The sequence below is a fragment of the Rhamphochromis sp. 'chilingali' genome, assembly GCF_963969265.1.
Source record: "Rhamphochromis sp. 'chilingali' genome assembly, chromosome: 3".
In the NCBI taxonomy this organism is placed as follows: Eukaryota; Metazoa; Chordata; class Actinopteri; order Cichliformes; family Cichlidae; genus Rhamphochromis; species Rhamphochromis sp. 'chilingali'.
Window position 1 is genome coordinate 8,215,399 of NC_137931.1, and position 576,716 is coordinate 8,792,114.

Here is a 576,716-nt window from a genome sequence, read left to right on the forward strand (position 1 = left end):
GCCCCCCACACCCTTTCCTCCCCCTACACTTTTTAATTTTAACCTTGTAGCACAAAACTGACATTTCCTCCCTCGTCGTGTCAAACAGCCAACAGGAAGTCTCCGTCTTCTTAACTGACATTACAGCTGGCATCTTGTTTCCTAGAATCACGAATTTCAGCCCACACTTGGTTTTGTTCCTGTGCGCCTCCGCCAGAATAATAGTTTGTGGGTGTCGAGTGAAAATGTTTCAGAGAGGCACACTGTACTACACTGTCCAAAATACATACAGCACGTATAAGCACCACTTTTTGCCTGCTGCTGCTTTAAATATTTGCCGTTGTTTGAGTATGAAACAAACAATAGTATAAAACTGTCCTCTTGCCACGGTTGCCGTTCTCACCCAGACATCTTTTTTTATTTCCAGGCCTCCTGTCAGACTGTCAAACAGAAGAGTCGACTTTCCAGAGAAAAGGAGGCGTGAAGTCTTCCAGTGTCCATCTGTGGCAGTCAAGATGGACACCGACAACCAGTCTGAGCGGGCTCAGTCGGCCATCTTGTTTTCAGCGTGGGTGCAGAGGAACTGTGTGCTGCTTAAAAAGCAAAAAAAAAAAAAAAAAAAAGCGAGACAAAGAAGGAACTTTAACTCTTTTCCCACATGTACCTGAACCATTGTTCTTTCAGACACAGCAACCCCTATAGCCAAATGCTAACATACGTTCAATATTTAAAATACAGACGTATCTGCTGTGATGTCATTCACTGGTTTGTGAAACCCCTTTTCGAAGGTTCAACTTTAGCTTCAAGGCTGACACCATTTCATTTTTGTGTACCTAGCAGTAATGAAAATAAGATAAGAAGATGGAGTGCTAAGTTAGCAAAATATATCTATAAAACTGCTAATCAGTACTAAGTAACAGACTAATAAAGAGCTAGAATTTCACCCACCAACACTAGAGCCAGCTTCGTGGATGGTCTGTTAGCAGAATTTAGCAATATATAAAAAAGCATCAACGGCCCAAACAGGTTAAGAGGCCCAGTTTTGATGCAGATTAACTAAAGTGAAGCCTAGCATAGAACTAGCAGCTACAGCTACATGTAGCAATTAATTTCTGCTGATGTGACCTCTAAACACTTTGATGCTTAGATCGTATTTTGCATTTCAGAATTGAGTTTTATTCAGGCTGTGCTCATTTGCTAAGAGATTGAGATTTGTTAGCCAATAAGCAAGCAGTTTCACAGCGAGTCCCATCCCGTTTCGCCACAAGATGGAGACGGTAAAAATACTCATCTTGAGGCTTCAACGCGGGACTTTAGAAACCAGTACCTGGCATCACAGTGGCTACATCCATCTTTTATACTATCTATCACCGGCTTCCACCTGTCAGTCAAAAATTAGCAAAAACTTCCAAAAGTGCTTTTGTCCCAAGGTATAAACACGTTAATTTCTTCTGTACAGTTGGGCATTGTAAAATAGAAGTCAATAGGTACTGACTTCCTTTAGTAGATTTCAACATGAAGGACGTTATACAGATGTCAATAATTTACCATGTAAAGTAGAACTTGCTAAATAGGAAATGCTGCTGCTTGATGAAATGTCAAATCTATAGGATTCATCCTAAAGGGAACTATGAATTTTTGCGCTAGACAGTTTGCACGTTTGACAGTCAATACTCACTTTAGAATATAGTGAATCAGGCCCCGGTCACTCAGGTCTAGAGACCAGTCAGTGACCATCTGGCAACCTACAGTTGCAAAGCAAACTTTACAGCAGTCGCTGGGAAATTGATTGCTAAAGTCCCCAGTAACGCAGGCCTACAGACCAACGGTCGCTAGAAAACAATGTGTATTCCCCAGCTGTTTGGCAAAAGCTTGTGACTGCTCTGGCCCCTAGCACATTAAGGCAGTCATAGTTTGAATGGAAGTGATGGACTTACAAACACTGGCCAGCTGCTCTCCAACCTGTAGCAGAAGTGTGAAAAAAAAGTGCAACAAAAACCTTAAATGAAGACCGTCTGCCTTCAAAGTAAAAGTTGGCAGACCTTCTGCATTTTCAGTTTGCATCTTGCTTTTTTGAGTTTTTCTACCGCTCAGGCTAATAGTTAGCCAGTATGTGCAGACAAAAGTCGGAAAAACTCCAGTGACCGTGGCTATCACTGGGAGGTTTTTGGTGCAGCACCTTCTTTGCAACCAATATTGCCCAGCAATAGCCAGCAACCTCCAGGAACCACTGCCAATCAGCCAGGGAATACACATTTTTCCATGTCACTGGTGGTTATATAACATCCAATATGATCAAGTAATTAAGAAAAAAAAAAAGATTAGACAATGAAACAAGTCTGTACAGGAGAAAAGAGACTAAGTGGTCTGGGACGTTTTCAGTGATTTACCCACAGTGGCTCGGTTAAATTAAAACACATCGGAAGACACGAACACCAAAAACGACTTCCTCGCTGTTGCAGGGAGTGTAAAAAGGGTTGTTGCACTACCAAAGGATCTTATGTGGAAAATAGACTCCTGCAAACAACCTTTTTGCACGTTGTCAACAGAGGAAATTGGCAGGGTGAAGGTGCAAGCGGGAAAAGGGTGTCTGCCTGTTGCAGCATTGTTAGTGGCTCTGCTTGTATGTAAAATGAGCATGTTCAAGTGTATGTACCTCTCATTTTCAAGGACTTTGTGTTGGAGCACTATGTTAAAAAAAAAAAAAAAAAAAAAAGTGTTTTCTCTTGTTTTTTTAATTTATTGGCGTGTGACTATGTCATTACAAACTGTATCCACATCCTCACCTGCATTACATCCGCAGCAGTCTGAAGCAGCTTGAAGTCGTTTCCCCTCCTCATCATTTCCTATCTCGGCTGAACAGTGGCTCCAGTTTTGGCTCCAGACGGAGCTGCAGAGCCGCAGGGCACCCAGCGGTTGCTCAGTAGTCAGTGTAGATCCTGTGGGGCTGGCAGCAGCTACATCTGGCTACTGGGTCTCTGCTGACAGCCGCCTTATTCTGAATACAATCTTTAGGTGATTTTTAATATATTTTGCTCTTCTTCTTTTTTTTCCCACTGGCATTTGAAATTCCTTATCAGCAGGATTAGTGTATTATTTCCTGTTTGAGTTTTCTGTGTAGCTTACACCCTTTTCCTGTGATCTCCTCTACTACGCACCTTTTAAATTTCTAAGAAGTGTCTCAAATAACCACCCACTGGGTGGAAAAAAGCCTCAGGCGGAGTTGATCCGAGGCCATGCGGGGACTGTAGAGTTTGTTTCTCGAATAAAAGTAAGAGAAATTCTGAGAACCTGGTTAAGTTCTGAACCTGGCATACAGTGTAGGAATCTGTGTGTGTCAGTCTACAGCTACATTGTCTGCTGGGTTTCAGGCCTCCACCCAACACCTGCATTGTTTCATGTATTTTTACTCCTACTGAATGTATACGAATGTGCTTTGTATGTTCCAGGAAGCCAAAAAACAACAACAAAAAAAAAACAAAACAAGAAAACTGCAGATAATTTGTCAACTTTGTGTTTATTGACTCATCATAAAACATTCTTCAAACAATAAAACAATTTTAAATGTCCGTTTCTGTACAACGCTTGCTAAGCAATTTATTTATATATATATATATATTTATATTTATATATATATAAAATGTAAAAGGAGTCGTGTTAAAATGACAAAACTCCTTCAAATTTAATGGCAGGTACTCTGGAAAAAATAACAGCATTCCATCAACAAATATTTTCAAGCAATAAATATGTATTTATAAATAGTGTAAATTTACATCAAGATTAGAAACATAAAACAAAAAAACAAACAAAACAAAATCACAAATTAAACTTAATTCCATAAGTCTATGTGCAACCCATTTTCTTTGTGACTTGGCTAGTAAGTTTTTTTCCCTATTTTTTTTGTTTATTTTTTTGTTAAACCTAAGAAACAAAAACATCAAAGCTTTGAAAAGAACGAGACGAAGATAAAATACATAAAAGCTGTGAACAAAAGAAAAAAAAAAAAAAGGGGGGGGGGGAGAGGGGGGAGAACCTAAATTCACCTAAATTCTTCACATTACAAATTTTTTTAATTTTATTTTTTTGGTGGGTGGGGGTCAGGTAGGGAGGATTCTGCTTTTCCAAACTCTTAAAGTTACTATCTACCATAGAAAAAGACCAGTTAGGCTAGTGCTCCTTAAAGGGGGAGAAGAAGGAGGAGGGTGGACTGAAGAAATTTTTTTTTTGGAGGGGGAAGTTCTACCCCCCTCCACAAAAAGAAAAAAAAGAAAAAAAAAAAATCACCCAGTCATCGGAATAGAAAACAAGGAGAAAGAAACAAAGAGAGAGAAAGACGGGTTGTCAAGTCAGTAGTCTTTTACGGGTGGTGTTGCCAGTTGGGAGAGTTAACAAGTATCTACAAAACACCCCTGCCCCTTGTCCCCGCCCCCCACCCCACCTTCCCCTCCCTGTTCCCGATCATCTGATTAAGTCCTCAATTAAAACAGGGCTGAGCCATTGTCTCTAGAGGAGGAGTGGGGAGGGAGGAGAGGTGGGTGGGTGGCCTGGCAAGGCGGAGAACAGGAGGAGGAGGGAAAGAGAGAAAACAAGAGTCCCGTTATGGAGCTCGGTGTGGCGCCCTCTTGTGGAAGGCCCTCCGCCGGGCTCTTTGTACAGGGGTTGCATAGACAGACACGCTCCGCCGCCTCAGCCTCCAGCCGTCGCTATGGAGACCAGCCATACAGAAGGGGCGGCAGAGAGGGTGGGTGGTGGTGGTGGTGATGAGGGGGTCGGGTAGAGTCGGCCTTGGCTTTCCTGAATATCAGAAATGGTCCGTGTATGTTTGTTCTTTCAGTTTTTTTAGATCTCAGTACAAGTTCCTGTAAATGGGCTTCATGGCTCCACAGCAGAAGAAGAGTCGCCTAATGTCAAGACGAAGATGAATGAAGAGGAGGGGCCTGCGCAGAGAGAGAAGGAGAGATGGTACAGAGCGATTATTCCTCAAGTTCAAATCCTCTGCAGTGAGTTCCCGCCACTGCTGATGTTTCATATGGGCTAATATCGGCCCTGCTGGCCAGCTATCGGCAAATAAGATGGCACTTATCGGTTGTGTGTAAATAGTAGTGATATGAGCTTTGGGGCACTGACAAATCTAACGACTTACTAATGTGAACTGGTCGTAGACCTGCATCAGGTCCTCCATCCTGTACTGCTCCAGCACCACGAAGTCGTCCAGTGCGGCGCTGCCTTTTCGGGCACAATCCTGGCAGTGGACCACGCACTGCTTCTTGGACAGGAGCTCGCGGCGCACAAACAGCAGGTTGAACACTTCCACCTGTGGATCACACACACAAAAACACGCGTTACAAAACTAAATCCGCAGGCTGAGTTTCTCTTGCAACTGTCTGCGATTATCACAGCAATTGACAAAAGACGCTTAATGGAAAGCTTTTCTAAAAAAGCAGCTGAAAGCCCCCCCACACGCTTAAATACGACCCATTAACGAAGCTGTTAATTAACGCAAACAAAAACCGAGCCGGCTTTAATTCAGCTGATCGCAATAAGTGCTCATGCTGTCCAAAAACAACAACAAAAAAAGGAAACAGGAGGGGAAACGAGCAGGATTTAGCCTATGCTTGCTTTCCTTCACACGTGTTAGATTAAAGGTTATACACGTCCACAGTGGTGGGAAATTAAATAAAATAAATTGGCTGCTCATTTCTACTATTGACATTTACTTTACATTATGTGGTAAATGGACTGGCTCTTATACAGCGCTTTTGATCCTCTTCTATCATCCTTTTGATTAGCAGACGACCTGCTCTACCTACCTGAGCCACATGCTTATAATTCACACGTGAAACACGCAGTTAAGGGACTAAACTTCTCTAATCTAACAATCCAGGGTGCAGAGTAATATTCAGGATGTGAGTGGGAACGATTGCGCCGACGACTATTATCTTTCACTCGAAAAAGCTGCAAAGCCAGAAAAATGTGACATCCTGTTAAAATTCACACCCCTGGTGCTGCAATGTTCCCGGTGTTGTTCACTGACCTCACAGATGGTGCAGTAGTGGGCCGGCTCGTCCCTGGTCCTCGGCCTCAGCACCGTTTCCTTGCCGGCTGCCGCCAAGGCTTCCTTCACCCACTGGCACTGCTTCAGCGTCCGCAGCAAGCAGTACCTGTGACGGGAACAGAGGCGTCAGCGATGGGTGGAAAAGAAAGGAAAAAAAGAAGCCGCAGAAGCCCCCGCGACTTACTTGATCATCTCGAACAGCTTGTGGTCGGACACTTTAATGTTGCGCGCCATGTTCCAGGAGAGGTGCACCATGGGAACCATGGACTTGACGCTCTGGAGCTTATTCCACTCGTATCGCTCCACAGCCAGCTTGTACTGGTGAGCTGAAAGAGCAGTTTAAAGATTTAGGAGAACATTCTGGACTTTATTGGACATAGACACGCACGGGATGCCGACAGCCAGGAGCCCTTCATCAGTCAGCGTAAGCATAAACAGTCACACAGACTACGTGGATTTAAAACTGCGCTGCAGTCAGCTCGTTAATCAGCTGAAAAGGGCAAAAATCAGCAGGGAAACATTACGGAGAAAGGTCAGAGCATCACAAATGTATTCATATTCTGAATGCTTCTCAACTTTGGCTCCCAGCTGATGAGCAAATAGAGACTTTTCCAGTAACAGATGTTTAGCAGAGAGATGGCCTGAAATACGAGGCCTGCCTCAGTCAAGGGTAACGACGGGTTTAAAAGTGGTTAAAAGCTGTTTTCAAAGCCGCCAGCCTCTATATTTTTAATCTCATAGGAGAAACACGAGTACATAAACTCCAGCTTTGGAGGTAAAATTGCTCGTTTTCTGTCAGCGGACTCTGGCGGAGTGTAACGGCTGCTTTAGATTTTCCTTCTGGTGGCGAAAATAAAATCAACCCGGCTGTGGATCAGAACCCTTCAATCACACCTCAGTGCTTCTGAGCTATAACTGTGGGTGAAAATGGTTTATTACTACTACTATTATTATTAAGAGAAAATATGCTCTCTATGACTTCATACCGGTAAGAGGTCCCACGTTCCAGGCGATGTTATTGCACCAGCCAATAGCCTGCACCCAGTGCACTGTGCCAGTGTTAAGCCACACCAAGTCGCCCGGGCGCTGAATGAAGCGGTAGACGGGCACGTCGGCCTCGTACAAGTCCTCCAGGTTAGGCCACCACGAGCCCATCAGGAAGTTGATGTTGTTCCTGGAGGAAGGAGGAGTTTGAGAAGAGAGGTTAGGAGGCGCGTGCGTATAAGCTGAGAGAACGAGAGGAGAAAGATAAAGAGCTCCTTACTTTTCACAGAAGTTGCTCATCACTCCCCAGTAGGGCTCCGGTACTGCAAACCATTCACAGTCTCCTGGTCCAATGTTGATGTTGACGGCACAGAAGTTATTGTGTTCCTGATGACCTGGGTGGGGGGGTGGGGGAGGGAACAAATGTTCTTTGACCACTTCAAAAATAAATAACTAAATGAATACTTTAGACATAATTTCTTGTTAGTGTGCTGACCTGGTATCCGGCTCCCAGGCACCTTCATGTAGAGCTGGACTGTGTTCATACCCATGATGGTGTGACCCACGTGACTGAGCAGGTTGCCGGCGGAAACCACTCGAGCGAAGGCTGGGAGTTTGCTGAGCTCCTGGAGCTGCTGTTTCCACCTGGCAGGTGAGACGAGAGCGGTGCTTAACTCAAACTGTTTAAAGTATCGTATTAATAACAACAACAATAATAAGGCAGATGTACTGCTGCGTACGTGTCCACAGTGCCAAGTTTAACATGGTTCAGATGAGCAGTTCTCTTATTTTTGGTTGAAATTTGCTCAAATAGTTCAGACTTTAACTCAGGGACAGCAAAGAAATCAAACAGATTCTCACACAGGCAGCTCTGTTTTTTCTGGGTTACACTCTCGAGAGACAAGCTATGAAAGGCAGATGAGACTTTGAGATGAGACTCACTTCCGTTCGTCCGACACGTCGATGTTGGTTCCAAACTTGATGTATTTCAAAGGTCCCCTTCTTTTGCGGGCAGCACTTAAGACACACAGAGAATTCCCAATAAGCCACACACAGAGTACGACCATAATCACTCGCAGAAAATATGTTCAGTATGTTCTGCATTATGTTTCTGCAGAAAACCAGAGAAAAGCTGAACAAAAATCAGAGCCTGGAGATTTTGTAACAGGGCCAAAATAATTAAACCTGGGTCTTTATTAAAGAACGCTGATAGGTACCTCTCTGCTGACGCTGGCTCTGTGTCTGAGGGCTCCTTTAGTGCCTTCTTTTCATTCTCTTCCTGCAAACAAACCAAAAAAGTGTGAGTTCAGGATTATAGTCGAGCTGAATCCTTCTCTGAAGTGACAGGCAAAGTGGAACTGACCCGCAGGGACTCTTGGAAGGAGGCGGCCTGATACTGGGCGTATTTGGCGATGGTGGTTTGGGAGCGGGCGCTCTCACAGCGCCACATTTTCTTGGTGCCGGTCGGATCCCAGTTCTCATCGGCGGGCTGGGAGAGCTGAGTCCAGACCTCCACCAGGTGCTCTGGATTGGCCTCGACCAACGTCTTTGTGGAAAACAGACCCAAGTCTGCGTGAAGAAACACACCCGCACACAGATGAAGCTCCGATCATCTCTGTGACGGCAAACATACACACACACACACACACACACACACACACACACACACACACACACACACACACGTTTGTAACGGAGCCATTTACCCAGTTTGAGAGCTCCAGCCAGTCCTCGAATGACAGTGACGGGGTTGGAGGGGTTTGTGCAGAACTGGTGCAGCGGGGGGAAGAAAGCATCTCTCTTGTTCTCCAGCTGGTCCAGCCACAGGAAACAGAAAGTAATTATTTTTTTAATTCGGGCGCTAAAAACTGAAGAAATTTAAAATGTACTTATTTTGCTGATGGCTAATACTCACGTAGATGCTAGGTGTGGGAGGGTTGAGCTTGTCTTTGGGCAGGGCTGGTGAGGGTGGAGGTGGCAGGCGTGGCGGGGGGCACTTATCGAGGAGGATGCTGCTGTTGGACAGACCGTTCTTCCCCAGGTTTCTGCACATGCATAGCACACAAAACCTCCTCAGCCACAGCAGTGATGCAAACACTTCTCTCAAATTCCTTCTCAGCAATATCAGTGGTATCATTAGAACCTTGCAAGGTGTGATGGCACATTTTAATACAAAAAATGTAAACTAAAAAAAACAAAAAACAAAACCTCAAACCATTTATTTCCACTTGATGGAAGGTCTGTAATCACATGAAGGGCTCCGTTTAACTGAATAATATCTGCATGGCAACAAGACTGCCCAGTAGCCTTCTTCGGTGTTGTTGACAGTTACATAATAATTTGCTGTTAGTACTGCAGTTACACTGTAATTCCACAGGGAGGAGACATGCTCAAAACAACCCACACAGCCCGGCCATCCTGCTCTCATTCTGCACAGGCAGCAAATAAAAAAATGGTCTTAAACTTTGCTACGACTTTGGAGAACATTCCAGACATGTTCCAAACATTAGGTTACATAATTGAAAACCCTTAAACGCTACATTTCAGCACTAAATTAGCTGAGCGAGGCACACGCATTTTCTCTCATTTACACGGGAGCAGCTGCACATTTCCATTAGTACCTCAAACACACTTAACTCAGTGCTGTTCTTGCCAGAACATACTCAGCTCTAAGTCACTCTCAGTTTGTAAGATGCCAGAAAACTGGTGTTTTGCTAATGCACTTAAAGCCCCTGTCGCAGCCTGACTGCGTGTTCTTTGTGCATGCGCCAAAAAACAACAACAACAACGCCAATGCGATCGTTCCTGACGAGAGGAAAGAAGCGTGCTGTCTGAGTGCATCCGCAAGACTCCATAATGTGAAAGAAAAACAATGAGGCTTCTCACCTGCAGGCCTTCAGCACGTCTGTGGAGCTGGGGTAGATGGATATTGAAGACGACGATGACGACGACGAGGAGCTGTGTCCGTGCGGAGGCGTAGCTTTGAGACTGGTGACGGCAGGCGGCTCAGCCTTCAGCGGGCTCTGGGAGTCCTCGGAAATACCTCCTTTGCTGTTGCCGTTGACGGCGGGTGCAGTGGCTGCGGTGCCAGCAGGACTGTGGCCACATGCCTGGGTGTGCTCTGAGGATTTGGGCGAAGGTGTGGCGGTGGATATGGCAGAGATGGGCGAGGAGGCAGCTGAGCTGCCCTGTGCGTGGGGGGTGGAGGGCAGGACGGCCGGGTGGATGTTGTTGATTTTCTTGTGGGGATCCGAGGTGGTGGATGCCGCAGGCGCAGTCCCTTCTGACGGCCCCTCGCTCTCCTCTGGACCCTTCCCCCCTGCCAGCAGGGCAGATAGCCTAGGATTGTCTGCGCTAAGGCTCGGCTTGTCGCCGCCTTCTACCACTTTGCCGCCATCCGAGTGGATGTGATTGGCTAGGCCGTCCCCCTGCGCTGCTTTGCCATCAGCTGATGGCAGCGGCGACGGTGTCTTGACCACAGAGTTGCCGTTGCCGAGGGACGCGGCTGTGGCGTTGCCATCTTTGGTAGCGGACACACTGGGTCCTGCTCCACCTGAGGTAGAGGAGTGGGGGAGGGAGGGCGGGGATGGGAGGTGGTTATGAGGCCGCGGCGACGGGGCATTAGTGGAATGTCCAACCTGATTGTTGGGGTGCGCGAGGGTGGTGGAGTTGGGGGTCTCGGGGTGAGAGAGGGTCCCCTCACTGCTGGAGCCATGTGGAACAGACCCCTTCTGAAGCCCCTGAAGGAAAAAGAGCACAGCTGTTAGGAAGTGCACTCGTAGGCAGTAACCATGGACACGTGTGGCTGTAATTATGATGTGTAAGCTGGGCTTTTATACAGGCTCTGTGTCAGAGCCAGAAATGTGCCCATGTGGATGCACAGTCACATGTGTATAAAATAATAATAGAAAACAGACGTAGAAAAAATGAATTCAATAAAAATACAAATTAAAATGAATAAAAATGTAAGTAATGTCAATGGTTTCTGACAGCTTTTATGAACGTAGCTCTGTGGATTAAATCACGCTTTTATCTATTACTTAACACGGCAGCTGAGAGCAGAGCAGGCACCGTCACCAGCGCTGGAATAAAAAACAAAAGAGAACAAAGCCCATCAGTGAGGCGTCTCACCTGAGAGGAGTTTAGGTGCAGGGCCTGGCGCGGCATGGCGTCCTGTGTTTGCGTGTTTGTGCAGGTGTGAGGTAGCAGTGCTGCACCGCCGCTGCCGGCAGGTTGCAGGTAAGGCACGTCTCCGTTGGGTCCTGTGGGCGCGGGCCCTGGCTGATTATTATTACTACTACTACTACTATTACTACTACTGTTACTACTGTCACCCGCGGGGAGCGGGTCCAAGTGTCCGTGCGGCGCGGAGCCCACGGGCCCGTTGGCCAGTGGCTGAGGCGGACACGGTGGCCGGTGGGGTCCCAGGTGGGGCCGCATGGGGTGCAGGCTGGGGTTGGGGGAGGGGAGGGAGTTGGTAGTGGGGCCGTTGGGGAGAGATGGGCGCACCTGACCTCCTGAGGCGCTCTGTCTCATCTGTGAAAGAAAAATAAAACAATACTTTGAAACTGTCAATCATAATCGCCGGCGAGTGATTTATCACATCTGAAAAACCAGACGGGTGAGCTGAGACAAACATGGAAGCAGCCAGGAGAAAACAAAAACAAACAAAAACATTCACCTCTGAGTGTTGAAACCTTCCACCACTGATGCGTGGTTTGGCACAAGATGCGACGGGTTAATGCCTCAACATGCCACAGCTCACCGTTAGAGTGATTTAAGAATAATGCTGTGGGGCTGGAGATCAGGCAGTGTTTACCCACTCTGGATTAGTGAGTTTATTTACTCTGCCATCACAGTTTAAAGCCTTTAACTACCGTGTTTATAGAAGCACCAGAGTCAGTGCTGATCTAAACCCAAAACATTCACCCGACCCTCGCTGTGAATTTCTCACGTTTATTCTGCAGCGTTCTTGTAAACTAATAGGATAAATTCAAGACAAAAAGGGAAAAGCGATGCTGTTCATCACTTTGAATATGCTAGAAGTTGTTCAATACCTGGTGCTGGTGCTGCTGCATTATGGCGAGCTGAGCCTCCAGCTGCTCCAACATCTGGAGCTGCGGCGGCTTCAAGTTGGCCCGATTACTCCGTAACTGTTCCAACATCTGAAGACAGACAGAAAGAGTGAGAACCATGTGACACCTAAAAAAAATGATGACCTTTTTTTTTTAAGATAAATAGATGAAAATGTTGCTAACCTGTAATTTCTGTGGTGAGAGGTACCAGTTGGGGACTGGCTGTGCTGGATTACTGGCCCATGAATCACCCTGAGGTGAAAAAACAAAAAGAAGCTGTATTAAGGTGAATGAAACTGGAATTACCGCCTCTGCCACCCCAGTTCAGTTCTGAGTAAACTCTGCTTACTACGAGGGAAACAACTGTCATATTTACCTTGGCAGGACCGGAGGCTTTCCTCCTCTTGGCTGGGCAGGACTGGTCGTCCGCTTGGCCAAGCGAGCCCACGTGAGGAGGCAGAGACTGACCCGAGCCCCCGCCCTCTGCACTGTGATTGGGCTTACAAGCCTGTGGGGAGGGGGATAATGGAGGGAGAGGCGCAGGCAAAAGGGAAACAAATCAAAGGAGAAGAAAAAAAAAGATATATAAATGGATGGGTAAAACAAAGAGGATTGGAGCAGAGCCAGACGAAAAGAAAGTCATGAAAGAAGATGGTGGAAAAAGAAAAAAAGTTAAGGGTACGTGAGGAACAGGAAGAACAGGAAGAGGGAAAGAGGTGGTTATGGAGACATGGAGATGGGGATTGTGGAAAGAGAGAAACAAGGGAGAGCAATAATGTGATTCTGCGTTAAAGCTTCAATGACAGAAAGCAAAAAAACAAAACAAAACAAAAAAAACAAAACATTCCTGTGTGTCTAAAGGCGTTGCGTCAAATCACAGCAACACCCTCCAGGTTATCTTTCCTGTTTAAAGGAAAGCTGGGAAAACACGTACAGAGGCTACAACCAAACAGCATCTACAGCGCTCCAACTGTCCTCATGGGAAAGACTTAGTATGTTCCCAAGTTTGGCGAGACATTGCAAGGCAGTAGCAGCTGTTTAGGGACACAGTGGCATAACTCGACCTTGGAAGCCAAAGGTTACAAAGCATTCACACACTGACAGCCTTTAATATTAGTTTGGAGAAAGCTCATGAGCCAGATGTGACTGTACAGCCTGCGGAACAAGCCATCGTTTTAGCGTGCTGCGTTAAAAACAAAGCCAGATGACAAAAACGCAGCTTCGGTTTATTATTAATATCATTATCATCACTATTACTGAGCGTCAGGCTATAAAGTCACACCTGACCCAATGAAATCGGCTCATCTGAAGAATTTCGAACAAATTCATTCGCGCTCGAGTCGAGTGTCGCCACGTCGGCTGCTAAGAGATCAACACATTCCGACAACGACGACCACACGCAAACACGGACATAGCAGAGCTACGGCTATCTACTGCATGACCGACGTGTTTAAATGAAGTGGAGGTGAAACACTGCAAGGTGCCTAGGTCAGCTAATGAAGAGGGAAGGGGAGGAAAGGGAGGCGGGTGGGGAGGAGGAAGACGAACAGAGCCAATAGGAAGCCTGGGGACAGTCTACGGCAGCACGACCTCACCGATCACACCGAGGCAGGGTAAAGAAAAGCCCCCACCAGGGAAAAAACAAAACAAAAAAAGAGAACGCATCAAACAAAAAAGAAAGAGGCAAAGTGTGTGTGAGAAGTAGAAACACAGCCACTTTACTTTTAATTAGAGCCCTTTAATCTGATCATGACGAGGGAGGGGGGGTGGAGGAGACTAGGGGTGGGGTGTAATCCCGAATACCAGGTTAGATTTAGGAAAAAAAGGATTAAAAGAAGAAATCGAAAAGGAAAAATAATGAGAAAAAAAATCATTTATCGGATTTTTTCGGTTTTTGAATCAAACTGAGTGTGATGGGTGAAGCCATGTGACTGCTGGAGGCCAAAAAAAACAAAGAAAAGAAAAAAGAAAAAAAGGAGAAGGGAGTGCAGCGGATGGATAGCACTTGGCTCGGTTTTGCTGTGAAGCGGCCGTGACCCCGTGAGCTTCTAGCAGTAGCCAATTGCGATAAGCTGCGACAAAAGAAGACTCGGAATGCAGTCGAGGTCTCCAATCGTGAGGGCAGCAGAGAAATAAAGGCGTTTTTATTTTGAGGGGTCGCCTTGTTATTGAGCTCAAGCGTTACCCATCGTTATGTACGACAGTGCATGCGTGTGTGCTGCCCTGCGGGTGTGTGCGTGTGTGTTTCGAGAGCCTAAGTGTCTGAGTTTGGACTCAGAGGAAGGGAGGGGAGGTAGGAGGCGGGGGGAGGCAAGAAGAGGGGAGGAAGGAGGAGTGGGTGGGGTAAGTTGCTCTATCTGGTCTCTCACCTGCTGTGGTGCACTGCTCAGGCCTCCCTGCCTGGAGGTTAGCTCAGCTGGGATTGGCAGACTCCATGCCTCCTCAATAAGAGGGAGCATTTTACTTTTACTCTGTAGGCTACTGAGCTGGGGGTTACTCAACTGAGCCTAGGGGAATGGAGAACGACGTGAAAAAAATAAAAATAAAAAAAATAATAAAATACAAGGCTTTTTCTTTTTTTACTTTTTTTTTTTGAAAACGATGACCTCAAAACAAAGAAATGATTAGCAATGGTAAGTTGGCAGAGGTTAAAAATAAATAAATAAATAAAACAACAAGTGAAGCCAAGTTGAGAATCTGACAGTGATTATGCCAACTTGCACTGGTCTGGCTAACTCAACCCTACAGTCATGTCATTAACAACATGAGGAGGTACATTCAGCAACAGTGATCCCAAACACAGTTACAGTGTCCATTAAAACAAGCCAGTGGAGCTTGTCTTAATGCCATGAAATTATGCTATAGTAAACTGGGTGGTAATGTAACATTCCTTCATGCATATGTAAAGGAAAAAATGACAGCATAGATGAATAAATTAACGCATGAGATGTGGGGTCGCCCAGGTTTTAAATCTGCGGGAGGGCTGAGGGCCACTTCGCTCAGCTAACATCAGCTGTCGTTAGCGCCAATCGTTCTCGAAATCCGTAAAAAGGAGACCTAATTATTTCTCAAAGGGTGTAGCAGGTTTATTCTTTGACCTCCGAAGTCTCTGTTGTGCTTGTCTAATCGCATCCCTTAGGAATGATTTCATTTAAACCTCAAAGGGATGGTAAAGAACAGCAAAAGGCAGAGAAGAAGATTAAGGTACTGGAGAAGAGCCCTTTAGAAACCACATGCATTGCTATCCAAGTGCAAGGGAGTTTTAGGATTAGGAAGGTTCAGAAAAAGGGAGAGGCTACTAATGCTAAAGGGAGCCTACTACGAAGCCTGCACTGGTATCATTTTGTGTCTGTGGCGTTCACTGCACTGTTTTCTGCCCGTTATCTGCATGAGCCACGCCAAACAACTCCGGTGAACCCCAGAGCAGCTCCAACAAATTAAAGCAAACTTCAATCAGGGATAAAGTAGGTTACACGTCTTTTGATTGGTTGAAAAAAAAAACATAAAGCCCAATGATGCTTATTCACAGAGCACTTACAATTACAGGAAAAAGATTCTCCTCATTTCCACATAAATACCTTAAAAGTGAAAACATTCAACTTGGACATCCATTCATTTCTCGATACAGATGATCCAGTATTGCATATCTGTGAGGAGGGAAACACTGAGCCTTAGCTCTTAACAGCCTGTGAGCCACTTTTACAGCAATAACTGCAGCTAACGGTTTCGCCTTTTGATCAGTCTGGCTTAGCTTGGAGGAAATTTAAACTATTTCATTAAAAAGAATGTAATCAAGATGCTGGTGAGCTTCCTCAGGCCCTTCTACAGCATTTCTATTTGACTTTGCATAAGACAGGAAGACAAACCCAGCCTCAGGAGGTCACAAGCCGGCCCCAAGCTTGGATAAATGGGATGGATGTGTCAGGAAGAACAAGCCATGTTGGCCGATATACATCACAACAGAATCAAATCATGATACTACCACCGCTGTGCTTCACACTGTCTTATGCACCGTTTCCCTTTCTTTGACCAAAACAATTTATTTTAGTCTCCTATGTCCACAAAACATTGTTCCAGCAGCTGTCTGGCTCACCCATGTGATCATCAGTAAACTGCATATGGGTAGCAGTATGCTTTATGGAGAGCGGTGGCTTTCTCCTTGTAGGCCAGCCATTAATATTACTGTTAATCAGCGCTCTGCTGTTAGTGGACTCAGGAACATGAGCCAATATGGGAGGCTCAACCTGTTTAGAAGTTAGTCTGGGAACATAATTCAGGTTGCACAGGAACCACACTATGAAGTATAGAGGATAATTCTTCTTTACTGGCAACAGCAGTCTGACTGCAGATCAGTCGAATCCAAACTCTTCTCAGATGGTTATGTAATCTCCTCTGGCCTGCTGAACATCCACAGCTCTTTTTGCAAGGTTCTCAGAAAACTTGGTTCCTCGTGCAACAGTTGTCTTCCTCAAAGACGTGTTGTAAAGATCAGATTCCTGTTTTGAAAATAAAATCAGGCCACCCCACCTCACCTGACTGCCACCTCACCGACTGAAATCACGAGGTTACTTGACACCCTCCCCTCACAGATATGCAAACTGGGATGTGCTTATCTGCTTTAAAGGCATTGTGTGAAAATCAAATCATATTTATGTCACAATGCAGAAACACAGATTTGACCCTAAAATGTAAAAACGCTAACTTTATCCTGCAATTGTAAGAAGGAAATCGCAACCAGCAGTTTCAGTAAGCGTTCTCATCTCAACATGCTACAATTAAAGCTACTCGACTGCCTAACCTGGGGAAAAACCGTTTATGAAAACCTCACTGTTGCTGTTAGACAAATATCTTTGCACTTCTGTTAAATTTTCTTCAAACAAAATAATCCAGCTGACGCCATATACCCATCCAAACAGCCTTTGCATGGTTGCTTCTTCTATGATATCCTCCTCACCACCCACCTGCAGGCATTTGATGCGGTGGGTTAGCGCAACAGTGTTGGTGCAGCCCTTGCTGCGAGTGGCATTGATGTAGCACTTGATGGCGTCGTGCGGCTGGTTGCAGGACTCGTACAGCGTGCCCAGGTCCATCCAGGCAGCGGCGTGGCTGTGGTCCAGCTGCACGGCGCAGATGTACGCCTGCAGAGCGTCCATGGGCTGGTTCTGCTGCTGGTACAACACCCTGAGGACAGGGGCAGAGGGGGGAAGAGGGAGGGGAGGATGACGATAGAAGGGGGAAGAAAAATTATAATGATGATGCAGAAAAAAATGGTTTTAAATATTTTTCTTTGTGAAAACAAGTAATAGATTACTTTTAAATACAAAAGTTACCCTATTGAGCACCAGGTGTCTGCATTGGCCTCTGATTTGTCTATGGATTGCCGATAAGACATGAAGGCATCCTGGACTTTCCCAATACTGGAGTAGCACCTGTGGAAAGACAAAGGCTGTCACGATATGGAAATAATATTCCAAAAATACATTCCTCTTTACAAATTCCACCCTTTGACATGCTTAAAGGGTAACACCAGCTGACACCTGGTGTTACCAGATCCATAACAGAACAAATACTTTCAATCAACTAGACAATGGCAATAGAGAAGGCTCACCCACAGAGTCATTAAGGAAATTAAAACATGAGGAGGATCGGAAAATGAAGCCCTCTGTGTAAAGTGGTGGTGGCAATTTCTGATTCTCCTCACCTCCATTACTAATCTGCTTTCGGCCAAAAAGTGACAACCAATACACAAAATGATGCGCCAAAAGAATGTACCTCCCTGATCAACCACCAAAGAGAACACAGTGCTGATATTGCCAAGCTATGGATTTAAATTTCACCTTCAATAAACCTTTTACAACACAGCCCAAATTCCCATGCTTTTTCTTAAGCCTTGATTTTATTCCACTGAGGACACTGACAGCTGAAAACCCAATTCTTAAGTAGCTACTCCTGTTCTAGTCCTGACGTTCGCTTCAAGTCTGCTGCCCGGGGTGCATGCATAGATGCTGAACTGGAATCTAAATTCTCAGTGGAGTAGTGTGTGGTCACCAACAAACAAACAAAACAAAAAGAGAAAAATAAAAGAAGTGGAAAGAAGGAAGCTCTTCAGTCTGCGAGGGGGGAGCCAATTAGATTAAAAGTAGCTTAAAAGGAGAGTAAAGTGAGCTAGAACTGCTTGTTTCAGACAGAGTATGAACAAGGAGCCCAAAGTTAATGGGGGTTATTTTTAACTGCTAATCATGCAAAGCCACTCTAATGAAGTTGAAAAATAAAAATATGGAGCTGGAAATACATGCCTAGGAGCAGCTAGCCAGCAGCATTAGCCACTAATGCATAGACCTAATAGCTAATCAGAAAGGAATTGGGGCTTGTCCAGCTCAGCTGTCCAGGACACACAAACAGCCCACACACTGCTTTTAGAGCCTCACAATCCATTATTTTATTGCTTTATTTCAGGAAAGCAGAGGTAAGGAGCACACTAGTATCAAACGCTACAATCCTCTGTAGGCTGTTTTTCCAGTGTGCAGCATACCTGCCAAGGAAGTACCAGGACTGTCCAGAGTTAGGGTCGGCCTCCAGAGACTTCTGCAGACACTGGATGGCATAGCTGTCCCTGCTTCCTCTGTCCCCGAGCTGCTCCACCGTGTGATGCATCCAGCCTGGGAATATATCCAATTACCCAACTGTGTGTTTGTTTTTAAGAAATATCAAAACTATGATATATCCTTAGAAAACCTTACCTAACTGCTGCAGGGTAGTGGCCTTCACCTGCGCAGGAAGATCCTCTGTCTGCAGAAGGCTCTCGTAAGCCTCCTTGGAAGCCCGGTATTTCTTCTGGATATGGGAAAAGGATAAGAGGAAATGTAACAAGGATTAAAAAAGTAAAAAGAAAAACACAAAACAAAAACCAACAATAGTGTAGACCTATAGCTTTTAGTTTGTAGTTATAGTTTTTTTATAGTTGCTATTTTGGCCGTCTTTCCATCTCTGTTAACCTGCAGCAGGAGACAGGAATGTAGTAATCATGCTGACTGCACTTCCCACCCTTCTTAATTTAGCCGGGGGTCTTTCACTGCAGCGGCGTGTTCTGACACAGCACAATTAAAAAAAATAAAATACAATAAAATAAATAATAAAAAGAAAAAAAAGAAAAAAAAAAGATAAACGCATCCCTGAGCTGCCGAGAGCTACTGTACCTCGCCAATGAAACCCACATAAAGACAGAGAGAGGGAGACCACCAGCATACAAAAGAGGGGGAGACAGACTTTCTTGTTTCCGTGGCAACCCTGTCGATCGGCCGAGAGTAATCTCCTATCCCCTCCCGCGCGCCACCCACTCAAGCACCCTGCTCCGTCCTCAATTTGTCAGCACGTAGTTCAAATTTAAAAAAAAAAAGAAAAGAGAAAATAGGAAACAGGGCAATCCCCGGCATTCAGACGCCCTGCTATTTTTTTACACCGCTAAGTCAAAGCTATTCGCCTCGCTGTTCCACATTCAATCGACATGCAGCACTTACACCCCCCCCTCCTTCTCAATTACTCAGCATAGATGGGGGGGTGGGGGCAAATCTAGTCTTGTACCCTTGAGAGCAAGCAGAGCTCAAGTGCAGGTCGAATCAAGCATCAAACACTTACCTGAATCTCATACAGATGAGCAATGTGGAACTGAACTACAAAAAAAAAAAAGAGAGAGAGAGAGACAAGAACACAAGCGTGTTAGAGGTTACTCAACATTTCAAGAAAAACTGAGTCCCTCCTCAGTGTGTTTCCAAAAGTCTTTGGAAAGTAGTGCTGAGCTGTCAATAAAAAAGAGGTGTCAGAAACCCGAGGCTGGCCCAGTCTACATGAACAGAGCAGGTAGGTAAGCTGTGCTCCTGGCAGCACCTTCCTTTGTCTGGAGCGCTGCAGTGTCTGATCTAAGCTGCCTGAGTGACTCTCAGCAGATGGAGAGGGAGAGAGAGAGTGGAGAGGAGGGAGAGAGAGAGCACGAACAAGCGAGAGAAAGAGAGAGGGAGGGGGGTGGGGAGTAAGATGGGGGCTGCCCTTGCTACGTATGTGAGCGAGTTAGAAAAGCAGTGAGGGGGGACACAAAGAAGCAAAGGCAAACAGCGGGAGCCTGGGCAAAAATGGATATTGCTATCACCAAGGTAACAGGTAGCACGGCGGGCGAGATGAGATGGGAGCAGCATATCAAATAATTCCAGTGCTCTAAGTAGACTGAAGCGAAACCACCGGTCTAACGCTGCGTACAGAAGGATGGTGAAAGGAGAAAAGATGGAGGGGAGAGCTGAAAGAATAAAAAGTAATGATGCATATTCACAAAAGCGGTTAGATACAATTAATAACATAACACTCAAATAAATAGAAAAGGTGCTTACTTTCAGCTTTGGACAAAGTGCAGGGGTTGGAGTCAATCAAAGCCAGCTGAAAATGCTGTAAGAGAGAAATGAGTAGACAGAATCAATCACTTATTCACTCTTATATTTGTCACTAGCTGCCAGCTTATTCAGGCACTGAATGGGAGCTCCCATCCTTTTTGTGTCGTGCTCTGCTCGCTCGTTTCACGCTTCAAGGTCAGCTTGAAGTGTGAAACCGCTGCTGTTGACAAAATCCACCTTTGCTTTTGTTCGCTTCATCGCCGGTTCTCGGGATTCGTTCAAGAGTGATGCGCGACTCTTTAAGCTGCACGTACCTTTAGGCTTGACTCGTAGTCTGTGTTGACCTTGAACATGAGACCTAGGCGCAGGTGGATCTCCTTAGCCCGGGAGAACCCCGGGTCAATGTACAGCACCTCCTGGAATGCTTTGATCGCCCTGTGGGAGAATTAAAAGGAAGCGGTGGTGGGCGGGGAGGGGGAGAAAAAAAGAGAAGGGTGATTAATAGAAACATTTAGATTCAGAGAAAAACTCGAGGTATTAGCAAAAGCTGATCTCCGACAGCAGCTGCTTGTTCCAGTCATGCTGCCGGCGTGCCATCTTCTACTCAACACTAAAGATGCTTCTTCCCTGGAAACTGAGAACGCACCCTGTTTGTTACACACAATAAAAAGTTTAAGCAATCTAAGCTTTTATTTAACGCTTTTTGAGGGTTTCTATCTAGCTCCAAACTGACCGGAAATGTGTTAAATGACATTTCATGATCAACAAATTCATTAGTCATTTCTATGCGAATAGTATGTCAGCTTGCGACCTAAATGACACATTACTTCCTGTGTGGACACCCTTTAAGCCGCCACAATACCTGCCACATTGGTCGTTTCGTGCGCCGCAGGTTACATCATCACACATTCACCACTTCCACAGTGCGTCTTTGTCTCATCTCCTGGTTCTGTCAGAGGTTTCTTCCTGTTTATAGGGAGTTTTTCCTTCCCACTGTCACCAAGTGCTTGCTCATGGGGGTCACCTGAGTGTTCAGATTCTCTCTCTACTATTGTAGGCTCTCTACCTTACAATATAAAGCACCCTGAGTCCTCTTCAATAAGCAGTAAAGACCGTTTCAAATAGAAAACCGACCAAAGACTGAAGATTTCTTACAACAGACCATACTACTCCCTTCACAGAACCGCCCAAAGTGGCTGTAAACAGAGCAGATGCAGATCTGTGCAAGAAGACCATTATCTCTGAGTTAGCTCTCCAGCTCTCAACTGGCCGCTTCATTCAATGGCACCAGTGAGAGTCAGATAATGATGATTTGTGATGGTAAATAAATTCAAATGGTAGATAAACGTGCATTAGATGTACCACTGGAAACAACAAAAGAAGCAAGTGGTAAAAATGTCCTGACATCTGAAAAATGTCTCTGAAAACAATCACGTGTTGAAAACAACGCCTCAGTGGAATTTGCCTGCAGCTGGTAACAGCTGGATTTGCTGATGTCTGCATCTCGAAGAATCTAATTTAGCTGATTCTTATTGGCAACTCAGCCAGAACAGAGTCTCTCTTGCTGGCCGTGGCGTTGCTATGGAAACAAGATAGGACAGCTCACCATCAAAGGCAGATTTTCAGCTGGTAAACATATACAGACTACAACTGAGCTGTGTAATCACAGAGGCACGCTTCTTTGGATAACTCCCTTGAATCGTTGCGCTCACCGTTGTTGCTGTTTGAAAGTGCCATCTTCTGAGGCATGCAACTTCTGTCTTGCATCAGTAGAGCACACCAATATTTTTAATTTTAATATTTGAAATTGCTCAAATACTTGACACTGATCATAGGTGTGCTGCTGCCAAAGACTTCACGGATTTGGTGTGGGTTTAATAAATGAGCAGTCGGTGGATTGGATCACTTTTGAGCAGTATTTGTAGCCTGCTTGTAGACAGAGTATTACTAAGTGACCAATCACATATGGGCATTCTTCGGCTTCATGCAGGTCAACAGTCCATGTGGAGAACAAAGGAGGGATTTATTTCCTGAGATACATCTTAAAAGCAGTGGCTGCTGTCTGGTGATGTTGTTTTATGATGCCGTTATCATGAGGTGGTTATCGGCTTCCTCTGTTAAGCGAGGCTGTCTGCTATAGCCTCTGTGTGCGCTCATGTAAAAAGGCACGTTCCACGCATCACATGACTATTCACTCAGAAAACCCAGACTTTAAGCTCAACCCAGCTTGTCAACCCGTTAACCTGGCTTCGTGGTACACCCCTCAAATGTCCTAAAACACTTACAAATTGTTCACAGAGGCTGAGTTAGCAGAGTAGCTGATAGATTCACAAATTGGTGCAAACCATTCTTTATCTAAATCCAGCTAACAAGCATATCCATAATCTAGGCATGAAAATGGCATTGATTGTCTCATCTAACGGGTCCCTGAACGGCCCACATGCGGGCAATGGGAAATTAGGATTCAAATGTAAATAAGTTTACATCAGGCACCAAACACACTTTGATAAACTCCCCAACAGAGAATGGATTACTGGTTTTTGCGATTTATCCTCAAAATCACAAAAACTTTGTTGCTTTTATTTTGATGGTGACTATTTTGGTTTACATATGTACTTATGTGCAAATGAACGCAGCTTGACCGATATCTACTGCACTCTGAAGCTGCTGCCTGAATCTAGTGTTAACAAGTTCAGCTCACTATAAAACAAAGATGGAAAACACCCCTCTTTTTTTATTTGCACTAATAAAAACTGCTGCCCGCAAGCTACAATCACCTGTGAAACCTCGTTTAGTTCTTCATTTTCTTTTTGCTTTTTTTTAATAAATATGATTATTGCAAATTGCCTTGAAATATTTTGACATAATTTTGAGGTTATATCACCCACAATAGCAAACAACAAAACCTACCATCAAGGTAACTACTGTATCTTATCAGCCTACTAGTCCAATAAGCCACATGAAATCTGTTTTTAAAAAGTGTAAATTTTTTTTTAAAGGCAAACATTAAGAAACAACAGTATTTTTTCTTGTTTAGCTGATATCCATCCACTTATGCTCAGCATAATGTAGTGTGACATTGTAACATTTTCCCCATCTACCACCATTCTGCCACAGCCCGATGTGATTTTCTCTTTAATCCAGAACAGCCCCAGAAGAGATTCACAGTGCATTTATTACATAAATAATAATGATCTCAGCAGACTCTCCCTGTGTCTATCCAAATGAAGAAATAATATTCATAATAATGAAAAAAAGAAGTTGCCACTCACCACTGAAAGGCATTATAGTGGAAGTAGACCATTCCGAGGCCATACAGAAAGGCGGCATTCTGGGAGTAAAGACAGAAAGGTGAGCAATTATTTAGCTACCAAACAATGCAGTGTTTTGGTTTTTTTTTTTTTAACTACAGCAAATCAACCTACCAAATTACAGCAACCCAAAAGGTACTAAACTTATGTGAAGATTTGCTAATGTGCTACTAAAATGGACAGAATAAATCAGACGTCAGTGGGGTGAAAAAAGAAACTGGTGGCTAACTGATTATATAACACTGCAGCACCTGATAGAATTTGATAAAAAAGAACAAAAACAAAAAACAAAACTAGAATTTAGGCTCACCGCCAAGTGTCAACTTTGCAGGAAACAGTGAAAATGACTGACATGAAACCTGAAACCGCATCTTACGCCAACATCTAACCCAGCTGAGACCAAACGTGCTTCCGGTATATGTGTGGGAAATGTGTGTGTGTGTGTGTGTTAGAGTGAGAGTGAAAGAAGGTGAGACTATCACAAACAATAAGGGAAAGTGAACGTGTAGGCCTGCGTGTCTTACCTTCCAGTAGTCTGACTGTAAACTGTAGTACCTCTGGTATGCTGATAATGCTGTAAGGAGATGCAAACAAAGATTTACGAGAGGAAATGACCAAGCAGCAAGCTGTAGAGGTTTGTTCTTAGAGGAACAATAACTACTGTGCTTAAAAATGTGAAACGTACTCAAAAGGCATGACAGCTGAAATAGAAATCATTTATTCGACCAAAACAGTGGCAGGAAAAAAAACAAAGAGCGTATAACCCACTTGAGTGCAGGTGAAGAGATGACTCACCTTTCGGATAATCCTCCAAGAGGAGGTTGAAGTGGCCCAGCTGGCAGAATAACTCAGGGTCCACTTTGCCCTCTGCCTTAAGGATGAGTGAATCGTAGCACCGAACAGCCTGGAGGGAACACAAAAATAACACCGGCTCAATTCTGTGTGTCGCATGCAAACATCCACATCCGCAAAGAAAAGAAGCGTGGTGTAAGAACTTTACAAAGTCACAGCATGGCTGACGTCAGCTTCCAAAATCTCTTCTGCAGATAAATATCATGTTAGGATTTCAGCTTGCTGCAGAAGAAAGCTTTTGCAGTATATCTCGTAGAGATCTCTCCGGCCTGTGGGAGTACAGAGGCCGCCGACTCTGAGCTCCGCATCTGCCGGAGGTCTTTAGCCCTTACATTTACTGCATATGTACATTAGGGCTGGAAACCAGATAAAATGATAACAATCAGGCATGGTCAATATAAAGTCAATAGAACTAAGTCCATCCTTGTTTTGGCAGACATCTGGAAAGGCCAATGGCAATAAGAACAGCGCTGAACCGAGCCGAGCCAATCATGCTTTTGGAATAGAATAAAGCCACGTCAGGATAGGCTGGCAGCTAATGTTTGGGTTGCTGATGCCGTACACACCAGAATGTTAGGAGTGTGAGTGAGAAAAAGACCAAATAACAATGGACAATGCTAATGACAACCCGAGCAACAGTATTACTGTACACATCAAACAAGACTTTGCAGTCCTGGACACCAAATACTGATATTTTATTAAATAAATGAAAACACTTTGGGAATGCTATGAACAAGAGAGAGAGAGCTAGAGAGAGAGCTAACAAGAGAGCTAACAAGAGAGCTAATCTCATGCACCTAAGTCAGCTGACCAAACTTGCATTAAATCAGTTCAACCCAAAAAACAAACAAATCATCCAACACTGGACACACTTAGCTTGTCAACTGTACCTCGTAATTTAGAGCAAGCTAACGGCTCGATCACACGAGTAAAAACAGAAGCCTCCTTACATCTACATAAAAAAAAAAAAAAAAAAACAACAACCCAAAAACACAACTGCTCCTTTCGATGTGAAGGAGCAGCGGCTCTACTCTGAGCCGCTCTCGGATGGCTGAACTCCTCACCCCATCTCTGAGGGTGAGGAGTTCAGACTCAGGTTCAGACCCCTATGAGTGAAAGATCCAGGGAACAGTTCACCCTGCCTGGGACAGGGTTACCAGGGGCCTGCCCTGGAGCCAGGCCTGGGAAGGGTGCCCGAGGGCGGCCGGGCACAGCCTGAAAAAGGGACATGGGCACATCCTCCTGCAGGCCCACTACCCACAGGAGGCGCCGTAGGGGTCGGGTGCAATGTGTTCCGGGCGGTGACCAGGAACAGAAGGCCCTGGCGGACTGATCCCCAGCAACCAAGAGTAGTCATCATATCGCAAAATGTAAAAATGACAACTTCATCATATCGCAGGGTGTCTAGTAATTCTAACTTCTAGTTTTATCTACATTATTTATTTGGAACTGACCAAAGAATTCAGTTTTTCATTTAGTTTGTGTTCTTCTATAACACCTGAAGCTTCTGACTGGTCAGAATTAAAAATTAAATCAAATATTTTAACCAAAAATTAAATTACAACTTTGCATCTCAGGAGAAAACAGGGACCTTAAAAACTGGCATAAATAATGACTCGATTTATATCATCATAGACATCAACTGACATGAAAAGAATTAGATTAGATAAGATTAGAAAGATAAGATGATAACAAACATTCATGTTTTATTTTATGCATCTGTTAAAACACTTGACTCCAGGTACACGACGCCCAGCTTGAAACAATTCACGCAAGTCAAGCTGCCCGAGAGTCACAGAATTTACAGAAAATGTTAAAATTTTGTGATATATATATACTGTTATCGGGACGATAGATGTCTTATATCGGGATATGAGATTTTGGTCATATCGCACAGCCCTATTATTAATACACTACTGGAAAACTGAAAGCAAATTAGTAAAGCAGCTCCAGCAGCAAATGATTCAACACTGTGTTTGGAGTTGACTGACCGCAAAAGTTTCACAAAATAAAAGATTTATCAGCCACTTCTGTGAAATTAAATAAATAAATTTTAAAAATTCTCCACCTATCTGCCCACGCTGTACCCATGGAGGTAATTATAACAATTTATGCACTGATATTGTGTCAGAAACGGGCTATTCGCTGTTATTGCTCTCCAGTTATCCATCCGTTTAACTGTGACCATGAAGGAAGTCCGAGCCATGAAAAAAAATCAAGCACATGTTGTCCATTTCCCCTGCTGCACCAGGGCAAACAAACACAACCTGTGACCTCGCCTTGCACATCGTTTCTTTGGTGCCACACTGAGATCGCATCAAAGATGGCCCAGCTGGTGCTCGACACCGAGCGTGGCAGCCGTTCTGCCACTCCGAGCTGAGGAGAGCCAGCTGCTCAAGTAAGAGAAAGTAAGATTGCACTTCCAAGCACATGCAGAAGGAGGGAATGTTTTATCTCTCGTCTTTGTGGACAGGCCAGTTCAACCACAGCTATTAAATGGAGAAATAACTACCAAACACACTGAAAAAGGACCTCTGTTTGCCTTTGTTGGGTAGCGCTGCCATTTCCAAGAAGCAGTTATGTAATCAAAAGCTTTTATTTTACACAGTTATCATTGTGATGAAAGACCGAAGGAGAAAATGCAGCAGCAAACACCATTAGGGAAAGAAAAACAGAGCAAAATGTGAAGAGTGACAACAGCCGAGGACAGATTTACAGCAATAATACTTGAGCACGTTTGGCTACGTCTGAAGACTTCTTATTTTTGTAGTTTAAATGTAAGCATGAGGTTTTCTAAATCTCAGCCTTGCAGATAAATTACTTGCTGTCTTTTCTTCAAAATGAGGAGATGTCATCAGAACTCATATTAGCAATTCCTTTGAAAACCAAAATTCTGAAAATGCATCAGGACTTGTTCTTGTCAGTACTGTAAGCAGTCCGGGGAGTGCACATACTGAAGCTACAAGTCTTCCAGAAGCATACACATACAAGTGCGAGTCTACCCTTATATACTGAAGAAAGATGCCCACAAGCAGAGGAAAAAAATAAAAATGGAAGATGGACACTAGTGCAGCTGTTCCAATTGCATCGCCACAACTTATTGACAAGAAAAACATTAAGAGTCTGGTGGTAAGTGATTCGCAAAAGGCATTATGCGAACAACGCTATCGTGCTTTCCAGACCAGGGAGGAAAAACTTCCAATTAACTAGAAGCACCTATGGGAGAATGATGAGCTGGTCATCAGTCAGGGCCAAGAATGCTGGAAATCTGCCGATTGCAGTTCCTGGCTGGTCAGTTGGCTTGATCTTGCTCAAGAACAAGACCAACTAAGTCTTGGGTTTGGGTAATAATTCTCCAAGCTTTCTGAAGCTCTATCAAAATTTTTCCATTGAGTTTTTCATTCATTTTTCAGATGCCTAACTCAAGAGATTAGCCAGTGTTTTGTCTACACATAACTTTGTAAAGAACCAATATTACATTTCATCTTTATGCACTTTGTTTCTAGCAAATTGTTCCAAAAACATCACTTGTTCAGCTTCCTTTGACTCTAAGAAAAATGCCAAAGATAACAGTTTGACAAACATAAAGCTGAGTTTTTTTGTTTGTTTTGAGCTATAAAACAAATACTTCACATATCTTATCATGATCTTCAGTGTGTCCTTAAAAACGTTGAGAAAACCAGACAAGTGACAGCCAAAAGAAGAAGTGACAGGCCTAAAAATCTATTTACAGCAGATTAACAGTATCTGAAAGTCATGTCCTTAAGAAACAGGAAAAACATCCAGGAAAGACCTGACACAAGACCTGAGAGTTGCATCTAGCCCTTTAGTAGATCATCTACTGTTCACTCAATCCTAATCACAAGTGGTCTCAGTGGAAGGAAGGGAAACAGGGAGAAAAAGAAAGTACGCCAAATTACACAACAACTGGACTGAATATCAGTGGCAACGGGTCTCATGGAGCGATGAACCCAAATTTGACATTTTTCAGCATGACTTGATCCGAAACACGCTGCCAATGCATTAAAAGCATACCAGGACAGAAAAGCACACAGTGAACACTATCAATCATGGACTGGCCTCCCCAGAGTCTGAACCGCAACATCCAAAGACGACCTTTGAATGTCCTTCAAGGAGCTTGGAGAACTGTTCCTAAAGACTGCTTAAAGAACTACAAGAAAAACTGCCTAAGAGAGTTCAGACTGTGTTGAAGAATAAAAGTGGTCACACCAAATATTGACTTTCAAGTTTGTTAGAATTGTACAAACTTATTTACTGTATTTCTATTCATGTTTGCTTAAAGAGGAGTGGCAGAAGTCTCACGGTGTGGTGGTTAGCACTGTTACCTTCCAGCAACCTCAAATCCAACCTGGGATCTTTTTGTAGTCTATGTGTTCTGTCCAGCTACTGTGGCTCACTCCTACAGTCTTAACAACATGCGTGGAGCTAGACAAATTAGTCATTCTAAAATTGCCTGTAAATGCCAGTGGTTACCATCTCTATGTGTTGGCCTTGCAACAGATTAGCAATCTTGTCTAGGGTGTTTTCTGCCTTTTGCCCTATAACAGCCTCCCCACAACCCTCAATTGGATAAGATGAAGATAATGGACGGAAATACTGAATATCAAATATTTGCACAATAGATTGAAACGTGGATATTCATTTTCTTCCATTTTACAATTGATACCAAACTGCTACAAAAAAACTCAAAAATAAAACGATAGAAGCAAAAAAAAAAAAAAAAAAACATTGCTCATCTCAATTGGACTTCTGTACCAGAAATGTACGGTCAACATTTGTGTTGTTGCTGTGGGACAAAATTTAAATGTATAAATGTGTGGGTGAAAAAGTAGAGGAAAATCTCAAGTGAATAAGTAGAGAAACAGAAAATGCAAGTGCTGCGATGCACGTTTATTGCAGGCCAAAGTTAAGGAAGTAAAACCTAATCATACTTTGTAACACGATCATCTGATTTGGGATCACTGAAGGCAAGACTTTCAAAAAAGGCTGACTGTTGGAGCATGAATGGCAGGAGGGTTCAGCTGCCGTCATACATCGGATCGTTTTTCTACACAGCAGCTAGAGTCACATCTGCATTTTGATCATAAATAAGTGAGTAAACATGGTTTAAAATTGTTTTTAACAGTGGACACCCGATGAACTTGATCCTTGAGCTCTAGGGTGATATGTGAGGAAAAACAAAACAACAGAAAAAACATGTCAATCTCAGAGAATCTCTGACGACATTTATAACCACTCATCACAGAGATCAATGCACATTTCAGAGTTCAGTTCTTCAGAAATGACTGGCCATGGTTATTTCAACAGAGATGGAGAAAAAAAGTGATATGGTCCTGTGAGCTATGACGGTAATAAGAATATTATGCTGAATTATGGTGGTTTTGAATGTCCTGGATTTTTTTTTTCCTTTCATTCATTTATTTTGAATGAATATTTAGGGTCTACCCCAGGGCTGCTCAATTAATCGAATTTTAATCACGATTACGATCTGGGCTTTCAACGATCATTAAAAATGACTGAGCCGATTATTAGCCCCTCCCTAATTTATCCGCGACACCTTAAAGGCCGGTCCGTGAAAATATTGTCGGGCATAAACTGGTCCGTGGCGCAAAAAAGGTTGGAGACCGCTGATTAAGAGGACCCGAGGGAAGCTCGGAAAGCTAAGCAGAAGTTATTTGGAGAGTGACTGCCGTTGGTTGAAAAGAGAGTTTAAAAAAAAAACAAACTTCAGTGGTGTTGCACACTATTTTATATTATTTTTTTAAAGTCATTGTTAACCCTTTAAAGCCGGTCAGAGCAGCACGCTCCGTTTTGCGTAACTATTTTTAAATCCCTGTAGAACCTGAACCGTGTAAGCTAGCGCAATAATTTGTTTTGCATATGAAACCGGAGGAGTTGTACTTACATCTGATGCCATCAGCTTGTCCTCGGTCATGGTTTCCTTCCACATATAGCTTTGCAAAAATTGCATAAAAAGCGCTTGCAGGAACAAAAACATAATATTCCAGAAACACGCTTTGCCGTTCCTATCAGCTGGTCGTAACACTTCCCACAGTGAAATGATGCACATGCTGTTTTCTTTGCAAATTTGCATCATAGGATTGTTTTTTGTTTTTCCTGCAGTATATAAAAATTGCTGTATCTCCAAAATAAAACTATGAAGACACTCAAAATAAATTTCCTGTGGTGGGAAACTATTTTTTGCAACTTTGTGGTATTTAAAGTTTTGAGGGATAAGCCTCTTAAATTTCTCCAAGTAGAAATATATGTAAACAAAACAAAAGCGATTTTCAATTTTTTTTTGTAGTTTATTGCACTTTTTTGCAATTTATGTAATTACTATGCACTTAATGCATACATATTATTAAAATATGGGCTATAACAGTTGTATTGATGTATAGCAACTTGAAATGCTCCCACAAATGGCACTACAGCATGTAAAAAAAATAATATAAGCTCTGGTGGACTTGGTTCTATAGTAGGTCTTAAAGGGTTAAATAAATATCGTCAAATAATCGTGATCTCAATTTCAGTGAAAATAATCGTGATTATCATTTTTGCCATAATCGAGCAGCCCTAGTCTACCCTAGGTTTCTGGAGGGCTAAGGCGCTGCAAGGAGGGAATGCATTAGCATCTTCAGACTTTTTGAAGTTATCATCTGTGACAGCCGATTTTCTGCTTTTCATCATGAATTTATCCCCGCCATGGCAGCAGAACATGTTGCAGGAGCCATTGCAGGTTAAACTGGGCTATTTGAGCACTTTTGAAAACAGTCTGAAAACACTCGCTAACTGTTACAACATTAACGCTACAAAAAAAACAAGACCTCTATTTAAAAGCATTACCTGGTCAATGGATAGTCTAGTCCCTTCATATTCCACAACCTTACCTTTTTATGGTTACAGTGGTCCCTCGCTATAACATGGTTCACCTTTTGCAGCCTCGCTGTTTTTGCAGATTTTTTGTGCAATTTTGCATGCTGTTTGTTTTGGTTTGGTTGGTTTTTTGTTTTTGTTTTTTTTACAGTGCATTGTGTTCTGCGTCCTGATTGGCTGTAGACCATTGTCAGTCTCCTCCGTGCCGTGTCTCCTGTACAGTACAGAATGGTTTCACCTAGGGCTGGGCCATATCATACCGTTCACAGTAATACCGGTATAATGTTGGGTAACGATAAGAAAATGAAATATCGCGATAGAATATGGGTAAAACGCGCATGCGCAGTGCCTTTGTTTTCATACACACATGGCAGAAAAAGCATGGCGGCGACAGAGAATGAGAAGGGCGAAAGCGGATCGTTGAATGAAGCAGATGAACCAGAATTGGTTTACAAAAATGCTGCAACTTCAGTGGTGTGGAACTGGTTTAGCTTTCGTCCGTCAGATACACAACAAAGCACTATTTCTGGTAGAGCATGCTAGCGGGCCGTCGTTATTATTGTGTTGTTTGGAAAATATGGCACACTTAAAATCAATCCTTTGATTTTTCTGAAAATCGACAGTGTCCCTTATAATCCCGTGTGCCTTATGTATGAATTCTGGTTGTTTACTGACCTCGAAACGATTTTATGTACACGGCGCTCGAAAATCTGTCAAATGTTTTAGTACGATTTTGCTAAGCTACCAACTCGCGCCGCTTGATGGATTGTCGGAGCATTACAGCTATCGTAGGCAGGCGCCTCGCGGAGTGATAAGTACTGTGCTTCAACATAATATTAACGTATTGTGTGTGCATAACCTCTTTTTAGGTTTTGTGGATATTATACATGGTTATGCTGAGGATATGTCGGCCAATTTCCACTGGAAATGCCTTTTGGTTAAACTGTCAGCAAGGAATTTGCATTTTCACTGTTAATTTTTTATATAACTTTAATGCACATTAAAAAAAAACAGCTGCTTGTTTAACTGAAAATACACTGTTGTGTTTTTTGCACTAATAAAGTTGTGGAGTTGTATTTTGTCTAATGTCAATTATATATTCAGTCATATCGTTATTGCAAATTTTCAAATGTATATCGTGATAAATGTTTTTGGTCATATCTCCCTGCTCTAGTTTCAGCTTGTCAAATTTACACAAATCAAGCATTGTGACTCTGAAGTGCACCTATCGTGGGTTATTTTTAGAACGCAACTCCCGCGATAAATGAGGGAACACTACTGCTACAATAATATTAAACAGTAAGAACAATAATATTTGGTGTAATTATTCAATCTACAGAGATTCAAGACTACAGCCGAGGCCCAAGTTGGGAGTTGGGAGTTCGCCTAGTAATCGGAAGGTTGCCGGTTCGAGCCCTGGCTCAGACAGTCTCGGTCGTTGTGTCCTTGGGCAAGACACTTCACCTACCTACTGCCTACTGGTGTTGGCCAGAAAGGCCGATGGCGCGATATGGCAGCCTTGCTTCTGTCAGTCTGCCCCAGGGCAGCTGTGGCTACAACTGTAGCTGCCTCCACCAGTGTGTGAATGGGTGGATGACTGGGTGTGTAAAGCGCTTTGGGGTCCCTAGGCGGGACTAGTAAAAGCGCTATACAAATACAGGCCATTTACCATTTACACTGCAGACAAATTTAAAAAATTCAGTAGTGGGCACCAGCACCTGTACTATTGTTTGATCATCCCATGTAAATAAACGTCTCTATTAAAAAAGTGGGTATAAGTCACAGACATGATGATAGCCATTTATTTCTAATGTCAACATTATATTTCGTTGACAGAATGTTAGAATGGTTGTGGAGCAGCCTGACCATGAGGAATAATGTTAGGTACAATGTGTTAGCTTTACAGCTAATATAGCGTTTATATATCACATTAACCACTGCAAACATTTTAGCCTGGCTCAATCAAAGCTAAATAAAAACAAATGAGGGGTGGCTCAAGAGTTTAGTACAGTGTATCTATAAGAGCTAGGCAGTTAATTAAAAATGAACAAAAATCACAGTCACAATCTGACATAATTTTGCACTTGCATTTATTTATTTTTTTAAACTTCTGTTAATACTTCCCCACATTGTATTCACATACTGTCCTCTTAAAAAAAATAAATAAATAAAATACCATAACCTGTGATTTCACATGACTCCGTGTGAACGCATTTTGGAAAGCAGACATCAGACATAGTATGGTGGTTTACACATTTGCCCAACAAGCAGAAGATCCTCTTTTCAATCCCAGGAGGAGACACAAATCCTTAAGGATTGTGTCAAAAACAGCATCTGGTGTTTAAAATATTTATTTTATTATTATATTTAATAATACAAATAAACAGATCTGCTAAATCAAACGTGTAGCAACTTGCTGTTTGAACATTTGACCACAATCACCCCCCCCCTCAAAAAAAACATGGTCAAAGTCTTTTTCTTCTTCTTTTTTTTTTTAACTATACTATTTGGGCTTACAGACTTTCTTTAACAGGATAGTAGGCAAGACGCACAGTAAACGGCCTGAGGGCGGATTTGAACTTGGGCCTTATGGCACATGGGTCACCTGCAAAACTCAGTAAGCTAAACCAGCAGCCCAACAAAAAGAACAAAAGCAGCATGCACATAAATAAAAACATTTTCCGATTTAGTTACATTTTAATTTATTATTGGTTTTATATGAGTGGTACAAACATTTGTGCTAGAGCAGCCAGGTTAAAACCACCCATATCTGGAACAACTATGATTGCCTGGTCAAAAACAGCAGCACTGTTGCAAAATTAACAACTTTTCATTCCCCCTTTAGCGCCTAAAACGAAGTAGAGCATACTCAACTGTCTGCAGTAGTACTTGTGAATGAGCCCTGTGCACATGCATAGTGTTACCCATATAGAAGCTGTGTACTACCTGATGGTTAAAAAAAATAAATACATTGATTATTTAACCTACATATGTAGTTGAACTCACAACACAGACATGGTCTTTAACTGAACACCTCCGTCAGCTCAGACTAATGCAGCTTGATTCCATAAAACATGTGCACAGATAAATCTGTTATTTATCTGTTATTAACCTCTGTCTCACTTCCACAGCATGTCTTTTATCCTGTCTTCCTTCTCTCACCCCAACCGGTCGCAGCAGATGGCCGCCCCTCCCTGAGCCTGGTTCTGCCGGAGGTTTCTTCCTGTTAAAAGGGAGTTTTTCCTTCCCACTGTTGCCAAAGTGCTTGCTCATAGGGGGTCATATGATTGTTGGGTTTTTCTCTGTATCTATGAAGCGCCTTGAGGCGACTTATGTTGTGATTTGGCGCTATATAAATAAAAATTGAATTGAATTGAATAAACACAGCTGTATTTTAATCTGCACTAAATGTGCCATCAGCTTGAAATAAGCGCCAAGCCATCACATACAAAAATATCCAAAACAAACTTCTATTTTCAGCTAGTGCACGACTTAATATAATGTGAGAACTTGGTCAAATAGGGCTGTGCGATATGATCAAAATCTCATATCCCGATATAAGAATTCTATCGTCCCAATAATGATATAAATCACAAAAATGTAACATTTTCTGTAAATTCTGTGAATCTCGGGCAGCTCGTCTTGCGGGAAGTGTTTCCAGCTGCGCGTCATGTAGCTGGAGTCGAGTGTTTTAACCGATGCATGAAACTATACATTTTTAGACATAAGTTGTAAAGGCCGCCGTTTTCTTTGTGAGTATTTATTACACATGGTGCTGCGGGGAAAAGCCTGTTCTAACGTTTGAGTCTAAGGTTTATTTTTTAGCACCTGGCGGCTCTTTTTTAATTCTCATCCGTAAATAATCTGTTCTTTCATGTGATTCAGTTTATTTTGAAAAGTCTCAACAGGATATTGAGCTTTATTGTGAAAGGTTTATGTGGAACATAAACAAGCGGACACGCGATGCTGTTACCGTCATTGTTGCTAACAACAACGCATAAAAACAGGCGCTTGTCCGTCCGTATTGTTGTTATATAAAATATAAGAGAAAGAGAGAACTTAAAAAATTAATATAGCCACTACAGTGACCATCAAAACGATGAAAAAATATTGCCGTAAACAGTTTATTTTGCGACACCACGAAACAAACGATAGTGTAAAATGAAATGATAGACGTTTTTATATCGTCAAACAATATATATCGTTATATCGAACAGCCCTATGGTCAAATACCCAGATAACCTACCAAAGCAGTACTATGGAAGAACCTGAACATGTTAAGGACTATGGAGTGTGGCTCCGCCCTGCACAGATAGCCACAAGTTGGCCACTTCTCTATTGTCAAGATATTGGCATACTCTTAATACCATGGTATTTAGAGTACCTCATTCATGCAGGGGCGTATGACATCATTGCACACAACCTTGCCAACAACTGAACTGACCTGCAGTTGCTCAAAACAGTATTAATATGTTAATATTATTAACATTTTTATAGCATTCGGACATTCTTGTGAAGTACCTGTACTTGCAGTACATTTAATTTACTGGAGGGAGGGCGGGAAGAAAAATTCTTGAATGGTTTTTACAATACAGCAATACAATATTTCTGTCATTTATATTCTGTTTTAAATAATATCACCAGCCTTTATGAAAGTGATCCTAGAGCTCAGGCTTCGGACCGTTCTACATGCTCAATTTTAAAGATTTTTGTCACAGTCTTGCTGCTGCCGATGTGTCAGAACGGGGGATATTCCTTAATATGGCTATCATAGCCAAACCTGTTGTTCTAACATTCTGCAAGCCAGTCAGAAGAAAGTTCCCTTAAAGGGAGGGTTAGGTTGGAGGTACTATTACTTGTTTCAGACTAAACAATTCTCAAGATAAGATAAATAAGGACGATCATGACCTGCGATATAGGCAAAGCTACCTCTTACAGCCCAAGAACAAACATATGGAACTGGAATGAGCATAACAGACCCACTTTTGGCATTATTCATCATAAGACCAAGTAGTTTGTGGACACATTTTTACTCACTCAGTGGAAATACAAAAAGCTCTAATAGAGACAATCACTGATTACATGGCTGTGAAAGATGGGACTGGAATTACTGACTGATAACGCATGGTCTTTTTAGTAGCTGTGGGTACTGAGTGATTTGACGCTAGAGCAACCTTAATGCGAGGCAACAATGAGCTTCCATGGCCAATATCTCAGTTCAGGTCTACAGTTATCTAAACAAATGTCCTACAAAGACTTAGTGGCAGAAGTGTGGGATTCAGCTTCCAAGTGTAGCATGAATGGTGGCTGCTTTCTATCCTGCGTCCATGCTAATGACTCAACCAGTATGTAACAGTCAAACAGCATGTTAAATGTCTGCAACTAGCATTATTTAAGTTAATCCCTGTGGGAAAGAGCTGTCCTCTGTAAATGACCTTAACCATTTCAGAGCCGCAGCACAGCCAGCGCCTCAGACGCAACAGAAGAAGCGTCCAAATATCTAGCTTTCACGTGAGTGTGTGTGGACTGAGGAGAGCACATGAACTCCACCCAAAAAGCCATCAGCCACACCCCACTCGAAGACCCTCCTTGCTGTAAGCATCTTGCCAACCGTCGCACTTAAGACACAGAAAAAAAAAAGCACACACCAAAGCTGAAAGTTTCTCTTCCACCTAGTTAGTCTAAATTTACGTCATTGCTGTCCGATAACGGGTTGTGATACAATGACCTAGTTCTGTCAAGCAACGTTAAACCCACTCCCATCCACAAGTAGACCTACCAACAGCGCGAGCGACACGACCAGTACAAAGTGCCAGACAGGGCTACTGTTCTGAACTAATAAGCTGCAAGTGGGAATGGAGATGTGAAACCCACCAAATCATTCGCATGTATTCAACGCAGAAAGCAACAAAATGAGTGAACATTGCTAAAGTGAGTGGCTCGTGAGCCCACCACATATGTGTTTGTTTGATGATTATTTTTGAGGGGAGTTGAGAGAACTATAAGGTAACCCCAAAACTTGTACATATTTTCTGCATGGACAACAACGGTATCCCACATGAAACTCTCAATCTGGTAAAAATTTGCTGTGCATTACAGCTATAAACCGGCTTAAATCAAATGCAGTGCTGTCAAACCTTAAATCCACATGGGAAAGGTTAACAGATCCACAAGTACTGGAAACTAACAGTATGCTAGAAAGGACCCTGCATTAAGGGTCCCTTCTAGCTTATATAAAATGTTTCTGAATCATGTCTGTTGGTTGTAGACAGCAACAAAGACACAGCTAACACTTTAAGTTAGCTGGACTGGGAAGCTGCCTATGGATACAGGGCAGTCTGTCAGCACTACAAAGAAAGAGAGTTCAAGCATTGTGCATTAATTGCCTTCAGCTTGGAAGCAGGGCAGACTTCTCTTGCGTTCTGCTGCTAACGCGAAAGGAACACTTCCCAGGCATCCCACACCACCTAGTGAACAAGATTCACGGATCCCCCACCCACCCCTAAAAAAAACAAAAAAAAACAACAAAAAAATATATCACGAGCTGTCAGCAGCACTGTCTTTCTCCCCATCTTCCACAGTTCTGCGATGCATTCAGAAGAGAGGGCTTTGCTCTTTGTTAGCCAAGCGACATGTTAGGCACACAGGTAGACTGTGCCTGTTCAACACGCAGCTTCGAGAGCACATGCAGAGTCCAAGCCAGGGCCAATGGAAACTGTAAACAAAGGACCGTGACACCACCTAGGTCAGCGAGAGGGACACGTTTTTACGGAGGGCCGAGACCCGTGAGAAAACCCGAGCCACGCTTTAGCGAGCACACGAACGGGTCCGAAAAATATTCACGGCAAATAGGTTATATAGCTACCAGTGTCACTCCGCCATGTCCCGCCATCTTGGACAGGCAAGCCAGCCATTAACGTTACTTGTAACGTTTGTCAACTCGTTCACGCGGACACCAAACACACACAAATGAGCGCAGCAGGCCCCCCGAAAGTGTTTTAAATGGGCCAACGTAATGCCATAAAACACTCCAGACTGTGCCAAAGACGAGACGAAATGCAATTGCTACGGGCACCAGCTAACCTTACCAAATAACGTCAGTGGTGCACCCCGAAGAAAGCTACAGCCTTTCCGTTACTCCCACCGATGTTTTCGCGACATACGAGTACCAATGTGTTTGAGGTTGGGTGGGAGGGATATCTTAGCAGCTACAATTACACAATTTCAATGTGACAAAACTTTACTCATTATAGTGCAGCACCGTTTCCAGTATGTGTTACACAAATCCGTGACGACGTTGTCTTGGTAGTGGTACAAGTACACGGGGCTGTATGGGATAGCTATTCAGCTAAAGGGGAAGGGCGGTTTCCGAAAAAAAAAAAGAAAAAGGAAAACATTAACATATGCTAACTTTACGGGCAAATGAAGGGAGCAGTAGCTAGCCGGATACACGGGCGGGCCAGCGAGACGGCGTTAGCCGCAGGTGCAGGGTCGCTGTTCATCGGAAGAGGGTAGCTAACTAGCGAGCTAGCTGCCTGGCTAAGAGGGGCTGCGGCTAGCTGGCCTTGGTCTCCGTAGCGAGAGGGCCACTCAGACTGGCTTGCCACTTGAAAGCAAATTCACCGCCATGCACGACTAATGACAGATTCAAGAGAGTCCCGTAAACCCGGGTGCTGCTCGGTTGCAAAATACATCCAGTTAGATTCACTACCTTCATCAACAGGGCCTTCGTTCTGGCGCCATCTTCATGAAGCTTCTGAAATCCAAACAGTGAGCTGCAAGCAGAAGACAACACAGGCAGCTCAGTATCACTTGCAGAGCGGCTCGAGGACAATATCGACATGCAAGGCAAAATAAAACAATCAATTTTCAAAGTGTGCGTTCGTGTGAGTGCATGGGTTTACTGTTCCGACCTGTCGATCCCAGCCAAACTATCCCTCTCCTCGGCTGTCAGTGTCGGAAAGTCCTCCTCTGTTTCACTCGCTTTTCCCGCCGCCATTTTCTTTCCCTCATCACCACTAGAAGAAGCCGAGCCGAGACTCCGAGCAGCAGCGCAGGCAGCAGCGGCGAGAGACACACCGCACGATTGCATGGAAAATCGCGACGCGGGGACGAACGGATCGCTCCGCCAAATCAAAGAAGGAAAACTGAAGGGAGCGAAACGATCAAAAACTTTTCTCCGGGATGAAAAGATGCGATTCGATGTAGTAAATCCTTTCGGGGGGGACAGAAGCGCTCTCCGGGTAGCTCCTCAAACGTCACATTTTTCATCACAAAGTGGTATCGTGCAGCTATTTGAATGCAAATAACTGAGTACAATATCCAAGATGTGAGTATTTGACAAATAAAACGCGTTTCGGCCGCGAAGATAAAGTTGTTATAATTGTGTCACCCAAGCGAACCCACGCGCCGCTCTGGCCACGCCCTCTCCGCCCCTCTCCAGCCAATGGGAGCGCGTGTATACCACCATATGACTTCCCTGCTATACTATTCTTTTATCTGAAATATTCGTGTTCGCTCTGCAAAACCACTAATTTAAAAAAAAAAAAAATCCTCCCTGATAAAATATTTTAAAAAAATAAATACATATTTTTTTACGTGGTTCTCTTGTGCATGAACCATAGCACTATTTTCCCGACAAATGCTCTAATTTTCACACGCTAAGACATCATCGCATATTCAGTAATACATATTGACACATGGGTGTCAGTTTTCGCTCATAGATTATTCAAAAAGTGACTGCGAAGCATAACTTTTTCCAATCCTGTCAAACCACGCGACTCTTTATGCACCCAACCTTTATTTTTATGACGTCTTCACAGTCAGACTTGCAGAGTTGCTGCATTTTATCAAATAAAGTTGTTAAACTGCTTGAAGCCCAATCAAGCAAAATGAAAGCATTTCAACTGACGTGGCAGCGGCATCATAATGTGGGCGTGGTTTATCTTTGTCAACATCCTGATGACATAACTAGTTTCTCCAAAATGGCGACGGCGGATGAGAGAGAAGGTTGGTGTTTTGTTTGTTAGAAATTACCGTTGTGCGATCACAATTCGCATTTAAATTCGTTTATTTTTTCCTCCATGAGCAATAATCGAAAAGGTACAAGGGCTTTATCGTGGCTCATACGTGCTTTTTGGTCTCCGGTAGCAGAACCTTCGCGTCCAGGCTGGAAGCCATTTGACGCTAGCCAGCTAATGTTAGCTTCCAAACTCATTTACATAGAATAAGCACCCTCGGAGCCTGTGGAGGCTGGAGTGCTTTTGCAGTTAGGAGGACTTGAAGATTAAGCTTTGTTAATAGGACCACACAGGGTGCAAACAGTTCCTGAGCTGTTAGAAAATACACCCCGAATGTAAGCGAGGTGTAGCATATGCACATTGTAGCCCTTTAACTTTGTATTTCACTCCAATTTCATAGCGGGCCAGGACGACCCAGAGAGCGAAGATGAGGTTTATGAGGTTGTGGACCTGACTGAGTATGCCCGGAGGCACCAGTGGTGGAGTAGAGTGTTTGGGAACAATTCCGGCCCCATTGCTGAGAAGTACTCCGTGGCCACTCAGCTCATGATGGGAGGAGTGACTGGATGGTAAGGACTCAGGGTCTGTGTTCTCACTGGGACATATGTGGATCCAATTGGTGTTTAACACAGTAGCAAATGTTGGGCTATTTTGAACTTGGGACATTAATATGCAGAGAAATAATTAATGTGAGAACACACCGCTTACTTGTAGAGCTGCCATTGCTAAACCAATAAAATGATTCAGTGTGGGTGGGTGGCTGTAGCTCAGGTGGTAGAGCAGGTCATCTACTGATCGGAAGGTTGGTGGTTCGATTCCCGGCTTCCCCTAGTCTGCATGCCAAATATCCTTGGGCAAGATACTAACCCGAAATTGCTCTCCGATGCATTCATCGGACTATGAATGTGTGTGAATGTCAGTTGTGCTTGTGTGAATGGGTGTGAATGGGTGAATGCACAAGTTGTGTAAAGCGCTTTGAGTGCTCAGAAGAGTGGAAAAGCGCTATATAAGAACTAGTCCATTTACCATTTACCATATACATTAAAGGAAACTCTGTATGCCTTTACCTCCAAACAATATGTACTTATGCTGTTAGAGTGGCAGGTACTGTGTAGATTCTTAATCGTCTTTGCCATAGTTTTCTAGAGCTTGGAAATAAGAAGGCAAATGGTGGAAAGAGCTGGGTATTTGACCCCACATGAGGTCTCATAGTGGTTTCACCCTTCATTGTACTGACCTGTGCCTTTTTTTTTACACTTTGGCTGGAGTCGGATGTCGTTGATCCACAATTGATAACTCGTGTGATCGATAGTGGGGCAACGACCTTAATGTCCACCTCCAAAGGGGACAACCCCCCACTGGGGTTTAATGGAGCGTTCCAGATTAAGCCGGAAGTTGGGATTTCCAAGTTCCTAGTTGGCATTTTCACCTGGGACGCCCCCTGAACTCAGAGCAGCCGCACCAAACCCGAGTTAACAATCCAAGATGGAAGCACCGAACTGAAGAGTAATAAAACTTTTAATCTGTGCTGCCCCGTTGTGTAATCGTGTATCTGTTTTGTTTTCCCCCCCCACGCTGGGATGCACCATCTTGAATTCAGGTTCCTGGAACGCACCATAAACACCCGGGACTCTCCACAGTTTGTTTTTCGAACTTGATGAGTGGTGAAACATTATAACAAGCCTTAAGAAGTCCAGTATCCCTTTTTTCACACTGAAGAGTGGTGGGAGCCACAAGCCAATGTGCTCCCAAGAGCTGGGTTGTCAAGTTAGATCATGTGGATCATGAACAATGAGATTCATGGATGTAGTGAAGGAGGACATGCAGAAGGTTAGTGTGACAAACGAGGATGCTTGGGATAGGGTGAGATGGAGAGAGTTGATCCGCTGTGGCAGAAGAATAATTGCGGTTAAAGATTCATAATGAGATAATGAGGTCGTTGTATAAGCAGTGCCTGTGAGCCAAAAGTTCCAGCCTCCAACTACTAGTTTAAGCCCACTGGTGACAGCAGACATCCCGAATAATAATAACAATGGTCATCTGTGAGAACAGGAGCCCCGGCCGCCTTTTTGTTTACATGGGGTAGCCAGTCAAAAGTAGCTCGATTTAAATGAAGGGTGAAAAGCTTAAATAGGCAATAGATGAACTGCAAAGCCTTAGTAATGATTCAGTAAAAGGACTAGATGTTGCAGTCCCTGATAATGCATTCCTTTAAATGGAGAAAGTATTGAGGGATGGCTACTATGAGGAAAAGACACATAATGACTGTTTTCAAGTATGAATCAGGCCCAGGGAAAACTGACATAATTGATTCCCCTTTAAATATTTTAAAGGAAGTAACCCACCCTTTCTCTTAACACTTACAGGTGTGCAGGTTATGTCTTCCAGAGAGTTGGGAAGATAGCAGCTACTGCTATTGGTGGCGGGTTCCTTCTTTTACAGGTAAGAGCACCGTAATGCTGTGATTGTTTAGGCTTAGTCGTTAAATATTTAGCAATTCTCCATCAAGAGTCATAGAGAAGTACGTGCTTTGTAAGATTAACATAACTCCATTGACAAGTGAAGACGCCAGCTGTACGACATGACACTCAGCTGGTCCCCCCTCTCCACCACAGAAAGGCGAGCATTGTGTGTCAGCTGGCACTAAATGGACACAGGCCATCTGGACACTTACAGGGTGCTTCAGCTCAGTCAGTAGCATTATTTTGTCGCTTAAAAGCATTCTTCATTTTGCAAGTAGATTAAACACCCGTAAAGTTAGACACCCAGATGACTTGATTATCAGGCTGAACACAAAATAATTTTTTAAGATGATATCAGAGGCCTACTGTGGACACATGCTTCCAGAAAGGGATTCTGTCCTTCAGAGTGCAGAGCTGAGGCAAATATGAAGAAGGACAAAGTAACGCTCATCAGTTTTGTTTTGTTGTCTGTTTCTGCAGATTGCCAATCACAGTGGCTACGTGCAGGTGGACTGGAAGAAGGTGGAGAAGGATGTGAACAAAGCAAAGAAGCATCTGAAGAAGAAGGCAAACAAAGCAGCCCCAGAAATCAACACATTCATTGAGGAGGTAAAGGTACCTGGAACAAAGCTTGCTCTTTCTTTATTTCTTGCTTGTTTTTCTGCTCAAGCTAAATGCAATCTTCCTTTAATTTGTATTATTTCAATATTGGGGGGGGGCATGTATTGGGGTCCATTCCCAAGCCAGCAGTGCCCTCTAGTGTACTTGTCGAGCTACTACACCAAGTAGCTGTGACACTGCAGGCTCAAGGCAAACCAAATCAGATGTTTCGAGGTGCTGGGGTCTGTTTTGTTTGTTAGTTCTGATTTGACTTTTCCCTCGTCTCTCCTCTGCAGGCGACAGATTTCATAAAGAGGAACATCGTCCTGTCCAGCGGGTTTGTCGGCGGCTTCTTTTTGGGATTGGCCTCCTAAAGGCCGCCGCACACACTACAATCTCCATTTACTGTGAATCATCACTTTCCTTCGCTTACCTCTCTGCTCCATGTGTGTTTTGATCAAAAGTGATCATGGGGAATTATGTTGAACACTAAACCACCTGTTCTGAATCAATCCTAGCTTGCTATTATCATTCGAGTGCTCATTTCAGAGGATGTGTGTGAGGTGGTGGGTTGGTAAGAGGATCGTGGGCCGTCGGATTGTACTGTGAACAATGCTTCCGAAAGCATCAAGCTGCTACAAACAAAACTTGGAGTGTCTTTTGTGTTTGCTCGTGCAAATGAGACTGTCCCAAGTATTTGCCAGGTGGATTCTGTGGCATATGTGGGCGCCATTGTAAATATATAGCCAAGCCCCTTTTTCAGAGCTGTAAACAGGAACGCACACAAGCACATACACACAAGTAAATATTATATAAACAGTATGGAAGGCGGCAGAGTGGGAAGGTAACACCAGCCCCCAGTCTGGTGCCTAGTTGTTGGTTTTTTTTTATTATTATTAGTATAGCTGTACAGTTTGTCGGGGTCGCATGCCTTTCAAAGCATGCTGGCAAACCCAGTTATGTTGGTCACACTGACTGGGGGGGTAAAGTAAAAAGGTAATTTTCCACTCTGAACTGGAGTCCATGCTGATAAAGAACACGTCATTAGTAAGTTTAATTTGTGAAGTATTAACCCCCCCACCCCCACAGTTTGTTCCCTAATTCCCAGCTCCACAATGCCCTTAAATGAAGGTTTGAGCATCTGCTGTGCCCTAATTACCACCATCACAAGCCATATGCCCAAAGAGACACTGGTCCAGTGGTTACATAGCATAATGGAGCTGCAATTTTGACTCCTACGCCCCCGCTATTGTCGTCATGCATTTGATGGTGTGTGTAGCATTAACAAACAGCGATGCTGCTGTGTTGTGCTTCATCATGTTAATCAGCTATAGGGGAGTCCAGTTATCACACGTTGCTTATTGTGTTTTGGTTTTTTTTGCCCTTTCTACTGGTGCAATATACTGTAATGTTTTAGCTGGTTTTTTGTTTTTGCATCCAGCTGGTATTTTGTATGCTTGTGTTTGTATTTAATATGATTTTGATAACTCTTATTTCCTGGTTTTATGTCTCCTTTGAAGTAAAGTTGCCCTATGCTGTTTTAAATGATAGTAACATTAAAAAAAGGATGCTTTTCATTTAGCCTTTGTTGTTTTTAAGCAATCTCAACAGTCTGGCTTTCTGTCTTTGCAGTAGCTGGATTGATAAAATCTTAAACCTCAGATTTGACTGCATTTATCAAGTTGGTGGTTTTCACTATCACCCGGGCTCTCTGCTGTAGCCTTGCATCAAATTGTTACCTTCCTACTTCAGTAAGAGAGATGATCAGAACTGGTAATGAATGCTGCAACAATGTTATGAATTTACCATTAATATATTTATTTTAGCACTTTGTACTCTCAGTGGTTCTGTGAATGAAAGAGGCATATCAAAGCGAAATAATTTAGAGATTGAATATTCTTGGTGATTAACAGCCAACATATAGATAAATCTTTATTATTTTATAAAGCAACATTAGCAGAGTAAATCAGACATGGCAGCTAGTTAAGACCAAGCATGCAGACTGTAGCGTTATTCAGTGGTGTTATTAAGGTCCTGCTCACCATGTGCCACTTGTAGTTGTTCAAACATGAGAACTTACATAAAATCCTACTTCGCAATACACCTCCACCCCACTGCAATTGTTGATGGTGTTAAACTAAATAAGATAATTGATAAGAAATTCATTAACCTTCTAAAGGAGCCAGATTCTGCCATATCTAATTTACCTGCATGTGTAATATGTGCACTGCAGAGATGGATAATAATGATGTCCTTAGATAAAATATGGTCATTTTAAAATAATGAGGTCTCTGTTTGCTCCTACATTTAGTTTCATACATTTGTTTCACTTTAAACTCCTAAAAAACGATCACGGGTGAGCACTGAAGCCCCACCCACCTGGTGTTTAAACTTTGTTATAAAGAGCAGCCAAGCAGATTTAAGTTGGATTAAAGGGCAGGACAATGGCGTTGACTCCTTTAGGTCAGGGGCTACATCAAAGCCCCTGACCTAAAGTTTGACTCCTTTAGGTCAGGGGCTACATCAAAGCCCCTGACCTAAAGTTACTTTACTAACAATAAAAGCCAAAGCTCTCAGTCACACAGAAATCTAACATCTGCTTAGTTCCGTTGTGACAATTTGCTTCCTCTTTTTTTTAATATCACTTGTTTGGTTTTTATTTATAACTATAAATGACAAAAATATACAAAGAGGTGAATGAACATGAATAAACATACAATGTATTTACAAGAAGAGCTGAGTGAGCGGACAAGAAACATTCAGATTTTATCCTCAATTTTTCATAATTACAAGCACAATCCTCCCTGTGCTGAGCTCCTGTAACGTCCCAGATCTGTAGTATGAAAAGGGGGAAAAAAATTAATATAAAAAAGCCAGAAGCCACTAGCCTGTGGTGAATTCATGTAAAGAGGCTACACTGTTTGTTTTTGCTCATAAAAGAAAAAAAAAAAAAGAAAAGAATAAAAGCCATATTTGTTATTCCATAACAGGTTTTGCAAACTGATATTGCAGAATTTGCATTTCCTCTTGCTGCAAAGTCATTATTTTGTGCTCAGATGGGCATTTTGAGAAGGGCACACTCTGTCAGCAGTGATAGGGTTGTGAGGACATATCTGCTGTTGGACATCTGAAACAAAAGTAAACCAATATTATTAGCAGGTTCTTCTTTCATTAAAAGAATAAAATAAATAAAGCTCTGAGGGCAGTACCTTGACCCTGCCGCTGAACTTGGCTGATCCCAGTGCAGATGAGACCTGACTCAGGCGTCCTGCTGACAGGTCCAATCTGAAATGCCTGTAGAAGTGGCTCATTAGGCCCTGCATGAACCTCGTCACCTCCTCGATGTCAATGCTTCTCGCCGTCTCCTCCTCCTCCCTGCTCTCCAGTGAAGGGGTCCTCACACTGTTCCACAGCTCCCACGCATCTTGAGGGTTAACTGTGTAGGTGATCTGCAACGGTGGCTCAACCGGAAGAGTCCAAATCATTTTGAGATGCTGGATGCTGGACTCTATGTGGCAGTTAGTCCATAATGCCGTTAGCCACTGCAGGAAGGTCTGGTTGATTTCCAGAGGGCCAAAGCAGCAGTCAAAGGTCTGCTGAAACCAGGATTTGACCAACGAGGTGAGATTCTCAGCCCCACGGCTGCCAAAGAGCGGCAGACAGGTGAAGTCCTTCGGAAGCGAGTGAAGATATTCAGGATTGCCATTGATGCAGGTCAGCCAGCCGCTCCACACCAACTTCTGCGCCTCATCCTTCCCTGCAAACACTGGCTTTGAATGGATCTGTGACGGGAAAGAAGACAGAGTAAAGCCAGCTCATACTGTGCCTGAAAACCTTCTCCCTGCCTCTACAAACTCCTGTGCTTACCTGTACGAGGACCGTCTCAGCATCATCGTCCGTCTCTCCCAGCCCCTGCACCACAGAGAAGGAAACTCTGAAGCTGGTCTGCGCTCCCTCAACCTCCACTGCCAAACCCTGCTGCTTCTCTGCAGTAATAAATGCCGAAAGCTGCCTCGAGTAGCTCCTGAGCTGGGTGTGTCTGAACTGGTAGAGCGGTGTAACGTACGATAGCTGCCACTCTGTCTTCACCAGTAAGGCCAGATCCTCTGGATTCACCTTCTCCTTTACCAGGGAAAGAGCAGAATGCAAAGGATGGCGATTCCATGTTCTGTTCTCCAGATAATTAATATATTTAGAAGAGAAACTTGCATTGACTCACAGTGATATTGTGTGACTTTGTTCTTCTGCTGGTGTTGAGCCTCCGCGCTGTCCATCCTGGGGTGTGGCCGAGCCTTGAAGCAGCGCCTAGGCAGCTGCGGTATGACTGTCTGTAGCTTTTATTTTTGCTCCTCCTCTGAGCCACAATGCTTTCGATGGGAGTCCTCACCACACTGAAAAGAAAAATTAGTCAATCAATACATGAATTTAAAAAAATAAATCAAACATAAAGCAACAATCTCCAGTTAAACTTGTGCTTTGAACTAGGAACACAAGTAAGGCTTTTGCAAAACCTGCACTTCTCATGTGCTTAAATACCCAATTTATTGGACTCATAAAACAAATTACCATTCATTTCATACACAAACACCATTTCTAAATATACTATAGACGCATTATAGCCACTGTGTCAACAACGTATTTATACTCAACAGACTGTACGGATGTGGACTTATTTTAAAGGTCAGATGCTCCCCTATTTTAAAACAGCAGCAACATGTCAAAAAAGACCGAGGCAGAGCCAGCGGGCTAATGCTAGCATTAAAAAAAAGGCAAACTATCGTCCCGATCCTGTTTGGGCAATCCATTCATGTTTTTAGAAACCATGGAGTGACATTTAAAGTTAAACATTACACAGACTGCGCTTAACTAAACACACAAAAGCTTCAGTGCCCACTCCCTGCCACTTGTTTCATTTTGAAGGATGAAAAAAGGAGCTACGACTGCAAAACGTAAAAATTTGATTTATTCCAGTTCTTTGATGTGTAGGAGAGAAGCCGAACTGAAAAGTAGAGGTGAAAAAATCCTAAAATGACAAGTTTAACGTTGTATCAAGCCCGTGCATTTCATTAAATGCAAAACAACATTAAACCACCTAATTGCTGAATGTTGAATGGTGGTGGGGTCTCCGTTGTACGGACAACGACGGAAAATGCCGTTAAATTAACCAAAATGCGTCGTTGGACACATTGTTGCCATTTTTCCTTGCCGCAAAAGCAAATGCTTTGTAGAAAATAACATTTGTATAGTGTAATAACGACAAAGGTAAAATTTCTACCTGTTTTGAGGTCGCTCCATGTCTCTGGCTTAGCGACAAAGGCTAAAAGTAAAACCGGAAACAAATTTGAACATCGCGCTTTCACAGGAGCCTGCGCGGTCAGACTCAGCCAATCACATCTACCCAAACAAGAAGTGGGATTTGTAGTTTTTTTCCCCCTTTCACAATTTATCGAAATCTAAAACGTTTAAATTTTTTTACTTTATTTAATTTACACACACACACATATAATTTATATATTTATATATTTTATTATTATTTTAATTGTATATTTTTTATTTTTACATTTAGCCTTTGATGGCTTATTACCGAAATACTTGCTGTGACTGATATTCTGAGGGGGAAAAAAGCTATTTTTACAGTCTTTGAGGAAAAAGCCAATTTTTTTTATTTGAATATTGATGAGAAAAATATTAGACATAACATATTTTAAATTCATATAATACATACATATATACATACATAAAACATGAAAAAATATATTCTTTGAGATTAAAAAATTTTGCTGCAGTGGAAAAACTATATATATATACATTTTTTTTCATTTTGTTTTGTATTGTTTTCATGAAGCAGCCATATTGATTCAGTGAATTTGCAGTTTATGGCCTAATCTAATTATTTATTAGATAACAATCTGGAAATACATTGAAATTTAGCTCAGAATCACAATATGATCAAATAAAACCAGGAGGTGAAAAGACAGAAGAAATATTGTGACTTTATAATGTCAATTTCTGCCAAACTGGTAATTTTGCAATGTTGAAAAATATTCTGTTATTAATATTTTTAAATATATCAGCTTACTTAGTTGAAAAACCTGAATTCTTATACTTTTCCCATTGAGTTTCTGTTATAGGAGGAAACACTTCTAAGGCACTTTGTGTTGAAGTGACTCCTCTCCTTTTGCTGGTTATTGCTCCCTAGGGAAGAATATGGAGCTGGAAGCATGTAGCAGTCTAAGCAGTCCAAACCTTGTTTTCCCTGTTTCCCCTTGCACTAATTCAGCTGACTGATGTCCCACTTTTTCTGCGCTGAAGCATCCTCCTTCGTATCTTTTTTGGCACGTTATTCTCTACATTACACCTCTATGCCATGAGGACCGAGCAGGATTGTAATACAATGTTATACAGCTGATTTGGTCTAAATTATTGATGATAAATCTATGTCAGCCTGGAGAGAAACAAAAGGTTCTCTGAAAAGCACAGCTAGTCAAAACGGTTTAACCAGCAGGACTGAAAATAATGTGTGCCAGGTACACATGAAATTTAAAGGTGAAGGTTATTTTTCTGTCAAAGCTATTAAGTGCAGGGCTGTCTCTCTGCGTATGTAGTGATGGTTTCAGGGAATTCATGCATGTCAGTGCAACCAGATGTATAGTGTATAAGCGTATGTGCATTTTTCATGAACTGCCAGTTTCACATGCAACCACCATAAAAAAAAATATCCCCTTCCTTGTTACTATGGAAACAGAGCTCTTGTCTTTTTGTCATGTGTGCCGTTTTCCCTTTCCTTTATCATTTTCCTATTCATCTCTCTCCTTTCATTGCATACTTTCCTTCCAGTCTCACTTTTTTCCCCGAGCTGTGTGTGTGTGTGTGTGCATCAAATGGAGGGTTGTTCAGAAGCAGACAGTATGATGACCACATCAGCAGCCAATCGGATTATCGGTAGCTGCTGGTGGGCTTAAGCCAATGGGGGAAGCTGGCAGGTGATGCTCGAGGAGAAAGGATGCAGCGGCATGGAAACCGCAGAGGGTGCCCTGTGAGAACAGCGCCCTCTAGAGGGGGGCTGGCCGTCTGAGTTCATTATTTTGCTTTAGTGAAGTACCTCACCCAAACGCTTTTATTTTTTTCTTTTCAACCCTCAGTTGTAACCACTTTCATGCAAAGGTAATTTGTAATTGGAAAACATAGCTCTGCAATATATTAAAAAAAAAAAAAAAAAGACATCTCTCTCAGATATATGTTTTAAAGATAAAGTTAAATATAAAATTTCTTTACATTTCCAAGGAGCCAGACTTTAAAAATGGTCTTAAATAATAGTTCTCCAGGCTTTTTCTTTTGGACCTTGTCTGCCATTGCACTCATTTTCAGTCTAGTCCCTGTACCGGACTATTTTCACAGGAATGTCTTTTGTTTGTTGGTTTGATAAGCAGTTTGTTCCAATTTCTTCAGTTGAATGTATGAGAAATAGCACATGCCTCTTAATAATAGTGTTTTTGCAATCTGGAGGTTTCCAAAAGGCTCTTAGCTGAAAACTTGCCACATCTCAGCTGTGTCCCTGTTTTTTTGTTTGCTTTTTTGGAAACTGGACTAGTGGAGAACAAAGGAAATGGCAAAAAGGCGTCATAGACAAGCTCGTTACTATTGTACTAACTTTGCCTCATATACTTACACATGTAGTAAATGACTGCATACATTTTCCAAATGATTCAAGATTTTTGCAGTTCTCTACGTCATATAAAATCCAGTGCAAATAGGGTGAATTAAGATGGACGTCTTTAATAAACGGGATTTGATGCCTTTTTTGCATCTTTGATTTGTTTTACAATAAAAGTGAAATTGGATTTTGTCAATTATTTATTAATTTATTCCACTTTCCCCCTCATTTTCTCCTTGGAACGATGTCTATTTAGGGTATTCAAAATGGAGCAGTGGGAGACAGGCCTTTTACCATCACCTCTAGGGGGCTTCTCCGCCCGTCTTTCCACACCTGAGGAGACCTTACCTGCGTGTCTGCACCGGGGGAACCCGCACCTGCAAAAAGCTTACGCGAAAGTAGATAATTACGCGTTAATACTTGAACTACAGTGCTGAGGATGCCCATTTGAACTGAAAAAAGCCTTTATTTTCGCTAGTTATCTAAATTCCACAGAGGAGAATTAGAGTACACATCAGTGGCACAATCTAGCGGTCACTGTCAGATTAATGAGATAATGCAAACGCTATGCTGTCCATCAGTTTTGCTGAGAAACCTCCCGAAAGACCCATGGGAATTTGGGAAACACTGAGGACAGCAGTCACCCACGCTTAGACAGCGATTGTGAAGTATACGGTTTTAATCCCGTCGCTGGCAGCCAGGGTGTGGGGCGTGAGTCCTTAGTGGCAGATGAGATTTATGGAGAAATAAACTGTTCGAAATGATGGAGAGAAGAAGAAGGGGAAAAGGGAGGGGGGCTGACGTAAGGTGATGAGGTTTGGACGGTCGACGCCTGCGCGGGATACACTGAATGCAACGGTTGGAGAAGAGATTAAGGAAACTGCGCCTAAATCGGACCCCACAAAACGCCATCTTGGCTCGAGCGACGCAAGGAAAAAGACGGGAATCCGGGGCCCGCTTTCCCTGGCCATTTCGGCTCCGGTCGGAACAGTTTCCCGGGCGATAGACAGGGAGGGAGGAGCCGGGCATTTCTGGAAGTCGGAGAAACAACCAGTCAAAGCCAGCCAGCCTGCATCTGATCCAGCGAAAGAACTGGAGCAGCGGCGGACGTCGGCTCGGCTGTGCTGGAAGACTACATTAATTGAACACCCTCGAGCACAGACGGCGCGTGTAGCAGCAGGAGCAGTCGTGGACATGAATGTGAAGGTCTTCCATTTGGGCTCGGGAAGCTGAAGCGTATTGTATCCCGCTCACGTTACGGTTTTTTTCCCCCCCCCTTCCTCGCTGGGATAAGCTGTCTGTGATACCACTGGGCGTGCACAGCGCAATAACGGAGGGAGCCAACCTGTGATTTCAGCGACGACTAAGCTCACATTTAAACCCAGCTAGCAAACCGTTCTTTTTTTCCCCCGAGAGTCTCGTTAGCTTGCGGCGAAGGGGAGCATCTTGGTGGATAAGGGGAGGTATCCGTCGGATGCTGCTGAGGGGGGACTCCTGTGCCCCGGCGACAAGCACCAGTAAAGATACAAACCTGAGGCATGCAAAGAGGGATGTTTTTCTGCACACGAGCGAGGAAATCTCCACGCCCCAGGGTCTGCTCAGTGGCTACTGTTTAGCTAGCTCGCTGGCTAGCCCTTCTACAGGAGAGTAGCTCAGGAGAAGGTGGGGCCGCGGAGTGACAGCCTTGGACGCCAGCTAATGTGGCTAGCCGGCTAAGTTAGGCACACGTTCGTTTTCCCCCGTTTATCACATTGTGCCCGTGTGTGCGTGTTTGTGGGGTTTAAAGAATACAAAGTGTGTGTGTGGACTGGCACAGGTGTAAGCCCGTTCAGCAAGAAATTACGTTGTCATTGATCCCTTTGGAGCCCGTGGTGTGGGTGGGATATCTTGAGGAGAGCATCCTCGTTTACCTGAATGACCATGGCGGACGACGACGTGCTGTTCGAGGATGTGTACGAGTTGTGCGAGGTGATTGGCAAGTAAGTACCTCGCGCACTGGCCTCTCATTTACCCACACAGGTACAACGCAGCTGCAGTAATTTGGCTGGGGTCTGTTTTTATATGCTGACCCGCACATTTTTAAGGTGGCAGTCCACTGAGAGAAGGGGGTGGGAGAGTTAGTCTTCTATGTGTAGAGCCATACAAGCTTGACATACAGTTTTGTTAAAGTCCTAATAGAAGTGAATAAACTAAAGTGATACTGGTCGCAGCTGTTAACAGTATGGCTGGGAATGTGCTCGGTGTTTTTGCTCTGTGCGTGCACTAATGCATTTATTCCAGCTGGCTGGGGATTGGGAATTCCTAATTGGATGATCGCCACACCTGGAATGTGAGCTCATAGACTGATTGGCCGGACACTTTAAGAATTTGTCATGTTCAGTTTTCAGTGGAAGGGGCACATTAAAAAAAACAATGTGGTGAAAAGTTTGGGGGGTGGGGACGGGATTGACAGCCCTGCCTACCAGTCAGTCCCCTCCCCCCTGCAGGCCTCCACTCTGTGGAGATCTGAGGGTCCATTACGGCTGTTGAGGGGAGGGGAGGCACAGACCCTCAGGCCTTTGGTTTTAATCCTGAAAGTTCTTGTTGCCTTGGTCACTAATTGGTGGGTGCTTCAGGACTACTGCCTTTTAAGGCTCAATAATGGACAATGTGGCGAACAGTGCATTTGATGTACTTGAATGGATGAGGGAAATAAATATGGGAAATTGAGAAAACTTGACTTGATCAGACCTAGATCAATCATTTTGTGTCTTCTATAGACTGTTACTGACTTGCCTCACACTACAGCTGTCAACCTACCTGTCACAGTTACAGCACAGCCTGCACAGAGTGCCTCATTTTCAGAGGTAAATGTATATGTGCACGTTATCTTCATAACTGGGGTGTGACTCCCTGCAGCCAAAAGCAAACACTGAGGGAGTGCGCCGAGCTGTTGTACAGGTATGGTCACACAGCGCAGACAGCTTATACAAAGAGCAGCAATAGTCAAGGTATATTTTAAGCTTTAGGAGGAAAAAGTGTATTGGCACCAAGAAGACCATGAAATCCCACTTATCCAGCGAGCTCTTTTGTGAAACTGCGGTTGATAGATCAAGTGTGTTGAGTCCTGGCATCTTGGGATGTGTTGCGGGGGGGGGGGGAATCATTTTTCCTCAGCTTAGAGCAAGGGGGAGCGGGGGGTGCTGAAGCTGATCAATGGAGACGAGTGGAGCTGGGAATGTGATGGCCCTGAGGCTAAGGATATAAATAATGCCAGCAGACATTGCAGCTCGCTGCCTTCTTCCACTCTCTTTTTTAACCTTATGTTTTATTGCCCACATTGCGATCGGTAGCCGAGCACGTGGCAAACGGCCAAGACTCGAGGATGCTAATTACAATTTCAGTTTTTGAAAAAGACAGCTGTCATAACAAAACGAGGTGACCTCATAACCAGTGCCCTGCGCAGAAAGTCCCGGGTTTGATTCCCAATGCATGTCACTTGCCTTTTCCACACTATCCATTTTTCTTTTTGTTGGCATTTCATTAGGTTCAATAGAATGACAGCACCCTGTCAGTGAAGGACTCCTCTAGCCTCTGTTTTTCCCCCCTGTTTTTTCACCTCAGATTAAAATTCCAGGAAGTCTATTTTTGCTTTGAGTGGATGTCCGACTTATCTGTTCATCAGTGAGACAATCGTAGGCGAAGTTCTTTGGAATAACACATCAGGTCACACGAGTGGAAAGTACTGTGATGGAATGATGGAGTAATGGAATATTTTCCAGTGAATTATCAGTAATTAGTTTGTCTTTTGCTTCCTGCCATGTAACAGAAGAGCTGGGATGGTGATTTGTCTCATTTAGTGATATTTGCTGTGCTGTATAGACACATGTCTTTTCAAGATACGTAGATAAACCCTTAGATCTGGCCTGACGCCTTTCAAACTAATATCGTTGTTGTTGAAATCTTAAAGAATTTGAATGGGTAGCATTTGGAGCACTGGGATAGCTTAACCGTTCTATAATAATCTCCTCTAAATTCAGATTGTAAGGTCTTGTTGCAGGTTAGTTCTCCTGAAAGACGGTTGGTTAGTTCCCGGAGAGGAAGGTTTTGTGTAAAGTTGTTGATAAAAATTCTGGGCTGTTAATCAGATCTTAATTTAATTTCAAATTTTTGGCTTTTAGCAACAGAAAAGATGAGAGAATCTGGAGAAAGCAGTCAGTCTTTTGTATTAATTTTTTTAGTCTGCTCTCATTTAGTGTCGTTATAAAGAAAGTGGTGTTTTCACCCCTCCCTGCAAACCACAGTTTAGTTCCGCTCTAGGCAAGATGGTGGAGAGAAAGAGAGAGCCTTTGGCCAGCACAGTCTATCCAAAAGAAGTAGAAGTCGTAAAATGTTTATGTATTCCAACCCATGGAAGGTTAATTAAAAGTTGACTGCAGCTTGATTTGTGTTACGCTCTCCCCTTTGTGCTCAGTGCCATCGTTCTCTTTGCAGGCCCACTGAAGTGTGCTAGTCTGATGCCACCTTGGCCTCTCGTTGCCCCTGTCTGCAACAACAGACATACCACTGTGGAAGCTGCAGGGACCAGTGTTTGCCCTTGGGAAAGAAAGGCCATAGCAGGGGTGGACACACACAAAAAAAAAAAAACCCTTCTTCCTAGGCTAGTTCTGGCCCTCTTGCTGTATTTTGTCCATGTGTGGGCTATACATTGAAAATCATTGGCCAATCTGGGCCTAATTCCTGATCTAACACTGTGTCCCCCACCACACCCATTACTTCAGAAAAAATTATAATTTTTAACCTAACAATAAATAATAATTTTAAATACAGTTGATGAAAAAGGATTGCGATCGTGATGTTTTCCATAATCGAGCAGCTGACCTTGTATCATAATATTCCTGATGGTAGTGTAGCTGGGCTAAGTTGTAACCTGGACTTTTGTGTGTTGTTGCCGTGTGTGATTGCACACAAAACTACTAAAATAAACTCCTTTTCCACCGGAATGCTCTACCTTCCTCCTGCTTCTCATTATTTTGGATGGAATGGTGTGCTTTTTCTTTTCTACAACACTGAGAGCTTCACAAGGGTTTAAAACTGCGAACCAAAGCACATGAACTCAAAATATTTGAACAAACCAGAGTCCTGATTTATCGGATTTGTAGATGCATGGAAACAAAAAAAAAGAGATGAATATGCTGGTGTAGAATTGCTATAAAGAGAAGCTATGATTGATTTTTACAATTCCTGCATGTGTGTTCATTCACCTCCTCGGTGGTTGTTCTAGCCTTATTTCAGTAGAGCGAGGCCAGACAGGTCAGGTGTCAGCTGCACTTCAGATTACATTAAGTGAAAGGTGACACAGCGTGTTGACCCGGCACAGGCAGTTCGACCCTGCTTTTTATGTGCTCTTTATTTGTAATTTACATAGTAAACATGCTATGAGCATATTGCAGTAACAGCAGGCCTGCTTTTCACATAGCTGAAGCATCAGCAATGAACTGAGGCAATTTAATCCCTTTCTGTCTGTAATGATTCTGTTTGAATAGGACTGAAGTTGTTGAAGCACTATTGGAGTCACAGTGCTCTTTATTTCAGCCCTGGGGTGCTCATTAGGGCCAAGGATATTGGGATGTGCGACTCACTCTGAACCAATGAAGTGATCAGTCCTCTGGCTTATTCTGAGTGAGATAATTAAATTGCTTGGGCGACATTTAGATCTTCCATTTTCATTGATTGTTTTATCATTTTTTTGTGGTGTAATGTTGCTTTCTCCCCAGATAGATGCAACATTTGGCATACAAATGTTAGACAAGATGCTTTGCTGCTGGAATGCCAAATTGTTTCGTTATTAGGATTTGCTTTGGTTTGAAGTACGTAAAATGGGCTGTCACCTGGGTGAGTGTTTAATAGCTTCAGTCAGGTTTAACTAACAAAACTGATCAGACACAGGTAACATTAATCCACTTTCAATCAGAAATCACTGTAACTCATTTGTGTCAAATGTGTGTGTTTTAACCAGTCCATCCCTCAAGAAGACGTATCAGAAAATAATTTAAAACATTTGGGACTGTACATTAGGTGTCATGATAACGACAATATTTAAAGGTGAAATATTGGTATTATGTCATAATGTGCACATTATAATAGCAAATAAGCGTGTGATTGTTCTTTTTTGTTTGCCTTTGTACACTTGTGTTGTGTAAATAATATGCTGTAATATATACATTGCTTGTACATATTTTTCTGAATGGTATTTGTCCATAAAAACAAGCAGACTACTTTAAGAAAAGTCTAAAATTTGTCTGCAGTCAAGTAATCGTGTAGGAAAACATGCACAAAATGTAAGGCAGACATGGATATAACAACTGGCTACTAAAGCATAAGAAAGCCATATAAATGATATAGTAGCCACCACCAGTGCTGCTACTTGTGCAGCAACAACATTTATATTTACGAGCAAAGCTGGCAGTGATGTGATAATAAACGTGCACTTTGAGTTGCACAAAAAAAAAAAAAAAGAAGAGTAAAGCAACTGAATTAATTTTGTGCTCTAATAAAACTAAAATCAAAAACATGAATATATATTAGTTTCAATCAGTCTTTGTCAAAATGCTAAAAAAATTGTAAATTACAGCCTTTATGATGAGGTTTTGGTGGAGATTTATTGAGAATTGGGACGTGTACATGACTTACCATGAAAGTTGTTTTTGCAGTTAATTTCTAATGCTCTTGCACAGAGTGGGTGATAATCCGGTCTTTAAGTCTGAGGTCATTAGCTGCGTCCGGGCCCAAACTCCGCTGCAGGTCCCAAAGTCAAACGATCACTAAAGCATTACTGGGAGTTGAAAAACTGTCTAAATTCCTTCATCTTTAATGAAAAAGAGCAGTGTTGCTACTTTACCAGGTGCAGCGATTAAGTTTAACATTCAGGCATCCATGAAAACAGAATTTTATTAAATTTAAATTTATTAAATTTAATGGAGTTAGAAGTTAGCAGGGTGTTAGCTCGCTAGCTTCCATCTAAATATAATATAGAATAGAATAGCCTTTATTGTCATCGTACAGAGTACAACGAAATTGGAGTGCCACTCCCTTGGTGCAAGTTTCAATAATAAATATAAATGTAAAATATAAAAAGTACAAAAAAACAATCGTAAGTACTCAAACAATAGTATGTACAATATATACAGGATAGCAGCATTAATATAATGACAGTATGAATAGCAGCATAATATAATGACAGTGACGGTATGGAATAGGTTCAATTGTTTTTGTGCTTATTTACTACGGTGGTAGCTCTGGGAAAGAAGCTATCCCTGAATCTGTTTGTCCTGGTTTTATGTGACCTGTACCGTCGGCCTGACGGTAATAGTTCAAACAGTTGGTTGCTGGGGTGAGAGTAGTCCTTGATGATATTGCCAGCTCTGCTGAGGTACCGAGAGTTTGCAGTGACCTCCAGGCTGGGCAGAGAGCAGCCAGTGATCTTCTGGGCTGTGTTGATGACCCTCTGCAGTACTTTCCTGTCTGCAGCTGAGCACCCTGCATACCATGTTGTTATGCCGTACGTTAGGATGCTCTCTATGGTGGCTCTGTAAAATGTCACCAGCAGCCTCTCCTCCAGGTTGTTCCTCCTGAGCACTCTCAGAAAGTGGAGACGCTGCTGGGCCTTTTTAACCACCGCTGTAGTATTTGCAGTCCAGGAGAGGTCATCAGATATCTGCACGCCCAGAAACCTCATGGAGTGTACCCTCTCCACACAGTTCCCGTGAATGTAAAGTGGGGCCGGGTCTGCTCTGCCCTTCCTGAAGTCCGAGATAAGTTCTTTAGTTTCCGTGGTGTTCAGTTGGAGGTTGTTAACTGAACACCACTCAGTCAGTCTGTTGACCTCATCTCTGTAGTCCGACTCATCCCCCCTTGAGATGAGTCCAACCACTGTGGTGTCATCCGCGAACTTTATGATGGTGTTTGAGAGATGGGTAGGGGAGCAGTCGGATGTGTAGAGCGTAAACAGGAGGGGACTCAAAACACATCCTTGTGGAGACCCGGTGCTGAGTGTGATGGTGCTGGACCGGTGGGGGCCGAGTCTGACAGACTGTGGTCTATTTGTCAGGAAGTCCTTGATCCAGAGGCAGATGGGGGTGGAGAGTCCCAGGTGAGACAGTTTCTGGACCAGGATCTCCGGGATGATATGATTGAATGCTGAGCTGAAGTCCAGAAAGAGCATTCTCACATAGCTTCCTCGGTGCTCCAGGTGACTCAGCGCAGTGTGGAGCGCTATGGTGATAGCGTCCTCGGTGGAACGATTTGTCTTGTAGGCAAATTGGTGGGGGTCCAGAGTGGGAGGCAGACCGGCCCTGATGTGCTGACAGACCAGTCTCTCAAAGCACTTCATCACTACAGGCGTAAGTGCAACAGGCCTTTAGTCATTTGGGCTGGCCACAGCTGTCTTCTTGGCGATGGGGATGATGGTGGAGGTTTTGAGGCAGGGCGGGACGGTGTTTGATGACAAGGAAAGGTTGAAGATTTTAGTGAAGACTCCGGTCAGTTCGTCAGCACATGCTCTGAGAACCTTTCCATGTATTCCATCAGGACCTGCCACCTTCCTGGGATTCACTGACCTTGGAACACACCTCACTTGATGCTCCCTGAGTGTTAGTGTGCCAGTGCTGGGGGCGGGTGGAAGTGGTGTGGCAGCTGAGGGCCTGGTCGTCTCAAAGCGGGCGAAGAAACTGTTTAGATCCTCAGCCAGCGAGGCATCAGTCCTAGATGTTGCCTGGTTATTGCTTCTGTAGTTGGTAATGTGATTGATCCCCTGCCACATTTTTCTGGGGTCGTTGTCAGCAAAGTGATCTTCAATCCTCCTCCTATAGGCAGCCTTAGCTTTCCTGATGCCTCTACTCAGGTCTGCCCTGGCCGCCCTATACGCAGCCCTGTCCCCTGACTTGAAGGCAGTGTTGCGGCTTTTTAGGAGGGATTGCACTTCGCTATTCATCCAGGGTTTTTGATTTGGAAACACCCTGACCCTTTTGTTGACGGTGACATCGTCAACACAGTTCCTGATGTACGAGAGTACAGTGTCCGTGTACTCCTGGAGGTTGTGGCTGGAGAATAAATCCCATACAGTTGTTGAGAAGCAGTCCTGCAGTTCAGAAAGGGCTCCTTCAGGCCAGGTTTTTATTTTCTTTGTCTGGGGCTTTGTTTTTCTCAGCAGGGGGGTGTAGGTGGGGGTGAGGGACATGCAGAGGTGGTCAGATCCAGCCAGGTGGGAGAGGGGTGTCGCTCTGAAAGCATGCCTGATCTTTGAATAGACATGGTCCAAAGTGTGTTCTCCTCTCGTAGCAAAGTCCACAAACTGGACAAATTTAGGAAGCACAGTCTTTAGGCACGCTTTGTTAAAGTCGCCGGCGACAATAAAAACCCCATCGGGGTGGGCAAGCTGTTGTTTGTTTATGGTGTTGAGCAAGAGGCTGAGAGCCGTGCTAACGTTAGCATCCGGCGGTATATAAACAGCTATCACATTAACTACTATAAACTCCCTCGGGATGTAAAAAGGTCTGCACGAGACTGCCAGAACCTCCAAATCAGGAGAACAGTGTGTGTGAATGATCCTGCGGTTACAACACCACGTACGTGCACATGCACGTAAACACATAGCCCCCCCCCTCTGCTTTTACCTGAGTTGCTGTTTCTGTCATGCTGGTGTAGCGTGCGGCCTGCTAACTCGACTGCAGCGTCCGGCGTTGCAAACATTCAAAAATATCTGCATTAAACGAGCACCAAACTGGAGAGCTAAGAGCCGCTGCACCCGTGCGCGCCGCCATATATATATAGATAGATAGATAGATAGATAGATAGATAGATAGATATCTATCTATCTATCTATATAGGAGGGCCCACTCCTGAAGACCTTCTATGACTCTGTGGTGGCTTCTGCTATCTTTTATGGTGTGGTCTGCTGGGGCGGCAGCATCTCTGCTGGGGACAGGAAGAGACTGAACAGGGTGATCCGAAGGGCCAGCTCTGTTCTAGGATGCCCTCTGGACCCAGTGGAGGTGGTGAGTGACAGGAGAATGGCGGCTAAGCTGTCATCCCTGTTGGACAACGTCTCCCACCCCATGCAGCAGACTGTGACAGCACTGAGCAGCTCCTTCAGTGGGAGACTGCGGCACCCACGGTGTGGGACGGAGAGATTTCGCAGGTCTTTCCTCCCCACTGCTGTCAGACTCCACAACAAAGACTTTAACTGAACAAACACACACATCCACACATGTGCAATAACACTAAGTGCAATAATCTTTTCTGGCATCGTTGTATTTTTACTCAGTTGTATAAAGCATTCGTATTCTATTTTTATCTTATTGTATATTTTTATTCTATTTTATTCTACTGTATATAGTATATTATTTTATTCTATTCTGTACAGCTGTGTACTGTATTTATTCTTATTGTATTCTAATTTTTGCGTCATAACTTTTGCACTGTCCACTTCCTGCTGTGACAAAACAAATTTCCCACGTGTGGGACTAATAAAGGTTATCTTATCTTATCTTATATAGATATATCTATATATATAGATAGATACCATGTTCTGACAGAGATTTCTGAAAAAAATTAAACGTACAGCTCTGCTATCACTTCTAACATAAATTAAGATAGTAACGTAAACAGCAGCGACGTTTGTAGGGTTACTGAAGTTGGACTAGCTGGTGTATATATATGTGTATATATATGTGCTACATGATCGCTAGCGACACAGCTATGTTAGCATAACAGCACAGTGAAGCTGGAGGACGAACAAACTTTTTTCCCACTCGATAAAAGCGGACGTGAGGGTTCCCGATGGTTAGGAACAAATGTAATCACATGGCAGGATGCTGTAAATGGACCAAACGTCAGTCAGGAGAACAAGTAAGATAATCCATCCACAATACGAGGTTGGTCATTAATGTACTGCTGCATGGGCTGGGCTGTAGTTGCATCCTAAGGTTTTAAAAACTGAGCTTTAAAATTATTAGCGGTAATAAAACCGAGAGAGGCTGACAGTGATCACTGACTGTTTTTAGGGGCTTGTTGAGAGAAAATAGAACAAGTTACAAAGTATTAAAACACGTTTAAAGCACAATAGCCCTATTAAACGCAGGGTAGTTTGGACCTGGAAGCAGGATTCAGCACGTCATCACTTAAAGACCGGATAGCCTCAAAGTTATATCTCGACAGTTCAAGGAAATTTGTGAAAATGACACTTGTGATCATATAGAGTTAAAATAAAAAAATTGGAATCACTAATGTTTTATTTGTGATTGCATCTTGCAAGTTGCATTGTTTATTAAAACAAACAAAAATGAAGGGAATTTTCCGAAGTTGTTGCCAATTGAGCTGCCGTTCACCGATGACAGACTACTGCTGATTTGAAATGTGACTTTATTGCCACAAGATAGCAGCAGTAGCAATATTATGCAAAAGTAATGACTCATCTATATATGCAGTGACGCAGCACAAGCCAAATGTATGTATATTAAGTATAATGCAGTATACGGAATTTAATCTTAAAGTGAACATGGCTAATTTACACCACTGAGCCCTGCTTTCTAAAACTGACGTAGATTTAACACCGTCTGTGTAGCAGAATTTAAGAAATAAGTGCTTACGTTTTCTTTAAAAGCATCATGTGTCAGTAGGGAACGTTATGCCACCGGGTTGGTTGGTTGGTTGCTGTCAATCGATTTACATTCGTTTAGTTTAACTAACTAGTAACAGAACCAATAACTCAGAGTTAATTATATGTCAGTTGGTGTAAATTAGTCATTATATATTTAGTGTTACATTAACATTAAAATTGCAACTCAAAAATATGTTCTACTGGCAGTTTTGTACCTCGGTTCAGGTTTTCTAAACGGCTATTTAAAGCCCTTCTTTACCACAGTGTAACTGCATCAGCAATTTCCATCCACCATTTGCTCTTCCTGTTATATGCAGTGTAACTACCGAGAGCTCCAGCGATGCTTGGCTGAGTCATTCGATAACTTTTGGTTCACTGTGTTAACTCCTCCTGGTTATACTTGACAGTCTGTTTCTTTGTGGTGAAACAAGTTTGTTGTTTTCACCGTTTGCAATATGCAAGAAAACTGTTCCTGCTAAGCATTGTGCTCAGTTGTTGAAGTAGATCCTAGATACTAAATTGTCATTGGAGGCTGACATGCAGCTGTCATTCTAAAACATGCTATTGCCCTACTGTTTGATGCCTGTGCCCTGATTTTGTTCAGGGACATGACTGAGAGATCTCCTGTGAAACACATACTGAAATCAAGACCTCAAATAACACACAAAGAAGTGGGAAACTGGGAAAATTGAATTAAAGTTAGCTTTTAAGTTTAAAGACATGCAGGTGATCAACCAAAGAATCCCTACTTTTAATGATTTCATTTTTTATTGTGGAATAATTGAATACCATACACCTTTAATGATCTTCTCTGATCCACACAGTCACAAATATACATGTAGGCTCAAATGTATATACACGCTTAAGTCTTTTAATAAGTGGTGCTGAAGGTTGTGCAAGATCTTAAATTGATAAGGCCAAGGCCTGTTAACTTCTTGTTGGTGATCATGATCATGACAGCTAGTAGTTTCTCTTTGCCAGCATCTGTTTGCCAGCACTGGGCTGATTTTGAGAGAGGCCAAGAAACTCAGTAAAGATGTAAGGAGGAGGAGATGTTCCAGACATTTGTTGATCGCTACCTGGTCCATGCATGTCTGAAGACTTTCTGTTGCACTGGCAGAACGTGTCTTTGTTGTGGATTACGTGTTGTCTTTCTTTTCTTTTCTTTTCTGGCCTTATTTCATAGATACAGTGAGAGAGAGGGGAAGACGTGATCAAAGGGCCACGAGTCAGACACGAACCCGGGCCGGCCGCTCTCAGCTATATGGCCTGTAGTCGCCTGCTTAACACACTGAGCTAAACCCACGCCCTACGTTTTGTCTTTTTGACACTCATATTAAGCCCCTTTTCCATTACTACCTGCTCAGGTCGACTCGCCATGGTTCACCACGGTTTTAAAGGTTTTCCCTTAGGTCATGGTACCTGGTACCAGGTACTATTTTAGTACCTGTTGGCCGGAGTTCCAGACTGCAGCTAACCAATTATATGGTCAGTGGCATCACTGAATGAGTCATGAGAGTATCTCATTCATGAAAATCAAAACTGTCATTTTTGACACCCGGGCAATGAGGGAAATGGCTACAAAAACACCGTGGTCCCAGAGTCTGACGAAAAGCCACAGACAGAGCAGCAGGTATATCATCGCCTCGACGTACACCATTATTGTCGTGTCGCATACTAATTATGCCATGGGACACTCTGCTGCGTTGCTATGATGACGGAGTGTCCCACCAACTGTAGGTGGTACATGAATTTAATGGAAAACCGCTTGATCCGAGTCGAGCCTTGGTGAGATGAGTAGGTAGTAATGGAAATGAAGCTTTAGAGAGGTGTTACCTAGAGCTGCTTGATTTAGGTAAACACCAAAGTGTTACTTTGCTCATTAACTGTAATCTTCATTGTTTAACACAATTATAAAAATTATTGTTAAGAAATACATCATACATTTGCCTGATTTATTGGTATGCCGGTCTTAATTTCATGCATAATATCAGTTTTATTTCAGTTACCATCACACTGATGATAGATTGGCTGTAAAGGAAAAGGTGTGTGCTCTATTTATAACACAGAAAATCTTCCAAAGAAAAATGACTGCAAACAAACTAATAATTTTGACCACACTATCTGGATTCTGTGGCATTGAAAAGCCAGACTTATAATTAATATCTGTTTAATCACCTAGGCTTCTAGTGATTTTTGGAAACTGGTTAGCATTGTCTGCACAATTAGGTTGTATTTAAGATGCTATTCTTGATATTATGTTTCCTTCTGTTTGTAAATGGGATAATGGAGACTGCCTATTCACATGGAAAACTCAGGGTTCAAGTGCCGACACTGGCAACCATGCACTGCAGCGGCCTATGCAAGACTTTGCTGCAGTTCCTGCTGGGATCAATAAGGCATCACATTACAGCGTCATCTTGCTTTTGTGGAGGAAACATTTCTAGAGAGTTTTTTTTTGTGTGTTTGTTTGTTTGTTTTTGTTTGCCATTACAAAATCTTTTCTGCAATCTGCATAATGGGATATTTTTGCTAGATTGTAGCACGGCACATAAACTTTACCACACTATACACAGTATGTTGTTTTCATTCACTAGGGCACTTGTGGTCTCAACTTTCCTTTCCATGTGTAGTATATGCCCACACACAGATCAATAGTTGTGAATGGATGGTGCGAAGTTGAAGCTTTCTTTCAGACTACAAGACCAGACTCTACAGGGAGGTTTAAACAATCTTGGATCCTCTTCTGGCTTATGTAAAAGAGAGGATTTTCTGCCAAAGCTTTCAAGCCTCCTGAGGGTATGTGCGCTCTGAATTTCAGTTTGCAACCGGGTTGCTAATTTCCCTGCACATATTCAAAGGGTTGTTTTCCTGATTTGCATAAAGAAGCAGCTCTGGATTACTGCTCCTCAGACGTACACAGACTATCCTTGACAGAGCTCTGAACTTTGTTGAACTTGTTAAATTAAAAGCTTTGGATTTAAGCTCAGTTTGGGCAGTAGGGCAAATAGTTGTTGAAGAATTAGTTTTGTGGAATCACTATAATGAACTTGCGTTTTCTCACTTTCAAGTGCACATCTGTTTAGAAATTATGAATAGAGTTCTGTGCATGCGTAGGAGTCAATGCAGAGAATCACAATATATTTTGTATTTGATTCCACGTTTTTGAGCTTCCAATTATGTTTCTGCTATCACTGTTGAGCTAACCATTGTGAATCATTAAAGAAGGTTATGGGGTGATGGTGAGATTCCATGCATGCAGTGGATGTTTAGAAAATGGCTAAGCTGTGTGTCTCTAATAATGTTTACTAGGACGAGAGCAGATGATGATAAGTTTAAGTGTCTATTATGTTAAAAGTCAACACTGTCCAGCACCAGTTAGCACCCATCTGATAAACTCTGAGACTGAGACTTATGCTAGCTTCTTACCACAGGTAAAAAGTCAAAATGCTGTTCTAAGCAGTAGTGGTCATGTGGAGTCTGCAGCTTACAGATGTGTCCTGCCTCTGCTTTAGAGAGAGGAAAGAGAATCATCTGAGAAGATATTTCACTCATGGCCAGTATGAATGTTAAAAATGCTCCTAACATCGTTTCTTGGATTTACACAAAGCAGAGAGTTGAAATGAGCCAAAGAGCAGTCTGCAAAGACTGCCACTTCGAGCTAATGTTTGATGACTGCTGCTGTCGGATGTGAGCCATGTGTGGGAGTTTTGTATGAGCCCACTTAGCACAGCTGCGGTGATGTCAGTATGGCATGCGGCCTCACCGCTTCCCAGCATACACACGTCTGTGTTTCTGTCTTTGTGAGGACGCAGAGTAAACCCACAGTAACACTGAGCGCCACCAAATTCTATCCTTGAATCTAATCCTGATCTTAAATGTTAGGTCAAATCTGAGCCTCTGAGTAGCTTTTTTGGTGTGTTGGAAAGCAGGTACCAGCCATAATGTCCTCACAGAGGAGATCTAAAACTCGAAATGGTCCTCACAAAGATGAATTTATAAGTACATATGCAATTTATGTCTTTTATAGTTACTTGGGCTCTTATAATGCCTCTGTAATGGCTCATGAATATGGTTGAATGGTCATTTAATTTTTTCTTCATGCCAAATGAGATGAATTACATTCTAATTTATCAAATTAATTGGCAGTCCCAGCCCCCTCTCTCACACAACATGTAAAAATGGCCTAATTCAGGGGCTAATTCTCCATGCAGATTCTTGCATTTAAAGCCAAGATTACAAATGAGGTTGATGCATAAAATGGGGCCGATTCACCCTATCCCACATCATTGCTTAATGGTGGTAATGACTGTTATTGAAATACACTAGACCAGTGCCAAAATAGCCTTACCCTCACTGAATCATTTGTGCCCCCGTGGTTATAGTCTCTCACTGAAGTTGCCTAAACCTTCATCAGTCAGTTGCAGATCTGGAACCAGAGACCACCTGATTAGGTTACAACCATTGTGGAGAAAAAATGGGATTTTTTTATTTTTTTCCACCATAGTAGCTAAATTCAAGGGTGCTACGGCATGGGCATGTATGTCATGGTAAGTTTGGGCATGTTTGCTGGTGTTGGAACTTGAACCCTGAGTTTTCCGTGTGAACAGCTGTCTCCACAATCCCATTTACAAACAGAAGGAAACTTAATACTAAGAATGGCATCTTAAATACAACCAGTTTCCGAAATCACTAAAGAGGCCTAGATGATTAAACAGATTTTAATTACAATTTTGACTTTTCCACGCTTCAGAATCACGCTAGTGTGGTAAAAATTAATAGTTTGTTTGCAGTCATTTCTCTTAGGAAGATTTGGTGTGTTATAAATAGAGCACACGCCTTTTTCTTCACAGCAGTGCTTTTTTCACATTGGCCAATCTATCATCAGTGTAATGGCAGTTGTAAAACTGATATCATGCATGAAATTAAGACCGGCATACCAATAAATCTGGCAAATGCATGATGTATTTGTTAACAATAATTTGAATAATTGCATTAATCAATGAAGATTACAGTTAATGAGCAAAATAACCCTTTGGTGTTTACCTAAATCAAGCAGCTCTAGGTAACACCTCTCTAACACAATGTCAAAGAGACAACACGTAAACCACAACAAAGGCAGACTCTACGGCCTGCTGTTTCTACAGAAAGTCTTAAACCATGAAGAGTTGTGCCTGATGAAGTAGTGACTCAATACAAAATTACCCTGTGGGTTGAAGCTACAATGGTGGTCAGAAGTTTAAAAACACATGCCATGGGCATGAATGTCGTGGTAATTTGGGGCTTATAGTAATTTCTTTGAACTGTTCCTTTTCTAGTCTTGATTGATTGTTCAGCATACATCTTTAATGACTTCAAAAACACAAGAGTTGGATGCACAAGTTAGAATTTACTTTGTGTGTGGATTAGAGAAAATCCAGTGTCAAAAGTATAAATACAGGATACAGAAACCCCCACTAGTATTTGCTTAAATGCCTCTTAACAAGTTACACATCGAACAGATGCTTTCAGTGACAGTCAACAAACTTCTAGCATAATTCTGGCTGGATATTTGACCACTCTTCTTGACAGAGTTAGTAGAGTTTATTTAAATTGGTTGAATTCCTGGCTTATAAGCATAGATAAATTACATGCATACATTTCAATGGGGTGGAGATTGGGGCTTTGGGAAGGGCATTGTCCTTTTTAGCAAATGACAATGCGTTTAGTGCCAAGTTTTTTTACTAAAATACCAACCTATGCATCTGAAAAATTAAGGCTACATGGGGGATACAGGAAGTGCAGGGAGTTTTCTTTCCCACTGTTGCCGATTGCCTACTCATAATGAGTCATCTGATTGTTGTTTTCTCTGTGTTACTGCAGGTCTTTAAAGCGCCTTGAGACAACGGAAGTTTTTATTTGACGCTATATAAATAAAAACTGATTTTTGTGCTGGTGTAAACAGCAAGCGTTTGAATGTATTGAGAAATGGCTATTGTAGTATGTTAATTAGCCATGTGCTTGTATGGCTTGCTTGTTTATCCTCATTAGTCATGTGGGGCTATTGTCTGACATTAATTTCAGGTGAAAGCTTGCTTTAAAGACTAAGCTGGATATGAATAATGAGCCAATCATGTGATCATTCATGGAGAATAATCACAGAGAGAATTGCTGCAGCAGACAGACAGACACTCAAAGTAAAAACGATACCCATCTCGCTTTCACAGCTGGTTAAGATTGCAGGGTTGGAACAGGGGTGTCAGAAGTCCCATCAAGCACTCAAGCAGCAACCCACACCTCCCACTTCCTAATGGGTAAACACAGCTGTTTCAGCACATCAACCCAAGGGCAAAGGTCGCTGAGACTGTCAGATCATCAACTGGATTCCTGCGCACCCTGATGAGAAGAGTGTTTTAAGAGTTCTCTTGGCTCACAGTGTGCACATGCTGCCTGCATTTGTACGGGTTGGTCTTTACAAACTAACGTGAGAGCAAATACAGGTGCAGCTGCCATGCTCTGCACAGGAAGGGCATCATCGGGCAACTTCATTCACTGATTCAGCTAAAGCAGTACCTGGTAACAGCTACCAATCAGGGCTTCATCAGATAGGTGTTGCTGTGGATGTGTGTGTAAGAGTGTGTGAGTGAGCAGAACTGTTTCCACCACTGAGGATTGCAGACCCGGAAGATGTAGAGACAGCTGTACCACAGCGGGGGTATGTGTGCGTCTGTAACTCTCAGTGGGCCCGGAGACAGAAAATATGCATGTCTTTACTTTCAGTGTCTGTTTTTACACAAAATGTTCCAGTTCCTACACGAACGTAACCTGCTGCTCGTATGATCTCATCAGGAAAGCCGACAGGTGTCTAGGGTTACACCAATGTGTACACACTATAAAAGCAGTGTGTGTTGTGATGGTGGAAGCAAAATGACAGAAATGATGTAATTGTTCAAATACTTAAGGTTTTAATTTTTAATTATTTTTTTTAAAACCTATTATTATAATGATCTGTTCCCCAACTTCTCCTACATGTGTTGATCAATGTGGATGAAATTACTATATAAGCTGCCTAGGGTACCAGGATTATCAGCATATGTATAGCTTTGGGAATCATTTTTATAATATTCAAATCCTTACAATTTCTATAAATGTGAAGTAGCTTATCTCGAAATGAACTGCAACATCTCGAGTACATTCCTACAGCAAAGATTTTTTTTCTTCTTTTCCTTAAGACAGGTTGTAATCTGGATTGCAAAAGTAATAGATTATCTATGTTTTGTTGTTTACATAGCATCTTATTAAAAAACAAAACAAAAAAGAAAACCTGGCCAGCCAAGTACATAGAGCAGTTTGTTTGTTCCGTCCAGCAATGCTGTGATTCATTTCACAACTGGTAAATTAACGTGCTTTTACTTTGAAAGTTCCTGTCTCATGTCTCCCTTTAGTCAGGGTGGTCTGCTGTTGGGATAGTTTTGGATATCATTTAGTGATCCTTCTCTTCTTCCACTCTCAATTAAACATCAAATAAACTTCACAGCGTGGCAGGAGCTAGCAGTGTCGTTTCTTTGAGAGCCGCTGCTTGCTGAAGAGGCCACTTTGAGCAGAACTTGCAGCATTTGGAGAGCTGCTTGTGTTATGCTTACTTATTAGAGGCAGCTGTATGTGGCATGCATGTATTTTCAAATTCTTTCAAACTGTTGGTTCATTATAATCTTATATTTATTTTATATTGTGATTAAACCATGAGAAAGAAGAGTAGGCTCTTTATACAGGTTCCTCTTAATAAGCTATTTAAACCCCTTGAAAAAGTGTGTTTTGTTTCTCCTTCTCGTTCTTGTCCTCGCTATATCAGTACTTGATTAATTTGAGCACTTTTGACTGAGAAGTTATCAGGTGTACACTTTAACTTGTGTGCTACCACGCATACCACTAGAAAGGTCATGCAGGATATGAATTTCTCAGCATTAGTTTGCTGATAATTCTGTAGAGGCTTAACGCGTATGTAGGCAGATTGTTGAGTGAACAAATTTGTCATTTGAAATCTAAATTTTGCCCCGCATATTATTTATTTATTTGACTGCTTTTTTCATATTAAATTGAAAATCTCAAGAAATGCTGTTCAAATCAGGAAATCTTGTCTTACTGCACATGTCAAGCTCCAAAGCAGCTATAAGAGGAAACACAAATTTGCAATATCTGCCACCTCCTTTCCCCCAAAATAAACTGTGTAGGGTAGGTCTCCCTAGCACAGGTCTCTATAATAAAGCTTTTATTTTAGCTTTTACAGCTGCGCTGCACCACACCGCTCTGTAATTCCCACTGGCACGAGCATGGAGACTACGAAACGTAGCTAACCACCCACTGTAAATCCAGAATATTCCCAGAAACAACACTATGTCTGCCCACTGCCCAAGACTAGTGTGTGCCCATCATTATGTGTACATAGGTTTATGGCAGGCGCTCACTGAACTCAGGAGTCATGAAGTGAATGAAAGAAACGCATGCAGACGCTTGTGTTTGTGTCTGTAGGTATCTGTGACTAACTTTAAACCTTTTTGTATTGCAGGGGTCCCTTCAGCGTGGTGAGGCGCTGCATCAACAGGGACACCGGCCAGCAGTTTGCTGTAAAGATTGTTGATGTGGCCAGCTTTACCTCCAGCCCTGGCCTCAGCACAGAAGGTGAGAAGCACAGCAGACCTGGATTGATCTGGGGCTGGCAGGTCACGTGTGCTGGTTTTTCACTTAAGGCACCAGATGGAAGGGGTTAACATAACTAGGGCAAGAGAGCGTCGCTATAGAGATTATTCAAGGAACCGCACTCTTTAACAGACCTAGAAGAGCTGTGTTCTGTGTTATGGGACCCCCCATGTTCTTGTGGGTTAAAACAAATATTGGGATTAAACTGCAAATGGAGGTTGGCTCACACATCAAACACTGTGGCACTCACAGAGTGCATAATGGCCTCTCACACATAAATAAACAGGCCATAATGTTGCATACACTGCACCCAGATGAGTAATATCTTGGAACTGCATGTGTCGTGTGTTGGTTTAGGGTGTGATAGGCTCACATTTTGTGAGATGCTCCATGCATGCCTTGTCTCACCATGTGGGTTTGGGTTTTGTCATGCTGTGTGTGTGTGTGTGTGTGTGTGTGTGTGTGTGTGTGTGTGTGTGTGTGTGTCAGGGTGGGGAGTGAGGGATTGAGACAAAAATCACAGGTGTGTGTGTGTTGGTGGTAGTATTGGCATTCACTATGGGCCATCTGTGATGCCCCAGCCAGAGATTATTCTGGCAGCCAATAACAGCAGGAAAAGGAAATGACCCGAGGGAGGAGACAGAGGAAAAATCGGAGTGTTACACCAAGGTTTCCCAAACCAGAACTTACACCCAGGTTATTTTTGTGCTAATTGTATTCATCTGAAAACATAAACCACCCACATTTAAGAGTTTCTCTTACCTCAGAAATATTTCAAAGCATCTTTTTTATTTTTTAAATCTCTTGAGTCACTTCACACATGCTTCACCATGTGGTCGCTTTCACCAGGAATGGCACAAAAATGAACAGACTTCCAAATGTGATGATAGGGATGTCGAATTCTTCCAATACGTTAAAGGTTGGGGCTTTGGCGCATGACTTGTTACAGAGGCTCTCGTGTCACATGATGCATTTCTAGGAATGCCAACAATATTACATTGTATGCTTTTTCATATTGCGATAAACAGAGAGCAGCTCATTTCACAAATGTGGGGATTTACTGTGCTAGGCAGCAAGAGATCGAATCCGTAGCAGATATTGAGGGGAGGGTTTTAAGGGCTGTGGGTGGTTAATACTGTTAGATAGACGTCGGTATCAATAACAATTTAAAACAGCTTCAGAGTATAAAATCATTTAAAGCACATTCAGAAGGCTGCGTGATAATTGTCCTTTTTTTATTCTGTTAAAAGGTGCCGTACCATTGGAAAGCCTGTTTGTTTGGCCTTAAATGGTGCTGCATCTGTAAGAAAAACACATTTGTGGGTTGAGCAGCAGAGTTGAGTTTGTGGGTTGCGCCCATGAAAAAAACAAATCTGGTCTTTCCTCTAAGATGACAACGCTCACCCTCACAGAGCGGGGTTTATCAGAGATTGCTTCCAGGATTTGGGATTTGGGAGTGGAGAGGATGGAAAGGCCTGCCTGCAGTCCTGATGTTTGACTGTTGGAGAATGGTATGCGTCCCACAGCAGTGTGTGAGCGGAGGACCAGCATAAAAATAAATAAAGAAATTGTTAAAATGCCAACATACCTTGTTTGCAATAAATGGCAGCAAACAACACAGTAGCAGAATCAGGTATAAAGCACTGATAGAAAAGATTTGATGTTTTTCATGGGCGCACATACTAACTTTTTTTTTTTTTTTTTTTTTTTTTAAATCATGCAGTCTGTCAAATGTTATACAATTCCAGAGTTTTCTGGTGTTTTTGCTTAATTAGACTTGAACTGTTAATTCATTATTCAAGCTTTGCAGAGTAATTTTGTCACTCAGTTAATTAGTTAATTGATCATTGCGTTGCTATAAATGTTCAGGCTTTTACAGACCTGGTGATTATCAGTTGTTATCAGTGTGAGGATGAGGGTTATACATTTGCCTGTTTGTCTATGTGGGTTACCATATAAAACAAATTACATAAACATTTGTTTGGATCATGGGACCAAGCGCCCTACAAGAAAACCAGTCAGGCTAAGGTGAGCCCCCAAAGAGTCGATCACAGTAAAAGTTTCACCTTAAATTTGGTAAACCTAAGCATTTTTTAAAAACTTTTTTTAATCTGCAAGTCGGCCACTCGGAGTGGCAATGTGAAAAACTGGAGTGCAGCCAGAGTGATTTCATGAGACCACATACCTTAGCTTATTAAGAAAGACTCCGTGTCAGCATAAATCCGAGTGAAAAGGAGACAGAGCTGCAGGCTGGGCTGAGCTTCGAGCTAACGTAACAAATATTTGGATTTCTATACAAATGTATTTCTGTGCGAAACACGTGAGAGAGGTGGAATGAATAAAAGATGAATACGATAATTAAGAGTCTGGAGTATTGAGTAAAAGACAGATGTAGATGGCTCGCAATGACCATAAAAACTTACAGGTATTGAATTGTTGGGGGGGAAATACAGTAGTTCAATTTGCAGTATTATTTGTTAGACATGTTAAATATTGAAAAAGTCATTTATCAGAAGTGAAGACAAAGTAACACTTGGCGAATGGGCAAGCCTAAATGACTTCTTAGTGTGATTTCTGTACATTAGTTTTATATGATAGTTAGAATATCAGGAGATGGTGTGGCAACATGGTCCTGCAGTCTTCAAAGTGCAATTTATTAGCATGACATGACAAAGGCTAAGCGAGGCCTGCTTTGGAAAAGGCCCAGTGGACGGCATCAGCTTCATTCAGAGCGTTCCAGGCCTCTCTGGCTCCATCAGCCGTTTCCTCGTTGGACAGTGGGCAGCATTGTTAAGTTCAAGAATTGCTACTCGATGAGACGGGCAAGAGATCGGTGTGAAAAGGGCGAGAAGGAGGAAATGATGGAAGCAAAGGGAGAGCAGAATAGGGGGCTCTGTAGTGGGGACTCTGTCGGTTCTCTGTATTGCATAATGATAGTGGTCACGACACAAAGAGAGCACACACTCACACACACAAAGATCAGTAGACTTACAGATGGGGAGCGGAGTGTGTAAATGAGCTTTTTATGGACTGAGAAGCCCAACAGCAGCACATTATGTCTGTCAGCTCGCCTCAGCAGTCTGCATCTCTGTCGTTACCTCATGTCCTGCCAGTTGTCTGTCAGTCTATTAGACAACGTGTCTTTGCTCTTCTCACAAGAGAGAAGTCTGTCCTCTAATCGTAGGCGTGTTTTCCATCCAGGCAGTCAAAACATAAGAAATCCCCACAGTCATGTTGCAATTGTTTCTGCAGATCTGTATTAGTCATGATGTTGATGACAGTGATCCAGATGTGCATTCTTTCTGGTAGAGACCAGCTTGTTGATCAGTTAGTCTGTAGTCTATATATCAAGAAGAGGATGCCTGGCAAATTAAATGCTCTGCAGCTCCCCCTAGTGTTGAGTTAGTCATGTGGCAGGCAGTCTGCTGAGGTATGAAAAGAGCAGTCAGGTATTTCTGTTTCTCTGTCGTTTACTGCATTTAAACATAAAGGATCTAAATGTTTTATAGGGTGAGTATAGTATAGAGGGAGATGTGTTTCACAATGCAAACCTTTAGGTTGAAGGAAAATTTATCCTATAGTACTGAGTAGAGCAGGGCGATATGGCCAAAAACATTTATCACGATATATATTTGAAAATTTGCGATAACGATATAACCGACGATATAATTGATGCGAGACAAAATACAACTCCACAACATTACTAGCGCAAAAAGACAACCTTCCATTTATTTTCACTTAAACAAGAAGCTGGTTTTTATGTACATTAAAGCTTTATAAAAATGTAACAGTGCAAATGCAAATTCCTTGCTGAAAGTTTAACCAAAAGGCATTTCCAGTAGAAATGGGCTGACATATCCTGAGCATAACCATGTATAATATCCACTGAAGTTAAAAAGAGGTGCTTTGCAACATTAAACTGCAGTGTGCAGTACGCATTTTTCGGACCATAAGGTGCACGGGATTATAAGGCACATTAAGCGAAACAAAGCAGTCAGATAAATCAAACTTTATTAAACTCATTCTTCTTGCTTCCTCCACTTTTGTACCATTGATTCATTAATGTTGAATTCTCTGGCAGCTGCTCTATTCCCATGTTGTTGCAGTATATTAATGACTAACCTCGTATTGTGGATGGATTATCTCAGTTGTTCTCCTGACTGAAGTTTGGTCCGTTTACAGCATCCTGCCATGCGATTGCATTTGTTTCTAACCATGAAGAACCTTCACGTTAACTTTTATAAGTGGAAAAGTGTTAGTGTTCGTCCTCCAGCTTCACTGTTTATGTTATGCTAACATAGCTGTGTCGCTAGCGATCACGTAGCACATCATTATATACCAGCTAGCCCAACTTCAGTAACCCTACAAACGTCACTGCTGTTTAGTTTCCTGTCTTCATTTATGTTGGAAGTGATAGCAGAGGTGTACGTTTGATTTTTTTCAGAAATCTCTCAGTCAGAACATGCAATATCATGCTTAGGTAACTAGCGAAACTAGCGAGCTAACTTCCGCTAGCTTCCTGCTAACTTCTAACTCCGTTAAATGTAATAACTTTTGTTTTCATGGATGCCTGGAAGTTAAACTTTATAGTTACACCTGGTAAAGCAGCAATGCTGATCGTTTTATTAAAGATGAAAGAATTTAGACAGTTTTTAACTCTTAAGTGATGCTGCAGTGTTGTTTGACCTGAAGTATACGGAGTTTAGGACCCAGATTACTCCCAGATTTAAGAGCATCTTAGTCCGACAAATACGACAATAACAACGGCCGCTTGCATGTTCTGCAAAAAAATGTGCTTTGTTGTGTATCTGACGGACAAACACCAAACCAGTTCCACATCACGGAAGTTGCACCAATTTTACAAACCAATTCTGGTTCATCTGTTTCACTCAACAATCGGCCATGTGCGTATGAAAACAAAGGCACTGCGCATGCGCGTTTTACTCCCATTCTATCGCGATATTTCATTTTCCTATCGTTGCCTAACATTATACCGGTATTACCGTGAACGGTATAATATGGCCCAGCCCTAGTACTGAGTGCATAAAGTCCATCAGTAGGCGGAAAGGTAGTCGGGATACTCCCCTCATCTTCCCTTCAGATATCAGTGATAAAGCAGGACTTGAACGTTACTAGGACCAAAAATCACATGCTTTATAATGCCCTCATGAAAAAGGTTCAGGATACCAAATTGTAAATGAAATAGGTATAATTTATTTAGTGTCATAATTGGTAAAATTGTAAACTAATGTTTGCATCTGTCTGTTATCTTACATGATGTGTTTCCCTCGCTTGTCCAAGGTAAATTTCTCCCAGGACACAATAAAAGCTAATCTGATATTGAAAGTTTGCAATACCTGAATGAAAAGCTTCAGTTTTTGTATAAGCAAACTTTGTATGCTCATTTCCAACTCTGTGTTTAAATTGTTGGGCTCTTAACAGGGCAGCTTCGCCTGATTCAGTTGAAAATAAACTTTTTTTCCTTTTATCCTGCAGCTCCTCAGTCAACCTGTTTTAGCTCTTTTAGCTTTCCTCTCCTCCCTTTAATTGGATGCGTCTCACAAACAGAAGGTCTGTGGGCGGGCTGCCGTGCTCACAAGCTGAACCTTGTGCATGAGATGATGATATTGGGGATCCAATCCACTCCCACTGACATCACCTAGAGCTAAGAGCCGGGGGGAAAAGACCTTTTAGAGCAGTCTGAAGACTCACTTGCATATATGCTGTCAGCTTCATTTGAAACTTTTTCCATTTTAAGTATAGACATCCAGCACTGGAGCTGTAAATAGATGTCAGAAAATAAGGAAAAGCATTTTAGGTGTACTTTAAAGTCTACGAAGCAGTAACACGACTCTTGGCATACATTTAAATATTAGCACTTTACCTCACAACCTGGAAGTATAATTAGACTGGATGAAATCCAAAGTGTTCGATGTGTCTCACCATAGCCCATGTTGAATTTCTTTCTCACAGATCTGAAGCGAGAGGCGAGCATCTGCCACATGCTGAAACACCCCCACATCGTGGAGCTGCTGGAGACTTACAGCTCCGATGGCATGCTCTACATGGTCTTTGAATTGTAAGTGTGTCGCGCACACAGTTCACATTCCCATCCAATTTTAGGTTTGGATTTTGTATGTTTTATGTATGGCAGCTTTTCTCTTATAAACTACCGTCAACACCGCACTAGGCAAACAGTTACCAACTAATTTTATCAGCACTAGGCAGATGGCTGTTACTGGTAATTTCACACCCCCTTGTTTTTGTGGTTTCAGACTTCTTGGTCTCTTTGACGAGAAAAAGGAAAAAAAAAAGTGTGATATTTGAAGATATCGCTAGGCCAGCGCAATATGTAATCATAAGTATAATAGTGTACAGTTCCTGATTTCTTACATTTTTGCATCTTTTAACACTTGCATGTTTCAAACAAATAATTTAATTTAAGGGGGGGGGAAGAAAAGCTATGTAAACCTACTTGGGCCCCTGTGGAAAAGTAATTTCCTTCCTTGTTAAATCATGAATTAACTGTGATTAACTATGTTTTTGTAATTCAGTTTCAGTACTCACACCAAGACCTGATTACTGCCAGAAATCACTTAAATAGAACTTGTCTGACAAAATGAAGTAGGGTTTAAAAAAATCTCTCAAAAAGCATCATTCAACGATCTAAAGACACGGCTGAGACACAAAGTCACTGACATTTATCAATCTGGAAAGGGTTACAAAAGCCACTTCTTAGGCTTTGGGCCTCCAGCGAACCACAATGACAGCCATTATCCATAAATGGAATGAGACGCTAGCCTACCAGAATGACTCCAAGAGTGCACCACTCATCAAGGAGGTCACTAAAGACCCCAGAATAACATCTAAAAAACACAAGGTTTGAGTCCTGTTACATCTGATGTACAACTAACAACATTTTATAAAAAGATCATCATAGCAACAGGCAAACATGGTGGTGGTAGTGTGATGCTCTCGGGCTGTTTTGCTGCTGTGATTGATGGAACCATGAATTCTGCTCTCTACTGCAAAATCCTGAAGGAGAACGTACGACCATCAGTTCATGTCGTGAAGCTCGAGCGCTTTTAATTATGATGAAACGGATCCAAAACACAGCAGCTAGTCCACCTCTGATTAGCTTATTTGAAGATAAAAAACAAAGGTTTTGGAGTGGCCTTGGCAAAGTCCAGACTTAAATCTGATGGCATGACCTTAAACAGCCTGTTCATGCTTGAAAACCCTTCAGTGTGGCTGAATTAAAACACTTCTATAAAGAAGAGTGGGCCAAAATTCCTTTCCTTTCTCACACAGGGCCAACTGCATTCTGGATTTACTTGGGTTATCTTTGGCTAATATTAAAATTTGTTTGATGAGCTGAAACATTCAAGTGTGACAAATATGCAAAAAAGAAATCCGGGAGGAGGCAAATACTTTTTACAGCACTATACATGAGAAGTGTTTGAAGGAAAAATAATTTATTGTATCGGCTGTTATTTTTTTTGTCTTATATCTGATTATTGAAATGATTCAAATGTAGCCTGAATCTAAACCAAATCTAAATCTATACTAATAAAGAGTTCTCAGCTGACTCATTACTAAACAGATCATTTCATACCCACCCTAAACCTTTCTTCCTTTTTTCTAGTATGGACGGTGCAGACCTGTGTTTTGAAATCGTGAAGCGAGCTGATGCTGGGTTTGTGTACAGCGAAGCAGTGGCCAGGTAGGGGACACAGTCTGTGAAGTGTGGGCTTCACATTTTCTAATATTATTAAAGCCTGAAATACACAACATCTCTGTGCACGCTCTAAATGATGCCCCCCCCCCCCCCCCCCCCTTCTGTTTCTGCTTTCTGTCCCTCCAGCCACTACATGAGGCAGATTCTGGAGGCGCTTCGATACTGCCATGACAACAATGTGATTCACCGTGATGTAAAGGTGAGCTTTCGTGCAGTCAAGCTAGTGAAACCACAGAACATGTTCCATGACTCGCAAAGGACAACCTATTAAATATATTTATCACACCAGAAGTGTATACTGCACAGTGTTACTGCCTTCCTGTGAAGACGCTGTCTTCACTGCTTGTGGGAAGGCAAATGCTAAAAGCGACCCACGCTTTACCCGAAAGTTTCCCTTGATATCCGCTTTTAATATTAAGTTTAGTTACTCTGTGGTTTTTAGAATAAACCACCATGAGGTCTCTTTTTTTTTCCCTTTAGGCAAACCAACACCTCAGCAAGCGTCAGTGTTAGCTGTAGCATACAGCGGTAAAATAAATATTGAACACCAATTTTAGTAAAGTTGTGAGTAAATACATTTCTAAATGTGCTATTAATATGAAGTTTTGACCAGATGTCACCTTTAGAAATATATTTACGTAAATACTTGGGGATCTACGGCTGTAAATAAATCAACTGTGTGGATTTATTAGGCATTCCTAGAGCAAAATCAGAATCCCCCAGTATTTCCAACAGGATTAACCCTCAAACACAGGTGTCCGACACTACTAGACCATATGGAGCAGTGCTGAACCAGGCCCTTGATCCCATCTGAGCCATTTGACCACACAGGGCTCAAAGCTGTCAGCAGCAGAACCAGTGCAAGCGCTGATCATCATGGTGGGTCAAAGCTGGCTTTCGTTTGCTTCTTGTAAGAGCAGACTATTGAGCTCAAGCAAAGCAAAAGGCTTAAAGGACGAAATAGGTTATTGTCCATTCCAGCCACTTTTTTTTCTTCAAAATTAAAACAAATTTGGGGTAAATAAACGATTATCTTACATGAGCAGACTCACTGCGATTAATCTGCATGATTCACACTTAATAAATAAAATTATATTAGTTTTTCTTTCACTGGATCCAGAGTTAAGATCCACAGTCAAAGCATTTAACGCAATAGGAAACCTGAGCTCCTACATACTCTGACCTCATTGTTTGAAACACTGGTTGTTGTTAGAGGATCCACCACTATAACAGTATAGGTATGCCAATATAATGTGCTCTGTGCTGAAAGAGTGTGAAAAGAGAAAAGTTAGTTCTCTATTAAAGTCTACAGCAATTTATTTTTTCTCCATAAAACTTTTTTTTTAATACTGAAAATTCTTGACATTCACTCACACACACACATTTCATATCATCATTAGTCTTGTAAATGTAAATTTTTAAAGACATGGCTGATGCTGTAGTACGTCTTCAGACATAAATCTGTTGTCTTTAACCAATAATGGAAATTGGTTCAAAATCCATCTCTGACAGTGGTTCATGTACGGGGGCATAATTTGTTAGAACCGAAGCTGTCAATGGAAATGCTTTACTCCGATTTTTTTTTTTCCTCCTGTGATCACTGTTGGCCAGTAGGTGGAAGCGTAGTCACTCTTGTGCAGCGGAGGTTAGAGTTGATGACACACATACTGGTTCTGGGGGTGAGTGACTGAGTGTTTACACCGAGGTTGGGTACAACCACAGGGACAGACGGCCGTCTGAAATCCATGGTGGAGCTGTTGGATGTCACGTCATTCAGGAAGAGAAGCCGGTGGCCGAGTCTGCGTCCGAGTGCTTGGAGGGCAGCTTTGCGCACCGAGCCCGATAATAGAAAGTACATGACAGGATCCAAGCAACTGTTAAAGGCTGAGAATAACAACATCACCTCATTGGTCCAGTCCATGATTTGCATGTAATTACAGGATAGGCTTGAGCTCAATTGGGAGGAGATGTAGAAGGGGCGAAAGGCGTGGTAGGGCCCGAAGCAGATGGTGAAGAGAAAGAGGACAAAGAAGGACTTCTTTGCGGTTCTCCTGTATCTCTGTGCGTTAGGTAGGTCCGGCTTGTCCCGTGACACCTGCTGCAGCCGTGAGGCAATCTTGGCATAGGAAACCACGAGGATGATGAAGATGAACCAGAACATCACCACCAGCCCTGCGTTGATGTAGGCTTTCCAGTAGGCTTTTTGTCGCAATTTGTACTGGAAGCACTTATCGCTGTGTTCCTTATCCTCTGGTGCAGCAATCATGGGAATCGTACCCACCAGGAATGCAATCCACAGAACTCCACATGCCACCCAGCTCCACGGCTTGCTTTGCCCCCACAGCCTCAGCCTTAGGCCTCTCCGTGCTCTGCCCTTCCCCTTCAGCCTCAAGTACCTGTCCAGGCTGATGAATCCGAGTAGAAATATGCTCATGTACATGTTCATGTAAAATAGGTTTCCCACCATCTTGCACGCCACAGGTCCCAGTACCCATTTGTTTCCATTAATATGGAAGAAGACCCTGAAGGGCAGGCATGCCAGGAAGACCAGATCAGCCACTGCACAGTTGATGAGGAACACCCGCACTGAGTTTCGGCCCGAATGCAGGAACAGGAAGACCCACAAAGCAAAGAGGTTACCCACGAGTCCAAAGATGAAGAAAAGAGAATAGACCACCGCCTGCAGAACACGGAGGCTTTCATTATTAAATGAGCAAGGCATCGGGGTTGAAGTGACAGCTGTGTAGTTTGAGGTGGAGAAAGGAGAAAGAGAAGACGGTGACATGTAGCCTGGGAGGGATGACGTGGATATAGGGAGAGAGGTGTCGAACACTGCAGAGGTTGGGAGTACCGGCCTGAAAGTCGTATTCATTGTGGCTCAGAAGTTTTAAACATCAGGACCTAAGGGGAAAAAAGGGGGGAAATCAGCTTATTTTCACTGAATAGACATACAAAGAAGCTCTTGCTGTGCAGCAAAACAAGGTGCACGGACTGAAACTGCAATTGTGTGTTTTATGAGTAATACACAGTGAGGTGAGTAATACGTAGGTTGTAGATTAAGGTCACACACAAGTAATGATCTGTGAGTTTTCCACCATCAAGTGGAAATTATAGTAATTTGTGTTGAAAAAAGGTGCGGCGCCTTACAAAATTAAAGCTCTGTACACTGTGCAGCTTTTTCAAAGTTCCACTGTGATTTAGCTTTCACGGGTGGGAGCAGGAGTCATGACTAATCAGAAGTTTTATGCCTGTTTAACGCATAAATTCCAGTCCCACGGTGTTAGAGCGGAGCCAAGGGGTGCACGCTGCAGATGCAAAAGCGCTCACAGTCACTCTGACTCGTACACACAGATGTTTGGATTAAGGTGCAACACTCACCATCAATAATCCTTCCATAGAAGATCCAACACAGCTGTGAATGTGTAGGAGTGTGAGCTCACAGTAGTCCTGCATGTATTTTCCTCCGTCCATCTAATGCTGCTCCATTATCAGTCTCTTAAAGCTTTTGTTAAATGAATAAAGGTGAGTTTAATTGTTTTATGTTAAAAGAAACTAGTCCTGGCTGAGCACCGCCTTTTTGCCGTTTTCACCTCTGAAGTAATTTATCCTGCAGGCTTGTCTGTGTCACCGCTTCTGCTCTGCTCAGCTTGTCTTCAGTCTTTACTGGAAAGCTCTTTCATAGCCTCTCCTCTCTCATAGATGTGAGACGGCCCCCTCTCTCTCTCTCTCTCGCTGTCTCTCTCTCGCTGTCTCTCTCGTACTCGGCCCCCTCTCTCTCTCTCGCTGTCTCTCTCGTACTCTCTCTCTCTCCACCCCCCCTACAAAATTTGCAAAGAATAAGAAGACAGGAAGTGAGCCCACCACTTTTCACACTCACTATGGTTGTGCATGTCTTCTTACTGTCACAAAAAGGGACAGTAAGATGAATGTACCTGAGAGGAATACTGCATTTAACAAACATTTGATAACATTTTAAACAAATTTTATTTCCAATTTGCATCCACATCTCTGAAACCCATCATTTCATTTGTTGTCTTTTAAAAAAATTAGGTGTGCAACTTGGATTTACTATTATAAAAGAACAAATATGTGAAACTGTGATGGGAAGCAGTTTTATTACCACTGACACAGAACCCGTGATGGAAAACATGCCACGCAACACCGTCCTCGCTGCTCATCAGCCGCTGACATCATCTGATTAGTTTTCCTCGCAGAAAGCTTTGGGTCATGGCGAGTCGCTGCACTATTTGTCCAGTGAATTAGATATTAAGTAAAATGTCATAACAATTTTGATTAAGCAGTTTTTACAAGTCTACCGGTGAACGCGGTTGGCTTAATGTCCTTCTCCTTAATAAACTAGCCGTTGTAATTTAGCAGCAGCTATCACGGCACTTGGCAAATATTTTCTTACCTGCCTCTGACCTGCAGTACTAGTCCTGTGTGACTACATGGTGAAGCTTCGGTGTCACCTTTTTCACACTAGTCTAAGTACATACAGTCTCTTTCTTTGTGCTACTTCCAGGCACTTTTCAACTTGTTCTCTAATGTGTGTGTTTCTGTTGTTTTTGTATATATATTAATGTTTGCTATTGATTCCTGCTGTACGTGTCTGTCTGTATCCTGCCAAGTTTCTAAAATAAATGAATTAACCAGAATCTAAAAAGCATACTGGAGGGTTAAAAAAGGTCTCTTCAGCTTTGTGAATTACCTCCAGAGTTCTCCATTGCTCACTGCTGGAGTCAGTCAACACCGAGCTCTGTAGCACACAAAGTGTGAGACAAAAAATGTGCATCTCCTTTTGAACGCACTGTCAGATTTGTGCAAGCTCAAGTGAAACCAGGGTACACTAACCACCATTTGAACATAATGGAATCTTGCACTCTTGCACAGAGAGCAAAGCAATGCTCTGCAGTGTCTGTGCTTGTGCCTCTTTTATTTTAAAAAAAGTCAGTGTGATTTTTAAAGTCTGCTCAGACTGTCCCGCATCAGTCAGGCCCTAATTGTACCAAGTATTAGCTTGTCGTCATTTGCACTGTGCTGACGCGTGTCTTTCATTCCTGTGCAGCCTCACTGTGTGCTCCTGGCCTCAAAGGAGAACTCTGCTCCAGTGAAACTCGGAGGCTTCGGAGTGGCGATCCAGCTGGGAGAGTCTGGTTTAGTAGCCGGAGGTACAGTGAAACACTTTTCAAGGGTTTTCTTGCATTCCGTGATTACAGGTGGCCCACAAAACAAGTGTAGGTCTTCCCCCACACCTGTGGTTACCAATTATGCAGAAATGACAGCAAAGTGCACCGACTTGTTAATGAGGTAACAGACTTCACGCAGACTAATGCTTACGTATGCAGTCACCTCCATAGTCTCTTTTAAAGGTCAGGTTTTTCCCCCCTTACTGTACGTCTCACTCATGCTTACATTCTGTCCACAACCTTAATAATAATGAAATGTAATAGATTTGTTTGTTTCTTTGTAATGTTTCAATAAAAATATCCTACTTAATAAAAACTGCCACGTTATTAGAAACAGGTTTTCACTGGTTGTGGTTTAGGCTGGATTGAGCGAAATGACCAGGCAGTATTTTGGATATGAGTAAGCAGGTCTATGTGGGTCTCCTCGAGCAGCCCTAGTCTGTTCCCACAGTCCAAAGACATGCTCATTAGATGAATCACAACATGTAACTGTCTGAGCTATCCTCGCTGACTCTCTCATATTGGATTGTGAGATATTCTCCAAGCAGCAGCGCTCTAAAAAAAAGAGCACGGGACGGGCTTGTTTAAATGTGTTTTTTAAATAATAATAAAAAGTTCATCATGAAAGTGTATCAGCGTAGTGTATGAAATTTATCTCTTTCCTCAGGTCGAGTGGGCACGCCCCACTTCATGGCCCCAGAGGTGGTGAAAAGGGAGCCTTATGGCAAACCGGTAGATGTGTGGGGATGTGGAGTGATCCTCTTCATTCTGCTGTCCGGCTGCCTGCCTTTCTACGGCACCAAGGAGCGCTTGTTTGAGGCTATCATCAAAGGAAAATACAAGGTAGGCGCTAAATGCCAAAACGGCCTGTGCTTTGGCCCTGAGGCTCAGACTGAACCGTGCTGTTGTGCATGTTAGATACAAAGTTGAGGTCTTGGATTACAGGAACTGAATGCAGTGCTTTTACCACATCACTTCAGAACTTCAAATTGCGGCCTGCCTTTCCTCTCCCCCCCTGGTGTCTTCAGCTTTTCCTCTCACACAACAAGAATGTGAGAGGTGATGAATAAAGTGACTGTATCAGCAGAAAAAAACTAAGATAAAGGTCTGATGAATTATCTGCTTTCAGCACAGTATGAGTTTCCTGTTTGGTGCACTAATCTGTAGCAGATGCAGTCGCAGTGTGCAGAGTGATGGACAACACCGTTGCTATCTTCCATCAAGCTGCTGCCAAAAAAACCAAACTGTAAAACATTTTGCACAACAGTGGGGAGAAAAATGATGTGGGTTTATTTATGAAGCATTAAATGGTGTGTAATTTGTCCTTGGATCTTTAATTACTGCCAGATTCGGCTGCCATCCTGGCTACTTCACGCGTTTCTGAATATTTCTCTGGGTTTCAGATGAACCCCCGCCAGTGGGCTCACATCTCTGAGAGCGCCAAGGACCTGGTGAGGCGCATGCTGATGCTTGACCCTGCTGAGAGAATCACTGTCTATGAGGCTCTCAACCACCCCTGGCTGAAGGCAAGATCACAAGACACACACTCACACACACATGCACATACTGCTAACATTCAAATTAACTGAATGCAAATAAAAATACACTCACTTCACATCTCTGCAGCTGTAGGAGGTTATTGTTGTTTGATTTCCTCTTTTTTTTTTCATAATCGTCTTTACTATTTTAAAAACCCAGAAACGGGTGTGAATATTTGTTGCCTGCTGTAAATGTTTTCGCAAGCTCAAATTCACCTTTACACCACTGGCCTGACTGATGTTAACTCAAGCACACTTCCTTTTGCTCAGAACCACAGCTCTGCTTTCACATCCGTTCACTGTCTCTGTGCGAGCGCTAATGTCCTTCATCTTTATGTCTGTGATTCCCAATAAATGCAGGAGAGGGACAGGTATGCCTACAAGATCCACCTGCCCGAAACAGTTGAGCAGCTGAGAAAGTTCAACGCCAGGAGGAAGCTGAAGGTTAGCGCAGTGTTATTAGACTCCAAGAGGAAAGGTTTCGGTGTGAGAGGAAGTCTCTCCACATCCCCTCTGTGCAGATGTTTCTAATGACCCAGATTAAGCTGCTGGCAGAATTTTTACTCTCATCTCAACCTTTTAAACACTTTAAACTCTTATATATAACATCTATTTATATACGTATATTTCACTTAATATCCATGTTACCCCCTACTCTCTGTCCCAGGGTGCAGTGCTGGCTGCTGTTTCCAGCCACAAGTTTAATTCCTACTATGGTGACCCCCCTGAGGAGCTCCATGATTTCTCAGACGATCCCACCTCCTCAGGTAACTGTCAGGCAGACTTTTTCCTCTAAATGTGTTTGCAACAGGGAGACGCAGGTATTAGATTGTTTGTGTGCATGACAAAGAGCCTAAAAGAAGTGAAAAGCATGCTGCATTAATTCAAATATAACCTGAAGGACAGCGAAATGGTGTTGATTACAGTAAGGTTATTTTAATGGATGGATTAAATTATTGAAACCCTCTTTAAAAGTGTTCAGTGTGTGCATGTTGCGCAACAGAAGATGATCACAATTGCTTTCTAGCTCTGTTTGTGCTCACGTGGTTTCTATTCTGGTGTCTTTGTGAAAAGCAGCTGTCGGTGCACAGCTTCCCTGTTTAATGAACACATTTCCCAACAGCAGCCTCACTTCCCTGTCTCAGCGTTACACTTTCACTTCTGCTGTTGAGAAGACTGCAGGCCGTGCCGGCCAGAGCTGAGCAACACAACGAAACCCGACCCAGTTCTAAACGATAGAAACAGAGTGCGTTTCAGTGTCAGCTAATCAGCGGGATCAGCCTAATTAACCTGTTTTGTTTATTTATTCATTTATTTAATTATTTATTTTTTCCCCGAATTTGTGCTGTAAAAGCAGCTGCTGCAGCCGCGTGGACTCGTATGTCCGTTGTGCTGAGGCTGGCAGTCTGCTGCAGTCATGCTTCCTGGTGACTGTTTTATTTTTGCAGCTGTGTTGCTTCAGACATGTTGCTCGACTAGACGTGTTGCGTTGTAGATCCCTGCAGCAGCTCGGCAGACTTTGTCCAGATTTAGCTGCTTTTGCTGATTCTCTCTGTCTGCCGTAGCTGCGTTTTGTTTTTTGTTCTTCTCTGCAGCCGTAGTTGCTTTTAAACCTCCTCTAATCTCAGCTTCTCTTTCTTTGGTGTTGTTTTCTCCTTCTGCTGTGCTGTCTCTAGGACTGCTAGCTGCTGAAAGTACGTATACCCCCTCCTCTTACCCCCTCCACACTCATAGATTGTGGATGTGATATCACCATGACATCACTTGCTCTGTAGTTGCATTTCTCCCATGTGTTGAATGATGTGGGTATTAACCCTCCATGCCTCTGCCCCCTCTGTCTCCTCTGCTGTCCCCTCTTTAAAGAACTTATTTTGCTCTGGTGTGTGTTTATTCTGACTGCTTCCTTTTGACTTGTGAAGATGAAACACATGCATCTCCATTATTGTGGCAACGTGAAGCTTTGACAACCAGATTAAGACGTGCTGATGAGTACAGTGAGCAAAAACAAAAGTAAAGACGATAAGATGCTTGCATCCTCAGTGTCCTGACTAACAATAAGATCTTTTATCTCCACTTTTCAGAGCGAGCTGCTTTTTACTGGTGCTCACAGCTTCCTGTAAACCAATTTGTCTCCCAAATTTATGCTGGTAACTAAAGGGCACTTATTGTGCTCTAGATAGACAGATTTATTTATCTTTTTTACACAAAGGTCATTCTTGAACTTAGATGCTGCTCTGATAGAGGTCAAGAATAAAAATATGAAATGAATAAACTAGTTCCCATTTAAATGATTACTCATTACACTATCATAGCATTTTTGACTACTTCTAGCTGCATTTGTAAACTAAACATCATTGTCTTCATGCACTAATAAATCAGCCTTTAATTGCTGTGTACAGGCCTTTACGCACCGAGCGTGTTTCGATAAAAACAACATGAAATTCAGAATTCTTTTGCATGCGTGAGCTTGTGGGAAAAAAAAGAAAGAAAAGAAATCCACATCAAGCAGTGATGAGCTTGTATGGATGTTTCTAAACAAGGAAAGGAAGTAGTGGTGTGCGATACTGAATATTTTGGTATCGATCCGACAACAAGTAAATATGGGCCAGTGTCGCCTATAGCGATACTTTTCGATAAATAAGGTGGATGCGTCATTGAATCGCTAAATTTCAATTAATTTTCATGACCTTAAGTGTTTTTGTGATGTTTCCTTTTTTATTATTAAATAGTTTAAACCCAGGACATAATTAGGACATAGTTTATAATTAAATAGAAAATGAATATTATCAATTTTTTATTTATTTATTTATTTTTTGAAAAATCTTAAATAAAAAGTGCTCGCAAACCAGTAAACCAATTAAAACAAGTGCTGTTGAGAAACTATAATACAAAAATGACAATTAAAATTCTCAACAACAAAAACAACAACTGGTGAAAATATAAATAATATGTAAACAACTTAACAAGCGTCTAAGTCAGCAACAGGTGCCTGCTCTGCGCTCACACAGGAGTGGCGAATCTGGCGACCTGGCTGTTTCGTCTTTGCCAAAACCACAGCACTGCAAACAAGAGCGGAACTTAAAGTAAAGAATCGATCTCACCCGGTTGGTATCAATCCGATACCGACTTGGTATCGAAACAATCGATATTTGAGTTCGAATCAAAGTTCAAATTCGAAGTTCTGCTTGGTCAGATCGGTCTGTTCACATTTGAAAAACCAGGAAAAAAAAGAACTCGATCTGCAGATTGTTGAGCATAATTGTGCGATTAGTGTGAACAGCTGCAACGAGAACATACGAGTCCAAAAAAAACTTTTTAAAACGCATGCGATATTCACACCAGTCCACCACGTCCGGTGTGTAAAGGCCTCATGTTTTGAAGTGTTGTATTCTCTTCTTTAAATCTTTAGCCTTTTATAACATTATGACTCACCGGTTATTTTTATATAATATAGTGAGAGCTCTTTCAAGTTGAAGAAAGAGCTCTCACTAAAATGTGCTAAAAAAGAGGAAGTTTTTAACAGCTTAAACTCTCCTCTGCTGGATCTTTCATACATCACAGAACTCCCGATTAGCCCTCTGTTCGTCAGTTATTGCACATATTTAGAACAAAGTCTTTCGCGTATTTTCTTCAGCTCAGCTTTAGTTTTTTAGGCTTATTTTTGTAGGTTTCCTTCATAACTGAGCAAAACAGGCTCAAGCTCCTCTAAAACAAAGCTTCACTTATAGTAAACCGCCTCAAGTCTGCAAGTCTGAATAATTAACTCTCCCTGCTGCGTTTTTGTTTTTTTTGTTTTCCTTGGGAGTGCTGCTCCTCGTCATCCACACTGTGACTTTTTGAACTGACTTTCTTCTGATGTATTGATGCCATGTACCGCTGTTTCTCTGGTTTTGCTGCATGTGTGGGCGATGCAGCAGGTACTTGGGGTTCAATAGTTCTGAGTGTTTGTGTGTATGTGTGTGTGTGTGTGTGTGTGTGTGTGTGTGTGTATTCCAGTGTTTTCACTTGTACTGTTTGTGATTTTCTTTTTTCTTTCTTTCTTTTTTTTTTTTGGGTTATTTGTGGAATTTGTTGTTTTTATTTTGTTTGTGTTTTTGCCTGTTTCTGGTAGTGTGTCATGTTCAGTGTTTGCATTTTGTGTAGTGTTGAAGAGACTGCTTTGTGTACTTGTGAATGTTTGTGTAATTATGAGTGAGTGTATATTTGGAGTGTGTAACGTAAGTGTGTGTGTGTGTGTGTGTGTGTGTACAGGGGCAGTATCACAGGTTTTGGACAGTCTAGAGGAGATCCATGCATTGACAGACTGCAGTGAGAAAGATATGGACTTCCTGCACAGTGTCTTCCAGGACCAGCACCTCCACACTCTGTTAGATGTGAGTAAACGCTTCGTCTGCAGTATCTAAAGTATCCAGTAGGTGCCATGACAAATCAACAATACATTGTTCCCTCGTTTATCGCAGAAATTACGTTCTAAAAATAACCCGCGATAGGTGAAATCTGCGAAGTAGCCAGCTTTATTTTTTTCCAACTATTATAGATGTTTTAAGGCTGTAAAACCCCTCACTACACACTTTATACACTTTTCTCAGAGAGGCATGAGCATTTTGACACTTTTCTCTCTTGTTTAAACACTCTCAAAGTTCAAACCTTCGTAGAAGAATAAGTCCAGCGATTGCTTTTGATGCTGCAAAACGTTTCATTGACATTGTTGTGTTTGTTGGGGAAAACTTACAAACATACAGTACAGCATTTCAGAGTCACGCTGCTAGCGATCGAAGATTTATGTAAATTTGACAAGCTGAACGCATTCTGTACTGTACGGGAGACACAGCACGGAGGAGATTGATTGACAATGGCCTACAGCCAATCAGGATGCTGAACACAATGCGCTGTAATAAAAAAAAAAAAAAGCACAAAAAAAATCCATGAAATAGCGAGGCTGTGAAATGTGAACCGCGTTATAGCGAGGGACCACTGTAAACCACATGTATGCTCCACACGGCTCCTTGGGCTTTCCATCTTTGCTTGCATTATCTCCTGAATGTCATGAGCTGTTTGCTGTTGCTGTTATTTCAGCTTTATGACAAAATCAACACCAGGTCGTCCCCTCAGATCAGAAATCCTCCAAGTGACGGAGTGCAGAGAGCCAAAGAGGTGAGGAAATCTAAAAATAAAAATGTCTTCTAAATTCTCTGAAGTGTAGCTTATAGATCGTCTTCACGAGCTCGCCTCTAAAAGTTTATTTTCCTCTGCAGGTACTGGAAACCATCTCCTGTTACCCAGAGAATATGGAGGCCAAGGAGCTCAGGAGGATCCTCACACAGCCACACTTCATGGTGGGATATACGGCAGCACACACATTCTTAATCTAGGAATTGGGATTAAAGCCTTCTGTGTCAGAAGTTGGGTCCTTTTGTCAGCCCACATAACTCCCTGGACTACAAATCTGCTTAGCACCTGAGCTTTTGGTGAGCGCTCGCACAGGAAAGGCACAGACAGCAGAGCTGAAGAGAGCATGTACTAAAGGGCTTCCACCTGCAAGCAGTGCCGATACTTTGGCTTTGCATCAGCTAGACTATCGTCAGATGATTCTAGCGGCCAGTACAAACCAGAGATGAAGGGATGCCGAGGATACCGATGAAAGACCTGGAAGATAGAAACTGAGCTAGAAGAAGTTAGTGGTGGCGTTCATGTAAAGGTACTGAGGTTCTAGTCGAGAGTAGCTTTGTATTAAACAAAGTATTTAAGTCAGAATAGGGTTGTTTTTACTGTGTGTGTGTGTGTGTGTGTGTGTGTGTGTGTGTGTGTGTGTGTGTGTGTGTGTGTGTGCGTGTGTGTGTGTGCGTGTGTGTGTGTGTGTATTGCTATCCACAGCAGCTAGCTGTAGGATGGTACTGCTGTTCTGTATCTGGGTTAGAAACATAAGAAGCCGAGCTGTTTGTGTGTCTCTCTGCTGAATCGGTATGTGACACTTAACTGCAGCTGTCATGCTTTAAGTTTGGTTCAATCCAATTAGCCTGTCCTGCACCCTGACCTGACTGCCTGGTTAATCCTGCCACAGACATTTAACTGTGCTGCTAGCAGAAATGGTGTGAAGGGGCTTAGTGTGGCAGCACATGGGGCAGAAAACGCCTTTGAGTTTTTTCCTCTGAGCTGTATGATTTTAGTAATCACTTCAGTTATGAAGTAGTGATGGAAGGACATGTTTTGTTCCCTTTAATTATGGACTTAAGCGGTGAGGATTCAGGGGGATTCGGCATCAAACATTTAGTCCATTGTTGACGTGTCCTGTAAATGCGCACTAACGTCTTTGTTATTAGTTGTTCTTTTCAGCTGCTCTCTTTGCTGCAAGTCAAAAGCCTTTAGTGCCAGCTGTTCCAAAGCTCCCTGACTGTCATGCATCATCAGTGTACATGCTGTCGCTCTGATGAGCAGCTGTGATCATTTGGCAAGCTGGGCTGGTGGATGTTTAAAAAAAAAAAAAACCCCCTGTGTGTCAGTGACATGATTAGTGCCCACAGAGGATTAGTGTAAGCCACACTCTCTTCACACTCGTACAAAAACACTGTGCGTGCTCACACGTACCTTCTCTTGACAGGGATTTGCAGCATGTTTTGTTGGCCAGCTTGAACCAATATTTTCTGCCTCAGCACTGACACAAAAACTGCACCCAGAAAGAATAACCCTAAAACAGCATGGCATTATTAGCCACGTATCTATAGGGCCCACACACACCTTTAAAGAAAAAGGAGAATTGCTGTCTTGTTGTTGTGCTTCTGCACATCAGTCTCAGTTTGTCTGTCTAGATCAGGGACATCAAACTCATTTTATATCGTGGGCCAGATGCCTAAGTGGGCAGACCAGTGAAACCCCTGTCAGTGTAAGGAACTTTAATTACACATTTAATCCCAGAGATGTCTTAATATGAGAAAAAGAAGTGCGATTTTTATCTCAGATTTTCAACATGGTAAAGAAATGCTGTAGTTAATGGAAGAAATCTGTCAGCATGAATCTTAAATGGAAACAAACGTGTTTAAAAACAGGAACTTTTACATCATTTCATTTGAATTTTCATTGGCCCTTTACTCTGGTGTAGCATTAATGGCTTTATCTTTATGAGTGAAGGTAAAGCTGTTAAAAGTCCAAAATGTACGACTTCCTTCACTTTTTCCATTGCTGTCCAGCATTAGAGTCTCTGCTGGGCCAATTCTGGCTACTGGGCCTCATGTTTGACACCTGTGGTCTTGATGAATCTAATATATGAAAGATTTGTGAAGTAATTTAATAGGTGGATACCAGAGAGTCAGCTTCTCCACCTCTTAGTTAAGGTGATGTTTTTAAAGGGCACGCTGATGCAGTGAAGTTAATCTTTGACCTATGAGACAGATTTGTAAAATGTCATGATTTGCAAATGTTATATTTTTAGGTTAGCTTTTTGTTGAGGCCACAATGACCTTTTTTTTTTTTAACCACCTTACTGTAATTAGTTCATCCTTGAGTTCAGTATTTGTCACATGTAGAAATTCCCTTAAAGGTTTTGATGTCATAAAGAACACAAATGAGCAACATGTATTTATAAAGTGCCCGTCGCAGACAGGAGTACCAAAGTGTTTCACAGAAAATACCTGAAAATGAAACTTTCACAGAGCGAGGCGAGCAGACAGCTCAAAAACATGCTGCTGAAAATAAAGCTTCTCTTTATTTTCACTCTCGGTTAACCCCCTTGCAGGGTGAAAGAGAAAATATACAAATAAACAAGGCAGACCAATACACACCACCATCCAAAACAGGGAAGAGCTGTCATCGTCTGCAAGTCTTAACACTGAGTGTTTGTGTCCAGGCTCTGCTGCAGACCCACGATGTGGTGGCACACGAGGTGTACAGCGACGAGGCGTTGAGGGTGACTCCCCCGCCTACTTCACCGTACCTGAACGGAGACTCCCCAGACAGCACCAACGGAGACATGGACTTGGAAAATGTCACCAGGGTTCGGCTGGTTCAGTTTCAGAAGAACACAGATGAGCCCATGGTGTGTGCAGGAAGCTCACATTTCAGAAACCTACAGTTAAAACCTTTTTTATGTCAACAACAGTGGAACTAAATTAGCTACAGCTACTGTGATTATGTGGTTCAGCATTATTTCTAATAGAAGAGTATAATGGTGGGTGTGGCACAGAGGCTAATGAAAACGCTGTCATCTGGACATTAGCAGCGTCTTTGTCCTGTCTTCTTCCCCTCACCCCCAACTGGCCGCGGCAGATAGCCGCCCTGGAGGTTCCTTGCTGTTAAAAGGGAGTTTTTCCTTTCCACTGTCGTCAAAGCACTTCCTCCTATAATTGTTGGTTTTCTTTGTAGTATCGTAAGGTCTTTACCTTACAATATAAAGTGCTTTGAGTCAGCTGTTCTTGCGATTTGGTGCTATGTAAATAAACTTGAATTGAAAAAACTGAATAGTTATGCGCTGACCCTGTGTCTGTTCCAGGGCATTACTCTGAAAATGAACGACCTCAACCACTGCATTGTGGCCCGCATCATGCATGGTGGGATGATCCATCGACAAGGTAAATCATGTCATATGTGATGACATTTAAAATGTTCTCATTCATCTAGTAAGGGTTGTGAGTAACAAAGTGTGATAGTTCTTATGTTGTACTCTCACATTGGAGTGACTTCTGGTAATGTGACACGACACAACGCGACTCTACGTTGGCTGGGCTCTTGGGGTGTTCCTAGTCTCTGCTTTGTGAAATACTGATGTCTCAACACCCACGAGCCTCGTTTGTAACCTTTATTAATTCATTCTTTCTGCACTTCAGGGACTCTGCATGTAGGAGATGAGATCCGGGAGATTAATGGCATCAGCGTTGCTAATCAGACGGTAGAACAGCTCCAGAAGATGCTGGTAGGTCACACCAGCTCTGAGCAGGCAGTTTTTCAGCTGATATCACTGCATTTGTTTGAATTTATTCAGCACGTTAAAGATGTAATGTTAGTGATGTATTGTACCAAAAGATGGCATCAAGTAGCATCATTATTAGTGCCTGAATATTAATAACATTTAAAACTGTTTACTTCTAATGTCCAAAAAACTACTAGGGGACACTAGAAATAGGGGGTGAATAAAAGCAACAGTGGTCCCTCTGTGATTGAACTATTGTAATGGTTCAAGATTTTTAAAAAATGCTCTTCGTCTCCACAGAGAGAGATGAGGGGAAGCATCACCTTCAAGATTGTGCCCAGTTACCGATCCCAGTCAATGTCTTGTGAGGTACAAAACTATCAGTGCACACATTTTGTTTCACGTGCATTGTGGGGAATTAAATCCTTAGGTTTCTATATCCCGTTGCAGAAAGAGTCTCCGGATTTATCTCGACAGTCACCTGCAAATGGTCATGCTAGTGTGACCAGCTCCATCCTGGTACGTTCAGCGTAACGGTGACCAAAAGTGAAAGCTCATAGCAACAAATCGTCTTGATAATGGATCTGGATTAAGATCGTTCTCTTAAAATACTAAAAGTCTCTTTGTGTGTTGCCAAATAGGACCTGCCATCGACTATTCAGCCTAAAGGCCGTCAGGTAAGATTTCCTAACTGTTTACACCACACGTGCACTCCCCCGATGCAACGGTGTGCTTACACAGCATGTATGTACCTACATCACTCGTGTTTCCCCCCTTCGCATTCCACCTGTTCTGATTACAGTCTTGGTCTTCACTGTAGGGCCTCCATCCGAGAGAGAGAGCACATACTATAGAACAAAAGTTGTCATTTATATCCTCTGCATGATAAAGTCCATCATCACACACACACACGTATATAAAATGCAGCACAAACTTTGTATTTTTGTATGGGTTCCTCATAACCTTTTTCTTGACTCCCCCCGACATTTTCTACTGCATGATATACTGTATGTGTGTGTGTGATGCTCTCAACCCCATAGATCTGCAGACCTGCTATCAAGGACAAATTGTCCATCAAGGTAAGATGGAGCTTGGTGGACCCTGCGTAGAAGTAGACTCCTCTCAGCCCTCCCCTCCCTGCCCCGCAAAGTTTGGTTCCTCATCGTAATGGTGCTTAGATCCCATGTTTGCTGTCAAAGCTTAGGCTTCATAATAATTCATCAGTAGAGAGAATATGGATGTATGTGCACAAGCCAACGAATCCAGCCGCAGGCAGAGACGCAGCAAAGCTCTTTGTTCGATCACGTTAGTCCCGCTGTTCATCAGTCTGAGTGTTTGTGCTTTTTCCTGCTCTGGCTTTTGTACTGCTGTCTTATTTCTGACTACTTGCCAGTGTAGCAGCCGGTCTCTTCATAAGGGCAGCTTGCCTTGTCGTCCTCTCCTCACCTAATGTAGGCTTTTCTCACTGTTCTGCACCTACAGATTTATGTACGCGCTCAATTTGAGTACGACCCGGCAAAAGACGACCTCATCCCATGCAAGGAAGCCGGCATCCGCTTCCGCGTAGGTGACATCATTCAGATCATCTCCAAGGATGACCACAACTGGTGGCAAGGAAAGCTGGAGAACACCAAGAATGGCACAGCCGGACTCATCCCCTCACCTGAACTGCAGGAATGGTGAGTGCAGCAAACATTCAACGCCAGTTTGAAGCTAAAACTGTAGCAAGTCTTAGCTGTTATGGAGTTTTCTGATGAAGTTAGTGGAGGGCTGCTAAATAGTAAAAATATCCAGACTATCCTGAGTGATTACAGATGCACCTCTAATAACATGACAGCTGGTGATTGTGTAGAAGAAACATGGTTCTGAAGGATGACCTCACAGATGCGCTTACAGTACAAATGTACTTAGACTACTGTTCTTGCTGTACTCATGCTGTGTAGTACAACTATGGAAAACTAGGCACTCTATCTTTGTAATGTTCTTGTTATTTAAAGACAAACTCGGGAACAGAAATCCTGTTATCTGGGGACAGAGAGCTTAGTTTACTACTCCCCTGCAGCAGCACATGAGCCAGTTCTGCACCTGCTGGATTCAGCCTGGCCTCTGCGCTCCTGTGTGGATGCAGAATGCCACAGTGAGCTGGCCACACAGAAGGAAAACAGGCAGGAAGAGACGGGCTGGCCGGTTAGCAGCGATTAGCCTTTGAAAATAAGGAGTGTGTTTGTGTGAATCCCAGACTGCATTGACGAGAACATTAAAATGTAAATCTGACAGCCTTTATATGTTAAATGTGCGCTGTGAGTGGTATTAACATTGTACTAACAATAAGAATGATTGGTCCTTCTTCCACTGACCTACATTTTACAACCTGGGCCTGAGTAAATTTCAGTGTCTTGCTTCCTGTTGTGTTTGCTGTGGTTAGTGATGGCATTACATGCCCGAGTTCATCTGAACCACACTTGTCAAGTAGCCAGGGCACGGTAGGCAGTCACCACACAAGTTCACAAATATGCACGCTGTCGATCACAAAGCTCAAAATACAAGTTTGTAGTTTAAAATAAAAATGCATATCAGTGACTGAAGCTTTTTATTTTAAAACACACCTTATTATGTTGGCCATGAAGTCTTTGTGAAGCCAGGCACCCCTGCCAGGATTCAAGCCTGGAACTAACCAGTATCCTAGAGGGGGATGGAGGTAGCTTCACAACATTAGTCCCTCCACCATAATGCTGGTGCTTGTGTCAGTGTGCATAAATAAATGTAAAGCAGGGTAAAAGTTATTTTGAATGATTCCCCTCTGCATTATTGTAAAATGCTAAATTCCTTCTACACTCACATACTGACATTTACCTTTGGTCACATGTGGCCATTCAACAGTGCATGTGTTGCTTTCAGGCGTGTGGCATGTATAGCAATGGAGAAGACCAAACAGGAACAGCAGGCCAGCTGTACCTGGTTTGGCAAGAAGAAGAAACAGTACAAAGACAAATACCTGGCCAAGCACAACGCAGGTAAGCCAACAAGTCACACTAACACTCACTCACTGTAAGCAGGTAACTTGACCGCTCACTAATGCAGAACTGTAATATGACCCTAAGTAGGGGTTGCAGTGGTGATGGTGACAGGAACTAGTCCCAGATATTGTCAAGTCCTGTCAGGCAGCCTGGCAGTGAAGCCTTTTCACTAAAACAAGAATATTTTTTGAGATCTTTGATTCATAAGCAAAGGTTTAATAGCTATCAAGTATTGCTGTACTCAAGTACCTGTTCTTATTCATTCATTTATATAACTAAGCTACATTGTCTGAACTGTTTTCCTATATCTCCTTGATAATGTGCAGTAGATGAATAAATGTGCAGTCACAATCTTAATATCTTGTTTGGGCAATAAAAAGGAAGGGCTGTGACACATGTCCTTTCAACTGAAGTGATGAAGACTATTGCTAACCTTGTAACGGCACTGTTGCCCCTGTTGTAGTGACTGTAGATGATCCTGTATGTGTAACTGTTGCATGTCTGTTGCCTTTTCCCTCTGACAGACCTCTTCTGCTGCCGTCTCAATTTGACCTCATTTTCAGTGACTAACAGCTCTGTTAACAAGTTTTGTTATGGTGGTTTTTGTTTGATTTGTCTTCTTTTATGGTGTCTTTTTATTAACCCTTCCGCTCCCACCCTTTGTCCATATTTCATGCTGTCTCTTACCCAATGACATGGCTGCATGTAAGTAACTCCAGAGAGCTGGCATCCAGCTTCTACGTATTTCTTCCTTCTCTCTGCTTTCATGCCTCGTCCTCTTCCTGATGTCTCCTTGACTTTTGAATGACAGCGGCTTTGTCAGACTTGTTATGAGCTGCTCTGGTTTGTAATTCAGATTAAAGAGATGTTAGTCAGCTTGATTCAGTTTTTCTGTTTTACCAAGGTTAGTGCAAATAAGTAGGTTTTAATGCTTTCTCGAGGCATTCGACCTTCATCGGGTGTGCCTGTTTGAATGAGCAGTTGGTGTACATTATGGCGGCATTTGAATAATTCAAACCCGCCTGACTGAGAATCCCAGGTTTGATTTATGCCACAGGGACAAAACATTTGAATGAATGTTAATCTCATTAGCATCAGCATTGCATGTGTTCCCTTAGACACCTTATTAGGCACACCCATCTGACAGCACAGTGATCTGAAAAGAGCCCTGTGATACATTCTGCTTCATGAAGGCTGGAGTTTTACAAAAGGTGTTGCTTCATATAAAGTTAGGAGCAACAACATACCCTTGTACAGTGGCAACATGAGGTTTGATGAAGCAGGATTTATTGGAGGGCTGCTGTGTTTTGTCATGCCTACCAGAGAGAACAAGGCATTCATTTGTTAAGCACACACTTCAAAATTCATCTATGGAGTTCATTTTATACGCTAAAACATGTTTAAGTAGTTCATACTGTCCATTATAATTAGCATGTAACGCATGCCCTCTTCATACTTATAGCTAATCCTGTTTATTCTCTGATGCAGTGTTTGATCAACTAGATCTGGTGACATATGAGGAGGTGGTTAAACTGCCGTCATTTAAGAGAAAAACGCTGGTTTTACTTGGTAAGTAAACACAGAAAAGCAAATGACTACAACTACAAACCGTGCAGCCTGCACGACTGGCCCGTTCAGTAGCTCTTCTGCTTTTCAAGATAGTTGCACATCAGGTTGTGCCGTAAGGCTTTCCGAGGGGTTTGTGGTTACAGCGTGCCTACGGTGTAGATTTAACAGAGTATAAATCCACTGTAAGTTGGTGTCCCAGGTGGAGGAGTTTAAGTATAGCTAACTTGTTCACAAGTGAGGCAAGAAAGGGGCTAGAGGCTGACGGTGGGATTAGTGCAGTGTCTGCAGTTATGCAGATGCTGCACTGGTCTGTTGCGGTGAAGAGAGCTCAAATTACAGCTACATCTCCATCCTAACCTTTGACCAAAGGCTGCAGGTTAGGTCATTTTGGAGGGACTAAGAGTAGAACTACTGCTGCTGCCTGAGAGGAGCCAGTTAGGTGTTTGGGTTTCTGATTGGGAGTAGACCGGGGGCAAGAGGCGCTGCCCTCAAAACCAGATAAATGGCAGAAGATCGTGTTTTTGGGCACTGAAGCACATCCATCTTTCACTTGGGGACTGAACATCAAACCATCTAATGATTAGAAAACCTGCAGTGCCTTCCTTACACTTTCCTGAAGTCTGCACGTGTACTTGAATATCATTCGGGTGTGACAAAAAAATGTACTTTTGTTGCTCTGATTTATGTTTTCAACTTGTGTGTGTGCTTAGTTAACCATCATAGTTAAAAAGGCAAAGCTAATGCTTGAATATCAAAAAGGATCATCTAAGTAACATCTCCAGTGCATTTAAAACAGGAAACAAATACACATTTATATTCTTTAAATGTTAACTAGAGACAAACTCGGAGCAGAGACGTCATTTATCAGCAAGTGTTATATTTGTGGGCAGGTGAGATGCTGCCACCTTAGTGTAATAACTCTACACTGCAAAGTAAGCCTGTCGGTCTGGCTTGTTTATTTCCATTCCAAACAACCAAAATTAGCCTTTGTTTTGTACTTAAGATGTACCAAAAACTATTCAGAAAAAAGCCCAGTGATTCAGACAGCCTGTGAAGAGCACATACAGAAAGTATTATTCTGAATCAGCCATTACCAGCTGCAATTACAGGATCTTGTAATTATTAGAAAACTCTCATAATTACAAGAGAGTAATGGAGTGGGAACACTGATGGTGCTCATTGATCACATTAAACCAGGTGCTACTGTGCTGGGCTGCATGATTAATAATCAGTTTTGATTTTCTAAAATTACAAGGGAGTGCAAATGGAAGCACCAGCTATAAAGATCAATTCGGAAACATATACATTAGTTTTTTTCTGCAAATACTGGACACCAGACAACAGCTGTGGAGGACGTGAGAATAAACGCTTCATCATAGCGTAGACTGGCAAGGAGGACTCCTGTCAGCACGCTGCAACTTACTAAACGTAGACTTAAAGCTAACTGATTGATCTGTGTGGAGTTACTGCACTAATGCGTTTAATTTCTTCTTTCTACTTTGATTCAGGTGCACACGGAGTCGGTCGGAGGCACATCAAGAACACGCTGATCACCAAACATCCCGACCGCTTTGCCTACCCTATTCCTCGTAAGAGCAAGATCTAAATACTTCCACAACAAGCTCTTGTTATGATTGGACAGCAAACGAATGACTCAAACATTTAAATTTCAAAGTGGATTCTCCTGTTTGACCCGTTGCAACACCACAATGTCATCATCGGGAGTGTAACTTCTATATTCATCTCTTCTGTCTCAGACACAACTCGGCCTCCCAAGAAAGACGAGGAGAACGGAAAGAACTACTACTTTGTTTCTCACGAGCAGATGATGCAGGACATCAGCAACAACGACTACCTGGAGTATGGCAGCCACGAGGATGCCATGTATGGAACCAGGCTGGAGACTATCAGGCAGATCCATGCCCAGGGCATGATCTCCATCCTAGACGTCGAGCCACAGGCGAGTCATCTCGGCTCGGACATTTTCTTGCTACAACCAGAAGCCCCCCAAAATTAGCCATCTCCTCTAGAAGCCAAGTATAAGTTCAAGTGAAAGTACCCTTATGTTGGAACTTGCAGTAATTCACATAGGAGGTCTGGGCAGTATAAAAAACCTCTCCACTGATAGAACAGTCTCATGTGCCACTTTGTGAACTACACAGTTTAAGATTTTCTTTCCTCATCAGGCGCTAAAGATCCTCAGGACAGCTGAGTTTGCTCCATACGTCGTCTTCATCGCGGCTCCCACCATCACCCCCGGCATGACTGAGGTACGGTCTTCTCTGTTATACTTGCTCTTCCCGTCTTGGGCAGTTATGTTTCGCTGCACGCACTAACCGAGTTCATACTAATGGCACAGTTACGCTGGCTTTCTAGTCTGAATTACGATGGTGTGTTGTTGAAGGAAAACAGATGAGAGCATCATTACATAATGTAAATCAAGAGGGTGCTGCTTTAGCGTAATTGCTGTTAGGGGTCAAAGGACCACACACTGAATTCAAACTGGACAGCCCAGCCTAAAAGAGCATCCTAATTTCCATTTCTGTCGTCCTGTGCGTTCCTCTCACTGCACGTGCTCAGTTTGCTTTAAGCATGTTTGTGTTTCCTTTGGCATGCCTATTTTCACGTGCACTCAAGGTCCCAAAGTGGTGCAGGAAACTGCCAGTAAGTACAAATTAAATGGTGCGAGTTCACTTGTTGTTTGGAGACTGTAGAAAAGCATCTGTGCCCCTCTGTGTTTGTTTAAATAGCAGCAGTCTAGCTTCGTTCACTACTCTACCTTTTGATTCCTTCTAATTCCTCTAATCCCTCCAATAATCCCTTTGTTTGGGTGCCTTTTCATTTGTGATGCAACTTCACGCCTTGTTATTTCATCAGGCTTCCACCTCTCTCTTCCATTTTCCCTTCCTCATATTCAGAACTGTTACTGGGGTAAATAGTTATATAGTTATAGTGAACAGGGCAAGGGCCTGAGCCCTAACACTGAGCTGAGCTCCATTACAAATGAGGCTACATCTTTATTCTTATAGATATTAACTCCATCATTTCCTAATATATAAGACTTATTTAAAAGACAACTAATTAGTTCAATTTAACTCCTAGAAATACTGCAGTTATTTAAGAGCCATCTTTTAATTAGATGATTGGGTCATATATTCAGACTCAGTTCTTCCTTTTTCCAGTTCAAACTATTACAAAAGCCACATCCTGGGACTCTTATCTTACCTGCTTTGTGTAATATTAACACATCATTAAATAATTGAAGCAGAAAATGTGGGTGCAACATTATCTAAAACCTTGACGGTCAGTTTAAGAACACGTGCAGAGTTCAGCGTTTTCGAAGCACATCACCTCTGTACTTCAGCCAAAGCCGGGCACTGATGTCACTCTCTCTCCCCCCCTCACTCCACCAGGACGAATCTCTTCAGCGGCTACAGAAGGAGTCTGAGATGCTGCAGCAAACCTACGCTCACTACTTTGACCAGACCATCATCAACAACGAGATCGACGACACCATCCGCCTACTGGAGGAGGCCGTGGACCTGGTGTCCACCACTCCTCAGTGGGTTCCCGTCTCCTGGGTCTACTGACATACACTCAACGGCAACTCGCTCATTGCCCTCGACGATCCATCTCCGATTCAACGTGGAATCTAAACTCTGAATCACATCTCTCATCAGAATCGCATTTCTGTAGATAAACTGTTATTGAAGAAGAGAGAAACGAAGAAACTAATGACTGATGTCTCATTACCGAGACTTCTTCATCCTCCTCCTCGCCCCTTTTCTCAACAGCCTGAAAGGCATATTGTTGTGTAAATATATACATATATATATATAAATGACTAAAAAACTAAGTGAATATGGTTCTGTCCTAATATAGTTGAATGGTGGGGAGTGGTGGGGCAGTGTAGTAGATATTTTGTACTTTTTCTTTTGTAATTGATGATGGATGGTAATATTGGAAAGACAATAGCAAGCATGACCATAAAGCAGTCTTATGGGGTTGCCTGTGTGCGTGTTGACCTTTTAATGCACTCCTTGTGGTACTCCGTTCTCCCCTCTAATCTCCTCGGCTCCTGTGACAAGCAGGCCGAACTCTGAAGCACATTAGAAGCTGCTATAGTGGCGACAACCGACTCCCTCAGCTCCACGTCCAAGTTAGAGTGACACGAAAAGCACGGGAAACTTGGCATTTTCTTTCTCCCTCAGCTCTTATTTATTTCACCGGCCCTCTGTGCCTTTCAGTTTGTTGAACGAGCACACTTGCACCCCTCTATGTCGTCTCTCCCCGTGTTGCTGTAGCCTGACGTCCTATGCTTCCTTCCCCAGCCTTCGATGGTCTTTGTTTACATCTCAGTTTGCACAAAATGGACAATGAAGAAAACGCGTGCTGCATTCTCTCATCTCGGTTTTCACGACGTCTCGCCTACTCTTCTCTGGCTGTCTTTACTCTGCTCCCTTGTACACAAAATGCGAATCGGTGGACCTGGAAGTTCGTTTTTGAGACATTACCAGCTATGAAAAAAAATAAAGAAATAAAAGCACTGACATTCACCACTAAACACGGCTCCTGAAGTGGAAGCAAAAACAACAACGGTAAAAAAAATAAAAGGAAAAACTGCCTTATCAGAGCCTTGGGGAAGAAGTGGCTAACACCTATGCACACCCCTGCTTTCTGCCAGGCAGACCGGCGCCACGACAACCATTTCTTCTCTCCTAACACTCAGTGAGCCATGCTTGTTGAAATGTTTGTGTGGAAGGACAGGGCTTCACGTAGGTGGGATCGGTCCAATCGTAGAGCCACCATTTTTGGAACTGTTAACTGTTGTCTTCAAAAATATTTAAAAAAATAAAGGAGAATTCTTGTTTTTCTGGGGGAAGAGAAGATTAAAATTTTGTGTGTAAATGTTTCAATGGTGCGTACGTCATGAGTGAATTACCAAGAGCCAGTGTATATTAACCCTTAAAAGAAGCTCAGTATGTGACATAACCTCATGCTTTACCACAAGTGGCACAACACACACATGTATGGCACATCAGTTGAAGGCTCGAGGAGTGGAAAACAATAATAATATAATAGTAATAATAAAAAAAGTCAATATTTCAAGCTGTGGTTTGGCTGCCGTTGTGCCACTTTGAGTAAAGTGTCTTCATTTCAAGTCCTGTGTAAATTACCTCTGCAAATGAGAAAAGCAGCTCTTCTGTATGAAATGTTGTTCTTTTTTGTTATTTCATTTTTAAAAAAAATATATTTCCTTTTACGTGTTTAAAGTAAACCGCAGCGTCTTGCGTCTTATTTCAGATGTGAAAGTGAGCGTGGGTGCAGGTTGCTGTGTGGGTGTACTTAGATTTTGTTTTTTTAATCAAAATTTTTAACTTAACTTTTTTTAAAGGAGAGCAAAACAAATAATTAGAGGATAAATATATAATAGACCAAAGTGCTTTTAAAAAATTACTCAAATTAATATCCAATAAAAAAATATTCAAAATAAAATGTAGGCTCAAATTTGCTTTTTCTGTATTTACATTTGTTGTACAATATAAATAACTATTAATATGCTTTCTTCTTACATTTTATTATTTTCAAGTCATATTTTATATATTCTTTATCTCATCAATTTTTTAAACATTTATTCACTACTTCTTTATGCAAATGAGTGGGTTTGCATTTGAAGTGCCATAAAATAAAGTTTGTTAATAAGCTTTCAGATTGGAAGTGTTAGACTGAAATTCATGAGCAACAAAATTCAACAATTCCGAGCTGTAAACGTGAAATTATCAAATGTATGAAAATCCAAAAGAAATAAAATCTAACTTACACTAATCCTGCTCACACATATGAAATAGTAAATCATTAAATATAATTTACAGCTCGACTGAGGCTGAGATGAGCCGACGCTCTGTTACATTTCTTCGGTTGGGTGACATTCAAGGGACAAAAATAAATACGGTGAAAGGGAAAGAAAAAAAAATTAACTTAAAAATAATAAATCAATATGACATAACTTACAGAATTCATGTGAGATATTCACATGTTGACAGTTATTTACGGTTACAGCAGCAGCATAAAGACTCAAAGTGAAAATAGCATCATTACACTTAAAAGAACCACACTCCCACACTGAAGGCCGTAAAACAAAGTAGTGCAAAATTTTTAATTAAATAAAAAATTAAGTTAGTAAAAAATAAAACTAAAAATTCTAGTGAACTGTAGTGAAAATGGGATCAATAAATAACATGCACACTAAATCTAAGAAATGCAGCAAGTTACATTGTAATTTTTTATGCATTCAGTGACATATTAATATATTCAGGCTTTAAAAGACACAAATCTACACTTTATAATATTTTCCTTGTGGGCATAACATTAACCAAAGAGTTATTAAAAATGAATCTTTCCACGTCTGTATTGATTAACAGCTCAGTTTTCAAGGGGAGAAAAACGCCTGGTCAATAACAGCAGACCGCACGGCCTCAGAGGTGACAGATGTAACAGATACTGAACATGCGAGGTCATTAAAACCTCATTTCATCCGATTCAGCTGCTTCAGCAGATCAGATAAAAATGTTCTCTGCTCTAGTTTCAAATCATGTCTGATCTAGAAATGTCATGTTGTGGTTAGCTTAAGCATATTGCGGCTTACAGTGTTACCATTGTGTTTGTTATATGAACAAATGACATGTTCTAATCTATCAGTGCTACTGAGAAACAACCTCTCAAAGTACTGTGCGCTCAACTTCTTTGAACAGCTGCTCCATCAGAATATTTCAGTTTCACACACACGCAGCGATAAAAAAAAAAAAAATTCCTGAGTTCACATCGAGTTCAGGATAATGAATATCAAAGCAGCGACGGAGCTTTGGTCATGAAGGACATGCTGAGTGTCTACCTGCAGGCTACAGCCTCAATCCACCGCGAGATGGAAGATTGTGCATAAATATGAACTGTGCAGCAAGGGAGGCTTCAACAGTGTGGTTAAAACAGGACAGGAAGCAAAAGCTCATGTCAAAGCACTGCAACGCCACAAGCTGCAGAAAAATAAACCAATCATAGCCTCAGTTCGCCCCAAAATTGCAAGTAAACATTAAAGAAATTGCAGCTCCATCTTTGTCCAACTTTGAACCACAGAAATAGTCTTTCTCTAAGCCTTAGGTTTATCCAGCCAGTTTAAAAAGAAGTTAAAATACTGACCATTTCTTTGCAGATTTCTGAAAAGCCCAAAGTTACAAGTCAAAGAGCGACAAGAGTGACACTGTGCCTGTCTGTCTGCCTTCAGTCTAAGGCTGACCTTTATCAGTACTGTGAGACACTGAGCTGATGATGAATTTCTCCCCCCCTAAGTCACAGACACACAGATGGAAGAACTTGTGCTAAATGGACTGGGGGAATTTGCCTCCTCTGCTCTTTCTCCTCCACAGAGAACGTTTACTGCAATGGCATTTTTTGCTTGCTTACGAAATAGCTGATTTGAGCCGACAACGCAGGAAATCCTGTGCTATGATGAGGTTAGCAGCTGCCACCTGGCACTAGTTTAGATTTAAGATATTTTCAGGCACCTTTACAAAGCAGAAGCAGGTATCACATTTCTCGGCACGACGTAGACGAGCTGCAGATAAAACCCATCAAATCATTTTCATTTTGCTCAAAAACATGTTTTTTGGTTTTTTTGCTGTTGTTGCCATTATTATTACTACAGTTACTAACATTATTATGAATATCAGGGTGCTCCAACTGCTCTAATAAATCAAGTATTTCAAATTCTTATAATTAGAGGAAATCAAAAGACTTTTCAAAATGTCTAATTTTTTAAATCACCTTGTACGGTTTCTCGGCTGATAGCATCAGAGCAACACAATGCAATGATTTGCTTCTGAATAAAAGAAACGCCACAGCGTCTGTTTACAGCACCTCGAATTCTGGCTGGTAACACAATAACTGAACAGACCGACCAGTTCTGGTGTTTCACAAAGAGGCGCAGCATTAATGTTGCAGGGGGTCTTCTCACACGAAGACAAAAGTGAAACAAAGGGAGAACTGCGTGCTCTCTGACTCAAGGCTTGTCGACATTGGAACTTGTTAAAGTGCGATGCTGAAAAGTTGTGTAAGGCCCTGATGATGAATGAAATTCTTCACAAACAACCCTGAGAAACAGAAAAAGGATCATTAGAAACAAGTTTGATGAAAGGCGTCAGCGACCTTCAGAATTCTGCATAATATTCATCCCACTTAACATCCCTCAATGACCTTTGTATAATCAACACTGTGTTCTTGGTTTGAATTCAGACGTATGTTTGCTGCTACACTTTGTTACTATAGAAACAGATTCTCGCACAAGGAGAAATGTCTGGCCTTGTCAGGTAATTACACACTGAGGGCAGCTTTCCTTTTATGCCTCCATCAGCCTGCTGCTTCAAACCCTCACAGCTGAGGAAATGGAATCAAACTCTAATGGCTGCACGCCTCCGCCCAAAAACACCTGATCAGATTAGACTCAGCTTCGGAAAACGGCAGCATCCTTCACGCAGTGATGGACAGATAATTTAGCCGCACGACTTCCATCAAAACAAACTCCAAAAACATCATATTTATTCTGTTTTGGCTTAAGTTGAGTACAGAATTTCTTTTATTACCTGCAGGGCTGCAGACTGTCAGACTCAAAGAACTAGCTGTTTGGCTTTATGCGTTTCAGTCTCGCTATGAATAAAACTTCACGCGTCCTTCAAGAAGCAAACCAGGCAACCTGACAGCTACTGTGAGAGGCCTCAGGACACTTACTCTAAGCCTTTTCTGCATTAATTCTCTAATAATATAAAAACTGCATGTACAGAATCGCCGGCTCATCTCATAAAAACTGCTTGAAAGGTTTGCAGATTTTTCTTCAAAGTAAAAGCAAAAAATAAAACAACTTTAAAAAAAAAAAAAAGTTTAAGTAAACAGCCTTCACTTATGCCGTGTCCGTCACTTCCGTGTCTGCTCCGCAGATTGTAAACAAGCTGAATTAAGCCAGCCAGCACTCTGTCACCTTCTGCGGTGAAAACTTTCCCGAACATTCCACCACAAAGTCCTAAATGTCAGGACCTTTCAAGCGAGAGATCATCACTGATTTTAGAGCTCAAGTCAAACTGAAAGACAAACACAAAGAGCCTGACGCAGATTCTGACTCATTTCAGTCAGTCACTTGCTCAGATGTGCCAAATTCCCTGTCTTTATCAGAAGTGTGTAGTATTTCTGAATTTGTAGCAAGATCTTACAGCTAACCACAAAGCAGACCCGGCGCAGACATCGAGTACACCCTGTGGTACGAGGTGGTTATTTACATGTTTTGGTTTTGCTGTATTCTGTCCTCTAAGGCCATCTGCAGGTCTTTGCATAGACAAACGGAGCTTAATATGCAGCATGGTACACTCATTCAAAAACAAATTAAGCCTCAGAGAGTGAGCAGAATACGTTAACCTTAAAACACTGAATGCACAACACACAGCGTCGTGTTTGGACCGTTACAAATAAGCACATGTGAGCTTCAGATCAATTGCTGCCAGAGGCCCCTGCTTAGTGTTTTATGTGAACCCATTTCACTCCTACAAATGGGCTTCAACTCAGTCTTCCATCAAGCCAGCTACATGCAGCCACAGTGAGGCTGAAACTTGGACTTGCTTTCAAAATAAAAGCTTCATTTTTCTGCTTTCCTAATACTAAAATTATAAAAATGGCACGTGAGTGTCCAAGTTTACCAAGTTGCTTTATTATATTTGTTGAACATTTTAAAAGTTGCATGCATCTTCTACACGCAGCAAAAAGGAAAACTGCAGTTAGTTTTAACTCGTGTTTTCAAAGTCCGTTCTCGTGTCAGTGACAGTAAAAGTGTAGAAGTGATGTCGTCTTTCGTGTTTTCACTGACAGACGATGCTTTTTGTACCTGAGCCTTTTTTTCTGGGGAGGCCTGCTGTTTGTCAAAGCAATGTTTTTCTTCAGTCTGATTTCATGACAAATCATATTTACACATATTTATCCTGCAGTGACCACACAACAACAATGTACAGTGCATGATAGAACAAACCATCCATACCATAAAACAGTCACTAACCACTTGTCTCCTTTCTAATTTTCCTCCTCCAAGGGTCAACTGTCACCTTCACACCATGTTTATCTGTACATACTCTTTTCCCCAGGGTCCAGGGTTTAACCTAAACCTCAGATAAATAGACTCTGCTTGTATTAAATAAACTCCACTGCATATCAGTGCCATTTATGACATGTGGAAATGACACATCTTCACAGTCAGACTAAACTGAATGTGGTGATTTACACAAAACTATTCTAACCCCTGTTACAGCATAAAACTATTGAACTGAGTCTATTTTGATTAACACTAATAGAAAATTGTGCTCAATTATCTTATTTAGTGTTCATACGTGTGAATCATTTCACATTATTATGAAAACCTCAGCTGTCACTTGGAAACTCAGCTAAAGCATCCAAGAAAATGCTGCAAAGTAAAACTTAATGTATTTTATCCCTGATTTCTTTATGAATAAACCATCTTTCTGCATCGTGTCTTTATTCCCTCCAAGATCTGAGAACGTTTTTGAATTGGTTAGAGCCCAAACAACATTAGCCATTTGCTGATACACTTGTTGATATGCTGATGAATGAAAACTTAAAGCAGTGACTGGAGAAACACTCTTCAACCATATCATGAGTGTTTTACATCATTTTACCACCAGAGGGCACTGTGCAACATCTCTGTAGGCAACAGGTCTTTGCTCCAATCAGCTGGCTGTTGTTTCCAGCATCAGGAAGATTATAAACCACTTGGCCTGACAATAGAACATCATCATTTTTAAATTGCACTCATTATTTTAGCAATGACTCATAAATGATGCCTGAAAAACCCCACCATTCTGTCCAATTTATTAGCAGATTATAATGTGCAGATTATTACAGACTCGGGACTGAAGCCTATAAAATCAAAAAGCATAAGGAGAAACCATTTCCCCCATTCCAATGTTTATTTTCTTTCTTTAAAGTAAGCGTTACTGTTGATGTAGCTATTCATTTGTCTGCTATCATTTTGTCGTCATTTTAATTTGAAAACTGCTAACCGGAAGTATGTTTTTGGTATAGTTTTTTTTTTGGGGGGGGGGGGGGGGGGGGGGGGTGTTGTGCTCCAAGTCTATAAAAAAGATGATACTCGCCATGAAGAGCTCATAATCAGCGTGGGGCGACATGTCGTGTTGTGAGTGTAAAGTCACGCAGGACACGGGGCAGGGCAGCATCCTCTATAGCATCCTCAACAGAGACGCTCTGTGCCCGCAGGCGCGCGAGGACACGACCGCTGCGCACCGGTGTTGCTCCTGCGCGTCCATGAGGAAGCTGGTGGCCATTCGGGCTCCACAGTCCGTGATCAGAGCAGCCTGCGAGGTGCTTCTCAAAACTTTCAGGTTCGTGAAAAACGTGCCGTGTTTTCGGGGTTTGCCAGCCGATGACCAGCTCCGACTCGTGCGCAACAGCTGGGCGCCCCTGCTGCTCTTGGGCTTGGTGCAGGACTCCGTGGACTTCGACACCGTGGAGACGCAGAAGCCCAGTCTGTTACACGAGATTCTGACGCACGACGCGGGCCGACGAGAGCGCACTGCCGGCGCCGCTCAACACCCTGGGGTGCCTCTCTGTGATGTGCAGAGTATCCAGATGTTTCTGGTGAAGTGCCGAGGACTCACTATCACCGTCAAAGAACACGCGTTTCTGAAAGGAGCGATACTGTTCACCCCGGGTAAGATTACACCCGCACTCAGGCACGAGTGACCCACACGGCTTTGTGTCATAACCCTGCTCTGATAAATATACAGGGTTGAACTAGACCTAAATCTTCCTCTTACTACAAGACACACACACACACACACACACACACACACACACACACACACACACACACACACACACACACACACACACACACACACCAACGCATTTATACAGCTGTGGGTTCAGGGTGGGTGAACAGTGATTATTTAAACAGCCCAACATGTCTCCCTGTCTGTGTTCGCCTTGTTAAAGTGCCTGAGCTGGAGTGTCAGGAGTACATCCACGCGCTTCAGAGGGAGGCTGAGCGCGCGCTTTATGAGCACGTGGGGAACCGGGGGAACGCGAGCCGGTCCGGCAAGCTTCGCGTGGTCCTGAGCACCCTGCGCGCCGTGGACCCGGACGCGGTGGCGGGACTGTTCCTGAGACCGCTGACTGGGACTAGCAGCATCGACGAACACGTGCTTGCTATGTTTTGTGAGAGGTAAACAGTGGGACTGAATAACAGACGCATTTCATGCAACCATGTTATAGACTGCTACACTTTCACCGTCAGAACGTCTAATGCACTGCTCTGCTGCACATCATGATTTTTATGTTTGTGTGTGGACACTGAGGACAACAGCACATACAGTGACCTTAATAAATGACAGTGATTACCTTCTAGGATCTCCTCGTTGTTTTTGCTTGCTACATTAGGAGGCAGTATTATTCAGACAGGAGCAAACAAATCTCCTAATGGTTCTAAAGAGACTCCACAATGAGACAGCAGACACCCTCAGTAAGAACATACTGCAGTCAAGCTTTTCCCTCCACCTTCAGCTTGACATACACATCAAAAACATCCAGGTCAGACCCTAAAAATCATCTGCGGCTTGAAATCAGTGATATTAAAGCATTCATGAAAATCAGATCCAACGAGAGAGAGAAACAACTAACGACAGCTACTTTTTAGAGTAACTGAAAAGAGGCAGCCTAATCACATAACTGTTTTTAGAACATATAGCTGCTTCACTCCCTGCTTCAGACACAAAGTTACAGCAAAAGGATAGGATCAATGTTTCTATCCTCCAAGTCTGGCATGTAGCCCACTGAATTGTGTTAAGTTATTTTCTTGGAATGAAAAAAAAAAATACTGAATATTAGGGCTGTGCGATATGACCAAAATCTCATATCCCGATATAAGACATCTATCGTCCGATAACGATATAAATCACAAAAATGTAACATTTTCTGTAAATTCTATGAATCTCGGGCAGCTCGACTTGCGGGAAGTGTTTCCAGCTGCGCGTCATGTAGCTGGAGTCGAGTGTTTTAACTGATGCATGAAACTATACATTTTTAGACATAAGTTGTTAAGGCCGCCATTTTCTTTGTGAGTATTTATTACACGCCTGTTCTAACGTTTGAGTCTAAAGTTTATTTTTTAACACCTGGCGGCTCTTTTTTTAGTTCTCATCCGTAAATAATCTGCTCTTTCACGTGATTCAGTTTATTTTGAAAAGTCTCAACAGGATCTTGAGCTTTATTGTGAAAGTTTTATGTGGAACATAAACAAGCGGACGCGCGATGGTGTTACCGTCGTCGTTGTTGCTAACCACAACCCAACACATAAAAACAGGCGCTTGTCCGTCTGTGGTTATATTACATATAAGAGAAAGAGAGAACTTTAAGAAATTAATATAGCCACTACAGTGACCATCAAAACGATGAAAAAAATATTGCCGTAAACAGTTTATTTTGCGACACCACGAAACAAACGATAGCGTAAAATGAAACGATATATATCGTTATATCGAACGGCCCTACTGAATATGCTACTATACTAAATGAAAAAAAAAAAAATTCTAAAAAATACACGACCATCACACCATTTTTTAATGCCCTGTAGCACATTTAAACAACAGAAGTGCTTTTATATTCCAGGTCTCCAAAACACATCCAGTTTCAAAATAAAAGCTGAAATGTGCATTTTATTGTGGAAAGTAAAAATGACAGTGATTTAGTAGTTATTAAAATGTGTTTGGAGTTTGCAATTGATGACGATTCATGTCATAAATCGTGATCGTCCCTACAAGCTGCATTTATAAGTTAGTAGTATTCGTATCGGCATCAGTAATACTGGCCCTATATTTACTTGGTATCAGACCTATAGCATCATTTACAGTATTGAACAGCACTAATAATCACCCATGACTTTCTGACATAAATATTTCACTATTTAAAGATTGTCTACGTAAACCAAAGTGTATCTATAATTAGAATTACAGAGTTTTTCCCAAACTCATGAACTCCTTTTATCATATCCGAATTCACACATACGCGGCCCATCATCAACAAAAGGTACGGGTGTCAATTAAAACAGCTGTCAGCTTAGAAAGTAACACACCGGTGGTTTGGGCTCCATCTCTCTCCTCCGACAGCTTTGGTAAACACGTCTCCGCTCAGCGAGAAGCCGCTTGATGCCTCGTTTTTATTAATAGGAACCGGCGCCGAGCGGCTTCTCGTCTCCCTCCTGCTCCCAGGTGTCACGGGATGCTGCTACCTGAGAAAAAACCCAGCTGGAATTAAAGCGCACATAATGATGCTGCAGATTCTCCCTCCTGAGGCACTGCACACTCTGTGTTCATAATGTGAATTAACATTTCCTGTTGAATCATCTCCCCCGGTGCGCACTTAATTCCCATTTTTGCCTCAGCTGGAAGATGAGTTCTGTGTTATTTCAAATCCCAGGACTGGGTGTGATTATGACACGATGATCTGTACTGAACCAGCCGGCTACCGTGTCACATTGTAAAACTGGAGGGGGGGAAGGTTATCGATCCAACTTGATGTGGTAGCTTAAGCTGGCTACGATGCATAGAAGTTTCCTAATGGGCTATTTTTGGGGCTGTAGCTAGCAGTTATTTTCATTGTGGATTCATCTCACAGTCAGAGCCACTCGTCACCATATCCAGGGATCAAAGAAAAAAAAACTTTGATGTTTAGGACGATAACTTGACTGATAGCCGATGCCGATACTTGCACATTTTTCTAAAGCTTATTTTTGTTGGCATTTATTCCTATTTTTGTGGCCTATAAACCAAAGCTCTTCATCACGACACTGTCAAATCTCCAAGGGCAGATAAATATTGGCCACGGGATTGGTAATCCGCTGATCAGTAAGCCTGATATTAGCTGATAGTGATATATCATTCAACCCCTAGCTGAAAATTCTGTTTTGAGATAAACTTCAGAAAGGGGCTTTTAAAAACTTTTTCTTTTTTTTGGTTAGAGCAAGATGTCAAAATATTGGCTTGACCTTGTCCAGGTATTGGCAACTCCAAAAAAAGTAAGAGCCAGGCTCTTGCGGTTAAATGAATACAGTTTGAGTTACACAAGATGCAGACAGTCCTTAGAAAAACAGATCTGTATATCTGCACTTTATGAAACTAAAGAGCCTCTTGAACTACTCCCCCTTATTTTGACCACAGTGATCGTTCGACATTTCAGGGAGTTCATGACTAGAAGCTTTTCAATCTTCAAGGCTGCCGGCTCTGCATTATTAAGAGTCAGGTATCAAAGTCTACAAGCTACCAACTTCACATTTCAGCTCCCACGACAATGAGCGTATGCTGAGCACGCGCTTCTGAGCGTGTTCTCCCGGGTCTTTTCTTTCCTTCAGATACATCCTTTCAAGGCAGCAATAGACATTTTAAGCCTGGCCCTGAGTATCAGCACCACATTGTTCCAAGCATTTGCATCAACAGCCTTTTCTCCTCTCAGCTACCGAGTCTAACACCGACTAAGCTCGCCTGATACATGGACGCACTGAATGTGTCCAAACTGCTGATTATCTAGATTCCAACAGAGGTCCTTCTTCTTAGGCACACCAACGTTTTCAGTGATGAACTACAGTGCGCCCTCAAAAGGAGTACATCAGAGGCACAGCTAAGGTTGAGCAAGCACGTTAGAGAGGCGAGGCTGTGATGTGTAGCAGAGGAACAAAAGGATGCTGAATGTAGTGAAGGAGGACACGCAGAGGGTTGCAGATGATTCACTGTGGTGACAGTAGTGGTCCTTTAGTAGATCCTTAGAGTTTTGCATATTTCAATGTGCATCATGTTTCTATTCAGTTTGTCAACTATGTAACCTTCTGCATTTTTAAGCTTTTTTCCAAAATTATTATGCTGTCACAGTTTGTTCTCACTGGTTTCCTGCAGAGAACTTTACGGCGGGGGGGGTGTATACATCTCAGTGCTTTCCATAATTTAAATGTCAGAGTGAAAAAACTAAAAAAAACTGCTGTTTCTTTTTGTTTGTTTTTTAAATATGTGTAAGTTAAACTGGCAAAGCGGCAACCTTCTGATAATACTATACATAACCAGCTGTGTTAATTCAGTTTATTTGTTTGCCAAAATATGGTTTTGAGTCTGAATAACAGTGCTACATAACTGCAGAGCAGCCTCTCTGCTCTCCGTTTCCAAACTTCGACTAACTTCAAATAAAAACAAAAAGAGATATTAGAAGCTCAAATACCTGCTGCCATCCGCCATTTGTCAGCTCATAGAAGACAGCAACCCTGACGCTCTTCTCCTGATTACGTAAGTTCGTCTTTAACAGGCTTAACGGAGCTTAATGCGCATAATTAGCATAATGATTGTTAGCTTCTTTCTACCGTGATTTAAATTAAAAATAATAATAAAAAAGTTATACGTTGTTTTTTGTAGTTTTATTTATTTCATATTTATTTATTTTTAGTTTGGTATTTTTTTTTCTAAAATATTTGGTTCATTTTCAGGTGCTTCCCTGTTTAGATTATATTTTCTTAAATCCAATGACCCCCCCCCCCCCCCAAAAAAAAAAAAACGTAATTATTTTAATTTTTTATTTATTTAAATATATGTATGGTCTACTTCCATGCTGTCACATTATCTGATTTTAGCTTTGCTCACAAAGTATCATCTGTCTTAATTCATGCTTTAATTCAGGTAATTTGATGCAGCACAAATAAAGCTGACGCAGCCCATCCTTCGTGATGAATTGACCCGGTGCCGGGTCTGTTATGCGGATCATCCCCATAATAAAAATCATTTCTCGTTTGGGACAAATTAAAAGGGCGTTTCCCCCCCCCCCCCTCGCATGTAACCGCAGTAGTTTATCTAACAGCAGCGCGCTGCCTCACAGGGAAATGTGCAGCCCTCCATTCACCACAATTATAGCTTCCAAACGGCGAAAAGATTTCAGCTGGAGCAATTTACTGAAGATGTGTGCGATTTTTATCATGACTCAATGATCTAACCCATCACTCCACTTTTCCCTCATAATGGCTCAAATTGGTTCCTTTGCTCCCGGCATGCCTTGCGAGGATGGGTCTCTGCTAAGGGTGCAGAGCGACAAACCACCAGCAGATGGCAGCGTTTCACTTTGAATGTCCTAAGGTGGCCGCTTTGCTGCCTGCAGCTGCTAATTGTGAAACAGATGGATAGAAATTGGCTCAAAATCATTGCAACATTTGTATTTATATATATATGTATATATATTTATGATTCTTATAAGTGGGCATGGTTTCACATACTATTTCTGCTGCCTTCCTTTAAGACATGAAAACAACAGCTTCCTTTGATAAGCCAGCCGCATCCAGAGCTGATTGATACCCAGCACTCACCTCGCAGCGCAGACATCCACACTGCTGCAAAAGTAATAAATAATTAAAGAAAGAGCCACTGTTGCAGGAAGCAGCAGTGAGCTGAAGCCATCAGTGATCCATGACTGGCATCCTACACACACACACACACACACACACACACACACACACACACACACACACACACACACACACACACACACAGTCACTCACATGTGCCATCCTGAACCATGGTGAGTTCAGTATGACTCCAAAACTGGGTTAACAGCTGCCTGTATGTACTCTCCCAATGCTTTCAGCTCCGTCTCTCTCTCTCAAACACACACACACACACACACACACACACACACACACACACACACACACACACAGACACAGCCTCCACCGCCACCTTTCCGCACAGACAATTGGCCCGGTTCTTCGAGTGGAAGGTATGTCACACAGGGCACAGAGCACCAAGCTCGGAGTAACAAGGCCCTGTGGGACACGAGGGGGGGTTGGTATACCTGCCAGAGTGAGTAATACTCTTCACCAGGGTGTGTGTGTGTGGAGAGGAGGAAACAAAACATCTGTGCATGAACAGTATGTACATGATCTGCTCTCTATCCCGACCATGTTTTGTTCAGGGATCCTGTTATTGCTGTGACACTGTAACGAAGTGAAAATGATTTTATTTGTGCTTGTGTTTGGGGGTGTGAGGCCCCCCCACCCCCTTTTTTCCCCACAGACACACACCATATGGCAACATGTCAGCTCGGATAAAAACATCTGGCACCTTTCGGTGTTCACATATGCACAGATGATTAGAGTGTGGTTCAATGCTATAGACGTGAAGGCCACGGGGAACGTATTATTTCTCTAGTTTGGCACCAGCTCCGTGTGCGTGTGTCTGTGTGAGTCTGTGTGTGTGAGTGCATGACGCAGGATGCAGGATGCAGCTGGCTCCACACGGGGGGGAAAAAGGCACTGACTCATCCAGTCCAGCTACTCTCACCTTCTTCTTCTCCATCTTCTCCAGCTTTTCTTTTCCATTCTGGGAAAAAAAGAAGTTCACACAGCCGATCTGTCAGAGAAAAAGATTCGATTCAACCATCAATCCTGAAAGTGGTTGTGTTTAAGGCTGGAGATTGATGTGTTTCGATGATTTAGGCGCACACTGATGTCATTTCAGTTTTTTTTAAAATGTTAAGTGATGTTGTGCTTTAGGTTAAAGTCAGACAAAGGTTTCCGCCTCCACACAGAACTGTGGTGGGATTTAGCAGCAGAGCTAAGACGCCTGCGTTTTAGAGACACGGGAGACGGTGAGTGGTGTCACGAAACAGCACAAGGTGCAGCAGCACCATCTGAAAACATCTGTGGTTCAATTTCGGGCATCTGCTTTAATCACTGAAGTCGATTGGACGAGACATAACCCAACCCTCTAGGTCCCCAGTGTCTGTCATTCTCTCTCTCGCATGTTGAACATAACAGCAGACAGTCTGGTTCCAGTCCTGTGCAAAAGATTTGAACAACCACTTAATTCTTTATATTTTGCCAGGCTTGCTTTGTACATTGGCTGCTTTTTCACTTGTTTCACTGCATCATTTTCGAGGGATTTGTTTTAAGTTTTGGTTCACTGATCAATCATTCAAACACAACAACAACACCTAAGTCGAGGGATGAACCAGTGTTGTCTATACTTAACAGATAATTTAGCAAAGAACACTTTGCTTCTAGCAGCTTGTCAAAAACACGTTATTTGTTCTAATTTCTTTAGTTGAATTTATGAAAAATATCAAGGATAAAACAGTCTGACAAACATAAAATGGTATTTTTGCACTATTAAGATGAATCCCAAAGAGCTATTAACTGAAAACCTTTCACATCTGCTGTTCATTGAAGTCTCATCAAAAATATTCTCAGTGCAAGGGTCAAAAATCCATTCTTAATGAAGGCAAACAGGGAGAAAAGGCTGAGGTATCCCAGATTATTCCAGAAATTGAGTGAATTTATTAGGTCTGGTGGAGTGATGAACCCTAATGTGGTTCAGGTCAGGATAGAGTATCTGCAGCCCTCTGTAACACACGGTGGAGGCTGTGCCATGGTTTGTGGCTGCATTTCAGCCAGTGGTGTTGGAGACCCACAATGCAATTCCACCTGGACAGCACCTCAACAGCTTCATTTTTCAGCATTATTGCAAACGGTACCTGAGTAGAAAAGCACCTAGTGTTACATTATCAGTCATGGATTGGCCTCTGCAGAGCTCGGACCTCAACATTACTGAAGCAGTGTGGGATCATGTTGACAGAGAACAGAAGAAAAGGCAGAGCTTTGAATGTCCTTCAGGAAGTCTGGAGAACTATTCCTGAAGACTCCTTAAAGACATGACAAGTGTGACTGTGCTGGAGAATAAATGTCATCATACCAAATATTGACTTTCAGGCTCATTAAATCTGTACAGTTATTTTTATACACTGTATTTCCATATACATTTTCAGATATTTCAACAAATCACTGTTTTCCTAACAAGAAATGTAAATTGCACCAAAGAGCTGGTTGGTTAAATATCCTGTCTGAATGAGCCTGACATTTGCGCCTCCTTCACATAATGCTCTGAGGAGTAAATGCTCCACTTGCGCTATAACAGCTTTAGAGTGCTCCAGAGGTGCTAGCTTCCTACTCCGACAGAAACTGGAGATATTCCTAATAAATAACAGCTCAACTTCACTATAACATAAGTCTTTCTATTTCATTTGGCTTACAACTGCTCAACCCGAACCAGCTTCTTTTCACTGAAGACGAGTAGCCGGGGCTGAGTAACGCTGTCTGGCAGAATCTTCGTGATTCTCCCCCCGCCCCATGTGCTTTTGGGTTTTTCTCCTTCTCTCCTCCGCTGTTGCTTTGATCACAGCAAACAAGTAAATGGCTGCACTACGGGCACAACGCTCTGAGGCAGAGGAGAGTGGGAGAAGAAGAATAAAATAGTGTCTGCCTGCCTCGAAGCATGCCGAAAGACAAAGCATCCAGTTTTCTTAGAGACATTAAATGTGACAGTTTCACTGAGCAAACTTGCTTGTAGTTTCCAGTTGACTAATTCCCACTGGAAAAAAAGATCCACTTACATAAATGAAGCTGCACCTTTGAATCGTTCCTACAAACAGCCTGACACAGTGACATATATTATTCTCGCTGCAAAAATCGCACTTTGAGTCGAAACAAAAATCCTGAGACGTGTTCAAAAGGTGCTTGATAAATGCGTCTAGTACTTGAGCAGCAAATCCATTTCCTGCTCTGCGTGTCTGCTGCCAAAAGTGCATTAAGGTCAAACAACAATCAGGCTGTGGAGGGGGGATTAAAGTGTTCCTCAATGCAGTGACTTGATTTAGTCTTATTCTAAAATGAGGCCGGTTCTGATTCAGTCTCTGAGTGGAATAAGGAGACTTATTGATTGTTGTTTCAAGGTTTTACGGCAGACGCGAGAGTTATGGCGGTCGGGGCCGTTATCGGCTCTCTGCCAAGAAAAGGGATCCGGGCGCCGTCAGCAAACTATGCCGGCGCTCCATAAACAAAGTGAGCTGGGTGGCATTTTTCTCTTTCTTTCTTCTTTCAGCAAACAAAACCCACTCTGCACACACAGCATACACAACAACTGAGAAGTAACATTACCATAAATGTGGTTTTATTAATAATAACAGTATCTCTTTTAATGAACATTGCAGATACATAATAGAAAATAAATCAGAAAACAGGAAAGACGTCGTCTCACGAGTCGTGAAAGTGCCTGGAATAATTCTGTGCTATATATTGTCGTTGTTATTCATCACCGTTTGTCACCGTGTCACTCGTCAAAACCACGCCAGCCACCAGAAAAGCTCCCAATTCGTCGTTGTGAAACAATAGTGCGTATCACCCCCCCCCGCTAAGAAAAAGTTTGCATTCCCACGGCTTCCCAAAAGCTGGAGCGCTGAGCATCGGACTCCAGTCGAAATCTCTCTTGGATTGGACGCGTAGCATTTCTACTTTGAGAGGCGTTGTGAATAATGACCACCGGTTTTCATGAATATGGCTAGATTGTCTTCATCTTAATCGTGTTATTGTCTTGATCATATTTACACAATGCCACATCAAAGAGCACAATACACTCTAATCCGTGTTACTTTTGGCAGGAGGGACAGGTGGAGTGGATAAAAGCAGGCCTGGCTCTCAATGATTTGTAGGGTGACTGAAAAAAAAAAGAGTCAAAATGCAAAATTCTCAGCTTACAGAAAAAATCCAGGAATCATCTGAAATATAGTTTTTGAAAATAGATGGCGGGGGTGGGGGGGCAGAACACAAATGTAATTTATTGTTTAAAGATTCATAACATTGCATATTTTATGGCACTAAGTTAAACATCTATGAGATGCTGCAGGTATTTTAGTATGAGGTTAGTTTGTGTGTGTGCGTGTGTTTTTTTTTAAAGAGATCAAATATTATGGCACAGCTGCAGGAGGAGTAAGTGCACAGGCTGCCTTCATGGGTCTGAGTCACAGGCTGCATATAGAAGATGGACAAAGCCTTTGCGTCTCAAACGTAAGTGCCAGTGCAGAAAAGCATTCCTGCTAATGGCCAGGTGGAGACGACTCCTCTGGCTGTGAAAAGAACTCAGGAAAAAATGACCGTACCTGTCGCATGAGCTGCACTCTCAGGAAACCTTTATGGTCTCGATCGCTGTGTCAAGATGATTAAATGGAATGTGGGTGAAAAAGTGCCAAATTACAACAACAGTCATCTCAAGGCGCTTTTTACTGCGAGGTGCAGACCCAAATTTGGGAGAAACCCCCCGGAAAATGGAAAGCTTCCTGTCGCCTCTCGTGAGCACACACTCGGTGACGGTGGGAAGGAAAAACTCCCTTTTAACAGGAAGAAACCTCTGGCAGTGTGAGCGTTCACGTTCCTCAGTTTCAGATCCATCGCTGGCTTGACTTGCAAAGGTTCGCAACATCAAAATACCGACATTTCAAATCTTACTATGCGAGAACAGATCTGAACTGCATGACACTGTACCAGTTTCGTGACTGAGAATGGTAGGCTTTAGCTTGCTTTGATCTAATGTAGCATCTCTACTGTAGTTATATATAAACTGAGACTGAATTAGCATTTTTTAAAATAAATTCTTGTCACTGTTAAGCATTAATTATATCGTTTGGAAGGGATTGATTCTAAAAGGCTATTGGTTTTCAGGTGGTTATTGGTCATTAGCTCAAAAAATATAATCCTCTAAATGTTACTTTCATACTAAGAACTACACATCTCATAAGTTAGCACGTTTCTGCACGGTATCTTCCGACTCATTTTGAAATGAAAGGCTTACCGCCGCTGCCCTCTGAGTGAGATGTGCAAGGCCTGTTTTTATTTATCAGAGAGCGCGCCTCAACTCACTTCCACTGACATGGTGGACGGCAAACGAATAACAGCTGTCATCTGAGAGCAAATGAATAAGTGAGATTAGCCCTGGACAGCCTTGTTTGGTCCTACAGAGGAAAGCAGGTGGACTTAATGCTTCAGGTGACCGTGGATGTCATGGCTTGCCTCCTCCGTCCGCGCTGACATCATCGATAGCTACTTCCACTGTGAAGCGCCGAGATGAGATCGACAGATGTAACGTAACAAGTCTGCCGCGCTGCTGTGAGCGGTGCGTTTGAAATGCCGAAACTCCCCTCTCCCCCCCTTTGTAACGACGAAAACACAAACGTCTTCTGTTTTTTAATATAAGGGTAAGACATTTAGTGAACGACCTATTGATTTTCGTGAGCTATGCAGTTCCACGTAAACGTTTTTCTTATTTTTTTTCTTTTACTAGATATTTCCCCAACTCCTTCTGTCAGAAATGTCATAACTTCTCTAAGCAAATATCCCTCAGTTACAAAAATAGACTTTTCTTTTTTCATAAAATAATACACATAATTACTTCTCAGTGATATAATCTTTTTGTTAAGGTAAATAGCAAGGCTGTTTTAAAAGTAAATATTGTGAGAGAAACAGAGATGTGAAGCCTAGCACCATATTCCTCAACCCCCCCCCCCCCTCCCCCACCCACCTGCACAGGTACGACTCCTCCGAAAGCATTCGATGAATTAGGGGAAACCCACTACCCCCCACCCTCCCCATGTGTTTTCTGGACTCCAAGTTTTGCATATTCTGGTTGAGGCCAGATTCTCAACCCTGAAACTCAAATCCAAATCTTACTCGTCTCCCGAAGGCTGTGACTTGTATTCCCAACCCCATTAAAAATAAAAAGAATTAACCGCCCCCCCCCCCCCCCCCAAAAAACTTTAGAAACTACACCAGCAAAACAAATGAAAAAAATAAAGGTAACAACGGTTTAACCGACACGTCTCACAGGCCTTCACTGCTTCACTTTTTGTACAAACTGAAAGAAAAGAATAAAAAACATAAAATAATAAAAATGAGTCCCAAAGAAAGAAGAAACAAGTCCCAAAACACTGTTGCTACAAAGAATTAGAAAAACGTATGTACAGGACCCTGTATTCCTCGACTCTCGGGGTAAATGATCATAGGTGTTGGCTTGTGTTACGTGAGTGTTTATACAGGCATACAAAAAAAGTTCTCCTTGCTTCTTCTTCTTCTTTTTTTGTTGATGTTCAGTTTCAATAAAAGCTCGAATTGGACAAAAAACAAACAAACAAACAAACAAAAAAGAAAACATTGCCACCACCTTCTCCAGCAGTTTGAAGCCCCTCCCCTCCTTCGGTTGTTTCCTGGTGCAAAATTCAACAGCAGCAAGTAGCTTAGTGCCATTTAGGTTCACCTGGCTCCTTTCAGGGTCTGAGTGCCAGTGGTTAGTCCTCCCTGTGACAGACATCATAAAGATCCACAGTCTACCCCGCCCGGCGCTGTCACCATATAACGCTAGATATACTGGTCTCTCTGGGAAGCAGCGGCAGCATGGCGTTGTTGCCGTGGGCCTCCTCCAGGCTCTGCTGCCGGGGTGACTTGGACTGCGGCCGCTGTCCGTTGATGAGCGTCATGGGGATGTTGCAGTAGGTGTGCTGGTTGCCTAGTGAGGACAGCGGCGGGAGCGTGCCGCCTTGTGGCAGGTCGTAGTCGTAGCTACGGTAATAGTGTTTCTGCCTCATCTGGGTGTGGCAAGAGTTGTGAAAGGTCGAGCGTAAGTCCGGGTGCGCCGTCGCCATGGCGGTGGAGGTGGCCGCCGCCATGGAGATGGCCGAGACGGTCTGGAGCTCCCCGAAGGGGCCCTGCTCGCTGACGTCCAGCACCTGCTCGTGGGAGATGCTCAGGGGCTCCATGCGCTTGAAGGGCATTTCATACAGCAGCTGCTTCCAGAACTTGGAGGTGAGCTTGTTGCTGGACGGTCCGCGCCACTTGATGACCGTGAGCATCTTGATGGTGTGTTTGAGGGCCTCCACTTCCTGGTAGTTCATGATGCCGCGCAGCTCGGCACACTCGATCAGGATTACTTTGATCTCGCCGGTCACCAGCATGTTGCGCAGCCGCGTCTCCAGCTCAAAGATGCTCCACCCCCTCCGCACCACATAGCTGGGGGTCATGACGATGATGAGCCGCTTGCTCTGGTCCACGCAGCGCGCTACGTCCTCGATGTAGGCTGGATTCACAGACAGAGAGACAGAAAAGTATATCTTTTGATGAATCAGCACGATCATATATAGACATTATTTGTTTCTGTTAGCCAGAGACTGTATATAAAAGATGAATGTAACCTCCTGCTCTAAAAACTGAAGCCTGTGCACAAGTCATCTGCAAACTCATCAGCTAGTCTAGAGCTTTTGGTTTTTGGTGCTTACAGTGTAGCAGATAATGGCTCATTCTTCTACTTTATGCAACAGGCATAATTTATAAATGCAAGTAAATATAAATGATTTAAAGACCTGAGTTATTTTCAAATTCTAGCCTTTCATTTCTAGATTCCATCTCAACAAAACTGTTCTATTTTCCACACAGACCTCAAATCTTTGCTAAAACATGATTGGTCAATAGAACGCGGCCTGCATGTGGACAACTGGAAATGAGGATACCTCTGACACTAAAAATCTCATTCCTTGCCTACAGATTATATACATTCATACACTGTTCAGTTTAAGGAACATTTTGAAATCAAATTAGATCTCAGTCAACCTACAGAGGGCAGAATTCAAAGACAGCTTGAAAATGAAAGGGAAAAAATTATCCCTAAGTCTAGTACACAAAATTGTACTCAGTAGTTTTTATGACACCCATGTGCTTGAATGCATGGCTGACAACACTGGGGCATGCACCCTAATGAGACCAAACAGTGTCCTGGGGATCTCCTCTCAGATCTGGACCAGGGCATCACTAAACTCCTGGACAGTCTGAGGTACAAACTAGTAGCGTGGGATGGACCAAAACATAGGCTACGTTCACACTGCAGGCGAAAGTGCATCAAATCCAACTTTTTTGACCCTATGCGATCCATATCCGATCATGGTATGACAGTGTGAACGGCACAAATCCGATATTTTCAAATCCGATCTGGTACTGAATCTGATACATATCCGATGTTTCAGAAAGCGACTGCTGTTTGAACGGTCAGGTCGCATTAAATCCGTCTTTTACGTCACCGACACAAGACAGACGCCAATTATCAGCTCCGGAGAAGCGCCCGATAAGACATCGCGAACGCTTCCTGGCCATCCAGTGTAGATGTCAGTGAAACTGTTGGGAAGACAACGTTGGAGAAACGTGAACATTTTATTTGTACTGTATAATCTGCAGATTCTGACAGAAGTCTGCAATCATCCTTTGAAGCACCGCTCCTCTCTAAAACAGCAATAAGGATAATTATTAGGTTATTTACATTATTATGTGAATAACAAAATAACTTAAAGTAAAAATTGGGAAACGTAAAGTCCGAAGTCTTTATATTAAGGACCATCAGTCAAACAATATTGTTGTGTGTGACGTCTTGTTTTGCGCATGCGGGCCGCTTTGAGCGTTCACACTAGAGCGCGTTTGCTGTCGCATTTTATTTGTAGTGTGAACAAGCAGACAAAAGAATCGGATTTGATCAAAAAATCGGAATTGAGCATTAAGACCTGCAGAGTGAACGTAGCCATAATGTGCCAGAGGTTTCGGCTATTGGATGTGAGCATGGAGACCAGTCAATGGAATCAATTCCTTCATACTCCAGGAACTGCCTTATTACTCTTGCCACATGTGTCCGGGCATTGTCATGCACTGGGAGGAACCCAGGGCCCACTGTAAACAGTAAATGAACTGGTTCTTATTTCGCGCTTTTCTACTCTGAGTGCTCAAACCTGCTCTACCACCTGAGCTACAGTCACTCTACCAGCGTAGGGTCTGACAATGGATCCAAAGATTTCATCCCGTTGACTAATGGCAATCAGAGTGCCGTTACCTCACCTGTAGAGGTCAGTGCATGACGCAGTACTGACCCACTACCAAAACAGTCTATCTGGATGATGTTACAGGCAGCATAACATTCTCAAAGGCTTCTGTAGACCCTTTCACGTCTCTCACATCTTCTCAGGGTGAACCTGCTGACATCTGTGAAAAGCACAAATTGCCAATGATGGACCTGCCAATTCTGCTATTCTGTGGCAAATACCAGTCAGGTATGATGGTGGGCAGTGAGCACACGGCCCACTAGAAGATGTCAGGCTCTCAGACTGCCCTCATGAAGTCTGTTTCTGATTGTTTGGCCAGACACATTCACACCAGTGGCTCTGGCAGTGCTCATCCTGTTCTCCCTTGCACAAAAGAGACGATACCGATCCTGTTGATGGGTTAATGACCTTCTATGGTCCTGTTCAGCTCTCCTAGAGTAACTTTCCATCTCCTTTGATTGGGAGGTAAAGGAGTTGGACTACCTGTGTAACCTCTGTGGGGTCCAGCTATTGCCTCATACTACCACCAGTGACAATGACCCTAACCAAATGCAAAGCTAGTGAAAAAAAACAGTCAGAGAAAGTTAGGAGAGCAAAAAATGTCAGTGACCTCCACCTGTAAAACCCTTCCTGTTTTGGGGGTTGTCTCATTGTTGCTCCTCTAGCGCACTTGTTAATTTCATTAACACCAAAGCAAAGAAACAACCAGGAACAACTATGGTTAGCTGACTCGACGCTAAACTTTGTTTAAAAAGTATTCCTTTAATTTTTTTGAACAGTGTATTTATGTAGACCTTTGTTTAACGAGATCAATGCAAAAATGTATTAAACTCGTCAATTCAAACAGCCTGCAGGGGGCAGAACCCTGATTGTTTCGAAGTCGACACAATACAATAATAAAATAAACATATTTTTATGGTCTCAGGCACTGCTCTTATTTAATTGATTTGATTTGATTGAAATAACAACACAGCGACACCCAAAGCGGTCAACTGCAGCTTTTGCTATCCAGCAGTGGCTACATCCATCTTTTACACACAGTCCAAACATTAAATCCATTTCTATTTTTAATTGTGCTCATTTGTTCAATCGAAACAAACTGTAATTGTACATGAAACTACAGAGAGCTAATATGTGATGAAAATATGCTGAAACACATTACACAGGCTATTTGAAGAACTCTCTTGGCCTCATAGCGGCTTCTTACCCAACAGCTTCCTTTTTATCAAAATTTCAAACAAACAAGTCCAATTACCAGACGAAAAAGTGTGACGTTTAGGGGGGAAAAACAAAAAAGACCGAAAGCTGAGGACGTGAAACAAACATCACACATCTGACAGATTCTAAAATGTATCGCTGCTAAATTATTCCACCATCTGGCATCAGGATACTGAGGCATAAAGTGAAGATAAAATAGATTTGTGATTATAGATCCTCACTTAAATAAACAGCTATAGTCTATGCCGCATTTAATAAGAAGATGTACTTGTAGTAACAAGAGGCTTTAGATTCAGAGCTTAGCGAGACACCACTGTCAGCTTCGACTCATATCTATCATATACAGTAAATACAGTATTGTGTTTAATCAGCTGCTTGTGTTGTGATGAATGGGAAGAAGTGTTTCCACAGACCTGTCCTCTATGTGTGTGCAGCTAATGCTTCCTTTTAGCCTTTCTTGGCCGAGACAAAGACCAAGTGTCTCCTCACTGGAAGTTAGACGGGATTAACTGGGCTTTACCTCCCAATCAAAGCCCATGACCCTTGTTTGTGTGTGTGTGTGTGTGTGTGTGTGTGTGTGTGTGTGTGTGTGTGTGTGTGTGTGTGTGTGTGTGTGTGTGTGTGTGTGTGTGTGTGGGAGAGAGAGTATCTCGGCATGTCTGCTGGTCTTTAAGAGACCAGCAGACATGAGAATGAGCTGCTTCTTTCAAGTCGCTCTGCCCGAGGCTTTGCGATGAGAGCGATCTGATTAGAGTAAACTTAGATTTGAAGTCGCTCTTTTCATCGACACAACAAGTTGGTCTCTTTACTGTTTGGTAATTGGTCCTCATGGGCTAATTTGCCACAATGTGTCCCTGAAGCTTAAAGTCTTCACTTTGGGTTTATTCAGTTTAGGTTAAACTAAGTTTTTCCATCTTATCGTGACTAAAACAAACATGAAGGGATAAATAAATGGATACAGTATCATTAGCTAATGAGTAGAAGATTCATTTTAATGTTTTGAATTGATTAAAGTGAAAGTAAATCTGCCCTCTCGAGGGTTGCGGCGTGATAAAACTTTATAGCTTTATAGATTAAATCCCCCCTTTCAGAGATTTTACAAGCTTTACAATCAAACTGTTGCATGAGCAATAATTGATTCACATCTGCATAAAACCTAAATTACACGGGGCAGGAAATCACAGTGGCTCTGCTCTCGATTGTTTGTCTCTGAAAGAAAACAATAATAATGTTAAAAAAAAGTCTAAAGTGCAAATAGCCCAGATCAATAAGATTAGCTATGTGGGAAATAAATGTCTTCCTACTTTGAGTGTTTTGCAGCAGATGCCCCTCCCACTGCCCCCTAACCAAAATACACAATTTCTGTAGAAAATTACACCTCAATTTCACTTCTTTTTACTGCAGTCGGATATTTTGAGCTTGAATACAATTTTTGAAAACATTTTGTGACTGACAACCTCAGTCCAGCCCATCTAATTTAAAAAAACACAATAAAGAAACATGCAGAGGAAATGAGCTGTGTTTATTCTTATGCATTGGTAACGCTTTATACTAATGGACACAGTAACTTACACAGTTACTAATACGTTTATCAGCTGTTCCAGAATAAGTACTGATCCAGAACTTAAAAATGAAACAATAAGTAAGAGGGAATAATAAGGATATGAACGGTGCCGTTACCGATATTTGATGACTTAGAAATTTGAAACGCTGCTATTGGAAGATTTTTTTTTCTCTCTGAGACACATATAACATAAACAGATTATTTATTTTCTCATTCATACCCAACTTGGCTCTGATTAGTTGGCTGCTGTGTTTGTGGTATTACAAACACACATTAGTTACAGGAAATTTACAGAGCGGTGGACAAACTATGCAATGTCAGCACTCCTGAGAAGGATGTAGGGTGTTTCTAACATCTTCTTTCATTTTATAATTGTTGCCAGTCGCTATAAACACAGATACTGATAGACTGAAAGATAGCCAATATCAACCAATAATATCGGCCTGTTAATAAATTGGTCAGCTCAACAGATGACGCGCTAACATGTAGTATTTCTCAGCTCAATGCTTATTATCTATAGTGAAATTCTGGACCATAGTGATTATAAAAACTTTGAAAAATACTAATTAATGATTAACAAGATGTCAGGCTACTGATTCCTCATGTTTATGTCCTTTATTGTAAAGTGTTACCAAAGACTGTATAAGCTGCACTCAATGGCTACTACATAACTTTTAAATGCTCTCAAAGATCAAAGATTTATCTAAAAACAAACATTTTTTTCAGTCAGAACAATCATGTCAAAGCCTTTTAATACAAAGTGCAGCCACAATCACTTTCTACATTACTGATCTGATCAGAAAGTCTTTGTCGGAGTGTGTCGGCACGAGCGTTAAAGATCTGGGGAAGAAGTACCTCTAAGTAGTCTTGTGTCATCCTGGAAATGATCATTGGTGAAACCTAAACATAGATATTTACATTCAAAGGTCGATTAAAAGATTCGCAGAACATTTGTTTACATTAAAAACAATTGTGTGAATGCGGGGACATGGCTCTGGCATAAACTGTGTTTCTCCACTGATGCGCTGGTAGCGATTGTGAAACGATAAGCACGCTGATCAGTTTATTCCAGTTTAATATGGGACACGTAGCATAAAAAAGCAAAGGACTTGGACATAGTTCAGCCAAGACTTGTTACTTCTGGTATATGTTAAAAAAATACTCAGTGTGCACTAGATGAGTATGTCAGAAACGTATAACAGTGGTATAATACGTTCACCCAGCATACTGTGGCATTACATGTTACAATCAGCAGCTCAGGAGAAAGATTGTTGACACACGCTGACGTCCCAAATGGCCAAACTGTGTTTATCTATAGCTGTGGATTACACTTTATTATATCAGCTGTTGAGATGCTAATACATTCCCAATGGGAGCTAAATGTTTATACATAGACATGATAAACCAGCAAGCTGTGCCACCGAGCTGCAACTGTGGCAGATGTACTTCAGATTTCTCTCCATCCTTGCATTTTTATGCCATTTTTCCCATATTACAACAGTCCCCCTGTATGGAGCATGTAATCACAGCAAGGGATTTGGTTTACAACCTTTGTACAATTCCACTGAGGAGGAGCATAATTAGTAATGGTGCTATGTGCAGGAAAGACAGGCAGTTGCAAGTATTCAAACGGATGCTAATAACATCATGATACCGAGCTCATCTTTGCGATCAGTTAATCAAAGATAAGCACAGGGCACGGTGAGAGGCTCCATTAGAAATATACTGTGGTAAAACATGCATTAATATCCATGCATAAAGAGATTTTTGATTGTACGGCTGACATCGTTACATAGCAGCATGCAGAGGCACACTTTGTATTGAGCTGGATTAGAAACATGGACCGTAATAACAGGGTTGACTCCTCCTGATAATTATGTTGCATATGTGATATAGGTTATTATGCCTCCCACAGGCTTAAAATGGTGCAGATCATGCACTTTAAATGCTAAAGCAGATAAATAATTAACCAGTATGTACAGCCCTTGCCTAGCATTTCAATGTTTTATGTTGCCTACTTGAAGTTATAATTTATATACTGTACCTTAATCTACTTATTAAATCAAGAATATACATAAAGTAGAAATATGAAGTGGAATAAAATTGAAGTAAAGTACATGTACTTTCATATATCCTGTTGACAACTGGTTGGATACTCACATTAAAAGTGGCTAAAGTTTCAAATAATTATGCCTCAAAGTGTCTCAAAACAATTTATGTGAGCCAAAAACTCGGGCTTCAGACAACGTTAAACACATGATTTCAAAGGTTTGGTCTTGCTTTGTTCCGTTGTAACAGACAGGTCTGTATAACAAGGCAGAGCTTACAAGCACTGACTGCGGAAGCCAGTCGAGGGGCAGCCTATCAGAAGACACAGCTTGTTTTGGATTGAAATGTGGAATAAAGGTTAAGTTTACGATAAATAAATAAAAGTTGAGATAAATAAGAATTCGTTTTTCTGTTTAAATAATCAACAACTGTACAACCAGTTTTTCACTGATCAGTTTTTGTATTTGATTCATTAAAATGTTATGAAAATGTTTAACAGGGGTGGACCCCTCAGGCTAGCCAAGCTAAACTGCAGTCGTTTTTTCAGAGGCACTTGTAACATTGCTGGCAAACTTTAAAAGGTTCACGGAATTGTGCTTAAAAATCCTCGTAAGTCGAACCCTCGTTCTAAGGTGCCTTTCCAAGATCACCCCCTAAAATAATCACATCGCATCGTATCAAATATTGCACATCCTTTCATATTGTATCATATATGCAACCCAAAGTTACTGCACACAGGATTAATGGATACAATTAAATGCCTTTTTTATTTTTTATAAATAGTGCAAGTGGTCGCTGCCTTAGATACAGCTTTTAATACTGGAACACAATTTTCTGACTATGAGCGAAATATTTTGAAGATAACTTAATTCATGGTCCCCTTATAAATAATAAAAAAAATAGTATTATTTTAGAATTCTTGTAATAAAATTTTGATCCAGCAGGTTTTTAAAGTGGGTTTGGTTGAGTTTCCCTTCAGGTAGAAGCAGTTAAATAGTCAACCTTTTATCCCTTAATTTTCATATGTCACAATCTTGATTCACTATTTTATCCATCTATTCCATTAGCAATCCATTTCATATCCCCATCTTTGGTGCCCTTTTATTGACTACATGTAGTGCTTAGACGTTACACGAGGAAGTGGTTTCTTTTAGGAGTATAATACTTAAAGAGGTTGTTCAGAACTGAACTGGTACTAGCATAATTCGTTTCTTGCTTACGTGAGGTTGGGCTAGCTATGTCCCATGATTTAATACTTAGCCATATATTCTCTCTTATAAATGTTGCCTTTAAAGGAAACTAAAGACTAAAACTGAAATTAAATGAATAAATAACACTAAACAAACTCTAAGCTATAACACTTTTAGCATACTCATCAACTTTTGCTCAGCCTTTGGTTATAAAAGCTAACTTTATAAAGATCATATGAAGCAATGACGGCCTCGCTAGTCTTTGTTATGCCACAACACAAACGCATAACAGAAAATAACAACAAACAAGGCATCACCACTGCAGCGACAACAGCAACACGAGCAACACCAAGCGACAAGAAAACATTCGACACAACGTGACATCGCCGTGAGAGAGAGAGCTTACTTCCTGTGGGGATCAAGTCCCTGTCTGGAATGAAGAGTTTATACCCATAATGCTTCTCCAGCACGTCGGGGAGGATCTCCAGGGCAAAGCGCTCCTCCTCTCGGGTCTCCTGGCTCCACTGGTCCGGGTCCACTTTGGTGTAGGACAAGTAGGCGTCGTAGTCCTTGTTATCTGCAGGTAGAGCAGGGGGTTTGGGGGGGGGCAGACACTGACATGGGTGAAACGTGCCGGCTCGTGTTACACCTGGCTAATCAGTGATGCATTCGTTGCCTTCAGATCCTTTAAACTAGAACCTGTCATTTAGTTTAATAAAACCTGCAATCAAGCAGAAGCAGAGACAGAAAAATGAAGCCTCGGTCTCAGCACAATGAATACTTGCAATAAAAAGCTCCCAAAACCACTTTGCTTCAATTAAATGTGTATACATTTTATGATTTCAACATAATGTTTCCTACTGTGGTCAGCAAAATTATGCGCTGTTATACCCCCAGATGCTCAAAATCTATTTTCACACTGGTATGCAGGGGAGCTATTCATTCACTGAGAGACTTCACCGAGACAGGACGCCTCCATTACACTGACCTCTGGGCACCTCTGCCCATCTGAGTGCTTTTCATTACTGCTCCGTCCCCACTGACGAATAATGTTGCCTTGATAGCTACTTTGCCCACTGCAGGCAAAACAAATTAGACTCCAGCCTGAGCTAAATGCCCGACGCGGCCTGCTAGGCCGGCACATGGCACGGATCCATCACCTACATGAAAGCTCTGATTGATGACGGATTTGAAAGGACTGAGAAGAGGAAAGACTTAACGCTTAATCTTCTTAAACAGGAGCAGTACTGTACGGTGAGTCAGGAGAATGAAGGACATGTCAGCCACTTTTTTACTCTGAACCTGATCAGTCATTTCAAAAGAGGTCAACAGGTTTTTAACCATTAAGTATGAAAACATAATAGCTTTTTATGTACTTTGCAGTTAGCAAAAACACATGAGCCGGTTTGAGCTGGTGAACTTAATCATAGCCGAGATACACTGATATTTGCAACTTTGTGGCAATGGTTTGACAATAATCTTTTTTGCTTCCACTCCCACTGTGCTACACGTGGAAATGAAAGCCTGTTTGGTATGGAAGAACTTCAGCGACCCGAGTTTTGTGCAAGACAGACCACGCTCTGTCTCCTTCCCAACATTTTATAATAGATTTATATCTATAATAGACAATTTCACAGTTCAAATGTAGAAATTAAATGTTTTTGTGCAGGTCGGAGTAAAGTCCTTCTCATTTTATCCACAGCCTTTGGGGACGAAAACGTAAGAGAAAACATCAGAGAATGCAGTTCCTCTAATGACCACTTGAGGGTGCAAAAATGCACCACTCCTCATAGACTCGCGTATTAAAATGACCAACTTTAGAGCAGAAATAAATGATGCCAAATGACTGTTTGACACAGGGTAAAACTTTAAAGTTGGGTTTGGGATATTTGGTTTATTTAAAAGGAACCCCGGCTTTTTAGACATGTTTGCGCTAAAATATGCACTGTGCTTTCAATAATATATATGTGGTGTTAAAATATGCCAAATGTTTTCCTTTTAAGCACATTTTATATAAAAGCGATTTACCAGTAGGCCGCCATTGTTATTTTCTTCTCAATGCACTCTGGGTAGTGACGTCATACGGTTGCATCGCATTGAGTTCACAGTTAGCGACGCACTGGAAATGGCTTCTGTTCAACCTTTCCAGTACTTAGTTTACATGAAGATGAAAACAATCGGTCACACGAGGACGCGAGAGTGGGGGAAAACTACTGGTGTCTATGCGGCTACTGAGAGCTTTTGTTGTAAAGAGCTCAATTTTATGGCAGCAGCTATCCATGGTATTGCATAACCGCATGATAAAAACATTAATAGAATTCTAATTTTTATTATACAGTGAAATTACAATATCGTTATTTTTACAGATTCTCCATGCAGCACAGTGCACCAAAACTTTTAAGCCATATGTCTTAATCCAGATGTTCTTTGGGCAGCCCTTGTTAGCCTCCATGACCGGTATAGTGCTGGTCTACCAAGTCATAACCAGGTCACTAATAGGCAAGTTAATTAATACGGCTGCTACACTATAGAAAACAAAACGGGTTAGCTGAACAAAAGCGCCTATACTGCCGACAACCAATACACGTCATCGTCCCAGAATACATTGTGTGCACAAAAACATGGCCGCTCCCACGGCTCCAAAAATGAATTAATGAATAACGGAAAACTCCTCAAGCATGTTTTTATGTAGTGGAGATCATTTGTAACATATTTAGAGTAACTTGTCATAATAGTCGGGGTTCCTTTGAACTATTCACAAGGTACCGGTGTCTGAGCACCTATGTGCGCTTCATATTATCCCAACTCCACCTCTCTTAAATCCTCTGGGTATAAAATAGAAACAATCTGACCCCCAACAAGTTTTGACTGGTGAACTTTTGTGACCTTTGGTGTTTACTCTGATAAAGATCAGCTCCAGTGCACGCCATATTTTTGGGCTTATGAAAATAAAATCATCAGATTCTATATGCTTTTTTATTCACTAAAAAGCATCACATCCGCACCACAATAGGAGGAAAGCACCATAACTGGGACACTCTGCTTGCATCTCTAATGAGTTTACCTCAAAGGCTGCGTTCACGCTGCGGCTCAGAGTTTTTGGAACTGCGAGTTCCTGTCTTAATTATGACTCGGCTCCCTCTGCTTTATAGTGGCCACCTGCAGCGTAGCAGCCATGTGGCGATGATGTTTAGTGTGTTGGAGAAGACAGGAGCAGAGAACGAGAGGGTTCAAGAGGAGGCAGTTTGGGATCAATTCTCAGCAGAGCATCACATTTTTTTATCCTTTAATATCCTCTCCATCCCACACTCCTGCTTCTCTCTGGACTGAGAGACTGTCAACAAGATTCACTTGCATCCCAGCGGGTAATCTCGATATTTGGGCTGGCGCGCACAACTCTTAGGTGACGCCTCGTAATTAATCCAACTTGTTTTTTTTGTTTTTTTTTATAACATGCAATTCATTTCACAGCGTCAGGGACATGTAAAAATAATTGAAATGTAACCTCATAATCACTCAGTATAACTAACTCTGAGGTTTATGTTCTGCTTCACAGAGACATAAATCTGCTTGTTTTTCTCTAGTAGCTTTTAAATGAAAGCTGTGTAGGCAGATCAAGGGCTATTTTAGTGGAGATGATTCATGCATCTGTTGTGAGAAAGAGAAAGCAGGGGAAGGACGAAAGCACGGGGTGAATCTAGGAGGTGCACTGATCCCCTGTTCGCTTGCGTTTCGATAGCTCGCTTATAGGAGGCTAGTGCTGTTCATCTGAGGTGTGCAACATATTTTTAAAATATATATCATCAAACAAACAAACAAAAAAATGCATCCGAGTCTTTGCTTCCTTGTCCCACATGCTGACTAACTTCGGCACGTGTGCTCTCTGTGTGCGTGGAGTCGGGGGGGTGCGTACGGGCACGGGGGCTCACAGTGAACTCTTGAACTCGCCATGGAGAGTGCCAAGAGAGTTGGAGGCGTAATCTCTGGGATATCTTTTGGCTCCATTACATTTAATGGAGAGTAGATTGGAACGTAACACACACACACTTAACTCTGTGCTTGAGGAGACACATGGCCTGGACTGCTAATGAGAAGATGACTCTTTGTTTTTAAGTAATGCTTTGTTTTTCATAATTCAGTATTCACTGAAATACTGCAATTCAATTTTTCTCAAAAATATGCCTTTGCCCTTGGTGTTTGGCTTGCATGCATTGCCATATTCTGGGTCTTGATCATACTCACACATTTTATCATGTAGTCACATAAAAAATAGAGTTTCAATAGACTCTATGGAGTCCTGCTAATCAAATGCAGTTGATGAATAGAAGCGTCAACACTTGTGAGCGCCTCTATAAAAGTTTTGGTAGTTTGCTGGTTTGGAGTGTGTGGGTGTGTGTTAACACAATGTCACAATCTTCCCAGGAGTGGACGTTCCACAGTGACGAGACCATGTAACCCTAACACACTGCAAAAAAACCCCAAGAGCTACATCTCAGACTCTGATGGTCTCGGTTAGCATTTTGTATGTTAAAGTTCACAACAGCATCTGAACAATCTGATCTCCTTTGGACTTAAGAGACCAAAGTAGAGATGTTTGGCCATGATGCACAGCACAATGTTTGATAAAAACCAAATGCAGCACAAACATCTCACACTAACTGTGAAGCACGGTGGTGGTGGGGTGATGATTTGGGCTTGTTTTGCAGTCACAGGACCTGGGCACCTTGCAGTCGACCCTGAACTCCTCTGAATACCAAAGTATTCTAGAGTCAAATGTGTGGACATCTATCTGACAGCTAAAGTTTGTTCTTTTTGTATCACTAAGTTTTGGCCGATGAGCAAATGTACAACAGAACGGCTGGAAATAGAATAAAAGAAAAAAATCAAGGCATTGCAATGGGCCAGCTGAAGTCCAGACCTCAACTTAATTAAAATGCTGTGGGGAGACCTTAAGAGAGCTGTGCATAAGAGACTGATACAGTCATTCAGAAAATGATTACCTCAAGTAATTGATGATGAAGCCTCTTCTACAAGGTACTGAATAATAGGTCCTATGAAATCTTCCCTTTTCTTAAGAGTGTACAGAGTCTGCTCTCATTCAGATAATAAGGTGAGTCAGTACAATATATGTATGTATGTACAACGGTGGACACACAAAAAAAAAGCCTCTAATCAGAGAAACTCTTACATTTGATAATTAACTGTTGGCCATCTGCTGGCATTAACTCTCTCTCTCTGTCAGATGTATTTTTTTTCTGTTTATTGAATAAAGAAAAATCTGAAGTTTTAAGTCAAATCAACAAATTACAACCAACAGCTGTACGTAACTTTACTGCCACAATGGGAACTATGGGTCATTTGAAAATCACAGGAAATTTTTCTATTTGAAAAGAAAAACGTAATGAAAAAAGTCTCATAGTTGGAGATCTAACATTGCAATAATAAATGAATCCATCCATTCTTCCACTTCAGCTCACAGGAGCTACAGTCTTAGCAGAAGCTGGCCAGACCTCCTCCTCCCCTGCCACGGCCTCCACCTCTAACCCAGCCAGCCATTTTATGGGTTTGTGCATCCTTAAATCCTCATTTCACCCCCTTTCCTCATATTTAGTGCCTTCCGTCAGAGTGGAGAAGGGGAGAGGGGTGCAGCCAACTCACCTTCTGACCCACAAAGCATCCTAAACAGATGCCCGAACATCCTAACGGGCTCCTTTTGAATCAGAGGATCAGTATTGACACCTTGAAGGCCAAAGGGGAAATCCTCTTACCGACTGTTCTGTTTGTTCTTAGTTTCTCGCAATTTCCCTCTTTGAGAAGAAGGAAACAATAGTAACTGTTTAAGCATTACAAACTGCCATTTCTTAACACAAACTCCTCATACATAGAGTATTTATTACAAAGCTCTCTCATTTCTACTTGACTTTGTCATCACAGATGAGCTACTTAATGCTGACCTCTGTTAGACACACTACTTCAAACAGGATGCATTACAGCCCCCTGTGGAAAAACCCCTGATATTCAGCAACGCCAAACCGCGCCGAACGCAGACGGAGACTCATAATTCTGCGGCACGCTGACAACGCTGACATTGGTATTTATGGCAGAGTGTTGATGAGCTCCCACCTCTTTGTCAAGCCCGCTCGGCTGTTGTCATCATGAAGCCTATTATTGATTCCACTGACACCCACACAATGTGACAAGCGAATGGTCTTTAACTAAATTGCGCCGCTGACAAATAGCCGACGGTCCCTCCTATTGTTGCGTAAAGCTTACAATTTTGCATCTGGCAGAAGAGGGAGCCAGGCGTTCAATTAGTGCTTCGAGTGGCCGCCGAGAAACACATACAAGTTCTTGGCAGCGTGTGCAGCTACGCCGGGGGAAACATAAAATAGATATATAAATATTTATCTGTGCATTGGAGACACTGGCTTAAGCGCTTTATTGATGAAAAGTGCAGCTATATCGCCCTGTCAGTGCAGCAGTTACCATAGTGATGAGATCTCGGTTAACCACCTTCTGACTGTTTTTCTTCATTTCCAGCCCGTTTAATGCCTTACCCCCTATTTTACGTACGTGCCTTGTTAGATGCAGATGCGATTGAATGCCAAGAGGTGGCGGTGAAGAGATCTAATAGACCGCGGCGTGCTGGGAAGTATCGGGGGTGGGGTGAGGGGGGGTCTCCTGAGAGCTCCAGAGGCAGAGTGCTGTGTCTTATTGAACCTGATCCCCTTCTAGTGAAGAGCAAATTGAAAATCTGTTTCTCTCTCCCAGCATTCACTCAGGTGGCGCAATTAAACGAGACAATTGCTGTTTGGCATTAAGTTCAAGGCGCGCCTTTTTTTCCCCTCCCGCCACCCTTTCTTTTTTGTTTTTTGCTTTTTTCTCCCCCCAACACAAACGCCTCTGGGCCATCCATTACGGCAAAGATCCATGGCCGGAAGCCTGACATAGCCAGAGGTAATGGCTTTCATTGAAACGTCTGATGTAGCAACCATCACAGTTTAGCAGAGCCGGGAGGGTACGAGGAGAGCAGCGGGCTACAGAATCCCTCCTTTTTTTACCTTTACCGCACATAACTCTGTCTCTTGCTGACTCTGTTTCCACCGCGTGCAGTCCCTCAGCCTCTCTGAAGTAATCTCATTCTCCCTGAATTCATTGCCGGGCTGGTACTTCAGAGACTCATTACAGGGGAATCAAATTAAAACTTGCTCCTTGTCTCAGTTTGATGCATTCTCAAGCCAAGACTCATCTACCAGGCCTGATTTTTTTCCTGTTTTTTTCCCTGTGTACTATTGGTAATGGGGCCTCAGAGTTTATGTTTTTGTCTGGCACGCCGGGCGATGTGTTTTGATTCGCTTTATGGCGAATGTGCGGCTGAATATATTACCCTTTAGCTCACACGCTTTCTCACATGTGGTTTGCATTCATGAGGAATAGAAATGGACATCAGAAATCACAAGACTCTATTGCCTTAGAAATTAAAAAAATGCATGTTGTGCTAATATCATCAAACTGCGGCAACAATTTGCACTTGGGCTGAAAGGCTAACTGACTAAAATGCATTGCATTAAAAAATAAACGTGGCCTAAGTTTATTTTTCCCACTTGGTCATCTACTGAAAGAACAAATTGCTGCTGTTGTGAGAATCAGGCTGCAAAATCCTGTTGCGTTTAAGCTGCTGTGTGTCTGATAAACTTTTAGACGGTTAAATAAGACTGTTGTCACCAGAAAATCAAAAGGTAATGGACTTCTCTATTGTGATTGAAGCTACTGTGGCTGCAGTTAGAGAGGCTGTTGTGATCTTTGCAGTTTCTCTGGGTTTCTATTGTACTCTAACCTTCTGCCTGTGGCTTCCATGTCATCCCTTTGTGAATGTCAGGAAAACAAAACCTAGCTTTTAAATAGATACAGCCACCATGACTTTCTCCACTGGTTTTCAAATTTGGATTTTAGCATTTTGTTCAACCCCATGTTGGGTCTTTACCTTACAATATAAAGCACCTTGAGATAACTGTTGTTATGATTTGACACTTCAATATTAATATAGTTGAATTGAATTGGATTTCTGAAGCTAGCCGGGATGTCATTGGCTAATGCTAATGCTAGGTTAGTAAGCTACTGTTTGGCACTTAACTGAGTTTAAAATGCTTCAAAAGGGAGAAAAGTCATAAAGATGTATGAGAGGTTTAATTCATTGACTTAAATTAGGTGTGACCACCCTCCTAGTAAAGCTCAACTTTGAGGCTTAACATAGTTCACAAATGTTGATTCAATGAACATTTAGCCTGTTTATAGCTAGCTTATAGTTAGCTGTTAAAAAATGTATTAATTTGCTATAAGCGTGTAAGTTCTCAGTCATCAGGGTCATGGTATTCTAAGGAGCTTGGAAAGAAAAGCTACTTAACTTCTTAATTGCTATAGAACCAAAACAGTTTCTTTGTTGAGCATTTTAACATGGGCGTTTGTGAGGACTGACTAATTTTAGAGGCGGCCTCAAGTGGCCGCATAAGGAATTGCACTTTTCATTGACTTCATTTTCTGATCTAGAACTGGCCTCTTGCTGCTTTATTTTGACATGTATTTATTTTCTTTGTTTGGCTTGCTGTGGTTTTTACTTTCTGACTTTGTTCTTTCAGTTTCATTATTGTATGATTGTGACATCTCTGTATATATTTATCTGTGTGCTTTCCTTAGATGTTGTCAGTTTGTCAGGTTCCTTACTCCATTGCCTTTTCTGACATTTACAAAACCCAATGCAAAGACTTTGAATATCTCATCATCTACAGATCATAATGTAATCAAATAATTCAGAGAATCTGGACAAATCTTTGTGTGCAAGAGACAAGGCTAAAAATCTGTTTTGGATGCCAGTGATCTTTGAGCCGTCAGTCTGCACTACAATGAAAGCAGTGGAAATCACTGCATTGACTCAGGAATCCCATATGAGCATAATCCAGAAATAACAGCATCTTCTCTTAGCTGAAGCTTGTTCAAAATGGAATGAGGCAAAGTGGAAAACTGTTCTTTGATCAGATGATTCATAATTTGAAGGTCTTTGTGATAAACATGGACGCCACATCTTTCAGACTAAAGAAGAGAGGAACCATCGACGCTCAGTTTGAAAGCCTGCGTCAGTGATGGCATAAGAGTAGACTCCAACGATTTAAATGGGCTGTCTGCAGTCCAGACTTTTCACCAACTGAAAACATCTGGAGTGTCATGAAATGAAAAGTTCAACCTGAGCTAATATGCTTTATGAAACACAAAAATGTCTACATTTAATGTTTAAATGTTGAAAGTGGGCGCCCAGAGGTTGAGCAGCAACTACTTGTGATTGGTGAAAAAATTCAGTGCAATCAACTGCTGTTTATTCCTCGTGACAAAGTGGTTATTGTTCTATATTTTACTCTTGTGAGCCGTTGAGAACTGTGAATAGATCGATGCCGTATAATCCCACAAAACAGCAGCTGCTTCAGTATAACCAAAAAAAAAGTTTACAAGATAAGCAGCTCTGAATAAAGTGACAGTGACACGTTGGGTAACATGGTGAAAGCAGCATATGTGAACTACAAGCGTTCACATTACTGGGTGAGTGGGTGTTAGTTACCCCATCTGCAACAGAATAATAATGGGAAAAAAATACACACAGTGACTAAATGTCCCCTAAAATAGAAAGCACATCAGCAGCAGCTGCTGCCGCCGCGCTCACAGCGCTTAAGTGATCAAGGCCGCACTGTCCCCTTTAAAGCTAAACTGTGCAGCTTTGCCTGTTGGAGGCTCTGAAACGCAACCAGTGAAAACTGTTTGAACAATCCAGTCTCCGTTACCCAGAGGTTGTGCTTTGTTATATAAGGAAACAGCACTCTCAGCGTGAACCTTTTTTTTTTGTTAACAAAGACGACAAGAAAAGGAGCCACATCAAGGATGGTGATGCTGTTTCGGGGACAGTCTACTGCATATGGATTGAAAAGATTTGTGAATGAGAAACTATTGTTTGCTCCTCTCTGTGTTATTTATACTTAGAAAAGATGCATACATTTACATAAAACTGTGCCACGTGCAGCTTTAAGATATGAAAAATGGCTCCGGTGTTTTCTTAGGTGATATCGGTTCAGGTCTGGAGATTTGATTCACACTGAGGGAAAGGACTCGTCGCCAAATATTATTAAAATGAATAACAACATCTTACCTCCATCTATATCCTCGCTGCCGAAGTGGTTCCTGTAGAAGAGCATGAGCTCGATCCGGTAGCACTTGTACAGCGTCACGAGGCAGATGAGCAGCATCAGGATGGCTCCCAGACCTCCGGCAAGCTCCACAGTGTACATCAGCTCCGCTAGTAAGCCAAAACATAGGGTGGAGTAGGGATGGGGGGTAAAAAACAGAGAGGAGTGAGAGGAAAAAACAAGCAGGATATCCAGTCTTCCAAAAAGTGCCAAAAATCACACCCTGCAAGCTGAAAAATTTCTCTGATTTCCAGTAAATGTGGATAACATGGGTGCTTCTCATTAGCATTTTTCATGCCTTCCCTCCTTTGCAAATTGATCCGCGGTGCAATCAATTTCCCTTATTTCTCCAGAAAGCGACTGCTTAGACCGACTTGTTTCCAACCATCAATTAACCATCCTCCTCCTTTTATAATCTGTGGCTGATTTCAAGCTTTTTGAAATTTTCAGAAAAAAGTTAAACAGGTTTTTAAGATTTGAGGATTTTGTAATCACAATAGTCATTTCGAGGTTTTGTTTCCCTTAAAAAAAAACAAAAAAAAAAATCTTTTTTACTGCAGACATTTGACTCTGCAAGACTACCTTTATTTTATCACAAATTCTTAGTCCTTTGCTTTTCTAATTCCCTTGTATTTCTTTTCTTTTACACTGTGGTGCACTGGAGCAGGTTTGTATCCAGTAACGGAACAGCAGTAAATAATCAATCAAGAAGTAATGCGTGACGCGGTCACGATGGTTAAAAAAAAGCTATTTATTATTAATGAAATGGCTTTGTTGCACCTCCACATTTGTTTGCAAAAAAGGCTTTATGAGTCTCCCGTGGCTGCATTCATTCAGCGTGTGTTTGTGTCACTTTTTCTCGCTTTTCCTCTCCATCTTTTGCGTGTCGCTTATTGTGGCTGGACCGGATCCAGATGACACATAACTCAAAGCGGAATGAAAGTACAGCCAGTTCTATACCTGTCATTAAACGCCTCCTGGCTTGACTGGATAACAATAATAAAAAAAAGAAAACTCACACTGAGGCAACTAGTGCAACAATAGCATGTGACAGATCTGAGCACCGCGCTTATGAAGATCAGTTACATGAGAGGTGCTGAGAGGTGAAGCTCCTGGCTGTTAGCTGAACTGCCCGGCACACAAACAGATCGAAGCAGCCTGCGCTTCCTGCCATCTGTCATCACTGCAGCCCGCCATTATCTCATGAAAACATGAAGGATCAGCGGACGCTAAATTCTAGGAACTTCACTGGTGATAATTCAGTTTTACAGTGATGAGCAAAAGTCTTGAGTCACGCCTCATTTCTTCATATTTTGCCAAGAAAATGAGAAATATGTGCAGTGATTTACTGTGATGTGAACGAACATGCATGGAAACACAGGCAAAAACACTTGTTATACAATTCTAACAAGCTTGAAAGTGAATATTTGGTGTGACCCGTTTATTCTTTATCACAGCCTGAACATTCATAGGCAGCTTTCTCGTCATTTCTTTAGTTAATCTTCAGGAATAGTTCCCCAGGCTTGTTAAAGGACATTCAGGGCTCTTCTTTGGATGTTGGCTGCCTTTTCTTCTGTTCTCTGACAAGATGATCCCACACTGCTTCAGTAATGTTGAGGTTCGAGCTCTGGGGAGGCCAATCCATAATTGGTATTATGGTCATGCTGAAAAATGAAGATGTTACCAATCGGATGATTTCCAGATGGTATTTCATGGTGAACCAAAATCAGACTCCATCAGTTTTTATAGAATCTCCAACACCACTGTTTAAAGTGCTCCTCAAACCATGACATAGCCTCCACTGTGTTTCACAGATGACTATGGACACTCGCTGTTGTACCTCCTCATAGACTTTTCATTTCATCACTTCATCAGACTTGTTTCCACTTGTTTCAGTCCAGTTCTTGTGCAATATGGCATACCTCAGTCTTTTTCACTGTTTCCGTTCCATAAAAATGCCTTCTTCACAGCCACACTTCCATTTTTGAGGCTTCAGCAAACTTGACTCAACTAAAAGGTCAGATACATCTCTCATGTCCTGTGTCAGGTCTTTACTGGATTTTTTGTCCTGTTTCTTAAGAACCTGACTTGACTCAGACATTGTGTATTTGCTGTAGGTAGTTTTTAAGGCCTGCCACTTTTATCCTCTACTTGTCAAATTTCCTCAAACTTTTTAAGGACACACTGCACACCGTGTTGAGATATGGCACGTTTTCTACAAATAACTCTTTCGGAATCACTCTGTTGGTGCAAAAATGCAATTTTATGCCAGTACAAATAAAAAACACTATTTAAAATTGGATCTTTGCAAATTGTCTGTCATGTGTAGACAACACGGCTCATCCCTTGACTTATATGTCAGTGCTAAGTGGCTCAGCTAACTAAAAATGGTCAGGTACAAGGACTGCACTACAAAGAAAAAAGCAGCTAATGTTCAAAGAAAAACAATGAAAGAGCTTCTGAAAGCCTGGAGAACTACTGCTGAAGTCTGGCTCCTTGGGGGTAAATAAATGAGCCTTAAAACTATTGCACAGAGTGTTTATCTACTCATGGTATCTTAAAAAAGGTCCATACAATGACATTATTCAGTCAGAGTTTGCCTCGGGCAAATTGAAGGTGATATGTCACACTACTGGACAATGGACTCAGCCATTAGGCTGCATGGTCTAGTAAGTTGCCTTGAAATTCAGGTCGTTTGCTTTGTCTTTTCGTGCTCTTGTCTCATTTTCAAGGCTTTTTCTTTGTTACAGTGTTTTCTGTCCATCTTTTGCAGTTTCCTTTTTGGCTACGCCTCACAAAATCTGGGTGGTCACCCTTCATTGGCTGACTAATGGACAACAGTAAAAAACCTGGACTGACTGCAAAGCTGCGCATACACATAAACACGGACAGAGAGGCCTCGTGTGCATCACCATCCATCACGGACGCACGTTTAACCCCGCTGGACTGCGCGATGCCCGTCCCACTGCAGCGGCCATCAGGCTGACAGCTCGCGTGATGAAGGATGATGTTCTGGAGAGCTAACGAGCACGGCGCGTGCCGCTTCATCACGCCTGTCCCGCGTCGACCTTCAGCCAAACTCACGGACGAACATATGCGCGAACGGGAAAAAAAAAATACTCAAAACAAACGTAGGGAAGCATAAACACAGCTTTACCCCACTGAGCCTCAGACTTTCTCGCTTTGCCTCAGTTTCTGTCACTTTGGCCACCAAGTATCATCCCGACTTAGTTTTCTCTGAGAGAGGTGCCTCAGCTAACAAGCACCACGAGAACCCGGATCCCTCGCTTCTTCTTTACCGTCCTTTCCCCCGCCACCCTCTCACTCTGCCGTCCTGCCGTAGCGCTCACCGCTTCTCCGCTCAGATATCTGGACAGAATAACGAGCCAGCTGCTTCTCAAGCAGCAGAGATTACAGCAGAGGAGGCCAATTCTTCTCTGCCTGGCATCCATATTGTAGCAGCGCTGCAGAGGGACAGATTAAGACAAATTAGCTCCTGACGACTAGAAGGCTGGATTTGATGGAGCCACATGGCATCGGGCAATTCATCATCTCGTTCTCTTGCCCCCATTTCTGCATCTCTCATCGTCTAGGGATGTGGATGAAAAGAGGGATGATGAAAAGGCGAAGCACTCATTCAGTAGTAAAATAAAATTTGGAAACCTGAACCTGCTGCTCTTCGCGTTCACAAATGGAGAATCTACGCTGAACTTCCAGTGCTGGGAGCAATTTACTGTCAGTGCTGCTGGTGTTGTTAATGCTGGGAGAATTCCAACTTCTCGATAGCAAGAAGAAGAAGTGGAAAAAAGGATGCTAAGACTTCATGCTATGCATATTCTGACTGATACGCAATGATTATCTACAACGAGGGGAAAGAGTAAAGTCATTCCGAGTGCTGTTTTCAGCTCCACGACACAAGTGAGGAGACACATTTTAGAAAAGCAGTGTTAACACTAACTAGTCCTGCATGGAACCTGCGCTCTACGGACGCAGCACAAAAACCCAAACAACACTGAATTGAGTCAATTTCCCGTGGTCTCGCTATCCTGTGAGAGGACAGGGCTAATCTTCCCCTGTTTATTCTGAGATTGGACTTTGCAGCATAAGCCCCTTTAATATAGCAAATGGAGGGGAACTGGGCTGGCATCAAAGCTGGATCCAAAGCAGTAGGCTTAAAAGAGAAGAGAAATATCTTACTATGTTAATGTATTCAATGCTGACAACTTTAAGGATGCAAAGACACCTCCCCCCCTCGCTTCCTCTGGCCTTGCCTAATAAAAAAATATGAAAAAAAAAAGACTTACATAACCACACTGAAGATGTGCATCTCTCTAAAAAAATCATCATGGAATCAACTTTCAAACAGTCGATCCTCAGTGAGGCGAAATCATAGGGAAATTTTAAAAAAAGTTTGCTTGGATAAAAACCCTGGAAGTGGGGAAGGGGCGGAGGAGACAGTCGCCAGTGATGAAAGATGAGAAAATGAGTGAGAGTTCAGCGATCAAAGGAGGATTTGTGTGTTGGGAGAGGTCACTGCCAGACACTCAAACAGCTTGTCTGGCATCACAACACCGAAGGCTGCCTCTCTCAGTAAGTAATTTCTCTTTCTCTCTCTCCCCCACGCAAACTAATGCTTCCTCAGGCTGAGGTGGATGAATAGGCTTTATGCACTATCCACCAAACTGTCCTATTTTCTTTCCCCGCCCGAGGCAGGAAACAACTGGTCAACTCCCAGGATCCCGCCAGTAGTTCTTCTTATTACTTGGTGAACTGCTGCAGGAGATTCTCTCCACTGTCAGAGTGGAGGCCTGTGGTATTAAATGGTGCTTTTGTCCTGGAAAGCTGTAACATCCTATTATTAAATATAAAGGCTACTCTATTCATCTGCTAGATTTATGTTGAAATGCACTTCCTGATTTAAATACCGATTTGTCTTTTTCCAGCTTGCACGTGAATCTGTGAGCTTGGCTCACCTTTCTTGACGAGTTGGACGTTGGCCTGTCGCCGCCCGTTGCCATTCTCCACGTAGCAGGAGTAGTTGCCCAGGTCGGCCTCCTCCAGAGACTCGATGGTCAGAGAGATCGAAACCTCCTGCTCTCCCAGGTGCTCCCGGATTGTCCTACAGGGGGGAGCAAAGAGCAAATGAACAATAAGCATGTGCAAGTTGGTGAAAATGAATCTCCTTAGGCTGGTAGCGTGCTTCGCAGTGAGTAACAGAGCAGGGCGGGGGCCAGGTAAACAAATGTTAATATAGTCATTAGTTTAATGACCCAAAAAGCTAGCTAATGGGGACTTCTGCTGAAGACCAGACACTTTATTACCTGAGCAGGACGCTATTTGTTTAATGTCCTTGAATTATTCCCACAAAAAACATCTAAACGCAGGGTTTGATTATAAAGCAGTCAAAGTAATTGGTTAGTTTATTTAGGTGCTTTATTGAGTAAATGTAGATAACTCCCTGTTTTGGCTTTTATTGGCCATATCTTTAATATTTCGGTTCACTCTCAACACTCTTATCAACTCCACTTTAGTCATTACTTCTGTAAAAGCAATAATAAACCCGCTATGCTCTTTCTGGCCTGCAATAAAATGGCATAAAATAGTGTGTTATTGGAGTATTTCGCTGCAGGATGTGGTACAGACCAAAACAGAAGCAACGCAGTGTCCTAGAACCCAACTAGCAGCATTGCTCTATGCTAGATGCATAAACTGGTATTGCAATGGGGTTATAAGATGTTGCACTGACCCAAGCTGATCAAAAGCATCAGTTATTGAAGCTTTAAATGTGGACTGTTTAATTACTTGGTCTCTTGGAGACAATATAACAAGTTAAAAATGCGCTGGGAAAATGTTGGCGAAGAGACGTGCGGATGAAGTATGGCTTCGAGGTTTGTTTTCATCAACTTTATTAATTTGTTGCTGTAACCTCAGCTGTGTAGTTGGCTGGTTCATGGTGGTTCTTTGTATAACGAGTAAGATTAGCTGTTAAGAGACCTAACCTCAGCATGCTTCATCCAGCAGACAAAGAACAGCAGCAATAATCAACAGCAAAATCCCCGTTCACATGCACAACTTCATTAAAAGATTTAAATTGAAATATTCATTCAAATTAAAATAATTCATGATTTTATTAAATATAATTGCATTTTGAATTGGATGACAGCAGCACGTTGAAAAGAAAAAAGCTGGGAGAGTTCAATAATGATTAAGTCCTGTCTTTATTGTTTGTTTGACTCCTACATGTTAGCAGGAAAACACTTGACTGCGTAGCTGCCTAATGTTCAAGTGTCCTTAAAAGTCAGCTTCTAACTTGTGTAATTACTGTTTTGTCTGTCTAAAGCTAAAAAGAATAAAGAACTTCAAGGCTTACTAACAACTTTTTTACTAGACCAGTGATAAAGCCACTTTGTTATGTACAAAAACTGCTCGCTCATGCAAATATCTAACCAACCAACCAATCACAGGGCAGCAACTCAGTGCATTTAACCGAGTGGGTATGGTCAAGACGGCCCGTTAAAGTTCAACAAGACCAGATTGCTTCAAGATGGTGGGAACGCTCAATAACTCAAATAGCAACGCATTACAACCAATATATGCAGAAGAGCATCTCTGTGCTTTCATGTAGATGGGCTACAGCAGCAGAAGACCACTATGTATTAATAGACCTCTCTGCATTGAATCATATCTGTTATTAACCTCTGTCTCTCTTCCACAGCATGTCTTTATCCTGTCTTCCTTCTCTCACCCCAACCGGTCGCAGCAGATGGCCGCCCCTCCCTGAGCCTGGTTCTGCCGGAGGTTTCTTCCTGTTAAAAGGGAGTTTTTCCTTCCCACTGTTGCCAAAGTGCTTGCTCATAGGGGGTCATATGATTGTTGGGTTTTTCTCTGTATCTATGAAGCGCCTTGAGGCGACTTATGTTGTGATTTGGCGCTATATAAATAAAATTGAATTGAATTGAATTGAATCTCATTCCCAGTCAACTAAGAACAGGAAACTGAGCCTACAATTTGGAAAAACTTAGCCGGGTCTGATGACGCTTGAATTCTAATGCAGCAGATGGTACAGTCAGACTCCAGCTTTGGCCAAGTGGCAGTGTCATAAATAATTGCCTGCTTCCTTCATTTTTCTTACATTTTAAGGAACTGCTGCAAAAAGTGTTTGCCTGGTGCGGCGAGGCAGATATTGTAGACTTTTGGAGCTAACTCACTCCAAAGTCTCTCCTCTCTGCTTTGGACCCAAACACATAAGACAGCATTGGACTTTTGAGGTGCCATCGTGATGATGAAAGGCTGATTTGCTGTTTGAGCCAAAGGCAAGTGTTGAACATGAAATGTCTGATGGTGGACAGATTCTATCAATTAATCAGGAGAGATCGGCTAATGCTTTGCTGTCAAAAGCTTTTGGACTTTTGGTTGGTAAAATGAAGCTAAGATACAGATTGTTTGGTAAAATTTGGCAACATCATAACTTCAAACACGCTTTTGAGCAGGGATTCTAGCTGCCTCATTACTGAGGTGTACATAAAAGTAGCGTCTGAAAGCTTTTAACAAGTTTGTTTGAGACAATGAAACAAAAGGAACAGAAAGAATTCTGACTCAGAACGTGCAGGGCTGAAAGGGTACACGTGTTCTTATTCCAGTGTTTGCAGCTCTGAAAACACAGACTCCAAATACAAACGCTAGATCAGAAAAAAACAAAACAAAATTAAAGTCAAAAAGTCATAAGAGAGAATATTGACTCTTTAATAAAATATCTTACCAAAAGGTTCACCCCAAGTAAATCTGAATTCTGTCTACAGTGTGCATCTTAAAATCCATAAATCATAAGATACGATAAGATAAGAGATAAGATAGAACTTTATTAATCCCTCGGGTGGGTTCCTCTGGGAAATTCGACTTCCAAAAAGCACAGCAACGACCGAAGTTACAGTTACAGAATTGTTATATATATATATATATATATATATATATATATATATATATATATATATATATATATATATATATATATATATATACACACACACACACACACACACACACACACACACACACACACACACACACACACACACACATATATAAATACAGAGACAAATATAAATAAAATATACAAAGGGGATAAATAGAATAAATAGGAATAAAAAATAAAAATACAAGTGAATTGCACATTTCAAGTATTGAGTCTATTGCACTGTTGACTATTTACAAAAAGTATTGCACAAGGTATTGTACAGTGAGGTGAAGAGGCACTACAGCTTAGTTGTTCCCCCCTCCTTTGTCCTCCTGTTTCCTGTTTCCCCTCCCTCTCCCCTCCAGGGAGGAGTTAAACAGTCTGATGGCGTGTGGGACAAAGGAGTTTTTAAGTCTGTTAGTTCTTGTCTTGGGGAGAAGCAACCTGTCACTGAACAGACTCTTCTGATTGTTTATGGCCGTGTGCAGAGGATGCCCAGCATTGTTCATAATGTCCATCAGTTTCTTTAATGTCCTTTTCTCTGCCACTGTCACCAGAGTGTCCAGCTTCATGCCGACCACAGAGCTAGCCTTCCTGATCAGTTTCTCCAGCCTGGATGAGTCCCTCTTTGCTGTGCTGCTCCCCCAGCACACCACAGCATAGAAAAGTACTCCAGCAACCACTGACTGGTAAAACATCCTCAGGAGCTTCCTGCAGATGTTAAAAGACCTCAGCCTCCTGAGGAAGTACAGTCGGCTTTGGGCTTTTTTATACAGGTGCTCTGTGTTGCATGACCAGTCCAGTTTATTGTCCACCCACAGCCCGAGGTACTTGTACTTGTTGACCACCTCCACCTCCTCCCCCTCTATCTGAACCGGCAGTGGACCTTCTCTGGACCTCCCGAAGTCCACAACCAGTTCCTTAGTCAACCTTGGACCTTGGAATTACTTCTGTCTGGGAAGAGTGCAATTCTGAGACACTGTCTGAGATAAACTATGCACTTTATACCTATACAGTGCATATCTGCAACTATTTTTCCCGAGTTCTAAAGACTAGGCATCTACAATAGACACAACCTCAGCTCAGTTCCAAGCTCTACTTTTTCCTGACATAAAGTATGTGCTAGCAACTTTTTTAGATGGTAGCATTTTAGCGCATCAGTGGAACAAAACTACATGAAGGTAGGAGCTGCCCGTCCGTGACTGCCGATAAGCAAACACCATATGAGTCATGACACATTTCCCCCATGAAAATTACTGCTCTGTTGACTCGCTGAGGCTCTTGACGTTGATTGCTTGTGACACATTGGTATGGGGATAATAGTGTGACTGTCACGATGCACTACAGCACCGACCTATCACACACATTTTGCCAGAAGGTTTAGCGAGATGATGTTTCTGTTACAAAGTACTCCCTTTTCTAGAAATCTATATACTCTCCCACATTACAAACAGCGTGTGCAAAGAGTAGAATCCATTGCTTCGACTATTTGATCACAGTTGGTGTACTGGAGAAACACTCTGATACTTGAAAGCTTATTTTCTTTTTCTCTTGGCAGGATATTGTGTTCATTAGCATAAAATGGATTTTCACAGCCTTCTCTTCATTATCATTGTCTCCCTTGTTTAAGAGAGGAGAAAGAATGGTGTCATACTGTAGCTAAGTGGCTTCAATGAGAAGAGTTGACACCAAAACCCTCAAAGTGTCGAGGTATATTCTCATAAATTTGAACAAAGTAAGCACTTTTTCCAACTAAGCTGTTCTGTACAAGAGCCTGGCTCCTATTTAATAATCTCCGGTAAGAGGTAAATCCCTTTTCAGCTTAGAAATCAGACCATGTGGCTTTTCTCAGAAAAATTCAAAGCTTCAGAAAGTGAAAGAAAATAACACTATTAATGCGTGGGTCTATATTTAAGGGTGAAAAATAAAAATAACCTAAAGTTTAACATCAGTCACCAAGAGAAACAGTCTCACATGACGGCCTCATAGGAGACTTCCACGGATCACTAGAGTCATTTCGTAACATCTCACTATCTCACTATGTCAGTGGAAAAATTCCACCTCCACCATGGACATGGTGCCGGTATTGGTGAAGAGCGTTTGAGCTTTTTGAGGACCAACTCATATTTCAAAAAGTTTGTACGAGCACAGTATGAGATAATAATACCGTCAGATAATCATGGTGGACAAAGGCTAGGCTGCCTCTCCCAGGCACTGGTAAATTCCTTCCTCTCCAATTCCACTAAAGTCAGGTTCCCACTTTGAGCACCAGCACTTTAATAGTAAACCAGTGCTAAACAGTTTATTTATTTATTGGTATATTTCTTTGGTGTTAATGCATCAAAATGGTTATAAATGAGGCACTTTGTTGGTGGAGAAGAAATAAAACGAAAGTGAAATGGTAGAAGAAATATCAAAATATCAAGTTTAATTGATTCTAAAGTTTAAGAACTGTTGAATTAAAAAAATTCTACAGCTCATCAGTCATCAAGCATATTTTCAATGTGATAGACATAAAAAAGCAACTGAAAAGCAGTGCGTGTATGTCTGTTCTGTTAATGTCAGTGAACATTTACAAGTTGGATATATCAGGCATAGTAATTTATGGCGACATTACGCCTATGTTACATGTACTGGTATGCTGTTAATATGTTACATGTACGCTATGTCAGTGCTTCCCAACCACTGTGTTGCGGCACATAGGTGTGCCGTGAGAAATGATCAGGTGTGCCATAGAAGATTATCTAGTTTCACCTGATTGGTACTCTAAGCCAGCGGTCCCCAACCTTTTTTGCGCCACGGACCGGTTTATGCCCGACATTATTTTCACGGACCGGCCTTTAAGGTATCGCGGATAAATACAACAAAATAAAACTAGTACCGGTACCGAAAAAAGAAGATTTATTCATAACACACGTGAAAAGACCCAGGAAAACCGAGTAAACGATAAAAACGAAAACAAAATAATGCTGAAAACCGATAAAAACCCTGAAAACCATACATTTCATACCTGAGCCTCAACTCTCGCGGCTCGGGGGTTGGGGACCGCTGCTCTAAGCGACCGGCGTGAGAAACAGGCAGAACAATTACATTCTCTTACACTAGAGGGCAGTACCACTTCTTGGTCCAATTAAATGGGTTGCCAACTGCCAGTAAAACAGAAGAAGAAATTACATAGTCATGCTACGAGTGAGACAACGCAGCGCGCAATAGTAATAGGTAAATATTTAAAAAGTAAAAGTATTCAGTCTGATCTTGGTCCTAGAATTCCGAGCCAGATGAAGGTCCTAGCATAAGCAGTGGTCAGAGGAAAGACAAAAAAAAGGTATACTTGGGACAAGTCAGGCAAATTCCACTATGTCTGGTACACAGGGCTTTTTCTAATGTGAAACGTGCCGTGGCTCCAAAAGGATGGGAGACACTGCGCTATGTGTACGTTATTGTTCGCAAATACATTTTGCCAAACAATTTTTACTGCAGTGACACTTTAGGGTGACTAGAATGTGACACTAATTGTGCCCATAACTGATTACTTTGTCTTACACAATGAATATAAATATAAAGAAAATCAATGTTTTTATTGTCATTTTTTTGGTGTTTAGCTATTTCTTACATCTCATCTAACCTTTATCACATCTCACTATATACAGAAGATAAAAAGCAAAACATACACCAAGCCTAGCTGTAACCAGACAGAGCAGAGACATTATTTCCCATTATTTCTGTTCTCCAAGAAGGCACAACCTCAGCTACATGAGGTATGATATGATGATGTGAGATGGCAGGGGCTAGTAGGTAAAAAGAATGCCTACTGGTAATATCTATGGAAGTGATTACAGATGATAAAAACCATTCAAATGGATTGAGAACATAAAAAATGAGTGTTTTCCATAGCAGGATACCTGACCTCCAGTCAGTCCATTTCACAGTTAACCAGAATTAGCATAAAACAGGTACTAAACAAAACATTGGAAAATAAAGATCAATGTCTACTTATAAAGCCTGTTTCGGAACAACTGTTACAAACGAAAAAACAACAAGAAAACAATGCTCGTTAAAAAAGCAAAATCTGTCCTGCTGTGCTCTTGTGAAAAAACAGGCATGATATACGAGCAGATAATCTTTTTAAGGTTACCAAAATTACAGCTATTTCTAGCCCCTGTTTAATGACGCATGGGGCTAATAGCACAAAAAGGTGTGAGTGCCACTTGAGCATTTGTCTGCTGCCTGCTGCAGGGTATTTGAATATGAAAACTCATCTAATTCTTGTTGATCAATGAACAAGCCAAACAAAGCAGACTGGGAAGTGCTGGGAGGATAAAGAATAACTATAATACACCCACTGCTGCCATGGCAATATCTTACATTAGCTTTACAAAGTGCTGCCAATAATTGGTGTCCCACATAGAAATTATCACTCTGCAGTGAAACTTCTTTTATTGACCATGCACAGAGAAGAACTATTAGAAGTAATCATTTTGCAGCTACGTGGACTTATAGCAGCTTCATAAAACCTAATAATGAAGTTTTACTTTTTATGCTGGTCTCCAGCAAATATAGCAGAAAGGTTAGCTCCTGGGGTAAAGGTTATGTGAGTATATAAGGTAATTCTTTTAGGGTTTTCTCACAGTGCCTGTTAGCTCATCGTTCTCCATTGAGAGGCCAGTCGGGCAGATATGACAGGGGATCACAAGGCTGAGATATAGATCCATGCTGATGGTTTTTTAAAGAGGCGGCACCCATGTGTAACTCGACACAGATTGAAACACTTAAGGCGTTGGCAAAGGAAAAAAATTCATCTTTGTTTACAAAAAACACTCATACCCATCATACTTGTTACTGAAAGTCTTAAGTGGAGGTCTAAGTGAGTTCCTGGAAACAGGAACCGTGAAGTGTGAACACACCCACACATACATCTGCCAGGTCCCTGGCACATATCTCGGGGTCAAAAAAACATCTTGGTGTTTTGTGACTTAAATCTACCAAAGACCTGACATCAGTTTCAATGTAAAATGTTTGGAGTAAAAATAAAACCCCCACAAAAACCACAAACTGTTTTCTAACTCAGGTACACTTCGGTAAATCGAGTTCGCCTGAAAACAAGGGCAAGGGTCTGTGGCCTATGTGATGGAAAACTACAGCAGAAGTGAAAGCCCACGCCACGGTGGCTGGGAGGCAAAATATTGCATCATTATTCATCTCAAATATGAGTAAACATCACATATTAGCCTGAAACACTACATCTGAAAGGTTGATTTGAATTACTGTAGATCAGAGCTGATCTGAAATGTAATATTTTATACAATGACAGATCATCCAATGTGCATACGATTTGTGCTGGCATGCATGTGCAGCGCTGTTGCATCAGTAAGCGGTAGGAGTGCTCCACTTTTCAAACTGTCAGATAATGTTGGCAAAGGACTGTTATTTCTACTCTGCACAGCTGTGAGACTGGATATTCTTATGTGCAGAGCAAGATTTGGGAATATATACATTGATGTGCACACTTGAAAATGTACATATGGATGTTTAAAAATTCATTTAACCAAAATCTGAGAACCTTGATACAAATTAGGTTACTTTTTAAGAATATACCCGAAATTGATGGGAAAGGTCTCCCCCAAGAAGAAGCTACTATGAGTTCAGGAATGGCTCAAGGACTCCAAAAGGTCTCCAAAGTCCCCAGAAGCTGGAAGAAACCTGATCCACCACCACGCAACCTACAGAATACCAAGGATCCCCTACCAATGTACTGGTTTAAGGGCACCCCGATAGCTCAGCTGGTAGATTGTGCAAGTTTGAGTCCACCCTTGTGTATTTGTTGCATTTCATCCCTTCTCTGTCAATGTAGCTTTCCCCATCCACATACAATGTGCATAACACTAAAGGACATGCCCACACAAGACCAGATGGTTCAGTTTTAAAGTTGTAACTAAGATTTCTGACGTCGGCATATCTAGTAGAGTTAAAACAACTCGAGCCATGTACCCTACCTGGTATCTGAAAAGACTGGAGAGAATATGTCTGCCTGTTTTCTCTTTGAACGCGTGAACATTTCCCAGAGAGGCTGGAGAAGTAATTTCGGATGGAAATCAGGGCTGCTGTACCGATACTGTTGCTTAGTGACAAGCATGGTGAGAATTATTTGTGTTTGTCAAGGTAAAGGTCAACTGGTAGGTGGTAGAAGTGCACAGGTGTTGAAACAGATTTTACAGTAAATCAAGAGACATGTTTAATTCCACGCTTCCTCTCAACATCTGGCCGGGGAACCAAGCATATAATAACTATAATAACTATCATTTTGTTTTTGCCGTACTGTTTTATGGGGTATTTTTGGAAGGAATAATTTTATATTGTGCTTAGATGAAAATAATTTCTTCTGCACTTGGCTAGCTTATCTCAGGAGAAGTAAACTACCATATGTGTGATTCTTGTCTTTCTGTTAAGCTAAGCTGGTGGTTCCAACCCTAAATTCCCCATTAAACAAGTCAATTAACTATTTGTTAATGCAAATATATCAAATCAGGCATGTGGACATGGTCATAATGACGTACTGAAGTTTAAAAGAAATATCAGAATGGAGGAGAAAGGTGATTTAGGGGACTTTTAACCTGGCATGGTGGTTGGTGTCAGAGGTTGTTTTACTGGGATTTTCCCACACAACACAACAATCTCTAAGGTTACAGAGAATGGGCTGGAAAACAGAAAATATCCAGTGAGCAGCAGTTCTCTGGGTGATATTGCTGTGTTGATGCCAGAGGTCAAAGGAGAATGACCAGCCTGCTTTGAGCTGATACTGATGTACTGATCGGTACTGAAAGTACCTCAAAAAACCACTCTTTAAAACCAGGGCATGAAGAAGAGCATCTCTGAATGCACAACATGCTGAACCTTGTAGCAGAGGGGCTACAGCAGCTGAAGACCACACCAAGTGCCACTCTACATTGTAAATACCCTGACTATACTCACTGATTAACTTAGCAAAGCTAAGACATCTGTTTAGCTTTTGCTAAGCTAACACATACTATACTTTGGGTCTTTCTAAGCAACTAGTTCAACCTTCATATGGAGAATTTAATAATTCTACATATATTAAAGTACTAAATCACATATGCACTGAGCAGTGCTGAGTTTGCAGCACTAATAAGCAGAGACCCTGGACGGTGTAAGTACCCTGATTTCCCATGATATATCCAAGAACGTTAATTATAGTTAGAAAATGAAATGAAATTTTACACTTGAACTGCTACTCAAAAGGGTGCTGTATGCCCTTACACCGGGGGACTGAAACTTCTTCTGGTTTCAAACTTCGGCAGCACGGTCTTTAAGTCTGCAATCTGTGCTGCGTCTTCTCACAAATCCATGAAGTCATGTTCTGCAGCCACAATTTTTTTTTTAATCAACCCTGAATCTCAGTGGTGAAACATTGTGCCAAAAGCTCCATTTTATGTATTACAGGCGGCCCTTAAGGGAATACTCCTGTGTGATTAATTTCCATTTCAAAGCTAAAAGCTCATGGAATGATGTCAGCGAGTGGGTTTGAAGTGGTGCAAACTCAAATGGGAACAAAAAAAATGAAATAAATAATAACGCTCAGAGGGAGACAGCATCTCACAGTGGCACACAACAAAAATATGTGTTTTTAAAAACTTGAATGCGTGTATACTCCTCACGTCTGAGCCTGCACACACACACACACACACACCTTCCAGTCACGGTTTTGATTTCTTGCCTTGTTACCTCATTTGACTATCGTATGAAAGCAGGTTTCTAACTGCATGCGGTGAGCCACTCACTATTCCATCTTCTCATCTTTATTATACCACCTACGCAGTGTCGCCACCTGCCAACCCCCCTCCCCCTCCACCTCCACAGTCCCCTTAAATCCTGTAGGCTCTAATTGGCCCGGTGTCCTTCACGACAGAGAGTGGTGCTGAGAGCTGGACGGAGCATGCTAGCAGGCTAATAGAGACATCTCGAAATGCCAGGTCACTGACTGGGCCGCTAACTCTCCTCCCAGCCTTGTCACGCTGCTTATGGTTAACCTTTTCTTTACATAGCATTTGTCGACAACAAGAATTTTTCTAGTCATACGTGTGGTCCGTGAAAGGGGTGCATCGGGGCAGGATACCAAACACAGATGCTATGTGGTTTTTGCAATACAGACACGAGCAAGAACGACAAATATAAGTTTGACAAATAAAAAGAGTGAACTATCTCTTCGCTTTTATTGATTCAAAACCATTCATTTAATTAAATCAATCCATGTTTTTGACACTAGTTTTCAATCTGTAATTGAATTACAGCTAAGGGAATTCAGTGTATTTATACTGTGTCTTCTTGTTACCCTTATCTGAATTCCCCTGTGATGACAGCAAAGCAAAGAAACCCATTCTTAAGGATTAAGCATTTCCTCTTCACAGCTACAATTACTTCTTGCCTGCAATTTTTTTAACCACACTCGACTGTGACCACAGTCACAGCACAAATACATTATACTCAGCGTGCATTAACTTAGAAGAGCTCTTTTCTTCTTTCAACATATTTACTATGTATATTTGATTTTTTTTAAGGTTTTATAATCCTCTTCACAAAATCGGTGTAGTACGGTCTTGAGTAATCCCTCATTTCTTGCTGCAATCACTACTTATTACAATTGTACAAGCTTGAAAGTCAATATTTGGTATGGCCACCTTTATTCTTCATCACAGTCTAAACTCGCTTTCTTTAAGCAGTCTTCAGGAATAGTTCTCCAGGCTTCTTGAAGGACATTCAAAGCGTTGGCTGCCTTTTGCTCTGTTCTCTGTTAAGATGATCCCACAGTTCTTTAATAATGTTTAGGTCTGCGCTCTAAGGAGGCCAATACATCAATGATAATGTTCCATTGTTTGTTTTAATGTCAATCAGTTGACACTGATTTTCAATGAATTTCTAGTTTAATTCAAATTCAAATTCAAATTTTATTTGTCACGTACACAGTCATACACAGTACGATATGTAGTGAAATGCTTGGACAACTGCTCGTGACCTAAAGAGAACAAAAAAGGAAAAGGCTATGAATAAGATAGGAAATAAATATGAAAAATTAAAAAGGGTAAATTTAACTAGGAAGGAATAAAATATAAATTAAGGTTAAAAATGAAATAACTGTACAACACAAATTAGAATGAAGGGTAAATTTAACTGGGAAGAATAAGATAAAGATAAATATATAAATTAAAGTTGAAAATAAAATAACTGTACAACAAAATACACAATACACAATATAGAACTATATAAGAATGTATGAAGAAATCTAAATATAAATAAATATATACACAATAACAGCAGCTGTACAAGTATTAACTGGAAATGAAGAATATAGTGACCAGTGTTGTGCAAAAACAATGTCCAGAAAGTCCAGTGTGTGTGTAAGAACTATATGTGTGGGTCAGTACTGTGTGGTGGTGTGATTGAGAGACCGTATCGCCTGCGGGAAGAAGCTCCTCCTCAGTCTCTCTGTGTTGGTCTTCAGGGAGCGGAATCGCTTTCCTGACCTCAACAGAGAGAACAGTCTGTTGTTGGGATGGCTGAGGTCCTTCACGATCTTCCTGGCCTTGGTCCAGCACCGCCTGCTGTAGATTGAGTGCAGGTCAGGGAGCTCGGAGCGGATGGTGCGCTCAGCTGACCGCACAACCCTCTGTAGAGCTCGTCTGTCCTGCATGGTGCTGTTCCCGAACCAGGTTAAGATGTTTCCCGCCAGGATGCTCTCTATGGTGCACGAGTAAAAGTTCCTGAGCACCTTGGAGGGCAGTTGGAAGTCTCTCAAGCGTCTGAGGTGGTAGAGACGCTGTCGGGCCTTTTTCACCACGGTGTTGATGTGACAGGACCATGACAGGTCCTGCGTGATGTGAACTCCGAGGTATTTGAAGCTGTCCACTCTCTCCACTGGGCACTCGTTGATGACGGGGGTCTGGTAGTTCCTCTCCTGCTTAGTGCTGAAGTCCACTATCAGCTCCTTTGTCTTACTGACGTTTAGAAGGAGGTTGTTCCTCTGGCACCAGTTCTCCAGATTCCTAATCTCCTTCAGGTAGGCCGTCTCGTTGTTATCAGAGATCAGGCCCACCACGACGGTGTCGTCAGCAAACTTGATGATGGTGGTGGAGCTGGTAGTGGCCACACAGTCATATGTGTACAAAGAGTACAGCAGGGGGCTCAGAACACACCCCTGGGGGGCTCCAGTGCTGAGAGTGGTGGAGGCTGAGACATGTCCGCCCATCCTTACTGCCTGTGGTCTGCCAGTTAGGAAGTTGGAGATCCACTGACACATAGATGAGCTGAGTCCCAGATGCTCCAGCTTGGTGGTGAGTGTGGAGGGAATTATGGTGTTAAATGCAGAGCTGTAGTCTATGAAGAGCATTTTAACATAATTCCCCCTTCTAGTGTCCAAGTGAGTGAGTGATGTGTGGAGGAGATGAGAGATGGCATCGTCTGTGGAACGATTTGGACGGTAAGCGAACTGTAGTGGGTCCAGTGTGTCTGGTAGTGAAGAAATGATGAAGTCTCTGACCAGGCGTTCAAAGCACTTCATCACTACTGAGGTGAGGGCTACAGGGCGATAGTCATTGAGAGAAGCAGGGTGGGGTTTCTTCGGGACAGGAACAATGATGGACTCTTTGAAGCATGTGGGGATCACCGACTGAGATAAAGAGATGTTGAATATCTCAGTGAACACAGGAGCTAGCTTGTATGCGCAGTCTCTTAGGATACGACCTGGGATGCCGTCTGGTCCTGCTGCTTTCCTGGTGTTCACTCTCTTGAAGGCTCTCCTTACTTCATGCTCGGAGATGACGAGCACGTTTCCGGTGCTGGCAGTATCTTCCTGTCTGCAGCCGTTAGCGCCGCTAACACTAGCATTGTTGGAGACCTTAGCTGCAGCCTCGAAGCGAGCATAGAAAGTGTTCAGCTCGTCTGCCAGAGTCACGGCCGTGTTCGTCATACCGGTTGTTGGTGCTTTATAGTCCGTTATTGTCCTTAGTCCCCGCCACAGGCTCCTAGAGTCACTCTGTTGGAGTTGTGACTCTAGTTTCCTCCCGTAGCGCTGCTTCGCCTCTTTCACCGCCCTCCGCACGTTATATGATGCGGCTTTGTACGGGTCCATGTCCCCCGTCATGAGTCCCGTGTTGTAGGCAGCGGTGCGGGATCTCAGAGCGTCGCGGATGGTTTTATCCACCCACGGCTTCTGGTTGGGAAATGTTGTGATAGTCTTTGTCTCCACGGTATCATCCGCTAGTTTCCTGATGAATCCCACAACCGCTTCCGTAAACACGTTGACGTCATCGTCGGAGCTGTTTCTGAACATGCCCCAGTCTGCGTCATCGAGTGCGTCCTGTAACGCGGCCACCGATTGATCCGTCCAGCGCGCGACCTTCCTCTGAACCGGAACTTCCTGTTTCAGCCTTTGTTTGTATTTTGGCATGAGGAAGATGGCGGCGTGATCAGATTTGCCAAACGGGGGGCGGGATTGTGCCTTGTAGCCGTCCTTGACCGTAGTGTAGCAGTGGTCCAGTGTCCTTTCACCCCTGGTGGGGCAGGTGATGTGTTGATAAAAGTTCGGCGCTGCGCGTTTGAGGTTGGCGCTATTAAAGTCCCCCGTCACAATAAGCGCAGCGTCCCGGTGTTGTGTCTGGTGCTGTGTGAGTGCCTCATGCAGCTCGCATAAGGCGGTGACCGTGTCCGCTTGTGGTGGAATATAAACGGCACTTACAATGACCGATGTAAATTCCCGAGGTAGATAAAAGGACGACACATGATGGACAGTAGTTCCAGATTTGGTGTGCAGGAGCGTGTGAGAGGAACAACGTTCGCACTGTTGTCACAGTTTCCCTTCTTAAGAGAAGGGAGAACTTCTTGTCAGAAACCTTTCCATTCATACAGTTTCTGATAAGGTTTCAGTGAGCAGTGGATGGATCATCTGAAGTATCAAATGCATCTTTCAGATTGTGTGTCAGGTTTCTGCAGTTTCCTTTTTTTTTTAAGGACACACTGCACACCGTACTGAGATATGTCAGGTTTTTAGGTAATAGCTCTTTGGGAATCACCTTGCTGGTGAAACTGCTTCAGACTGTTTTATCTTTGGTACTTTTCATGGGTTCAACTAAAGAAATGGATTGTTTTTAATGTGTTTTTGTGACAGGCTGTTTAGCAAGTACCTAAAGATACAATTGGTTCTGCAGTTGTCTGTTGTGTGTAGACAAACCACTGGTTTAGCTCCTGAGTTAGCTTCCTTTGCCAAGCTTGAATGATTCCTAGGTCAAGTTGCAACAAAGAAACAACACAAACATTCCTCTGAAAATGGTCAGGTATAAGGACTGGACTGTAAGTGAGTGGAAAAGCAGCCAGTGTCCAAAGAAAGCCTGGAGAACTATTGCACAAGACCATTTTTTTTTTAAATTACAAGAAAGTCTGGCTCCTTGGAAGCATAATATAAAGAAATAAAGGTTGGCTCATGACTTTTGCACAGCACTGTATATCCCGTGCTCTATCTTTATATTGATCTGAGATGTTTAATCAAATCAAATCAAATCACTTTTATTGTCACATCACATGTGCAGGTACATTGGTACAGCACATGTGAGTGAAATTCTTGTGTGCGAGCTTCACAAGCAACAGAGTTGTGCAAAATACAATAATGTAAACAAGCAAAATACAAGAATGGCTACATCTGAAACTAATAAATATATGTACAATATATAATAGTATATGCATTTCTGGATGTGTATACTAAATATTTTTCTACGTGTGTGTGTGTGTGTGTGTGTGTGTGTGTGTGTGTGTGTGTGTGTGTGTGTGTACACATATTTTACAAATTAAATAGAGTAAACAATAAATAAAATATATAAAATAAAATATACAGAGTTGAGACATGTGCAAAACAGTGGCATTACTGTACAGTGTGGAGTGCATAATGTTAAAGTTCCAGTAGTGAAGCTGAGGTGTCTATGACGTGTTCAGCAGTCTGATGGCCTGATGGAAAAAGCTGTCTCTCAGTCTGCTGGTACGGGACCGGATGCTGCAGAACCTCCTTCCTGATGGAAGTAGTCTGAACAGTTTATGGCTGGGGTGACTGGAGTCCTTGATGATCCTCCCCGCTTTCCTCATTCCTGTAGATGTCTTGGAGGGAGGGAAGCTCACCTCCAATTATCCGTTCAGAGCACCGCACTACTCGCTGGAGAGCTTTGCAGTTGTAGGCGGTGCTGTTGCCATACCAGGTGGTGATGCATCCAGTGAGGATGCTCTCAATGGCACAGCGATAGAAGGTCCTGAGGATGCGGGGGCTCATGCCGAATCTTTTCAGTCTCCTGAGAAAGAAGAGGCGCTGCTGCGCCTTCTTCACTGTTTTGTTTATGTGTACTGACCACGTAAGATCCTCAGCCAGATGTACACCAAGGAACCGGAAGCTGCTCACTCTCTCCACAGCAGCGCCGTTGATGGTGATGGGGGTGTGTACTTCTCTGCACCTCCGGAAGTCCACTATCAACTCCTTTGTCTTTGCGACGTTGAGGGTGAGATGGTTGTCTTGACACCAGTGGGTCAGGGCGCTGACCTCCTCACTGTAAGCCGTCTCATCACCATTGGTGATAAGACCCACCACTGTAGTGTCGTCCGCAAACTTCACAATGGTGTTGGAGTTGTTAGTGGCCGTGCAGTCGTAGGTGTAGAGTGAGTACAGGAGAGGGCTCAGTACACACCCCTGTGGAGCACCAGTGTTCAGTGTGATGGGGGATGAGGTGATGCTGCCCAGTCTGACCACTTGGCGTCTGTCAGACAGGAAGCTAAGGATCCAGCTGCAGAGGGAGCTGCTCAGTCCTAGATCCTGCAGTTTCCTGTCCAGCTTCGAGGGAACGATGGTATTGAATGCTGAGCTGTAATCTACAAACAGCATTCTCATATACGTGTCTCTCTTCTCCAGGTGTGACAGGGCAGTATGTAGTGTCAGGGCTATGGCATCATCAGTGGACCTGTTGTGGCGGTATGCGAACTGTAGAGGGTCCAGTGAGTCGGGTAGTGCAGAGCAGATGAAGTCCCTGACCAGCTTCTCGAAGCATTTGCTTACGATGGGGGTCAGGGCTACAGGTCGCCAGTCGTTCAGTGAGGAGATGGTGGAGGATTTGGGTACAGGGACGACGGTGGCCATTTTGAAGCAGGCTGGGACTACAGACAGAGAGAGGGAAAGGTTGAAGATGTGCGTGAACACTCCAGCCAGCTGAGCCGCGCATGACTTGAGGACGCGGCCGGGAATCCCGTCCGGACCAGTAGCTTTGCGTGCGTTCACCTTCCTGAAGCACTTCCGCACATCCTCCTCAGACACAGTGTGCGCACTGACGTCATCCGCGGTGCGCACACTGTCCGGTCTCATGGTGTTCGCTGTGTCGAATCTAGCGTAGAATACGTTTAGATCCTCACACAGAGAGGCCGTGGTGTGCGGTGTGCTGGTTTTCCCTCTAAAGTCTGTGATCGTGTTTAGTCCCTGCCACATACTCCGAGGGTTGTCAAACTGTTGCTCCACCCTGTCCCTGTACTCACGTTTGGCTGCTTTGATCGTCTTCCGGAGTTGGTAATGTGCGTGTTTGTAGTCCGATGTGTTCGCGGAGGCAAAGGCGGTGCTCCGTGCCGCCAGTGCCGCGCGAACATCTCCGTTAATCCAGGGTTTTTGATTTGGGAAGGATTTAACTGTTCTGGATGGATTAAACTGTTGCTACGTTCTACTACGTTCTACTAACTTGATGGTTTCCACTGTTTCACACGTTATCTTTTAATAGTCTCGGCGGCCGTGTATTGATGATGAGGATTGATTATTCATTTAAGAAGGGTGAGCACTTTGCTCTGGATTTCGATTGACCTTCACCGCTTGAAGATCAGTGCATAATCTTGAACAAAAGTACAGCATTGGTGTAATGTTCTGCCCTTGTTAGTCCATCAAACAAGGAAACTGTGACCTTTTCTCAGGCCTGTGATTAAGCAAAGATCAACCATGCAGCAATTTTGGCAACATCACAGACAATATGAGCCATCTGAGGCTGTAATCCACCCAGCTGACAGTATTTTACGTGCCAATTATAAACTGATTTAACTGCACGACATCAACCCACTGGTTAACTGGCCACTTCATTATGTACACTCGTTCAACTGCTCATTAAAGCAAATATCTAATTAGCCAAACATGAGCCACAAACTAAAAATATTTAGGCATGTAGACATGGTCACGAGGGTGTGCTGACTGGTGACTTTGAATGTGACATGTGTTAGTGGCAGACAGGCTGCTTGAGTAGAAACTGCTCATCTGCTAAGACATTCAAAACATTCATGTCTAGGTTTTAAAGGGAGAGTGCCAAAAAAGAAAATACCCACTGAGTGAAAATTTAGGAGCAAAATAAATTGCAGATGGGCGAGAGCAGAGACGCGTGGTCAGACTTGTTTTGAGGTAATAGATCAGTAAAAAAAGGTCAACTCTTTACCAGCAAGGTATGACAAAAGAGCATCTTAGTATATCAAACCTAGAAGCAAGATGGATCCATCCTGTCCTGTAGCAATTTAGGGTGCTGGCACAGAAAGCAGTATTTCCAGGCACCCTGTGGGCACCCTTGTACCAGCCGTGAGGCATTAATATGCCAAAGCTTCCTGTGTATCAGTGTTGACCATATCTATCCCCTTTTCAGAAGGATACCATCTCACAAAGCTCATATCGTACACCGATCAGCCATAACATTATGATCACTGGCAATAACACTGATTATCTCTTCATTGTGGCACCTGTTAGTGGGTGGAATAAATCAGGGAGCAAATGAACATTCTGTCCTCAAAGTTGATGTGATGAAGAAATGGGCAAGCGCATCTAAATACGGTCATTTCTAGCTCCAAAAACCCAATACGGTGGTGGCCAAATAGCTTTGAGTTTAAGGGGTTTCCTTAACCTATATGTGATGGTATATTACCTAAATCTATCTTTTATATACAGTCTATAAGTAGAATAGCGGATTTGCATGATGGCAGTGCTGCCCATAAATCTACAGCATTAGGACAGTTATTAAGCTAGAAAAGGGGTTTCTATTCAACAAAAGCAAGGTGTATGTGTATGTGTAGGTATATGTAATAAAGTGACCCTGCAGCTAAAGTAAACGGATCCCATCTTACTCCTGTAATGTTGTAAATGTAGCAGCAAATCTATCAAATTTCCAATCACAGGTGAAAAATAGGCCTAAAGCAGAAGCGATACCATCAGCTACACTTTAGCAATGGCACGAAATGTCTGCTTTGTTTTTTATGGCTGATCCAAAGTGAATCAATAAAAATGATTCTGGACGAGTTCCATATGTCAGTGCCGTCAAGCTAAAACAACACTTTTCACCATGGGTCCAGGTTCATCGTTTAAACATGCTGGAAATCCAGCTTCCCCCAGTGAACCTTTCTTTCTCTCCCTGTATAACTGCATTGCTGTCAATCATGGCTGAACATTTATGATTGACAGTATTAGACGCCTACTTATTATAGGCATATAATAAAAAGAAAATCTCATTTTCTGCAAGGTGAAACTTTAAAAGTGCGACAGTTCCTAAAGCTCCATTGTTTACCTCACATGACTTGTCAAAACTAAAGGAAGAAGAGTTGCGTCTAGGCTTCATTTTTGGATGGTCAACCAGCCTCGGCTGATGCTGATATCAGAGTAAACAGACTTCTGTTTTCATTAATGAGCCAAAAACATGGTGGTCACTCAAATGGAAAAGGAGGCTATTCAGTTAGAGTTTCCATCTGTTGTGCTGCTGCTGCTGCACTTTTGTTTAACTGATGGAGCAGTTCCTGAACTGCGCATATACAGTACATGCTGATAAAGAATGCATAGCTACCTGCATTATTAAACAGCCACATAAGGCATTCATGAATATCAAATGCTCAATATGAATATTTAGATGGTAGCTTGGTAGTGAACGGTTCCCTTCATTGTTTGGTGTGTTGATGGGTGGTCACAGAGTTGTGGCAAATTGAGTTTAAATAGGTGTTTACCAGTTCAGCCGAGGGGTCCTGTGCTACTTTTGAAGAGATCAGAAGTGACTCATGAATATATTAGTCACTTCTGACTAAGTGATAGCGGCAGATTATTTCTGTCGCTATAACCGGTTTAATAACGGTCATATGTGCATATTTTTCTTAGATTTGTATCTTTTTTTGCCCAATCTGGACACAATTTTTATTATATGCTATTTGGATTGGAAAGCTCAAATTTCATGAGATCTCACTGTTTTGGGGACGCCTCCGGCTCATGCTTGGTGGTGTGCAATAACCTAACTGTCTTCTGTTTTCCATTTTGCCTTTGCAGAGGTCTCAATATGGCCTGACTGAAAGTAGGCAATGTGAGATCACTAATTGGTTTCCGGACTCTACATTTTTATACCTTAACATTTTTGTTTTGGCTGCTGTACCACAGGGTAGAGTGGCTGCTTATCAACTAATGCTAGCAGGCTTGGTTAGCAAACTGCATCCATAAATTGCACTGGTGCCAAGTGCAAACACAGAAACCTGCTATTTAGTGCCAACTACCAAACTAAAACAAAAATGAAAAACTGGAGAGCAAAATATTCTGGAGAATAGAATATTTTAACAAAAGCTGTTTGAAAAAAGAATATTTCAAACAGCTGGCAGCACATCTGGTGGCTAGAATTGTTGCCTCACAGTAAGAAGGTTCTGGTTTGAATCCACCTCTGTGTGGAGTTTGCATGTTCTGCCTTCATGGGTTCTCCCTGGATACTCCCACAGTCCAAAAACATGCACGGAGTTAGGTTAGCTGGTGATTCTAAAGTGACCACAGATGTACATATGAGTGTGAATTATAGTCTCTCTGTGTTAGCCATGCGGCAGACTGGTGAACCCTGCCTCTTGACCTAGCCGGGATAGGCTCCATCCTATGGTGAATTGGATAAGCAGATGAAAATGAATGGATGTTCCAAAAAGGCACAAACACAGTTGAGAGGTCGAGCTCTATGATGGGAATTAACAGAACGGAGGCTGGAGATAGCAAGCAGAGTCTATTAAAGCAGCCACAGCCTTAAATATAAGCTTTAACAGTGTCCAGCCTGGTGAATTGTGAAAAACAACCACCCCCATACAACCAGCAAATTAGCTATAGAAACCAAAACTGTTATTCATACAAGACTGTACGCATGCTAATCTAAAGGCTATAGTTGGGTATTTTGACGTGAGAGTGTCTGGGAACTGACTCGCTTTTGAAACCAGCCTTGAGTGGCCACAGATGAACTGTCATTTTGGCCACTCTGGCTTCATTTAGCTGCCCTGGAAGTTGTTGCCTGGTCTAGTATGTGAGAGAGTGCAAAACCTCATGGTGTTCACCTGTCGAGTGGGGAGAGAAAAGGTAGGAGGGAGTGTTAAGAAAAATCCCTTACAATAAACTTGTCTCTGGAAATGGCTGCCCCTCCCTGTTCTGGTAGGTTCCTCCTGTTAAAGGAAGTCTTTCCTCCCTACTGTTGCCAAGGTGTCGTCTGATTGTTGCTGTCTTTTTCTCTATTATTATTGTAGGGTCTTTAACTTACAATATAAAGCCCCTTAAGGCGACTGTTGTTATTTGACAATATATACAAATAAAATGGAAGTGGATATACAGATAATAAGATAATAAATATCTGTATTTTACAGTTTACACCTTCATTTCCCAAAATATTCCCCATTCATAAAATTGAAGCTCTGAAGTTCTTACTTGACTTCGCTCTCCTGAATCCTCTCCTCATCCAGGTCTTCGATAAACTTCTCCCCCTTCATCCAATAGATGAGTGGACTGACGTCTCCGCTGTATCCAAAGAACGCTCTGCACGTCAAGTTAACCGGACTTCCTGTGGGAGACGAGAGAAGGAGTCACCTGATAAAAATGTTACAAATGTTAGCCCTGAGATACTGATGACTGTCGAAGGGTCTGCCCTAGACAGTGTCCTCTAAATAAGTAAATAAGTACATAAATAAATAAAAATAAGAGATCAGAGTGTTCCTTTCCAAATATGGTGGATAGAAATAGCCACAAGATATGATATCTGATGCCTGACTTACAGAACCTATTCTCTCCTTTTCACCCTCCGAAACACTCCACGACAGCCTTGCTATCCCATCAGTTCCTAAACTGTTCCTCACTCTCCTGAGGTGCCATCTTAAACCACACTCAACCGTTTTTAAATTCCCCGACACCCTCTTAAACTTATAAACGCGCTCTTGAACCCTCTTTCATGCCAACTTTGTAACACCACTGTACCTTCACAAAAGCTCTTTACCCTCCTCCAAAGCTCCCTTCTCTGTCAGATCCCACTTTTACATTTACATCGCTGTATTTTGCAGGAAGTATTTTGGAAATGTTTAAACACCACAGTGCGGTACGGCTGTTAAGGAGGAGGTGGCTTGTGCTGGTAATGAATGCAAAACTCACAATTCAAACCGCACAGCCTAAGCAGGAGTTCAAATTGCACATTATCGACTCAATTATACTTGTATTGCTGCGATAAGAGGATATGCCCTTATGGGTCTGTGGAAGCAGACTGTGCCTAAGTCAGCCTTCATTCATACTTCATACAACTAACATGCAGCTTTCGGTGTGAATCAGAAAATAAAAGGTGTTTATTCTCTCTGGCAAAAATCCGTGCTACAGCGCAGTGGCTTGATTGCACCCAAATTCCTTTTTAAGTGCTCAGCAGTGCACGGTAATGGTGGTTGTTTCATAACCATTATCACCATTTGGGTGCAAGCAACTTCCAAGAAGTGAAAACCTGTGAATTACTGCCAGACAACCTAACCTATCAAGACTGGAAGAGGTTGGCCCTGTTAGATACCATGGTCAAAAAAACAAAAACAAACTTGTGCTTTAAAAGATGCCAAAAATCAACTTTGAAAGAGCAAAAGCACCGACTGACAGAACGAATGTTTAAAGGGGCCTGCACATAAGTTTAGAGATAAAGCTTTACATACAAATTAATGCATGAAGTGGAAGTGGCCTTACTTTTATCACCTAGGAACAATAATCTCATTATGAGGGCTGTCAGTGAGCCCGCTGTCATTCCAAGGGCATCAGATGCTTAGCCAAAGCTGCTGGCATCTCAAAGAAGTGGTGATAACACTGAAACCTGCCTCACTTCCAGCTCCATATGAATGCTTGGATGAGACACCTTGTCATTACACTGAAACGCATTGGGTACTCTTAAGCATCTTCTTTCCAGTATGCAATCTTATCGATAAAAAGGGTATTTTTGACCACAGAGGACCACAAGCCATTTCACTCCTACTGCTGGTTGCAAGATAAATGGAGCAGGGTTGTGTCACGAAGGCCTGAGTTAACACTGACCACCATTGGTGGTGTTGATTAGCTGGGTGCTGCGGGGGTCATCTTAGGGGGTCATTGTATTGTTGGGGTTTCCTTCTTATTGTTGTAGGGTCTTTTTATTACAATATACTCTTCTTGTGATTTGGTGCTACATTAAAAAAACCCTCTTTCTTACAAGGGTATTCTAACATAACGGCTTAGAGCTTAAGGAGTTAAATATCTTAAAATGCTGACCAACTGGGAAATGAAATAAATCCATATCCATAAGAACCAAAGCTGTAGAAAGCACAAAAATTGAAGCACATGTAAAAGTTTAACAAGGCTGAAAACAGGAAGAGAAAAAGCTTCCAACACCTCAGGTAATTTTTCTGTACAAACAGGCAGCGTGATATACAGATCGACTTCCTGGGATGATCAGGGTCACGCACAGAAGACCCATATCAAGCCTCGTCTTTCACATCAGCAGGAGTTCCTCTCTCTGCATCGCTTCATTTTCTACATCCTCTGTGACTGGAAGCAGATAAACCACTTTAAAACCCGTTTTCTCTTCTCTGCTCGGGATTAGAGACCTCTCACTCTTCTTTCACGCTAATCATATGTATGCCGCAACCGACGGCATATCCGTGAATCAGTGCCCTGTGCTGCCGGGGGGGGAAGAACCACCTCATCAAAGTTGGAGAATGACTCTAATGCATAAAAAAGTGGCAGCTGATCAAGGAGGCTCCACCAGTTGTGTGTCCAGGAAGGCAAAAAGGTGATTCAGCATCTCTTCATTAGCTCTCCGTGCTCATTGGCCTGTGGCGAGGACTCAGAAGTCTGTGAGATGGGAGATAACTGTGGCGTATAATTGGGTACTTGCTAGTTCAAAGATAAAGGGATTTTATTTTACCAAGGCCTGCTCTAATTTGGCCCTCTAGTGCAGTCTAGTGCACTGAGATGATAGCTAAAGCGTTAACAGGGAAAATCTGGCTTGATGCAGAAAAGGCCCTGAATTTGAGGTGTGTGTGTGTGCGTGTGTGGAGGCTGGGAGGAGGCAGTTTTGCATTTTGTCTCACGGCTCAAAAAAAAGAAAAAAAAAAAGAAAGAAAAGTTGTCTACAGCTGAAAGATAAGGCTTGTGTGTGCGTGTGTGAGAGAGAGAGTGCGAAAATGAAAGAGACAGAGAAAATGAGTTTTGGGGATGGTGGGATCTGTCCTGGACCACACAGACACACACACGCACACACTTTCAGACACATTGCAACACTTCTCAATTCCACTAGGGGTCTCTGTGGTGTTACAAAGGAGGCGGGCTGGTGTGTGCAGTAGCAGCAAATAAAACAACAAAAACAAGAAAAAAAAGACCCTAAACACACCATTTTGACAGGTGCAGAGAACAGTAAAAGGAAACACGGTTCCTCTCTTTCTTTTTTTTGCCACCTTTGATGTCAAGAGGCTTCACCCATAGATTCGAACAGCATATTGTGTTGTAGCGTCGACAGCTAGACTGCTGTGCAGACACCAGTCACAGTGTCATTCTCTAAGACTCACTCCAAGGGAGCTCCTCGTGCATATGGCTGCGTGTTATTCCCTTAACGATGCCGTGCTAATTTGTGCCGGTGTAGTTGCGAGCAGCTAAAGGCTGCAGAGAAGGAAGTAATGTGCTCAGTCTGGGAAATGCACAAATGGCCATGCAGGGATTTAAGCTTACTGATTTTAACATTCAAATCCCAACCTCTGGTCTTGGTCAGGGGGGTAAAGTGAGTCTTAATGCGATTGTCTCTCCTCTCTTATCTCTCTGAGCCTCCAGAGCATCTCTCTCAGTCGCTGTGGCTGCAGGACGGAGACGTCAGCAAAGATTCCCGTGGCAAAGGAGACAGACTTGAAGCTGTGGAAGCGTGAGTCGCCAAAGAAGAATACAGGGAAAAGGAGCGGGGATGTATGCATTTCTACATCTCTGACATTAAAGAAAGTGGAAATATGAGGAAAAAAGACAGCTAGAAAAAGTTTGAAAGAGGAATCCCACACATGGGAGAACTGAAAGACTTCCTACACTGAGTGAATAGAGCATTGTACTGCCCTTGTGTGCTGACGATTACACATCACTACATCTGCATGCAGTGCGTGCACCATCCATGTCGACTTAATCTACCAGCGTTTCCCATTCAGATCCTAACAATCAAGCTCTTGAGTAGGGAAGCCTTTGTTTTCTTTATTCCTTCGCTTTTAACAGCCTTGAATAAATTGCAGCTAGCGGTAAAATACTTCAGAGGGAAGAGGCTAAGCTTTTCAGTACTCGTGATCTGAACAGCACTGAAGACGCGTACGGCATACAGAAGGTTTAATGTTTGTGGCGAGATGAAAAGCCATTTGGAAGCTTGCAATTTAAGACAACATTATACATAAACAGCAAATTTTCAAATTACTGCTAATACACACAGGTTTTAGATCTTGGCAAAATTGCTTTAATGCAATATTTATGTTAACAGAAATCAGCTGCAGTAGGAAAGACTGCTTCAAGATTTGAAGCTAATTCATGAATTCTGAGTGGCAACAATAACAACAACTTCTTGCAAAGTGTGCTCAGCAGGTTGATGGTCGTAAAGTGGGGCCTTCCTGTGCAGAGTTTACATGTGCCCTCTGTGCCTGAGTGGGCACTCCCACAGTCCAAAGACATGCATGTTAGGCAAACTGCTGACTCTAAACTGGCCATGGACGTGAGTTAGAAAAACGTGCTTGAAGTGAAAACACAAAAGTGCTGCTCGAATGTAAAATATGACTCAGAAGTTAAGCCTAAGACAGACTAGAAAAGCACTAAATGACTGGAAGCACATAACATCACCAACAACATCTTTGCAAAATGTCAGGGTGTTATTTTGACTTTAGTGGAAATTTCTTTTCTCCCCAGTTTCTCTGGTTGCTGACTTGTTCTCTCTGCTCTGATGAATTCACCTTCAATGCAACTCAACATAAAATAACTTGAAGATTGCCCCGCGGAGGAGAAGGATAGAAGGACAGTTATCTTGACTGAGAAAAAGGCCAGAAATTGAATAAGCTGATAATTGATGGTTTAATGGGGTTTTCCCAGATTCAGCAGGCCTATGTTCATGAGAATGATCTTTCACCGAACTTCCACATTCTAGCGTTCCCGGCATCATTTTTTTAAACACACTGGGTACCCGTTATGGTCCAGGCTAGTCTGACTTCAATAGAAGCACTATACCATGACACTGGGTAGGACTTGAGTATGTGGCTACCGAAAAAATGGTTTGTTGTGGAGGGGAAACCATGAAAGGGACATAGTGTGTTAAAATTAGGACGCCAAGTGGTCCTGGTCAAACATCCATTTGTGGCCAGTCGGGAGTAGAAGCTCTGAAAACTTTAAGCATTGCCTTCATCATCTGCTCGAGTGCTGTGTTCAGGCAGTAAAGGGTTACAGTAGTGACAGAGGCCTGTAATTGCGGCGGCTGGGTACCCACTCACATCAGCGTTGCCAGATGTGGCGGTTTAATTGTCTCTCTGTTCAGCATTCACTTTGCTTTGCTTATTACAGCCTAAGCCTCTCCAATCATGCATTTTAAGGCAGCCATTGACTGTGCTTTATTCAGTAGTCATTTAGTTATGTTCCCCCTCGCGTATGGTCAATCTCTTGTTATTCATACTTAGCACTGCACCTCATTATCACTAAGCAGGCAAACCGCCGCTGCCGTTTCCACTAATTAATGCAGGTGAAGCAGATATCAAGAGACATAATACAATGTTTGCGCTGTTTTCCTGAACTTTATAAGCATGTTAACATGTGGCAATCGTAATAGGAAATGCTCGGTGATGTGTTGTGAAATTACAATTTTCTTGGATCGGTGTTACTTTTGGCGGGGACGAGCCGTGTCTGGAAATTAAATAAGGTAATATGGCTGAATATTACCGGGGAGTGGGAAACAAACAGGCTGGGGGTTGGGTTAATAACAAGTCCAATTCAAGCCTTGTGGAACACAGCATGACATTTGCAAAGTTCAACACCCACTCTCTGCATTGATGTTCTCATAATACAACGTACTTTAGCACAAAAGCAGCACCTATTATTGCCGCCCAGTCCAGCAGAATCATTACCAACGTTAAACCCTGCGTTACTTATAATCTTGTGGAGAAGTCACAGTTGAATTCTCTTAATGAAAAGCTCATTAGACATTAATGAAACACTTAAATGGTACTTCACAAAACATTAGAGAAATGCCATATTGAATGGAGGAAGTGAGGTTTTACAACAATTAGAAAAGCATCAGATGTTGACAGCAGTTGCCATGTCAACTATGAAGCAGATGCTATTTTTGCTAATGGTTATGTGAGGCATTGTGAAGTGTTTTCTTTGAGGCGTAATGGTTTTTCTTTGCTTTGCATCAGTTAGTGCTGTTGTTTCTTTCCTAAACGCCACTTAGGTTTCTGAGTTGGGATGCACCCGCTTTGCTGCTGACTCAAATACATCTCTTTAATCCAAAAGAAAAAAACCAAAACAAAGCACAGAAACATTAGTTAAAACCCACGTCTTCTTGCCCATCATGATTTTTGGTTGTCAAAATAGATTTTCAAACTCAGTACCAACATTTGGGTAAATGCTCAATGTACAATATCATTTTCACAGGAAGAGATTTCTCAAAATTAAGATGACAAAATTACCGGTTGGTGCAAATGTATTCAGCTATACGTTTTGTTTATTTCCTTTGTTTCTGGTGACTTGGCGCCATATTTTCTCGGTGGTCCAAAAAACTTTTTGTGGACTTTTTTTCAGCTTCATTTTGGGATTTTAAGAGAAAAATAACACTTTTTAATACAAATACTTTTGTTTTCCTCCAGCATTACATTTATCATTTTGTAATTTGCCATAGCCAGTAGCTGCTACCTTGAAGACCAGATTACACTTGGACACAACATGAGACCCGAGCTGAGCAGTCATTTCTTATATGTTTCTTTGTTTGCCTTAAGTCCTTGGCAATTAATAGTTATATTAATAGTAATTGCTTCACAATAAAGTAAATTATTCACCAATGACTCTTCGCAGTTAGAAACTTAAGCCACCTGTGCCTGAGTGGACCCCAGTGGACTTGAAGACATGACAAATACACTCAACAAAAATATAAACGCAACACCTTTGTTACTGCTCCCATTCCCCATGGGATGGACGTAGAGACCTAAAATTCATCCCAGATACACAATATAACCATCCCTCCCAAACAGTGGTCACAAATCAGTCCAAATGTGTGGTAGTGGGCACATCTGCTATATTGAGATAATCCATCCCACCTCACAGGTGTGCCACATCAGGATGCTGATCTGACATCATGAGTAGTGCACAGGTGTACCTCAGACTGCCCACAACAAAAGGCCACCCTGGAATGTGCAGTTTTGTCTCACAGCAAAATGCCACAGATGCCACAAGCAATGAGGGAGCGTGCAATTGGCATGCTGACAGCAGGAATGTCAACCAGATCTGTCGCCCGTGCATTGAATGTTCATTTCTCAACCATAAGCCGTCTCCACAGGCGTTTCAGAGAATATGGCAGCACATCCAACCGGCCTCACAACCGCAGACCTCGTGTAACCACACCAGCCCAGGACCTCCACATCCAGCAGGTTCACCTCCAAGATCGTCTGAGACCAGCCACCCAGACAGCTGCTGGAACAATTGGTTTGCACAACCAAACAATTTCTGCACAAACTGTCAGAAACCGTCTCAGGGACGCTCAACTGCATGCCCGTCGTCCTCATCGGGGTCTTGACCTGACTCCAGCTCGTCGCCGTAACAGACTTGTGTGGGCAAATGCTCACATTCAATGGCGTCTGGCACGTTGGAGAGGTGTGCGCTTCACGGATGAATCATGGTTCACATTGTTCAGGGCAGATGGCAGCTGAGAATGTCCCAGTTCTTGCATGGCCAGCATACTCACCGGACATGTCACCCATTGAGCATGTTCGGGATGTGCTTGACCGGCGTATACGACAGCGTGTACCAGTTCCCACGAATATCCAACAACCTCGCACAGCCATTGAAGTGGAGTGGACCAACATTCCACAGGCCACAATTGACAATCTGATAGACTCCATGCGACGATGTGTTGCACTGCATGAGGCAAATGGTGGTCACACCAGATACTGACCGGTTCTGGGTCCCCAGACCTCCAATAGCGCAAAAAACTGCACATTCCAGGGTGGCCTTTTGTTGTGGGCAGTCTGAGGTACACCTGTGCACTACTCATGATGTCAGATCAGCATCCTGATGTGGCACACCTGTGAGGTGGGATGGATTATCTCAATATAGCAGATGTGCCCACTACCACACATTTGGACTGATTTGTGACCACTGTTTGGGAGGGATGGTTATATTGTGTATCTGGAATGAATTTTAGGTCTCTACGTCCATCCCATGGGGAATGGGAGCAGTAACAAAGGTGTTGCGTTTATATTTTTGTTGAGTGTATAATCCAGGCTTAGTAATAACTCAACAGACGCTAATGTTAACCTGTGTGCTAGCTATGTTAACATTTGTAACTGTTTGATAATACTTCAATAATGTCTGAACGGGAGCTTTCCTAACCCCGTACAATAAATACGAGTGTGTTGGCAACAGGGTTGTCCAAGTTTCTTTTAAGGCAGTTGTGGTATTGTTTTGGTGTTCAGCTGCTAGTGAGAGGAGGGGCTGTGTCAGGGGGGAAACAGCACCGTCGTATGAGTGCTGTTGCAAATGAGTAATAGAAATTTTTTGTGTCACTTTGTATCTGAGGATCATCTTTTACCGACAGCCCTACTCAGTGCATTTGTATGATAGCTATCTACTGAAATATCATAGCACTTTAGAATTGATGTTATTGAAACGTAACATAATTGGTTCTGGTGATAATTTGAAGTCCTGAGATTTAAAAACAAAAAACAAAAACGCTTATCTCATGGTGACACAGCAGCGACTGGATAACAACAGGACCTGGATGGTCACTGGGGTTTAGTACAGGGCTACGCAGACCAAAGAGGGACATCTAGAGGAACCCTCAGTGGCTTCATGTATTTATGGCTAAAGAGAGGAATAAAAAAAGTAGAAAGTGTGGTTGGGATGGAAGTGAAAGACACAGATACACAATGGAACATAGAGTGATAGCACTGAACTGAATGTTCCTCAAGACCTTGCTGGGTCACCTTTCAAGCATGCCCATACCCCAAGCATTCCCATTTCATCAGTGGAGCTCCCCGTGGTTCGATGCTCAGGCTGAATCCACTTTTACCAAAAGCAGTGCTTTCAATGATTTTCTTTTCTTTCCTTAACTATTGTCCCCGGCACCCAGTATGTTCTCTGCCTGCAGTCGGCATGGAGCCTTTCCTGACTGCAAACCAAATCTACTCCTGCTGAAGAGAGGGTCTCTGCTGAAAAAGTCTCAGCCAGCCTCCATCCAGCCTTGCTTATGTTCACTTGAATTTGCTTGTTAATAAATGTTATGACTCATGGCAGTTGCATGGCTGACTTTCAGGAGCTGCTGAATTTATCAAATACTATTTCTAGCCCCGGTCTGGCTCATTCCTGACAAATTACAGTGTAGCATGGTGTTACTCACACCTACACACTCTTAAACAAGCCAGTGACACTCCCAGTGAAAGGAGTCTCTCCATGTAAATAAACCTCCAAACTTCAGCTTGCATTCCTTGTGCTGCAGGCGTCTTTAGCACTGCCAATATCATGCTCCTGGGGTGCAATCGGAATAAACAGTATCACTCTAGAAATGTCCAGATGATATGAAAATGAGTAGCAGGCATGACAATGTGAAGGATGATTGTTACACTGCTAGAAAGGTTCAACTTGAATCTTAAGCAACAGAGCGTAAGGATAACATTCACAACTATAATGCAGTTTGAAACTTATTTAGGTTGCCTGTTTTCTTAGTTTTCATGGGCTGTTATTTTATTTTTTAAATTTACAGTGAGTTATCACTAGAGTTACAACATGTTTAGTCCATCCATCCTCATCTGACATTTATAATCTTGGAAATAAAGTTTAAGATCATAGTTACAATTCTGGCTCTTCATGCCACCACAACAGACGTGAAGTGAAACAGAATCAATACGCAACTGAAACACAGACTCTGAGCTTTAATTCAGTGACTGTAATAAAGATATTTTTGCATTAACTACTTATGAATTACAACCATTTTTTCTAACATGATTTTTAAGATACTATGTTAAAAAATCTCTAAGGTTGACGTTCAGCAGACAGATCAACAAACTGACTCCAGCAGTAGATACACCAGCCACAATTTTTCTTTGACCAAAAAGGATGGGTATTAACTGCAGTAACAGTGTCCATCTCCTGTGGGGAAGCTTTCAACAAGATTTTGGAACAAGGCTTCAGGGATTTGTTCCCATCCAACCACAAGAGCATTAGTGAGGGAAGGAACTGGTGTTGGGTGATAAGACCTGGCTGGCAGTTGGATTTCTAGTTCATTTAACAAATTTTGGATGAGCTTGTGTAATTCAAAGAATGGTATGTAACTGTGTGCTGGATGAAGATTTTCCTAAATCAAAACCAGGGAAAATTTGCCCTTTTTACTGCATGTTGGGGGTTCACCAAAGCATTTATTGGTTAGACCGTATTGCAGCATAGTCCTTGTCTCCTAAACCATCAGTAAAAAAAAGAAGAATCTAGTCCCTAAATGGTCCAGTGGAGCAAACTCACCAGCAAGATCAAGACAGCTTACTGTGCTCAGTGAGCAGGAGAGAGACTGAGACAGAGAGAGAGAAAGAGTAGTGAGTGGAGAGCAAGGGAGCATAGCTATATCCATACCCTCTCCTGGGTGTCCATGTAATGAGAACAGGACACAGCAGAGTGGTTGGGACTGCAGGTGATTTTCCTAGTGTTACAGGATGAACTGCATTGGATATCTGCAGCACACGTGCGCTGAATGAGCAAGGAAGTCCATGCAGCAACTTAACTAAGGGCCAACGTGAAGCGAAAGAGTGGAACATTTTTAAAAAAGAAAAAAAAAAATCATCAGACGGGGAAGCAGCTGTTAACTTATCGTCCTAAATCGAGCTGCAAAGGTAAGGGTGGGGTGGGGGTGGGGGGGTGGAGACAGTGTTGGTGGGTTTGGAAATCATTGCATCACACTTCTCAGGGGAGAGGTGGGAAAAGTAGAGGAGCGGGTTTACACGGTGGGAGTGTTGCGTTAAAGTGGTAGGAATGCATGTACTGAGATGTTCCAGCAAATATACATGTGGAAATGAGATGTCGGTACTGCAGTGCACTTTTCTTCAGTTTTATCACCTATTCTTAGACAAAAGGAGAACATTTTGTTTTCTTTCACGCCAGAAGCCTTCATTTCAAAGGAATATTTTTACAGTTCATTAAAGCGGCGCAAATCATTACTAACAATAATATTTATCAGAAATTTATTTACTCGTATGTTTAGAAGTTTTAAAAGCCATTGTTAATAAATTGGAAATGCATTGCTAATTAAACTTCAGCCACCCGCTATTTCATTGTTAACAATGAAATCGTTATGTCGGCAATAATGAAAATAATAGAGTCAACTCGTTAAGTAATTTGATATTGCCTTGTATTTGTACTTAGTAATCTTGCTGAAATCAAACAATATGTCATTAAAGTGCAGACTTTCAGCTTTAATTTAAGGGATCTGAAGAGCTGGATTGGACGACTGACTAAAATAGTCTCACGCCTACGTGACGCCTGTTCCCCTGTTAGCCCATAAAGTTGAGCAGATAAAAGATTTGAGGTTTTTAATTTTATTTTTTTCCTAACCATTTAGTCACCTTTGTCTACCATCTGACCTTTATTCTTTTTCTTGCATCTTGTGGTATGTCTTAGAAATAAGCACATTTCACTCATGAGTGAAGAATCAGGAGAAAAATATGACTGACTGAGTGAGCAGGAAGAACAATCTAATAACCTATGACAGAGTTTATAAGTCAAAGGTGGCCTTTAATATACTGGCCTGTTATTAAATGCATAAAACAAAATACACAGCAAATAAGCAAGAAAAAGTATTTTCTTAATATACTCTGCAGGAAGAATGTTGAAGGAAAGGTTAAAGCTCTGCTGAGAGCGGGCATCATCTACACAGCATCCTGCTGTTTTCTCCCCGTCCATCATGTTCACAAAAAAAGAGCTCTGTGCACATTTTGTATTACTTGTATGTTGCCATGTTGCTATCCTCCCTATTTGCATGAACATATGGAAGGAAACAAATTCATGTTCACCTTGTTCAAAAAGGGCATGTTGGGATTCTGGGCTGCATGGCCACAACTGTCATGCTTGAAACAATGTAAAGCTGATAATGTGTATTAAAAAGCCTCTGCGGATCCATCTGTGTGCATTTCCAAAAGATTGGCGCGAGCATCTGGGGACGACAAAATGTCAGTACGATGGTACAAATGTGCCATGAAAAAAGGCAACGAAAGTTCTCCCTGGGGGCGCTGGTGCGTCTGGTTGAGTGATGCATTTGCAAAATCAAGGATTCTAATGTTTTAGGGTCATCTAGGTCATCTAGCCATGATTGCTGAATGTCAGATCACCACTGGAATAAAATCAGTCTTGTGAATCGCTCAAACAAATAACCTTTGAGGAGCACTCTCCAATGACCTGGTCTACATGGAAAATAACTTTTAATGCTATTCATACAGAATAGCCTCATACAGTCCATAGTGCTGGTGATTCAGACACACATCTGAGCTCCCACGGTGGATAGTCAAATTGACTTGCTTGTTGTCACCCAGGACTCTTGCTGCTGAATATTTTCTTTATAAAGACATGACCATGCTTTAGCTAGTATTATACTGTAAGGCAGTGGGGCTCAAACATTACCTGTCAGAGTGAGAAACTGTGTCTGTCTGTACTCAATTCAAACTGGATTTCTTTGTTGGTTTTCAGTTTTACTTGTATAAATGCCCACCACCAATAACCATCGGTATGAAAAGGGGAAAAAAAAAAAAAAGAATCCTTGGACACTGCTAGCATGGGGGGCCCACACAAACGCAAAGCAGGAGATGAAGCATCGCTGAATATGTTTCCAAACCAACTTCATTCTAAGCCAAAGACTAGAAGATATGGTGAAGCATATCTTCCCTTTGGCTTCACCTGCACAAGTGCGGAGGTAGGTCTCCCCTGCATTATTGGTTTTCCCTGCGTCGTTGTTTTTAAACCCATTTTGCACAGAGAGGCATTTTTTGAAAAATGTATTGATAGCAATGTTGAATATTATTACACAGAGAAAAAATAAAACTACAAGTAAAATAATCACACCATGACGCCTCTGCCTTTGTAAATGGAGGGACAGTAACTGCGTGTGTAAGCATGTAAAACCTGCAGATAGTCAGATTAACAGTATTTTGTCTATCTGCCATCCTGCAATTCATCTCATGTAAACAATAATGTGGCGCACAGCGTGACGTGAAAAAAGGCACATACCATTGACGTTGCGTGACGAACTCTGTATTCCTCGTCCATGCATAAACGCAAAAAAGGAGTTTTAAAAAGTCAAATCAAATACCAAAAGGTCCAAACGCACAGAAACAGCTGCGATTTCAAAAATACCCGTGCAGGTGTGCGTAGCGTAAAAGAGTTAGTAATTTATTTTATTACTACCTGTAATTTATTGCAGATTACTTGTATTTGCTTACTTGTTTACTAAATGTTTGAGGTGTGAAATAAACCGCAATGGAGTTTGAAAACAAAATATGGGTGTGTGTGGTTGGAGGATGCGTTTGTGCGGGGGGAACATTTTTCTTCTAAAACAAAGGGGGGCCCAGCAAAAAAAGTGTGGGAACCACTGCTTTAAGTTAGTATTGTCTGTCCAAACCTTTTCAGCTTCTCATGAATCTTAAGAGAAACTATAATTGTTAGTTGATGTACTTTAGCTAACCTGGCCATACTAACCATGGCTACTGCAGAGGAAGTCTAAAATACTTGTAGCACTCATTCAGAGTCACTGCTTTGAGAAGTGCACATACGGGTCAGCGCTATGATGTGGACTACAAAAAACCAAACAAAAAACAGCTAAATGAACTAATTAAAAAAATGTATTTAAAAACAAATTTACTCAACAAAATGACCCTAAATTCCCTTTCATTTTACTGCAATGTTGCTTCATAGGACACCGCAGAACATGCGGATAAGTGCTATTTTCTTTGCTGAGAGAAGCAGTGTCGGACGGAGTTTGCTGTGACTCCATTTAATTTAAGTTTCTTCTTTATCAAGGCAAGCATCTCTGTAATCCAAAGCTGTTTCCTCTCTGATCCTCTGTGCCAGACTGGTTCCCGGCTGACTGCTGAAACCATGAATCTGTGGTGTCCCGATGTCTGTGAAGTTTGTATTCACCACTACCCAGGCGTCGCTTTATTATCCCCGCTCTTCCCTTCTAAAGGTGACATTTGTCTAACTGTTCAGTCCCTCTAAGACGCAGTTTGGGACCTATTCAGCTTTATAGTCCCGCTTTACAGTAGGTGTGCCCAGAATTTAGAATTCAGATAAGAAATGGCACATCTTGGAACTGCCGGGCACTTAAAGCTTCTTGCCATCCATTTAATTAAAAACAATGCAATAAATTACAAGCAACCCTATCAAGATGTGGGAGAGAGAGAAGAGGAAGTAGGTGGAAGCAAGGTAAATTATGACCTTAAGTCGGAAAACATTTTAAAGAGGGATATCATAATGTGTGCATAAATTTAAGGGTGCGAGTGCTGATCTGCCAGTCTGCTCTGTGACCCTCAAATAGATGCATATTTCATGCTGTAAATACCACAGAAATGCAAATATCTGCATGTATGATGGATGAGAAAATCATCTCAACACGTGTGGTCTGGAATAGTGGCGTATTTCACAGTCATAGCATCTGCTGACCCTTTACTTGATGCAGTGATGGTACAGAATAATGACAAAGATGCAGATGTGACAGGAATATTACCCCTGCAGTGCAAAAGATGGCAAAAGCATTTCTGTTTGGCAGTCTTATCCAACACCACAGTTTTGTGATCCAGACTTGTCACCAAAAACGCCTTTATCAACGTTTGCAGCCACCAAGTTTCACAAAAAAAAAAAAAAAAAAAATACTGACAAACATCTGCTATAATCTGTAAACAAGCAGGCGCATTTGGGCTTATTCGCCTCATCCACTATCAGACTAGTAGCTTCTGTACTGTAAAGATCTAAGCAGTGCTTGTATAATCCACCGTGTCATCACTGATAATCCACAAAATATCTCAAATACTGTATCAGCAGGATTTCCAATAAAATTAGAAGCAATACAGCACATGACAAGCTCTGCTCAATCCCAAATAATCAGTTCAGATGAGGCATAGAGAGCAAAATAGAAAGAATGTCAGATATTTGTGTTTCAGGAGTGAGTGGTTTTGCTAGTGGGACTGAAGATAACTATTTTATATGTCAAGGTAAATTTAGAAATCATATACATAGATATCACTAACTTCCAGAGTCACTTTTCTGCTGCGGTTATATATAAATATTAAAGACATGACAATTGGTTTTTGCAGCATTAATCCACAGACGTTGATAAAAACCCAGGATGGGGCTGCACGATTCTGGTAAAGACACAATTATTTGTCAGGTTATACGTTAATTTTGAAATTACTGTTTTTACTGCACTGTCGTGTAAACAGAATCCTGCTTTCACATCTTTGTTAGGTTCTTTGTTAAACCTCTTTTTTACTAGCAAAAGTTAATATTGCTTTTAGCATTGGAAAGATTGTGCTAACCAAGCTAGCTATCCAACACGTTCTCACTCCCAAAGCGTAACATTTTACAAATCGTCGGTATGTTATGCTTCCGGGCACCCAATACATCCCTGTATTACGAGATCGGAAAGATGAGGAGACATGAGAACCGTTTGGCATGAATCTACACATGTACGTTTATTTGACTTAAATCGCTTTGGAAAACACTAACGTCATTAAAGTGGTGGTTAAGGTTAGGGATAAGGTTATGGTTAGGGCTGGAATACATCATTGGAATGTCTATTACCACGGGACAGTCGTTCTACTGGATTTCATCCACAACCCGGTGCGTAGCATAGGGACGCGAAAGGTGACCTTCCGCGTTCCCGTGGAACGCCTCAGGACGTGACAAATCGTCGGTATATTACGGAGGGCTAAACTAGCATCAGCTGACGGCTCCCCTGGTCTGCCTTCTAATCCAATTATTTTCATGTCTTCAAACACCCAAGATGCCGAGCCAAAATGCCAAACTCAAGGATCCAAAACAGTAGTCTGTAGACCAATGTAGGACATCAAAGCGACTCTACCTGTATATTTTCATACAGTTCATTTGTAATGAGATCTGGATATTTCCCTTTTTGATGTAATAGGCATGGTTTTATTGAGCTTAGGCCTCAGTCACAGAGGCCTAGCCCTTAGCCCTCATGTGGTGCATTTCACTTTTAAATACCTGAATAATGTGCTTAATACACAACTCTTTGAATACATGATGTTTAAATGTTAAATAGGGTTTTACATTTAGACCTAAAACTGGTTAACCGACAAATAAGTAAAGCTATTGTTTTAGAAAAAAGTGAACAGCAACCACATACCCTTAAATATGAGTAAAAAGCAAGGGGACACGAGCAGAACTGAGGTTAGTGCACATGCGTGTTTTTGTATGGACTGGAAATGATGAATCTGCGGCACAGTAAGTGTGATGCAGTGTTTACATGACTGCATTAGTCTTATCATCGTCTATCCTGACTGCCATACTTGCGTGCTTATATTCGTCTGTGTGCACGTAGCACGGGTGGGGGTGTATATGAGCAGCATACTGATGAGTTCCCAGCATGGGCAGATCAAATTACACAACCTACTCTCTTTCTTTCTCTTCACTTTCAGTCAGTCTTGGCTGCTGCCCCGCCTTTACTCTCTCTGCAGGTAAACAACCAGTTATTCCACAGAGGGATGCGTAGAATTTCTGATGGCCTGAGCGCCGTGCTTTGATGAGAGGATACCTATCAGATGCTCCTGCATATTCCCCTGGCAGACCTTCATTTGCCTAAATACACACTGGAAGTTTTCACCAGGGACTTGAGTTAATCTGACTTTATGAGTCTGGAAACATCAACACAAGTGTTATATTAAATAAAAATGTTACTTATTAAAAATTATAGCGTGTTCAGTTGATAGAGATTTTATGGGAATATTAATTTGAACTAGATGAAACACTGAAGTTAATTTAGGAAACATGGCAGTACATGTTGTTGTTATTAGTTTATTATACCATCTATGAGCACAGAAATACTATGACTAGCAGGGAAGAAGAACTCCCTTTTAACAGGAAGAAACCTCAGGGAGTGCGTGGCTCAGGGAGAGGCAGCCATCTGCTATCTGGTGATGAATATCAAATAATTAAGGCATGATTAAATAATGAATTTATTTGAATAAATCAAAGACAATGCTTTAAATCTAGAGAAAATGTCCTTTTGGTAAAGTTAACAGACGCAGTATATGTTTATGTTGTTGAAAGCGACCCTTCTGTCTCACTGAGTCTGCAGGAGAATATGCTTTATAGCCCTGCTGTTAGTGCCACTGGCACAGCTCACTTATATCACTTAGACAAATTGACTCAGAGATAATATATATCAAAACTTTAAGCGAGAGTAGGATAGAGGAAGAAGAAGCAAGAGAGGAAGCGAAAAAGAAAGACTAAGATTCTCTCAGCCACAAATGAATATTGGAGCCAATCCATCTTGTAAATGATGAAATATTTCTCTGGCTAGATAAAAACTTTGATCTGCTGGTGGCAGGAGATGAAAAGTTAGGCGATTGTGGAATTCCATCAAGTAATTTAGGGGATATTTTTTGTTTGAATCAAAGAGACTGAGGGACTGACTTATTGACCGACCAACCTGCAATTCCATCGCTGGGACCAGTGTTGCTAAAATATAGCCTCTGCTCTTTGCTGTAATGTTATTCCAAAATAGAGGTGAAGCACAGAGGGATGGTGCAGGTGAGAGTGAGGTAAAAAAAAAAAGATCGATAGAGACAGAAGGTGAGAGAAGAAAGAGAATCCATAAAACACAGATTAGGCTTCCTTAACCAGTCTAATACAGAAATCCCACAGTCTTTTCCTGCACTGTGACCTGGGATACCAGGAGATTGGTATGGACGCTGGGTACTGACCGGAGAAAATGGTGCCCTGAATGCTGATCGACTTGGTGTGGGGCTGGACACCAGGTCCAGGTCAAATACTTAAAGAGGTGAGGCGCAGCAGGTTTGACTGACCTGCAGTCTGGGGGAAGTGGAGACAGTCAGAGGAGAAAAGTGTGTAGAGCTTTTTTTAAGAGGCGTACTGCAGAACTTAGAAACGGTGTAGCATCCAGAGAGATTATGAGTCATGTAGTCTTCAGAGGTTGATAACACTGTGAGCCACAACCATTTTTTTAAATCAATAATAAATGTGGGGATACATTTTTTGGATGAATTACTTTGTCTATAAAGCAGCACAAATGTGTTAAAAAGTCCTAAAATTTGAATTATTTGCCCAAAGCTAACCATGATAACAAAGAAAAGCCAACACCCATCATGTTACTATACCAGCCCTGTATAGTGGCCTCTAGCTAATAAATCACATTGGAAGCACGTTTCCAGAGATCAAAAGGACAATGTATACATATAAGAAATGAAATGAAAGGGCGTGAAAGTAGCATAATGAAGCCACGAGCTGCATTGTTATGAAGGCCGGGGATGGGGAGCGGTTGGCTTGGGGTTAATCTGAGCCTGGGTAGTGAGGCAGTAATGCCAAGGCTCATGGGGAATTACTGAGGAGATTTGGAGGAAATCTGCTGGCAGCAATTTCCCTGTCGCTTTTATTAGCCTAGATGTGCAATTTGCCACTGGCTGTTTTAATATGACAGGCTACGTCTTGCTTGTGTTTTTACCCCCCTCTCTTTATCTCAGCGCTCAGCAGAGTGAGAAAAGAATTTATGTCACTATGCGTTTGTTAGATAATACAATACAATACAATACGATACTGTACTTGCCCTCATAGAGCAGTTACTCATTTCCCTAGCCTCCTCAAAAAGGGGTCAAGGGTTATGAACAAAGGCTACTGGGGTTAAGCGTCTCTCTTAAGAGCACATTACCAGAGTGAAATCTTTAACTTGTTTTGTGTGGTCAAAAGAAAGTCTCCCTTCTTTGTTTCTAGGCTGCCCTGCTGCTGTGTATGTGTGTGTAGTTTCAACCCATATCTGTACCGACAACACCCACATTCTCCCTCATGCTACAGCCACACTAGGGAAAACAGTGGTTAGAGGCCATAGCACAACCAAAATTATTGCAACTGTGCGCAATTAACTTGTGGTGTCCTTTTATATGGCTGCGTTAGAGGTGAGGACAAGGTCTGTGACCACTCTGTCAGCTGCTGCCCTAAAAGCAAGGTGATATCAGTCTGCAATCAGTTTGCTATCAATTTGCAATTGAATGGGTTCAAGTTAGTAATGACATGTAATCTGTGTTAATATGGCGATTAACTTTGATAACTCAGAAATTCATATAAACCGAAACTCAAAATAACTATACCTGCATTCACAGTCCAGATAGAACTTTACAGATTTGAAAAAAACTCAGAAACAGAAAATGACGTAGTTGCTTGAGGACAGTGATTTAACTGCAACCTTGCATATAAGCAGAATACAGCCAGGGTCGAGTCTAATGTCCACTGTCGCAAAGAGTTGAGTCACAGATAAGTTGTCCACATTGGTGCCGACTGATTGATTGGAATGTTTTGGCAATCTATAATATTTGCAAATGGTCTCCAACTGGTCTGAGAGCCATTGCAGACAGTCTGAATTGGACCACAATTGCTTGGAGGCAGATTGGCTCCCACCAGGCAACCTGGAAAATCACCTTGATTAAGAGTGGTTGCCCAGAGATTGAGGATGTTGCACAATCAAACTCTGGGTAACCACTGTTTTAACCTAGTTGCAAGGATCACCCCATAGCAACAGGCTGCACATATACGTAAGCACATATTGCGTATCTTGTTCTCACACTATGACTGTGTGAGACTCTGTGACAGATAAAAAGATGACAAACTGAATATGGTCGATGGAGAAGTGGTCCAGCTAATTGCAAAGGACTGTGGTCAAAATGCAGGTAAAGAAAAAAGCATGGAAGACTGGAATCTAGGTATCCTGGTATGAATGTTTCAGAAATTACATTTAGGACCTGCTGATATGTTAAAACAGTACTTGGTAGGAAAGTCAATAGTTTCAGATAGAGAACCACGCTGGATCTTAATTACTTACTATTGTGTCTTGCTGAGCACTTGGATTCAAGTTTGTTTCATTCAAAGCAAATTAGACACCGAGTGCAGTGAATTATTAGTTACGTGCAAAGATTCAAATGCAGGGAGTGCATGTGCGGAGTCTTTGTTCTGACTGCCATCACTGAAGAAAAGGAGCTTTCTCATACATCCTTGAGTCTCATTAGACCAGCCGATAAACAACAACAACGTTTCATTTTCTACAAAAAAAGACACCCCTCGTATTATTACAAAGGGAAACTACACTGTGAGAAGCACTGCAGGGAAACCGAAGGCTCAGCCAGAACTTGAAGGATAATGTGCAGGAGCTGTGCCAAGACAAGTGGGAGTGAAGGTGGGAGGAAGAGGAGCTTATAGCATTGCGGCATTTCAATCAAGAGCAGCTTTGGGTTCTGATCCTCAGCTGGTCTGTGTAAGTAAGTTAAGGGAGAAAAACGATGAGCAATAAGGATGACATTTTTAGGTGAATCGTGTATTTGTATTCTCTCTTCGTGGACGTTCAGGAAGCTACAAAACATGCGCAACTGTTACAATATGAGGCTGTTTTTGGATAATTTGGTCAACTATGTGGTGTGATCAAAAAGTTTAGAGAGCTCAGCAAATGAGGTGATTCTACAAATTTGCTGAACAGTTAAACATATAGCAGATTTAAAAACTTACAACAACCACTGAAAGACTGGACTTTAACTCGGCTTTCAACACTGTCAACAAAAACATTTTGCTGAACTACAGATGGATCCGAGGTTTCTCAACAGTCAACGACAATAAATAGCCAATCCTTGTTCTAAACAGGGTTGTGTTATATCTCCCATTTTATCTTCTATTTACAGAAATAATACAACCTGTAATATGGACATTATGACACTTCGCAGACTAAGTGGTCTTGGTGAGTTTCGGACGAACTCTAACAGCCTGGCATCATATTGTCAGGAAGTAAATTTACTCATCACTCTCATTGGTCAGACCTCCTTAGAGCAGAATGTTTCAAAAACCAAGGAGCTGTGCTGCTATCAGAGAGTATAACCTGATGATGCGACTCACGTGTGGTTTCAACCACTAGAGATCAAAGGGCAGGTGGAGGAGCAGGTAGATGCCTTTAGGTACCTGGGCCTTGAGACAGACACAACACTATCCTTTTCCTTGCATTGTGACTATGTTACCAAAAAGGCAGCTTCTCTTTCTCCTGAGAAAACTTGGACGTTTTAACGTAAGCAAAAAGTCTCATTGAATTGGTTCTTACTTAAACAGTCACATCCTGGTACGCCTTTCTTTCTGTCAAAAACAAATCCAAACTGTCACGGGTCATTACACAGGCAAACAAAATAACCAGCGCCACACAGTCGTCACTATCAGATCTTTATATTCAGCCAGTTGGATGTAAAGCTAGGACTATCACTCGTGAATTCCTCAGACCCCTTAACCAACTCATTCAAACTCCTCCCATCAGGCAGGCACTATAGAGTCCCTGCAGTCAGAAATAATATTGTCAAGAAATCACTCATCTCAACTGATGCTAACATGATTAACAGTTCACAATGAAGTTTACATGTAGGGATATATGCATGTATGTATGTGTGGATGAGCTTTTATGCTTTTATTCCTGTTGTTTACACTGAGAGCTACTTTTAAGACACATTTACACTGCTTTGCAATGGACATTAAAGTTTTCTGTTTCTGAAATCATTAAAAAAAAACATGATTTAAATTTGGTAGCTATTTCTATCTCTAAGTCCTCTAAGTGTAAGTCCTGTTGTGTTTCCTTGTACTCTTTGTCTGTATGATGTCTGCCGGATCGTCTTTATGTTATCAAAAGGGAAGTCCTTTTTTAAGTTCAAGTTTCTGACTGATACCAAAATTTGCATGGTGTAAGGAATTTCAGGAATTTCAGAGAGCAATCTACAAACAGCAGCAGCAGTGGAAGCTGTCGGGACACGTCTGAGAAGATGACCTGAATGTGAGATCGTCCAAAGTTAAAATCAGGTTGTTGATTTTTAGACAACTTTTTGATCATACGTTGTCTAAAAATGCCCAACAGGCCGGCTACTTCTACATCTTTACAGCTACACAATAAGACATCTTCAGGAGTTGTTTGCTCAGTTTTTCTTTAAAAAATGTCTTTGTTTTGAAACTGTTTTCCACCAAATTAGCATTTCAATTCTGTGTTTCACTCATTTATGCTATTTTTTATTACGTTTAAATGAGCTCTGACTATCATAACAGTGGATGTGGAACCACAAAACTAGCGCTTTTGGAGGAGGCAACATAACAATGCAACAAGCCCAATGTGTGAGTTGGTGATAGAGTCAACTTGAAGTGCCAAAATCATAACTGGCACCCAACATTGTCCTGCAGCTACGGCATTCAGGCCTTAGCGCAGCAGCTCTGGGCTGAGTTCATGCGGACCCTTCCAGCGCCTCGTGATGTGTGTCTGTGGAGCTGCATTCGCATGCATCTCGCCCAAGTCTGGGTTTTTATGAATCTCTGCTTCTCCCTAGGGTGCCAGATATGTGCAAACCTCACATATTTGGCACTCTGAACAAAACATTCAACAAGCAAGTTGTCTAAATTAGAGGGAACCAATTAAGGGAGCAATGGGGGGTAAATACAATCAAAGGCAAGATGTCAGCTATCTAAAACCATCTTCAAAGCGTCACTGGAAACAATTATTGAATAGCTAGAATATGATTTTCTGTGATCATTTTACTGTGAGAGGAAAGAAAATGGTGACTGCATGAAAAGAAGTAAACAACTGAATGTGAACAGGCTGCAGTTGCTGAGATAATGTTTCCCACTGTGATGCTTTTTTTTGTGTGTTTCACAAACATTTGTTTCTGCACACTGTGAATTATAAGAGAAAGCAAACAGGAATCTAGCAGACTGAAATATGCACGACTGTGTGAGTGAATCCTACTTTTTCCTTTTTCCTTTGCAGACAAGGAATTTGTTAGAATAAAATAAATTTTGCTGTTATTTCTGAGTCAAGCTATAGATGCAGGGGATAAAATTGCGAGAGAAAAAACAGGAAAGAAAAAAAAGTCTGTAGTTATATAAAGGAAACATATTTGACTCTCAGTCAAGCGGATCCAGTAGTTCACTCCTCCTAATGGATAGCATTTCTTATTCAGGGCTAAAGTCCCTGAGAGCCATTACACAGAAAACTGTCTGTCTGGCTTTCCATGGTCAAAGTAATGCCACGGAAAATGTAGCGTCAGAGGAAAGATAGAAAATCGCAAAAAGGTGGTATACCTTTAGGTACAGAATTAATGAAGCGGGTAATGAATGAAGCCTCTTCCTAAAACATCAGCTAGCACAGCTGGAGCATAATGGACTGCAACAACAAATGAGTCACTTATCAGCTAAGCCGCGTCTAACCCACCGGTGTTGTTGGCGTAAAATACCAGAAACTGTTAATGTCCAACTCATTATCAAAGAAGACCAAAGTAACTCTTTGATTAATAGAGGCCTACAGGTTTACAGAGCTTTTCAGGATGCTGCAGTGATGTTCAATGAAAGAGTTGTGCCTCCTTACACTCCATTAAGATCTTATTAGCCGCTTGGGTTAATACATGTTCGCTGACGGTTGACTTCCTCCTCAGCAAGATTTAAGCAGATTTAATTCTTGAGATTTGATGACAATAATGACTGAATACTAATGACTGAATATTTATTTTACGTTTTATTTACATTTGGACGGGCGTGTAAGTGGCAGATTTACAGATGAACCAGGAGCGGAGTTCTAGACTTATCCTAGGATGGCTGATCCTACACTTTTCATAATTCAACTTAACAGCGACTTTTGTTAAATCTTCATTCCGTATTTTTTAGACTGATTCCGATATTTGGTAAAAATACAAATACGATATATAGGCCGATATGTTTTTTCTCTCAGATTCATGAAACAAACACATCTACAATATTTATAATGTGTACTTTTTATGTGTCCCCTCACTGCCCAATCGGTTGTGATACATGGCGTCCCTCTCCTTCCTGAGCCTGGTCATGCTGGAGATTTCTTCCTGTTAAAAGGGAGTTTTTCCTTCCCACTGTTGCCAAGTGTAATGTCTTACCTTACAATACAAAGCCACTGGAGGCAACCGTTAGTGTGATTTGGCACGATATAAAGAACATTTTATTATATATAATTTAGTACCAATGTAGTTTAAAAAAATAATGTTTTAATGTCATGTGTATTGCTTGTTTTCGCTTTGCCCATCTCTTTTCCAATCAGCTAGTTGCTATGTTTGTGTCGACAAGTAAGCTGTAGCGTGCCCTGGTGGACAGACTCTGCAACACCAACATTTATAACATGGTTGAAGGGTGTTTCTAAGGTCTTTGCTTTTTGGCTGCTATACATGTCATTATCGATATATCAGCAAATAGCTAATAACAAACAACTCTAGATTCATTAAGATAATAGTTGGATGCATTCACAGATAGTGAGTACTGTGTTCTTCCTACTTTTTTCTACACACTTAATTCAAGCAGCACTACTGGCCAAACCAAAGGGAGTACTTCCAGTTATAAGAACAGATTATGTGAATGAACAACTGCTTCTGACATGGTGAAAACATCCTCTAGATTATCACCAGTGTTGTTTTGTGAGACTTAGAAAAGCCCCTGAAGTGCCACAGAAGACATCATATTATTCATTCTTATGTGCTGGAAAAAAAATCACCAGAAAGATGACCACTTTTTAGACAGCAATACAAATACACACACACACACACACACACACACACACACACACACACACACACACACACACACTGTTTCTGTGTGTTCAGTGGACACTTTACTTTCCAAAGTAAAGGTTCTGCTTCCTAACAGCTGTCAACAACTGTCAAATTCGAGCTTGGAGTTCCGGACAGAAAGCATAGAAAGTGGAAAAAAAAAACCCACACAAAAACAAAAGAAACACAGACCGATTCATCACGAGTGAAATGGAGTAGCAGGTGGCCCTCCCTACTGGCCCAGTCCCACTGTCCTCTGGTGTCCCGCTGCCCTCCTCCCACCCCGATGTGGCTCACCAGTCTGTTCCCTTCCTAGCCCTTGTTACGCCCCATCAAGCCGGGGAGCCGCAGCCACGAGGCTAGGCCTCGAACACCCCTGCCTGAAGGATATGTGTGTGTGTGTATAGCTTTGGACCTTGAGGGCGTTTCTACCTCTATCAACACAAGCCCTGCTGAGGGTGACACCTGCAAATAACAGTTTAATAGCTGAGTAATGTCTCTGGCCTCCTCCCCAGCTGTGCCAGGGCAGCCTGGTGGGCCATGAGGCAATTGAAAAGCCTTTGCTCTCTTTAGTGTATACATGCAGACACACATGCGCACATAAACTGAATATATTTCTTGCGCCCGCACACACCTACACCGAAGTGAGCTGATAAAACAGTCAAAAGGCTGTAAAACTGGGGCAGAAGTGCCAGCAGCCGGCCAGCGAACGGACCGATACCTCATATATCTTCATACTCCACCTGCTCCTCATGCTAATGTTTTCCTTCTATTACAGGTATATATGTCTGTTGGGGGAATAGTGCTGCACAGGACAGTGCATTCTCAGACTGTGCAGCCTTATTGTGGCAGCAAACATTCATGTTTGTATATTTACCCCCCCAAAATTTAATCCATACATTTTGCAGAATAGGAATATTATAGAAAAATGCTTCTGCTTGCGGCGAGTATTGATTCTGCAATCTCATGAAATATTCTCATTCATAGAGCCTATCAGTGAGAGGATCAAACAGCCTAACTTGACTGTACACAGATTCAAGAGATGCTGAAGAGCATAAATATTTAAAAGTGTAAAATAAAAGGTTTCAATTGGCAACAATTCTGTTAGGTTTCTTCTTTACGTTGGCCGTGTCTCCGTCTCTAACCATCCCAATGAAACTAAATTCACAACCCCCCCCCCCCCAAAAAAAGAACTTTATATCTCATCTCTGTGCACACAGAGTTTAAATTTCCCTTTGTGTCAGCAAGTGTGATTCTGCCGGAGAATTTTCCACCGTGTCCTGACAGACAGAGCAAAACTAAAAAGATATCTGGAACAGCAAACACTCTTTGTAAAAATGGGGCAGAAGTGAAGACGTTGCAGAGAACTTGCCAGGAGGCTGATTGCAAGTAATGAAAAACTAAACTGCAAGTCATGAGATATATAAAACACGCTTAATAACTGTAACACGAAGATGCAATTTTCATTTCTGCAGTGATAAATGATGTTAAAAAACAATACCCAGGTTTTCCTCCGCCACGTTTCCCTTTTGGGCTTCTGCCTTTAAATAGATATAATGCATTTGCCACCTCCTTACCAGTCAATCTCTTATGTAATATATATTTTATTTGATGGATTCAGTCTCTCTTCTCACATAAATAGATAATATGTGATTTCCCTTCCTTTTCCATTAACTCCAGTGATCCTAAGGTGAAAATTTCCACTTATTTTTAGACTCTGTTCTCATGAACTACGTAGAACTTTCAGCAGAAACCAAATCAAACTAGAAAAATTTGCATTTCCTGCGAAAATGCAGTGTGGATGCCTTAACGGCTGAAGATATCTGCTGAAAAAAGCTGAAAAAGTTGAAACAAAAAAAAAAAAAAAAAGATGCCCTGAGCAGGATTCGAACCTGGCCCTCCTGATCAAAGGGCAGCTATTTAGCTCACTGAGCCAAACACTTTCTCACAAAGAAAAGGTGGAGAGATTGACAATTGTGCTAGCAGAATTTGTGCAAAAAAAAAGGGGTGAAAATTCTGCTGAAAAGAGTTCCATCAGCAGAATTTCTGCTGAAAAGAGGTGAATGAGCAGAATTCTGCTGAAAAGAGTTTTTTTCTGAAAACAGCAGAAAAAACTGAAAATTTTGCTGAAAAGAGTTGAATGAGCAGAATTCTGCTGAAAAGAGGTTTTTGCTGAAACAGAGCTGATAAAGTTTGGATTTGTGCTGAAAAGGGGTTAAAAAAACTGAAAATTTTGCTGAAAAGGGGTTAATAAAATGAAATTTGTGTTGAAAAGAGTTTAAAAAAAGTTTAACTGTTAAGTGAAAGAAATGTTGCCATAAGCTGGATTTGAACCCAGGCCTCCCAGTCTGAGAACGGATGCTTATCTCACTGAGGTAAAGCACAGCTCAGCCCATCATGCAAAATCAGTGACCACATTGATAATGTGTTCCATTCATTTCAATGGTCAAAAGTCATAACACACATCAGCAGAAATAGCAGAATTTTTTAAAGTTTAAACATAGCATTTCTGCTAAAACTTAGTATTTATACTAAATAATATTTTTTTCCTGCCAAATCATAGCATTTGTGCTGGAACACAGAAAGTTCCACCAAATCATACAATTTGTACTAAAACATTATTTATGATTTAGCAGAAACATTGGGACTTGGTAGAAATACTATGATTTACATGAAATACTTTGACTTAGCAGAAGTACTACAATCTAGGAAAAAAGTACTAAAGCATAGCAGAAATTCTATCATTGAGCAGAATTACTAGGATTTAGAAGAAATACTAAGATTTGGCACAAACACTGATGTGGCTCAAGAACCTTTATTGTGCAGTTATACTATGATTTGGAAGAAATACTATACTTTGGCACAAATACTATGATTTGGAAGAGATACTATGTTTTAGCACAAATACTATGATTTGGCTCAAATACTATAACTATCCTCGGTCAGAAGGAGAGGCTGACATCCAGGGATTAGATTACCACAGGTGGAGTTTATTGCGGTCAGATGGATGGTACAGGGAGGTATGGCATACAGTAGGAGGATGTGGAGAGGTGATATGGTGTGGTTTCTATGATTAAGAACAGGGTATGCATTACAACATGCATACAGATTAAAGATTAAGAAAACTGGTAACAAATTCCTCCACTACAAATCAGTCTGATGCCACTTTTTACAGGGTTCCCGTTTACTAAGGCACTACCCAAAAGGCGCCACAAGAGGGCACTCCAACACAAGAGATGACCTATTTACACTGATGCACTTAGTAAACAGCCCCTACTTAGCCACTACATAATACAGTGATATTACAGTATACAAATTCACACGAATACTATGATTTGGCAGAAATACTATGACTGAGTAGTAATACTATAACATAACAGATTTCCTAAAAAAACTATTAAATTGCAGTAATTCTATGACTTGGCAGAGATACTACGTTTTAGCACAAATACTATAACAACGCAGAAATACTATGACTTAGTAGTAATACTATAACATAACAGTTCAATGTTCTTGCACAAATACCACAATATGGCAGAAATACTATGTTTTAGCACAAATACTGTGATTTGGTATAAATACTATGATTTGGCACACATACTATATTCCGCAGATACACTATAACATAACAGATATGCTACAACTTAGTAGTAATACTATAACATAACAGAATTATTATTTGGGCACAAATACCACGATTTGGCAAAAATACTATGATTGGGTACAAATACTATGATTTGGCAATAATACTGCATTTTAACACAACTACTGAGATTTAATTGAAATACTATGATTTAGAAGAAATACTATTACTCCATACAAATACGATACTTTGGGACAAATACTATGTTTTGGTTCTAATACTATGATGTGCAACAAATACTATGATTTGGCACAAGTACTATGATTTAGTACAAATACTATGATTTGGCAGAAATACTATGACTTAGTAGTAATACTATAACATAACAGATTTCCTAAAAAAAAACTATGAAATTGCATTAATTCTATGACTTGGCAGAGATACTACGTTTTAGCACAAATACTATAACAACGCAGAAATACTATGACTTAGTAGTAATACTATAACATAACAGTTCAATGTTCTTGCACAAATACCACAATATGGCAGAAATACTATGTTTTAGCAAAAATACTGTGATTTGGTGTAAATACTACGATTTGGCACACATACTATATTCCGCAGATACACTATAACATAACAGATATTCTACGACTTAGTAGTAATACTATAACATAACAGAATTATTAATTGGGCACAAATACCACGATTTGGCAAAAATACTATGATTGGGTACAAATACTATGATTTGGCAATAATACTGCATTTTAACACAACTACTGAGATTTGATTGAAATACTATGATTTAGAAGAAATACTATTACTCCATACAAATACGATGCTTTGGGACAAATACTATGTTTTGGTTCCAATACTATGATGTTCAACAAATACTATGATTTGGCACAAGTACTATGATTTAGTACAAATACTATGATTTGGCAGAAATACTATGCCTTAGTAGTAATACTATGACATAAAAGATATACTATGGTTTTGCAGACATACTATGATTTTGCACAAATACCATGATTTGGCACAAATGCTATGATTTAGCAGAAATACTATGATTGGGTACAAATACTATGATTTGGCAATAATACTGCGTTTTAACAACAACTACTGAGATTTGATTGAAATACTATGATTTAGAAGAAATACTATGACTCCATACAAATACGATGCTTTGGCACAAATACTGTGATTTGGCAGAAATACTATGACTTAGTAGTAATACTATAACATAACAGATTTCCTAAAAAAAACTATGAAATTGCAGTAATTCTATGACTTGGCAGAGATACTACGTTTTAGTACAAATACTATAACAATGCAGAAATACTATGACTTAGTAGTAATACTATAACATAACAGTTCAATGTTCTTGCACAAATACCACAATATGGCAGAAATACTATGTTTTACCACAAATACTGTGATTTGGTATAAATACTGCGATTTGGCACACATACTATGATTTGGCAGAAATACTATGCCTTAGTAGTAATACTATAACATAAGAGATATACTATGGTTTTGCAGACATACTATGTTTTTGCACAAATACCATGATTTGGCACAAATGCTATGATTTAGCAGAAATACTATGATTGGGTATAAATACTATGATTGGGCAGAAGTACCATGTTTCAGTACAAATACTATGATTTGGCAGGAATACTCTGGTTTAGCAGAAATACTCTGATTTAGCAGAAGTACTATCTTTTGGTAGAAATTCCTGCTAAAAGGTACTATTTCTGCGTTTTAGCAGAAATACTGTAATTTGGCATAAATACTATGATTTGGCACATATAATATATTCAGCACATATATTATAAAATAACAGAAATATTTGGCCCCAAAACCATGATTTTGCACAAATACCATGATTTTGCAAAAATACTATGAATTGGCAGAAATACTATGATTTAGCAGAAATACTATGATTTGGCAAAAGTACTTAGATGTAGTAGAAGTACTTTGCTTTAGCAGAAATACTATGATTGAGGAGTAATACCTAAACATAGGAGAAATATTGATACACAGACACACATACACAGACAGTAAAGGGAACAGGAGCTGTGGAGAGTCTGGGCTTGGTATATGTAGGTCAGTTAAATTAGCTGCACCTGCTGTAGTCAGCCCTTACACACACAGACACAGAGAGAGGTGTGAGTTTTCTTCAGTGTATTTCTGACATTCAGGATTCCCCTCGAACAAATGGCCATAATTTCCTAACCGTAGAGGCTAGAACGGTCATTCAGGCATCGTTTTATTCAGAAGAGATGGGGGAATCTTCAGGTCTTCATAATTCAGAGATAAAACATAAATTCTTAAAGATATATGACTTGTAATACACTGTAACTGAGTAGAGGCGAAGCAAAAACTGCCTTGACTTGCGCTCAAACAACCTTTGGTAACTCTAAATCTATATGGAGCATCAAAATCATTCTTTCACCGTAAGAAACAGCAGGCTTTGGTGAACAGTCATGGAAATTTTCAGGGCTCTGTGGAAATCCATCAAAAAGATATGACGAGAGAAAAAAGTGGTTCATTTCCAGAGATTGAAATCTGATGAAATCTGAGCGAGGGACAAATTTCCTACCCTCAAACAAGTCCAACTCATTTCAGAACGGTAATAGGTGAGAAAGAAATTCTTGAATTGTGAGCGTCAGGAGTGTCTGAACATATACGGGGACAAGCCTCATGTCTTAACTTTGCTTCGTTAAGGAGATATGACAATTTGAAAATGCCTCTCATTAGAGAAATCCAGCGGTGATTTTGAACAAACTCTCCATTGAGTTTATATGGAGTTTTCTGACTTTGTGTTACTCTGAGGAGATTTGCAAAATATCTATGAGTCCCACAACAATGATAGTGACATTTTCTGAAAGCCAGCAAAAATACCTACGTTTTGGTGTATAATTTGTGGGGCTTGAGTGGAAATTGAGCGAGTAGCAAGAAGTTGTTTGGACATGAAGAGAAAATTCAAACAGTTTCACTGTCCCCTCTGAGTTAATTGCATAGCAACCATAGCAACGCATGTATTTTCTGAAAAATCACAATTTTGCAACTGAAAACTCAAAGAGGGATAAGATTAAAACGGTAGAAAATCTGAAAAAGCTGAATCATACAGGAATAGCCAAATCATTTGAGAACATTTTAAAGTTTGAATGAAGTTTCTAGGTGAAAGTATGAGGCAGTAGTTAAGTTTCAAAGACAAGAAAGTTTTAGCAGAATTGTGGAAGTTTCCCATTCATTTCAATGGGACAAATTAAAGGAAAAAAGTGTAATATTTTAAAAAGTATAATAGTAATAAACACCAAAAGTCATAGCCGGCATTAGCAGAAAGAGCAGAACAGTTTAGAGTTTGAACGGTGAAAATAGCACAAAAATTGTGGAAGTAGATCCACGGCAAAAAGTGTACGGAAACACCCGGAATAATAATAAAGAAGAAAGAGAAACAGGATCTCAATAGTGTGGATGCCTATTAAGGCATCCACACAATAAAGGAGAGACAGAGTCTTTATTTATAATTTGCGCATTAGTCTTTTTCTTTGTGAGGTCCTCGTGGCACAAGTGAAGATAAATGAAGCAATAAGATGCCGTTAAGTGCTGCACAATTTGCTATTGGTCACTGGCTTTCACTTCATTTTCCCCAGTCAGGATAGCCTTATTATGAAGTACATGAAGCACAAATATGTCCACTGAATGGGTTACCAATGACGATCCATAAGAGATTCCAAATGCCTGATTCTTTTGGGAGTCGGAGTGAAGACATTCCTTTATCTATTTTTTGAGTTCTTATGAAGTTAATGTCTAGAAGCAACCCAAACACAAGTCCCAACCCTGAGCTAATCAATGACTTTAGGGTAAGGACACCTGGGTGTACTGCAAAGTAAAATTGTAGGTTTAGAAAGCCATGTTGAGCACTTCTAACTTCACTAAAACCCACAGCTTGATCCAGAGCAGGTTATACTCATTGGTTCAGTTTATGTGCTATGGCCAGGGGACAAGTTGCTGCCCCAAGTCAAGGAGTAAATATCTCAGGATCTTGTCTATATTATTCAGCTTCTGCTCAAACTGTACGACTGAATCGCAGGGGTTAGAAGTTTGTAAGTCACAATGCATGTTCTCACACGGCCCGATGCCCTGATGCGACCTGAGTGCTCACACTGTGCGTCCATAACATGAAGCTTATAACACAAAATCTGTCTCTCGCTCTCCCTCTCTGTCTTTCACTCGCACAGACACACACACCACTACCATCAACTTTGCTAAATTGCTAAATAAAAACATTGACCAGGCATGTGCATCCAACTCTTTCCACGGTTTTTGTGGTCATGATAATTTTGTGAGGCCACATCGAAAAGGATGATCTTGCCAAAGTTCTACAAGTTGGGCCTCTGTCGCTTGTGTCCAGATCACACGCTGCACTGCCAGGTTACTCCGTCCTTTTCATGCCAACTTCTGTGTTTGCGCGTGCGCAGTGTGAGAGGCTTCGTTGATACCCTCACGAGGGGCGACAGGATTTCAGACAGGTTTGATTTTCTTGCGACTATACGATTGATGATCGGGAGCTGGTCGTGAGGTGTTAATCGCTTCTTGTTGCCCCATGTATACGACACAATGCACAACACACGATTAAGGAGAAACTCATGCCGATCCCCAAAACGGTTGCACGACTGAAAAAAAAGGTGGCTGGCCTTTTGCTGTGAGAGGAATCTGACTAAGATGCCCCTGGGTTAGGTGTCCTATGCATATCCTACCAGAAGGAGGCATTGGTGGTATAACCAGGATACGATGGGGACATTATATATACTACACTATAAAGAAGCCGCTGGGGAGAGGGAGGTCTGAGTTTGTTTGCTTAGGTTGCTGCCCCCCATGACCTGGCTCCAGATAAGTGGAAGAAAATGGATGGATAGATGGATGATCAGTTTAAAAATCAGCCGTAACCACACTGACAGTAATTCCCCGACAACACTCCTTGACGATGCTAACTATGAGCTGCAGGAGCTGATAAATTCAGACCTGTTGAGCCACACATTAGTAAAGCCATCAAGCGAATCTGTGCAGAAAATCTGCTACTGATTTGCTGAAGTCTGTGTTATTCTGCTGGCATTGAAGCTAAAAGAAGATATTAGAACATCACAGAGAATCTTTTATCATGAAAACTATTTTCTCTTTGATTTGGCCACAAACTAAAGCGCTTTCCACTCCTCTGTCATCATATCACAGTGTCAAAGCTGAATGCACTTCTCGAGTATTAAGTGGATCAAGTTTAAAGTTTAAGTTTATGGAGCTGTCACTTATAAATATAAATGGCACCACCGAGAGTGCACTAACCATATTCCCTCACTGGGTTCGGAGCAATCTTAACAGCCCCGTTGCTGTTGCTATTTGCTGTTACATAAATATTTCTCATACTCTTCATATCTCCACGTGACCTGCCCCTCCTGATGGAAGGCGGCAGCGCTTGATTGGTTATTATATTATGTGGAAGGAGGGTGTGACAGTGCAAGTGAATAGTTTCTGACCACGGTTTTAGTTTTAGTTAGTTTTTGCCACCTAACTGAAAGATAGGCTGGGTTTGTCAAACTTTGCTTTGGTTAACAGCCTCCAAAGAGCAAGTTTTTGCCAAAATTCAATCTTGGAACCATCGGTTATTGCCTGACAGTGAGAAGACTTCTCAAATTTGTTCTACACTCGTAAACAGTGACACATGGAATAGGAAATGGATATCTGCTGGCTGTATCAGAAGCCTGAAAATATTGTCCAGCATCACAGAAGGCCAACTCATCAGACTAAAGCTGATGGGTTCCCAGTTTGAGATTGGCTTAATTGAATTGTTTGTGAGGAAATAGCCAATAAAATAATTGATGTTGAAATTATATAAATGGATTCAACTTCACAGAATGCGATCCATTCATTGATCCATCTACCCATTTTCTATAGTTTATCTTGAGTCAGGTGAAGGGGGCAGCAACTTAAGTATAGACTTCCAAGGGAACACAGAGATAACCTTTCCAGCATGTCCTGAGCTTGCTCCAAGGCATCATTCTGGTAGGACAGAAGGACACATCATCCGGGATCCATCCTAGTCAGGTACCTGAACCACTTCAACTGGCTCCTTTCAACGTTAGGGAGCAGCACCTCTACTCTGATCCCCTCTCGAATTACTGAATTCTTTACCTCACCTCTAAGGAGAGGCCAGCCACCCTTCAGAGAAAGCTCATTTCCACTGTTTGCATCTGTAATCTCGCTCTTTCGGTCACTACCCCAGAACTCGTGACCGTAGGCGAGGGTGGGGACGTAAATCAACCGGTAAATCGACAACTTCGCATTTAGTCTCAGCTCTCTCCACCACGACGTACCGGTGCAGTGTCCGCATCACTGCAGCCGCCGCCCCAATCCATCTGTCATTCTCCCTCTCTGTTCTCTCCCCTTGTAATGCCTACTTTCATATTACACTGAGTGTCTATCATTTGAGTGTGAGGAATGACCCTTGAACTCCGTGTCCTGCCCGTTCCTGCCGCACATATCGATCTATCAGAACTGACCTTGACTTGTGTTACCGTATGTGGGATAATGGGCTCTCTGGCATTTGCCTGAGTAATCTGTGCCTTTCCAAACAGCTGAACAAACTTCCACGTATGTGAAAGAATCCTGGGTTCACCCATCGTTTGCTTAGCACACAAAGGAAAATCTGTCTACCAGCCTAATTATTACTGACAGATGGATGGCAGGGTCACAGCAGATGCACCCACTTAGTACTAAAAACACCGCTGCACCACTTGATCTTGATGTTCTTGTAATGCTAAATCCCTTAGAGAGATGAAATGAGACTGACAGCACTGAATAATATGGCTGAAGGGAGAGGGGAGCAGATAACATTCTGACCGTGCAGACTAATTAGTGAGGAGAGAATGAGTAAACCGTAAACTGAAGACGAGGAACGAAATAGATTTGATAGCTAATCACAAAATTGTGTGATTCCCAGCAAGTGATAATTACCCTCCGCAATTCTGCCAATCCACATGCTCCTTCTGAAGATCAGAAAAGATGAAGCAGAAGCAGTCAGAGCTCTCCTTTTACATCTCTGACTGTCAGTGAAAGTCGAGTGGCATTCATCCTCCCCTCTACTTTCACTGGCCTGGTCAGTAAATCACCGTGTCTTTCTTTTTTTTTTGTTGCCTTTCCTGTCTTCTGCTGAGGTCAGCTACAGGCGGGTTCAGACATAAGAAGGAGGCATCCATCACTTTTTTATACGTCCAAAGCTTCTGCCGCTTAATGTAGCCTGAGAAGGAGCAAAAGACAATGCAATCAGCCAGCACAGATTCAATCCTGCCACATTCCCGTGATTCGGCTATTTTGGGACTGAAAAGCGCAGAGAGTTGCAAAAGGGTTGTTTTTTTTTCCAGGGTGGGTGTGGGGATTGATGCAAAGAGGATTGACATTAGGTATACGCTGCATGAGTTAATACATTTGGGTAGATGCAGGTTAAGTTGATCACATTTGTTGAGATACACATGATTTCCCGGGAGGCAGCTCTATAAAGGAGAGTGTGATTGGACAACATACGAAGCTGATGTGAGCTCTCATCACGTCAGGTTAAAGAATTCCCCTCGCATCAATCCAGAAGTGACTAAGATGAATTTGGAAGCTTTTTTCTGCCTCTAGAGATAAATAAGACATTAACAGAGAATTAATGTCCACCTCGCTATCCATTTCTTCTTCCTTCATTGTCAAACCAATGACGTCAGTGTAAACTGATTATGCCTACTGGAGACAGTAGTGGATAGCCGTCACACGCCCGAGCTGGAAAGAGGCTATTAAACCTCGGTTTGGCTACCAGAAAAACGAGAGATAATCTACTGTTTCACCCTTTTAAAGCCCCTTAAATCCTCAACTGGTTGTTTGTTACCTGACCTCCATTTGGTTGTCCAACACCAGGTTGTGGGGAGCAGTTTCAGGCTGATCCCTCAGATAATGACAAGATTTGAGAGGATAAACTGGTCCAGGATCTGCTGAAACAAAGCACGCGAGCCAACCCCTCCTCCAAACACTTCCTACAATACCTGGCTATAAAGTTGTTGGCAAGGTATTACCCGGGCTATAAAAGGTTGTTGCCAAGGCAACCTTGCACAGTTTGACTGATGCTTTCCATAAGCCTTGCCATCATCGCCAACGTGAACCACTCCTCAGCTTTAGAGAAAAATGTCCATCAGGTTTTTTCTTTTAGAATTTAAATATATGTAAGTATACTGTGAATTTGAAATTAATAACTGTAAAGCTGCCTTAATTTAAAAGCAAATAAGCTCCTATAAACACGACTGTCATATCACTGAAATAAAAAAAATTAAAAAATTACACTGTCAAAGATGGAGACTGTACGAAAATAAGACATGCAATGCTTATAATGATATAGTTCCATCTTTAGTTTGGATACTTGATTTAGCAGAATTTCAGAAGATTGTTAACATGTTTATTGTAAATAATAATATAGAATCACAAACTAATTTTTCACCCAAAAAGCAAAGGCAAAAACCAGGATGAAACACACTAGTCTGCACTAACATTCTGCTTTTTAACCTCAAGAACTTCCACAAAGTATTTTTTTAATGTGTTTACATTCATTTACTCATTCAGACACACACCAGTGGCGTCAGAGCTGCCTGCCTCTCATCCAGAGGCAACTTAGGGTTCAAGTGTCTTGTCCAAAAACCACTCGGGCATTCCAAACAACTCAAAAGCTTGACCGAACAAGACACAGGCACTCCCCAGGTCAGTCGCCCACATGAGTGACAAGTGGTGATAAGGGGCAGGACCGTGTTAGAATGTTGGAAATTTCTACTTCATTCATCAGTAAATAAATGTGCCAGATCAATGCTTTGCAATTATAATAGATGGACTTAACTACCGTGATTTCACCCAATGGTCTCATTTTGAAGCCTCAAGATGAGCACCTTGGTTGCAACAAGATGTGATGTGATAAGGAGGGGCTGGTCAGTACAGAGCTCTTTGGCTAATGACTTGTGATTGATAGTCACTAGCCAAATGTGCGTCTGGTTTGATAACACAGTATCATAGCTTTTAAACTCAGCAGAAAAGTGTTTACAGAGGTCAAGACTGAAAGCAGTTTTCCTACAGAGTTCAATAGTTGCTGGAAGTCTCCATGGGGCATCAGCAAACCACTTTGCAACCCACCTAAACCCCACCACATCTTTCAATGATGTACCTCATTCAATCACTTAACAATTTTCACTTCTTGTGGCGTTCTTGGTGCTTGCTAAAGATCCATCCTGCCAAATATAAATGAGTGCAGACAGAAATAAGAATCATCTTTCGATTATAGTTGCCTTACTGATATGATAACCACAATTACTGCAGTAATTTTTAGGAAAATCGAACACCCCCCCCCCCCCCAAAATCTACGCTGCAGTTCTTCCCAGTTATTGTAGACACCTGTTGGTTTGTAGTGGTGGTTGAGGTGTGGTGTGATCTGACACAGTGTCATGGCTGCATGAATCATTTTTTGTTAGTCAGCAATGGTTAGTAAGCGGCATTTTATAAAGTGTTATCCAAGAATAACCTTTCCCACTGCTCCTCTCGCTGAATCACCATAAATTTACCAGCCCTGGCTTGCGCAGAGTAGGAGTCAAGGAGCATTCGATTTTACATCTATAGCACAAGGATCCAAGCGCATGCATTGAACATCTTACAAGGAAAACTTCATGCTCTCGCTCTCATCTTATAGACCAAACAAAGTTAGGCTCCTTGCAGTTGTTTGTACCAAGCTGCAATGACATTTTAAGATTCCAATCATGTCTGCCTCCCATCTTGATAAATGGAAAGAGTCTGCAAAAACTTCCCTAAATGGCCCTCTGGCATGGCTGGGGAATAAATTGAGCTAATCAAGGGTGGCCTCACAATCACTGCATCCACGAAGTAATCAAAGAGTTGAAAAGGAAACACACTGTGCATGTAGATGCAGCGGTGTGTGCGGATGTGTGTCAGCGGCAGTTTCAAGATAACTTCTCTAAAAGCCACTTCGGGGCATTGCGTCCATAATTGGTGCTTTTCCTCCATTCATTGTATGTGTGCATTGTCATGGCGCACGTAAAAGCCTTTCTGTCACAGCCACATGGAAGCAGTAAGCACACCGCCAAGTGTCTACATTAATAACCACCTCATTCGGTTGACAGGCCGCTCAGGGCGACCCCGGAGAAATGTAGATGTACGCACCCTCGGAGAAGACGCATGGTAAACTAAATGTTGACACTCAATAAAAATGAGCTCCTCCACTCAAATGGCTTCTTTATGTCAGGATTCAAACCTCAGTGGATACAAACAAATGACTGAGAGGGGATGACTTTGCAAAGTCATAGTTAGCTTAACCCTCCTCCTCGATCCCCATATGATTTATTCTGTTCAAAATAAAACAAGGCCAAATAACATCTATTCCTCTGGGCCTGATGACCGCGGAATAAATCCTGGGATTTGGGAAAAACAGCGCACCTGGTTTCCTTGCTAATGGGCACCCTCGCACTGCCTCCAAAACATGTTTCCTGCGGCCAATTTAGTCACTGGCAAGGATATTCTCAGAGGTGGTAATCGTAGCAAACAAACAGTGAGAGTGTGTGTGTGTTTCTCTGACCGTTTCCCCCTGTGGAGATGAAGCTGAAGCATGATGGATAACCACTCTGCCAAGTCGCTGTTCTTGTCTGCAAGCCTGGGTCTGGTCCCTGGGGTTTGGCCACATAAAACTAGGTTGGAAAGGCAAATTCTACACGAATTCAACTTGCTCATTTCATACATTTTCTCACAGGTATGAATGGCGCTTTAGTTCTGAAGACAGATGTTCTGCCTGCCTACAGTTGGCTTTATCTGCAGGGGCAGGCTTACTTTTAACAAGGCTTGTGATGGTGTTTAAATGCCATTTTTACCACGGTATCTACTGAAAACATACATTTAGACAATAAAACGCACTAGGAGCAACGGTGCTGATTATGGATGCAAAACAAAGATTTTGCTCTGTTAACGTTCTTGACTGTGTAGAATATTTTTAAGACTCTATTTTTTATATATATATATGTTACGTAAGGCCCAAAATGGCCTCCGTACAAGCAAGTAGTAGCTCTAATATTGACCAGTAACGAACCACCACACGCACACTGCAATGGGTTACACAAAATTTATTTGTTCTTTCTCCGGGTAAAACTACTGGCTGAAGACACAACTCTGGCCAGGAATCCAAGGCCCAAAGCCACCGCGGTCAGGGTTGTTAGCCTGGTTACAAACCAGGTGGTCACTTGGAAGAACAAGCAGCCAAAACGTATCAATCCTGCATCTTCCTCAAAAAGGCTTGCCACCCACCTTTTCAGGCCTGACTTCGTTCGAGGCTGGGTCTCCACATCACATCCTGGGAGCTGGAACTTCCCCAAAACTGGTCCAGTTTCCTTGTCAGGGGCACAGAGAGTCTCCAGTCCAGTGTTTGTTTTCCTGCCTCCCAGCACATCCACTCACATCCCAATAAAAATGAGTCCTCCCTCCAACATCCTCAGATTATTTTAAAAGCAAAACCAGGCCAGGTTAAAAATCTTTTCCGTTAAAATGTGCACACGTCATCCTGGATCTTCGAGGCTTCCCTGCTACACCAGTGTCCTACTAAAAAAAACAACGACAACACCTACTTCCTGTTTCCTCTCCCCTTTATAGAGAAGGGCTCCAATCCTCCCCAATCAGCTGCTCCCTGTATTCAACTCCAAATAGCTGGGAGCTGGACTAGAGTAGAATCTCCACTCCCACATGGGTGTGGCCCACACCTCACATCAAACACAAAGAAACACCAAAGCATGCAATTAATACAAAACAAAATCTAAAGTAATGCCAACCCAAAAGCTTAGTGGGGGATTCTCTCCATCCTTTTCCACCATGCTATACTCTGTAACATATATAAACCACAACCATTATTTTTTAGTAATTATACTCCAGACTGATGTTGCTTAAAACATTTAACTGAGCAAAAGTGGAAAATAATATAGTTAAAATATTTATTTTCAAAATGCAACATGAGATCACCTTATGGCTCAGTCACACTGAGTCACATTCAGTGCTTGCAACCACATGTTGAGTGTGAACCATCGACCTCTTAATGACCACTTTGATGGCAAGGTGATTGCACAGGTTGCAAGGTGGGAGGCAACCAGACTCTGAGTGACTGCAACCACTCTCAGACAGATTAGCAAAGGTTCACAAATAATTTCTGTCTAATTTCATAAACCTAGAAAGACTATTGCAAAAACATGTTGCACATCATCAGAGTCAGTCCTCCCCAATATGGGCATCTGCAACACATCTCTGTGCAACAGGGGGATCAACTCACCTGGTTGCATTCTCGTTATATTCCATATTCCAGAGTGCCCATGTCAGTTTGCAGTTAAATTGCTTTCCTGCAGCAACTAAATCACTGTTTTGGGAGAAAGTGCCTACTTTTGCTTTCAAATCTATGAAATTTTTGGCTGGACTCTAAATGCAAGTAATTAAGGTGAATTTCTGTGCATCTGGACTGCAGCAGATTTGCAATATTCACTGATTCACAGAGTTTACAGTTAACTGTTTTATTATCACAGACAAATGCAAACCTGACGCCATTCAGGTAGACAGATAACAGACTGACTCATTACTGTTTTATGACCATCCTGATGCACCGAAGTACCTTGGAAGACAGCAACTGCAAGTGTTTGCAGACCAGAACCAAAGCAACAATTTCAAAGGCAACAAGATCAAAACTTTATTCCACACAGTCGCAGTAATTTTGGCCCTGTTGCAGTTTCCAATTTTTTTTCCCCTGGTAACAATGGCATTACACAATAAAATGATGCTGTATGTTCCGGGCGAACCTGAGCTTCTGGAGAAAAGTTTTATGGTTAGACGAGACAAAGATTGAGCACATAATGACAGTGTACCAGCTGTCAAGCATGGTGACGGAAGCATCATGCACTGTGGCTGTTGTGTGGCCTGTGGTACTGATACACTGCACACATTGGATGGAATAGTAAAGGAGGACTACTTTCAAATTCCTCCACTTGATTTGAAATCACCAGCCGACTGAAACTTGGACACAATTGGATCAGTGTCCAGCAGGACAAGGATCACAAGCATACATCAAAACTGGCTTTAGAATGGATAAAGCAGCCTAACATTAAGCTTCTGGAATAGCCTACTGAAAGCCAAGACCTCAAAACGTATTGAAATGTGTGGACTACACTTAAAAACTTGATTTGTGTCAAACCAACAGACGTTTGCTGTTGGTTACCAAAAGTGTCTGATTGAGGTGCAATTGAGGTGCAACCTGCTAAGGGGCACTTACCCAAATATTACTGGGGGGTATATGTATAAATGTTCGAGCCTGTAGGTATACTTTGACTCTTTGCACATCGCCATTTTTAAAGATATATTAAACATTCAAAGATATTTCTAAAGATGTATACTGTACATCCTCCACTATGGAAAAAGGACAGTTCAAAGAAATTATCAAAACAACAAAACAGTGAATAAAATTATTTGCCCTTGGTGTTACAGAAAGTGATGTTATCAATATACATGTTTTTGCAGTAAAAATGCAAAGAAAGGTAGCTTATACTTAAATCACAGATAGTTACTATCGGAGGGAACAGGAAAGAACTTTTAATCCAAGCCGTCTCTTCATAAGCATTCAGCGCTTATGGTGCTTTCAGGGGCCAGCTCGGGTCCAGCATTGTAATTTTGTGCACACGCTCCAAAACATTCCAGTGCCCTTTACTTTACACCATCAAGCATCAACTAAATATGTAAGTCACCTTCTCAACTGTCATCAAAAAACAATCAGTTCCACTAAACCAACAGGCAGTGCTCAGCTGCCGCATAATGAAAATGTGACTTTGAAGTCCAATACAGGAAAAGTCACAGAAATCTGGACCAAATCATATCGTCTAAAAAGAAAGGACAGTATGTTTCACCTACAACCCTCCGCCGACTCAGAGTTTCACTCCCTGAACAAAAGCAAATGTTTAACAGCTTTCTCCTAACCGTTCTTCATCAAATACTTTCAATGTCTCGGCAGGGGACCTTGAGCCTTGTGATTCTGTGCCACCGAAGGGCCCAGATGGATCAAGCTGACATCCTGTGAAACACAAGGACACAAGTCTCTGCAGATAGCACAAACTCCCCCGTCTTTCTTCTCTCTCATGCTACCCACAGTGGTCTAAGTGCTCTGTCAGTCTGTTGAAAGTGCATGCTGGTGTAATAGCTTGATGATGGGAACATTACTAAGGGGACAGCGAGAGGCTTTTTCAAAAGGCAATGGGCCATAATCCCTCTGTTTGTAACAACAAGAGGGTATATCAAGACTATGTTGGACCTTAAACAACTCTCACGTCCCCTCCCTCTCTCATGAAGTGCTCTTGTTAGAGGTTTGCCGAATGGAGGGAAGTGAACCGAGAGGAATAGACTTGCATTTGGAAAGGAATTACACAGATATCCTTTCGGATATCCACTGTTCAGAGGGCAACCAAATCTATGTCGGGATTAAACGCGATGTACCTTTACAAATCTCTTTGAATGTGGAAGTCCTCCAAATACACTTTTTAAAGATAGATGCAGCTGATTAATTTGGAAGGCGTTCACTCTGGATATAACACTATTATGTTTTCAGACTGAAGAGCAATCATCTATGGAACAAAGATTCTTTTTTTTTGCTTAGGCCTGAAAAACGGATGTAGTCTTTGATTTACAATGAACAAACAAGACACCGATCAGCACTGCGCGCACAGAGAAGCTGCACACACCTACAACCCACAGACCGCATTCGATTGTTCCCGTCCCCCGCCTCTCCTCCCCTCTTTTGCTTCATCCTTCCTTCACTGACACTCGGTGCATCTTATCTGTGTCGACCCATGCCTCCCTCGCTCACACACCGCTGCCTCTCCTGTTAAGAGGCGGGACCGCTGCGAGTGAGCATGCCCTTCCTCTGCGCGGCGCTGATAGAGCCTTAATCTGAAGACTGATGCTCAGGAAGAGGCTGATTAAAGGGGAACGATGAGAAAGAGGCAGGGGCTTATCACACCGAGTGAAAGCATCTCAACTCTCCGGGCTAATTGGCCGGGGAGCGAGTGGCCAGCTGCTGGGCAGAGATTGGGTCACCTGATGGCTTTTCTTTCACACTGTCACCGGGTGTACTTTTACGCACCCTCTCCCACGAGTTTGCTCTCATTTAATGAACTCGACCTTGTGATCCGCCGAGTTCTCTTAAAGCCATCCCACTCAGACCCACGTGAATAGCCCCAGAAGCTTTATGTAATTTTTTTATTTTTCTAAACCCGCCTCGGAAGGTGGGGTAGCAGTCTCAGAGCTACAACGTTAGGTGAAAGGATTAATCAAGCTTAACAATAGGGCCTGATGAATCACTCATGGGATCTTTGATACAAATGCCTTGTTTACACAGGAACACTTCCTCGTGACACCCCCTTGATACTTGTGCAAAACTGCTGAGATAATTTCCCTGTAAAACGTGTCCAAACCTTCAGGCCTCATGACGGTGCGGGGTTTGGACCAGAACTAGGGCAAGAAATTAATTACTTTTTCTTTTGGTTTCCTCAAAGCTGATCTATGCGTCCCGCATTCTAGAAGCAAGAAGGCTACGGAGGAGAAAAAACGCATAATCAACTCGGCAGAGAAATAATGATTCATCTTCACAAAAATACAACATTAAACAGACAAGGATGTCAGAATGCTTCTTTTCCGGTATGCCTGTCATGTAGGCCTCAGAGGAGATGCTGCTTTTGTTCAAAAATCCCGTTTAAATAACATACCTGCCTTGACTAATTTGTTATATTAATTGGTACTTATGGTAATTGGACCCTCCTTTGCACTTAATCTATGTAAATTTCACCAAGATACCAGAGAGAACATTTCTTACAATTTCTTCAACCGCTTGTATGTTACACAGTTAGTCTCTGGCAGCTCGTGCATAATTAGGCATTAAGAGAAGTGCATTGGACATAAAAGGAAATAGCTTAAAGCTCAAATGACGTGAGGAGCTCTGTTCTACATGCTACCAGTACAAGATGTCTGTTGGACGAATCGCAGTCCCTTGTCACTGCCTTCCCCCATCCCCTCCATCCCTACCCTTCCAAACTGCTTGCATTAGCATAAAACTCTTGTCAGAAAGCGTGGGGGACTCAGCAGAAGTAAGACTGGAGGAAGAGACGGCGAAACACCCCCGCCCCTCCCAAAAGGAAAAAAAAAAGTGAAAAGGAAAGAATGCTAGACTAGCATCAGGTCTAGCGACGAAAAACTCATTTCCACAACTCAGATCTGCACCACAAGCAGAACGGATTCGGAGCCCCTTAAAAGTGCCAAGTTCAAGCCCATTTCAATATTCGCTCTTCAGCAAATCTAATACCTGTGACATTAAAATAAAGCTGCTTTCGCTGGATTTGCGCTCTAGCTTCCCAGATAAGATCAACAGGACAAGGCAACACTTGAATACTGACAAAGAAAAATTGCCTGTGAGTGCACTTCAAATCCACATGAAAGTGAGACTAGACACCCGGTCCCCTCGAACACACAATTTTAGGCATAAAATCCATGTAAACATCTTGAATAGAAGGACTGATTACTAGGATTTTGTGCTATGAGAGGTAAAATAAAACACTCGCTAGCTTTCCCACAAAGCAATGAGGCACAGGAGTATGAACACAAATGCACAAGTTGACTAACGCAAGAATCATGACTCATCACACAACCGATCCTCCGGGGTACAAAGCCTCACATATTGCATCCAGTAACGGTTAGATCACTCTGTGTCATGCTCAGTGAGAGACTTTTTAATAATCCGCAGGTTTTTGGTGTGTGAATGTTTTACATGATAGCTGCTGAGTTTGAGTATTTTCCTAGTTATTCTGATGATATATTTTAAAGCGAAGCCCAACAATTCCCTGGTCGCAGTTGAAAAGTGCAAATCAGCAGGAAATCGGGAAGAAGATATCAAAGATGTAACTGTCAGATTTCTCCGATTTAACAAGCACGCTGTGGCATGTGTCTTCTCGCTAAACCCGAGTGATAGCTGGTGAATAAAAATAATGAAAGACACAGGGAAGCCCATAGAGGTTTATGTGTCCGTTTTGTATGCTCTGAAACACTCGGTGCTCACGTGGAGCCGCATCCTACTGCTTCCACGCCACACGGAGAACAGTTTATTTTTACTCACTGTGGCTGCCTGCAAAGCTTCTTTTATGGTGTAGGTAATTGAGTTCATAAAGAGAAATGCATCTGAAAAATAGAACAACATTTCAGTTGATTACCTGCCATGTATTATCCACAAATTCACACACAAGCATCTGTGTTATTTACCCAGAAGTCTGTTAGATGTCTGGGTAAATAACACAGACGTGTCCTGGTGCAGTTGAACTTCCATCCATGCCTCCATTGCAGCTATCAAAGGGTCAAGAGTCAGGGTACACTATGGATGGGTTTCCTGATTGATGGGTTCAAACATAATAATTCATAAACCTGGGTTGATTGGAGAATAATAGTACCTTATTCATTTAAAGCCCTGAGGCTCTAGCTGAAGTGGTGAGAGACACTGGTTAAATATTTCTTTAAACTTGAGATTTCCTGAGGCATGCTTAAGCACTATATCAGGAGGGTCATGATGTCTACCAACACATGTAAAAGATTTCTGTTGGATACAACCTTCATATTTTTAAAATGTCACCTTTATCAAGCTTTCAGTAATGGAAAAGCCCCCCAGCTGATACCAAAGTAGATATAAAATTACTTTGTTTGTTAGATTTAGCTACAATGGAGCAGACAATGCTATAGGGTATGTATGCATTCTCTACCCTTATATTAAATGAACAACAGAGAGCTGAGCGACAACTGATTCAATCATAAACCCTTTAAAAAAGACAAATCTAATAACAACTGTTTTGTGGACTACTATTTTCATGTCTTGAGTTCTTCATTTTGGCCATTTTCGTCTTAGTTTTTCAGCTAGCACTCACACTGGCTAGTTAGCCTGGCTAGCATCTATGATTCATTGCGATATTAAGGAAAATGCTTCTTTTGACTTGCAAAAATGGGAATTAAAACAAAAATTTTCAACAAAAATGAGAACAGCCAAGATCTTACAGTGTCTTTTAGTGCAAATGAACAACAGACTATATAAAAAGATGGACATAGCCACTGTGACGCCGCCAACTTGTTTTGCCCCACTTCTGTAGTGTTATGTGCTAATGCTAGCAAAACAAATTAGCAAGACAAGCTCATTTGCTCACGTATGCTAATTTGTGCCATATAAAATGCAAGAATTTCACTCACCGAAACAAAAGCCTTTAACCTAAAAGCAATCTATGTTGTGTTCCAGACAATTGCCTTATAATGCCATTGCATAATATAGTATTTACACTACACGACAAATAAAAAGCTCTGGTTGGATGAGGTCAAGGCTCAGCCCACCTAGTCCAGTCCCCAAGTAGTTGCAATGAACTTAGAAGAGACATGCGAGTCATGTAGATAGATTTGTTTTTAAAGAACACTTCAGGTGGCCATTGAAGAAACGTTTGGTTACAAAGATAACCTCGGTTCACTGAAAATCAAGCGGTCTTCACTCTTCAGGCCATGAAGTTGTGACCTGGTTTCACATATTAAGCAGGTAAAAGAGATCACAAAAAACCCATTATTGATAGAAGGATTCATCTGTAATTGTATGTACTGAATACAGCAATGATGGAGCTCTTTTTAATCGACTGAACAGCGGCACCTGCAGCTATAAGCCTGTAACTGTTTATACTAGAGATGGCACGATACCACTTTTTTATGTCTGATACCGATAGCATAAATTTGGATATCTGCCGATACCGATATGAATCCAATATAGTGTGTTTTTTAATCAATAAAACAGTTTTTTTTAATATCTTGCTGCATTTTGTATAAGTTCATACTCAAGTTTAAATAAACAACAACACTAAAGCTATTCTGTTGTACCTGTATGTAAAAAATACACTGCACCCAAAATATTTCATAGTTCAGCAATACTGATCAATCTAATAAACTTAAACCTACTCCATCCTTCCTATTCTGGTATTTTAGAGAGTACTTAGCAGAAATATCAAGCTCCCAGCAAAAAAAATCGGGAACCACCCTCCACCTCATGATGCTTAATCGACGTAATCAACTTTAATTTGATGCAGTGTTGGAAAATAAATGCACAGAAATAAATTATTTTTCAAGAATAATTAAATAGATTCAACATCTTTCCTCAACAGAATTGCAGACTGCACAGATGATATCTTCCCAAAGGAAAAAGTACTATAGCTTACTAGGGTATATTAGACTTAACGGTTACTATATACAGTAATGGACTTCTATACATTTTACATCAGATTAAAACTTTGGGTGTAAGATTCAGATAATTATTTATTAAAAGCTAGACATTTTAAATGAGAATAAGAAAGAAAAGTATGTCTTTGTGCCCCCTTTTCCCTGTTCATGCCCTATCGGCCCCCCTGGCTAAACTTTGCTAGATCCGCCCCTGCAGTTACCAGCCGTCAGCTGCGAGAAAAAGATCCTGGAGTAGAAAGTAATATTAAATAAATTCTAACAACAGCTTATCAAGCTTAAACGTGCTGCTGTTGTTCAGCCGCTGGTTTCCTCTTTCTGGTGCAAAGTGGGCCAAAAACAAACAAGAGAGACGGACTCGCGACAGAAAAGCCGATCAGCTGATCATTAAGCAGTTTCATGATTGAAGTGGCAGCAGGAGAGGGAGGGAGAGAGAAGAGGCAGTCGCTCCTTATATCGGCTGTTATGCTTAACGTGGGAATGCTTTACAAACATTCAGAGATGAACTTACACACTTGCTTTACTTCTCTATGGGATCACTTCATCGGAGATGAAATGCTGGTTTGGTAGCGAGGCTACAAATACACACAGCCGCTCTATCACGTGAGCACACTGCTCCTACGTGCTACTGTTATGAGCAGAGTTATGCTGTGTTGCAAGTTTTGTGAGATGCTTTTTTGATATTTAATGGATCGGATTACATTTTTTATTTCTCTCTGATATCCGATCCAGTAATTTACCTCAGTATCGGACCGATAGCGATACGTAATATCAGATTGGTCCATCTCTCGTCCTAATTTAATTATAATATAACTAACTATAAGGGCTTATGCCTGTTTGCTACTGAAAAATGATATTTTTATTTCCTGTTTAAAGCATTTAAAAATAATTAAACCACTTTTTTTTAAGTAGTTCATTGTATATGTGTGCTTTCATAGGTGTCGACATGTGTAGGTTTCTCAAATCCAGCAAATTTCTGTTTGTCCTAAAATAGGATAACTTTATTGTTTACACAAGCCTTTGACATCCTGCAGGTTACCAGAGACTCAAACTATTCCCCTTTATAAAGCCTTTTCAGCCTTTTTGTTTCAGAAAAGCAAAGCAAAAACAGTGGCGGAGACTAAAAGGGGCAGACGTTAAGAATTAGATGTATACAGAAGCTGAACAAGACAGAAACAGAGAGAAGGGGGGGGGGGGGGGGGGGGGGGGGGGAGAGACGCTTTGCATGGTGCAAATCACGATGCTTGAAGTATGGTGTCAGGCTTGCCAAACAGCTGTTTGGTATGCAGCGTGGAAAGCCTGTTCTCTATCTGCGCTGACATCCTGGGCAGAGGAATTATGATGAGAGATGATTGTATCATGACTGTAATTGTAAATGTAAATCCTGCTGCGTGGCCACCCTCTTTTTGTGCATAAAGATGAGTTGCCCAAACAAAATTTACTATCCACTTCATATCGTGGGGCGACTGCATTACTTTGACAAACAATAACCACTGACAAATGAATAACATAAAAGGAGATGATTAACTCCAGAAAAGCAATCTGGGCAGATAATTTACACTGTGCTCATGTGCTGAAGCTTCCCAGGGTGGCAATTGTTTTTTTTGGGTTTTTTTTCTGTATATGTATGTTTATGGCGATGCCAGGGAGAGCAGGGATTATTTATATTCTGTATAATTAGTGTGCATGGATGCCAACACTGTCACACTTGTTAGAGCACTTCCAGTCTCAAATTAAACAAAACTTTCATCTGCATTATATTGTACGTAGCTGAAAAACTTCTAATGTCTAAGTTCCAGTCCACTTTCATTGCACATGCGGCCATTTCAAAGTGCTATTAATTCCTGAAACAACAAATATGTGCCACAGTAATTAGTGCACTGTAATCATTGCGCTACGGTGATTAGATACCCAGACAGAGTAGAACGTATGGCTGATCCCCTCCTGCACAGGACTCCAGAGGCATCCGCCTCGTGCAGGCAGGCAAGGAGACTCAACGTTGCATTGATACAACAACCACAATTAGCATACACAAACAGCTGCGTGCTGCTGCTCATTTTTCATTAGCCGCAGAGGTAAAAGAGTTTGCTCAGATTAGCCTAATTAAAGAAGCCAATTGATCCTCGTTTTTCTGTCTGTGGAACAACGTATCAAGTTAAGGGTCACGTCACTGAAACGTGAGATTTGAAACTGTCAAAATCAAGGATTTGTCCTTTTTGGTAGTAAGATTGTCTTTACACAGCCCTTAATGTCAATGAAATAGTGAAGTGTGAATTTTTGATATTTGGAATTCGATTAAAATGCAAAGTTATTCTTGATTAATTGAGTGGAAAAAGCGAGAAAAACATATTTGGGGGTATTTTAATAATTTAATTAAATTTAAACATTAAACAAATGCACCCAAAGTCTCTATGCTATATATTCCATAACAGCTATCAGAACATTTGCAAATCTAAATACAGCTTCAGGCATAACCCATCTGTTTTTGGCTTGATCTACATCAGTAGTTCCCAAACTACCGTACGCGTACCCTCGGGGGTACGCAAGTGGCTGTAGGGGGTACGCGTGGGTTGGGGTTGGAGTGGGGATCAAAAGTTTTAAAAGCCGAAATTTGCGCTAATGCAGTTTTTTTTGCCTGTCAAATACATGACTATATACCACCCTCTGGTGTTCAGCAAAAAAATAGCTCTGACAAAATACATGGGCGTGATTTGCCCAAATGACTGACACCTAACAGTTGAAGTTGCCTCCAAGCATTCAGTGCAGCGCGAAAATGGACAAGTGGTTAACAAGAAAAAAAGGCCCTACCACAGAGACACCGGCCACAACAACCAATAAGCTCATATCTGAAGATGCATTTTCCAGTGACCGCACAGGTGATTGTTCAACAACAATGTGTTCGTCAGATTTGGATGCTAGCAGTGCTAGCAGGGATGTATCTGTGGTTACTAGCCAAGTGGCTAGCATAGCTGGAGCCAGCCATGTGGAAAGTGATGAAGTGTCTGATGCGGAGCGTCAAAGTGGGAGAAAGCATGACAGCACGGACTGTAACACAACCTCATCAAAGAAGCGCAAATATGATGACAATTATATTTCGCTGGGGTTTACGTGTATAAATATTGGTGGATTTCCCCGGCCACAGTGTGTTATTTGTGCAAAAGTATTGTCTCAGAACTCAATGAAACCTTCACTTTTGCGCAGACATTTAGAGACAAATCATCCCCATTTGAAAAATAAACCAAGGGAATATTTTGAGCGACAGCTAAAATCACTTTCAACAAGTAAAACCTGCATTCAGGTGCCAGATCTTATGAATAAAAACAGACTACAAGCATCTTACATGGTCAGTTACAGAGTGGCTAAAAACAACAAACCCCACACTATTGTGGAGGACCTCATTCTCCCTGCTGCTTTAGATATGGTAGGGACAATGTTGGGGGAAAAGGCAAAAAAGACGATACAGTCCATTCCATCATCAAACAATACTGTCTTACGGCGCATCAATGCAATGTCAGAAAATGTTTTACAGCAGCTACTTCTGCGCATACGCCACAGTGAATGTTATGCAATACAGCTAGATGAGTCCACGGATGTGGCTGGCCTGGCGCATCTTCTCGTATATGTGCGCTACATTCATGAAGGAACCATCAAGGAGGACATGCTGTTCTGTAAACCGCTGGAACAAAGGACAACTGCCGCAGATATTTTTCAAAAGCTGGACACATTCATGAACACACATGGACTCGTGTGGGACAGATGTGTTGGCATCTGTACTGATGGCGCACGGGCCATGACTGGGAGACACGGAGGTGTGGTTTCGCGTGTGCAAGCAGTCGCGCCAGATGCCTCCTGGGTACACTGCAGCATCCACCGAGAGGCTCTTGCTGCAAAGGGAATACCTGTCCGTTTGAAACATGTTTTGGACACGAGTGTAAAAATGGTTAACTTTGTGAAAGCCAGGCCGCTGAACTCCCGCTTATTTACTGCGTTGTGCAATGAGATGGGCAGCGAGCATGAGACATTATTACTCCACACAGAGGTTCGCTGGCTATCTAGAGGGAAAGTGCTGACCCGTTTCTTTGAGTTGAGGGATGAACTTAAAGTTTTCTTCAGTAACCATCCCTTTGAGCTGTCTGAACATTTGCATGATGAAGAGTACCTTACCTGCCTGGCTTATCTGTGTGATATATTTTCTCGTCTGAACGAGCTCAATCTCGGATTACAAGGCGTTTCTGCAACTATATTCAATGTTCAAGATAAAGTTGAGGCCATGATAAAGAAGTTAAACCTTTGGAAGAACTGCTTGGATACAAACAACACTGAAGTCTTTCCTGTGCTGCATGATTTTCTGTGCTCTAATGATCTCACACTATCTAAAAGTGTAAAGCGCGAATGTAACGTGCACCTTGAGGAGCTGGCGGTGCAGTTACGCCGATACTTCCCAGAGACGGACGGCTCAAATGATTGGATACGTCACCCGTTCACCGCCGTGCCTACTTCGTTATCACCGTCTGACCAGGAGAGCCTAATTGAAATCGCCACAGATGGATCTCTAAAAGTTGAACACGCTCAAAAGAACCTGGCGGATTTCTGGATAGGGCTGCGCACTGAACAGCCCGCGCTGGCTAAGCGCGCTGTCAAGACTCTGATGCCTTTCGCCACCACATACTTATGCGAAAAGGGATTTTCTGCTTTAACAAACATGAAAACAAAATACAGAGCAAGACTTTGTGTGGAAAACGATTTAAGACTCAGCCTTTCCCAAATTGAGCCAAACATTGAAGAGCTGTGTGCCTCTGCTCAAGCACATCCATCACATTAAATAAAGTTCTGTTTAATGAAAGTTCATGGCCTTTATGCTCTCGACAAAAAAGTGAATTCTAATAAATCCTTTGATACACTGCTAGTATTAAGTAGTAAAGTTTGTTATTAAAACTCTGTCATTACTAAAAAATATTGATAAATTCATTTGGTGGTGAGAAATAATCGACTGTGCAGTATTTATCTTTATGCATGCGATATTGCAATGTATTTATAGACACTAATTAAGAGTCGTTCGTAGTAGGGGGTATGCGGCTGAGGGTGACATGTCTCAAGGGGTACGTGGCTGGAAAAAGTTTGGGAAGCACTGATCTACATGGTTACTAGGGTAATCTTTTAATGCTGCAATCAAAAGTGATAAAAAAAGGAACTATTCACATTCAGCATCTCCAGACTGGCAGTATCACAGTCAAAGCAAAAAGAGACCCCCATCCATTTCCCCACTTTTTTTCTGTCCACATCCTGTCCTAGTGCAGTGATTGGCAGCTCTTTTTAACTCTCTGACCCAGAGTCCAATTACACGAAAAAGGGTGTGAAGTGTACGAGTCCGATTACGGGCCCATCTTCCCAGAAATAAGGACTCTGTCAGCGGGGAGGCGCGGGCCTCACAGATCCAGCCAAGCATAGCCACAGGCGAGAGCAGTATTCTCTCCTCTGTCGCTTTTCATTGCCGTGAAGTGGCCGCTCCTCGTGTGAGCAAAGCAACCTGCAAAACAGGCAACCTAGCAGAAAATACAAAGACATACCCCACCATTCATCAAAACACACAAACACGCACCAACAAATACACAAACACGGGCACCCCCTTTTATTTTTTTAATCCTTTCTTTCTCAAGTGACATACATGATTGCACATGCGTGCATATTTGAAGTGGCCTATTTTTAAACGTTAATAAACTGAATTCCACAGGAGCACAGGCTCACACCCCCGAACACAACATCAAGTGAGCACTAACATTAATAATGCAGATCCCATCACAGTGGTTAGTCTTATCTACTTATGGAAAATGAAGCCCATAGCATACTGCACCAAGAATACTAAAAAGCAATTATTGCTCTCAGCTGTGGTGAGTCCCAAATTAATGAGGGAGAGTTAGACTCTGGAAGTTTGGGCAAGAAAAAAAAATCTGAAGGATAATTTGTTTAGCTTGTTGGGGAAAAACAGTTGTGTGAAAAATATACTTAATAGTATTCCCCTGGTGAAGTTGTTAAGTGCAAAGGTAAGAGTGCTCCCGAAAGGAAAGCAGCAAAGGAAATACAGTATATACAGCTCTTTTTAAGGCACAGAAAACATTTGTTCTCCTATAATTTGCATGCTAATGATACTGTTCTAGCAATTTATGCAAAATGTGCCTTGATTTGAGTGATTGCAAAGAGAAAAAAAAAAAGTTTTACTGGAAGCCTAATAACGAGCAAGTTTGCATGTAACGCAGCGGTTTTTGAAAAAACGAAAACAAAACTTCTCTGAATGACATGATAACGATTGCTCGTCCCTTCTTCTTGCTGACACAAGAATCTGCCTCTCGACAGCGAGAGTATCCCTCACACTGGTACCGCTGGGGCCGGCGCAGGTTGACTTTCAAGTAGGGGGCATCGAGTCAGGGCTAAAGCCTGCTCCGAGTCCCCTGGCTCCAAAGCTTAGGGCTGCGCATGCATATTGGTGCATGAGTGAATGTTTATGTGGGAGGGGTGTGCACCGAAAGGTCAAGATTCAGCCCACATCCTCCCTCAAAAGGAGGAGAGGAGAACAGAGAGCTGGGTGCTGTTTGTGGGTGTGAAACGGTATAAATACAGCAAACAGCATGACAGTATGCCTGCCCTGTTCTCACACTTTAGTTGCAAAGAGCACGTATATGATGTCTTTATTAGCTGTCATAGATTGATGAGTATAAACTTAAACTCCTCATCCTCCCACTTTCCAAAGACGTATTTTAACGAGTGTCACAAGGTGTCAATAACAACACATGGGAGCCAATGCTTACCTTTTATTTCTAATGCAAAATAGACAACAATTATACATATATGATCTCAAGAGTAATTTAGTAGCTCTGTCTAGTGTCTCCGCTTGCACAGGTTTCTGCTGCAGATGCAGCTGGAAAATGTCCATTACAAGTGAGTCCCAACGTGCAAACGAAACTCTTTTTAAAACCTGACTAAAAGGGTCGACAGATAAGTCTTGTGGGGATTCAGTCTTTTCCTTGTCGCGCTCTCACATTCAAAGACCAAAATGAAAAATGCTGAATGTCTTTGTGCCATAAACAAATCAGCAAGTCGCTCTTTTGTGCACTCGGTAGCATAACCCATCATTACAGTGAAAATGTCAAACATGCTGTCCTGCTGTTCACAAAAGTCTTAGCTCTAAACAGCTCTGAACATATGCACTCTCCACTTCTGTTTAAGTAAAATTTGCTAGACGCTTCACTGGCAAGCAGAAAATATACCCGTGTGACCTTTTTAAAAAAATGTATGACAAGTAAGAAAACAGTAAGAAAATAAAGTGTTGGACTTAGTGTTTGAGTCACAATTCTTTAAAAGTTATCAGGATACAGACCACATCTCATAAGCTGTAATGGAAATATTTCCAAAAACTAAGAAGAAAGACTTCTACAAATAGCTTGAGGTAACAAACTAACTTCAATTCCTGTTGCCAAGTTTTCAAGAAATTAGATTTTTATGGTGTGTCTTGGTAACCTAACCTGTCACAGACTGCCTTGGTTCTTGGTTACAGTTAAGACTTTACTGGGAAGTATTTTGTACAATATTTCACTCTGTAATACTATGAAGCTGTCATTCAGAGAACAACCAAACTAACCACCAAACTAAATTCAGCATACATTCACCAGTCAACTGGTTGTCAGAATACATTTCTAATTAATTAATTACATGGCAGGAACTCTAAGGATTAGGAGCATGCAGACATGGCCAAGATGACCTGCTGAAGTTCAAACTGAGCATCAGAACGGGGAAGAAAGTGACTCTGAATGTGGCATGGTTGTTGGTATCAGACGTTCTGGTCTAGTTCAGAGTTAACAGAGAATGGACCAAAATAGCGTTGACTAGGAGTTCTTTAGGTGAAAATGCCTTCCTGATAGGAAGGTAATAAATAGTAAGTCAAATAATCATTTATTCTAACTAAGGTATGCAGAAGAGTGTCCCTGAATGCACGGTGTGTTGAAACCTTGCAGCAGATGTGCTACAGCAGCAGAAGAGCTATTTTCTTGGCACACTTTGGGTCCCTTAGTACCAATTGAGTTTTATGTTTAAACACCACTTTTACCATGTTACAGTATATTTACATGTAAAGAGATGTTACATAGTACAACCGCTTTCTCATCTTTCACGGAAAGTGGCCTGGGTGTCATTCAACTATAAAGCCAAAATCCTTTGATGCTGTCAGATTAATGGAAAAGGGTAAATATCAAAGAAGGGGTTGATGACAAGCACAGACAGACTACTCCAAGCTTCACCTTTTTCACAAGTCACGAGATACAGATACCACAATCCCAATCCTAAATTTTTATGCCTGTGACTGTCATAAGCTGTCGCTGTAAATTATCTGATGCCACCCAGGTTTTGATTCCAGAGAGATCTACTCGAGTTTAGTGTTCATTAACTATTGTATCGGGGTGATGTTAAGGTTGTTAAGAACCTGAACAGTGCAAATAGTAAAATAGTTTTATATTTGTCTGAGTTTAAGATGCCATATTTGCCCTTTTATTTAAGTACGGTCACTCACATCAGTACTTCCACCTTATAGTAACTGCTGACCTGCTGCTGTGCTTTGCCTCACATCTCCCAGCAAACATTGGCATTACAATGATCAGCTTTCTGATGTGCAACTTTATTTTTTTTGGCTGCGTTTTAATCTCTGTAAACCAGACTCCTATATCAATGCCACCCTGCATTACCCCTAACACTCAACGGTGCTCTGGTAAAACATGAAATATAGACTCATAAAGGTCTTATCAGCCAGACAAGTGGACCTAAGAGTTCCAGACGAGTGCGCTTAAAGGCTCACGGTGAGTTTAAAGGATTTAATGATGTCTGGCTTTAGAACAATTTTAGCTGGATGCATAACACACGACTCTTTGGTAAACAGTTAAACACTTGTCTCGCAGCCCACTTGCCAAGCAACATTTGCTGAGTAGTGCGACATGAACATTTGATCATGTTTCAAATGAAGCAACGAGCAGCTGTTAAAATCTCTAGAGTAGGCTTGGACGAAAAAAATGGAAAATTCTAAAAATAAAAAATCATGTTTCCCATTTGCCGTAACGCGTCCATTCAAATCCAAGCAGTTCTGACCAAAAGCCTAAGCTGCCATCTCACTTAGCACACGAGACAGCTTTCAGTGGCGTTCACGCTGATTAAACAGTGGACGCAGGCCTGCATCCTGCTGTGCAATGGTTTGCTATTTACCTGTCCTCTCAATTCATGTGGATTTTTCCAATAATCACTAATGTTTGTTTATCCTTTGCCTCACCACCTGCCTCTCCACTCATCAGGCACTATTCATTCAATTCGCCATGGGGCAAATAAAAAAAGAAACACACAATTAGTACTCAATGGGGTGAATTTTTGTTTTGCTGATGGTTACCTTTAATTGTGTATCCGCTCATGGTACTTAAAGCAAAAAAAAAAAAAAAAAGTCAGGGATATAGAGATTTTCATTTTCAAATGAAACATAGCTAAAGAGGAATACACTGGCAAAGCACTGGCAATGACATTGAAGTCGCAGGCTGGTATTAAATTGTGAAGAAAATAACAAAAATGCTCTATCATACAGGCTGACAAGATTATTCAGATTCTCTTCTCTAAAAAGAAAAGAAGTCCTGTTATAGCTGTGGCCTAAGCAGCCAATAAACATTCGACTGAAGAACTTGAGGTTGGTATTCAAGACAAAGCATCCCTAAATGAGAACTTGATCAGTTTTTAATGCTGCTGAAATACAGTCAGGCTGAATATGTTCTCATAAAAAACTGATGGACCATGAGTTTGCGGCAATAAATCCAATATTTTCCTACTCAACACACCTCAGTCCTCGCCCCTTAGCAAAGTTAGAAAGATTACCTACTTTATCAAAAATCTAAAATACTCATTTCCAGTCTACTAGAGCAGCTTTGCTTGATTCAACTTTCATTTCCACTGCTGGAATAAGCTGTTTTAACCAAGTTCTCCCTTCCTTTAAGCCAACCTTCATTTGACTGGCTGTACCTTGCAATTAGATGGTTTGAACAGCAGGTGGGTGGAGTGCTCACAAACGGAACTATGTGCCTGAGATGACCATGCTACAGATCTGTGGAGTACAGAGAGAATAAGCTCACTGTACTCAGACAGCCTCCGCTGTGATCATAAATGGATGGACAATTATGTGCAGCCACAATTTTCAGGTAGGCTGTGGCATTTATAAGATGCTGATTTCCATGTGTGAAGTGCCAGAGTAATGAGAGTTACTCTACCATGGCTCAGATTGGTGTGGTGGGTGGGCAGTGATGGTGTGGTGAGGTGTGGGGGGATAGTGTTTGTTAACAGTTCGAATGGTCCAGCTCTTTGTAAGTCTGGAGGTGAGGGAACTGACTGACTTGAGGCGCTGACCAGGGGGAAGTGGGTCAGCGGGGTGCAAGAAGATGATTGCACTGGTTTTCCTGAGACAGGAGGAGCTGCCAATGGCCTGCAGGGGTGACAGAGAGCAGCCAATGAGTTATTGGGGTGGGGTTAAGGCACACCCTTCCTGTTCTTAGTTTCGGCCCCTGCGTACCAAAAACCCAGGCAGTAGGAGAGCACGCTCTCCACTGAGGAGTAACAGAAGGCCAGCTGCAGCTTCTTATCCAGGTGATTCTTCCTCGGGACACAGAGGAAGTGCAGCCAGGGCTGGGTCTACTTTACCAGGGGGGTTGTGTCGTGGGTCCAGGTGAGATCAGCGGAGATGTGGGTGCCCAGAAACAGATTCCACCCGTTCTCCATTTATAATGAGAGGGAGTGGGCTTGCCAGTACTTATTGAAGACCATTACGAGTGTTTTTTGTTTTAAAGATGTTCAGCTATTTTCTGAGCATCAGTGGGATAAGTTCTCTACCAACACCCTGTACACTGGTGTCATTGGCATACACTGGGTGAGCAGTCACAGGTGTACAGGGTGTTCAGTAGGGGGCTGAGTATGCAGCCCTCTGGGGATCCGGTGCTGAGTGACAGTGGGGGAGGAGGTGGAAGCCGAGTTGGACTGATTGTTGCCGGTTGGTGACGGAGTCTTTGATCCAGGAGCAGGTGGCAGGGGAGATCTGAAGGTGGTGAGTATGTCCAAGGTTATGGTGTTGAAAGCTGAGCGGTAATCCACATAGTGCATCCCCACTATATTTTACATAGGTCCTCCTGTTCTCCAGATGGCAGAGGAGTCCTCTATATTATAACGATTGAGTCATGCTGAACTGTAGATGGGGCTCAGAATGTGCCAAGAAGCTGTCCTCTACACCGTTACACCACCAGCAGAAGCCCAAACCATTGACATAAGGCAGGACGAATCCATGCTTTCATGGTGTTTAATCTGAATTCCTTCCCTTTGCAGCCTCAATTTCCTGTTCTTAGCTGACAGGAGTTGCACCCGGTGTGGTCGTCTGCTGCTGTAGCTTATCTACTTGAACATTTGATGTGTCCATTCAAAGATGTTCTTCCTTGGTATTAAACAGTGCCGACTTGAGTTTTCCAGCCTTCACGGCTCCAACAACCATTTTCACTTTCCTTCCCATTCTGATGCTCAGTTTGGCCATGCAGACATGGTCTTGACCAGTCCACATGCCTAAATGCACTCAATTGCTGCCATGTGATTGTCTGATTAAATATTTGCATTAACAAGCATTTGAACAGGTGTAGCTAACATCTCGCAGTACATTGGAAATGTAGTTTTAATGTAGTGACTTAGACTAAGGCTATATGAAACTCTTATTTCTTTAACAACATACATAAGTTTCAGCCACACAATGTTCTAGTTACTGTAAGTTAAGCTAACATGAGCTATCAAACCGCTAAATGCATTCATCTAACTTTGACTTTATTGTACCAATTATGTATTTAAGCCTAAATTTCTTCAAAGCATATTGTCATTAATGATTCATTTTTGAAATATAGAGTGTGTAAAATTTTCACCCCAGTAAAATGCAGAGTGCAACTGAGTTCCTACTTAAAATGCGATTAGTCGAAAGGGAGACGTCCTTCCCAGCCGATATAGTCAAACATGGTGGGGGAACAAAACTGCAAACCTGCTCATATATACTTAGAACTGATTTATTATAAGTTTATAAAAATGCATGAATTTGTTGGAAGACATAATTACACACTAATCTAGGTATATTTGAGTACAATATTCTTTTTTCTAGTAAATAAAAATGACTGAGTGCAGCTTTAAATAAATAAACCTATGATTTTAGATATTTCTGTTGCACTTTGCTCTAAAGTATTGCTTCATGTTTATGAGGGTGAAGAATCTTTTATTGTGTATATGTAAAAGTGAAAGAGACCCGTACTTGCACAGAATTATTCCTCGTAAGCAATAAATATCTTTGGATATTTGTTCTCCCGATTCTACTACAGTCTCCCAATTTGTCCATTTTTGCTGATAGTTTACAGTAGTCTGTCATTATGTGTTTACAGCTGAAGTAATGTCCTCAGTGTGTCCTCATATGAGGTTTTCAAACAAACTCCTATCCTCACAAGTGCCTTCTCAAGACTATAGCAACACCTATTTTCTGTTAATTGGAAAAAGCTTTTGTTTGCTCACCATCTCCAAAGAGAGTTATTACAACAAGTGCAGGCTAAATTATTGAACTGGTGGAACTCAGTGAACCCTTTGCACAGCTTTTTTGTTTGAGAAAGCACTCTGTAATCAGCTGCTGTGCAGATACATTCATTTTCTTTTTATCTGCGCCACATAATAAGGACTTTGGTCCAATTCCACTATGCTGCTGCAGCGTTTATGAAGAAGTCAAAAAATGGGGGTGTGACAAAGTGGGTGAGAAGACCATTTGTCTACATTCTTAGTTAACATTCTTGTTTTGATTTAACCATATTTCACATGTAATCTGCAATAGGCAAACATCTACTATCCCGGGTTTGTTTATGTTCTGCACTTTTACAGATTATATAATATAACATCTTGGTTTAAATCAATTCATGCAAGTTTGTTAAGTTAACATGTTATTTATTTCAACTGTTAATTTGTATTGTTTGAACTTACCTTTACCTACCTGTCTTCCAGAAGCAAAAGGAGGAAATGTAGTTCTACTTCCTGCTTTATACCTTCTGGGTTCATCTGAGGTCACAGGAAGAGACCAAGGGCAGGAGGGGAAGAATTCTTATAATTTAATAAAGTTGATTTTAAAGGGTTTATAAAGAAATAGATTTAATGTTGTGATATGTATTGATTACACCAGAGTTTATGTTGCCAGTCAAGAGGAGTAGTAGAGGATGAATATAATCATGTTCATCTCACCTACCTACTGAATGGAATAGTCCAGAGGAGAAAGTGTTTGATTAAGGGGACTATTTAAGCAGACGAACTCAGGTGTTTCAGAAGAAGGGTTCAGGTCAGTGTAGCTGTGTGCAGTTTGACCTTAATTTCCGTTGATTTAAGTTCAGTTATGTTTATTTGAATTGAGTTTATTATAGAGTTGAGTTTCTTATTTGTTTCTTTGTAAATATTCTTGGGCCACAGAATGGTGAATAAATCACTTGCTACACTGGACAGCATCAGTCTCCTGCACTTCTTTGACCGCTTAAGTCGAGTCCTACCACATTTGGTGGCAGCAGTGGGATTCCAGGCCAATTAAGGAGTGGAGAAGATGTCTACCCGAGCAAAGAGAGGGCATGTTCCAGAATGTGAAGCAGATGATTTACAAGATGGCAGCGACCAACAAGGGGCAATAAGTGGCCATATTTCTGGACAAGAGAATGTGGCTGAATTGTCCAAACTTTTGCAAACTCTGATGCAACAGCAGGCTGAACGCGATGCTAAACTGGAGCAAGAGCACAAGCGCCAGGATGATAGATGGAGGCAAATCCGGCATCAGTTTGCCCAGCTTCAACAGCAGATGCAGCATGGCAATCTAGAGCATCAGTTACTTGAAGTACAAGCATCTACATCGGCTTCTTCGAGAGCACCTACTCCAGAACCATCTGCCAGCACACAAGAATCAAATAGGCTTGACTTGGAGCCGGCACATCAACGCAGTGAGGCACAGCTTTCAACACTGGTGAGACATTCAGGCTGGAAGGGGCCAAAAATGCAACCTTACAATGAAGGTGAGGACATTGAACATTATTTAATCACCTTTGAAAGAATTGCTCATGCTTGCCAGTGGCCGCGAGATGAGTGGGCTCTTCACCTAGCACCACTGCTAGCTGGCAAAGCACGTTCTGCTTATGTAGCCATGGATATTGATGACACTATGGACTATGCAAAAGTAAAGTGTGCTGTCTTGCAGAAATATGAAATAAGTGTTGACACCTATCGAATGAGGTTTCGTTCTAGTACCTTTGGAGCAGAGGAAACACCAAGGGAGCTGCAGGTCCGCCTAAAGGAGTTGTACATCAAGTGGATGAATCCTGAAACAAAGACAAGGGATCAAATCGGAGACGCCATCATCATGGAACAGTTTCTCAAGGTTTTGAATCCTGATCTTCGGACGTGGGTTAAGGAACGTAACCCAAAGACTTCCAAGGAAGCAGCAGAACTGGCTGAAGCTTTCTTAGCAGCTCGTCGACCATCAAAAGACTTCACACCAGTTAAGTCAAATTCCAACGTGCCATTCAACAAGTTAGGTGGTGGCCCTCACTTGAAAGTTAAGCACACAAGACAGAACTGGTATAACTCAGATCCTGCCAGATCTGAGACAAAAAATAAAACCAATAAAGCATATCATTTGTGTGGTCAGATAGGTCATCTTAAAGCTCAGTGTACAAAGATGTCTGTTAGTAAAAATTACATGTGTTCTGCTAGACAAACTGAAGTCAGTGAGAATCACAAAAATGAAATTGAATGTCAGCAACGTGAGCCATCAATTGGGGTATTTGTTGAAGACAAACCCTGTGTAGCTCTGTTAGATTCAGGAAGTAATCGCTCTCTGGTTAGACAAGACAGTCTTCCCAGGGATGTGATCTTTTCAGGAGCAACAGTGGATGTGTGCTGTATTCATGGTGATAAGGTATCATACCCAGTTGCTGAAGTTGCAATTGAAGTAGAAGGCCAGTGTTACACTCTTTCAGTGGGAGTGCTGCAAACGCTGCCTTATCAAGTGGTGTTGGGCCGTGATCTCCCAATACTCACAGAGCTAATAGCCAAGCATCCCTGTCAGACTGAAACCGTTGAAAGTTTGTTAGCGGTCACAAGGTCAAAAGCTAAGGAGCTACAGGTTAATGCTTTGGGTTGGGATGAATTACCTTTTGCAAATGAGGATGCCCCATTGGACGAGTCTAGCACTCGTTCTAAACCAAAAAAGAGCAAGAGACAGAGAAGACATGAAAAGGTGAAGGGTGCAGAACAATATGCAGCTGCCTACATTGATGACATTGTTGTTTATAGTGGTACATGGGAAGATCATCTGAAACATCTTGCTGATGTGTTTCGACGTATCGCAAATGCTGGACTTGTCATAAATGCCAAGAAATGTCACATCGCCAAGCCCGAGGTGCAGTACCTGGGTTATGTAATAGGGGGTGGAGGCATTCGCCCTCAGGTTGGAAAAGTGGATGCAGTTGCTGCAGCACTCTTGCCAAACACAAAGAAAAGGTTGAGATCATTTTTGGGATTAGTAGGTTGGTATCGTCGACTAATTCCAAATTTTTCCTCAAGAGCAGCTTTATTGACTGACATGACAAGAAAATCTAGTCCTACAAGGATCAGGTGGACGAAAGATGCTGAGGATGCATTTAATGATTTGAAAGACTGTTTGTGTCAGAAACCTGTTTTGCAGTGTCCAGATTTTAACCTTCCATTCACAGTACAAACAGATGCCTCTGAGGTGGGTCTGGGAGCTGTTTTACTGCAAGGAGAGGAAGGGCAGCAGTTGCCTGTCCAGTACATCAGTCGAAAACTTTTTCCAAGGGAAATGAGGTATTCGACCATTGAAAAGGAGGCATTGGCGATTAAATGGGCTCTAGACACCTTGCGATATTATCTTGTTGGGAAAGAGTTTGTTCTTGAGACTGATCATCGTGCTTTGCAATGGATTCATAATAAGAAAGACACTAATGCCAGGATAACAAGATGGTATTTATCTCTCCAGCCTTTTCGTTTCCAGGTCCAGTATAGACCTGGACATAAGAATGTCATTGCTGATTTCCTGTCCCGTGACTCAGAGGAGTAACGGTCTTAAGGGGGGGGGGGGGGGGGGGGGAGTGTGACAAAGTGGGTGAGAAGACCATTTGTCTACATTCTTAGTTAACATTCTTGTTTTGATTTAACCATATTTCACATGTAATCTGCAATAGGCAAACATCTACTATCCCGGGTTTGTTTATGTTCTGCACTTTTACAGATTATATAATATAACATCTTGGTTTAAATCAATTCATGCAAGTTTGTTAAGTTAACATGTTATTTATTTCAACTGTTAATTTGTATTGTTTGAACTTACCTTTACCTACCTGTCTTCCAGAAGCAAAAGGAGGAAATGTAGTTCTACTTCCTGCTTTATACCTTCTGGGTTCATCTGAGGTCACAGGAAGAGACCAAGGGCAGGAGGGGAAGAATTCTTATAATTTAATAAAGTTGATTTTAAAGGGTTTATAAAGAAATAGATTTAATGTTGTGATATGTATTGATTACACCAGAGTTTATGTTGCCAGTCAAGAGGAGTAGTAGAGGATGAATATAATCATGTTCATCTCACCTACCTACTGAATGGAATAGTCCAGAGGAGAAAGTGTTTGATTAAGGGGACTATTTAAGCAGACGAACTCAGGTGTTTCAGAAGAAGGGTTCAGGTCAGTGTAGCTGTGTGCAGTTTGACCTTAATTTCCGTTGATTTAAGTTCAGTTATGTTTATTTGAATTGAGTTTATTATAGAGTTGAGTTTCTTATTTGTTTCTTTGTAAATATTCTTGGGCCACAGAATGGTGAATAAATCACTTGCTACACTGGACAGCATCAGTCTCCTGCACTTCTTTGACCGCTTAAGTCGAGTCCTACCACAGGGGGTATCTGAGTAACTAGGTCACTTTGATGTTTCACATTTCTAAAGCACTAACAATCTACTTAGACCATAACTTCACAACATTTCCCCCCAACTACAGTGGTGGATATTAAAGTTTCTCTTTTGCCAGTGCCCGACAGTGAACAGCTTTGGTCAAATGTGCTCGCATCAATATGGATTTTCTTCAAACACTTCATATCTTAAAGTGAGAGAGGAAATCAAAAATGTACAGAGGAGGACCTTCAACCAGGAGACAAAAGTAAAACAAATTCAGGAGCCAAAAGATTCAGTGTGATATTCCATACAATATTTAACAAAGGAACTTGTGGAAACACTGGGCCTTTCATAGTATAGATTTCAGAAATAATAATGGCCCGAAACATCTACTGTATTCACTTAGGACCACAAGCACAGGGTCTTTTAACCGCCTGCCATGTCCCTCAGCTGCTATATTGGAGCTGTTTTCAGTGGCAAACAATGTAGAAGTCTTGTAAAAGTCAGCTCTGAGGTGTGAAAGTGTATCACAATGAATGTGAATCGAGAAGTTGCTAAAGAAAGGACAGGCTCAATGGTCAGGTACAAGCTGGCCTCAAGAATCAATGACACACGTTTGGCCTTGCTATTCAAAGGGATATAAGAAATAATAAGAGTACAGAGGAAAAGCTTTCAAAAAGAAACAGTCCCGTCCTTTCTGCTGGTGATACAAGGGACCAGAAAGAACCAGAGTCTTGCCATCGATTTGCCAAACCTGAACAAACACTGGTGAATGAGAAGTTATCAGGTGGAACTGGATAGTTAAAAAATATATTTATTTATTTATTTTTTTGGCTTATTGCACTTGTGATGTGATAAGTGTCAAAATGTGACTTTATTTGAGGGAATCTTTACTTTCACTTCACAAGTAGAGCCCAGAGTGTAAGATCAAATTACACACTATCCAACCTCAGGCATGGCTGCCCCCTATCACGATGAATTACTGTGTTGTTATACTGTAATGCTGCTCTAAAGTGTAGACAGCATTAGAATGGGAAGCCACGGAGGAAGCATAGCCCCCTGGGCTACAAGATTATAACCCTGCTGCTAAACCCAGGGATAATAGGAGTTTTCTGTCCTTGGGTGTACTACGCCAGACAGAAAAGTCCTTCAAATTCTTTACCTGTGGCTACGGATAAGTCAACAGAGTTATCACAGCCCACCATAACTGCTGCCTCTGAACCACACAGAGGCAGCAGTGTTTCTCATGTTGAGGTTTGATGGAAAGAAAGTTCTACTTTCAATTCAAATACACGGAACAAGGGGAAAATGATTTAAGAGGTTGTTGGGTTTTTTTTGCCACATTCTATAACTGTTGTTAGAACAAAAGGGTATTTAGCATGTTGAACACTGTCACATTTCATTCCTGAGTTGTTGAACAATCAATATTTGACTTTTGTTTGCTAGTTTGACAGTAGTAACAACCTTAGAAATTGTAATTTTCTCATTTTTTGCCTTCCAGCAGCAAAAAATATTGAAGGAAACAAGTATTTCGTCTTGCTAACATATGCACTTTGATGTATGCAAGATTTATAGCAATGAAAATTGATTTGCCTGGAAAATATTAATAATAACAGACATTAGAAGATAATTATTCGAAACTGACCACTGCACTTAACAATGACTGAAAATGATCGCCTAATTGTATCACATTCAAACAAAACTTTCACAGCCATAAAGAATATTCAACAATTCCAATCTTCCTAAGTTACAGGATCTTCTGTCACTGAAATAACTCTCACTGCTCATACTGAGGCCATTGCTTTGAGCTCTGGCTAGCTTTAGCTTTTGCCATATTGATAAACGGCCCTTTAAGTGTATTTGCTTCAACATTACTTGCCATCTGTGTACAGGACTTACTGTATGAGTTAACTGACACTTTTCTCCAACTCTTCAAGGTCTTTGTTGAATGTACCCCTTGTAGTTTAAAATCACTGTTCACCGCTAATCAAACTCCTCAACATATATAACCCCAAAAGAGCACTGAGATCGTCTAGCCAGATGCTCTTAGTACAGCCAAGGTCTCACCTGAAGCACAGAGGGGATCGGGCCTTTGCAGTTATTCCAGAGCCCTTAGACTCTGGAATAACTTGCCACTTGATATTCGTACTTCAGAGTCTATACAGTCTTTTTAATCTCGTCTAAAAACTCACTTCTTTACGTTGGCTTTTAATTTGAGCTCAGTTTGAGTACCATCAGGTTTTTTGTTTTGTGCTTGTCAAGCACTTTGGACAACTTTGTTGCTTTTAAACGTGCTACAGAAATAAAATTGACATTGACACTGACTGACCATCTTCTGCCTTCAGAACTGCATTAGTTTGTTTGTGACAGACATTAAACAATGGTGTGAAAATGATATTTCGGGTTGTGTTGATATGCTAATATCTCGTGGTTGCCCCAGATTCATGATGTCAGTCTCCCATCCAACTACATGCCAAAGGTGCTGGAACTGAGGATCATCTGAGTAAAGCGAGCTTTATGCCAGAGTAGGCTATTCGACTGAAAGCATCCATTTAAACGTAGATTCACAGTGACCATAGCAGACGTAGTTACCAACAATACTCAGGTATGATGTTCAGTTGATGCAAAAAGAGCTCAAAGTGTGCCAAGACAATATCTCTTAAATAGTTTACTGCAAAGTAAACTGGTTGTCACTGTTTATGTTTCACAGCAAGATCATTGCGCTGATCTTTCACTGCCACCAGTTTTGGAGAGCTCGGTGTATCTTAATGAAACAGCCACTGAGTGTTTGTTCTGTACATTATAGCAAGTGAGCCATGACATGAGGCGAAGTATAGAGAGGATGAAGTCTGTGCATCAGATGCATCTATGAAAAATAAAACCCAAAACACACAAAACAAAGAAAGCAAAGAGGACGAAATGGCCTTTGTGCGATGGCGTGGAAACATGAGAACGTTTCTTTCTCCTTTATATAGGAATAGCTAGAGCTATTCATCCCAAGTGGGTGGTTGATTTTCCATTCATACCAGGAACTGACAGCGGAAATCTTGACCTTGCAACGTGAAATAGATCCTGCATATGTACCAAGAGGTCCTGGTAAGTTTCATAATAACGCTGATGACCAAATCGATCTGAATCAATACACATAATTAGCCTCCTTAAAGTCCTCTCATTTATTCACCGCCTTCATTCAACTTCAAAGGAAAACTTTAATCTGGAATATCCTGTGTTGCCTCTCGATTAATGTGTTACCCCCCCCAATTACTGTCTATATCAGTTGCCATTGTGTCCTGTGACGCACGCACCCGCCTGAAACACCTTGAATCGATAACCTTGGCTGTGTTTAAGCTAAAGTCATGGAGGCTGTAATGATGCTTAACAGCCCATTAAGGTGATGGAGACCTCGGGTACGGTGCGGGTGACACGTCAGGGTCAAGCAGTGGCTCCAAACACCTGAGGGAGGCCATGTTCACACATATAAGGCACATCTTTTGCAGCCTGTTATGTAAGTGGGAACACTGCATCTTTGAATAATACCAGAGCGTTAATTAGCTTTAGCCTATTTGTTAAGCAGAACAGAGGATCCTTTTAGTGCACACACACACACACACACACACCCTGGTTAAAATGTACATTTAACTATTCATGAAAGCTCCGTGTGTTTCCCTCGCTGCAGTGCCAAACTACTCCTGGCTAAGTTTCTTTTATCTCCAGCTCTATTGTTTGGTGACCTCGGTTGTATAAGAGGCTTGTTCTCCATTGTTTGCTTCTGCGGTGAAATTGATTAACATTGGGCTATAATTGCGGCAAAGAGTTGAGGACAAACACCGGGCCCCATTATCTTTCACACTGTGTGACAAAATGGAGCTGTAATTACTAGCAACCGTTTTCAGAAGACAACACGTCTAAATGCAGCAAAAAAAAAAAAAAAAGAAGACGTGTGGTCCATTAAGTTGTATGCACATGTGCATTTGCACTTAATTGATGATTACCCCTTGCTGATCAAAAGAGACTTAATGTTGCTGCAGATGGCAACAACAAAGGAGGAGGAAGAAAAAGAAGAAGGAGTGTAAGAGTGTGCAAGGCCGGGTAAAGAGCCAGGGAAAGGGAGCAAATGGAAGGTTAAGTGCAAGCAAGGTCCAAGCTAGAATTCAAGTAAAATGATAAGTTTTGTTCTCCGTGAATGAATGAATTTTATTATTTAAAGGATACAGCTCTCTCGGCTGCTGAAGGATTCTCCTCCTTCACTCGCTGACACTTTCTGAGGAGTACTGCAACGACCATCCATAAGTCAATCATCCCAATTTAGGTTGCACAGGTGCACGCATGAGCACACGTGCATATAGGCACACGCCTACATGTGCATCAACATACACAACGCACAGAGATTACAGAACATGATGCTCAAATGATCCCACATGACTCAAACACATCTGGCAGACAGGCAAATTTCACAGCCTTCAGAATCTTCGGGGTTAAAACTGTGTCACAAAGCAGAAATTACACAACTGGGTTCCTGAATTCTCAGCTAATGAAAAAAAAAGGGGTTGAATGCACGATTACAGCTAAAGTGCACACGCACGCGCAGTACACTATACGAAGCCAAAGATGCTTGAGCTGCGTACTGTGCTGCTCTTTCCCTTTATGCAGGTTGACACACTCGTTTTGTTGCTCCAGGCGTTGACCGCGTTTCACTACTGGAAAAAAAGAAAGAATGAAAGAAAGAAAAGGATCTCCATGGCAACAGCTTTTGCAGTTTGTAGGTTCTAATATGTGTGATGACATCATCCAGCACCACTGATCAGAGGTACCCGCTGATGCATATCCCCTTTACCTGTCAGTCAAAATTTCCAGCTTTGAGAAAAAAGAAAAAAACAAGTCCAGCTGAAAATGAGATATCAGCCCTGTGTAGTTGTACTCGGCACATTCAGAAATTAATATGCCGATAAGGCATTTGATCAAATACATGTAAAAATTCTTTCTTATTAGTGTAAGAAAAAAATCTCAGAAATCCATGTTTTAGTCCGAATAATACAGAGAAACATATCAGACACTTAAACTGAGACATTTTACTGCTACATTTTGAATTTGATGAAATCCTACGTCGCAAGTTATCGCATTCACGAGATTTTCAGAAAACTCGACCTCTGACCTTGAGGTCAAGGTCACTGAGATATGAACTTGTCTGGATTTTTAGTAAATATCAACGTGAATATCCTACACCGCCTTGTTTTCGAGCATTCACAAACGTGGGATGTCCATGTTGCCTGTCATCTGGGTTGATGACAAACAGTTGTAAAAAGTTGGGGGCAGCAAAAGTGTAGAAAAGTAAACGGTACTAAGAAACAGCTGAAGGAAAATGTTTGCAAGTAATTTAATGAATTCAAATTAAGGTAATTGGCAACAGGTCAGTAACATGACTTTTTTTTTTATACCCAGAGTTTCTCAGAAGAAAGCTGGGCAGACGTTCTCCAGTCTACCAAAAACAAAGTTCAAAGTTTTTGATTAATGTTCCTCAATGTAAAATTGCAACTATTGCAATGACTCTCATCATCTACAGAACCTAACTAAAGAAAATCAAAAGATTCTGAGAATCTGGAGAAATCTCTGTGTGCGGGGAAAACGATTGAAAAAGAATCCGATATGTCATGTATGCCTGTGACATTTAGGCTTTAGCCTGACCAAAACTTGTGTGCAAGCTGCTGTGTAACCCACCTCCCCCTACAACTCCTTCTTTCATGCTTTACCTGACTTAATGTCATATCTGCTTTACTGATGCATCCTCTCCCCTATGCCGGGGTCTGTGCGACTACTCTCTTAGTCTTCAATTTCACAATGAACAACAATTTACATTTAAGTATTTCACACTAAGCCAACATATTATTCATCTCAAATGTTTAACTAAGTATCAAAAACTTGTGATTTGTTGAAACTATCACATAATATATGAAGTCCAGACTTGAAGTCACACATATTGTTCACTGTTCAAGCTCCGTGCTTCAGTGCACTCAACCATAACCCCTTAAAAACACATACTGACTTGAAACTGGGGCAATCAATGGCTACCCGAAGTGTTCAATTCATAGAAAGCAGTGAAAGCATATTTTACTCCTTGTAGAGTCTCTCTGCTTTCAGCCTGGTCATGCTCAGTCAGGTGAATTCATGCCTCCATCCGCAAAAAGGTTTTTGGTTCTGGCACGTGTACATGTTTGCCCAGTAAACTGATCAAATTCTGAGCACACACATGTTCCGGCACAGCCCTGCGTTCATCCTGCTGCTTCAGTCAGCCATGAAATCATTAAAAGGTGCCACTGTGCTGGTTCCACTTGTGGGCATACATGCTCAAGCAAGAAGTGCTATGCTTTGGGTTCAGAAGCTGTTGTTTGTCTCTTCACTTTAGTTGCTCTATAATTTCGGTCGATTTTTGCTTAATATGTCAATAGAACACGTTGTTCTCTAACAGCTTCCTCAGGTTGTTTGCGCAGACTGGTAATTGGCCTTGTTATCATTGACGATTTCCCGTCTACTAATCAGAGGGTCGTAGTTCGATCTGCAGCATCTCCAGTCCACTTCTAGCGTGATGATGGTGAAGTTGCTGCGTGGGTATTCTAGAAAACACTCTGTGGATGTATGGGTGAAAATAATGACTTGTAGTGTAAAGTGCTCCGAGGGGTTGATAAGGCTCAAAAATAGTCAATATCATTGCAAGCCATTTTCTATTTGCATTTCTTGTAAAATACGCTTGAAGCTGGTTCAAGTAATTTATAGTGCTGTCAAGACGTTAACTACACATACAAATCCTTTTAACTTGGCAAAAATGACTTACGAGTGCGACAGTGACACCGAAGGGAACTACAGGTCCTTTTGGTGTCAATGAAATGATGGTGAAATGTGACCAAGGGGTAAAATATAAACTATGAATTCCTGTGAGAAAGGAGCCACAAAGTCCTTCAATGCTGTGATACAAACACAGGCACGGCAGCAAAAGGAAAGCTACACAATAGAGGGAGAATGGATAAAATGTTGGGAGAGCCGAGATGAGAGGGAGTGAAATATGGCAAGTGAGGGAAGACAGATAGAGAGATGCCACAAGCATGAACAGATGGCTGCGAAGAGACTGGAAAAGAGTGAGATAGTGAGTGAGGCAGATAGAGAGGGAGGGAGAAGGGGAGGGAAAATCTGGATCAGGCTGAAAAAGGCCTTGAGTTCACTTTGGGGAATGCAGTAAGTAGGACAGGCAAAACTTACATTCCAAAATATGAGACCCAAAAATAGCCCAAAGGAGAATAAACCACTCAGGCCTGGGAGCTATGCTAGATGGTCAGTCGAAACAGCACCATCCACTCTTTAGGAGTCATAATCTACCTGAGGATGGACACAAAGGGGAGCTGAAATCTTAATGGTAATCTATGCAAATTCAGTTATGCAGGGCTGGAAATGAAAAACAGGGACTTTCCTGATGCAAATCAAGTCTACTAAATGGGGCACTTTCATTAATATGTATGTAAAAAGTGGAGCTATAGCACACACTGTATATAGTGAAAGATTGGAGAAAAGCAGAAATGCCACAAAGTTGCCGTTGTGAGAAACCCTTTTGCCTTCGGAGCTGTGCTCTAACCTCGCCTACCCTACACCTTTATTCATTTAGCCGGTAAAGACAGAGTTCTTTTCTCTGATGCTGGGGGCAACAGCAATATACAGTAAGAGCTGGTCATTAATTCAACAGTCCCCTCATATGTGAGAAGTGCACTTAAAAGTAGGAAATGATGTGTCTCGTTAACGGGGTTGAACCAATACTATTACATTATACTACGAGACCAACCCCCATGGCTGATATACAATAAATGGAGACCCCGTGCCTCTTCTTGTGGCCTATGTGCGTGCTCTGATTCAATCTCTAACCCAGTTTTCTCATGCGCGCACACACGTGCACACACACAGATACAAAGCGCCCCAAGAGGATAACATTCACTGGTACTCTCCACCAGACATGGGATGAGAGCAGACCAGCTGGCAGATTGACAGCTGTTTGATGATTGTAGATGCACTGCATTATGCTCCCCGGCGAAAAACGACACGGAACTATGAAGACGCAATCACACCGCGTTAGAACGCAGCCGCCTCAATTACGCAGAACCCTCCGATCCAATCCGATGCAGTGTTTACACTACGTGCCTTTGGGCTCGTATAGCCTCGTATCTCGAGCATGTGCGGGAGCGTTGCCATTGATCTGCATTGATCTCTCCTCGGTTGGTGTTTTACCCGCTAAAAAACTTCACCTCCCTACAGTTGCATGTTAATATTACGGTAACCTTGATTGTGATGCAACCTGCCTTGAGCTGTGCCCAAAGTCCAGCTTAAAACCGAATCGTATTAATGAATGGAACTAGCAGTCACCCAAGGCCAAACATTGGAGATCCTGTGCCTGTGTCAAATTTGCATGAGGCTGATGATTCACAGCTACTGAACTGCTGCAGAGATAACTTTTTTTCATGCGGTTTTATAGCACTCGCGGATAGGTCTGGCGTTTTAATTTCAAGGATGTGTGTGCAGCGAGCTATTGAGAGTCATGCCTTCACTGCAGCAAAACTTTCCTCCTTTAATGCCAGCCATTTTATTCAGCATGACTGACGTTTAGCTGACATTATTACCCACCTTTGGAAAATGAGCACTAACACACGCTGGTAAAGGCCAAGTCCAGATGGCAACAATCATGAGAAGCCGTCAGAATGTGTCTTGTGGACATCCTGTCTGACAAGAAAAAGTCAATACAGCAAAAGCCATAACCAACTGTCAGGTTCTGTAGAAAGTAGGCTTTTACATATTAGACAGTGTTGCTGCACATTTTTAAAGCAAACTAACACCTTTTTTCTCATTTAATACCAAATGTAGCAATGTCTAAATGCTGTTTTGTTTCTCTCACAGGTGTCTTGACCTTGAGGACTGCATGGATGCTGCTGTTGTATCCTCTTGCACAAGAGATGAGTTGTTTTGTGCCCAATCCAACAAAACCCTCACTGCTGTTATTGTCATGTCCACATTACTAGCAGGTGGCCCAACAGGAGCTGTTGATGTAGCAGCAGCAGACACGCAGGGCTCCATTAGCATTGTTTTTCTGATCTCACATGATTCCTGTTCACAGGTTTGAATAGTTAAATGGTTTCTTGTGGTGGCAAGCTTGTTTTTAAACTTCCCAGTCCCCATCTTAGTAGCTATGTCTTTTTTCTTTTGTCCATTTGCACTTTGTGGCACTGCATATAACCCTAAAGTTAAGATAAAAAGCAAAAACTGAATAAGTAAAAAGATTTAAGACCACGTTGATCTTGAGGATAAGGGCTGGCCTCCACGATGGGCTGGAATCAAGTCACTGCCTCCAAGTGGAAGATTCAGGAATCTTGGATTCTCTGAGGACAGATTGACAGATGCTGTACAGGCCTTACATGATGAAGCGAGAGCATGACATGGAAGCGAAGCTGCTGATTTTCAAGTTGATCTACAATCTGACACTTATATATGGCAATGGGCTGTGGGTTAGCAACCGAGAGAATGAGATACAAGCCAAGGAAATGAGCTTCTCCACAGGGTGTCTGGGCTCTCAGACTCAGATTAGTGCAACTGCTCCTGCACATTGGCCATTTGATAAAGATGCCTCCTGTTTTTGCATCCGTGGTGTGGGGGTTCAGGCATGTCATACTAAAGGGAGGTCCTGCAGAGACCTGGGAGAAACCCTGGTGAGATTGGATATCTTGGCTGGTTTGGGAAAGCCTCAGTGTCCCTCACCAAAAGTCGGAAGTGGCAGCCAAGGTGTCTCTGCTTATACTGATATCCATCTTCTACTGGGTATCCAGGTTTGGGTCTGAGCTAAGAAACCAACACTTCCCTCACCTCTGCCACCTCTTCCAGCTCATCTGTGGGGACACTGAATTGCTCCCAAGCCACCTAAGTCAGCGGTCCCCAACCTTTTTTGCGCCACGGACCAGTTTATGCCCGACATTATTTTCACGGACCGGCCTTTAAGGTGTCGCAGATAAATACAACAAAATAAAACTAGTACCGGTACCGAAAAAAAGAAGATTTATTCATAACACACGTGAAAAGACCCGGGAAAACCGAGTTAACGATAAAAACACTAACAAAATAACGCTGAAAACTGATAAAAACCCTGAAAACCATACATTTCACACCTGAGCCTCAACTCTCGCAGCCCGGTACCAAACGACTCACGGACCGGTACCGGTCCAAGGCCCGGGGGTTGGGGACCCCTGACCCAAGTGATATACTCTCCTCAGCCGGTCCTGGGTCCGAGCAAGAGCCTCCTAGGCATCTAGGAGGCACCCTAGTCAGATGCCCCAGGATAAGTGTCAGAAAATGGATCAGTTTTAGAGCTCTGAAGTAAAAGCACAACTTGAAAATGTATCAGTTGAGAAAATCTCAAAAACAGTACAATTTAACAGCGACATTAACCGTCACTGCCACGAGTGATGCATTACTCCCCTGTTCAGGTTCCCTGCCAGTGTGTGACACATGCACTCAATTTACAGCTGTGACAGAGGAAATCACGAGTGGCTGCATTAAAAAGGAAGCTTAAGAAGAAGTGTAGGTTTCTGCAAGCGCATCAGATACAGTAGTGAAAGCATTAACACAAACCCCCCATGGTTCACAACCGCTCATTCTTCTTTAAATACACACCACACACACACACACACGCTTACAGAAAGCACAGACACACACAGAGTCGAGCAGACATGGTTCGTTCCCTCTGACTCTTTCTCCCTGTTATTAGTTGATGAGTCATAGCGTGGCTCTTCTAAAATGGGACAATCCCCACTCTCAACACACACACAGTCACACACACCTTATACAACAGAGCACCTGAGACACACCTACGCAAACTCATAGAATACTCTCCCAAGTACACACACAGACACACGCACACAGTTGCAATTTGGCAGCACCCCACTCCACAGCCTGGGGACTCTGGAGCTGCCTGGTGTTGATAGGTTAGTGCTGTTTTTCTTTCACACATCCAAAAACATAGTCTGCTGAATATCAGTGCCACCTGCTTCTACCATGAAATGGGCTAATTAAGTTTATCCTGGGAAAACCTCACTTATCTACCCTACCTACGAGTGACTGCAGTCAAATCATCAATTGGGCAAATAGACTCGGCGTTAGAAGTGGTCCTTTCCATTTAAGTATAAATGTCATGCAAAAAAATTAATTTCCCCAGCGGCATCAATACAATCCCAATTTTGCCTCAGCCAGTGATGCTTCTCCTGGAGAATTTATTTATTTATGATAATTTGATGCCACTTTGAAATTATAATATGTTTGTCTGTACAAAAGCGAGACCACAAGAAGACAGCCCGGCCAAGCTGTGTCTCTGCTTGCCAAATAAACTAAACTCAAGATGTTTGTTGGGGAGTTTAAGCGCCAGCTTTCATGCGTTTTTGGTAAAACTGCACTGAACACTTTTGCACTTTGACAGCCCCACACAGCAAACACCGCAATCTTTTTTGGATGGACAGAAAAAAGCCCCCCAAAAAACCCCCACACACAAAATGTTAGGAAGACACAGACTCCTGAAACCTATGTGTGCTTTTTGTGTTTGGCAGCACAGTGAGTCATGGTTTGGACTGAGTTTGAAGCAAGACCCAAACTCCACCCCACTGTCAGTCTGAAAGAAATCAAAGTTTTAATCTGTCAAATTGAGGGTGCACAGGGATCATACTCCACAGCTGAACACGGAGCCAAATACGCAGTTAAAGAAAATATACTTAATCTGTGCTTATGCTGATAAAGACCGGCATATTTTTACCTGAACCAAGAAAAACAAATGTTTCAAGTCAAGAAAAAAACAACAAGCCCCCCAAAAAACCGCACACAGCCAACAGACTGGATCTCACTGATAATTTCTGAAAAATTGAAGTGTTCTCCTCGTCTTTTATTTGTCTGATTATTGAAAATGAAACAAAAACCAGTAACAGTGAAGAGAGAGGTATCAGTGAGACAGAACGTCTTCCAGTTGTATCTGTTTGGATGCCTATCCTTGGTTATCTTGTGTATCGTGTTATTGCTATTCTGTTTGCCTGTGTGCAAGGAAGTGAACCTTCCATAAAAAAGCACAGATCTGATCAGCAAAGTGTGCCAAACAGGGTGCAAGGAATGTAAATGAATCCTTTACGGCGCACTGTTTAAAGCAGTCAATCATGACGGAGCATTGGCAGCTTTCTCCATGAGGGGGAACAAATACTCAAGCAAATCAAATGGAGCCATTACCATGGAACCGTTGCTACGACAACGACCTTTTTGCCTAACCTTATGCGAGTAGTTTTATTTGCCTAATCTTACCCATACCGCCTTAAGGGGAGCTTAGAAGGCCACTCTCATTGGTTAGTCTTTGTCTTCCTTCTGTACAATTCATGACTTTACAGTAGCTATTAAAAAAAAAGAAGAAGAAAAACTCCAGATGAGTCCAGTTAGGGACAATTAAGCTCAAAATAAATAAATTAAAAAGAAGATCCTAGAGAATCTTTTGCTGATGCCTTTTCAACTCATTAAACCAGCATCTGGCAACTAATGGACCACGGACTCGATGGAGCACAAGTCTTCTAAAAAACACTTTGTCTAATGACGTGGCTGTCATAATTGAAATCAATATCAATACCATGTCATTGCACGGAAGGATGCTCAATATCTTGTATCTGCCTTGCGGTTGCCAGGGAGAGTGAATAGTCTGGTGTGTGTATGCCTGCTGAAGAACAGAGACAGGCCCGTGTGCTATGGTTAGCCTGAGTCTCAGAGATTATACCCGAGTGCTGCCAAGGCAGCTGGCACATCGGCTGTGGTTTCTCTCACTAGCATCCAAGAAAAGAAATGGAATCTTTTGACAATAAAACATTTTCTGGGCACTTTGGTTTTATTGTTGTGAACATTTTGGTACATTCCAAAAGCAAGACATTGAACAGCGAAGTAACGATTCTGGATTTTTACACTGGCAGAAGCAGCTCGTGGCTCTCACCCACAGTACTAGGGAAAGTAACTGCCCACTCATAAAGCTATGTCCCAAATGTACACTACTGTATGAACTGATCTGGTGAGATTGTGCATTCACAGAGGGGAAAAAAATAACATCAATTGTTGCCAGCTAGGAGATGCCAAAAATGTAAGTGACTTGTCATTTCCAAACTTCTACTGGAAAAATAAAATAATTGCAGTGTTGAACTAAATGGAATATATTTCCTCTGCCTACATGTACTTTTACTTCAAATAAATTTTATATCAGCCGGCCAAAACACAGATTAGTTTATGCAATGGGGAGGTGTCTGTCACTCATTGTTCCACCGGATCCTCCGCTATTAACAAGGATTTCTGCTACTCCTACAGTTTGAGTCAGAAACAATAATTTTCTAATGGTTCTGCACTTAAAGTCAAGATCAAGGCCATATTTCCATTTTCATAAGGATATCTGCTTCTTCTGTTCTACTGGTCAGATCAGACTCCTTCCGGTTTATTGGCAGGCCGATCTAACTAAAAAAACTAAAGAAAAGAGAGGAGAAACACCCTTTAGCCATGCTGCAAGTGTTGATGTCAGTATGTCCACCAGAGGGCAGTCTGTAACTCCCATGTTGGCAACGCATGCTTGTAGTAACAAACTGATCCAAGAATAGCTTAAGCAACTAAATAAATAACTACATGTAACAAATATTAAGCAAATCTGTTCATGTTTTCTGTGCTTAAAAGCCAAAAAATATCAGTCAATGTATTGGAATATTGGATTAAAAATCACCAAATATTGGTATCGGTGTTAATCGGTTGCCCAGATTTTGTGACTTCAAACGCTCAAACTAAACTTTTTTTCTGTATATCACGAATTACGTAAAAAAAAAAACCCTGACATATCAGCAGTGATGGGAGTAACGGCGTTACTAACGGCCATTACTATTCCTATCGTTACAATGCCGTTACAGTTACTAACAAGAAAATGTGGTCCGTTACTATTTTTCAGCAAACAGACGGTTGAAGCTGTGTTCAGTTTACCGCATCTTATATCAGTTGCACGGAAGTAGCTGACTACGTAAGTAATCTGCGCGCTACAGCTTTAAGCAGCTGCGCGCGCTCCCGCGGACGGTAATCACGATCACTGTCTAGCACAACACCTGGAGCTAATGGGGCAAAACAATCGCATGAGTGCTGCTGTTTGACTGAGGAAGAGTAAAGTAGTCGTGGTAAGCCAGTCACACGACCACTTAAAGACAAAGCAACAAGGTGATATATACCAGTTTTTAAATTGTGTTGATAGGCCACATAAAACCAGATTCACGATAAACAATATATACGCGTGCACTCTCTGCTTATGACTAAAAAACGGGAAGTTTTAGGAGTGACGGCGAGAGAGAGAGAGAGGGAGAGAGAGAGAGAAAGACAGCAGAAAAAGAGAGAGAGCGAGTTTTGAGATGTGAGAGATTTGTGACGTTTAGCGTGTTTGGAGTGTTTAGTTAATGCGTTGTCTTGTGTAGTTAGTGTGTAGTATTGTGGATAGTTTTGTGTTGTGTGTCAGAACAATGAGGCGACTGCGGTCTCCAGGTAGAAACAGGAGTGATACACCTGCTGCTGTCAGACCTGCAGGTATAAGGTTGTGATGTTCTCCTTTATAGTGGACAGAAATTATTTTTTTGCAGTGGCACAAATAATTTGTGTGGCATCTTATTGAATGCAGCTGATTGTTCTGTAAATCATTTGAAATGGTTATTTAAAAAAATCAAGGTAAAAGGTAAATGGAAGCAAATAACTTTGTTGTTTGCAAAACTTGTGCATATGATTTTAAAATTGACAATTTATATTTGCATTTAAAGTTATGAAATATGATTCATTAAACATGTTTGTGGTTGAAATAGTAAAAAAATATAACTTTTTATACTCAGATTTTATGTTTTTTGTCTGATTTTAGATCAATTGTGTTAATACAGTATGTCAAAATAAGAACATGACTATAAATTCAGACACGTGAGGTTGTGCTGAAAAGGATGATACCAAACAAGGCAAATAAATAGTTTTTAAAGGTGAAATGTGGAGGGAAAATCAAAAGTAGTTAAAAATGGCCAATTATACCCTGGACCCCAGGGTTTTTTTTTTTAAAGTAACGCAATAGTTACTTTTCAAGTAATTAATTACTTTTAGAATATTGTAACTCAGTTACTAACTCGGTTACTTTTTTGAAGAAGTAACTAGTAACTATAATTAATTACTCTTTCAAAGCAACACTGCATATCAGAAACTGACATATCAACATAACTGAAATATTGACTGAAACATCAACATAAACAGTGTCTTATTTTTTTGTTTTTGAAGTTTTGTCGTTTTTTTAATGTTACGGTTCTTTTCAAATTCAGCATTAACTATCTAAAGTTTTACTAATAATATACTAAATAGGTAACTAACCATGTAACCAGGTTGGTCACTTACATTAGGGCAATTTTATAGTTTTTTTTATTACAGTATTAGATGTACTTATAAGTCAAGAAATGTGTACTGCAGACCAACTGGTCTGAAATAAGACATAATATGAAATCAAAATGGCAAAAAAATATCAAAACTGACCATCATAACACAAAAAAACCCAACAAGATTTTACTGGTTGATTTAAAATGATCCTTCCCCCAAAGATCCTTTTTTTAAATTGAATGACAATCAGAGTGGGATTGCAAGGGCAGATGTTTTAAAGGGTAACATCACAGCTGTTTTAACATTTCAACTCAATTTGGGGAAATGCCAACTTTAAACCTACCAGCTCTGATAATGGATGACAACAATGGCAGGCCCGCCACATTTTGCAAATAAAAACAAGTATGTAACTACTCTGTTTCTAAAATTGCTACAAATTAGGATTTTATAGCAAAACACAGCATAACTCATTAGCTAAAGCATCTCTCCCTGTCAGAAAAACCAATTAAAGGCCGTTTTTTCTAATCGCTGTGTATCTATCCTTTATACACTGTTACCAGCTCACTGCTATGACTCATCATAGAGAATAATCTAGTGGAGGATGGGAGGGAAAAAAAAGGAAACCACATTAATTTCTACTGAAAAGCTTAACTAACATTCTAATAAGATGAGGAAATGTATATTGATATCGAAAACAAATGTGGTTAAAAGGTGATAAGGACAGGGTTAAATATAGCAACACATTCCCCACGCTTTTTAAAGGAGAAACACAATACTTGCTAATAAAACAAAGCGCCCAAGAAATGTTGTTATGCTCCATATCGGGAAGCTTTAGACACGCTGTGGTAAGAGGACAGTAACTCTCTGTTGTGTAAATTTCTGTTCTATTTTATTCTATTCTATTCTGGTCTGCGCAGAGGTCAGGGGCTATCTGAGCATCTCATAATCCCTCCTACAGCTGAAGAAAAAATATTGTTTCTTTACCCAATGTACAGAAGCAAGGTGTTGCCTGACTCATCGCAGTTATGAGACAAATATCCACAACATTTCATCTGACACATTCTTATTCCCCCAGAGCAGGGCCGCCCACGGACCAAACAGAGGACCACACTTGTCGATGTAATAGAGCAACACAAAGCAGGCGAATACTGTATGAGAAGGACAAATCTGGCCATATCAGATTGCTTAGCACATGCAAATCCCCGGAGGTGACAGCGTGAGACCTTTCCGTGCGTGAGCGTGAATGTGTGCATCATTAGCTCTGAAGAATATTGTGCTTCACCTGCATGTGCGTACGTGCTTCAGAGCAGTTTTGCCATGACATCATATATTGTGTAAAGTTTGCTGCCATTGCCATCCTGGCCCTGTAGCTCTCTGGCTGGTCACCAGAGGATGCTCTCTCTTTTTCTATCTGTCTCTCACACACACGCACACAATCAGAAGTTGGCCCAAAAGGCCAATGTGAGACCAAAGAGAGTGCAGCGAGAGCATCGCCCAACCAAGGTCACGCTCCGGGCAGAGAGGAGACGCTGTCATCTCTGTCCAACCTGGACACACAGCCACATAAATGCAGCCAGAAGGAAACCAATACGGCCACCTGTTTGGCAGGAAATACAGCAAGGCCAATTAGTTCAACCAGGCAACACACACAAATGCACTGCCGAGGCAATGATGATGAGGGAAGAGTTTGCATGGATAGCATTTTGGCTTTGGTTTTCTTTGCTGACAAAGAGGGGGGGAAATAGATCAACAAAAACTGTGGATGAAGTAAAATATTACAGAAAAAATGGCTTCGAACAACCTAAGAAATTTAATGGAAAACGCTTTTCTTCAAGTCACCAAAGAAAATTAATGTCTCCTCCTACTGCTAGCAATTGAAGTTCTTGAATAGCAGAGTACAAGAGAGAAAAGTGAGCTGCCGTGCCGAGGTTAAACTGAGGGCTAATCTAATGGCTGTTAAAAGAAAAAAAAAAATTACTGCGCTTAACTGCAACACTAAAAGGTGTGTTTAAATATAAGAAGGGCACCGAGTTGCTGAGCGAGTCTTGCCGCTCGCTGCTGGTGCTTGAATGGGGCTGACTATTGAAGCTAGTGATACATGATAGTACTGGAAGGAGAATGAAGAAGGCAGCAGCAAGGAGGAGGAAGAGGAGGAGGAGAAGCTTTTGAAAATTAAATTCTAGCTTGGATATGAAGAACACAGCTGTTGATGGAACAACAGCTGGGCGGTAACTGTACCGACGGCACTTTGTCAGTCTACGCTCTGTGGAACTGGAAACACGAGTCAGAGGAAGACTAACTAAAAACTAAATCCAGGGATAACCCCAAAACAAGATGCCTGCCAGAATAGCAAGACCACAGCTGTTACATGATACTGATAGTTTAATCCAATGACCGCAGTGCTACCTTGCCTATAAACCTGCTGACTAAGTATTTTACCTTCTAAGTCCTTTGTGCAGCTTTTTGCCAAGAAGTGTTTGAAGGATCTTGATCAATGCTACTTCATGAAACAACAACACAAATACAGTTTAAAAAAAAACCCCGAACATTTTATCCATGGTTTGAGGTTATAAATCATGGTGTTCCTGTAGAAATCATCTACTCAAAGAAATTGGATGAAGAAATACTTTTATTCACCAATGTAAGGATTTGCGATTAATGTCACTGTGAATGTGCCCAGAATCTATGATGAGATCAAAGGGAAACCACTTGAACTGAAAAATCAAGTGCCAAAAACTGCAGTTCTTCACCGAATTGTGAATTGCTTTGTGTCCGCCAGTTAGAAGACCACATATAATTTCAATGTACAAAAAGAAGGCTTAATTTTTATTTTATTTTATCTAATGTGATCCAAAATTATCTACATTATCTGACACCGGTGCTCTTTGCCCATACCCTTTCATCTTCTCATCAGTGCTAGGTTTGAAAAAAGCCTATATGATGGCAGCCAAAATGCTCTTAGTCACACTTCAGGATAGCAGAAACCAATGGCAGAAGTCAGTGTCTACATCCCTCTTTGGTCTATGGGTGAAATCTCAATTTGTCCTAAGGAGCCATGAGTATCAAATCCTACGTATGTTTTGGGAGTGTTGCACATATACTAAATATCAGCACTGACCAGGCACCTCTTATGACCACAGTAGCCTCAAACATAGCAGCAAGTTGCTAGCTAAACTTAACTTCTCTGGCACACAACTGTCCATGGTTTAAGAAATTACCTCCTTCAGGACCTGTACTATCTTCTTCCACCATCAGCTTTATGATGACATAATCAGTAATGACATGATATATATAACTAATCATTTCATGCCACTTCTGGCTTGACACCGCATGCAAAAATGTACCATTTGCCATCACACTGTTACATACCTACCAATGAATGATGATGGTATGGTATGGTAGTGGTTGCTTAGGCAATAGGCTAATATTGAAGTGACACTAAGGAAAACAGTACTCGGTGACCACATCACGACCAAAATTATTGCAACTGCGTGCAATCTGGTTGTTTCTAAAATGACTCTACTCTTTGTAGAGTCATTTTAGAGTGCGAGCGGTTGTAGACCTGTTCTGCACCTCACTTTAGAGTCAGGCTACTATCAGTTTAGAGTTAAGTAGGGTCAATTATACGCAATCTGTTTGTGATAATATGACAATTAACTGTGCTAAATCAGTGAAAAGGCAAATCTGTTGCCGTCTGTTGCAAATCTCTTGCCAACTACACAAAATACTTATATTCAGAGTCTAGCCAAAACTTCATAGATTTGAAACAGAAATTTCTCCACAACAAAAGTAGTGCTGCAGGATGGCAATTTAACTGCAAAATGACATTGGCGCAAAACAACCATTCTGACAGCTGGTTGACGAATGGTTGTAGGCTATGCTGGTTATATTCCTAAGTCCCCTACAGCAAAGAAACACATCACAGATCTCAGACTGCAAAGTGTTGGCAATCTGTCTGCATTTATTTCATTAGATAGAAATTATTTGAAGACCTTTATCAACCTGCCTGAGAGTGAGTGCAGTCAATCCAAGTCAGTTTGTGACAGTCTGGAGACAGATTTCCAGTGGTCGCCGCAACTCCTTGCATCTGTCACCTAAACTGAAAAAAATTCAGTATAATCACAGAGCAACCACCAATTTTTCCGGGTCGCATGGATGTTTCTAACTTAAAGACACTTTGTACCAACATGTTGAGAAAAAAAGACCTATTTTTTCATGTATTCAGAGAGTATAACTGAATGCAATCCTTACTATATAGTAAAGAAAGCAATAAAAAAACCCTTTTGGCAGTAGAAATAGAAAATCAGTTGGGATTTGCAGAACCACCAAAACAGCAGCCCAGTTCTGCTCCACCAAATCTTTTCCTAATTCATCTCATCTCGTTCCAGAGCAGCATCTAGAATCCCATATGGAAAAGATATATATAAATCTTATAAAGTTTGTATCTGTCTTGTGTGAAACTTGTATGAAAAGCATACAAGAGTGAAAACAGATATAAGATCCCTTGAAAAATTATATAATGAAACTTGTATGTTTTGGATACTTACTAAAACAATGTATGAAAGTAATGCGAAAGTGGCCACTTTCATGAGTAAATCATGTAAGCCTTATATGATTTACTCATGAAAGTGGCCACTTTCATGAGTAATCACATATAAGTTTTTACTATTTCTTTTCCGTATGGGATCACACATGCTGCAACAGCACAGGAAATCTCACTATTTATATTCAATGACTTTTCCCCTCTGATTACAAGTCAGGAAACTCTGCATTTGAAGTCTGTTGATCGATATTACACAGCACTTAAACGTCCCCCCGTGGGTGAAAAATCTTTTCATCTTTAATCAATTTCACATACGTGTGTCGTCATCTACATTTGCTACCTTCATCTATCAGAAGAAAGTCATTAAAACTGCATTTACTGCAGCAACGGTGGCATAAATAAACAAATCAACTGTCGGATTAGTTATAAGTTAAAACAGGACCACATTCTAGTATTCATCAAGACTTTTTTTTCTTACCTGCATTGCTTTACATTGTGTTTTAAAATGTGCTTGAAATGAGAGACCCAGTGATTGTCCCATTGGGTCAGTGCCTCTTATCTGCTGATATAATCAAGCCTGACAAAGGTAGAGGTTTTCTGACCTTCGTGAGTACCTACATGCAGGTGCAATGCAAGAACACTTAAGCCATTAAGCATAAAAATAGAAAACATCATCAAACCAGACTGTCTAGAAAATAGATGCTAAAGCTCAATTTATGATTAATAGGTCTACCCAGAGATGGAAAGTATTGCTGGCACAGGCAAGAGGCAGTATATCTTAATACTCAAGTGCTCTGGCCAGTTCGTGATGCTATTTTCTGCTAAGGGGGACAAACGCCTTGAGCCATTTTTCCTGTTTGCTGAGGCAGATATGATGTTGTGGGTGGGAGGAGAAGCAGAGCAGCACATGGTCACTGTGGTAAAATAGCTCGTCTTCTAAGGTCAAGCCATGATCTGAAACATGGCTGGTATCAGTGCTGCACTCACTGCTGCTCCGCTGGATCTGTTGACGAAAATTAGCCATCTTTGGTCGATAGAGCCTATCATCTCGTGACTGTCCCTGTCATTACTGTACTTATGTAAAACACTAATGGGAGCATCCCACCGCCAAGTATCCCTACCAATCACCACCAGTGACCCCCACCCCTTTCTAATATGACAGTAAAGATTTATACCTCCACACTGCAGGGCATATTAACCATTTGGGACAGTGTGCCGTTTTGTAACCACTTTCATCTGTAATAACCCAAGGTAAGACACCATCATATTTCATCCCCTCTGTGAATCTTAAATGAACCTGCTCACTTTTCCCCCCTTCCTCTGATGCTTTGCCCAAACTCCCCCTACCTTCATTTCTCTCTCATTCTCTATCCTCCTCTCTCCCTTTATCTTTATCTCACTCTGTCTTCCTCTCCTCCCGGGCCCTCGACTCATCTGGAGACTTGCCAGGAATGCAGATAGGATCACTCACAGATGTACAATAACTTGAGGGGAATAAATATGCCCTAATTGAGAGAAATGATGTAATATTGATCCCAGGGCCTCTGAACCTTTGGCATCGATGGAGCGTTCTGCCGAGCCCGTGACATTTAGAGGGATGGCTGGTGTGTACGTGAGTGTGAATGTATGTGATATTGGGAATAGGTGTTGTACAGCCAGAGAGACTTTTTTTTTCTTTGTGAAACTAAAAATGTGTCTTGTGGTGTGTTGAGAACTTCCTGCCTCAAATGATAACCCTAGTGTAAGGTAGAAGTGCAAGGATGATGTTTTCCCACCTGAGAATGTACTGAACACAACACTGAGCTGCTCCACCGTATAAAATAATGCTTTTTAAAAAATTCACTCTTAATTCGACCATAATTCACCAAATGAACATCATGCTATGATAAATAAAACTTGGAACTAGTTCTTGGAACCATAATCTTGAAGGGAAAATGTTTGCTGAGATGATAGATTAATTGAGAAGGACTAACAGAATTCATGTGTTAGTTTTTGTACGTAATTGGCTAAGCAGACAGACTGGATATCCAAAATCGTTCAAAGCTTATATGCTTCTCTGCAGTCCTCTAAGAAACCAATGACCCAGCTGTTTTACATGCTGTGACCATAGACAGTATCAAACATGGACTACTATGGGCTCTTCTGACACCGTCCATTGGTTTCTCGAATCTCTTTTTGAGACCTTGAGACGGGGCATTTCCGTCCCAATCTTGGTTTAAAAAAAACACGGATGTGACCAGCAAGGGTGGGTCTGGATGTGAAACATCACACTCTGGATGTCTGGAGTTTTGATCTCCTCCATACCTGCTTCATACCCTGGAGGACGGGGCTGTGGCTCCCCACACTCCCTAGCAGATCGTTACATGGAGAAACCTTTGGAATGCAAGCATGCTGATCCACACAGGTGTGCACACAGGTGTACACACAGGTGTTCACAGACGCGGACTACAGCTTTCTTGGCTGCTGCCTCAAAGCACATTGTGCGCTGTCTATCTTGCGTGCTGCACAATATCGTTTATTACTTAGTATCTACTGATATTTACTGCTAGCTAGTTTATTGTGATGGTGCCGGTTTTTTTTATTATGTTGCTCTTTGTTGTTTGCTTTCTCTTCTGTTTTTTTTCCTCCATACAGGTGACCTGGGTGTTTTGGGGTTTTTTTGTTGTTTGGTTTTTTTTTTCTTTCTTCCCCCCCCCCCCCCCTTCTCACCGTCTCTTCTCCCCTTTGGTTTTCTTTCTCCCCCTCTCTTTCTTTCATTCTTTCTCCCTGTCCAATCCCCCAGTCATGTCTGTCCCGTTTGTAGGAACTGAAAATAAAATAAATTCATAATTATAATAAAGGTCAATCAAATGGACCAATATGGCAAGGCCATGATGATCCACTTGGTAAAATAAATCCGCTTGGCATCTTTCTTGGCCTTAAGACAACAATTCTGATGGCTAAAGATCCAAACGGGACAAAAAAAAAAAAAAAGAAAAAAAAGAAACATCACAGTCATTGCTAAACGACTTGTGATTAGTAAGTCGTTAGCCAATGAGCGTACCAGGGATAGTCCTCATTTTTGAAGCATTGTATGACCAAGATTCATAAATACAGACCCAAGATGAGCAACTGAGACCATAAGCCTGCCAGGAAAGTTTTTACAAAGGTCAAGAAAGAAACCCGTTTCCTGGCCTTCAGATAGATTGCTGGTTTAAGGCTGATTCACATAATCGTGACACTGACCCCTGTAGGCTCTGTGTAGGTCCAGCAGACACCCATGCCCTTTCCTTTAGGCCATCTTGCTTTTTTTTAGAGCATGATAACATGAATGTCTCCTGGTTGTCATCTTCTGTTCAGCCTTTGGGGAGACCTCAAGCAGAGTCTAGCTACATGTCGTCTTGTTCGGAAGGAATTCTTGTTCATATAAACAAAACTCTTTGTGGACGGATTAAATTCAGAACAGGAATGGTTGTACCTTCTGTAACAGGTCCTTAGCACTCTTTTTGATATCAGATTTTGGAATAACACATGCATCTTTATTGGAGGCTTCACATTTCCTAAAAGATTAATTTTGCATTCAGAGAACCTGGTCTTAAAAAAAAGTCAATTTCACAGCATAATTTATAGATTTCAAATTGGGGTGATCATTATATCTACCTGACCCTTCAGCATTCACATCCGTTCTCTAGGACCTTTGGTATTTACCTTTAAAATGATCTACTACACATGTCTCTCTATCTGTTGCATGGTTTACCTTCATTCCACTGTGGACTACCAGTAGAAAACCCAAGACATCAATACTAATCATTAAAATATTGAAAATGGTACCTTAATCAATGGGAGGTGATTCCAACAGCCCACCATTAGGATTTCAAATCCATACAACTAAAGGAAGAAACCTGTTTTAGAATAATGGGATGAGGACTCATGATCATAGACTGATCGTCGAGCAACGACTTTACATTTCAAAAGCATCTGCTGTAGCTCCGACTTTCAACTGCATTCTGCCAGCGTGGTGAAAGTTGACATTTTGTCTGCTGCTAGGTGCAGTTAATCATTTCTTCCTAATGATGCTTTGTTTTGACAGAGGATGCAACAACCCACAAATTCATTATATCTCTCAGTTTAGATTTTAGATTTAATGCGAGGGTAAGTCAGCTTAGAGGAAATGGGAGTCTCACAGCAACCTGACCTGCACAGGAATAACAGCCCAACCTCATCATTACCAAATGATTACAAAATCTAATTTGATGTGGCTACTGACTTAAAAGTTAATTCAGGAAAATAATGGTTTTGTTCTGACTGAGGTACCCTCTGTTTATGTCAGTGGACTATGTAACTCCATCCTGTGAGTGACTGAGGACCAATTTCCAGTTGAAGTTGTTATTATGTACACACCAATGAATAGATTAGAAAGTTCAGCCTCTGAGAGCAGTGCAGACCCGCAGATTGCAATAGAGACTAAAACAAATGGATTTTCACAATCAGTCTTTCTGAGATGATGTGATAAGGTTTTAACTTTTGCAGTGCACACATTAGTGGTTAGAAATCTATTACTCAAAAAATTAAAGGAACACTTTTCAATCAGAATATAGCGTCAAGTCAGTTAAACTGCTGGGAAATTGATCTTGTCAGTTAAATAGCAGAGGGGGTTGTTGATCGGTTCCAGTTGCTTTGATGTTAATGAAATTAACAACAGGTGGACCCCCCAAAACAGGAATGGTTTTACTTTTTTTTTTTTGACATTTGTTCTCTCATCATCTTTTCTGACTGTTTTGTATTTAGCTATGGTCAGTGTCATAACTGGTAGTGAGGTGATACCTGGGATTGTGGAGACCTCAAGTATAGCCTAGCTACATATCTTCTGGTTTCTATTAAATTGTTTTCTCATATAAACAAAACTCTTTGTAGAACGATAAAATTCAGAACATGGATGGTTGTACTTGCTGTAACAGGTGATTATCGCTTTCTTTTTGATATCAGATTTCTGAATAATGCATGGATCTTCTAACCTCCTCTGGTGGGCCCTGTGCTCATTGTGCAGCATTATGGAGCCTTACTGGCATTTGCCATAGGACACCAGAAACTGCAGGTCCACCACTGGCACCCTCTGCTTTTCACAAATGGGAGCAGGTTTTCCCTGAACACATGTGACAGATGAGAAAGGGTCTGGAGCAGAGATGGGCAGTAACGCGTTACTTGTAACGCGTTACTGTAATCAGATTACTTTTTTCAAGTAACGAGTAAAGTAAGGGATTACTATTGCAAAAACGGTAATTAGATTACCTTTACTTTCCCACAGGAACGCTGCGTTACTGCGTTACTAAAACCGTGATATTTTTGCGAGAATGTCGCATGACAGTGACGTAAGAGTAACGGTCGTGACAACAGCTGTGTGCAGATCAACAGTGGATCATATATCGAGTATGGGAGAGAGTATGAGCGTGCAGCGTTTAAAGCATGGAAGTACTGACCTTACTTTAAGTTTGATTCCATAAAAAGTGACAAAAACATTAGTGTCCATTGTGTGTGGGAAGAAAACTTCTTTTTAAAGCAAAAAAAACCCCCTAAACTTCCAAGCAAGCACCGAGTGCGACATAATGGGAAACTCACAGAGAAACTGCCGTATCCTTCCACTGACCGTGGCGGCACACCTGCACCAGGGTATACCTCCGCCTACCCAACTCCTGCTTTACAGGTGAAAATAGAGCAAAAGGACCGCTAGTCTTTGATTTTATTTATTTTCTGCTGTGTTTTACTTGCATCTATTTGAAAGAGTGAGTGTAAACACACACAAAAAAAAATTTATGTGCTGGAATGTGTAGAAAATAGGTTTAAATATTAAACACATTTCTTCCAGTCAGAGAATGTTGCATATAATTAAATTTTTGCTTGATGCATAAAGTTAAAAGATTAAAACTAATAAAACTATAAAAGTTTTAAAAAGAGACTTTTCCATTTGATTACATTTTATATGATGGATTATGCAGAAAAAGTAGAATTGGGCTGAAAGATCTATCGCTTTATTACCTATTCAGGTTGTAAATCGTGTTTTTAAAAAGTAACTAAGTAATTAATTACTTTTGAAAATAAGTAATCAGTAAATTAACAGGATTACTTTTAGGGGGAAGTAATCAGTAATTAGTTACTGATTACTTTTTTCAAGTAACTTGACCAACACTGGTCTGGAGAAGCTGTGGAGAACGTTATTCTGCCTGTATCCCTGTTCAGCATGGCTGGTTTGGGGGTGGGTCTGAGGAGGCACAGATCTCTAGAGGCTAGCCAACAGGACCTAGATTGCCATTAGTTGGTTAGTTGCCTTAGATCCATTGCCAGACCCTACACGGGTGCAGTGGGCCCCTCCTGGTGCTTGATAATGCCCATTGAGTGTGCAGGAAGATCCGTTAGGATGAAGGAATTGATACCATTGACTGGCCCCACACTGGCCTGACATACATCTAACAGAACACCTCTGGCACATTATGTTTTTGGTCCATCCAAACCAGTTTGCACCTCTGACTGTCTAGGAGCCCAGTGATGCCCTGGTCTAGATCTGGGAGGAGATCCCCCAGGACACCATCCATTGTCTCATAAGGAGCGTGCCCTTATGTCAGGCATGCACACAAGAACATGGGGGCCTAGATGTACCATTTTGAGTAGCTGCAATAAAAGTTTGGCAAAAAAAACTAGCCTGCTGCATCATTTTTCGTCTGTGATTTTCAGGGTGTCTGAATTCAGGCCTCTGTAGGTTGATAATTTTCATTTCCGTCGACTGACGTCTGTATCAGTATAGATTTCCAGGACTATTTTTTTTCCAGTTGTATATATATTACATCAGAAAAATGCTGGTCAGTACAAACAGGACAAAAAAAAACACCATAGCATGGGCATGTACCAGCAATAAAAACCTGCAATAGGCTACCACTCATCATCTATACGTATTCTACATCTATAAACACAAAGTGGAATGATGCTACATTGAAGAAAAGATAAGCACACATGAAGGTTTAATTATACTGGAACCTACGCCTGGCATCGGTACTTCAATTCAATGCTGTGATGTTTGGTTGCTCATTGTGGGTGTTTTGTGCAGACTCGTCAAGTTCTTCCACAGCAAAGTGAGAAAACATTTCTTTGTAGACCTGGCTTTGTGTACTGTTAATTGGAAGTAAAAGTGTGTTCAGACAGAATGGGAAGCAAATGCTAGATGTGGCATGATGGCTTGTAAGGTCAGTGGAAAAAAACACAAGTGGGCGTGAAAAGATGCAAATTGCTCCTGTTTTGCAAAATGTTAGTTTGAGCAAATGCACATGAATGGTGCCAAACCAAACAATGAAAACACAGTCCAAGACTAAAGCCACTCAATAGTTGCGTCTACCTTCCTTTGGCCACAATTTAGTGCAATCCGAGAGTGTAAAAAGATGTCCTGTACACAGAGAGAAAGCCATTCAAAATGTTGCAGACATATCAACTGGTTTCTGGAGCATCCTAAATGGAGTACAGGGATCTACTTTTACCAGGGTGTATTCTTGACCTTTGACCCTTTCCTGTGTTCACAATTTGTTGTTGCGCTACCCCACATTGTTAACTGAAAACCATAAATTCACTTCCATCCGCCCAGAGACTACCAGAATACACTTTGGGAAACAAACAAAATCCAAAACAAAGAAGTTTGGGATGAAAAAGCGAACACACCAAAATAATCAATTTAATCACTGAAACAGAAAACAACTCTTGAGATTTGCAAAATATTAGAGACTGGTGATGTAGAACAGCTTCTTAAAGTGAAGCACTTGTTTTTAATCTTGAAAGATTAGGTAGAATTTGAACAGGAGGCTCAATAAAAAAGAAAATAAAAAAGTTTGGTTTTTTTCCTCTGCTGCAATTTCAGAAAACTCGCTGTCGAGCGATAATGTCAAGTGGCAGGGGATGAAGTGTGATATCCCGAGGATTGAGGTGAAGGGATTGAAGTTTCAACAGCCAATCAAGATCACAGGGGATCTTTCTGGGTTTTCCCTGAATGAACATCACAGGCGGCGTGCCACAGTGGTCGTAAATTCAATCTAAGCTGAAGTAAAATGTCAGGATAGGTAGGCCGGGAGTGACATGTTAGCTCTGCATAGAAAATAGGATTATAACAAATCAAATCTGGAAGACGCAGCAGCAGAATAAAGGCCCAAAAAAGCTGGTTGGTTAGGGTTCAATCCATGGTTGAGTCCGCTTTACGAACATAGATGAAAAACGAACGAATTTAGTAAGATTACCAAAAACATATTCATGCATAAAGGAAACGAACCTCCCCCCAACCCTAAATTGTTAAACTATTTACAAAGCGTACAGATTAGCAGTACAGTAGAAACACTTGTCCTGCAGTAAGTCTGCTTAGCTGTACTCCAGTCGATTATGTGTACAAGACAGAGTGAAAGCAGTGTGCAGTGACATGTCAGACTGAATTACAGACGCGAACTGTATCTGATCTGTCCCACAGAGAAAGCAGCGGAGAGACATGCCCACTGAGGGCCTGCATGAGAAGAGCATTTACACAACATGTTTTAATCAAGCATTTTAAATGTAATCAGTTATAACTGAGGAAGCACATCCATTAGGAGACAGAGAAGTGAACGGAAAGTGCATGCTGATTAATTGGGACCCCCACTCCACAGATCCCTCTGCTCTCTCCGTTCTTCCCTCGAGTTCCGCAGCGAGCGCTTGAAAAGTGTATCTCCGCATTTGCCTTTTCACACTCTCGTTGCTCTCCCCGTCTCACCTGCCTAATTAACTGTCAGCTGAAGCCATTTGTTCTTCTATATTTTATGGAAGAAAGAATAAAAATAAATAAATAAAATTCCACCCGAGCTGCCATAAACCCTGAAAGGATATGCTGGGTTTGACTGGGCTCTCTGTGGATGATAAAAGCGCACTAGGCCAACACTGAGAAGAAGTGATAGGAGCTTGTACTGGCAGAGAATCAAATAGGTGTTCATATATTATGTACACAGTGCTGCTGACTCTGTGTAGAATATCAAAGGGTGCAGAGGTGGGTGAGGAGCATTAAAAAAACCCTACAGAATTCTGGCTAATCCTTAACCAGTTAAAATTTAAAGGGGATCTTTCATGCTGTTACAGTGGCAGGATTCTCATATGAAACATGGAAAGATTCAAATCATGAAGTCAGAGTATGAATAAGTAATATATATGTGGGGCGATCATGGCTCAAAGAGTTGGCAGTTTGTCTTGTAACCGGAAGGTTGCCGATGTGGCTAAACTGTAGCTTGCCTCCACCAGTGTGTGAATGTGAGAGGAATTGTAAAGCGCTTTGAGGGCCCCGAAAAGCGCTATATAAATGCATCCATTATTATTATTATTATTATTATTATATAAGCCAAAAGCTCAAATTTCATACTGTTTATTCCACTTTTGGCTCTGTATGACATCACTGAGCGCATACATGCCTAATATGGCACAGACACGGAACGGAAGCCACACCCACAAACCATCTTTTATGAGGGGCAGCCAATCAGAAGAGAGTTACCTTAAAGGGATAGTTCATGGAGCTTAAACATGAATTGCTGTACAGATAATAAAAAAGATAGATAATTCTGAATAATGCAATGCTACTTTATTACAGGCATGTGCTCAAAAATGTGCATAATAGGTGCCCTTTAAATGCAGCCTGGTACAATTAGCAGTGAAAATGAAGGGCTCAAAATATTCTTTTGATGAAAAATACAGTAAAAGTACAGTTTAGTAAAAACATATCTTTTCTACCTTTATTGCCTGTTCTCAAAGCTATCAGGTAATGGATTTTGCAAACCATCATTATCCACTAAGAAAACTTAATCAGATGAAGAAAACCAGGGAGACTTTTATCCATCATCAATTTAAGGCTACAATGACTTGCACCTATTTTCCCATTGCCACGTTTTACCTCTGCGAGACCGTTTTGTTCATCGCCCATGACAAATTTACTTCAAAGGAAGCCTCCATCGTGACCCATTTTCTCTTCCACCAACAGCCGAGCTTTTGCCCAATAAGGCACAAAGCGGGAATTTTCCCATGAGCCCCCCTTGCATCCAAAGCTGGTAAGGCGAACGAAAGGTACCGAGGCGGCCACATGAGGCAGAATTGGAGGCAATCACTTGGAGTGCTGCTAACATAATACACTGAAGATGATACGAAGAGAGATTATGTACTGACTCATTAAAGATGAACAAACACAAGCTGCATCAGTGTTGCACAAAATAACCAAGATAGATGTGATGAGTGTGAATACAATGAAAAGGCATAGGATTGGAGGAGAAAGAAACACAGCGGACACGGCTTTTATACCAAGTGAATCACTTTCTTTTTCATATACAGATGTGATAAATGACTCATCCTTTTCTATCTTCTATCCTTCCTGATAAAAACTCAAGGTCCATTCACAAAAGGGCCAGGAAAGTAAAAAGACCTAATTGAAATATTGCATATTGAACAGTGCTTGGTAGGGATGTCACCAGAACTGATATTTCCAGTAGCTTTCTATACCACAATTCTGAAAACAAGAGGGCACTTTCCTGATACCATGGGTAATATAGGAGGCAATTATACAGAGTGGGATTTTTACTAAGATAATAATAATTGGTACTAAAAATTAGATATTCATTTGCAAAGCTGTTTATACCAACAATGACATCTTTCCCTCCTCCTCCTGCAGACACACGACTTCACACAGCAGCTACAGACAGACAGGCACACAGTCCCTCTTATCCCTAGCCCCTCCCACCACCAGCAGCTGAACTCTTGAACAGCAGCAGAACAAACTTGCTAAAGCAACTTAAAGACCGACACCCCTGTCTTTGTGAGAAATTTCTAGGGGCCTGTAAATCTCCTGTTTCAGCAACGACGAAACTGTTATCATTAATATTGACCAAGCTGGTGTTAACATTACCATTTAACTATTAGCTCTCTGGCAAGTCATGATCAGGATAGGGGCTAGCAGCTATGGCTAGTGTTAACATTATTGTTGGAGCTAGGCAGTCCTGCCCATCTGAAATGATAACGGACAGCGTTAATTTAACAGGCAGAAATGTGTTATGGTCTGTAAGAGCAACTAGACAAAAACAGTGGCGGTCAATAACAACAAACTTAACAACTATTTTATCAGCTATGATCATACTGCCAACTCAAAACCTTAATGTAGAACATGAAAAAAGCTAATTATATTTAACATTAATTGCCTGATAGATACTGAAGAAAAAAGAACAGAGCAAAAGCAAAGTGGTAATACGTAGAAGTAACTCCTCAATAAAAAATATTGTATCCAAGAGAAACAATGTGGTGCATATTCATAGAGGAAGAGCAGAATATCCCCAGCAACAGCAAGGCGACATTTACCAAGTATTACACTACAAATTAAGAAACTACCATTGGGGTTGTTACCTAATAATATCTGACTCTAAAACTTTCATCCTACATGGACAAAATAAGCACATCACTCCAAAAAACCAAAGCTAAAGTAAAGTAGAACAGGACCTACTTTGAAGCGCCAACTGGTTAATCTAGAAATCTGAAGCAATGCCATTGTGTAGCGCAAGCTAGTGCGACACTGTATCCTCATAAAACAAGCGATCACTGTAGGGAATGAAACGAGATTTCTTACCTATTGCCATTTCTATGATGCTCATTTGGCTCTCTGAAGGGAAAAGGATTTTTGGCGGCTTGTCTGTCAGGGGAGCTGTGAAAACACAAACAGAAAGAAAGAGAGAGCGCATTAAATTCCACATCTTTTCTCCTCGGTGGACTGTGGGAGTATGATTTATTCATTAAAGACCACAATAAAAGCGTCCTTTAAATGGGAGCAAACACATGGAAATATATATATTTAAATAGTGGACAGAAGAAGAAGGAGAAGAAGGATGAATTACCCAGTCAAAGCTTTAAATATCAGTGTGCATGCTTTCAAAGCAGAAGCTACTTCAGTACTAATGCCACTCATTCTTTGAGTAAGTCACGATACGGTGCCAACACGGAATACATTACAAGCTGTTTTGTATATACAGGGGCTGTGCAGCTACTCAACCATTTCCAAAAACACAGTGTAATGTCAGGTAAAAAAACAAAACAAAAACATTTGCAGCTGCAGTGGGCACGGGAAGGTCGAGAGCTGCAGGAAGAGATGCTGTCCTTTCAGCTGTGTACAGCTCATAATGACTGCAACACGGGAGTTTCACAAATGCTTACAGTACAGCAACAGCGGTAATATTAAAATTAACCTAAGAAAAACAAAACCGCCCGAGACCAGCAATGAGATATAAATGATCAATATGTCAGCCACGAGCACGTTGCTGATTTAAAAGCCTATCACATTTGACACGAGAACAGCCTTCGGTCCCAACTCCCTTCGAAATGCACCAACTCCAATTAGACAGCTGCTGAGTAACAAAAGGCGTGCACTTAGAGGCTCCTCATTATAATGATTCCCTAATTGGTTCTAGTCTTCAAAGTGGCATCGGAGAGGTTTTCTATCTTTGCACGCTTGGAAATACTCGGAGGGTTGAGGCTTTTTTTTCTTTTTCCATACAAATGAGTTGCGGTTTGACTGCAGCAGCGATCGTTGAGGTGAACCTGGGGAAAATGAGCCTGGGTTTAGAGAGTCGATCGACAAGATGGAGGCGAGTTTTTTGGAAATTTAAACTGAGCTGAAATCCCACGTAATATAATTCAGCACAACGCGAGATGGTATCATAAAATGTGTTATCCCAACAACCGATCCTTCGTGGGCACTCAGATCTTCATTTGGCCTCTGTGTAGAGCAGCAAATAGCAGCTGGGAGCTTTATGATGCAACTCAAAACCCTTTGAAAATGATTTCTCACTGATGCTGCAGGCAAGATTCTGTCTTGACGAGGCCAGTAAAACACATTATAAAAATTATACTATTTTGGTCGAAGTATTTGGCTCGTTTTTCAAGAAAAGGATAGTTTTACATCACCCATTTTAGCAGGTGATGTAACTGGTACTTATATCACTTGGTACATGGAAGTTTCTTATTAGTATCTATAGCTTTGTAACAAATAGTGCTTACACTTTATTTTAAGGAGCTTGTGGTCAACAGTTGTTGCTAATTAGCATCCACAGTGGTAGCGCATTCCTCCTTTGGCTGTCACTATGAAGTACTTATTTGTAATTTCTGCCTTATTCTGTTATTAAGTAACAGATTTTAATTTTATTAAGGCTTAACGTTAGATTGACCCTGACACAGGGGCTGTAGCTGGCAGCTGTCTGCGTCACTACGTGTTTTTCTGTGTAATCTGACAAATAACATGAATTTTATGTGAACAAACTGACCCTTGAATAAGTCTGCACTCTGGTTTTGGTGAGTGAGGTTTAACTACTTAATTTCTGTTACTTTGGACTAATTAACAGGTCTGTGCTACGCAGCCTCGCTGTATATGCTAACACTATCAAATGTCATGATTTTGACATTTTCTATAACACTCACATCTACTTTCTCCATTTGTTTGTTTTTCCTCTAATTTACTACATGTGTTCAGTTAATGACTTTACTATTACCAGATCATCTATAATCTCCTAATGTTAACCTTTACAGCAATCTCTTGTGGTCCTAGTGATTCTTTTCTCTTCCTAGTTTCCATTTCTTTTCCATTTTTTCTTCATGAAAGACTCTGTCAGTTTTATTTTCTACCACATGCTAACCTAGTTTGGATAGCTTCTGTCTGCATGACCAAAGTCTGGATTTAAAGTTTTAGATTTTGGATTGGTCACTGTCCAGCACCTGCACAATGATTGTTTTTTTTTTTTTGTCTCAAACTATTACATCAATAAAAAGGAATTAGGAAGTCATTGACCCCAAACTCTAGGTGGCTGTGTAGTGTAGTAGCTTGGTGAAGCAGAATAGAATAAGTGGCTTATAATGACCAAAAAAGAGATAATGTTCTGTGATGATTCATGCTATTACGTAAGCCATTATTTCTAATAGTGAACATGTGCACAATAATATAAAATGTCAGCAGACAATATGCAGATTTACAGTTGCAGTGAAAGTTACAAAGGTCACTCAAATAATTACAAAATGTTGCCTCCTGTTCTGCCACATCTATGGATTTGTTTGTTTAGGCCTTACTAACACAGGCCCAGAGACCCCGCAGCTGTTACGGAAAAATATGTATTCCCTGACAAGTTGATGAGTGGTTGCTGGAGGTTGCAGACAGTGGCTGGATGAAAAATATTATGAGATACTGCAAAAATATCTTATTGCTTTGGTCACTAGTAGATTGCCGCTGTCGCCACAGTATGTATAGAAGACTCCAACTTGTCTGCCAACACTGGCCAACTAGTTAGGAAGTGGAAACCGAGACAATTTGCCTTCAAAGCAAAAGTTGCCCTTTTCAGGGTAGGACGACTTTTCTTTTTGAAGGAAAACATTCTCTAGTGTTTGCCGCTCTTTTTTAAATTTCACTACCGCTCAGGTGTCAGAGGCAAGTGTCTTCCATGCAAACTATTATTGATTGTAGCCATCTCCTCATGACCTAAGTAATCATAACACAGTTTGTGATGCAGCACCATCTTTCATCGATTTCACGTAACCAATACTAGCAAGCTCCAGTAACCACTTGCCGAAAGGTTGGCAATAAACATTTTCCCCTGGTGACCAGATATTGTGGGTCACTAACTGATCCTCTAAGCCTGTAGTGACTGACGCCTCACCGAGTTTATCGGGTTAAGTTGGGTTGGTTATAAAATGTCTCCTGTGCTGAAGCCTCATAACTTGTTGCCCTATTCATCCATCCCTGCCTCCTCCCTAAGAGGTTTTTCAGCTCTAGAAAATAAATACACTACTTAGAAAAGCATCTACAAGGATAGTAGATGTTCTTGCCCAGTAAAGTGTGCACTTTCAACGAAAAAGCAAAAATGACTTGATTGACTCATTTTATTTTTTATATAGTCGATTTAATCTGAAGAGGATGGCTGGACTCTCGGGAGAAAAACATTTTGAAAGCATCATTTTAGAAGGAAAAAAAGGAATAAGAGTTCCAATGTCACAACAACTGACCGACAAAACCATACTGTGGCCTTAAAAAAAAGAAACGCTCATGCAATGAGTAGCAATATGAAAGCAGGAAAATGCCTCGGAGGTCATTAATTACTGTAAAAAAAAAAAGGTCCGCAGCAAATTATGCCTGTGCCAGGCATATTTCAATGCTGTATAAAAAAATTAAAAAAACCTCATTACCTTAATTACCTTTTTCTTGATGAAATATGCTTAGATTATTTTGTTTCATTATGACATGAAAAGAGAAGTGAGTTTTTTCCACTCCGATGGTTTGTCTTCTGTAAGACAATGCTGATTCTGAGGAGAGGAGATGGTGCATAGGAATGTATTTATAGAAACATGAAAAGAGAACTGAGCCGAGGATACAAACATCAAACATGGAGCCACAGCTCACTGCATATGCTGTTACTGTAAGGTGCATTTGTTGTGTAACTTCAGTTGTACACTGTAGTTTGTATATTAAAACCAAAACAATACTTTGTCATAATTACTCAAATCTATAAGATCCAATCAAACCCAAAGACCTGTTCTGTTGCGCTGCTGCATGAGCAATTTTGTGTCAAATTAATATTGCAAGCACTTCTTCTTTTCAGCTGCTGGAAATTTCATTGGCCGAGCTTTGCATTATGGAGAAGCAATCCTCGCTACTGCCTCCAGTAACACCTGGAGGTAGGAAACCATGATAGCTACTGAAGTTACACAATCGATTGCCAGGATGCGAAAATTGAAAATGTAGCACAGGGTTGGAAAAATCTGAAAGCTTTAAGAGTCCTGCTGGCACCAGCACCAGGAATACCAAAAATGTTTGCCCTGTGGCGTTCATACAGCTGTACACAGCAAAAAAAGTGCGAGAATTAATTTCTAATCATTATTTTAAAGTCAAGAAAATGTGCTCTCTACAGCCAATTAGCTTCTGAATATGTTTGTTCAAATATTCTCAAGGTCTACATACTTCTGGAAATATCTGCGTATATACTGACTTGGGGTTTTCTAACTAGGGACCAAACTCAAAACTTGATTTTATTTGAAAGATCATATCAATCTTCGAATATTACTGTACAGTATTGTGCACCTTGGCCACCACTCTTTTCTTTACATTTGGTTTCCAAGGAATTCAGATGGTCTCGAGGAAACTTTTTTTGGACACTGGCTTCTCTTCCTTGCACCTGACCATTTTCAGAGGAATATTGTTGTTCTTTGTTTGGTTTCAAAGTCACTTAACACTGAATCATTCATGAATACAAACAGTACCTAACTCAAAGATAAACCAGCGTGTGTCGACAGATACAACTTTTTCCATTTCTTTATCTGAATCTATGAAAAATGCAAAAGACAACACATTTTGACAGCATGCAGTATATCCTTAATAAAAAACCCAAAAGGTTAGAGGCCTATAAAATTATCTACAAGAGATGAACAGTGTCTGAAAGTAACATCCTTCAGAAATAAGATCCAGCAAAGACCTGACGCAGGACCTGAGAGATACACCTTCATTTGATCTACTGTTCACTGAAGCCTCATCGGAAATGGTTTCAGTGGAAGGGTGGCTGTCAAGAAGCCATTTTTAAGGAAGGGAAACGAGATATGCCAGATTACAGACTTATTAACACTTTCATTTTGTATGTAATTTTACCATTTCACTACTTTTTAGCCGAGGAAGTTTCCTTTGACCTTTGCAGCTTTGAACTTCATGATTACTGGGCAAACAGGATTAGTCCACTCAGTCTCAGTTAAAGGGGCATGACACGTTGTTCACTCACTCAACTTGCACTTAAGTGGTTTGACTTTTTTTCTTTTTTTTTTAAACGCAGAAAAGTCATGCTTAAATTCAAATGTGAAGGCTAGTTTTGATTTGCTGTTTGCACCGAACGAGTTCAAGGTGAAATCCCAAACCTGGAAGGCAATCAAAGTGCCGATGTAATTTTTAACAAGCTCAGAGAACACGGGGTTGATTCTTGGCAAAAGCGGAACCATTTCGAAGCTAAAGTTAACAAAGTAGGAGAAGGCTCTTTAACTGTAGTAGAAATACTGCCCTTCACTGAAATCAAGGGCACGCTGCTACTGATATGCTGTTCGTCAGTGGGATCCCAACATGCTGGAAGGCATGCAAACGCGCATTCACACACAGACACACAAAGTTGAGATGCATTAGTGAAGCTGGCTGGTCTTCAAATACAAAACCATAATTCTGTGGTGGGTTATTATGAGTGGGAGTGGGCAGGCTTTTCACCGGGGGGCTAGAAACACATCCAGGCTGACCTGTTTCCCTGCACACAAACACAGATATATTATAAGCACATTACACACAGTCGCACACAGCCATCCGTGCACACATCGACACTAAAAAGCTTGATGCTGGCATTAGCTGAGGAGAAAATGGGTAACCCTTCCTTTTACAGTCCCCTAAATACAAAGACTTATCACGTTCATATAAAGTAAATTATAGTGTTTTGTGAGGTAGAAAAAGCAGGTGAGTGCAGAAAAACTACACCTGAAATACCCTTTATGGGAGAATATGGCCACAAACTGCACAAAAATAAGTAATTTATTGGAGCATATTATCCAACTGTCTCACATTACAGTACTATGCAAGTCTTAAGCCAAAGAGGAGACTTCATATTTTAAAAGTGGTCTTGAGCAACAGGCATTCTGAAGGTCCAGAGAACCAGAGAAATGTTTTTGTTTGTTTGTTAAACAACTGCACACTGACTTATGGGTTATTTAAGCATAAAAAATAAACTTAACTTAAGGAATGAACAACCATCTACACATAACACATCATATCTTCTTGTTTCTTTAGATGAATCTATGAAAAAAACCAAAAATAACACAGTTTGACAGACTTAAAATAATATTTTCACACCAACAACTGGATTCCCAAAGAGCTATCACTTGAAAACATGTCTGCATGGCACACAGTGTCCTTGTATAATTAGAGGAAACTGGACAAATGGAGGATAAAAGATGAAATGACAGGACTAAAAATCTCTGTCTGAAGTAAAAAAAAAATAAAATCTAACAAAGAACTGACACGGACCTGAGAAATTTATCTGAGTTGATCCATCTACTGTTTACCAAAATCTAATTAGAAATAGTCTGATTAGAAGCGAGGACATCAGGCAGAAAGAGTTCAGGACAAATTACACAAGCACTGGACTGACAATCAGCAGCAACAGGTCTCATGGATGTTTGGTTAAAATCATGATCAATATGTATAAAGGAGGTCAGGTTGTTATGATTCTGGGCTCCATTTCAGCCAGTGGTGTCGGAGATCCTGTCAAAATTGATTTAATAATAAACCCAGAAAGGTACCAACAGATTGGTATCCACCATGCAAAGTGTATCTTAGGTAAAAACTTTTTCAGCATGACAATGTAGTAAAAACATATGAAAACCACACAGTGAACACTGTCAGTCATGGATCGGCCTCCCCAGAGCTCAGACCTCAACATTATTGAAGCAGTGCGGGATCATCTTGATGGAGAACAAAAGAAAAGGGAGTCGAACATCTAGAGAAGATCTTTGAATGTCCTTCAAGAAACCTGGAGAACTATTTCTGAAGACTACTTAAAGAAATGACAAGAAAACTTGCCAAAGAGCGTTTAGACTGTGTTGAAGAATAAAGGTGGTCACATCAAATATTGACTTTCAAGCTCCTTAGAATTGCTTCAATAAATCTCTGTGCTTATTACTCATTTACCTAGCAAAATACAAAAAAAAAATGAGGGTTAGCACTAGACCACACGTGTCGAACTCCAGGCCTCGAGGGCCGGTGTCCTGCAGGTTTTAGATGTGTCCTTGATCCAACACAGCTTATTCAAATGGCTAAATTACCTCCTCAACATATCTTGAAGTTCTCTAGAGGCCTGGCAATAAACTAATCATTTGATGACCCAGGGTAATATCTAAAACCTGCAGGACACCGGCCCTCAACGCCTGGAGTTCGACACCAATGAACTAGACTTTTGCACAGCAGATTCATAAAATAAACCTTAAAGAGGTGATTTTTAAACAAATATGTTTGTTTGGCTCCTCAAGAGTTGTGGAACAAGCCAAATGCCATCAACCTTGGTTAACTACAGTTGTGCTTGATGGATAACAGAACCATCCATAATTCTTTTTAAAGAATTGGTTGCCTATTTTCCTAGAAAGTACCCAGTAGTATTCTATGTACTTAGCTACATATTACTTGCTTATTACCACCGGTAATTACCTAATATACTACAAATTATCATGTATTTATAGGGTATGTTGGGTTACCAAAAAGAAAAAGAAAATGCCTCAGAGGCCTTGTGATCTGCTCTCGCTATGATCACATGATGATGGATGGAGGGATGAAGTAATGAAACAGAAAAAAAGACCTCGTTCTCTCCCATTAACTCCAGCATCACCTTTCTCCCTCCACCCGTCCATGCGTCGCTCGCTCTATGTCTTTGTAGCTCTGTCTGTCTGTTGTAGTCACTCTCAGTGATGAGAGAGAGGGAAGATGAAATAGTGGGAGAGGAGGAGGGAGGAAGGGAGAGGGTTGTGGTCCTCTGTTCACACCTCATTAAAGACCACTTCAGCAGACATAGATTAAGAGGAGAAGCGTGTATGTGTGTGCATCTGTGTGTGTGTTTGTTTGTTAGCTTGAGATCGTTAAAGAAAAGATGCAGCGCGAGTTCCACATGAGAAAATAAATGAAAAAGCAACTTGAGAGGAAAATCTTGTTAGTCACACATGTAGAAAAGAAGAAGAAAAAAAGCTTCGCTATCTTGGAGTCTTTATCGTAAGCTCGAAGCCTCTCATGTTTCCTCTCAGGTTTCTTCAGATCAGACACAACTAGACTGATGCAAAGATGGTGCATGGAGGCATTTTTAATGTCAATAACAATCGCTGACTTCAAAAGACAGTAGGGTAATGAAATGCTAATGTATTTATGCATTAAGATATTTTAATTATTGTGAATTATGCTGAGTTTTAATAATTATTATTACCTGCACACATTTTTGGTAATGATAGAAGTTGCTGGACAGTTTTTATTTTTAACCCGCCACTTGACAAGCTGCCAACACTATGATGCTACCATGATAAGAGCGGCTGCGTAAATGCTAAATTGGCCATTTGACTACTAAATCAAATTGAAGGACTTTTTATAACTTAATAGATTAATGACATTAAATGATTTACTTACTGCCAAATCATCGCTATATTAAAAGATGACAGCAGCAGGCCGAGCGTCAAAGTATGTCCTTTTTTTAAACAGAATCTGACATTTCAAAATCAATGTGTGAACCAGCTCAGCTGACACTGATACATTAGCAGATATGTCATTAAAGTGCAGACTGATGGAATTTAAAGTGTTGGATAGGTTGGCAAGAACGTCTTCAAACTGGACTGAAGCCGAAGGGAACTCTGCAGCACTGGGAAGGAGAATAAATTTGTCAGCAGTTGTCAGCGGCTGTTAAAGCTTTGAAAAGGTAACTGACTACCTCAGGGCAGATGGCATGCATGGTGCGAGATTCTAGACAACCATGAGAGAGAAGTCTCCCTAAGTCACTTTGTCAAAAATTGTTTATGCTAGTAAATGATATCAAACATGAAAACAGTATTTGCTTGTAAACTGCTGGACTTAAACAGTACTTATTGCACATTGGCCACCTTGCTAGGTAGAACTGCTCAAAGCAAATATCTAATCAGCCAATCACATGGCAGCAACTAAACGCACTTAGAGATGTAGACTTGGTCACAACAAACTGTAGAAGTTGAGGTGATTGCACAATAATATTGAATGTTAAAGCAGGTGGGCTACAGCAGCAGATGGCCACATCAGGTGGCAATCAATTTTATTTATACAGCACCAAATCACAACAACAGTTACCTCAAGGCGCTTTATACTGTAAAGTAGACCCTAGAATAATACATACAGGGAAAAACCCCAAAATCTAATGACCTCCTATGAGCAAGCCCTTTGGCGACAGTGGGAAGGGAAAACTCCCTTTTAACAGGAAGAAACCTCCAGCAGAACCGGGCTCAGGGAGGGGCGGAGCCATCTACTGCAACATTTTGGGGTGAGAGAAGGAAGACAGGATAAAAGACATGCTGTGAAAGAGAGCCAGAGATTAACAGAAAATAAACGCTATAATTCACATGGGCTCACCAAAGTTAGACAATAGAACATTAACTGGTCTGAGGAGTTGATTTCATTTGCGGTGTTAGGAGGGTAGGGTCAGAATTCGGTATAAACAACAAATGAAAACTGTTCCAGTTACTGCTGGTGGTGTAATGGTGTGGAGCATATTTCCTTGGCACACTTTGGACTCATTTAAATCCCATAGACTACATAAGTGTTGTTGCTGACCATGTCCGTCCCTTTATGACCACCTTCTGATGGCTGCTTCCAGCAAGACAACACACCATGTCACGAAGCTCCAATATTTAACTGGTTTCTTAAGCATAACCAAAACCAACCCAGTACTAACAAGGTGAATCTAATTAAGTGTCCAGCGTGTGGGAATTTCATTGGCTGTCATCAAGTACTTGGTAGGTTTTATTGTGTAGTTTTCATTTTCATGGATGAATAAACAGGTTAATAGACTAGAAAAGGCTACTGTAAATTCTTACTGTGAGCTCAACTGAAGGAAAGGTGTTTCCATCACCACACAAAAGAACAAAAAAAACTGCTACAATTTTCCTTCATCACAGAGATTTCACGAAAAGCGCTGACAGTACAAAATGTGACTCGTCAGATATAGTGTACGGTGCTCAGCGGGAGTGAAGACGGTGCGTTGCCTGTGATGTTGTTGTGTGGGAGTCAGATTATATAGTTCAGGCAAAATGATTTTTTATTTTAACGGGAGGACTTAGCAGCTGTTGCCCTGAAACATCTGGCTCAGGGCTGCAGGTTAAATAGAGCAGAGTCAGGATGGATGCACTTACTGACGATTATGTTTAACCGCAACAAGAGGAAAACAACGAACTGTGACTAATATATTAGAACAATTGATCTTCACAGCCACAATTTGCAACTTTATGAAAATTAAGTGGCATTATTTTATAGAATTACAAAACTGTGAATTGAGACTTTCTAACAAAAGATATCTGCTTCTGTCTTCAATCAAAAACTGTAGTTTCAATAACAGAGCAGGAACCTTTAGATAGACCTGTGCAGCGTGTGCCCCATCTCTCAGCCAATAGCAGCTAGGACACACTGCACGCTTATCCAGTTTATCTCATAATGGCCTGAAGTGGATAAGCAGTAACTGGATGAATTTGTAGGTTCAAAATCGTTTTATTTTGTTTACGACGGGCTATTTGACAGATTGATGAGCAAAAGTGGACAATTTCTGAACTACAATACAATGAACTTTATCGCAATCAGCTTTACAAAAAGTGACAAGGACTGACAAGTTGTACAAATCGATCTGGACTGCAAAATTAGAAATGACAAAAAGTATTGCAGGGAGTGGATATATTAGTAAAGACATCTTTGAATAACATGAGTTGGTAGAATTTAAGGAGTCAGTTTTCTACTGAGACCACGATGATGCCAAATTCTACCTCTCTTTTGCGGCTCTCTACAGTAATCATTTAAATGACCAGTGTAGTTGTGGGATTGCTACTAATTGGAAAGTAGGTGGCTTGATCCCCAGCTCGCCTAATCCGCAGGTCGAAATGTCCTTGACCGAGACACCCTGAGCCGCCCCAATGCATCCATCCAGATACGGATATCAGCGAATTAGTTATAAGGAACAGACTATTACGCGCCAAAACTGGTTCTTGAATGGGCTTTTAGTATAATTAATGGCATGCTATGCATCAGATAATTGTACAAAGACCACAACCATGACATTGAGGTCCAGTTTGACGAATTAAATTAGTTTCGACTTAGGGTTAGCCTAACCTCTACTGGCCAGGGTCTAGTCTAACTCTAACTCCAAAGCTTAGCAGATAATGACAACCTAAAGCTGTCTGTATAGTTAGTAATGCCCCTTGTAATACAATCGCTAAGCCTCAATAAAAATAGCTAACAGTATCTGTGAGTACCTGAACTGAGGTAGGCATTGAGTTGTTGTTAACTGCACCCTTCTGCAAATCTGTTTATTTGTGCTATATATTTGGGAGTTTTAACATAGAAGCCTCTCAGTAATACTGCACTCCTAACATGTGCCTGTAAACAAGGCAGGATGCAGCCATGGTTTTGTTGCTACTCTGTCCAATTACAAATACACCTCAGCACCGTGTTTTCGACTCCTCACCTATCAAATTGTGGCGATGGTGTTCTCACTGTGGCTTCAAATTACTGTTCTTAGCTGACAGGTGTTCCTGTTCTTATCGGCCGATCGATGTTCTTCAGCACATCACCCCCTCGCTGTGCTTTCATGTTTTCATGTCCGGCTTTCGCCTCTGACTTTGTTCATTAATATCACATAGTAAAGTCCTATACGTTTTATTGATGGAAAGCATCACACAGGCAGTCGTGCACCCGCAACTTCTGCCGCCGACAAATCATATCGCGCAGATCAGATGGTGACTCGCTCATTCTTAATATGCAGTTTGAAAAGTAGCTGAACCTCGGCGTTCCTTGTCGAGTTGCAGCCACTTGTTATGATGGATATTTTTGAGGTGCAGAAGATAAATCTCCTATCTGAAAGAAGATGCTGCTTGTTAAAAATAAGCTAGATGCTCCGGGAGAGTCCCCGAGCTGAAATGGTGATCTCTGAAAGCAGTGAAAAATAAAATAAACCATTCGAGAGAGGGGGGAGAAAAAAGAGCTCTAAAGAAATGACACTGCCATACTCTCCAAGGGTACTTGTTGAAAAATACCAATATAACAACCCTGCAGGAACAGAATATAATAAGGGTATATTTCCTTATTGAAAAAGGTGTTGTTTTAGAAGATCCATCAAAACAATTGAATATGAGAGGGCTCACAGGATGGGACAATACATTCAGGGGAAATCACATAAATCACATAACTGCAGGCATTGGGAATAGCTGGAGTGAATTCACTCTCCGGTGAACGCTCTGAAAAAGAAGGACACTCCACATAATTACTCACAATGGCCATATATGTTACACACTGAGAGCTTTGCAATAATGAAACCTCTGCTTGAATCTGATGCGGGCTGATGGTAGACATCTGCAATGCCGAAGATGAGAAACTGTGCGCACACAGATCACGTGTGACTGATCACATGCAAACTAAAAAACAGATTTGACTGTTAATTAGCAAAGCCTGTACTCATCGCTCACCTGTTTCCTCAGCAGGGGCCACCAGCTTCAGATATGTGTTATTCATTTGATGATAAGGATAAGAGTGGGAGGTGGGAGAGGAAGGAAGACAGGAGGAGGTGATGCTGCAGGCCACCTGGCCTAAAATATCCCAGAGGGGAGGAGTTGAAGGTGAGTCAGAGAGGAAGGAGAAGTGGTAGTGGGAAAGCAAGAGTTGGAAGAAAGCTAGAAAAATCCAAACTAAGCATGCAAAGACGCCTTGCTGTTTCACCAACGGCGAGGCGTGCGTTTGTGTGCAGAGAGCACTTTGGGTGAAGATGCTTAGCGATGGAGGCTGATGGAGGAAGGCAGGTGGGGTTAACATGTGAACCTGCGTCTAGCTTGCTGACAGCTTCATAGCTGATCAACCCGCTTACCCTAAATCTCAAAATGTCTTAGTAGGTTGAGTAGAGATGACAGTTAACTAGTTACAGTCAGTTTGATGCAGTTGGCTTGATTCTGCAATATCAAATCCAAACTCTGACAAATATTTGGAGACATTTTATATTTGCAGTGAAAAGTTGTACAAAACACTGATTATTCTTTATTAAAAACCGAACTGATACAGGGAAGCACTGTTCATGAAGCTAGCAGGGCATACAATAAGATAAATGTGAGGAATCTACAAGGTTTCATGCTTTTAAAATGATTTCCTGAAAATAATTCTGCAGCACTGGATCAGACAATCTGATGTTCTGTAATAAGACTATAAAGCTATTCAACTGGCAAACCAGAAAGAGCCTCTTCCAATGCTGTTCATTGTGATTTGTCAAGCCAAACAAGGTAAAAATATTATACAGTATGTCTGGAGCTGTTATGACTAGGGATGGGTATCGTTTAGGTTTTATCCAATACCGGTGCCAAATCGGTACTTTTGAAACGGTGCCGGTGCTTAAACGGTGCTCGAACCGGTGCTTAAAGAATGGAGAACACAAACTTTGTCCAAAAACCTCTCATGTTCAGCTGGGTTTTTTTTTTTTTTGTAAAAAGATAACAATGTTAGCCTTTTCTGCAGCTATGGGGCATATATGGTATCACTCTTGGCTGGAAGCAGTGCTTAAACAATGGAAAAAAAACACAAACTTTGTCCAAAAACCTCTCATGTTTAACTGTTTCCCACTTTTTCTTTGGTCATTTTAGCCTTTTTGTCCAGGGTGAAGGGAGTATCTGCCATCAAACAAGAGGACAGCCGCATGTAGCTATGATGATGTTTGCTAGTTCACCTTACATGCATTAATGTAATAACGTGGTTAGCCTACTCAACGTAAATTACACTGAACAACATTAAGCGACTCACGCAGAGAAGAACGGCTGCTGCTGCATCAATATCCTCATCATTTCTGCTACACTGGCAGGGCTAGGGGCCAGGACTCTATTCTTCGGGTTTTTGGGGGATGTTGCTCCGGGTCCGATAACTGGCAACCCACCCAACGTGCACAGTGTGAGGTCTCGCAGCAAGCTATCAAATACGGCGCATTTCTCGGCTTTTAAAAAAAAACGCTATGCGTCGCCAGGTGTTTCATCGGATTCGAGGTGTTACCTCCTTTGACAGTATCACAGTATCAGCTTAAAGCACTTGTTGCTGCTGAGTTTGCATATTTTGCTGTGAAGTACAACCAGACTTTTGACCGCTTCGCCTTGGACATTTTTAATCTGTAGCTCTGCTCTAACTGAACGTACGTACCTGGCCCCGCCTACTATCCTGGGAAACGTAAAATGATTGGCTAGAATCTAAAGTGTATCACAGCTCAGGAAAAAAAAGCACCGAAATAAAGCACCGAAATGTGCGCTGCTTTTCGGTCTGGTTACTACCGTTGGACACCGGTACCCATCCCTAGTTATGACCAGAGATGGGCAGTACCGCGTTACTGTAATCTGATTACTTTTTTCAGGTAACGAGTAAAGTAAGGGATTACTATTGCAAAAACGGTAATTAGATTACCCCGTAGGAACGCTGCGTTACTGCGTTACTAAAACCGAGATTTTTTTGCGAGAATGTCTCATGACAGTGACGTAAGTGAGTGCGACGGTCGTGACAACAGCTGTGTGCAGATCAACAGTGGATCATATATCGAGTATGGGAGAGAGTATGAGCGTGCAGCGTTTAAAGCGTGGAAGTACTGACCTTACTTTAAGTTTGATTCCATAAAAAGTGACAAAAACATTAGTGTCCATTGTGTGTGGGAAGAAAACTTCTTTTTACAGCGAAAAACCCCTAAACTTCCAAGCAAGCACCGAGTGCGACATAATGGGAAACTCACAGAGAAACTCGCGGATTCTTCCACTGACCGCTGCGGCACACCTGCACCAGGGTAAACCTCCGCCTACCCAACTCCTGCTTTACAGGTGAAAATAGAGCAACAGGACCGCTAGTCTTTGACTTTATTTATTTTCTGCTGTGTTTTACTTGCATCTATTTGAAAGACTGAGTGTAAACACACACAAAAAATATATTTTATGTGCTGGAATGTGCAGAAAATAGGTTTAAATACTAAACAAATTTCTTCCAGTCAGAGAATGTTGCATGTAATTACATTTTTGCTTGATGCATAAAGTTAGAAGATTAAAACTAATAAAACAAGTTTTAAAAAGATACTTTTCCATTTGATTACATTTTGTATGATGGATTATGCAGAAAAAGTAGAATTGGGCTGAAAGATCTATCGCTTTATCACCTATTCAGGTTGTAAATCGTGTTTTTAAAAAGTAACTAAGTAACTAAGTAGTTAATTACTTTTGAAAATAAGTAATCAGTAAATTAACAGGATTACTTTTTGGGGGAAGTAATCAGTAATTAGTTACTGATTACTTTTTTCAAGTAACTTGACCAACACTGGTTATGACACACATACAGTACTGTGCGAAAGTCTTGAGCCACCTCTTGTTTCTTTACACTCTGTTCAAAAAATTAGAAATACAGAGTTTGTATAATTCTGATGACCTGGAAAGTCAATATATTGGGTATGACCACCTTTATTCTTCAACACAGACTGAACTCTCTTAGCTTTCTTGTCTTGTCTTTATGCCGTCTTCAGGAATAGTTCTCCAGGTTTCTTGCAGGACATTCAAAGCTCTTCTTTGGATGTTGTTGCCTTTTGTTCTGTTCTCAAATCAAGATGATCCCACACTGCTTCAATAATGTCAATAATGAAGCTGCTGCCAATCAGATACCTTCCAGATGATACTTCATGTTGGATCAAAATCTAATATTACTTTCTTGCCTTTTTTTCAATCAATCAATTCATGTGTTTTACAGATGGCTGTAGTAACTCACTGTTGTACCCTTTTCTGACCTCTTCTGCATATACCGAAGAGCCAAAACTTTTAAATTTGGATTCATTACTTGCCAATGATTTTCAGTGAAGTTCTTGTGTAATTTTTTATACCTCAGCCTTTTCTCCCCGTTTCCCTTCAAGAATGGCTTCTTGACAGCCACCCTTCGACTGAGACCATTTTTGATGAGGCTTCAGTGAACAGTGGATGATCAACTGAACCTCTCAGGTCCTGTGTCAGGTCTTTGGTTGACTTTGTTCGTGTTTTTTAAGGACCTGACTTCTCTCAGGCCTTGAGCCACACCGCATTTATATTTTGCTTCCAATACTTTGTTATCATTTTGCCACTTGCCAAAAGAAAATGAAATGATCAGGTACAAAAGCTTGACTGAAAATGAGTAGAAAAGCAGCAATGAAAAGTTCAGAAATGCAGTTGAGAAAGTTCAGAAAAGTTCTGAATGTAAAACAGTCAGAAAGTCTAAAGAACTATTAAAAATGCTAACACAGTCCGGCTTCTTGGAACCAAAATACATATAAATAAGGTGAGGCTCAAGAGTTTTCCACAGCACTATACATAGTCAGTCTAAGGGTTATGTATAACACACAAACAAGATTTTGAAAAGTTTTTGTATTTATAATAGATTTTTGTGCTTAAAATACCTGAAAATGGTAATTGGTTAGTCACTGAAAAGTAATTACATAGAGAATGGGTTTTACTAATCTGTTTTTTTCTTCATACAAATCAGGACATAGGAGAGGAGTTGCAATCCTTATTTCAAGCAAATTAAACTTTGAAAAAGTATCTGAAATGGGTGATAAAGAGGGCAGATTTATTCTAGTAAAAGGGAAAATAGATGGGAATTTGATCACCCTCTTAAATGTTTATGCCCCACCAAAGAGTGATATTAGCTTCTTCCAAAGGATTATTAATATTATGGTAACAGCCTTTTGATCTGTGGAGGGGATTTAAATATACACCTGCAGCCAAAATTAGACTCGTCTAGCAAGAAAACATACGATATGAAATCTCCATATATCAAAGTGAATGCACTTTTTGAGGAGGTAGGATTAATGGACATATGGCGAGACCTTTTTCCTAATAGAAAGGACTATACTTACTACTCTGCCACACACTCTCTTTATACAAGGATAGATTATTTTATAACATTTGGTAAAGATAAGGATAAAATATATACTTGTGGAATTGGAACGATAGATATAAGTGACCATGCACCAATATATTTATCCATTGATTTTAACTTACGGTTAAAAAATAATACATGGAAATTGAACTCAAGTCTATTGAATGATTCACCTTTCAAGGCACAAATTAAATCAGAAATTAGTCTCTTTTTAGAGTTCAATGATACCGGAGAAGTACCACCTCCCATACTATGGGATACTCTGAAGGCGGTACTAAGAGGGAAAATTATAGCAATAGCTTCATTTAGGAAAAAAGATAAGAATAGAAAATTAGAAGAGTTGAGTAAGAAACTAAAGGAATTAGAAAGAAGACATAAAAGGGACTTAACACAGGATATATTAAGGGACATCAAAAACATTAGGAACGAAATTAACAATATAGCCACACAAGAAATCAAGAAAGATTTAATGTTTTTGAAACAGAGACAATATGAAAGTGGCATTAAATCTACCAAAATATTGGCGTGGAAATTGAAAAAAAAGATAGCGGAAAATACAATTTATAAAATTAGGGACCCAAGTACAAAAGTGATAAAAAATAAATTAAATGAAATACAGGAAGCCTTTGAAAGATTTTATAAAACCCTATACTCTGAAGCCCCGGGCGGGACTGAAGCTCAGATGGATAGCTTTCTGAACTCTCTAGACTTACCCACTCTAGATGAAGAACAAAATCAAGCAATGACAATGAATATAACTGAGGAAGAATTAAAAGCTGCAATTAATAGGCTTAAATTAAGTAAATCACCAGGACCAGATGGTTACACGGCAGAGTGGTATAAAGAATTTAAAAAGGAACTGATACCTGTCTTACTGCCTACATTGAATTGGGTTTTGAAAAAGGCACAAATGCCCCCCAGTTGGAAGGAGGCAATTATTTCAGTTATACCAAAAGAAGGCAAAGATAAAATGGAATGTGGATCTTTCAGGCCAATCTCTGTTCTTAACGTGGACTATAAACTTTTCACATCTATCATGGCCAAATGGCTAGAAGAGTTCCTACCAACACTGATATGTAATGATCAAACAGGTTTCATACATCAACGCCAAACACAGGACAATATACGAAAGACACTACACATTATGGACCATATACAAAAACACAAAATCAAAGCAATTGTGATGAGTGTAGACGCTGAAAAAGCCTTTGACTCTGTCAATTGGAAGTTCCTCTACAGGGTACTATATAAATTTGGCTTTCATGATATGATTATTAAAACGATACAAGCATTATATGATAATCCTACAGCCAGGATCAAAATTAATGGATGCCTATCCAACAGTTTTACCCTAAAAAGGGGCACTAGACAGGGCTGTGCATGGTCACCGTTACTTTTTGCACTATACTTGGAACCACTAGCTCAATCCATCAGGCAAAATATGGACATTAAGGGAATTTTTATCAAAGGGACACAATATAAACTGGCTTGCTACGCGGATGACATTTTGATTTACCTTGGACACCCAACATATTCTTTACCCAAGCTGATGCAGTCATTTGAACAATACGGCCAATTATCAGGCTATAAAATTAATATAGGTAAAACCCAGCTACTCTCATATAACTACAGCCCACCAGAAGAAATAAAATGTAGCTACTCTCTGGTATGGCAAACGGAGTGTTTTAAATATTTAGGCATAAATTTACCGAAAGACCTTACAAAACTATTCGAACAGAACTACCTACCCTTATACAAAAAAATAAAGGAAGATATAGTAAGATGGAATTTAATTCCTTTCTTTAGTTTTAATTCAAGAATTGATTCTATTAAAATGAATGTATTGCCAAGATTTTTGTATCTATTTCAAACCCTACCAATAGAGATTAACCAAAGTCAATTTAATGAGTGGGATAAAATGTTATCTAGATATATATGGCAAGGTAAAAGACCAAGGGTTCGCCTTAAAACACTACAGCTGGCTAAGCAAAAGGGAGGATGGGGCCTCCCTGACCTCAGATATTATTATTTTGCAGCGCAGATGAGAGCAATAATATGCTGGTGTAACCAATCATACACTGCCCAATGGAAAACCATTGAGGAACAAATGCTGTCTATACCTATTCAGGCAACTCTAGCTGACAATAACTTACAAACCTATATAAAAAATACTGATAACATGTGGGTGAAAAGGACCCTTAAAACATGGAGAACTATTATAAAGGAATATAAACTCGAGACCAATATTACAGTTCTTAAATGGTGTGCTTACGACTCAGAGTTCAAACCTAATGAACTGGATTCTAGATTCAAGGACTGGACAGGTAAGGGCATAACAGCCCTGTGCAGTATAATGAAGGATGGAAAATTGTTCAGCTTTGACATGCTTAGAAAAACATTTTCATTAGAAAAAGAAGACTTCTATCGATATCTGCAGTTAAGGCACTATGCCGACACGAAGATGAGAAACGTAACAATGATAAACACACGCTTGATGGAACTGTTTATAAAAAGCTATAACTCAGAAACTATTGATAGAATTGTATCATGTCTCTATAAGGGTCTAATGGATTTGAAACCACATTCGACTTCATATATTAGAACAAAATGGGAGAAGGAAGGAGGGATAAAAATATTAGAGGAAGAATGGACGGCAATATGGAGATATCAGTGGATGTGTACCAGCTCACAAAAGTGGAGGGAATTTGGCTGGAAGTGCCTAATTAGATACTTTATAACACCTTCTCAGAAGTCTCATTATGATGATAACCCCCCTGCTTGTTGGAGGAACTGTGGAAATCAAAGTGCAAATCATTACCATATTTTCTGGGACTGCTCAATCTTGAGGGATTATTGGAGAGAAATACATAATGCCTTACAGGATATCTTTAAACGTGAAATACCTCTCGAGAGTAAGACTATGTTCTTTGGATATATACCTCAGGAATGGCCTAAATATGATAAACATTTAATAAATATTTTATTGGTGGCCTGTAAAAAGAATATCACCAGAAAATGGTTATCCCCAGAGAGCCCAAACATAAGTACATGGATGGAAATCACAATGGAAATTTATAACATGGAAAAGATAACAGCTTCTGTTAACCACAAGCTGGAGAAATTTACATCATATTGGGAAAACTGGGTTAAATATATCACGCCTCATAGGCCAGATTTTACTATTACAAACCAATAATTATGATGTATGTATATATATTTATAGGATCACCCCATACCAACACATCCGTGTTTTTTTTTGTTTTTGTTTTTTGTTTTTTGTTTTTTGTTTTTTGTTTCTTTTTTTTTTTTTTTTCTCTTTTCTTAGGCTTGTTAGTTTTGTTTTTTGTTTTTTGATTTTCGGATTATGTGATGGTTTCAATTACTTCTATCGTTGTAAGTATTCTTCCCTTATGACTTGGATGTAAATTAAAATACTATTTCAGTATTTAAGGCAGATAACCTAAGTATGAAGAATGCTTACATGATGTACATATTGTGAATGCCTGCTTTTGAAACCTTAATAAAAATATGAATTAAAAAAAAAAAAAAAGTAATTACATAGAGCTATTAATTATACACTAGCAAAATATATTGCTTAATTAATTATCAGTGTGGAGAAAAAAACCACACTGAGTCAAGTGCTGGTGGCTATACTTGCAGGCATTAAACTACTTTTTTACATCACCATACTGTAACTGATAATGGCTGTGCAGTATAAGAATACCAGGTTTAAATATAATACTTACTCTTACTTAGTGTTCCCACTGTAATCTCCATGAACAGGTTATAACTAACATATACATGCATGAATTCACCCGTGCAACCTGAAATGTCTTTTGTGAATCACACAAAGTCGAGCTTTGTCACTGCATGGTTATGGGAATGCTGCTGTAGCGCTAAATTCAATTCAGCTCAATTTCATTTTATTTATACAGCACCAAATAACAACAACAGTCGCCTTAAGGCGCTTTATGTTGTAAGGTAGTCCTGACAATAATACATCGAGAAACCCTCCCAACAATCAAATGACGCCCTATGAGCAAACACTTGGCGACAGTGGGAAGGAAAAACGCCCTTTTAACAGGAAACAAGTTTTTTACTTCCCACTCAATACTGGTTCGATTGGATTAGTCTTTATAGAAATCTCACTAAAATAATTGCAATAACCATCAAACATCTTCTAAAATGATGATTTTACTTCACCTTTTACATTCCCATTAGTATCAGCACTATGATTTTATACTTCTATCTTAAAGATCTTGGTCTTTTCATTTGTGTAAAATATTTTGCCCAATAATTGTTTCTAAGTATTATGAAAAACTGTTGTGTCGGTGTATCTGCTACGCCTGCTGTCCCCACGACCAGGACCTAAATAACCCAAATTAGAGGTTACTTGTGCATTTGCATGTGGTGCACATGGCTTTGAATTGTTGCATGGCAACAGATGCTCACCGTTACTCCAAACATGCCTATGTGTCATACCTGAGTGTCACCGGTTGGGGGTGGTGGGGGGGATTGAGAGATAAGAAATGGATTCGGGTCCTTTCAGGGGTCGTCGATCGCATACAATTACACCGCACCTGGCTGAGTGATGCGCTGTACACCGTCAGATGTAAATTGTGAGAACATGTGACTTTTGACTGAGGCGTAAATGCCATCTGGCCTTCGCGGTTGATGACAAGGCCACAGGTGTGATGTTGAACTTTACACGCAGGTTATCAAACATTCCAGATGATTAATGTCTTTTAGATAAAATCCAACATTTCCGCATGACATACATCACATTTGGCGATAAAGGGGCCGAGTTGCACACGCGTGACACACTGAGAAAAATCCATTTTCACTTTGAAGTGACAAAGAAAGAAAATGTGATTGTCAGAATAGTGACACACTGTCCCTAATTCGAAACTTCTCTTTTTGCCATCTCAGCCTTTCAAAGACCCCTAAAGCTCATATTTAGAGCATTTCTGGTGTGAAACAACGGACTCAAGAGTTAGTCAGTTGACACTCAGGAGCTTAAACTGCATTAAAGTGCTGGATTCTGCTCTTACACTGCCTCCTGAACGCATTAACCTTTTTTTCTTCCCTGCAGGTGATTTGCTATTCTACAAAATGAAAAAACAAGAAAGAAATGCACAGAGAAAGGAAGTGGCTGACGTACAGTAAAGTCAGCATGACACTTGAAAAGACAAATTTAGGCAAGGCAAAGAAAGAAATAATGGAGTTAAACAACAGGCGGAACGCAGATCTCAGAATGGGTTTAAGGGCCTAATACGGATGACAGCAATTTCCACGAGGCATATTTGAGGAAAAATGTACTATTGATTCATACACTTTCTACCATATACTGCATTCTCAGCAAGCATTGCTCGCTGTTTGTCTTTGCTTTAAATCTAACTACTTGACAGGCAATACCTATGTACTTGCCTGTAATTAAAAAGTGAATTAATCTTGAGCACTGCCTGTCATAAATTTTCCCATTATTTCCCCCAGTCTGCTTTCTGGTTCCCCTCAATAAATATATTCAGAGCGATCAATAAGGGTATTACTATGTATATATCGCAGTGGGAATCAGCTTGGCAGGTTGCCTTTGGCTGTGCTACACTTCTCGCTTTTTTGGCCCATGTTTATCCTCCAAAGCGTCCATCTCCAGTTCTATAGGAGGGCTCGGCTGCTGTTTAGGGGACAGTGGGAGTAACGTATGTGGGCGAGTGTTTGAGCAAAGGGCTGCGTAGCTGGGATTTTATTTAGAAAATGCTGGAGTAAAAACTTGAAAGGAACAAAAGGGCAAAAAATTGACTTCTAGCATCTGCCTGGGCAGGAACACACCAGAGAGAGAAGGGGAAAAGAGAAGAAGCACCGCTAATGTGACGAGTTCTGCTAACTTAAACATTTGAAATAAAGTGAAAGAAACTTGCAATTAGGCAGATGTGTAAACCAGGGCTGTGTGCTGTAATTAATCATGATTGTGTTAATTACACTTTGTTTTTTCCCCATAATGACAACTAAAAAGAGACAAACAGCAGAGGAAAATATCGAAGATGAAGGATCTTATGCCAAATGACACTCTGCAGCCTTCCAGTAGCTATATTGAGATTTCATTGCTGTGGATATTAAAAATGCCAATTCTCTCCCCGCGGCAAATAAGTTCTCTCTCGTTCCAGCTATCCTCGCGTAGTGAATTATTTCTCGGCGCCGTCTGTAAAAATGTGTCTTTTAAGTCCATTATTTCCCTATTTTCCATAAGCAAAGCCATGTCTGATACAATCTTTTAATTAAGATTTTACAAGTTGCTTCCTGCAGCTCAAAAAAATGTTTTTTTCCTTTCTTTTTTTTTTCAGTGCTACAGCGCAGTTCCCAAGGACAAATTATAACATCTTTGTTTAGCTTAGCAGATCACTCATCTCGCAGATCTCATCTGCAGGAAGGGCTAAATTTTATTTGTTTAGTGCTGCAGGAAGTTCACATTACACCGACGATAAATTGAGGCGGCCTCAGATACTGGAACATTGCTCCAGTGACGTTTTTACCGGTTTAATCGCACATCTTTGATTAGAGACTCAAGCTTGATTTTCAAATTAACCGAGTATGTCGATACCGATTTGAAACATAATGAACTGTATTCCAAATATCTAAACGCATTACTAATCAACAACTTCCAACTCAAATTTTGCGTTCATTCGCAGCTCAATCAAAGTGATGAGGAGTAATGATAGTTTGATTGTGCTCTTGGAAAAAAAAAATCACAACAGAGTAATTAGAAGTCACACAAGTTAGTCTTAGTTGGCAGCTCGTGTTCTTCTGGGATGCAATTTTTTAAATATTTTGTTCATTACTGTAATAAGAATCTGGGATAATTGGGATTATCTTACCCAGGAAAACGAGTGTCCAACCCTGGTGACCCCAAACTAGATTAGTCCACTGGTGTGTTATTATTAATCAGAAACCAGTAGCCCAGTGAGGGAGGAGGAAGCTTTAAATTGGTCGCAATTTTCAGCAAAACCAATTATTTCCATTACATTTACCAAGAAATGAAAAAAGGAAGCTATAATACAGTGCAAAAGTCTTTAGCCAGTCCTTTTTAGGGAGCCAAACATTCTTGTGATTGTTTTTGTTTGTTTGTTTGTTAAGACACTGATTTAAGAATTATCCAGGATTAAAAATCCAGTTCGTGCAACGGCCCAGTGTTGTGTCTACACAACACAGAGAACTTAGCAAGGAACCCCTTTTAGCCACTTTGTTACAAGCAGCCTGGTGCAGAAACACATATCCCTATTCTTTAGTTAAATCGACAAAGATACCAATCAAAGCACAGCTGGACAGGATTAAAACAGTATTTTTGCACAAACGAGGTGATTCCCAAAGAGATATGTGCCGTGTGTCCTTAAAAATAAACTGAAGAAACTACACAAGTGGAGGACAAAGTAGTAGCAAGCCTAAAAATGTATCTACAGCAGACGAATACTATCTGAAAGTCGAGTGAAATAGGAAAGTATCTTAGCAAAGCTCTGACACAGGACTGGAGATGCATCTGATCCATCACATGATCAGTGTTCACTGAAGCCTCGTCCTGGGTCCAGTGGAAGCCAGAACTACAGTGAAAATCAGCAGCAACAGGGCTAATGGAGTGACGATTCCAAATTTGACATTTTTGATTCAAATTGTCAATAACATGCACAAGAGGTTCAGCAGAGAGGTGCAACAGTGAGCATCTACATTTTAACCAGTGGCGTTCATCTTGTCAAAATGGATGGAATTGAATGAATGCAGGGAGATCCCTGAAATACCATCTGGAAAGCTTCTGATTGACACTGCGATGCAACATACAATCGATATTTTTTTTACCTTGCCTCGACGACAACCTTTTGAAAAGTTTTATAGTCTTGTTAAAGAAGGTCAGATTGTGTGATTGAGACAGTATTGTATCTAAAAAAAAAAAAAAAAGTTGTAGCACAGTTTAGACTTTGACTGCAGCAAACTATCCACCCCTTGTGTGTCGGTGATCACTGCATAAAATCCATACTGTGCTTCGGGGCATGCTTAACTGTGATGGCAACAGTTTCAGGATGCACATAAATGTTATTGCTCTAATAGCTTGAACAGAGATCTGTAGCAATCTCTGTTTCTCTACAGCCCAGTCTAAGCAAATACCACCAAACTTGACTTGTACAAACATGTTTTCCTCCCAGTGTTCCAGTCAAACAAAATGGGTTGATCAAATATTGGCATTTGACTTTAACCACTGTGGGGCCTGAAAAGATTTCAGCCGATGTTTGCGGCGCTATATTCGGCACGCAAACATCCTTTGGAATGTACATTGAATATAACACGTTCCCCATGCATTATTTATCAAAGCTGCCTTCAGCGTACCTTTGGAGAAAGAAGTAATTAAACCAGTAGGCTTATGCACATAAACAAGGATATGAGTGTCTTTAATGTGTTTGATGGGTGCGAAGAGAAATTCTTGGCCAGACAAGCAATGAAGAAACTTATATTCCAGAGGTGGCATCTACAATGCAATCAGAGCCTCTGCGACTACCTGCTGCACTAACAGATATAATAAAAGCTTTGTTTTTCAGGCCTGCGTGAGAAGCAAACTGAACCAAAGCTGCTGCACCTTAATCTTCATTGTCAAACAATATGACAAGTAAAAGCGATTGATTCATTTTGAAGTATGCAGTGATGTTTATACAGATAGTGTCTTACAGTCTCTCACTACTACTGCTATCCCTTTCTCTAGTTCAGCCCTTCCTTCATGACAAACTAGCACATCTGACCTTCAAGGAGCCCTCTGGCTCAAGACCAACACATGAATCGGGCTGTCACTGACATTTTCTTGCACCATCATGGCAAGTTGGAAATGACACTGTGGCCCATCAGCCACACGGTTATGACAGATGTGCTATAAAGAAGAGGCCTCCCACTTACAGAACACTTCCTGTAACACCAAAGATGGAGATCCTCCACAACTGAAGCTGTATCTGCTCATTATCATAGTAAAGGTGTAGTGTATACCTTTCAAAGGCCTTTTACACTGTAAGCCACAGTTCCTCACTTTCATACATCACTATGGTTTAAGCACTTTATCTCTCATGCACACACTGCAATGGATGCATCAGGGCCAATTTGCCACTGAGTATCTTGTCGAAGGACACTTAAACATGTGGACTGGAGGGGGCGGGGATTAAACCACTGACGTCCAATTATCAATGACCCAGCTATCTGAGACATGGCGCTTAAAGGAAGCAGGCATGTCATGAAAAATTGTTCTGTAGAAGCTGCAGGGAGACAGGCTTCTTAAAACAACCATGTTTAAGCTTTAATGGAAACAGCAGTTTTGGCTAATTCAGTTCACAGTTACCAAGTTACCACAGTTACCAAGATGGCTGCCATGCAGGGTTTACCTAAAGGAACTTCAGTATGATCAAGAACATCACAAAGTTAGGCTATGACCATGTATAACTAGCACCACCTGCTCAGATCTCTTGTTTTAGGTAAGAAAAGATTAGTTGTAGATTCATGTTAAAGGAACAGTGATACCACTCTGTTCATAGATTTCAAAACCCCTCGTTGCCTTGTTCTTGAGTTATCGCATATTTTGATTCTTAGAAATCTTGACCTCTGACCTTGACCTTGAGGTTGAGGTCGATGAGAGTCAAACTCACCCGAGATACTTTAGTAGACTCACCTGTGGTATGAATTTCAAAGTTATCCTAAGAAGCGACAGAAGAAACACCCTTCAGCCATGTTATGAATGTTGATGTTGCATAGTTGGCCCACCAGAGGGCACTCTGGAACTTCCCCGTTGGCAACACGCACATTTGGAATGCAACAGTTGCAAAAGCCAGCTGATCCGAGCTGGAGTCGGGAAGGGCTTAAATGAGTAAATGCTTACACATAGCAAATGTTAGGGAAATCTGTTTATGCTTTGTACGTCTGAAAGAAAGAAAAACATGCTTTATTACTGCAGATTGTAGCCTTTAATACTATCTGCATGTGCTGATACATTCTGGTCTGCTAAGAATAAACCGCAGTATCTCTGGCTTTTCTACCACGATGTGACTGCTGAGCATCAAAGCAAAATGCAAGTCTAGAAAGAAGCATTTGCTCTTTGATTCAAACTGACACCGCACCTGACATTTAAATATGATACTTTAGATCATCAGAGGGAGAAAAAAAATATTAGGCTGTCTTGCTGCAATGCTTTTAAAGACCTGGATATGACATTACATCATAACATTTCCGAACAAAACTTGATCCTGTCAGAATGTAAGCAACTGTGGACATCCATTATAGTGCTCTTTATTGTATTGTTTATCCGCTCAGTGTGCACTCTGGGCTTTCTTAGCTATGGATGACGGTTAACATTTAACCAAAACATGCATACCTACCAAACACCTCCCTTCCCATCTCCACCCCAACGGTTAAACCCTTGCCACAAGCTTCTAAGTGCTCCCTTTGTGTGAATCAGTAAGCTCCCATGCCCTTAACACACAGCCTCAACCCCTCCAAAGCACACAGACTTATTTTTCCTCCCCCTTTTAATGAAAACAAAAAAGTTGGCACGGATGCTTGTCAAGCTATTATTTGTCTTGGTCAACCACTCAATCCATTCGCCAACCAAAGAGAGTGCCCAAACCAGCCAGCCTTCTATCAAATACTGTGCCTATTTGACTTTAACTCAGTTCCAGCCTCCTCCTCCTTAGCTTCTTGCCAGTGGCCTGTTTAATTCGTGCTTGGTGCCATTGCCGCACAGTGGTCCCCTATTGCCGAGCTACGAATCCTTCCTCCCAGCTCCACCGCAATCCCCCCCCCCCCCCCCCACACACACATATCCCTTCTTCACACACCTCCCCCTCTTCCTTCCTCTCAACCCCTTTGCCAGTGGCCCTGCAAATCTCCGGAGGCAGGCATTGCCAAACGTTCCAGCTGTTTAAACAGGTCAGCGGTCGGTGCCGGGAGCCAACAGGGGTAGATTTGCCATTGTGGTGCCCTACATCACTGGCTTGTGCTAACCCCCCTCTGAATCCGTTGTCTCCAAGGAAGCCACCGGGGCCAAACTGTACTGGCCCCCTGTTACATTTAAACCAGGCTGATTTTCCCATATCCTACAATGGTGTAGATGAAAGCCGTGAACAACTATTGATTTCACCTCTTTGTTCCACAGCAGTAATTTAGCGGAGGTGTGCTGTACATACATGAAGGACAGAGTGACAGAAATTTATGCGAGAATGAAACCTCTGGAAAACTGAGACATGGATTCTGCAAAGAGTGCTACTCATTGAAAGTAAGCAATTTCTTTTTTATTTCTGTTTTTGTTTGGAAGGCCACATTATTAATCTTTCGAGACGTGGCAGAACAATACGGGTCAGGAGTAGGAGTGACACGTTTCTGCACCTTGTAATTATCTGACTTTCAGTTCCATTTACTTCAGGAGTATAAAAGAAATCTCTCTACAATTTGACAAAAACTTTTTTCTTTTGATTTGTGATAAAAAAAAACAAAAACAAATTAAAACTAATTTGATACCCCCATCGAGGTTCTAGACTTAACCCTGTCTGTTTCACCTCATAAATGTGAAAGTAAAGGTCATATATGTTTGGACTAGGGTTGCCAACAGTCCCTTAAAATACGGAATCGTCCCGTATTTCGAAACAAAAGTACACGTCCCGTATTGAGCTAATAAGGGACGCACTTTGTCCCGTAATACAGTGAGAATCAAAAGTAGTCTATAAATGTTTATGGAATTAACACTTTGTTTGAAAACATAATTCCCAGCCCCTCTCCTGCTTTGTGACCAATGAGCTGACAGCACACTTATGACAATTCGAGTATGACAATTCAGATTACCGCTCATCTCATTGGTCGAGGAAAGGTCGCTTGCGGAGAAAATACCGGAAAACAACAGGTGACCACAACAAGAAGCATGGCCAACAGGGAAACAAACGCCGACACTGCGGTGCAAGTCTCGGACGACAGTACACCTAAAGCTGGGCAAACACTGGGCGATTTTTTCAGTCGCGATATTCAGCTCCTGCTCAAACTGCACGATTGACTCGCAGGGGTTAGAAGTTTGCAGGTCACGATGTACTCTCACACTATACGGCCCGATGCTCTGATGCGACCTGAGAGCTCACCCTGTGCGTCCATAAAATGAAGGTTATAACAGAAAATCTGTCGCTCGCTCTCTCTGTCTTTCACTCACACAGACACACCACCATCAACTTTGCTAAATTGCTAATGAAAAACATGATCAGGCAGCTGTGATTGAGCAGCAGTGTAAATCCAACTATTTTCACGGTTGTTGTGGTCGTGATAATTTTGTGATGCCACATCGAAAAGGCTCGGATGAGCTTTCCAAAGTTCTACAAGTTGTGCCTCCATCGCTTGTGTCCAGATCACACGCTGCACAGCCGTGCTGCTCCGTCTTTTTCACCGACGTTTACGTGTTTGGGCGCGAGCAGTGTGAGCGGCTGTGGTGACACCCTCACGAGCGATTGATGATCGGGAGCTGGTCGTGAGGTGTTAATCACTTCTCGTTACCCCACGTATACTACACGACGCACGATGAAGGCCAAAATCGGTCCGATCACCAAAACGGTCGCACGACTCAAAAATCGTCTCAAAATGGGCCAAAAATCGCACAGTGTGAGCCCAGCATTAGAGCAGCAATGTTTGTTCCCCTCAGAGAAAGGGAAGAATGGGAAAAGGAAAACACCTGGCTGGAAAAAGTTAATATGGGCATGTGCAGTGAATATCAGCGCTATGTGGCCAGAAGTGTGATAATATAATTTATTTTGTGTAATAAACAACTGCAAGAATAGATGATTACAACAAATAGATGACTAATACTAGATAGATGAATAGATGACTAGACTAATAGATGAATAATGATGATGAGTTATGATGCGTAATCATGGGAACAAGCGGGTTTACAAACAGGAGCAGCTGATTAGCATTAGAAAAGCTGAAATAATACCTCAACTGAAGCCAATTGTACTAAATGCACTAAATGTGCACTGTTACAAGAATATTTTTCTTTCTATTGTTTTCTATTATTTTAAGTTAAGCAGGACAAAGTTCTTTTAAAGAAAGATTTACTTATATTCTTAAAAGTTAAGCATGACAGGCTTCTGTTTAAGAAAGAGACCTGTTTTACTGTGTTAATGTTGTCATTTTGAGCTAAAAATAAATGGCTAAATGATCATTTGTTTCACATGTGTTCATATCACAAAGAATAGAATATGCATCTGCTTAAATCAACTTCAAGTCAAATGGTTAAAAAAATAATTTCACACACAAAAAAAGAGCTAGAAAATTCACCACACTGGGAAGGGTGAAGACAACTGGGTCGCCCGGCCCTGGCCACGAGGTGTCCCTTATTTATTTTTCAGGGAGTTGGCAACCCTAGTTTGGACTGAAGAATTATAGTATTCTTCTATCCATTGTCTTCTGCTTATCCTTATCAGGGTTCAAGAGGGGTTGGAACCTATCGCAGCTACCATAGGGCGAAGGGCAGGGACAGGTCAACAGTATGACGCAGGGCTAACTCAGCGAGATAGATGACCATTTGCCCTCACATTAGTTACCAATTTAAAATCATAAAATAACCTAACCTCACTAATTGCATGTCTTTGGACTGTGGGAGGAAGCATAGAAAAGCTTTTTGCCTGCAGTTCTCGTGCCTCTGCAAGCTACTCTGCAAGCCACTTACCCTCTAGCTCCTCCTTTTAATGCTGCGTGTGTCTTGATCATTGCCAGGTTCTCTCTAATGGTTCTCTCTGATGCCTTGGCTGTTCTCGCTCGGGTGTTGTTGCTGGTCTCCCCATGTGACATGTACTTGGAAGGGCAGTGGGATGTCCCGGAGCCTGACTGAAGTGTTTTTAAGATCAGTCCACTGACACGTGCATATATTTCCTCATATTAGAGTAACAGTTACTCATTGTGACATCGATGGCCACTGCATTTGACCTTTTTGACCCATTTGTCAAAACAAGCCATCACACTTAGGCAGATTTGTGGAAACAAATTAAAAAAGGCTGCATGATGGTTAAAATACAAATGAAGAATTGCATGTTTGTGGCATATAACAGCAGAATATTGTGCAGACAGAGAGAATTCTATTTCTTCACTTCCCTACCCAAGGGATAGCCTCTGAGGGAATTCAAGAGAGGAGTGTATGTAGGGAATTATGAAACAACTTCTTCAGGCCAATTAGTACATAATAATTCTTATTCATTATGAGGACAAAAGGAAAATCTGTGTTTTGCTCGTAATAACATCACAATAATGGGAGCCTTTCTTGTTATTTTGACACATTTTTCTGATTAGAAGAAGAAGAAATGAAAATCTTTTCTATGCAAGTTTTTTTTTGTCATGTTAAATACCTCAAGAGAATTTCTCACATTCTTTTTGTATTATTTCTACTGCCTCTTTGTTTTTGTTTTTTTAATATGCAGTTGTGTTGAATTAATGTAGCTGTTTACATTTTCTCATTAACAAGAGCTCGTCTGTTGTTAGGAAATCTTGGCGCTTGCTGTGTGTATAATCAAATCCAGAAGCTACATCAAGAACGAGTCACAGAAATGTATAATGTATGTTAGCAGGACAAATCCGTCAGCGGTTGTTGCGGTTTTAGATTTTTTGTGAAGAATGGATGATTCAAGCATCAAAAAGACACAAAACTCAATGGATGAATCACTCGTGTGTCTACACACAGAACAGACTTAGCAAAGAACTAGTAGCCTGCTGCTAAAACATAGAAGTTGTTCACATTTCTTTCGTGGAATCCATGAAAAAACCCAAACATAACAGATTTTGACAGGCATAAAATAGTATTTTTGCACCAAGATGGTGATTCCCAAAGATGTAAAATTGGACATCTTTTCACCTTTTTTAAAGTGCATCTTTAAAAAAAGTGGCAGTTGATGAACACTATTTTAAAGTCATAGCCTAAAAAAATGGGAAAAGATACCAGACACAGAACCTAGGGAAAACAACTGGCCCTTTAGCCGATCCACTGAAGTCTCATCAAAAATGGTCGGAGTTGCAGAGTGGCTTTGAAGACGCCATTCTTAAGGGGGGGAAACAGGGAGAAAAGGGTGAGGTATGCCAAATTACATAAAAGCAGGTCTGAAAATCAGAGTCATATGGAAAGATGAAACCTAATTAGAATGATAGTGAAAGAAGGGTTGAAAAACAGGGTAGAGGTTGTGTTATGTTTTGCAGATACATTTCAGCCAGTAGTGTTGGAGCTCTTGTCAAAATTGATGGATTTCGAAAGCAGAAAAGTGTAATCAGATTTTTATCCACTATGCAAAACCATCTGAAAAGCTCCTGATTCAGCATGACAGTGATCCCAAACACACTGGCAATACAACACACATAAGAACACGATCATTCGTGGATCAGCCTCACCAGAGTCCGGACCTCAACATTCTTGAAGCAGTGCGCGATCATCCTGACAGAGAACAGAAGAAAAGGCAGAAACATCCAAAGAAGAGCTTTGAATGTCCTTCAAGAAGCCTGGAGAACTATTCCTGAAGACTACTTAAAGACAAGACAAGAAAGCGAGAACAGGTACGGTACGTCCATGTAGGTTTGCAGATATTTCAATAAATCATTGCCCCCGTTTCCCATTTTCCTAGTAGAATATAATGAAATATACATTTAAAGAAATGAAGGGTGTTTTAAGACTTAGAGCTTTTAAAAAAAGGTTGTTTTTTTTTCAGCAGATCCACTGTTGATACAAAAACTATGGACTGGGACACCTTTAACCATGCAAATGACTGCTTTTCAAAGAAACCCCAACAACAAAAGAAACAAACTTTCTTCCTTTTTTTGTTGTGCTCTTGTTGACATGATGTTTGCTTGATATAAGGCAGGAATAAAAAGCTGTCAGTTGCCATCATGTCCACTGTGGGTCACTGTAATTGTGCAAAATGGTGGCGCTCCACTCAATGACACCACGAATACACAAACACAAGAAGGCAGACAAATCAAAGCTCTTTCCAAAGCTGCAGAGGAGGGCTCTTAGCAGTGATCACAGGTCTGTCACTGTATGTATGCTAAGAGATAGTTCATTGAAATTACAATCTAATTTAGACATGGTCCAGGTCTGTCACACAGAGAGCTGAGATGTATTCAATCTAGCTCTATAAGCCCACAACTTCATGTGAGCTGAATACGAATTAAGCCTATTTGAAGTATATGAGTGACTCCTAGTTGAATATATGGGGGAGGCTTCTTGCCACCTCTCTCACACCCACTCCTCCTCTCTCATGCTCTCTTTCATATCTCTGCATGTGGCGAACACATTTCGCCCACATACGCAGCTGACCAGCCACCTCTACCCCCCACCCGCCCTGTCGTGGACCTAAGCAGCTCACCCACAGAAATTCCACATCAAAGTTAATTTCCGGACTTGTTCAGATGATCAAGCAGTATGCGAGCGAGGTCTTGGCTCTGCTGACCCGTGTGATGAGGCTTACTGCTGTGCACTGTGGACAGTAACACCGGCACAGGCAATCAGCACGGTGGGGCGTGCGTGCGCGCGAGTGTGCATATGTATATCGTGTTTGCTGCTTGCTCTCAAAATCCGACTTGACACCTTCCTCCCCGTTAACCGCGACGGCCCCGCTCCTTCGGGCCAAAGCGCCAAAGATCGTTTTGCAACACCGCAATCAATACTTCGGCCAAAGACTCCGTCCAACCCACACATGTGGTAATGATCACTCGCGGTGGGTGGCGATGGCAGGCTCGGCCCCGGCGCTGGATTTTAATTGGCTGCTCTAGCCGTCAAGGAGTGCGGGGACCTTTTGATTCGGCCAGACTGTCACGCAGCGAGCCTTAATTGGCCTGCGGACAAAACATGAGGAAAACACATTACTTGAAGTGCTCATGCATGAGCCATCATAATTTATTACAGAGACATTGCAATCTGAAATGCCATTAAACTCAAAATGCCATTAAACTTTAAAATAAATTAGAAACTGATTGTGTTACGAGGCTCTTAAGCGCTCATTTCTGAGGCCTGCGTGTCTTTTGCTTCTAGTATAAAAGATTTCGCTTACTATGAAAGGCGTGCAGGGGGGAGGAAGAAAAATAGCGGGATGGCGGCAGAAGTCTGCACAAGTTTGGCCATAGCGAGGAATGGCCGAGTCTCCTCTAATAACACAAACTCACATGTCAGCAAGTCGCACACAACCTCCGCCAAGAGTTACCTGAATGCAATGCGCTGACAGGAAATGACCTCACTGAAGAAGTGCCAGCAGGCTGGAGAGTTAGTCTTTATTATTTCTATTATACTTCAAGTCTAGATGTGGGGGAAGGAAACAAAAAAAGTGGAAAAGAAAAAAAAAGAAAATATGGAAAAGTTCTTCCTGTCACAGCTCTCATACTGCAGCCATTACCTGTGTGAGGCCAATAAACTACAGATTTCATCTTGGCTGAAAATTTCCTTCCTCTCTGCGTGACAGGTTACTACTGGGATAAATGGCTTGTGTGCGCTATATACTGTTGTGCCTTCGAACTGACACCTGAATGTACAGCAGGTGTCACAAATCAAACCTTTAATTAGATCTTATATGTTAGAGGTGGTTAACCTAGAGCCGTCACCCACCCGCTTACCCGTGATTTTCCTCTCAATCTCTCGCGGAAAAACCCGGAGTCTCGCTGTCTCTCTGTCTCGAGAACTATTGTGCAGTCTCATAAATAAATAAAATGACTTGCAATGCTGCAAATATGCCCCAAGTCACTGTCACCCCCCAACCCAACCACACTCAGCCCTCCCCCTCCTTTTAAACTTCAACATAAGCCTGCTTTAGTGCCATTAAAATAACTTGTCATGACAGTGTAGCCTGGGAGCAGTGCAATCAATTTCCATTACATCAAGGCCCAACTGGGCATCGCCACTGAACTAAGCGCTGGTAAGCAATCTCCCTGACTGAGGGTGGTTTGTGCAGCAGTGTCGGCATGTGTGTGCAAGTGCAGCATTAAGAGCGTGTCTCGCTGCGTGAAAGAGCGAGGATGGGGCGGTAGCAACGTGAGAGTATTTAGTTGACTCCACCGACTCATTTTCTTTGCAGGAGTTCCTTCTCTCACCGGCAGAGGGACCAGGAGGGGGGAGAAGAAAAAAAATCAGTATTCACAGAAACTGTTACATCTTCTAAAAATATTTTGGTCATGCTCCAAGTAAGTAACAAGTCTAATTTTCCATCATAACATCATGTGAAATTATCAGCAGCTGAACAATCGGGTCTCATCTCAGCGTGGTGAGTCTCCCTGAGGTGATTTAGAATGCACCTTTTGTAAAAGACCAATCTGCAACTAATTAACATCGGAGTAATTTATGCCCCAAAATTGATTTTTTGCTCAGTATAAATTATGCAAGAGTGCCATCCGCTGTCCCTTTCCACCTTCTTATCTCTCTGGTTGGAGTTGGTGGATTGACACGTTGCTGAAGTGTCCTTGATGGGTCGTTTCTGCAGACTGTCAGTGATGGCGGAGGCAGCAAAAGAGGGAGAGAAGATCTTCGAGAGTTATGTACTCGCGCAGGGCCCGTAAATCTAAAGTCACTCAAAATCAACCCTACACCAGCGCTCATAAAACCCGAGACCTCCCCGCGAGTTTCACCAGTTAAGCGAGGCGGATGCGTCTAAGGGTTCTCGAGGAAGGAACTTTTAGTTCCCTGCATCTCCCGCTCTGATCTCTTGCTCCATGCCACTGCGGTGCCGAATCACATTAACACTCGTTTAGCGCTGATTTTCACATCTCAAAAGCTAAAGCACTAAGTGAGCGCTAATTAGCTGAGTGAAGGCATTAATTATGTAACACATCATCTTAATTAGCAATCCCAGATGTATGGTGTGTCAGAGGAGCATTTGTAAGCACAGTTAGCTAATTGATAGATATTGACAAGATGTATGACAGAAGATCGCTGAAAAAGGTGAAGGTCGGTTTGGAGGGGATCCTAAGTCAACGGGTACATTTACTGCACACCCTCATGTGTCATTTGTTTAAATATTTGCATAGAAATGTTTATTTGTGACGCAAAGATGGATTGAAATGAAAACATAGGTGTAGTGGAGAGCAGGTTGGAACAGCTGGATAATATTTATTATTTTAAACTTACTTGTTCAGTCAAGGTTCATGTAAAGCATCATCATGCCTGTCAAAAGATGAAGAATATGTCAAATCGCTTCCCACCATTAGTAATTAGGGGCTATAAGCTCTTGATCCCCCTTTTATGCAGGGGGATTATTGTTCTATCTTCCTTCTTAAAAAGAACCCAATCAGTGTTCTGCAGTAGCAGCACAGGCACAGATCACCTGACCTTTTATGCATTCTTTCGCCATCTGTTCAAATCAGCATCGCATCTGTTGCTCGGGTTCACCTGCTCCGCTTGGGCCTCGTCTCTCGGGCAACAAACTTTCAGCAAACATTCGCTCAAATCAGCTCTGGGTTCAGATTTCAATATAGAGGCTGATTTAATCACACGTTAACAAAGAGCAGCACGAGTGAGCCAAGAAGACAAACAATAATTTCTGAACAGGTGCACCTGCCATTTAAATTGCCATTTAGGCTGCCCAGCAGCACCAAGTGAAGAAGAGTTGGAGGAGAGTGGAATATAAATAGCTAAGACTGCTCAGCCAGTCAGATGACTGTCTTACTCCCTTTTTAAATCTGCACTAACTGTTTACGATGGGGTAAAAATTAACAGCTAACTATGTGCTAAAGTAACAAAAGCAGCAGCAGATGAAAATGTCTTCATAAATGGATGTAACATCAAAGGTGCCCCAGTGGTTTTGCTGACATTTATAAACCAGAAGAATCCAACATAGTGCTAATTCTGCCTATCTGCCAATGGCTAAAGTGGTGCTCATGGTACCACATTTGTCTTTGTTTGCCTACACAGAGTGAAGGATTTTGGCTTATGTGTAAACCCAGGGATGGTGCTACGCATAGGTAGAACAGTGGTGTTGACCACAGAGGAAGAAACAGTGGAAGATGACATTTCACCAGCCTCCACTGTAGAGTAGTTCTTTGCACTGCTTCTCCTTGGCAGCAGCTAAGCTACCGAGACAACAACAAAACAAACACAAAGAATAGCTAAAGCCTGACTGGATTATCGGGGAGGAAAATATTATCAGTCAATATCTGCTGATCCACAAGTATAAACATTTATAATACTTTATAATGCTTATACTGCTATGTAACTTATGAAAAAAACAACAGAAATATTTTATTTCAAAAAACGTCACAAAACATCAGTATTGGTCCTACTGTATATCGTTCAGGTTTGCAACTTTATGCTGTAGAGAATCACAAACTAGCCAACACACTCAATCCCTAATGTTTGCTCACTTGCAATCTCATGCAGTCGATTGTGTGTCTGAAAATGTCAGATTTTTAAATCACCAAATATCTGCATTGGTATCCTTTTTAAAAATCCTACATCAGTTGGGCTCCAAGAATAGCCCAACTGGATACGTTGTTCTGCATGCCATTAAAGCAGCCCCACGGTGACAGCATACAGCTACAACATGAGGAAGTCAGCAGAGCTCTGTGCAAGCTCTGCCTAGAAACAATGCCGGTCCCTGAAGCCGTTACCTTTCTATGCCTTCAATCACATTCACAGGGTATATAGTTTGAGCTGCTGCTGCATCTGCAAGCAACTCTGCAACCCATTTCCACTGAGGCTACTCTTTTTCATGGTTTGTCTGGCTTCCTGAACGCGAGTTGTCAGTGATGCCTGCTGTGTTTTATACGAGGGGTTCTTGCTACTGTTATCCCTGCCTCAAGCTTTCTACGCATGCAGCTAGAACTGCACAAGGAAAATGGAACCTGTGTGTATGGCTAACAAGGTTTATTCAACATAATGGCAACACTTGATTAATCTTAAGAAATGATAACACGACCTATAACAACAGTGGAAAGAAACGACACTCTCAGATCAAATCTGTTTTTGTCAACAATCCAAAACTCCTTTCTATGAATATACTGCATTTAGTCATGCGTGGTAGTACTATGCGCTGTACGTCACCAAGATATTTAGAAGAAAAATGTATTAAAAACTTCAGTCCACCCTCGGTAACCCTGTGTCTATTGATAAAATGCCAAGAGAGATAGTCTTTTGTTTGCTTAAAACAGAGCTCATGCCCAGAAAGTGCCACCTCAACAAACAAGGGGACACTGATCAAAGTCATCTCACCTTGTGGAAAGCTTGCCAAGTCAAACTAATTCCTGGAGCTCTCCCTCGCCAGTTTGTTCACGGGGCTCAGATCTGCCAGGACGAGCCAAAAACCACAGGCTTCCAGAAAACACGTTGCCAATTACCTGTCAGTGTTTCATAGAATCAAACAATGCAAACAGCAGATCACCTAAGGATATACAGGAATACAAATGCAGCAAGACAGATTTCCCCAAGCTCTGTATCTATGAATGTTTTATCTCTGGGATTCAAAGGATAAAACCACTTTTGCCTGCAAATCCTAAAAGCGACAGGCAGCTACACACTTGCAGTATTTCAGTTAAATTAAAGCCTGTACTCATATACAGTAACCAAGTAACCACTCCACTCTGAGAATGCTCATGAAGCGTGCTCTGCACATGCTTCACGCTCTGATATTTTCTCTCCTGTTTCGCCCACATCCTCCCTTGCTGTAAGCTCTGCAATCACATCTCCTGTGTGCTGCTCCTTTGGTGGCACCAGCAGGTGGAAACCCACCGGGATGCTGAGTGCGCACTACAGTATACACACACACACTGCTGGACTGATCAGAACGCAGGGGTGAGTTGACTTGCTGGGTTGAGTACTGATGGCAGGGGAACGCATAACAAACTGCCTGCCAAACCACAGGGGGATGGGGCATTGCTCAAAACAAGGGAGCTACGGCAAACAGCTGGGCACAGCGGAGAGTCACAGCACCGAGTGGGGGAGGTGTTGCATGTTGTAAATGCACAGGATAGAGCACGAGTACAAAAGAAATAGTTTCCTTTTTAAAGGGACATTTCCAAACCAAATACATGTTCTTCCCATGGCCTGTAGTGCTATGTATCCATCTATGCTGTTTTGATGTTGATTATCCATTTAGTTTTTCTTGTCACTAGCATGTGACGAAATCTGAGCATCTTTACATCCTTTTGTACCAACACAGGCTGGAATTCATCTAGATGGCAATTCAAGACCGTCCTTTTTGGACATCCATCTGTTTTCTTCCACTTATCAAATTCAGGGTCACGGTAGGGCCGGGGCCCATCTCAGCTGTCATAAGGCGAGAGACGGCACAGGGCCCAGAAAAAGAGACACCTACGGAAAACTTCAAATTATGAATAATGTTTGCTTGGCAGAAGGAAACAAACCCAGGAACTTCGAGACGCCCGTCCTAACCACTGCACCATTGTGTTGCCTATGAAGTGGCAAAATCATTAATTTACAGATTCTTCTTAACAATAAAGGCCAAATTCAATGTACCACATAGAAATATCTTGTATTGACAATGAACAATACTAAAGTTCTTTAATAACTTTTAATAAAAAATATAAATAAAAAAGGGGAATTTGCCAGGATTGCTTTCTACCCCATGCGCTCCCCTATTTAGATATTCTGTAATGTAAGCTAAGGCCCATGGTGCATGGTGCAAGCTAACCCATGTGCATGGTGATATAGTGAGTGGAACAGTGACAAAAAGAAAAACATTAACATCGAGGTCTGCAAAATCCCATGCAATCACCAGGCAACCATTGTGACATTCAGTGCAACTGCATGAAGTGACTACACGGTCACGTGGTGAGTGGCAACCTGCCTCCAAACAATAGCAGTCTGACTCAAGCTGACTGCAAATAATTTCTGTGAAATGCATAAACGTAGACTTCCAACAAATCTGTTTGCGTTGGTCCGTAATCAATCCGAGTCCGTCTGCACTGATGAGCGCAACTCAACTTTGACACGTCAGCTGGTTGCACAGGATGGTTGAAAAACAGTATATCTGACTCCAGAATGAACTGCCCCTTTAAAAATCAACTTCCTTTAATAGGAACATGACTCAGTGGGGCTACAAGCATTGTACTGAATAGCAATGAAACAAAGTCAGTTAATCAATCTGGCAATTACCAGGAGAATAAAAGACAACCATTATCATAACTGCTACATCATAAGTCATTTGTCAAGCCAAAGATACTAAATGATGACGCTCTCATTCAAGCCTCTCAAATGATGTTTTTCTATAGTGGGCCTGCAAGCTCCCTCAGAGAGGACAAAAGCAAACTGAGAAAACAAGCGCAGGAGATGCAACAAAACACCGTTGACGTGGATTACGGATACGTTACACTCTATAATATTGCATCATATTATATTTTTGACTGCACCTGCTGTTGCTAATTAATCTCAACCTTACTCTGCCTTTACCTGCTGCCAATACTGCTGGTTAGACAAAACGAAATAAATCACTCGTCTGTTTACTAACAATCGCAAAAAAGAAAGATATATAGGCCAGTCCATAATAAAATAATCAGTCGCTAAGTATGTTGTTATTATGTGATTATGTTGTAAAAATGATGTTGCATGTGAATTGAGCAAAAAGGCAAAAGTTAATGAACCGCCATGGGAAAGGCAACATTTCACTGATCGCCCTCAAAGCAATTTTGTTAAAGATTTCTCCAGCTGACATGCCTTCTGCAAATTAGAGCTGCACGAGAAAGAAAGAGGAAGATGAAGGGAAAAAAAGTATCTCATCAACCTAAATCACAAATAAGGAGTGCAACAGCGAAGATAGCTCACTCTGTGTCACAAATGAGACCCAATTATGTCATGAGCCCAAATTAAATTTTGACATGTGGTATGGTCAGCGGAGGGGCACAGCCAGTAATGAATTGAAGCCAAGCAAAATCTAAAACTTCCTTGTTAATAGTGATGAAGAGGAGTGAGCGTGGAAACAATTTGTTCCTAACCTCCAGCCTTTCCAGTCATTAAGGAATTAAAATGTTGATCGCGAGACTTGGAGGTAATGAATCTGAACATTTTCAAAGGCAACATTTGGTGCCATTTAGGCTCAGTGACGAGCAAAATTTGCCCACAGCATGTCTCGCCAAGGCTTTCGCCATCTCTTACACTGCTTGTTCCAAATGTTCTTACAAGGTAAAAGTCCTTTTTTATTTATATGCCTGACTTCTATGTGTGAGAGGAGGTCAAAATCCAGAGATAGAGACTTTAATGGAAGACTTTAATCCACTATTTAGTCCATAAAACATCACATTTAATGGTTAAAACTGATGATATTTCCATGTTCAAGTTTTAGATTTTCCTCCAAAGCTGCACTGATGTAAGTCAGGATTTTGTTTACTGTAGAACCGTAAGATAGACCTCGGGGGGCAAAACGTCACGCTGATTTCTGAATGGCGTTATCGTTACCTGTGTCCTTTTGCAACGTGACGCTCAATTTGGTGCCGCAGTTGACTGCACAATTTAGTGGGTGTCAGTTGAAGAAGAAGATAAAGAAAACTGAAAAAAGCCACTGTCAAAAAAAACAACCCCCCCCCCCCCCCCCCCCAGACTTTTCCATTACAGGCAGCAAAGAAAAGCCTCTGGTTCTGCCTTTCGCCTCTGATTGATATTTCAGGTTTGACCGGGGGTATGAGATTATGGCAGCAGTGGGACGTGACAAATAGTGGGACAATAGCTGGGGCAGAAAATGAAGGTGATAAAATATATATATATATATATATATATATATATATATATATATATATATATATATATGGTGGTGTAAATCATATAATGCTAAACCAATAATAACACAAAAAAGCCTGCCATCTCAGATTCGGTGCTCTGTTCAGAGTTACCCTGCTGTTTGGATACATCTTGGATACATCTTTGCGGAGCCTTCTCAGAAATACAAGCATCCTGAAATTTTTTCGTAACGTCATAAATGTGCATGCGACCCTCCCCTCCCATTCAGATTCTCTGGAGATCCTCTTTTAGTAGTTGGGTTAGGAAAATAACCAGTGGGGCCCATGAAAAAAAGATTTCAATTGATAAAAATGACATCCATCATGTTTTAAGAGCTCTTCTCTCCACCTGAAGTGCGTTTCATAACTGTATATGGCTCCCTTCCTGCTCCCAGAGAATCTGCCTGGAGACAACATTAACCACCTATCCCAACATTTTCCCCATTTCCATCTAGGTCGCCCATGTGTCCCTGTATTAATAATTATTTAAATATATGGAACCTTAATGAAACAAGCAAGAATCTTTGTGATTTAATAAACAACCCTTTAACGTCATCTTACAGCCCTGTTTTCTGCCTTCTTTTACCCAGACCTGAAAAAATATGTTTCAAATCAAAATTTAGCTTTTCTGTCTTGCTAATTACTGTTCTGTATCGTTCGAGACTGTGTCTTTATTACTTTAGAGTTATAAAACTCATTTGTAATGTCTGCATTTCACTAACAATGAACAAAACAAGCCAAAGATGACCTCATTTTACTGCTGTGCTTACAGGGCGCTTACAGCTGGGTGACCTGCTGTCAGCTAGCAGTATGGCCAGTAAGAATGAAAGGGTTATTTTTGTGAAAATTACTGAGAACAGTTTCACCACCCACCCTTAATTGGGTCTGCTCGTTCCATACATTTGAAATATTATTAGCACTTTAAAATGGCTGTAATCGGTCCCATACTGTTATTTCTCCCATACAGTCATCGGACACTTTGTTAGGAACATTGCGATTGTTATCATGCCAGAAGCAGCCATCAGAACACGGTACATTGTCGTTGTAAAGAGATGGACATGGCCATCGACAATACTGGGGTAAGCTGTGACATTTAAACAAAGCTCGGTTGGTACTAAGAGGCCCAGAGTGTGCCAAGAAAATATCCCTCACTCTGTTTCACCAACACCAGCAGCAGCCTGAGCTATTATTACAAGGCAGGATGAATCCATGCTTTTGTGCTGTTTACACCAAATTCTGACCTTACTGTACCTTCTGAATGGCACAGCAGAAATTGAGACTCATCAGACCGGGCAACATTTCTTCTAATCGCCTATTGTCTAATTCTGGTGGAACTCATAGCCTCCTGTTCCTGGCTGACAGTAGTGCCACCTGTTGTGGTCTTCTGCTGCTCGTCCACCTCAAGGTTTCATGTGTTGCGTGTTCAGAGGTGCTTTTCTGCATATCTCGGTTGCAACAAGTGGTTATTTGAATTTCGGTTGCCTTCCTATCAGCTCAAAGCAATCTGGCCATTGTCGTTGTGACTTCTGGCGTCACCGAGAGAACTCACTGGATATTTTCTCTTTTTCAGACCGTTCTCTGTAAACCCTAGAGATCGCTGTTTCTGAAATAACTGACACCAACAACCACGCCATCATCTTGATCATGTCTACTTGTTACTGTAATTGATTGTCATTCAGGCCACCTGAATGGAAGTAATAAGCAGTGTGCTGTGTACATGTTATATTAGAAACAGATCCCATGGTTGGAGTCAGATGGAGCCATTACTTTCTTTACCTTCACTTAAGGTTAAGCATCAAAGACACTTGGTTTGGTTTAGGGAAAAAAAGGTCATGGTTAGGATTTCAAAATGCATCCTTTTACCTTGTAAAGAATATGTTATAGCTAGATTAACATATTTATCACCAAGATGCTAAATACACGTCTTCCCACAACCAATAGAAGTTTCCAGATAAATAAAAACTATTTATCATTGATTCCAAAAAATAATGAAAGGCTACTGAACCACCTAGAAGGTGGAGGAAAAGGATAATTGGCAATGTGAATGACTAACAAAAACTAATAATGGTCATTCAAGGGGCAGGTAACATCCAGATTGTGCACCCATTCGCCAGGCTATATTAACTTTGCACCGAAGCACCCAAGGAAAAGCCAGAAGTTAGGAAAAGGATACATTTTTAGCCCATTTCCACAGCAACCAGATGTTTGAGTGACAATCTTAATTAATCCGCCGCATCCCTACTGTGAAGTGATGTGTGCCGAGAACAGCACACACCGCTTCAGAGCGGCGTTAGGGTGTGAAGATCATTATTTTCTTGCCAAGGACATGACATAAAACAGGTCAAAAACCTATAATGAACTAAGTCCTGAGATTCACCATCTGTTTCTATTATTACTATTTTTTAAACAGGTCTAAAAACTTAAATTTGACTATGCAAGCACAAAAAAACATGACACACTTTAATTTTGTAACTCAGCATAATGGTGCAATACAATAAATAACTGACTCTTTAGGCTTCAAAGAGTGTTAACGCACCATCGACCACAGCGGGAGACAATGAATTCATTTCACAGAAGACTCACAAAACAGGGACAAGCTTCATTTGTATTCATAAGTATGTTCTTTAATAAAATGACAAAATATAAAAAGGTAATGACATAAGAAAGGTACAACAATTAATAAACCTCATCAAGCACCTGCTGATTACATGGTGTATCCAATTCACCAGAACAAAAGGATTACTTTCTAAATCCACTCAGCTCTGTCTTTTCTTCACTGGCACTTTGACTAAATTAATTATCTTCCATCAATAAAAGGACATATTATATTTCAGCCTTCTTCATATGTTAATGAGTCAACTAAGGGATGGGAGAGATTTGGGTAATAGCCATCAAATGGCACGGTTAGGACAAATGCTCTACTTGGTAGAACAGAAAAGAGGTAGGCGTGTCATACTGGGCTGAGGAGGTAAATAGTTTGAGCGGGTTAGAGGCCGTGTTAACATTTTACTGTCCACAAAATTAGTTTAGACTGTAAATGACTGAATGCTGAGTGGATATATGAAGTTACTGCTGCTGCTGTTCTTGTGCCACAAGCTGTTTATGTTCCTTTCACCGCCACCACCAAAACAAATGCCACATTTAGTTTTACTCAGATAAAATAAAGTCATCTGGCTCCTCCTGAAGAACAATAGACTGACCGAAGTATTAGAAAGTCAATATGTTTCAGCTGTAGCATTCATCATGGTGACAGAATTGCATACATTATAGGTAATGACATCCAAGATGTGCCGGGCAAGAATGCCCGCCAACCCCCCAAAAAAGAAAGAAAGAAAAAAGATTTCCCTAAAGCCACAGATGTTTCAGCTGAACGTTATAGTTGTGTTACTCTGTGACTCCTTTGCTATATTGTCACTATGGTATTTCATCAGTTTGTTTTATCTAGCTTACCAGAATTCAATTCAACTCTATTTGTTTTATATAGCACCAAATAACAACAACAGTTACCTCAAGATGCTTTATATTTTAAGCTAAAGACTCTACAGTAATACAGAGAAAACCCCAATAATCACACAACCACCTATCAGCAAGCGCTTAGTGACAGCAGGGAGGAAAAACTCCCTTTTAACAGGAAGAAACCTCCAGTAGCTCATGGAGGAGTAGCCATCTGCGCTGACCGGTTGGGGGTGAGGGGGGGACAGAACAAAAACAGGAAGGAGGAGGCAGCCTAATGGCCGTTACCAGTTTTTCTTGTTTAGGAGCATCTGGCTCATCATCGCTTCATATCAACATCCTTTTTTTTCACGGTGTGTTTTCTGAATTATTTGCAAAGAAGCGATGTGTTTGGTGTGTACATTTGTTACTTGACAAGAGCATTATAAGAACATTATATATAATATATACATTAGGTGAGTGTGCAGTAGTAGCATGCATGCAGCAAGCAGGTGAATTCTGTACAATAAGTGAATTAAATAAGAATAGACAATCTAACATAGACATTCAACATGTTTCATTCACATATACCGGTATAGGTGCATATAACCTATATGCTTTCTAACTTCTTATGAAAGCACCAGGAGCAATTCAGCAGACTGGAGCAACCAGGGATTGAACTACCAACCCTTGTAAATTACCTGCTCCACCTCCTGAGCCACAGCTTCGCCTACAATAAATTTAAAGTAGAAGAAACCAAGAGCTGCTCACAAAGAATAATGTTTGAATAATCCTGCGTTAATTTGATATAAACTCTTAAACAATATGAACGGTCCTCCGAAACACCCAATTTAATCTGAACTTACCCTTTCCAGGTATGAGGCGTTGTTGAACAACCAAATAGATACTCTTGAAGGACCACTACTACGAGAGACAACTAATCTAAGAGTGCCTTACCTATAGGTGGTTTGTGGAAGCTGCCATTATGACTTGTAACTTTGAGAGTGGCAGCCTCTAGAGTTAAGTGCCTAAACAGCAATACCTTATTGGGCAGGCAGGTTGATGTAAAAGGAAGGGGTTGAGTTAGATGACCTTTTACCGTTTGTCTGAGGTCTAATGCTAATCATGCAGACAGCTGGAGATGTTGTGGTGTAGTTGTTGTATTGCCGTGTGGGTTCTTTGTAGACGGGGGTGCACAAAAACCAGGCATGCATGCATCTGTCTGCTTGGACTCTCACTGTCTAACGATCACAGAGTGGAATGTAGTGGGCTCGTGGACATGGAAAGTATAATCAAGCCTTAATGCATCACAGATGTAACCTTAACTTAAATGCTATATTTAGGATAAAGGGAAATAAACTTTATTATTATAGTCTGATTATTTTTCTGTGCTCAGTGACTGCAAACAAATGGGAAAAACAATTTAATAAAAACCAAAAATTACATATTCGCTGCCTGGAATAACAGTTAGGATTGGGGGGGTTGTGCCATCGCTGAAGATGACTTAGACCTCTGAGGGTTAAAAGAATACAGCCAAACTGCATTTACGGCTGGCTGAGATCTTATCACAGTCCTGCTGTGCCTTTGAATGCATGCAGCTCTGGAATTGTTGGGCAGTTTATCTTGTCCAGATAAGATAAACATTATACAGATAAGATATACACTTGTAGAGAGCACGTTGCTACCGTAAAGTCAATGTTTCACATATGCTCAAGAAAACGACAATAGAACTCTAATCATCTGTTGCAATGTCTTTATGATTTCTGAAAATAAATGTTAAACATGAGGAACTTTAGTAATTCTAAAGTATCTCAGGGAGAAAGCAATAAACAGTCATGATCTCCACCTGAAATTCATGTTCTACAGTTATACTGCGCTTGTGTTAGACCTCATAGTCTACATTTGCAGAAAACAGCCCCAAGCTTATAAATGCATCACAGAGAACACACATGGAAAGGTTTCCATCACTCAAGAGCAGTGGTCTGGCCCAGGAAACAAAATAATGCCTGTACCCCCTCCCATTTCTAGCCAGTCATGTTGCTATGCAATAATATTCAATAGTAAGCAAGGCCCTGAAATAGCGCGACACTACCCAGCAAGAAAGCATTGTTCACTCAAGAGAAATTGGTTTTGAAAGTGCCAGACTGAAAGACTGTTAAAGAAGTGTTGCATCAAAAATTGCTTTAAGCCACAAAGCTACCATAGTGTCAGATCTGTCAATTCAAAATGTTCAGACTTGAAAGACATGTAAAATATGGGGTGAAAGGGATGAGTCGGTGCAAGGAAGAAGGCAGGAACACTTAATGTTGAGAAATATTTTCATGATTGTTTTTCAACCAGCATTTTGGTTATTTACGGGCGCTGCACACAACCAAATACACTTCATCGCAATGCGGTGCAAAAAGAAGAAGAAGAAAAGCGGGTTAACAGCATCAGTCCCAGCTCATTAGCCACACTGACAGTCTATTTTACACACCAAAGTTGCTGCTCTCCTGTATCTCTGTTTCATCACTGTTTCTTTGTTCTGTGCTGTTTAATCTAAGACATCAAACAGTGCACCTTACAAAGAAGTCATAAAACCACAAATTTCATTTAAAAATGAATGTCGCTTCCAATCACCCGGTGAGGGAGCTCATTATGATTTTAGCTGTGCTCATTATAATCAAATGGAGTCTGACCTTTTGTCCCACTGCACTGCTTTGAGAGCGGCTGTAGGCTGTTGATAAAGAGGGGAGTGACAAGGGTTTTAATAGTGAATTGTAATTTTATGTCCAAGGTTGAAGATAATATTATATGAAGGTTCATGTATACTTATTCCAGATTAGAAAAGAAAGTATTTGTCACGGTTCTGGGTCCGTTGGACCCAGTAGTTTGAGTTTTATTATGTTTTAGTTTGCATCAGGGATTGTTTTCTTGTTCTCTTGTAGTGTTGATGATGATGATGTTTATTATTTGAGTTTCATGTTTCTGTGGTGTTTAGGATTTGTTCTTCGGTTGTGTCTGCTTAGTATTTGTCTAGCTCCATGTGCCATTGTCTGTCTGTCTCTCTGTCGAGTTTGTGTCTTAGTGTGATGGTTTCTTGTTCCTGTTTTATTGTGATGGTCTGCGTCTCATGTGAGTGTGTTCAGTTTTACCTTTGTCTCGTCTTGTGATCATTCCCAGCTGTGTCCACCACCTGTGTGTAATTCCCCTGTGATTCTCCGTGTATTTAAGTCATGTCTGCCGTCATTGTAGTTGCTGGTCCGTCTGTGTATTCCACCCTGCGTCATCTGTGTGTTTCCCTGCTGTCAACCGCTAAGTGTTTCTGCTCATGTTCAGGTTCGTGTTCTGTAGTTAGTTTGTTCCTAGTCTAGTTAGTCATAGCTCCCTTTGCCGTTTGTATTTACTTTCATGCTCAATAAACCACCTTCACACCTTCACGACTGCCTGCGTTTGGATCCTCCTTCATTGCCTCCACACGGCTCACCTCACTCGCCGTGACAGTACGGACCAGCCAGATATGGATCCAGCGGCATTCACCCCACCCACGGAGCTTCGGGACCTCATCACGAACTCCGCTTCACAAATAATCAACCTGTGGCTAGAGCATGAGGGAGAAGCATTCCTCCACGTTCTGGAAGCCAGACTGCAACAGCTGCTCACGGATTATCCCTGGCTATTGGACTCACTACACCCACTCGCGCAAGACTTCATCCTTCACGAACTTCACCTACACCCACCAGCCGCTATCGCTTCCCAACCCAGCCGGACGCCGGAGGTTTTGCCCGGCCCGCCGGAGGTTTTGCCCGGGAGGAAGCGACGATCGCGCCGTCGGCGCGTCGCCCCACAGCTGGAGAATAGGACTTCAGAACTGCCGGCTGTGGTGAGTGGAAAAGACGCTCTGTCTGTTTCACCAGTTCATATGTTGAGTCAGCTGCTCAGCCGGTAGCTCGGTTGGCTTCCCAGCAGTCGCTAACTCAGTCAGCCACTCACTCATCACCTCCATCACAGTCACAGTCAGACCCAGTAGACACCATGTTACAGTCCATAGCCCAGTCAATAGCTCAGTTGGCAAGAGAGTCATCAGCCTTATCAGTTCAGCCAGCCACTCCACCACCTGTTACTACTTTGCTACCTGTAGCTCAGTTGCCACCAGTTCAGCAGCCTGTCCACTCATTTACCCAGCCTTTATCCTCACAGCCTCATTACAAGCAGGGAACACACTCCACACAAACTTTTGCTGGTTCATTTAAGCTGGCCATCTCAGAGGCAGTTGCTCCCTCTAGGGCCTCCCCAGAGGCTGGGTGTCAGTCACCAGCCAACTCTGGACCCCTAGAGGTCAAGACACCAGCACCAGCAGCCTCACCGGAGAACTCACCTGAACAGTCTCGGCTCTCAGCACCCCCTGAGAGCTCAAGTGAGTTCACCCATCCGCCTCAGTCCTCTGCTGAGTGTATTGGGGAACACTTCCAGCCCTCTGAGGACTGTATCCCACTGTTGCTGCCTGAGTCTAGCCACGGTGCTGCTCAGTCCCAGCCAGTGTCCACACTGGCAGAGGTCTCCGTACCTGCTGCTTCAGAGACTGCTTTCCCTGGAGGGCCTGAGGAGCCCGTCCAGCCTCAAGTGTCGTCTGCTGGGGGTTTAGGAGAACCCAGCCAGCCTCAAGTGTCGTCTGCTGGGGGTTTAGGAGAACCCAGCCAGCCTCAAGTGTCGTCTGCTGGGGGTTTAGGAGAACCCAGCCAGCCTCAAGTGTCGTCTGCTGGGGGTTTAGGAGAACCCAGCCAGCATCCTGCCTCGTCGGCTGGAGGGCCTGAGGAGCCCGGCCAGCCTCAAGTGTCGTCTGCTGGGGGTTTAGGAGAACCCAGCCAGCCTCAAGTGTCGTCTGCTGGGGGTTTAGGAGAACCCAGCCAGCCTCAAGTGTCGTCTGCTGGGGGTTTAGGAGAACCCAGCCAGCGTCCTGCCTCGTCGGCTGGAGGGCCTGAGGAGCCCGGCCAGCCTCAAGTGTCGTCTGCTGGGGGTTTAGGAGAACCCAGCCAGCCTCAAGTGTCGTCTGCTGGGGGTTTAGGAGAACCCAGCCAGCCTCAAGCCTCGTCTGCTGGAGGGCCCGTGGAGCCCACCCAGCACATCCTCACATCTGCTGGTGGTCCTGGAGGACCCAGCCAGCACATCTCCACATCACCTTCTGTAGCATCACCGCCGTCAGGTTCCGCAGCCGTCCCGCTGCCATCAGGTTCCGCAGCCGTCCCGCTGCCGTCAGGTTCCGCAGCCGTCCCGCTGCCGTCTTCATCATCTTCGCCTGGTCCAGCCTCCGTGTCTTCATCATCTTCGCCTGGTCCAGCCTCCGTGTCTTCATCATCTTCGCCTGGTCCAGCCTCTGCTTCGTCCTCGCCTGGTCCAGCCTCTGCTTCGTCCTCGCCTGGTCCTGCCTCTGCTTCGTCCTCGTCTGGTCCCGCCTCGTCTGGTCCTGTGGTTGCCACGCCGCCGTCGGTGCCAGCTCGACCCGTTCCGCCTCGCCTCTGCCGGCCGTTTTCCGGGCCTCTGAGATGGCATCATGGCCTTCGGGGACGGCCTCCGGAAGGTGTTCGTCGCCGCCGCTGGCATCGCGGCCGTCCTCCGGACCTGCTCGGTGGCCGCCACTGCCTTCCACGTGGTCGGCCTCCGGAACTGTTTGCCCGCCGTTGCCGTGTGCGCGGTCGGCCTCCAGAACTGTATTCGCGCCACCGTTTCCGTCCGCACGGTCGGCCCCCGGACCTGCTTCCTCGCCGCCGTTGCTGCACGCACGGTCGGCCTCCAGAACTGTTTGCCTGTCGCCGCCGTTGCTGTGTGCAGGGTCGGCCCCCTGAACTGTTTCGGCTCTTGTGTTGTCGGCCCCCGGACTTTACTGTGGACTCGTGTATGGTCTTGTTTTGTGTTGGCCTGTTTTTGGTTTATTCTGGTCTCTTGTGCTCCTTGTTTTTGTTTCAGACCCTCCTTCCTGGACCCCCTCCGCCCGCCCTGGCTTGGTGCTTTGTGCTTTTTTGTTTGGGGCTGTCGGGAGCCAGCCCTTTGAGGGGGGGGGGTACTGTCACGGTTCTGGGTCCGTTGGACCCAGTAGTTTGAGTTTTATTATGTTTTAGTTTGCATCAGGGATTGTTTTCTTGTTCTCTTGTAGTGTTGATGATGATGATGTTTATTATTTGAGTTTCATGTTTCTGTGGTGTTTAGGATTTGTTCTTCGGTTGTGTCTGCTTAGTATTTGTCTAGCTCCATGTGCCATTGTCTGTCTGTCTCTCTGTCGAGTTTGTGTCTTAGTGTGATGGTTTCTTGTTCCTGTTTTATTGTGATGGTCTGCGTCTCATGTGAGTGTGTTCAGTTTTACCTTTGTCTCGTCTTGTGATCATTCCCAGCTGTGTCCACCACCTGTGTGTAATTCCCCTGTGATTCTCCGTGTATTTAAGTCATGTCTGCCGTCATTGTAGTTGCTGGTCCGTCTGTGTATTCCACCCTGCGTCATCTGTGTGTTTCCCTGCTGTCAACCGCTAAGTGTTTCTGCTCATGTTCAGGTTCGTGTTCTGTAGTTAGTTTGTTCCCAGTCTAGTTAGTCATAGCTCCCTTTGCCGTTTGTATTTACTTTCATGCTCAATAAACCACCTTCACACCTTCACGACTGCCTGCGTTTGGATCCTCCTTCATTGCCTCCACACGGCTCACCTCACTCGCCGTGACAGTATTCAGATGTAAAGTTCAGGTCTGGACAACTATCTAGAGTCCTTGAATCCCTTTTGCAAAGCAGGAATGCAATTAACAGTAAAGACTTGCCATTATCCGATGTTGTTTACCATCTTATACGAAAGTTCCCGGAATTACTCAAGAGCTGCACTTTAGAGGAGCTATATTTGGTCAAGTAGATGTTGCCAACAATGACGACACCCAACACAGCACTAACCCATATTTTACTGCGTCGTCTGTATTGATTACCAAAAAGATATCCAGGCTCTCATTAGTATTTTGGGAGACGACGCCATTTAGAGTGAGTTAGATTGAATGATTGGAAATAAAAGGCCCCGCTAGATTTCTCATGTTTGACAGAAATTGGGGACAAAACGTACTCATGTTGGTGAACAGCCAAGGAGTCCAGGAGGATATGTGCAAAACACTAAAATTCTACAAATACAGAATTGCAAAGCACACAGCAGCAACAACAGCGTGATTCTGGACCCCCAACTGACAAAAAAAACAAGTCAAGCAGCTTTGGCAGTAGAAAGAGTCCTTCGTACATTGTAGTGTTACTTGATTTCCTAACCAAACATCACATTAAAAAAAAACAGCTATTCCCACTGCTCCCTCTCTGGCGTGTATCCACGATGCTGCAGTTCTTGAACTTGACTGGAAACACGAGGAGGAACCCAACGCATATAAATGTTTCACATTTTTCTCAAGCCTTCAGGTTATGTATACAACTCCACACAAACTCCCAACACAAACAGTAACTCTGAAAGTGACTCAATGATCCAAAAGTCCATGGTTACTTGGTGATTTTTCCAACTTCCTGTGTTGTGATAATTTGACAGCCATGTGGAAAAATGGAAGGACATAGTGATGATTGTAAATAAGCTACTTGCTTAGCCAAATTCACCACAAATCTTGGCAAGTCAACCAGGATTTGTGGTGAAATAGTATGTCTATCAAGAAATATCTTATATTTTCTGTATCTAACTAAACACTCATTAAGCATATACTCATGCTAGTTAGGTGAAAGGCGCCATGATACAACAGTCAAATTGCGAAAAAACTCTTGCTTTTAAAGGTGCTATAGAAATACATTTTTAATTGAATTGAAAATGGTGCTTGGAGACCAACGCGCAACCACAATTACTGTGATTGTGACCAATGGACTTGGTTTCTTCAAAGACGGCGACCAAGTCTGCAACCACTCGCAGTCAAGTCTGCTATCAGTTTGCAACTGCATCAGGTAAAATTAGTAAACTGCAGAATGACATCGACACTTATCAAAGTTGCTTTTATAAAAAAAACAGATCCAGAATACAAACAGCTGGCAGCCAGATAAGCTGAGTCTCATGTAGTTGTGTTCATTAACAAAGACTCATTCAGACTGATGGCAGCATGTTGGTAATTTATCTGGATTTATAAATGAGACAGCAATTATTTGCAAACCTTCAACAATCTGTCTGAGTCAATGCAGTTGGAGTCAAACTGCAATAGTCTGTAGACAAGTCACATTCTTTACGATCGAAAGGTGAACATTTAATGCCCTCAACTTCTGGGCGACAGTTTGGTCATGGCAACTGGTTGTAATTGATGACTGAAACTGAAAAAATTCAATGCAATCACCAGGCAACCACTCATTCTTGGTTAGTGGTTGCCTGGTGGAGGTGGTCATCCTGCTTTTAATCCAGTGCCACATGGTTAAAAAATGATGTATGAACTGAATTGTAGCCCAAAAATCAAGGCACAGTTAGTTACAAACTCTTATGTATTAATTTGGAAGAACAGTTTGTTTGCGATGCTGTTTTGTTACTTGTAGAATTTCATCCTTTATTTTTCACATTGGCCTTTTAGATAGAAATATAATGTGGATAAATGGCTGACAATTTCCTAAACAATTGAGCTCTAGAACGCTTGTTAACATGATTAATTGAGAAAATTAGACAAACTTGGGTGTTTTGCCCAAACAAACAAACCCCAAAAAAAACCCAATTTAATATGAAGCCAGTGGATGCTTATTTTTAAGCGTTCTTTAGGAATTTTGCAAAGCTTATTTACTGTGATTCCGCCAGAATATGAAAGCTTGTGCAATTGCTGATCTAAACACCAAGCACAGGAGCTCTTTCCAAGAACAAAACCCTTTTCCTTAGGACACGATGTGTTTCATGTGTGCAGAAGCACAGACAGCAGACAGAACCAGGAGACACATCAAAACTACAGGCTAGTTAGCATGATCGGTATAGCCACCATGGCAGCGCTGCACAAAAGAAAACCGCTCCGTGCAAAAACTCCAAACTTCTTCAATCAAAACTGGAAAATATATAAATAAATCCAAAACTCTGAGGAAAGCAATTCTGTCTAAAAGGAAAGCAACTGAGCCAAAAGCAGAGTGAACACTGGCGTTGCTTTCCAAAAGATAAAAAGAACTCCAAGTTTCAAGAAATAACAATGGGAACTTGTATCACACTTTTTTGCCTCGAGGCACACAATTGCATCTTAAAACTTACAGCAAAGGTCAGAATGGGTAAAAATTGTTCAGTTTATATCCTAACAGTTCCAGCCAGAGACCTACTGCTGCTGTGGAATTAGACAAAAGTCATTCTAATCACTTCAACAAAAAGAGAGACGCATATTCCTCTATTCATCTATTAATTTTTCCAGACCATTTAAGGGCTCTCGCAAAGAAAAGCAAAAAAAAAAGTATCCACACCTCTAGCAGACTGCTTGAAGGGTGTATTTCTTTTGAAAAAGTCATAAATGCCTGCTTTACTGCCACGGCCCAATCATCAATCATCTTTTGCTACCTGTTTTGAAATGCTGAATGTCTCTACTGTAGATAGAGAGATTAAGACTGTTGGGATGACATTTTGAGGCTGGTGAGAAAATGATGTATGACTTTGCTCGGCCTTCGCTGGAGTCTCTTAAAAAAAAGAAAAGAAAAGGCACTACAATGTGCAATCCAGTAGCAGTTAAAAGCCATCGCTCCGTCTGATCGTCACACAGCAATGGAGGTGATGATGACGACGGCTGTGCTGAATCCTAACAGTTTCTCTGCCTGTCCCAAACTGCTTCCCTCTGCTCTTCCTCTTTTTCTTCCTGTTTTCTTTTTGTTTGTTTTTTTATTCTTCCCAGCTGTGCGTCATCTGGCATTTGTTTGTATCCTTGCAGACATGAGCTAGCACAGGAAAGGTGCGCCGAGCCAAATGAGTCACAGAGAGGAGAAGCTGTGGTCGTATGAAGGCAGTCAAAAGAACACGAGCTCCACTTTTACATTAGCATTTTCCACTGGTTCAGATCAGCCATGCAGGGCCGTTTTATATCCAGCAAGCAACCTTATTTCCCTGAAGATTGATTATGTTTAAAGCTTGGTAGTGAGGAAACTTTAGTAGGAGTTCTAGCATAAGATTCAAATAAATAAAGCAGGCAACAATAAAAAAAATTATGACTCTGTTTATTGATCACACACTTTACTCAGGAAAACTCTGCAGCCTGATTCCCTTCACATACTATATGCCTTTAAAAAAAAAAAAAGGAAAGAAAGAGAGAGAGATAATTAAGCTGTAAATTGTGGGATAGTGCATGGCTTGTCAACCTTGGCTGTGACACTGACAAGAAATCTGTCACCTGCTTTAGGTTCAGACTTAAATATTTCAGCAGCCTTAAGAAAAAAAGTGCTGAAGTGGCTCTGGGTGAATTCCACTGCTAAGCAATTAAAGCAGCCTGGAAGTCACAGCGACGCTATTGACTGCGACACTTTGGCAAAAGGTGCAGTGATCAGCTTTAAAAAGCTTAATTTTGGGGGGTTTTAAGTGACTCGAAGCAACTGTGGAAAATAATCACCAGACAGTACGCTCAGAAGCATTAGCAACAAAAAGGATGTTCTGTGGAAGTACATTTGTTTAGAAATTCACTGAATGACAACGGATTTTCCATTGATCTTTCTGCGTGCGGTTCGTGGCACTTATTTTTGCTGGAGTTTCTACTTCACTTCAGTGAAAATCTTCACAAAAGCAGCAGGAGGGAGAAAAATGAGGAAAGGCAGGATACTTCCTTACCTGTGACTGATAGCTCAGTAGTCCTTCGCACCACAAAGTTCCCAAACGGCACTTCACACGTGTAATTCCCAATGTCATCTTCCCGTACTTCCTTGATGGAGAGAATGTCCTTCTTCCTTTCAATGGTTTGTCTCCACTGCTTTGGCTTGCACTCCTGTTTTGTTTTGTTTTTTTAAAGACAAAACAAGAGGATGGAGATACAACTTGTAAATGTAAAGCATGAACACTGGTTTCTTTAAAGTAAGAGGGCGGGGCTACAATAATTTTCACATTTCCAGTATCAAGTGAACCCACGGAGTTCACTTGATACTAGGAGAGTACCCGGTTCTCTCCGGGTACTCCGGCTTCCTCCCACCGTCCAAAGACATGCAACTTGTGGGGATAGGTTAATTGGATAATCCAAATTGCCACTAGGTGTGAATGTGCGAGTGAATGTGAGTGTGAATGGTTGTCTGTCCCTGTGTGTTGGCCCTGCGACAAACTGGCGACCTGTCCAGGGTGTACCCTGCCTCTCGCCCTATGACAGCTGGGATAGGCTCCAGCGCCCCCCGCGACCCTGAAAAGGATAAGCGGAAGCGAATGGATGGATGGACAGTATCAAGTGGTATGATGACAAACTTGCATTCAAATGTCATATAATCTGTACTCTGGACATCATGAGCCGAACCAATGAACAACTCTAGACAGTGTTAAGAACTTTAACTACACATTTAATCCTTCAGATATTTCATATAAGAAAAGGAAGTGTGCTGCTGTAGTAACTGAAAGACATCTGTCAGCACGACGTTTGGCCTTTCAAATCCAAACAAATCCTGAAAACACAGTTAGAAACCAATCGCATATAAGAAATGAATGTGCAAAATGACATATTTGCAAAGTTCTGGTATATCACTGTGCAGACTGTAATTATATTGACAGAATGTATTATTTTACTTTTTATTCATTATATTTTTGTTTATTGTGAACTCATTGTGGACAAAAATCATGTGGGATCATGTTGACAGAGAACAGCATAAAAGGGAAGCTCTGTTTGACTTATTTACTGTATTCCCGTGTATGTTTTCAGCTTTTATATTTCTCATTTTCTTAGCAAAATGAAAGGGAAGTATCAAGATTTTTGCACAGTACTATATATTGCTTGGATTTATTGATCTCCTTTGCCTACTAGATTTGTGGTGTTAAATTTAACACAGTTCACAGTTTTATGACCAAATGCTCTCAGTGCTTTTTGTGTATTAATTATTATATCTGAATTTACTGTACTTTCACATCGATGCCTGTCAGATTCAGTCTCAGCTTCAAAGTATATCAGATTTTAAAAACAAAACAACTAAATCTGTAGAGAACCTCTATAACTAAACACCGTATCATAAAATACTCCAGCAGCTTTATAGCAGAGAGACCTCATATCATATCACACAGCACACAAACTTTGTTTGATGCCAGATTTCAGACATTAGTTTAGTGAGCTCCTGTTGTCCCGACACAAATACTCTTTTAAACTGTGATGTATGAGACCGGGTGCCTGCGCATTTATCATTCTGAGGCAGGACTGCAGCACCAAATTAAGCTGCACCACCTATTTGTAAAATCATTACTGGGTTTATCTGTAAGTTCCTTCCTAAACTCTTAGTGATTTTAGGATTTACTTCATTGGGTTGCATCATCAGTATTTGCTCGGTTGCTTGGTAACATCTCTGGAGCCAATCAGAGGCAATCAGTGTGAACAGGAAATTATTTCAGCATCAGGAGCTGTAAGAGCCCAAAATAACACACCGAGGCCAAATTATATATTGGAATAATTGGAAAAAATAAGCACCAGTTTAATAATATATATTAATACACATATAAAAAATGTTTTTTTTATGTGAGAGTATATTGAGTCAGAGTGAATAAGAAACATTACATTATATTGGCCTAATGGGCTGCAGTTTCAGGTCTTAAATTAGAAAACTATTATTAACTTAATGGGTTCATTAAAGGGGGCTAATTCTGTTCATTTTCATCTACATATTTTTATCTTGGACTTTACTAGGGTAGCTTTGCATGATTCCAAGTTCAAAATAATTCCTATTTGTTATACACTGTAACAGTCTCTGAAATAAGCTTCTTTTTTTTAGCTTCATTTATTCTTTTATAAGTCAGTTTTCCACTGATTTGCTGCCCCTCGAAATCAGACAATTTGAACAGATGGTGGGTCCCACCCACCCACCTCTATCCAGCGTATGAAGGTTCAGTCACACAAGGCTAGAGGCTGGCTGACAAAACCTCCTTGCAGTTGCTTTGATTACTAGCACACTGTCACAGTCGCCTGTAGTTTGCATTTACTAACTAACTATGAAACAGTAGTTGAACTTCTAAAAGTGAGATGCAAATTAGAAACAGAGACCAAATTTCCCACGTGTGGGACTAATAAAGGTTATCCTATCTTATCTTAAATGTGCTGATTTATATGATAAGAAATAATTTGTACACTAAAGGTAAACAGTCTATATTTCCAGTTAGCATCATACTCTTCAGAGTTTGCTAGTCGGCAAGTGTTTGCAGCCAAGTTATTATATTATTCTGCAGAAACTATAACAATCTGTTAGCAAGTAACCACAAGGTTTCCTGGGCAATATGCACTTTTCCGTAGTTACCGGTGGTTACCAGTGGGTCCAGTACAGTCTGTAGGCCTGTGTGTCAGAGAAACCAAGCATTTTATAATATATATTTTGCACAAGACATTTTCATTAAGGTTAATTAAGGTGACTCTGCTACACAATGTTGGTTCTGGAGCTTTAAGGAAACCTCCGTTCTCATCGCGACACATGTGAAGAGTTCTAAACATAAGCAAAAAGTGAGGATGACAACATCAGCACGGATAACAAATTTGTACAGAATGTGATGAATGTGAAAATCATTCTGGGTACTGGTTGTTTCCTTTCACATCAAAATCGGGCTCCGTGTGCCCAACAAGCAGCAGGGAGCAGATTCCAACACAGAATGACAGACCTGGCTACTCTATAACTGCACTGACAAAATACTGTGTATCGTAGGATTGGTTTCTAACTGTGTTTTCAGTATTTGTTTGGATTTGAAAGGACATTTTTCCTATGCGCACATGTGTTAAAAATGGAGTTCAGCTTGTAATGAAGAGACTAGCTTTTAGTTTCAGTCACTGATAATTTACCTGATCAGTTAAAATCTGTGAATAGCTGGTAAACACTACACTGGAGCCAGGTACACACAGAAAACAACCTAAAGTACAACACGAGTCTTATTTTCTATCTCCACAGCCCATGTAGCCACGTAGGTGGCGATCATGAAGTAGGCATGGACTTTTAGAAACAGCCTTTCAACTTTTGGGCCACCTGAGGCAAAAAAAACTAGGGCACTGTGGGAAGCGTCTTGCAGGATTGAATCAGCCCACCAACAAAGTGAGAGCCAATAACTGGAGGGTGTGGATCCCACTGGCATTATCTGCTATTTTAATTTGATTCCGCGGGAAATGGAAGTGGCCACCTAATCAAGCACACTTTCACATTTGATAAATTGGCCCCCGAGCTGCGCCTACGAGCTCTGGCAAAGAGGCCTGTTGGACACAGAAGGCCTGCCAGGTCGGTTCCACTGTGGGCCTCCCAACTCTCCACACAACAAGCAATATTTTTCTCTTTTTGTTTGACCGCTTGAAAATGTGGTATTTAAAGCTAAGTTTAACCAAAACACGACCCTAACCCTTTGTTGATAGAGTGATAGCTGATGAAAAACTCTAACCATACCTTGTACCACACGATCTCAGGCTCCATTCCTTGCTGTACATAATCCTCAATGCCTGGGCAGATGATGTCTTTGCTTTTGCTCAGCTCCGCCTTCTCAAAGAACCTCATTTTGGAGTTGTAGCAGAGGTCTGTGTCATTCTCCGCCACCGTGAGGGACATGGACACCTTCATGCAATACGTGGAGTTCCTGCAAAAGATAAAACGTTAACAAATCGGTCAGTGTAACAAATGGACCCGCGTCACTTTTTGAGCTCTTGCCAGCTGCTGAGCCGAGAAGCTGTCAGCAGTCCATCTCCGAGCCGCTCAATCAAAAATTCCTGGGCTAATTCCTGGGATTGAATGTGAATCATTAAACGCAACAGAAGGAGACACAGAGAAACCTTTGATTTCTTTTAAAGGAAAACCTGCCTTTAATGCTGAATAACTACTGATTCCAACAATGAACAGCAATGATGCATAATCAGCTAATCTGTGCATATGAATATATATATTTGTATATATACAGTACATGTGTCCTAATGAAAAACCAATGGGTGTTATTGAAGAGCTAGAGCGCTTACAGTCAACAGCACTCGAAGACTGCCTTTTGTTTTCATGCGTTTTCGCAGATACAGTGCGAGCTAGCAGAAAATGACTTGCTACAACTGATGTACTGTAAGTGCTCAGGTCATACACATAAAGAAGAGAATTTATAACGCGAGGGAGAGACGGCGTAAAATGCGAGATTACTCGTGATGTTTGGAGACTCCATGCTCGCCTGGCTTCGCAGATACGGCAGAGTATTAATCCACGCTGGAATAAACATTTCATTTTACTGCTCGGCACTGCGGCGCGCACCTTCAGTGATTTGTGTGTCTAAATGTGAGTCAAGCGCTCGTATGCAGGCAAGCTCGAGGTATCCTGGATGAGATCTAGGCCTGCCTGAGTGGGTGTCGCTTCACGGACAGCCCCGTGAGAAGAAGCGATCCAGCTGCTAAGCACAAGCAGCAATCCTCTTTGTGTCATTAATGTGACAGCGATTTTGAGATCGGATCTGCTGCTCGAGTAATTCTTAACCCAACTTGGGGAATCGATGAAGCCATTGATTCGCTGGGAAAGTTGTGCTATTTAAAGGAGGAGGGGGGGAACAGAAGCAAAGGTCCTTGATGATCAATTTATGCAATAGGGGCACCTTTTCTTTGCCCAAACCGCCTAATAAGACTGTCACAATTGACAAGTACTCTTCAGCCCTACTGCAGCAAATCCCCCCCCTGGTTAAAAGACCAACAAATTGGCAGTGTTTAGGAAAATCTCACAGCTAATTTTCCAACTAAAGCTGGTTACACAAATTGAGCTGAACCAACAAACAATTACAAACATGTTAAATCCTTACATAATTGCGAGGCATTAGCTGCCTCGTGGATTAGCGCGAAAACACACTGGTCTTCACCACAGTGTCTGCAAACAATCCCACGCCCCCCACCCCCCTACACTCGAACTGGACGGCTCCACACGCTCCTCTTACTGTAAAGTGTGCCATTTTTCCTGAAGCCCGGATGCAAATGTGACATGATGTGGAGATTATCCCAGACAACTTCTACCAGATGGACACCTGTGCAAATGAGATCCCACGGGTGCGCTCTCTTCCCTGTTAAATATTCTGGGCAGCGCTGATAAACTCGCAGGCTGGTAGCGAGAGAGAGCGAGAGATAGAGAGCGAGAGAGAACTGTGTCATCTGCTCTGCATGAGTGATCGATGGTGCGGGCCAACACTCTGTCCTACGATGTCTTTCCAGCATTTCACATCCATCACTGACGCCTTTTGAGCCTGGAGAAGCTGGACGATCTCTTGACTATCCACTCAGCATGTGTGCAGTCATATTCAAGAAGCTCGCTCAGAGAATAGAGCAGGGGAAATTATCCTCCCGCACCACAGTGGAGGACTCGACTGTACGCCATGCAATGTAAACTCCTTGTGGATACAGTGATAACAAGCTAGGTGATACCATGGCATTAATGGGCGCGAGTGCCTGTCAAACGTGTCAGACTGAAGAGGATATGCAATGTCGTGGCAATGATAGATAGCATCCTGCATACATCAACCCGGAGCAGAGTAAGGCTGACAGCTATGGTACACAGCTGGAGGGCAGGCAGAGGACTTGAGATGCAATATGCGGCAAATTCAGTGAAATTATGTGCAATGGTCAGTTCGGAGTTAAGCAGCCTGGAGAAAAGATTATGGCTGTCATACTGGCAAATACTCAGGGGATATGGTAGTGGCTGAAATAAGGGGATAATTAAAAGCTGACTATATATAAACTTTGATACATATATTTTTAATTTCTTTTATTGACTGAGAATAACCCACCTGAAGATTAAACCACACTGAACCTGCCCCCTTTTTTTTGCTCAGCAACTCTTCCATCTGATATTAAATAATAGGGCTCAGAATTGATTTGAAAATTCTCCCGAGAATCCGGGGCACCTGTGGGGAAATTAATGAACTAACTTAATGAATCTCTTAATTAAAATAACTCCTCTCCAATATAAATCGCATGATGAAATAATTGACGATTTATTACAGCTGACTTTCGAGTAACAATAAGGTTGTTAGGGAATCGCCTGGTGTAAAGCAGACACCGCGAGGCAGAAAAAAGAAATAAAGTCCAAAGGTTGATTAAAGGTTACCTTGAGACAATATCATTACTGGCAGTGAAATGAACCCACCGCAGGTATTAACCCTAAGAGATTTAATGCAGGCAGCTGATATGCTGTACAGTAACATTAGGGTCTTACCTTAGGCTGCTATTAGCATTTAAATAGAGATGTCTGAGGTTTACCTTGGTACAGATGTTTTACGTAACAATTTATGCTGCAATAAAATAACACGCTGCACAAAAATAGTGGGGTTTCTTTTCATATTTTTGCCTCTTAACAACTCTGAAACTACTTACAGTCATTTTAAAATGCAATAGCTTCAAAGCTGCTGAAAAAAACGAATCTAACAGCAACAACCTATTTAGAAAAATTGTCATTGGAAGTTTTCCAACTATCTCATTAGCATCCAAAGGAAAATTAAATCCAACATCCAGGGTGATGGATGCGCGTCCTTCATCGATGCAGTTTGTATTTCTTTCTTTTAAAATAGTTTTAAAAGGAATTCTTACAGCAACCAGGACAGAGTTTGTCTGCGTGCATTGTACAGAGGGATTGTTACTACTACTAAAAGCGCTATACAAATACAGGCCATTTACCATTTACAACCGAGTAAATTCTAATAAAAGTAATTTATTAGAATTTACTTGGGTCCTGATGAATGAGTCCTGAAAAATTGATAAAAAACCCTAAACAGGAGTCTGAATTGGAAAAAGGATGATCAAATCAACACAAAACCATCCTTTTAAAGAGTCCTAATGAGATTGGAGGATGCGATCTTTCATACGGATGAAAACAGCCTTGAATAGTTTAGCTCCTGCGTGAAAATTAAGCATGAGCAGTCTGAGCAAAAACCAAAACACTGAAGGTCATTTTTGACACGTCTTTTTAGGACCCCATTGCCATATACCAGATTCAGGAACAAGCCTTGCTACATGCTTTGCTTGCCACTTGAAGCTTAAAGTTATGAGAAATCTAGGGTCCATGCTTTTTTTTTTAAACTTTTTTTTTTGTTATTGGTGAGAGAGGCAAGAAGGCTACGAAGCTAAGGTCTCAGTCACACAGCCATAAACCTTGTTGGCAACTCTGACTAACTGGGAAAAATGAGAATTCCCACATAGTTTGCAGGTTGTAACTAGATATAATTGGTCCCACAAAGGGTCCCGTATCGAAAACCTTTTTATGTTTCTGTTGGTTGCTAGCAGCCAACCAAACACCATGTAGAAGTGCAACTTGACTAAGTGCAAAACAAACTGAAAACAAACTGAGAATGTCTGATTTCAAAGCAAAGGTTGCGCTTTACTGCTGCAACCGGCCGGCACCTAACAAAAGGTTCAACTTTTACTTTAAAGCCAAGTAGTTTCTTTTACCAGTTTGCATTGCACTTCATTGTTCCACTACCACTTACTTACTTTCATGCAAACTACCGCCAACCATGGCAATCTGCTAGCAACCATAGCAATTGCAAGGAGAATGTTGTGACAGCGCTACAAACCTCTTTGCAACCTATGTTACCCAATTGTAGCAACCTCTTGTAACCACTTGACAACTGGACAAGAAATACACACTATTCCCTTGCAACCAGTGGTTACTAGTAGTCAAAAGAGTCAAGAGAGTCACGGTTTTGTGGTTGTGGATTAATTTATATTCCTTAATTATTGTTATTCATGGTTTTGATTCTCATTATTATGTTTATGTTATATTCTTATGTTATACTATTTGTTCTTAGGCTTTAGGTTCCCGTTTTCTTGCCTTCCCCGTGTTCCACGTTTCTCATCTTGTCTCCTTGTTCCCTCTGTCTCACAAGTCAGTCGTGTTTCTGTCTCTGTGTCAAATCTCCTTCCCATTATAAAGGAAACCAGTTCTTTCTTTCTAGTGGCCAATAGGGCTGGGCTATATCATACCGGTCACGGTAATACCGGTGCAATGTTGGGCAACGATCGGAAAATGAAATATCGCGATAGAATATGGGTAAAACGCGCATGCACAGTGCTTTTGTTTACATGCGCACATGGCGGCGACGCAGAATGAGAAGAGAGAAAGCGCATCGTTAAATGAAACGGATGAACCAGAATTGGTTTGTAAAAATGCTGCAACTTCAGTGGTGTGGAACAAAGCACTATTTTTGGTAGCGCATGCTAGCAGGCCGTCGTTATTACTTTTTTTGAAAATACGGCACAAAAATCAATCCTTTGATTTTTCTGAAAATCGACAGTGCCCCTTATGATCCCGTGTGTCTTATGTATGAATTCTGGTTGTCTTTACTGACCTCGAAATGATTTTATGTACACGGCGCTCGAAAATCTGTCAAATGTTTTAGTATGACTTTGCTAAGCTACGAAGCCACACCGCTGGATGGATTGTCGGAGCATTACAGCTATCGTAGGCAGGCGCCTCGCGGAGTGATACGTACTGTGCTTCAACATAATATTACCGTATTGTGTGTGCATAACCGCTTTTTAAGTGTTGTGGATATTATACATGGTTATGCTGAGGATATGTCGGCCAATTTCCACTGGAAATGCCTTTTGGTTAAACTGTCAGCAAGGAATTTGCATTTTCACTGTTAATTTTTTATATAACTTTAATGCACATAAAAAACAGCTGCTTGTTTAAGTGAAAATACATTGATGGGTTTTGTTGGGTTTTTTTGCACCAATAAAGCTGAGGAGTTGTAAAGTATTTTGTCTAGTGTCAATTATATCGTCAGTTATATCGTTATCGCAAATTTTCAAATGTATATCATGATAAATATTTTTGGTCATATTGCCCTGCTCTAGTGGCCAACAGGGGTAACTCCTATGGTTGTAAAAAAGAAGTGGGAAATAAGTCTCTAGAAAAAAAAAATCCCTAGGCTCCACTGACCCATGTCCCCAGTCAAACTTTTCTGATGAGTTAATGGGCTCATTTGCTCATTTCACATCTTATTTAATGAAGCATGATGTCACGTTTGGAAGCCAAGAGAGAATTTTTAGATACAAATAGGGTAAAGCAGTGTGGTTACTTTATGACTCAGTGTGTCAGGAACATTTGATTTTTAAAAAGCTAAGATGGTGACAGGTTTATGTTTGGTCACCATAGAGGAGAATCCAGGCTGTGGTTGCATAGGTAACCATCTAATGCATTTACCATGCTTTAATGTAATCAGGTAATAGTGCTCTTTGCCTGAAAGTTATGATACTTTCCCATTCTGTATCCCTAACCATTATTCACCTATCATTGCTACGAGTCACTGAATTTCAGAGACAACCCACAGTCTCACCATAATGTTTAACCTCTCGCCATTAAACATTACAAATTCATGATGTCAGATATATAGAGCATCTTAACTCTCTGAACAGTCTATATGCTTATAAGCAGTTATAACAGAGGCGAGGAAGACTATAAGTGCCATAGGTAGCAATGGCTTTACAAAAAAGGCCGATAAACATCAAATAGCGATTCAAAGCAACAGGTACAAAACTGTGAAAAGTAAAGGTCAGAAGGTGAACTTGCTACCAAGCAGTACTCAGATGTTGGTATTGTAAATCTGGATATAGGTGTAAACTGTAGCAGGGACACAAAAGTTTCCATGACACACTGTCATCTGTGTCAGCCCCCAGGTGTATTGCACTACCTACCCTGTCCACACCTAGCCAAGATTAACCCAGGCAAAGATGGAGTCGGCCCAGTTACTCTAAATCAGGTTTTTATGGTCTCTGTATTATTTATGGGCAGAGCGAAGGTCACAGTGAGCGGTGGGAAGACTGGGGCTCCTACCTGTAGCGTCTGCTCATAACTCACCTGTCAAATCCAGCACCAAGCCTAGGATGATTAAGCACCGCGGCTACCCAAATCTGACTGTGGGCCAACTTGCTCCTACTTAGCCCCTGTCTAAGAGTGTGGCACTTGTCTGCCATACTGGAACAACAGACTCCTTCCTCAATAACAACCATCCACCTTTTATCTCTCTCTCTCTTCCTCTCTGCTTGTGGTTTGTCTCTGTCTCTGCATCCACCCGCCCAGCCGCCCTTTACTCGCCTGTCTTGTAGTACACAATTTCTCAGAGTGGAATGCACACCTCTGCGGATAATTTAGTTTAGCCACGCTGTGAAAAACACACGCCTGCATCCCTCTACACATTTGCATCCACACACACACACATACACAAGCATGCACATCCAAAAACACAAAAAACATGGAGCAGCAGTATCTCTGCACTGTGCAATACGCAGTGCTTACAAGACTAACTACAAGGGACCCCACTGAAGTTCAACACAGCTTTAGTTACATTATGTGGCTCATTATGCAGTAGAAATGTGATACCTTATTTTTAATGCCTTTTTTCTCTATATCTTTAGCAGTAAAGCTGTACTAACTTGGCTACAGAAAATACATTAAATAATGTAGTGTAGATTTATTGAAAAAAAAAAAGGTCCACTAATAAGTAAAGTTTCACGTGAATGTTTTCAGGCAAACTTCTTGGAACTAAGTGATTATTTTGAATTTTAAATTATATTGTTAAGTTATATAATTTTGATTATACTGAATTTTGGAAACTGATTGCAAGTAGATTTGCAACGTCCACTGAGTTACGTCAGTTGTATTACCGTATTATCACAAATAGATTGTAATTGTCAACTCTAATCCATTCAATCACAAACTAATTGCAGACTGAAAGCAGACCAAGTCCCACATGATAGACAACACCTGGTTCCTGCCTTCAAGCTGCCATTTCAACTGCAACAAGATTGCAAGTTGATTGCACAAAGTCACTCTAATTTTGGTCGTGCTGTTGTCTCCCTAGTGTGGGTTTTTTCCCTTGCATTTTATGTATTCAATTAAAAATGTAATGGAGCAAAGAGTGTTGTTTACAGTGGAAAAATCCTGACCATTGGAGGGACTTTTTAAATGTATTTTAATTTATTTATTTACAAATATTTTGTGATATATTGTAGTTTAATTTTTCACCGTATGGTGACGCTCTTGGTATTGGGCCCTGTAAATCCAGAAAATTTAGAAATTAAAAACAAACAAAAAGAAAAACGCAAGTCAACTTTTGCTCGAGTTTGTTCAAGTTAATGAAGTGTAAAGTATATATTCAGAATTTAAATATTTTCATTACATGGTATGTGTACTGACTCATTGTGGTTAAATAAAAAAAGCTTTGCTTTCTGAATATCTTTTTGAAAAATCAGTTAATTACACAAAAGCCACGCAGCACTGCAATTCGATTACTTTAGACAAATGCAGCTATACCTTCTGAAACATCGCTATTACTGATAGCTAAATTGGAAAATGACTCATTATTATTGTTTTGCTTTCATTGAGAGTAATGTTCACTCAAAGAAAAAAGAAAAAAAATCCTCCACACTAAACAGAGAATCACTCTGCAGCAATGTTTATAACTGTTACCAGTTCAAGTTATCTAAAAATAAAATAATACTTTAACTCAAAAAAGAAGAAAATGTCAGAGGAACTGAAGATATTTAATCAAGAAGAATTAATCTATTCAATTTCATTGTGTATTTGAGCTTCTAGTGTTGGCAATAGATCCTGATAATTTTGGGGAACTGGTTGCTGATTCCTTCCCCTACTTCATGCTCCATCCAATATAACTCATTCTCTAAATATGATAAAAATTTACATGCAAAAACAATCACCTTACCCCAGATACCAACATTCACCAAAGACCTTATTTCTCAAGTCGGAGAATTCCTGCAAGCCTTTCCTTAAGTAAGCGTGTCTTAAACTGACAATAGCACTTCTTGTGTGCAAACGCATTACTCAGTCATTTTCTAGTCGATGCCTTTAGGGAGCTCATTTTCTATTCCACAGCACCCTCAACTCATCTTTATGCTAGCAACCTGATTTCATAACAAGCATAAACAATTTGTCTCCGTTGTATTCTTCTTCTAAATCCGTCATGACCTTATTCATTGGTCCCCAGACCCTCTGGGTGCAATGTATGAGCAGCTATACTGCTATGCATATCAAATGCAAACTAACCATCACATACCAGCAATGCTGTTGCCAGAATGGCCTGTTTTACTGAGGGCATGGGTTGTATTGGTGAGAAAATGCAAATTAGTGTTTCCAGGGAGCGGTGTGTACTGTGTAGCTGCTGAATGTCATTACGGTTTTGAACAACCTAAGCAGTTTTGTTTGGGAGGTGTAAGCCAGAAATGTTTTCTGCAACTTGCAACAAAGGAAGGCACACGGTGAGACAGCTCTCCAGATGCAACTGGATCTGGAATTTTTTCTGTGCAGTAAAACGGAGGACTAAGTAATTACTCATTACCTTAAGCTGGTAATTACATTGCTTTACTAATTATGCAACAGCAGAAGTAATCGACTACATTACGACTTACTTTCCATATGCACATCTCCGTCATATAGTGTTGTTTGCTCTTTTTATGCTGTTTGCAAATTAATATATATATTAAAACAGAGGGGCGGGTAGATGTTTAAATGCAAAAAATTGGGCCATTTTAGCTTAGTGAAGGCATCACGATATATATATATATACACGATATATTTGTGGATCTAAATGAGACGTTATTGTGAAATTAAAATCCCAGAATGCTTGTATCAAATGTTCTAGGTGCATAAACTTTTAGAATGGGTCATATTGGCCCATTGTAACACCCTCAGCCTTTGGGTGACTTGTTGATTGTTGACACTATCACTTGCAATTGCAATAGTTGGTTACCATGCAACGATTTTTCATAGTTGCAGGAGGTTTGCACACAGGTACACTTTAGACCCCCAAAGTTTGGTTATTCTAGAAAATGTTCACGGACAAAGAAACAAACACACAGATTCCATGTATTGTAGTCAGATCGATTCAATCCTTCAACAAATTTGAAGTTCTTCTACAAATACCACTTTTTGTACAAAAAGCACAACATCCTACATCAATAAATTCGATTTAAAAATGGATTACACATGGCTAGTTAGTCAGCCCGTTAGCTGGTAAATTTAGAACTAATCAAAAGAATATTCAGCAGGAAAGACAAACCAGAAATGTTGGTGTAACGTTCTTTTACTAGGATTAATGTAGTTTGTTGCTTAGGTCAATGCAGAGTTCATATTCCCTTTGGTGCTATACATGACCTACCAAATTAATACATTTGCTTTTGAAAAATAAATGAATCTTCGACAAAAGCCAGTTCAACTGCGATACTATCTTGTCGAATGTCTCACAATATGTGGCATAAGTAAAATTCCAATTAGCTCTTTCAGTTTTATGAAATTTTAATGAAGTTTCTGTCCCAGGTCCCAGCCACTTTCCTATTATTCCCTCGCCCTTAGGATTCAGCTGAGCTGTGCGAGTTCTCTTCTATATCACGGTTTGACTGACAGCTGTGGTATTGCAGATGTCTCGCTTGGAGCTCTGCTGTTCACAGTCGGTTGGGGAGGGAGAGAAGGCAGGGAGTGGGGAAGAAAAGTTGGCGGCGGTGCCAAAGCGACTGTGCTTGGGGAATGGTATTTCTGACATTTGTCTGGCAGATAAAAACCACCATCAGATATGAGGAAGAGAAGGTCAGTGTCCCTGCTATCAGATGGCGATGGTTTGGCATGTTGTTTGATGACTTCCTCCTCTCAGTGTGGTCCAGAACAGCCAAGAGGCTGGGCACACGGGGAGACATGCAGACTGGGAGGATGCAACTACATAAAATCCCCCAAAATGTGATGCTTGGGTACAATTCTGGTGTGGAATAAAACTCAACTGCAGTTGAATGAATAAAACATCTAACAGTATGTTGAACACGTTTTGCAGTTCACTATATACATCCTCCTAGATTGCCCTGAACAGTCCTGCGAAGCGCAACAACTGAATGTAGAGCTCTTGTACAACAAATTTACCACAGTGCTGGATTAATCCAGCTGCACTGAACATGCAAAACAACAACCAAAGGGAGACAGCCAGCTCCAGAATGCCCTTTGATTACCAGACTTTCACACAAGGCTTAACACTTCAGACCTCCATTAACCTCGGAATCAGAAAGTAACACCAGATGTGACCCCGGCCTTCTTTCTGAATGTAAAACACAGGCTAGCTGTCAGAACAGTGAGGTCTGTACCTGCTGGAGGGGGTCTCAGGGAACCCGTACCTTCCAATAGTAACACAGATTTAAAGCAACATAAAAATATCACCACCTGTGTAACTGTAAGACATTCCCATTTTATTTATACGTTTATGCAACTCCTAAATAATTTATATTTATGGGTTATGTCAGGTGCTTCACATGATTTTGACTCCATGTTTGTATTTGAGGCAATAACGTGGCATCCTGGAGGAGAATACCCACCTATCACACTGCTTCTTCTCGACGTCTTTAAAAGTCTGTCACATAAAGCACCATTTGGAATTCCTTTGTAGCCGGAAGGAAAAAAAGGTCTCCTCTGCCCTCCTACTATGGAACCTCCTCCAACAGAACTCCTTGGCCTTCACTGAACTCATTTACCACCAGACCCAACACTGCAATCACTGCCACTGCTGCATCACCATTACAGTACCACACAAACTTCAACCCTCTCTTAAAAAAATAGACACCCACCAAAGGTGATGTATGCATATTTGAAGCTTGACTGTTTTGCTCATATCTCTATAAATTGTAGCACTTTCTCACGGTAGAATTTTCTCCTAAACTTAGCTCTGGAACTCTCTTTGAGAGTGTATCAATAAGAGATTCACACGCAGGGCGGTAAAGACAATTTTCTCTCACTATATTGCCAGACAAATGGTAGTAGGTTAGATTATGTAATAATTCTGCATAATAATTTCTGAAGCTATTTCAGCACAATTTCCATATAACAGTCAACCTCTCGTTTTGCTCTCTGTAGCCAGGAGCCATTTGAGCTCAGCTTAATCAAATGCAATCGAGTGTGGGACAAATGTCCAATCAGAAGCCGTGTGAAGGGCAGGCAATGAAATTGACTTGAACTGAAATGTTTGCACATGGTGAATTAAACTGATATTCCAATTTTTACAAAAAAACTCAACATACCCAATAAATATATGTAGCGCCAGTTTTTCTTTATTGCTAAGCGAAATAAGGAAAAAAAACACTCATCAAGAAAAAAAACGAGGCATCTCAAATCCCCATTTACCAGCCACTCCATCAGGTATTAATATTCAACTGTTAATGCAACTGATAACCCCAAAATTTGGTCAGCCAATCACATGGCAGCAAATCAACTTGGACATGAAGACATGGTCAAGACAACCTGCTGAAGTTCAAACCGAGCATCAGAATGGAGAAGAAAGGTGATTTTAGTGACTTGACATGGTTGTTGGTGCCAGATGGCCTGGTCTGACTATTTCAACTGTTGATCTACTAGGATTTTCCCACACAAATCTAGATCAAACCTTGAAGCAGATGGGCCTCACCAGATTCATGAAAGCATGAATCCATCCTGACTTGTATCAATTGTTCAGGCTGCTGGCAGTGATGTAATGCTGTGGGAGAGGTTTTCTTGGCAGATTTTTTGAGTATTGTTGCTGACTATGTCCTTTTGGACCACAGGACATTGAGTTCACTGTAACAATCACTAGACATCAATCCAGAGAGAAACTTAGGGATAATGGAGCAAATCTGCAGCAGGCATGCAATGCTATAATGTAAATTATGGACCAATTGTCAATTGAATTCAATCCAATTTTATTTATACATCACCAAATTACAACAACGGTCACCTCAAGGTGCTTTATGTTGTAAGTTAGACCCTACAATAATATATACAGAGAAAAACCCAACAATCATATGACCACCTATGAACAAGCACTTTGGCGACAGTGGGAAAGAAAAACTCCCTTTTAACAGGAAGAAACCTGCAGCAGAACCAAGCTCAGGGAGGGGCGGGGCCATCTGCAATTTGTTGGGCTGAGAGAAGGAAGACAGGATAAAAGACATGCTGTGGAAGAGAGTAGTGATGGGATTTCCGGCTCGGCTCACTAAAAAGAGCCGGCTCTTTCGGCTCCGAACCGGCTCTTCAGGTTGTTTTGTTGCTTTAATTTATTTATTATTAACAACAATATAAAATTATACACAAAAGGAATTACTAATGTAAAAAAAAAAGTGGTTTTATTTATATATGTTTATATATAAAGATATGCGGTGGCCCCTAGAGACAAAGCACGCGCAAACTCCAAAACACATTTCTAGCGTTAACCGAACTTCCAAAACAGAACTACCTAGATCACTTAAATTACACAATTGAAAGCATATGTGTATTGTTTGTGTATTTATACACAAGCACTCATATATATTCAAATAATTTAAAAAAAATGTTCATTTACCTGTTACTACCACACACCAAATCCGGTCGTTGGTACTTCCTGGCTTGTGTAGCCGCTACACTGCGCCTAGCATCCTGGAGCACTTCTGTTGTCTTTTGTACGTGTTTTGGACTTTTTACGTGTTTTGAAGTTTGTACGTGCTTTGTCTCTAGGGGCCACCGTAAATATACTTTTATTTATTCACTCCACATAAAATGTAATAAATAAATTATATAATATAAAAACCAACTATTTATATTTCAGCTTTTAACTATTTAAATTTTTAGTTTTTTCCTTTTAAACAAATTTAAAGTGAAACAACACAAAACACTGCAAACCACAATACAATTGAATATAAATTAAAATATGAAAACAAAAAGAACATGCACATTCTCTGTCATATGGGCCTGCATGAATAAACTTTCTGAATTCTTTATCATCCGCAACTGAAAATAGTTACTATACCTTTCTAATGTGACGTTGTTGTCCCTGGCTCTCTTTCTCTCTCTCTCCCTCCCGCTCTGATCTTGTGCTACTGCGAGTGTAACGATAAGTGGAGGCATTTTGAGGGGAGTATCTGTGTCAGAGTGTAAAATGATTGAGGCGGAATTTTAAGATACTAACATTTAAATACATGCAGCAGCAAATAGCCTGATATGTTGAAAAAGTCTAGTCTTACAGAAAGATCTCGAGCCATTGGAGCCATTGGAATCACTGGAGTCAGATAATGTGTACATATGAATCAGATTCCTTTTTCTATAGTCTTCCTATGGGTTGATGAAACCATTCGCTGAAAAATTACTAACAAACAATCTCTAAAGCAAGAATCTGAATAGGGATCATTGCAATGAAAAATTATACACCGAAAACTTTTAAACAGTTTTGGGATTTTGAATGCCTTTTCTCCATACATGAAAGTCTATTACTAACCAGGCCCTGGCCCCAAAATGGTTTCAAGTGCACACTCCTCTTTGACACTGCCATTGTATCACCAGACAGCCTCAGTGAATACCTGGCAAAGTTCACACAGCCACATCAAGGCTGAATAAAGCACAGTGTGAAAGGTGGCCTGAGCCCAAACAGCAGCCCATACATCATCAGACAATGGCTGTTGGAAAATATCCTCAACTAAACCACATAGAGCCAACTAAAAGGCTGTCCAAGCACTGTCGACAGAGCGGTCTCTCTCGCTCTATACAGGTGTACAAAATAGTGAATATAGGGGAGCATCATCAATAACCCCTGGCTGGTGGATGAAGCAGCTTGGCCAATCCATATCACACAATTAACTAAAACTCCACCTGGGTGCTGAGAATAACTGCTGCCAGAGTTTTGGCGCCAACTCTCTTATAACCTCTCAAAGTTGTAGTTTGGAAGATGCTTTTTTTTTGTTTGTTTCCATCAGTCACCGCTGTGGTGTGACTGTGCATTTCTTGGATAATTTGTTGATAAAGTTTATCGTAGAGCTTGTTCTCATATATTTTTTACTGTGCTAGCAGCTGAAACTGTCTGATGGTTTGCCAAACAGCTCAACTAAAGGTGGGATTTTTTATAAATTTCAGTCTTAGAGAAGGAATATGACTTTGGCAATCTTTCATATAACACCATCTGCAGTTTAAATAAACCTGCAAACCACATTACTTTTCCATAGAGCATTTTGTGTTTTGTGCTATGTTAGCTCTTAGCATTGTAATATTCGCCATCTTCCATTCAAAATACAGATGACAGTGGAAGTCTGTTAACAACCAAAACAATCGCCAACCAGTCTGGGAAGACAACATTTTTTTCTAACAAGATACAATTACCAGGGAAGATCAATCACTGGTTTCTAGGCCTGTGTGACGAGGTGTTTAGCAACTGATTTTAGAGGAACAGCCAGCAACCATTTGCAACTATTAGGGAATAATTTTTTTTCCTAGCAACAGGTGATCACCGGGCAGTTCAGCTTTCATAAATGGACAATGTGTGCTAATTCTACTTTTCTACTTTGGCAAAACCATGATCAGCTATTAAAAATCAGCTTTGTTATCATAAAAATAACAGCTTTTTCCACTACCTTCTCATTTTTGACCTACAAATAGCTCCCACTGAATAAAAAAAAACCCCAATGAAGTAAAACCTGTTGTGAAATGAAATCTAGAGCCGTTACACATCTTTTGAAAACTGAATCTAACAACCCGTGGGTGAAGCAGGTATTAATTATCATTAATTATTGTATTTTTTCAGTGTTTGATAACAGTTTTAGCAAGATTTAATTGGAACATATATTCATTCGACAGTACGCCATCTCAAATTGAATTCCAAGAATAACGCTTCATCGGGACATCAGTGTTCACGGCTCAGCAAAGATATTCTACAGAGCCAAAGCTAACTGATCGACTCCTGCCAGGTAGGTTATAACACAAACACCATCCTTATATTATACATCACCCATAACCCCTGGCAGTACAAACCGTCCCTGCTGCTTCTTAGTCTAGCGTCTCTCATTGGCTTTGACAGCTGGGCTGGATCAATTGGACAGGCCCTGACTGGGGCTGAATGACAGAGTGTTCCAGACGGCCCATTCTGACTGTCACTTCCCTGAGAGATCACCAGCCACTCCTGCCCACGAATACTAATACAGCCAACATGGCTGCAGCCTGGGACAGTTGGGAAAAGATTTTGAATGTGCACAGTGTTGGTAGGTACACAGTTGCTAGGTGTGTGTCTCACATGTGCAATTTAGATTTAAACAGGCACATGGAATTATCTTCCCCTCCATTTGCCCTTAGCTGGATACAGCCCAAGATCTGCAGGACATGCAGGAAACCCATTAATAAACCAGACACAGTGGCAGCGTGCCAGAGCTGGAGGATAGGGTGAAAGGTGAAACACTGGCCACCTTCTAAAACTGAGCCGAGGCTTTGATGCAAGATAGACTTTATCTCTAAATGAACATAAGTTTAAGTCAGATTGGCTTCACTTTGGACACCTTTAAGCCAAGTCCAATTTTAATATAAACTCTGTGACTGAAATGCACCTTCACACCCTATAACTATTGCATGTGTCCATTTTGACACGTGCAATTCATAATTTTGGATCTTCAAGTCTAATGTGTTGATTTAAAACCAATAAACCTTAATCCTATTTCTTTGACATTGAGGCTACACCCACACAACCATTTTCATCGGACCGCCTTCTTTTAAGTATCTGCTGTACCTTAATGTATTTGCTGGCTTATAAACTTGGTAACAAGAAAAGAGTAAATGACACCTGACCCATATCAGTCATGATCATGAAGAATGTATGTGTCTAAATAATGTCTCTAATTATAACTGATTCAATTAATATAATTTTAATTTCTATCATTTAGAATTTATATAATTTACTGACTCTCCATTTTTCATGACTCACTGAAGAATATTTCCAGTAAACTGATTTGAATAATAAAACATTTAGACTGAGATGTAGGGTTTTACATTCTGTGCCTCACTATATGCCCCGGTGAAGAAAAACAAACAGAAACAAAACTGCAACTGAATAACTCTACATTAATAAAAAGTATAAAACTTTATATGTGAACAATCACTACCACACATCATTTAAGAAGTTACTTCCTTCTTTGATGTCATGAAAAAGATATGATACCTGAAAGTGAATGAGATAGCATCTTGGGTTATATCCAGTGGTTAAAGTAGGCTGGAACAATCTGGAATTACATATCAGGACCTTTTCTAGACGAGTAATTAAATCTGATAGGCAGGTAAATACATAAAAGAGTTCATTTTTGTTGTGGTGTGCCTAATCCTCCTGTTCCTTCCAGTCAATGCTGGTGATGCTTGCTCAGTCATAAGAAAATGACAACCAATATTCCCGCTTACACCCTTAAAGCGATCCATTTTTCATGTCGACTCTGTGATGTATTCACGGTGCAAGTGTCAATATTGCATTTACGGTACTTCAGCGGTAAAGTTTTTCAAGTGACGAGGTAATTTCAAATGCATCTTTTCAAATAGCCTCTTTTCAACACAAGCCTTTATTCTTTCAGGTTTGTTGCACACTGTGCCATGGTACCTAATGCAAAGTTACTGCACTTTCCAGGGAGGAAAATAAATATGTTATTGTGGGTGTAATGACACTCAGAGAAGGAGAAAGAAGTAAGAAAGGGAGGACCGGAGATATTCAAAGGCAAGGACTGCACTGTAAAAAAAAATTGTAATATAAAAGTATTTTACAGTTTTGTACTGTTCTCCTAGAATATCATTAAATTCACATAAATAGGCTCTGATTTTACATTTCAAATGTAAATTAACGTAAAATCACTGTAAATGTAATAAAACATAATTTTCTTGTTTGTTACATGTATTTGTCTGTACATATGCATATTTATATTGTTAAAATACATTCACAAATGCATCATAATTTCACATATATTTGTCCGTTATTTGAAAGATTGAACTGTTAAATTCAAATGTAATGCTATGGAAAAATATATAAAATGATTCGTATAAACTTTTTTTTACATCAAATAATAATAATAATTATTGTTATTTAGGGCGATCGTGGCAGTTCGCCTTGTAATCAGAAAGTTGCCGGTTCGCGCCCCGGCTCGGACACTCGGTCGTTGTGTCCTTGGGCAAGACACTTCACCTACCACCTACTGGTGATGGCCAGAGGGGAATTATAAAGTGGAATTATAAAGCACTTTGAGGGTCTCAAAAAGCACGATATGAATGCAATGCATTATTATTTAAACCAACTGTTAACTGTATATTTCTGTACATTTAAGTATTATTATTCATATTGCAGCATTCATTGACCTTGTTTATAGGTAATGTCATTGTTTAATCGCATTAAAATGTTCCTAATTTAATGTTTAAAAGCACTTGAAAAAGGCAAAATCCCATGTAAAATTAGGGCAACAAACTGTATTGTCATTACTGAAAATAACCGTATTTTCATGAGAAAGTTATTTTCTGTTATTTTCTGGTATTATTTTGGCGCCCCAGCTGCCGGAATATTACTGTTTTTTTAGGATTTTGTTTTTACGGTGTGCCCACCAAGTGAAATTCGACAAACTGGGAATTTACAGCTTACTTTCAATCTCCCAATTAATTTGAGAGTTTTTAAAACAGATATTGGATATATAGCAATGATGAATTATTTTTTTGTGAATTATCTTGCAAAACAACTTGACGTAAATGTTTTCTGTTATTAATGGGTTTCCTGAAAAAACTGATGCACTGCAGGATAAGTGGGTTAGTTTGGAGTACTGTGGTGAAGTTCACAGTGCATCACTGAGTTGGACTGTTGCAGAGCAGAGGGTTGTCTTCATGGTCAGTGTGAGGTCAATTTAAATTTCAGGAGATTATGCTGACTAGATTCACTCACCAAATTCTACCTTTAATACTAACTTTATTGTGTCTAGGGTTTGGAAATTAGCCATATGACATAACAGCTCTAACATCTGCTTATATCGTGTCAAACTCAGTTAGCTAAATTCAAAAAGGCCCAAATCCACCAAATGCCAAATCCTACTTTAACCACTGATCATACTGGAGAGTGACCTATGTATAACTAGAAGAAAAAGAAGAAGAATTTGGAAACTGCAAACATCTCTATTGGACTTTCTTGGCCATTTTCAAGTTGCTTTATTGCTCTTGTTCCTTCTGTTTACACCCTCTTGTATAGCATAAAAAATACTGTTTCATAACAGGCCAATCCAATACAGTTCATTTCTATTTATATAGTGCCAAATCACAACAGTCACCTCAAGATGCTTTATATTGGGAGGTACCCAGCAGTTAGAGAGAAAACCCCCAACATCTAGACAGCCCCTTATGAGAAAGCACTTGGCGACAGTGAGAAGGAAAAACTCCCTTTTAACAGGAAGAAACGTCCAGCAGAACTAGACTGAGGGAAAAGCAGCCATCTGCCACAGCTGTTTGGGGTCACCAGCCTGCTCTTCTGATGTGTGTCTAAGTGAACAAAAGGCGTCCTTTGGCACTTCTATCTTGGTGCGCTATCATTGGAAAACATATCTATCCAGTGCTGAAATCTAGGTCATAAATGTGATGATCTCACTCGATGCTAAAACACAGAGTAGACATTGGTTCACTAATGATCTCAACCTATGTTTTTCTATCTTCCCACCATGCTAGCCACAAAAGCTTTTACTTTCTCAGCTGTCAGAGCAGCACAAAACAGAAGGAATTAGCAAACTTTGAAACGCTAATAGTCTTAAAGGGGCGATCGTGGCTCAAAGAGTTGGCAGTTCATCTTGTAACCAGAAGGTTGCCGGTTCAAGCCCCAGCTCGTACAGTCTCGGTCGTTGTGTCCTTGGGCAAGACACTTCACCTACCGCCTACTGGTGATGGCCAGAGGGGCCGATGGCGCAATATGGCAGCCTCGCTTCTGTCAGTCTGCCCCAGGGCAGCTGTGGCTACAACTGTAGCTGCCTCCACCAGTGTGTGAATGTGAGAGTGAATGAATAGTGGAATTGTACAGCGCTTTGAGGGCCCCGAAAAGCGCTATATAAATGCAATCTATTATTATTATTATTATAAAGAGACTTGCAGCACTTGCTGGGGAGTCTGTGTCCTTCAAGTTCCCGGACGGCTCATGTGCATGAATTTGTGTGTGCGTGAGTTTGTGTTTTGTGTCATGGTACAGTAAGTAGCATGCCCTGCCGCTGCAGATGTTTTTGCTCCGCACACCACAGAGTTCCTCGGGGTGTTACGTCTGGAACAGCTGAGTGCTGACCTCGGTTTCACACACGGCTCCACTCGTCTGCTCCCCTCCACTCCTGCACTGTATGCGTTGTGAGCATGCCTCATCATATTTCCTGTAATGCGTGTAGATATTTGTATGTCCACGCACATAAGTATGAATCCAAGAGAGTGAAAGAGACAGGCGTACATGCTTCGAATATATGAGCAAGCACATCTGTTGATGTTGGCCTGCTTTCACGTACGCATCGGAGGCATTTTAAGTTCCTGTCAGTGGCAGCTTGTCTCAGGGGATTGGAGGAGTGACATGTTGTTTTTGTGCGTGTGTGTGTGTGTGTGTGTGTGCGCGCGCACTGGTGTATGATGATGCCCTCTGACACCCTTAAGTGCAGCTGAGCAAATACGCAGAAATGTGACGAGCGCAGGCCCGCCGCTAGATGCAGAAAGGCCAGCAATGAGAAGTCACAGGGTATAGTGTAGCATATGAAATGAGGGTGAAAAGAGCATATTTGTAAGAGCGTGTTTGTGCGCCAGCGCACCATAGAGAACGAAAGAAATAAATGATGAATAACTCCAAAATGCCACAAGAACATCCTTCCTACAGGCAATTTTATGTAACATTTAGTCCAGTTTTTCAAACAAATGACAAGTTGTTGTGCTGTGACACTTTGTGGAATTCACACAAGTCTTGAAAGCATGAACAAACAGGAAGATGAAAAACTTCCCAAAACTAGTGAGCAACCTGCCTTTGATTCAAAACGCGGTCGAAACTTGATGATTTGGATTGGAAGTAATTGTGTTTATCTACACCCTGCTAGCACATTTTCTCCAGCTGCTTTTCAGACTCAAAACTTCACAAACTGACAAACTTATAAAGATGTTCATGGTTGTTTTTTTGTTTTTTTTACCCAGTACAGATGTGTCTCTGTCAACGTGTCTATTATGCCACATGGTGTCCAAGCTGCTCGGAAATATATTCCTGCAAGACTTCCCTGGGATTTCTTTCACAGGGGCAATACACTGAGAAGCATCCTTCCTAATATCCTGTGCTCTTAACAGCTATATCAGCCTTTCACACTCATCTTAGTAGAACTGAGCAACATGAAAATTATATCAGTACAACATTTTTTGAAAATTTTACACAGCTGCACTTTATTTTTTCTCAAAAATTACCAAAGGCACTAAGACATCACCCAATGATTGACTGCCATTTTCACGGTATAGGTTTGTCACCTTTTAACCAATGCTTTTAGGAGCCAGAAGTAACCTTATTAGAATAAGAGCTTGGCAAAACTTGGCAAGGAAGCTACACTCTTAAACTGTATGAAAATAGAGAAATACCTGCTAATTAGTGCCATGTATGAATAAAATATTAGAATTCCCCTTAACACAACTGAGTCATGTATAGAACTGCTTTGACAGTCTTTTTAGTACAATTAACAACACACTAAGTCATAATATTTGGCAAATAATCACATTAAAATGTTCATAAAAAGGTTCTAGCACTACAAACACAACCAAAAGAACCCAGTTTAGTAACTCCAGCTGGCTAACACTACATCCAGCTGGGGAAAACAGTGGCTGGAGACAGAGGAACATTTGGTTCTTGGGTTGTGTTGCCTTTGAACTGGCTATTTTAAAAACGGGGACCAGTTCATAAACTTTGGTGTGTGGAGACAGCGATTTAACAGCAGTAAGATGGATTCAGTCTAGTGACTGAGGCATAAGTTTAAGTAAGAGTAAATGGAGTGGTTCCTATGTAGTGCTTTTCTACTCTGAGCACTCAAAGCGCTTAACACAACTTGCACATTCACCCAAGCACTTTTTTCTACGCTGTTTCTACATTCTTCCTACTTCGATGGATGTATTGGAGGGCAACATGGGGTTAGTATCTTGTCAAAGAATACTTGGCATCAATACTTGGATCAAACCACCAACCTTCCAATTAGTAGGTGACCTGCTCTACCACCTGAGCTACAGCCACCCCCATGGTAGGCGTTGACCTGTAAAAGAAGTCACACAGCTAATAATGCAACTTCAAGTCTATATGCAATTTAAACAGGTGAGAAATGGAAAAAAAATCAGCCTCTATTTAACAATAAAGGCCAAACCTTCGCATTGTAGAAGCCTATAAAAATGCTAACTTCAATTTAAAGCATTTTTAATATAAAACTCAAAAACTTGCTCTCTTAGCTCGCCACAAGTGGGCGTTTAGGCAACTGCACTTTTATCGTTGAATGTTCCTGTTTGCGTTTCTTGTTAACTTTCCAATACATGTAACCCATTTTATTGCCATTCTTTTTTACTAAACTATATGCCATTTCAATTATAGATACTCATAATCAGTCGAACTTTTCATTAATTTTCATGTCAATTAAAAACTTAAACATCTAAAAAAAATCTAAATAAATTAGCAATTTTTAATTTGAAGTAGACTTGACCTCATTAAATCACATTTATTCTCATATAAGAAATAAATTAAATGCAAACATAAGCCCATAAAAAGATTATTTCTGATTCCGTCTACATGAGATCCTCTAGAACAATAATGCACATCATTCGTGGACACACTTGTCTCTATCAATACTTGTTCTGAGACAATAACATAGTGAGAGCCCGTAGCAGTGGGGATTCAATTGTTGCAATGTGCTCGAGTATGAATTGTATCCAGTGAGAGATGATTTATTGTTATGCTGAGATCCATTCGTTCTACCAGAGTGCTCTAATTCCTTAGGACCCCTCATGCTTCAAACGGTGAGGAACGTCACCTAAAAACACTGCCAAGTGTCTAAACCAAATGTGATATGTTAAACATATGCAAGCGCCGATCATCTATAGGACCCACGCTCCTGACACAAAGCAGAAGCAGATCCCCTGGCTTAGCTGTGGTAATTGGGAACTGAAATTAGTCACACTGACAGAACAGCTCAACAGGCTGTGACGTGGTTCATAAATCTATATCTTTACAACAACAGGAAAAACATGTTTCAGGTATCCTTTAAGGATTCATATATTATAGCTCAGAAACAGAACATTTTGACTTTATGGAAGAGCTGGGAACAACCTCGCTGGTAGCAGGTCTATGACTCCAGCTATATATTTACCAAGGCCAATCACATGACTCTCAAACATGCTTTCAGCATGTCACAATATTAAAATAAAATTATAAAATACCTTTGAACCCTGAAAACACGCTATATACATACAACCTCCTAGGCTAATAAAAGGAGATGCTCATCTTGACAGCTCCAGAATCAGCTCCAACAAATAATTCCCGCACCTTGTAAATCCCTATAGACATTTCAGGCTCCAGTGATACGAGACATAATATGGCTACGGCTGTTTTTCCCTAATAATTTTGGAGAAATAAGCACAATCTGCATCGAAGCTGCAACATTTACTCTTGAATAATGTATCTCCACTTTAAAGTGTCTCTCCTGGCTTCGGGAATGTGATGCGGTAACGAGGACGTGTTTTTTGGCTATACTGTGGCATCACAGTGTGAACAGCAAGCATCCAACTTTCACTCGATCTGAGGAAAGAAGGGCTGTAATGAAAACATCTGCATCGACTATGCAGTTTTTTTTTTGCATGTTTTTCTATTTACCCTTTAAAAAAATACACTTTTCCCTCCCAGGACAAAACTATCCACAAATACATAACAATGGACTTAAAGAAGACACTAGATACTTGGTTGAGTTAGTTTACTGCAAGTGCTCTAACTATTTCCTTTTGGCTCGCACATCCATGCACTTTGCAAAATGCTGCATTTCCACTTTGCTGTTGACATCGACTGTATGTCTGCAAATTTTAACATTTCAAACTTTGAGTGGAAAATGATGCGAATGTGACAAAACCAAGTATGGCTAAAACCTCAGGCTGTTGAGCTCTATGAGTAAACAGCTTAGTCTTTAACAGTTCCTGCTCATGTGTTGTCCCTGTAGAAGCACTTTGAGGTTTCTTTCTTTAATCTCTGACACTAAACGACATGAAGGCAGCACACCGTGTGATATATGTGTGCTGATGAATCACAGTGTCATAACAAGTCCTGTGGGCCCTTAGCATGATGCCCCCCCGCCCCGAAGAAATTGACCTGCTGAGACCTGGACTTTAGAAGACCTATGAAGTTGCCCTGTGGTAACTGGCAGCAAGGAATTAGCAACACAGTCCACAAGTTTCAAGGCCATAGCAATATGGTTGTTGTCAAACTCACTCACATCTGTACAGTTTCCCATTGCAGTAACTATGAGATCCAGCTGATACATGTGCCAGACTTTTATGTGATAATCAACATTATCAGCTTCATCTTTGAGTTGTTATATTAGCTATATTTTCTACCATGTACTGCACAGACTCTGTTTAAATCAAGTATGAGGAAGCAATGTAAAGCCTCTTCCACAGAATCCACTGCTCCACTATCAGTCCTCTGGGCTTATTATTGCGACTCCAATCACCAGAATTCACAGCATATGCTAACACCACACTATAAATCTTCTTAATTTGATGGTCCCATGTGGTCGATTTTGATGTATTGCTATGTGCCTCAGAACACTGCATGAACCCCAACATGCAAAATACACACACACACACACACAAAGAAGCACACACAGTATCCAATAACATAATCCTCCCAAGCCTTTTTAAAGCAGGCCCTTCCCCCAGTTAAAAGCCACCGTATGTCACTGTATAGAGCTGACTAATGAGCCAGTCAAGAGAAAACGCCCTTTACCTACAAGGTTAATAAGTTATTATTACATAATCAAGCATGTGCAACTCTGCACAGTATTCAGTCTATTCCCTCAATCCGACTGTTCTAAAACTGACAGTAAACACCTTGTGACAAATTACAAGTTGCTCTGTGTATTATATGTTTGGGGAGTTGAATGAAAAGTTATTGATTCATTTCACAAAAGGGAAGTTAACACACCACCATTGATACTGTGACCTCAGAAGAGCGTTCCTAACCTTCTAAGGGAAACATTTTAAGATCATCTCGCCTACAGGGTCAAATAGCAGTGAGTTTGTTATGGAAATTATCACCTGGCAAAAAGTCTAATCTCATGTCAAGTTCATGTCATATACGTCATCCGTGGCAGTGAGAAGTCTCCAACTTCATTGGACCACACGAGAATAATTTGGTAAGCAGAGTAAACCAGCCATAACCAACCGCATAAACTTAACTGAACTATATTTAAATGTTGATTATATTCTTTGTTGTGAAGCTCTTTGCAGAGGCGTCAGAAAACAAATGCCACATAAAAACATGAATTATGATTAGTTATCAAACAGACTAATAATTCATCCTAATCTTTATCTGATGTGGTGATTTGCTACTTTGCTACATCATTGTAAAGTAAACTTCAGTATTTCCTTATTGCAGTTCAGGTCATTACAGTCAAAAGCAGATGCCTCTGACATCTGTAGTAATTTAGATTTGAGGCCAACTTATAGAGGATTTTTAAGAGTAACACCGATATGTGTTGAGTCAAATATCTGATATAGTAATATGTGGCAATATTTTCTGTATCTTTCAGACACATGAATCAGATTTCCATAACATTAGTTGTCTGTAGTTTATATACTCACCTACGTTCTGCCTGAACGCTTGGATCAGGCTGGTTGTTGCATTTGTGGCATTTCAAACACGAGTGTTGGCAACAGGGAAGTTGCAGAGTGCCCTCTGGTGGACAAACTATCAAATATCAACCTTCACAACATAGCTGAAGGGTGTTTCTCCCTGTAACGTTAATCTATCAATAAATCAAACTTTCAGATTTGCCTTCAAACATTTTCATAATCATACATTGAATGCCAGAGTCAAGGAGAGCAGCAGTAAGACCTAAGCACAGAAATGACAGGTGGAACTGGGTTGCCAAGTGGCTTGGCAATTACGAGGATGTACTTTAAGCATGAATATCACACTTCATATGAGATTTAATAATTTGATGTATATAAAGGCATCAGCTAAGCTATCTGCTGATGTTATTTAATCATGCCTTTACATACAACTAAATCTATGGGATAGTTGTATTAAGAAAGAGTTGTAGTGGGCCAGAGCTAATCAATATAATTTTGAATTCCCCCAACTGGACCTGATCTCAGAGCTGCTTGTAGCACCAAAGCTGGCCTATAAATATTCCATTTCTGTGGCCAAACTTAAAGCTGAAAGTATTACATATTAAAGTGAACTGTTTCCCAACTCGACAACAAAACAGTAATAATCCGCAGAAAGCAAAAACGGCCAACAAAAGTCCAAAGAAATTCCCGCCGAGAGAAATCCTCTGTGATGGAAAAGTGCTCGCTATTCAGAACTATTGTTAGTTCTCTCCATGATGGGCAAATAAGTGTTGCCCTTTAATTTGGTTCTGAATGGTGCAGACTGGCGACAAAGCAACAGTACTCGTCCAAATCAAATCTCATGGCTCTACTTTCTGCGTGATTACACAATAACTCAGAGCTGACTGATTGCCTACCTCCTGAAAATGCTGCCAACGTCACTGAATAGAGAATGGCTGGATTGGTGCTGCCCGTTTCTATTCACGGCGGCTGCCACAGCAAAGGGGAGAGTGCTAATGGTGCTGAATAGTAATGGCTAGATACTCTTAGAATTGAGAAACACAAGGAAACCTGTGCTGAATGCAACTGCTCAAGAGCACATTATCTGTCATTCATAAAATATGAATGTTTCTGTGGATTCTACTAACTTCTAAAAGATTACCCTCCTATCTTTGATATGTTTCAAAGTTTCCCTTGTTCTGTAGGGGAAAAAAAGGAAAGAAATGGTTACGGGTGTCTTTCTGACTGACCACCAACAACCTTCATGTTAATGAAAACGTCTAGGAAGCCAGAAATTTTTACCACTTTATGGAACCCATAAATCAAACAGCTGTCTGCGTCCACCATCAGGCATGTGTAAAACGAAGATAGCAAGAGTCCCTTACGTTTCTTTTCTTTTATCTTCACTGCTTTTTCCGCTCGCACTGAATTTCTGTTCGTTCTCCTCGCTCAAAGAAAGACTAGTGAGGGTCGAAGAGTTATGCATTCAACAATTGCCCCTAATAGCTTAAAGTCCCCAAGAGGAGAATAAAGAAATAATTTAACATATAAAGTGAAGCAAAGGGACTTCGTACTGTGAGATGACACTCCGAGGACCAAGGACTAGTGCTCCTTTGGCCAAAGATGATAGACTCCATTAGAAATCAACAGGGGGGGACTTTCACACAGCTTTACTTGTGCCCACAGGGCTCCAGAAAATGTTATTTACCCCATTATTTATTGACACACTGCTGGAAAAATAATCCTGAAATGCAGGGAGGGTTTTCTTTGAATGCCATATTTTGAAGGTAAAAAAAAATAATCCCCAATTTGCTTAAAAAAACGTACCTTAAGACACAGGAATAGTATCCAACATCGTCCAACTCTGCTGGTCGGAACCATATAGCGTCCTCTTCTTTGCTCATCCTTGTGCCATCGAAACTAATGGGTTCCTCAAAGTCCCCGTGTCCTGCGCTTTTGTACCACATAAGGCTAAGTCCTGTGCTCTGTGCATGGGTGTAGTTGGCCCGAATATATCCATAGAATAAAGCGCATTTAATCCTTACAGGTTCCCCCAGAAGCACTTTGTATTTCAGGTAGTCCACCGACCAGTCTGTGCAGCCTTCCACTGAAAAAGAAGCACAGGAAAAAAAAGGGAAATTGAAACATGGATATTTTATGTACCAATTTGCATTATCACCAAGCACAGAAGTGGGGATTTGTTCTCGTGGACCATGTGCAAGCAGTCCTCGTATTACAATCAATCATGATGCTTGTTTCCTCCAGGCAGCACAAAATCGTAGCCCCTTTTTTGCCTTTCAAGTACACAGTAATATGAACACAAGTGGATATATATGCATGCCTTTGACACAAGGTGTCCTATAACCTGAAAAAAAATGCATTCATGTGCTATTAAAGTGTTTTATTTCCACTGTGCCCCTTTGAATGTTAAAAATAACCCTCAACACAAGTTGTCGGCTCCAATCAGCGGTTCCTGCCTTCACCTACGGATATTTCCATATTTATATATTTAACTTGTGTGTCACTAGCGCACATATTGAATTGATTCTACCAGCAATAAACTCTGCATAAACCACCATCAATATATGTTTAAATGGCAGTGATGGCACTAAACTACATTTGACCTGAGAAAATTAGAAGCGGCTGTATGTCTGCATTCATTTCCGAAAGCTATCAGACTTTCCTCTTAAGGGAAAAAAGTAACTTGTCTCATATTGTGCCGGATCGCATACCAGTGCTGAGCAATAGGGGTCTTCCTGTTAAGACATCTAACAAAGCCCACCAACTGTCAGTCAAAAAAAAGTTATGAAGATTAAATAGGAAAAGCATTATTCATGCAGAGCGAGCATTGAGGTGCTTTGGATTCCCAGACTTATTTTCCTTCTTAAGGTGTATATGAGATTCATGAGAAAGTCCAAATATCAAATTGATACTTAATCCTTGCCAAGCTCTTGCATACCAGTGAAAACTCTCTCTCTCTCTCTCTCTCACACACACACACACACACACACACACACACACACACACACACACACACACACACACACACACACACACACACACACACATATATATACAAAAGCAGCAGCAGAGTTGCTATTTGAGATTTTAATATGCAGGGAGTTATGTAAAAAGACAGAAGTACAGTAAGTACTCATCAGTGTGACAACCAAGGATTTGGCGAGAAAAATCTCAACACCGATGCTGATGACTTCTCAAAGCCACACCAGTCTTCGAGCTGGGGCTTCATTTTGACACGTGTACTGAATTTCTCATACTTGTTCTGCTACCATGTTGACAACACCGGGTATTTCTATTTGCCTGTTCGCAGACCTGCCAAAGTACTCCCCCAAAAAACTTTGTGGTACTTTGTGCTACAGCTGACATTTAGCATATACAGACTATTAGGTATCTAGTTCATACATTTGCTCAGAGTTTTCCTGCAAACAAAAAAAACATGTATATAGTATTTTTTAAAAACTGGACTTTAATTTACTTTAGCTGTTTTTGAAAACAAAATGCAAAATTAGGGCAAGGATTGCTAACAAACAGACTTAAAGGCACACTGTGTAAAATCGAACCACTAGATGTCAGTAGATTGTAGTTTTCAGCCAACTAAGTTCTCGATTCAGGTGCATAATCCTAGCTACAGTGGCAACAGTAGGACAAACAACTCTGGCCACTGTTTATCTGTAGTGAGTTCAGGCCGTCAGTCTGCTATTTACCTCTGCTGGTGCCCATGTGTATTGGATACCAGCTGAAGAGGCTGTAAAACTATGTGAAAGAAATCTGATACAACTTAATGAGTCACTGAAGTGGCTGTCTGTCCAGTGACAACGATACTAAGGCGACTTGTTGAGGATATGCTAAACTTTTCTTTTGCTAACTGCTTGCCAACAGCTTGCTGCGTTTAGCTGTTGTTAGCTTCCGTTAGCTGTTCAATGAAAGATTCACTAATATTGGCTATCAGTGTTGGACTCTGACACTTATACGATGTGAGAATGTAAGCAAACTGCTTATCAAGAGAGAAAGTGTGATTTTTAGGACACCTGAGCCTAACGTTAGCTGCTGTAACAGCTTATAACCAGCTGTTGTTGTTGTAGCCGGTTTGCTGTCAGCTGTCCAAAGACGGGTGGGTCACATGTCTAATCTACTGACAATATGTAATTGTGACAATATCAGGAATAAACAATCATGTTTATATAGTTCCAGTTATATCTGACACAACAGCTACTCATTATTTTGTTGGTGCATTGGCAAAAACTGCATGTTCATACCAAGACTGCCAATTCTTCTGCAATCTGCTGCAACAAAATGATCAGTTTTCAACTTTCTAAATAAAGCTAAAGCTTTATGAAGACCTATGCTTGTGAGCTACGAACAAACAGTTTGACATGTCATCCATCCATCCATTCGCTTCCGCTTCTCCTTTTCAGGGTCGCGGGGGGTGCTGGAGCCTATCCCAGTTGTCATAGGGCGAGAGGCAGGGTACACCCTGGACAGGTCGCCAGTCTGTCGCAGGGCCAACACACAGGGACAGACAACCATTCACACTCACATTCACTCGCACATTCACACCTAGTGGTAATTTGGATTATCCAATTAACCTATCCCCACAAGCTGCATGTCTTTGGATGGTGGGAGGAAGCCGGAGTACCCGGAGAGAACCCACGCAAACACGGGGAGAACATGCAAACTCCACACAGAAAGACCCCAGCCTGATGGTGGAATTGAACTCAGGACCTTCTTGCTGTGCGGCAGCAGTGCTAACCACCGTGCCACCGTGCTGCCACAGTGCCACAGTTTTACATGTTTGAAACAAAAAGAGGCCACTCTGATGAAAAACAAGCTTTCACACTACTTCACCTTACCTTCACTATTTTCCCTTCCTGTTCCTGACATTCTCTTTTCTCCTCACTTCACCTTGCAGCAAAGCTCTTTTTTAAAAAAGCAGCTGGTGAGCACAGCTGTCTCATACTCAACAGGCCTCGCTAATTGAGCTTCTACAAATGTTTTATTTACCAAATAAGCAACTCAACCGCCAATCAGCGAGGTGTGCTGTGTGCTGCGGTTATTGGGGGTAAATGTGGGAGGGGTGTTAACAGGGAATTCATTAACCATGCTGATTTGTGTTATTGTACTGTACTGTATGGGGCTGGAAGGGTCCTGCTGAGCGTGGAGAAAACAGTGCTTGTGGGTGCTTAATGTGTTGGAGAAAACAAGAAAAAAGGGAAAGAAATTCAAGAGAACAATACACAAAAAAGATGTCAAGATCGTGGCACACGGAGATGTTCCCAGGATATCAGCAGTGGAACAGCTGAACCTGGCATCCATGTACACCAGGCAGTCACAGCGGTTGGCTGGCAGAATTTCTGAATTTTTCTCTACGACTCACACCCGTTGCAGTTTTTTTCCTTCTAGGCAAAGGTTTCTGAAACTTTTTGTACTATGTGCAAATCCTATGTTAGTAATTGTCTGTTATGGTCGTATTGAGAGTTTGCATGTGACGATGGATGACTCATGACTGCAGTGGGAACAAATAGTAACCTGAATCTGAACCTGTGGAAGTCCATCACAATTACAGAGACTTTGAAGAGGAAGACTTTGCTGTCAGTCTCATGACAGTCTCATGAAATATATACTTTTCCACCTGAAAAACCTTTAATATAAAGTATTACGCAAAAGTGTTGAGTCACCCTTCATTTCTTCATATGTAAATGTACATGGAAATACAGTATATAAGGGGAAAATGGAGTTGGTACAATTCTAACAAGCCTGACAGTAAATATTTGGTATTACCACCTTTATTCTTCAGACATGCCTGAACTCTCTTAGCTAGCTTTGTCATTACTTTAAGTAGTCTTCAGAAATATTTCTCCAGAATTCTTGAAGGACATTCAAAACTTTCTTTGGATATTGGCTGCCTGCTACATTAACTTTGAGGTTTGGGCTCTTGGGAGGCCAATCCATGACTGACTGTGTAGCATTGTGTGCTTTTCTGTCAAGGTATACTTTTATACAGTATACAATGGCATTACATTGCAGATCAGAATCTGCCAGTACGTTTCTGTTTTCTATCAGTTTTGATTGATAGAACACTGCTGGTTGAAGTTCAGCCCCAAACCATCACAGCGGTTCCATCATGTTTTACAGATGGTTATAGATGCTCACTGTTGTACCTCTCTCCTCTCACCTTCTCTGCACATATTGACAGCATAATTTTACCAAAGATTTGAAATTTGGATTGGATGGATGAATCTCTCAGGTCATGTGTCAGGTATTTGCTGGACTTCCTAAGGACATGACTTTCAGATACTGTTGTGGATAGTTTTTAATTTTTCTTTTTTAGTCTGTCATTTTTTCTTTTGTCTTCCACATGTCCAGTTTCCTCATAGTTTTTCAAAGACATACAACACACCCTGACAAGATATGCCAAGTTTGATGTTAATAACTCTTTGGGAATGACCTCGTAGGCGATCTTTAATTTAGGGCTGGCTAAAGGCTTCTGCACAGTAATGTGGCATAAGGAACTGTGATAGAAAGACATGGATTTAAGATTCCATCCACACATGTTCAAAGAGACAAAAACATTATATATATATATATATATATATATATATATATATATATATATACACGTACGCCCTGCCCGTGATCAGGTACCCTGCTGGGGTAATAGGCTGGCCAAAGGAGGAGATAGAAGCCACTGACATAAAGACAAGAAAGCTCCTTACCATGCATGGAGGGTTTCACCCCAAGTCCAGCACCCTGAGGCTGTACGCTAAGCGGAAGGAAGGGGGCCGGGGACTGGTGAGTGTCAGCACCACAGTCCAGGATGAGACAACGAACATCCAAGAATACATTGGGAAGATGGCCCCAACTGACCGAGTGCTCAGTGAATACCTCAGGCAGCAGAAACCCAAGAAAGAGGAGGGAAACGAGGAACCATCATGGAAGGACAGGCCCCTGCACAGTATGTACCACCGGCAGATAGAGGAGGTGGCTGATATCCAGAAATCCTACCAGTGGCTGGACAAAGCTGGACTGAAAGACAGCACAGAGGCACTAATCATGGCAGCACAAGAACAAGCTCTGAGTACAAGATCCATAGAGGCTGGGGTCTATCACACCAGGCAAGACCCCAGGTGCAGGCTGTGTAAAGATGCCCCAGAGACAATCCAGCACATAACAGCAGGGTGCAAGATGCTAGCAGGCAAGGCATACATGGAACGCCATAACCAAGTGGCCGGCATAGTGTACAGGAACATCTGTGCCGAGTATAACCTGGAAGTCCCGAGGTCAAAATGGGAGATGCCCCCAAGGGTGGTGGAGAATGACCGAGCTAAGATCCTGTGGGACTTCCAGATACAGACGGACAAAATGGTGGTGGCTAACCAACCGGACATAGTGGTGGTAGACAAACAGAAGAAGACGGCCGTAGTGATCGATGTAGCGGTTCCGAATGACAGCAATATCAGGAAGAAGGAACACGAGAAGCTGGAGAAATACCAAGGGCTCAGAGAAGAGCTCGAGAGGATGTGGAGGGTGAAGGTAATGGTGGTCCCCGTGGTAATCGGAGCACTAGGTGCGGTGACTCCCAAGCTAGGCGAGTGGCTCCAGCAGATCCCGGGAACAACATCGGAGATCTCTGTCCAGAAGAGCGCAGTCCTGGGAACAGCTAAGATACTGCGCAGGACCCTCAAGCTCCCAGGCCTCTGGTAGAGGACCCGAGCTTGAAGGATAAACCGCCCGCAGGGGCGTGCTGGGTGTGTTTTATATAAAATTTGTGTCATACATGTTTTTCAGTCATTTTTTGTTTTAAATTACATGGTTAGATATTGTTCTGTATGTTATGACAACATAACTGACAATTTCAGATCAGTCAATTTGCATCTTCAAAAGTTTTTATTTTCCTACTTTTTTCAAGGATTCAAATCTTTTTCCTTTAATTTGTCTCCTATTTGCACTTATTTTAGCACATCCAATCTATGTGCCTAGGAGTGAGGGGGTGACGCAGGCCCAAATAGTCATTTCTTCCCTGAGCACTTTAGGAATTTAATTTGTCCGTGCTTAATTTGCTTGCATGATAGGTGATTCTTTTCTGTTCGTCACTTAATTGGTATTCAGTTCAGCAATAGTTCACTTCATCTATGTCATACTAAAGTTGTTAAAATAAGACAGGAAACAGGAAATCAGTTAAGCAGATGCGACAGGCTAAAAAAAAAGTATAGACAAGAGAAAGAAAGAAAGAAAGAAAGAAAGAAAGAAAGAAAGAAAGAAAGAAAGAAAGAAAGAAAGAAAGCACTTTTACACAAAACTAACTCTGGAATTCACCTAATCAAAAATGCTCAATTACAACACGCAGCGTTATAGAACTTGGGGCTGAACAATGCCTTTAAATTTCAGTTATTAGTCTTTTATTTTTCACAGTTAGGCAGCTCTGACAGTTCATTTCACCTACAGGCAGCAGCCGTTCCAAATCTGCCTCATCTGACTTGATCATAAATCAGCAACAATAAGTTGCTGCTTTCATTAAACGAGTCTGAGAAGCCCGCATTCAGATGCAACGCTCTGACGCGACCCCCTAAACCTTTCTCTGATTTCCTCAATTAAATGTGTCTCTCTGGTAGCAAGACAATGAAAAATACAACCTCAAATTGTACAAAGAGCATATAACTAGAAACAGAATTAAGCAAATTCAAATGATGGAGAGGGCAGGGTGCGCTCCGTGAGCTGCCCAACAGCACAATCCTTTTCACTGTTATTAAGTCTAACAGTTTCTATGGCAACAACGGGTCTAGCCTCGCTTATCGAGAACTTGCTAATTAGTTTGTGGACGATAATAACTTGAAGGCTTAAGGTAAGACAACCACAGCCAAGATGGTTTCGCTTCTAATCATGTGTCCTAATTGAGACTCTGAAGTGTTTTAATCTCACAACTAATAAAAACATCAGGAGAGTGTAAAAGGTTAGACAAGCAGGCAGCAGCTCCAACAAAGATGAAATAATTTAGCAAAAGCATGCACAAAGTAACAGATTATGTTTCTGATACGTCTCTTAGGTTTTTACTTACATCCACAGATGGTACAGAGATACTGTGAGGCTTCTTCTACTGTTCCTTTCAGGTGTTAGGACCAAAACACAGATATGGATAAACTCACATTCTTACCCAATGAGTCAATGGAAAGTCATTGCAACTCATTGCTCTGGAGACCCTGAACGTCTCCGACAGGAGTCACTCCTACTCATGCAAAGACCCGTTCTAACAGTTTCACGACAAATATATGCTCGTCTCCTTTCAAGGATATCAACTTGTGAAGTGATGCTAGTGTTCCAGTACTCCTGCTAAATTTGGATCAGTCCCTTGAGGTCATGATCTGTCTAAGGTGTATAACATTTGTATTAAATTGAGCCAACTTTTAAATGGAGGGTGATCATTGCAGATGAGAACTGCACCAAAACACCACCTAGAGCAGGGGTGGGGGAACTCTAGGCTTCAAGGGTCCTACAAGTCTTAGATGTGTCCTTGATACAACACAGCTGATTAAAATGGCTAAAATACCTCCTCAACATGTCTTGAAGTCCTCCAGAGGCCAGCTAAAGAACGAATCATTTGACTGAGGTATGTTGACCCAGGGCGATATCTAAAACCTGCAGGACACTAGCCCTTGAGGCCTGAAGTTCCCCACCCCTAGAGACTACACAGCAGTCATCAGTAGAGGAGTTCGTAATGTCTAAATGTAACAGTGGGCTCTGCACAACACAGAACCCTTACATTAACCCTAACAATGCAAGTGGGTCAGAGCAATCGAAAACTAGGCTTTTCAGGAAACCAGGTGATCTCCTGAAGACCACCTAGGAGGGGGGACTTTAAAACAGGGATTGTTTTGATTTCTTTGGGATGATTCTCAGAAATTTGTCCAGTATATACCCAAGGCAAATTCTAACTATAATGAAATCCTCATGTGGCTTAGTTGCAATTGTTTTGTATACCACGGAAATCAATGCTATTTTTAAATGAAATGGGGAAACTGTATTGTATAGGGTCTTTAAGTGAGGGATCTGAACTACTTAGAAATATGAAGGGGAATCTACTACTCTTCTAAGCTCTGCTAACTGACCAATAAATTTGTCTTTCCACCCTCTAACATTTTCTGGCAGCCCAGACAGAAAAGAAAGAGATAGCTTTGCTGTTAAACATCCACCAGCCTGGCTCTGTCACTGCCTTTCCCATCAGGACTGCAAACAAACATTCAGTCCAGTCATTTCTTTAAAGCTGCATATTTTCCATTTTATTGAAGAAAAATAATTTCTCTGAGAATGAGAGAGGCAGTAGACTAAACTTCTTTAGTTGCATAGAAAGAAAAGGTATTTGTAATCAAAGTGACAATCGTCAGACTGAAAAATAATTGTGTACATATTCGTGGGTGTCTGATAAAAAGGTCCAGTAGTTGAAATACAGCACTAAAGATGTAACACGAGGTCATTTCAACCGTGAAATTACTGTGAGATCAAAGATGTTCTGACCAACCTGGATGGCTTTGTAAATATCTCTAGAAAGAAGTAAAGAGAAAAACATTAATTTCTCTGTAAAGTTGACCTACAGCCCGGCTTTTTAAAGGTCTTGTTGCATTTATCTTCCACCTATCCTCAAATTGTCCGTTTCAGAGTTTTGACAGAGTTTCATTCATTTCGGCAAGTCAGGGTAGGGATTCTGCATGATCTGTTGGCAGGAAACAAACATGGTACAAAGCCTAATTGAACTCGATTAACATTTCCCTGCTCACCAGATTTCCATTCTGCTGGATCACAATTGGTGCGGGAATTGGCCAATCTGCTGAGTGATAATAACTCCAGCAGCACTTCAGCGTCTGGAACACTCGTAACCAATGTCTGCGCCTGTGTCTCATCCTTAAACTCCCATGACGCATACGTTTAAGAAAAGGGGTGGGGGGAGTGTTTAGTCTGTCCAAGCTTGCAACGGTCCTGCTTGTCAGCTGGACAAATGGTCACCGCTAAGTGTCAGCTGCCACGTTTTGCCAAATGATCACAGAACAAGTGTTTGAACCTCACTCTGCATCAAAATCAGGATTTTATAGAGCTGCATTCAATGACACATCGAAATAGGGTCTTCCATTCCTGACTTAACCACACCATTAAGCAAAGACAGGGCCATTTGTCAAGCACACCTTGTTTTTATGTTAGCCATGTTTGTCTCATTTGTCCAACTGTGCAAAAATACACAGGCCTCATTTACAAAAAGGCTACCCTTCATGCTTTATGCTTGTGACAAAACCCAAACCAGGAGGGTGATACAGACCCGCACTGACTACTTTGTTAGGTACATGTGGATGCAAATATCTAATCAGCCAATTATAGGTCAGCAATTTAATGTGGGTTGAGATGACATGTTAAAGAGCAAACCGAGCATCAGGATCAGGAAGAAAGGTGATTTAAGGGATTTTGAACATAGCATGGCATGATCCACCGGGATTTTTCCACATCACCATCTCTGAGGTTTGCATGGAATAGTCTGGGGAAATGAGAAAATATCCAGTGAGTTGTCTGGGTAAAAATACCTTTTAGTGGTCAAAGGTCATAGGGGAATGTCCAGATTGCTTTGAACTGCTTTGGAGTGTGCAGAAAAGCATCTCTGAATGCACAACACCTCAAATTTTCAAGCAAATGGGCGACAGTGGCAGAAGACCACACTTACTGCTGCTCCTGTCAGGTAAGAACAGGAAAGTCTGGCTACAGGTCACACAGGCTCACCAAAACACTAGAAGATTGGAAAAAAATGAAAAAACTCCACAGAAGGTCTTACGAGTCTCAAATTTCATAGTTCAATAGTTTAACTGTTCAACTCAACAGCCTACCTGAGCATTATTGTTCACCAAGTTCCTCCTCACAAAGCACAAATCTTGTCAAACTGGTTTCTTAGCCATGACAGTGACTTCACTGTACTCAAACGACCTCTACAGTCACCAGATCTCCATCCAATAGCGCTCCTTTGGGATGTGGTGGAACACGAGATTTGTTTCATGGTTGTATAGCCAACAAACTTGCTATCATGTTTGATGCTATCATAATCTCTGAGGAATGTTTCCAGCACCTTTATGAATCTATGCCATGAAGAACTAAGGTGGATATTAAGGTGCTCGCTCGAAAGCAATTTGATGCTGAAGGTAATCACTTCTACTTGGATATATCATCTGCAAAGTTTTCAAGGCAAAACAAGAGCATAGTAAAGTTTGAAAGCAAGTTCAAGTCAAAGAAAGACTTCTTTAAAAACTAAAATAAATGCACTAAATCGGTGCATGCCACAATTTAAGGTATTTCCTTTTACTGAAACACAAATTCTTCTTTTAATTTTACCCACATCTTCAAAACAATCGGGCTGCAAATCAAGCTACAGCTATTTTTCCACTAAACTACTTTTTCTGAATTAGCATCCACTTTTGTGGGAATAGTTTTATAGAAACCAGAAAATGTATTCTAAATGAACTCTCTAAATATTTATGGAAGATCTTGTCCGTAATTGTGTGTTGTAAAGATCTAGCACAGATGTGAAGATGAAACAAGCATTAAAGAACTATGAGCTTGCGTAAAGGGCAACACAATAAAGCTAAACAAATGTCACATGCTCCTTCCACAGTTTTCTGTCACAGGAGAGTGAGAGTGTGCTCCTTCTGGAGACGAGGTGATGGGCTCATAAAGCGGGTTACAGGTCTGCTGAGGGTTAATCGTATGCAGATTGAGTCAGGTCACCACAGAGACTCCTGCGAAGTGTCTGTTCTCTCATAAGCTCTCAAGGAGATGGTTTGGGACTATGTTCCTCCATAAAAGTCCTGGCGTAATTCAATCAGTAAAGTGCGCATATATTAGGCCTGGGCTGATTGAATAAACACACAAGGATCGGCAGTCAAATCTACACGCGCATACAATCTATGAGGTGATGCGACATAAACCTTTACTTGCCCTCAAGAAGTCTAGTGTCTTAGCTGTACTGGCTCCAGGATCCCTGAAGGAACTTATCAACTTCACAGCCACTTTTGCCAAGAGAGGAAGGCGTGGAGGAGAAAGATGTCTTGAAATCTTGACCTGCCATTTTCCACCTTGTGAAAACGCTGTCGCAGCAGAGTGGGTCTCAATTAAGAGGAAAATAGCTCTGATGTGTGGGAAAGGTAAGCTCTCGGCTGCCAGTGTGCAGGGGGAGATTACCTGCATGATTGAAGTACCTCCAGCACGTTGAAAAAAAGAGAATGAGTCATCAGCCAATAAAGCAATCAGCTCTGCTCCTCTGCATGCAAGAGACCTTTCAGACGTAACCTATATGCATGGACACACCGTAGGATGTCTAGAACAGCGAGCAGGGCTCAGAAATAGTGTATGAAAAGAAGAGAATTCAACAATGCAGAAGGGAAATAAAAGGGTGTCTACTGCAGGTAATGGCACAGCTTCAATGAGGGCCTGCAAAAGCTACAATGACTACAGTTATGGGCCATATGGCAACAATAAGGAGAATCTACAACCACCCGGGTGTGAAGAGGGGTCTGTAAATACACAGAGAGACGCAGGGGAGCAAGACAGTTCAAGGAATTGTCTAACATTTTGTCACACAGGAAAACTCAATTTATTCCCAAGAAAAGATTGGTTTTATACATTAACTGAAGCCATAGTTTCTATAGTAATCACACTTTTATGGGCCTTGTTACTGTATTTTTATTTTTCCCTTTTTTCTCATATGAGTCGTTTGGCTCGTCTTTATGCGTTTATTCTGTCCTGTTACTTCCTGTTTTATTTTGAAGGTTATTCCCTTTTTTTAAAAAAAAAATTCCTCCCTTTGTTTTCTTCCCACACTCTGCATCTGATTGAGGTCAACTGTGCTCATTACAGCTGTCCGTAAGGCTAGAATACACTCCGTTGTGCACAGGAACACAGACAGCTAGAGACCCGATGGCAGAGTCGTCATTCCTGATATACTTTTTTGAAGTCTGCTGCCTGGGCACATGCAGAGTTGACAATTGTAACGTGTAATGTATAATGCTCAAGTAGCGGTCAAAAAAATACAGGCAGGCACATGGATGTGGTCACTTCTGTCAGAAAACTAAACAAATAACACGGCAGTGGCCAAAACATTAATGCTGATGGCTTCAAAATGGGGAGTTTAAAACCAGTGAACCTCCATCTTTTATAGAGTATATGTTCTTACCTTGGTTGTTACCAGATATTCGTATTATTGACATTTTATTCCTGATAGCATGTTTCGTCTTCACATCATCACTAAAATACTTTAATTTTACTATTTTACTACCTAATACCTGCTAATTTAGTCAGTTTGACATTGTGTCCTGTATTTGGGCCCAAAAAACTGAAGATAAACATATGGAGACAGAATTAGGGTGCAATTAGCCTACAGCATAAAGCTGGGTGGTGTTTTTCCAGGAACTTTACCTCAAACGCTGAGCTTAAAATAATTAAGAATCATCTTCAGCAAACATGTGGTTTGGCCTCGCAGGACCCCGACCTTAACACCTCTGAGTCAGTCGGGATTACACGGGGAGACAGAAGCAACTGAGGCAGCCTAAATCCCACATTTCTGGTAAGCTTCTCTTACTCTGAGGTAACATCAAACCTCCACGACAGTCCAGTGGATTCCAAAGAAAAACCACGCTTCTCTTTTATAAACAGGACCTGAAGATTCCCATGGCATCCACGGAAAGTTAAACAGTTCGTCTGCCTTCAGAATTCAACATAATGTCATTTTGACTTTTTCTAGTAAAATACAAGAAAAATAAGATTTAATCAAGATGAAAAGATTGATATTTTTGCATGGTGACTCCAGCTGGCCAGCTTATTAAATGATTACTGTGACATTTACCTCCCATCCTCCTCCCCCCGTTACTCCCAAGCAGATAAAACTGTTCTCTCTCCCTCCATCTTGCCTGCACTTTACTCTCCTGACACTTCATCTTCATTTGTCTCTCTCTTCTCAAACCCCTCTCTTCCCTGACAGCCAGCAGGCTGTTATTTATATGCAAATACTCATATGCGATTTTAAAAAAAAGAAGCTTTTCTTCCTATCACAAAATAAACATTGCCTACGATCTTGCCTGGCTTTCTCCCTTCTGTATCAGATTCAGTTCTACTGATTGGACATGGCCTCCAGAGAGAGCAGTGCCTGCTGTCTCCAATCACGGGTTAAACGCTGATGGGGACAGGAAGCACACGGAGGTAGCTGATGGGAAACGGGGCAATGCAGACTTTGCCAGGGCGGACCCTTGCAGTGAAGAGAATAAGGAAAGAGTGCAGGGGAAAATAAACACACACACACTTATATGTAGGTGAGAAGAGTCTGTTCCTTCTTACTGTTATGGTTTATGCAGCCAGCGTAGCAGGTACAAATCATCCAGGTTCTCATATCTGAAATAAATATGACCTCACCTGTACCATATATAGCTTTGGATCTTATCTTCCAGCATGTCACACTCATGCAACACAACAGAACGTGGGTCCATTCCCAGGTAACAGAAGGACCATGACGTCGTGGCTGAGCCTCATCGGGTTGTGAGCAAGTTAAATAAATAATAGTTTCAGTTTCAAATGGAGATAACGGATACTAAACTCTGAAAAGTTCTGCATATGGGTTGAAGCAGTTAAGGGTGATTTCAATTCAATTCAGTTCAATATCACAAAAGCACTTGGCAACAATGGGAATGAAAAACTCCTTTTTAACAGGAAGATCTTGGGGTGGGTGGGTTTGGGGGGGGGGGGGGTGCTCTTTCTGCAAAACAATTTATGCAATTTCATTAATCATAGCTGAAGAAGTTAGCACTCCTGAAGGAGCGGTGACCATTACTGTTTAAGCTAACCGTCCAAGTAGAAATGTAAACCATATCAAAGTTGGAATTTCTTAAAGCAGCCTGAGATTGAATGGGGTCGAGATGTCAATTACAGACAAACTGTTTGTTATAATACACCAATTAACTGTGATACACTGGCAAAAATTGCTGTTGCTGTCTACATTTATAGAAATTCACATGAAACAAAAATTCACATCAACTACTTGCATTTAGAGTTTTAAAGTTTATTTAAGTTTTAAATAAATTTGAACCAGAAATTCAAAAATAATGCAAACAGTCACACAGTTGCTGCAGGACAGTGATGATCTAAAAAATGACACAAGCATCCTAGCTTGTATATAGGAGTATAACCAGAATACAAACAGCTGGCAACCAGACGAGCCGAGTTTCCTGTTCCACAGAGATGCTCTTAGTGACGAGTTGTGTGTAAATCTGAGACAATCTTTGTTTATATACAACAATTATTTGCAATCCTTCGCCAACCTATCTGAGACTAATTGCAGTCTGTTTGAGTCAGGCTGCGACTGTTTGGAGACAGGTTGCCTCCCACATGGTAAATGGCCTGTATTTGTTTAGTGCTTTACTTAGTCCCTATGGACCCCAAAGCGTTTTACACTACATTCAGTCATCCACCCATTCACACACACAAACTCCAAAATCTTGAGCCACAATCGCCCCATGGTGACTTTGGATTGAAAGTGGTCGCCCAGAGATTGCAGTTGTTCCGCACTCAACCTCTGGACATCTAGTTGGTCGTAACTACTTGCAAACAGTTGCTGAAGGCAAAAAAATTCAGCACAATCTGTGGACAACCACTGATTTTTCCCAGTCGCAAGGATATTTTTTACTCTACTGTGACTGAACCACTTTAGATCACATTACCACGACTGCACCTGTCAGGGAATGAGAAATTAGCAATACAAATCAAAAGCGATTCTCTGTACCAGGATAAAAACTTGTCAATTTCTGCTTTAAATTGGCCAATTTTAGCACGGGAGTCTATTTGTCTTCACTTTCCAGCCCAAGAGGTTGCTGCTCGTTGAATCCCTTAACAGAGTAGCAAGTATCCTCTAAATGTGAAATGACAAAAAAATTGCTTATAAATATTGCACTACTTTTCTTTCATTAAATGCACTTGGAGGATACAGTACACTAACTCCTTAAGAAGTAGAACTGCACTAAGCTGCATAGAAACGGGCACATTACTCTTCAAAGCAGTATGTAAATCAGCCCGTTTCACTCATATATAGGTGATTATGCCTGTTTTGCCTTTCATGCTTAATAGTACAAACATCTGTTTATGAGCGAGAGAGAGAGAAAGAGAAACAAAACATCACTGTCCAAAGCTCATCTAGATCTAAATGTGTCCTATCATCCCATCAGATCATCTCAGCACGAGAATCGGGGGTTGACTTTGGCTCTCACAGGGGTGATTATGTCTCCCGTACAGCATTTTGATTCTCTTGGGCGATCGAACTGTGAAAATTGACTTGTATCCATATGTTTACTCCCAGTTTGTGCCTATTTCAGGGGAACATTTGACAAGGAGCAGATGTAAAAGTGATCCTGCAATGGCTGGGGTGTCTGCACTATATAATCAGAAAATCATCCTTCTGCTCCCCATGGCGTCAGTAATCCTCTCATCTAACAAAACAGCCTTGGGAGGTGTTGAGACAACACAATATAAACAATACTGACTCCTGAAAAAAAAAAAAATCCTAGTGCTGCATTGCAGACATGACTGCGCACATAGGACAAGAGTGTGGATAAGACTTTTTTTCCCTAAACATTCTCACCCACCCACACAGGTACAAAATACACAGAGTGAACACACACACACACACAAATACACAAAGAACGGGCCACACAATCCACACTGCCTCCGCCATGTTATTCTATGCTGTATCATGGCAGTGTGGGTGCGCTAAGCCGGTGACTCAGACCCTCGCTGGTCCACTACAGACACCGACACACCATTTGGGCGTTGTGCTCCGGTGCCACCGCGAAATGAGCGTTGGTGAAAATAGAGCGTGCCCAGATGGATAGAGAGCCTTGTCACATCAGCCTCTTGCGCCAGCCGTCTGTGAAATGATAAGATGGCAAGAATATGTAACAAAAGCAAGCGAGCGGGTACCGTCCTGATGGGCGATGGTGTCACCTCTCATATGTCAACTCTGACCTTATTTTTTTTTGTTAACTACCAGAGCATTATCACTTTCTCTCTTTTTTATGCCTTTTGTACTCGCTCTCTCCCCCTCTGTCTCGCTGTTTTACTCTTCCTCTATCTGTGAGCTATTCAATTCTTCAACACAAGAGTGGGAGGGTGAGGGGAGGGTTGTGCTGGCAGTTCAAAGAGAAGGGAAGAAAATTATGATTGAGAGATGATTCAAGCTCCAGGACAGTAAGGTTCCCAAAAGCCACACCAGTAAGGGCATCCGTGCTGAAAATCACTTGGGGCAATCGCCAATAATTCAGCAGCAGAGGACGGTCACTCGATTTCCTGATAGATGTGACTTCAAGGTCGAGTGTATGCCCCCCCCAAAAAAGAAAATTGGGAATATTGAGAGGAATTCAGAGGTTAGCACCAAATGAACCATTTGTGCCAGGCGTGCACAACCTGCACATTTTCTAGGCACACAAATATGATAGCACACTTACATTCAGCAAAGAACACACAGACACACACACAGGCACAGGCAGACGGGGATCCAGGGGAACCTAGTGGCCTGGAACAAGAGCAGAGCCAGAGCTTCCCATTAGAGGACATTACTGTCAAATACTGAAACGAAAACTACCTGCTGTACACTGATTACCAACCTACCTCCCGCTACAATTCAATTACAAACTGGATAATATGATGCACTGCAATCATTCGCCTTGACAGCGTTCAGCCGGTGACATAGGGATGTGATGACAGCTGTGGAGATGTTTCCTGAAAATGCAGATGCCTTTCTTTTTCTTTTTTTCTTCTTTCACATTTCTGTGCTTGATGTGGTATTTTTGGCTCTGTTTAACTGGCACATCCACTGTTTTCATTGGACTTTTGTGGGGAAGGACAGCACAATCTCACAGCCCAAGGGGGTGAGTAAATTTATATCATTAGCAGAGCCGGCATTAAAATTTCTCGCTTTTCTTGACATTAAAAGCTGGAATGGGATCAGGTTTTGGCATTAAATGGTACAGTCACTAATAGTTTTACAACCTTTGGACTTTAAAACTCAACTTTTCTGTCCTGTGTTTTATAATTTCAGAGTTATTGAAATTACTGAGACACAGTTTTCCAAAAAAATCAAAAGTGCTAAGGTAACTTTACTTGAATCCAAGCACGGTTCCCTGCTGATGCTGAATAGTGTAAAAGCATTCTTCAGGCATTTTACTGTGAATTACATTTTTCCTATAAAAGACCAAAAATGACACCATTTAAAAAAAAAAATGCAAATGAACTACTCATGTAAAGAAAAAAACAGTGGGAAAACAAACAAAAAAATTGAAAAAAAAAATGAATTTTTCATTTTATTTATTACTAGAAATAATCATTTTGACTCCTTGGCATTTAAAAAAAAAACCATTCAAGTCTGTTAAAATAAAACTCCCAAATGTCTTGATGCATGCTCAATCATCCAGGAAAGTAAATCTCCAAAAGGTGATTCTGTTCATCTGGACGTAGCGTTTTGTGGGAGAAACGTTTCGTCACTCATCCAAGTGACTTCTTCAGTCTCAGCTGACTGCAGGTTTCCCCAAACTTATAAACAGTACATTTGCACAATGACTGAAACCAGCGCAGTGAAGGAACAATGGGTTCCTTAGTCTTAATTTTGCAAATTGATCAACAACTGTATAATTAAGATTAAGGAACTGACCAGAATGTCAGGAAAGAGAGGAACACTGTCTCTCCCACTTACACTCAGGCTAAGACTGAGCTACGATTGACAAAGGTGACTAATGAATCTGTAATAACGGAGAATGAAAAAACCCCACTAATGGACAGAAAATGCTGGCCATCAGCAGATACTACCACACTGTGTCCATTTCCCGTTTTCTCTGTGGCTTGAACATGACTAACAGTCTCAAACAAGCCTTTTTAAATCAATTTTACCTCTGGGAGGAGATTCTCCTGACATTACAACTCCAATTATAGCGAAGACTGTGGAAGAGAGCAGGTCTGCAAATCACACATTAACTTATTCATACTGTAAATCTTCAAAGGCAAGTGAGTCATTTATTGCACCACTCAAGCTGCAAGCCTTCAGATATTGAATTATTAAAAGGCTGGTTTAGGTGTAAGATGCTCCAAAAAACATTTGACCATCCCAAAGTCCGGCAGTATCGAACAGCTTTAGTGGTTTTTCGCCCCCTAAGATAAATAAATACAGAATAATGCAAATTCTACACAAATCGTTTTGAAATGCTGTGAACGGGAAGGAATACTTGTATTTGGGTCACAAATACTTTCAACTGTGAAAGTGATTAAATAAGAGATGAACATAAACCCAATCTGGTCATTTTGAGCTACTTTCTTTTTTAGTTATATAATCATGCAGGCGTACTTTAAGCCACATACAGATGCACACAAATGGAGCTATACACTGTACTCATTACACACAAGAAACAAGGCTCTCAGCACACAAACTGAAAGTCCCTTATCCCTCAGCTACTCAGCTAACCCACTGATAAAAAGTGGTTCATTTTCCTGATTCAAAATAAGCCATCCTGTTTTTCCAATTAGAAGCTGAGTATAGGATTTCCATTACCGCGTGCTACATCTTCGCCTCCACCCACCCTCCAAATGTACCCACGGTTCAGGCAGAGATGGGGGGGGAGGGGCACGCAATTGTCTGTGCCGAGCTGCATAACAGTTTAAAAAATGTATGCGTGCACAGTGTCAGCAAATTAGAACCTTAATGCAAATTGAATTTACAATCAATCCACCTGGAGCTGCCACAGAAAGACAGGGAAAAAAGAAAAAAGAAGAAGCAGCACAGGTGGGAAAAAAGCCAAGAAAATGAAAATGGAGATCCTGGCACTATGAGGCCACATTTGCATACACATAATTAATTAAACCGGGCTTCACTGCTGTAGATGGATGACCAAACCAGGAAGCTACTGAAAGCAGAGAAGCTGAAGGAAGGCTAAAGGACAGATTATTCTTATTTAAGGGAAGACAAGAGCTGACTTAATGTATTTTTTATAGATACATGCCATATTATGTGGATTTCATGTTAAAAGAAAACGAAAAAAAAACCCCAATAAATTAAAGGGATGATTGCCAATTAGCACCACCAACTCAGTTAGTATTACAATGGCAAAGAAAAACTCAAAAGTAATATGCATCACCCCCGCAGGAAACGAGTAGGGCTTGTTAGTGAGACGCGGCCTAGCTAACAACGGGTAAACAAATTACCTGCAGAGGTGGTTGAGTCGACTAAATTAATGCAATTGTTCCTGGGCTGTTCAGACTGGCTCTCTCATTTTATAAGTGCTCCCACTGTAGCTGCTCAACATGGGCACGCTGAGAATTGAGGCCACTGAGGGTGTCACCAGCTTCCAAAAGAAATAAAAAAGGACTATTATTCATACTTCCTTCCAAATGCTGCATACCTTTTTACAGCGTTGTGGATAGGGATTTGTATTTGGCTCTAGGACGCATCCTAGCATGCTACAATACATGTAAAATTCATTATTGCATTTTGCTTTCCAAGCAAATATCAAGACAAGCAACGCGATCTCACCTCAACCTATCATATGCTGATGCTTAGTCAGGACCCCGTCTCGTCACAGTGTTCAGTTCATTACTGAACACTGTTTTCCAGGATAGTGGAAAACAGTTTTGCCAGATGAGTAATTTAAATCCTCTTTACATGTTCAGTTCAATTCAGTTTTATTTATATCGTGCCAAATCACAGCAACAGTCGCCTCGAGGAGCTTTATACTGCAAACTAAAGACCTTACAATAATACAGCGAAAACCCAGACAATCAGACAACCCGGTCTGAGCAAACACTTGGTGACAGTGGGAAGAAAAAACTCCCTTTTAAGGAAGAAAGATCCATCAGGTTCAAGGCTCAGGGAGGTGCAGCCATCTGCTCTGACCTGTTGGTGGTGAGGGGAGGGAGACTGGACAAAAGAAACGCTGTGGAGGAGAGCCAGAGATTAAATGCGAAAACAAGGTGAATGAAGAATAAATGCTTAGTGCATCACGGGGAAGTCCTCAGCAGTCTAGACCTACCGCAACATATCTAAAGGATGATTCAGGGTCATCTGATCCACAGAAGAGGGCCTGAAAGCTGACGGCTCTGCCTCCCATTCAATTTTGAATATCCTAGAAACTATAAGTAAGAAAGCAGAATAGGTCACTCAACACAATTGGGATTAGACTTCCTATGTATCTGCCATTTTGATAGACAGAATTGCAATACATTGTCACTTTAGTAATACATCAACCCTAACTGGGTATCCAGTTCACTAAGAGGAGGACTGGAACCGATCCTAGCTATCACGTGGGGAAAGAGCAAGATGAAGAAAACATGCAAACACCACGAAAAGGGGTTGTAGTCGGCCGGTACATTTAAACCAGGAATGCTCTCGCTATCAACTGCCCGACTGTGCCCGCCAAAATAATTCCGACCATTTTAAATGTGGCATTTAATATCATTTCATTAAAAAAAACAAACAAACAACAACCTTTACATTAACAACTGTTACACAAATGCAGCATGTATTTATGGCATGACCGTAGACGCCTACTGTGATTCATTTCTCATGCCAAATCTAATGCATTTCAACGCAAGGGAGTAATATAGTGTAGATCCCTGTTGTGCCTGTACATGGTGTCCTTTGGCATGGGCGATTCAAACGTTGCAGTGCTATCTGGCATCGTGAATCAGTCCCATTTTAGAGTCCTATAAAGGCCCGATAGGACTGTTGGAGGGCTGGTGGTGGCAGAAGCTGCAGGTTTGCCAGCCAAGAGTCAATGGTTTGCATCCCTTTTGGAAGGGAGATTTCTACGGTTTCTTTCTGAGATTTCTGGGTTTTATTACCCTGGAGCATGTCTCCAAGAACAGTATAAAATTTCTTCCAAAACCTTCTGACAGTGAAAGTTCCCAATCCTGCAAGTGCTTACTTTACCTAGAACAAGTCCTTCAGCATGTACTCATTCTGTACCAAAAACAACTGTACCCCCCTGTGACCATCTAGACAATGATGGATGATTCTAAAATGTATAGTGTTTAATGTTATGTTAAATAAAACGGACCATCAGTACCGAAAGCACTGTTGTTGAAGGTGTTGCATGTGAATTATTTAATATTACAGTAGATCGCCACTGGTGTTCTACTCTGTCAAAATGATGGACTGCCTTCAAATGATTTACAACAAAGAAAAAAAGTCAACATGGACGCCAGGACGCAAGGTTTCCCAGCATATCAGTGCCCAAAGCATCACTCTGCTGGTTGCCTTCTACCCATGGTGCACCCTGGTGACAGGTAAGGTAAGTGATGCACACACACCCGGCCATTGACATGGTATAAAAGAAAAAATGATTCATCAGACCAGGACACCTTCTTCTATTGCTCCAATACCAATGCTTTCTTCGGTTGACAGTGGTCACCATGGACACCCTGACTGGTCTGCGGCAATGCAGCCCTATAAACAACAATCTGTAATGCAATGTGCATTCTGACACCTTTCTGACAGAGCCAGCATTAGATTTTTCTGCAATATGAGCAATAATTTGAACCATGCAGGAGAACCTTCGCTCCCCACATACATCAGTGAACCTTGGCAGCCCATGACCCTGTGGCTGGTTCACCACTGTTCCTTCCTTGGATCACTTTTGAAAGATACTGACCACGGTAGACCGAGATGATGGAGATTTTGTACTCACTCATGTGTGTAGTGTACTTTGCTGTGGTCTGCTGAGGTCCACCAACAGGCTGTTGGTTAAGTAAGTTACCCAGTAAGTTCAAATATGATGTCAGTGGACAGCTGATATTAATGGGATGAGAGCACGGAATCAATATGAAACAGATACAGCTATTATGAATAAAAATAGCTTTTAAAAAATCATTTAAATCACATTTTTTTGACCACTGACCACCACCCTTTATCACAAAGCTTTTGTAATGATTGACGTTTTGGTGTTTAATCACATCTTCCATATTATATACATATATGATTATTCTTTAAAAGACTTTGATGAGTTCTTAGTTCAGTCCATGTTTTACAAAACTCCACAATGACATTAAATGTTGAAATGACTATTAGCCACATAGCTGTTTATCTATAAAATAAAAAAATAAAAAAAAGGTTACCTTCACTCTGCGGGGAGTTTTTCATTCACTTTGAAAAAGGTTACATTTCAAGCCTTCAGGTATTTTTTTTCCAGACAATCTTTTTTCTTTCCTTTCTTCTTTTTGAAGAAATTTCCCACATCTTTGAAACGCTAAAACCGAGCAATGATGACAAGGCTGTTTGGCACTGAAAACCATATACTAAAAGGCTCCGTCGACATCCGACCATCTGACCTCGCTAAGCAAAGCAGCATAGCTATCTACAAAAGCAACGTGGGAGTGAAAGAAAACAAAAAGACACATGTCATCTGCGCCTATTAAAGAAAAATTCTAAACTACTGCACAGACCTGCCCGGAGCTCTCCCTCCTATTACCCCCGCCCCCTCCAGGCTACTTCAGCAGATACCGGCGGAAAGGTCCAGAAGGTCAGAGTGAAACAACTCCAGCTACAGTGCATCCTGTGAGGCAGCAGCACTGGATGAAAAGCAGTGGCTCTGATATTGATCAGATCCTAAGACTGGTGCCCTGGAACATCAATTAAACCAAACCAGCTCTGCTGCTCAGCCATCAACAGTATAGCATGCCTGCACGAGCTGCACATTTCCTTATTTTTTTGGAGTAGCGCTGGAAACATCAAGAGTCTCTTTTTTTTCCTTATTTGAATCAGCTTCTGTCTCATTTATCCTCCCTTGGCTTTCTCATGAAAAGGTAATCAAAGAAAATCAAGGAGGCAGTGCCCTTGGTTGGACTAAAGAGAAAAAAAAAACACAATAGAAACTTTGGGTTGTAAAACAGCTATGAAAAAAAACAACCAAAAAACCCTTCTAATTCATCCTGAGATGATTAGGTCGTTGTAAAGAAAATGAATTGGATTTTCTTGAACGCTAAAACGGTCTAATGTAATGAAAAGAGACAGCCATTGTTTGGTTTTCACGACAAAGTTAGACAAAGAAACCAATCAGCTCATAAGCTGCGCTGTGGTTGAGCGTCTGGATAGGGCCTCCATGCCTTAAATACGCCTCGACAAATAAAGCAACCGAGAGAACGATTCTCAGGAACTCTGGGACCTTTAAGGGATAAAAACCTAATCAGGTTTTATGCATGGGCCTGAACTTTAAGTTTACCTCACGTGTCAGTCGCACCCTCATTGTTCCTTCCTCCCGTCAGTTCTGCCCGCCCGGTCTGAGTTTTACGTCGGTGCAAATGATACGCGGTAGACAAGTTGTCATTTCCCCTTTTTTCGTTCTGCAGAGAAAATTACAATGTGCAATGCACCACTGGTATTTTAATAGGTACTGACTTCTTCTTCCCTCCACTGTGCCAGACACTTTCAAACCTGCTGTCATACCTGTCTGAAAGTCACCCTTTTCCCGCTGCATAATGCAGAACTGAGCAAAAAAAGAAGAAACCCCCCCCCCACTATATTTCAACCTAACCATTCCCAGCCTCTGCCTTGCCTGTCCTTGATCAAGATACATAGCTGATGCTTGGTAGTCAACCCTGACCGCTGACCTCTCTAAAAGGAAGGAAGCAAACCAAGAACTTCATTGCTGTGATATATGGAACGTCGATCCATGTCGTGTAAGAGGAAAAGTAAAGCAAATATCAGAGTTTTGCTATTTATCAAAAAAAAGACCTGCCATTTCTGTCATTCCCCCTCCTCCTCTTCTCCCTCTCTCTCCGTCTCGGGCCGTCTTCCTCAGGCTGCGCATTATCTAATAAAGCAGAAATGCCATAAAAATAACCTTAAAAACCCTTCAGCCTGCCAAATTCTGACACAGGCCCCAATTGAGATGCCATCATAAATTCTGAAGTCTGTGATTCCTTTATAGACAGTATGGGAAGAGGTGAGCTAAATGGATGAGAGGGAGACGGTTGCCAGTAATGTATTAAGGAGGGGAAAGAGAGGTAGAGACGACGGGTGGAGCATGTGTGTGTGTGTGAGAGAGAGACACAGATGAGTACAAAGGCTCAAAGACAGCCCATCTCCTAAACTACGTGCATATTAATGCAGCACTGCGGAAATCCAGCCAGGCAGCAGCCAAGGTCACCAGAGATTACTAGAACCATGACTAAACAGGATGGCCAATGATTACTGAGACATCCTCCTCTCATCTTCCATCAGCCTAGCCGTAGCGTACGATCAGCTACATTCACCCTCGCGCTCACCCATGCAACTGCCGGCCTCAATCCGACTGGCGATCGCTAACGAAACAACAAGTCGCCTCTTTCTCTGCGAGAGTGGGAGGGCGGGCTGAATGTATAAATTCTGAACAGCGTGCACAAAACACTCGGGGTTGCGATGATGTAACAAGACAGAGTTTCTTGCCTTTCTCTCTCTTTTCTCGCTCTTCCCAGCAGAGTGGGTGGGGATGACAGAAAGGGAGAAGGGGATTAAAGACACTGCCCCCCCACCAAAACACCTCCATTAAACAAGCTGTGTCATTAATGGACTATTTTAGGCCAATACATTACATTAGCATTTGTCGTGCTCGCTCATCAGAGCTAGCAGGTTAGATTGAAGCACATACGGTGTGTGTCGTAAAGCATCCTGGGGACAAACTGCTGGCGACGGGAGGCAGGCAGGCAGACCTCTTTGTGAGTTTACTAAGAGACTTTGGGAAACACAGTTACAGATGTACTTGGAGGCACCTTGCTCACCAAGCTGAGCTACTCACACCCAGATGCAGTGATTGGAGTGCTGCTATAAAAAAAGCTGCAGCTACACAATGACTCTGACACACACACACACACCGGCAGAGTTCCTTTAGACATCCCCCGGCACACGACTCCCTTTCGATTAACAACCAAAGTTTCCTGCTGAGTCTGAATATACGGCTCCTTGCTGAGAAACTACTACACAATCGATGCCACACTTTGATGATCTCCTAATGAAGGCAGTAAACATGCAGATTAGAGACTGTCAGTAGGCTTTTTTAAATGCCTTTCCTCCTCCCACTTTATCTGCCACCCACTATTTAAGGAACCACCAGGAATAATAGATCCCCAGATAAATGGCACCATTTATCAAAGAAGCCAAAGTGAATTTTTGGCTTATTTATCTTGTTAATATCATGCAGGAAATGACAAAAAACCCATGGCAAACTAGTTACACAGTATCAATATATACCTGTATACTGGCTCAGGAGAACTTTTCCTTTGCTACACAGGGATCCTGCAACAATATTCCAATCAAAAGACCATCTGAGAGGATCCATTAATGATATTGATGTGTGAGCAGTACCCTGGAGTAGCCTGGAGTTTGACATTGTACTCACACCAGACACAGTTGGTTTGTCTCCACTCTTCAAGTCTTCACTCGGGTCTTTTTGCAGAGGCCATAGTCAGTCAGGAACCACTGCAGATCCCTGCTGGGTTGCAGGTAGGGATCAGAGTACAATGCCTACTTCTGCCCAATTCCGCCTTTTCAAACAGGGAAGCACATTGTGAACAAAGTGGAATTTTGGTGTCAAATGCACTCAGGCACAGTACTGATAGCCTGGTGTGAGTATGCCCTAAGTGTTGCTTTTGTGTTTGCTTTCACTTTCAATTTACTTTTGCTTTTTACTCACCTGGTTAGGCTGAGACGCCAGCATTTCTTGGTTAGGTTTAAGAAAAGATCCCGATTCAGGTTAAAATGTGAAACATATCTCATTTTTACCATAGTGCCAATTTTCCTCAATTGCTCATTTCCAGAGGTAGTGATGTTTTCCTCAAAGCTGCTCTCACAGGGAGTTCTTTGCCATCACACAAAAATTATGGCAGTACTGACATCATGGCTTTAGTGACAACATCAGAGTAAATATCTCGATCAAATTATCGGTCGCCATCAGCGATTGCTCCATCTGTAGGTATCATAAGAAACACCTTTCAACTGTGTTATGAGTATTGACGTTGCACATTTTGTCCACAAGTGGTCACTCTAATATTTCCTTGTTGGCAAGGCACATGTTTTGGCAAGTATACTACATTGCCATAACCCAAGTTGCCATGACCCTCCTGTGCTTATAGAAATGTAACTAAACGTCAGTCAATTCAACAACCGCTGTCAGTGGCCTGTTTAATTGACTTCTTCTTTGCATTTCCAGTTATTATTTTTCCATAGTTTTAAAAAAAAATGTATCAGTGAGAGATTACCTTCTTAATATAACAAATAATAATCACAGCACTACAATGTCAGCTTCACAAATATCAGCCAATTCCTGGAGAGAGATTGCTGAAAGTATCGGGCTTGACATGTGGGAATGTACAATGAAAACTTGTGTACATTACATCGTAGGCTTAAAAAAGATCGACTGCAGAAGTCTAAATCAGGCCTTAGGCCTGTGACAGACAGGTTAGGTCTAGAGAGTACAACCCCAATCTTGGACAGGCTCCAAACTGATGGATGGATTTATGCAGAGCCTGATTGTTTCAAGACCTTGTGATTGGGATGAAGAATAATGACTTTTTGCCAAAACACCATGCAAAGTTGTTGATTTCACTGCTCAGTTGTGTTTTTTACAGGTGTTGAGAGCATAACTGGATTATATAGATGAAGAAAGACCATGACCTAATGATCCTTTTCATTTCTTTAAAAAAATAAATACATAAATAAAGCTCCCAACAATCGATTACTTGCTAGAGTTTGGTTCTATATTTTGGAGCAGCGAACATGTTACAGCAGGGGGTAAAGGTTCATTTATTGGCTGAAAGGAAAGGTCTCAGTGACAAGAGAGGTATTTAATCAGCAGTTGTCAAAATTTAAGCCCAGGTGCCTGTGTCGGGTTGACCTTTTTGAGGCTACTAGCAGGCTGCAGGGATCCATTTGTTACCTCTGTGCACAGCAGCAGGTGCTTAAATAGAAACCACTGCTATACAACATTACTATCATACCGCCTACACCTCCCGTGGTCAAGATACACATTTTCAGACCAAACTCTGTTGGGGGAGATTTCTAGTGAAACATGATAATTTTATTGAATTTAAATTTAGCACCATACCTTTTTCCCCAAATAAGTTTCCCACAGGGGGATGATAACTGTAATGAGGTCCTGCAGTACATTTCAATTTAATTTCTTATCCTATGAACCTTGTAAACAGCTTCTCAGATCAACACATTGACAAGTCGAGTTGGCGGTAATGACTTTTCTTTTTTTTATTGGAATTAATCTGTCTCGCAGAATGTTGGAGGAGATAATTAACTAGTTCTTTCATCTTCATTTTAACTGGCATGTTCATTAACGGATTTGCCGTATCCAGTACGAAAAGACACCTAATGTTTCTGTTAATGAAAATAAACAAATAAATTAGTTGGACCAGAGGCGATCGAGCCGAGGCAGGGCTTTGGCAGGGTTGCTGGTTTTCAAGGCACATGGAGGCAGGTTCATTAGCTGGAATACGACAATCACGTAAGGATCATGAAGGGAGCACGGCCATAATGACCATGATAATGCAAGCTGATCCGTAATTCAAAGCTATCACCAAGGTATCAAACCTTATTTTGCTTACTTCCTGCAATTATAGTGATAAATTTATGCTTTTCACATTTCACTAATAGGATGGATGGATGGTTTTAGGAAAAAGGAGACTGCTTTTGTGCATTGAATATTCCTCAGAGAAGATAGGCAATTGCAGAAGCAAACCTTAAAAAAGGGCAAACTGCTCTGTGTCACACCTCCTCAGATGACTTATCTACCTTTGGTTCTTGCCCAAAACTCAATATTGGTTAATGGGGCCCAGCTGTCAGAGACGCTTAATCTTTCTGTCATGAAAGCGGATGTATTCTAAGAAGAGAGAGCATATTTCCCACATCTATCCTCAGAGAAGATTCAATATCTCACTTCAGACAGCGTTAATGGTATCTGAAATATCACATTAAAACAATATGGAGACTTGCATAGCAGGACAGAGAAGCTTGAAGACTGGCAAAAATAGAACACAGTCTGGAAATCTTAAGAAGTGGTATTTTTGTACACATTTCTTTTATACTCACACACATTTAAATGTGACAGGATGCTTTTCACTACAATTTACAGCAAACAGGGTTGCAGAGCCTCTGCTCAAATCAAGACTGTGCTTGTGGTTTTTAAAACCTTTGGCTTTTATTAAATTTGTCGCACATTTTTATACTTACTTTTTTTGTTTCCTGTTATGCTTTTCATAAATGCAATTGTATTTAATTTATTTGTTATCGTCACTTGCCTTTATTCCATTTTGATCCAACAAAATCCAAAACATGGTGACCACAACAAAAATAAAAAATACAATAAAAGAAAAATGTTTTTTTTTTAAATACAAAAACACGATGAGAAATTGAACAAGAGGCAGGAAACTCTGATTTTCCATAGTTACCATGTGTCTATTATTATTTTAAAAAAATAATGTTTTGTGGTTCCCATCTTTCCCATGTTGTTCATTTCCTTTGGGAGTACATATGCAATATTGTCACTCTCTATACCTGTACACTGTATACATTTTTTTGCATACTGGCAATGTTAACACATTTGCTTCCATTGGAACATTTTTACATCAGGTATTTCCAGTGCTTTGCTTTGGACATACAGACATATGAAGGATGGGTGTAACATGGAGAAAGCAACTTCTAATCAACCTGATGAAACCTTATAAAAAGAGTCCAAAGAGCTCGTACAAACAAAAGTGGAATGAAGAAGGAAGAAACAGGTGGGACAACAAATGGAGTGAAGACAGAAGGGCCCATTATGTTCGCCACTTTGTTTGTGTCACGAGCCGCCATTTAAACTAACGCATGCCAGACTTGCTGTTCCGTTCTCCAGAAAAAAATCCCAAAAAACTCAGAACAAGTATAAGAAGTATAAAAAGTCAAAAGAAGTTGCAATGCAATATCAGTGAGCTTTCACATCTTTTGAAGATGTTGCACAAACTCCTTCTGTGCAATTTGGATGTCTTTGAGTTCCTTTACTGCTGCATCATTCAGAAATGGTGTTAAAAACCGACACAAGTCACCTTTGCATCTCTTTGCTACTGCAACAGTAGCAGGTATAATGGGTCTATGGGGGTCAGACAAGACTATACACGAGGGGATTTTGATGGAAGTAATGAATGCAGGTAAAGCAAACAGGGCCACGAAAGACTGCTAATTAGTGCATTTCGTACCAGACTAATAAAACACTAGAATTTTCCTCAACAAAGCTGAAGCACAGACTTTTTGATGTTTGGTACCACACATCAAACCATAATACGAGTCACATTATCCTATTAAAAATGCTGCAAAAGCAACCGACAGCACAAAATCAGTGTGTAAGTCCGGCTCAGTGACTCTGATCAGTGCATACGTGACTTATCAGACAACAATCTCTGCCTTGTCAATCAAAGTGGCCACACCCCTAACTCACCTTTACAATCCCATGCGACAGGAAAGGATATTACCGAAACAGCAACTTAACATATTTGTTGCACTATTTAACAGCAATAGCAACTGTTTGCTGTCATGATGCTGTTGTACATTTAATCACTGTTGGACAACAACAGAACTCTGTGGCACAGAGGAATAAGCAGGATACGCAGTAAACGGCAGCAGCGAGGGATTTGAGCGTATACAGTAGCACGAAATCCCTCGCCTGGAAACTTCTCTACAGCAGATCTTAAACCTGAACGCTCTAAAGTCAAAGTCTCATACGCCAACTATTCTCAATGCATCCTGCGTCACACACTGTTCTTGCTGTGCGTACAATCAGAGTTACATTAAACGCTGCATTTGCATATTACCTTGTTCAACCTGTGAAAGATCTTAAACAAGAAAGAAAGGGGGAGAAAAATGTTTGTGTACTGCTTGGTAGGTTTCTGTGTCACAGTTTGAGCTTTTCATACAAAGGCATGCTGGGATACTGGCTTATCGCCTCCAGTCTCATCCCCTCTCCTCCTCTTCCTCTTTCACTCCCTTCCCCTTCAATCCCTCTCCGCTTTTGACTCCCCGTGCGTCCCTCCCTCCTCTCCTCGCTATAGCGGCACACGGTATTTGCATATCAGTCGCCGAGGAGCTGTTACTCTGGTGGCAGTGGTTGTCGCCCTAGAGTATTCTTGTCTGGCATCACAACACAACTCCGAGATCAGAGAGCCCAAGCACTGTGCCTCTTAATGGGAAGATCTCCCCCCACAGGCTCCTCTACCCCATGCATTCTCCCCTGCTTTCATTTAATCCTCTCCCCTCGCCTGCTCCTCTTATTTTTCCCCTCCGACATGCTTTTCCCTTTTCCTTCCGCTCTCTCCTTCTGCAATCCTCCCTGTCTTTTCTTATCCTTCGCTTCTCTAGTGCTCTCCATCTCTCTGAATACTCTCTTAACTTTTATCCCCCCTCCACCCCATTTCTCTCTCTCTTTTTTTTTTGCTCTCTCCCTCTCGTGTGCTTGTTTTGAACACACCAGAACCAGGACATGGGTCTCTTGGGGTGCAGGGGGCTTCTTATATAACGTAATAAAAAATTCACACTTTGCATGTTCTTATTATGGAGAGAAGAAGAAGAGAGGGATGGGGGCTAGAACCTCAAATTAAAAATAGCTAAAGACTGTGGCGAAAGAGGGGATGGGGGTGGGTTGAGGGGGCAAACACAACTACATGTGCCACGAGCGCACAACAAGCTTGGCGCCTCGCACTCGCCTCTGAAATGTAGTACAGGCGAGACAAAGTGCTACACAATTCCTTTTCATATCCACCGCTTCATCTACATAATGTGTACTGCGTTGCGCGGCGCAAACTCATTTCTTCCTGATATTACTTCTCAAATGGAAGTTTCCTCATGAAAAAACAATGCAATTACCATTAAATTGATGCCTGTCATGCCGTGCCCCCATTTCCACATTATCAGTCATCAAAGGAGAGGGGAGGTGGGGTGGATATTGTGGAACTAGGAAAGGATTCGGCTGCCTAATGGTGCACCGCTTACAATATTCCCCTCGTTCGACGGATATGAAAGCCGTCCCGAGCAAATAACAAAGTTGGGCTTCTTATTCATGGGGGCTCTCTTTCCTTTTTTTTCCTTCTTCTTTTTTGTTTGAGTTGAGTTGAATTGAAATTGCACCATGATGGACTCATTGGTCATTTTCAGTTGTTTTTTTTTCTGCTGGCGTGTAATGTAGCTGATTTAAAAGCCATAAAAGCCTGTTTACCACTGCTATTCGCAGATCATCTGCAAAGCATGAATTATTAATCCACCAGAGTGTCTCTTTCTCGTTTCGCCCTCTTCCTTTCTAGCTGTAAAAAAAACAAACAAAAAAATAAACCACAACCCATAATGCCATGTGAATGCATTAGTCATTACTCAACTATCTGCTAGGCAATGCAGGGCTGCGAGGTAGAGACGCGCACCGGGATTAGCTGTTGCAAAGATGGTTGGGTCCTAATGAACGCGTGCGAGGTCAAGTCACATAAGATGGAAAGAAGAAAAGCAGGCAACCAATTTTTGCATATTTTTCCTCCCCTTCTTTGTCCCCATCAAGGCATCAGCGTTTCAATTCAAGCTCAACAAAACGCACCCAAAAACAACATCCTCCACCTCCTCTCAGTATTTGTCTGTCCGTGGTTCTTCTTTTCCTGTCTCTTGGGTAGAGTTAAGGCTTGCTGTTGCTTCAAATGTGGCCCGCCATGATTGTTCGTCAGCAACGGAGCCCCTGAGTCTGCAGTGTTAATGAGGAATTATCAGAAATTAATTAAGATTAAAAAAGGTCCCGAGGTGAAGGACTTGCTTATTGCAGTGTGTATGTAAATCTGCTGTAATCCGCTAGCACGAGCACCAGCCAAACACTGCAGAAACAGTGGAAAAAACAAAAAACACTACGGGACTACTCAGACTATCATCGTCAGGAAGGCCTGAGACTGTGACGTGTGCAGCGAGAGGCAGGTGTAGACCGATGCGACGAGCCTCCTCCTCCTCCTTCCTCTTCTGCTGCTGAACAGGTGAGGAAAACAGTGGTGCCGGCGGATTACACGGTGTCATGCAGGGCCACAAATCCCGCATTAGTGATCCATCCTGTGCCGTGCACTGATTTGTTGACTAATGGAAAAATGCCAGTGACACATTTTCCAGTCGCCTTCCTGCCTGTGTCCTTTCCTGCTTCTGCTGCTGCTCATTTCAACACGCCAAAAAAACCAACAACACACAAAACAAAAAAAAGGTCACAGCTTAACAGCCAGACTGACGATGTCCTCGTGCAGTGCTTTTGAACTACACAAACACACGCTGGGCTTCATGTCAGGGGAAGGGTTTCCATCCAAGGTGGCTTCATCATTACTTAAAGGTGAACAAAGCCCTCTGCGCCGCCCCGACGGGCCAACAGCTCAAGGTTAATCAGTGCACGAGGAAAGAAAAAGTGGCTTTCCCCTTGTAATGAGGGCTGCTCTTGTTTCTTTCCCAAATGGTGGTAGACACCAGTGGGGAGATATGACAGTTTACATCAAACATCTCTGTCTCACCCATCATGCATCGCTGGTGTACAGGCCAAGTCCCGTTGAGATCTGGATGCCCGACATGGAGTCGACAGCAGCTCGCGCTCCAATAGCACACCAGAGTCATCCCTCACAGATGCAGGAACACACTGATGCAGCAGTATTCGCAGTAATAAATCGGAAACGAAAGCATGAACCGCTGGCTGGCCGGCCTCTAAAAAGTTTAGCATCAAAGTCATCTGCTTCTGCTTTTGTCCTCCTTCTCTTTTGGGAGGAAGATGTCTCAGTTAAGCTAGCAACAAGCTACAGTGCAGGAGGAGATCTGAGGCAAGGGAGCGGTGCCTAAAAATCTTGTCTTGTCATAAACAGTTCAGATTAAATGTAGCACACCTTTCTTGGATTAAATATGAACATGTGGCCATCAAGATAAATGAAGATAATGTAGAAAGTTTGAAAAACAAGACATTAATCCAGCTGTAGTTCCTGCAGTGGCCACTTGAGGCTGGCTACAATGGTGAGCCATAGTTTTGGACTCTCACGTTAAATGCCCATCATAATGTAACAGCATTAAAAACTAAGTCTGGAACAAAAAAGGTGTGCAACAACTGTATGATGGGCACTTCCACAAATTCAAGCCACTCAAGTGGAAACGTTTATTAGTCTGTTGCTTAGCAACAATTTGTATCTCCAATGGTGTAGTGCAGGCATTCCCAAAGTCATGAATGCTGGGGCCCGTTTAAAAAGGGGAAGTCACTAGGGTAGTAGTTATGACATTCATCTAGCAACCAAAGGGCTTCTGCTTGGTTTTGTGGTTCGATTCTGGAAAGGTATTCTGTGTAAAACAAACTGAGGTGGCGAGGGACCTTCCACGGGGAAACTTCTTACTTTGCATCTTAGCGAGTCTGTTTTTTGAGCCTAATCAAACGTGCAAGCATTAGCTGATAACCTAGCAGTCCAAACATCATCTCTTCTGACTCCAAAATACATTTTGGCAATGACCAAATGGATGAAGTTTACAAACATAAAAATCCCAAAAATAGTGGGTGACACCATAGAGCCCACATTCATCCTTTATGTACAGGCTATGTTGACTGTAAATAGACTTTAGAGTGTTTTCAGCTGACTAATATCAGTAGTATTATGCTGTGTGTAGTACAAATACTAAATTATCCCACAGTCCATGTGGTTCAGATTTTTTTCACTTCAACATATTTGACCTTCTTGGAGCTCGTTTTAGACTAGATGTCCTGCATAACTTTGTAATGATATCAAAATTTAACAAACAGGAGATTGTGCAACTTCACTGCACTGCAACTTGCGACAAACAACAAAATTTTCCACATACTAACCCGCTACTCTGACGCCCCAACGCCAATAAGGCTCGCATTATGAAGGGGATGCATTCTCTAAGTGGGGAATACCAGAGCGAGGCGTGTTAAGCCTGTTTCTAAAATGGCTGAAAGGATTTTTTTTCGCTCCTCTTCCCCTCAGTACTGTTTTAGGAAGCAATCAAGTGTTTGGAAATTTGCATTTCTTTGCAGGAGAGCCTCATTAATTTGGAATTACTGAGAAAACTGTGCCATTTTTTCCACTCTTGTGCACCAGAGAGGCAGGGTTGTCACACAGGGGGATGATAATCAGAAAGCATACTGTAATCCTCTGGTTTGGCCCACAGATTCAACTTACTGCACTCTAACAGATGTAGACATACAATATGCATGAATGCATATCAGGACTAACACTGCTCACTGACGCATTTAAATCATCAATTGTCCGTTTATTCTTTATACCAATAATTTCCCTGCTTTTTTAGCTCCTGCTCTGGCACTTGTTTGTAGGAATTAATTGTAGGAATTAATATTGTAACAGACAAAAAAGGGATGATAACAGGGAAATTTTTTTAAATGACCTACAGCCATGAGCTTTGGATGGTGACCAAAACAATTAGTATGCAAATAAAAGCCAATTGCCACCTCTGCTGCTGAAAGAGCTTTAATGCCCCCAAAAAATACAAAAATAAAATGCAATTCCTCCTGTGGCCACTTGAGGTTGGTTTCAAGTGATTGAAATTATTTAAAACTAGGCACTGAAATAATTTAGCCTTTATAGCTAATTTGACCCCTTTATAACAACTCTATCTGTTTGGATTTTGTTAAGGAATAAATCTGATTGACAGTCATGCCAAAACTGCCAATGACTGTGAATCCTGCTAAATAAGCTCTCTACAGCCTTAGCTCATAACTTCTGCTGTATCCTCTCGTCCCAAAATTTCTGACACCCAGAAAAACTATGGTGTCCGCCAAAATGCTAACATCAAGGCTTTAAATGGGTAACAAGATTGTGGCTTTGTCCGTCTTTTACATACTGTCTATGATACAAGCAGCCAAAATCACCCTTAGAGCCTGGACATCTGGAGCCCGTCCCGGTGGCTATGCTGTGGAGGTTTTTCAGTCCGACTGGTGGGAGACCTCAAGGGGATTTTTTTTAACACTCTTAAATTGAAGTTAATTTAAATAAACAGCAATCCCTTCTTTTTTTGAAATTGGACTAGCATACCACCAGTACTGTGGTCAAGTGTAATGAAACAAGGAGTTTAAAACATATGACAGTTTAATAACATTCATATTTGCATAATTAGTCAAGTAATTTCATCATTTTCATCATTACTCAAACTACAAATAAATTAGGTTCATAAAAGGAAGGGGTTTTATTTTCTTTCTAAACCTACCATTACCACAATTGCCTACTGTATTTAATCCTTCTTGACTCCCTTTTTTCATCCTGCCTGCTGTGAAAGTGTGCCCAGCCAATCCGTTTGTCAGCCATCAGCTGCCTGACATTTGTATATAAAACATTTGTAATATAAAAGAGCGATTCTTGCTTACAATAGCAACTTAACTATCTCCTCTGAAAAAACCTTTGTATCCTAAACGTATCGAGTATCCTAAAAGTCACACTTTCTCTTTCATGAACAGTTTCAAGTGTCAGAGTTCAACAAGGCTACAACAGCTAACAACAGTTAACAGAGGCTATCAGCAGCTAACAGAGGCTAACAGCAGTGTTTACCAAGAGAAAAGTTCAGGATATCCTCAACAACTCATCTTAGTATCGCTGTCATCAAACAGAACTGAGCTTCACAAACGCATCGACTTATATTGAACTCCTTTCACAAAGTTTAACAGCCTCCCTTTCGCTGTTCGAGAATTGCACGTATAAGGCACCCACCACACTGTGGAGTCATTACATTACAGTAGTTGGGATAAAAATCCTATTTTGACTAAGCGGTCCTGACAGAACTACCAAATCAAACTAGTTTTCACAATAATGCATACAACAAAGCACAACACACTTTTCGCCTTCTACACAATGTAGTCATTGAGTTGTGTGGCAGTGACATATTTTGTATATTGTATTGTCCCTGTCCTCGAATGTTTATTTACAGCTTCTTCTGTTAGCTCCGTGGCTGTCTTGACACAATCGTCCCAAGAATATGCATCGCTTCCTTTGCATGTGACACAAATATAGTGACAAGAACACCACCTTTTTGTTACAATCAAACAAAATTACTGAAAGTGACCAGGTTAGTAACTGAAACTTAACATTGAATTCTTACCTTGCAACTTCAATGCACAAAGACAGGTCCAGTCTCAACAGAGACTTGCCGTAGGTTTCCTTTTTTGCACATTCAGGTTTTGAAAAGTACAGAAAAACTAAGTGGGCTATTTCGCCTCATTTTCATTGTTTCATTACGAATTCAATCTGGAACAGATAACCAAAATAATGGCAGCACTGTCCTAACACTTGATTTTTCCTGTGGATAGTGTCTCATAATATGAGCACAAAACCAGAAGAACTTTAGCCAAAAAGCAAAAACAATGTACTGTGTGCACTGCATAGTCCAAAACTGCAGAGCTTTTAATTTGAGCCAACAGAAACCATTTAATCTTAGGTGTCATCAAAGCAAGGCAAGGAAGCGTAGAGGCCACACAGCATCTGTATCAAACCAATTTACACACAATCCTACCTGAGCTGAAAATAGCCCAGTGAAGCACATTTTGCTGCTTAACTACACAAAATAGAATATTCAACATATCAGGTTTTGATACAGGTGGCAAGCTATCAAATTACCTTGGCAGCCTCACTGTATTTTAAGTCGCTTAATATTATACAGAAAGGCAAATTGAATAATGTGTCCATTTATATTTTTCTCAAGGGAAGCAAAAGCAATTTATCCACACTGCATAAAAGCAACTCTCTTTGAATACAGTGGATGTTGATGCATTGGGCCTTTTTCTGAAAGCTGTACAACCATCCCAGCCTTCTCCACTACAATAGATGTATATTCTAGGTTAGGCATCGAGCCCCTGGTGCTTGAACACAATGAAGCAATTTCCCTTCAGATATAGCTGGTAGTCACTGAACTACCTTTATTTTGAAACAGATAGCACTCTTTGACACAGTGACTGGAATAAAATGGCCAAAAGCGAGGCTGAAAGCCAGCACAGAGACGTAAATAAAGAAAAAGCAATGAAGTCAGTCACGAGTCCACGAGCATTCAGTTCTTAAATCTCTGTTTGGTTTCCTCATTTAGTACGTTTAGTATTTCAGCACTTATTTTGGCCCTGATCCATAATTTAACCAAGAGCTGATGCAGAGCACAACTTACTCGGTATAAACTTGCGTTATTGGTACACAGCACAGGGGGGTGGTGTTTTTTCCTCCCTTATTTTTGAAAATGCTGAATAAAGTTCTGCTTGGTCATTAAAATTCTGTTTTGTGGAGTAAACAAAACGACTTAGGTCCATAAACAACCTGCCAGCCGTTGCTAGTTGAGAGCTGCTACTAGAGTAAAAAAAAAAGAGAGACTCTTTGGGTGACAGTAAGGAACTGTATATATTTATCACTGTCAAATATATATATAACACCCCACCAAAGAAATAAAGGGACACATTTAAATGGTAAACAAACGTTTGCACCATCTCGAGATAAAACTGCTGATTCAATACGGCCCTCCTGAATTGTTTTCTGCTAACTCTGCAGGTGTGTGAAAGAGTCGTTTTTTGGAGGGGGTTTTGCCGGGCCATTTAAATGAATCAGTGTCATGCATGGCCGGCGCCATCAAGACTCGATGAATACTTCTGCACATGAAAAGCGAAGGTGGGGAAGAGGTGGCAGTGAATCCATTAGCCTCGCTATGTCTCACTGACTCCATTGTTTTACTCGGTTTCCCGGCAGCAGAGGATTCACCTCTGCGATGCCGCTGCGCAGAGGAGAGAGGCAGGCGATGAAAAGAGTGAGCCCGGACCACACACCGATTTGAATGCGAGAGCAGTCAACAAAGAAAGGAAATGAGTGCTTGTTGTGGTTGTGTGGGTGAGCGGGTTGAGAGGGTCTGGGGGTGGTATGTACTGTAAATTGTAATTCACTATGAAGGACTGAGGTCACTGTGATCCAAGAGTGTGCACAAGACACACTAAAAACGATTTTGCTTTGGGATAACAGAAGCCTCTGTGCCTATCAAAACACAGACATCCTAACATCCTAGCCTATGAGGACGTAATCATTGCTTACAATATTACAATATTGTTCTATACCACAAGTTATTACATAGATCACACCCTTCCCCAACCCTGCCTCTGATTTCATGTATAATCTATTGAAGTTTCATGACGGTAGTTTCATGGTTTGATATTTTATTGGACCAAAATTTGTCTCATGACAGGCGGATTACTTATACCGCCTTATTTGCCAGTGACTGCGAGTCATTAGTACATTTTCTTTTGTGGATGTAAGAATAATTTTGAGCCTCATCCTTCAATACAGCTTAAACAAAAAGTATCTAACACAATGGCAACACACAGTCACTTGGAACATCATTCATATTGGATGATTTTGCAGTGGATAATTAAGTGCCAATACCTGACACACTGTGTACTCAGTATAAAACCTAGTGCGAAAGAAGAAAGTCGGGGTGATTAATGGGTATGTCGGTCATTTAATTTAAATAAGGGTAAGCAAGGTTTATGTCCTGTCAAAATAGATCATAGAGCAATAGCTGAAGGATGTCATCATTGCCCTTTTTTCTTGGCTTGTTAACTAAAACCTTCCAAGCAGAGAAAGAGCTCATTACATTTTTGGTGTGGATTCATGTGTTCTTCGAGTGCTCTAGTTTTTAACCTAACCAGAAGCAACTTCTGTCACACGCTCTGATCGTTCTGCAAACCAGTGGCATTGTCAGCAGAGCAAACACGGCACAGCCAACCTTCATGTAATTTCAAAAAATTGGTGGTCAGTCTGTAACTGCATCGAATCTGGTGGGAAGCAACCTGTTTCAAAACGATCGTTGTCCAACTTGGACTGACTGTAGTCACTCTGAAACACATTGGGAAAAGTTAATTGTCTAAATAATAAAGGCAGACTTCCAACTTTGCTGATGAGTGCAAATGCGGCTCTTCACAACTTCACCCAACTGGTTGGCAACTGGTTGCATTCTGGTTATAATACTGTATGAAAGCAGGGTTGCTGAGCAAGCACCTATGTCAAGTTGAAGTTAAATCTCCATCCAGCAACAAGTAGAGGGATTTGAATTTTTTTTTTGTCAAATCACCAAGGTTCTGCCTGGACTCTGAATATAAGTAGGTAACATGAATGTCTCTGTTTTATACACAGCAACAGCTTTGCAAGACACAATAACAAATGTTCAGTTTTCTATGATGTAATACAATTAATTACTGTATATGGCAGCACGGTGGCACGGTGGTTAGCACTGTTGCCTCACATTGGCAACAGTCTCATTGTTCTTTTGACGACCAAAGTCGCTTTGAAGGTGGCATCTGGCTGTGAGGGTTTGCAAACCCAGTCCAACCACATAAGATCATTTTGGCTGTGCCACCTTCTCCAACCACTGTTTGCCTTAGTGCTACTGTAGGATAATGTGATATTGTAATATGTATTAAAGAAAGAAAGTGAACATCAAATAATCAGAAAATAGAACCCTGGAACTTCCCGACGCTCATATCGCCAGCGTTTAATTTAAATGGAAACCTGTGAAGGTGTTGAAAGCTCAGTTGTTGTGCTCAACTAAAAGTAGACTGTTTGCAAATCTTTACAGCAGAGGGAGGTGAAAAACAAACTAATTAAAACATAGCAGTATTCCAACTCTACTGAGGTACAGTTCAGGTACAGCTGAGGCTCCACTACATGCTGTAAGTAGACTTACCTTAGGCATATGTTGGATGTAAAGTGTAGCTCCTTTCCATTCCCCAATTTTTCATGGCTTAGTCATGATATCTGATTGACATGCAACCTCCTGCTCTGTTAACCCAACACTGTTTATGAATGCATATGAATTTACAAAAACCAATAAAAGGTGAAAATGTCCTAACACAACAGTTAAAGGTTACAAAATTGCCTTTGGTTGAGGTGTGGACTATTTTTCTGGAAAGCCTGGTCAAATGTGATTGCTTGGTTGAGCTGAGACTACGAACACAAACCAGAAGCTTGCCTACAGATTCTGCATATTAATATGCAAATTTCTTCTTATAGGGATTAAGCTATTATTGAATGCAAAATACAATTAAGCAATCACGCTGGGTATAATCAGATACTCACTACAGGGACTACAGGGACTTGCACTGGGATTTTATTATTCCCGGTTTAAACTAATTTATTTTTGTTCATAGCTGAACATATGCGTCAAACTTTTTTTTTCTGTTTCTAATGCAATGATAGTGCCCACTCACAGGTGTGAAAAGGCCTCCAATCCACCACAGCCACTGTGGCTCCCAGGGTATGTGTTTCTTAACGCTTTCCACACATTTATATCTTACCTTCCATTGGTGATTGCGGTCATTAAGAGCAAATTGCTAAGAAAACTCCAGATTGTGACACTGGGCAATCTTTGTTCTAGCACCAGCTGAGCTGAGCTTTAAGGGATGCTCTTGACATTTCTGTTCAGCTGAAGCGCTGATTGCAAATAATGGCGTTGGAGCCACACGCAGATGAGAGATGGACAAAGTTAATGATAGCAGTGTGGGACAGAGTATGTTAGAGACACATTCAGGACTTCAAAATGTCAGGGTTATCAGGGAACAAAGAGGGTGGTTGATAAATATCTGATAAAAATTCAAAAGAGATGATGAGAAATATTTAAATGAACAGACTTGAACAAAAAAAGGAAACTTGTAATGATTAATTTGATTATGAAGACTGTGAAAGACAGGGAGACAAAAGCCATTCGACATTAAAGACTAAATTAATTTAGTTTCTCACGAGCTGTGCAAGGAGCGACGGTGGCGTGCAGCTCTGGATTTGAGCGATGTTCTTCCGCAGCCATTTGCAGTGGACAGGTGTAACAAAATGAAGGCCTGATGGGAATGAACAGGCGAGGAGTGGAACTTGCAGAGTGCGGGAAAGGTCAGGCAGAGTGATAAACTCTTTAGGTCAGATCTCATCAAACAGAGCACTGATCACTCTGCTGTAGGGATCTGTCGAAACAAACCTGTATCTTTGCTTAGTACACCTGTTTGTCTACACAACGTTGCTATAAAAACTAGGGAGGTAGCTTTACAAAGTAATAAGCTGTTCTATAATGTGTGCACACAAACACACATCCATGTGTGCCAGCCATTGTCCAATCTCAAATGAGGCCTGCGATCTGACACACTAGGTTTTTCTGCTAAAGACTACAGCTACAGGATGGGTGTCGCAGTCCTAAATGAGTCCAAGTGTCCAAATGGGAAAACTGTGGTTCCTAAATGAGGCATTACTAAAAGAATTTAGATTCCTCCCACTGCACACAGAGAGGCTAGAAAATAATATTTTATTTAGAGTTTAATTGCGGCTTCTGGCCCCGAGTGCCCCATCAGACAAACCATAATGGAATCTAATATGATCGAAATGATAACTGTGCTTCTCTGCGTGATCCTCGAGCATATGGCACTACACGCATTTGTCCTTTTCTCTTACAGAAAAAAAACAACTTACACGCGTGACACTGAGTGCCGCACTAACAAGACAGATATATTAAGTCTGCCCGATTATCACAGACTGGAAAAAGAAGCAAAGATTAAAATACCAGTTTTATTGCAGTGCAGCTCTAAAGGCTCAAAGAGCCAAAACAAGAACATGATGTCAGTGAAAGTGGAAGTATTCACAAGAATGCAAATTAAAGGGGTAAATGAACATGAAACAGGCTGCTGAGCTTAGTCCTGTACAGTTTTAGACCATATTTTCTATATTTGAGGAAAAAACAAAGGCATTAAGTTGTATCTTATAAATAGTCCAACATGATGTAACTGGTTGGGGTTACTTTTAAAAAGTGACAGAGAGACAAATTAAATCCATCCATCCATTCTCTTCCACTTATCCAATTCAGGTTTGTTATATTATTACTGTTGCTGTGAACGGTCTAGTGGTTAAACATATGCTTGGTAAGTAAAATGCTGCTGGTTTGCTTCCAGCTGGAGAAACAAATCTACGTTGGGGTTGTGTCAGGAAGGGCATCTGGTGTGCAAAACCTCTACCAAATAAAAACTTGAGGTGCTACTGTTATAACCCCTCGTGGGAGGTAAAAGTAGCATATTGCCACTGTTTCAAAATACACGCACCAGATTGTTCAATGCCGTCCTTTTTGCTTAATGTTCCAAAGTTTGTGGCAGGAATTAGTTCAGCTAAAACTCCTGAAAAATTAGCCTTTAGTATGTTAGCAATCACTATGTTTCTAGTTTGTTTGTTTTTTTAAGTTTGCCTGCTAATGCTAGCTAGATAAACTGTACAGGTGCAACTCCCAAACACACATATCAGTGGGATGGACTAATAAAACTAGAATTTCACTCTTTTGCTTCAGTTTTGGTGAGTGAAATTCTAGTATTTTGTTCATCTCTGTTTGCCTGCAAACTGCTAGTGAACCATCCAGAGTTGAGGAACCAAAACTGGCAAACAAGCACACCTTGGTACTTAAAGTTACCTGATCTACATCAGATGTTATAATGTTATCATGTTGCCTAGCAAACACCTACGAATGGGCTGAAATAATTTATTTGTAGTGTTTACAGGTGTCTACAACACCTCAAAAAGGCATCAAACATATTTCAAACAATAATATTTCATTTATATTCACAAAATGTAATTATACAAAATATATGCTGACATCATCAGGTTGCCTACCAATCCCCTAACAATGGCCTAAAATCACACAACAAATAATACTGAGGCATGGGAAGTAAATTTTAATGATTGTGGCTAATGTGGCTAATTGTTTGATCTAATAATAAGAGGAGGAGTTTCATGAGGAATGAAATATTTCCTGTATCTATCTTTGTGGCACTAGAGCTGAATCAGTCTTTTAGGCTACGTTCACACTGCAGGTCTTAATGCTCAATTCCGATTTTTTGATCAAATCCGATTTTTTTGGTCTAGTTGTTCACACTACAAATAAAATGTGACAGCAAACACGCTCTAGTGTGAACGGTTCACGGCCCTCAAAGTGGCCCGCATGCGCAAAAGAAGACATCACACACAACGCGCTCTGTTTACGGAAGTAAACATGGCGGCTACAGAGCCAGTAGGTGATGTTGCAGCAGTCTATCAATTTCTCCCCATATGCTCAGTTTCTGTCCATTGACTCGCCCTGTCTCCAGTTTCCGCCGCCATGCTTTCCTGTTTGTCTTCTCCGGCGCTGAAAATTGGCGTCTGTCTTGTGTCAGTGACGTAAAAGACAGATTTAATGCGACATGACCATTCAAAGAGCGGTCGCTTTCTAAACATCGGACATGTATCGGATTCCGCACCACATACGAAAGTGACCTAGGTCGGATTTGAAAATATTGGACTTCGAAACTGTCATACCATGATCGGATATGGGTCGCATATGGTTACGCCTGCAGTGTGAACGTAGCCTTACCAGATGTAAGAAGGGTATGTAGTTAATAAGAGTGCCCTTTAAACATACTGCTGTATTTTTAACAGATTCAAAAAGATTGTATGTGGTAAAATGAAAATTAATTTTAAATTGATATGGGGAGAGAAAAAAACATGCTCTTACAATATCATTTAATTTCTAAACTGCAGTAAGGTACCATTTGACCATTTGTCCCCTGATAATTGGTACAACTGACTGCCTGTAAGAACCATGAGCCTCCGGTGAAGTCTATGCTGCAAATAAATGGCAAAAATTGCTCCGGCACCAGGAAAAACAGGAAAAACCATGTGACTTCTCTGCTCATTATAGCATGCCTCACTGTGAAGCCTCAAGTTTCACCCACAGCCAGGATTTATCATGGAGGCTGGTGTCCGTTTGCTTTACTTCCAGCTGCAGCTGTGATGAATTCCTCACAAGAGTAGCCTTTGACTTCAACCCTTAGTGCAAAAGGAGTTCAGATAGAAAGGATAAAATGGAAAGCACACCCAGCAACGCGGAGGCCTGGCCGGGATCTCAACAAAAGGATAGCGAACTCATCAAAAGGTCAACACTACAAAAGTAACATAAAAAGAATGTTGTTTTGACATCACTCTTTTTAAAGTCAGTCTCATCCATTTTATTCATAAAGGAGAAGATAACAATACGAGGAGACAAGACCGCCCGAGAAGTGATTGTCAGGAGGAGGGAGGCATGCGGCAAATGATATGACACACTTCCAAAGGCATGCTGGCGGAGACAACAAATCCACCCACATCTTTATCTGTGATCAAAGGAAAGATTTATGATTCTCTGCATTTGTAGTCAACTCTCCTTCCCCCTATCTCCCAGACTTCTCGCACATTATCTCTCTGAGTTAGGGCTATCAGAATGAATTTGCCAGCCGACATTTTTGACCCTCCACCAACGCATCGTTGAAATTTCCCCAGAGTGACACTTTCATCAGGCCACTTACTTTCTTGACCTTCTGCAACTTGTGCCCTTACTATGGTATAAACACAGCTAATGCGCTATGCCTAAGAGTCTCGAGGCTTTCTGTCTCACCCGCTTCTTTGGACTGACAGGTTGCAAGTTGGATGGATGGAAGCAGTGTCTGAGACACTGATGGTTGTACTAGATGGGGAAAACTAGATGGTATATTGAGCTAGATGACTTTGTTAATAGGTCCAAGTTGTCTGACCATAGTGATGGATGTGATGGATGAGAGTCTGTGATTGAGCAATTATCAGAAACCCTAAACAGTGTCTAGAAAACACGAATATAAATGTCATATTTTATGAGTCAGTCCCTTAAAGAATACAATGACTAATCTTAAACCCTGTGTCAGGGATGCAATGTGATAATTCAAGCCAAAGGATAGTGTTCGCAAACTTTTTTATTTGGCCATCAGAGGACTTAAAAAAGATGCATCAGGAAAAAAAAAGGATATGTGAGCTAAATATTTGCAACATGAATCATCAACTGAGTTATTTCATGAACTCAAAAACAAACTATAAAAAACAATGAGCCTTTATGAAAACCCAGCAAGGGTGATTCATTTCATAGTCTCCATATTCTCTCTTCTAACTTCTATTTCTTCCCTGTTCCATCTGCCCCAAAAGACATTCGATTCTCAAATTCATACATCATGAAATCTGGACAAACAGTCTCTCCATTAAGTACTACTGAGAACTACTGAGCAGTCCGCAACCTTTTTCATTACCACTATGAGCTTCAGGATGTTAGATTTAACAGATTTAACATCTTTCATAAAGTGGCTCTACAGAGGGTTAGGTACATGCTATGTGCTACACGATAGTGCATGTGCCTGTATTCAATTGAATTGAATTGAATTTTATTGATATAGCGCCAAATCACAGCAACAGTCGTTTTATACTGTAAGATAAAGACTCTACAAAGAAAACAGAGAAAAACCCCCAAAATCATATGACACCCTATGAGTAGGCGCTTTGGTGACAGTGGTAAGGAAAAACTCCCTTTTAACAGGAAGTTTTACTTCCTGACAAAATTAAGGTTAAAAAAGTAAGACTTATACAGCACTAGCAATAAAAGGAGAACTTCAGATTTAGATATTAAAAATAGAAATAACACTGATAATACTTAATTAATGGTAAATGATAAGAGGAAGTATTTAGGTATTTTACTCCTGCTAACTGAATAGTCAGCTAACATGGATGAAGTTGCGTGGACTATTTGCCTATGTACAGTATGGCTAAAGGGAGCAACACAATGTGTGCACTAATCTAAAAGTCAGAAAACGTTAGGTGTGTGGATAATACATGCAATGCTAGCACCAGCAGTCTTGTTTTCCTTTAGGTTAGCATCCCAATGCTTGTGCAGTAAGTGTTTTTACACTGCTTTGGCTGAATAGCTATTTGTCTGTTTATTCTTACACAGTCTATACAACCATTTATTTTCTACATCAAAATACAGCCAAACCGCACTGATTACATGAGATGTCATCTGTCCCACTTTCCACCCTGCTTGTTTACTGCATCCATTATGTCCATTAACACAGGGGGAGTGGGGCTGCCAAGGCTGGTAGTGACCGGTGGCTACGTAATCTAACAGTGAACCAATATCATGCAGCAGTGATATTAATGACAAACCAGTATTTCTCTCGAGCAAAACACGAATAGCTGTATTAAATGGTTTAGTTGACTACTCCCTTAGCTCCATGGCTTCTCGCACAAGCACCTCAGCTTTTATTTATTTATTTAGTTTCTTGGAATCCTCATGCTTGGTATTAAAGCATGAAAATACAGATATGGCCCAGCCAATAATCAATATTTCAGGATCCATGCACCAGTATTTTTTGTGGGCAATAATCAATAATATCTAGAACTATGTCTTTATTTTCCATCTGCAGTTGTCTTGATAACTGTTAAATGCTCTCTGTCGAAATCTCTCCTCTCTCAGAAATTATGTTCACATAAAGATTACAAGGACAAGAGTTAAAAACACATTCATAAGCAGCTCTTTGTCATCGTCGCAGTTCTTTAAACCCATTTCAGCAGATCTTCTCACCAAAAAATAGACCATATTGTAATAGACCATGTTGTCTGAGAGCTGCCCCTTTCATTCATGGAAAGAATAGCTTACCAGCAAGAAATGCATTAGCACAGCTAACTACTCAGACGGAAGAAAATTAGAGTGACAGTGCACTATCATTATGTAAAGTTTATTTGGACGGGCAGGTTGACTCACAGCACACTTTCATCCACAGTGACAGCCTGGCAGAGTTTCTGCAGAGAGAGGAAGAAGCAAGGCAACATCTCGGGATGCACCAATTGTGAAATTCTGGGCTGCTGCCGATACTTTTTTGTTGTTTTGTTTTATTTTTCAAGGTATTTATTCACCCTGGAGGTATTTATGTAATTTTTCCTCACATGAATATACTTTTGCAACTTGAGCCACAACCTTCCTACACAGCCAATTGTGTTAATCATAGGGATGCACCCACATATTGGCTGAATATCTGTATGGGCAGATATTTCCCTGTTGCCTCAAGTCATCAGATAAGATGGCAGATATTTATATGTTGTGTGATATTAATTTAGTGCAGGCTAAAAACAGGAAGTCTTTAAAAGACTTCACCTACTCCGCATAAAATTCCTTTTATTCTGTTTAAAAACCTTATGCCACACCTCACGTTTTGCTAGAAAATGAAAAATAGGTGCATCGATTTACTGAAACACGTAAACATAATAGGAAATACAATAAGGTAACTATAGCAAATATTTTGTATTTGAATACCTTTATTCTTTCACACAGTCTGAACACAGATTTCTTGTCATTTCTTTAAGTAGACTTCAGGAATAGTTCTCCAGTCTTCTTGAAGGACATTCAAAGTTCTTCTTTGGATGCTGGCTGCCTTTTGTTCTTTTCTGTGTCTCGATGATCCCACACTGCTTCATTAATGTTGAGGTTCAGGCTCTGGGGAGGCCAATCCATGACTGTCTGTGTTCACTGTGTGTTTACTTACTAAATAAGACCAGTTGTCACTGATTTCCAGTTCAGTTCTTGTGTAATCTAGCACACCTCAGCCCTTGCTAACTGTTTTTTGCCATAAACAATGTCTTCTTGACAGCCAGCCTTCCACTGAGTCCATTACTGATGAGGCTTCAGTGAACAGATGGATCCATTGAAGGACCAGATGCATCTCTCAGGCCCTGTGTCAGGTCTTTGCTGTATGTTTTCTTATTTTATAAAGACATGACTTTCAGCTACTGATCATCTGCTGTAAATTTCTTTTAGCCTCGATACTTCTTTTATCCTCCACTGTCTAGTTTCCTCAATTTTTTTATGGAAACACTGCATAGCATGCTGTTTGGGAATCACCTCTTTGGTGCCAAATATTATTTTCTGTCTGTTACACTGCGTTATCTTTTGAATTTAACTACAGAAATGGGAACAAAGATGTTTCTTTGTGACATGCTGCTAGTAAGTGGCTAAAGAAAACGTTGGTTCTTTGCTAAGCTATATGTTATGAGTAGACACAATACCAATTTATCACTTACGTTATGTGCCCTTTTTGTGCTTGAATGATTCATAGATCAGTGTTAATTGGCGTAACAAACAAAAAACATTCCTCAGAAAACGGTCAGGTACAAGAACCGGACTGAAAATCACTGGAAAAAGCAGTCAATGTCCAAAGAAACACATTGAAAGACCTTCAGAAACCCTGGAAACTATTGCTCAAGAGCACTAAAAATTTTCCACAGTACTGTATTTGCCTGGAATGAGTAAAAACAACAAAATAAAATTGAGGGAAAATAATGTACTAGCATCAGGTAAAGGCCAAACTTATTTTAAACATGGGCATCAACCAAGAATTTCATAATAGGTGTATCCAAGATAACTGCCTCGCTCAAGAGCAGTTAGGATGCATAATTGAACTAAGAAGTAAACATGCTCTATGAGTTGCTTTCAGGTCTCACGTGCAGCATGTCCCTCCCGCTTTGGGGATTTAAAAACTCTTTTAACCACATATAGCCTTCCTTTTCCATTAGCTATCACTGCCCTAAAACTTCATATTGGTTTTCTAGCAGACTGGAACCAATCTGCAAAGCAGGAAGTCTTCCCCAAAGCCAGCACCAGACTATCTCTGTCTCACAAACAGCTCAACAACCCTTTATTTGTGCTTCCATTCCTATACTGCTGTTGCAATAGCGTGTCCTTGCAAGAGAGGAATACACAATGTATATACACAAGGCAAATATGATCATAATACCCTGCTGCAGACATGACTATATATATCTAATCATGAAAATGTAAAAAGTCCATTCAGTTTTGTTAAAAATAACAACTAAGAGTAAAAAGGTTCTTAGAACTGCAAGATGGCCTCAGCTGTTGAATAAAACTGGCCTTTTTACTCTGTTTAGTTTTTCTTTTTGCCCACACTGTAGCTTTTACCTCTGGGTTAAAAACCATTTAAGACATCCAAGACAGGTTAAACCTGATTCGAACCTGAGCAGCTTTGTTCAAGAGGAACATTGGCCTCAATTTTTACAGGATTATTGTCTGAAAATCGAGTAAACCCAGGGTTAATTGTTACCAATGTGAACCAAGGGTTAGGGTTCAAAATGACAACTGAATCACATTTGCATTATTCAGTCAAACCTGCTAAATTAATTTCCTCTTTCTGCTTGCTCTTTTTGTAGCACAAGCCATCATAAAGGCCTTGTAGTGAAAGCTTGCCTCCTGTCCTTCAGTTAAGCCATGGTTAATTTGAGTAATTCACTTTACTTGTTGTCCATTTCCCTCTAAAGAATTAAGAGATGAAGCCTGCATTCCATTTCCATTACAATTTAGCACAGCCATGACATATACCTTAATAAATCAGCAAGTAATTTGGATGCACTTTAGTTTAGACAATGCTGAAAAGGAAAAATAAAAAGGCTAAAAGAAAGGGAGACCAATATAGATGTATGATGCATATGTCAGCAGCTTAGAGACATCTCTCGTATCAAATAACAAAAAACAGAATTTAGGATAACAAGCATAAACGCGACAGAGCCAGATAAGAAACTGTCAAAAACTCGAGAACACAAGATGGTGCTATAAAGAACAATCAAATCAAAAAGTGAACAATAACCCCTAAAAAACCCAAAATTAAATAAATAAATATAATAAGTCTGAAGATGGAAGCGGGAAGGACATTTTTGTGTATATGTGTTTGCAAGATGCTGAGTTAGCTGGATGTGCTGGCTGCGTCGACAAAATGATTCCCCAGCTGAGCTATACTGCACAAATCTCTTGTAGAGAAAGAAGAGTGAGTTACTTTAAATCAGCACTGCAGATTGTCAGCACGCCTGGCGCTCAAAGGATGAACATGTGAACAGAGAGAAACTAAACTTTTTTGACAGATTGGAGTTGAAATTATTTAAGCATTTCTCAGAGGTAGAGTTGGTGGATCAACTGATCCGGCCTACTTTAATTAAAAGCTTGCTGAGGCACAGAAGCAAACTTTAGACAGGTGTTTTCACAATTAATGTTGTAGGTTTCTGTGGCGGGTTTAAATTCTTTGTTGCAGTATTGCAAACAAAAAAGGTGATGTTGCCATTTCTACCTAAAATGCTCATCCGGTGAGAAAAGAAGCAGCAAATTAGTTGAGATTTACCACTAAAAACAAAAGTTACTCAGGCGATAAAATGAAGGAAAGAGAGGTTACTAACAGACAACATATTTCCGCTTCCCATGCCTTCCCATGTGATTTAATGTGACAACCTTGCACAGCTGACTTCCTGTGACATCTTCATGTAGCATATTTATGAAACTGCAACTCGAGACACACACACACACACACGAGCTGAAGTATGGAAATGTACATCATCAGGCTTAGCATTAGTTCAGTCAGGCTAGCTCAACCACAATCAGCTCATCTCAGTCCATATAGCAGCTGATGGTTCAACTGATTCCGGTTATCCGATTCAGCCTGGGCAGGTTGTCAATCTAATACACAGAGACAGACAACCATTCACATGTTTACATTCACACCTACAGCCAACTGAGAATTACCAGTTAACCTATCTCTGCGCATTTACACCATTTAATGTTTACTGTGGCCCTACAGTGTAGTTGTTAGCACGTTAGCAAGAGCAAACATAAATTTGTGGGACTGTTACATCAGGAAGGGGTAAAAACAGAATCTGCCACCTTAAACAGGTGTATCCATCTGCTCTACTGACCCCTTGTGAATAAGTGAGCAGTTGAAAGAACCTTTTGTTTACCCTGTCCAGAGCATCACTGCAAGCCGCTTTGCAACCCTCCTCTACTACTGGTGTTTCTTAATTATTTAGTCCCAGAATGCCTGCTCTGTTATATAGGGCTGTCCTTCAAACAGCAATAGGATTACTTGATATTTTTTGGGTGTGTGTAAATGTTGCATGCACAACAAAAAACCCTAAAGGTATGGATTACAACATCAGAGATTTCATTAGAGGCTGCAGATCTGCTTGACCAGAGTACAAATAAAGTCAGTCAGCATAAAAACAGACCTTTGCATACCGCATTAGCCTGTCATAGCTGCGTTGACTGGCTTGTAAAAACACCTTAAGTAAGTAAATATAAAGTATTACACTATTCCCAGAAGAAAACAGCAGCAAACACAATCACGTCAATAGCTTTCACTCTGGAATTGCCAAATAAATGTTGAGCCTGTGAGGGCAGCTGGAGTCTGGGGTTACACGTATGTTTTTGGGACAAATTTCAGTTTCTCCTGATGTTAATCCAACTTACAACCTTCTTTTTGGGAATTGGAGGTTAAAGAAATATGTGTGTGTGAAAAAGGTTAGCCTGACTAAGAGAAGTGGGTTAGTTGTGGTTTAAAGACCGTGTGGTTGTGTAAAGTGGCCTATAGAGACTTAAGTGCAGACGCGTAGTGCAAGCATATCAGGCCTAGATGGATAAGTGAGACTGGCAGCGGCGTGACTGCGCATGTTCTGTCTGTGCGCATGGATGCATCAGTGTTATTCTGAATGCGTTAAGCGTGTGACTGTCACAGCAAAGTGAATGTGTGACTGTCATTTGGACAGCTGAGACCTGCCGCGTCCTGATGTTTGCACAGCCGCCCACTCCAATATGTCTGCAGAGCCATGAGAAAGCTCAAAGCAAAGAGAAAAATATTCAAGCAAAATGTTTTCCACAGGCAATGATCCCTGTCTGTTTGATAGCTCAAAAGCTTAGAGAGACACACACTTATAAATAACTACAAATATGTGCTTTTAGAAGGACATGTAGATGTACAAACAGATATATCTATTGGCACACGAGTACCAAGCACCAACACAAATTGGCACACAAGTACAGATAGATATACACACTCAAAAAACAGCAATTGAAACCAAGAGAGCCTATCTATGATTTTGAATCAATTGTGGCCAGTTTTGGAGAGGTTACACTTTTCCTCCATGATGCTCCAAGCAAAAACAAGCCTGTGTTTTCTCTACTCTGGTCTTATCTGACATCTATACACTTTATTATCTGACACCTGCAGCTGTACGCTGCCGTTAAGAAAGTGAGATGTTCAAGAAAATGAACATTTCTGACTTAAGGCCATTTTGGAAGCAATCACAGCAAGGATAAATGAGCAACTGACCCCTTTGGCTTAATCCAAAGAGGTTAATGCTTTAAAGATGGAAGACTTCCAAGCAATAAAACTGGAGAATATTCGGTTGAAGTTTCACTTAACATTTAAATGCACAACCCTTAACACCTGAACACTCTTACTGACATTTAAATACAACCGCTGCCATAATCATGTGAAAACTTTCAATTAAAATGAGCTTTTAATGGCTCCTGTAGCACAAAACATGCATCTACACATAATATTATATGCAATATAACATTGCATATAATATAATGAGTGAATGTTATATGACATTTACCTTTCAGACTTGGGGAAAAAAACGTTACCTTCATCAGTCAGCCTCGTGTTGGGACAATGAACAGCTATCTCAGTCAGGCCAAGTTGCCAATAAGAACTTTGTAGAAAGCTGTCATATCTAAAAACATCCACTATGGCCAACTTTCTTTTTAAAAAAATTCCTGTTGAAAAATATGATTAACCCCTCCAACTACTCCCAGGGGAGCCAAAAACACCATACTACTGTCACCATGCCATTTGCTACCAGTTGGTTTTACCAACCTTCACACTCCTCCACACCCAGAGCACTTGTTCTGGAGCAGTTGGCACCACGTGCAGTGGATCACCTCCATTGCATTTAGACAATGACCCTTCAGGAAGAGTCAGGAAGAGGACTGTCAGGAACCAGGCAGTATGTGTGAGTAGTACATTTTGGATTCCAATTAAACAAAATTGACAAAATTTAACCACAGAACCCAAAATAGCATAAATGAATTGAGAAAAGTAGCTACTAAACTGGACCCAAGTCAAAATGAGGCAAACTAACCTAACAGATAAGACCATATAAAGATAGCCCATGCTACGAGACACATAAAAGGGGGACACACTAACACAAATAATAACAACAAATAATGTAATACAGCAAGTCACCAACTAAGTTTTACAAACCAAAATTAAATGATCACTCCATGTATGATCACATTTCAAAAAAGCTAAATTATGTAAATTTCCCTATTCCATGTCTCCTACCATTGGATTCCTCTATTTCCTGTTTGTTTTGTACAATAAGACCTCTCACCCTGCTCCCACTTCTTCACACAAAATGTAAGTATTAGTACCAAATAAAAGAAACATTAGAAAACAATGATCCAACATAGAGGTGGTGTTTGAAAGTAAAGCGTGAATTAGATTTAGACGGGAAATCTACATCCTAACTTACGACATAACCGGAAACCCCTCTTAACACTACACCACAAGCTTCCACAGCATTCAAGTTGTTGCAGGCTGTGTCAACCTGACGAGTGAGGTATACGCAGGGGCGGATCTAGAGAAATTTTCTTGGGGTGGCATAGAAATCAGATGGGGTGGCAAAAATCAACATTATGCAATATTTTCAATTTTAGAATTTATATTCAGTGTTAATTGTGGCTAGGCTCAAAGTGTTAATGCTAGGTTATTTTAACAAATACTGTCACATGCAAAACTAGGGTGGCCTTAGGGGTGGCAAGAGATTATTCTAGGCTGGCATATCCCACCACTGTAGATCCGCCCCTGGTATATGTTAGGTTGCGTGGTTAAGGCGTACTATTGAAAGGGGTTTCTAGCCATGTCATAAGCTGCGAGTTAGTTTTAAGTGGGATTCATGCTTAAGCGGGAAATCTATGTGCAAAGTTAGAAATATCAACACTGAAAGCTGGAAGACTGGTTGCGTGGCAATGTCCTTGTGATAACGAGCAAATCAGAGGTGAGTGGGATAAGTGGTTGGGAAAGGCGTGATCGTCAATGCAAATTTCAAGTCTGTTTGAAAGATAACTTGGTGTTTGACCACTGCAATTGGAAACGGTCAGATAGGATATTCCAACTAGTGGATGTTGGCCCAGGATTTCCTTGACTTTTCATAAGTATGTTCGCCAGAACTGTGAACCTGTTACCATTCACCATATAATCACTACCCTTGGGGTAGGGTTACATTAGGATCATTTAAATAACATTTTTGCCTATTATATTAAACATGGAAAAGCTCACGACAAAAATGCAAGGTAGAGATGGATATATGAGACTTCATTTTAAAAATTTACTGCTTTTATAATTGCTTGTTTAGCATGTAGCTAGATCACAATGTAGTTGGTGACCTGGTGGATCTTAACAAGGTTACATAAAAACTGAAACATCGATGTTGTCTTTCAGAAGCAATTATATATTTCAGATTCAAAGAACTAAACAAACCAACACTGATGCAGTGGTCATCTCGTGCAGATAAAAAGAACAAAAAGAGGTTCAAAACAAAATAGAATAAAAAAAAGAAAAAGAACAGTTGTTGACAGCCTGCAAGTCGACAACCCTACTTCATTTTCTGACATATCGAAAGCACATTCACAGTGAGTTTAAGCCTCCATCCACAGTGGGCCTTGGAAGCCCACTCAAGAAACATTTCCATTACTGGAGAGACCAGCGGGGCACACTTGAGGGGAATCGCTGAAGCAGGAATGAATATTGAATCAAAAGAGGTCTGCACAGTGCAGCAATGCCAAACATACAGTAGACCTCTGCATGATGTACAACAGGCAGCAAGCACATGACCGCAGTGGTCTCTAATGTTTAAGCTGTAGGAACACGGGAGAGATGAGGGACGCAGTCAGACGGAAAAGTACGAGCGAGAGTAAGAACGGAGTCACTGACAAGTCCAGATGGCGCAAGCTGGACAAGAAGCATATGTGTGGAACCCAAAAGATATACAGGACAGAGCAGAAACCGGGGAGGCAAAGGATGATGCCTGGCTGCGATTGGTTTAGAAATGAACAAATGTGTGCCCTGTCCTTGGGATCTGTGTGGCTCTGGTGACAGGAGCATCCATGCCAGCAGCAACAGATGAGGGAGCAGGGGGTGCTAGAGTTGTCAGGCACCCCGACACCCACACATACAGCTCTTTGTGTGGTTGGGAAAGGCCTATTTGTCGCCGCAACAAGCGGTTTTAAATTTTACAAACTACACACAGAAAGCACTATATTAGAGCTCTGAAAAGGGTTTCTTTTTTTAAAGCAAAGCTTTTTCCTTTCAATCTAGTGTTTATTTTACTGGCAGATGTCAAGGCGATATTGCCCTCTTTGTCTCCAGATTCACTGGCATTTCTTTATGGGAAAAATGTCAAATATTATCTTTCACCGTGAGGGGATTATTTGAGTTGTGCGTGCAATGAGTCACATCTATGCACAGTGTTATGCTTACATAATTTAGGGTATTCAAATATTCGGTTTATTGACTTGCCCCGCATTTACAACGATCCTTACAAGTTTATATCCATATTCTGAAGACCCAAATATGATGAGCTGTGCTATGCTGATTTTAGCAAAAATGTTGAGGCATGTCATCACATTTTCTACTGATCCTGCAGCTGAAGCATATCTGTTTTTTTTCTGCATTTCAAATATTTTTTTTGTCTATCTTTAGCACACAGTTGACACGGTGAGATATCAGTTATGTAACACATTTTACCATTGGCTCAGAACTTACGTTTTCCAACTTCACCTGCATCTACCGCTAACTTTCCCTTATGATGACGCAGGCCTACACCTAGAGATTTGGTTTTAATCTCTGGTGTTCGGTTGTGGGTTATACTTAAAGCGTGGGTGGACAAAGCAGCAGCAGCAGAAAAAAGTGGAGGAGGTTTTTTTTTTTTTTTTTTATCTGCAGAAGAAGAGGTTAGAGCCAGCTATGCTGTATTCTCTGCTTTCTGAGACGGCTGTTGGTAAAGAAATTGGTATCTTTGCCACTGAATGATTGCTGGATGTTGGTGCAAAATGTTGAGAAGAAAGAAGCGTCTGCACTCCAATTCGACGCTGGAGGCTTTTGTGCCGCTTCTATTGTAGCTGTGGTGGAAATGTCTGAATATAATATTGGGTTTTATGTTTGGGAACTTATACACCTGAAGAAATATACACAAAGGCAAAAAAATACAAAATAACTGGAAACACAACGAACGAACTGCACATCACTAACAGCTACTTGGTTACAGTAGAGCTATTTGGCTCTCTTGTTCACTGAATTAAATCGTTTCATCAAAACTTTGAAGAACTTACAGTAGCTCCTCAAAATTTCATGCAATCAATCCAGCCACCACGTCTTCTTACAATTCATTATTCCACAACTTATGGCCAAAACCCCCACAAAGCAATATTATTAATCTTGAGGAGGAGGGTAATTTATTTTCTCTGGCATGTAAAGATAATTAAACATGGGGGTGGACAGGATTTTGAACGCGCTCACTTATTGGTTGCTTCACGTCTTGGCATCTTTCCCAACACTTTAAGTCAACAAACATGTGCTCAACCAATAGACCACCTTCTGCTTATGTAGGAAGACCTAATTATTAGGGGTGCAACGATACACAAAATTCACGGTCTGGTTCGGTTCGATACTTTGGTGTCACGGTTCGATATTTTTTCGATACAAAAAATGTTCATGCTTTTTTAATTTGTCATTTATTAAAATTATAAATATATATTTTAACTCAAAAGTACAGTTTTTAAATGTAATATGATTTGATCGAAAAATCACTCATCTAGAGAGAGTTTATTACAGAGAAATGTCTCTTTCCAAAATAAAAGCTATACTATACGCTTCTTCTGGGCTATATTCTCAGCAGCATATTAAACATATCAGGTCCCCATAAGGAGAATCATGTGCTAACGGCTGTCTAAATGACTCGGGTAAAGTTTGTAGCATGCGTGCTTGTTGTTTTTGTCTGCTTCCACTTGTCTTTGCACTAGGATGATGTCGGCGTAAATGTGCAGTCATATTCGTTGTGTTCCCACTAGTGCTGTCAGCGTTAATCTCATTGAAATGACGTTAACGCTACAACACGGCAAATATCCGTTAACCATGAACTATGAAATGGTACCTATTGCAATAATAAGTAGCAATAAACAGTAGGGTATAACTGGACTGAGGGAAACTCTTCTTTGATGGTAAGTTGATATTTTGCATTTTTATTTGCCAGAAATTAGTCAGATATCAGTTAATTTTTTCCTATTTGTGCACATTAGACGGGACCTATTATGCTAATTTCCAACACCATGTTTTGAAACCGCTGTAGTTACAGTAACTGTCCATTATTCACACTTCACTACCACTGGGTAATGATAGATCTGATCTGCTGACTGGTCAATATCAACTCTGTTGACTGATCTAATGGTAGATAAGATGACATTTACAGGTGTCGGTGAGTGATGTTTATCAGCTGGTTAAATTAGCAATTTTTTGCTGGGAAAATCTTCAAAGCTAACCTTGAGAAGAGCTAAAAACTTAATTTAATTAACTATCTAATTTTATTATTATGAAGAATTTTTTTTCTCAGGTACTAAACGGGAACAACCAACAAACCCATGAGCCATATTCCTGCTTTAAGCATCAGTACTGGCCTAGAATTTCTTCTAGCAGCGCTTTGCAGTTCACTTAAATAATAGCAGAGAAAACATACAATATTTTGTCCCAGTATGTTTTTTTATAGCAATACCAGGATAAATCATAGCATGACAAATAAATGAATGTGACATGTGTTTTATTGCAATTCCAAATCCAGCTAGTTGATGATGTATTCTATGAACGATGGCAAGACTGTGGATGACCTTTGCTGACGAATGTAAAATAATGGTCTTATTCTGCATTAATATGCAATCATAGTAGAGAATAGAAAGTATATTGTCTTTAACTTCTAAGCTACATAATGAAAATCACTGGGTCTATAGCAGGTATCACAACAAGAGAACAGGTTGCAGCCAGGTGCTGCTAATCAAACGCATCTTAATCCAAGCAGGATATGAAAGTCTCATATCTTTGTTTTCACATTATTAGCTCCAGTTTCTGGTCCCTTAATGCCCAATTTTATACATTTCAGTTTAATACTGCTCAGCTATAACCTAGATTGACACAACTTATTATTTGCTTATTACTTGGATATTACTTTGGTAATAACTAAGCTGACATTTAAAGTGCAACCTCTACAGTAGGAAATATTATGTGGAAAACATTTAAGGATTGGACAACCAAGCAAGTTCACTCCAAGGTCACATTGCACAATGCTCAGAGAAGCAGAAAAAACCCCCAGAGCTGCATGTCAGACTCTACAGGCCTCAGTTAGTGTGTTAATTGATAAATGTTAATGTCAGTACAATTAAAAAAAACAATACTGTCGACCACCATTGCTACCCCTCAGTCTCCTAGTAGATGCAGATATATTGTAGGTAGCATACCACACATACATCTGTGGTAATCTGAAAATCACATTGCATCATCAATTCACAACATTTTAAGAAAACTTGATCTCTGACCTTGAAGTTGAGATCAATGAGATTTAGATTTTCTCAGCACCCGTGGTATCAGTTTGAAAGTCTTACATTAAGGACCAGATCATTTTTCATGACATTTGGGTGTGGGTGTGCCTTCTTTTACCACTGACAAAACAAATGTTCTTTATACAAAGTTTAACCTAAAAAGAAAAAGAATCCCTGGATTTTTTTTTTTTACTACAAGTTACAAATGCTTCATGCATCCTTGCTTTGATTTTAGCCTGAGAAATAAGGTTCCCATGAGAAAACATGGACTAATTTTTTTCTCAATATAGACAGTGAGTGGGCAAGTAAACACAGCACAGCACAGTTCAATATGATCTGATTATAGTGTCTGCTGAGAAAACACCGCCAACATATCCTTCACAACAGCTTTAAGGTTTCCATTGTGCCTTTGTTTTTCCATACTGCGGTATCACAGGGTTCCTATCACCGTCAGTGGACATGCTGGCAGAATGTCGGGCGCACTGTGGTCTGCCTGGGGGGACAGTGACTTCCCCACAGCCGTTCCCTGTCACAGTACCCCATAATTGGCCCCCTGCTTCTCACTAGAGAGTGCACTCGTGTGTGTGTGTGTGTGTGTGTGTGTCAGTGCGCAAACGTGTGGGCGCCTGCACACTTGCCTGTCAAACTATCGGATGACGCACAGATCCATGGGTACCGAGGAGCCCTGAACTGCTATGAAGACATTCTGTCAGCTTAGACATGCTGGGAACTGCTGAGATAGTTCAATCTGCAAGCTTTTTCACAAGGTTAAAGTTGGGGATTTTCGGGAAGGCTGCGCCATATCTGATCGCAGTGCAGAAATAATAGATGTATGCTGTGAAAATGCACTGCAGGGAGTGAGATTTGGCCACAATGGTAGAAATGTGATACAGAAGAACAATTCCTTGTTATCAGTTAGGGACGTGGGCTGTAATGCTGAATGAAGCAGTTCACACCAAAGTCGTGACTTTAATTTGTGGCACGTTTTAGAGCGGAATATCGCGGGGATATGAACAGAGAGAGATTTGCTTCCATGTAAACAGGGTTGTATGAGAGCTTGTACCAAACACAGGAGATAAGAAACGGCAGCGAGCGAAAGTCAGGCTGGATTCGAGAATGTGTTTTCTGGGCACAAAATACAAACAGCCCATTAAGCTCCAACCAAGGAAAACACTCTGGCACATTAAGTCTCCGAAGAGGCTGAGAAAGTCTGCAATAAATCCACAGAACGACACAAGTACACAACACTAACCAAGCTACACTTGGACAACGGGGGTGGAATCAGAGGGCACCTCACCATATGATGTTTATGGCTACAAGTTGCCCAAATTATCTTTGGAATTAGCATACAGTTGATTCTGCACTTTTTCCCCATGTTTCTTTTAGCCTTTCAGGCCTTAAAGAAAAACAAAAAAACATTGGATACTGTAAACAGATAATGACAGATGTAAACTAATTTTAAAGGATTACAAGTTTATTTTTGAAAAACTGTACGAGAAGCTATCACCAGAGCTAGTTTGCTAGTTCACCAGAATTACCCAACACCAAAGCCAACCGCTATAAGCCTCAAAATGAAAAACGCTGGGATATAACCAGTGAAAATAGGAACAGTGCAAAAAAAAGTAAGTAAAAAGTAGGTCAATTAAAATGTAATCATAGAAAAACAATTTTTTTAAAAGGGTACTGGGAGAGAGCCCCTAAATGGGATATATTAATAATGCCCTATGATAAAAATAAAAAAAAAGGATACCTTCACGAAATAAACCGCATTCAAATGTGAGTACATATTTGCAGACCTTCATCACTACAGCTACACGGAGCCTAAAACAACAGTAAATCTCTTCTCAGTTGACAAGCCTTTTGTTGCCTGTGTAAACTACTGATTATCATATATGAATACATAACTGCTGTCGTTAGTGGAGCCTTCCAAGTATTAATCATAGAAAAGCACAAAACCAACACAACCGCAGCCACATAGTGTGTAATGCGGGGCACTATTATGCTGCAAAAAATCACATAAACAGCAACTCTTATAGAAGAAAGTGCAGAAAAACAGGATAGGGAATGCTGTTTTTGAACTTGGACAGTGAAGTAACACAATCTGTTGTTCTCATCTCATTTAATATCATTTGTTAGTTATTAAGTCATTCAAATATTTATTTCCCTCTTAGTCTCAAAGAGTACACTTTTCATAGGTTAAATAAATCCTACGTAAAGCTACCATTAACTGTGCCGGGAGCCTTCTAGTCCAGTATGCGTACACAAGATTTATAATTTTCGACTAATACTCCATGAGGCAACATCAGCAAAGCTACTGGCTGACTGGCGAACCTATTACCATAGATGCATTCAGGCTTCAGTGGCTATAGTTAATTAATGACCCTGCACGTGTGTGTGTAGGTTGAATAGTGAGTTTTTGCCAGTTTTGTCAGTGCCTATCTACACAGGCCAACACTGCATGAAGAATTAATTCTTTAAATCAAGCCATAGTTTATATTCATGATCAACATTAGCATCAGCTAAAAGTGTGTATCTTTTTTGTTTTAATTTCATGATTGTACAGGAGATTTATTTGTAGTATGGCAGATACCTACATTTCACTTTAGAGGCAGTCCTGCCTTTGTTCATGCTGGTTAAACAAGGTGGATTCCAGGGGCTCTTAACAGAACTGAGTCATCATTAACTGCACCATGCAACCTTAAAGGCCTCTAAGTCCAGTCAAGTTTATTTATAGCACATTTAAGCACAACAGAATCTGACTAAAGTAGCAGCACCACAAGCATTAAAAAAGAAACAGGAAAACAACATTACAAAACAGTGAAAGAATATAATTAAATATATTAAAACATGGGTTCTCTCCGGGTACTCCGGCTTCCTCCCACCGTCCAAAGACATGCAGCTTGTGGGGATAGGTTAATTGATTAATCCAAATTGTCACTAGGTGTGAATGTGAGTGTGAATGGTTGTCTGTCCCTGTGTGTTAGCCCTGCGACAGACTGGCGACCTGTCCAGGGTGTACCCCGCCTTTCGCCCTATGACAGCTGGGATAGGCTCCAGCGCCCCCCGCGACCCTGAAAAGGATAAGCGGAAGCGAATGGATGGATGGATATTAAAACATAGTATCCCGTAATTTCAATAAAATATGAATTACTGCAATCGTCATGACAGCAACCAACCCAATCCAGTGTACCAAAGAATTGCTTGGAGTGTTTATTAAAAACAATCATAAAGCTAGTTTGACAACTAAAAATATAATTTCAGAGCAGAGTCGAAAAAAACTGTACCAGTGTTCTTTACACGAGGGTTACAGTATGAAGACAGGGAGTCAAAATCATTTATGAATTGAGCTGCCTGAGCTGAGTGACATTAAATATAAGGATTTCAGTTTAATTCTAATTGGGAGTGAGGTAAGCTTGCAAAAGCTAAGTTTTAATTTTAACAAAGCAGTATTTTAGGGAGCTGACTGAGGAGTCAGTGGCTGGGTTCAAGCATAGCTATATTTGAGTGTTATTACCATGTAACAAGCAATATTTTTAATTTATACCCAAGAGGCAGCATATATTGTGAAACCAGGAAGGGGCCCAAACTACACCCCTTTGGGTACCTCAAAGATCAAAGTGGCTGCTTGAGAAAATATCCACCAATACCTGAACCAAGTTTGTGCAGGGCCATGGTTACCGATGTACTAATGAAGCCCTGTTAAATCTCTGAGCTTGAGCTGGCTTTGAATGAGCACATGACCTGCTAGCTAGCTGAAATTATAGACAAACAAACTACAAATAATACAAACTTGATTTAGTTTTTTTTTAGAGCTTACAGATACAAACGTGACTGTCAATTTGAGTTTCCTTCAAGCAGTTAAACTTAGCCTGCTAATTAATTTGCTAGCTAACTTGCTACATAAAAACGTTTTAGAAAAACATTCTGTCCTTTGCCTATTATAATTAAATTCAATTAATGAATAGTTATGCCTTTGCAGCAGCTATTATACATACTAAAATGCTAACCTATTAAATATACCACCTATAGTATGAGTGATAGTAACTTTTTTTTAAGTATAGCATGACACTTTTGATAAAAAAGATCATCAAAATAAATGGTATAAAAGTTTCTACTTAAAAATTTTTTCCTTTCACCACGTGTCTATCCACACTTATCAGAGTAATGTGTTTGCCTTCTCCTATTCCTGCTCCTCTGAGGTCAAACATTGGAGGTGCTGTTTCTGTTGACAAGTGAGCCCCAGGGGAGTCGGTGGTAGCGGGGTGGGGTGGGGAGGGGGGAGACGACGACTCTTGTTGGAGACACCTGTGATGTGTCCATCCTCTCGAGAGGCGAGACTGACAGTGAGAAGACCTATAAGCGAAGGTGCTGTCAGATTATGCACTTGCCCTGAGGAGGAGGGCTCTAAAAAGAGCTTGCCTGTATGTGTTCTGTGATAGCTGCTCAGTAACAAAAGAGATCTCATAGGTCATATGGATCATTGGTTCCTTCCTAACATGTAAAAAGGGAATGCTTTGAGGTAAAAATGATATTTGCTTTTAAAAAGGACACTTTTGATTCCAGCAATGAATACACAAAGTTGAACCTCACCCATTCATATCAAAAGCATGCTAACATTTCAGTCTAGTGGCCTTCATTTGAGCTTCTTTGGAATAAATCGAAGGAGCTGGGATCAGCCAGCCTTTCCTCTTTTACATTTATGATGTGGCACCATTAACTAATATAGCGGAAAAGCACTTCCTTTAAAGATCTAATTAGAAAGTCTTTAGGTAGTAAAGTTCACAACAAGACTGTACACGCGCACACACACACACACACACACGGGTGTTTAACAAGGACACATAAGGACAACAGGAGAAGGTACGAGGGAGAGAAAGGTAGAAGCAGGATAAAAACAGAGTGAGTCATCACAACACTAAAATTTTACAATACCTCAATCTGTACTGGTAAGTGCACCGGGCAATAATTTTAACAGGACTGTCAGCACGGTGGCACCAGTTCAGTGAGGTCGATGCAAAATTTAATTAAGAAGTGTGTCACAGTTAGGAAGAGCAAGGCTCCGTTTAGTGTCAAAGGGCTGCAAAATGTGAACTGTAATCTGTTTTGATAGACGCGATTCACATTATGATAATGCTCAGAGACAGGCAGTGACAACACAACAGGGGCACAGGATTGCTTTTCTCAGTTAAAGATGTTAGCAGGAATGATAGCTTTCAGTTACTGAACATGACTCTCTCTATACTGTAAAGCCTATAATAAAGTACTAGCTTAAAAAAAGGGTAAAGAATTTGCAGTTATATAAACGTCAGCAGCACCATGACCTGGGGCGCACAGTAGCTGCGCTTGCTTTAGTGATTCATTTGAAATTTGCAGCATGAACACAAACTGCCATTAAACAATTGCTTTTGTGAACCAACAAACTGTAGCACTTTGATGCAGAAATAATTAATGCAAACGATATTCAGAACCACTAATTCCAAGACAAATTATCAATAATTCACTGATCACTCATTCCCATTCCTGAGCTTCAAAGTTTTTGGATCCTGCTACTGACCTTATTTGGATTCCTGGCACTTTTCAGTGTGTGTGTGTGTGGGGGGGGGGAGTTCTAAAGGGATGAAAAGTTTTATTGATGTGTTTTTATGTTTTATCAGCAGCAGCCATAGCCATTGCCTGCTGGTACTAGCCAGTGGGTGGCTGCTTAGGGTTCACAGGCTAATCTCGCTTATCCAAAAGTGCCACTGCAGCACCAAAGCTGTCGCCGAAAACTCCTGCACCACTCCAATCACGCAGTATGGAGACGTGGCATTCGGTGAAAGCAAACCACACCTGATTACTTTTATGATTGAACCTGAAACTCTTCTTGCGAAGACAAAATTAGAAAGCTTTCTAATTAGCTAATGCGAGCTCAGAGGAATGATTCACGTTTTTGTGGAATGCGCCGTCAATCATTAGCGATAGCGTTAGGGGCGCGCGGAAGGAGACAGACGGAAATGTACGAGACGCGAGGGGGGGGGGGGGCAGAGGGGACAGGAGCAACTTGGGAACAGACGGAGCAGTGCATAAAAATAAGATGAGAAACGACAAAGAGTGGTAGGTAGAGATGTGAGAAAGAGAGGCGCTCTGTGAGGCCAAACGGAGAAAGGAAGCGAAGGGACGAGCGAAAGGTGAAGAAAAAAAAAAACGGGGGACGGGGACAGAGAAGACACAGCAGAGATTACAGACTTGCACGCAACCCTTCTTTTCAGCTGACACAGGAGAAAAAGCTACACTGTAGACTCACATAACGAGCCCACTGGACCATCATTAAAATCCAGGGCCAGCAAGACAAACCAAGCCTCCACCTGACTGTTGGCTGCTGTTGCACCCCAGAGAAAAGCGCCTTGTTGAACCTGCTCCTCTTCTGTCAGCACTTTCATAAATAATTCACCGAGCACTCTAGGGCAAGAGAGCCACAGAGTGTACAGTTATTCTCCCCCGTCTTTCTCTGCATTATTTTATTGCCCCGCTATTTGCATCATAGAAACGAGATGCGCTCGTTTGCATAAGAGGGCACCTCGGGGTGCCGGTCAACAGAGGCGCCCATTACGTGGGGGAATATAAACAGTGCCCTGTTTTTAGGGGGGGCACATTTTGAGTTGTGTGCTGCAGGAAGTTGATGACAGCTTATTTTCACGGGTATTTACTGCAGTAATGCAAATGCAGAGCTTCAAAATATTCCCCGAATATTTTTAAGAGAGGAAAAAAATGAATAACTGAGCAGAAAGGTGAACACCAGAGCAATGGAGCAAATGGTTGAATATATTCCCATTATTCAATTAGAGGAGGCAAACTTCCACTTTTTGTCTTTTTTTAAAAATAAGTGTATCATTATTAGGGATGGTATCGTTTAGGTTTTATCCGATACCAGTACCAAACTGGTACTTTTGAAACGGTAACAATGTTAGCCTTTTCTGCAGCTGTAGGGGATTTATGGTATCACTCTTGGCTGGAAGCAGTGCTTAATCAATGGAAAAAACACAAACTTTGTCCAAAAACCTCTCATGTTTAACTGTTTCCCACTTTTTCTTTGGTCATTTTAGCCTTTTTGGCCAGGGTGAAGGGAGTATCTGCCATCAAACAAGAAGACAGCTGCATGTAACTACGACGGTGTTTGCTAGTTCACCTTACATGCATTAATGTAATAACGTGGTTAGCCTACTCAACGAAAATTACACACGAACAACATTAAGCTATTGACCCAGAGAATAACGGCTGCTGCTGCCATCATCATCCGTCACCCTGCTACACTGGCAGGGCTGGGGGCCAGGACTCTACTCTTCGGGTTTTTGGGGGATGTTGCTAACTCCGTGTCTGATAACAGGCAACCCACCCGCAGTAGATGTGCACAGTGTGAGGTCTCGCAGCAAGCTATCAAATACGGTGTATTTCTCGGCTTTTAACAAAATGCTATACGTTGCCAGGTGTTTCATCAGATTCGAGGTGTTACCTCCTTTGCACAGTATCGCCTTAAAGCACTTGTTGCAGGCTGCTGAGTTTGCATCTTTTGCTGTGAAGTACAGCCAGACTTTGACCGCCTCGCCTTGGGCATTTTTAATCTGTAGCTCTGCTATAAAAGAACTTACGTACCTGGGCCCGCCTACTATCCTTGGAAACGTAAAATGATTGGCCAGAATCTAAAGTGTATCACATCTCAGGAAGAAAAGCACCGAAATAAAGCACCAAAATATGCGCTGCTTTCGGTCTGGTTACTACCGTTTATGTCAGAACCGATACCGGTACCCATCCCTAATCATTATACAGTTCCTACCATCAGGTGATCACATTTAAGCAAAGTACAGTAGCCCTGAGGCACAAAACACAACAACACAAAAACACTATCACTTATAGAAATGTAAAGTTAACATCTTCAAGAACACGGCTGTGCCAACCCTGCATAGTATAAGGGCTGTGCGATATGACCAAAATCTCATATCCCGATATAAAACATCTATCGTCCGATAACGATATGAATCACAAAAATTTAACATTTTCTGTAAATTCTGTGAATCTCGGGCAGCTGAAGCGTTTCCAGCTGGGCATTGTGTATCTGGAGTCGAGTGTTTTACCGATGCATGAAACTACACATTTTTAGACATATGTTTTAACGTTTTCTTTGCGGCGTGCTGCAGGGAAAAGCCTGTTTTAACGTTTGAGTCTAAGGTTTATTTTTTAGCACCTGACGGCTCTTTTTTGCTTCTCATTGGTAAATACTCTGCATACTATTTCACGTGATTCAGTTTATTTTGAAAAGTCTCAACAGGATCTTGAGCTTTATTGTGAAAGGTTTATGTGGAAAATAAACAAGCGGACACGTGATGGTTTTACCGTGGTTATATTAAATATAAGAGAAAGAGAGAACTTTAAGAAATTAATATAGCCACTACAGTGACCATCAAAACGATGAAAAAATATTGCCGTAAACAGTTTATTTTGCAACACCACAAAACAAACAATAGCGTAAAATGAAACAATAGACGTTTTTATATCGTGATCCGATATAAATCGTTATATCGAACAGCCCTAGTATAATTTGTTGCGTTCTTAGAAGCTGTTAGGATTTGCACCTTAATACCACTGTCAAGCAACCAGCATCAGTGATTTTTCCCCCGTTTTTTTCCTCATCAAAGTTTAGCAATAAGTCGTTTTTAAAAAACACGCATTCTCTGGCTCCCCTTTCAGCTGGTTTAGTCAGACCTGTCGCCGATCATTTGCCACATCAGGCTTTAGCTGTCAGTGGCATCCTGACAATCTACCCTGGAGTCTGACTGTTTACAAAGGTGAGAATTACACCATTTAGCTAAATGTGATCACTGATTAAAAATAGAACAAAGGGAAAGGTACGCTAGCTTGTGTTAAATGAACCTGCTTGACTCATTGACTCCAGCCAAGGTTTACACGAGCTAAAAGGAGAATATGGAATTCAGTGGAATATAAAATCAGTGGGAGCTCTCTTAAGTGTAATGTAATAAGAGGGCTTAAAAACTCTCACTCAGACAATTGACACTACAGAATTACACAATCATTTAAAATCTTAATTTGACTTCACACAGGATGGCGGTGCAGTAGTTACCACTGTTGCTTAATTGGCTTACTGCTGTGAGAGGACTGTTGTCTGTTTCACTCTGTTGTGGCTAAATCACACTAGAGTGAAAACAGGATGGCAGCCTTCTTGTGACGAGGAAAGATTGGTGGTTGCCCATTAAATCCTCTAAAATTGTTCATATATGGCAACTGATTGCAAGTAGTTGCGGTGACCAAATGGTCATCCAGAAGTTAAGTGTGCAACAGCATCAGTCACGTTAACCACTTTCCACTGCACGGGTCTGTAGGAGGCAACCTGTCTCCAAACAATCGCAGACTGATTGCAGACAGATTGTTAACATGTTACAATCAATTGGAGTCTATCTGTGAAAGAGCACTGCAATATGTTTGTTTATGACAGGATATTTGACTCAACTAGATGCAAACTGGTTATATTCTAGATATATTTCTGTATAAAGGCAATTTTGTGAAGTACCTATGTTTGCAGTTAAATTGCAATCCTGCAGAAATACAAGTTCAATGTACACAATCACAATAAGTGCTGTTATGGTCTCCAACTACAATTTGCCCTAGTGTGACTACACTGTACTATTAGTCCTTGTCCAGTTCAGACTTTCCCTCCCATCTAATGTCAGCTGCCAGAGGCTGATAACCAGTTAAGAAAAGCGATGGATGGATTATTAATTGGAAATTAAAAGGAAATCAATCTCACCTGCCGTCACACACACTTCTATATGTCCAACTCACAAATCTCATTTATTGCATGCTATTTAAGCTGTCTACTTTTGCTGCACAACTATAAGCTGCTTTGCAACCCGCCTGCTCCGCAGCTCCTCCTTTCAGTCTGTGTCTGACATAATCAGTTTCATATGCGTTGTCATTAATGTCTCCTCTGGTCGATGTAGGGTCTTGTTGCTGCTCTCCATTGCTTCAACTTTTGATGGATGCATACATAAGAGAGGCGAAAGGTCTCGGAGAAAAGGGCGCTGAATATAAATTCCTGCAAATGGAAATGACAATTTTCTTTTGACTATAGGGGTCCTAGTTGCCTTGCATTTTTTTTAGTCTGTGGTAGACTGCCAGACCCACTTCCACTTCCCAAGTTTGTGCTCTAATTTAAAAAATTGAACCAGGTACTCATTTGGGAGAAGGTGGTGTTAGAAAAAAATAATCACCAACAGTAGGTCTGAAACACCCATGAGTACTCCTCACCATTACCCATCTCCTCGCAGACTGCACAGAGGTCCCTGCTCACTGCCTTATCTACATAATCAGCCCTTAACACTGGCATCAGACACTTGCTAAAGTGACACTGAAGCAGTTTCGACAACCTTCCTGCTTTCAGTTACACGGAGCCCTTGTTAAATGAAAAGAACTTGTTATTAACAACGCTAATGATACATTTTTATCCGTTCTAGAACTCGTGACATTTTAAAAAGCTGATTAAAATTATAGGTCACTATGATAAATTTACAGAGTAAACAGTGTAGGCCCATTATACACTCATTTTTGTGGCATGACAAGACAACAACAAAGTCATCATGATGCTTTTTGTAATTTATTGTCTTGCAACTTGTGATGCATCAGTCTAGACATGCAGAGGTGGAAAGCATGACTGAAAACTCCACAAAGGAAAACCCGCCTAATTCTGAGGGAATTTTTGTTTTTTTATTTCACTGAAAGTTAAAGAATACGTTTTGGTTTTTTGGTTTTTTTAACCACCTCCGTCTTGCATGCATTGTTTTGCAACCCCTCTCTGTTTTGAAGCCAGTTGGAAGGTCCCCCATACCGCTGCTGTTTAAATGCCAAAAAGATTAAACGGCGTTTCTATACTGGGCTGATGGGAACGGCAACCAGCGATTGTTTGCATCTGAATGAATCTTGAATGAGGCTTGTCTTTTACAGCCAACAGTGGCTATTGTAAGTAACTGCACACAAATATAGTCATTCATGGACCAGTCCAGATGGCTTTTGGGGACAGCACTAAGCATAGAACAGAAAACAAAACTGGAAATACATTCATAAAATTAATAAACATTTTTAGATTTCTGAGGATTTTTTTTGTGGATGTTAAAAGAACCCAGTAAATATAACTTGAATATTTCTTAGTACCTAATTTTTCTGTTACAGATGGTTCATATACGTTTGCCTTGATATCCACAGACCATGAAGGCAACCCATATGGAAAAGAAATAGTAAAAACTTATATGTGATTTACTCATGAAAGTGGCCACTTTCATGAGTAAATCATATAAGGCTTACATGATTTACTCATGAAAGTGGCCACTTTCGCATTACTTTCATACATTGTTTTAGTAAGTATCCAAAACATACAAGTTTCATTATATAATTTTTCAAGGGATCTTATATCTGTTTTCACACTTATATGCTTTTCATACAAGTTTCACACAAGACAGATACAAACTTTATAAGATTTATATATATCTTTTCCATATGGGAATAGTTCCAATATCTTCAGTCACCAGACATACAGTTCCTCCTGATTTGTCATACAATGCTAACTTAGAATCATTGAATTAGTAAAACGAAAGCCTTGAGGTAATTGAAAGACGTACACTTAATAAATATACATTATGTGTACATTTTCACTGTACAGTAAAAACTGATTTCATGAGAGAAAAATAAACAGCGTGCATAATTAATCAAGACCGAGGTTTGCCAAGCAACACAGCACACAACACACTCTTTTGCTTTATATAGCACTCTAAAATCACTAATTCCTGCTGAGCCTGATGCCCGTGTTATTGTCAGATTACAAATATGAAACATTCATGGATGTGTTAAGAGTAAAAACAAGGAATTTTCTCGCCAGGCATCGGCATCTGCTGTGTTATCCATCGCCACAGGTCTGGTTGTGTTTACCTGAATGCTTGTACCGCAAAAGGAAAAAAACAAAACAAACAACACCAAAATACTACACCAATCATCCGTTTAATATGTTTGCAACCATTTAACCGGCACATTTTAGACTTTAGAAAGAACACATCAGGTTTATTTTTATTGCTGCTTCATTGGAACTGGGTCATACAGATGAGAAAGTTACTGAACCGCCCTAATCGCACTGTCCTTTTCCCAACCAGAATGTACCCATCCCCCCTACTGCCGACCTTCCCGCCCCAGTCTCTGCACATATCCCTCAATCTCTCCTCCTTGCTGACTTACTACCATCTCTCTTTCTCCTTATCTTCTCCTTCGCCTTCTCCATCACTTGTCCTCCATTGGTATTCAGCAGGGTTTGGGAAGATATCACAGGGAAACTTAGTAAGTTATACCTGAAATGTCACTTTGGTGTAGCGAGTTGGAGCCATAGATGATGATGATGTCACAGTGTTTAAGTCCCATTTTGATCAGTCAAAAAAGGCATTCCTACTTATTGTTATTGTTAAATGCAATAAATTTACGGACCATAACAGTCAGCGTGGTTTCTTTGAGCCAAAAGTCACCATACTTGGCCAAGAAGCTGGAGTTTTCTACTAATGTTAGCAAGCATGGTTAACCAGTTGAATCCACCTCCTCCTCAGTGGTAAACCACACTAGTTGGATTGTTAATTAGTACCATTAAGCACAGAACTAGCCATGTTATTCGTCAAATAACTGTATTTGACCCTTTATATCACATAATGGCCACATGCACTGCATCAACATCTATTCTTGAGCAAAATTTTTTGAAAGGAGTTTGATACGAGTTGTGAGTCAGTAAAGCTCACTTCTAACCAATAACAGTGATGCTGAGGTGATTTAATGAGGACATCCTGTGCTTTTCTGATGGTGAGCACTGCTACTTTTGCCAGAGTTACTTTCTTTGAAGTAATTCTAACCTTATCAATTTAACAATTAGTGAACAGCTCTCATGTGAAAAGGTAATCAAACTACTTTTTAGCAATAAAGTGGGATTTTTAGACCACTCCAGCCTAACGTTAGCTGGCGTAACATTAGCTTATAACCAGCTCTTGTAGTTTAGCCGGCTCATTGTCAGCTACCCACAGATGGGAGGATCCCATATCTAATATGCTGACAATAACTAACTGCCACAACATCGGGAATAAATAAGTATTTTCTTATATTACACCCTTGACTTTAGTTCAGGAAATGAGACTTCAGGTGCTAGCTAAGGTGACTAGTAGCAGAACAGTTAGCACCTATCCTTTATGTGTAGTGGCCCTACACTTAACGCACAACTTCAGGTTTGAAATAATTAAAGAAAAACCACTTACTGCAATGTTGTCACAAAGTAATCAAACTTATTTCTTCAATCTATAGAGGCTGACTGCCTTATGAAACAAACCTCAAGTGGCCATTGTAGCAACTGCAGGTTCACTTCTATGTTAGCTTCATTTTTCGAACTTGCTGAAAAGTTCACTGCAACTAAGAGGCCTTGCTCAAAATATGAAAAAACATCCCCAGACCTGATGTTCATTTTCTGTACTGTAGGTCTAAGGAAGCCTTACACATCACAAGTTTATGTGTGTGTGCCAAAACTAAAGCAAGAACTCGTCTAAGTGTCCTCGGACTCATCATTCAAATGATTTAACTGTACAAACGTGTTAAATGACTTTCTGTGTCGACTAATATCTAGAATAATGGAAGGTCCATTAAGAACAGTACACAGATTTGACTAATTTAATCACAGTACACGATGAAATGAGAAACCATTTAAGACAGTGGAGGAGGAAATTACAGGCATTTACATCTATCCCAGCTGGAGAATCAAATTTACCCAATCTTTTGCTACTTTTTCAGTTTATTTAAAAAAAGAAACAAAAATCCCTTGGTGTAATCAAAAACTAATCACTCTTACTTGTGAGAAAGTTTGTTTGTTCTCTAATCACTATGAGTAAAGCGAGTACTGATCTCTAAGCACTGAAATTTACATATTCTGCCTCTTTTTGATAATCATTTATCAAACTGATGAATGGCTGTCATGCGACTTATACAGACGCTTCGCAAATGCCTGCTTCTTTACAGCAGCGGCTGCTCAATGAGAAGAAGGGAGTAAAAGCAGGCCATATTGGTGACTGAAAGGTAATTAGTATCTTGGTGTTCTGTGTATTACAAGTACAAAATATGCTTCAGCTGCTAATGATGAGCTGCTGAGTAAAGAAGACACAGTTCCTCTGCTGAGCTGTTAATAAGCAGGAACAAAGACAAGAATTAAACCAAAAAGTAAAAAATTAGGAATTTGCCACCGGTGCCTCTTGCCAGCATGGCCACCCCGGAGAGCAATTCAGGAACTTAATACGAACAAGGTCAACAGGCAGATACACAGCACCGCTTCCCCTCCCAGGTTTTATTACAGTAATGCATTTAGACAACTAGCCTCGTTTCTCCAATATGAGCTCATATATCCACGTACTCGAAGCCCCGGGGAGCAGTTGCAGTTTACCATGCAGTGTTTAATTCCTTCAAAGAACCACACATTGTCTTCTTGCATCAGCATCCCATTTTTCCATACTAGTACACAAGTTTTCTGTGTGCAAAAAGAACCATGCTGTTTGTTATTAGGTCAGAGGTACTTCTGTAAAAACCAGCCAAAACTGGGATTTGGTCGAATTTCACGGTAGAGCAGAGGTGACTGACAACTTGCGAGATCCATCCCTGGTGCATCCTAATGGAGACTTGGAATGTGGCAAAGAAATGAATTAGGTCTCATAGGGATGGTGTTTTTTTTTTTTGTTTGTTTTTTTGGGAGAATTCCTTTGAACTATTCTTAAAAGAAAATCCCTCAAGTCATGCTGTGAATATTTGCAGTGGCATCAATGGTTTTACTCAAGTGCTGGGTAAGAATGTTCTCATATGCCTATTTTGATGTGCTTCTTGACTTTGGAAAGAAATGCCCCAGAAATTAGAAAGAAATTTGCAATTAGTATTAGTAATTTTTTTGAGTGTGTGTGCTTTGCCTTAAAAAGAGCAATCAACAAATGGCCAACTTTTGATCAACTGAGTTATCTTGCACTTGAGGTTGTAGATGCAATAAAGACTGATATTTAAAGAGTGATATTTCATGATTATTCTACTAATTCCATTACATTTTAGCACAGTCTCCTCACAGCTTGAAGGTTCAGAGTGAGTGCCTCCTGGTTAGCTGGGGTCTTTCTATGTTCTCCCTGTTCCTGCATGCATTTCATCCGGACTCTGATGTTAGCATGTGTTTGTCTCTCTACATTACCTCTGTGATGGACTAGACATCTGTCCAGACTGCAGCCCTATGCTAGATAAAAGAATGGATAGATGTGGTGTCAAGAACTGTCAGATTCAGGCGTATTTTGTTTGTCAGATATCACCATAAGAGGACATGGGAGACAATGCGGTTGGCATGTCAGGGGTGCAAAATGACATCCCAACTGCAAAAAAAATCCACTGTAATACCAGGCAGGGGGCCTTAGAAACAACTAGTGTGTTGTCGATTTGCTATTTTATTAGCCTGAATCTCGGTAGACCTTTTTAGCAATACCCAGATCATGTAAAAGCACTTGAATTCGCATTTTACTCTGGCGGCTTTTCAAAAATTTACCTGAAAAAATCCAATACTGAATGTAAACATTTTGACAGGACCACTAGTCAGCATGTCTCTTTTGCGATGGAACCTTTTCAGATGTCATTATAGATAAGCCTTCCAGTTCACCTGTTGCCACTGCTCTTAAAACAAGCACTATTATTCCATTAGTTCAGTAGGTAAAGAACAAAAACAACAACTACTTCAGGGCAGCTTCAAACTTAAGACTATTTCTTGACAACTGGACTGTTTTTGCCCAAGGGGTGGGAAATCCTTCAGGCGAATCCCTGATCCTCCTTATCTCTTCTCTTAGCCTCTCCAACCAGGTCTTATCTCCTCCTGGACAGTAATTAACAGGAATTACACAGAGCCCCTATCTGCTGAGCCCATGTCGTTATACCACAAGAGTCCTTTCCCCATTTAGGGCCTGTCTGCTGGGAGATTACCACAGGAGAAGAGCTCCTCGATCAGGATGTGCCACACAACTCTTGTGCTTTTGTGCCAAAGTCGGTCACAGCTTTGCTAACTTGTGCAGATAAACAACAAGGTTGGGTGGTGGGATGAATTCCAGTGCCTTGCAGTTTGTATAGAAGGAAAAAGAAAAAAGTTAGTTAACATTTTTGTTTTTCAAAAATTAAAATAAAAAATATCTAATGGAATGTACAGTATATCCAAATATAATTGATGTGACCATTCAATATTCAACACTGCAGAAATACTCTTTCAGGATCCAGATATAAACTATAAAGTACAGGCACATTCACCTAACATGCAAAAGAGCCGTGATTTCAGACCAGGAGGTGACTTGCAACCGCAAGAGTGTCCAGCATAAAAATATGCAGATCCATCTGCTGTGGAAGATGCTTTTACTTTGGAAACCCCTGATATAATGGAGACGGGCATACAAGCTACAGTGGTTGTGGTCATACACCTCTGAAGTTTATAATTCTGATGACAAGAGAACACGTTGAGCTTCTGCACTATCAATAATAAGCCAAGCTGTCCTTGAGGCCCTTTGCTGAGAAAAAACAGACAGCACCAAACAGAAGAAGGCCGGGGCATTGTGTTTCTGAAAAGGCTGCGCTGTGTCTAACCCTTTCAGGCTGCCCTAAAACAGCGAGACCTGTACATCGCTTCTATTTTAAATGTTAATGCATTAATGGCAGCATTAGCAAATGCCTTTAGGTAAACAGCAGGCTTTTGAACTGCATAATTTTAATCGCTTAAAAACAGGCAGAAAAACAAAACTCCAGATGGAAAGACGGACAACTGTCCACGACACGTCTCTTCCGCTCCCTTTCTTCTCTCTCCTCCTCTCTCCCTCTGAGCTCTGCACACTCTAAATGTTTAACAGGATCCTTGAGAAAAGCCTCTCCACTTCTGTTTCCGTGGCAACTGGCATGCATTGGAATTGATGACATCTCCTGATCGCCCACTTACATTGCACTAAAAATGCTCTCGCCAGTGAACTTCGCCTGTGCCGCTTCCCTTGCAGAAAGATGACGGCACTTTTCCCACAGTGGAGCGGACATGCTACACACGTGTATTCTGTCGAACGCTGAGGACATTACCAGCGACCAGGTCTTTCATACTGTGTAAAGGGAAAGAAGGGAAATGAAATCGGGCTAGTTCTCCTCACTGAGCCTGTTTCAGCTGAGGGTCCCCTCCTGGTAAAGGGGATTCTTTCTCCCCATCTCCAAGTGTTTGCTCACAGGAGATTGTTGAATCAAAGGGGTCTTTAGCTTACAATATAAAAAATGAAAAAAACTGAATTAAACTGACCATAGGTCTCGGTAAGTCATGGTCTGCTGATTTTCCTGGGGTGTGATTTGTATACCTCTCTTATCTATATGATTTAATGCACCACCGTTCTTTTAGTTCTGCCTTTAGGCTACAAACCTGCTTTAAAGAGAGAGAGTGAAGCGCTGCCTTATTCAGGCTATCTAGTAAAACGTTTTTGTCTAACAGTGTCCCCACACCTCACACTTTCATTCTCCCCCCCCTGTAATTAACATAGACGGCCAGCCAGACAGCTCCGGAGGCCAGAACCCATTGCAAGACCACTCGCTGTCACCTTGTTACCACTGTAATAGGTTCAGACGAGGTCCTCCCCTCCCCTGACACGGGAGAGAGGGGAAATGAATTCATGAAGCCCGGCCTCGTGTGTTCTCCACTTTGCTCCTTCCTCCCTTTTGCCCTTCCTCCTTTTCCCCCACCTACGAGGCCTCGTTTAAACTGTCGGCACCACACGACTGAGAGGACCTATTCAGCGCACGCACCGGCAACCTGATGCGCAATTCATTCAGCTTCATTAAAAGCGCACGCACGCGGTCTGACAGAAAATTAGCAAACACATTCCTAGAGTGTCCATTAAAGTCTATTCATAAAGTCTAACTCGGAGCCGCATTTCATCCGCTGTTGGTTTTGTTGGTAAGTGTTTACAGCTCAACAATAAAAATGCAAACACTCAAAAAGCGTTCGGGGGGGGGGGGGGGGGGGGGGGGGTCCAGCATTGCATTGTCTGTGGTGGCTTGTTTAAACATTTGCTCAAGAGCTAGCACCTTTAACAGCCAAAAGGACTGCGGAGGCACGCCGCTCTGTCAGAGATGTCATGTGTGTGAGCAAGAGGCATGGCACTGCGCTGTCAACCTCAATTAGGCTACTCAGGCACACACTGACTCCATTCTGCGGAGCCTGAAGGAGGTCAAGGAACATATAAATCACACACCCTGGTAACACTTGGATTCATTGATAGAAATAAAATCAAGAATAAAGTCAAGACTTTAGCATAAAGGGTATTCTTGACAAGAGTACCCTTTATGCTACAGTCATTGTGCATAGATGTGCATCCAGAATCTCTTGCTTTTAAGTTGACACAAGAAAAAAAAAACATAAAAAGTCCTGAAAGCGACTCAAGGTCATCACTGGAGCATTTAATTTAATTTAAATTAGCTTTAAAACCTCCGAACAGTCCTCGAGTAGCACAAACAAGTCCAGCAAGTGTTTTGGCTGCTCCATCATTTTGATTATACATTCAGCACACTAATTTGTTTGTTTAATCCAATTATTTGGCAACTCTCTATTCTGTAGATTTCTCTATTTTCTTTATCCAACAGTCAATAATCCTTAACCCCCCTCTGAGCCAGTCAAAAACTCTGTGAGCGCCCACTGGGTTGTCAGCCCAGAGCAAATGCACTCTGATCAATTGTACACGGCCGGCACGGACGTTTGATTGGATAATCTGCACCTCACTGTCTCAGCGTGTGTGTGTGCGCGCGCGCACAGAGTCGATATGCCAAACAACAGCGGCCTATCCATCTTGGATGCTGATTTAATAAGTGTGGCGAGCTGTCGATCTAAATTAAATATACTCTGCTTCAGAGTAGACAAACAGTTGATTTTATTTTAGAATCCGGTCGTTAAGTGATGACGTGACGAATCCTACTTCCGGGCCTAAAGTAGTCTGCGTTTAATATGGCTTTTGTGTTGTTAACATGTTTAATGTTTTGTATTTTCTTCTATTTAATCTCAAAAAGCTCCTAAAACAGTCAGTGATCACTGTTGACCTCCCTCGGCTTTTATTACTGCTAATCATTTATTTAAGTTCAGTTTTTAAAACCTTAGGATGTAACTACAGCCCAGCCCATGCAGCAGTATATGAATGACTAACCTCGTATTGTGGATGGATTATCTCAGTTGTTCTCCTGGCTGAAGTTTGGTCCTTTTACAGCATCCTGCCATGCGATTACATTTGTTCCTGACCACCGAGAACACTCACGTTAACTTTTATCGAGTGGGAAAAAAGTTAGCTTGTTTATATTATGCTAACATAGCTGTGTCGCTAGCGGTCACGTGGCACATCATTATATACCAGCTAGCCAAACTTCAGTAACCCTACAAACGTCACTGCTGTTTAGTTTTCTGTCTTCATTTATGTTGGACGTAATAACAGAGCTGTACGTTTTAATTTGTTTCCAAAACCCCGCAGTCAGGACATGCTATATTGTATTTAGATGGAAGCTAGCGAGCTAACTCCCTGCTAACTTCTAACTCCGTCAAATGTCATAAATTCCGTTTTCATGGATGCCTGGATGTTAAACTCAATTGTTACACCTGGTAGAGCAGAACGCTGATCATTTTATTAAAGATGAAAGACTTTAGACAGTTTTTCAACTCTCAGTAATGCCATAGTGATCGTTTGACCTGCAGCGGAGTTCAGGCCCAGACACGGCTAGTGACGTCAGACTTAACAACCGGATAGGCTCTGTGTATGTTAGCATGTAGTGTGCAAAAATCTAGAGGCAAAACTAATTTTCTTGTATTTGTCTAGAAAAATGGGAAACAGGTGCAGCAGTTTATTAAAGCATTGGCACTAAGGCAAAAACAGATCTAATGAGCTTGAAAGTGAATATTTGGTATAACCAATTTTTGTCTCCAACACAGCCTGAACACTCTTGGGTTACCTGACTTTCTGATGCTGTTCATAAGTTGCAGATAGTTTAGACATGCCACTGCCAGGTTCCTCTATTTTTTTAAGGACACACTGCACACCATCCTGAGAAATCCCAAGTTTCCAGCTAATCTCTCTTTGGGAATCACCTTGTTGTTTCAAACATACTATTTTGTAACACTTGTGTAAATGTGTTATCATTGACATTTTTCATAGATTTGGCTAAAATTTGAAAACGAATTACGCATTTTTTTCCACAGTCCGCTAATAACAACGTGCCTTTAAAAATGGCTCTTTGTCTGTTATGTATAAACACAACACTGGGTCATCCCTTCAGTTAGATGCTGTTTTAATACTTGAATGATTCATAGGTCAATGTTAAATAGGACTGTCTTTTTTTTTTACATTTTAGAGAGTGAAGAACCAGCCAAAGTCTGGATCCTTGGAAGCAAAATATTTAAAAGAAAATGAGTGGTGATTCATGGGTTTACAGCGTTTAGGGTCACTTAGCTACAGTAAGAGAGGCTGAGAATCAGCTATTTGTACTTGTTTTCAGTGGATCCATCATTATTAAGCCCGCAGTGTGATTTTAAAGGGTTAAATGTTCTGATGCCTATGCAACTGCAAGGGTAGCCCATACGCAAAAATTAGGTCATTTAAATCACTCAATTATAGATGTTGACATTGCAGACGCATTGTATAGCTCTAATGCCGGGATCACAATTCCATGATATGAAATGTTTCCTAATCCTTCCTCCTCCCCTCTGCAATGGAGATCAAAAGAAATGCTAGAATTGCTTCCCATGGCACATTTGAAATGCTTTTCTGACAGTGTAATACCAAAGTCATTTACCCGGCTGCATTCGGCTTTCGCTATGAATTGCAGACATGTCGGGTTTTTTCTTATTTTGTTTGATGTGCCAGAGCCATGCTGAGAGTCGTCATTTAACTTATACCATGTGGCTGAAATGAAACACTGACACATGCCTTTGACTTAAATTAGTATTCCTGAGTCATGTTATTGAAGCCTGGAATTTTGCCCCGCACGTAACAGCTTTATGCTATCCATAACTGCGCTCCTTCACTGTCACAGCAAAGCTCTCTGAATGCTGTTTCCTGGTGGAATGGTTCAGTCTGATCTTGACAAGAGGAAAAAAAAAAAAACTAGGAAAAAAAAGGTGGTTAGTATCACCCCCTGGTAGAAATAACTCCTATGCCAAACAGTTTCCTTTCAAAGCTAATCTTTTATTTGCATATTAAAGGCAATGCAAGATGCATGCAGAAACATAATCCTTAGCTGTCCTTGTGTTTTTTCAAGACCAGGCACTCTGTGCACAATAAAAAAAACAAACAAAAAAAAGCGACAGAGCCTCAGAGAGCGATGCAAACAGCGAAAAAAGGGGCTCTTTTCATGCCTATATCACATGCTTTTAAAACCGCTGAGGGTGGCATCCACATTAAACATTATAATCAGACCATATTTGAATTTCAATGTGGTGCAAGTGAAAGGTGTTTGAATTGGGTTGGGATACTTATATTTTGAAGTGCAGAGCATCGGGGCTGCAACTGGCACAGATGACTTGTCAAAAATCGCAAAAATCCCAGCTGTTTTTTTGTTTAATTTACATTTTCATTACACGACAGGTTGGGAGCAAATTTGACGCTTGAGTGGTTGCCTAAAAATGACCAACGCCGTCCCTTTAAGTGAATTGTTTTGGCAGGTGTGGAGAAATCGGAAAGATCTTGCAAATAAAAAAAATTAATACATGTTTAAAAGGGGGGGGTGTTAATCATCCAGCAAGCTATTTCATCCATTCCCCTTTCCTCATCTGTTTTGCTGATGGGAAACAACAGCATCTCTGGTACTTATGTGAATGAACCCCCTCCCCCCCAAAACCCCCTCTTTTGTCTAACAGCAGCTAGCAGCCTTCACAGTTAAGCTACGGGCCTCATTACACACGCTCAGAGGGTAACACTTCAAGAATCAAACTTAATTGGCTTCCTCAACATTGTGTTTTTCTACAGCAATTTATTTTAAGTGTTTTTGATGTCAAATGATATACAGGGGGAAACTTGCATCTGAGGCTGAATGAAGCGGGAACTGTTTTATTACCCTGCGGCAAGATCACATGCATGAAACAGGCAGAGAGCTGAGGAGAATCTCTTTTTAATCTTGTTGTCGGAGAGCGAGACCGAGTGCAAGGATTTGCTGAGAGCGCAGCAACACTCGGGACTGTGAGGTCACGGCGTGCCGTGTTGCTTGGCTACTGCCAGGATGGAGATGCAACGCCCACTAACATCTGTAGTAATTCTCGGTTAGCAGACGACGCTAATAGAGATCTTTGGATACTGCGGGCTGCGTGCTGTGACAATAAAGGCTAAATCTTTGGCACAGCAACTGTCTCCAACCAGAAGTCTCGTATTGTTTTTGGCTTAAGAGGCTCCCTCGACGCGTCTTTCGTCTCTTTGACTTCTCAGTTCAGGGATTAGGAGCAAATTGTGTGCATTCCCACAACTGAAATTTCCCATGTTCCCTTTTTATTTGTGTTTCACACATTAATGGAGTCTAATCGTTTTGGGAGGCCGCTGGGGCTGTAAAAGCATTTCATGGTTTTCTGATCCACAGCTGAGATCTTCTCACATTTACAGAGCTACCCCTTTCTGTCACATAAAAGGATTTAAACGAAAAACACTTCTTGTAAATTATAGACGATGACGCCTGCCGCCACCTTTCCGATGCAGCACCTCTGTACGCATGTTTGTTTCATGAGCACATGGGGGAGGCTGTGCGGCGCCCCCGCTTTGCTGCGATTGGCTGACAAGAGAGTGGAGAGGCTTATCCCTGAGAGAAGCCTTGGAAATGACAGTGGAACTTAATTAATATGTAGAATTTATTGATCACTGCACTACGGGGAAATCATCTTCTACCATTTTTCGGGGCCCCGGAGGATCATAAATAAAAAGCTTTTAATATTTCAAGCATGTGCCACGTCAAACGTGAGCAGTAAACACGACAGGAAAATCTGCGACTGAACTCCTCTGTAAATCGTGCCAAATGAAATTACAAGGCATGTTTACGGGCAAGAGTTGAGCTCAATTTTTTTTAACAGAGTGGATTTTTTTGAAAGCAAATTTGCTACATCTTAATTCGAGTAGCGGAAACAATAGGTGTGGGATTAAAACACTTAGAGCCATCCTTTCCTATGGGCGGAATACCAGGTAATTCCCTGCTAATTAGAATAAAAATGCTATGCAGTAGGAAATGAATGGGACCTGCTTGTATCTTCAGAGTAAAGAACAGTAGTGAGAAAAGCAGCCAAGGCCTGGAGAATAGAGTCAGCCTGGTTTGTTTCCAAAACTCCTGCAGTGCGTCAGTCTCCTGCAACCAACAAAGGCATGCTCCTCGGCGAGTGAGCTTGCATCCTTTCTCCTTTCTATATAAAGGGGGGAAACTGAAAGCCCCAAACTTGGCAGGACTCCCATGAGACCTGTAAGGATTCACTGTGCCTCTGCTTGTTGCAGAAATGGGTTGATTGTGCTTTGACCAATCCTAGTTTGACTAAAAAAAGACTGCAGGGAAAAAAAAAGAGAGAACGTGTACAAAGAGAACAAGAGAGTAGTGTTTTTGTTCTTAGCTGTCACAGCTAAGGGTAGACTGAGCGGGGACTGAACGCAGTGAGAGAGGATGTGTTGAAACTTTGCAATAAAGAATCATTGAAAAAGGGCCACACGCTGAGTGCCTGGCTGACGCGAGGGAGCTTGACAGCCTCATCAAATGCAACGTTGTTGGGAGACTTCCTGCATTCACAAAACATCACCTCTCGAGCGACCGCGGCCTCATTGTGCAGGCGAGGGCTAATTAAAAATTGCCATTCATGCAGTTTCTTCCACAATGGAGAGACACTGAAGGCAGGAAAAGGCCACAAACTTCCCATCGTGTGACATTATCCTCCGTCTGAATTTTTTAAGGATAGTCCTAACAAGGAAATAATTGGTTTACAAGGTCAAAGGGGAACAGAAAATCAGTCACGCCCTCGTACAGAGACAGGCAGTCTTTCTGCTTATCCCAGGTTTTTACTCAAAAATTAAGCTAAAGTTAGAAACGGTACTTCGGCTTCCTTCCAAAGTCAAAAGACATGCAGTTAGTGGGGTTAGGTTAACTACAGTGGGGCAAAAAAGTATTTAGTCAGCCACCGATTGTGCAAGTTCCCCCACTTAAAATGATGACAGAGGTCAGTAATTTGCACCAGAGGTACACTTCAACTGTGAGAGACAGAATGTGAAAAAAAAAATCCATGAATCCACATGGTAGGATTTGTAAAGAATTTATTCGTAAATTAGGGTGGAAAATAAGTATTTGGTCACCTCAAACAAGGAAAATCTCTGGCTCTCACAGACCTGTAACGTCTTCTGTAAGAAGCTTTTCTGTCCCCCACTCGTTACCTGTATGAATGGCACCTGTTTGAACTCATCATCTGTATAAAAGACACCTGTCCACAGCCTTTGTAAAGAATTTATTCGTAATTTATTCGATACCAATAGATTGGCAAATTGCTTATGATCAGCTAAACCTATTGGCTTGCTATTAAACTGTCTGGCTGTATTAAGCCTTAAGTATTGATATTTAATTTTTTTTTAATTGAGAAAAGTCAACACCCAGTACAGCTGTCACAATGTGGGAATCTCTTCTAGAGATCAGAAGAGTTTTTGTAAGTAAGGAATTTTTAAGATAACCTTGCCCTGTATTAGCTCAAATTCTTTTAGCCTCAGAGATTGACCCATGGTCTCGATATGCTATCTGAGTAATGTAAGTAAAGTTATCCTCACAAGGAAAATAGAGCCAGCACACTTAATTGCATAATAAAGGCATGAGCACTTCCAAGAGTAATTCCATTTACTGATTGTGGAAACAAATACCTATTACTCTGCTGAACAGTGGTCTATAATCCAACGTCTCAGTGAGTGTATGGGAAAGCTTTAGTCCCCCACACCATAAATCTTTCGCTTGATTTACTTGTCTTTCATCCCATTTCTTTAACAAAACCAAGTATTTCCCGAGAATGCCAACAGAAAGATACTGCAAAAAGTAATGCATTCTATACATATAAAAGAAGAATATTAAGCATATGATATCTGTAGGTGTATGTGGTTTCTTCTGTAATAAAACATCAAATCAATGTTCAAATCAATGTTTAAATCTCTACAACAACTGTACAAAATGTTAAAACAGCAGGTAAAGTTTGACGCTGGAAAATGAAAAGAGACAGTGTTGCCATGCAAATCAGTGAACTCCCCTCAGAAGTCTGACTTAAGCGAGTTGCATCAGTCCAAAACAAATTTAGCGCTATAATCAATAGATGCACTCCAAGTGTCGCAACACTGAATTAAAGACGGTGGAAGGAAAAAGCACTGAGTGCCTCGAAGATTGCGAGGGTTGCGACAAGTGGATGCCAAAGTAGTAGTTTGTCAGATTTGCCTAAAAATCTGACAAACCCATTAGATTTTTTTTTTTTTACCCAGGGTGGTCCCACTCACTTCTGAAACCAATACAGCAGGCGTGTAATTTAAGGTTGAAGCACAGAATTTTGTCCCTGGTAGGAGGCACTGCTTTCCAATTAGACCTTCAAAAAGAAATCAGAGATGCTGCTGCTGCAGTAAGATAATCTTGCATGAGTAAAACAGGTCAGCCTTTCGTACTTGGGCTGAACCAGTTAACAAACTATAATGATGATTGCAGGATTACACACCAGCGTATTGGTTTAATTGTAATGTGACTCCCCGGTGATGCAGTCTGGCAAGATAGTCGCCAATCAAATGCAGCAACAGTCATTACTTTGTAGAGGTTGGCGAGACGTGGCAGAAGGCGGCTTTGCAAAATAATGGCACGGTGGTTGAAGTGAAAGCAGCACAGCTGATGTGAAGGAGAGAAACTAAAGAACTGCTTTTAATTGTGACCACCTATGAGCACAAACATGAAAAAAAGAAAATGAAATTCTGTTAAGATTACCGGATAGAGATACAGAAAAGGACTGACGCCAAGTGAGGGGGAGTACCTACATGGATTAATCATGCAGAGCAGCCCCAGGTTAAGCGTGTGATATTTGTGGGCACCGTCCCATCGCCGCCTTCGGGGCATTTGCATAAGAGACTACAGCTTCATTTCCCCCCGTGGCACAGCTTTGTGTGAGCCAAGCAGTCAAGGGGAATTAATATAATTTCCGGGACCATTGCTGTTCATGTCCAAATTGCCTTAACCTGATTACAAACTATATTTTATTTACTTTTTATTTTCACTGTTTTCTTTTTCTTCTTTGGGGAGTTTTATTTCTCTAAAGTCTTCTCTCCTAAACCAGGAAGCCAGATTTTCTTACATTAAGTAGTGTCCAGCCTTCTCCATGTTTAAATCCTCTTTTGGACTAAAGCTCATTATCATCCACACATATAATCTCTCAAATTGGTACCAAACGCCCCAGCTGTTAAAGTGGGCTGCATAATTTGCTAAGGGAGCCTGAAATGAATGTATTATCTTTCAGAGAGAAATATTAAAATGAAGATAATGCATTATATTGTATTTAATGTCAAATGCCTGCAGACAGTTGAGGTTCCAAGTCAGTGAACAGAGACAGGAAAGTACAACACAAAGGTGGGAAGAAAAATGAAAGCGTTAAACACGGAAATTGTATATTTGAAATTTTTAATCCCTCACTTTTAACCTCACCATTTCATTTACTCATTTGAGGATTTCCAAACCAATCATTTAGACAGCTTTCTGATTGCATGTACCTAATTTACTTCATGACTCACAGGTTCGGATTTTGTTAAGACTTAAGAGTTATGAGTGGAGTTATGATTGACAGGTGTGCAGACACGCACAGTTGTTGCCTTACCTTCCTTAATAATTGAACAATGAACTGGACTTCCCAACTTTATCAGTTTTATTTTAATGGAAATATCCATTATGGTTTTCTCTGCGGTAAATCCCACTCAGAGATGGCAATGCTCCAGTTTTAGTAAATTTCTTTCTTTTAATTGCTTCTTTCTTTTGCTCCCTTACTGTTACTAGTGTGAAATGTGTGGCCCAGATGGAGTCCCAGGGCAACCCACTGTGGGTCCCAGTACCAGAGGGAAATATAGGTCACATTAGGGTGAGGCATGCTGCGGGCCCACAGGGTGCCCATATTTCAAACCAGCACCAGGGCCGCTTGGGTCTGCACAGTGTGGCCCCACATGGTCACAAAGGGTATGCTGGGATATGGATGCAGTTTGCTAACCAAGGGTGTTAGCCATAGGTGGCAAACCACATCTCACCCAAATATGGTTACTTTTGATCTAAAAGCCTGTTGGCAGCAGCTAGCAGACCAAGTTTGAGACTTAAAATCCCCCCCCAAAAAACACAACCCCAAAACAAAGCCAGTTGGTGATGACATAGTTTCAAATACCCATCATTTATTCACAGTCTATAACTTAGACACTTTTTGCAGTATTATAACGTTGTTGTTTTTTTTACATAGGAACTATCTGAACTCTAGCAAACTATATCTGCCAACCAAGGAGCTTGCTATCATTACAGCTCAGCAGAGCGGGAGACTATTTGTCTTTACATCCAGTCACATTGCCATGAGCATGAGGCTGAGCAGGGGTAGATATGTGATTCTATCTGTACAGATGGCAGGTTTGTTTGGCAGGAAGAAAATAGCAACGACATGAACCTGCTCAGGATGCAGTTTGCTGATTTATTTATGTACCTATTTATTTTGGAGTGACTGGGTTCTAGTTTATGAAAGAGAGACTGATGCTAACTTTTTCAAATGTATTTTCTTAGTGCTGCACAAGGTGAGTGACATTTACTTCCGTTACATTCTGAAGAGAGGCTGACATGTCTACAATCCCAAACTGGGCAACTCACAGCAAAGGAAACTAGATGGATAAAAAAAAAGTGCCACAGTTTAGAGGAAAAGTGTGAATTTTATCTGCCTGACTGACAGGTGTCTCACTGTATTAGCTCCACCTACACTTCCGCCCCATTTCCCAAAGCTGGCTTTCGGTAAACCCGAATCCAATCACACCAGAGGCTTCATCAAATAAATCTGATACATCTTTGATCCACACACATCAGCTTTAAGGACTTCAACCTACAGCCACACATCATCACCAAGCTACAGCAGGCTACACCCTTCTCTGGCTTTTCCCCCCCTGCTGTGATGTTGTAACAGGTCAGAAACCAGGCCACGGACACACTATTCCTCCTATAAATCAGCTGACTGATTCTCATCCATCTCACAGGGAAGGCTGTGGCATGTGTTTCCAAAGCAAACCCCCCCCCCCCAAAACTGGAACATATCCATAGTAACCCCAGCTGTCAAGAGGCCTATATCTGTCACACTTGTTGAGTAGCGTCGGTCTCTAGGCAGCGGGGGAGGGAAAACAACTCCATGTGGCAAACCAGTTTATTTCTAATAGCATGTGTGCGATCAATCTCCTCGTTATGAACGGGTGCTGCAGTGGAGGGAGTCATTCAGCATTTGTGACAGGTGTGCAGTATTGACCGAAGGGAAGATGAACAGCATGCGCGCGTGCGACTCTGTACGTGCGCTACGACAGAGAGACAAAGAGGCTGACAGCCTCAATTCTGACTTCCAGTTTTCAATCTTGGCTAAAACTTCTTTTCATGAAGCCGGTCGTATTGCTTTCCCGCCAATTATCACAGTGGGCACAGACGGCAAAGGTCACTTCACCCGTGCCCCTCAAAAATCTTGCTGGCACCTTTTTTCCATATTTAACATCCCGCAGTATGAATTACAAAGTCGAGGCGCCCGCCATGATTGAATTTGCACTGTGCGCCAACATCCCGTTAGGAATCACTGTCTTGTCCAATTAAGAGAGGCCTTGTTATTGGCCAAATTGTGAGTAGCCCCATTAATGTAGGGTGGGGGAGTCTATCCTTTAACTGCTTTAACTGACATATTAATGTTGACGTCCTCTCAGAGTTGCATGGCGCGTGGCGTGAAGACTGTAAATTTAATTGACTGTCAGGGTGTCCTTGATTCTTCCTGCTCCAAGCGTGGAACCAAAAAGCGAGCAAAGTGAGAGAAAAATGCGTGCCATGGACTTGTATTTATCTGCCGCCATAAACAGCAAGGGGAGAGACAGATTATGAGCGGCCGCCATCTAATGGGAACCAAGGCCTTGTTGAGGTGCTGAGTTTTATTTACAGATACTCTTCAGACTGACACGCTGGACTCGACTATCCTTAATAATAATAAAAAAATAGAAAGCAGAAGTGGAGGAGCGTGTCAGTATTCAATTTCCAAATACGAACGCATGTCGGAGGCCGTCTTTTTACATATGCACGACGCATTACATGATGCATTCGCAGTGAGCCAAGCGTTATGGGTAATATATTACTGGAATTACTGGGAGGCGGTGGAAAGGTAAGCATCATTCGTCAGGGGACTCATCAATGTCTGGCGAAAAAATGGGGACTAATGTCTGTGCAGCAGGGGGAAGGAGAGAGGCTAACTTTATCTCAATCAATGTCAACAAATATTATGGTGACTGTACAGCTGTCACCAGCGTCCATTGGGGGGGGACTAACAGTTTTTGTCAAGGTGGCGACGTCTGTAAACTAGAATGTGAAATTGAAATATTTCCAGCACTGCAACAAGTAAACTTTAATAGATGACACCACCAATCAGCAGCGAGAAAAACAGGTTGGAAAATGACAGTGACAGTGTTAATCTCCTGCCTCATAAGATATAAATCACAAACAATAAAAAGTCTGACAGTCTGTTTTTAAAATGCTTCCCAACAGTTTGTGCATCAATAGCGCACTTGAGCTTTATTCCCCGTCAAGACGGTGTATGAAAGACAAAAAACTGAGGTAAATATACGGCATTTTTTTCCTTTATTTGTTTTGTAATGGCAAGATGTGTGTGACTCCTCTGGTGGTAAAGAGTAATCGGACTATATAGAAGTCTATGAAAAAAATACCCCTGCATCTCACTTGATTTATGACTTAAGCATTTCCCTAATGATGTTATGGTCTGTCATGCTAGTTTTAAGTCTTTTTTTTTCATACAGCATGATGTCCATTTTGTAAATTATGGTCCCAGTTAGAATAAAATAGATGACAAAGCAGGACATCTACCTGGTTACCTAGCAACCTGTATGAAAGTCTTCAACCATACTTTATTTCTCTATTTTCTGCTATGACAAACACGTACAAACATAAATGGAAATACCGTATAAAGCAAAAACAGAGTTTGTACACTTCTAAAGAGGTTTAAAGTCAATATTTGGTATCATCGCCTCTATTCTTCATCACAGCCTGAACTCTGTTAGGCAGCCTTCTTGTCATGTCTTTAAGGAGTCTTCAGGAATAGTTCTCGAGGCTAATTGAAAGACATTTAAAGCTCTTCTTCGAATGTTTCTGCCTTTTGTTCTGTTCTCTGTCAAGACGATCTCACACTGCTTCAGTAATGTTGACGTCTGTGCTCTGGGGAGGACAATCCATGAACATTTGTTGGGTGTTTTTCTACCTAGACATTGGCAATGTCAATGACAATGATACTAACACATGTTAGTGTTAGTATCATTGTCATGATGAAAAATGAAGCTGTTGCCAATTAGATTCTTTCCAGAAGGTGCTCCAATGACACTGACTGAAATACAGCCCCAAACCACGACCAAGCCTACACGCTATTTTATGGATGGTAGATACTCACTGTTGACCTCTCCGGACCTCCTCTGTAATGATGAATATTTGAACCAAAAATTTCAAATTTGGATTCATCACTCTCTAAAACCACATTTTTCAGTCCAGTTCTTGTGTAATTTGGCATACCTCAGCCTTTTCTCCAAGTTTTCCTTCTTTAAGAAAGGCTTCTTGACAGCCACCCTTCAGAGATCATTTCTGATGAGGCTTCAGTAAAAAGTAAAGCATCTTTCAGGTTCTCTGTCAAGTGGATTTTTTCCTATTTCTTTAGGACATGATTTTCATCTGATGTTGATGTTGTTTTTAGGCCTGACACTTTCTGTTTCGCCTTCTCCTTTTCCAGTTTTAGTGATTTAAACAACCAAACAAGAAAAACATTCTTCTTAAAATGATGAGATACATGGACTGGACTGAAAAGGAGTGGAAAAGCTGACAATTTCCATGGAAAAACTCTGAAAGACGCTCAAAAGGATTGGAAGGACTATTGCTCTAGACCACTTTTAATAATTACATGACAGTCTGGCTCCGTAGAAGTAAATTCAGTTAAATGAGGGGTCGCTCAAGACTGCAGGATTTGGGCTATTGTTAATTGAAGTCACTAAATATCACTTTCTGAGGTCTTTGATTACCACAGCATCGCAAATTGTCCCTGTTTTGATGCTTTGGTTGCATTAAAAGCTACTTTAATGGGTTGACTGTTCATTTTTTCCAGTGATGATTTTTTTAAGCCATTTTTTTTTATTAGCAAAACTAGAACCTCAGTTGGTAACAAATCAGTAGTTAACAGTGTGTTGGTTAAGCCTGTCTTTTCCATATAATATGGGTTTTTTTCCCTTCAAAAATAAAAGACAGCTCATGCAAGACTGTATTTGTTGGCCTGATTGCAGGTCCAGTTCACAAAGCAGCCAGTGTTTTATTTGCAGACATGTTAAACAGCTGAGATGCATTGCAGTAAATATCTCAAACAGATACACAAGCAAATAGGCCAACAGAAAGATAAAAGGACCCAGCAAAAGCCAGAGTGTAACACAGTAGTGGTGTTGCCAGTGAAACATTTTAGAAATCTCTTACTGTATTTAGGATGCATTCAACTTGTTTAGCTCCATTTGCAGTGCCCAGGTGCATGCTCTTTTATTCTGCTCTGCATTCAGGACCTCTGAAGCTCCTTTTCACTCTGATTGTAATCCATGTTCAGAGGTGAGAAGAAGAATAAATGCATAGTTATTACCTCAGAGAGGCTAAAGAGAGACCTTATGTGATCTTTCAAGTTTCTATTTCATATCAAATCAAAAATGGCTGTGCGCTGCATCGAAAGAGGACTCTTCTCCATTCAGCTCACCGACGAGTAACAAAACCTGCACTTTCAGGGATTCATCACACAGCTCTGCTGAGCAGCTATTGTATAGTACAGCAAAAGTGGCCAACAAGGGAGCTGATTGTGCATTTAAAACAATAACAGCAACACAACCCATTATTAGAAGGCACTTTTTTAATGACCAAGCACAGATCAGAAACTTTGATTACACAAATTGTCCAAAAATGACTTTCCAACTCATAATTTTGCTGTCTGTGCCAAATATTTATCAAAAGGCCTCCTAAATAATTTGTTTCTGTATTTTTCCTCCTTTAAATGTCAGCAATTGCTCTCAGAGCTAGAGTAATAAATGAAGACTTCTGGGTATAGTTCATTATTTAATGAGAAATGAATGAACAATTCTCAAATAAGTGATTTTCACCTGTTAGTGCCGGTGTCCGTACACACAATAGCCTCCAAGAAACAACCGTACAAGATGTTTCAAGTTAAAGAAACCTGACTCCAAAAAAATACCTTCAATGTTTACACCATGGATTGAACATCATCTCCTGAAAATACCGAACAGTGGAAGTGCATCCAGGAGTTGGGAGGGTTGGGGGTTTACTCCAACATCTATCTTGATATGCTGTATTAAGCAAAAATACACATAATTATTCTGTTCGCCCAACCATTCAGGCCATATCAGCATTCTAACAAAGAGGAACCACAGCAGAGGACAAACGCATACATTGTGCTACCTATGCATGCTGAGGATTAGTATGGCAGATATGCGGTGCATGTTTTTGCACCGTTCCACTCAGAGTACAAATGCAGACAAAGCATTACTCAGAGATGAGTGTTTGGAATTTAATAATGTACGGATGATAGCAGTGCACGTGTGCAGCGCTCTGCAGGTTTTGTGTGATTGTGTGACCCGGCAAAACAGCAGGCAAGTGCAACATCACGGAGTCTTCGTGCCTAAGGAAGTCAGTCAGGTTGTTGAATTTCACTTAATGGGCTGAAACAGTTTTCACAGTATACAGTAAAGCCCCATGCATTTGTCTTACTAGAGATTCAAAAATTTGACTTATTGATTTTTCCTTTTTCCTTTAACTGTTCTGGTTTACACTAAATGTGGTGGTGGTGGTCAGAGGGCCCGGTGGCGCCAGTGTCCGGCAGCCTCGCCTCTGTCAGTGCGCCCCAGGGTGGCTGTGGCTACAATGTAGCTTGCCATCACCAGTGTGTGAATGTGTGTGTGAATGGGTGGATGACTGAATGTGTAAAGCGCTTTGGGGTCCTTAGGGACTAGTAACGACCATTTACCAGGCCAGGCCATTTAAATTGATGTATTTCCACATTTGAGCCAAAGCGTTTGGCAAGTAAAAGCTTTACAGCTGTAAAAGCCAACCAAAACTTGAATTGTTTGCAGGATTTTGACAGTATATAACACGTCCTCCACACGCCAGGACTTCTATCAAAGAAAAGCCATGCTGTGATTCAAGTTTTGGCTCTTGAATGAGAACATAAACCCAGATACTTTATGCAATAAACATGCAACATAAAAAAGCAAACAAAAAAAATGTAAAAACAAACCCTCCACTAGATTTGTCTGAAACAAAAGAAACACCGATTTAAAAAAAACAAAAACAAAACACCTGCATCACTGGGATACTCACCTGCCCACTCCCGCTGCTTCTTTCTGTTCCATAAAAATGAAAGCAATGCAATTTCAAACTGGCTTTCATTGCCCAGAATCCCATTTTTACAATGGAGCTTTAACTTGCAACCAGTGTGGCTTCTAATAAAGCTGTGCAATCTAAAAGAAAAGGAACAAAAGCCAGAGGTCTGGCTCGAACGGGGTGTTCATTTATCAGTGGACACGTTTCAAATCCTTGCCCCAGGCAATGGCTCGTGAAGCATCCGAAGAGATGGCCCGTGGGGACTTCTGCTGGAAAAGCAGAAAGCCCTTTGATGAACCTTGGGCCATCCCCGCACCTGCGTCCAATATGCATTGGTAAAAAGATATTAGATGCAAGCAGCTGTTGCAAAAAAAGAAAAGACTGGCAGTACACTGCCTTATATATGCCAGTGTTGATATTTCTAGCTTGCATCTACATTTTTAATTACTCTTGAGATGGAGACATGAGACGCTCATGTAAACATCTGATTTTCTACAAGGCCACAACTCCATGATTAGTCCATCAGGAAAAAAATACTCACCGATCATTGTTTCACTCACTATTAAACTGGCTTGTTTTAAGTGTGAGAATGCTAATATGTGGGACTTTCAGGCATGTACTCCTTTTCATATAATATTATAATATAACATGTTTCCTGTCTCCCTGGTGTGTATATAGCCCACATTGTTTCCCTTAGTTTTTTTGGTTTATTTTCTTTGTTCGTGTAATTTTCCAAACTGCCATCAAACATGCTGGCAGTCATTTAGCCAACATAAAAACTCTGTAACCAGCATGCCACCTGATGCATGATGCATCGCTTGATTTTGTCATCATCCTGGGTTTGTCTGGAATGTTAACTGTCATCACTTTAACAGGCTCGATGCAGCAATAGTGCATTTCCCATGCCTAGAAAAAGAAAGAACCAAGAACATTGGGTGTCTTCCTCTCACCAGCACATACTATTGAACTAAGCAGTGTTCATTGCATTGACTGGCTGTGCAACGGAAGGACACACTGAACGCAAACTGCAGCCTGCAGTGTTAAAAAGGGGATTTGATGTAAAGATTTTAGGTTAGATTATTAAAAACAAAACAGAGGGATCATAAAGACAGCTTTGAGCAAAAGAAGATTAAAGGTTATTTAGTATTTAGAGAAAAAAGGAGACCCCTTGGCTGCACTACTTCTGGCTTTTCCTGACTATATAACTCATGGATTGCACCACACCCATCTTTGAAGTTCACCTTTACTGAACCCAATACACATGTGTGACTGAATAATTGCACTGGCTGAATCTGTCTACAAAGTACAGATATATAAACACCCCCTACATCTCAAAACCAGCCTAGGTGGTATTTCCTGTTACAATATGTGCTTCCAGAGGCACACTGTGCCATGCTGACAGTAGGGCTGTGCCGTATTACATCAGCCACAATATTATCCTAATAATACTGGTATAAATTTTTATGTGATACAAGAATGTTGTTGTTGTAACATTGCTACAGTGCATTTACATTCTCTATTGCACACAACAACGAGACAAGCCCAAGCATGTCTGAGAGCAAGAGCCATGCGTTAGCCTCCAATTAGGGCTGTTCGATATAAAAACGTCTATCGTTTCATTTTACGCTATCGTTTGTTTCGTGGTGTCGCAAAATAAACTGTTTACGGCAATATTTTTTCATCGTTTTGATGGTCACTGTAGTGGCTATACTAATTTCTTAAAGTTCTCTCTTTCTCTTATATTTTATATAACCCCACTACGGACGGAGAAGCGACTGTTTTTATGTTTTTAGCAACAACGACGGTAACAGCATCGCGTGTCCGCTTGTTTATGTTCCACATAAACCTTTCAAAATAAACTGAATCACATGAAAGAGCAGATTATTTACGGATGAGAAGTAAAAAAGAGCCGCCAGGTGCTAAAAAATAAACCTTAGACTCAAACGTTAGAACAGGCTTTTCCCCGCAGCACGCCGTGTAATAAATACTCACAAAGAAAACGGCGGCTGTTACAACTTATGTCTAAAAATGTATCGTTTCATGCATCGGTTAAAACTAGAGATGGCACGATACCACTTTTTTATGTCCGATACCGATATCATAAATTTGGATATCTGCCGATACCGATATGAATCCGATATAGTGTTTTTTAATCAACAAAACTGTTTTTTAAAATATCTTGCTGCATTTTGCAAGTCTGCAAGTTCATACTCAAGTTTAAAACAACAACTACACTAAAGCTATTCTGTTATACCTGTATACAAAAAAAATATTTCATAGTTCAGCAATACTGATCAATCTAATAAACTTAGACCTACACCATCCTCCCTATTCTGGTATTTTAAAGAGTACTTAGCGTAAATATTAAGCAACCTAACTAATAGGGGTCCAACTCCCAGCAACAACAAAAATAAATAAATAAAAAATAGGGAACCACCCCTCACGCTCCACCTCATGATGCTTAATCAACGTAATCAACCTTAATTTGATGCAGTGTGAAAAAAAATGCACAGAAATCAATTATTTTTCAAGAAATATTAAATAGATTCAACATCTTTCTTCAACAAAATTGCAGACTGCACAGATGGTACCTTCCCAAAGGAAAATGTACTATAGCTTACTAGGGTATATATATTAGACTTAATAGTCACTATATACAGTAATTCTTCTTCTATTCATTTTACATCAAATTAAAACTTTGGGTGTCAGATAATTATTTATTAAAAGCTAGACATTTTAAATGAGAATAAGAAAGAAAAGTATGTCTTTGTGCCCCCTTTTCCCAGTTAATGCCCTATCGGCCCCCCTGGCTAAACTTTGCTAGATCCGCCCCTGCACAGTTACCAGCCGTCAGCTACTAGAAAAAGATCCTGGTGTAGAAAGTAATATTAAATAAATTGTAACAACAGCTTATCAAGCTTAAACGTGCTGCTGTTGTTCAGCCGCTGGTTTCCTCTTTCTGGCGCAAAGTGGACCAAAAACAAACAAGAGAGACTCACGACAGAAAAGCCGATCAGCTGATCATTAGCAGTTTCACGATTGAAGTAGCAGCCGGAGAGCGAGAGGCAGTCGCTCGTTAAGCTTAACGTGGGAATGCTTTACAAACATTCAGAGATGGACTTACACACTTGCTTTACTTCTCTCGGGGATAACTTTGTCGGAGATGAAATGCCAGGTTGCTAGCGAAGCTCCAAATGCTATCCAGACCACCGACAGGTCCCGCATGCCACAGCTGCTCTATCACGTGATGCATACTGCTCCGACGTTCTGAGGCGAGTTACGGCGTGTTGCAAGTTTTGTGAGGTGCTTTCGTGATATTTAATAGATCGGATTACATTTTTTATTTTTCTCCGATATCCGATCCAGTAATTTAGGTCAGTATCGGACCGATACCGATACGTAATATCGGATCGGTCCATCTCTAGTTAAAACACTCGACTCCAAGTACACGACACGCAGCTGGAAACACTTCCCGCAAGACGAGCTGCCCGAGATTCACAGAATTTACAGAAAATGTTACATTTTTGTGATTTATATCGTTATCGGACGATAGAATTCTTATATCGGGATATGAGATTTTGGTCATATCGCACAGCCCTACCTCCAGTGATGATTTACTACCTATAAAATGAGCTACCTCAACAATCTCCAACATAGCTGTTCCCACCAAAGGTGAAAACAACAAACTTGTTTCACCATTTGAGGAAAAACATAGAGTACAACCAGGCTACAAGGGCATAGACAGTAAGTAGCTGGTAATTTGAGACACAAATGCAAAACTAGCACTGGCTAGTTGGGCTCCATATGACAGGAAGAGCAAATGGTAGATGGAAATTACTGATGTGGTTGCAGCAGGTAAAAGCAGGGCTTTAAGCAAGCCAAGTTACAACATCACAGGTAGAAAACTTTTTTCAGTTTTATTATGTGAAAATACTCCTTAAGCGTTGAAAGGTTATGTTAATTTTGTTTAAGAATCATTGAAGTTAAGTAGTTATGTTACACTTTTACTACCTAGGTTACTTTTGTGCCTACATTTGGTTTATGTTGTAGCTGGATATAATCCTGTGTCACTACTATTGCAGTGTAATGCAACTGCTGCCTGCACCTTGTTTCAGTAGATTCCAATTAGGTAGTATTAGATCAGTGACAGTCACACATCGGAAAAGAGGGATGGAAAATGCCCCTCATTTATTTACTTATAAATGCTGCTGTTTGCAGCCTGCAAGGATCGATAAAACGTTCAGTATTTTTTTTCCTGTAATGACTTCTTGAAATACCATGATATATTTTTGAAGCTATATTGCTCACTTCTAATTGAGACGTACAAACACACACAGCTAGCCATACCACATGTTTGCAGCTGGTAACAAAGTATGATGACTACTCTCCAAATGCCATAGTGTGGGACCATGTGATTTCGCTCTATTACAGCAAACACTGAGCCTTGGTGAAGTTTTGGTAGGTTCAAGGAAATATCTGCAAATTAATGTGGTTGTTGTAGGTACTGTTGGATATGGAGTAATGTTAAAACTATTTACATATGCAGCATTGTGCAAAAGTCTTGAGCCAATATCATTTCTTTATATTTTACTAGCAAAACGTGAATTAGGTATAGTGACTTTTTGAAACGTGCAAGCATAAATGGAAATACAACACATAAGACAAAATCAGAGTTTGGAGAATTCCAATGAGCAATCAAATTCAAATCATAGTTGATATATGGTATGACCGCTTTTATTCTTCAGCACAACTCTCATAGGCAGTAGTGATGGGATTTCCGGCTCTTTTTAGAGATCCGGCTCTTTCGGTTCGGCTCACTAAAAAGAGCCGGCTCTTTCGGCTCCGAACCGGCTCTTCAGGGTGTTTTGTTGCTTTAATTAATTTATTATTAACAATAATATAAAATTATGCACAAAAGGAATTACTAACGTAAAAACAAGTGGTTTTATTTATATATGTTTATATATAAATATATGCGGTGGCCCCTAGAGACAAAACACGTACAAACTCCAAAACACATTTCTAGCATGAACTGAACTTCCAAAGCAGAGCTACTAGATCACTTAAATTACACAATTGAAAGCATGTGTGTATTGTTTGTGTATTTATACACAGGCACTCATGTGTATATTCAAATAATTTAAAAAAAAGTTCATTTACCTGTTATTACCACACACCAAATCCGGTCATTGGTACTTGCTGGCTTGTGTAGCCACAAGATAACAAAGGCTCAACACTGCGCCCAGCATCCTGGAGCACTTCTGTTGTCTTTTGTACGTGTTTTGAGTTTTTATGTGCTTCTGAGTTTTTATATGCTTGAGTTTTTACGTGCTTCGGAGTTTGTACGTGTTTTTACGTTTTGGAGTTTTTACGTGTTTTTACGTGTTTTGGAGTTTGTACATGCTTCAGAGTTCGTACGTGATTTGAAGTTTGTATGTGCTTTGTCTCTAGGGGCCACCGTAAATATACTTTTATTTATTCACTCCACATAAAATGTAATAAATAAATCATCTAATACAAAAATCAACTATTCACATTTCAAGTTTTAACTATTTACATTTTCAGCTTTTTCCTTTCACAAATTTAAAGTGAAAAGAACACAAAACACTGCAAACCACAACACAATTAAATATAAATTATAATATGAAAACTAAAAGAACATGCATATTCTCTGTCATATGGACCTGCATGAATAAACTTTCTCAATCCTTTATCATCTGCAACCGAAAATAGTTGTGGATGATTACTATACCTTTCTAATGTTGTTGTCCCTGCCTCTCTTTCTCTCTCTCTCTGGCTCTGTTCCTGTGATACTGAGTGTAACTACCGCCCCTCCCCCCTCTGCCCAGCGTAAAGCACAAGGCTCGCGTGCAGAGTGAAACGGAAAAAAAGTGCGAGAGAGAGAGGCTGAGAGAAAGAAAAAAAAAAAAAAACCCACGTGACGGCTCGCGATAAGGAGCCGGCTCGCGTCGTTCACGTCAAAGAGCCGGCTCTAAGAGCCATTTCGTTCGCGAACGACCCATCACTAATAGGCAGCTTTCCAGTCGTTTCTTAAAGCAGTTCTCCAGGCTTCTTGAAGGACATTCAAAACTCTTTAGATTTCGGCTGCCTTTTGCTCTGTTTTCTGATGTTCAAGATGATCTTCCACTACTGTTGAGGTCCAGGCTCTGTGGAGGCCAATCCACCCACAACACCACTGGCTTTCTGAAGACCCAAACCATGACAGTGCCTCCACCGTGTTTCCCAGATGGCTGTCTCTCTTTCCTGACCTCCTCTGTACACATTGAAATTTCTGTTTTAAACTGTTGTCAAATTTGGATTTCATGAGATCTGTTGACTCTCTTTCAGTCCAGTTCTTGTGTAATTTGCCATAAATCAACCTTTTCTCCCAGTTTCCCTTAAGAATGGCTTCTTGACAGCCACCCTTCCACTGAGACCATTTCTGACGAGACTTCTGCAAAAGTGCAGGACCTCTCCGGCCCTATACCAGGCTTTGCTGAATAAAAAGACTATTTTATGTCTGCCATAATGTTACTGTATGTTTGGCATTTAGCAGAGATTCAGGTAAAGGAACTGGGAAACATTATACGTTTTGTGACAGGCAGAAAGTGCCCAACACTGCAATTTATGTGTAGATACAGTGTTGTATTCCTGTGAAAATGGTCAGGACTAAACTGACAATTAGTGTAAAAGCAGCAAACATCCAAAGAACAACTTTGAAAGACCTTCAGAAAGCTCAAACTATTGTTCAAGGCCACTTTTTTAAAATTATGAGCCTGGGTCCTTGGAAGCGTGAGGTGGCTCACGACTTTTGCACAATACTCCGTACAGAGATGAGACTTACCTGAGCCTCTCTTCGACACAACTTTCAGGCAGTGGACCACAACAGCATGAAGCAGGATCAGAAGAGGGATGGGAGCTTTCATTTTTTTTTTATCAGTCCTACAAAGAAAGAAAAGCATGTGTTATAACTCCATACTGAGGCAAGCTGTGAATGTGCTGAAACCATCCAAGAAAAATAAAAGACAATGATTTTGGCAGAAGATGTTTCCTTAAAAAAAAAAAGAAAAGAAAAAGGTCCTGAGCCAATAATTACAGAGTTTCTATCAGCCTTAAGGTCAGTTGGAAAAAAATCAGCATCTCTATGTGCAAATTTTGTTTATCTGCTTCTGCTTTATTTATGCACCTCTTCAGGTACTTATTGTATAATCAGGGCAATGCTGTTAATGAAATGTCAAGACGCATCTCTATCAAGCCAAACCAGGCTTTTCTGCTTTGTCAACTACCTTCAACACTCATCCCCCTTTACTTGCAACCAAAATAACACAATCAGGCGCCTGCTCAGATCTGGGTATCTCTCTGTGAGCACAAATGTTCGGAAATGCTCTGTGAGAAGTGGATAACAGTGAATCTGGCTTAATATATTGAAAACTCCTTAAATTGTAGCTTGTAGTGACACTAATTGCGGTGATAATGGGGATAAGATGGCATTTCAATCGATGCCAGTCAAACGCAGTAGGTTTAAAGCTATTACACTCCAATTACGAATTCCTGCCTGAATCCATGTGTGTGCTAGAATGATGAACTTAAACACTCAATTAACTGTCATTATGATGTATGTATTATGGGATATTTTAATGTAATATGCAAGACAGGTCTGTTTCCTAATAAAGAAAAGAAATGTATCTTTGCATTAAAGACAACGACTGCCCCAAACCATCTCTGCGCTTACTCGGGTCCCCTGCAATACACAGGAGTATGCTGAAAATGATGGATTGACGAACACACAGGGATTCTTTGATTTATTAGTGAGATGATAAAGTACACCTTCAAGCCAATTTAATCTAAGATAAAACAGATGGGCCCAAAGTTCGCTGCAGTTAATAGTGTTTATTCAGACTTTGCCAGCAGCTACAAACATTCCTCAGCAATACACTTGGTTCTAAAATTCCTCCATAGGCTACAAGGGTCCTTCAAATGGCATTTCAGTCAGGACAAAGATGCTTCACATTGAAGCCTGAAAAGCTGTATCAGAAAGCCTTTTTGGAGAAACTCTGAACAGTCACAATAACTCTTGAGAAATTCGGAGGCATGCGAAACTGGGCAGCAGCCAAATATGGCGACATTGCTGCGTTCCCTCTTGTCAAAGGCTTATTGTCATCGGCTCTTGCTTTCTGCAACCAATGCCACCTCAGAAAAGCTACACGTCACTACAGAAAAATCTTATCTTTTTAATTAGTTTTCCATGGTGGGTGCAAGTCTGCAACATTAGCACAAAACCTGTGGCCCCTTTCTTTGGTTTGAACACAGAGGAAGTAACTGAATCACCAGTTCTGTTCTGTGTCCCTGCGGCTAACAGTGATATCCAAGACTGTAAAAATCAAAGAGAGCACCACTGAAAAGGTTAAGAAAGTGCACTCGTGATGTGCTGTAATTAATTTTGTTGGTACTGACTATACTGATGAGGAAAATACAGTAATGCTCTTATTCTCTTGGGGTGTAAATATAGCTTTGCCAAAATAGGAACAAATGATGGGTTTAAATATACAGAAGAATCAGGTAGTGGGAGGAAATTGGCTCCATAATTCAAGTTTCACAAAGCTGTTGTTGAAGATACTGGTCTATTTTTTCATAGGAACTTGAGAAATATATGATCCAAGTGTACAGACATGCAACAGTAAGGTATCGTGGTATGATATTACAAAAATGGATAAAAGCGAAGAGACAAAATAGGATATGCAATGCCAGCTTTATCCTCCAAAATTAAATAAATAAATTCAGCACTGCATTCAGTGTTTTATCATTAAAATATATTTTAAAACTAGTTTATTTATTTAGGGTGTGATGTGGACTATATAGAGCAAAGTTAGTTTGGATTATTGACATTTGAGCCTTTATTGATGGTGAACTTCAAGGGGTGTTGAAAAGTCTTACAGTCTGAGAGAAGAAGCTGCCCCGCCGTCAGCAGACTCTTGCATCTCCTGCCAGAAGAGCAGCAGGGTAAACAGACTCAGTCTGGACCAAATGATGTCCTGTTCTGTGGGCTCTGTGTATGCAGTGAGTCTTCCCAGTGCTGAACATAGATGCAACACCAGTGTTTTGTAAGGAATCCTCCATACAGTGCTGATAAAACTTTGCTTATGTTGTTCCAAGTCAAAGTTTTTGAATTGTGAAAAAACCTTGTGCACACTGTACTAACAGTTTGGGCCATACATTTAGGATAATGGCAGATCCTTTGTAATTTTCCTTTTGTATACTACCACAGTGAATTTTAAGTCAGAAAATCAAGATGTGATTAAAGCACAGAATTTCAGCTCTATTTCCAGGGGTTTAACAAAAGTATTAAAATAGAAATTTAGATATTACATCCATTTTTATACACAGTGTGTCCAGTTACTGATTAGCCCCTGAAAATAGGAAGACTAACATAAATTTAAATATAGGAATATAAGGTACTTTTCTTAAACCCTCTGGAATGAGTGACTCCTTGAACTCTAGAAGCCATGGAGTAAATACTGTGTTTCCTCCCTTGAGATGCTCTGTGGGGCCTTTAATGCAGCCACCGTAAGTTGGTACACGTTTGTGACTTTCTGCCTTCAGTTTTGTCTTCAGAGTAAGCGTGCTCTATTGGGTTCAGATTAAGGACATCGAAGAATGTCCCATTTCTTTGTCTTGAAAAACTCTTTGGTTGCTTTTGCACTATGCTTTGGCTTATTATCCATCCAGAGTACAGCCCTGTAGACTTCAGAATATATCCTGCTACTTCAATCAGCATTCACATCATCAATAAACACTAGTGATCCAGTTTCACAGGCCCATGCTGTAACATTGTCTCCACCATGTTTAACCGATGATGCGATATGATTTATGAGCTCTCTCTATACTTTTCTCTGCCCATCTGTCTGGTACAAATTAGTCTTGGTCTCTCCAAAGTATACTTTTCACAGCTGTGCAGGCTCTTTCAGATGTTTTCTGGCAAACTCTTATTTGTCATTCTTGTTCGTGAGTGTAGTCAATGGTTTGCACCTTGTTGTAAACCCTTTGTGGCTACATTCATGAAGATATCTCTTGATTGCAGACACTGAATTTGCCTTAACTTGACTTACTTTGATGTGGTGAAGGAGATTTTCTTAACCAAGGAAAGAATTTGTGATCACCCACTTTAGTTTTCATTCGTTGGACCACATATTGCCAGTTTAAAAAAATAAAAATAAAAATCCAAGCCCATAAAACTGCATGTCAATCAATTTTCTGGTTACTGCTGAAACCCCTTGAATTGAAGCTGAAGGTCTGCACTTCAATCACATCAATGATTTCAACTCCACTGTAATGTTATACAGAGGAATAATTACAAATGCTGTGCCACTGTCCAAAAACACATGGACCTGACTGTATGATGTGGGCCTGTGGCTGTCAATCCCATCAATCGTGGGTGTGGTTGTCCTGAATTCAACTGCAGAAGGCAGCCCTTAGTTGAGCTTGTAAAAAAAATGTTTGCGGAGTAAGTGGTTGCTATTTTGTGCCAACATGAAAAACAGAATTCCGTTCACTTCGGGCATATTTGAGCATCAGGTGAAACTTTTGAGCGTTTTGTGAACAATTGTGAAACGTCATGCAAAAAGCACAAAATATATTAATTCGGCATACAAGCTGATGCATTCATCTGGCAGCCAGGTTTTCTTGTGTTTGCAATCCATCATTTCTCACTGAGGTTGGTGTTTGAAGCTTTTTTTATGGCTGCAGTCGACTTTGAACAGCTTGCTTTTTTTGTTTAACAAGATATCTCTCTAACCCTAAATATCCTATCATCTTCCTCCTCCCAGCATGATCGGTTAATTATAACAACACTCTGTGGTTACTCCTTTTTTATCGGTCTGTCCAATAGAAAGCATAGATTTGCCACAGTTCAAGCAGTCCATAGTTTCAAAATTGATTGCACTGATTACTCGAGTATTGAGTAGACTGGCATGAAAGCCAATGAAAGTGATCTGATTGCTGGTGGCAGACAGGGCTTGTAGCCAGCAGGAATGTTTGACTGCACTCATACCCGACAAGTCCAAGAAAAAATATAATTAAGTTAGACTTGTGTTGTCTAACTTTCATGCTCTGGGTCTGATGTTGCTGGAGTATGTTTAAGAAGATGGCCACATACTCAAGGGCTTATTGAGGTCAAACACCCAAGTTGTTATCAGTAACCATGAAACGCGTTTCGATGTATTATTGTCGCTATCGTCTTACTTCTTGGCACATGGTTATGAGCCATTGAGAAGGGAAAGATTCAGTGCAGCTGTCGAACTGTCAGAAATATGGTCAGAAACACAATAGAGTGGAAAGAAGAGATATCCTCCTTCAAGAAATGAATGGATATTAGATGTCCAAGAAAAATATGAAATTGTTTTTTGGGTTTTTTTTAATCCTCCCTCAAAAATCCCCCTGTGAAAGCTTGTCCTGTCAAACATTTCACAGTGTATCATCCTTTAAAGAGAAGCTCATCCAAAAGGTGCTGTCACCTGCCTCTCATTCCTTGATTGTTTTTTTCCTCAAGCCTCCACTTTCGTCTTTACCCTGACAGTGCTTCCTTCTCAGTGGATCCATCCAAAATTCAATTATTTTTGAGGAGGGTTCAGGAAGAGAGATGGGGCACTCTCTCAACACTCTCGGGGTTCAGAGTTAGCCCCAAGGAATGCATCTCAGAGTCACGCGCAAACAGTTTCGCAAATCTATGACCGAGACTTTAACGCTTTAGTACAGCTCGCCAGATGGACTTTGAGATGATGATTTATACGGATCTCTAATTTTATATCTCTCTTGCTCTGTCACACACTTTTGGGAGTTCACATTGAGGGTCCCCTTTCCTTCTTCCTCAGCCATATCTGATGTTTCTTGATGACGTTCGTTTCTCTGTTACCCGGGAAACCAATGGGAACTAACAGGAAGAAGCAATTACGGACAAATTCGGATGACATAAATTCTTGTCCCGGTTATTGGGTAAAGATTTCAGATCTGTGGGCTGGAGCTTTGATTGAACTGAAGTGTAAAACTTGGACTCTTTGTCTGTGTTTGTTCATCCATTGCTGAGCGTTTCATCCTGGATTCAAACCTTGGCTCAGTCTGACGGCCATGTGTGTCAAAATTATACAATCATTACTCTTTTTCACAGGAATGCTGACTGGCAATTTTAAAGTGAAAGTCTGTCTGGTAGTTTATTTAAAACTGCCAAAGTGAAAGTCATGAAATGTGGTGCAGATTTAGACCACAGGCAAAGACATACTTCATTATAACTTGGTGTGCATTCTTTCTTTTAAAATGACAAAATTTGTAAACTGGTCAAAGGATTTTAAGCATGGAGTTGCCAGGCAGGAGGAAAAGGGGAATACCTCTAGACATAAGGTGAGATGGAGACAGATGATCCGCTTTGGTGACCTCTACGGGGAGAAGCCAAAAGAAGCAGAAAATAAGGCACTGGTCTTGGCAGAGGATGTGCTCTCCGAGGCTTCTTGTAGTTCTCAAAAATTTTTACAAATAATACAATCGTTTAAAGGTAAAAAAAAAAAAAAATGCAGGATCTAATTTTAACTTTGTTCTTACCAAGGTCACTACGGGTGATTTGATTCACATAATGCCAAAAAGAAAAAAAATTCCCAAACATAACATGTGCTTACTCATTATGGACATACAGCCTCACTGCCTCTAGCCGTTACCCCTCTGTCCCCTACCTCCACTCGATAAATTGATATCTACTCTGCTTGGTGAGTTATTAACATTTCTATTTGTGAAAAACACTTTTCAGGCCCTTACACCCTTGGCTGACGCACACACACCCACAATCTCCCACCCACAGTCTGTGCTCTCTTCACTGAATTTTTCCATTTTAGATTATCTAATAACCTTGCCTTGCAAGCCTCCATGTTCCTGATATGTACCGTACCCAGGAAGTGAAAGAGAAAGAAGCGGTTGTTTTTCAAATTCACATGTTTAATACCATAAACGTCATTGTTTGGTGCAGGAACCAGAAGAAAAATGGCTTTTAATGATCAAGGGCACACATGTGAATAAATAACAAGCAGCAAAAAGTGGTTGAGTAGCAAAAATGTATGCAACGGTTTTCATTAGCTGCCATTTGTGGTAAGAATAAAGCAGTTTTAAAACTGCATATTTGAATGGATGCTAAGTGACACATTGAGGCTACTGGCTATGTGCTTTGGGAAATGGGAATTTTTTTATTAGTTAACCATCTAGCTACAATATGATGCCAAACTCATTTTATTTTCATGAGGGTGCCATGCTGTGAGAATTTTAAAAATGCTGAGGTCATTGAGTCAGACAAAACCACAGCAACCTATTTAAAGAGCTTGGCACATACCCAATCCCCAAGAGATTTTGGACAAGTCTGTCACATATTCATTCATTTCACCTCTCTGCACGATTCATTGAAGTATTAATACATTTTATGCAAATGTTTAACTCGCTACAGGATTGTTCACATGTTGTTTCAACACCCCTTTGACAATTTTAGGAACATCATTTTGCTTAAAATTATATCAAAATGACTCCAAAAAAACGTGAGAACTACTGGCTCCATGTTAAAGTAGAAAACGACAGACTACATTTACAGAAATATTACTGAGGATGGGAATAATTTGCTTTTATGATTCCTGGAACACATTGTAATTATCACTTTTTCAACCTCATGATTTTGCCACAGAGCAATAAGCATTTTATAAGTATTGCATTCCCCGACCAACTGGTGATTGGTCAGGAAATACACAAAATCTTCATTGTGATTGCTTTGATTGCTAGCAAATTGCAGTGGTCATCCATAGTTTACGTGGAAGACACTGACTTGTCAGCAAACAATCACTATTAATCCTTGAGCTGTAGGGAAACCTGCAAAAATGCAACGCAAACAGCAAAATGTTCACCTTCAAATTAAAGGTTTTGCCTTACAGCTTCAAATATCAAGAGGTGCAACAATTATTTTGAAGGCAAATACTATAGTCCATATTTACAGTTTGCATTGTACTTTTAACAGTGTCATTGCTTGTTGCAATCAATTTTGCGCTTTCAATCTCCAGCAACCCCTTGTCAATTTCTTACATATCACATATTTGTTCCTAGCCACTGGTGGTTGCCAAGAGGTTCAAGAGGTTCACTGATCAGATTATAGGCCTGCATGAGTAGGGTCCTAGCATAGACAGTATATGTAGCTTCTAGGTCAGAAAAGTTCAAGTGCCTTAAAACTGCATTCCATCTAAAGGGTATAAGATGGGGATAGCTGTGGTTGCAAAATGGGTCAAATGTGACTGATGCACTATACAGTTTTTGGTCTTAGGAGTTTTTAGTGAACCATCAGGTAGAAAAACAGTTGCAAGGGAATCTAAGGACACACACAAACATACACACACAGGCACACATACAAACTGTCTTTGCAGTCATGTCCAAGTCTTAGTCCCAGTCCCTGAGCTGACTGCTAACTAGATTCTTTATCCCGCCTGGCTGTCAAGGAAATAACTATGACATTAAATGAATGAAACTCTCTTTGGATATTCCAGGGCAAGGCTAAAGCGAGATCCTTCGGGAGCTACCGAGAAGAAGACGTGAAAGCAGAGGAGAGGTTGAGGGTTCTTGGAAGGCGACCATGAGAGGCGTCATGAGATGGTGCCAAGCAGTAAACAGAGATGTTAATGGCAGGTAACACTTGCTTTATATTTAGAATATCCCTAGTTTATGAAAGTAATTAACATCAGTCTAACTGAGTTATCTCAATAACTCTCTATACAACATCTCACCACTAAATTTTACAGCGTTAATAGATGTTGATTTATCAAAACAGAGACACCTGTCCAGACTGTCAAAGAGTTGTTTGTTGCTGCTTTTCAAGCTGTCTAAAAGTTTTAAATGAACTCTGATGGATATTGATTTATAACAAAATATTACAGTGATGATTCACAGACTGGTAAATTAATACTGATGATGCTTCTCTTTTGCTACATTGCAGATCATTAAGCACTCTTTGAAACAACGCTACCACCCTCAAAGCAGACTTTTCTTGTAAACGTGCTGTAAGGACTCCCAGATGTTACCGCGGTACATTGCTTAAGGTAAAGTGCCCCCTTTATACTATTAGAACAATTGCCAGTTAGCATCTGGCTCATTCTTTATTCTTAATGAGCATCCCCCCAGGAAGAGAAGGATGCGGTGACAGACCATGGAATGGCAATTAAATCAAGTCACTTGTAACGACAACTGGCAACATGAAGTGGGCTGCTCCTAAGTTCACCCAACTCTGAGGTGAGTGACTATAAGTGGGAAGGATACCGCTGATTGATATAGAACAGTGTATGTGAGAGGGTTATTTAAACTAGAACTTGGCACGACCAGCTAGAACTTATCAAACTTATCCTCTGATATTAATCAAAAGCAAATGTTACAGCTGGACTAGTATCAGCACAAACAGTGTCATCTTCACCTCCTCCAACTTACACATAACTTCACACAGTACTGCTACAGAGAGGCAGGGTCACAGCCAATTCGATTCAATTTTATTTATATAGAGCCAAGTCACAGTAATAGTCACCTCAAGGCACTTTATATTGCAAGAAAAAGATTCTATAACAATACAAAGAAAACCCCAACAATCAGACAACCCTCCTATGAGCAAGCACTTGGTGACAGTGGGAAGAAAAAAAAACTTCTTTTTACCTCCAGCAGAACCAGGCTGAAAGGGTATCCGGTGTAACGTCTGCGTCAAACCAAACACGTGACGACCCCTTGGGAAATAAGGGAGCAACTGAAACTACTTTCCAAAAGCCGCTTTAGCCATTTGTTATCATTAACTTAGCTCCTAGCGGCTAAGGCTAAAAATTAAACCGTAATATGAATGTGAGAGCTAGGCAGCAAGACAATTAGTCCTGCCCATCTGTGATGTTAATAGACAGTGTTAATTTAACAGGATAGCACAATAGTTTTGTCTAGAATTGGTTATGCTTATTTTAAAGTCTGAAAAAATCGACTAGAGTGTTTTCGGTGCTTTCATTCAAATTCCGTTCTTGTCATTCTAATCCTGTTTTTTCATTCAAATTTTGTTATTTTCATTCTAATTCTGTTAATTTAGTTCAAATCCGTTGTTGTCATTCTAATTCTGTTGTTTTCATTCAAATTTTGTTGATTTCTTTCAACTTCCAGTGTTTTCATTCAAATTCCGTTCTTTTCATTCTAAATCAGTTGTGTTCATTCTAATTATGTTGTTTCCATTCAAATTTCTGTGTTTCATTCTAATTCTGTTGTTTTCATTCGAAAGGCGTTGTTTTACTACTAATCCAGTTCTTTTCATTCAAATTCCGTTCTTGTCATTCTAATCCTGTTTTTTCATTCAAATTTTGTTATTTTCATTCTAATTCTGTTAATTTAGTTCAAAATCCGTTGTAGTCATTCTAATTGTCACGGCGGGGTGCGCCGATGTGTGCGGAAACAGGACCCAAAAGCAGATGATGACGAGGAATAGTAATGATTAACAGAAAAGTGAACCTTTATTGCGATGACGGCAGGAAATGAACCAAGAGACCAAAGCAAACAGGCAAAACACTAAGAAACAAAACACTAAGCTGGCAAAACACTAAGAAACAAAACACTAAAGGTACTAAGACCAAAAACTATAACTATGACTGAGGTGGAAAATAAACAGGCTAAGACTATGACTATGACTGTAACTCTGGTGAGATAAACAGACGAACTGACAATGGCATGAAGAAAACAAAAGGCTTAAATACAGACATGAGGTGATCAGGGGAAGTGGCGACACATGGGGGAAAACAGCTGACAGACATAAACCTAATGACAGGACCAGGAGAGGAAAGCTAAATACAATGAACAAAGAACACATGACATTGTCAGAATAAAACAGGAAATGACAACACAACTTAACAGACCTAATACGTGATGAAATAAATAGAAAACCCCAAAACATAGAAAACCCAGGAACAATAACTGCCTAAACTAAAGGCAAATAGGAAATAACACAAACTAATAACATATCAAAAAATACAAAGAAAACTCAGAGTGCTGGGTCGGAGACCCAGCCTGTGACACTAATTCTGTTGTTTTCATTCAAATTTTGTTGATTTCTTTCAACTTCCAGTGTTTTCATTCAAATTCCGTTCTTTTCATTCTAAATCAGTTGTGTTCATTCTAATTATGTTGTTTCCATTCAAATTTCTGTTTCATTCTAATTCTGTTGTTTTCATTCGAAAGCCGTTGTTTTACTACTAATCCAGTTCTTTTCATTCAAATTCCGTTCTTGTCATTCTAATCCTGTTGTTTTCATTCAAATGTTGTTATTTTCATTCTAATTCTGTTAATTTAGTTCAAATTCCGTTCTTGGCATTCTAATTCTGTTGTTCTCATTCAAATTCCATTCTCTTCATTCTAATCCTGTTTTTTCATTGAAATTTTGTTGTTTTCATTCTAGTTAAGTTGTTTTCATTCTAATTCTGTTGTTTCCATTCAAATTTCTGTGTTTCATTCTAATTCTGTTGTTTTTGTTCAAAAGCCGTTGTTTTCCTTCTAATCGAGTTCTTTTCATTCAAATTCCGTTGTTGTCATTCTAATCCTGTTTTTTCATTCAAATTCAGTTGTTCTTCTTCAAATTCCTGTGTTTTCATTCAAATTCCGTTGTTGTCATTCTAATTCCGTTGTTTTCATTCAAAAGCCGTTGTTTTCATTCAAATTCCATTCTTGTCATTCTAATCCTGGTTTTTCATTCAAATTTTGTTATTTTCATTCTAATTCTGTTAATTTAGTTCAAAATCCGTTGTTGTCATTCTAATTCTGTTGTTTTTGTTCAAAAGCCGTTGTTTTCATTCAAATTCCATTCTTGTCATTCTAATCCTGGTTTTTCATTCAAATTTTGTTATTTTCAGTCTAATTCTGTTAATTTAGTTCAAAATCCGTTGTTGTCATTCTAATTCTGTTGTTTTTGTTCAAAAGCCGTTGTTTTCCTTCTAATCGAGTTCTTTTCATTCAAATTCCGTTGTTGTCATTCTAATTCTGTTTTTCTCATTCAAATTCGGTTGCTCTTCTTCAAATTCCTGTGTTTTCATTCAAATTCCGTTGTTGTCATTCTAATTCTGTTGTTTTCGTTCAAAATCCATTGTTTTCCTATTAATCCAGTTCTTTTCATTCAAATTCCAGCAACTAGAGACAAACAGTGGCAGCCTATTTTACTGAGGATTTTCACTGATAGAGATATCAAGTTCAAATTCAAGTCTTTTGACAGCCCTGCAAACAATTACCAACTACAAAGTAATGAGCAACAACCAAATAACTTGTACTCATCACTTGATAAGGCTTCACAACCGAGCCACGAAAGAAGCTGAAGGACCTTCAGTTAAAATATAAAACTATCCATGCTAGCTTCAATAGTTTTATATATGCAGCTACTCAAGCTAGCATGAGTTTGGGTAGCTTCATATAAAACAAGGTAATTATTCACTTCTCAGCTTCTCCATTTTGATGTCATGATAAGGAACATTAGCCACCTCATCACAAAGAGTGCACAGCAAAGCAACGGATCCGCAATTCAGTCTGGCAATGCTTGACAAACTGCCTTTCAAATTGAATGAGAAACGAGAGCAGCGAAGCCTAGAACATACAAGTGAGTCCAGCCTCAGAGCAGCTATGTGAGATTCTCTCTTTCAATTGACTTGGATTAGCTCGTTGCCAGAATTACGTGTAATAAAATCCAGTTATAAATTTGAGATTCGCCTCAAAGGGCAGCTTGCGACAGTCGCTTCTTCCGAACAACCCGCGAAAACCTTATGCTGCGGGGTTATCTGAAGTTTAACTTTAGCCATGTCTAACTATAGAAACACGTGTACTTCAGAGAAATGCTAAATAACATGAAAATTCCTCAAGCTTAGGTGGAAACTTCCCATAGCAGCGATTAGATATTCGCAGGCTGAAACGCTTCTTCTTTATCTCCCTCACACACAACCTTGAACACACATTTTTACTCAGCACCTAAATTTAAATCTGTGACACTGAGACTGATCTGCTGCTGAACCGATGAGTCTCTAGCTAACTCTACAGTATGTTAATGCTATTCATTGGAAAGCATCAAAGTCTTAGTTCTTCAAGCTGCCCTGACTTTAAGCTAAAAGGAAAAAAAGAAAACGTACTGCACATTTTACATCATGAAAACGATGCCACTACATAGTTCTACTACAGCACATCTTTGGAGCAGAGTTTTACAGATTAAAGAGAAATATTAATAGCAATCAATGAGATGCCTAACGTAAGTGTTCTTAACCAATACATATGTAAAAAAGAAGAACTAAAATGGCAACTAATGCCTCGGCAGATTCTGTAGTTTGCCAAATCACTTCAGTGGAATTGTCTCGTCTAAGCAGCAGAACCATAGGCTTATTTAAAGGGGAATGAAAGAGGATTGTCAGACTATTAACACAAGTTAATAAATGCCTACCCTACAGCAACTATAATCATTAAGGCTGCTAAACATTTATCTTTCAGCTTTTTTAAATCAAATCAGTCAGTCGGAAGAATCAACTTGAGCCAAAAGCAGAGCACAATCCAGCCAACAGCAAGAAAACAAAACAAAGCCTTTGAACAAATAATCAAAGTCTTTCTTCTAGCAAAGAATGTGTTTCAAATTGTACAGCCAATTGATCTGACTGTGTATAGAGGCTGTGTACTGCTTGAAAGTACTTTGACTTTCATCGTTGACGGATGCACCGTGCAAAGGATAATAATTGATGTGAAGATACACCGCACGTGGCTTTGAAATTATTTGATTAGAATAGTCAGTATACAGTATGTCTGCTTTAATGGTTAAATGTATAGCAATGCAGACACCTTAGGGGACTGGTGCTCAGCAAATGTTTATTTTCATATAAGTTCGTATCATATATAACCACACAAACCCAAACGTGAAAGCAATTTGTCTTGAGTGCACCTTTCTCTAAAAATGTCCCTCTCGCATCTGAAACAAACAGCCCCGAGAGCAAAAATAAACTTAAGAGCTAAGGCGAGCAGACATGCTGTAGCTACCACTGAGAGCTGAGCGGCACAATGCAAATAAGCTTTCACACCATAACAGACGACCCACATCTCCATGCTAGGCAGCCGAGATTCAATATCGGAGGACAAGGAGTGCTGCGTCCCCAGGCCCTTCTTGCAAAGTGGCCCATAAATCAAGAACCCTGTTGAGAGCTGGTCTCTGTGGGTCTTGTCCAGGATTCGGGAAAAAGAGCACAGCTCTGGCTCCAGTAATCCACCCCCCCCAAACAGCTTTAATGCAACAGATGCCTTTGCAGCATAAAATTATGACTATCATTAGCCAACCTGGGGACCAGATTATTACTGCAATTGTTTTGTTCAGATATATAGATGATGCTGCCCAGCCACAGCTACAACTGGATTGGGTTTAACTGTAAATACCAATTAATGATTGTTTTTAAATTTCAGACCTCACATAATACAGTAGTACATGCAAGAACACTGAGAAAATCATAAGAGGTAACTTGAAAATTAGCTTAGTATACCTTCCTTGCACCAACTATTATTTAAGCCTTGCTGACATCAACATTAGAGGAGAAAGTGCTGAGCTGTGCAACATTGCAGCTTCGCTTGGCTCATCTTTTGCCAGAAAGTACTACATGTATTGGAGGTATGTTATTGTGTCATGAAAATGTGTAATATTTGCATAGCAATCAAACTGAGGATAGTACGATTGCTATTTCATGCAAAGTGGTCAATACTAATACATATTTTATTAATGTCACAAAATGCTGAGAAATATTTTAAAAACAGACATCGTAACATAGAGCATAATCCCAAATCAGTTTTTATTTGTTGCCCTGGGACAGACTGGCGACCTGTCCGGCCCAGGGTGTACCCTGCCTCTCACTCCAAGACAGCTGGGATAGGCTCCAGCGCCCCCCGACCCTGAAAAAGAATGTGGAAGCAAATAGATGGATAAACTTGTTGTTCTTGTCCATTAATTTTGTAGCACCAATAGTGAAGGGCATTTGGCAGAACTTCAAATTATTATGCATGCTGTGTGACTTGGTTTAATCACAGTTCTATAACTTTTGTTCAGTTAAAAAAGTGAAACCCCCCTCACAACATTTCAACTGACTTAATTAGCACTTTAACTTTCATTAAGTGCTACATATTGTGTGCAATAAAAATATTTTCATTCTAAGGAGATAAGGTCATTACCTTAAATTAAGGTAATCAGAATTCTGCCAGTTTTATACAATCAGATTCATAAGTTTTTAGACAATGATGGGGTTTTTTTTTCCTTTTTAATGTTACCTCTAGGGCCCGTCACAGTGAATTTTAAAATCATGCATTCAATACGCAATTTCAGTAAAGACTTCAAACTTTCATTCAAGAGGTTTAACAAAACTATAGCATTGACTAGGAATTGGCACCATTTCTATACACAGTCCACTGTTTTGAGAAGCTCAAAATTAACTGAACAACTGACTGACGAGTTTCATCTCCCGGTGAGGCCTGGATGTGGAGTTCGTTTCAAGTGTTGAACTGTTAGATGTTCCCTTGAGCAATCAGTATGAGGTAAAAAGCGATGCAACCATCTGTTGCATTCATAGAAATAAGGCAGGACCAAAAGACCTGAAAGACCCTGGAAGATTGCAGAATTCTTTCAATGGTTAAGAAAAAAAACCCTCAAAACATCCAACCAAAACCAAGAAGCACAATATTTTAAAAATACAATAAGTCTCACTGCATATAATAACTCACGTGGAGGTATTCTGAGATTGGCCATCAAACTTCATATGGCTATGAATAGTTTGTTGTAGGAAAACAAAAGAAACTGTCCCTACTATGATTGGTGACACTCTAAGGTTACACTGTGGACACAACAAGAAGAAGATTCTCTGGACAGCTCTTGTCACAGATGTATGTGACACATTTTGTCAGTATTTACATATGAATGTGCGATATGGGAGGTTACTATAACCTTATCATTTAATAGTGGTCTAAGTTCATCCTTGGCTTCATGGGGACATTCATGCAAAATGTTAAGAAATTCCCCCAAAGTATTCATGAGAATGGAAACTGAGAACCTGGACACATAACACTATGGAGGCCAAAAAATAGAAGCTACAATAGAGTTGAATAACTCTTTCATTTGTTACAAAGCACTTTATACTGTAAGCCATGTGATAAGCCTTCAGCCTCAAATAATACTAAACCTGGATTTCATGGATTGAGTTTCATCTTCTTACCTGTATGTGTAAGACACACACACACACACGCACGCACGCACGCACGCACGCGCACTGCAGTTTTTGACTGAACATTAACTCTGGCTGTGTGTGAAATTACCCTTTCAGCAGGGGTTACATTGGGATTTGTGAGAAAGGGGAACCCTAGTCTAGTGGGCTTGATGCTCAAGGACCCACTGCACACAGTGAAAGTGGGGGCTAATTCTTTAAAAGAAAGTAGGTCCACTAAAAATTACACACATTGTGTTCTGTGGATGTGCATTGTCCAGAATAACAAAGACGCCGTTTCAGACACAGTCTCTAAACACCAATTTACAAGTTACAAAGAAACAAATTCCACGGCGTTAAAATCTCAGAGTCAGACGTGCCAAATTATCAGATGATAATATATTTTACTTGAGTGTAAGTGTATTCTTAATTACTTTTAAGGAAAAAGGCCAACCTACATAAACCAATCATTTCTACTCATTTATATTTCGTGATTTGCTTTTTTTGTCGTATTTTTTAATTAACATCTACATACAATTGATGGTTTGGGAAACACTGATAATACTGTCATACATAAGTAGAAGAAAATGAATCTTTGCACTGACCCAACAAAGAATCAGTGCAGCAAATTATGGGTTCAGTGTAATTAATTGTGTTTTCATTATTAGACAGATTTTCTGTAGCTTTATTTTTTTATTCACTTCAGTGATTAGATGAGTTCTGTGCTCGCAGTAATGAAAGTACTGCAAATATTGCATTTAAGCAGCATAACAGGAAAACTCCCTGTAATAACCCACTTAATATACCAGAAAAAAAGGAAGGAGAAAAAAAACAGCCCTGCTGGTGCAGGATTCGTCGTCAGCATGACTGCTTTGTTCCCAGTGTTTTCACTGAAAACATGAATTTCTAACAGCTCAGTTGTTTGCTGTGCAGAACATCATCGAGACAGATAAAATTCTGTAAGATCCCAACACAAAGTCTGATGATTTAAATAATCAATCTGAAGTACAGTAACGTACGAGAGTCTTGAGTCATCCCCGATTTCTTTATATTTTGCTTCCAAGAAGCCAAACTGTCTTGTCTTTTTTGGTGGTCTTAAAAATGGTTTTCCAGGCTTTCTGAAGGTCTTTCAAAGTTTTTCTTTGGCCATTAGCTGCTTTTCTACTCACTTTCAGCTCAGTCTTTGTGCCTGATCATTTTCAGAGGAATGTTTGTTGTTTGTTAAGCCACTTAACCTAGATCTATGATTCATTCAAGCATAAAACAGACACTTAACTCAATGAATCATTGATATGTCTACACATGACAGACAACTTAGCACAGAATTAAATTTAAATATCATCTTTATGCACTTTGTTATTAGTTGCCTGTTGCAAAAACACATCTTATGTTCCCATTTACTTTAGTTGAATCTATGAACGATGCAAAAGACGATAACACGGATTGACAGCGTCAGGACAAAATCCAGCAAAGACCTGAGACAGGACCAAGGATGTGCATCTAGCCCTTCAGTTGATCCATTTACTGCTCACAGTACATGGGTCCTTATGAAAATTCAAAAGCATTTCTGAAACATGGGAAACGGGACAGGTTGAGGTATTGCAAATTACACAAGAACTGGACTGAAACCCAAAAACTATTCCTGAAGACTACTTAAAGAAATGACAAGAAAGCTTCTTTCAGTTCAACCTGTGTTATGGAATAAAGGTGGTCATACCAAATATTGACGTTCAAGCTCATTACAATTACAAAAACTGTGTTTTTGCCTCAACACAGTAACACTGATTCCTATTTTCCTAGCAAAATACAAAGAAATGAAGACGTTTGCACAGCACTGGATTGATAGTCACACACATCTGAGTAACTAGAGGTGTTTTAAAAAAGAAATCCCCCCAAAAATCAGGTGACATTCTGTATTTGTTTGTTGTGGTACGAGTGGCTTTGTAATGGTAAAATAATGAAGGAAACAGAGCTGATCTCTGGCATGTCAGGAACTCAGCTCCAGTGGGTTTGACCCAGTTTAACCCGATCCTTTAATTACTTTTATATAACAAACACTCAGTGGTTTAATTAATAGTATGAATGCCATGTTGTGAGCTCAGCGGCAGGTGTAATATCACATCATGATGTTTAATGTAACAACATTGTAGCGCTGGAATTTTACACTTAAAAATGAATAACCTCAACACAAAGCTAAAAACACCCGAATTGATCCGAAGAAAGTTCACCGCGCACGTGTTGCCCTCAGCTTGACATATCGGTTTAAAATTAGCTGTAAATACAATGTTGCCCCGGGTCTCATGTGAAGTGGCTAATGAAGAACTGCTAATGAAGCGCTCCTTGATTTCACTCACTGTTAATCCCTAGACGTAGCTGTTCTATTTAAGCTCCCGCCTGGCTCAGAGGGGAGAATTTGGCGCAAACACTCTCAGCGTTCCTACCGAGGGGTAGCCATGTGTGCATTTACACGGAGTATGCAAATAGGCCACGGCTCCCACTCGAGTAGCTGCTGTATATTATAGCATGAGTATTTTCTTTCGTTGCTGCTGTTGCTGAGACCGTCCTAAATTGGTTTGTAAAAATGCTCTGAATATCTCGACACCAGCCACTTAGAGTGCAGGTCAAAATGTGAATACAGATTGCTAGTTGTGATAGTGTTTTGATAACATTAAAGAGCCATTTCTCTTCTGGTATGCATTTATCCTGCAAAATAATGCAGCCTGGCTTCCTTTTTTTCTCCTCCCAACTGGCATCCTGTACGACTTTTTTGTTTTTATCGCCACACCAATGTATGGAGTGTCACAACAAAGCCTTCATGAATGAGTAAGCACAGATCCTATGAAGAGACGAAGGGAAATGGGAGGAAAAATTGCTCATTTTGCTTCCCTTGGCATGCAATTTCCATCCTCTATCCACATCTCTCTAAAAGCTATCTAAAACACATCAACTTCATCTTTCTAGGCTGGATGGGTCTCAGAGGATCACCTCCAGACATGGCGCGATGACAGTGGGGCTGAAAAGAAAGGATGAAAATGATAATTCTGTTCTCTTGCTTATAGCAATAGGCTTCTCATTCTAGTGCTGATTAAAAAGTGGGGGGAAAAACATTCATTTTCGACGTCAGTTGCCTCTAGCAAAGAAAAATACCGTATATTGAGGTAACTGATCACGCCTCGGATGGCTGTTTCATCAGAGAAAGTGCAACACGACTATTTCGCTGCCTCCTTTCCATTTTACCCATGTAACAATTGACCAGCACAACATTTTAGCTCGGGGGCATGCTACACTGTGGCTGACCCCAAGTTCTTTTATTTTCTGCTGTAACAAATGGGGAAATAAACACTTTCAGATTTCATTTGATTCGGGTCAGCTTTATTCTTTGATTCCGCCCCCACCACCATTGATAGAAGCACACAAATGCAGGACAGCCTCATGTGTATATGTGTGGGATTTTTTTTAAGAGCAATGCAAAGAGACAGCTAGAGATGATGCCATTACCATCTTTTTATTGAGGCATTTTTCTGTTCGAAATGCAGAAAGTAAATAAAGCTAGCATGGCAGAGGCAGACACTCAGCTCAATTCACATCCACACATGAAGGCATTCAGATAAAGGTCTAAAAAAGAAAAAAATGGGTGGCCATGAAAATGATTTGCAAGCAAGTCCATTGTTTATGACACCTCTCTGCTGAGTAACAGCAGGAAAGGGCGCGCCCAGGGCTCAACTGCCATGAAGTGAATGCGGGACCCAATTCTGAAGACCATTTATTTTTCCATACAGCCTGGTCTGCCATCCTCATGCGACTGTGGACTCAAAGGGTGATTTTCTTTGCATGAAAACTATTTGGAGACAAAAACGAGAGCACTGCACACTACTTCTGTCAAACTCTTTGATCTGGCCTCGCGTAACCTACATGATGACGGTTACTCAACCGTATAAAATGATGCCAACCATGGACTGCTGTGCTCCAGAACAGATGTAGCAGAACTGCGATCCACCAGCCAGGTGATGACAAATATTATGTCGTAGGACAGTGTTTTTGGGTTTTTTTAAATTACAGTAAGTAGCAAACAGTTACTCTGTAAAATTTCACAAATCAAAAGATTTGGATTTGCAGATTTCAAGTATAAAACCAAGAAATTCTGCTCACTGATTTTCCAGCATCAACTATTATGATCCAAACCAAGGGCACCAAACTACATCACTACATAATAAGCTGGAACCCATCAAAACCTGTCATCCTCATTTCCAGCTCATTATTTTTCATTCTTGGGTTGCACTCAAGCAGGTCTGCATGAATAACATTTAAAAGTATTAGATCTTTCTCTAATACTGGGCCTTGATGCCACCCCTCAGTTCTAACTGTCTATAGCAGGCCTTTGTAGCTCCCACTCCTCACCACTTATAGGGACCATTTTAATGGTGGTTGCACAGCCATGCTGCCATTTATAGTGGCGCTGAGCACGTGCTCACTGCAGTATTCTGCCAAATGATAGGTGTCAGTCACCAAGTACAAGAGTAGAAGACATCAAAACTGGAAGAAAAGAAATTGAAGAGGTTTTTTTGTTGTGGAGGTTTTCGCCAGAAAGTCTCCTTTTGAGTTGAATTTAAGATTCTGCGCTGATACATCATTGCAGTGGCGGTAACAACTGACACAACTATACACATGATGTTACAAAGGTTGAATCTACGTAAGAGCATCTAAAACAGGGGTGTCAAACTCAAATACACAGTGGGCCAAAATTCAAAACTGAAACAAAGTCGCGGGCTAACGTTAATATTTATTGAAACATATTTATTCCTCCAGATATAAGAATGAATCTTTTCTTATGGACTCAAACACGTTTTGCTGAAAAACTGAATATCGAACAAGCAAAGCTTAATACTAAACAATATATATATTAGCTGTATAATACCAGTAGGCCAGCTCTGATAGTAATTTGGTATGGCTTCGCGGGCCAAATGTAATTAGGCTGCGGACCAAATTTGGCCCGCGGGCCAGAGTTTGACACCTATGATCTAAAACGACATCTTAGCTCGACTTCACCACCAGATGTAACACCACTTTCGGTGCGCAATGCCATCCACCAGTGCAAAAACGGTCTCTAGGGTTTAAACAGCCCAAATTGTGCGCCTGAGATTAGTGTATTAGGTAGATGCACTCTCTCTGACATCATACAGAGCCAAGAGTATTAAAAACTGTCTTAAAATGAGCATTTAGAGCAGTCGGAAATCTGATCCTCTGGCTGAGATTACAGAAGTTAAGGAAACCGATAATATGCCCCCTTTAATGAACTTCCCATTTACAAAATTAGTAAAACATGTTAAAAAAAAAGTTTTTTTCTCAACCAGTCACTCTGCTGTTATTCTAAGGAAGATGTTTATTTGATTGAAGCCCACCCACAAGTAGAACCGAGCAATGAACAAATCTTAAGGCTTCCAGTGACTGTATTTATCAAGCACAGACACAGTCAAAATCACAACTATTTGGGGTATAAAAGGTCTAAAAAGACAATATAAGGTCAATGGGAGTTCTGATGATGCCGCAGTCCATCTCCAAGCTGCTATGACCTCATTCGCACTGCAAACCTTCATCGCTGAGAACCGGTGACTGTCACTGCATGCTCTAATTTTATCTCTGTTTAACGAATATACTAATTAACTAACATATTAATCAAGCCGTTGTGCATGAAACCAATATATTTGGCCTCGATACTGCAATAAAATTACAGATACTAGCTGTCGTGGCTGATTTCTTTCTAAGCACATTAGTTGAATTAATCTGCAAAAAGCTCCATGGTTTCAGAAAAAATTTCCAAACAAGGAAATCAAGTATCTCCAAATAATTTCCATTATGGAAAGAGGAGACATCATATAGAGTTATTACATTATATAGAGATACTTTAAGGCCTTTATATGTAAAGTAGATACTACCAGTTTTTACTGTCCCTCAAGTTCACAAACCAAATTAGCCACATCTAACTGCTTCAAAGGCAGATTTTCTCTTGTAGTCACAAGTCATGATTCTTCTTGAAATGGGCGAAGCACCATGCCCAGACACTCTGTTATCTACCTGATCTACCATACTTGTCAATTCACGACGTGACGGCAGCAACAAAAATAAATAGCTCTGAATCAGATCGATGCCCAATGATTGCGACGGAAAATGGAACAAGGCGCGGGGAAAGAGGAATCTCATCTCGAGGGGAATTGGATTTTGAGAAAGATTTAACCGAGGGCTCATCTGTTATGCATGTAGCCCACATCTTCTTGGATTCCACAGCAGCTAATAACTTTAGCAGGAATGGAAGGTTGTTCGAGCTCCAGCTGTGATATTTGAACGTATGCGCGCAGTCGCACGCGGGCATAAATACGCAAGCTGGATCGCCTCTCAGTATTTCCATTTCCCCTTGAGTCCTATTAATGTCATTTAGCAGCCATGATTGAGGTGGCCCACTCTCAGCTTCCACACCAGCATTCCTGCTCACAAATCCTCATCAATTGCTCCAATCAGTCTTACCACAGAGCCAATACTCTACAGTGAGACAACTCTTATTTCCCACCGCATTAATGAACTCTTTCATTTGAAAGCCTTTGACTGTCTGCCTCTTGATTGCAAAGCCAAGGCCAATAGGCCTCGGTGACAGCTCCTTGAAAATTAAAAGTATCAATCAAGACTGGAAGGGGAGGGGGGAAAAAGTTGTAATGGTTTCAGATTCTCCTGTCGAGCAGAGAGAGAAGGGGAAGCTAAATGGGATCAGGTGGCATTTCAAAATGCATGTTGGGGCTCGTTTTACCTCGTTTTATTGCTAGATGGGTGGTACTTGCAGGATAAGGGTTAAAAATGTTAGATAAGATAATTAAACATGTTAAAGGTTCATTTTTATGAATCAGTGGGATGTAAATCCAATTATTTGTACTGAAAAACTCATGTTCGCTGTTGTCTGTGCACCTTGAATCGGTTGACCTGGTAATTCAGCCCTGATGAAGGATTCCAAGTAATGAAAACAACATCTTCAATCACTTCATTACCATATCCTTTAAAGCTACACTTGATTCGTCAGAAGAGGAGTTCAGTGCTGCTGGGTAAACTTGACCAGCATTTTTTCTAAAAAAGGAGAAAAAAGTGCTAACGCTGGATGACATAATCTCCGTCTAAATCAATTTCGGTGTGAAAGCACTTGACTCAGCTCAATATGTAGCTGCAGGGCTTCTGTTAAGTGGCTGCTGCCACTTACCTATTAATTCATGTGCTACCGGTTGCGCTCGTGGTCAAGATTAACCCGATATGTCGGGATTTAAAAATAATAATAATAAAATAATACCACAAGGCAAAGGAAGACATGTGCCAGAGCGTTTAGGAGAAACTGAAGGGGAAAGATTATGAACAAATCATGATGCAAGGAGGTTTTGGAGCAAGCAATGATGCTGTTAACAGAATTAGAAAATGCCTTTGCAAGACTGAGGAGCTGTCTGGAAGTAAGGATTTCACTGCCTGCGGGCTATGGCGTGCTATGGTTTTGCAAAAAAAGAAAAAGAAAAAGAAAAAAAAGCATGGCTGCAGCAGTTGTTACTTGATGGGAAAAAAATGGTGACATACAGCTTGTAAGGCTACAGAGCCTTCTGTCACTCATGTGTAGGGAGTGATGAGGGAGTATGGATTTTATGCATTTCTTTTTTTACGCCAGCATCTGTTCTAACTTTTACATCAGTATCACTTTCCTGATTCTCAAATATGTTCAGTGGGTAAAAGCCAAACCACCACGACCAGCTCCACTCTGGTCAGAGCCAGACTGGAGCTTCAGACATTCATCTGGACAACCATAAACCATCATCCATCCACCCAGAGGAGGGAAGCAGGCAAAAGGAGGAGAAGCACAGAGAGAGCTGACTTGCCAAGCAACCACTCAGCAGAAATAATGTGAAATATAACTACGGCTGGGTTCTACTCCCATCCCTCCTCACTCTGGCACACGTTATTTCCCCCCTCCACCAACACACGATCGTGCTCTCTTACTTTCACAGGCGCACGTACACAAAACACGCACGCATGCTGACGCACCGGAGAGATGTGCAAATGCGCACAGTGTTACACAATTAACGTCGAGAAGGAGGAGGGGAAAAGAGAGAGAAGAAGAATGCGTAAAAAGAACAGTTGGTGTGCGCTGACGGACTAATCCGCTCGGATAGTTACGTTTTGAATGAAGGATACAGAAGAAGACTTTCAGCGGTCCACTTCTACTGCCGTACTGCAGCCGTGAACAGCTCCACACAACAGAGGAGGCTCTAAAGATAAAAAAATAAAATAAAAAAAGGAGCCTCTGGGATTTACGCGTAACAGCGGGACAAATGCGTTCTATCCAAAAATGCGCATTTAAGCGCTGCGTGTTGGGATTCCGTTTATTAAAGGTGGTAGATAGTCAGGAGGATCGTGTGCGCGCACAGAACATGAAAATGTCAGTGACAAAAACGAATCGTGGGTTTAAACAGATCCACGGGGGGCAGCATGGTCCAACTTTGGCCAAAGAAACAATTGCATTTAACTTACCAACAAGCAGTTTCCAAATGATGGCGTACACTTTGTGGTTAGTTCTAATAGCCCCACACCATCACGGTGTATCCGAATCTGCTCCGGTCGACAGAGTAAAGCAGAAAGGGTTTAAAAAAAATAGAATACAATAAGGAATTCCAGGAGAGAGATAGTCCACTTCTCCAAAAAGAAAAAAAAGAAAAACGCAGTGTCTGTCCCCAAATTACATATTGCCAGTCCTCGCTGGCGCAAATTGGAGCGCAAAAATAAAACCAAAAAAAGAAAAGAAAAAACAAAAAACACCTGCAGCCGGTCGCTTTCAAACAGCAGGAAAGAAGAAAATCATGACAGTGATTGGAAGAATGTTCGACGGAAATCAATCAAGGGCAAGATCGGGAGAGGCAATTAGTCTGGTTATCCTGTTAAATCAGCTGCACGGCGGCTCACGGCCACGGAAGCCCGGCAGGTGAGCTTTCAGCTTTAAGCACGACTGCGCGAGAGCGAATTTCCAAAGTGATGTGCAGAAAAAAGGCACACCAGAAGCCTCCTCTCTCTCTCTCTCTCTCTCTCTCTCTCTCTCTCTCTCTCTCAGTGCCGCTGTACCGACACCAGATGCGTCAAGTGAGGACAATTGAACCCAAGCAGCACAGGACACGACGAGATTTCCCTTCAACATAAAAGTCGAGCGCGCACTGGCGGTTAAAAAAAGAAGAAGGGCTGGCTGAATGACCCACGTGGGTCTAAGTAAGAATTGTGGGGTGTAGCTAAAAGCTCCATACACTGTGTCACAGTGTATTTACATTAATAAGAAGTAGCACAGATCCGGTGGAACTGCACCCTCTGCCCATTTCTTCCCCTCTTTCCTCGTTATTGTGATCGAGAGCAAGTTCGACACTCTTTCCCTTTCCCCAGAGTTGCTTTTATTTTGAAGAACAACTCTTATTTTCTCTTATTTTGTCTGCCTTGACATTTGCTTTCTCTCAGACCTGCGGTCCTCTGGAGTCCTCATCCTCCACATGGCGCACTGGCAGAAGCTCACCAAAATACGCACGGGAGGATAATCATCCTCATTATGCGCCTGCTTCGACAAACAAACACAAATGTGGAGAGAGTACTTTTTTCGCCGGCTTATGCTGTGAGTAGAGTGCGCAGGCAGACGGGTAATGCAGTGAAGCTCAAGTTTGAGGATAGACGCACTGCCGCCCAATGGAAATAACAGAAAAGCTCTGAAATGCACTATAAAAATGCTGTCTTTAGCAAGTCACTGAAGGGCAAATGTGTAATATTAGTGTCTAATATTGGTCGTTGGTAGCTGATTAAATGACCACCATGATATGGGGAAAATTAGTGAATATTATGTCCACATGAATATTTAAGAAAAAATGCAAAAAGAATATTAACACAGCTCATTTCTCTGCAACCTAAAATGAGAGTATATTTCCTGTGAATTTAGAGAAGCATGTCAGAAAATCAGAGCCTGTCATGAGGAAATGATTTCAAACTTTGAAAAGTAGATTTTGACTTTACAGTTTTTGCAAAAGGATGAAGAAGTAAAAGTCCTCTGCTTCTTTTTTCCTTTTTAGGGAATTTATATCCACGACTGTAAGACTGGTAATGCAGAATAATTTAAAATGGTTAAAGACAGAAATCTTTGCCGAAATCTTGGATAATTATGCAGAGTAGCTACGCATGACCTAACACAAACCATATCTTCATTTCCAGCAGAAGGGGCTATACATGCTGTGCCTATTACCACCAAGCCAGTTATTTTTTCCTGGTCTGCTTCTGGTAGACTTCTGTAGGCAATCATGTTTCCAGTTTTCATTACACTGACTATTAAAAACGCACTTTTAAATACAACAAAATATATAAAGAGATGTCTCAGTTTTTATCACAATGTGATATATCTACATCTGACATCAGTATTCATTCCACTGTATCAATATTTATCACCATCTTTCTGCTGCTCAATATTAACAGTAAACTGAGATGAATGTGACAAGTCTGCTGAAAAGCCTGAAAGGATTTCCGTCTGTGCAGCTCAGGTATTACTGGTATTTATGAATAACCAAGGATTCACTCCAATCCAAACGGGTAACAGACAAAACCCTGAATCACTAAAGATGATGAATAGACAGTAGAGCTACCCCGCCATCCTTCCAGAACTGCAAGGGTGGGATTCAGATTAAGGACTTGTAGGTAAGCAGGCCTCCCTGTCGGCCAGGCAGTCAGAAAAAAAAGGGACTCGTTTGATTTCCCCCTCACTGGGCTACCCCTGTCAAGACTTTGGCCTCTGGCACTGCACTTCTGTGAGGCGAATTTCGATGAGGGGAGGGCTTTGAGGAGGAGAAAAACCACCCTTCTCGGACTGAAAGTGTGCACTTGTGAGCTTTCTTTGTCATATCCAGATCCTGATGTGAATAGAGGCTCCTTAATGAGCGAAGAAGTGGACAAACACTGCATTGATTCACCCAACTTCTATTCGAGGTTTGCGTCCGCAAATGCCCTCAACTCAACCGGTTAGTGTGCAACTTTGAGGACTTAGTGTCTAGAGAGGGTTGATTGTTTGCTGCCAATGTGAGGATTTGGGTGAGAGCCTGGAATATCAGTGGACTGGTGATACAATAATTTCGCAGATAAACCAAAGACTCAATGGACATATTTTTCATCTCTCTTATGAGTCGTAATGTAGACTCGTTAAATTTCTCCTTACTACGTTTGGGATGTTCAGTTTTGCTCATCTACAAGTTAAATAGCTTTAAGGATAATGATCAAATCCCAGTTCACAAACTCAAAAACTTCACAGAGCACAAAGCAGAGCTGGTTTCCAAGTCTCTCAAAATACAGTTCCTCTTGATAGCATCGGTATGAAGCTTTAAACTGCTCCAATGACACATCTACTGATGGAAATACTTGTCAGGTGTTTGTATTAAATGATAAGCTACATGAAAATACAACTCTGTTTATAAAACTTTTATTTCAAAAACATGGAATCAGAAACTGCTGCGAAACTTTGAGAGACTTGTTTAAAGTCAAAATCTGAAGGTTTTTTTGTGCATTTTTGAACAAAATTCTTTATTAAAAAAACTCTCAGACTAGTGAATCCTTTCAACAAAGTAAAATATTTCCAGTAAATAAAAAGCAGCAAAATCTCAATCATATCTTGAAGCGGAATACTTTAAAAGGAGTACGTTCAGTTTCTTCTTATAGGATCACATGTACAATCTTTAATGTCACTGGCTTTATAGGAATTGGTCCAAAAATGAGAAAATATCCAGTGGTCAAACGGTCAAGCTGCTTGGAGCTGATAGGAGTGCAGCAGTAACTTAAATAGCCACTCATTACAAACAAGGTTTGCAGAAGAGCATCTCTGAGTGTATAACTGTCTCCTGTATTCCTGGTGTCTTGTCTCTAGTGAAGGTTTGGTTTTCCCGTTCTCCTCACTTAGTGTTGTGTGCTTGGTTCTGAGCCTGTCATGTTTCCACGTCTCGTGTCAAGTCTGCTTATGTCTCATGCTTCCTGTTTTATTTTGATACTCCTTATCCTACGTAAAGGCATCTAATTTTGCTTCCTCCTGTCTCTTTATGTCTGTTTAGTCCCAGCTGTGTTTCCACCTGTTCGCCATCCTCTCGTTATACTGCCCGTGTATTTTAGTCCTCAGTCTTCCATGCTAGTTGTCATGTCGTGCCTCCTTTAGTGCTGTGTGTTCGATCCGTGTTCCGAGTTTCCATAGCTCCTAGTTTATAGTTTCCTTAGACCTTAGTTTGCTAGCTTCTAGTTATCGTGGCTCAAGAGTTGGGAGTTCGCCTTGTAATCGGAAGGTTGCCGGTTCGAGCCCCAGCTTGGACAGTCTCGGTCGTTGTGTCCTTGGGCAAGACACTTCACCTGTTGCCTACTGGTGGTGGTCAGAGGGCCTGGTGGCGCCAGTGTCCGGCAGCCTCGCCTCTGTCAGTGCCAGGGTGGCTGTGGCTACAATGTAGCTTACCATCACCAGTGTGTGAATGGGTGGATGACTGGATATGTAAAGCGCTTTGGGGTCCTTAGGGACTAGAAAAGCGCTATATAAATACAGGCCATTTACCATTTTTACCATTATGCTTTGTTTTTTGTGTCCTGTATTCGAGTTTTTCACAGCACAAGCTGCCTCCTTTAGTTCATCCCTCTGTGTCCTGAGAGTCCTGCATTTGGGTCCAATCTCCTGCCTGCTACACAGCAAACATGACAATAACATATTGAACCTTGAAGCAGATGGGCTTCAGCAGCAGAAAACCACACCGGCCACAGCTAAGAACAGGAAACTAAGGTTACCATTCACAGAGGCAACAAGAGGATTCAACAAACATTGTCTCGTCTGACAAGTCCTGAACATATCATTGAGACTGGTCATGTTAGCATTTACCAGATCTCAGTCCAGTAGCATACATTTGGGATGTGGTGGAATGTGCGGGATTATGGCCATACCACCCTGAGAATCTCTAATCTTGTCTGATCTAGAAAGCCAAGTAGAGTTGGGCTGTGTTAATACTTAGCTGGGAGACTAATTGGGAATACCAGGTGCTGTATGTGGGTGGCTATGGGTCTATACAGCCAGTTGTCTATCAATCAGAAGGTTGGGGATCGATTCCTAGCTCCTCCAGTCCACGTGCTGAAGTGTCCTTGAGCAAGATACTGAACTCTGGTGCCCTTGATGTATCTAGTGGTGTGTGTGTGATAGATTAAGTGAATAAAATTTGTATTCACCCAATCTGTAGCATCACTGTGTGATTCTATCATATCAGTATAGGCTAAAATATCTGAAAAACTTTTTCAGCACCTTACTGAATCTATGCTATGCTAGAATTACAGCAGCTCTTATGGGTTTCTGAAGGGGTCCAACCTGTGCATGTATTAATTGCTTGTGATGATTGCCTTCCATTGTTCATAAGAGCAGTGATTTCTGTAGTTCCTATTCCCAGGTAAGAGTTGTTGGAAATTCTGGACGATCTCCCTTTATGCAGACCCCCGGTTGACACAGTCTAAGGCACACGTAGGATCAATCAGTAGTCAGACAGACATCTGAAGTCCCTAAACAACTGAAAGAGTTGCCATGAGACTGTAGCCGAACATTCTCTGCTGCTATCACTTCAGTAACAACTGAAATGTAGAAGTATGGAAGCTTGCTTCCGGCACTGAAGAAAAAAAATACCATCCATAACTTAAAATTTCTAGTTAGCTCTACCATCCAGGAAGCTCTGCGAAAGACGTGCTTTCCTTGAATCATAAATTGCGTTCATGTTGAACTGTTGAACAGCTGATGCCTTCTGCTTCCAGGTAACAAGGAAAGTATGTACTTCCTGACTGGCAGAGAAAATTTCAACTGTTAACTCAAAATTTTTAGACGCCCTACACTGGCCATTAGCCACCTGCCCTTTTAGCCTTGAGATATGAATGGTAACTTTTTTTTTCAGTGCTGGAAACAAGCTTCCGTAGATAAGTCTACTATTGATGAGAGGAAAAAGCTTTCTAAAAGAGAAAAGGGTTTATTTTAACTGAGAGCATCATCATTTCTCTCACTGTGTAGCTTGAGACTTGCTCAAACTCCAGCTAAAAGCTCAGTCAAAAACAAAAGTAAAAGGATGTTCTATAAATATTGTTTCTCTGCACAATCTCTTGTCTTCCGGGAAGGTGATTCTTGGAAGAGGATTTATGGGAGATGATTCTAAGAAGATACTATCCTGGAATTCTACCTGGCATATTCGAAAAATGACAACGTGTACACTGTGCATTAACAGTCGAAGCGATGAAAAGTGGCCCCAAGTGAGTACTGAGTGCTGGAAACTTCTTTTTTTTTATTTATTTATTTTTTATTGCCTGTCCCGTTTGGCTCTTTTGCCATCAGAATTATTGTCTAAAGGCGAAGAAAGATGCCCAACGGATTTACTTTACCAAATTGACCATCCCAGCCTTGCCGTAATGGTCCATTTGATTCACCTTTTATTGTTTATTTTATTTTCACTTGCTGAATACGGGACAGACTTGACTGGGGGAAAGAAGGGGAGAAAGAAAGAGGGAAAGAGAAACAGCTGAGAAGGGGGACGGGGGAGAAGGGCAAAAAACAAAAACCAACAGAATAAGCAGAGAAAAAAATGCATCTATCGATCACCTGTTGAGAAAGAAAAAAGAAAACAAGCAGAAGAAAACAAGAGTAATAGAATAAACAACATCACGAGGAATATGACAGTAAATACTAAATATTAAACATTATTGTGCAGCACATAAGATCAACAGAACACAGTGTGCTTTGAGGTAGGAGCCAAAAAGGGTGTAGTTTGTGTGTGTGATCACCCGTCTGTACACCTGTGAGCATGGACGCACTTGTTTTTTTAAAAGGTTCCTTCATGTAATGATCTGCTAGAGGGTGTGGGGGGGCCAATGCCCCGTCCTCCAGGGCATGAAGCAGGTATGGAGGAGATCAAAACTCCAGACATCCAGAGGCCCCCAGAACACAAGAGACCAAGGAAGACTAACAGAGGGGCAGCCGCGCCACTGTCCCAGAAAGAGCTGAGGAGAGTCCCAGATGAGTGTTGGAAATTTCTATAAAACTCAAAATTACTCGGATGCGTTTCATTACAGTCATAAGAAAATAAAGGTGAAAACTGTTTTAAAAAAAATGAAGACGGAATCATTCCCCCTTCCACTCATTACAAGTATAAAATAGTGAATTTCTTTACTGTAAATACAGATCCCAGTCAGTATTTTTCATCAGGTTTAGAGTTATATGACAAATTTAGCTAGTTTGTTAGATGACAAACACACTGGTAGCAATGGCCTTGACCGGCATTTCCAATGTACAGGTCTGAAGAATAACGCTGGAAAAACTTTGAAGCAACACTTCTAGATGAACAATGATGACGTTCCAAACGTCCTAAACTAATTTTTTATTTCAAATGTAAGAAGAATATCCTTCTAAATGAGCAGAAAAAAAGGAAGAACCTCACTGCAAGAAAATGTAAAAAAGCCCGACCATATGTCCCAGCCCTGCTTCCTTAGCTGCTTCAACCTCATTTGGACTGGGAGTGATAATCTTTGCGAGATGGACTGTTTTCAAAGAAGGCTACAGATTTAATTGGGGTAATGAGGTCACTGGAGGAAGCCTCGAAGCCCTTCTCCAATTACTGCCTACCAAACGGAGAGTGCTAAAAAGGACAGAGCGGAGAACATCTCAACATGACAAAGTTATTATAAGCTACCACACAGATTAACAAAGCGTGACCCCTCCCATTGAGCAAATAGTGGCCGTTTTTATTTGTTCCCATGCTTGAGTAATGACACAGACCGCTCGTTTCATGTGCAACTTTCACAAAGAGCAAGTTGCATTCTTCCCTTTCTCCAGTTGCAGAGTTTGCAGCAAAAAAAAGGACATAACCTCTCTCATCTCATGCAGAGATGATGCATGGGCATGTGTTTTTGGAGATGATGTCACCATGCAGCCGATGCATAATTCACCGCTCATCTCCAATTCAGTCCAGCTCCCCAGAGGAGATTTAATGGGATACGACTTGACGTTAAGTTTGAATGTGATAAACAGAATCCACAGCGCTCCTGCTTGCAAGGGAGCAGTTACATTAATTTTCTATACCAAAATGTTTAAAGAAATTATTTTTAGGCTTTATTTTTTGGTAAAGCACAATGCACATTAATATAAGATGCTTTTTCTTTTTCCCCCCCCAAGGCCACCAGCCAAATATGGGTGAGTGATTCCTACAAAGTCGACAGAGTTCTCGGCTGTGACAGCAGCTTGGCTCCCTCGCAGTCTGTTGAACACAGATCAGCTTGAAGTATTGTTTAGGCACAAAGAGGCAAGAGTACGTCTCTTTCAGCACGCGAGAGAAAGCAACACATCGGGTGTTGCAAAGTCACAATGAACCCCCGTTGAACTAAACAAAGAGGGACCAGACAATTTGTGCACCACGCATGTTGAGTTCTCTGACAGTCAAATCTCCGTGTCATGTCAGCCCCAGGAGTCCATTTTTTCCAAACTGCATGGCACCGTTCGACTGTTCGGGCTTGTATAACACTGGCTCGCTAACAAAAGTGTTGAGCCGTGTTCACAAAAACGTCTTAAAAATAGCGTTAAAAGACACATTTTTAGTGACCTATAGCACAGTACCACTTGGACCTGGTTCCTGTAACGGATTTCTTTCCAGCCTTATGCGAGTAAGAAAAAAAAAAGTAACTGAACCCAGGTTCTAAAAATAAATCGTTGCGTTGAGTCTGGTTTGCAGGTATTTTTATCGTCCTCCTGGCCTACATCTGACAGCTCAAAATGGTAATTCTTTTCAGGGAGCCACTGTTTACTCGTGATGCATGTGTACTATAAAGCTCGTCTGAGTGGCCTCGTCTGACGTGGCCGAGCAAACCGAACAAAAGCAGTGAATTGATCGGTGACAGTGAAACAACGAAGAGCAGTTTAAGGAGGAGGAACTGTTGCAGTGCAAAAAAAAATGGATGACTTGTGTAATTCTCGTCTTTGGCCATTTCTTCAAAGTTTTGTCACAGAAATGGACTGGACACTTAAAACAAATTTGCTTTACACTTAACGCTCCAAAGCTGTTACGCAAACGCCGATGCAACTTTAGTTTATAGGCGGTGGTAAACTTATAATTAGCCCCTTTTCTAATGAAACCAATTACAGAAATGAGTACAAATAAGTCTCTGGCATCGCAGATCAAACCAAAGAAAACAAACTGCACCATTGGCAGACCCCTGCTGGACCCCCAAACACTACCCATATCCCACCCACCTCAACCCCAGTCTCTGCATGATCGCATGAAAGGTCTAGAAGCAGTCGAGAGAAAGTGCTGCGCTTTGCTGGGAAATGATGAAAGAATTTTCTTTGACTGGAAGTGTTTGAAGCTCGCTATAGTTTTTTTTATGCTTCCAAACGATGTGTACTAGCTTAAGAGTGAAGGAATGAGGTAAAGAGGACAAGGAGGGTGAGACAAATGCTAACCTTTAAGAAGACTACAGGGAAAAGCGGCGCCTTTGTCATCTGCATTCCTAGATGTTGTTTCACCCTTTTAACAAATAATAGTGTTTTTTCATTGGTTGATTCATTTTTATTACCTCGTGTAAATAAAATCATATTGAATGTCAGTATGTGTTGAGAAGAACAGTCATGCAGCATTACAGTATTGATGAATTACAACCTTCCAAAACAGACAGAAAGAGGCTGCATGTAAACAGAATTCATAGACGTCTGAGGGCCTCTGTAGGCCAATCATATTTTGATGATGATGCCGCTCAAGAAGAAAATTAGGCCCTGCATATGTATCCACTGGGGAAGTGGGAATGAGAAGCATGATATCTGAGGCAAGTAGTGTTGTGCGCTTAACATCCTTATTCAAAGAGTTTGTGCAGCTTGACATAATGTTTAATCCTCTACAGATGTAGCCAGGAGAGAAGCTCAAATTTCTGTGCTGCGTTCGTCAAATCAAAAACAGGTTAAGTATTTATACGAGACTGCACTCCATAATCAAATCCAATCCAAATTCTGCCATTTAAATATGCACAATTTTATGGTTCGTGAATAAACGCTGGTGTGAAAAATGAAATAGATGATGACTGAGTCACTGCCGTTGTGCGTAATGGCTCAAAGACCTACATCTACATGTTGTTGCTGTACACTGTCAAAAATATGTAGGACGACTGGTAATGTGGCCTACTTGTTTGTGTTTGCGCTCTCGGTCATTGAAGTTTAGTCTAGAGAAGACAGGTCATAATATAAAAAGAGGTTCTCTTAGTGAATGAAACAGCTGTAAAAAGAAAAACAATCTGTCCAGTACAACCAGAGTTGCTTTTTATCCATGTTTTTTTCATCTTTGATGCCATTCTTTAATGGTTCTTCCTCTTCAGGAAGCAGTCCACTGTAGTGTCTGATGGCTTTATCAGCGGGCTGACATTATTGGCCGATTCCAATTATCTGCATTCATAATAACTCATAAATGCAAATTTGAAAAGCAAAGGAGAGGCACGAGAAACATCTTTCGATCATGTTATGAGTGGTGATGTTGCATACTTCCTCCAACAGAGGCTAGTCTGTAACACCATAAACACAACAGCCAGCTGATCCGAGCAGGGCTCGGATTAACTGGCATAAACCAGTTAATAAATAAATACACATAACAAATGTTAGAAAAATCTGTTTATGTTTTATGTTTCCTAAAGAAGAAAAAAAAACTGATTGGCTGATATACTGAAATATCGGATTTTTAAAATGACCAAACATCGGTATCGATATCAGTCTTAAAAGTCCTTTGTCGGTCTGGTTCTAGTCTACTGTGCATCCATACTTTATATACTTTATGTATCAAAATATATTAGATATTAATTATTATGCAAAAAAATAACCCATTCATACTCCTAGCAACATAATCTGAGCAGCAACTATTTACTGAGCAAAAGCAGTAACGCTACTATTTTCTATTGTTACCGGGGCAGAGCCACAAACGGCCCTCATTTATCAATGTTGAAGAGCATTAAGGATCTTACGCTCAAAAAAATAACTCTTTGAATAAACATAAAAGAATCATGGAATGTTCAACAAAAGCTAAAGTGTGGTTAACATAAAATTTAAATGCACTTCTAACAACTTCCACTCCATCCTCGTATCTTTACCAGGGTTGCAGGGGCCTATCCCAGATGGAATAGGGTGAGAGGTGGGGTACACCCTGGACAGGTTGCCAGTTTATCGCAGAGAGACAGACAACCATTTGCACTCACAGTCACACTTATGGGTAAATTTTATGCAGATCCTACATGATTTAATTACGTTCAAATTACAAGTTTGAACCTTGTAAACGTAACAACCACCCAATTTCATTTTTCTTGAGTGTACATACTCAGAATTGGAGTTACATCTAGTACATGTATATATGTACGCTTATATTATAAGCTTTGTCAACAACGAGGAACGGACTACTTGTAACTGTTCTGAAGACTACATTGCTACTTATTTGATGCAATTTATGTGTCCATGTCTAATTTTCAGAGAAGCAAATGAGCAGTGACAGACCAACAAAACAGACCCCAAGTTCAGTAACGGCCTCAGTCTGGTCACGTCTACAAACTGAGTTACGATGAGAATTCTGCTCACTTTTACTCACGTTAATTTGATTATTGACTTGTTTGTAGGTAATGATCTAATTTTGAAAGAACTCTTGGTTTCTTTTACTCTAGGAGCAATACCAGGAGTATATAAATTACTCTTCAGAGATGTCTCTCTAAGTTAAAATGAAAAAGACTTTAGTTATTCTTCCAGCCCATCAACTTTTGCTGTACAGCTTTGCATTCTGAATTGCAGCTCATCAAGCATCGTCTATCTCTGCATTAAAATTCAGGATGTGTGTGATATGGATGCTTGGGGAGAAAGTACAGTGCTGGTTATTATGCACTGAGCCTTGACATTATGCCACATTATTTCAATAAGAGTCACTGTGTTCATAGAAAACAAAACCAAGAAAAGCACAGAAATGTACAATTTTAAGACCGAATGGGGCTAAAAGGATTTGACAAAGGACACACACGTTATTGCTTCTGTTAGATGGATCATGCTGCTCAAAGCCAGCCTATTCTGGCATCTGTGGAATGTGAATGCACCAGGTCTGATCTACTCACCATGTCCTACATGTTTCCCTGAAATCTTGTTTAGAACGTAATTGAGTGAATGAATAATAAGTAATTCCCAATGAGCTCTGTTTGGCTTTGTAGTGATAACCAGGCGAATCAGGCCTTGCACTTTGATTTATGAATGATGCATCACAAGCACTAATCAAGATATTCAGTACCCTGAAACAAAAAGCCCCCAGCCTTCACACGGATATTTCCCTTCTCTTAATGAATGGAAATAGACCCAAGTGGTCCGCACGTGCCTGATGTCAAACCTTAGATCATATTTAAAATCTGCACCTCAATCTGCTGAAGTTGATGTCTTTAATCCACTTCAAAGTAAAATTCGGTGGCACTATAGTCAGGCAACATCTCCAATAATAGCCCTACTAGAATAGAAGTGGAATCATGTGAGCATCTCATGTAACTAATAAATGACCATTCAGCTGCTGTTTCCTATAAAACACTTCTTGCCTCCCACACAGCTGGCAGGAGAGCTTGGTTTTTATCACACAACTTGCTACTGCTCAGCAGGACTCAATATGGGGGAGTCCCGTGCTCTCATCCGAAGACTGTGACGTATGAGATTATCCAATTTAAGATATTATGCGAGGCAAATATGGCCCCGCTGAGACTGTCAGAGATGAGTAAGAGCCGCTGGTTTGAGTTGGCAAAGTGGGAAGGTTGGAGCATTTACTTTGTCTACCCTTTGATGCAAAACTGTTTTGCTGTGAATATTTTCCATGATGTTAGATTCCTGTCCCATGGTTTGTTTTCAAAGACAATAATCTGCTAATACCTGCACCAAAGTGCTGTTAACACATACCAGTAATTTTAGTGATGATTAAAGAGAGAGCAGCCGGCCTATAAGGATGTTGTTAGTGAACTTTCTGGGATTGTGAGGAAAGCCCTAAAGTGAGGCGCTTGTTTGGCTGTAATTATCTTTGACTTACTCTACCAACAGCCTTCTAAATGAATGTGCCACCAGTCCAACACCAGTTTAACAAAGTTTGCAGTGCTTAACACATTTATTAGAAATTCATTTTTCATAAAAACAAGAAAACATCAATATTTTTAAAGAGTCAGAAATTAATCGAGGATAATATTAAACTCCTAAAACTCATTTTTCTCTTCAGGAATGTAAGTAAATAACTGTTATTTGTCGTCTTCAGTGCTTCAGTATTGTTGGTTATTGTAAAACAGTCAATTTGAAAATTCACAGATAACAAGAAGAATTATATTTTAGTTTCTAAACGTGGGTCAACCATTACAGAAAATGATTTTTGGTGGTCTAATAAATTTGTTATGCTGTATCCACGAAAAAATGCAAAGAACAGGAGGACGTAATGTGGTCATAACCTGATCTGTTTTTTAAAAAAGTAAAAATTTATAAGGCTTCAAATTTAAACTCAGTTTAACACAGTTCAGTTTTATTTCTATATCACCCACCTCAAGCCACTTTATATTGTAATGTAAGATAAAGACCGCGCATTAATAAAGAAAAAATCTCAGCTTTGGCAGAAACCTGCTATGTTATGAATACAACACAAGTGCAAAAAGTTGAGACCTTGCAGAGTAGACAAACAAATCCATGCTGAAAAAAAGCCTTTTCCAAAATGTCAAGAGTATCCATTATTTAATTTTATGCTACACATGGTTTGTTTTCCACAGAATAGCTCGTCACACTAAAGGTTTCCTTGCTGAGGAACAGGAGAAGCACAGCCTGTTCCCTGAACTTGTCAACCAGCAGCTCACTGCAGCTGCTGCCTTTACCATCACTTGTTAGAATTTGTAATACTGCTCAACTGTTAAAAATTAAACACAATGAAATTATTATTATTTAAATTATTTAATTGTGTGGAATATTTTTTTTGGAAGAAGTAATATATCAATCCATGTATTTTAGTCCCAATCTGTGGCAATTATCAATGTCATCTATTAAAATCCCTATTATAATCAACACCCAACTTCCAGGAGAAATACACACATAAAGCTGTAAGTCATCAGCATAGTTGATAATAGAAATGACATGTATTCTTTTTATGTCACCAAAGGGGAACAATTACTGAGAAGTAAAAGGCTTTAAAATCAGTCCCTGGAAAATTACCAACAGGTATTTTTGAATACCTGATAAAATGAACACTTACGACCATGTTTGAAATTTTCTGGCTCAAAATATAACTTAAGTATTAGCTTACTCGATAGTAGTCTATACAGCTTTTTAACATTTCCGCCCTTTTCATAAACAAAATTGTATTGTAAGCTAAGGAAAATTTAACCTCACTTTTAGAAAATTGGCTACAAAGATATTTAAAACAATCATCTTTCCTTTTCTTTGGAGGAAGGATTAAATATCTTTGGGAACTTCAGACTGAATTTATTCATAATTGTTTCCTATAACAATGAAGTAAAAAGGAAACCCAATTTAACCCCACTGCTGTCACCTCACAATTAGATTTTCTCCCCTTGCACATGTAATATTAATCAGCTAAGCAAAGAGACACAATAGAATTTAAAAGTGGAGATTATATAATTCGCTGTTTGCAGCTGTTTTTCGGGCTGCAATGTAAAAAAAATTTTTAAAAAGCATTTAAACAATCATCGGACACATTCACTCGAGTGTTTCATGTTAGCAATGCGCAAAGACCATTTATTGAACACTTTGTCCTATACACAACAAGTATACTCACATCCTGCGACTTGTATTCATTAATTATAGCTTACATAATGCACCACGAGGTTAAATATTATTCAAAAATTATTCTGCAAGGATGAGCACAAAACAGTGTCTCCTCTGAACTGCGGGGCAGTTTTTGTTCTCCCTTTAATGCAGCTCTCGGTTCATTTGGATTTTAAACTCATGCATTTCTAATGGCAGCGTTTTATGTTTCTAGCAACATCTCAGCCAAATCAGAATAGACCCACACAGGCAAAGGCTGTTGAAAAGTTATCCAAACTACTGATGTGTGGTCTGAAATCACTCATGACTCAAATTTTGTCTTTGCAGCTGTCTTTGAGGGGAAACGATACATCCTGAATGCCATTATTTGGAGTCGTTACATTTTTCTGTCTCCATTAACTGTTCATCAGCATGAATGAGTAAAATCTGTTAAAAACTAAAGTGATAAATGATCAAATGATTTTTTTTTCCCCTCTAAACTGTCAAAAAAATATGTCAGAAGGTGCAATTTGAGGGAGCTGCCTCTTAAAGGAAATGGAACCCTTTCCTACGCAGCACTATCATTTTAAACAGCTGCCCTTGAAATAGAAAGATCGAGTATGGTATGGTGGAAGAAAGCTTTTTAACACAATTCCCAAGGCTATGATTAAGGATAAGACTTCCCTCAGGCAATTCCAAGTGAAGGGCAGATGAGAAATAGAAGCCTTGCATGTGGTCCAACTACAGGACAACTAATTGGTTATAAAACCTGATCCAAGAAGGCTTCTCTGTGTATATGAAGCCAGATTCATATACAAACAGACCAAAAGATTGACAGATAAAGATTGTGTTTATTTTACATATTATCATGTCTTGGCAGCTCTTGGCAGAAAATGGTGATCAGTCTCTGATGGCATGTAGCACAGCTTTGGAGAGCCATCGCGCTAAAGGCCAGGTTTGTTTGAAGTTCGCTTTGCAATGCATCAGTGGCGATGACCTAGATTTCCTATCTCTCGCTCCTCTAAGAGTGCAGAGAGAGACAGGCTCATTTCAGCCCTCTCCATCTTCTAACTATGTCAGCTCGCCTGTAAACATTTGGCACAGAGTCACATCACTGCGTCTTCCCATCTCTCTGCAGACAACTCCCCTTTCCTGGTGTCGACTCTTGACTCCCTACGTTTGTCCCCCAGGATAGAGGTGCGAGGCTAAGCAGAAGAGCGAGTGCCAAGCTAAACGTGTACGGAACAGAATGAAAAAATAAAAGAGATAAATCAGAGTTTGGATGTGTCCCTCCTAAAAGTATGCAAGTTTTCGTCCTTTTTTCCTGAGAAAATGCTTTCATAGACTTGAATGTTTCACAAGATTGTACAAAGAAAGACAAAAGGATCTGGATCAATGACTGGACTTCCATGTTTACTTCTTTTCTGCTGCACCTGCCTATTACTGGAACAACAAAGCAGTCAGTTGAAACTACCTTCAGTTCTAGTATTGTTCTCCAAATGTTAATGGTGACTTAGAGGTTGTCCACAAGTGAATGAGTGGGGAAAAATAGGCACCACACACTCTCAGAATTAGGGGTACAACAAAAGTACATTTTTGTAGGTACAATAATGACCTAAGGGTAATTACTAAACATTGTGTTAACTACATGTACATTTTCAAAAGCAAAACAGGCTCCTCAATACTAAAAAGGTAAACAGTTGAACAATTTCTTTCAATGAAAAAAGGTTCTTTTAAGGAGCAATATCAGTCAGAATTTGACTGAATACAAGAAGTACTTATTTAATTTACTCTTATATTACTAGACTTGAAAAGTGCTAAGTCAGTCCATTTCCAAGTCTATCAATGAAAAAGAAGACAAACATAAAATAAATGAGTGGGCATCCGCTGAACCCAGTTTTGCTGAGGTTTCTTTTCAAAGATTATGGAAAACATATCAACTGTTTAAAATGGCACATTTCACATTAATGAAAAATATTAACAAAGTTAGAATTTTGGTTCGCGTCTTGAAAAAGTTGCGAGGACAAATAAGCAAAAACAGTCGTGGGAACACTTTCAAACTAACTAACATGAGGTGTGTCAACAACAATTTCAAAATAATGTTCCTCAACGTAAAATTGTAAAAACCTTGAATATCTCATCACCTACATTACACGATATCATCAAAATATTCTGGGAATATTAATGAAATCTCTGTGTGCAAGGATCAAGGCTGAAAATTAGGGTTCAATGATCAGGTAGACACAGTTAATGTGTCATCAGCAAATAAAAGTTAAAGCTCTATCATGTAAAGAACTCCTGGATGAACATATGACTTTTGGATCAATTTGACTCACTGCCTTCCAGGTTTTAGAGCAACATATGCACCCTTTCAGGTTTCATACACCTTTAATAGGGAATATTGTACATAACTAGACACTGCATCTGTTACAACAGCATGGCCTTGTTGGAAGAGAGTCCAAGACTTTTTACCAACTGAATGAAAAATTCTTCTGAGATTTGCATTTACATTTTACAATGCATCCCAGTTTTTTTTCTGTAAGGTCGATTGCATTATCTCAGCCGCAGCAGAAATGAAGAAGGATTTAACAAGTGCGCCGAGCATGATGTCATTCTGCAGACTAATTTAACATTTTAGATAAAGAACAATCTCAGGAAGGTAAACCCCAAGACTTGGAGATGAAATTGTTAGTTTGAGTCACATGAGACTCCTAAACCTGCCAAAAGTTACTGAAGGATCACACTTGAGCTCTTTTTAGGAAAATCAAAAGTTGGAGATGAGATATTGTTCTTGTTTTTTGGCTACAACTGACAGTTATCATCAAATTCCCAGTTCTGACCGATAAAACAAACATCAGGTTGAACAACAGGTGCTTCCAGTGCTGATTGGCACGGCCCATGTTTACTTTGCATTTCTTCCTACTCTATTATCCAGCTGCTTTTTTGGGATGGACTTGACTCACTGCCTACCAACAAAAACAGAAAACAAAAAAACCCTGAGCAAATTACAAAAAGAAAATAACACCACTGGAAGGAAGCCTTGTGCCTCTGAGGTACCGTGTTTATTTTGATTGTATCTAAAATCAGCCACTAAAACGGGAACAAGCATTAAGCCAGCCATCTACTTGTTTCCTCGCATCCCCTCATCCCCTCCTCTTTCCCACACATCCACAGGGGACAGTCGTCAGTGCAGAGTACACTACACTGAAGGCACGAGAACAACATTAAAAACTGCTTCAGCTCAACAGCAGACTCAACAAGCCAGAAGGAGTGTGTGCCACGTTTTTAATTATGCATGCTGCACAGCATTACACAGCCCTGTCAGTCAGGGAAATTGCACCTTCTTCACCATTTCTCCTCAAGTCTTTTGTCGGTTTCCTAGGTGACCATGTAATGTGACATCATTAGACAAGTACAGTATACTAGCCAAAGATGCAAGTGGCTCGGTCCTGCCTGATCCTGTCACATCAGCTGCCGCCGCCGCTGCATCTCAATGGGCCCTGGCTTTTATCAGAAAACGGTTTGAGCAGCTCAAAGCAAATTAACGTTTCAGGAAAAATCAACAGCACATTATAACCTCGTGTGAACGCTTACATTTTTACTCGAGTCTTGGCTATTTAGCTCTTTCTGCTCTACTTTTTAATATATGCCATGTGCAACAAAAGGAGAAAATGTAAAAGAACTCCAGAAAATGATAGAGTGCTCACCTTATTCCTCATGACAAACCAAGAGGCACTAATAAAAAAAAGCAAAACACTTAAGTCTGGCTCTGTCTGTGAGGAAGAGTGATTGACTTCTCTAACCTCGGATTTTGTACTTTATAAGTGTGCAACATGCAGTAATATAAATACTGAACTTCAAATGCACCTTGCTGTCAGTTTGTCATTTAAAGAAATCACTGTAGGTGTACGTCTTCACTTGCTTTCCATTTTATTGTAGGCAACCACAGAGGTTACCTACAATGAAATGGATCCTTCAAACGTAAGTATGTAAATTATCACTGGTCATAATTTTGCTTATAAAAGTTGTACCTTTAAATGAAATGAATCCTGTGGAATGTACACCATGTACAAAGCGCCCAAGACTGTGTCAGTCCATTTCCTGCTGCCAAAACATCTCTGACATTTTGCAGCATGGAAACAGGGTTTGTGTGGGTGCCTTTTCCCTTGGGTTGCCAAGGGAATAGGATGTTGGCAGTCGATGCTTTGGGGTGGGGTCTCCATGGATCAGGTTTGTTCCAGCGCATCCCACGGATGCTTTGTCGCTCTGTGACCTGGTAAATTTACAGGCCGGCTTTTTGTCACATTCTGTCCTGAGCAGTTTTTGTTTGGAGGCGCACTGATGTTCTGATGAGAGTGTTGTTTCAATAGCAATGTGAAGCCGAGCGGTACTTGTCAAAGTAACATCCATGTAAATGCCAGGACCCAAAGTTTTCCCAGGTTATTCATTTAATTTAGCGCCTGTTTTCATGCCGTCATCTCAGCATAGACTCTTTAGCATAGACTTTTATAGTTTAAGCGGTACAAAAATCAGGGTATTTGTAGGAAGATTAGGTAACAGAACTGCGATAACCTGTGGATCTTGTAAATCAGCACATACAGTACATACAGGTCAGTATTCACAGTTCACCATCAATGCTGAACCTTTTCCAGATGAATGGTTTTCTTGTTTCAACTGGTATTAGCCATTGGAAGTTGATGATTTCTGACATATTTTTAGTATGCACTGTGTAATTATCTCGTATTTCCACTGCTGTCACAGCAATAGTTTCTCTGTCTGAACTTTCTTTTGAGCAATATGGGCAGGAAATTCAGCAGGGGACATTAGGTTCCTCTAATTTTAATTCTCCAATTACTTGCCACAATTATGGAAACAAGAGCACTGTCAAAGAGCGAAGGGATGGACAAAGAATACAGTCGAAAAATGACAGAATTTATGAGCCCTGCTTAAGTAATTAACATTTCTTTTGAATTAAGATAGACTTTAAACGTAGTTTACTTAGACGTACTTATTTGCATTTATTTATCAAGGGGGTAATGTTAATTGTTTAATTGCCATTTGATACTAATGGGGGCACAGACTATGAGGACGTGACAAAACGAAGTCATCACTGCTGTATTGTTGCATGTTTCCAAGTTTCCAGATATGTTGGCATTGTGATCACTGAAAACGCATTATTGTGTCGGGTAGAAAAATATAAGGGCATCTCTAATGAGATCGGCCACAACCATTAGTAATACCAGCCGGCAGGTGTGGCAAGGCATCCAGCACCTAACCAACTATAAGATCAATCTCGGAGCTGCGGACGGTGACCTGGAGCTGGCAGAGGAGCTGAATATCTTCTTTTCCCGCTTTGAGACCAGGGTACCGGAGGTATTGGAGCCACAGCAGCAACACGCCACCCATAGCAGCACCACCCTCACCCTGGAAGAGCACGAGGTGAGGCGCATGCTGCAGGCTGTTAACCCGAGGAAGGCGGCGGGTCCTGATGGTGTGCCAGGTCGAATATTGAGGGATTGTGCAGGACAGCTGGCTGGGATCTTCACCAGGATTTTCAACAAATCCCTCGCACAGGCGACTGTCCCACTCTGCCTGAAGTCCTCCACCATAGTCCCCTTGCCTAAGAAGCCCCACATCACCGGCCTGAATGACTACAGACCGGTGGCACTCACCCCAGTGGTAATGAAATGCTTTGAGAAGCTGGTCCGCAGACACATCACAGCAGCCCTGCCCCGCAGCCTGGATCCACACCAGTTTGCCTACAGAGCAAACCGATCCACGGAAGACGCTGTAGCCACAGCACTCCATGCTGCATTAACTCACCTGGAAGAGCATGGTAGCTATGTGCGGATGCTCTTCGTGGATTACTGCTCAGCTTTTAACACCATCCTTCCACACAAACTGGTGGCCAAGCTACAAGACCTGGGGCTTCCATACAGCACCTGCATGTGGATCAATAGCTTCCTCTCGGGCCGTAGACAGAGAGTCAGAGTTGGCCATCACACATCCTCAGCCCTGAGTCTCAGCACTGGCTCACCCCAGGGCTGTGTGCTCAGTCCACTGCTCTACTCTCTCTACACACACGACTGCACTCCTCGCCACCACAGCAACATCTTTGTGAAATTTGCAGATGACACCACAGTGGTGGGGCTCATTTCCAAGGGAGACGAGTCTACGTACAGAGACGAGGTGGAGCAGCTGACGTCATGGTGTAAGGCCAATAACCTCCTCCTCAACACTTCAAAAACCAAAGAACTCATAATAGACTTCAGAAGGAAAAAGGCAGAGATCCAACCACTATTCATAAATGGGGACTGTGTAGAAAGGGTGGCAAGCTTCCGCTTCCTGGGAGTCAATATAGAGGAGAACCTTTCCTGGAGTGTGAACACCTCCGAGCTGCTGAAAAAGGCCCAACAGAGACTGTACTTCCTGAGAATTCTCAGGAGGAATAACATCACACAGAGACTGCTGGTGTCCTTCTACAGAGCCACCATTGAGAGTGTTCTAACTTACTGCATATGCATCTGGTACACTAGCTGCACAGGGGCTCAGAGGAAAGCACTCCAAGGGATCATTAACACCGCCCAAGAGATCACTGGCTGCCCTCTCCCCACACTGGAAGTTCTACACAACGCCCACTGTTTTAAAAAGGCCCAAAACATCATAAAAGACACCTCACATCCTGGCCACTCCCTGTTCGAACTGTTGCCCTCAGGCAGACGGTACAGGGCAATCAGAGCAAGGACTAATAGACTCAAACACAGCTGTTATCCAACTGCAATAACACATCTGAATACTACAAAAAAATGTCCATCACGCCACTCTTGTGTTAATCTATGCACGGTCTGAAGCATGTGTGTGGGAATGTATGTGAATGTTTTACTGTTATATCTTATTAGTATTTTAAGTATTCTATCTATTTTATTTATTGAATTTTATTGTTTTATTTATATTTTGATATTGCTAGGGATGATGCAATGATCGGGGACCATTCTTAATTTCGTTGTTCTCATGACAATGACAATAAAGTTTCTGATTCTGATTATCTCTGCACAATGAAATCTGGAGCGTTTCATTAACGTCCCATCATTTAGCGTTTAGAGAATATTTCTTCTACCTCTTTGTCTTTGTCCCATTTTCTCCACTGTTTTAGGCCTCTTAAAAGTCCTAACACTTTCACACCTTAGGTGCAGTCTTAAGGGATGAGAACAAGTTTGTTCTTTTTTGGTATTTAGCCTGAACTCTAAATGGAAATTTTTAGAAACAGTCATAGCAGCAAGTATTTTGCCGCTAGGAGCTACTTGTGTAGCTTGTAAGTGTTATTAATAATACATCCAGAGAATTTTATCCACAGTTTTCGTAATGTAACACTGGTTGTAACATATGTCAAACTGTAAATTTAGCACAAACTGTGCTAAATTTAGTTATTACATTACAGTCATACTTGCACTACAACCAACTAATTTCAGTTTGTACTTTATGTGGGAAGAGGAAGAGGACTGGATATATGGACTTTACTTCTATCTTTCTTACACATAAGAACAAGAGCTTAATGGGGAAACCATTAGGCTGCTGACACAACTTTGGCTCTTTGCATTAGCATACCGTCTGTGCAGAAAGTTGTAAAGCTAGCAAAACGAAAAATCCAGACTGATCTTAAAGCTGTGTGTATGCTAACTCCAGCCCAGCAGCCAGAGCCTGAACTTCAACAGGTAGCAAAGGCAGTGATGAGCAGTCAGGCTTCCAGCATTGTAGCCTTCATCTCTACCAGCTCAGGTTTTAACAGTAGAATCACTGTGGCGATTGCTCTAAAGTCTCTTTGATCTGGTTTTCAACTTTGCTTTTCGTTGTCAATTTTGTGTTCATACATAAAATTAAAAGAAAGATTGCATGTGCATTCGCATGAAGATAGGGTTTTGTGTTGGTCTGTGGAACTCTAGTCCAAGGTTTATGTTGTTGACTGGTAATTATGTGACAGTGTGTTTCAGGTCGTTTTACATAAAGTGACGTGAAAGTAATTTAACATGCAGTCTGACAAATCACTTTCTCTGGTAAGTAACATACTGTACTTACTTAGAAAAGTAAGAAGTAAGGTGTAACACATTACTAATGCAGACACACAGCAAAATCTACAGAGTTAAATTAACACTGGAGAGTGTGTCTATATGGGTCCACACCTCTGAGTGTTAAATACAACACGGTTGAGTGTTAAATTAACACTTTTGACAGTGTTATATGTTTAAAAGTAACCTAGTCAGTTTTGAAGATTAACAATGGCTAACACTGAGCAGTGCTGGTTTTCTAACACTGGAATATTTCTAACATTTTGAGTTATTTTCCAGTGTTAGAAAATCAGCACTGCTCAGTGTTAGTCTTTGTTAATCTTCAAAACTGACTAGGTTACTTTTTTTTTTTTTTTTTTTTTTTTTTTTCTTCTAAATGACATCAGAAACAGCAGTATGCGACATTACGTGATGGCAGAGCTTCAGTTCATCCTTTGTCATTTTTTTTTTTTTTTTTTTAATAAATAGGACAGGGGGAATGAATGAGAGAAAGAGGGGGAGAGAAAGAAAGAAAACCAAAGGGGAGAAGAGACGGTGAGAAGGGGGGGGAAGAGAGAGAAAAAAAAAAAAGAACTCCTGGGTCACCTGTATGGAGAAAAAAAACAAACAAACAAAAAAAACAAACAGAGGAGACAGCAAACAACAAAGAGCAACATAATAATAGAGAAAACAAAGCACCATCACAATAAACTAGCTAGTCATAGATATCAATATTTACTAAATAATAAACGATATTGTGCAGCACGCAAGATAGACAGCGCACAGTGTGCTTTGAGGCAGCAGCCAAGAAAGCTTTAGTCCGCGTCTGTGAATACCCATGTGTGCATACCTGTGTGGATCAGCATGCTTGCATTCCAAAGGTTTCTCCATGTAATGATCTGCTAGGGAGTGTGGGGGGGCCACAGCCCTGTCCTCCAGGGTGTGAAGCGGGTATGGAGGAGATCAAAACTCCAGACATCCAGAGGCCCCCAGAACACAAGAGACCATGGAAGACCAACAGAGGGGCAGCTGCGCCACTGTTCCAGTAAGAGCTGAGGAGAGTCCCAGATGAGGACTCGCCCAGCAGCCGCGGAGCAGAAGTCAGGGGGAGTTGCAGTGACGCGCCCGTGAGCTCCGCCGGCCCCCAGCTGTGCCTGAGTGACCGAGCCTCAGGCCGAGAGGCCGGGAGAACCCACCTCCAAAGGGGCCCGAGCGAGCCCCAGGCCCCAGGCCCCGACAAGTGGCCGCCAAGGAGTGAGCCGGTGTGTACCCGGACGCCCACCCCCAGACACAAAGAACCACCAACACACCGACACCTGAGGGAGTCCGCCACCGGCAGGGGAAGTGGTGGTGGGTGGAGATAGGCCTCCAAACCTTGGAGGGCCTGAGGTGTCCCCAGAGAGGTGGCGTCTGATACCCAACCTGACATATAGACACAGACATACAGGCACACACAGACACAAACATCCATTCCCACCCTCATGCTCTCATATGCACTCACTCCACACTCAACCAACGTGGAGACAGACATAAAGAGACGCTGTACACACAATCACACTCCCCAAGCGTACTCTACAAACCGGGTCTAGGTACCCTTGCCCCTGGAGGGGGGAATTGCACCCAGACCCAGGTGGTGTTACCCTTTTCCCTGCGGTGGGGAGAGGCAGACCACCCCGACTCCGCAGCAGCAGGGAGGCCCCACACCCCAGACCGCAGTCGGACGGCCAACTCCTCCTACTAGCCCTCCCGCTCCAGCAGGCCGCAGAGAATGGGGGTGGGAGAAGACTCCAAACCTCCCTCCACCCGCTCATTGTAGTGTTGATGCATATGTGTTCTAAGGTGCAATTAAAACCCAGGAGGGCATGGAGCTACCTGCCAAGGAGCAGCAGGTAAGCGCATAGTCCCTCCTGCTAGCCCTCAATGACTAAGTGTATTTAAAATTGAGAGGTGGGCAACGACGTCAGGGGTGAGGTATACACCCTGATGGTGATTTGGACTCCGTGATTGTGCCCACCCCCAAGATCCTATATGTATGTGTAATGAGAGTGTGAATAATGTGAATGTCTAAGTTGTGGGATAAAATTGAGGCAGAGGCAGCCAGAAGGGGACGGGGGGGGGGGGGGGGGGGGGGGGGGGTAGCCTCCTCTGCACCCTGGTGACATACCCCCACTCCAAGGCCCTGCATGTGTGGGTGGTTGTGGAGGAGCGGGAAGAGGGAGGCAGCTGGAGATGGGGAGGGAAGGACTAGGTTACTTTTAAACATATAACACTGTCAAAAGTGTTAATTTAACACTCAACAGTGTTGTATTTAACACTCAGAGGTGTGGACCCATATAGACACTCTCCAGTGTTAATTTAACACTGGAGATTTTGCTGTGCAGGTTTACATTTTTCATCAGTGTGGGTCCAGCCAAAAGAAATCATGTTTTTCACTGATCTGGTGTTACAAGATTAAGAGTTTGGCTAATTTTGGCTAGGTTAGCCATTTCATCAGTCGCTGTCTTCATCTCTGTGTAACGCAGAAAGTATCCTATTGAGGTGATTCTTGGCTCACTAGCTAAATCAACATTGGCTAAAAGTTAGTGTTCAGATAATAGTCCGGTTTTAGAGACCTATAATTTCTAAGTTATGAGTTTGGAGAGGTTGCTGTAGCTTAAGTCACAGGTTTAAACCCCATTTGGACTTTTACTTTGTTCACTTTTGTCATGGTCCTGTGTCGTTGACCCAGCGTTTTGTGTTTATTTTGATTTGTATTAGTTTAGGGTTGAACCTGTAGTTTGGTGTATTGTCAGCCCAACCTGTGTCTGTCCTTGGTCCCCGTGTTGTGTTGTAAATCAGTCTGTGTTTCCTGTTTTACTTTGAAGGCTCGTGTTCTGGATTTCCTGTTCTGTTCTGAAGGTCTGTGTCTGTTGTCATTGTGTTCAGCTTGTCTCCTCCGGTCCTCATGTGTATTAGGTTCAGCTGTTCTTCCCTCCTGTGTGTGATTACCTGATTACCTTGTGTGTGTATATTTAGTGGGTGTCGGTCTGTGTTGGTTGTCGGCTCGTCTGCATTCATCCGTGTATTTCTGTGTATCTCTGCATTCATCTGCGTTCCATGGTGTCCTGTCTCTGCGTCCCTCTGCCCTGCACCCCCTTTGTATGGTCTCAGGTTTGATATTTAGTTTCTCCCAGTTTAGGTTTCCGTTTGTAAATTACTCATACCTCGTTGCCTGTTTTTGTCACCACCACCTTTGTAAATAAAACATCACTCGTATCATCAGTTTGCTTCATCTTGGGTCCTCCTTTTCCTCCACACCACACGGCTCCCTCCGCCAGCCGTGACAACTTTGTTGTTTCACCACTTGGGTTTAGAATAAGTTTGAATTATCAGTTGGGAACAAAAGACCATGATCAGTAGCACCCACCTAAACATTGTTGCAGATAAAGCAATGACTCAAATCGATTGTAGTCTTTGGTAGTGGTAGCCTCTCCCTGCACCACATCATGAAAACTAAAAAAGCTCAAAAACTAAGAGGTCTACAACACATTCAGAAATAATCTAATCTCTGATTACAGGTTACATAAAACGTCTATGTCACGTTCTAAAAACATGACAAAGACTCACCCTTTAATTTTTAACATTACAGCTGACAGAAGCTTCGGTTGGTGTCGTCATAAAAGCCAGCACAATTCTGACCTTTTGCTCCAAAGATGATTGTCTGGCCGAGGGACAGATGAAACACTGCGAATGGTTTGAAGTGTTTACTGTGGTTGTGTTGTGTCTGTTTGAAGAAGCAGACTTTCAGCATTTGTGGGACCAGCCTTTGATTAAAAAATAAATAAATTAAAAAAGCAAATAGAAAAACAAAAGGATGAAATAGTCGACAGATGAAAATGTTTTTCTGAATCACTCATTTACATTTTAAGGGACACAAATCTGGTAAACAAACAATTTATTTACTTCATTTTACAGCAAAGTAAAACTTAGTAGATTAGTTTGCTTTGAACAAATACATCATTACATCATTCATCTCTATATGATTTCCCATTAACTACAGCAATGAGACCGTGAGCGTAAAAATTAAATGTAATGTTTTTGTGCTTTGTTTTTCTTAGATATACTTCTACTCTATTATTAATGGAAACCACTGTTTGTCGGTCACTCAGCTGTAATTACCAACACAAAATCCTCACATTTCAAGTATCTCAGTTTTCATAGATAAAAAATCTAAGGGCTCCCATATAGAAGATCAGGGAGGGAAATGGCACATTTTATCTGGTCCTGATCACAACATATTTTCTGCTGAAAGATACAGCTTGCACTGCATGAATATCATCTGACTCTGGCACAAACTTAGATGAAATATTTAACTGGATGTCTCTACAGAGTTTCTTACCCGACTTAACAAGCTACATCGCCACACAGAAGTCCTTTCCACTTGCACAGTTTGTACTAACCATGTCAAAAGGGGCAACACTTTGCAAAATATGCTGGCTTGCAATTATTTTTCTTTATCTTACAAAGAAACTCCCTTTTTTCATAAGCATTGACATTTTGACAGTTGTGGAATATTTTGAATGAATTTTGAATGAATGTTTTGATTCATTAAAACATGCAAGCATGCATGGAAACTCAATACTGGAGTTTGTACACTTCTCAACGTTTGGTATGACCACTTTTATTCTTCAGCACAGTTTGAACTCTCTTAGGCAGCTTTCTAGTCATTTCTTTAAGTATGACTAGAAAGCAGGCTTCTTGAAGGCTTCTTGAAGGACACTCAACACTCTTCTTTAGATGTTGGCTCTCTGTCAACATGATCCCACACTGCTTCAATAATGTTGAAATCTGGGCTCTTGGGAGTCCATGACTGATAATGTTCCATTGTGTGTTTTTCTATCCAGGTACGCTTTTGCTGCCTTGGCAGTGTGTTTGGGATCATTGTCATGCTGAAAAATGAAGCTGTTTTCCAGGTGGTATTGGATGGTGGATCAAAATCTGATGGTACATTGCGTTCACATTTCCATCAATTTTGCTCTGTTTTGTACAGACATACAGGTAACTATGCTTTCCCAGAACAGAGCCATGCTCGTTTATCTTCTCCTTTTAGCTTCCCCCTTTAGGGGTCGCCACAGTGGATCATCTACCTCCATCTCACCCAATCCCTAGGATGTCCTCCTTCACTACATCCATTAAACTCCTGAGGTCTTCGCATTTCCCTCACGCCTGGCAGCTCCATCTTCATCATCTTTTGTCCAGTATATTCACCATCCCTCCTCTGCCTCTGTCCAAACCATCTCACCCTTGCCTCTTTAACTTTGGCTCCAAACCACTCAACCTGAGCTGTCCCCTCTATTAATTTATAATCTTGTCCCTTCTGGTCTCTCCAAGTGAAAATTTTAGCATTGTCAACACTGCCACCTCCAGCTTAGCCTCTTGTCTTTTCTTGTCTCCAACTATACATCACAGCAGGTCACACTACCATCTTGTAAACCTTCTTTCTAGTCTTGCTGCTATCCTTCTGTCACAAATCACCCCTGACATTCAGCTCCACCCACACCACCCTGCCTGCACTCTCTTCTTCACCTCTCTTATGCACTTTCTGTTGCTTTGGATGGTTGACCCCAGGTATTTAAACTCATCCATCTTCACCACCTCTACTTCTTGCATTTTCATTGCTACTCCTGTCAGGAAAACTTCACGGTGTGAGTAACTAGTAAAACTTTCTCTGGCCTGCCTGGGTGGCACACCCTTACAAACCAAGAAAAAAACAAAGTGGTGCTTGTACATCAAAAAAACAAAACAAAACAAAACTTCCAGTCAAAACTTTATTTTTATGGTAAACCTGACTGTCACAAGAAAAAGCTAAATTTCTGTCCATGTACACAAATAGATCACACTTTTGTTTTATCACACATGTAGTTTTCACTAACACCTCAGTCACTTGCTAACAACCAGTTGATGGGGGGAAAAGAGTGTTCCCCAGCTGGTTGCTGAAGGTTGCAAGCAATTGCTGTGCAATTGACTGCTAAATCCCAGGTCCCAGAGTCATTATTTCCCTGGTAACCAGCGGTTGCTAGGGAGAAATTATATTCCCCTGCTAGTTCCTGAGTGGTTGTGGTAGATTGCTTACTGTTGCTAGGCAAAACTGGTTGCAAAGAGGTATATGATGCTACAATGAAAACTACCCTGCATTTGCTTGGTCACATGCAGATTGCTGTGGTTGCCTATAGTTTATATGAAAAATGTTGACTTGTCTGTAAACACTCGCCAACTACTTGCTGAATAGCAGTAAAATCTGAAAAAGAGCCACAAAAAATAGAAAAACTTCGTCCTCAAGGTAAAAATTCTGCATTTTGAAATGTGTTGGTTCGGTGGCAAGTCACAACTTTTACTTTGGAGGCAAACATTCACTGTTTTAGTATCACTTAGTGGCTTAGCAAGTAGATGGTGAGTGGTTGCAAACAAATGGGCATCTTGCATACAAACTACAGGCAATCTACTGGTGACAAAAGGAACCTGGTGCATCTCTGTGACTGATAACACTTGACTAATTGCCCACTGGTCAGGGAATGTAGATTTTTTCCCCCTAGAGAACAGAAGTGGCCAACAGGTCAGTGACTGGCCTTTAAACCTGAGTGAGTGAAGTCTGAGTGGAAAATGTCATGAATGTCAGAAGTCTACCTAAAACTTGGAATGATGAGTCTGACGTGAACTTTGTTCCCCACTTGATTGCTTGTATATAGTTTGATTCAACCCCTACCATCACCAGCTCTCTTTCGCCCAATTGACAGGGGACAAACTGTGCATTCTGCATATAACACCCAAATCAAAGAAGCTGATCTGTACGTTCCATAAATAAACCATTTTCTTCAACCATCCATAAAATAAAAGTGCTTCTTGTAAATGTTGCTGGCTGCCTGTCTACTGATTACCCATTCCAAACAGCTTAAAGTAATGACTAAATCGTTCTGGCCAAACTCAGAGGGGTATCCCACATTATTCAAAAACAGTTTTGTGTCATATTCTTGTGTAACCGTATCCACAGAAATTATGTCTGAATAGGCACACAGTGCTGACTTTTAAAGTGACTAAACCCGTCATCTGATTTGACAAATGTGTTTAAGGCCATTGTACCTCCAGCAGCTCTTTTTAACCTTTGAGAAAAGCTTTTAGTTGGCAATCCATCAAAAATGATGTTCTATTGGTGAAACCAGACACATGTAAATGCCTTGTGCTTTTTAAAGCACAGCAGAATAATTACTTCTGCTAAAGCATTGGTTAAATAACAGGCGACAATCAAAAACGCTTCAGGCTGCACAAGAACAAACAAAAAAACAAAATTAAATTAAAGAAAAAAAAAATCACATGATCCTGTTTTTTTGATATGTTAACATTTCAGTTACTACATGTTCATGGCACACACAAACACATATATGTATGTAAAGACTTTTTTCAAAAAGTGCCTCATAATAACCTTAAATCTTTGGCACTGACTCCAATCTTTAATGTAACATGGGCAGTGCAGCACAGAAAGAGAAGTGAATAAGTCTCTTGAGTTGACAGTTCAGTAATGTGATGAGTAAAAAATAGCCTTGTAAAATTTTTTGCAAGGAGGACACTTTTAAGCTATTAATATGACTTCTAATTAGCTTTCTTTCTCAAAATAACATCTTAAATGTTATTAGGTTCAGTGAAGATTGATCAAATGCAAATTATTCCACATTCCTTGGAAGCCTTTAGAGAATCGCAGTTTTGGTACGAGGCCAAGTTCGGCCCACTGATTTTACTTTCAGCAGATTCTTGGACAGAGCTTTCTGAAGCTTTTGTTATCTTTATTGTCATTTTGCTGACACAATTCCCAACTCAGCACAGGTACACAGATATCGTCCCGGATTTGCGGATAACAAAGATTCCTTACAAAGCAATACCAGCCAGGGAGTTCACAGGGGGACGGCTCTCTAATGATTTATCATTTGAAACTTTTCTAACCTATTTCCACTTTCAAAATAAACTTAATTTATCCATGTCAGGCAAGACATACAATATAGAACCATAAGTAATATTATTTTATACCTCTGTACCCACTCATTCTTAGGGTGGGGGAACTCCAAACTTCAAGAACCGGTGTCCTGCAGGTTTTAGATGTATCCTTGATTCAACACAGCTGATTTAAATGGCTAAATGACCTCCTCAACATGTTCTAACATTTTCCAGAGGCCTGGCAGTGAACTAATCATTTGATTCAGGTGTTTTGACCCAGGGTGATATCTAAAACCTGAAGGACACCAGCCTTTGAGGCCTGGAGTTCCCCACCCCTGGCCTAAACCTAACCGTAACCTAATTGTAACCCTGACACTAAAACCACATTTTGAGTCTGAAAAATGCCTTCAAACTCGTGGGGACCAGGATTTTGTCCGCATCAGGGCTGTTGGTCCCCACAAGCATAGTAAATTAAGAGAACACTTAATCATCATCATCGGTTAAACTGTCTGTCCAGTTGAATCCATTTCACCTGCTGTGGGTAAGCAGGTGAAATCCTTCTCTTTTTTTGGGGTTGTCTTATGGCTGCCTCTCAAGTTCACCTGTTGTCACCATCATTTGCACCAAAGTGTTTAAATGTTTCAGAAGTGGATAGATTGATTTCCCTGAGGTTTAGAAGTGTATTTTTGCGGTTTCAAATTCTTAATTTTCCAGAACTCCAAAAGCCCACTGACTTTCTGAACTGCTGTCTTTGCATTCGTTGTGTGCTCATGTATCTGCAGAAAAACAATTAAATATTCATGTCAAATGCAAAGTGAAAGAAAATGTGTTTCCATTGGCATACAAGTATGTCAAACATGACTAAAGGATACAATTTTAGATATTGGATGTTTTCTGGTTTTCATTTGTAGCCCGCTTTTAGTCCAAATTCTATTTGCCAAGCACATTTGAGAAGACTTTGGTTCCCTAGAGGTAAACAGTCCCTATGGGAAGCAGAAGATGGAAGTCATTTGCCAAAATGCATCGTATACCCATCAGCTTCTGTGCAGCCCTGTGAAAAACTAAGAACGTTTTTCTTATATACAGCTGTGAGAAAGTATTGGATTTCCATCTTTTGCATATTTTTCACATTTATATTTTAGATCATTTAAAAAAATTTTCAATATTCGATATAGATAACCTGACTAAAAACAAAATGTTTTTTTTTTTTTTTAAAGATGACTTAATTTGTAAAAGGAAAAAAGAACTACCTAAACCTTTCTCATGGTCTCATGTGAAAAAGTAATTATAAAGCAGTTGACTGAAAAAGCAGGAAAAAATCTTTCAGTTTTGTATTTTCAGTGGATATTGAGAAAAGAGATTACATCTCATTGTATGGATCATTTTCTTTATACTTATTTGCTCAGGTGCAGGAGAGTAAGCCAAAAATAATAAATTTTGAAGATACTGAAATGAAGGAGACAGTGGCTCCAGTCTGAGTGGGATGATTTAGTGGACAGTGCCATGGTTCTTTGTGACAGACAATGTATTAGATATCAGTTGAATGTGCGATTCTGCCTCCACTTAGTTTTGTCTTAGATTGAGACTGAAAGAGGTTCGTTACCAAGATTATTTGAAAAATAAACATAATAGATCAACTGTTTTGGAAAGATTGGCAATTACATTTCCATTCACCTGTGATCATCAGACAAATCAGACGAAAAACCTAAACCCCTTGGTTCCTACAATTACTTGATACTATTGTGACCTTGTTCTGCTGTGTTGGGCATTTTGCTGGGGTGGCTTGGGAACACTTGTCCACCTAAAAGGAAAAAGTCACTGAAAATCAATACAATTTTGCTTTGAGTGAACACCTTAATCCTATGAAGAAACATTTCAGTCCTGATGGCAGTGTCCTTCTCTATGAAACTCCCGTCCACAGGGCACGAAAGGTCATTGAAGTGCGGGGTTTCTGTAGTGTTCCAAGACGGTGGCACCCTTTGAACCACAGCTGCTCTAACAGAAACAAAGACACTGCTCCACCTGCAGAAATGTCAAAACTTAATGATCACTGAACTGAGCAAAGGTTTTAAATAACAACCTATGCTGTCTAATCTGATGGAAGAAAGTCAATTTATGACCCATGTTACATCGAAGCTAATTCATGGACTAGAACAAATACAGTAATTGATAACCTGGGACCACAGACAAGAAGGATTGAATCGTAAATGAACTGGATACCACACATCAATGAGATGCTCATCCTGACAGAGAATGTAGGAGCACTGAATTACAAACCTACTATATTATACCTCTAAAACACAACATACACAATGCAGGGAGAGTGACCATTTTATAAGTCCACCTTTATAATTTAAGGCCAGTCCTGAGCCCATGTTAAAACCAATTTCTTTTCAAACAAAATCCAAGTACAAAGTGGTGAAAGAATATGTTCGCTCTTTGATGTTATACAACACCAGTGAAGCCAAATAATCACACCGATCCCCAGAAATGAGCTCTTGTAACAATGAGGACTGCTACCTAAAGACAGATAAAATGGATTAAATAGCAGATATCTCCGGTTATACCCACGGCTTTGTGTAGATTTACACATGATCCTTTAGACTGGTAGCATCTGCACCACCTACAAGTCTTGTCTTCTTACCATATTTTTATTCATGTCCCTTCATATAAAATATTCACAATTTTGAAATTTAGATGTAAATTATTGTTAATACAGAACTAAAATTCCAAAAGCTGATTGGAAGAAATTTCTACATTGTTGTTATTGAAGCAAACATCTGCAGTCTTTCTCAATCCTTGGTAACTCATGCATGGGTGACACTCGGCAACAGGTGGGAACACTTTGATGCTGACTTCAAAGTGCGAGGCATGAGGATTTATTTTTTTTACCTTGCTCGCATAGCACTTGTCATCTTTACAGACAACCTCAACACATTTAGCCATGATCAACATATGATGTCCCCTGTGATGCAAGATGAGAGCCAACATGAAACCTGGCAGATAAAACAAGGCATGAGTGTGTGTTAGAATATTAGGGAGAATCTGCTGTGCACTTTGCAAGTTATTGCTGTAATTATTTGGAGTTTTCCCTTTTAATTTAAGGGCAGAAGCTTGACTGTAGCTATGATAAATGAAGAGAAATACTAACTCTAGCAAAAAATATCGTGAACCCAGACTTGTAATTTTTTTCTATGTAGATGTGTTTGTTTTAAGAAAAGAAAAAAAAACCACCCTTTTTTCCATGCAGTTTGATTTGACACACTTATCTGGCAGGTGACACCATCTAGGTTGTTATTGAGGATATATTACTTCATGTATTTACACTGCTGCTGACAGTTTGTACACTACAAAATATCCATGTGACTCAGAGTTGTCACAATTTTGTTAAATTGTGCTAAAAAAAGAATCTGGGTGACGGTTCTTTCTGTGGGTCTTACAAAACACACAGCCAATTGCAATGGAATGCCTCAGTAAGTGACTCTGTGACACATTTAAGTGCCTTCTGATAAATATGTGGCTGTTATGAATACGTTTTGACTAGGACAAATAAAATTCAGCTTTGACAGTTTATGCAGGGAAAAATATGCAATGAGAAATGGCATCAGAATCAGACACAAATCAATCCACAAGTACTTCCTCGGTAAGAGATTTAAGACAAAAGAAAAAACAAAGAAATTTCAACCAAGTTTCGACCTAGACCATTAAGGTTCTGGAATTTTCAAATATTAATCTGTAGCATTTCAGGCTGAAAGCACTTAGATGTTTCCTTGCATTGGTACCAAACTATCCATGCAAAAATTATATTAAAGCAAAGTTTTTATAAATATAAAGTTATTATAGGCCTACAGACCAGTTAGCAACAACCCGTCATCAGGGAAGAATTAGTATTCGCCAACTGGCTCTAGGTCATTGGTCTACCAGTCTAGGTCACTGGTTCTAGTCACTAGCAGATTGTACAGTGGCCCCTAGAGACAAAGCATGTACAAACTCCAAAACACGTACAAAATCCAAAACACGTACAAAACTCCAAAACACAATGGAAGTGCTCCAGGACGCTAGGGGCAGTGTTGAGCTTTTGTTACCTTGTGGCTACACAAGCCAGGAAGTACCAACAACCGGATTTGGTTTGTGGTAGTAACAGGTAAATTAACTTTTTTTTTTTTATTATTTGATTAAATGAGTGTGGTTGTTCTATCCTTGCAGGTGTTTTCCGCCGGTATCCAACTCCATGTGTTTGCAACAAACTTGCCGTTTATTTTGCAAATCGAGCCCAACACTGCCCCTAGCATCCTGGAGCACTTCCATTGTGTTTTGGAGCTTGTACGTGCTTTGGAATTTGTACGTGCTTCGGAGTTTGCACGTGCTTTGCTGTTTGTACGTGCTATGCAGTTTGTGCGAGGTTTTTGGAGTTTGTATGTGTTTTGGAGTTTGTACATGCTTTGTCTCTAGGGGCCACCGTAAGATTGTCATGATCAGCTATAATGTGCATGGAAGAATTTAACGGTGTTGTCTGCAAACATTCCTCTACGCCAAAAGGAGCTGAAAGCGGAAAGTGCAATGAAAGACAGAAACAGTTTGCCTTCAAGGTAAACGCCGCGCCTTAGCACAGCAACCAACATATTTAAAAGAGAACAGCTATTACTTTGAAGACAAAGCCTCTATGTCATCTTCTGTTTGGACTGTTGAATGAAAGCACTATTAATGACCAATTTGAAGCATCTGGACCTAGCATGACACCAGCAGCTTTTTAACAAGAGTGCTGGCACTCCAATAGCGTATAGCATCCCTCCATAGCTGTATCAGACACTTTTACACAATGCAAACCTTCATTGCGTCTGTGGTCCAGATCCAGCACTCCTTTGCAGTAGGTCAAGTTTCTACTCAGAAGAGATTTTTGGTTTTCAAGTGGCTCTTTTGCATCCTTGGGACTATGGTGGGATTAACCAAATTCTCAAAACACATGACGCACTCAAGCTGGGGGCTGTTCCACCCGAGCCACATCTGACATTTTCCCCCATCTTCCCTTCTTCTCTTTAGAGTAGGGGATCAAGTAAAGTTTTACAGTTTGCCCTGTAAAAGAAAGTGATTAGTTTTTCCCCTTTCTTGTTGTTGATTTGGGTATCTATCTAATGTGCCAAGCTCCTAAATCCCAATATTTTAATAGAGCAGAGGGTGTATGAAAAAAAGCTGCCTTTCGAATCCTATATTTGGGTCCTACTCATACAGCCATTTACTGACAGCAAGCTAAACTAGGTTTGTGCTAAGATTTGGTGTTTCAGTATACCTTAAGTGAGCTACACGCATTCACAAGCTGCCATTTCTCATGCAAAATGTAAGCAAATACAAATGAAATAAGCATACTAGTAGGAAACAGCATTTAGGAGTCCTTTGAAGTTTGGAAAGTTCAATATAATACCATGAATGTGTCCAAATGCATTCCATCTGCTTATGCAATGATGTATGAGCGCGCTTAACTTCTTTATTTTATCATCACATTCATTTTTCTGACACAATTGATTGTGACAAGCTGCAAAAGAGCAATCAAGTGTGAGCGTACTGTGTATAAAATACAGCAAGAGGTTTTTTTCTTTTTTTCCCCTCTTTTAATAGATTTTTCCCCATCCCAGCAACCTCCGTGAAGGGCGGGTATTTTTTCCAATCCCCTCCCCCCGCTATCATCCAGACAATGTCTTTGTTAGAAGTGTCCAAGGGCAAAGTGGAAATATGTGACCCTCTCTCCTCGTCTTCAATGGAGGGTTGAGCTCCGGCACTGCTGTCAGTGTCAGATGCCAACACTGATAATGCCAGGGGCGAGATGGCAACTGTCCACCCTGGAGCCTGCATTTTAAAACTGCTCCTGCCTGCAGCTTTCAGATGGGCACTGACTGCATAGAAGAGCTGTGTCACAGTAAGCCTTTAAGTCTTCTGCTCAGTGTTATTTTGGAAAGGTTCTTAATTAATTAACACAGTTATCAAGATGGTAGAAAAATACTAGCGCAGCACTAAATATCATTCATAACTGAGTTGTATTACTGAGTGGTTCACATATGAAGCACTCAGTAAACACCCTGAACTCTCCCTGCAGCCATGTTTCATGGTGTCCTCCAATCTCAAGATTGCAGATTTCTTATCTGCAAGAAAACACCTGGAAACTGCTTTTGACAGACTGCATCAGTGGCATTAGGCGCTACTTGAGAGTTTTGTCACTGGACTACTTTACATGTAATTTAGTGGCCTAGATAATTAGAAAAAAATACAACCGGGAAAAAGCATTACCTTAAAATGTCCAGTGGGAAAACTGAAAGAGAACCAGACACGGCTTCCAAACATGTAAAGCTATAATTAATATACAGGCGCTGTAACTGAAACAGTTTATCAGTATTGCCATCCAACAAGAATGATACGGCAAACAATAAAGAACTCAGTGCCTTGTTGAAGCTCAAATATTCTCTTCAAGTCATTGGTACTGACCTCAGAAATGTACAACCTGCATGTAAATAGTTTCTTCTCCCAGTTTGATGATTCGATAAAGTCAAAGTGAAACTTCTGTTTGGCAGTGTGCCATCTGTTTCTGACACAGCAGCTGAAATTAAGCTGAACTTGCCTTAAACGTTTAAAAGCTATAACAAATTTCTGTTTTGAGCAGACAGCTACAGAGTCATCTGACACTGTTTTCATTTCAAGGTTCATCTTGGTTTAAAGGTGCCACTGACTCTTTCATAGAAATCTGATCTTTTTGTACAGTGAACTAAGGCTAGCAAGCAATGTGATCTCAGGCATTTAAAAAAAAAAGTAAAGGCTGAAAATCAATATTGCATGTTTGCGACCTTCAGACCATCACCCGGCACTTAATTGAAAACAGGCATGTTTCTGTCATGGAAATCAATGCATTGTGCATGGAACACCTCCAGAAATGGAAATCACTGTCTCTGAGTTCACAAATTTGGGGTTAAAGCTCCGGCATGCAAAGAAGAAGTTGTATTCCAGCAACACAATGCTAAACTCAAACTGCATCTATTACAACAGCATGGCTTCATAGTAGAAGAGTCTGGGTGGTGAACTGGCTCAACTTGACACCAAGCTGATGAGTGACTATCAAGTAAAGCCTAATTCACAATCATTTACCCCTGTGCTATTACCGAGAGTGCCTCTTTACAGAGTAAGGGTGGAGTGGTTTATGAGCAGTAATTCAGGAAAAACTCTATGAAATTTAAATTTGCCTTCTGTTTATGGAAATATGGTTCTGCTGGGGAGTGTCTCATAATTCTTAATCTCAAAGTATATATGTGACATGTGTGTGTGCACATTTGTGCGGGTAGGAACAGTATCGCCTCTTTTCTGAACTCTTCAAAATGACGGCCAGCCAGAGCTGTAATCGATAATTTATCTGCCATGAGACCACTGCACACACACCTGTGTAGATTATGTGTTCGTCTGTGTGTGTTTGTTTGTATATTCATTAAATTTTGGGGAGATTAATTTGAGATTTAGATCTTGAGAGTGAGGATATTTGAAGAAATGTCTGATTCTGAATCGGTGAGGTTAGTTAGCTTCAGGTTAAGTCAATGAATGCCTTCACATAGACAGAAGCTTGTAAAGCCATTTTTATTCTAATAAGAAGCAAACTAATTTAAACTAATGACTTAATTGTAGAAGGCCAACATCAGCAGCTGGTTAGTGAAGTCCCAATTTGGATGTCATTGTATTGTCTAAACTGATGCACTTTTTTTTACTCTACATATGACAATAAACATCTTCTTGAACCTTCAGGTTGTAGACGGATTTAAAACCAAATGTGAAAAGTGAAGGATGAATGTCACCCAAAAACAAAGGCTACAGCATAGAGTACATAATTGTCAATCACAATGTACAAAATGACAACTGCTCCATGCTCTGTGAGATGCTTTGGTTTGTGCATCTATGAATGCAGGAGATTCCCAGAATAGTGAGAGGGAAGCTTCATAGCACCACAGGAAGTCTCCACCTGATGGGGAGCAAGAATTTACAAAATTAAGGCTGTGTTGAAATATATTAAGATAACAGCTAACAGCTGAGAGCACTATATAGCTGAGAGCTATATATCAAGTGAGATTAAAGATCATTTTCCAGACTTTTATACTGTCTGACTTTTTGCAACCAGGAGTCGCCAACTGCTTATTCAGTGGAAACAATGCAGCTTCAAAGCTTTTCATCTTTGGCTTTACGTTTCAGACCCATTGGCATTTTTAATGTTTTATATACAGCATGATTTCATTATATTGTACCATTGCTTCTCTGTTTCAAGCAAACACCCTTTTAAAAGACCCAACCCCATCTGTCTCCTATAATCAGTTTAAAAAAAAAAAGTACTCTGCAAAGGTTTAAGGCATTAAAAGTTGTTTTTTCCCCCCTTCCTTCTGGGGGAGGACTAAGTAAAACAAAGGCATTAAAAGTTAACCCTGCATGATTTCATTGATGGGATTGAAAGTCCATATTGTTTTCTAAAGGAGTGCTTTGAGTACTTGCGGGTGGAAAATGTATATCAAAGCATCTAAGGCCTCGGTCACACAGGCCAACAGACCTGCTGGCGGCCATCTGGCAACCAAGTGTCACAATGGAAAAATTAAAAAATGCGTATTCTCTGAGAAATTTGCAATTGACTACTGGTGGTTGCTTAGAGTTGCTGAGAAATTGCTAAAGCACCATTCATGAGGTCATAAAGACCAGTTAGTGACCGTTTGACAACCATTGATCACTAGGGAAAAGTGTGCATTCTGAAACCATTTGGCAAAAGTAGTTGGTAGTCGCTAAAGTAAAATCTCTTAGTGATTGTTTTGGTCACAAGCAGGTTGCAAAAGTTGGTGGTATTTTGCACTGAAAAGATGCTGACTTTTCTGCAGCTTTATATTTTGAAAGGTGGTCTGGTGAGGGAGGAGGGGCTAGCAGGTCTAGCGAGTGTGCAGCCTGGAAGTTAACCGAAGGCTAGTCAGGTAGGTGGAGCACTAGGCCTTTATTTGGCATAACAACAAGGCCATACAAGCCAGGTCTCAACAGCTCTACACTCTCTGGTCATTCATGGCCTGGTGCCGGGTAGATATCTGCATCAGCATGTTACAATGATAAAGTCTCCCTCAGAAGGTGATGAGAAAATACTCAAGACAAAGACAGCCAGCAACCTCCAGAAGCCACTCCAACAAGTCAGAGAATACATTTTTGCATAGCAACCAGAAGTTACCAGGGGGTTGCTGACCTGGTAAAGTCATAGCAAAGTCGACATCTATGGATTTACAGCATAGCCTGTGAAAACACTTGTGTAGGGATTAGTGGTTCTATCCATCCAATGGATGTGCTCAATAATTTTCTCTGCCTGTAGAACAGGCAGGTGTTGCATGCCAAGGTTACACATTATCATTGTTGTTCACAATCTGATAAATGGGCTGTCAGCAGAAGAACGGAACACCATTGAAGCAGAATTTGAATGATTTGAACTATGAGCAAAGTATTAAAATGAGGGTAGAAAGGAAGCTTTTGAAGCTATAGCTTCACCGCTCCCTCAACTTATTATATCCAAATTCTTGACAAAAGTGATGAAGGGTGTCCATATGTTCTCAAAGGTCTGCTGTTTAGCCTTTAAAATGTAGGTTATTCGGTCTAATGATGATGCTAGCAACATCTGTTTCATCAATTGATTAGCGCTGCACGATTATTGGCTTTAGTAACAATGCAGTGCATTTTTCTACAAATGCACTGCATTGTGTCCAATGTGTATGGAAGAAATATAGTATCATCAGAATTCAAGTATTTTTAGACATTGAATTTATGACACTGAATTTTTATCCTCCAAATTTCCCTGCAAAAATATTCACCTGCAAAAATTCACCTGCAAAAATTCACCTGCAAAAAATTCACCTGCAAAAATTCACCTGAAAAAATTCACCTGCAAAAATTCACCTGCAAAAAATTCACCTGAAAAAAAATTCACCTGAAAAAAATTCACCTGCAAAAAATTCACCTGCAAAAATTCACCTGCAAAAAATTCACCTGAAAAAAATTCACCTGCAAAAATTCACCTGAAAAAAATTCACCTGCAAAAATTCAACTGCAAAAGTGATGAACTTTAATGACCCAAGCCAGAGCAATCAGCACCAGATCGAGTCGAGTGGCTCTCAGCCAATTAAATTACGCTGTTTGATCACATGACACCGTTAGCCAGCAGTGTGTCTCCTAAAAGAGAGCTGTTTAAAGGTGAGTGATTAAGTTTTTCTCCTAAATAGAGATCATTACAGAACGCCTAGTCCTACTTAAAATCCCTTTTTTTTAAATTTTTTTTTTTTATCATCTACTCGAACTAAGGAAAACGTTTGACTAACTCAAAGACAATTTCCACGCCTCCCATGCCTGTCTGCAGAAGCAGTTTTGAATTTAGGAGCGCCAAGATGGCAGCGGCAAACCCTGGCGGCTCTCCGGTGAGTATATATATTTTTTTATCTTCAAGTTTGTCTTTTGAAACCTTAATTTTATTTAAATCCGTTGCTCACGTATAAAGTACACAGACGGGGTCTTTGCTCAACTCGTCTGAGGCGTGTCTCACTAAGCGCTACATGCTAGCATCCTGCTAACCGAGCTACCCTTTACATGCTGTGCTTTAGAAAATGGGATACTCGTTAAAAAAAATACTCCGCAGATATTGATAGATAGACGAACACTGCAAATATAATGTTGGAAACGAGAACGGCCTTTGGTGAAGGGGTAAAATACACCATGAATAAAGCCATAGAGTGAATGGCTGCCATGGTTGCAGAACAGCCTGATTTAATGACAAGAATGGGGAAGAGTGAGGTGAAGTGAACCACAGCCACAAAACACGGTCAGACAAGGCGGCAAAAGGGCAGTGATCTGTCCGTCAGTATGAAGTTGGTGTGTGCTTTGGTGAACAAAAACTCCAGACTGGTAGCAGGAAGATGGGAGACTCGTGTTTCACTGGAATAGTGGTGAATTAAAACATCCTTTGTTGGGGACATTTCGGTGTAAATGCATCCATACAGGCAAGACAGAGGCAGACTAGACAGTGAAGAAAACAAGGCAAACATTAGAAATATAAAAACGGAAATATAGGATGAGTCGGGGATGAGTTCCTGCCCCAAGTGGAGGAGTTCAAGTATCTCGGGGTCTTGTTCGCGAGTGATGGGAGAAGGGAGCCGGAGATCGACAGACGGATTGGGGCTGCAGCTGCAGTAATGCGGACGCTGCACCGGTCCGTCGTGGTGAAGAGGGAGCTGAGTGTAAAAGCGAAGCTCTCAATTTACCGGTCGATCTACGTCCCTACCCTCACCTATGGCCACGAGCTGTGGGTAGTGACCGAAAGAATGAGATCGCGGATACAAGCGGCAGAAATGAGCTTCCTCCGAAGGGTGGCTGGCCTCTCCCTTAGAGATAGGGTGAGAAGGTCAGCCATCCGGGAGGGGCTCAGAGTAGAGCAGCTGCTGCTCCACATCGAAAGGAGCCAGCTGAGGTGGTTCGGGCATCTGACAAGGATGCCCCCTGGGCGCCTCCTGGGTGAGGTGTTCCAGGCATGTCCCACCGGGAGGAGGCCCCGGGGCAGACCCAGGACACGCTGGAGAGATTATATCTCTCGGCTGGCCTGGGAACGCCTTGGTATTCCCCCGGATAAACTGGAGGAGGTGGCTGGGGAGAGGGAGGTCTGGGCCTCTTTGCTTAGGTTGCTGCCCCCGCGACCCGGCCTCGGATAAAGCGGATGAAGATGGATGGATGGAAATATAGGATTAATATAACATACAATTAGGGAAAATGTAAGGAACACAATGTAAATGATATTGTAAAGTCATTAAAACAGCATACTCTGATTAAAAGAAACACAATTGGGTAGGATAATAACAATAATAATGTAAAAAAACATGTACAAGATGGGTATGTATACTTGTAGCCAGAATACTATAAAGTTGTAGCATGCCAGACTATCTTGATTGAATGTAACTTCGCTCCACACAAGTTTTATGGTAGACATATTCATATTGGTATCTAATAAATGATTAATTCTTAGATTTTATCGAACGTTAATTTATAAATTGTTTCTGTCTTTGTGTTTGTTTCAGATTATGCAAGATGAAATTATTCAGTCAGCAAGACACTTGCTGCAGTTGCTGACATCATCCAACTGAACTGCTGCTGTGATGAATCAGAATACAAGGTTTACTTTAGCAAGACTTATGAGTTAATGCTACATTTAACTAAATTGTTATATATTTGTGTCCAATATTGTCTCCATATGATTTTGTTTTTTGCAACATCTTGCAGAGAGCAGAGTCAAGGTACCAGCTTGGTCAACCCTAAAAGACCATCTGTTCAATGACCAGGTGAAAAAGTCATAAACTAAACACTCTGCATGAGCATGGAATTTAGGATGCAACTTTATCTTACCTGCTCTACACTCAGGGCTTGAATTACAACAACAGTCAATCACATAAAAAAAAATATACTTTTGGTAGTTCTGTGTCTCTGTCTCTCTCCTCCAAACCCAGATGGCTGCTGGTACTGAACCGGGTTCTGGTTCTGCTGGAGGTTTCTTCTTGTTAAAGGGGAGTTTTTCCTCTGCACTGTCACTTCATGCTGCTCAGTGTGAGGGATTGTTGAGGTTGAGTCCATATGTCCTGCGAACAACTGCTGGGCAATGACACCATGCAATCTTCTGGGATTCCTTGGATAGAAAACCTGTGAACTGCACTTGTCCTTGGTCTTCACAGCTCACCTTTTTACTGTTTATTGAATCAAAATGCTCCAGTGACATGGATTCTACATTGTAACTGATGTGATGTTAATAAAAAAAGGCAAAAATTAGTTTCTTTATTCAATTTTTGAACAGTGATACTCATTCAGTAAACGCAAATTATTTACATGGCAGTGCACTATAGGCATAAATCTAGACCCCTAGATAAAACATGATGGCATTATAGCAGTGACAACTCCTCCACAGTAGCAGGTGGGATTTCTTTTTTGAGGACGGCTCCTTTTACCTGTCACTACAGATGGTCTGTTTATGTTTTGATCAAGAGCCTTTTTTGGGCAGCTGAAGAGAAGAAGTCTATCTTGGTCACATTACCCAGCAAAACCCAGTATGCAGGTTCACCTGTAACAGTCCTTGTGCCACAGATCAACACTGTTGCTTCTACATTAAACAGAAGAGCAGTGACGTGGGTGCAGGTCTCCGTGACTCCGGCCTTACAGCTGGAGTGGGCGGCTTCAACCTTCCCTGTGATGCTCACAATGACCCATGGCTGCAATGCTGGTTCATTCAGTCTTTGAGAGTGCAGGACCTGAAACACACACAAAGTTCTTGTCTTTAAATGAACTATGAGCCAAGGCTGACAAATGTTTTATCTACTTAATGTAACAGTGTTTAGAAAGTAAGCACATACATGTAATTTTTCATTTCTTTATGTGTCCATCTATAGACCGCTGTATGTTATATTCTAAATCTGCCTGTTCTGTCAGAAACCTGCCTGCAGAAAATGAACCTAAAGGATGTAATGCAAGGATGTAATCACTTTCAAGATGGAGAAAGCATAAAGTGACAATTATGAATCACTTAATATGATAAGGAGATTCTGCAGGTCATTAATCAATGTATAAAATTAAAATAAAATGCATTTTTAGTGACACAAGATACAAATATGGAAGCAAGATGTATAATCGCTCAGTTTGGGGAAATTGTGGGTAGCCTGCAAGGGCCTCAACTTCTCCATACCCACAATGTGCAACAAATGGGCACAGCTGATCTTCAACAGTGGAACATCGGCCAGTTACTTCCAACTTTAACGCAGCTTGTAGTCTTGGAGAGCAGCACACCACAACTTCTGCTAACAGTGGAAACAGATTAAGAAATCCATGCAAACAGATTCATAAACCGAAAGAATATTATTTTACAGGATTAATGATCATATCAGCCGCTGGCTGATCACAAACCCTGAGGGTGTATACGAGAAGCAGAAGAAGCAGAGGGAATATCCCGTTTAAGTTTAGATAGTATTTGTAAAGATATTGACCATATCCTTTTCTGAAAGTGTGGATATAATGGATGGGGTAAGGTACTGACATGCTACAACTTTATAGTTGTTAAATTCTGGCTACAAGTATACATACCCATCTTGTACATGGTTTTTTTTAGTTTTTTTTATTATTATTATTATTATTATTATTATTATTATTATTATCCTACCCAATTATGTGTTTCTTTTAATCAGAGTATGCTGTTTTAATGACTTTACAATATAATTTACATTGTGTTCCTTACATTTTCCCTAATTGTATGTTATATTAATCCTATATTTCCATCCATCCATCTTCATCCGCTTTATCCGAGGCCGGGTCGCGGGGGCAGCAGCCTAAGCAAAGAGGCCCAGACCTCCAGTTTATCCGGGGGAATACCAAGGCGTTCCCAGGCCAGCCGAGAGATATAATCTCTCCAGCGTGTCCTGGGTCTGCCCCGGGGCCTCCTCCCGGTGGGACATGCCTGGAACACCTCACCCAGGAGGCGCCCAGGGGGCATCCTTGTCAGATGCCCGAACCACCTCAGCTGGCTCCTTTCGATGTGGAGCAGCAGCTGCTCTACTCTGAGCCCCTCCCGGATGGCCGAACTTCTCACCCTATCTCTAAGGGAGAGGCCAGCCACCCTTCGGAGGAAGCTCATTTCTGCCGCTTGTATCCGCGATCAGGGGCGGAGCGTGGGGGTGGCTTACTGGGCTTAAGCCCGGGTTGTTTTGTCAGAAGCCCGGGGTCTTTTGGAGTGTAATTTTTCATAGTTAGATGCCTGGCTGACAACTGTATAAAACAAAAAGTACACACAATATTCGAAGCACATAGTGCACACTGTGGGAATTTACGACTGTGCGTGAATCCCCCCTGATATTGGTATGATCCGAGCTCAGGCACTAAGCGACTGAGCGAGGGGGCGGGGCAGCTGCTGCCAGCAGTGAGTGCGCTGTTGGAGAAACGGAGCCAGCCATACTAAGGAGAGCTGAAGTTTGACCAGGTACCAAAGCAAATCATTCGTACCGTACAAATAATGTAAATATGACGGTGCATCACGAAAGATTGATATCAAACTGATCACTTGACCAATATTACGTTACTTGCTCTTCGAGTGAATCAACAAATGGCGAAATGAAAAGCCGAACAAATGCTATTTTTTTTAGAGAGTCTTAGCTTACGTGTGTTTATTTCATATTTTCAGTTCTTACCCTCCCCGACTAAATCGGTTTCAGTTATGTACTGAAATATAAGAATGGACATTAGAGGGTTCTTTCAAAGAAAAAACTCAGGTAAATGTTATTTTATATATTATGCTTTGTATGTTGTTCAGTATATTTCTATGCAAAACAAGAGGGATTTCAGTACACAGCAGGATATTCACATTTGTAACCAGATATTTACATACACTTTAGGGAGAAAACATAAAACATTTTTACTGTACAACATCAATTTAGATTAAACTTTTGTTTTAGATAAATATTGAAATATATTTTGAATTAGTTAAATGTCAGAATAAAGAGAGACAGAGCTGTCTATTTATTATCACTTTCATCATATTAAGGAGTACATATACACTAAGTTTATTGTTAATTAATAAGAAAACTCCAGACGATTCCATTCTGAGCTGAAGAAGCTTCTGATAGGTTAGTAGAGTCCATGTGAGTAAACTGGTGGCACAGCTGTGGATGCATATAAGGCAAAACACAGAGCCTGTTTCTGTGACATGGGAACATCAAGAGATGTCAACCAAAACACCAGAAAAAGAACTGTGGAGCTCCATAAGTGTGGCTCAATTTGAATACAATTTGGTGCCATTTGCTATTAAGAAATACAGATAGTTTCTCTCTTTACTCTTAAAGTTAACAAATATGTTTTTATATTTATCAATCTAAAAAAATAAACATTTAGTCTGATTTGATGTTACAATTAAAAAAGTGTTTTTATCTGAAGAGTAAATATCTGGTTTCAACTGTATATTTGATGATTGTCAGCACAAAGAGGGAGAGAGAGGAGAACGAGGACAGAACAGATGAACAAGAGCAGGTGAGACACGCATGTTAGTCAAATGGTTGTTTACCAAAAGTATCACCGTATCATAGGTACTCATGTATCTCGTACCTAGTGTTTCTTTTTAGGTTTGTTATTTTTCAAATTCTGTATTTATTAAGTTATGCAGGCTTGTTCGCACAACAAGGCTAAATAATTATATAAACTTTTCTCAATCTAAATAGTGGACTTTGGTAGAATTAAAAAACAAGTGTAGTGCAGGTCTATGATGATTTTTAGTGCTATCATCTAGTTCTGATTGTGGTTCTGTCTTGGTTAAGTCCTCAGTAGTCCTGATTTTGAACTGTTGTAGTCCTGTTTTAATTCTGGATCAGTTCTGGGTCTGGTTGAATTGGGGTTTAGTCCTCGTGTCTTGATACAGCCCCGACCTTGTTCTGCCTTGCTGCTTAATTAAAAAACTAGTTTAAGGTGTCCTGCACATGTGATATAGATTTTTCCCTATATGAAGTCATTCTTTTTTGAACAGAGCCTATTAATCTTTCAGTCATTTCTACCCCCCCCCCCCCCCCCAAAAAAAAAAAAAAAAAAAAATCCCACATGCATACTACTCTTTGGGCTAAGCCCCGGGTGTTTCAAATATCTGGCTCCGCCTCATTCTTTCGGTCACTACCCACAGCTCGTGGCCATAGGTGAGAGTAGGGACGTAGATCGACCGGTAAATTGAGAGCTTCGCTTTTACACTCAGCTCCCTCTTCACCACGACGGACCGGTGCAGCGTCCGCATTACTGCAGCTGCAGCCCCAATCCGTCTGTCGATCTCCGGCTCCCTTCTCCCATCACTCGCGAACAAGACCCCGAGATACTTGAACTCCTCCACTTGGGGCAGGAACTCATCCCCGACTCATCCTATATTTCCGTTTTTATATTTCTAATGTTTGCCTTGTTTTCTTCACTGTCTAGTCTGCCTCTGTCTTGCCTGTATGGATGCATTTACACCGAAATGTCCCCAACAAAGGATGTTTTAATTCACCACTATTCCAGTGAAACACGAGTCTCCCATCTTCCTACTACCAGTCTGGAGTTTTTGTTCACCAAAGCACACACCAACTTCATACTGACGGACAGATCACTGCCCTTTTGCCGCCTTGTCTGACCGTGTTTTGTGGCTGTGGTTCACTTCACCTCACTCTTCCCCATTCTTGTCATTAAATCAGGCTGTTCTGCAACCATGGCAGCCATTCACTCTATGGCTTTATTCATGGTGTATTTTACCCCTTCACCAAAGGCCGTTCTCGTTTCCAACATTATATTTGCAGTGTTCGTCTATCTATCAATATCTGCGGAGTATTTTTTTTAACGAGTATCCCATTTTCTAAAGCACAGCATGTAAAGGGTAGCTCGGTTAGCAGGATGCTAGCATGTAGCGCTTAGTGAGACACGCCTCAGACGAGTTGAGCAAAGACCCCGTCTGTGTACTTTATACGTGAGCAACGGATTTAAATAAAATTAAGGTTTCAAAAGACAAACTTGAAGATAAAAAAATATATATACTCACCGGAGAGCCGCCAGGGTTTGCCGCTGCCATCTTGGCGCTCCTAAATTCAAAACTGCTTCTGCAGACAGGCATGGGAGGCGTGGAAATTGTCTTTGAGTTAGTCAAACGTTTTCCTTAGTTCGAGTAGATGATAAAAAAAAAAAATTTAAAAAAAAAAGGGATTTTAAGTAGGACTAGGCGTTCTGTAATGATCTCTATTTAGGAGAAAAACTTAATCACTCACCTTTAAACAGCTCTCTTTTAGGAGACACACTGCTGGCTAACGGTGTCATGTGATCAAACAGCGTAATTTAATTGGCTGAGAGCCACTCGACTCGATCTGGTGCTGATTGCTCTGGCTTGGGTCATTAAAGTTCATCACTTTTGCAGTTGAATTTTTGCAGGTGAATTTTTTTCAGGTGAATTTTTGCAGGTGAATTTTTTGCAGGTGAATTTTTGCAGGTGAATTTTTTTGCAGGGAAATTTGGAGGATAAAAATTCAGTGTCATAAATTCAATGTCTAAAAATACTTGAATTCTGATGATACTATATTTCTTCCATAAATGTGTCCTTGATCCAACACAGCTGATTCAAATGGCTTAATTACCTCCTCAACATGTCTTAAAGTTCTCCAGTGGCCTGGCAATGAACTAGTCATTTTGACTGAGGTGTGTTGACCCAGGGTGATATCTAAAACCTACAGGACACCGGCCCTTCAGGCCTGGAGTTCCCCACCCCTGATCCACCCTGTCAATGACAGTAAAATGGTGGACTTCAGCTACTGAAAGTATGATGTACCCCAAGATATTAATGCTCAAATCTGGTGATTGGAAAGAAGAAAGAAAAAAAAAGCTTAACAAGTTTGTTATTGCATTTAGATTGTGATGCATACTGGAGGTATAGAATTGATTAGGATGTGGTTTTAAAAAGAGCATCAATATATTTTACAGTTCTCTAAATTTTCTGTAGTGCTTGTACTTAAGTTATAATGGCTCACAAACTTTAAGGGAAAGGTAAAATTCTCCATGGCTTCATTAAGAACACTAAAGTTATATATACAAATCAGCTGATTCAAAGGCACTTGGGTGTATACCTCTCAGATTTGACTGATTTAATATGGAATAAGTCAGTCCTGTGTTTTACTACTACAGGACATATAGTTTAAAAGATAAACCCATTAAACCGGCAGAGAGAAAAACTAAGAAAAAATGCTACCGAGTTGCAATATATATGTATAGTGTATACTAAAAGTCAGCATTGATGAAGAATGAAGAGTAGGTGATTCTCCCAGACGGTATGCATGCTATTTTGCAAAAAGATGTTTTGGGGGGTGAACAAGCTGTTTGAGATATGAACTCCTCTACATTATGCCTGAATGTGTGCAACCTTTCAACTTTTCCATCAAAGATGCAACAGCAGACTTTCCAAGTTGGACCTTTCAACAAATTACTGGTTAGTCTGTAGATAGTTTATTCATTAAAGTGCATTAAATGATCTTTTTTTATGTAGTTTTAGTTTTCTGTGTTTGAGCTGCCCAAGCATAAATTCCCATTCACACTCGGCTTTGAGTATTCACCAGGGCAGTGAAAGGTGTGACAATTTACACAGATTAGTTCCAACTACAACATATATTGTTTAATATAATTTGTCCCCCATAATTTTGTTGTCCATGTGTTTGAGTGTCTTTTGTCTATTTTCTCTTATCTCGAACTTGCAGATTTAATTACCCACGCAAGTCCATGTGGAGCGCCCAACACAGAGAGGTGGCACATTACTTGTGCTGGTAATTATTTTGTACTTCACTGAGCTTGTAGACAGCCCACTGAAAATGTAAGCAGCATCCATAATGACAAAGGATCAGCAACGGGCTGTTCTGGGCTGATTACACAGTCTTAATCTATAAAATGGAATAAGCAGAGAGGAGGAACAGTAGTAGTTTTGACTGAAAGGTCAACCCTTATTGTCTTTCAGCTCACTGTAGGCGAGCTTTAAGGAATTCCATCAATTCAAGTATTTGCATAAAGAATAACTTGAGCAGTACTAATACTGTCATTTGCATTCATGAAATGTAAACTTACAGCAGTGCATAAAAGGGTTTGTGTTTGTACTGTGATTGAAAAGAATTACCATCATTCACTCACTAAACTTTTGCGCTTTGTTATAGAGAAAAGTATTTTTTGCCATTTTCTACGCAACTACAATCAGCAGTTTTGCATGTCAAATAAAAGATTTGTGTCATGCCGCTAAAAATTATGAAAAAAAAAGTATATAGTGCTGTGAAAAGAGTATATATATAAATATTCCTTTTATATTAGTTACTTATGTTTCAGATCAGCAAGCAAATGTTAATAAACCTGGCCTTCTGCGAAAACGCTAAATTGTGAATTAACTGTAATTAACCCCATTATTCGGAAAGCTGAGTTCCATTTCACCTGATTAATCAAGGAAACACTTAAATAGAACCAGTCTGACTGAGAAAGCTATATCATTGGTGTCTATTAGCCTGGTTATAAGGCCATTTCTAAAGCTTCGCGACAAAATGACTCCAAGCTGTCATCAACAACTAATCGCAAAAGAACCTCACCTGCCTCAATTAAGGTCAGAGTTAGTGATTCAGTGAGCGGGCAAAAATGGCATCCATGAGAGAGTTAAAGGAATAAAAAGAATACAAAGGCTTGTTTCACATTTACAAAAAAAATTTCTTGATGATCCCCAAGGACTTTTAGTAAAATATTCCGTGGCCTGTGACATCTGTGGTAAACTAACACAGCATTTCTTTAAAAAACAAACAAAACAAAAAAAAACATCATACCAACAGTCAAACAAGGTGGAGGTAGTGTGATGTCTGGGGCTACTTTGCTGCTATACAGAAGACTTGCTGTAAGTGATGGAACTGAATTCTGCTCTCTACCAGAAAAACTTCCTACAGCAGAAAGTCCTTAAAAAGAATATTAATGTTCAAAACCCATCCAGTGTGGCTGAACGAAAACAATTCTGCAAAGAAGAGTGGACAAAAATTCCTCATTGTCAGTTATTATAAATGGTTGATTGAAGTTTTTCTTGTCAAGGGTGGCACAATCAATCATTTGGTTTAGGGGGCAGTTGCTTTTTCCACACAGGGGCATGTAGGTTTTTTGATTAATAAATGAAATCATTTAAAAACCGCATCTTGTACTTAGGTTAACTTTGTCTAATATTCATTTTTTTAAATGATCTGAAACATTCAAGTATGACAAAAATGAAAAAAAGAAATCAGGCATTGTATGTAAATTATTTAAATAATCTTATTTCTGGTCAAAGAAGTCAATCTATATATATAAACAACCTTGATATGAACATATATTATTTAATGTATTATGCTTATATATTTATATGTAACCATCCGGTAAACTGATAATGATATTTTCAACTTTAGTTAAATAAATATCTGTTTAAGGTGAAAGAAGAGGTCTTAAAATGTTGGTTTCTTTGTGTGTATGTTCTTTGTTTGTATGTATGTTAAGTCAACAAAGGGAATAGCAAAAGCAATAAAATTTAATTACTCCATAACATTGTTACCTGCATGTCATGTGCACTTAAATATGTTCATTTTATTGGTTTGTGTAGTTGCACAATGTGGTCACCAGGGGGCAGTGCTTAAGAATTAACTGCAGTTTTCCCAAAATTTAGCAAAAATGCATTTTTGGACCTGTTTTTTATGCTTTAATGTGGAACCTGATTGTCGCAAAGAGGTGATATTGTTGGCAAGAAATCGGACCTGCATGTGCAGCGCAGGGCAGCAGTTTTCTGAGTGTAGGGGGTAAGTTGTAAGATCATCTGTGTGCTCCAGTGTCCCAGGTGAGCTGAGATATTGCTGTGGAATTCAGAGGCCACTGCCATATTGCATTTTTTTAATCTCTTATTCTTTTAATTTGCCACATTTCCTCTCATGGTGTCAAAGTTCTGTAAAAGTCCAAATATTTGCTGTTGGACAAAAGTAAAGAGGAAAAAAAGACATTTGTGTCTAATTTATTGGTTATTAACTACCAATGAATAACGGAGGAAATCTATCAAATTAACACAGTAGTAAAATATCCAAATGCTTATTAATGGTGTGAACGCGCACTGTGACACTGCTTCTTTTGAAAGACAGAAAAACAACAGTTTTGTGTGTGGCTGATGCTGCTCTCAGAAGTTGAGCAAGAATTCAATAGAACAATCATTCCATCTGCTGTCATAACAAATATTGAAATTTGCTAAGCTTGCTGTCCAATTTCATTGGCATACCACTTTGTAGTACCTCTGTAGCGGTGCATGAATTCTCAAGGAAGTATTGATTTAATCAAAATAACTTTCACAGCACCTTCAAGAAGCATTATGGAACTGTACAAACCTGTAACAGAATACAAAAGCATATCTAAATGTGTGTTCAAATCACAAATCAACATTCTGTCTACACAGTAGTGGGTGTCCTGCAGAGACCAAAATAAGATCTAAATACGTAATCCTAAAAGGTGGATGCTCCACACTATGTCAAATTTGCGATGTGTTTAGAAGAAAAAGGACACTACATACCAATACTAAAACTGCATGGAAGAATAGTGAAGGAAGCATCATAGTTTGCAACTCCTATAATCATCTTTCCAACTCCCAAACCATGCAACAACTTGCCAGAGTTTGTCAATATGCAGGGTAGTCTGTGAGAACATATTTAAATGTCTTCTTCAGGTGATTAAAGTTAATTAAATCTTCTAAATGGTCTCAAAAGACTCAAACTCATATTCTGGAAAGGCATTGTGTGATCGTGCCATCCATCATCCAACTTGCTTTCTAATCTTGGGTGAGACAGTGGCGCAGTAGTTAGCATTGTTACATCACAGCAAAATGATATCAGTTCTATTCAATGTTATTTTTATTGTGCCCAATCACAAGAACAGCCACCTCAAGGTGCTGCATACTGTAAGATATACCCTACAATAATCTCTGGTTCAAACCCTTGTGGACTAGTCCACAGTACCGGTCGCTAGGAAAAATGAGTGTTAACTCAACTGGCTGCAAGTGTTTGCTAGCAGTTGTCCGAGTTACACAGGCTTAGAGTCCAGGTGGTGACCTTTTGGTAACCACTGGTTACTATGGAAAAGTCCATATTAAAGGAGGTATACAGTGCTTCACCAAAAGCCTACTTGCAATTCCTTTGGTTGCCACACCTGCCTGCAGTTTCCATAGATGACGCCTACTTGTCTGCACATACTTGCCAATGTTAAACAAAAAAGTGTAACACAAATGCAAAGGATGGCTGTTCACCATCTAAGTAAAATTGTGCCTCGGTGCTGAAATTAACGTGCTTCAAAAGGGGCAACTTTTACTTTGATAGTAACATTGTTCCCAGTACAGGTTTCATCACTGCTCAGTGGTTAGTTGTTGAATGTTTGTCGACAAGTCGACATCTTCCATGGAAATCAGAGATAACCACTGCAGTCTGCTAGCAACCAAAGCAATCACAAGGAACCTTCTGATTCAGCACCATCTTTGGAACCAATCTCACCAATAGCCACGAGCCTCCAGCAGCCACTCATTAACTGGTTGAAGAATACATATTTTTCCCCAGTGTTGCCAATTTATACCAAGGTCTGTGTAACTGCTGAGTTTAGTTTCTTACTTCAATGCTGAGTTATAGCGCAATGTTTTCATATTATTTTTAAACTCTTTTAGAGCGTTTTCAGCTGTGACTATATTTTTTGAGTATGTTTTGCAAATGCTTGGTCTCTTGTGCTCATAATCCGCATTCCTCATAATGAGATGCTTTACCTAGGAGGAGGTCTTTGAACTGGCTGGTCATGCTGAGCTAAGCGCGCCAGCCAGGTGTCACCACCTCACAGTCGCGTTCAGAGACAAGACCCCCCAACTGTCACCACCTGTTTTTATGCATTTTCTCCCAACTGCTGTTGAGGACCATTTCAGCAAAATGTCGCCGAAAATTAAGAATGTTTTTTTTTTTTTTCAGGTTTGGACAAACTAGAATGGTAATAGCTTTTCCAAACACAATGGTAAAATAAACAATAGTCCTGACCTTGAACACGGTGTAAGCTTTTTTAAGTTGCTCAGACTCCAACCTTCACCAAAACCTTATACAATTAATAATTACAAGCTGTCACCAGCTATGTTCGTGGGGTGGTGAAATTGGGTAATGAGGTATTGTCAAAAGCAAGGATGCTGGAGAAAATAATGTGCTGCTGTTGACAAATGATTATGATAATTGAATGAAACTACACCAGATTCATTTTTAAGAGAAATTTAGCACTGCTGCTGATTAAAGCTCAATGTTTAATGAGTTATCGTGCTTTTATTACAGTGAGCAAACTCAATGAAATAGCACACATTATATATATATATATATATATATATATATATATATATATATATATATATATATATATATATATAAATATATATATATATATATATATATATATATATATATAAATGTTTTTTATCTTTTTAAGACCTACTCATTATTTCTTAAGATGTGTTACCTGCTGAATCTCTTCCTCTCTTCCCACAGAGTGAGGGCTGCTAATTTAGTCTAAAGATCTGTCTGATCTCTCAGACTGTGGGTGTGCAGTAATCACAAGATGTACGCATCACAGTGGACAGGGATAATCAAGGACATGTAAATGCAGTAGAAGCACTTAGATTAGCTAAACAGCAGCTGTCATTGTTCCTGCACCATACCTGGCAACCCTGAGAGTCCAGAGCTAAGAGTCAAACTGAGAAACTGTGCTTCTTACATTTGTTACTGTTGATAATAATACTGTATAATAATACAATAATACTGTTGATAGATAATGATCTAAGAAAACGTCAGCTACAAGCTGCATTTAGTCAGAATTCAATCATGTCAGGACGTGAAATTAAGTCTGCAGATAACTCAAAAAATATCACAGATCTTTGTGATATTTGCACAGTCTGGATGTGATTGATCAATAGATCCAGCTTGTACTCCTCTCAGTCGATCATCTCTTCTTTTGGCTTTGTGGTTTTGGAATTATGCCTGGTGGCATTTCAGTGCCAGTGTGCAATCATCAAACTATAACCCTGACCAATGATTAACTTTCAGGCTTGTTAAATACTAGGTTTCTAATCAGTGTTACCAGCTGGTCTAACACTAATATGCCTTGTGGAAAGTGAAGATATGAATCAAGGTGAAATAGGTGAGTTAAAAGGCATGTTTTGTTTTTTTTATTCAATTTGTTTAAATTGATTAAATTTTTATTTTAACTCACCTATTTGGGCATTAAAATAAGAGGTATAATAATAATATGGTCTGCTGTGAAATACAAGAAGTCCATGACGTTTGTGCTCTAGTTTTGCTAACTGAAATTCTAGTCATACGCTACATTCACATTAGAGATAACAGTGGCTGTTATCAAAAATTAAACATTTTTACTCATATCATCTTTGTTGCAAAATTTTACCCAACCCACTGAATTATGTCTACAATTTGTGTCTCTCTTTTCTCTTTTTGTTAAACTTTTGTGCACAGATTGAAAGTGACTTACCTCAGAAACAGTGGCTCAGTGTAATCATAACAACGAGCCCCACTCAGTAAGAAAATTAATAACGTATATGTGAACATTAAATTTCTTCCAGTAACAACAGTAACTTCATAGATGTGAAACAGAAATTCCTCCACAAATAGTGACATAGTTGCTGCAGGACAGCGATTTAGCTGCAAAATGACATGGGCCAACGGTCCCCAACCTTTTTTGCACCACTGACCGGTTTATGTCCGACAATATTTTCACGGACGGGCTTTTAAGGTGTCACAGATAAATACAGCAAAATAAAACCAGTACCAAAAAAAAAGAAGATTTATTCATAACACATGGGAAAAGACCCAGGGAAACTGAGTTAACAATAAAAACGATTAAAAAAAAAAAATGATAAAAACCAATTAAAAGCCTGAAAAACATCAATTTCACACCCAAGCCTCAACTCTCGTGGCCCGGTACCAAACGACGCATGGACCGGCACCAGTGCGTGGCCCGGGGGTTGGGGCCCACTGACATAGGCTATTGCCCTTGTATAGAAAAATAACCAAAATTCAACCAGTTGAGTCAAGCCCCCTATTGCAAAGATTGCAGATGAGTTCCACTCATTGGCACAGACTGACTCAGACTGGATTTGACTGAAACGTGCTATCAATCTGTCTGCATTTCTAAATTACATGGCAGTTATTTGCAAATCTTCACTAACCTATATGAATGTGATTAATAGTGGTTGCACTGCAATTGGAGACAGGTTGCATCTTACCATGTGTGCATTTGAAAGTGGTTGCTGCACTGAAACTACTTCTAATAGGTTGCCGAAAGCGAAAAGATTCAATGCAGGCAAACAGCCATTTTTCCTAGTCGCAAGGAGGTTGCTGTCCTAGTTTTACTCAAGTGTTTGTTAATTAGTCTATTAATTAGTACCAAAGTAGTATCTGTTATCACAATATGTACAACAAGTTTGTGAATGATGGATTGACCTGGTGATGAATAGATGGCGGTTCACTCTTTTGACAGAGGTAGGAGAATTATATACCTGAGGAAATAAGGCTGATGCCACCCTTTACAGCTGATATTCTAAATCACAGAGAGAAAGGGGAAAAAATGAGTCCATTCCTCTTTGGGAGAATCATGTTTTTTCATTGATTTTGCCATCATTTCATTTCCTTTAATACGGTTAAACAAGATGTTGTACCTGAGTCCAGAATTTGATTTGGGGAATTATAATCCAGTGTGGGAATAGAACAAATTTCTCTCAAGCATAGGACTCAAAAGAGTAACATTAGCATAAACATTTTGCCTATGTAAATCTTTAAATTCGACATTATAACTCAAATGTGATTCCTTTAGTGACAGCAATTTTTTACCCCCTACATCTTTATGTCTCCATCTCTTGATATTCATTTCTTAACCTGGTGTTAAAATTTATTCGAGTATTAAAAGAAATCCCAGTGGGGTGTTTGAATTCAATTTGTAAAAGATGCTGAGCATGAAAAAAAAAAAACTTGCTTAAGCAAGTTCTAAGAATCCCATTTATAACTTGCACAGCTCATCTATACATCTCAAATCAACTTTAATTGACAGCACCTGTCATGCAATTTCCCCTTAGGCCATATATTTTCTGTGCAAATGAGCGTTAAGTCAGAAATGGCCAGAGATCAAAAGTGAAAAGTTTTCTGTGATAAGATTGTCATGGAGATCTTTAGTAGATGACATTTCCTTCATGCTGAAATTCCATCCAAAGCAGTAACATTTACCACATTCTTAGCAAGGAGACAAAATATCAAATAGATGTATAGGCTGAAGTGCATTTTTATACCAGATTTTTTCTCTTTCTGGTGAGGTGAAAACAACTCTTTTGCTTTAATTTTAAAGAGCAGAACTAGTTACCCTCCTATGTCCCAATCCAACATTCCTGACAGGTCTGCACAGACAAGAATTTGCAACAGCTGAGTTGAGAATCCATAGTGTCCACAAGGGTTACGCATTGGACTTTTTTTTGTTTAATAAAGACACTGTCACTAAATAGAAAAACATTGAAACCTAGATTATCATGCAAAAAACATGATAATCAACCTATACGATCGTATAGGTTGCTCAATGATAAAGCAGAAGACCAAATGCTCCCGTCCCACTGTCCTCTGTGTGCAATGCAGAATTCACAACCACTGAGTAAATAGAACATTAAGCCACATTAAGTTACTTCAGAGCTTTGTTGTAGGGTTAGGGCATAGCCTCCTTTTGTTGCAGCTGGATAATGTAGTGGTGAGACCACACACCCTCAGAGCTGAAGTTGCAAGTTCGATTCCCTCCCAGTATCCAGTAAGTACTAGGCCCCTCGTGCCAAAACACCAAGCCCTGGAATGGCGCGGCTTTGTCCGCAGCTTGGACACGACACATTTCACTGTATGTTGTACTCTGCATGATTATGTATGTGACCAATAAACCTTGTTTTGTCCGTTCGTTTTAGTAAATTGCCATTGTGATTAAGGAATAAATAAACCTAGACACCAGAAATCTATCAATGAATGAGCATTTTGCTATTGGTAAGTGTGTTAGCTAACCATAATATGGTGCTGTGATATTAATTTTAGCTCTGGTATCTGCCAGATATTTAGTCCAGGTGGTAGCAGTGTCTTCATACTCATTGCTGGCTGGAAAAACGTACAGTTAGCAAACATCTGAGTCCTCACTCTGAACCACAGGACTGTCACTCAGGGACATCAGTACATTACACTTTGACACAAGATCAGAGTCATCCTCAGTGCCTCCATGCTGGCTTACCCATGTTTGTATACAGACTCTCGAACTCAGTGACTCACGGCAACCTCTCTCCCCTCTCCTACCTCCATATTTGCACAAAACACTCTCTGAAACTCTTCGTGTTTTAAATGGTTATTTTAGGGCTTTATACTGGCTTTTGCTGTGCAATACATTGTTATATGTATATAGATACTGTATATTACATTTATATTTTATCTTAAGTTCTTTATTATATGTTTTGTATTGTATTAGTCCAATTGGGGGGGGGGTCAGTGCATCAAAATTTTGCTCTAACTCGGGTATGTTCCGTATGACAATAAAGTAGCTACTCTATTCTATTCTTCTCACTGCTGTACCTCTCTCATGACCTCCTCCATAAATATTGACAATGATCTGAGCCATAATTTTCATATTCACTCCATAAGACCTATGGCCAGTGATTCAGTCCAGTCCTTGAATAATTTGGCATAGTTCAGCCCATTCTCTCTTTTTCCCTACCTTCAAAATGACTTCTTGACAGCCACCCTTCCACTGAGACCATTTCTGATGAGGCTTCAGTGAACAGTAGATGGAGCAGCTTAAATGTCAGATACATCTCTCAGGTCCTGGGTCAGGTCTTTGTTGGATTTTTCTAATTTCTTAAGGACATGACTTTGAGGTACTGTTAAACTGCTGTAGATGTTTTTGTTTATTTGTTTGTTTTATCCCCATATGCCACATGTTCTTTTGTCTTTCACTTTTTCAGTTTCCTCAATTTTTTAAGGACACACTGCACATCCTGTTGAGATATGTCACGTTTTCAGCTAAGAGCTCTTTGAAAATCACCTTGCTGGTGCTAAATGCCTGCCAAACTGTGTTTGGTATTTTTCATACAGGCAACTAAAGAAATGGGAACAAATGATATTTCTTTGTGACAGGATGCTAGTAAAAAGTGACTAAAGATCTAATTTCAGTTTGGTTCTTTGCTAAGTTGTCTGTTACGTTCCCCTGAGGGGTCTAGGCGGTGAGGGGGGAGTAACAAAAAGTGACTGGGTTAGAAAAAGGAGTCAAGGAGGCAAAAGGGTTACTGGTGGTTTTATACACAGTCTGTCCCCCTGCAGGTCATTTTGAGGACCGGAGAATTGGTCAACCTGCGGCAGCTCAGGGTTAGTTGACCTCTTACACTGACTACATGACACTATTGAGCAATTATGCTCCAAGTGTAGCCTTTTACTAGGCCGGGCAACCTTGTCGGTTTGAGAACCCTGACTGACTTTTCTCAAAGCAGGCCATTTTTGCTTTGAGTGTGCTTTCTGTTTGAGTTTCAGTCTCAAACAGTTAGCAACAAGGTGTCCAGGTTTGTGGCAGCAGAAACAAAGCGTCGTTTTGGGTCTCGAAACCACAACTTTTTCAGCTTCGTTAGCTGGCTCCCTCCTAGCTCTCCAAGATGTATTATAGCGAGAAGGGATGTCACATTCTACAGCATTTGTTTTATGAGTTAGGGTAAACTCATCTGCCAGTATGGCAGCCTGCTGTAACGTGGAAACCCTTTGTTCGCTTAAATAAAGAGCAATACACTCAGGAACAGAGTTTTTAAAATCCTCCACAAGCATGAGCTCACGTAACGACCCAAAATTGTTAACCTGGCTTGCAGAGCACCACCTACCAAAAAGCTTTGCCTTCTCCCGAGCAAAGTCAAGGTAGGACTGACCCTGTGCCGGCTCCAAACCTCGAAAATGCTGCCTATAGGCCTCAGGTACAAGTTCATAGGCTTGGAGGACAGCAGTTTTAATCTTTCCATAAGCTAAGCAGTCATCCATAAGCAGACTGGAACAAGCTTCTTGAGCCTTACCTGTCAACTTACACAGGAACATCACCCCCCACACATCTTGAGACCACTGCAGTGCAGTTGCTATGCGTTCGAATACACTGAAAAAGCTTTGAACACTGGATTCACAGAAGACTGGAACCAGGTGAATGTTATTGCTCACAAACGAGCCTCTAGACACCTGTGCACTAATAGCTGTGTCATCCATTTTGGGGGTGGAGAAGGCTCAGCAAACACACCCTAATTAGGACACTACCACACCCGTCTGCCAACTCACTCGCGACTACTGAACAATTAACAGAAAACTACACAATTTACTTTAACTGACCAACTTACCTCTTGCAGTATACAGATTAAACAAACACAACTTACCCAGTTCCTAAGCACAACAAACTTTACCTACCTTTCTTCTGGAACGTGCTGGGCTCGAGGCGACTTGAAAGGCGAAACTTCAGCGACCGGAGCCCTGAATTGCCTACCCCCAACAGGGAACTAATCCCCGCCCAGGATTACTCCGAAAATAATAAAGGCAAAACAACAAAAGAGTGCCCGAAGGAAGAACTTAAGCTCAGCTGGACACTCACCTAACTTAACTGGGAAGTTGAATCTCTAAAGGTGAACAAAGCAAGATAATCAAAAACCAATTCCAACTCAAAACTCCCTTTTCAACAATCCCGGACGAGCCCCCACTTGTTACGTTCCCCTGAGGGGTCTAGGCGGTGAGGGGGGAGTAACAAAAAGTGACCAGGTTAGAAAAAGGAGTCAAGGAGGCAAAAGGGTTAAATCAAAGAGTTTTATTAAAGTAGCTCAACTAAAAGAGACGGACAAGCCGCTATCACCATTTAAGAAAAACAAAGAAAACTCAGGCGTTGGTCAATAAAGTAAAACGTAAGCCAAAAAGAAAGAGCAGCTCACTAGCTGAAAACTAGTGATGTGACGTTCTGTATCGAGGCTTCGAAGCTTGTGTCGAGTAATTGAGGGGGCGTTTCCGCGATGCGCGTATCGAGGCTTGCTTCATTTATGGGAGGAGCTGAAAATGATGACGTCCGAAGCCTCGCTGCCCGGCTGTACCACGTGACTGGTTCATGAAGTGGTTCGAACTTTGCCGCGAGCTATGACAGCGATATAAACCCCTCAGACTTCATTCAAAAATGTGGGTGTTTGATGGAGAGTTGTTAGTGAGAGTTTGGAGACAGTTTGGAGGTTTATGAGAGTGAGGAGAGAAAGTCAGGAGAGAATGGAGCCAGCTAAGAAGAGGAGGATGTCCTCCCCTGTGTGGGAAAATTTTGATCTTATTCCTCCCAACAAGGTATGTAAATTTCTACAGAAGATGTATTTTCATAATACTGATGGTGCAATACAATTTATGTTAAGCTGTCTTTACTTTTGTACAAGGTGAAGTGTTTGCTATGTGCCAGGGAGCTGGGATATAACAACAACACCTCATCCATGCTTAGGCACTACAGAGCTTTGCATGAGAATAGGGGGAACACCGATTGTGGAGCAAGACCAGGTGAGCCATCAAATGCCATGATAATATAGCATACAGTAATGTTACTAAATGATATAACAATATTATACAACTGTAATAAGTTACGTGTGTGATATTTATATTTGTCCTTTGTTCTCCTGAGGAAAGACAATAAAGACAATCTCAAATAGATGAAGACCTGGTTAGCATGGTGATTGAGGACTCCCAGCCATTTAGCATTGTGGAGGACAAAGGATTCAAACGATTTGTTAAATCATTAAATCCTAGCTATGTTCTCCCCACTAAAAAGGCCATAAAAGCAGTGAAAATTTAGTTTTTACAGAATAAAATGTGAACAGGCAGGACTGAGGCTCAAAGCCTCAGTGTGTAGCTGTCCATACCTCAACGTTACAAAAGCACAACCACTGTCCACACTCCAACCACACCTCACAGTAAATGATCATTTCCATTTTAAGCATTTCCAAATAATCATTTCCCATACTGCCAGTATAAATATACACAGTATAATGCCATCACTACAATATACATGTTTTACACACTCCTTTTGTTGTTGACATTTACAGGCTGTGTGCAAAAGGCCACACTCTTCAAATTCATGCCAACTAATATTTTTTATGTCCAGTAGGTGTCCTACTGGAGCAAATGAAGCTTCAAGAAGCTTTGCGCTGGGGTGAACCAATTGGATGAAAAGCTTCAGTGCTTCATGAAGCTTCATCTGCCCATCACTACTGAAAACCACCAAAACACAGCTCACTAGCTGCAAACACAACAAACACTCAGCTCACTAGTTGTAACCACACTACTGGCACTCTGGCCCAGAGCTCACCTTTCCCTGGGCTTAAATACTTTTAATTACTGATGTGAGTCAGCTGTGTAACAGGGAAAGGTGGCACCTCAGGCAGAAGAGGTGGTGGGACACGCCCACACAGGCACCTTCACGAGGAGGCCCTGCTAGGGCCGTAACATGTCTGTTCTGTGTAAACACAGCATTGGTTCATTGAGTTTAATGCCTTTTTTTTTATCCATTAATGAGTCATAGGTTATCGTTCAGTGGCTAAACAAACAAAAAATAGTTTATCTGAAAATGAATGAAAAAGCAGCCCATGTCCAAAGCACATCTTTAAAAAAAACATGAAAACTTCTGAATCTGAGTGCTAGCCAACTAGACCACTGTGCCACCCCAGGGTTTTGTCACATCCGTCTCAAAATGCGATACCCCTGCATAACTAGCTGAAAATGGTGTCTTCGAGAATGGCTCATTTTAGTGCCAAAATGACTCTCCCTTCCTCTGATCTCTGGAAGATTTTCATTTAGCAGATGCACATTCCACATCCATCACGCTAGCAACACATTGGATCTTTTAGGCTGCTCTTAACTTTTGGTTTGATCTGCTCATCTGTGAGAGCTCCTGCACATCGTTTTCCTACACTTTGTCACCCATGAAAATAATTGATTCCCTGAAGACAAGAAGCCAGCAATCAGCAGCGACTGTCCACTCTAACTTTGGAGCTGAGCAGTAACTTAATCAGCTGTCCAGTGGCAGGACTGTTTTAAAATTCAACCTTTTGAATGCGAGGTGCTTGAAGCCTTAAACCTAGTTAGTCAAATGTAAAACTAATGATCATAACAGTTCAAGCTCCGAGTCTCATGTAATGAAGAGTGGAGGAAAAAAAGGTCTTTCTAATTCTTCTACCAGTCACCTATATTCAAGTCTATCTATGTGAGTCTGAACTGCTGCAGTGCAGAGCTCACATCTCAATGTGTGTGTGTGTGTGTGTGTGTGTGTGTGTGTGTGTGTGTGTGTGTGTGTGTGAGTGAGAGTGAGAGAGTGTGCGCTATCCGTGGGCAGCTTCCTATGCCGAGAAGGTACGAAATTCAGCTTTCTCAGAATTGAAAATTATAATACATTTGATATGTCTGCTTTTGCCTTTAGCACATTCTGCACAATTGATGTAAACTACTCAGAAAGGTGTGTGGGCAGCACACGTTTTACTCAAGTGTTACAATAATTTGTCAAGAAAATGTTGAAATGCCATTTACATGACTCCCATGGTTTGTGTTCACCTTGATAAGGGAAGGTTATTATGCTTCAGTTGATTGTTTATAAAGCAAACCTTATTTCAGCATTTTAATTATATATAAACTATTCCTTAAATAAGCAGTAATTACAATACCTCAATGCAACACTTTAACTCACCATTTATCAGTGATTAAAAAAAAAAACTTTTCCAAAATGAAACACCCTCCTCTTTGGTTTTAATTTTATTGTTCAAACACTGTGCTATTTCTGTCTCCAAGCACACCTCTAACATGGCTTTCGCTTAATAACAGGGACTTCAATGAATATGAATTTTCCCTCTGCTCTAATACTTTTATTGTGACTCCAACTTGGCTACTAAAAATATTCATCTCATGATTAAAGGTAGAAAGGTGGCACTATGGCTTTCAGTGCCACTTCCTTTTTTGCTGCTCCGGCTGTGGAGGAAAATTCATTTGATTATTTACCTCTTCTACCAGGAGAAGCTGCATATTAAAACTCCTGATCCTGATCAGGCTGATGCAACAGGCAAGTGCACTCTTGAATGGATTGGCGTAGGGGAAAAAAGAACTATGAGCCCTCATAAATAACAACTGCGGGATCTCTCGGGAAGGACAACCACGCAATAAAATGTTAGTGATAGGGGTTTGATCAAAGGTAGAGGGTGAAATGGTTTTCTGGCACAATCTAGCCATCTAAAGTGGACAGAAAATCCTGCGGGAACGGAGATTATATTTGTTTTACTGAGGCATCATAGTTTTGAAAAGACAAACATGTATACTGCTGAGCAAAAACATTATGCCCACACTGTATCTAATGCAGTGTGTCATCTTTGTGATGTCAAAAAAAAAAATGTTTACTACCCCAGACACGGATGCTGGAAAAGTGTAAAAGCTGCTCCCTGGTTTATGGTTAGTGTGCCCTAAGACCACTCTCAGTAGGTTTTCACCTATGCTGACCATTACAATAGTATAAAGCTTGCTGTTTTTGAAGGCTCATAGGTTTCTGCACATAACAGATATTTGCAGTTTGCCTCTGAACACCATGACAGTTAAATTTTAAATCAAATGTGATTGAAATGCAAACTCTACTTTAAGCTTTAAATTAAGCACTTTATAATAATAATAATAAAAGTTAAAAATGTTAGCAATATTGCATTACTTTTGAACAATTTTAGATAGTCAAAAATAAATGGATATCTGACTCACAGATAGCTTTAGGGCACAGTGAGGCCTGATCCCTTGTTATTCTATGACAGTTTAAGAAGATAAAAAATCTGGAGTTCCAAGTATTGAACTGGCATGTGGCACATATATTGAGAGTTTCATTGAATGAGGTCCAAAGAAAGTTTAAGTGAAGGAGGCTGTCAATAGGCTGAAAACCAAAATAAACCTACCAGAGAGGAAGGAAACACTTTACTAATTGTTTATTTGGACAACAGCCAGCTCAGCAACATCAGATGGCCTGAAAGAACAAAGGCAACATCTGAAGTGGATGATCGCAGAATTCTTTCCTTTGGTAAGACCAAATTATTATTTTTTATTTGTTTGCTGTACCATGGAGTTGAGCAGTAGTTTCTGGAAGTTAGCAACGTATGCTAGCAGCACCACAGAGAAAAACTAGCAAAAAAGTTTGCATTTGTAAAAGTTAAAATCTTTTTTTGTTTTTCTTTTTAAAACAAAAGTATATGTTGACAAGACAGACAAATCAAATGGATTGGGTGAGATGGAAATCCCATGTGGCACCAGGACGCTCTAGGCCGTAAGTCGATGATCGATTTTGTAATCGTATCACCAGACCTGCGACCATATGTTCTGGACACTCGGGTAAAGAGAGGGGCTGAGCTGTCAACTGATCACCACCTGGTGGTGAGTTGGATCAGGTGGCGGGGGAGGACGCTGGACAGACCTGGTGCACCTAAACGTGTAGTGAGGGTGTGCTGGGAACGTCTAGCAGAGGCCCCAGTCCGTGAGATCTTCAACGCACACCTCCGGCAGAGCTTCACCAGCATTCCGAGGGAGACTGGGGACATTGAGTCCGAATGGACCATGTTCAGCGTCTACATTGCCGAAGCTGCTGCATTGAGCTGCGGCCGCAAGGTGGTTGGTGCCTGCCGTGGTGGTAATCCCCGAACCAAATGGTGGACACCAGAGGTGAAGGGAGCCACAAGGCTGAAGACGGAGTCCTATCGGGCTTGGTTAGCCTGTGGGACTCCGGAGGCAGCCGACAGGTATCGACAGGCCAACCGGAATGCGGCTCGGGCAGTGGCTAAAGCAAAAACTCGGGTGTGGGAGGAGTTCAGAGAGGCCATGGAAAAAGACTTTCGGACTGCCTCGAAGAGATTCTGGCAAACCGTCAGGCGTCTCAGGAGGGGAAAGCGGTGCTCTACCTGCACTGTGTATAGTGCTGGCGGAGCGCTGCTGACGTCGACTCAGAAAATTGTCAGGCGGTGGAAGGAATACTTCGAGGACCTCCTTAATCCCACTGACACATCTTCCGAGGAGGAAGCAGAGTCTGGGGATGAGGGGAATGACCCGCCAATTTCCGGGGGCGAGGTCACTGAGGCAGTTAAACAACTCCTTGGTGGCAGAGCCCCTGGTGTTGATGAGGTCCGCCCCGAGTTCCTGAAGGCTCTGGACGTTGTAGGGCTGTCCTGGTTGACACGCCTCTGCAATGTTGCGTGGAGATCAGGGGCAGTACCTGTGGACTGGCAGACCGGGGTGGTGGTCCCCATCTTTAAGAAGGGGGACCGGAGGGTGTGTTCCAACTACAGGGGGATCACACTCCTCAGCCTCCCTGGGAAAGTCTATGCCAGGGTGCTGGAAAGGAGAGTTCGTCCGCTAGTCGAACCTCGGATACAGGAGGAACAATGCGGTTTTCGTCCTGGTCGCAGAACACTGGACCAGCCCTTTATCCTCTCGAGGATACTTGAGGGTGCATGGGAGTTTGCCCAACCAGTCTACATGTGTTTTGTGGACTTGGAGAAGGCATTCGACCGTGTCCCTCGGGGTGTCCTGTGGGAGGTGTTGCGGGAGTATGGGGTGTCTGGGGTGTCTATACAACCGTTGCAAGAGCTTGATTCGCATTGCCGGCAATAAGTCGGACTCGTATCCCGGTGGGTGATGGGCTCCGCCAGGGCTGCCCTTTGTCTCCGGTTCTGTTCATAATTTTTATGGACAGGATTTCTAGGCGCAGCCAAGTGGCGAAGGGCTTTCGCTTTGGTGGCCTCAGAATCTCATCTCTGATTTTTTTTTTTTTTTTTGAAAATATTTTTATTGAAAAAAGAAAACAGTACTTGCAGTTACCGAAATACAATCAACCTTTCTTAATTTTCCTAAGTAAATTAAAATATATATATATATGAAAAAAACAACAAAAAAAACAAAAAAACAAAACACCTCATCTCTGATTTTTGCAGATGATGTGGATAAAGCGGATGAAGATGGATGGATGGATGGATGGAAATCCCATAAGCTTTAGAGTACCAGTCAAATATTTTGGACCAAAAATTGGTCAATGAGGGGCAATGCCAGAAAGCGTGAGCCAATGTGCTCTCTGATGTTTTACATCTGTCACATATGGGGGAAGTTGAAGGATAAATTTTGTGTAGTCGAACCTTGGAATAATGTAGCCGATGGACAATTTTAAATTGTATTAATTGATGTCTGCTGCAGAGCAGGAATGAATTTTTGATAGGCATTTGTCCGACATTGATTCTGATATTTCTATGCCCAATTCCTCCCTCCAAGCGTCTCTTATCCTCTGTTACGGCCCTAGCTGGGCCTCCTGATACTGCCCTTGTGTGGGCGTGGTGTTTTTCTCCGCCTCCTCCTCTCTTGCTCCACCCCTGTCTCTCTCTTGCTCTTCTCTCTCTCCAGGACACAGCTGCTGCTCATTGGACTCATTTACCACCTGGGCCCAGTCATCAATCACCTCTCTGAGGTCATATAAGCTGGGGATGAGCTGTGAGCAGGGTGGGGTGTTTCTCTGGTGTCTTCTGCTTTGTGGTCTTGGTGTGTAGTTAGCCTACCTGAAGTGTGGAGTTGTGGAAACAGTATAGCTGCTTTACGTGAGTAGTGTGGGCTTGTGGGCCTTGGCAGCAGTAAAGCCAGCTGCTGTTAGTGACAGGGTGAGCTTGTGGGCCCCTGGAAGTGCCTCCTTGTGGTGTGGAGTTTTTGTTTGGTTGTTGTGTTCTTTGTTGTTGAGACCTTTTTTCCCTTTGACGTGTTATTGGTAATACGGCGTTGCCGGTTCCTTATGTTATGATTGTCTATTATAAAGACTATTTTATTTACTAAAAACACCAGTCTGTTTTCCTTTCATTCTGTTCTGGACTCATTTGTTACTGGACCCCTCACTCGCATGCCTAGACCCCTTCGGGGGGAACGTGACATCCTCGTAGTCTGCACTTCAATGCTGTCATCAAACAAATGTACAATTGTAGAAATCAAATGTTTGGAGTAAGGAGGGCTCAGGAACACCTTAAAAAGGTTATGTTCATGTGGAACATCTTGGTAATTCTTCATATTGGATTGCATAAAATGCCTGTCTTGTATGTGAGTGAAGTTGCCCCCCCCACCTTCTTCAAATCCAACAAAAGTGGTATCAAACATTTGTGCTACGTTTGTGCTGCAAAAATTTTCGTTTGTGCTACTATCATTTTAAAGATATTAATAAAAATTTCGAGGTCATCAGAGGTCAACCAGCCCCCCCACATTACCCAAATCAAACAAAATTGGTGTCAATCAACTGTGCTACGTTTGTGCTGGTTTGTGCTGCAAAAATTTTTGTTTGTGCTGCTATTATTTTAAAGATATTAACAAAAATTTCTAGAGGTCAACCAGCCCCCCCATATTAATGGAATCAAACAAAATTGATGTCAAACGTTTGTGCTGCAAAAATGTTTGTTTGTGCTGCTAACATTTTAAAATTGTTTTAATAAAATAACGTCTTGATGCGTGCTTAATCATCCAGGTAAGTAAATCCAAAAATGTTGATTCTGTTCATCTGGACATTTTCAGTTGGAGAAACGCTTAGTCACTCATCCAAGTGACTTCTTCAGTCTCAGCTGACTGCAGGTTTCCCCAACCTTATAAACAGTACATTTGCATAGTGAAGGAAACTAGTGCCACTGAAAGAACAATGTGCTGGGGGGTTAGTTCCATGATTGTTAGTATGCAAATTCTTATGACCATTGATCAATGACAACTAATCAAAGCCTACTGATCAATGGCCATGAGTACCATTCACAGAAAGTGGGGAATGGCTACAATCACAGCATTGTAAGATGGCAAAGGATGTACCCTTGGGCCCCCCTTCTCGATTCAGAGATGGTCAGCATCCTGACAGCCCAATGGACGAAGCTGTCTCTCAGTCTACTGGTTCTGGCCCGAAGGCTCTTCAGTATCCTTCCTGATGGCAGCAAACTGAAGACGCTGTTGAAGGGATGAGTGGAGTCACCTGTAATGGAGAGGACCTTCCAGATGAGGCAGGTGCAGTAGATCTCCTGGGGAGGGAGGCAAGAGAGGTCCCCACAATGCTCTCGGCTGCTCTCACTACCCATTGTCATTTTTTCCTGCAGAACCCAATGCAGGAGTCATACCACACAGTGATGCAGCTGGTGAGGATACTCTCAACTGTGCCTCTGTAAAAGGTGCTCATAATGGGGGTTGAATCTCTTGTGCTTCTCAGTTTGCAGAGGAAGTAGTGTCGCCGATGGTCTTCTCCACATTCAGGGACAGGTTGTATACAGCAAGGTGCTGATCCCCAGCAGATCCAGTTTGTGAATGAGTTGCTGAGGAATGATGGTGTTGAATGCTGAACTGAAGTCTATGAACAGCACTCTGACAGATGAGTCTCTAGTGTTCAGATGTGTGAGGGCTGAGTGAGGGGCAGTTGAAATTCCATCATCGGTTGAGCGTTTTGACCGGTATGCGAACTGAAATGGATCCAGGTTGGGGGAAAGCGATAATTTGATTTGATGCATGACTAACCGTTCAAAGCACTTAACTTAATAATGATGGAGGTGAGTTTGACAGGACGGTAGTCCTTAAAGCAGGAGGTAGATGACTTCTAGGGTACAGTAATGATGGTGGAGGCTTTGAGGCATGTGGGAACGACGGCCTGACCCTAGTGATGTGTTAAAGATGTCTGTGAAGACATTTGTGAGTTCCACAGCATAGTCCGTCAGTGCTTGTCCAAGGATGTTATCAGGACCTGGAGCTTTGCGTGTACTGATTTTGGCAAGGGATCTCCACACACTGTCTGGGGATTGTGTCACCACGGTCTGTAGAGTGGGCTTGTAGTCTGTGATGGTTTGTATTCCTTGCCACTGCCTCCAAGTATTTCTGCTGTCGCTGAAGCTTTGCTATAGCTGATGCCACGTGACAGGTTTGCCCTTGCTGTTCTTAGACTCACCTAATTCCCGGCTCTGAAGGCTTGCATTTTTCAACCTTAGGAGCATTTAAACCTGACCTGTGAGCCATGGTTTCTGATTGGCCCGGACAGTGATAGTTCTGGTCTCTGTGACATCATCGATGCATTTTGGGATGTAGGCAGTGACAGTTTCTGTATATTCCTGAAAGTCTGTGGTGTTGTCGTGTGTGGCAGCCTGTTGTTTAAAAGCAGTGCCTCTGAGGACCCTTCTGGCCACACCTGTACCTGCTTACGAACTGGTTTGGTGACTTTGACCAGGGGCCTGTGGGAACCCATGGCACACCTAGATTTCTGCCTGTACTGACCCTTATGCAAAATAGGTGGAATTAAGACACAGTTCCAAAAGCAAACACAACTGATCAGTGCTGAGAGTGGTCCTGTTGCTGAGGTTGGGATGATCCTGTAATCTCTTATGAACGACCTCCAACGCTTCTATGACTGGGATGCAAGTGAAGACAGATGTAACATCTCTCTCTCACTGTACATGTACTGTTTATAAAATTAGGGAAACATAACCTGCACAAACAAAATAATTTGCAGGACAAATGTTTGACATCAATTTTGTTCGATTTGAAGAAGGTAGGGGGGGCAACTTCACTCACGTGTGTTTATAAGGTTGGGGAAACCTGCAGTCAGCTGAGACTGAAGAAGTCACTTGGATGAGTGACGAAACGTTTCTCCAACTGAAAATGTCCAGATGAACAGAATCAACATTTTGGGATTTACTTACCTGGATGATTAAGCACACATCAAGACGTTATTTTATTAAAATTTTTAAAATGTTAGCAGCACAAACAAACATTTTTGCAGCACAAACCAGCACAAACGTTTGACATCAATTTTGTTTGATTCCATTAATATGGGGGGGCTGGTTGACCTCTAGAAATTTTTGTTAATATCTTTAAAATAATAGCGGCACAAACAAAAATTTCTGCAGCACAAACCAGCACAAACGTAGCACAAACGTTTGACATCAATTTTGTTGGATTTGGGTAATGTGGGGGGGGCTGGTTAACCTTTTGACCTTTACCTTTTCATTAATATCTTTAAAACAGAGGCAGCACAAATGAAAATTTTAGCAGCACAAACCAGCACAAACATAGCACAGTTGATTGACACCAATTTTGTTGGATTTGGGTAATGTGGGGGGGCTGGTTGACCTCTGATGACCTCTAGAAATTTTTATTAATATCTTTAAAATGATAGTAGCACAAACGAAAATTTTAGCAGCACAAACCAGCACAAACATAGCACAACTGATTGACACCGATTTTGTTTGATTCCATTAATATGGGGAGGGGGGGCTGGTTGACCTTTGATGACCTATAGAGATTTCTATTAATATCTTTAAAATGATAGCAGCACAAACGAAAATTTTTGCAGCACAAACCAGCACAAACGTAGCACAAACGTTTGATACCACTTTTGTTGGATTTGGGTAATGTGGGGGGGCTGGTTGACCTCTGATGACCTCTAGAAATTTTTATTAATATCTTTAAAATGATAGCAGCACAAACAAATTTTTGCAGCACAAACCAACACAAACGTAGCACAAACGTTTGACATCAATTTTGTTTGATTTGGGTAATGTGGGGGGGCTAGTTGACCTTTTGACCTTTACATTTTCATTAATATCTTTAAAACAGAAGCAGCACAAACGGAAATTTTAGAAGCACAAACCAGCACAAACGTAGCACAAACGTTTAATACCACTTTTGTTGGATTTGAAGAAGGTGGGGGGGCCAACTTCACTCACATCTGACTTGTAGGTAACGGTAAAAATGTGAATGCGATAAATCAAATTTTTGCTTAAGTTGATTAAATGATGCAAATTTTCCATCTATATAAAGATCTTTGAATTTGAGTAAGCCCTTCTCCTTCCAAACATAGTAGGATCTATCATCCCAAGGAGGCAAAAAGGCATGGTTATCACATATTGGTGCCTGCACAGAGTTTGGCAGTTCAAAAAACCTCTAACTTAGTTTAAAATCCGCACAGATTGTTTCGGAACAAACCCCAGTTTCTTAAGACTCTTAGCCCTCCCTACTTTTGAGAGAAGCAGGGCCTCTAGAGAGGAGTCCCTTACAATGCCAGCCTCCATTTTAACCCAAAGGGGGATGTTGAAATCACCAAGATCTGAGGATGTCTGCTGCCAGAAGGTCAAGACTCTTAGATTTGCAGCCCAGTAATAATGTTTAAATATTGGTAAACTCAGACCTCCGTCCAATTTGGATTTTTGTAGATGTAGTTTTGAAATCCTAAGATTCTTGTTGTTCCATATGTAAGAAGTAATAATTGAGTCCAACTCTTTAAAGAAAGAGGAAGTGAGATAAATAGGAAGATTTTGGCAAAGATACAGAAATCTAGGAAGAGAGACCATTTTTATGGAATTTATACGACCAACCATAGGGGAAGAATTTTCCATGACTCGATGTTATGCTTTAATGTTGACAAGAATTCAGCAAAGTTCAAGCTAAAAATTAATTTGGGATCTTTAGGAACAGTTAATCCAAGGTATGTGAGATGGTCGTTAACTATTTTGAATGGAACGTTACAAAGAAAACTCGACGAACCGGTTTTAGATTAAGGCATAAGTTCACTTTTAACCCAGTTAATTGCATATCCTGAAATTTTGCCAAATGAGGTGACCAGATTAAGAAGGGATGGTACAGAGTCTTCTGCATTACGCAGGTATAACAGTACGTCGTCTGCGTACAAACTAATAACAGTTTCAACCCCTCCGACCAAGAGCCCTTGTATTTTTGGATGTGCTCTTATCTTAATCGCAAGGGGCTCTAATGCCAGAGCAAATAGAGCAGGGGACAGGGGGCAGCCCTGCTGAACAGAGCGCTGCAAAAGAAATGGCGCCGACCTCTCTCCGTTTGTGAGAACTGAACAGATTGGATTTGCGTATACTAATTTTATCCAAGATATAAATATTTCACCAAACCCAAACTTCCGTAATGACTCGAACATATAAAACCACTCAACCGGATCAAAGGCTTTGTGTGCATCAAGAGCTAAAATTGCTGCTCCTCCCGAACTACCATGGTCAGAATAAATGGTGTTGAGAAGACGTCTAACATTGAAAAAAGAAAGTCTGCCAGGGATAAATCCCGTTTGATCGGGGTGAATAATGGAGGTCAAGTACTTGTTCAGTCTAGTTGCTAAAATTTTGGTTATCACCTTTCGATCAAAATTTTGAAGAGCAATTGGCCTGAAGATAGCAGGATCTGAGTCATCTCTGCCTTTCTTCAAGATTAACGAAATATTTGCTTCATACAGAGTTTGGGGTAGTACGCCCCTGTTTTTAGAATCACGCATCATCCTAAGCAAGAATGGAGCAAGACCATCACAAAATTTCTTATAAAATTCTATGCCAAAACCATCAGGGCCTGAAGCCTTCCCAGATGCAAATGACTTAATAGCAACTACCACTTCTTGCAATGTAAAGTCCGAATCAAGTTGATCTCTGGCAGCTTCATCTAGCCTAGGCAGACTGAGAGAATCAAAAAAGTCATTTAAGGCAGACTGTGTTACATTCAGCTGGGAAGAGTACAATTCCTGATAGAACTCTCTGAAGCGCTTATTAATTTCTATAGGGTTTGTTAGAAAAGCACCAGATTTAGATCTTATTTTGTGAATTGCTCTTGAAGCTTGTGTTCCTTTTAGTTGTTGCGCTAGCAATTTACTGGGTTTGTCTCCTATCTCAAAATGTTTATGTTTCAGCTTCAGTAGTAGATTGGTAACCTGGTCACTCATAATTGCATTGTATTCGTATTTGAGTTTTAATATTTCTCTGTAATCCTCAGGTGATTTAGAATTCTGGTAAGCCCTTTCTAGACGAGGAATGGCACTATTAATTTCAGAAAGTCGCTTCATCTTCTCCTTTTTGAGGCCTGAGCTATAGGAAATAATTTCGCCACGCATTACGACTTTTAATGTTTCCGACAGTGTTGAATCAGAGACCTCTCTGTTGTCATTTGAGTCAAGAAAGTCCTTGAGTTTGGGTGCAATATATTTAATAAACTTTTCGTCACTGAGAAGGGTTGGATTGAAACGCCAGGAATAGTTCACTTTAGGCAAACTAAGACTCAGTGATATAGATGTGGGACTGTGATCAGAAATCAAAATATTATGATATCTGGAATTCGAAATTTGAGAAATAAGGCTTGAACTGACCAAAAAATAATCAATTCGACTGTAGGATTTATGGACGCCAGAGTAAAAGGAGTAATCTTTATCAGTGGGATGTTGAAGTCTCCAAATGTCCACTAAATTTCTAGCTTTAGAAAGATTATTCAGAAGCCGCACAGAGGCAATCTCTGGGGGAGGACGAGTTGACAGCCGATCAAGGTAAGGGTCTAAATAGCAGTTCCAATCTCCTGCTATTACTATATTTGAGTCAGTATCATCCGGTAGAAAGTCAAACACCTTTCTGAAAAACATAGGCTCATCTGTATTTGGACCGTAAATATTTAGTAGGGTTAACGGGAGAGAAGCCATCATCCCTGAAACCATTATGCATCGTCCCTGAGGATCGTTGATTACATATTTTAGTTGAAATGGGACATTTTTCTTAAATAGTATAGCTACCCCCTTGGCATGTGATGTAAAGGGTGACTGATATATTTGAGATATCCAGTTACATTTTAAAACATGCCGCATTGTAGATTTTATATGGGTTTCTTGCAGAAAAATTACATCTGCACAAAGAGATTTCAAATGTTTAAATACTTTGCCCCTTTTGACAACTGAACCAAGCCCTCTAACATTCCATGATACAAGCTGCAAATCCCTGTTTCCCATTTGTATACTAGCCTGTGATCTAGCCATTATAGTGGGGAAAAATGAAAAAAAGAAAAATGATAAGGAGTGACATTGTTCATACAAAATGACAGAAAGTCGTAAACTGGCAGTAATGAAACTAGTGCACCTGAGCTGTAGAACAAGAACAAATCAAAACATAACCCACCCTCTCCCCAAAAAACGCGTCCCCCGGAACCTGACGCATAACATCCCCTCTTCACTTCGAAGGGAGCTGCCGGGCAAATGGCAAGATATCTTCACGCCCACCACTCAGAATAAAAACATAAAAGTGCTGTGAATTACCACCACCATGTAATAGAAAAAGCAAACATCATTCACTGAGAAAATGTTACACCAGTAAGCATGTCTCATCTAAGGTTGTTGGTATAATGTTGTACTTGAAAGTCCAAAGCCAGTTCTCAGCATGGTGTCTTTTAAAGTTAGAAGTCTTAATATTGCTCAGGCATTCCTGCAGTCAGAACCACTACAGTTACCTTACACTGAGACCTTAATTTCTCATAGTCGACCCGTGTCCTTTAATGCAATGTGCCGCCTCATCTGCGTCGTTGAAGATTGACGGTGCTTGCCCATCACGCCAGTATACATAGAGCCTTGCCGGGTAACGTAGTGTGTGCTTGATTCCATCAGGGTTTGCATCACACCATTAAAAGCGCGACGCTGGTTCATCACTTCGTTGGTGTAGTCCGGAAATATCATCACCCTGTTTCCTTTATACTCGCAGCCTTTTTGCATCCTGCAGCGACGCAGGATCAGCTCCTTCTCCTGAAAATGATGAATGCGGGCCAGGATAGTGCGTGGTTTAGCACCAGCAGGTGGTTTCGCTTGTAGTGCGCGGTGTGAACGATCAACTTTTATCGGATGTGGAAAGTGCTCCTTTCCCAGCAACTCCGGGATAAGCCTAGAAACAAAGTCAGTGGGCATACCTTTTTCCTCGTCCTTGGGTATGCCGACAATTTTGATATTGTGTCTGCGAGAGCGGGCCTCTAAGTCCTGGAGTTTGCTTTTGAGTTGGTTGGCGTGCTGAGTTAGGTCCGAACATTTGGCTTCTAGCACTTCTACGCGTTCATCCAAGGCACATGTCGCTTGTTCTTGACTTTCCATGCGGCTTTTCATCTCTTTCTGCTCCGAAAGGAGCGACTGAAATCTAGCCTCAAAAGTATCAAACCGCTCATCAATCTTCCCCATTATAGAAGTGGCCATTTCTCGACACATCTCCTTGCATAGGGTGTAGGTTCTGTCCTCGTGGGGGCCAGCCTCTGGTTCGGTAGGGCTACTGGTGCTAGCATTAGCCCCGCTAGCGGTGTTGCTAACATAGCCCTCGATGGTTTTATTCTTGCTCGGAGGGTTCGTTTTCGGTCTCATTGCGCAAAAATGGACAGCGTAGATCAGCCTGGACACGTTCACCCGCAGAAAATATCCGCCTGTGTAAGAATTTATGGTGGTGTTCAGTAAAAATCTGAGTTTTGGTGGAGAGCTCCGAAAAGCACGTCTACATCCTACCGCTGCTCACTAGCGCCCCCCGACAATAATAGTTAAAACAAGAAATGTTGAATAGTTCTTGTTTTAACTATGAAGTGAGCAAACACACTTTGATTTCACTGATAGTTAACTCTGAGTCTCATTCTGTGGAAAGTGTTAATATTCAGATTACTTACTTCAGATAAATACATGTGCATACACTTCATTATAAAAACTATTGAAGATCAATGCATTTATTGGCTAATTAATGAAAACAGAGCTCTGTCTTTTTACAGTTCATATATTTCAAATTGCCTGAAATGTACTTAATGTAATCTGAACCCCCACTGAGGTCTTCTTCTAGTTAACACTAGAGATGGCACGATACCACTTTTTTATGTCCGATACCGATACCGATATCATAAATTTGGATATCTGCCGATACCGATATGAATCCGATATAGTGTTTTTTAATCAACAAAACTGTTTTTTAAATATCTTGCTGCATTTTGTATAAGTTCATACTCAAGTTTAAAACAACAACAACACTAAAGCTATTCTGTTATACCTGTATGCAAAAAAAAATATTTCATAGTTCAGCAATACTGATCAATCTAATAAACTTAAACCTACACCATCCTCCCTATTCTGGTATTTTAAAGAGTACTTAGCATAAATATTAAGCAACCTAACTAATAGGGTTCCAACTCCCAGCAACAACAAAAATAAAAAAATAAAAAAATAGGGAACCACCCCTCACGCTCCACCTCATGATGCTTAATCGACGTAATCAACCTTAATTTGATGCAGTGTGAAAAAAAATGCACAGAAATCAATTATTTTTCAAGAAATATTAAATAGATTCAACATCTTTCTTCAACAAAATTGCAGACTGCACAGATGGTACCTTCCCAAAGGGAAAAAGTACTATAGCTTACTAGGGTATATATATTAGACTTAATAGTTACTATATACAGTAATGGACTTCTATTCATTTTGCATCAAATTAAAACTTTGGGTGTCAGATAATTATTTATTAAAAGCTAGACATTTTAAATGAGAATAAGAAAGAAAAGTATGTCTTTGTGCCCCCTTTTCCCTGTTAATGCCCTATCGGCCCCCCTGGCTAAACTTTGCTAGATCCGCCCCTGCACAGTTACCAGCGTCAGCTACGTAGAAAAAGATCCTGGAGTAGAAAGTAATATTAAATACATTCTAACAATAGCTGATCAAGCTTAAACGTGCTGCTGTTGTTCAGCCGCTGGTTTACTCTTTCTGGTGCAAAGTGGGCCAAAAACAAACTAGAGAGACGGACTCGCGACAGAAAAGCCGATCAGCTGATCGTTAAGCAGTTTCATGATTGAAGTAGCAGCAGGAGAGGCAGTCGCTCCATATATCGTTTGGTAAGCTTAACGCAGGAATGCTTTACATTCAGAGATGGACTTACACACTTGCTTTACTTCTCTCGGGATAACTTTGTCGGAGATGAAATGCTGGGTTGCTAGCGAAGCTCCAAATGCTATCCAGACCACCGACAGGTCCCCATGCCACAGCCGCTCTATCACGTGATGCATACTGCTCTGACGTGCTAACGTTCTGAGGTGAGTTAAGGCGTGTTGCAAGTTTTGTGAGGTGCTTTCGTGATATTTAATGGATCGGATTACATTTTTTATTTTTCTCCGATATCCGATCCAGTAATTTAGGTCAGTATCAGACCGATACCGATACGTAATATCGGATCGGTCCATCTCTAGTTAACACATCCCTTCATATTATCTAACCAAGTCAAGAACACTCCAGAGGAGTTAGGCAAATCATTGTTAAAGAAAGATCATGCATGAATGTATTTACAAAGGATTTAAAGCAAGGCGCAAACCACTGGTTACACTCCAGAACAAGATGGCTTTTGCAGAGCTTTCCAGAAAACATCCAAAAGAGCCTGCACAGTTCTGGAGAAACGTTCTCTGAACGGATGACACCAAAATGAAAAAGTAACAGATCTGAACCATAGCACACAATCATTATTCAAACATGACAGAAGCAATGTCAGGGGATGGGCATAAATGGCTGCCGGTTAAACTGGGCCACTAGGGTTTATTGATGGTGTGACTGCTGATAGAAAGAACAGGATGAATACTGAACTATGCAGGGTTATAGCCAAATGCCCCAAACATGATCAGACGAACCAACAGCCCTTCATTAGTGCAAATGCATTCAGTGCAAATGCATAATCATCCAAAGCATACTGCAAAGAGCCAAGAGTTTCTCAAGGCAAAGAAGTGGCAGACTTTTCAATGGCCAAGTCAGTCAGTCATCTTTATCCAACAGAGCATGCTTTTCAGTTACTGAAGAAAAAACTTTTACTTTTTAACCATCAGCCTGGATGGTGGACCCATTATACAAGTGCCATTTCAATGACCGGAACTCAGTTACAGTTTGTGGTAGAGACAAATTTTAAATGGTTTTAAAGAGAAGAAGAGCTTTACTGGGTTAGTTGGTGTACAGTGAACAAACCGAACACAGTAAAATCAGCTCTGCTAGATGTTACCATGTCTCCTTCACATTACCGTAACTCCTAAACCATTCAGGGCAAGAGTGAAAATTCAGTTGGTTCCCAAAAGATTTCATTTGTAAGTTGAAAGCCAAAATTACAAAATAACTCCAGGTGGTCTGTATGATACTTGGGTAAGTATATTAGATATTATGGTAGCTTGTGCAGTTACTTTTGAGCGACTGCAATGGGGGAACTGTGTATAAAACTGGCTCTAAGGTATTTCAGTCAGTTAACACTTCATGCAATACTTTTGTGAAACCCCTTGAATTAAAAGTGAAAGTCTTGATTGTTTGGTTTAAACGATTTTTGTGGCAAAACCACAAAAATGATGTGATCATCCAAAAACTTATCGACCCAACTGTAGCTGTTGAGGTTTGCTTTTTGACGTCAGACTCACCTGTTCAGATTCTCAGAATTAGTCACCTGAACACAACAGCGCAATTCCAAAAAGGCATTTTGGGGTTACTGTTATGCAGATCCTTTAAAAACATTTAAAATATATGGTTTAACAACTGATTAAAAGTTAAAGCTGATACACTTTGTTGTCTTTTCAGAGAGAGAAAAAAGCTCATTTTGAAATAATTCCAGAGCCAAGTTGCAAACAAGTCGGAGGATTGATGTTCACCACCATGTTGCATCACCACTTTTACCAACACTGAGCATGAGGACGAGACCCGCTGGTGAAGTGTAAAAAGTTTTCTCATTTTTGTTTGGCAAGAATTTCATCTGCTTAACAGCTTTGAGCTTACTTTGTCGTATTTCTTTTTAATTCACAATGTGCCAAATGTTTTTACTCTTTGGGATTCTCTTCTTTATATCCAATCATGTTTCTGACTAATCTAACTAATTGTAAGCTGTTCTACCAGATGTTCCTTTGAGCACTACCCAACCTTTTAAATCTCATGTTGCCCTTGTCCTCTCTTTCATTTCTTTTTTCTTTTTGGAAACTGTTGCATGCACAAGTTCATTTTAATGCTCGGTATGGAAAATATTTCTTTTACACTTCTGCAGCACTATTTGCCAGGCCAGTTTTATAAAGTTCCAAAAGGTCAAGGAGGTACAAGATTTCTGTACTCATTTAATTTTTTCATGCACTTTGGAGCCACCGGTTTACTTTCTCTGTATGGCTTTTACTGTTGGAGATACTTTTTTGTACATGACAACAACAACAACAACAGCAGCAGATCCCTGAAGAGCTGTGTGAGTGCTTTAGCGCTCCACTTAAGTGTTTTTCTTTCCAATCTCTTACTACACATTTTCATTACTTTGTAAAAAATGTCCTTATCAGCATAACTATAACTGCTTTAAACATACGTTTCTACTTCTTTCTATTCTTATAAACTTTAATTGTGCCACCAACCTACTTTTCACTTTAAGAAAAAAATCAAATTAATATGATTTAAACCTCGTACAGTGTGCATAAGTCTTGAGCCACCCCTGATTTCTTTATTTTTTGCTTTCAGGGAGCCATACTCTTGAGCAACTGTTTTACAGGCTTTCTGAAACATCTTCAAAACTTTTCTTTGGACATTGGCTGCTTTTTCACTCAATTTGAGTTCAGCGACTTCTCCCATTTCCTTAGTTGATTCAACAATCCCAAAGATAAAATAGCATTTTTCTTAATAATACAGCAAGATTACATAACACCCAAACATACAATTTGATTGACATACTGTAATGTAACATAAATTGAAAAATATAACGCATACATTGTCTTAGTGTGTTGAAACTTTGCTTTGGCCATAACAAATATGGATGGAAGAGGCCAAAGTTGTTGGAAAGCTCCATGTTTGCAGGGGTGTGTTGGAGATGAGCATAAGATGTTCAAATGCAAATTAGGGCTGGAGTCCAATAGCACGTTTTTAAAACGAAAATCTAAGAGTTGTGTATCATCAGCTCTGAAGCCACTGGTATCTTTTCTCAGATGCAGGTTTGAATTGCAGCAGTCATATAAATTTTAGATAGCTCATCTAAAAGTCTGATATGCACCCATCTTTTGACAAGCGACAAACTTTTCCTGAAACCAAAATGAGATAAAAACCAAAAAACAACAACATTCACTACACATGATACAATATTAAAGCTGCATTTGACACATTTTTAAACTGTAAATGGAAACTTACTAATACATACATACTGCAGTTTGTTATTAGATTCTAATATGATGTCTGCTGTCATACAAGGCTGGACTTACAGTGATGGGAATCTGCAGTGAAGGCTTCCTGCCTTTAAAACATCCTGGCATGACTTGGACAAGACTCAGGTGTGTGCTTCACACATCACGAGGCCATCAAATGATATCATCGTGCTGTGTTGCAGTGTCGGTACGAGACTGTATTTCACAATCATTTCCCACTGCGGCCTGTCGGACCCTCCTGGCTGACTAATGCCTAGTTATGCATTTAAAAGATTACAAACAAGTTTTACAAAACGAAGCACTGACTGCCACACTATGAAAAAAAAAAAAAAAAGGATATCTGAAACTATCATGCACACTGTGAATTCCCGCACTCAGTGGGAGATAATTTTGATGCTTTTATTCTGCTCGCTTTTCTCCTCTCGACCGTTATTAATCCATTTTAGAGAGAGGACATCATGACAGATGGGATACTTCTTTTGCTCATGTCCTCCCACTCTGATTGCAGCGACCCATCCATACCGCCCAGGGGGCCATATGTGCTATACTCCTCCTTGAAGGAGTGCAAGGAAGGGGCATGGAGACGTGCCAGATCGCAGTAGCCTTGTTTCCAATGCAACACCAAATATGGACATTGTCTGTAATGAAGTCGATTAACCTAAAGTTTGGGTTTTCTGTGCGTGTGTGTCTTTTGCTTTTTTATAAAGCAGTTTTTACTTGTGCGTTAGGCAGTTCCAGATTAGATTTGTCAAAAGATAAGCCAAAATTGGAGATGGCATTTTTGTAACCTATCCAGATCGCGTATCATTTTAGAGTTCTGCTTTTACTAAAGCGGAGTGTATTGACCTCGTCTGTGACAGGCACCACGGGGAAGCGCTATGAAAGCAAAAAAACGTCTGTTGGCAAGAATGGAGGGCTACCCTGTCATGTCAGAAAGAGCTTTCATGGACCATTTCCAGCAACATGTGCCATTTCTATTGACCTTAGTGGTCACCCTCACTCGTCAAAGCTACCCCGGGGTGCTACTATCGAAGGGACAGCTGCCCCGGTTGGCTGTTATCACTAATGTACGATATCTTACTGTGAAGTGGAAATAGTGGAAGAGTTTGAGCATCAGTCCAGCAGGTTCCCGCTCAGCGTGCAGCCTTAGTTTCTTTGAACAGGCAAAGAGGATTCGAAGAAAGTAAGGAGAGATGTCAAAGCACTGACATTAAGTCACTTAAGTACAAACTGCACCTCTGTCTGCTTGCTTTGACAAATCGGGTTGAAATATACATCCTACTGAAATTCTGCAGTCGATACCGAAACCAACTGTGGTCTCTTCAATCTCAACTCAGCACAAGAAAGAAAGAAGTAAAAAAGATTGCTTCCAAATACTAAACCCCCCCTTCCAAAAGCAAACTAACATAAATGACCACCAGTGGCTTTTCAGTCTCGCTTCATCAAAAACTGATATGGACTAACCGATCCAGTCAGCTGGGTCCATTGTGTTAGATGCTGTTCCAGTTCCCTCAAATGTAGCATGCACTGCCCGTGGCATTTGGAATCCATTCACCTTTCACAATAGATGAATTATACTGTAACAATATCAAAGACAATATGCGTGCCATTATTGTGGCTTGCCGTAATGATTCTGTTTTTCTTAAAAAACTATATATATGTAATTGCCCGATCGAATAAATTAGAAACTCATAGTGAAACAGCGAGTGAGGAATTTGTGGTTTTTTTCCCCCTTCTTTCCTGGACACAGAAGGTGACAGTTATGTAAATGCAGCGTCCTAATCTGTCAGTAACACTCTGGCAGGATGGATATTTTGACAGCATGACAGACTTGAGCCTTCTATTTTGGGGAGAGAGATTCAACTGTCAGAAACACTGAACTGTCTTGCAGCTGGAGAAAGATTACGTTTTAGAGCATATTTTTATTTAAGCTTGGAGAGTTTGATAGAACAGGCTTCTTATTTAGTGGTTTCAGGGTGCAAGGGGTTATTATTCTTATCATTCATTCATCTGTCGATTAATTGCTCACATTTAATCTAAACATGAGCAAGATTTATAGGTAACATCTTAGATCTGCTTTTTCCAGTCAAAAAAATCTGTTGGTTTGTGGAAGAGCATTTTGGTGCCAGCTATCTTGGTTTAGTTAGAGCCAAAAATATGACAATTTCTGCACAAGAGGGTAGAGTGCAAAGCTGTTCTCTGGGTAATTTTAACTCTAGTTAGCTTTGTTAGGACCTAGCAACCAGTTGGCAACTCCTTGACAGAAATGAGTAAGTGATTGGTTCTTGGAGTGTGCTGGTTGTCACGAGGTAAAGCTTTCACAATGAGGGTGCTGCACCAAAGGTCTTCTTGCAATTGCTTTTGTCAGAACAGATTGGCTCGGTTGCCTACAGTTTGCATAGGAGACACCAACTTGTCAAATACTTGGCAAGTGTTTGCAGACAAGTGGGAGAATGCTTTTCTTTTGCATCACACTTTTCACAGTTTCACTACCTCTCAATGAGCAGTTGGTGGACACTTGCAAAACTGCCAGTTTCTTGTAACTGCAAAGAATTGTAATAGAGTAATGCACGCACCACCGGGAACTGACTTCAAAGAAGTATAACAGGAATAAGTACTCAGCTGTCATGCCTTAAACTGTCTGCGTCCACAAAAGAGTGTAATTAGTAACTGTAGGCGAAAATGGAAATGCTAGTGTACCAAAGTAACTGCAAGGACGTCTTTACGAGCGGTTTTACCAAGAAACTGCCAGGAGCCACAGCCTCCTGCTTGCCAAATAGTAGAGGAGGACAATTGTTTTTCCCAAGTGACCAGTGGTTGCTAGCCAGATCACTGACTGCTCTTTAGGTTTCCATGAGTAGGACTTTAGCAACCAACTTCACAGGCAGCCAGGAACTACACGTTATTGGTAGGCTGCTATACAATAATCACACAAGAAAAGCACCCACCCACAAATAAGGTAGTCACTTCAGTGACTTGAATAAATAGCGTTCTCTGGGCAGCACAGTGGTCAGCTTAAAACGGTCCTGGATTTGAATCCACCAACCATTTTGTATTCTCCTCATGTCTACCTGAGTTATCACCAGGTACTTTGACTTCCTCCCACAGTCCAAAGACATCTGTGTCAGACTTGTGATAGACAACATCCTGTCCAGTGTCTCTGATGGAAGTGGAAGATAATAGAAAAACTGGGTTAATGTTTTGACTTTATCTCCTATGATCTGTGAGAAACAAGCATGAAATGGCATCTGTGCATACATATTGGTCTGACACTGGGATGTTTTTATGAGTGCAAAGTAAGTGTTTGTATTTTATTATTTGTTCTGAACATCTTAAATCTTTCTCTTCAAAATATCACCCATATTATTAGCTATCAAAGCAGTGAAAGTAATTAAAAGTTAGAAACTAAGCATTTTTAATCCACACAAACTAAATTAAAACAAAAATAAGCAAACCCTGTCTGGAAACTAAAACCAAACTGAAGTGAAAAGAGAAATTTGAAAAGTAAATGAAACCTGGAATAGCTCTTGTTGCTATGTGATGTAATATCACTGCACTGCAGTAATTTCCGAGCCAGCTTTATCTTTCCTTTTTTTTCTTCAAAAAGTAGAATGACGGGTAATATAAATGACCTCATTTCCAGGTGCACAACCCCCCTGCAAGTTTAACAATTAATGCAATGCTTTTGACAAACTACCCTCTCAATGAACTCTTGGCAGAGGTGGGCTAAAAGGCAAAAAAAAACCCAAAAAACCCAAATTGGCCATTCAATACATTGGGAGCACTGTCAGAAGCAACTTACAGAGCCGTAAAAACCCCCAGTTATCACCGATAATTACTGACTTAATATCAGTATGAAAGATTTAGTCTGCTTTTGTCACGGACCCGGCTCTGGGGACTCGGGGTCCGTGGGCAGTGGGGACTGTTATTAGGGCCCGAGCACTGATAGTGCGAAGGCCCTATTGTAATTGCTCTGTTTATTATTATTATTATTATTATTATTATTATTATTATTATTTCGGCAAATGAATTGGCCGTTTGAGGGCCTAAACATGCTCGAAAACTCATGAAATTTTGCACACGCGTCAGGTCTGGTGAAAATTTACGTATTTTAATGTTGTCAGACATGGCCAGGGAAAATTAGCTCAGTAGCGCCACCTAGAAAATTGAAAAACGCGAGCCCCCGGTATGGGTATGGCCTACAAGTTTGAAAGTCGGTACACCGTTATAACGTTCAGAGTCGAACAAAAAAGTCTATTATGGCAATGTCCTAAACCCAACAGGAAGTCCGCCATTTTGGATTGAAGGTGACATTTTGGCTCTGATTTTACCGTTTCCATGCCTTGTACTTTAACGAACTCCTCCTTGGGATTTGGTCCTATAAACTTCAAATTTGGACAGTGTCAACTACACCCTTGTGCCATGTTAAATTGCGGAGCTTTTGAGTTTTCACAATACTATGAGGCCGTGGCGCCATGGCGAATTTCGATGACTCGCCATGAAAATCTTATTGCCTCTCATTTTGTCATACATTTTCTGACCTTGACCAAAGTGAACACATATGATAAGGCTCCACCCCTGAACATATTTCAACTGCCATATTTGACATCAAGGACAGCGCCACCTAGTGGGAACAGGAAATGTCATGTTTTACACTTTGGGGTACAGTATAGTGATGGGTGACATCTGCAGCCTCAAATTTCTCCAGGAAAGCCTTAAGGAGTTGGTCTTGGGTTACAGTGAAAACTGTGACTTTTCGCAAAAGGGTGTGACCCCAGCAGCATGGCGAACTTTGATGTCACGCCATGAAGAAACAAATTAGTATAACTCAATGAAATCCAGTCTGATCAGTACCAGACTTTACAGGCATGATGTCAGACCCGCCCTGAACAGATTGATGTGCCCATTGTCGGAAATACGGACAGCGCCACCTAGTGGCAACAGGAAATGTCATGGCTTTAACTTTGTTGTACTGATTTTCACAGGTTGATCGTGGCCACCTCAAAAGCGGTGAATATCACCATCAGTCCCTCGTGATGCTTCAGTGCAAAAATTGTGACTTTAAACTGAACGGCGCACCCTGGTGGCAACGCGGTTCATCATGAAAGATGAAGTGGCTTTTGAGGGGCTTGGAAAGTTTATAGAGGCTTGAAATTTGGCACACACCTCCAAATGGATGAAGGCATTGTTGTTATGTAACCATTTTCCTTGAATAGCGCAAAATGGCTCCACAGCGCCCCCTACAATATTTCAAAACATCAGCCCCTGCTCTGTGTTTCATCTATGAGTCTGACACTTGGTAAGCTTGTGTAAGATATCAAGATGTACAAAAAAGTCTCTTGGAGCAATATCCCAAATCCAACAGGAAGTCAGCCATTTTAAAATTAATGTGTAATTTTGATGACATTTTCCCCCCTTTTCAGGCCTCATACTTTGACGAACTCCTCCAAGGGATTTCATCATATTGAAGCATTCTTCAGTGTGTAGAATCTAAAGACCTTTGTGATGTTAAATTGCGAAGCTTTTTCCGTTCAGGGAAACGGGGTGGTCATGGCGGCACGTAGAGTTTCAATCACTCGCAAAAAGCAGTAATCTGCTGTCACTAAAAAACACAATGTCCAATCTCTCCCAAAGGTCGCAGGTGTGATGAGACTCGAGCTTGGAAATGTTTGTTATGCTATTTGTCAATAATGGTTAGAGCGCCACCTAGTGGCATGACTATAATCCTGGTTGAATAAGATGAAATGTTAGCTGGTGATTAAAAGCATGAAATCCATCAATGTGACATCACATCGGACGTGCCGGTTTGAGGTGTTGGCAGTGGCTCGACGTGCCGGGGGTGCGAGGGCCCTCATAACGCTGCTTGCAGCTTTAATTAGGGCCCGAGCACTGACAGTGCGAAGGCCCTATTGTAATTGCTCTGTTTATTATTATTATTATTATTAGGGCCCGAGCACTGACAGTGCGAAGGCCCTATTGTAATTGCTCTGTTTATTATTATTATTATTATTATTATTATTTCGGCAAATGAATTGGCCGTTTGAGGGCCTAAACATGCTCGAAAACTCATGAAATTTTGCACACGCGTCAGGTCTGGTGAAAATTTACGTATTTTAATGTTCCCAGACATGGCCAGGGAAAATTAGCTCAGTAGCGCCACCTAGAAAAATGAAAAACGCGAGCCCCCGGTATGGGTATGACCTACACGTTTGAAAGTCGGTACACCTATATAACGTTCAGAGTCGAACAAAAAAGTCTATTATGGCAATGTCCTAAACCCAACAGGAAGTCCGCCATTTTGGATTGAAGGTGACATTTTGGGTCTGATTTTACCGTTTCCATGCCTTATACTTTAACGAACTCCTCCTTGGGATTTGGTCCTATAAACTTCAAATTTGGACAGTGTCAACTACACCCTTGTGCCATGTTAAATTGCGGAGCTTTTGAGTTTTCACAATACTATGAGGCCGTGGCGCCATGGCGAATTTCGATGACTCGCCATGAAAATCTTATTGCCTCTCATTCTGTCATACATGTTCCGATCTGGACCAAAGAGCACACATATGATAAGGCTCCACCCCTGAACATATTTCAACTGCCATATTTGACACCAGGGACAGCGCCACCTAGTGGGAACAGGAAATGTCATGTTTTACACTTTGGGGTACAGTATAGTGATGGGTGACACCTGCAGCCTCAAATTTCTCCAGGAAAGCCTTAAGGAGTTGGTCTTGGGTTACAGTGAAAACTGTGACTTTTCGCAAAAGGGTGTGACCCCAGCAGCATGGCGAACTTTGATGTCACGCCATGAAGAAACAAATTAGTATAACTCAATGAAATCCAGTCTGATCAGTACCAGACTTTACAGGCATGATGTCAGACCCGCCCTGAACAGATTGACGTGCCCATTGTCGGAAATACGGACAGCGCCACCTAGTGGCCACAGGAAATGTCATGGCTTTAATTTTGTTGTACTGATTTTCACAGGTTCATCGTGGCCACCTCAAAAGCGGTGAATATCACCATCAGTCCCTCGTGATGCTTCAGTGCAAAAATTGTGACTTTACACTGAACGGCGCACCCTGGTGGCAACGCGGTTCAACATGAAAGATGCAGTGGCTTTTGAGGGGCTTGGAAAGTTTATAGAGGCTTGAAATTTGGCACACACCCCCAAATGGATGAAGGCTTTGTTGTCATGTTATCATTTTCATTGAATAGCGCGAAATTGCTCCACAGCGCCCCCTACAAAGTTTCAAAATATCAGCCCCTGCTCTGTGTTTTATCTATGAGTCTGAAACTTGGTAAGCTCATGGAAGATATTAAGATGTACAAAAAAGTCTCTTGGAGCAATATCCCAAATCCAACAGGAAGTCAGCCATTTTAAAATTCATGTGTAATTTTGGCGACATTTTCCCCTCTTTTCAGGCTTCATACTTTGACGAACTCCTCCAAGGGATTTCATCAGATTGGACCGATCTGAAGTTTGTGGAATCTAAAGACCTTTGTGATGTTAAATTGCGAAGCTTTTTACGTTCAGGGAAACGGGGTGGTCATGGCGGCACTTAGAGTTTCAATCACTCGCCAAAAAGCAGTAATCTGCTGTCACTCAAAAACACAATATCCAATCTCTCCCAAACGTCGCAGGTGTGATGAGACTGGAGCTCGGAAATGTTTGTTATGCCATTTGTCAGTAATAGTTAGAGCGCCACCTATTGGGACGACTATAATCATGGTTCAATGAGATGAAATGTTAGCTGGTGGTTAAATGCATGAATTCCATCAATGTGACATCACATTGGACGTGCTGGTTTTAGGTGTTGGGCGTGGCTCGACACGCCAGGGTGCGAGGGCCCTCATAACGCTGCTTGCAGCTTTAATTATTATTATTATTATTATTCCGGCAAATGAATTGGCCGTTTGAGGGCCTAAACATGCTCGAAAACTCATGAAATTTTGCACACGCGTCAGGTCTGGTGAAAATTTACGTATTTTAATGTTCCCAGACATGGCCAGGGAAAATTAGCTCAGTAGCGCCACCTAGAAAAATGAAAAACGCGAGCCCCCGGTATGGGTATGACCTACACGTTTGAAAGTCGGTACACCTATATAACGTTCAGAGTCGAACAAAAAAGTCTATTATGGCAATGTCCTAAACCCAACAGGAAGTCCGCCATTTTGGATTGAAGGTGACATTTTGGCTCTGATTTTACCGTTTCCATGCCTTGTACTTTAACGAACTCCTCCTTGGGATTTGGTCCTATAAACTTCATATTTGGACAGTGTCAACTACACCCTTGTGCCATGTTAAATTGCGGAGCTTTTGAGTTTTCACAATACTATGAGGCCGTGGCGCCATGGCGAATTTCGATGACTCGCCATGAAAATCTTATTGCCTCTCATTCTGTCATACATGTTCCGATCTGGACCAAAGAGCACACATATTATAAGGCTCCACCCCTGAACATATTTCAACTGCCATATTTGACATCAAGGACAGCGCCACCTAGTGGGAACAGGAAATGTCATGTTTTACACTTTGGGGTACAGTATAGTGATGGGTGACATCTGCAGCCTCAAATTTCTCCAGGAAAGCCTTAAGGAGTTGGTCTTGGGTTACAGTGAAAACTGTGAGTTTTCGTGAAAGGGTGTGACCCCAGCAGCATGGCGAACTTTGATGTCACGCCATGAAGAAACAAATTAGTATAACTCAATGAAATCCAGTCTGATCAGTACCAGACTTTACACGCATGATGTCAGACCCGCCCTGAACAGATTGATGTGCCCATTGTCGGAAATACGGACAGCGCCACCTAGTGGCAACAGGAAATGTCATGGCTTTAATTTTGTTGTACTGATTTTCACAGGTTCATCTTGGCCACCTCAAAAGCGGTGAATATCACCATTAGTCCCTCGTGATGCTTCAGTGCAAAAATTGTGAGTTTAAACTGAACGGCGCACCCTGGTGGCAACGCTGTTCAACATGAAAGATGAAGTGGCTTTTGAGGGTCTTGGCAAGTTTATAGAGGCTTGAAATTTGGCACACACCTCCAAATGGATGAACGCTTTGTTGGCATGTGATCATTTTCATTGAATAGCGCGAAGTGGCTCCACAGCGCCCCCTACAAAATTTCAAAACCACAGCCCCAGCTCTGTGTTTTATGTATGAATCTGAAACCTGGTAAGCTTATAGGAGATATCAAGATGTACAAAAAAGTCTCTTGGAGCAATATCCCAAATCCAACAGGAAGTCAGCCATTTTAAAATTAATGTGCAATTTTGGCAACATTTTCCCCTCTTTTCAGGCTTCATACTTTGACGAACTCCTCCAAGGGATTTCATCAGATTGAACCAATCTCCAGTGTGAGGAATCTAAAGACCTTTGTGATGTTAAATTGCGAAGCTTTTTACATTCAGTGAAATGGGGTGGTCATGGCGGCACGTAGAGTTTCAATCACTCGCCAAAAAGCAGTAATCTGCTGTCACTCAAAATCAAAATGTTCAATCTCTCCCAAAGGTCACAGGCGTGATGAGACTCGAGCTAGGAAATGTTTGTTATGCCATTTGTCGGTAATAGTTAGAGCGCCACCTAGTGGGACAACTATAATCATGATTGAATGAGATGAATTGTTAGCTGGTGGTTAAATGCATGAATTCCATCAATGTGACATCAGATCGGAGGTGCTGGTTTTAGGTGTTGGGCGTGGCTCGACGTGCTGGGGGTGCGAGGGCCCTCATAACGCTGCTTGCAGCTTTAATTATTATTATTATTATTATTCCGGCAAATGAATCGGCCTTTTGAGGGCCTAAACATGCTCGAAAACTCATGAAATTTTGCACACGCGTCAGGTCTGGTGAAAATTTACGTATTTTAATGTTCTCAGACATGGCCAGGGAAAATTAGCTCAGTAGCGCCACCTAGAAAAATGAAAAACGCGAGCCCCCGTTATGGGTATGACCTACATGTTTGAAAGTCGGTACACCTATATAACGTTCAGAGTCGAACAAAAAAGTCTATTATGGCAATGTCCTAAACCCAACAGGAAGTCCGCCATTTTGGATTGAAGGTGACATTTTGGCTCTGATTTTACCGTTTCCATGCCTTGTACTTTAACGAACTCCTCCTTGGGATTTGGTCGTATAAGCTTCAAATTTGGACAGTGTCAACTACACCCTTGTGCCATGTTAAATTGCGGAGCTTTTGAGTTTTCACAATACTATGAGGCCGTGGCGCCATGGCGAATTTCGATGACTCGCCATGAAAATCTTATTGCCTCTCATTCTGTCATACATGTTCCGATCTGGACCAAAGAGCACACATATGATAAGGCTCCACCCCTGAACATATTTCAACTGCCATATTTGACATCAAGGACAGCGCCACCTAGTGGGAACAGGAAATGTCATGTTTTACACTTTGGGGTACAGTATAGTGAAGGGTGACATCTGCAGCCTCAAATTTCTCCAGGAAAGCCTTAAGGAGTTGGTCTTGGGTTACAGTGAAAACTGTGACTTTTCGCCAAAGGGTGTGACCCCAGTGGCGTGGCGAACTTTGATGTCACGCCATGAAGAAACAAATTAGTATAACTCAATGAAATCCAGTCTGATCAGTACCAGACTTTACAGGCATGATGTCAGACCCGCCCTGAACAGATTGATGTGCCCATTGTCGGAAATACGGACAGCGCCACCTAGTGGCAACAGGAAATGTCATGGCTTTAATTTTGTTGTACTGATTTTCACAGGTTGATCGTGGCCACCTCAAAAGCGGTGAATATCACCATCAGTCCCTCATGATGCTTCAGTGCAGAAATTGTGACTTTAAACTGAACGGCGCACCCTGGTGGCAACGCGGTCCACCATGAAAGATGAAGTGGCTTTTGAGGGGCTTGGAAAGTTTATAGAGGCTTGAAATTTGGCCCACGCCTCCAATGTGATGAAGACTTTGTTGTCATGTCATCACTTTCATTGAATAGCGCAAAATGGCTCCACAGCGCCCCCTACAATATTTCAAAATATCAGCCCCTGCTCTGTGGTTTATGTATGAATCTGAAACCTGGTAGGCTTATAGGAGATATCAAGATGTACAAAAAAGTCTCTTGGAGCAATATCCCAAATCCAACAGGAAGTCAGCCATTTTAAAATTAATGTGCAATTTTGGCAACATTTTCCCCTCTTTTCAGGCTTCATACTTTGACGAACTCCTCCAAGGGATTTCATCATATTGAACCATTCTCCAGTGTGTGGAATCTAAAGACCTTTGTGATGTTAAATTGCGAAGCTTTTTACGTCCAGGGAAACGGGGTGGTTATGGTGGCACTTAGAGTTTGAATCACTCGCCAAAAAGCAGTAATCTGCTGTCACTCAAAAACACAAAGTCCAATCTCTCCCAAACGTCTCAGGTGTGATTAGACTCGAGCTCGGAAGTGTTTGTTATGCCATTTGTACATAATGGTTAGAGCGCCACCTAGTGGAACGACTAACTAATCATGAATGAATGAGTTGAAATGTTAGCTGGTGGTTAAATGCATGAATTCCATTAATGTGACATCAGATCGGACGTGCTGGTTTTAGGTGTTGGGTGTGGCTCGACGCGCCGGGGGTGCGAGGGCCCTCATAACGCTGCTTGCAGCTTTAATTAGGGCCCGAGCACTGACAGTGCGAAGGCCCTATTGTAATTGCTCTGTTTATTAGGGCCCGAGCACTGAGAGTGCGAAGGCCCTATTGTATCTGCTCCGTTTCTTATTATTATTATTATTATTCAGGCAAAACAAGGGCCATTTTGAGGGCCTAAACATGCTCAAAAACTCATGAAATTTTGCACACATGCCAGGTCTGGTGAAAAATTTTGTATTTTAATGGTTTTACATATGAGCACTGGGAAATGGCTCTAGAGCGCCACCTATGCCTTGTTAAATGCAGCCCTACGACCACATCGTTTGAGCTACATGTATGAAATTTGGCACACATATGTATCATGCCAAGACGAACAAAAAAGTCTGGGGGCCCATTGACGCAAACCCAACAGGAAGTCCGCCATTTGGAAGAGAATGTGACATTTTGGCTCTAATTTTGCCATTTCCATGCCTCGAACTTTTGCGAACTCCTCCTTGGGGTTTGATTTCATAACCTTCATATTTGGTCAGTGTTAACTACACCCTTGTGCCATGTTAAATTGCGGAGCTTTTGAGTTTTCACAATACGGTGAGGCCGTGGCGCCATGGCGAATTTCGATGACTCGCCATGAAAATCTTATTGCCTCTCATTTTGTCATACATTTTCTGACCTTGACCAAAGTGAACACATATGATAAGGCTCCACCCCTGAACATATTTCAACTGCCATATTTGACATAAAGTACAGCGCCACCTAGTGGGAACAGGAAATGTCATGTTTTACACTTTGGGGTACAGTATAGTGATGGGTGACATCTGCAGCCTCAAATTTCTCCAGGAAAGGCGTAAGGAGTTGGTCTTGGGGTACAGTGAAAACTGTGACTTTTCACGAAAGGGTGTGACCTCAGCAGCATGGCGAACTTTGATATCTCGCCATGAAGAAACAAATTAGTATAACTCCATGAAATCCAGTCTGATTAGTACCAGACTTTACAGGCATGATGTCAGACCCGCCCTGACCAGATTGATGTGCCCATTGTCAGCAATACGTACAGCGCCACCTAGTGGCAACAGGAAATGTCATGGCTTTAATTTTGTTGTACTGATTTTCACAGGTTCATCGTGGCCACCTCAAAAGCGGTGAATATCACCATCAGTCCTTCATGATGGTTTAGTGCAAAAATTGTGACTTTAAACTGAATGGCGCACCCTGGTGGCAGCACAGTCCACCATGAAAGATGAAGTGGATTTTGAGGGGCTTGGGAAGTTTATAGAGGCTTTAAACTTGGCCCACGCCTCCAATGTGATGAAGGCTTTGTTGTTATGTAACCATTTTCCTTGAATAGCGCAAAATGGCTCCACAGCGCCCCCTACAAAATTCCAAAATATCAGCCCCTGCTCTGTGTTTTATCTATGATTCTGAAACCTGGTAAGCTTATAGGAGATATCAAGATGTACAAAAAAGTCTCTTGGTGCAATATCCCAAATCCAACAGGAAGTCAGCCATTTTAAAATTAATGTGCAATTTTGGCAACATTTTCCCATCTTTTCAGGCACCGTTCTTTGACGTACTCCTCCAAGGGATTTCATCAGATTGGACCGATCTGCAGCTTGTGGAATCTAAAGACCTTTGTGATGTTAAATTGCGAAGCTTTTTACGTTCAGGGAAACGGGGTGGTTATGGCGGCACTTAGAGTTTGAATCACTCTCCAAAAAGCAGTAATCTGCTGTCACTCAAAAACACAATGTCCAATCTCTCCCAAACGTCTCAGGTGTGATGAGACTCGAGCTCGGAAATGTTTGTTATGCCCTTTGTCTATAATGGTTAGAGCGCCACCTAGTGGGACGACTATACTCATGGTTGAACCAAATGAAATGTTAACTGGTGGTTAAATGCATGAATTCCATCAATGTGACATCAGATCGGACGTGCTGGTTTCAGGTGTTGGGCATGGCTCGACACGCCGGGGGTGCGAGGGCCCTCATAACGCTGCTTGCAGCTTTAATTATTATTATTATTATTATTATTTCGGCAAATGAATTGGCCGTTTGAGGGCCTAAACATGCTCGAAAACTCATGAAATTTTGCACACGCGTCAGGTCTGGTGAAAATTTACGTATTTTAATGTTCTCAGACATGGCCAGGGAAAATTAGCTCAGTAGCGCCACCTAGAAAAATGAAAAACGCGAGCCCCCGGTATGGGTATGACCTATAAGTTTGAAAGTCGGTACACCTATATAACGTTCAGAGTCGAACAAAAAAGTCTATTATGGCAATGTCCTAAACCCAACAGGAAGTCCGCCATTTTGGATTGAAGGTGACATTTTGGGTCTGATTTTACCGTTTCCATGCCTCGAACTTTAACGAACTCCTCCTTGGGATTTGGTCCTATAAACTTCAAATTTGGACAGTGTCAACTACACCCTTGTGCCATGTTAAATTGCGGAGCTTTTGAGTTTTCACAATACTATGAGGCCGTGGCGCCATGGCGAATTTTGATGACTCGCCATGAAAATCTTATTGCCTCTCATTTTGTCATACTTTTTCTGACCTTGACCAAAGTGAACACATATGATAAGGCTCCACCCCTGAACATATTTCAACTGCCATATTTGACATCAAGGACAGCGCCACCTAGTGGGAACAGGAAATGTCATGTCTTACACTTTGGGGTACAGTATAGTGATGGGTGACATCTGCAGCCTCAAATTTCTCCAGAAAAGCCTTAAGGAGTTGGTCTTGGGTTACAGTGAAAACTGTGAGTTTTCGCAAAAGGGTGTGACCCCAGCAGCATGGCGAACTTTGATGTCTCGCCATGAAGAAACAAATTAGTATAACTCAATGAAATCCAGTCTGATCAGTACCAGACTTTACAGGCGTGATGTCAGACCCGCCCTGAACAGATTGATGTGCCCATTGTCAGGAATATGAAGAGCGCCACCTAGTGGGAACAGGAAATGTCATGTCTTACACTTTGTTGTACTGATTTTCACAGGTTCATCGTGGCCACCTCAAAAGCGGTGAATATCAACATCAGTCCCTCGTGATGTTTCAGTGCAAAAATTGTGACTTTAAACTGAACGGCGCACCCTGGTGGCAACGCTGTTCACCATGAAAGATGAAGTGGCTTTTGAGGGTCTTGGCAAGTTTATAGAGGCTTGAAATTTGGCACACACCTCCAATGTGATGAAGGCTTTGTTGTCATGTGATCATTTTCATTGAATATCCCAAAATGGCTCCACAGCGCCCCCTACAAAATTTCAAAACCACAGCCCCAGCTCTGTGTTTTATGTATGAATCTGAAACCTGGTAGGCTTATAGGAGATATCAAGATGTACAAAAAAGTCTCTTGGAGCAATATCCCAAATCCAACAGGAAGTCAGCCATTTTAAAATTAATGTGCAATTTTGGCAACATTTTCCCCTCTTTTCAGGCTTCATACTTTGACGAACTCCTCCAAGGGATTTCATCATATTGAACCATTCTCCAGTGTGTGGAATCTAAAGACCTTTGTGATGTTAAATTGCGAAGCTTTTTACATTCAGGGAAACGGGGTGGTCATGGCGGCACGTAGAGTTTCAGTCACTCGCCAAAAAGCACTAATCTGCTGTCACTCAAAAACACAATGTCCAATCTCTCCCAAAGCTCATAGGCGTGATGAGACTCGAGCTCGGAAATGTTTGTTATGCCATTTGTACATAATGGTTACAGCGCCACCTAGTGGAATGACTAATTAATCACGGATGAATGAGTTGAAATGTTAGCTGGTGGTTAAATGCATGAATTCCATCAATGTGACATCAGATCGGACGTGCTGGTTTTAGGTGTTGGGCGTGGCTCGACGCGCCGGGGGTGCGAGGGCCCTCATAACGCTGCTTGCAGCTTTAATTAGGGCCCGAGCACTGACAGTGCGAAGGCCCTATTGTAATTGCTCTGTTTATTAGGGCCCGAGCACTGACTGTGCGAAGGCCCTATTGTATCTGCTCCGTTTCTTATTATTATTATTATTATTATTAGGGCCCGAGCACTGACAGTGCGAAGGCCCTATTGTAATTGCTCTGTTTATTAGGGCCCGAGCACTGACAGTGCGAAGGCCCTATTGTAATTGCTCTGTTTATTATTATTATTATTATTATTTCGGCAAATGAATTGGCCGTTTGAGGGCCTAAACATGCTCGAAAACTCATGAAATTTTGCACACATGCCAGGTCTGGTGAAAAATTTTGTATTTTAATGGTTTTACATATGAGCACTGGGAAATGGCTCTACAGCGCCACCTATGCCTTGTTAAATGCAGCCCTACGACCACATCGTTTCAGCTACATGTATGAAATTTGGCACACATGTGTATCATGCCGAGTCGAACAAAAAAGTCTGTGGGCCCATTGATGCAAACCCAACAGGAAGTCCGCCATTTGGAAGAGAAGGTGACATTTTGGCTCTAATTTTGCCATTTCCATGCCTCGAACTTTTGCGAACTCCTCCTTGGGATTTGGTTGTATAAGCTTCATCTTTGGTCAGTGTCAACTACACACCTGGGCCATGTTAAATTGCGGAGCTTTTGAGTTTTCACAATACTATGAGGCCGTGGCGCCATGGCGAATTTCGATGACTCGCCATGAAAATCTTATTGCCTCTCATTTTGTCATACATTTTCTGACCTTGACCAAAGTGAACACATATGATAAGGCTCCACCCCTGAACATATTTCAACTGCCATATTTGACACCAGGGACAGCGCCACCTAGTGGGAACAGGAAATGTCATGTTTTACACTTTGGGGTACAGTATTGTGATGGGTGACACCTGCAGCCTCAAATTTCTCCAGGAAAGCCTTAAGGAGTTGGTCTTGGGTTACAGTGAAAACTGTGACTTTTCGCAAAAGGGTGTGACCCCAGCAGCATGGCGAACTTTAATGTCACGCCATGAAGAAACAAATTAGTATAACTCAATGAAATCCAGTCTGTTCAGTACCAGACTTTACAGGCATGATGTCAGACCTGCCCTGAACAGATTGATGTGCCCATTGTCGGGAATACGTACAGCGCCACCTAGTGGCAACAGGAAATGTCATGGCTTTAATTTTGTTGTACTGATTTTCACAGGTTCATCGTGGCCACCTCAAAAGCGGTGAATATCAACATCAGTCCCTCGTGATGCTTCAGTGCAAAAATTGTGACTTTAAACTGAACGGCGCACCCTGGTGGCAACGCGGTCCACCATGAAAGATGAAGTGGCTTTTGAGGGGCTTGGAAAGTATATAGAGGCTTTAAATTTAGCACACCCCTCCAAATGGATGAAGGCTTTGTTGTCATGTGATCATTTTTATTGAATAGCGCGAAATGGCTCCACAGCGCCCCCTACAAAATTTCAAAACCACAGCCCCAGCTCTGTGTTTTATGTATGAGTCTGAAACCTGGTAAGCTTATAGGAGATATCAAGATGTACAAAAAAGTCTCTTGGAGCAATATCCAAAATCCAACAGGAAGTCAGCCATTTTAAAATTAATGTGCAATTTTGGCGACATTTTCCCCTCTTTTCAGGCTTCATACTTTGACGAACTCCTCCAAGGGATTTCATCATATTGAACCATTCTCCAGTGTGTGGAATCTAAAGACCTTTGTGATGTTAAATTGCGAAGCTTTTTACGTTCAAGGAAACGGGGTGGTCATGGCGGCACGTGGAGTTTCAATCACTCGCCAAAAAGCAGTAATCTGCTGTCACTCAAAGACACAAAGTCCAATCTCTCCCAAAGGTCGCAGGCGTGATGAGACTCGAGCTCGGAAATGTTTGTTATGCCATTTGTGCATAAGGGTTAGAGCGCCACCTAGTGGAACGACTAACAAATCATGAATGAATGAGTTGAAATGTTAGCTGGTGGTTAAATGCATGAATTCCATCAATGTGACATCACATCGGATGTGCTGGTTTTAGGTGTTGGGCGTGGCTCGACACGCCGGGGGTGCGAGGGCCCTCATAACGCTGCTTGCAGCTTTAATTATTATTATTATTATTATTTCGGCAAATGAATTGGCCGTTTGAGGGCCTAAACATGCTCGAAAACTCATGAAATTTTGCACACATGCCAGGTCTGGTGAAAAATTTTGTATTTTAATGGTTTTACATATGAGCACTGGGAAATGGCTCTACAGCGCCACCTATGCCTTGTTAAATGCAGCCCTACGACCACATCGTTTCAGCTACATGTATGAAATTTGGCACACATGTGTATCATGCCGAGTCGAACAAAAAAGTCTGTGGGCCCATTGATGCAAACCCAACAGGAAGTCCGCCATTTGGAAGAGAAGGTGACATTTTGGCTCTAATTTTGCCATTTCCATGCCTCGAACTTTTGCGAACTCCTCCTTGGGATTTGGTTGTATAAGCTTCATCTTTGGTCAGTGTCAACTACACACCTGGGCCATGTTAAATTGCGGAGCTTTTGAGTTTTCACAATACTATGAGGCCGTGGCGCCATGGCGAATTTCGATGACTCGCCATGAAAATCTTATTGCCTCTCATTTTGTCATACATTTTCTGACCTTGACCAAAGTGAACACATATGATAAGGCTCCACCCCTGAACATATTTCAACTGCCATATTTGACACCAGGGACAGCGCCACCTAGTGGGAACAGGAAATGTCATGTTTTACACTTTGGGGTACAGTATTGTGATGGGTGACACCTGCAGCCTCAAATTTCTCCAGGAAAGCCTTAAGGAGTTGGTCTTGGGTTACAGTGAAAACTGTGACTTTTCGCAAAAGGGTGTGACCCCAGCAGCATGGCGAACTTTAATGTCACGCCATGAAGAAACAAATTAGTATAACTCAATGAAATCCAGTCTGTTCAGTACCAGACTTTACAGGCATGATGTCAGACCTGCCCTGAACAGATTGATGTGCCCATTGTCGGGAATACGTACAGCGCCACCTAGTGGCAACAGGAAATGTCATGGCTTTAATTTTGTTGTACTGATTTTCACAGGTTCATCGTGGCCACCTCAAAAGCGGTGAATATCAACATCAGTCCCTCGTGATGCTTCAGTGCAAAAATTGTGACTTTAAACTGAACGGCGCACCCTGGTGGCAACGCGGTCCACCATGAAAGATGAAGTGGCTTTTGAGGGGCTTGGAAAGTATATAGAGGCTTTAAATTTAGCACACCCCTCCAAATGGATGAAGGCTTTGTTGTCATGTGATCATTTTTATTGAATAGCGCGAAATGGCTCCACAGCGCCCCCTACAAAATTTCAAAACCACAGCCCCAGCTCTGTGTTTTATGTATGAGTCTGAAACCTGGTAAGCTTATAGGAGATATCAAGATGTACAAAAAAGTCTCTTGGAGCAATATCCAAAATCCAACAGGAAGTCAGCCATTTTAAAATTAATGTGCAATTTTGGCGACATTTTCCCCTCTTTTCAGGCTTCATACTTTGACGAACTCCTCCAAGGGATTTCATCATATTGAACCATTCTCCAGTGTGTGGAATCTAAAGACCTTTGTGATGTTAAATTGCGAAGCTTTTTACGTTCAAGGAAACGGGGTGGTCATGGCGGCACGTGGAGTTTCAATCACTCGCCAAAAAGCAGTAATCTGCTGTCACTCAAAGACACAAAGTCCAATCTCTCCCAAAGGTCGCAGGCGTGATGAGACTCGAGCTCGGAAATGTTTGTTATGCCATTTGTGCATAAGGGTTAGAGCGCCACCTAGTGGAACGACTAACAAATCATGAATGAATGAGTTGAAATGTTAGCTGGTGGTTAAATGCATGAATTCCATCAATGTGACATCACATCGGATGTGCTGGTTTTAGGTGTTGGGCGTGGCTCGACACGCCGGGGGTGCGAGGGCCCTCATAACGCTGCTTGCAGCTTTAATTATTATTATTATTATTATTATTATTATTATTATTATTATTATTCAGGCGAAACAAGGGCCTTTTTGAGGGCCTAAACATGCTCAAAAACTCATGAAATTTTGCACACATGCCAGGTCTGGTGAAAAATTTTGTATTTTAATGGTTTTACATATGAGCACTGGGAAATGGCTCTAGAGCGCCACCTATGCCTTGTTAAATGCAGCCCTACGACCACATCGTTTCAGCTACATGTATGAAATTTGGCACACATATGTATCATGCCAAGACGAACAAAAAAGTCTGTGGGCCCATTGACGCAAACCCAACAGGAAGTCCGCCATTTGGAAGAGAAGGTGACATTTTTGCTCAAATTTTGCCATTTCCATGCCTCGAACTTTTGCGAACTCCTCCTTGGGGTTTGATTTCATAACCTTCATATTTGGTCAGTGTCAACTACACCCTTGTGCCATGTTAAATTGCGGAGCTTTTGAGTTTTCACAATACTATGAGGCCGTGGCGCCATGGCGAATTTCGATGACTCGCCATGAAAATCTTATTGCCTCTCATTTTGTCATACATTTTCTGACCTTGACCAAAGTGAACACATATGATAAGGCTCCACCCCTGAACATATTTCAACTGCCATATTTGACACCAGGTACAGCGCCACCTAGTGAGAACAGGAAATGTCATGTTTTACACTTTGGGGTACAGTATTGTGATGGGTGACATCTGCAGCCTCAAATTTCTCCAGGAAAGCCTTAAGGAGTTGGTCTTGGGTTACAGTGAAAACTGTGAGTTTTCACGAAAGGGTGTGACCCCAGCAGCATGGCGAACTTTGATGTCACGCCATGAAGAAACAAATTAGTATAACTCAATGAAATCCAGTCTGATCAGTACCAGACTTTACAGGCATGATGTCAGACCCGTCCTGAACAGATTGATGTGCCCATTGTCGGAAATACGGACAGCGCCACCTAGTGGCAACAGGAAATGTCATGGCTTTAATTTTGTTGTACTGATTTTCACA

General features: G+C 41.2%; 7 protein-coding genes and 3 long non-coding RNA genes across 22 annotated transcripts; 5 read left to right on the forward strand and 5 right to left on the reverse strand.

The window, feature by feature from the left end:
* Positions 1 to 575: 575 nt before the first annotated feature.
* Positions 576 to 39,860, reverse strand: LOC308393890 (lysine-specific demethylase 6A-like). Of its 2 annotated transcripts, XM_080877916.1 has the most exons (30): positions 39,445 to 39,860; positions 39,243 to 39,306; positions 24,578 to 24,686; positions 24,307 to 24,356; positions 23,744 to 23,802; positions 20,786 to 20,906; positions 20,472 to 20,526; positions 19,729 to 19,763; positions 18,834 to 18,927; positions 18,626 to 18,752; positions 17,424 to 17,522; positions 17,055 to 17,274; positions 14,463 to 14,600; positions 12,470 to 12,601; positions 12,277 to 12,345; positions 12,076 to 12,183; positions 11,150 to 11,554; positions 9,905 to 10,758; positions 8,934 to 9,063; positions 8,725 to 8,830; positions 8,382 to 8,587; positions 8,236 to 8,297; positions 7,961 to 8,035; positions 7,515 to 7,663; positions 7,299 to 7,413; positions 7,021 to 7,208; positions 6,219 to 6,360; positions 6,014 to 6,140; positions 5,123 to 5,293; positions 576 to 4,916 (listed from the first exon to the last, which is right to left on the reverse strand). In XM_080877916.1, exons 1-30 carry the CDS (start codon positions 39,621 to 39,623, stop codon positions 4,887 to 4,889), a joined length of 4,419 nt encoding a protein of 1,472 aa, XP_080734042.1. In that variant the 5' UTR covers positions 39,624 to 39,860; the 3' UTR covers positions 576 to 4,886. The 2 variants fall into 2 exon arrangements, with proteins under 2 accessions (XP_080734042.1, XP_080734043.1); XM_080877917.1 differs by lacking the exon at positions 14,463 to 14,600.
* A 23-nt stretch (positions 39,861 to 39,883) lies between these two features.
* LOC308393893 (FUN14 domain-containing protein 1) lies at positions 39,884 to 45,190 on the forward strand. Of its 2 annotated transcripts, none has more exons than XM_080877921.1 (5): positions 39,884 to 40,540; positions 40,952 to 41,120; positions 42,918 to 42,993; positions 43,494 to 43,628; positions 43,910 to 45,190. In XM_080877921.1, exons 1-5 carry the CDS (start codon positions 40,318 to 40,320, stop codon positions 43,985 to 43,987), a joined length of 681 nt encoding a protein of 226 aa, XP_080734047.1. In that variant the 5' UTR covers positions 39,884 to 40,317; the 3' UTR covers positions 43,988 to 45,190. The 2 variants fall into 2 exon arrangements, with proteins under 2 accessions (XP_080734047.1, XP_080734048.1); XM_080877922.1 differs by having other exon boundaries at positions 39,886 to 40,540; positions 43,494 to 43,622.
* A 1,266-nt stretch (positions 45,191 to 46,456) lies between these two features.
* Positions 46,457 to 48,962, reverse strand: cenpl (centromere protein L; the record flags this gene model as incomplete). Its single annotated transcript, XM_080877920.1, is given in 6 exon segments — positions 46,457 to 46,740; positions 46,823 to 47,395; positions 47,481 to 47,735; positions 47,833 to 48,004; positions 48,889 to 48,917; positions 48,921 to 48,962. Coding segments are annotated over 6 exon segments (1,146 nt in total). The 3' UTR covers positions 46,457 to 46,665.
* Positions 48,963 to 52,086: 3,124 nt separating this feature from the next.
* LOC308393605 (peripheral plasma membrane protein CASK-like) lies at positions 52,087 to 104,806 on the forward strand. Of its 9 annotated transcripts, none has more exons than XM_080877507.1 (28): positions 52,087 to 53,246; positions 71,451 to 71,563; positions 77,555 to 77,660; positions 79,227 to 79,304; positions 79,446 to 79,518; positions 84,385 to 84,487; positions 85,173 to 85,348; positions 85,909 to 86,031; positions 86,404 to 86,487; positions 86,711 to 86,810; positions 87,720 to 87,737; positions 90,295 to 90,416; positions 91,120 to 91,197; positions 91,299 to 91,379; positions 93,884 to 94,072; positions 94,526 to 94,604; positions 94,860 to 94,945; positions 95,243 to 95,311; positions 95,393 to 95,461; positions 95,584 to 95,619; positions 95,983 to 96,021; positions 96,425 to 96,621; positions 97,823 to 97,956; positions 99,448 to 99,528; positions 101,037 to 101,117; positions 101,286 to 101,488; positions 101,715 to 101,798; positions 102,942 to 104,806. In XM_080877507.1, exons 1-28 carry the CDS (start codon positions 53,182 to 53,184, stop codon positions 103,116 to 103,118), a joined length of 2,844 nt encoding a protein of 947 aa, XP_080733633.1. In that variant the 5' UTR covers positions 52,087 to 53,181; the 3' UTR covers positions 103,119 to 104,806. The 9 variants fall into 9 exon arrangements, with proteins under 9 accessions (XP_080733633.1, XP_080733631.1, XP_080733632.1 ...); XM_080877508.1 differs by having other exon boundaries at positions 52,088 to 53,246; positions 97,841 to 97,956; XM_080877505.1 differs by having other exon boundaries at positions 95,243 to 95,461; positions 97,841 to 97,956.
* LOC308394267 (putative G-protein coupled receptor 34) lies at positions 80,463 to 83,032 on the reverse strand. Its single transcript, XM_080878520.1, has 2 exons — positions 82,698 to 83,032; positions 80,463 to 82,220 (listed from the first exon to the last, which is right to left on the reverse strand). Exon 2 carries the CDS (start codon positions 82,189 to 82,191, stop codon positions 80,917 to 80,919), a length of 1,275 nt encoding a protein of 424 aa, XP_080734646.1. The 5' UTR covers positions 82,192 to 82,220; positions 82,698 to 83,032; the 3' UTR covers positions 80,463 to 80,916.
* A 5,902-nt stretch (positions 104,807 to 110,708) lies between the features above and the next one.
* On the forward strand, positions 110,709 to 112,038 carry LOC308394016 (nuclear receptor subfamily 0 group B member 1-like). Its single transcript, XM_080878111.1, has 2 exons — positions 110,709 to 111,301; positions 111,586 to 112,038. The coding sequence occupies exons 1-2, from the start codon at positions 110,758 to 110,760 to the stop codon at positions 111,816 to 111,818; spliced, it is 777 nt and encodes a 258-aa protein (XP_080734237.1). The 5' UTR covers positions 110,709 to 110,757; the 3' UTR covers positions 111,819 to 112,038.
* An 11,216-nt stretch (positions 112,039 to 123,254) lies between these two features.
* LOC308393891 (interleukin-1 receptor accessory protein-like 1-B) lies at positions 123,255 to 475,822 on the reverse strand. 2 transcript variants are annotated; one of them, XM_080877918.1, is made up of 12 exons: positions 475,311 to 475,822; positions 451,349 to 451,446; positions 352,212 to 352,491; positions 325,224 to 325,410; positions 321,463 to 321,616; positions 265,487 to 265,561; positions 169,289 to 169,421; positions 147,563 to 147,708; positions 142,553 to 142,699; positions 132,770 to 132,940; positions 129,980 to 130,024; positions 123,255 to 124,562 (listed from the first exon to the last, which is right to left on the reverse strand). In XM_080877918.1, the coding sequence occupies exons 2-12, from the start codon at positions 451,428 to 451,430 to the stop codon at positions 123,835 to 123,837; spliced, it is 2,148 nt and encodes a 715-aa protein (XP_080734044.1). In that variant the 5' UTR covers positions 451,431 to 451,446; positions 475,311 to 475,822; the 3' UTR covers positions 123,255 to 123,834. The 2 variants fall into 2 exon arrangements, with proteins under 2 accessions (XP_080734044.1, XP_080734045.1); XM_080877919.1 differs by lacking the exon at positions 129,980 to 130,024.
* Positions 475,823 to 511,400: 35,578 nt separating this feature from the next.
* On the forward strand, positions 511,401 to 518,427 carry LOC308393831. Of its 2 annotated transcripts, none has more exons than XR_013971031.1 (5): positions 511,401 to 511,512; positions 515,992 to 516,049; positions 517,697 to 517,791; positions 517,899 to 517,957; positions 518,123 to 518,427. It is a non-coding gene; the product is annotated as an uncharacterized lncRNA (long non-coding RNA). The 2 variants fall into 2 exon arrangements; XR_013971032.1 differs by lacking the exon at positions 511,401 to 511,512 and adding an exon at positions 515,354 to 515,828.
* Positions 518,428 to 518,672: 245 nt separating this feature from the next.
* LOC308393832 lies at positions 518,673 to 523,594 on the reverse strand. Its single transcript, XR_013971033.1, has 3 exons — positions 523,415 to 523,594; positions 523,192 to 523,249; positions 518,673 to 518,914 (listed from the first exon to the last, which is right to left on the reverse strand). It is a non-coding gene; the product is annotated as an uncharacterized lncRNA (long non-coding RNA).
* Positions 523,595 to 536,213: 12,619 nt separating this feature from the next.
* On the forward strand, positions 536,214 to 560,126 carry LOC308394132. Its single transcript, XR_013971121.1, has 3 exons — positions 536,214 to 536,578; positions 536,665 to 536,782; positions 554,631 to 560,126. It is a non-coding gene; the product is annotated as an uncharacterized lncRNA (long non-coding RNA).
* The last annotated feature ends 16,590 nt before the right edge of the window (positions 560,127 to 576,716 follow it).

Excerpts from the sequence above, each read along its gene's own strand:
- LOC308393890 (XM_080877916.1), bottom strand. The coding sequence starts at position 39,623 with ATGCAATCGTGCGGTGTGTCTCTCGCCGCTGCTGCCTGCGCTGCTGCT. Across the intron at positions 12,602-14,462 it reads TGAGCAGTGCACCACAGCAG|GCTTGTAAGCCCAATCACAG; the intron begins GTGAGAGACCAG and ends CCCTCCCCACAG. Across the intron at positions 8,831-8,933 it reads CTCCCACACCTAGCATCTAC|CTGGAGAACAAGAGAGATGC; the intron begins GTGAGTATTAGC and ends TGGCTGGACCAG.
- LOC308393893 (XM_080877921.1), top strand. The coding sequence starts at position 40,318 with ATGCACCCAACCTTTATTTTTATGACGTCTTCACAGTCAGACTTGCAG. Across the intron at positions 42,994-43,493 it reads GCGGGTTCCTTCTTTTACAG|ATTGCCAATCACAGTGGCTA; the intron begins GTAAGAGCACCG and ends CTGTTTCTGCAG. Across the intron at positions 43,629-43,909 it reads CATTCATTGAGGAGGTAAAG|GCGACAGATTTCATAAAGAG; the intron begins GTACCTGGAACA and ends TCTCCTCTGCAG.
- LOC308393605 (XM_080877505.1), top strand. The coding sequence starts at position 53,182 with ATGACCATGGCGGACGACGACGTGCTGTTCGAGGATGTGTACGAGTTG. Across the intron at positions 79,305-79,445 it reads TACAGCGAAGCAGTGGCCAG|CCACTACATGAGGCAGATTC; the intron begins GTAGGGGACACA and ends CTGTCCCTCCAG. Across the intron at positions 95,462-95,583 it reads GTGTGACCAGCTCCATCCTG|GACCTGCCATCGACTATTCA; the intron begins GTACGTTCAGCG and ends GTTGCCAAATAG.
- LOC308394267 (XM_080878520.1), bottom strand. The coding sequence starts at position 82,191 with ATGAATACGACTTTCAGGCCGGTACTCCCAACCTCTGCAGTGTTCGAC.
- LOC308394016 (XM_080878111.1), top strand. The coding sequence starts at position 110,758 with ATGTCGTGTTGTGAGTGTAAAGTCACGCAGGACACGGGGCAGGGCAGC. Across the intron at positions 111,302-111,585 it reads AGCGATACTGTTCACCCCGG|TGCCTGAGCTGGAGTGTCAG; the intron begins GTAAGATTACAC and ends GCCTTGTTAAAG.
- LOC308393891 (XM_080877918.1), bottom strand. The coding sequence starts at position 451,430 with ATGAAAGCTCCCATCCCTCTTCTGATCCTGCTTCATGCTGTTGTGGTC. Across the intron at positions 352,492-451,348 it reads TGTGTCGAAGAGAGGCTCAG|TGGAAGGCTGCACAGACTGG; the intron begins GTAAGTCTCATC and ends CTTCTTTTTCAG. Across the intron at positions 325,411-352,211 it reads TACTATTCCTGTGTCTTAAG|GAACTCCACGTATTGCATGA; the intron begins GTACGTTTTTTT and ends TATCTTTTGCAG.